Consider the following 576,716-nt stretch of genomic DNA (forward strand, 5'->3'; position numbering starts at 1 on the left):
AACCTCCCAGCCTCATGCAAACAGGCTGGCCCAAAAGTGAGCTGAAATGTACTTTTGATTAAAATCAGAGGGTGTTTTCAGACCTATGCATTGTAACTGATCCAGCTAACATGGAGTGGGATAATGAAATTTATGCAAAGCCAAACTGATGTACAAAGTAGCAAGTGATCTGACTGGGCCCTGGTCTACACTATGAACTTATAGCAGTATAAATATGTTGCTCAGGGGTGTGGATTTTCCAGTTATACCAACCTAACTCCCAGTGTAGACAGTGCTATGTCGGGGAGGTGGAGTACCTACGCTGATGGGAGAAGCTCTCCCGTTAGCGCAGACACCATCTTCATGAAGCACTACAGGGGTGCAGCTGCCCTGCTGTAAGTGTAGACAAGGCCCGGCAATCCTTTATTGGTGTGAACTGTGAAAGGCTTTTTTGTATTATAAAGATTGTGCATATTTGGCAATATGGTTAGATATAGAGAACCCCCACAATATTAACCACATTCCAGGATTTGCTATGAAATTTTGTTTTATATAAAAGTAAATCATTCTGCTGGCCAACCTTCCATGGGAGAAAACAAAGCTTCTGAGTACAGCATGCCAAATATGGACATAAAAAATAATCCCCCTCTAGAGAACAGGAAAAGTACTGTAAAACAAAAGAAACCTCTTAGAGAGGGAGTGGGATGAAGGGGCTTATCCTGCTGTTCAGTTAGCACTAGAGCTGGTCAAAAAACAAATTATTTTACAATTTTTTTTTGTTCTGAATTAGAACAAACACAAAAACAATCAAAATATTTGGTGCAAAGTAATTTTAAGAAAGAATCCAGAGAATCAAAACAATGTTTTGAAAAATTCCAGGGAGCAGGGGATTCTGGGCAGGAAACCAGGAAGACCTGGTTTCCATCAAAAATTTTTATTGATTGGATACATTCCTGTGAAAAGTTTCAATTCTAGTGAATCAGCATTTTCCAACAAGCTCTAGTTATTACCTCCTCTTTCACTCATCACAGAAACTGATGTTCTGGGACTTTCCTATTATCTAAAAGATGGTGATGAGAAAAGCTTTGTTCAGTGAAGCCTTAAAATGCCACCTGTCCTACTGACAGGAGTGTGTAGCCTGATCTATAGTGTGAGTATTAATTATATTGATTACCTAAAAATTCCCAGGTATCATTTTGACAGTTGACAGGTCCTTGGCCCAAGAGCAGGCCCAGTATTATTAAAATTACTATATAGTTGGGAACCCCAATGTGCACAGCTGCAACACTCACTATAGGAACTCTTCTATATTTCCAAATAGTTTATTAATACATTTAGTGAAGTCACACACACTCACTCAGTAAGATAGAGACACTACAGAACGTACATCCATATACTCACACCATCCCTTGCAGGACGACCTGAAAGACTCATCTTCCTCATCACGAGTGGCCATCGTTTTGGCCTCTTCCAAGGACTACACCTCTTTCTTACCCCACAGGCTGGGATGCAACCGTTATAATATGTTACACTGATGCTACTATATCTAAAGCATACTCAGTAGGGGTTTTTCCCACTTTTTCCCCTACATATATTTCCTCATCCTACTAATGCTGAGGTGTCCTCCTTCAACAGGTTAGTATACTGACAGATGTAATTACCATTTCAGCTCATGATCATATCTATCACCTGTTCTTAAGCAGATTTACAGTTATTACTTGTGTTCCTTGCAGTAGCACTTACTGGAACATTCTAACTCCTACCATTAAGCAAGCTCTCCTTAGTTCATAAAATCTATAAAGTAACTGTTGATCTATGCCAAGGGTTATGGCCTACTTAACCACACTTATGCTTCAGCTCAGGTCTTACAGGATACAGACATGCCAAACCTGTGGAAAAAAGATGCAGAAATTGGGTTTGTTTTTGGCTTGTCGCTTTTTTTTTTTATCAGTTCCTGGCAAGGAGGGGGTAGGGGGGAAGAGAGTCAGGGGTACACAGCAGGTCCACCACAGTTCCAGATGGCACACAGGGGGCATCTAGTCACATAGAATGTTGGGGTTCTTAGGGATTGGCTTGTTTTGAAATGGGATTAGCTTGATTTCTGGCTTATTTATCACATGAAAGTTGGCAACTGTGGCTACAGTAGGTTTCTTGCATTACAGTTGATAATAAAAGCAGCTAAATCTAAGGCAAGGCAGTGAATATAGTAAAGGCAAGCCTATGGGCTACAAGTGTCATTTACAAGAGCTGTGTTATTTAGTGGAACTGATCCCATATAAATAGTGTAGTTCTAAGTCTCCAGGACTGTACACTGCTTGTTCAGTCAGGTACTGCCAAGTATCTGTCTACCTGTATAATTCAACCAAATAATATTCTACTATGCAAGAATGGACATGGGCTGTTTTTGCCCATCCACTGATTTCTCTGTGCCTTAAGGGATGCAGTCTTTGGAACTAAAGCCTGACCATACTGCCAATGGACCACAATAATCTGCATAAATTTAGATCAATGTCCATTTGTTTCCACGGGGTGCCTTTAGCATAAAGTAAGTAAAATGGATCTGCCTAGTGTTACAGCTGTGTCATCTATATTCTCTTACATCCCTTTCCTCTGTCATCTTCTCACCTGTGATCTGAGGACAGCTGAATAGTGGTGCTTCCCTGCCACACGTCAAGCCAATCCAAGCTTGAAGCAAGGCTACTATGACAAGACTCTGTACTACTACAGGTTCTCAGCTGGTGTTTTTTCAGGTACCAAGGCAGAGCCTCAGCGAAGACACTTTTTCAAAGACAATGGATGAGTAACTGGCCTTTTCTTTCACAGCATTATCCTTTCTGTAAAACACAGATCAGACTAGATGAAATAATGGTCTCTTCTGACCTTAAAAATCTATGAAACTAAGGCCTATATCTTCAGAGGTATTTAGGTGCCGTAGACACACATGCTATTGTAAAGAGCAAAAGTGAAACCTGAACATAAGAATGTCTAAGTTGGGTCAAAACTGTCCCTTTAGCCCAGTATCCTGTGCCAGATGCTTCAGAAAGAATGAACAGGGCAATTTATCAAGTGATCTATCCCATTGTCCAGTCCCACCTTCTGGTTGGCAGAAGTTTAAGGACACCTAAAGCACAGGGTTGCAGCCCTGACAGCCTTGGCTAATAGCCATTGGTGGACCTATCCTCCATGAACTTAGCTAATTCTTTCTTGAACCCAGTTATATTTTTGGCCTTCACAATATCCCCTGGCAATGAGTTCCATAGGTTGGGTGAAAAAGTACTTCCTTATATTTATTTTAAGCCTCTTGCCTATTAAGGACATTGGGTGACCTGGGTTCTTATGTTATGTGAAAGGGCAAGTAACACTTTCTCCACACCAGTCATGATTTTATAGACCTCTATCATATCCTCCCTTAGTCATCTCTTTTCTCAGATGAAGAGTCCCAGTCTTTTTAATCTTTCCCTATATAAAAGCTATTCCACACCTATCATTTTTGTTTCCCTTCTCTGAACCTTTTCCAATTCTAATGTATCTTTTTGAGAGGTGTTGACATGATCTGCAGAGTTTGTGTGGCATTATATTTTCTGTCTTACCTGTCCTTTTCCGAATGATTCCTCCATTTAAGCACATTTTCAGAGGACTATCTACAATGCCTCCATGATCTTGTGAGTGGTAACAGCTAACCCGAGTGGAGCTGAATGTTTGTTAGGGAATTTTATAACAAGGCAGCCATACTACCTAGTGCACGCTCTTTCCCATTGTTTGACCTAAGTTAAATTTATCTAATACCAGCGTTGTCATTTAAAACACCACCAATTTTAATACTGGGAGTCCCAGGGAAACAGGCTAGGATGGAATATGCTTAGCAGTACCATAATTTGTCAACAGCGAATGATATTAGGACAATTAAGGCCAAGGTCCATTTACAAGTAGCAGTATTTACAGTTAAGGACAGAAGTTAGTGAAAAATAGAATATTCACCCATTAAGCAATGATATTACTTTGTTAAAATAAATAATTCCAGCAAGTTGTTACTGAAGTTTTTAGTGTTACAGGTTACTTCCCATAACCTTTACATTGTAATATGAAAATAAGAGCTGTAACATTCTAGTGGCAATGACCATTAATTTGTTTATATGGAAATTTTACTTTTCATCCACTGTTAAATTGATACCATCACTAGTGTTAGGGTTATGATGTTTCCAAGTCTGAATCAGTTATGGTTGGTATATTTTTCCATATCATTCCTTAAGCAATGTGTGTGGGTCTTAAATAGTAACCCTTAAAGGTGGAAATGCTTATGTGTAGAAGGAGTTTGTAAGGCTATTGTACTGTGGCCCTATGAGTTAAAACTGGAAGCTTGCTATGTTAAGAAAATAGCCCTGAAGCTTACTCAGATTGTTGCTTAAAATTAACCCTCCCTCCCCCCCAATCACCTCTGTTTACTATGATGCTGCTAGCATTATTGGGTAGTTTTCTATGGCAGCAGGCTCCTGAATTCCACAGGATACAAGTAACAGACTCCACTCTCCTCAGAGGAGAGTTTAGGGTGTGTACTCACATCACTTTAAGAATAACCTTTACAAATTAAAAGCACTTACTAACTCTTCCCCTTATTCCCAAAGAAGTTCATAGGCTGTCTTCACTGCAAAACATCCCTCAAGTAGCACAATAATTGTGTTAGCAGCAGATGAGTTGTGCTACCTCAAGCTGCAGCACATAATCCCTCAGGCTAGCTGACAAATTAAAAGCATCAGCCGAAAGGGAAAGGAGAGAGAGATTCAGTTAAGGGATAACACTTGACTTGTAACTCTACAGTGAAGACTAAAGTTAAAAGTTAGTGTTAAAATCCCAGTATAGACGAGACAAGTTGTTGTTTTAAAATGTTAGCTGCTTGAGGCTATGCCCCAGCATTTGCCTCTAATAGTTTAAAACAACAACTTGCCTTGACTACACTAGGATTCAGTAGATTTTTGTCCTAGCATAGGAATAGTCAGTGAAAGAAGAGTGACTAACATCTCACATTACTGCAGAGATGTTGCAAACTCTGCCAGTGCACATTAGAATCCAGCATCAGGTGCCCTTCCCTCAATACCATGAACGGTGTCCAGTGGCTAGAGCCCTAGCCCAATCCATGTCTGTCACATTCTTCCTGTGTGACCTTGGGCACATTAATCACAGGTTCTTTTACAGCTGGGAAATTTAGTACTAATCTTCCTCAGAGGGGCTAAGATGAGTGTCAGGGATTACTACTCTGCAGGAGCAGTTTCACTAAGATTCACCCAGAAGGCTGAGAACACTTGTTTAAAAGCCACAGAATGAGAGACAATATTTACAAACTGAATAAAACCAAAAAATTCATTCAATAAATGTGATTTTATTTGTCAATTTGGTTTTCTGATTAGATTTGTTTTGCATTTCTTCCACTGAAGACAAAATACAAACAATACAGCAATGTCTGCAAGGAACATTCATAAGATATCAGGTTTGATAAATATATATTTGCACAAGGTGGTTTCAGGAACAAGTCAGATGATAAACAGCTTGAAAAAAAGTCACTACTGTTCAGTGCTTAAGCTCTGATTTTTAAAGAGGCAGCCTAATGGCAAATAAAACTACCCCATGGAGACAATCTAAGGAAGCTACCTTCTGCTTCAAAACACAACTAAGAGGACCTGAAAGTTCTGTTAGTCACATGCTAGTAGCTAGCACAGACTACCTGGCACTGTAATTTTGCAAGGAAGCTGTCTCAATTTTAACAAAACACAAAACAAAAACCATAGCAAGGCAGCCTAAGCACATGTCTGGCAACCTAGACTGAGTTGCCAGACAGAAACTAAGTCCTAGCTATGATTTTATCAGCAGCATATGGAAGTTAGTCTGTCTAGCAAGGCAAGCATATAGGCTGCTGCACAAAACTTACACCTTCCTAGAACAAGACTAAACCTATAGTTCTGCAATAACTGTGCATTACAAAATTAGAGCTTCCTTAAGATTGACATCAATGGCACCAAGATCCTGGGTTTCTTAAGTCTTGGTAAGTAGCAATTGCTGACACCAAAGGATTATTTTAGTAACTAAGGCAAGTTCCCCCCATTGGTTGTTCCAACAAATCTGAGGCCAGAGATTTTAAAACAATTAAGGCACTTGAAAAATGATTGCTTAATGAGCACATTTTCTAACATAAATCAAGATCAGTGTGAGACTAATTCAGTTACTGTGTAAAATTTTGCTAAAAATGCTTTAATCAAGTCCAGGTTTAACTCTAGCTTTGTTTTCCTTAAGTGTCCTGTAGCCTTTTGCTGCAAGTTTCTAAGACCAAAATGTTAGACAGAGCTTTTAGAGAATTAGGCACAATACTAAATAAAACTTTTATGAAAAGTGGGAGGTCTTATTTGTCACATTATAGAAATAAGTGCATAGAGCATGTTCCTCTGCCCAAATTAAGTTATGAAACAATTTAAGGAGAGGGGAATGAGACTAAATGATTTTACAATATAAGGCCAAGGATACACCATCCAATCCAGACAAACAGTGCTTGCTGGAAGTTGGGTGGTCAGTCTGTTTAATAAACCTGAGCTGACTGCCTGGCTTTTGTCAGGAGTACATTAACCTGAAATTCTCTGAAGGTACAGCACTGTCTGGTAACAATTTTATATAGCAAGTTTAGTTTTCTATGCAGCATAACAAAGTGAATGCTTTCCAAGGCAGAAGAGCATGAGGAAATAAAACTCACTGCAACTAAAATGCTTTTTCATTTACTTAAGTTATAAAACCCATACATTGCCATGACTTAATTAGTAATCATGCTGTCAATGTTTAAACACCCAGTTTAAGGTAAACATTTCAATCATGCAAGTCAGTGGCTGCATAAGGCTATAGAATTTCTTCAAAATGGGGATAAGGAACACCATCCATTTGAAATCTAGTCAATTTTAATAGTTAAAAAGTAGTTTTTCAAGTGCTGAGCCTGCCCAATCCATTTCCAACATTATCTTATATTGTTTCACTCCCATAGTGCTGCATCAAAGGCCCACACAAAGAGGAGGAGAAAGTGTTTGTAGGAAGTGGAGAACAGTGAAACTTACTATGCACAAAGCAAACTCTTTCTCTGTTCTAGTAATCTTGAACGCCTCTAATAATAATAGATAACATTTTTTCAGACAAATGTGATTTAAGTTGGCGCTCTTTTGAAGTCAGGAATGTGAAATTATGCTATAGCCTTCCTATGCCTGCCTTGTTACAGGCCAGAAATAGTTTGAGACAAGTGAAAATTTAGTTCACCTTCAAAATTAGTCCAATATCCCAGTCCCTCATTCACAAAAGAAATCAACCTCTCAAAAGGTCAGAAAATAAAATGTTAGCCATGTTTTTGTTGTAGTGAATGTTGAGATTGGAAGGGTGTACTCCGCTTTACTCTATTAGGCTAGTACTGCATCAGCCTTTAACTTTGATACAAATAAAAATGGCACAAGCATTTGAATTTGCAACCCTAACTTTCTCTCTTTAAGGCACTGGACTTTATTTCCTCTTACATGGAGGGGAAATATTCTCACCACCCTTTCAGTTGTAACAACTAATGGCCAAATTTAAGAAATTAATGTGCAATACAATTCCTGGTTGGCATCTTTAATTCTCATGTAGAAAAATATGGGTATAGCATTATTTTCTTCCAATAGGATATTTTATGAAGACAGTTTCTACTTCTACAAACCTTTGTTAACCTTCCTCGCAGTACACTACAAAAGCCACAAGCTAGCACAAATGGTATTTCACTCCCAGAAGTCAGTCACTGATAATTCATATGTTGATAAAATGATAGGGATACCGCACTTATGGTTGATTAAATTAGCCTCCACAATCATCATCATGAGATTGTCTACTCAAGACTGTTACCACTGAATACAAGAATCATTGAGAGTCTACATTTGGCATGTCAAGTTTAAAAAAAAGAAAAGTCCCACAGCTGCAGCCACTAAGGAAAAACAAGAATCACAAGGACTCATGCAGCATATGGAGTACCTCTGCTGAGCCAGAGATGATTCATACCACCTCTTGGCAAGTACAGTGTTACAAAAATATCATCCTTTCAAAAAGTCTTCTTTTGGAGATTTAAAGGATATTCTGAACTGTGGTGTTCCATGTGGGACAGAGAATATATTTTGTTTCAGTGAACTACAGGTGTTGGGCTACTAGTCCATTGTAAAATGACAGGCTCTAGAGAGTATGATAGTTCCGATCTTTGGACTTGCAGAATTTATACAGGAAGAAGATTACAGCCTGCAGACCCAGAACAAGGACAATCCCACCAATGAAACTGGCAGCATCAAATGTAGACTTGTGAGGAGCTGGTTTAGGGGGACTCTCAGTAGTATGGGTTGTACCTGTTAAATAACAAATTAATAGATTATAGTTTAACAAGAGGTAGTATGGGTTGTACCTGTTAAATAACAAATTAATAGATTATAGTTTAACAAGAGGATGTCACATTTACAGTAAATATTAGTACAGAATTTGGGGTTTTCATTCTTGTACTGTGAATCTGTTCAGCAAGAGGTTTGAAATTAAACACGGATTAAGAAAGCACAGTGTGTATGCCTGACAACCCCTAAGCATGACATTTGCCAACAGTTCTTCACTTCCTTCCTTAGTACTCCCAGGTTTGAGGATCTAAGCAACATTTACAGCAATGGCTTTCAACCTGTGATCTGCAGCCTATATCTAAGATTTCCAAAGGGGTATGCACCTCTATCAGGACTCCCACAGAAGGCCAAAAACAATTTTCCTAATGAGGTGAAACCCTTTCTTCTGCTCCCCGCCCTAAGCTATTGGTTCTGCTCATATTTAGTGAATGACCTTACTAAAGTCAATAAAATCTCTGCTTGAATGGTCTCCCATCTGTTAAATAAAATCTTCTAGTAATGTGTAACTAAAAGATTTAGATCTACCTCATCACAACACACAGGGCATTGTAGCCATCACCAAATGGATAGGCTTTTAAAAACTACCTCCCCCTTTTGAATATATTTCATTAGGTGGTATAATTTCAAGATCTAGCCTTTTAAGTTGGCTCCTATTGTTGTTGCCCAACACATGTTAGTGCAGTGTTTCTCTACAACTGGTCCATGGATCAGCACCAGTCCCTGAAATCTCCTCAACAGAGTTTAGGAAGGAGCAAGCCAGTCCCTGGTATTAAAAAGATTGAGAAACACTGCATTAGAGTATTTTACCTTAACCCAGGGTGTCAGGAGTGCAATATTTTAACTCAGTCACCGGACTTCACAAGTTCCTCTTGTGAAGCTATTCTTAACATAGCTGAAATGAAGCCAAACTATTAATTTAGCCAATTCACTTATTTTGAAATTTCACTGAGCAGTGTTTGTTACTGTCAAGGCAACATCTCACAACTGATATTCCACCCTGATAAAAGGTAATTGTGGCATGCAAGATCATGACTTTCTGGCATACCTGCTGTTACTATTCTTCACTACTTCCTGTCACCTAAGTAACATTTTTATTTCCAAATAAGCTTTTCCAAATAGGAAGACTTAATTTTTTTTTTAAATACTTAAACTGTGACAATAAAAGAAAAAAGTTACCTGGTGTACTGACTGTTGAGAGAACTGGAGTACTTGAAGCAGTAAATGAAGCAGCAGGTGAAGTTGCACTGGTGATGTTAGCTGTTTTGTAGAGAAACATCTGTACATTTTGAACTTGGAAGTATCACTTTTGTAAGTTCTATTTTTGTAATTGCTTCAGTTTTTATAGGTTATCATCTCACTCACGCAAGACCAACCACCCTTAAAAATGCAGACTATGTACACATAGAATAGAGGTACTTATGCTGTGAAGTTAAGTAAATTTTTTATAGACAAATTTGTGAGCTGTTACTACATGTATATTTAAAATTTAAGTCTTGCTGCAGTATAGTTACCTGAATACTTAAGGCTCTCAAGCTATTATAAATGGATTTAGTTCATTAGACAGTATAGTTCTTTATTGTGTGTGGAGCACTAACATAACTGTGATATTTGAAACATCTAAAATATTTGAGACAACTCCCTCAGCTAGAAATCTGTTTCACTTACACAGTAGAACTTTAGTTTTATGAGCACTAATCTTACGAATAAGCAGTTATATGGACCAAATTTCCTGACTGGGAAAAAAAGTAAGTCACAACAAAAATGATGTAGATGAAGAACAAGTTGACTTCCCTTCATATTCCCATGTCTTCAATCACTAGCAATTCCTTTGTAGTGATTTGTAGGACAAGACAGTTGTGCATTGTACCTACTTAACTGAGATGTTCAATTTTATTCCCAATTAGTTTGTAAAACAAGGGTTCTACCAAAGTTTGCTTAAAGTTATCTTACTTAGCCCAGTATCAGTTCATTACAGCAAATATTTCTTTTTTACCTGTGGTAGCATTAGCAGCTGTGGTAGCAGCAGTAGATGAATCTGTGGAATTGTGTGTAAAAAATAAAAACTTACAAGATTGTAACAAACATAAAACAGACTCCCATTTAAGGACAGTAAAATGCTTAATGGATTATGAAGGCTATTGTGAAGTAGCAAAAAGATTGGAAGAGTTCACTGCACTATAGTAACACTAAACTGTGGGAGCAGAATACCTCAAGCAAACAAAATTGAGACACGCATATAGTGTAATTCAAGCCAGAAACAGACTAACAGAGGCCAAGCCTGGACTCTCACCACAAAGCTCAGCACAAGTGTTATGGAACGTTCCAACCAGCTACCGCAGACTCTGAAGAGTTGCTGTGGCTAACTGGTGGGTGCACACCCAGGCTTTGGATCTGGAAACTGGGCAGGATATGTAAGATTTAGGCATCCAGTTCCCCTTTGTGTCTTCAAAAGTCTTCCCATAACAGTTCAAGTTCAATTTGGAGCGAGATTCCACAAGCAGGTATGCATTTGCTCTGGCTTGCTGGGTGATTAAAATATATATTGAAAGCTGGGACATCTTCAGTGGTCCAAAAGGCTGAGTTTAGATAAAGCTCTCCTTCCAGTGAGTACCAGAAAGTAAAACCTGAGCATGCAGTCTAAGAAGCTGTTAGAACTTTTAAAAAAGAATTTGGTTAATAAAAGCAGTTTGCTAGAATATATATTCATATTCTAAGTACTGATGACAATGCATGTTATTTGGGGCAGCAGATTCATTAAGATTCCTTTCTAAAGTGGGCCCCCACCAAATTCCCAGGATACAATCTAACAGCTCTTGGATATGCAGGAGTCAAGTAATACTTGGTATAATGGGAGAAACAGGATCACTGCAAACCTAATAGGAACGGATTGGAGTTCTACTACTCATTCTGACATTGTCATGTTAAACTGCCAGTTAAGTGCTGTTTTACTAGAAAGTGGTTTACTAAAAAGTGGCATTCTGGGGTTCCATATTCACCTTAGTGACTCCAGGGCAAATGCAATCAGTTTACAAAGAGGTTTTTCTAATTGCCAGTCCCTAAAACAATCTGAAATTAGAAGTGAAGCACAACGTTTTAGTCCTGGGTATTTTTAGTAAAAGTCACAGACAGGTCACAGGCTGTAAACAAATCTTCATGGCCCAAGAACCATCCATGACTTTTACTAAAAATACCAGTGAATAAAACTGGTGTGTCTGTGTGCGGCTGCCCAGGGCCCCCGCGGGTGCTGGAGGGGGGTTTGGCAGGGCCAGCACGCTCCCTACCTGGCTCCATGCTTATCCTCCCGCCACCCCCAGTAGCAGCTTGGGTGTGGGAGGGGCACAGGACAGGGTGAGGCAGGCTCTGGGTAGTGTTTACCTGGGGGTCTCCCTGGAAGCTGCAACATCCCCCTCACTCAGCTGCTAGGCGGAGGCATGGTCAGGCAGCTCTGCATACTACCTCCGCCTGAAGGCACCTCCCTGCAGCTCCCATTGGGTGTGGTTCCTGGCCAATGGGAGCTGTGAAGCCAGCACTCTGGGCCTAGGCAGCTCACAGAGCTGCATGGCCATTCCTCCACCTAGCAGCTGAGCAAGGGGGATGTTGCTGCTTCTGCGGAGACCCCCACATAAGTGCTGCCCAGAACCCACCTCACCCCATCCCATGCCCCAACCCCCTCCCACACCCAAACTCTGCTGTTGGGGGGTGGCCCAACTTGGATTTTTTTTTTTTAAGTGAAGTAAGCTCCTTAATAAAAGACAACAATGTGTACAGTGTTAGCATACAAGAAAGCATATTTTACTCTTATAAATGTAAATCTAGGTTTAACTGGACAATTCTCTTAAAGCTTACGTACTATACAGATTTATACAATTGGGGCTTATACAATTGATACAAGGTAGGTTAGTGGAGGCTGGTAACTACAGCGCTGGAAGTTGTAAAGAATAGGAAGACTGTCTCAAATAGATGACTCTTAATGCAGTCTTTTCCAAGTTAACTTAAACAATATCCAGATACTTACAAAAACACTCTGAAATGGTAGTACAGTTAAGTCTTGTTGCATTTTCACAAGAAAAGTTTGATCCTGTCCAAAAAAAAAAAGTGATATCAAGGAGCAGTAGGAAAAGGTATTTTTATATTGACAATTTCTCAGAAATGAATATTATGCTTTATCAATTACAAATTATGTTATCTCATAAAACGTCTTAACGTTCTACGGGGGATTCCCTGGGGATGTCAGTCTCTTGGCTATTAGAATTAAGACGATTTCAATGGACAAGATTTAATACACGTGAATGTGTTCCACCATTAATGACATTAAGTATGTTTTTGTAAAGCAAAAGTGAACAGTAACATTAACTCACATAAGCACTGTAAGCAATCTGTGTAATACCTCTTGAAATATATTCTACTTACAGATACCTGCTTATGTACCATTTTGAAAAAGGTATGTGGATATAAACAGTCAGACAAGTTTAAATAAAACATTAAACGCACCATTTAGTTTACTGTTACTATGTTTGAAAAAAAAAAAAACTAGGGCAAAAATACTCCAGGCCCAGTTCTGTGATACTGCACAATGACTTCCACTAAGAATAAATGGAAGTTGTGTGATATATCTAAAGCAGAATTTAACCTCCAATTTAAGAGGAATTCATATTTATCTGTTTTGATCAAACTGACAATCCATATTTACATAGCAATTTAGTGTTAATGTAACCTGTTGAGAAGTTTCAAGACATTTAGCACACTTATTTGTCCATAGTCCTCTCAAACAGGCTGTCCACAATGCTTCAAATTTTGTCAGAAAATTCTGGAAAGAGACTACATATACTGAATTTGTAGTGGAAAGAACCTTTTGAGAGCAACCCAAAACTGGGCTGGTAATGTTTGAGACTTGCTTTCCATTAACTATGGAGAGAGATCCTCCATAAGACCTTACATGGGTAGTCTACATAACCATGTATTATCCCATCACCACTACCCTCATTTCCTCTTCTTGTTCTAATTGTTTCATCCACTTTTGTGTTGCATGTTTAGAATCTAAACTCACTGGGGAGGGACTATCTTAACACGTTTGATCAGTGCCCAGAACAATGGGATCCTAATTCTGATTATGCCTTCTGGGCACAATATAAAGAAATAGGCTAACTTACATAAAAGGATTGTCTACTGCCCAGTCTTCTCTTGGGGCACTTGAGATCAGGACTAGATTTAACAGTTCTGTGGGATAATCTCAAAAGGGACTGCAATGTTGGAATGCTTGTCAACTTTAACACGTCAAGGTCCATCCATAACCTCCTTACCAGCAAGACAAAGTAACTAGTTTACTGTCTTTTGAGAAGTCTGCTGCACAGTTAGTAGCTAAGATTTTCTATGGTGCTTCAGGTACTTTGGTTAGCGGGCCTTTAAAAATTCTGTATTTATTTGTATTTTGGGCATAATATTCAGCTGCCTCTGGGTAAGAATTTAAGATTAGTTTAACTTTCATGTCTAAGTGTTTGTAGTTTGTGTCCATTTCTGTTTTGGGATCTTAAGTTTAGAACAATTTTAAGATAGTGTTGCTTTTCACTATGTTATCCACCAAAACAGAGTTACCATACATCACCCCTTGTAAATGTTTGTGAAATCAGACCCAAAGACATATCTAGTTATTGAATATTAGTTTTTCCAGATGTTTACCTTGGCACTGACTCCACTTGCATTTTGGAATAGCGCTATTAACACACTCACTGCAGGTTTTAAGATCTGCACAGCTGGCTGAAAAAAGGAAAACATTTAATTATGGGCCAGTTTATCATTATCAGAAGAGCAACTCTCTCAAAGATAATGGGATTAGTTTTCTAGCATTTTTAAGAATCACAGATCTCAGTTTTACTTATTAGCACCTATGAATTGAGGACCTCCATAACACTCTCAAAAATGTTTACATATGAACTGAATCAACTCCCCAACAAAGCATCTTTATTTTCAGATAAGAAGCTGTAGCACAGAGAAGTGACATGCCTAAAATCACAAATCCCTGGCACAGAACCCAGATCTGTCAACACCTAGTCTTGTGGTCAACCCATAGGATTATCTTTTTTCCTCAAGTATTGTTAGTGACTCCAACTACACATGTATTAGGCTCAAGTAGATTCAAATGCACTTTACTCCTGGACAACAAAACTATTGCTATTCCAATGCCATGCCCCAGAAATGCCAATTATACCTTATGTAGCGGTCTCCAAATATATTTATTAAAGCTCATAAGCATCTAAATAGAGAACAAAGATGTACAAGAGCAAAAAGAACTAAGGGTATGCCTATACAGCAAATAAAAATCCACAGCAGGGTCATTGCAGTGGATTTGGATTCACAGGGCTGGGGCTGCTTCACTGCTATGTAGTTGTGTGGGCTCAGGACTCTAGGATCCTGCGAGGTGGGAGGGTCCCAGAGCTCAGGCTCCAGCTGAGCCCAGAAGTCTACACAGCAGAGAAACAGCCCTAAAGCCTGAGCCCGAGCCAGCTGGTATGGCCCAGCCAGGGGTTTTTCTTTGATGTGTAGACGTACCCTAAGTCTGCCAACAAGACTTCAGAGGAGTATTTTGAACTCTCCTGAAAAATGATCCCTCACTCTCACAGATCTTGGGAGACAGACCAGTCCTCGCTTACAGACAGCCCCCCAACCTGAAGCAAATACTCTCCAGCAACCATACAACAAAAACACTAACCCAGGAACCTATCCTTGCAACAAAGCCCGATGCCAACTCTGTCCACATATTTATTCAAGTGACACCATCATAGGACCTAATCACATTAGCCACACCATCAGGGGCTCATTCACCTGCACATCTACCAATGTGATATATGCCATCATGTGCCAGCAATGCCCCTCTGCTATGTACACTGGCCAAACCGGACAGTCTCTACGCAAAAGAATAAATGGACACAAATCTGACATCAAGAATCATAACATTCAAAAACCGGTAGAACACTTCAACCTCTCTGGCCACTCAGTAAAAGATTTAAGGGTGTCAATTTTGCAACAGAAAAGCTTCAAAAACAGACTCCAAAGAGAAACTGCTGAGCTTGAATTAATATGCAAACTAGATACCATTAACTTGGGTTTGAATAGAGACTGGGAGTGGCTGGGTCATTACATATATTGAATCTATTTCCCCAAATTAAGTATCCTCTCACCTTCTTGTCAACTGTCTAAATGGGCCATCTTGATTATCACTACAAAAGTTTTTTTCCCTCCTGCTGATAATAGCTCAACTAATTAGCCTCTCACAGTTTGTATGGCAACTTCCAACTTATCTGTATCTTCTTACTCTATGTTCCATTCTATGCATCCGATGAAGCCCACGAAAGCTTATGCTCTAATAAATTTGTTAGTCTCTAAGGTGCCACAAGTACTCCTGTTCTTTTAACAGAAAATAAGAGTCAGTTAAAGACTTATGGGATAAAGCAACAAAACGGAATTAGTTAATGCTGGCCTAATTGGTATAAGCCCTCACTTGTTACAATTGTATCAAAAGAGCGTGGACATTTAAGCACATATTGTAGCTGATAAAACAAGTATTAAAATTTGACTTTTCCAAACTCTAGAACTCTATCCTGGCTCCTGAAGTGGACAAGTACTATACAATGCTATAGAGAACAACAGTCTAAGCATTAATAGGAATAATTGCAACTAGACCTGACAGCTGTGGATGGTAAGAGAGGAAAACGTCCCTCAGGGTTCAAATGCCAAGGTTACTACATTGCAGAACTGGAAATCCTGAATACCAAGACTGATCTTTCCTTTCTGCTTAGCATGCATCTTCACTCATATGGGGACTGTTACTAGTAGTTGGAGATAGTGGGGAGCAAAGATACTAGGTAACTGAAAACCAGGAATGGCTTATAGGACAGAGTCCACCCACTCTTACTGGGTTTCTCAACAGGTGTGACCCGATACTTCTGTTTTCGTAAATAGAGAGTCAGCTTGTCTAACTTCACCCTGCTTATTTTTTGGAATACTAAGATCTCTTAAGGTACATAGCATATGCAATGCCAGCCTTGACTAAAAGTGATGTACTGTTTTTCTTGGAGAAACTAACGGCTTCTCCACCTGAGAGTGAACACATCTTTTAATGCTGAATCAGAAGTCCAGTTGTAATTAGAGATTATCCTTAGACTGGAACCAGACCAGAAATGTCCCGTCACTTGGATATGCACCCATGCCCTATGTTGCTCATGTCTATCAAGATGTCAGTCAGCAATGGTTTCCACATTGAAGTATGCCACAGATACTACTGAGATCAAATCATCCAGCCTCTGAAGCTGAATCTGAGCAGACATCTGCTGACTCAGATAAATCCTCTGCCAGACTTCAAATGTACTAGAACAAGAAAGCTTAGAGCCGAGCTTTGTCTTACAGCCCCAAGATACCTGCAGACATCACTCTTGAAACAGCAGCTCTTGCCACCATATAAATTAAAGGTAATTTATTACTTGAAGTCAAGGCATTCACCTGGCCTGAGTGACCTTTCACATTTCCTTGTGAAGAGACTTAGTCACACTAAGCCATCCGCACTGACATTTGGCAATGTAGACCTGGAAATCCACATTTTGAGGTGAAAGTATAGACTGGTAAATCCTTCAGCCACATGAAGGCTGCAGCAATGAAGCTCGGGATTCTAGGGTCTTGAATTCAGCCCTTTCTTCTGGATAAGGCTGCCTCAGAATTATGAGAGGGGTGTCTTACTCAAAGACATTGTTGCCTATTTCTCCACTTTCCAGGAAAAAGGGGTTCCTTACACCTTTTCATCTTTACCAGCTCATCAACACAATGTGAGGACACACCAATCCTATTCACATAGGAAAGCAGGTCCAGTTACCCATCAATGACTGTCAATTCCTAGAGAGGCATGGATCCAAAAAAATCAGTTCAGTCTGCAGGTTCTCCTCTTCTGTAGGGATTGTGACAAAGTTCCTCCTCTGTCTTGGTGGGTCCTGCGCTTATTGGTGGATTTGCTTACCTCAGAGGTTCACAGCAGCCCTCAGTTTGGCCACTTCATGGCTCAAATCTGCTGTTCACTCAGTTAGCCTCATCACTGGCCAGCATAGGGAAAAGGAAGAAGAACAATCCCCGCAGTCTCTGCTGATCCACCTAGTGGATCGGGGAACAGGCCAGAGACCTTCCCCTCTGATGGAAGCCACAGTCCAGGTCAATTCCTCTGGTATCAAGTAGAGAGTTGGGGGGGATGGAGGGAACCTGGGCCCACCCTCTACTCCAGGTTCCAGCCCAGGGCCCTGTGGAATGCAGCTGTCTAGTGTGGCTCCTGTAACAGCTGCATGACAGCTACAAGTCCCTGGGCTAGTTCCCCATGGCCTCCTCCCAACACCTTCTTTATTCTCACCACAGGACCTTCCTCCTGATGTCTGATAATGCTTGAACTTCTCAGTCTTCCAGTAGTATGCCTTCTCACTCTCAGCTCCTTGCACACACACCACAAACTGAAGTGAGCTCCTTTTTAAACCCAGGTGCCCTAATTAGCCTGCCTTAATTGATTCTAGCAGCTTCTTGATTGGCTGCAGGTGTTCTAATCAGCCTGCCTTAATTGTTTCCAGAAAGTTCCTGATTGTTCTGGAACCTTCACCTTACCCAGGGAAAAGGGACCTACTTAACCTGGGGCTAATATATCTGCCTTCTATCACTCTCCTGTAGCCATCTCGCCTGACCCTGTCACAAGATGTATATGGCTAATGACTATACCCTGAATAGAATCAGAATAGCACTCATCTTCAGATACTTCGCCTTAATGCCACACAAACAGCTTGGCACAGCACTTCAATGGAGATGGCAGGACAGAAGTTGCTGCCAAAATAAGGCATCTGAGAACAGCTTTGTTGAGGTTCTCGGTGCAGACTGCATTCTCTTTAGACTGCACCATCTTTTTGTTCTGTTTGTACATTGCTTATCAGATAGGGACCCAGTCCATGACCAGGGGTTTCAGACACCACTGTAGTACAAATATTGGAATAATAAAGTTGTGTCTGCCTGACCACTGTGGTACAAGTATACCACTGCATCATCTCAAAAATGGAACTGTCAACTTTGACCCTGAACCTGAATGACTGGAATAATTCAGTCAGAACGAGTCAGATCTTCAGATGCCATCCCAGGTTTCACAAGAGTTCTCTAAAAGGTTTCACTTCGGGGCTCCATGAAGTCAAAAGCAGCAATGAACTCCACAGAGCCTCTTGATTTCAATGCTTCTGCAGAGAAAGCTTCTCATCTCAAGAGGAACCGAAGCTCAGTACTATAGACTTAACTGACAAAAACTGCAAGTTCATAAGGTGCTGCTGACCCGCTTACATGACACAACTGGAGTAGATAATGCTACAGTGGTTTCAGCCACTCTTCAGTTTGAGGAGTGACTGGAAACTGCTCCTCTATCAAAACTCTTCACTTAAAGTCCCACATGGATTTACCCTGTCCTCTTATGCTGAAGAGGATGATGCACATCATATCAGGACACAGAATTACTGGCAGAAGTAATACAAAAATACCAATTATATGAACAGTCAATATGATTTTACCATATTAATGACTCATATCCAGTCTCATTTTGTTTCAAACAAAGCTATAATGGCTTTTAAACATTTGACTGTATAAACAGCACTAATTTTGTCCATGTGATTACACATGCTGTACTTGGATCTACTACATTTATTTATAAATAGAAGTCATGATATTTTTATTATGATCTTTTAAATACATTAAGTACTGAAATTCTCACCCATAGACATCTCTGCCTTATATTTCCCTAAATCTGATGTACCAAGACCAGTACTGAAGTGATTAAAAACATGGTAATCTAGTGGATTAAGCATAGGATTAGCAATAGTGAGCCTTGGTTTCTAATGCCACTGAATTCATGTGAGGCTTTGACAAATCACTTCCCCCACAGGCAAGTACTAATATTTACCTTTCGTACAAGGTCATTCTGAGAATGAATGTTTAAACAAAATATTGGATAGGACAATCTTCAAGTAATTATAGTTAAGGCTACAATTTTGTTAGGGATAATTTTAAGTAAAAGTCAGGGACAGGTCATGGACAATAAACACAAAATCACAGAAGCCTGTCCTGATTTTTACTAAAAACATCCCTGACAAAATGGGGAGGGAGGAGGGCCCAGCACCCCGCCCCCCACGCCCACTTCAGAGGCTGGGAACTGTAGGAACCCCCATTGCCCAGTGGCTGGGAGCGGCCCCTTGCAGGGCTGGGAGCTGTGGGTGTTCCCGCTGCCCACAGTGGCAGAAGAGCTGCGGGGGAGGCCCTCCTGCCCCTGAGCAGCTCTGGGGTACCTCTGCTGTCGCCAGCTGCAAAGCTGTGCCTCCCCCTCCTCCTGCTCGTGGCCACTGAGCAGCTCTGGGGTCCCTCTGCCACTGGCAGCCGTGAGGTGGCCCTGGCTGTGCACAGCAGCTGAGCCACTGCAGGGGGGACCCCTGCCAGCAGCAGTGACTAGGCAGCTCAGGGGTCACCACTGATGGCAGGTCGATCAGTTGCAGGGGCTCCCGCCACCCACAGCTTCTGGGCAGAGGCTGTGGGGTCCCCCGCTGCCAGCAGCCGGTAGCCAAACCCCTGACATAATCTTAGCCTTAATTATAGTGATGCATTTCCTTGATGTAGGGAGTGCCAATTAACACTTACATAAATAAATACTATATAACAACATTAAGTTATCTAGAAACATGCAATAAACTATTGTAGATTTGAGTACCTGGCTATCAAAAACTCCAACGTGACAGTTTATTCTCCTGACTACTCAAGAACAGGATCTGTAGCTGGTTACTCAGTTTTGCTGCGCTATTTCCTCCCAGTGGTCTTTGCACTTTTTTATACCAACTATAAATCACGGCTTCGGGAGGCAGATCTGGGCATTTACTGCCCTGGGTTAATCAAATCTGTTAAGTGGCTCTGCTTGTCCTCCTCCTGCCGTAGCAGGGGGAGCAAATGCTGCAAGCGGCGATTAACACCAGCAAGCTGCGCTTTCGGGAACTGGATCCAACACCAGAGTAAAAAAGCTGAGTGCGCGTGCAACGGAGCCGGCTACCGCCGAGTCTCCTGGGCAGCGCGCCGCGGGGGGGTTGGGGGGGGGCAGCGCAGGGCATTGGGGAATCACGGCGACAGAGGCGAGCTTAGGGAGACGCCCCCCAGCCCGTGTAGCTGCGCCGGTCACCCAGGGCCCCCCGCACTGGGGCGCTCCGGCTGCACTGGGCCCTGTCAGCGCCCGGCCCGGGGACGCGCTTCCCACCCCACCTCACCCCGGCCTGGGAAGGCGCGAACTCCTGCTGGGCACCGGGGCATGGGCCCGCCACAGCGCCCGAATTGCGGGGTGGGGGGCGGGTGACCCCCGCCGTTTACAGCCCCCGGCCCCAGGAGGAGCCGCCCCAGGCTCGCCGCGGCACCCCCAGCTCCAGCCTCACCTGCCGCCGCCGCCGCCGCCACCCACCACAGCAGGGCCAAGCAAGCCGTGGCGAGCAGGACCCTCGGCGTCCGGCCCATAGCTCGGTGTCTGGCTGACGGGGCGACTCAGAACCCTCCGCGACCAGCCCCAACGACGCTCACTCTGCAGCTCCGAGCCCAGCTACGTCACGTGAGCAAGTGGGAGGGGCGTGGCGCTGACCTCGTACGTAGCAGTGACTGGCCCCGCCCTCGCTCAGGATTCGGTCCGTCCATTCGTGGCTCCTCACCCTCCACCCCTCGAGTACATGGACCAGTCCCCCAGCCGAGCACCAGGGCGGGGGCAGAACGCGCCCCTTCGGCACGTGACCGCATCCCGTGATGGCCGTCCCGCCCTCTCTCAGGCGCTCCTACGCCGCTCTAGCCTCCGCGCCCCACTGCCGGGGGCTGGTGAGAGGGTGGGACAAGCCCTGACCCGCCCCACCCCCGCGCGCTGCGCGGAGCGGGCGGGGCCTGGCGCGGCCGCACACGGGCGGGGCTGGGGGAGGGAGTGGGCGGCGAGGTGGAGGCGCTGGCTGCCGGGTCCAGCCTGTCAACGTGAGGAGCCCCCAGTACGCTCCGAGCACGGGGGCCGTAGAGCCAGTGGAGCAGGAGAAGGGGGGGGGCAGCTGAGGCTCCGCAGAATCCACCTGCGCCCCCCTTTTAGCGCCACGTTGTGCACAGACTTACACCGTGTTCAGCCCATTAACGCCCGCGGGAGCTGCAGGGGTGTAAACGAGCGTAGGCCTTGGCTTTTGTCCGCTGGCGCCGCTCACACCTCTCCACGTACCTAGCTGAACACCTGTCCAGAGTGCAGGCGCTAAGCCACCCCAGGCTGCATCGTTCCAAGGTTTGTTCTCTCACCGCCATCATTCGTCGTTGTAAGAGTGCCAGGGACCAGCTCCCCTTAGGCCCATCCTCCCACGGTGGAGCGGGGAATGCCTTGCAACACTATAGTGAGGGTCAGGGCTCATATCTATAACAGGTATAGGAACTATTCAGAGGCAGTTTAGTAAAATAAGTATTTAAAAAACTAATGTACACAATACATCCCCCCCCCCCCCCGCCATGTGAGATTTGGAAAACAGACAGGAAACCTCTTAAAATAAGCCTGCCACTCCATTACTTGTCAGTTTGACTCCATGTTTTTCTCCAAAGTTTGTAGAAAGGAGAGCAGTGCAAGGGAAGAAGTGTTCAGCTGATAATGTGAATACAGCCAGGAATGTTCTCCTGCACAGAATCCCATTCAAGCCCTATGTCCAGTTGTAATTTAGTGTAACCAGCTGCAGATTCTTAAAAGGGAGACGGTTCCTAAAACCCAAAAGTGAGACAGGTTAAAATGCAGCAGTTCTCTATCCCCCCTCCACAGCCATCATCTGTAGGCCACCCACACAAGAGGTAACAGCTACCCTATTCCCTAACAGCCACCCTGTGCTTGGACCAGGTCCAGAACCCCACTCTTCAAGCCCTCTACTTCAGTTAATAGTCCGTATTTTTTTATTCCTGTGCCAGGGCTTCTACACTTCTGGCAATTCTCCATTCTCCTTGCAACTCTTCTTTCCTAGCCTGTAAGACGGATCCCCACAGGGTCCCACTCCCCAGCTTCCCCCTTTCATCTGCAAATTACATCCCTGCTGAGCAGCTTCTCATGGGAACCTCTCTCCAAAATCAACCCTCCTTTCCTTGGCTGAACCTTCCTTAACTGACCTGGTTCATCCTTCTTTACTTTAAGGGCTTCTGCACAAACCTGATAATCAGCAGGGTTCCCTAGCTCTGGCCATTTTCTCCCACAGTTCTCATCAGTTCTCTCTGCCAGCTATCAACTAGGATATTATCAGGTCTCATGTAACTACTGAAAGCTCCCTGCTCCTCCTTCCTACTCTCTTTTCTCAACTGTTGATTGGATCTTTATAGATAACAGATGCCTTCTATCAGGAGCCATCCAGAGGCCACTAACTAGTCATAGGTGAACTGGACACATTCCCTCTTAAAGGTGCCAATCACACTCGGACAATCCCCCATGAGTACTTCATACTAAAGGAATTAATGTAGTTTATGTAAATAAATTTGCAAAGGAAAAATGTGCTTAATGGGCATCTCTTGTTACTGAAGAGAAACAAACACTATTTAACAAATAATTTCCCACTCATTTTTCTTTTAGGTAGAAAATTTATTAACTGGTCCGTTTCAATTTTGGCATAGAACGAAACAGCGAAGATAATAATTCTAAAGTCAAGTTACAGTGGGAAATGTTATTGGTTCTGATTGCCAGAATCCAAATATGAACACAAAAGTCATTTCAGGATAGCAGCCGTGTTAGTGGGTACTCCTTTTCTTTTTGCAGATATTGCCACAAGTACTCCTTTTCTTTTTACAAAAGTAACTGTTATACTTAGGTCTTAGAAATTTTCATCTGTTGATTTCAGAGTGCTTTACACAGGAAGGTAAAGTAAAAATTCAAAGACTCTTTTGCCAGTTGCAGACATGTTAGAGAGATTTTAATGGTTATGGATTATCTTTGTTGAGATTCTAGAACACTATTCCATTTTCCACACTCTTGTCATCCATTTGCCAGCTTCTGCTGAAACCATCTGCTGTCACTACTCCTGTACTATGCCTAAGAGAGATCTTTCATCTCAGAAATTACTACTATGGCAATTGGCAACGAGTTGTGTGTTTAGTCTCATGAGTCATAAATGAAGGTTTTTTACACCCTTTAGATAAACATTGACTTCTTTATGTGGAACTTTTACACTCATTGAAACCACATCTACTCATTGCTATTTGCAAAATCTCTTGGATAATAGGGTATAGTTTATAATTTCCTGTTTTGGTGTAATTTTAGCATTTTAATGAGTTCAGTTGGGTCCAAATATCTGAATAATTTGATACAATCTGTAAACAAAATAATTAAATATATGTCTAGGGCCTGGGTCTAATTTTATGTACACCGGTTTTACTCTGGTGTAGCTCCACTGACTTCAGTGGTAACTCTTGATTTATACTGGTATAAGTGAGATCAGACCTCTGATATTCAGAGACCACCCAGTACCACCCTTATGTTGAGTTGTACCTTACCTCACAGGCACTGATTTTAATATTACTACCAGTGGCATGAGGTATGACTTAGCGTGACTCAAGAATGGCAGAATTGGGCCAAAGGTAAATAATTGTGTCCACTCATCACAATCAATCAATAGCAAATTCAATTATGAAGTAGTGCTAATTGGTGTTCTACTTAACAGGATTATTTATAGTGCAGCCTACAGTAATGTAATCTCTCACTGGACATCCATATTTACACAATAATTTGTATAGCTATATAATGGCATAATGTTAAATTCCCAAGCCCATTAGTATATTCATGTAAGAATTTGTGTGTGAACAAGCCATGAACATGTTCAGAATAGAAAAAATATCAAGCTAAAAAGTTTAGATGTATAAAAATTCTATTTTAGATTAAAAAGCCTACAAAATCTATAAAAGGCTGGTCAGAAACATATGCATTTTTACACATTACAGTAGGAAGGTAAATTGGCTTGTAATCAAGGCACAAGAACGCCACAGTTAATAATTTTACATTCTACTACAGGTCTTTCATTGTAGGTAGATACATCTTCCAGTTTCTGAAGAACTTCTGTACCTTCAATCAGCTGTCTAAAGTAAAGGGGGAAATTATATATACATAAGAAGTCAGTAAAATTATGATTAAGTATCTGATCACTGCCATAAAGCTCTACAGTTTTAGTAATCTATTTGACCATTTGAATTCCATGGTAATAATTTTCCGCTACAAGTTATGTTAAATGTGCATGATTTAACAAAAATGTAGGACCATACATATGTATAGATGATACATATGGGTAGAGGATCAGGAAAAATAATTTAGTAGCGAATACAACTGTGTTAACTACCTTCAGTGCCAGTCAGAGCAAGTAAGTTAGAAACCCTGAATTCCTTCTATTAGGCTATAACAACATAATTATAGTTTTCTCAATATGGCTGTCTCTTAAAATAAAGGTTTCATGCTTTATATGTTCTTTTCTTTATAGGATTGTTCTTCACAGCAGACTAACATTCCAGCTGTTTCCTCTGAAAATATCCCAATATTTAGCATTTTAGGAGATAGAAAAATGCTATACTTTGAGGTATCTGTAATTATTCAAAGCAATAAACGTTGCAGCATGTAGATACCTTTCCAGATTTTTGTGGCTACAAGTGTCCATGATATCTAATACTCTTCTTCCATTTCAAGAAAAAAAGGTCAAGAGGAATACTGTCGGAAATCGTTCTGCATTTAATTAAAATGGTTTAGTCTCCCCCCAGCCCACACACACACTTTTTGAAGTCTTAGGTCAGTTTTCTTCTTAATTAATCTGAATCATGACACCAATACAACAATGTACAATTCTACACTGTCTAAACTGTCCTGAGCTGCAATATGTAGGGTTCAGTCTTATAAGACCCTGTGTTAAACTGTGCACACACGGGTTTGCTAGCAGTTCATGTAGAGAATCTGTACCTTATCTTTGGCACAGGTGTTGTGGAGGAGGGGAGGACATGTTAGAAGGTTGTGAATGGATCATTGATGTGGAACTTGTATCCAGGACAGGCCAATGAAGTGTGCCGTAGCTATTTTAATGTAAAAGTTTCTATTGCTATTGCAGAATTCTGTTGTATACCTGTGGAAGGCCAAGGTGTAAGGAGTGGTGTGCCAATTTATAGCACGGTAACTCCACATAATGCTGAACTGCCCTCTTGACACCTTATGGCCACTCTTGCTTGTAAGCTCCTAGTATGTTTATACATTGGGCAATATTATAAGAGCAGTGCTTGAAATTTCCTGTGCTTTTAAAGTAGGGAGTTCCTGGTAAGATAACAAGACACTACAGGTTTCAGAGTAACAGCCGTGTTAATCTGTATTCGCAAAAAGAAAAGGAGTACTTGTGGCACCTTAGAGACTAACCAATTTATTTGAGCATGAGCTTTCGTGAGCTACAGCTTACTTCATCGGATGCATACCGTGGAAACTGCAGCAGACTTTATATACACACAGAGAATATGAAACTATACCTCCTCCCACCCCACTGTCCTGCTGGTAATAGCTTATCTAAAGTGATCATCAAGTTGGGCCATTTCCAGCACAAATCCAGGTTTTCTCACCCTCCACCTGGGAACTCTGGGAAGAAGTTACCTACTACAGGACAGGCCTAACAAAGAAAATAACAGAACGCCACTAGCCGTCACCTTCAGCCCCCAACTAAAACCCCTCCAACGCATTATTAAGGATCTACAACCTATCCTAAAGGATGACCCAACACTCTCACAAATCTTGGGAGACAGGCCAGTCCTTGCCTACAGACAGCCCCGCAACCTGAAGCAAATACTCACCAACAACCACATACCACACAACAGAACCACTAACCCAGGAACTTATCCTTGCAACAAAGCCCGTTGCCAACTGTGCCCACATATCTATTCAGGGGACACCATCACAGGGCCTAATAACATCAGCCACACTGTCAGAGGCTCGTTCACCTGCACATCCACCAATGTGATATATGCCATCATGTGCCAGCAATGCCCCTCTGCCATTTACATTGGTCAAACTGGACAGTCTCTACGTAAAAGAATAAATGGACACAAATCAGATGTCAAGAATTATAACATTCATAAACCAGTCGGAGAACACTTCAATCTCTCTGGTCACGCAATCACAGACATGAAGGTCGCTATCTTAAAACAAAAAAACTTCAAATCCAGACTCCAGCGAGAAACTGCTGAATTGGAATTCATTTGCAAATTGGATACTATTAATTTAGGCTTAAATAGAGACTGGGAGTGGCTAAGTCATTATGCAAGGTAGCCTATTTCCCCTTGTTTTTTCCTACCCCCCCGCCCCCGATGTTCTGGTTTAACTTGGATTTAAACTTGGAGAGTGGTCAGTTTGGATGAGCTATTACCAGCAGGAGAGTGAGTGTGTGTGTGTATGGGGGTGGGGGGGTGAGAAAACCTGGATTTGTGCTGGAAATGGCCCACCTTGATTATCATGCACATTGTAGGGAGAGTGGTCACTTTGGATGAGCTATTACCAGCAGGATAGTGAGTTTGTGTGTGGGGTTTTTGGGAGGGGGGTGAGGGGGTGAGAGAACCTGGATTTGTGCAGGAAATGGCCCAACTTGATTATCATGCACATTGTGTAGAGAGTTGTCACTTTGGATGGGCTATCACCAGCAGGAGAGTGAATTTGTGTGGGGGGGTGGAGGGTGAGAAAACCTGGATTTGTGCTGGAAATGGCCCAACTTGATGATCACTTTAGATAAGCTATTACCAGCAGGACAGTGGGGTGGGAGGAGGTATTGTTTCATATTCTCTGTGTATATATAAAGTCTGCTGCAGTTTCCACGGTATGCATCCGATGAAGTGAGCTGTAGCTCACGAAAGCTCATGCTCAAATAAATTGGTTAGTCTCTAAGGTGCCACAAGTACTCCTTTTCTTTTTGCGAAGACACTACAGTGTAGAATTAAAGTCAGATGCCACTGATTTAGACACATCCAATTAGAACTCATTTACTCATTTTTAGTTTGTTCTTTATGTGTTATATTGGTATGCTTTTTTTTTTTTTTTTTTGCTTTTGAAATGCTGTACTCCTCTATGGTGCATTAGATGATAACCACCCTGGCATGAGAGTCTCATGCTTCCCCACGCTCCCAGTCTCTTAATGCTAGGAACCGCTAGCTGGGTAAAGGGATCTTAAAAGCCCCAGGGTGAAATCCTGCCTCTATTGAAGTCACTGGGAGTTTTGCCATTGTCTTCAATGGGTCCAGGATTTCACTCCTGGCTCTGGCTGGGGAAGGATTCCCCTGGCACAAGCAGGGCAGAGGCAGCTATAAGCTGCTTTCCCAGGACATCTTTGCAATCTTTGGGAGGCTGGTTTTTCTTAGGCCAGGTCTGCGTTAGGAGTGCTTTGTAAGTATAATTGTACTAGTATACTGAACTGACAAAGTGCTTTTAGGGTGGATGTAGCTTATACTGGCATAACTATACTTTTTCCAGTATAGCTTATTCTAGCCTGCCAGAGCAAAACACACTATACCAGTAAGAGGGCAGTTTTGCAGGTATAAGTGTCTACACTAGGGATTTTTGCTGGCTCAGCTATGTCAGAAATAGCACCTCATCACAGCCCTGAACAACACAGCTATGATAGCAAAAGTCTACTGTATAGACCTGGACATAGACAGGGCTCAGACCTGCCTTATGTTTTGCCAGGAGCCTCTCCAGCCCCTGGCATAGCTTCGGACTGCGAGGGTGCAAAAGTGGCTTAAACCCTCCACCCCTGAGCTGTGAGTTCTGTGCTGTGCCTCTCAGAGATGAATCTCAGTCGTGGACAATGGTATCTTAGAAAACCAGGAGTATTTTTTTTAAAACATTTTAAAATTATGTACCTGTAGTATACATACCCAAAAGCCACATATTTTTTATCCATATAGGGAGTTGGCTGTAGTGTGATATAAAACTGTGAACCATTGCTGTGACGTCCCTTGTTGGCCATCCCAAGAATCCCTTTTTTGTTGTGAGGAATGGAAAAGTTTTCATCTAGAAAGTTTACAGTAATAAATGATCAGATTTAGTTTGCCTTTTACTCACTGTTGCAACTGCTACAGCCCCATCTCTTCTACAACTCCTTTCTAGGCTCTTGCTTCCTTCTCCCTCTCCCCCATTCTTATTACTTTCTTTCCTATTATTTACTGTACATTGGGAGCCTTTCAGCAGGTCGCCCTTCAACTTTCCCCCAAGTTAGTGAATGGAAATGAAGGGGATTATAGCTTCCTTTGACTCTGGATCACTGAATTCTGCTTCCTAGAAAGAGGTTCAGAAATAATTTTGGGTTATCCTGGAAAAAAACCCTAGTGATAAATATTCAAAATGTAATTGCTAACATGCAGCAGACTTTAATATTATGACAACTCTGCTATAGCATCTTTTATCTGAGGATCTCAGAGCACTTGAGAAACAACAGTGTATAGGCTGGTTAGTATTATTCCTATTCTATGGATGAGGAAACTGAGGCACTTAGAAGTGAATGGCCTGATTTTCAGTGGTGCTAAGTCCCCATAGTTCTGTGCCATAATGACTTGTCCTGAGTCAGACGGTAAGTCAACAGCAGAACCAAAAGTAGAACCCAGAACTGTTGACTCCAAGACTCTCATTCTGACCTTCCATATTAACCTCCAGTTGCTAATTTTTAGGGAATACCAAATTCTGGGCACTATATGATTAAAGGCCAGCTGGGGCTATAGGATGGGATAAAAAGGGAGAGAGTTGGCAGTGGCAATAACACTGGATTTACTGCAGTTTCTGCACTTGGCATTAGACAGGGGTGAGGATGATAAGAAAGACCCAGTGCTACAATTTTCTTTCCACCTTCTCTCAGTGTTATGTGCAGTGATCAGAGAAAATCCAAAAATCCAGTGCAGCCATTGTCACCAAAGAGCTTACTTTTCTCAACAAAGTATACATTACACAATGCCATACTTAAACAGAATTAACTAAACCACATAAAACAGATGCATTTTATCAGAACAGCTTACAGTAACTGGCATGTTTATTTATAAGACTCACTCAGTGCTGTTTGCTGCATATGGAGAGTTAACGAGCACATAAGAAGCAAACTGAAGTCAAAGGAGTTACAGCTCTTCTCCCCATCCCTGCTAACAGAGCAGAAAGGTAGGCAGGAGATTATGCAGGGACCTGAAGGCCAGGACAAGTTGCTTAGGATTGTTGTGAAAGGTGAGGGGATTAGTTGAGGGGTAGAACATGGCTGGAGTGGCAGGTAATTTAGATATTTGCAGCAGGGTTTCGGAAGGATGACAGTTCTATCATGGAGAAGATGGAGAGTTGTTTAGCAAGTACACTCATAGCACAAAGAAAGAACAGATTTTTACTTGAGGAAGTCTGAGTGGTGCCTGGACTTTCTCCAGAAGCATTCCGTGGTGCAGAAGAGTAATGGATGCAAGGTGTAAGACACATTTTGGAGTGGGAGAGCCCAAGGAATAGGGTGCAGAACAGAAAAGAGTTGTTGATGAACTTGAGTCAGCTGAGGAGAGAGAGACCAAGGAGGGAAAGAAAGAGGGTGGAAACCATCAGAGAATGAATGCCAGTGGACAGGAGGTCACAGAAGGAATGTGAGATATGCTTGGGGGATGGTGACAATGATGATTTTCAAAGACGGAATTCAGCAAGACGGAGATCAGCAAGGGAGCAGCTTCAAGTGAAGACCACATTGAAAGTGAATCAAGGAAGTCTGTGGCGGAATTGATACAGATCTGTAAACTGAAACATCTCTAAGCCCCTTTGTTGCTTAGGCTGATATGTCATATTGTGTAAGCTGGAATCCAAAGAAAGCACTCCACAAACTCAAAAGGAATGATGGAAATTTGGGCTGAAGACATGAATAGGGATTGTATTCTTCTTCCATGTTTTGTTATTCTTACTCTATTTGAGGGCTGTTCTCCCAAACTAATTAATAAAAATGGCAATTAAATTCTAAACGAAGCAGTTGCTATGCTGCTGTTTGTGAATTGCAGTAATGACTTAAGCAGTCTAATTTTGGATTAGGCTTCTTTGTTTTAGAAAATTACACTTCAGTCCAAGTGGTTCTCTGTAATTACCTCAGTACTTTGAGCTAATTTCAGGGAAATGTAGAAACATCCCATTCATTTCACAGAATATTGCAGCGAATGGATGTTTGTCAACTGTGGACATTCATAGAATTTTAGCATCTGTGAGTGGCAGCTGTCACTGTTCTCAGACAGCAAAAATAGGAAAGCCGTATAATCATCACATTAAAATTCCATATCTGAGTGAGCACCTTTATAAAGGACTGAAAACAATGATTATCTTTTAATTTTAAAAGAGGGTTTAATATGGACAGTCTTCTCTCTTGAAGATTTGGTATTTATGGTGTGTGAAAGAGGGTAATAAAATTCCTTTTAGGGACAATTATAAGATTGACAGAACTCAAATTAAGTCTATCTTAAAATTAAATTACTTTCCCAATCCTAGAATATCTACTGCTGCCTCAAATAGAGTTACAAGAGGGATAAAAGACAAGCTTCTCTCCAAGATAACAAATGACAGGTACTGGATTTGTCTGGAGGAACAAACACAGAGAGTTGCAAGTCACTAAATCCTCTAATTCTAATCCTGACTCTGCCAGTGTCTTGCTGTGTGGCCTTGGGCTAGTCATTTCACCTCTCTTAGTTTTTCCCTATCTATAAAATGGAGAACACACTACTTACCTCACATGGATGTTGTGAGGATTAACATTGGTACAGCATGTTGTATATGTAAAGCACTATAAAATATTAAGGACTAGATTGTGGCATTTATGCCACAGTCCTACACAGAGTGGTGTGGAGCTACAGCAGTCCAGGAGGAGCAACAACAGAGGTTGTGCCTCAGGGGCACACTCCCCTTGCTGGGGCTGCCCAGTGCACACTGCTGTTTGTTTTAGGATTGCCCAGATTGTTCTTGCCAGCATGAAAGCTCAGTTTCCAGAACAGCTCTGTAGCCCGTGCATTGAAAGAGAACATATAATGAATAGCAGATGCACAGCTGGTAGTATTCCAGTATAGTCTATAGAAGATATCTATGCAGTGTGGGTAGGGAAGAGGAATCAGATGAAGATTTCTAGCACGTTATTAAAATGTTTTGGTTTCCATTGATTTAGCTTATAGACCTGATTGATGGTTTCCTCAAGAAACAGGTTACTTTCTTGCTGAGACTCCTGTGTTCTGAGGATCTGTGCTTCACAGTACTCCACATAGTTGGAGGGAGGACAGGCCACTCTCCGACTTTCTCTTACCCAATTTTTGGTAGGCAATGTGCAGTGCTCCCTGAGGGAAAGCAACAGAGACTCTGAGAAAAGTTTGCAGGCTTTGTGGGAATCACTTTTTTAATTTTCAATGATTTGAAAATTCCCGTAAACTTTCCTGCATGTCTGTGCTACTTTCCAGCAAGGCAGCACCATGGCAGTAATTCATATGTTCCTAAAAAAACAGTCCAATTACCTAAATATAGTTTAAATGCAAACTTTAGCCCTTTTGCTTAGTCTTGCAGTTTCAAGGTGCGAATCACTTATTGTCAGTGAAAGCTTAACTGTCTTTGAAAATAAAGACTGCGGTAACACTTGGTGGGTGAGGTAATATCTTTTATTGGACCAACTTCCAGAATAGCGTTGTGTGGCTAGAAAGCTTGTCTTTCTCACTAACAGAAGTTGGTCCAATAAAAGCTATTACCTCACCCACCTTGTCTCTCTCATATTCTGGGACCAACATGGCTACAACTACTCTGCATGCAGTTACACTTGGCAGTTCTGAACTGTTGGCTGATGGCCAGTCTGCTGAAATGTGACAATTTGCAACACTGGCAGTAAGGACACTTTATGTAAGAGAATATAGACTAGTTCCCAGCTGGCTTTAACTGTCCTAAAATATCTTTATGAGTAATTGTTAATCTAAACAGACCCTCCCCCCTTTAAATTGCTGCTTTGACTGTTTATTTGAGTTGTTTTTCTTAAATATTTCTCTGCCTTTGACAATTTTATTATTATTCTTTTTATTACCCTTTATGATTATAGGGGTTTGCATCTTTGGTTTGATGTTATGATCTGTAGCTCCTGTTCGGTAATTCTAGATTCTCACGGTTAGAGTTGAGAGACTAAGGGTCTAGCTCTGATCCCACCCTGGTATAAATCAGGAGTAACTCCATAAAGTCAGTGGAGTAATAATGCTGTATAAATAGATCAAAATCTGGTCCTAAGACTCTAAAGCTGCCTGATTCCCATTTTCACAGAGTGAAAATCAAGTAAGTTCCATTAATTTCAGCATATTTAAATCATCCCAGTATAATGATGCAACACAGAGGCCCATTGGTGGCAGCTGGCAAAGGTTTTGCTGTTCTGTAACAGCAACTCCTAACAGGCTTGACAAACTCACTATACTTAGCACACCTCTTTCATAGTATTTATCCATGAAGAAAATCATGTGAGGTCTTAAAAGAAAGCTAGTGCCCCATTGGTTATGAATATTGTCATAAAATGTACGTACATATACTATTTAAAAAGTTATGTATGTACACTAAAAATATGTTCTTAAAGTCTGTATTAAGGGAGAGTAGACAAACAGGTTTCTGCCAGACAAAGAATGTTCATTCACCTGTTTCTGTTGGTCCACAGGTAAAGTAAGCATTGTAATAACAGGGGGGAGTCAGTCATTTACATACGAAGTCAACAGAAGGATGTGAAATCAATAGAAAAAACAAGAGACAGCGGTTCTATTGTCACTGAGGACAGACCAAGAACTTTAGGATATAAGCATAAAGCAAGGAGACACCCTTTTATCCTGCACCTTGGATAGACAGTGCATTTACATTCATAAAAATGGGATCTCAACCAGCTTTGGTAGGAAATGCTGAAAAAGCCTTTGGGTGAGATAAGACTGCTTTAGACAGGAGATTAGTATTAGGTTTATCCTATAAAAAGCATGTACTTATTTTGTTTTATATGTAATCCTTCTATATCCATTATTCATAATCACTCTCTCTTTTATCTTGGTCTTTGATAATAAATTTATGATTGTTTTTGCTATAAACATATCTCAGTGCTCTGGTATTACACAAAGAGCAGATCCTGAGTTGAATTGTAGAAGCTGGTGTGTATAGTGTTCCCTAGGGGACAGCAGGCACAGTATTAATGTTAGTGTTCAGTAAATAAGGGCTGAACGCTACAGGGAAATGCTTGAAAGGGCTTGGGGACTGGGGTGCATCTACTGGTTACAGCTGTCAGGGAAAGTAAGGGCTGGCAGAGCCCTGAGGAGATTGTTTGGGTGGCTAACAGGCTGATGATGTCAAGGAGCTGACACCCAGTTAAGCACCAGAAAGTCTTTTTACTGCTGGAGGCAGGGGGGTAACAAGGTTTTTCACATTCCTGGCCATCCTGAGAATCATCACAAATGAATATGTGGTATCAGTGGAAGCACAGAACCCATACTTAACATTTACCCATTATAGTGCTTCAAATTTTCAAAGCCCTTTTACAAGCATGAATGTTTGTAACATTCCTGTCAGGTAGGTTAAGTATTATCCTTATTTTACAAGTGGAGAAAATGGACACAGACAGGTGAAGCTGAAAATCATATAATAAGTCAGTGGCAGAGCCAGGATTACCAGTCAGAAAATCAACCCACTAAACCAGTCTGCCAGGAGAACTATGTTAATAACAAATAGAGAATAATTCTGACTGGTACAAGAAAGTCTGAAACCGCTGTTGAGATGTAAGTGATGAAAAGGAAGGAAAGAAAACTAACTAAACCTGAGAATACTTCAATGCAAATCCAGTTATTTACCTGAAGTTTGGCTTATGCATGGTGTCAAGGTTCCTCCCTCACTCTGAACGCTAGGGTACAGATGTGGGGACCTGCATGAAAACCCCCTAAGCTTATCTTTACCAGCTTAGGTCAAAAAGTTCCCCAAGGTACAAAATATTCCACCCTTTGTCCTTGGATTAGCTGCTACCACCACCAAACAAATACTGGTTACCGGGGAAGAGCTGTTTGGAAACGTCTTTCCCCCCCAAATACTTCCCAAAACCTTGCACCCCACTTCCTGGACAAGGTTTGGTAAAAAGCCTCACCAATTTGCCTAGGTGACTACAGACCCAGACCCTTGGATCTTAAGAACAATGAACAATCCTCCCAACACTTGCACCCCCCCCTTTCCTGGGAAATGTTGGATAAAAAGCCTCACCAATTTGCATAGGTGACCACAGACCCAAACCCTTGGATCTGAGAACAATGAAAAAGCATTCAGTTTTCTTACAAGAAGACTTTTAATAGAAATAGGAGCAAATAGAAGTAAAGAAATCCCCTCTGTAAAATCAGGATAGTAGATACCTTACAGGGTAATTAGATTCAAAACATAGAGAATCCCTCTAGGCAAAAACTTAAGTTACAAAAAAGATAGACAGAAATAGTTATTCTATTCAGCACAATTCTTTTCTCAGCCCATTTAAAGAAATCATAATCTAACACGTACCTAGCTAGATTACTTACTAAAAGTTCTAAGACTCCATTCCTGGTCTATCCCCGGCAAAGGCAGCATAAAGACAGACCCACAGACCCTTTGTTTCTCTCCCTCCTCCCAGCTTTTGAAAGTATCTTGTCTCCTCATTGGTCATTTTGGTCAGGTGCCAGCGAGGTTACCTTTAGCTTCTTAACCCTTTATAGGTGAGAGGAGTTTTCCTCTGGCCAGGAGGGATTTTAAAGGGGTTTACCCTTCCCTTTATATTTATCACACATGGTAAGATAAGGAAATTTAAATATACCTTCAAAAGTGGGTCCATAAATTGATTCACCACTGTCTCCTTTTCCAGCTGTTATGTCTGTATGTGATTAGACAAAAGTGACAGAATACAAATGTTCACCACTGGCATTAATTGGCACTTTCATTGGGCAGTTTCAATAGAGGTCAAGGACATGGGTCCCGATCCTGCAATTGAGAATATGCAGGTGGGCTGCTGCACCTGTATGGAACCTTGTTTGAATGCAACGGTCTCCACACAGGTGCAACAGTCTGCCTGCATGCTATCAACTGCAGGATTGGGGCCTTAGTGGAATTGCAGAATGAATTCATCTCTCACTCCAAGAGGTGGTCTCCAGAAATAAGCAATCCATATATACTGTACAGTAAGAAACATTATATATATATAAAAATAAATACCTTCTTGCTGCTGTGCTAATACAAGTACCTGCGTACCTAGTTTCCAGTGTTTAGTAAAATACTTCAAGAGTGTTGCTGGACTGAGGTACTAGTCTTAAGAAACAGATTTCAGTATATGAAAATGTGCCACAGTGAATACGCCCTGTATCCATAAATAATTACCTGTGCTTAGAACAAGGGATGATGAAAATAAGGATCTGATAATATAGCAAGTCAGGGCCAGCAAGCCTTCAGTAAACTCCCAGCCATTACACAAAGCTGACAAGTATAAGAAACATATAAAAACACAATTGAAAAGAGTTTGAAAAACAAAAAACAAACAGTTGTTAGTTTATTTAAACTCTTGTATATGTCACTCAGGTAAAAGGAAATCCTCCTCAGAAGTAAGCCAATTATTTTAAGTTGCTCTTCTGGACCTCATATGTATCTCTATTAAATGAGTTACTTGGGGAAAGCAAAAAGGATGTCTTGGAAATCTGATCTTAAAACAGTATTAACTGAACAATGTTTGGAGGAGGAAGGAAACACAGGGAAGAGATGCAGGGAGGTGAGAGAAGAGAAACAGAGGAAGAACTGAAAGAAATCTCTTCAAACACACCTATGCTTATTTTTACTGCAATGCTGTTTTCTTGGATTACTCATCATTTACTAAGCTATTCTCCTAGATTCACAATGACACTTTTCATGCACAACCCCGATGTTCAAATATACTCCATGTCACCAAAACCTCTGGATATCTATGACTGGTTAAATACTTATGTAAAGTAACATCTATACAAAACACATAGGATGTTTCTTATGGATTTTCTCAGTGTTTAAATGTTTCCAGCTAATTTTTTGCTAAGAGCCTTGTGAAAAACTTTTGGCTAATTAAACAAATAATAATAATATGGACTATTGATATCTTATCCATGGTTTGCCTATAATTAGGGAACAAGATCACCAAGAGAGAAGACACTGCTTTTTGTTGTATATACACCTCAGTTAAAACCTTGTCCATCACAAGTTGTTTAATCTCTAAATTCAGCTTTATTTTGTTGGACAAAATCTAATTTTCATGCTGATTATTCCATCCAAAATCAGAATTACACCAGATTTACAGAAGATGTTTTTAAACCCACCTCCTCCTTGTATCCAGCCATTTTTTACTAATCGATGAAAAACTGACTCTTTATAAGTAAGGTCCAGACCACTGCGAGAGGTCCCTGCTTCTCCTGTACACAAAGAGCGAAAATTCTCACAGGTTTTGGGGCACATATCAGAATAGAGCTGCAAAATGGAGGGAAGTAAGTTTGTAAATAACTTCAAAAGGAAAGATCCTGCAGCCCTTTCTCATGAGAATAAGAGCTGCAAGACAGGGCCTTATGTTTGCTCTTTTTTTTCTATATCTTACCTCAAATAACAAGGTGCCTGTGGGCTGCTCCTGAATAGCTATATCCAAGTACACAAACACATGCTGTTTAAATCAGGAAAAAAATCCAGTTTTAAAAAAAAGTGTCAAAATCTTTTAAGTGTTCACTATTCTGATGTAAGACAGTTTAGCTGCTCAGTAAAATGGTCTCAGGTTTCTTTTTATAACGAACATCTAAAATGGACCCATAATTAGGTATCAAAACAGCTTTTAGAAATAATAAAGTATTAGCTATATAATCTAGTATTTTGTTGAAACAAAAATATTCAGTAAGTTTCAGGTCATTCTTGGACAAAAAAAGACCATTATGTTGCACTAGGAGACATCAGGCTGGGCCCATTTCATCACTGGTGTAAGCAGGTGCAGGTTCACTGACACCTATGTAAGATCACAACCAATTAATCCATAAAAAGAAAAGGAGTACTTGTGGCACCTTAGAGACTAACAAATTTATTTGAGCATAAGCTTTCGTGAGCTACAGTTCACTTCTAGCTGTAGCTCACGAAAGCTTATGCTCAAATAAATTTGTTAGTCTCTAAGGTGCCACAAGTACTTCTTTTCTTTTTGTGAATACAGACTAATACGGCTGCTACTCTGAAATTAATCCATAATAACACTGACTACTATACCAAATGGAATTATTTTGCTGGATGGCTGATCACTGGTCAGATATAAGGAGGTAAATAATTAAATTCCAGTCAGCAAGAAGCAAACTTAATAATTCAGCATTTTTTAGGATAAACTGATCTCTGATAGGAAAAATTTTTAAAAAATTGTATGACAACTGAATTAGATTTTCCAGAAACATTGACAAAAATTAACCCATTAATCAAACATCATAGTGTTTGCAAAAGCATTGAAAAGTTCAGCTGCTTATCTGAAACTTATCTGGACATCCTGAATGAAACCATGGCCCCACTGAAGTCAGTTTTTGCCACTGACTTTGATGGAGCCAGGATTTCACCCCTTGAGGGTATGTCTACATAGCAGCTGGAAGCAAGCCTCCCAGCTCAGGTAGACAGACTCACGCTAGCGGGGCTTGAATTAGTTCACTAAAAATAGCAGTATGGACACTCAGGCATCTCAGGTTGGAGTTTGGGCTGCCAAGCCTATGGAGTTGTGTGGACTTGAGAGCCCAAGCGGCAGCCTGAGCTGCAACATCCATACTGCTATTTTTAGCCCGCTAGCTAAAGCCCTGCTAGGATGAGTCTATCTACCCAGAGCGGGAGGCTTGCTCCCAGCTGCAGTGTAGACATATTCTGAGTCTACAAAACTGGTCTGGAAATCTCAAGAAAATAGGTTTACTCATGATATTTGTAGCACTTTTGATTTTGGTCCTAGCTGAAATTTCACAAGAACATTCCTTTCTTTGGCATTTCAGCAGTTTTCATTCCAGTTCTGACCAGAAACAACTTAGCTCTATTCTGTCTATATTCCCTGGCTGCTGAGAGGTGACATTCTCTCCTTCCTCTTTGCTGCTAGTAGGAGGTGGCTTTCCACAATTTCCCTCCCCTCTTGGCTGCTGGGAGAAACAAAATCTCTCATCTCCTTTCTCTATTCCTTGGGTATGGAGAGAACTCTTCTTTTCCTTAACTCTGGTGGGATTCCAGTGATTATTTCTCTTTGCTGTACCTTCCATGTGGTGGTGGGAGGGAGGAGAGGAACTAGGCACTACAGTGCAGTTGTCTCCTTTCATTTCTTGTTGGGTTTGCCATTTTGCCCAGTAAGCAAAAGGTAGGGCAGAGAGCACAGGCACGGAAGGCAGTCCTTTAGTATGACAGCAGCGTGAACTTCACTGTAAGTCTGTGGTCTTAGACACAGAGTGCAAATCAAGAAGTCAAAAACTGAGTGGCAACCATACTGCAGATTTATATGGATGGATCTAAGAAGTCATGTCTAGAAAGTATCAATGCCTCTTATCCTCTCCCCAAGACCCCACTACCCACCAAATCGCAAGCAAACAAGCAACCCATTGATAAGTCACATCAAATAATTACAGTTACATAGCTTATAACTGGTAACAGACCCTACAATTTCCTTTTAGAAACCAGTGTAACCTGCCTTGCTATTTTGCATATGTTTGGTGTAAAAATCCTCAGTAATAGCTTGGTAAAGTGCCACAGGTTTAAAATCTTGGTAGTTCCACTTGTCATAAGCCCACTTGAGCAGTTCTTGTTCACTTCCCAGCAGTTGTCCATCAATAAAACACATCACGCTGGAGGGATACTCCCAGGTTTCACCTTTCAGTTCCTGAATTTAGAAGAAAAAACGAACATCTGCAGGAATTACACTTTGGATTTAGTACAGAAGCAGTCAGTAATACAGACTCAGACTCCATGCTGATGAATGTGATATAAATGCCGAGTTAGATGGATTTATTTTTTTCGTTTTACTTGTTAGGTATTTATGCTTTCCCTTCCCAAACTCCAGCCCTCCTAAGAACACCACCATGAAAAATAAAACATAGGAATCATTCAACTATATTTTGCAACTTCTCCTGAAATCAAGAATAAATGTCCGAAAGCTATAGAAGGCTTTCCAGAATCCTGTTATAACAGAACATGATCATAAAAACAAATTATTCTGGTTTCACATTTGGGTCAGCTTGGAGGTTTGCTTTGGCAAAACCCATTCACCAAACTAGGTGTAACCTCTATAGTTACCTATAATTAATCAAGGATTCCCCAAGGGAAGCAAGGGCTCTAAACCACATTTCAGCATGCTCATATGTAATTGTTGAGTCTTGAGGGCTGTAATTATACTGATTTTTTTAATGAGATTCTCCCACCATTGCTTTAGCACTTATGCAGTTTCATCAGTGCAAGTAACCGTGGGAGTGCTGCACTTCAGGCTGGCTAAAATGCATGGTGATGGGGGTTGAGTGGAGTAGGTAAGGGTTGTAGTTTGCCGGGCTGGATGGTGAAGCTACAGGTGTTGGAGGCAGCTGGTGGCAATAAGAACCGGGGGGGGGAGTGGGTTGGAGGTGACATGGGGGCACAAGGGAAAGAGTTTTGGGACAAGGGCTGCAGGGGGGGGGGCAGGCATAGTAGTGCTCCGCCTGCATAGCTACAAGCTCCTGTATCGAGTCCGCTTGGAGCTCCATAATGCTTAGCAGCCGCTCTGTGCTTTGGTGCTGGTGATCTGCATTCTGCTGGCGGACCCTCCTTTCTCTCTCCCACCACTCCTGTGCTTTTTGATTTTCATTAAGGGACTGCTGCATTACTTCATGCAGCATGTCCTCTTCGCTTCTGCGTGGTCTCTTCCTAATTCTTTGGCGTCTTTCGGCCGTGATAACACGGACGGCTGAGATCTCAAGGTTGTATCTGTAAAGCCAAAATGCAACACTTAACAGAGGCAGCATTGTTCACACCAGACAAAGCAATAATTCACCCGTACTTAAAGACAAGCACAGTGTACACAATAGCAGAAACTGCCCATCCCAAAGCGAGCACACACAACCCACAGGAGCCCCAAAATGGTGAGTAAGCACAGGGGTAAGGAGGACTGATTGTTTCACAGCTGTTCTATCCTCTGGGTTTCTGTGCCTTGGGGAGAGCTAACAGCTGCAGGGGGCCCCCATATTTAACACTGTCCCCACATTTTCCCCATGAGTTCATTCTGGAAGATATCTCACTGCTGAGGGTGAACTGGGAAGGAAGGGAGGGTCTTCTACTACAATGTAGCTTCCACCCTGGCCCATATGCAGCTTGCTGTGTGCAGCAATGGTCCCCCTGCCTCATGGCACAGTGGCGCATGTTAGCCTGACTGGGACAAGGAACACAGCAGATCTCCCAAGGAACCTTAGGGGATTGGAACACATGACTTATGAGGAGAGGCTGAGGGAACTGGGATTGTTTAGTCTGCAGAAGAGAAGAATGAGGGGGGATTTGATAGCTGCTTTCAACTACCTGAAAGGGGGTTCCAAAGAGGATGGATCTAGACTGTTCTCAGTGGTAGCAGATGACAGAACAAGGAGTAATGGTCTCAAGTTGCAGTGGGGGAGGTTTAGGTTGGATATTAGGAAAAACGTTTTCACTAGGAGGGTGGTGAAACACTGGAATGCGTTACCTAGGGAGGTGGTGGAATCTCCTTCCTTAGAAGTTTTTAAGGTCAGGCTTGACAAAGCCCTGGCTGGGATGATTTAGTTGGGGATTGGTCCTGCTTTGAGCAGGGGGTTGGACTAGATGACCTCCTGAGGTCCCTTCCAACCCTGATATTCTGCACAAGCACATTGCCCACTTCTGCATGAGACCTTTGAAGGGATCACTGAGGCCGATTACCGTGATGTGAGAGATCACAACAATGCCCTATTCTGCATCTAGGCATGCATGCTGCCCTAACCCTCCTCGCACCAAGAGCCCACACCGTATAATTTCCTTCCCAAAATAAAAGCCACTTACTGGGCACCTCCTCTGGTGTTTGTCCTTCCCCAAGCACTGGCCGCTGTGACTGGCTACCTTCCTCCTGGCTTGAGAACAGCTCTTGGCTGCATGCATCTAGGGATGACGGGGTGTCTCCCTCCTCCTCAGCACCCTCGCTCCTGGTTTCCTCCTCCTGCCTTGTTGAACTGGGCTCTGAAGTGTCCATGATGGTCCTCGGAGTGGAGGTGGGGTCGCCCCCAAGTATTGCGTCCAACTCTTCGTAGAAACAGCAGGTCACAGGGGCAGCACTGGAGCGGCTGTTTGCCTCACGGGCTTTGTGTTAGGCATTCTGCAGCTCCTTCACTTTAACCCTGCACTGCAGTGCGTCCTGGACATGGCCCCTTTCCATCATGTCCCTTGATATCTGCCCAAAGGTATCATAATTCCTATGGCTGGAGCGCAGCTGGGACTGGACAGCTTCCTCCCCGCAAACACTGATGAGGTCCAGCACCTCACCATTGCTCCATACTGGGGATCGCCTGGCGCGTGAAGGCATAGTCACCTGGAAAGATTCGCTGAGAGCACTCCACCCCTGGCTGAGCAAACAGGAAGGGGATTTTCAAAATTCCCAGATAATTTAAAGGGTGGGTCTGATGGTTGGTTACCTGAAGGCAGGTCAGTAGAGTTCAAAGTGATGACCAGAGTGGCTAGAACAGGCATTGTGGGACATTTCTGGAGGCCGATCTGAGCGCATTAACGGTGGCACCCAGCCGGGACGCAGGAAGCGTTATGCTTCTCGTCAAGGTGGATTACCAGAAGCATTCCAGCCGTGGAGTCTGGGATTTCTACGTGCCTTGCCAGTGTGGACGCGTCGTGAGTTAGGGCGCCCAGGGCTGCTTTTTTGCACTCTAACTCGCAAGTGTAGCCATACCGTCATCAGCATAGACAGGGCCTAGGGTGGGCTTGTCTACTCAGTGAGTTAGCATGCAGCAAGCCAGGGTATGAATCTATAGCACACCAGCTTGCCATGCACTGACTTGACACAGGGACACTGCTACTATGCATTAAAAGTGCTGGTGGCAGCGTCCGCATGGCAAGTTTGTGCACAGGACGTTCATGTCCCTGCTTGCCATTCATTAATTCATCAAATGAGACAAAGGGCTTGCCTCCATGAACAGTGATGCCATATAGCAGCATATGCAACCCAAAAATCATAACAAAAAATTAACAGCCAATTCTGCTCTTGGATATGTGTCTGCAATTTGTACTGATTTTAAGGACCCCAAGGCTCTTATACCACACACATCATTAACATATTTAAGACTCTAAATAGATTAGACTGGAACAGAGGTTGCCCCTATGTTCGTTGACCTTAGTTGCAATTTTGGCAACTGTAATGATTGAGCGATTTTTGGCCATTGGAACAAGCATCTATATGGTAGATATGTAAGGACCCTATTAGGCGAGTCAGATTTTTCATTATTTTTTTTTAGGATTTAACATAAATTATTAATAAGAATAAAGATTATATTGATGGGGGCTCTCTTATCTTTCAGAATTAGCTTTATTATAGGAATTAACCCGGAGACTCGAGATACAGAGAAAAAATTGCCTAAATATCTAAGCACTCTCTTTTTAAACATGATTCATTAGATTGTGATAGTGAAATGTATTAGAGGGCAAAGACAAACCTAGCTGGTAAGGATGTAGGGTAAATTCAGTCCTGGTGAAAGCAGGCACAATTCAAGTGTCTTCACTATAATGCTACTCACTTACGCCAAGGCTGAATTTGGCCCCTAGCTTCCATATACAGCATATTAGCAACACTGTGGTAATAAGTGTTGCCTACAAGACCTCTGAAGTCTTAATTTCAATTAAAAGTCTTCAAAATACTGCTTATCTTTTGTAAAAATTCCAGTTCAAAGAGGGGCTAGATTGGTAATGGTAAACAGAGTTCAGAATAGTGTGGGTCCTCTATATAGCAGGGAAGGAAAGCTAAGAACTGATGATCTCAAGAGGTCTGATATGTTTAATGCATATTTTGCTTCAATCTCCATTAAAAGGGTAAATGGTGACTAAAGACTAATATAATTAATATTAACAACAATGGGCAAGGAACAGAAGACAAAATAGGGAAAGAATAGGTTAAAGAATATTTAGAGAAGATAGGTTTATTCAAGTTGGCAGGGCCTGATGAAATTCAACCAAGGGTACTTAAGGAACTAGCTGAAGCAATCTTGGAATTTTAGCAATTATCTGATAACTCAGAGGACAGGTGAGATTCCAGAGGACTGGAGAAGGGCAAACAAAGTACCTCTCTTTAAAAAGGGGAACAGAGGAGCCAGGGCATTGTAGACCAGTCCGACTAATTTTGATATCTGGAAAGATACTGGAATCGTCTAAATTTACTTGATCCTGTCTCAACACAGGGGGCAGGACTAGATGACCTCTTGAGGTGCCATCCAGTTCTACATTTTTATAATTCTATGATATAGAGGACCCCCCACCCCCAATACAGTTGAATTCTCCTTGGCAGATTTAGCAGAAATGCCAAAAACTGAATGGATGCGCAAGGAGGCCTATTCTATTCAACCCTAGAAGTGGTTTCCTCAGACTAGGATCCAGGCACATTGGCAGGCCAATCTGGGGAAGTTTGCACTTGCTACTGCAACTGCTGTAAATATAGGACTTGGCTTTCAAATGCTTCCCAATGCTATATATACCTTCTGCAAGCATTACAAATACTGTATATTTAAAATAAAGTTTCCACAGAGAAAAGGACAGACCATTGCCCTCCTCTTTTGGACTAGTCCTACCTTAGTTTTCTTCCCAAATCAAACAAAATACCTGTTTATTTTATGTTTCTGCACCAACCAAATGGTATCCTGAACAGAACTTGGAGAAGGTATAGAACACCTTTATCTTTATCTACTGCATAGAAGATAGCTTTCGCTTGACAAATCAGAGCTAAATCGAGGTAATTCAAGCACAATTCACTTTGGGGGAAAAAAAAAAGGCACCTTTTTTTTCTCCTGTAAATATTCATGCCATGCAAATTCTAGCAGAGGAAGCACTGCAGGCTCTGCAATCTTGGTTGGAAAATTCAGCCTCAGAGCCTAGATTTTCAAAATAAAAGAAATATTTACTTACAGGCAGTTTACCTGAAAAATTCTCATTATATTTTGTATTCTCTTAACTAAACAGATTAGGATCCAGGCACTATGTTTTAGTTTATTTCATGGCAGTTTTTTCACACGTGTAACATAGCTCCCGACAGTTACATAAAAGACTACACAAACTGTTTTAAATTAGTATTTTAAACTTAAGAGGTTTTTTAGCATTTGCAAAAGCGGCTGCTTTCCAAACATTAACTAGTTATACTCACACTACCCCAATTAGGGAGGGAGGATAAGCAGATGGGGAAACTGTCACAGAGACATTATGTGTCTGAGCATCATCAGTTGCTCTCGACTTCATAGGGAGTTGCAAATGCTAAGCATCTTGCAAGATCATTCCCAAAGCCATAAGTGAATCAGGAGCACAGTGAGGATTAGAACTTGGGAGATCCTGAATTCTAGTTCTTGTTGCCTCTATCATTTTATGAACAGTACAGTAGAAGTTAGATATGGAACATTCCCATTAGGCCATTTAGGCTCATCTCCTGGAGTGCAGAATTTTTTCCACAAGTATATCTTCTAGACCTTTATTCAGGCTGGTTTGCAATGTCTCAATAATAATTTGTATTTCTATACTATCTTCCATCTAAGAATCTCAAAATGTATTACAAACATGAACAAATTAAAGGTCTAGATCCTGCAGTGCTTTACACAGATCATGGCCCTACAGCCAGGGTAGCTGGGCACTGGGGAATCATCCCAGTGTAGGAGGGTTCTACTCAGCCCCCACTCTCTGTTCCCGCATTAGCGTTTGTGGCCAGGGAAAAATGAACATGGACAGGGTGTACCTTTCCGCCACAGCTGTATCTGCAGCTGGTATATTTAGGCTGCTCTAAATAAAGATGAGGGACAAGCTCAGCAGCCAGCCAGTTTAGGATTAGAGTAACAAAAGGTCACATTTGCACATCTCATCCTAAACTGCACTGCGTGCTGCTTGGATATGACCAAGGACCTGGATCTAAATCTCCCAACACCCCAGCAAGGTAGGTATTTTTACTCTCATTTTACAGTAGGGGAAATTGAAGCACAAGAAAAGGTTAACTGACTTGCCTAGGGTTGCAGAGCAAGTCAGATGGTGTTTCATTATATTTTAAATCCTGTGTGGCATCACAATATGCAATAAATACTTTAGAACAAACAATTGAAGGATCCCAAGTACCACATGCTTGACAACAAAAAACTGTATGACCAATAAGTAGTTCCCTTCACATTGGTATCATTATAAATGCATACATGAGATTAATTTATAAACTCTAAAAGAGAACCAAATGTGGAATTTTAAATCTTAATTTCATAAAAATATCTAGGACCACAGACAGTCTTCTAATTTGCTTTGTATTTGATTTTAACAATAATGCCGGCCACGATTTTTGCAATCTCCTGTCCCTAGAGCCCCTAGGAAGCAGAAACAGAAAGGAAGAATTTCAGACTGTGCTTTCTTCTGCTACAACAATGGCCTGGGAGGAGTTACCTCTGCTGTACACTTCGCCACGTGGAACACAGGCTCTTTGAGAAACCCGACCACCGTCAACTGCTGCAATTGCAGGGGACCCATGGCACCCTCACCCGACCGCACACACAGTCTCCTGGTTTTTCCTCCTTTGGTTGCTGCTGCTCTGCCGGCTGTCCAGCCTCACTCCAGGTCAGCTGGAGGAGGGAGTGTAAACAGAATTCTGCTCACCATAGCAACTCCAATCACAGGGCTAGTGCTCCGCAGCTTCAAGTTGTACTACAAGCCTTACAGATAGAAACTCCGCCTGCACATACATATACATATCCTAGTGCTGTGCAGGGAGGAGGGATTGTTTATGAGTGCACCACTTTCACTGGGCATTTTATTAACACAGTGCTAGATCTTTAACTGCATCCTACATTGGTCTCCTTGGGTGGAGTTTACAAATGTGCCAAAGTGACTGAGGTGCACAACACATAGCTAGGATAGTCCATCAGCAAATGAAATAAAAAAAAATAGTACCACGATGGACACACACACACACACAAAAATGAAAAGGTAAATAAAGACAAATCAATAGAAATAGAATGTTTACTTTTTCTTCCCATGAGAGAGAGAGACCTCCCACTAAAACCTCTACCCATAATTAAAACAGACCCACTTATGGAGGTTAGGTGACTATATGGGTATGTGCACCCACCTTTTACTATTTGGACAGTTAAATTCAAATCATCTTTTAGAAGTCAAACAAGAAAATTCACCTGTCTTAAGTATTTATATCGCTTCTATTATCATGGTATCTAAGTGCTTCTATGAGGTGTGTTCATTTCACAATGGCCTGGAAAGGGTTAATGTGGCCTATCAAATTTCTTAGCCCCTTTGAACCACACCTGAGGGGAGTCAGGCTTGAGAGGCAAACACTGACTGAGGATTGAGCCCAGTGGCAGGAGCAGGCAGGGCTGGCATAAGACCAGCAAGCAAGCATAGAAGGAGGCTACAGAATGGAAGTATGCAGTCACTCTCTGGACTTAAGAGCAGGAAAAGGTGGAAAGCCAGGAAGGAAGCAGTCCTGGGAAGAAGGGTTTATGCAGAGGGGTGGTGGAGAAAGAAGCTTGATAGAGGTGGACTAGGAGGCAACCTAGGGAAAAAGCAATAGGGTAGAGCAAACCTTGGCTGTTGACTGAATGGTCCCTAGGCTGGAATGCACAGTGGGCAGGCCTGAGTTCCCTTACCAGTCATTCAGGAAGTGGCATACCCTTGAATTGGGGGACTACTGAAAACTATAGCTGGACAGACAGTCCAGTAAGACTTTGATAGGAGTGTTGGAAGGATTCATTAGCTAATATTTATACTAGATTTTGAAACTGTAAAGTTCTGTTTGAGACCTTGTCTGCACTACATATGATTTGCCAGTACAGCAATATCAGCAGTGCCTCCTAGTGTAGATGCTGCATATGCCAACAGAATGCATAGTACATAGCTATGTGGTATAATAAAACCTCAGGCTGGCCAGATTGATAATTATAAACTGTACCTCCTGACAGAAGATTCAAAGTTAGAAAGAAGGAAGAGAATTCACAAATTGTAAGAGGACTGCCAAATAGTGAGTCCTCAATTTTCTCAGATCACTGTCAGGGACTAGGCACAGTGATTAAGCTGGTATCATGTGCTGATATTCTCCTAATTGCAATAATCAGGCTCATATGTCCATGCCGATAATGTTAGTTTCAAAGGCTGCCACAAGGTCTAGTTCACAGATTCAAATAAGGCCGGAATGGACCACTATGATCCTCTAGGAGTCTGACCTCCTGATAGCATAGGCTGTTTGAACTTCGCTCAATTAATTCCAGTTGGAACTACAACATATCTTTCAGAAAAACATCCAATCTTGATTTAAAGACTTCCAGTGATGGAGAATCTGCCACAATCCTTGCTAAATTTTCCAACGGTAAATTATCCCCATTATTAAAAACTTGTGCCTCATTTCTGGTCTGAATTTGTCTAGCTCGGGTGGACAAACCATGGCCCATGTCTGGCCCACGTCTGGCCCACCAAGAGCTTTTAATCCAGCCGTTGAGCTCCATTCCCCTGCTCTGGCTGGGGAGTGGGGTTGGTGGCTTGCCCTGCTTCAGTGCGCCTGGAAGGCCCTGTGCTGGCGGAACGGGACAAGCCCCCAACCCAACTCCATGGCCGGAGCAGGGCAATGGAGCTCAAGGGCCAGATTAAAAGTTTATTTGAATAGCTCTTCTTCAGAGTTAAACTGATTAACAACATTGTTTAATTATGTTTTACTTTGTGGCAATAACCAAAATATAATCAAACTATTTTAGCTTCAGTCAAATGGAGAAACACTGATGATTTGACAAAGCTAATTACAAATCATAAAGAAATCAGCAATAAATGTGAAAAAACAACCAAACTTTTACATAGTGCAGTACACTGAAAAGTTTTAGCTAACATAAAATGTGTGTTCAGACAGGAGCAAAATTGTGTGGTAAAATCAATAAACAGCTCAGTAATGTAATTTTTTAACAGTGCATTGTTCAACAGAATTATTTTAATAGTGTTGATTTTGAAACAGACTTGTGTTGTCCCTGTTTGAACATGAATAATTTTGTGAGCATTCATGGCCCGCCATACAATTTCCATACCCAGATGTGGCCCTCAGGCCAACAAGTTTGCCCACCCCAGTCTAGCTTCACCTTCCAGCCATTAGATCTTGTTATATCTTCATCTGTTAGACTGAAGATCCCTCTCATCAAATTTCTGTTCCCCATACTTGTATATTGTGAACAAAATACCCCTTAAACTTCTTCGTTAAGCTAAACAGATTGACATGCATCTTTTACTATAATGCATGTTCGCCAATCCTTTCGTCATTCTCATGGCTCTTCTCCAAACTCTTCTTGAATTGTGGGCATCAATGCTGGGGGGAATTCTGCACCAAAAAACCTAAAAATTCTGTATGCAAGATTTTCAAATTCTGCAAAATTTTGCATATTTTGTCAAAACAACACCTCACACCAGTTGCAATTATTTTTTGTCATTTATTTCAAAATACCCGTCAGCAAGTATGTCTAATAATAGAGACAACAAAGATTCAGAAAATGTTTTTTGACAAATAGATTCCTTACTAGGCATATTAATACAGAACTCTGAGTAATAATTCATTTAAACTTCAATACAGAACCATATTTCTCTCACCCCTCAGAAGCAGTGCAAAGGTTTTGTAGAGTCAGGGGTAATGGAGGAGCTGAGGGAGAGAAAAGTAATTGCTGGTAAGGAGTCTGGGTGTGAACTTGGAAGGTGGTTGGGTGGGAGTGGGAAAAGTATGGAACAGGTTTGTTTGGTTTTTTTTGGGGGGGGAGGAGGGGAAGAGAAACAGGACTATTAGGGAGCTTCCCTCACGCAGTCCCTGGCTGACCCCTACCCTCTCCCATTCAGTCAGGCGCATCTGCCCCATCCCCATGTATCCCTGCACCCCGATTGTCCTTGTACCCCTGTCCACGTGTCCCTCCACCCTCACTCCCTCCATCCACGTGTCCTTCCACTCCCACCGCCCTGTTCCTGTGTCCCTGCAGCCCATGTGTCTCTCTGCCCCTACTCAGCCACTGCCGATCCCTTGTAGCTCCGCACCACCTCTGCCCATGTGACCCTGCATCTTCACTTCCATTCAGCTCCTGCCCCGGTCTGTCCTCCCCCAGTAGCCCTTATGAGCCTGTCTGACCCCTCAGCAGCCCCACGCTGTCTGTTTCCCCATAGCCCCTGTCTCCTGACCTGGCCCAACAAGTGTTGTGAAGAAGGCAGGCTCCTTCTCTTCCCTAGCTGGCTGGGAGCAGCTGCTGTGTTTAGTGCCACAGTGCCCACAGTGGGCAAAAGGCAGAACTGCAGAAGTTATTTTTTGCTGGGAGCTGGTGCTCTGTTCTAGCACCACAGCACCCTCTGGTGGGCAAAAGACAGAACTGCAGCAACATTCCGGCAGAAGCTTTTTTCTGTGCAAAAAGTTAAAAAAAATGCTTGGCTCATTAATTATGCCCACACGCAGTGGCACCAAATTCCCCCAAGAGTAACTAGAGCTGGACACAATATTCCAGCAGCAGCTGCACCAATGCCAATACAGAGGTAAAATAACTCAACATTCCCTTCTTTGTACATCCAAAGATTGTATTATCCCTCCTGGCCCCAGCCTCGCATTCAGTTAATTATCCACCATGGCCCCCAAGTGCTTTTGAGAGACATTGCTTCCCAAGATAGTCCCCCATCCTGTTAGTAGGGCCCTACCTTCTTTGTTCCTAGATGTATACAATTACATTTAGCTGTATTAAAATGTATATTTGCTTGTGCCCAGTTTACCAATCCCAATCACTCCATATTAGTGATCTGTCCTCTTCATTATTTACCACTCCACCAATATCTGTCATTTGCAAACTTGCAGTAATTGTTTTTTTTCCCAGGTCATTGGTGAAAATGTTAAATAGCATAGGGCCAAGAACCAAACTCTGTAGGATCTCACTAGAAACACACCTGCACAGTGACAGTTTCCCATTTACAATTATAGTGGGGCCTATCATTCAGCAAGTTTTTAATACATTTACTATGTGCCATGTTGATTTTATCGAAACGTTGTGCAGTAGCAAGTCAAATGCCTTAAAGAAATCCAAGTAAATTACATTGACATTACCTTTAGCAAATTTGTAATCTCATACAAAAAGCTGGGTTGAGAAGATCTATGTTCCACAAAACCACATTGATTGGTGTGCAGAAGGGCATACGTTAACTTGAAATGGTTTGTTATGAGATGTTGTTATAGGATAACTTAAGAGAAATTGTATTATGAGGTATGTTGTGCGATGAATACCAAAACAAATATGCCGCTGGGTACATGGAGACACAGAGGCTTGGACACCTAGATGGAAGCTCCATCAAGACTGCTCATTTGGAACTCTGGGGTATCTGAAGTTGAAATATCCTCAGACTGGCTTCTGAGGAGATGAACAGCATGATCAGAGAGGCAGTCATGGAATTAGGAAGGGAAGCACCGTTAGGCTTTTATAAGAAAACACTTTCCTCAGTGGAATAAGAAGGAGAAGGGTGACTGAACCGAATTGTTTAATCTGGTTAAATACAAGTTTAGTAGTTTTTCAAACCCAGAAGACAGAGAGTCAGTCAGTGCGTTCTGAAGAGATGCAAGACCTTTGAAATAAAGTTAAGAAAAGCTGTCAGGATCACCTGATATTTATAGGCAAGCATCCTGAGAGGAAGATTAGAGGGCATAAAAGGCTGTATGAGCAACTCAGACACTGGTGTTGAATAAGGTGTACCACGCCAAGAAAGGGCAGGTAGTGATAATTGGTATTGATTATATTATCTTTGTTATTAAGTTCCATATCACCATTCCATTATTTTGCCAAGGGTCAATGTTGGGTTGACAGGACTATAATTACCTGCATCATCTCCCATTTACCCTTTTTAAATATTGGCACAGCTTTAGTTTTCTTCTAGGCCTCTAGAACTTCCCCAATGTTCCAAGTTTTGTTGAAAATCAGTATCAATGTCCATGTTGATCATGAAGTTTATTGCCTTGACTGAAGACCCTGGCAGCTGTGGAGAGGGATGCCTGAGTGGAAGATTATGGCCATTTTTCTCAGAAGTGGACCTACACCAAAAGTTGCACACTGAAGGTGTGATGTTAAACCAATGTGGTTAAAGTGGGTGGATATTTATATTGGATTTAAACCTAGATTACAGCAATTTAGTTTTGCACCTCTAAATTGTTACTTTTTATAAGTAAGCAAAAAGTTAATTTTTGGTTCCTGTCTTCAATTAGTTTTTCACTGCACGATGTTTAGTTTTAGTGTGACAACATGGCTTCCCATTACGTGGTGGAACTAAGTTTTGTCTTCACGAGGAAAAAAAAAGCATCTTTAACATGTTAAACTTACTAAATCCTACTATATACAAGGTAGCTGTAGTTTTAACATGTTGAGGTTAGTAGGGTATGTCTAGGTTTTATCTTGCCCAGCTAACTGCCTTGTGTATACTAGGATTAACACATTTAAAAATATACCTTTTTTTCCTCTATAGGATGACTACACAGCCAAGATCCCTTCAGAGCGTGGTATGTTGAATTTAAGTGGCAAGACTGCTTTGTTTCTGAGATATACTGGAAGTTTTGTGGCAGCTTCAGGTAAATTCTAAAACAGAAGTAAAACAAAATGAGTCAAATATGAAAAACAATCCATATTCACCTAGACCAGTGGTTCCCAAACTTTTTTTTCCCCGCGGACCACTTGAAAATTGCTGAAGATCTCAGCGGACCACTTAATGATCTTTCCAAATGTTGTTTGTACTATTAACTATTGTAAAGTACTTTAGATAAAAGCACTATATAAAAAACCCTTAATAAAAATATTTTTTTGTTCTACACACAAAAGCACACAACTCATTTTAATATCAGTAGTCTTACCTTTTTAATGCTATGGATGTTCCCTCTCGCCCCCACCATAGCAGCCACAGAGCTGGGGCTGGGAAGGAGGGCCATCTCTCCCCGGCAGCCGCAGCCTTGGAGCTGGGGAAAAATCACCTCTTTCTCTGGCTGCCACAGCCTTGCACACTCCCGACCCCCTCTTCTCACCCCAATTCCCCCCGCCACCTACCTTCTATTCCCCCCCAAGGCCAATACCTCACTTTACATGTGTGTCTTCTCCAGGGTCCAAGCACCTAATTAGTGGAGCCACGCCTGTGTGGCTGCATTAATTAGGTGGGTGGCCCTTCATTCTCTCATGTGCAGCTACCCAGGTGCGCACCTTAGAGGGAACTATCCGCGGACCACCTGAATGGAGCTTGCAGACCACTGGTGGTCTGTGGACCACAGTTTGAGAACATCTGACCTAGACCTATACATTTTCAATGTGTCACAGAGTAATACATAACTGTGCTATAGAGGCTGAAGCCAACTGGACCTTTAAAAAAATATATTTTTTCCCCCCAATACAACAAATATACCAAAATATCAGATTCATACTACTACACAAAAGTAAATGAAGATGGTTAGGATAAAAGAAGGGGGAAGATATCTATCTTCAGGGTCTGTGTTAATCATAGATCTCTAAAAATTCAGCCCAAATTGCTTTGAATTTTTTGGCATTTCCTTTCTGCCGCATCCCAATTATTTGTTAGCTGTGAGGTTAGCCATGTAACAGCCACAGATCAATATTTGGTGGAGTCGACTTTTCCATTTCTGCAGGATTCACTTTTATTGACCAAAGCTGCACATTGGAACCATGGTGTCTTGTTACCAGGTAACATCCTGGTAACCGGCATATATCCAAGAATGAAACTTAAGGAGGGACCCAATTTAGCATTGAATAGCATATTAAAAACTAAATTTACACACATTTGCTTTTGTTTAGATTACACAAGTCTCCATTTTGAATGTTCACGAACCGGTGCATCTTTCTAAAAACTTAATTTAACAAATCTGCCTTCAGCCAAGCGAGGCTAAAGCTCGGTGGGTATGGCTGATGCTCCGGCCTAACCTTGTTTATGCTTAAGTGTTGTAATACAGTTAATATAGTATATAAAATCGCACAGTGCTTCAACTCTGCACAGTCTAACTTTTTCAATTCACTATTATTTTAGAAACAGATCCAGTTTTTTTTAAAAAAAAATCTCTACCTTTTACTGGAGGTTTCTAAGATGTTGACAGTCTTCCTGTAATTTCAAAGTAGATAACTGCATTACAGGAAGTAAAAAACAGTTACTCACCATGTTGTAACTGTTGTTCTTCAAGATGTGTAGTTCATGTCCATTCCAATCAAGTGACCCGCACACTTCTTGTCTGAAGTGCCTTGGCAGGAGTCACCAAAAGGACAAGTGCTGCATTTGTAAGGGGTTTCAGCCAAGGACCCTTAAGGATCATGAGCAGAGACTCTGAATTTTCCTCAAGGAAGCAGCCCTCCATCCGTAGTCTGACCCCGAGTTGGCAGAGCCCATTCCGAGCGCCTCCTCCTCTGTGTGCAGCGCACCAGCACTGATAGCGTGCGAGCTGGCACCAAGAAAGGAGGCTAAGGACTCCTGGCACTGACACAGCGCTAAACATAAGACTTCTGGCAGGTGCCAATTTTTGTCTTCAGTGCCCCAGAAGAAAGAGAGGCAGGAGAGGGGGTGCTCTTCCCCTCCTAAGCCTAAGAAGCCAGCAGCAGGGAGACCTCAGCCCATTCAGTCTACTTTGGGCCCGGTGCCTCCCAGGGGCTTGTCAACGCTGCCCCGCAAGGGGTCCAGTCAAGTCCAGCCCAGCCCACTACCCTTCTCCAGACCGTCGTGGCCAGGACATGCAACTCCCCTCCACTCCAGAGACTTTTGAGGCAGTGCTGGACCTTATTCGCCTGATGGCACCGCATTCTCCAAGGAGGGATGAGGCACCGGTGATAACCTGACCACCTATCCCATCTAGGGGCAAGCCAGCGATGCCATCACCATCACCCCTCTCCCCATCTCTGCTGAGCCACTCCCAGGTGCCAGCCGCCCACATGGGGGGATCGCACGAATACCCAGAGGCCAGGCACCACTCATTGGCACCACCTAGTACCGCTCCTCCGTGGTCTTTCTTTTTGGAGACCTCGGAGCCTGAGGCGGAGTCCTATCGTTCAGATAGGTCCAGCAGCAGCAGGTCTAGATCTTGGTGACACCTCCAGCCTCTTCCGGCATGATGGCCAACTCAATGGCAACCACCAGCTCAGTGGCCCTTTTGGACTCGCTGGGCCTATCATCAAGCCTAGGGTCAGAGCCAGGCATTGAGATCCAGGTCGGCATCAGTAACATCAGCATCCTTCGCCACCTAGCAGTAGCTGGCACCAGAGACGCCACCAATATCTCCGCCTGCCGCTTAGGCCTCAGTGCTGGCAACCACCTCAGCACCAGCGATACGGCAGCCCAAACAACAAACATGACCCTCTTGGTGCCAAGGGCAGTGACCAAGATAGATAGATAGATAGATAAAATTATCTCACACACACACGATGTAATTATAGTTACTGATATACTGTTTTTCCCCCCTTTTAAATTAAAAGAATAAAGAACACAGAGAAAGGGTAACAAATTAACCAAACAAGCGTAACCATTATCTGTGCATTACCAAAGTATGACAATTTCTAGTCTTATAAACAAGACTTTTATTATTGTTTTTACAAATACTTGCTCCCTCTATGTTACAAGCAATAGACAGAATCTCATTTTATATAGCACTTTTCAGACTCACATAATTTTACAAATTATATACTGTACAATCCATTTCAGCACTTCGCCAAATAGCAATGTTAAATGGGGATGACACAGGAAAAAAAATTCAGCTCAATACATTCCAACGATCCATTTTGAGAATAGAGAATGGCATACCTGGCATTCTTTGTCTTGCAAGCCTATAAATAGTAACGTATAGGTCTGAATTGTTTACTGGCATAAACATCTACATATGCAAAAAAAATTTCCCTTGGCAACCTGCTTCTTTGTGGATACTGATGAAATTGTGCTGTACAGTACTTATTTTTAAAAGAATGAAAAGTAGAGAGAAGGTAGATCAGATGTTTATAATGCAAGAACAAGAGAACAGTCAATAAAATTGACAGGCAACACATTTCAACTGAAATACTTTTCAGTCAACAAAATTAGCCTGTGGAACTCACTTTCATAGGATATCCCTGAAGTCAAGGACTTGGTGGGATTCAAGAATAAACTGATCATTTAGATAGGTAACGAGAACATCCAGAATTACAAAAGAAAGAATATGTAAACAAGAATACCAGAGTTTTAAAAGCAAACCTCTACATAATGGAGGTTAGGATGTAACTTTCATTCATGAGATGTTATTCCATTCTTGTACCCAATCCTGTTAGAAACAGGATGCTGTATTAGAGGGCCTTCTCTTCTGATCTGGTAATTTCTGTGTTCCTAAATGGAACTATACACACCCCCCCAAGCATAGTATATTCTTGAAACCTTTTTGTTTTGACCATGATATTAAAGAGATTCTCCTGTGCTACTGCTGCACGGACTGTAGTGGCAAATTAGTAGAAAATACACACTGAACAATAGCTCAAACGCAACCTTAAAATAGTAGGAGAATTGCTGCCAGTGAAAGCACCATTTTATATTTAATTTTCACCTGGAGAGTCTTCCAAGATGAAGAATTTTTTTTAAAAGCTTGAAATTTGAAGGACAATCTCTACCAGTACAAGTATTACTATTTACATAGCATCCAAGTGTGCTAGATATTTTACAAATGGAGTAATAGCAACAGGCACCTTCTACTGCCAGCTGTGTTTGAACTGTATAGGACTGATTCTTGGTGAAAGGCTTGAACCTGAAGTTGCATGTAAGGACATTTTAAAAATATATAAAATCTGACAGTGTCCCTTTAAAGAGGCAAAGTTGTGAAAAGGACGACAAAACAAAAGCTTAAGTTACAGTGGTTTTAGCACAGATCAGAATCTCAAAATGGAATTATAATCTTCTATGCACTAGTGTGGTAACTATGTATATTGCATTTACCTTAATTATGGGAATACTGACCTATACTGACAACATCCCAAAACCAAAATCTCATCTTAACATGGCGAGTCTCCCTCACTTCTTACCAAGACTGAACTCTATGTAAGGTAGTTAAGTCATATAAAAACAAGTATTAGTTTGACAGCAGAAATATTTGGAGCAATTTGATTTTTCTCATTAGCCAGGTACAACCTGGAAGTCATTCTGAACTGAGAACTGAAGCTGAACGGACTTTTTCCAGGTCCAAGAGTTAAATGCATTAGGCATTATTTTCAAAAAGATTCAGGCACACACACAGTAAGTTGTATTCATTTCTTTCCAGGGTAAAAATTACTATTAAAAAGTTAGTGGTAAAGAGAAAGGTAGAATTAAAGGAAATGAGAAAAACATGGATTCCCATTCTCTGGAACAGGCAGGAAAAAAGAAGGATTCTGACAGCAATTTTTTTAAAGCAACGAAGAATGCAAAATTAGTGAGAATCACTGTCCTGCTATCCACAGATGGTGGTCTTTACATAGCCTGCTTAGTTTTTAGTTGTACAAATTATTGAAGTGTATGCAATAAAAAATGAAACCCTCTTCTTATGCAGGCAATATCTAGTAACCACTACCATAAGATTGTACTATCACGAGTGACTTTTTAGCCACCAATTGAAAGATTAAAAACTCAATATATATGCTCTTTCTTGAACTTGAATAACCAGGGTTTTTTCATTATACAGTCTTCTAGAACTGAATCTTAGAAAGCTGTGACCAGTTTGCTCTGCAAAACATTTAGGTAATTACATAAATAATAAGCATGTCTCAATCCTGAAAAAATCAGAAATGTAGCTTATAAAAGTTGCTAATGCTTCTCTATAGCAGCCACCATACAACTGTAAAGTGAAAACTTGAGACAACATTTTATATATGCTACAATATTTAAGACTCATTCAAATTTTATTTTGCAATGGTATAACAAGCAGAACTATTTTACTATGTAAAGACTTAAATGTTAAATAATATTTTCCCCAGACAAAACAGATAGTTTAATTTTATTTTTTCTTTATGTTCTTGCAACATCAAAATCTTTAGCTTCTGGATTATAGTTACAATATATTCTATTTATCTTTTGTTAATGGTTTTCTATGTTACATATATAGACAGTACTTCTCCATTTTGGGAGGGAATTTAGGTAATGAATCAGGTTAATCAACACAATAGCTATTTAACCTCCAACTGTAAAACGAAGTCATTTTTAGATTTAAAATTGGTTTCCCCTCTCCCCCATTGTCTCCTCTCCTCACATCAACCTACTTAAAAGTTGGTACAGATCCCTGGAGAAACTGATATACTTTTTAACCATATTACAGTAACGCATTCTCAGTAGCTAGCTGAATGCTTTGTATCTGCAAGATAGCTAATGCCCAGAAATGAAAATTCATACCAATGGCTTTCTGTCTAGCCAACGGTGCATACAGCCAGTTACATAGGAAACTTCCTTTGAAAAAAATCCAATGTAAATAATAAGGACAGAAGTTGGGTTTTGTCATGTTTAAAACTAGAAATACAAGATACCTATTTAAATCACATAACATTTTTAACCTCAGCCTCAACCTTCAAACTGCTGTAGCTGGCCATATGACATTTTATCAGGATTTTTACATACCAGTGCAATAAGTAACCCATCATTAGTAACTGAACCCCAAGCTGTAGAGCCAAGCTCTTCCCCAGCTTTTCTTTCTGGGATGTATTTTCAATGCTATTTCAGCACTTTTCCACTAGAAGTCAGGCATTAGTAATGTAAACTGCACACATCTAATCTAGTCAACAAAAAGTTCCACTACTTTTAAAATCTATTAAGAGATGCGCCATTTTGTAGCTCGTGTTCTGGAGTGATTTTATTCATTATTTCAGTCACAACAAAGAACAAATATTACCTTATATTAAAAGTAATGTGACATTCTGCTTTCGAAATATAAAAATAATGATTTTAAAATATAAACTGGCTCCTAAACTAAGACAGTCTTGTCAGGGGAAAAAACCCAACCACACACTTTGCACATCTATAGCGCCTTACATCAGAAGATCTTCAAAGTGCTTTGCAGAGGTGGTTAAGCATTATCCCCATTTTGTAGATGAGGAAACTAAGGCACTGAGAGGTTAATGACTTGCCCAAGGTCACACAAGTCAGTAGCAGCGCCAAGAATAGCATTCTAGCTTTCCAGTAGTCCATCTAGCCACTACATCTCACTGCCTCTACATTAAGTGCACTGATTTAAACATTCGTTTGGAGAGCAGGAATTGTACAACGCAGTAAAAAGAAACAGTGAACCAGAGCCAGTCTATGAGTGCATCAAATTTCAATCAAAAGCATGAGCAATTTGGTATTCAGTGAATTAAAATGCACTTAAGGGAATGGTCACTTAAATGGTCACACTGAAAATTATACATTTACCTAGAAAGAGAAAGCTCATTAACTAGAAGACATGTGGTGTCAATGTTGTGAAAAAAAAATATGGGTTACCTTGACATTTATAGTTCAGATAGTTATTTTAACCCTCTACACAGAAGTTATGCTTGTTGATCAGCAGACATCTAGAGTAATAAAACCCTAAAAATAAATGGATTAAAATAAAGGAAACAAAGCCATCTATCAAGATCACCAAAAAATATAACTTCAAATAGATAATCTGCTGCAGCAAATGAAATGTGATATGCGTAGGTCATTGCCTGAATGAAAAACAAATTTCAGCCCAGTTCCCTGAAGGCAAACGAGCATTTAAAAGGAAGCAATGCTAACTTGTATTTCAAAAAGCCTGACCTTGAATCTGATGCTCATGAGATGGGTGGTTTATGGACAAAGATTCCGGATGTGATTCAGAAATGTGTACATTTTGGTTCTGTTCTTCACTAATTTGATGGGGCTGGACTGCATCTTGGTTAGTATGAGACTGACGACTAGGTTCCTGGGTCAGCTGCATGTGCTGAGCTCCTGTTGCTAGATGAAGTTCTTCAGTTTGCCCCTGATGGGCATGAAGATGTGCTAGTGTTTCCTTTGAAAGAGTGATGACATGCATTTGCTCAGATTGTGTAGTCTCTATTTGGTTCTCCATCATATTGATACTTTGGATTTGTTCTTCTTGTTCCTGCTGAGCTGCAAGAAGCAAGTTCTGCAGCTGTTGTGGTGGTTGAGTGAGTAGCGTAAGATTAGCAGCCTGGCCTGCTGTCATATTTTGGGAGTTCTCAGCAGTAACAATACTAATACTTTGATTATGACTAGGTATAAAGTTTATATTATGTACTGAATCTGTGACAAGCAACTGAATCTCTTGTCCTCCAGACGTGGACAGTTGATATTGCTGCAGCTGAAGAATGTTTCTGACCTCCTCTGAGCTATTGCTGTTGCTAGGAGCAGTGCTTGATTCTTGCAATTGTTTTTCTTTGCTGTGAATTTTCAAATGAGACTTCAAATTGTCCAAGCGGGCAAACTGCAAATTACACTCTGGGCAGGAGAAAGGCTTTTTGCCTGTGTGTAAGATACAGTGTCTCCTCTTTGCACTGGAATCCGAGAAACATTTTCCACATATACCACAAGAATATGGCTTTTCCCCTCTGTAAGAGAATATTTTACTTAATCAGAAATACTAATTCTGAGACTACTACTTTCTGCAAGGTATTACCTCACAAATGACTCATAATAAATATAATACCACCATCACCACTAATAAGTAATAAATAATAATAATAATAATAATAATAATCTCTGCTATACTGTAGTAGTGCTTACAGGCAGTCATGTAAGAAAAATATTCAATGCTACATTTTCTGGATTCTACTTTTAAGAATTGCACAATAGTGTGACAAAGTTTTCCCTAATTTGTTCACATTCAAGAGTTAACAGGACTGCCTTCATACAAAAATACTGAGGTTTACGAAGCCCTGGTTTGACAAAAGGATGGAGAGCACAAAAACTGGAGTGATAAGAGAATTCATCTATTTTACATCTTTACTAGCATCTATCATTAAGGATTAATTTGAAGTTGAATTTATCTCGTCACTTCAACTGTTTTTAATGCTGACTGAAAATATCTAAAACCTAATTTCCGGACACACGTGGCCTACGATGAAAAGAACAGGCTTTGCTGTAATCTGATGGGTTTTTTATTGTGCGCCTCATAATAGCCTTTCAATGGTCTCAATTTTTATGAGGTTCCTTTATGCGATACCTTACGTCCATATGACTGCAAGCCATGTGACATTGTTAGTGCTGTGTACTTTTATCTTAAAAAAAAAAAAAAATCAGGTAGCATCAATGCTGGAATTTAACATGTAAGCAGGGTTTGACGGTTCCTTTAAAAAAAAAAAAAACTAAACACACAGAGGAAAGCCAATCTTAAGATATTTCTGCAAAAATCAGTCTAAAATCTAAGACAGTTTATCAAGTCTATCGACAATAAGCTTTCCCCCAGCTCTCTGCCTAATTTTCCCCACAATTTATTGCATTTTCTTCCTTTAAAATGTGAAGCAGAATTCAAATTAAACATTGTATAATTTAACACACATTTGAAAATACTGTAAAGAACATGAAATATTTACACTTCCATATTGGAAATAAATTGGTCAGACTGCACACAGTAAATCCTAAAAATGTCACTTTTGAGGTTTTAATGCCAAAACAAGCACTAATATCTGAACACCATAAGATTACAACAAGGCATTATAATCTATATCAAACACTTAAGGCCAAATGTAATAGTTTGCATTTTATATAAACAGGTATTATGTTCAGAAACTCTGCTATAGACTTACTACAGGGGTTAATTTAAGGAACTGTCTCAACAGAAGCCATACAGGAAAATGGTCAAGTAACAGTTATGATTGTAGTAACTTGCTTCTGCTCTCATAGAGAAGCCTATAGTAGAAATTTTTTGGTATCACTATTTGTTTAGTGCTGACAGTATGCTCAATGATATAAAATATACAAAAATAAAGACAGTCTCTGCCCCATATTAGATGGAATCTCTCCAAGTTTTCCAAAGGAATTTGACAAGCTTTATAGCAAAAGGTTTCTGAACCTTCGTAACATTTACCCATGCAGTAATCAAATACAAAATTAGAAATTGTGCATCTATCATTTGAATAGTGATGCATGTTTACTATTAAAATTAATCCGATACATTGTGTTTTTAAAGTGAAAAAACATAAAAGCAGATTGATGTCATGATACATAGCATATATTTCAGGTGGAAGGGCTGATACCTCAAATTAACAAGGGATCTGTGATAACCAAGAATACATGACTTTTAAAACATAGCTGTACAGTAACTCCTCGCTGAACATTGTAGTTAGGTTCCTGAAAAGTGCTACTTTAAGTGAATCCGATTTCCCCATAAGAACTAATGTAAATGGGGGGGGGGGGGGATTAGGTTCCAGGGAAAAAATTTTCAGCAGACAAGAGACATTATATACATATACAGTATTAGTTTTAAATAATTATAAACAACCAACTTAATACTGTATTCACCAATGAGGATTGTGAAGCTTGGTTGAGGCAGGGGTATACCAGGGTTTGGGCATAGGGGCTTGCCCCAACCCCACTCCAGCCACCCGGCACTCTTGCTGGGGAGCGGGGTCGGGGCATAGGGGCTTGCCCCATTTCACCTGCTTGTCCACTCCCTGGCAGGAGCACCGCGTGGGCCAAACAACCTTATAATGGAACAGTGCGTGACTTTAAACAAACATGTTCTGTAATAGATCAGCAACCTAGTAACAAAACAGTGTTAACTGGGACAACTTCAAGTGAGGCGTCAGACTCATTTTGTTTCATTTTTTTTCCTCCTCTTTAGCTGAGAGAGAGATCTACAAATACAACAGGAGAAACTGACTATAGTGAAACTGCTTATGCACAATGTTGTCAAATGTACCAAATAAAACTGAAAAGAATTTTTTCCCCTCTGTGAACTAATCTCTCAGCTACAGAAATTGTAGGTGTTACTCGTAATACTGAACTAGGAAAGAAACCGCATCTGTTCTAAAGAATGCAACCTAAATCCCTGGCTTAAAACTTACTGGGGTTTTCTGTAGAACCTAAACGCTTCCCAGATAAATTAAAACTACATGACAAGGTCACTAGTGTACTTTAGAGACTTTCCTACTCTCCTCTGGTTAAAACATCACCACCACATCAATTACTGTCATAAACATATAGCTAAGGGTATCCTAGAATTCCTCCTTACCTGTAAGGGGTTAAGAAGCCCAAATAACCTGGTTGGCACCTGACCAAAAGGACCAATGGGGAAAAAAGATACTTTCAAATGGGGGAGAGAGAGGCTTTGTTTGTGCTCTGTGTTGTGAGTTCTCTGGGGAAGCAGAGAAGCATCAGGTCAGAAAACTCCTTCTCCTAAAATGAGTCTCAATATTACAAAAAGAGTAAGTAAATAAGGCAAGGCATGTTTTTGATTATCTTTTGTTTTTAGCTTGTGAATTTTCCCTATGCTTAGAGCAGTGGTCCACAACTCTGGTCCACCACTTGTTCAAGGAAAGCCCCTGGCAGGCTGGGCCGGTTTGTTTACCTGCCGCGTCCGCAGGTTAAGCCGATCGCGGCTCCTACTGGTTGCGGTTCGCCACTCCAGGCCAACGGTGGCTGCGGGAAGCAGCGGCCAGCACATCCCTTGGCCCGTGCCGCTTCCTGCAGCCCCCATTGGCCTGGAGCGGCGAACCGCGACCAGTGGGAGCCGCGATTGGCTGAACCTGCAGACCCAGCAGGTAAACAAACCGGCCCAGCCCGCCAGGGGCTTTCCCTGAACAAGTGGTGGACCAGAGTTGCGAACCACTGGCTTAGAGGGAGGTTTATCCCTGTTTTTTGTAACTTTAAAGTTTTGCCTAGAGGGGAATCCTCTGTGTTTTGAATCTGATTACCCTGTAAAGTTACTTTCCATCCTGATTTTACAGAGGTGCTTCTTTTATTTTTTTTCCCCTTTATTATAAAGTTCTGTTTAAGAATCTGGTTTGGTTGGTATATTATTCTCAAGCCTCCCCAAGAAAGGGGGTGAAGGGGCTTGGGAGGATATTTTAGGGAACAGAAACTCCAAGTGGTCCTTTTCCTGAATCTGTCTAACTCATTTGGTGGTGGCAGCAGTACCCATCCAAGGACAAGGAAGGATTTGTGCCTTGGGGAAGTTTTTAACCTAAGCTGGTAGAAATAAGCTTAGGGGGTCTTTCATGCGTGTCCCCACATCTGTACCCTAGAGTTCAGGGTGGGGATGGAACTTTGACAATTATAGTGGAAATGCTCTGTCAGAGAGGAGAGCCTTACAGCATGCCTAGATTAGTTATCATAATACTACCTACTAATGTAAAATGTAAAAGCCACCATGAAAATATGATACAGGACTCATTCATTGATTTATAAAATTTAATAATACGCTGCACTTTTGTGCAGCATATTTGAATCAGTGTAAAATTTTGCAGATTTTAATGAGGAAATTAAATTTTATTTTATTAAATTTTAATAAAATACAAATACGTGCTATTCACAGCATTTAGTAATCAATCAGTACCCACACATGAAGTAAGTGCACCTAAGGAGCAATGGTTACTAGTGTCATTGGATAACCAATATACTATATGTACTGGACTAGAAGTTGATTCACTCAATTCACTCATTCATATCAGAGATTCACTCAATTTAATAAAAATCATGCATGTCTTGGGTAGTGTAAAGATGCTCATTCTGTAATACGGTAACAACCTGTTAAATAAAGAGAGCCAATCATTATATTACTGTATATTTCTCTAAACAAAAGTTCACCGTTGTAATGATTTTATTTTTGACATTTATATGGCAAGAATTTTAAACCTATTAAAACTTCCTAAATAAATAGCTTTAAAAAATATAAACTGCAAAACTATACTGTACCTGTGGATTCTGATGTGAGTCTGAAGAGAACTTTTTGCTGTGAATGACTTGCCACAGATTTCACAAGTAAATGGCTTCTCACCTACAAAAAACAATAGCTTGATGTACATTCATAAGTTATAGTTACTCCAATAATCAATACCACCACCACCAGGCTCTCATATAGCACTTTTCATCAGTACATCTCAAAGCACTTTAAGTATCATTAGCTACATATCACCGATTGGGAAACTGAGGTAAAGCAGTGAACTGACTTGCTCAAGGTCACCCAGGTGGCCAGTGGCTGAGCCTGGAATAGAACCCAGGTCTCCAGAGTCCTGTGCTTTATCCAATAGGTCAGACTAACTGCTCATAATTACATTAAGTTCTAAGAAATCACCACTGTGCACATTAACAAGTGTAAAAGCAAGTTATTCATGCTTGCTAATTCAGGAATAAAGGAAGTTAAATTCTTATGCTTCTAGTGTAAGAAAGCATGGCATTCCAAGAGGCTGCATTCCGGCAAGATCATAACACACACTGACCACAGTGAAGCAGTGCCAACTCCAGGGAATACAATGGAACTTCAGTGAACAGGAGTTTGGGTAAATTGGGATTTTACTGTCTACTGAATTACTCTTCTTACATGGAGCTAGCCAGAATGATTAAATGCAGTGATAAAAAGCCACATAGTAGCAAGGCAATGTCCCAAACTGACAAAGCGAAGAAAGCAAACGCAAAGTAACAACATTTCTCTGTAGTGCCTAGATTAGGGGAGGGCAAACTACGGCCCGTGGGCTGGATCCAGCCCGTCAGGGCTTTCAATCTGGCCTGCAGGATTGCCAGCTCCAGGCGCCACTCCCGGACATGTTGGCCACTTCCAGGAGAAGCACGAGGCCAGGGCAGGCAGGCAGCCTGCCTTAGCCTTGCTGTGCACCGCTGCCACCCTGGAGCCACTCAAGGTAAGCGGCGCCGGACCGGAGCCTGCACCCCTCGTGTACCCCAACCCCTGCCGCACCCCTCGTGTACCCCAACCCCCTGCCCTGAGCCCCTTCCCACACCCCTCCTTGTTGGATCATATTAAAGAAGTTCTGTATTAAAATCACAAATGAATTTGATTCCCCATAGTTTAAATTCCAGGGTATTACTAATTAAGAGGTCTCTTGGTTTTTGGTACTGTTTCTCTCCCTCTATGTGTGAAACTTGCAAGCTGCTAATTGTGTTAGTACATTCTAAGACAGAGTCTGTTCTCAAAGCAATTCACAGAGAGAGAGACTCAAAGCAATACTCTAACAACAGAAACAGCACCCAGAGACTCCCCACCCTTTTGTTGTATTAACAATTGTGATTAAAATAGAGATAGAGGATGTATGTGGATGGATGCTTGGTGTGGATAATAACTGAATGATCAGGGAGGTGCCAGCCTAAGAATCCAGTGTCCATCGGCTGAAGAAGGCGTCAAGTGGAAATAACCAGAGGACCCCCCCGAGGGCAGACTGGAATCCACCCAACAGCCTCAAGAATGGGAGAACCAAAGAACAAGATAACATCTTGGAGCCGTCAGGAATGTGCTATCTGCTGATTGATTCAGCAACAGCATGAAGCAGCAATTCCCATAGACTGGCATAGGAAGAAATTCCTATAAAAATAGACTCTAAAAAATGAGAACTTTGGGGGTCTGATTCTGAAAACCAACTTCCAGGAGCATCAGATGAGCATCTGACAAGGCCCTGCTCCTTCCTCATGTCCAGGCCACCTGGCCAGTGGCTTGGCATGAGCAACTCTAAGGCTGGTAACTATGATAACAACCTTGCAGAACGTGTACGTGTACGTGTGTGTGAATGTGAGAATAAATTTGAGATTGAATGGAATGTTATAACTATAACTAACTGCTTACTATGATTCTTTCTGTATTCACAGTAAATGTGGTATTTTGCCTTTTTCCCTTTAATAAGATCCTGCTGGTTTTTATTTTATTGGTACAACATTTTGGTGGAGAATTGCGAAAGGGGGAATATTGGTAAAAAACCTCAGTTATTGTAAATATTGGTGTGCACACCGCCAGCTCTAGTGAGCTAGGCATTTCTATTAGGTTAACCAGACCTGCTGGCCTCCGAGAAGGCAGCAGGGGACCTGCTGGCCTCCGAGAAGGCAGCAGGGGACCTGCTGGCCTCCGAGAAGGCAGCAGGGGACCTGCTGGCCTCCGAGAAGGCAGCAGGGGACCTGCTGGCCTCCGAGAAGGCAGCAGGGGACCTGCTGGCCTCCGAGAAGGCAGCAGGGGACCTGCTGGCCTCCGAGAAGGCAGCAGGGGACCTGCTGGCCTCCGAGAAGGCAGCAGGGGACCTGCTGGCCTCCGAGAAGGCAGCAGGGGACCTGCTGGCCTCCGAGAAGGCAGCAGGGGACCTGCTGGCCTCCGAGAAGGCAGCAGGGGACCTGCTGGCCTCCGAGAAGGCAGCAGGGGACCTGCTGGCCTCCGAGAAGGCAGCAGGGGACCTGCTGGCCTCCGAGAAGGCAGCAGGGGACCTGCTGGCCTCCGAGAAGGCAGCAGGGGACCTGCTGGCCTCCGAGAAGGCAGCAGGGGACCTGCTGGCCTCCGAGAAGGCAGCAGGGGACCTGCTGGCCTCCGAGAAGGCAGCAGGGGACCTGCTGGCCTCCGAGAAGGCAGCAGGGGACCTGCTGGCCTCCGAGAAGGCAGCAGGGGACCTGCTGGCCTCCGAGAAGGCAGCAGGGGACCTGCTGGCCTCCGAGAAGGCAGCAGGGGACCTGCTGGCCTCCGAGAAGGCAGCAGGGGACCTGCTGGCCTCCGAGAAGGCAGCAGGGGACCTTCATATCCGATGAAGTGAGCTGTAGCTCACGAAAGCTTATGCTCAAATAAATTGGTTAGTCTCTAAGGTGCCACAAGTACTCCTTTTCTATTTGCGAATACAGACTAACATGGCTGTTACTCTGAAACCAATCATGCAAATGAAAATAATCCCTGCATATACCTTTTTCTAAAAATGAGAAAGCAAGCACTGACCCAATAACAGACTATACATATGTAGGGAATTCCAAAAAGCAAATGTTTAAGGGTATCATTTATAAAAGCAATTTCTCCCTGTCACAGACAGAGAAACTATGAGAAGTTATACAAATCTGAAGTTGCATACCATGTTTTCATTTTTCTATCATTTTAAATTTTACAATAGAAAATTTTGCAAATCTAAACCTCCACAATGAAGATTTAACGACGAATTACAAAGGCTTTGCTACATTTAAAACATGCTTGTAAAATTCCAGAAAAAGGGAAAAAAGAGTAATAATATTAACAGCAGATTCCAATTTAAAGGTATAATTGGCACAGTATTTTAAATTACTTTCCCGTTACTCCAAGGGGCAGAAAAACCCTGAAAAAAACCCACAAGTACCATAACAGTTTGAAATGCATTACATTATAACCTTTATTTTAGTTCTTATTGTTTATGGTATTTGTGGTGTCATTGGTAGAGAAAACAGGAAGTCCAAAACTGAGATTTCTAAGGATCTTGAGGTAGTATAGAATCTACTGTTGTTCAAGTAAGCACAAAATACTTTTTTAGAATAATAGTATATACTTTTTCCCTTTCTGAATTCCTACAAGAGAATTATAATTATTTTAAAAGTCACCTTTCAAACATGACCTTCAACATGAATTACCTTCTTGGAACGTTATGCTTAACCAGTAGGGGAGAGTCAGTCTGCCTCAGCTTGCCCTCTGACTCTCCAAGCAACGTACACCCTATGTATTTCAAATTACATTTCCCCTCTCAAAGTCTAGTTTATTAAAACATCATAAACTCTTTTACTGGTCAACAAGGTTCACTAATAATCCATCCCTCAAGAACTCTGGGAGAAGGCTTCTCTGTTTTTGGGTTGTAGTCAATAGGTTCCTACCACCACCTGGCTCTCCATCAGCCTGACCCAGTCCTCACTGAGGACTGTACCACTGAAGAGCCTTCCAGCACTTTCTGAAGGTCTCCCTCTGTGAGAAAAGCAGCCCATCTTGTAGTAGGCATTGCTTTTAGGCTGCCTCACATGACCCTCTATTTTACACTGGCTACAAATACCTGTGGCCATTCCTAGGGGGTACACCTCCTCACTGGGAGCCAGGACATTACTGCACACCCAATGGAGGTCTCCCTGCCAACCAGGGATGGGGTATGTGAACCCCATCACAGCCAACAAGTTGGTCTTAGCATTCCTTGAAAGAAAAATGGTGTGTAATATATACCTGTATGTGTTCTTAGATGTTTCTTTAACTGAGCTGCATCCATGAATTTGCGATGACACTGGTTACATTCCGGCAATGAATGGCCTTGTCGCAATAATAAAAAAAGTGTCAGTGCATAAGTGATCCCCTGTATTTCTTCAGTGATCTTTGTTAAAGCACTTCCCTGTAAAATAACCACTTTAATATAATATATAAAGACAACAACGATTCATTAGTTATTTCTGTTGCTGCACATCACTAGAAATGGCAGCATTATTCTATTCCATTTCCCCAGTTAATTCGATCACTGAAGAAAGGACGCTGGTTGTTTTAACTCCTACCTCTATCACCTTCCTTTTGGAGCTTTGTGATTCCTTAGTTCCTCTCCACTTTACATGCCTATTATCCAGCCACCATCTTTCTAGAACAAAATTAGCTGGGACTCCTTTTAAAGCAATCAATACCATTCAGCCAGAGGAGTAGCAGAAAAACACAAAGCACAATACTGACAACAGACAGTGATGGTACTACTTTTACTACTCATCTCTGGTGATCAGGTGACAGCCTAACAGATCATGATGATGGGAGGGGGAGGGGGAGAAAGCCAGGCAACCCGCCCGTCCTCCCTCACCAGCCTTGTTATACCTGTGTGCACTCGGTAATGACTCTTCAGTTGTCTCTTTTGGCTAAAATACTTTCCACACTGATCACACGTAAAAGCCTTCTGTCCTGTAATAAAAATTAATATCCCTAAAAATATAAATAATTCCAAAAATTAAGCTAAAACATAACTAACATTTCTGTATAACTTAGCTACCTTATAGCATAAGAGTCTAACACTTACTTTAAAAAGAAAATACTGAGCAGAAATGTTTGTTTTGAAATGTCTAATACTTAGTATAGCTAGATTATATTTGTCTTTGATAACTAACCTGTGTGTAGGCTCATATGTTCCAAAAGAGAATGTTTTGTTGTTAAAGCTTTACTACAGACAGTACAGGTATATGGTCGCTCTCCAGTATGCATCCGTTCATGAACCTGAAGAGAGTGCTTCTGGGAAAAGCCTTTACCACATTCATTGCATTTAAAAGGGCGTTCTCCTAAAAGTAAAGCGCCAAGACTGTAAATAGCAAAGAGTTATTGCTAATAAATTTCTAAGTAAATATTCTAAGTTGATAGCAAGATGCATGACAGGACATTATCACCATTAAAAAATGAATTTTCAGTAGACCAGGAGGATTAATACAGACAAAAACCTAAGCTCCCTTATAGCAATCATTAAAAATCAATCATTTTATAAGTAGCATTGGATAGGCACTGCCAATATCCAATTTAATGTTTTTCGTTGGAAAAAATAATTAACTAGATAGCAATCAGTGTGCAAACTACAAAGGTTATAATCTCTGAAGATAAGAATTAAGTAAAATAGTAGAAACAAAATCTTGGTGATCCACCATATATATCAATACCACGATATAAAGCAACATTTGAATAATTACAATGCAAACCAATTGTAGCCAGTTACCATACCCTAACCCAAAAAAGGTAGTTTTTATGCCTACCTGTATGACTTCTCTGATGAATAGCTAAAAAGTGATTATATTTAAACACTTTGCCACATTCTTTGCAACAAGCTTCAGAACCTGTGCGTTTTCTTTTTCTATCAGTTCTCTTTGTCAATACTTTTCCATCTTCATCACCAACAAGTTTATAATCTTTTAGCTTGATAGACCTCCGTATTCTACGTTTGCTATAACGACTCTGATTGCTCTGTATTCCTTGAGATTTAGGATCATAATTCTCATCCTTCTCAGCTGATAGATCTACAGCAGCTTCTGAACCACAAGCTGGCTCAGTTTCTTCCACTTCTTTCCTTACTGGAACTTGTTCACTGGCAACAGTTTCTTCCGCTGCAACTTTTTTCATAAAATTTTGTTTATTTCGCACTGAATTGTTCTCTCTTAGCTGCACATCTTCAACAGAAGATGTCCCAAATTTTTCCTCTTGAGCATTCTTGACTTTTCTTGGTCTTCCTCGTTTTCGCTTTGGTGGATCTCCATTTTTCTTGTCATTTGCAAAGACAACTACTGAAGCACCACTACTAGATGTGAGAGGATTATTTGGGCTATGGTTGGTCTGATAATCTGCATGTGCCCATACTAAATCATTCACTTTTAGGAGCTGTGCAGTTGCCAGTATTTGTTCCATGCTTTTTTCATTGGAATGGAGATAACCTGTGTAGATAAATTCCAGTAGTGCACCAAAAGTGTCTGCAACCATTCCCTCCAACATATAAATTGACTGGCTTATCTCTCCCTCATCTACAAACATCATTGAAAAGTACTCACTGCTGGCAGCAAGTAAAGCTTTGTGGGCTCTGAAGTGCACATCCTCTACTATTAAAGTGATATCACAAAGAAAATTCTTTTTCCTTTGTTCTGCAAAATTAGCTAGAATGGTATCTCTGTGAGCCTTGGAGTGGATAACAACAAGCTTCTCTGGAGGGTCAGCAATTGCTTCTGCCATTTTTACTGCAAACAGGAAAAGAGTTACCTACAAGAGTAAAACGGTATTATTGAAAAAAGAAACATTTTTAGAGATTTGCATTACAAAAAATAAAATATTACAGCTTACTCCATAACTAAGGAATTTCTGCAGCAAAACTGAAGCTTTTGACCTAGTTATAAAAAGTCAATCCTGACATATACTTTTTCCCTTCAAATAAAGCAAAGTTTTTAAATACTTAAGAACATCTATAAAAACTTTGTGAAATGGAAATTATTTTTGACTATTATTATTTATTTAGTACCAATGTGCCTCATGCTGTTCAGTACCCAAAATGGCTGCCCCATCTGAAACTAATGTCTTTTGGAACTTAAAAAAAGACAGTGGAAAAACTAACTTTTGTTTTCATTAGCTTTCACTTTCACAAATACCTTAGTTAGGGTTATGATGGGACTTCTATTAGAACCTAGGATGATACCGTGGCCCACTGAAGTCAATAGCGAAACTCCTATGGGGGAGCAGATGGATAGCTCAGTGGTTTGAGCATTGGCCTGCTAAACCCAGGGTTGTGAGTTCAATCCCTGAGGGGGCCATTTAGGGATCTAGGGAAAAAAATGGGGGACTAGTCCTGCTTTCAGCACGGGGTTGGACTAGATCCAGAGGTCCCTTCCAGCCCTGATATTCTATGATTCAAGAAGGGCATGGTTTCACATGCTAACTTCTGAAAAATTCTCCTTCAAACCTTTCCCTGCATATTTTTAGTCCAGAGGTAGCTGTGAAAGAAATAGCACTAACAAGTGGTAAAAATGCTGGAAGCTGCCAGAGCCTTGCTTATATGATGGTTCCTACCTATCTAAACACAAATTCTGCTAAGCCACTGGTAGTAATCTTTGTGATTTATGTTTTTTTGTAAAATTCTGTATTGCAAGCATAGTCTAAAAGAATGAAATTAAATGCAAAAATAATAACACTACTTTTAGGCAACAAACAAAACAGCATGCTTAAGCACAAAGTGGTCAGGGAATGCAACAATTATGTTTTGTACAGTAACAACTGTAATTTGCCCATATATAATATATTAACGACCTGTGATATTAATAAAAATAGTTAACTTTCAAATAAGAAAAGTAAAATAAGGTTACATGTTTAAACAATTGCCAAGGAATTCAAATTTATGGTTCTCGTAACATTAACTTGCAGAAGCTGCACATGGCTTGTAGGTATTTCGGTACTGTATACATTCATAGCAACACAATCGTATCATTACTTTTCTGGCTGCAAGATCCTAACAATATTTGTTGGTTTTTCTAAAAAAACATACTCTAGGGAGGTTATATAAAACAGGAATGCACACTAATATGATCTGAGTTGTAGCCATATCGGACCCAGAATATTAGAGAGACAAGGTGGGTGATATATCTTCTATTGCACCAACTTCTGTTGGTGAGAGAGACATGCTTTCAAGCTACAGAGCTCTTCTTCAGGCCTGGGAAAGGTACGCAGAGTGTCACAGCTAAATTCAAGATCTAACAGCCAGTTTTAGCACAAGTAGTTAGCACATACTCTACCTGTTCAATCTTGTATTAAGCTGTGACACCCTGAAAATCTTTCCCAGACACGAAGAAGAGCTCTAGGTAACTCGAAAGAATCTCTCTCTCACCAAGAGAAGTTGGTCCAATAAAAGATATTACCTCACCTACTTTGTCTCTCTAATATGATCAGACAAATTTTGGTCCATGTAGTATTTGCTGATGGTCTGCAGAGAGCTGGCTAATCACATAGTGCTAGTTTCTCCTCATTGACAGCTGCTAAAATGTTTTAGGACAGCTAAAAATAATAAAAACAATAAAAATATCCAGCTTTAGGATATTTTAAATATAAACAATGGTTGTAATTGTAACACAGATTTGTATAACTGCCACCTGGGAGAAGTTCCTTTCCAGGCTTGCGAATAGGAGGGGATGGTGGTCCACAAGACATTGTCTGTATAAAAATGGGTACTGTGAAAAAAGTTTGAAAACGTGAAGTACAGGATTTACCACGGCGTCAAAGAGCTAGTAGGGTCTCTAAATATCGAATAACCGGAAAGGGAGCTAGATGAGCACTAAACAGCACACTGGAGACTCAAGGATCAGAGCTCAACAGCAGGCGCAGACTAGGATAACAGACTTTTGGCATCTGTTTTTTTTTTAATTGAGGCTAAATTATTCATTTTAACTTTTACATCAAATCCCACCTAAAGAAAAAAAAACAAACATTCTCTGAAACAATGAACAGTTTGTCAAGAGGATCTTGGCTATGAGATTGCAACTGCAGGTATTTGAGCGGGGCTCTGGGAACCAGGATTCCAGGGTTTTACTCTCAGCTTCTGGTCCTGGTTTACCCTAATCCTGAGCAAATCACACTTTTCCACACCTCAATTCCTCATTTATAGATGCGGGGGGGGCATATGCCCCATAAAGCTGTTGCGAGGAGTGGTATGCACACAGCAGCCTAAAGCTGTAAGTCTCCCCATGAGGTAAAGTGCTATGTTGGCCAACACAAGCAGGGGCCGTGGTCCCCACGTTACAGCGTGATGGGGGGCCATGCACACAGGCTGGCTCGAGTGTATGTTATAGACCGCTAAGACTAGGGGCTATCTCAGACTCTGCGGAGAAGAGGCTCCCCCTTCAGGCTGGGGGGGGTGGGTCAGGCTGTGTGTGTGTGTGTCTGTGTGTGGGCGGGGGTGGGTCAGGCTGTGGGGAGGAGGGTCTCCCGTCGCGGCGCGGGGGAGAGAAGAAGGGGTCCGGTCAGGGTGTGGGGAGGAGGCTCCGGACACTCCTTGGCCCCGAGCGCTGCCACCTCCGTGCAGCTGCAGTGCTCCAGCGAGCCTCCTCCCGCCATGGCCCCCTTCCAAGCTGCATGGCCAGACCTTCCGCCCGGCGGCCAGTGGGTTTCTAGCCCCTCAGCCCAGCGACCCACCCGGCCCGGAGCAGCCTCAGGAATCGGGGAGAGCCTCCTACCGGGGGTGAGGTAAGGCCCGCACAGACTCTCGCAGCCCGTCCGGGAGACCTGCTCCGGCCGCTACCGCAGCCCGGGGAGGCCGCCCCGGCTTGGCCCGGCGGGGCTCACTGATCAGCTGCAGCCGCAGGCAGCGTTCAGGGAGGGTGCGCGCCGGGCCGGGCCGGGCCGGGCCCAGCTCTCCTCCCCCCTGGGAGGGGTACGAACCTGCGTCACGCCGTTGAGCTGCCCGCACGTCCCTCTCGGCCGTTCAGGCAGCAGCAAATCGGCCGGGGCCTCGAGAAGGCTCCAGGCGCAGCCAGCACAAGCCCCGCCTCCTTCGCAACGAACAGCAACGGCCCCTCCGCCAACGTGCCTCAGCCGCCCGGCTCCGCCCCTCGCGCACTGGGGGAAGGCGCGGACTTCTCTAGGAAGCGGCCCGCCCCTGTTCTGTGGTAGGGACTCGCCCGCGGTGGAGGAGGGCCTGCACGTCCGGTCAGGGGCTGTGGGAGGTGACGGCGCCGCGTCTCGCTGGGCAGTGGGGCAGGCACCAGCTGGGGGCGTTGCCTGCGTGTGTCCCGGGCCGGCTCACAACTCGGGCAAGGCGCGCGCCCCCGCCCCCACGTAGGTCAGCGTCCTACTGAGTGACACGTTCCGGTGCGCTCGCGCGCTTCCCCCTCCTCGCGCCGCCGGGCTCTGGGAGCAGCCTTCCTCTAGCTTGGCCCAGCGTCGGTCTTCGCTCACTTGGGCACGCAGGTCCCACCGAGGCAGCCCGGGCCGCGGGTCTCTGCCAGGCAGCCTACATCAATCCTCACCTTGTAACCGTCTCGCTTGTTTCAGAATAGCAGCCCTGTTAGTCTGTATGCGCAAGAAGAAAAGGAGGCCTTCTGCTGAAGTGAGCTGTAGCTCACCAGAGCTTAGGCTCAGATAAATTGGTTAGTCTCTAAGGTGCCACAAGTAGAAGTGAGCTGTAGCTCACGAAAGCTTATGCTTAAATAAATTGGTTAGTCTCTAAGGTGCCACAAGTCCTCCTTTTCTTTTTGCGAATACAGACTAACACGGCTGTTACTCTGAAACCTGTTAAGGTGCCACAAGTACTCCTTTCCTTTCTGTGTCTCACTTGTGTCACCGCTTCCCAACTGCGGCCAGTGCAACACCGCGGACCTCAGCCGCCTTCTGCCAGAGAAAGGGTTGCTTGTTCTCTGCACCCACTCACCGCCCTGCCAGTCTAGTCCCAGAGTTTAGAAAGCTCTTGCTTTATTTAAAACATATTTTTTAAAAATCAGCAAATGTAGAAAGAAAATGCTTGAAAGACCCCGGCTAAGAAGCGGGCTGGGCTTTGAGAACTAACTTTTTAAAAGTCCTTCCAAACAGAATGATAAGGGCCCGAGAGCGGATGGATTCTGACTTTTTTTTCTGAGATAAAGTTCTTTGAGAATTTTTTAAATATTTTAGTTTTACATTCACACCCTCCTTAAACTGTATGTTTCTACAGACACATTTACAATAAAGAACTGGGTAGAAGCAATAAAAGGAACAGGAAATAACTACTGTAGTCAGATGTCATGTCACTTGTAGATACTTGTTTCGAAGAGTGTTCTGCTTGGGTATGTTTAAAACACTGGTATCTTAAAACTCCTTGATTTTTGTTTATGAGGAGACCATTTTCCTCAAAGGTTTTTTAAACATCCTGTGTTTCCCTAAATGATTGGTTACATTGTTAATAATCACAAATAGATACAGAAGTGGTAAGTATAAAATCTAGCACAAATTAATCAATTTAGTCATGTCTAACTGCCTCTTTCTGTACAACGGTGTGAAAGTAAGTTTAAGATTGTTCCATTACATCTAATAAAAGAATGCATTTATTGTACCGATAATGCTGACATACTGAGAGACAGAAAAATGATTATGTGAAAAACTAAATTGTACAATTCAGTGAAGTTTTCAGAATATTTAATAATTTTCTTTCAGTGCTGATCAAAATATTCCCTACTTTTCAAGATAATAAACATTTCTAAAATATATTGTATATGATATATTAAACTAAATACGTTTTTACAATAAACTACATCAAATCTATGCCAGGAATCATAACTAAATTCTACCTATCAGAGTCTTATCTATTTATAAAAGTATAACATTCTTTGTTAACACAATTACTTTTATGGCTAAACATTTATGACCAGTTGAAGTACAAAATAAGTAAATTCACCAAGCTAGTCAGAATTCAGTAGTTCAATGAAAATGCCCAATTATTTCATTGTTGCACATTTCAAACTAACCAGAGGTTGGATCCACATCTTTAAGAGACAAAAACATCCGTAATTTGTGATCAAAGTCAATAGGTCTATTTTGAGGTTCTTTGTATTTACGGGTCATTTTGGTACCCAAGTAGGGGATGAGGTCACAGTGATCTATGAACTGCTCCAGTTTCCTCTTGTACTTCTTTCGTACATATTCTGAGCTCCTGGGGTTGTAAGCTGCAAGAAATCAAATATATTAAAATATACCATGTTACATTTTTTTTTAAATTTATATTGCAATCATCATGATAGATGGAGTCATATTACAAAGTAAAGACAGAAAGATCAAACCCACACCTTTCCCCCTCAACTACTGATACTATCACCACAGACTACATCTGGAGCCAACATGCCCAGATAAAAAAAAAAAAAAAGGTTCGGGATGTGATTTTCAGAAGTGCAAAGCATTCATAACATGAATTTAAGTAGCCATGGGTGCTCAGCTTTTTGTCCTTTAAAAAATAGCATATTAAAATACATCTTAAATAGCCAAGTGCAAACAAATTTCAGGGCCAAGGGCCTTACATTGACGATAATCTCAACCCCACTTCTTCCACCCCACATTTTGGTATTCAACCATGGTGACAGAAAGCAAGAGTATTCTTGTTGAGTGTAATTGTAATGAGGCATCGGGGCAATGGTGGTTTAAGACAGCCAAATCTCAGGCCAGTCAGTGCTGTATAGATGATAATCCACATCTTGAATGGGACCTAGAACTGGACTGGACATCATGGGGAACTATGCTATGTGCTATAACAATCTGTTTTACTTAAAAATGTATGTACCTGCATGTGGCACTAACTGAAGCCTCTGAGTGATTTGTAAGCGGAGCACATTACAGCAGTCAAGCTAGTGGGCATGAATAACTATGGTGAGGTAACCTGTTTCCTTTCCATGAGTGACATCTCTCCTAATCTGTGATTTATAGGCAGTGCCTTTTCTGTACAGTTTTTGGAAGCAGTTCAGCACCGTTACTAGGGAACTCTGAGTTAGACCATACCTATTATTTCTGCCCACCAGAAGATTGCTTCCAAAGCCACAGAAACACTTAGATGTGATTTTGAAACAAAACCCCAACAATAGAATCAAAACTGGTAGACAAACTAGATGTCATTTCAGTGTGGGCATGTGTTAGACATAAACTCTACTTCTGGTTTTCCTATTTGGAAATCACCAGCATGGGTGGATTGTTTCAGATGTTCTGAAAAGAAATGATCAGATACCAAACTTCCATTCTGGAGCGCAGCATCCCCCGCAATCTGTGACTGATGTGTACTAAGCACAACAGTGAAATAGTAAAACACAGGAACAAAGAAGGAAAGAGATAGTGTAGGTAAAAGGGAGACAAGAAATCCAAACTGCTTGAGAAAAAAGATCTAGAAGAATTTACAATGGGACCAACACATAAAGCACCTTCCCACAAAGGGTGTATTTAAAAGGACAGGAGAGGCACTTAATGTTTAAAGCGTTGTTCAAGGATCAAGTGGCTACTCTATATATTTCCTCTGTAGTAGTCAAGGCTCTGTCTAGAAAACTGCTACAGAGTGTGTGGTATGAAGTTTAATCCCTGGAACTGTTTAACAGATGCTACAAAGGTATTAACAATTCAGCACTTCATTCGCATGGCCAGGGAGAATCTGGAGGCCTATACACTTTGGGAGAAAGTAAATGAACCTTGAGGCTGATTCTGTGAATTAATCTGTATGTCTGAGATCAATTTTCATGTCTCTTTACATGTCCAGATGGTGCCCTAAATTCTCCTTAGATTGGTAATGGTTTGAACACAAAGATAGTACGATTTCATGAGAAGTGTGGAAAATATAATTTATTGATTAGAAAGCATGTGGGGATTAGGAAAACCACTTTGTTCTTGTAGAATATATGATATGGTTCTTTCATTGACAGCATGGCGGGCTCTGAAACCTTTCTTGTTGAATTAATAGTCACAAGGAAACAGGTCTTGGTAGAAAGATAAATATTAGAACATGTCATAGAAAAAATAGTTACAAACAGGTTCATTAATTATTGTTCTTCGAAATATGTTGCACAGGTCCTTCCACTCTTGATGTCTGTGCACCCAGCTGTCAGAAACTTTTTCCCCTCCGTGGTACTGGTTGGGCAGCTTTAATTCCCCCAGCTGGCATATGCTGCTGTGTGCAGGTATAACAGGCAGAGCCCCCCCTGTTCCTTCTTGCCATAACTCCAGTGTAGAGGTGTAGAAGGGCAAGTTGGGGAATAGATATGTTCAGCACATTTTGAAGAACAACAGTTATGGAACAGGATAGTACTGTTTTTAATTCTTCAAGTGATTGCACGTGTGCATTCCACTCTTGGTGACTCACAAACCATAGAACAGGAGGTAGGATTGGATTCTATTTCAATAAAGATTGGAGAACAACTCATCCCACTCTAGCATCGTCTGTGGTGTCTTGACCCACAGCATAGTGGGATGCAAATGTGGACCAAGCACCAGATTGCCACTTTACAAATGTCTGCAACTGGAACTTGTGCCAGAAAGGCCACTGAGTTTGATTGTGACCTCGTCAAATGAGCTGTAATTCTGATGGGTGGAGTGACATTAGCCAATTCATAGCTTATGTGTATACAGGATGAAATCCAGGAAGAAATTCTTTGGGTGGAGACTGATTGACCTCTTACTCTGTCAGCCACTGCTATGAACAACTGGGAAGATTTACAAAAGTGTCTAGTTCTATCTAGGTAAAATGCCAAGGTTATTTTGATGTCCAAGGTATGCTAATGCTCTTCCTCCTTGTTTGTATCCTGCTTGGGGCAGAGAATAGGCATATAAATTGGCTGGTTGACGTGGAAAGAGGAAACCATCTTTGGGAGGAACTTCAGTTGAGGGCGCAGGCAAATACAGTCCTTAAAAGATTATATATGGAGATCCTGACATTAATGACCATAACTCCTTTACTCTTCTAGCTGAAGTAATGATCACCAGAAAAGCCACTTTCATTGACAGAAGCATCAGACAGCAGGTAGCCAACTATTCAAGTGGGGGACCCATAAGTCTTGACAGTAAGTAGGGTTAGATTCTACGGGGAACAGCATACTGCACTTGAGGGTATAATTTGACTAAGCCCTTTAAAACGTTATGAACATGTCACTGGAGAAACAGCAATTGTTCACCGTAGGATGGAATGCTGAAATTGCAGCCAGATGTACCTTGATGGAACTAACCACCAAACCTTGGTATTTAGGTATAATGAGTAGTCCAGAATAAGTTGAACTGAATAACTGGATGATAACACCCCATATTGATGAGACCAGCTGGACAAATGCCTCTATTTAATCACTCTTGTAGAAGGCTTTCTATTATGTAGCATGATCTCTTGAATGCCTGTTGAGCAAGCCTGCTCCCTAGTGTCTAGCCTTGGAGCATCCTTGCAGTTAAGTGAAAGGATTGTAGGCGTGGCTGAAGAAGGCAACCATGATCCTTGGAGATTAGGTCCAAGTCCAATCTAAGTTAAACTGGAGGTTCCACTGACAGCTCCAGGAGAGTGGAGAACCATTGCTGATGGGCCCATGCTGGGGCTATAAGTATGACTCTGGCCTGGTCCTGTCTTATTTTTAGCAATACCCGTGAATGAATTGGATTGGTAGAAAAGCGCAGAGGAGTGTGCCTGACCACATCAGTAAAAAGGCTTCTGTCATAGAACCCAGGCTGTGGCCCCATAGGGAGCAGAACTGCTGACATTTTCTGTTAGATTTTTTCACAAATAGGTCTACTGGGGGAAAACCCAACTGCTGGAAAATGTGTGTGGCCACATCTGAGCGAAGAAACCTCTTGTGGTGACTTGTCAACGATCTGCTCAGGTGGTTTGCTAGGTCGTTCTGTACACCTGGCAGGTAAGATGCTTCTAGATCTACTGAGTTAGCAATACAAAGCTCCCAGAGTAGGGTTGCTCCTTGACAAAGTGAAGAAGAGTGGGCTCCCCACGGCTTGTTGAGGTAAAACATTGCTGCCATGTTGTCTGTGAGGACTAACAGCCTGCTTCCCCTGATCTGCAATAGAAATACTTGCCATGCCAGACTGACAGCTTGCAGTTCTCTGACACTGATGTGTAAAGCTAAATTCTCTGAGGACCACAAACCCTGCGTCTGTAGAGAACCAAGCTGGGTCCTCCACCCCAGGGTCAAAGCTTCTGTCACTAGCATGAGAGTTGGTTGTGGGCAGGCAAATGGAACCTCTACACACACATTGGCTGCATCTTTCCACCATCTAGGAAGGCAAGGACATGTGAGGGCACTCTTACCATGGAGTCCATGGTGGCTTGGCGAGTAGTGGGGGTATGGCTTGATGGTGGCTTGGTGAGCAGACTGATGCCAGCCAACCCTCCAGAATTCTGAGTGGCAATCTAGTGTGATGAACCACATAGAGTCAAGAGGTCATGTGACCCAGAAGCCTCAAACAGTTTTGTGTTAGTTGAGACCAGATGAGGCTTCAGTCCTATGACACTTGATCAAATTGCCTGGAACTTGGAGTCTGGAAGAAAGGTCTTGGCTTGAGTTTAATCCGGCACAGCCCTGCATGCTTGGGTTGGAGGCGGGATTTAAAAAGCAGCCAGATAGCTCAATGGGGACTGGCAGGCCAAGGAGAAGGACATGCTCTGGGAGCTCCAGAGAAGGATGTGACCTGATCTTGCACCCAGCCAGGGAATGGAGGGGGAGGGAGTTACAGCTCCCAGAGAGTGGGAGTAAGGCAGGAAGCCTGGAAGGCAGCATGCCCCAGGGATGGATAGTGGCTGGCTAGGATGCAGAGGGAGGTATAAAGCAACCCTGGGAAGCTGACTTGAGGCTGGCACAGGACACCACAGGGTGGGCAAAGCTGAATCAGCTTCCCAGGGTTATGGGTCGGAACCTGGTGCAGTGGGAGAGCCTGGGTTCCCCTACCCTACTCAAGAACTGAACCGATTAGGCAGGGCTGCTGCTTGGCAACTAATCACAAGAACTGTACTCATTAGGTAGGGCTGCCACTTGTGGACTGCACCCACTAGACGAGGATGTCACTAGAGATGAACCTTTGGATGTAATGGCCACATGGGGCCGTAACCACTAGGTGGGAGCTGCTGCCACCTACCGACAAGCCCCTATAAACTCTATTCTTTGGACTGGGGAGAGGAGAGATTTTTCAGTGTTGATTAACAGTCCCAGAGCATTGAACACTGAGCACTGACTGTTGACTCAGGGTAACACTGCTCTGCACTTGCTGTTTGGACTGGCCCATGACAAGCCAGTCTAGGCAGGGATAAACCTGCACTCCCGATCTTTGAAGGAATGCAGCTACAACTTCTATGGCCTTTGTAAAGACCCTGGGATCTGCTGTCAGGCCAAAAGATAGTACAGTGAACTAGCAATGGTTCTGATTTACCAGAAATTGGAGGTACTTCCTGTGAGCTTCACTGATTGCCAAATGGAAGTAGGCATCATTTAAGTTGCTGGTGGCATACCAGTCCCCAGCATTCAAGGAAGGGATAATAGAAGCTAGGGTGACCATGTGGAACTTTATCCTTTTTAAGAATTTGTTGAGTTGATGCTTTTGGAATTAGGAATGTTGGAAATAAAACCCCTTCCCTCTGAGACCATATGGAACCTCGTCTTTTTCTCCCAAAAGAAGAGTGATTGAACTTCCTGGACAAGGTATTTCTCATGAGAGTGGTCCCTGAAGAGGAAGGGAGGGGTAGAAGCAAACTGGAGCTTATATCCCACTTCCACAATGCATTACTTGTCCAAAGTAATCCGGGATGAAGCACTGCAGAAGTGGGACAGATGGTTTGCGAAGGGGAAAGGATTTGGGTCTGGAGAGATGCAGACTGATGTGCTGACTTGGACTGGACCATCAAAATGGCTGCTTTGCAGTTCCTGTGTCCTGAGGGGCCCCAGAGCTAGAGCAGCAGGAGGGGGAGGCTTATGCCTATAACTAAGGCTAAGATTTTGTCATGGTTATTTTTAAAAGTCATGGACAGGTCATGGGCAATAAACACAAATTCATTGAAGCTGTGACCTGTTTGTGACTTTTGCTGCTGCGCCACCGTGGTGGCTGGGAGCTGTGTGGTTCCCCCTCCACCCATGGCAGCTGGAAGCCGCAGGGTGACCATATTTCCCAAAGAGAAAATGAGACACCCCAGCTGCTCACCCAAGGTGTCCCCCTCTCCCCGTGTGAGGCTGTCACTGGAACCTTGAGGAGGGCCCCCTCAGGAGTCTGTCACCTGTCACTGGAACCCTGCCAAGGACCACTGGGCTGTCAGCTCCAGAGTCCTGCAGCCCCTGGGACTGAAGCAGAGAATGTCATGGAGGTCTCTGAAAGTCATGGATTCCATGAGCTCTGTGACATAAACATAGCCTTACCTATAACCCCTGGACCACTCTTTTGATAGGTCCTGTCCAGGAGAAGGAGCAGAACATTGGTGTGTCTGATGTGGCTAATAGTGCTTCCTGACAGGACAGGAGTGTAGAGACACAGGGAATCCAGGATGGCTCTAGTGTCCTTAAGTGCATGGAGCTTGCTGTCTGTCTGGTCTGAGAATAGAGAAGGATTCTCAAATGGTAAGTCCTAGATAGTGCTCTGTACTTCACAGGGAAGATCAGAAGACCATAGCCAGGATGATCTACTCATGGCCACTGTAGAAGGCATGGTTCTAGCTGCCAAGTCTGCTGTGTCCAGCCCCACCTGCAGTGATGTTCTCATGACTAGTCTTCTCTCATTGACTAGGGAAGAGAACTCCTGTCTAGCGTTCTCTGGAAGTAGCTCTTTGAACTTTTCCATGGAGCCCCATACATTAAAATCATACAGTCCCAGCAGAACCTGTTGGATAGTGATACACAGCTGCAAACTCCCTGTTGAATAAATTTTTCTGCCAAATACATTCATCTTTTTAGTATTCTTTGAGTTGGCCGTGGCAGCCTGATGTTCTTGACACACTCTCTCTCATTAGCTGCTGTCATGGCTAATGAGCCTGGTGGCAGGTGAGTATAGAGGTACTCAAAACCTTGATAGGGTACATCATATTTTCTTTCTGCCCTTTTTGAGGTGGGAGAAAGTGAAGGAGCCAGCTACAGAGCCTTTATAGGCTCTACTATTAATTTGTTAATTGCAGAGCTACCTTAGAGGGAAACACTGATGATAAAAAGTCAACCAGATGATGTGAAGATTCCCTGACCTCTTTGACCTATACGCACCTAAGTCTTCAGCCACTCTATTTAGCAACTCCTGGTAAACTTTAAAGTCATTAGGAGGAGGTAAAATTGTTTGTGATGGGGTGTATCTACCCCACACTGGCCCACCTGGGACTGCTTGGCCGCGCTGCCCAGAAGGCAAGAGCAGCTGTAATAACACTAGCTACTAGGCATTTGAGTCATCAGCCCCCCACTCCCATTTTGCTTTTCCGCAATACGGCACCCTGCGACACTGTTCCAGACAAAACAGCATCATCTGCCGAGGATGAAGAGGAAGCCAAGAGTGGGAGAGTTAGAATCTCCTCTGCGGGCTGTTGCTCTGGCACTGGAGCCTCTTCCTGATGCTCAGTACTGGGCCCGGTACCAAACTCTGGAGATGGAGCGGTTCGGTGCATAGACTCAGGCCTTCTAAATGAGAGCATTGAGTATATACAGTCTGGAGAAGATCTGAATGTTGTGGGAAACCCCCATGGATGCCAAAATGGCCACTGAAATGGGACAGGGTTCCATTATCCTGGCCACATTCCCATGGGAGGTGCCATTGCTGGTAAGTAGGAAGAGAGGATCTGGGCAAAGACCGGCAGGTACTGCTTCAGGGTTGAGACACGTATGACACCACCCCCGAGTCTGACAAGGAGAATTCTCTTTTCTCTGACCATGGCAGAGCCTATCCTCTTGGTTTTGGGGGCTTGTGTTGTGAGCCAGGTGATGGGCAGAGTGATGCCATCATAGCAGGCTTTCCCTGGGATGGCACTGCCTGTCTGGGAAGTGGGCAACTGCTGTACTGGTGTTGGAATCACTGGCAGCTTTGCTGGGGGACCAGACTCTTGTAAGGACAGGGACACCAGCACAGAAAGACAAAGCAGGTTCCTTGCCACTGCAAACACCTCTGGAGTAGTTGGCACTGAGGTGGTCTTTTGTTGCGGTGCTGAAGAAGTTGATGGTGCCTCTTCTGCCCTCGACAATGCCCCTTGTGGTGCTGGAACCGACTGTGCTGACTTAGACACACATTTGTCGGAGTGCTTAGGGTTCAGGTGCACTCTATTCAACTCCTTGACTATCTTACCAGACTTAGAGGGTGCAGATCTTCCCCTGGAAGCCTTGTACTTTTTCCTCAGTAAAGGCAAGGGAGAATGGTGCCAGGATTCTGCTAACACAGGAAGTGCACTTCTCACTGAAGCTGCAGCACTCAGCACTGGGTCAGACTGGGATGACTGACTGTGTGCTGAACACTGCTTCCATCAGCAGGAATTACAGCCTGGCCTTCCTACCCTTCTTCATCCTAGGCTTGAACTCTGGCACCCCAGTGTTCATGGGTGCCTCTCCCAAGCACATTAGGAAGCTATTGTGCAGGTTGCTAACTGGCATAGGCCTGGAGTAAAAAGCACCCGGTGACCAGGGCATACCTTGGTACCACGAATAGAAAGACCCCAAACGAGGAAATGACAAGTCCAAAAAAATGTTATTTTTAACACTAAGAGCTAGACTAACAATATATATTGTGACAAAGTTCCTGCTCTACCTTGGTGGGTCTTGCGCTTATTGGCGGATTTGCTCGCCCTGGAGCTTCACGGCAGCCCTCAACTTGGCCATTTTTCTGAATTCACAGTCCAGGTCGACGACTCCTGTGTCTGACCAGGAGTTGGGAGGATTTGGGGGGAACCCGGGCCCGAACTCTACTGAGGGTTCCACCCAGGGCCCTGTGGAATGCAGCTGTCTAGAGCGCCTCCTGGAACGGCTGTGCGACAGCTACAACTCCCTGGGCTACTTCCCCATCGCCTCCTCCCAACACCTTCTTTATCCTCACCATAGGACCTTTCTCCTGATGTCTGATAATGCTTGTACTCCTCAGTCCTCCAACAGTCTGCGTTCTCACTCTCAGCTCCTAGTGCCTCTTGCTCCCAGCTCCTCACACGCACACCACAAACTGAAGTGAGCTCCTTTTTAAAACCCAGGTGCCCTGATTAGCCTGCCTTAATTGATTCTAGCAGCTTCTTGATTGGCTCAGGTGTTCTAATCTGCCTGTCTTAATTGTCTCCAGAAAGTTCCTGATTGTTCAAAAAACCTTCCCTGTTACCTTACCCAGGGAAAAGGGACCTACTTAGACTGGGGCTAATATATCTGCCTTCTGTTACTCTCCTATAGCCATCTAGCTCAACCCTGTCACAATATACAGTATGTTACACAAAGGCTGAGAGAAGAATTGTTCCAGCATAGAACAGAGTTCCAACATAAATTGTGGGCAGTAAGAAGGAACTGAGAACTAAGGATGGCTCTGCCCTTTATACCTTCATATAGTGCCATGTGCCAGGAGGGGGAGCTCAAGCCACCAAATGGGTACCGCAGAGGGAAAAAGTTTCCAGTGCCGGTGTGCTGAGCACACAGACACCAAGAGTGGAATGCACATGTGCAATCACTCAAAGAAGAACTGAAAAATGATAAAGCAAGAGTGTGTAAGACCTAATGCAGGTCCCACTCTGGGATGATAGTCACAGGGCTCTCCAAACTAGTGATAAGGCATCTAATGGCCCTTGAGGCTCATAGGTGGTTGATCAGGGATTCTGTTGTTCCAGCTCATTGCACACTCCTGAGGGTCAAGACATATCCTTGACTTCTCATTGGAACCACCACTACATCTTCAAACCACACCCCCCACCACCAGATTTACCCAGATTTGAGATGCAATTCTATCCAGTTTTGGATATAACAAGAGATGTCTAGGATTCTGAGATTTCTAGGGTCAAGCTACTTATCCATGCACAAGAAGAATTTTATTCAGGTGGCCAAGAAAGTTTTACAAGGTTGGCTCCCTGACTGGGACTAGTAAACTGTTAATTCATCTATTAGAGAAGACCTCAGTGCTCTGAAAGCTCCATGGAGACACAAAGTATGTGAAGAACCCGATAGAGAAGATAAACTTGTCATTACCTAAAAAAAACCCCATGGAACGCAAGAGGTTAAAAATAACAAAAGGCAGGGGAGAGCTGAACCACTGAACATATTGCTCTGTCACAGGTAAGACTTCTGGTGAGTGGAAGTAAAGGATGTGGTCTTGCCCAGAGTCCGCTAGCAACAGCACTGAACCGCCTCCTATTTCTGCACAGAAGGCACAGCTCAGTCACAAACCAGGGAGATGTTAGACTCCTGAATACACTGGAGAAGAGAGCTTGTCCTCTCTGGGCTGGCTACAGATGAAAAGTTCTTTAGGCCACCCTAGTCACCTGTCTATCCAGGAGCAGTGAAAAGTCAAATAATAAGCTGATATGAACAACTGAGACAAAATTTGGGCATACTCCCTAAGTGTCGAAAGCAGTCCTTACACCTGTCAATACCAAAAGATGTTTTATTCTATCAACAAGTATCACTTCAATCTTCTGTGAACTGAGTTTAAGTCAGCTAACTTTCATTAAGGATTGTATTTATCTACTGGGAAAGCAAGGAGATCCTAAAGAACGTAGGTTCAATAAGAATGAGATGCAGAACTGAAAATCATCAGCATACTGGTGGTATAACAGCCCATAAATAAGGGTAAGATTTAGTCATGGGTATTTTTAGTAAAAGTCATGGACAATAAATAAAAATTCACAGCCCGTGCCCTGTCCATGACTATTACTATAAATACCACTGACTAAATCTTAGCTGCTCCTAGGGCCCTGGACTGCTGCTGTTGGAAGTGGGGCGGGGGGGAGGTGGCCCTGGGGCTGACTACCCCCCACCACCCGCTGCTCCGAGGCCCTCAGGGCCGTTGCTCTGACAACCTCCGGGGTGGCCCCTGGCACCACTGCTCCAGGGTCACCACCGGGACTGCTGCTGCTCAGGCAGCCCCGGGGCCAGCTGCCGTGGCCACCCAAGGAGCAGCTGGTCTGGCTGGCTCTGGGGTTAGCTTTTTGGGTGACCCTGGGGTCAGCCACACCAGCTGCTGCAGTTGCAGAAGTCACGGGAGGTCCTGGAAAGTCACAGAATCCATGACTTCCGTGACAGACTCGCAGCCTTACTCATACATTTTGAAATTTTCCACAGTGACATCACAAACAAGCTAGCAGGTCAACAACACTTGACTATGGTAAAGGCTGCTAAAAGCTCTAATTATATCATTGTGTACATTTGACCTGTGTCTTTACCTAGAAAGTTACTGATGCAGCTTTTTGTATCATAACTAGATCTAATTTAGTGGATCAGTATGTGAATTTATGTTATGGAGCTGGCCTTAGAGCTACTAATGCTCCATGTGAATCTAAAATCTGTTTCAACTAAACCAGTTTAAAAATAGTTAGATCCTGCACTGATATTTTGGTTGATTCTTTTCCGGAAATTGGTGTAGGTCAGATAAATGTGTTAAGTTGATCTTTCAGCATCCTTTATTACAGTGACTCCAACCAGTTTTAAAAATGGTTCAGGTTGTCCAAAACACTACAGCTCCAGCTAGCTTTAAAAGCAATTTTTTTTGTTGTGTTCTAAAACTAGTTAATTGTGGGGAGGGGGATTTCCCTAGTGCGGTGATAAAGTAATATTAGAGTCTCACAATATTTTTTGGGGGGCCTATTAACACCTCTTTCACCTTGGTGCCCTATATATTTGCCAAAAACTTGTTTATATGTACTATGCTATGTATAGTATTTATTTTTTAAAGAATCAGACTTCAGAAGAATGGGGAAATCAGATGAGTCAGTGATTGCATTTTTAATCTAAAAATATTAAATAAAAGAATTCATTCCATATATTCAATTAATGCTATTACTATAGCACATTTTACCATACCTTTTAAATGACAGGCCACAAACAGCAGAGCAGTTTTTTTTACACTTAAGAATGGAAACTTTGGCTTTAAGCAGCCCACTTCATTCATAGCTTTTATTAGAGCAGTTGCTATCCCCTGAAGAAATAGAAATTTTTTTTTTAAAAAGCCATGAAGCAAGGACTTGAACACAGTACACCAAAAATACATTAAAGGCCTGATCCTGCTGTCACTTAAGTCTATCTGTATAAGTGTTGATATACCATGATGTCTGAGCATCTAAATAAATGGGAGTTTTGTTATTGCCTTCAACAGGAGTAGGGTCAGACCCTAAATAGTTATCTTTTCCATCCATATGTTATAGAAAAGAAAATGCCTGTTTAGTATTTATTTTAATAACACTTTCCCATGGCAAGTTGCCATACTATTAGCAACACCGTGTAAGTTTTATGTGAGAGTGTGCGCAAACATACGTATATGAACATGCATGGCCATACCTGCTAGTGCAGTGTAGCTGCTCTATCCTCTACTGTACTATCATCATACTCAGCTCATGAACCCAATTTAACTTTCAGAGGATCACCCCAGTGCAAGGGTGATCCTCCAATGCCACAGAGCCAAAATAGAGATTCTTATGTCACATACTCTCCTTGTTGCCAACACAGCATGGAAAAGAAGGCAAGCTTCTGGGAGCAGGGTCTATGTTTTTGTTATGTTTTTGTACAGAACAGCACTACGCTATGATTAAGACCCCTAAGTGCAACTGCAATACAAATGAAACAGCAACAAACAGGAATGCCCATACACCATGCCTGTCCTTTGCATCCTTGGTCCTCCATCACCGTTAAAGGCTGGCATAAGTTACAGCAGCTCTCTGTGCATCAAGCAGCACCAATATTAGAGCAGTACAAAGGTCATACCACCTGCACATCCCACCTACAATGGATTAGTGGATGCAAAGATGGATTAGGGGGCAGATGATATGGTCATAGGCCTGTGACAAATTGAATGGGCATGGATACTAGCTCCATATGTATTTTACACAAAAGCACAATGTATTAGTAGTCTTAACTCTGTGATAAATTAGAGAGCCATAAGATAAATGGAGGAACCTTGGGATAAATTTTATTACATTGTTCTGCAGTTTATCATATATCTTTGATCGCCTCACCTGGATACTGCCCATTAATTAATCTTCCCCAGGACTGTTCTAAGATTACAAATCTCCGAATAGCTTCAAACAGCTGCCATTTTTTAAACTACCAGTATTATCCTCTCTTAACTGTAAGTACATATATTACCCTGATCTTTACTGAATTTCTATTAATAAAATCAAGATTAATATTACAATTTAAAATAAAAAGCAAAAATCAGAAGACATAGATCCTATATTGTCACTTAAAATTAATTTAAATTAAAGAAGCAAAAACTAGCCTGTTCAAGGTATCCAGTCAGGGGAAGAGCAGTAAGTAGAATTGGTTCCTTTATTGGAGGGAGTTTATGTGGAAGCTTCTGATTCCAGTACTTTTCTGGTAACCTAAGATACAGAAGTTAAGTGCTTTCAAGACAGAAAATATGAAATGATTAAATGTTAAAATAAAAGATAATAAATTCACCTCATAAATTTATGGAGTTTTTCTTCACTTTCAAAAATATATAGCTTATCTCGGTATTCCACAGAATATTCAATGGTGCCAGGTACCAAGGCTTCGTATCTGTAAAGACAGAACAAGGAACAAGTACATATCTACAAGGAATATGAAGTATCACTTGTGCTATTTAAATACATTAAAAATTGGGACTGTTCTGATCCAATAGCTCTACTAATTACAAAAACAACTGGGTATGATGGTTCATGCTCCCACCACGACTGACAGAGCTACTCGTAGTTCAAAATTTGAATTGGGTATATTGCCTCAATAATGAACATGGGCCCTACTCCAGACTTGCCTGTAAACAGCCTCCTACAGGGACTGTTTCTCTGGATGAGAATCTTTGAAGCTGAGAAGAGGTGATCTAGAGCTGGCTATGTTGGCTCTACCCCAACCATGGATTTCCTCACAATGAGTGAATGCCCAGCTACCTTTTTAGGAAAGCTTTGTGACCTTATTGTGTGATACTGCTGGCTCAATTTGTATCTTCTTAGAATGTCTGAGATTTGGGTGCCATTTTGAATAATTAACCTGAAGTAAATCTTGGTTGAAACCATTCAAACCATGCAAGTTTTGTCACAATCAAAAATAAGCCTACAGAGATCCTCACCTCACAGAACCTACTCCCCTCCAAAAGGCTCAAGCTCACCCTTATTTTTAGCCATCTTTAGAAAAGGTAGGGGAGGGAGTCCTATATGATCTATTATTAAGGTTAAGATTCTGTCACGGTTATTTTTAGTAAAAGTCAGGAATAGGTCACTGGCAATAAACAAAAATTCACGGAAAACCTGTTCCTGACTTGTGACAAAATGGGGAGGAGGGGGTCCAGCACCCACCGTTGCTGTGGTTCTTGGGTTCCCCAGGCACCCTTGGTGGCTCAGAGATCCATGGGCCCCCTGCCACTCGTGGTGGCTGAGTGCTGAGGTTCCCACTGCCACCCACAGCAGGTGGGATCTGTGGGGGCCCCAATGTGGTTGCTGGGAGCGGGGAGGCTCCTGCCGCTCACGGTATCTAGGAGCTCCAGAGTCCTCCCCCAACCGCCTGGAGAGGCTGGGAGCTGCAGGGCTTCCCGCTACCACCCCTACAATGGCTGGGAGCTGTAGTGGGCCCTGCTGCCTGTGGCAACTGAGCTCCGGTACCCCGCTGGCTGACAGCTCCAGCTCCACCACCCCGGGGTTGAAGCGGAAAATATCACAGAGGTCTCTGGAAGTCACGGATTTCATGACCTCTGTGACATAAGCTTAGCCTTATCTATTATGTATTAAGTGACAATAATATGCTTGGCATTGTACAAGATACAAAAGAAGAAACAGTCCCAGCCTCAAAAAGCTTACAGTATAAGTACCTTCCACAATCTATCCCCCAAAGTCTTCAATAGGTAATCATCTGCTCAACTCTCTTCCCTACTTGTTGCAGGGGGCCTGCTAGTAGGTCTGTTCCTTAGCTCCAGTTAAGATCTTTGGAGGGATAACAAACCTGTTTGCTCTCCACCTGTTTCGTCGGCAGGAGGTGTGTAGAAGCTGGTCCTCTTGAGGATGCTCCACTGGCTGACCTTACCTCATTCTGCTCATTAGAAATACTTCAGAGCACACCCATGTTAACAGAATTTCAAATAAGTAGGATATCTTTCAGCCTCAGAATGAGGGCTAATGTGGCATCAACAGCAGCTAAAGAAGAGTTTTTAACTACCACTACTGCAGAAAGCAAAAGGACCAGTCATGTCACCAATCCCTAAAAGACACTTATAGATCTTGAGAAGGGGAGAGATGGCCTCTGGCTGCCCATTCACCCACCATACAAGAAAAAGATTGGAGCAGTCTCACAGGCTGCCCTGTGAAAATATCAGAAGGGATGAAGGACAGAAGGCTACTGGACCCCACTAGACAGTAGCTAAAAACAGAAGCAGGAACTCTGGCTTTTTTGGGGAAACGCAAATCTATGCTGGTTTAGCCCACTTCATGTTTTATGCAATTTCTTCAATGTTTCAGGTTCATAATGAAGCCCGAAGCCAAGTGGGTTTCAAAAGTTTATTTTACAAAAGTTTTGCAGGGGCACAGTGTAAAGAGTTGTAATTGTTTTTCCCGTTGAAAACAGAAAAGCAGTACTTCTTCAGGGTACTTTTTTTTTTTAAACAAATATTCTGGGAAATGTAAGGATTTACCTTTGTTTTCCATCTAGGTAAGTGACTGGACAGTATCCTTGCATTTCAGCCTTTTTAGGGAATAAGGCCTTTACTTCTGCCATTGTCAGTTTCTTTGGTAGCATATCTGGTGAGGGAAGAGGATGAGGTGCTAATGGTGGCACATACAACTCTGGTGCATTCAAGAATCTCTGTAGTAAGAGAAAATAAACTTTTTTGTTACAAAATAAACAGAGCATTATATAAACATTATACAAGCTACACAAGATGTGGCTTATTGCATTCTGGCTCTTCTGCTCTTTCTTGCTACTTCCCTACCTTTCACAGGTGCAGTACCTGCTTCTAGTCAGGGCCATCCCCAGCTATTCTGGGGCCCCAGGCCTCAGGGGCTGGCGGGGAGGCTGACCCCAGGTCTCCGTGGCAGGGGGGAAGGGGGCTGGCTCCAGGCCTCTGCAGGGGGGGGAGGGGACCCTGGCTTGGGGGGAACCGACCCCCAGCACTCACTGGCGGCGCGGCTGGGTCTGGGTCACTGCACTTCCCACCGCTGGTGAGTGTAGGCCCGGCCTTCAGGAGTCCTCAGGGGAGTGGGAGTGGGGGTGGGGCTGGGGCGGGAAGAGGCGGGGCTGGGGAGGGGGTGGAGTGGGGGCGGAGTGGGGGCGTGGCTGGAGCAGAGCAGGAGCTGGAGTAGCATGCACAGGGCACCAGGAAATTTGGTGCCCCAAATTTCCTGGTGCCCTACATAGCTGCGTACTTTGCGTATGGATAGGGATGGCTCTGCTCCTAGTAAAGCCACCCTTCCTCCTATCCCACCCTTGCTGAGGCCATTGAGGCCCTTGGATATTCACATTCAATTCCTCCTGCGAAGCCATTTTGTAATAGTGTCCTCGAAACTCTGCTGCAAACTGCAATGATGAGGTTACAGAGCAGTCAACCAGTTCACCCTTTTCTGCGATGCTGACAGGACAGTATTGTCCAAATTCTCCCAGCCGAGACTGCAACTCTTGTGGTGTGATACATAAATCAGCAATACTGGCTGCTTTTCCTGTCGATAATAGAATAAAATGTTATTTTGTAAAATTTCAACATTTTTCACATGCAGTACAAAATGTTGCCATTTTTGAGGATTATATCCATTGTGGAAATTTAACGCTTATACTCAATGATGAGAATCACAAACTGGCAATCTTTATAAATAATTTGATTATTAAAGTAACTAGGTTGCAAAATATTTTATTAATTTATTTTGGTAATCTTTTCTTTAGCAATTACTTAAGAAATACAATAGCTAATGTTGCAGGATCCTCCACAGTTAATTTATTAATCAACTTTTTTTGAGGTAGTTTTGCATTACGGGTGTACTGTTTCATTCCTCTGATGCGAAGGAACATTTAAATTGTCATTTGATTTCTCGACATAAGTGAAAAGAAGTTTAAATTAGGATGTGATAAAAACTCTCATTTATTCACCCCAGTCTTACAAACTTGAGGGTCTAGCTAACAGAGTTATTCAAGATCTCTTGGAATAAAATATCTAAGAAAATCCAATTTATATTTTAAAAGTCTAATGTTCAAATTATAGATTAAAGAGGAATTAAATATTATTTGGGTTATGACTGAAGTTTAGACGATTGAAGTTTGGGTGCCAATATGAGGCTGTAACAGGAAAAGCAAAAGGAGGACGTAAAATAAGGCAGCACGTCTTTCCTCCACAAGCATTCTAATTTATATTGCACCATCCTCAAGGACAGCTGTGGCCAAACTCAACCCTGGTGTAAGATAACTCAACAACTAAAATGTGTCAGTTTATGCCAGTACTGAATTTGATCCCCAAAGAATAGCAATTTTGTCCCCACAGAACAACAAATCAATTTAAGTAACATTTGTTATGTACTCATACTAATACCAAATCAATGCAAATTATGTTAGTTTGCCACTTACATCACTCACCCCGCAGTTACATTTGGAAGAAGTGAAAATATCTCTCCTCTGCTTCTGTGTTCCTGGATCTCAGGCACCAGCTCTTATCCTCCCTATTGCCAGCAGATTTGTCTAAATGGGATTATCCCCTCAGAGAGGCCATGGATTTATTTATTCATGTATGTAAACTTAATAAAAGTGTGAAGATTGTACATGGATGCTTTGTATACATGCAGTCTTTAAAAACTAAGATAGAATCAATGTACTCATGACACTCCCAAATAGTAAGCACTCCCATTCACCCCTCCCATCCACGCAGTCTTCTTCCATGAAGAAGCCAGGGAGCACTGTTCCCTCTAAGCTGTGCGTGTATGTGCACGCACACAGATCCTAAACCCCATGCACATGGAAATTTGCACAGAAGCACAACAATTTGCACAGAAAGGTTTTTTTGCACACACAGCCTGTCAAAAATTAGAGGGAACATTGCCAGGGAGTGGAGGCAGGACTTGCAGAGACAACTTGTTATCAAATTCCATCCTCTGGTAAAACAGATCTTGGAAGATGCTTCTGTACTTCACCAGGAGCAGAATCTGTAATGCCTTCACAGAGTGGCAGATAGCAACAGAATTCTTACCAGCTAGTAGGAAAAGAGGAATCAGCATATGGATCCTGAGGAATCTGAGGTATCTAACTCACAGAGGCCTGCTAAGGAGCCAAGGACCAAGTAAAGCTTCTGTTTCCTGCCTTCCTATGACTCCTAGTTCCTTGCTTTCCAACCTCACCAACTCCTCCCCACCCCTCAAAAAAACTAAAAAGAAAGAAATTCCCAGACAAACAAAAATTTTATTAAGGCTGAGTGTACACTGGATAAAAAATCAAAACCTTTGAGAGACATGGTAGGTGATGTACTATCTTTTATTGGATCAGCTTCTGTTGGTGAAAGACAAACTTTCAAGCTACACAGCTCTTCCTCAGGACCTCCGTGTAGCTCTGTGTTGCTCGAAAGCTTGTCTCTTTCACAAATACAAGTTGGTCCAATATTACCTCACTCACTTTGTCTCTCTAATATCCTGGGACCAACACGGCTACAACAGCACTGCAAAAAACAATCCTTGTAAGATTAACCTTAATTCTGAATTTTCTGTGTTTATAAACGTATTTTTATTTATACTAGTTTATAAAACAAAGCATCAGTCCTGGACTGAGCGACCTTAATAAGTATTTCAAATATATAAACAGAATAAATGGTCTCTTCCAGTGGCTCCCACTATACAATACTCTGGCAATCACAAAAAATATAAACAAAACTTCAACCCCCAAACAGATTCTACCCCAGTACCTAACACCCTGAAGAGGAAATTTTTGAGGAGTTGGGAAGGAAATAAGCTCTTCAGCAAATCCTGAAGATCAACAAACTCAGGCTACTTTGTACCAAGGGGTGAGAGGTAAAGAAGCAAATTCCAAAAGGTGCTAAGGAGTCCTACTGGAGAACATCTTAATCGCAACTCCCTTTCATATCAACTGGGCTCCTGCTCAACCAACTCTGCTGATCTCAGCGGTGATAACATGTCACAAGGTGAGAGAGGTGGTCTCTTAAGGCTTGTCTACACAAACTTTTAGTTTGTGACAAGGTGGGGACAAGTCTGTAGACCTTGTCTACACTGGAAAAATGCATCGGGGGCTTGTCCACACAGAGAAGATGCACCAGGTTAACTTAAACTGGTTTAAGAACTGATTTACTTAAATTGATGCAAACTCTTTTTGTGGATATCCTTATATCAGTTTAAAACCAGTAATAGCAGTTTAGCTTGCATTAGTAAATTTAAAGGTGCAAACTAAACAGATATAATTCAGGTTTAAATTGATTTTAGAACATCCATGCTTTAAATTGCATTGGTTTAATGAGGGACACCTGGAACATGGGTTTGCATCCTTGACCATCTTGGCTAATAGCCATTGATGGACCATGAACTTACCTAATTCTTTTCTAAACCCAGTTATACTTCATAATATCCACTGGCAATGAGTTCCATAGGTTGCCTGTGCGATGTGTGAAGAAGTACATCCTTCTGTTTGTTTTAAACCTGCTGCCTATTAATTTAATGACCTCTATTTCTTGTGTTATGGGAAGGGATAAATAACACTTCCCTATTTCATTTTCTCCATACCATTCATGATTTTATAGATCTCTATCATATCTCCTTTTAGTCTCTTCTTTTCTAAACTGAACAGTCCCAGGCTTTTTAATCTCTCCTCGTATGGAAACTGTTCCATACTCCTAACTAATCATTTTTGTTGCCCTTCTCTTTACCTGTTCCAATTCTAGTAAATCTTTTTTTGAGATGGGGTGACTAGAATCGCATGCAGTATTCAAAGTGTGGGCATACCACGGATTTATATAGTGGCATTATGATATTTTCTGTTTTATCATCAATCCCCTTTCCTAATGGTTCCTAATATTCTGTTAGCTTTTTTGACTGCTGCTGTACAGTGAGCAGATATTTTCAGAGAATTATCCACGATGACTCCAAGATCTCTTTTTTGAGTAGTAAGAGCTCATTTAGACCCCATCATTTTATATATATAGTTGGGATTATTTTTTCCAATGTGTATTATTTTGCACTTATCAACATTGAATTTCATCACTCATTTTGTTGCCCAGTCACCTAGTTTTGTGAAATTCCTTTGTAACTCTTCACAATCAGCTTTGGACTTAACTATCTTGAGTAATTTAGTATCGTTGCCACCTCACTGTTTACCCCTTTTCCAGATCATTTATGATTATGCTGGATAGCACAAGTCCCAATACAGATCTTTGGGGGACCCCGCTATTTAGCTCTTTCCATTGTAAAAACTGACCATTTATTCATACCCTTTGTTTCCTATCTCTTAACCAGTTACTAATCCATGGGAGGCCATTTCCTCTTATTCCATGACTGCTTACCTTGTCTCCTAGAGCACTTTAATATAGTGCTGAGCATGTTAAAGCACAGTAGGAAACTTTTAGTGTGCACCAGCAGGATCTAGATGGACCAATTAATGCACAACTCATTAGTAGGCTTTAGAAATCACACCCCTGTAGAGTGCATTACTTCACCATGTAGACAAGCTCTCTGTTAACGTAATGTAAAATGGTGTAGACAAGAGACTCATGTTTAAAACCAATAGTGTTAACCATGACCAACTAACATGTTCAGCCTCTATCTATGCAAGTTGTGTTTTGCATCATATTACATAACATTTATTAGTTTCTGACATGATGCATTTTCCCAGTGTAATCAAGATATTCGATTTTTTTTATAAGTACTATTTTCTTGTAAGACTTTTATTACTACTAAGTGACTGAAATGTGCTCTGAAACTTAAATCCAGCTTAAAACGTTTTTGCCTGGGCATTATTGCTTTGGATAACTTGAAGCAAATTAAAATTGAATCTAAATGTGACACAATGGGTTCCTTATATTACAATTACAAAACAGCAAGCACTATTTTTAAACAGCAATTCTTCTTTTACCTTCTCTGATTGTTTCCAGATATGTTTGGATCTTTTTAATGATCACCTGAACTTCCTCAAATATTTTGTTCCAGATCCACCACTTGCTGCGGAATGCATCAACCACACACCAGTTCTGATGTTCCTTCTCGTAGTAAGTCCTAATAGCATCAATTTGCTTTTTATAGCAGGAGTTCTGAATAGCTAGAATCTGTGAGCTGTCATGTATAGGATAAGGTGGACTGAAGAAAATAAAAAAATAGCAATGATTTAAGAAACAGCATTGACATAAGAAGAATCAAAAACATACAAAATATATATTTTTCCTGATGATGATTATCTGACTGAAGGTCAAAATTTATACATTAGAGTTCATTATCAATATATTTTTAATTATGCTTATTGAAACTGTAGAGTACTGTTGAGGAAATACAGCTCTGTTTATCAAGAATCGTATTGTCATTAATACAGAAAAAATTCTCATTTGTTCTTATCATTACACAACTCTGAGTAATCAAGTGGATGTCCAGAAAACAAGCAAAATTCAGAAAATTACACTCTGTCTGTTTATTTCCTGACTTTAGCCTTAATATTTTGAAGAGGACTTTTAGGATATTAATTATTACACGTTTATGGACATATTCTAGTAACGTGTAGCAGGGCAGTTGCCTTGCTCCTGAAAAAGGTAGGCTGATTGGGGAAGCAGCCACAACTGGGGCCACAACCCAATCAGGCCACACCTGGCCCTGTTATAAGGGCCCAGGGAGGAGCTGAGTCAGAGTCTCTCTCTAGCTGGGGAGAGAGAAGGACCTGGGTGCCTGGGAGAAGAGGGCACCTGGAGTGGAGCAGGGCTGGGGAAAGGCCAGAGGGGCTGGGGAGCTCCAGCCTGGCAACTCCCCAGGCTGAGGCCTTGGTAAAGGCCTATGCATGTACTGGGGCTGGGAGGTGCAGCCCAGATATAGGCAGAGGTAGCTGGTCCAACCTCCTTGCCAATAATGAGTGGCCATGAGAAGATTGCAGTTTGCCCCAGTGAGTGGGGGCTAGATGATGACTGGCAGTAGCCACTGAGGCAAGGTGGGTGAGAGGGTTGGGGGGGTCCCCTGGGCAGAACCCTAGGGTAAGGGGCACTGGGGTCTGGGAGGGACATGGGGGCCGGAGGTAAGCGAGACATTGGCAAGCAGAGGGCACTCTGAAGGCTGAAGAGCTAATTCCCAAGACAACCAGCAGGAGGCACTGCACTGGTGAGTCTTTGCTTCGCTACACATGCCTTTAAATCCTAGTCTAAACAAAGTCTTGTGAGCCTTTTAAGATGGGAGCATTGGTGTGGTGGTAGGCACAATCCTGAATCCAGTATCTGAACTAGAAATTTGTGATATCAAGGTCCAAAAGAATCAAGTGAGCATCAGATTCTTGTTTAGCAGTAAGGAGCCATAATCTTCTAATATGTTTAAGAGAAATGCAAGCTCCAAACTCAGAAAGTTATATATATTTTATCCAATTAAAAAGTAAACTAAATTCAAACTGGGATGTTATGTAAAACTCTCAGCGCAATCTGGATTAGAACACAGCTGCAAGTATCCTGAAAAGTATAAATATCTAGTTTAAATGCATAGAGTATCCTGGTTCTTCATTTAAACAGTGCAAAAAGCATATATTAGGGATTTTTTTTAAAGCAATAAGATAAGGCTCTTAACGTAATACTACCTTTTAGTAATTATTCAGATTGCACAATGGGGCAGATTTAAGCCTACAAAATATAACTTGTTTGAAATTAAAAATGGGAGTTGTAAAAAACTCTTGCAAAAAGATAGTTCTTGGTTATTTTTTTGTGATGCAAATGAACAAAAAGTCCGATGGTGTAGCAGGGCTAAGGCAGGCTTCCTGCCTGCCCTGGCCCCATGTCACTCCCAGAAGTGGCCAGTACGTTTTGTGGCCCCTGGGAGGGGGCAGGAGGTCTCCATACGCTGCCCCACCCTGAGCACTGACTCTGCAGTTCCCATTGGCCTAGGAGCCTTAGGGAAGGGGCAGAGCAGGGGGGTGGGGCAAGGGTGTTTGGGTTTGTGCAATTAGATAGTTGGCAACCCTATCGGAGTCCTGAGGTCGGGGTAACCAGGCAGCTCCTGGGGTCTCTGGCCCGCAGGGTGGGGTCTGGGCTGCTACTGTGCTGCCACCCTGCCCCTGCGGTCCAGGTTAAACATTGTGGGCCACATGTGTGGCCCACAATGTATAATAAGTTGAGAAACACTGGTTTAGAAAAATAACTTGTGCACTGTACTTTGGAGAAATGAAACATTACTCCTGACCTTTAAAAAGGCCTACAATTAGAACTCTTTCTCAAGGAATAGAGACAGATTATGTTAGAGTCAGTTAAGTATCTGTTTTACTGACACTAGTAATGCTTTTGTGGGTGAATAATAAAATCCAGTAGCAAAGCTAGCAGATACAGTTTTTGGTAGTCATTTTCAACAGCACTCAGATATTCTTTTGATGAGGGACATATGAGTACTTAAATCGATACTTGTGAGAGATAAGATTTACATGTGTCATAAATATAAAGGGAAGGGTAACAACCTTTATGTATGCAGTAACATAAAATGCCTCCTGGCCAAAGGTACAGAATCATTTAGCTGTAAAGGGTTAATCAGTTCAATTAACCTAGTTGGCACCTGACCAGAAGGACCAATGTGGAAAGAAGTTACTTTCAAATCTGGGGGGGAGGGGAAGGAAGGTTTTATTTGTGCTCTCTTTGTTGGTTCCCTCTCAAAACAAAGAGAGAGACCAAGAAGGTGAACCAGCTCCTAAAAGATCCTGAAATGATAAATATAAAATTACAGAAATTGTAAGTAATAGCAAGGAAATGCGTTAGATTATCTTTTGTTTTAGTTTGTGAATTTTCCCTATGCTAAGAGGTAATTTTATTCCTGTTTTGTAACTGGGAAGCAGAGTCAGAGGGAAATCCTCTGTGGTTTAAATCTTTTTATTTACCCTGTAAAGTTATCTTCCATCCTGATTTTGCAGGTGTGATTCTTGTACTTTTTTTTAAATAAAATTCTTCTTTTAAGAACCTGATTGATTTTCAGTGTCCTAAAAACCAGGGGCTTTGATCTGTGCTCACTTTAACCTATTGGTTGGTATACTATTCTCAAGCCTCCCCAGGAAAGGGGGTGAAGGATTTTGGGGGGATATTTTTTTGGGGGGGAAATAGGGCTGCAAGTGGCCCCTCCCTGAATGTTTGTTTAAATCACTTGGTGGTGGCAGCAATACCGTCCAAGGACAAGGAAAGGAATTTGTGCCTTGGGGAAGTTTTTAAACCTAAGTTGGTGGAATATAAGCTTAGGGGGTCTTTTGTGCGGGGCCCCATATCTGTACCCCAGAGTTCAGAGTGGGGAGGGAACCCTGACAACATGGATAAAATCATCACTCTTTGTTAGCATCACTACCTGTCAGTGCTTTCCTTGTCTATTAGTGCTCTTCTAAAAAGCTCCTTTGCATCCACTTGTAACTCAAAGATTTTCACTGGAATTATTCTCATTGCTTCCAAGATGTTTACTTGTTTTGTTGTTACAGGATACCCATCAATAACAACTCTGTGTGAAAACAGAAACATGAATACAGGTTTAAAAAAACCTGTCAGTTCCTAATTTACCATTAAGACTAAACAGTAAATAGCAAGAATCCACTTCCAGTCTTTATTCAAGCCTAAAATAATTGTATCCAGCAGTATTACAGTACTGTCCAGAGACCCCAATCAAGATCCAAGTCCCATTGAGCAAGGGGTTGTACAAACCTACAGGAAGACACAGTCTCCACCCCAGAGTTTACAATAAAATGTAATACAAAATATAAGAAGTGGGTGTAACAAAAATTGTAGGGAGTGGAGGAGGTAGGCCAAGCGTAAAAGTGTGGGAACACATGGTTACATAGCCTGGTGATGTTCACAACTTGACAGTTCAGAGTCATTTAAAGTTGGAGTTTTAAATTATGAGCTCTTATCTATTTATTTATAGCTAGCCCCACTACATACCTCTACATAATTAGCAACTTGACAGGAGCAGGATTGGGTTCCAAAGAGATAACATCTAAATCAACATCTACTACTTTAACTCAAGGTCTGTCTAATCCATATTGAAAAGAAACATAATTATCACATATTAGGCATTGGTGGGCCAAGATACACCAAAACATTCACATCAAGGGAAGCTTATGCAATCCTGATCTCAAAGCTGAAAACTGCATGTTAGAGATCAATTAGGTGTTGTCCTGTCCTGTGAGGAAAAAACGGTTACTCACCTTTGTAACTGTTGTTCTTCAAGATGTGTTGCTCATATCCATTCCAATTTAGGTATGCGTGTGATGCGTGCATGGCCATAGGAGAATTTTTACCCTAGCAACACCTGGTGGGTCGCTGTGGAGCCCCCCTGGACTAGCGCCTTCATGGCGCTCAATATATACCCCAGCCGACCCAGAGCCCTCTCAGTTCATTCTTGCCGGCTACTCCAACAGAAGGGAAGCGGGGTGGGTTTGGAATGGATATGAGCAACACATCTCGAAGAACAACAGTTACAAAGGTGAGTAATTGTTTTTTCTTCTTTGACTGCTTGCTCATATCTATTCCAATTTAGGTGACTCCCAAGCCTCACCTAGGTGATGGGGTCGGAGTGAATCAACGTGGATTGTAGGACCGCTGTACCATGTCATCTCTGGCATGCTGGACGATGGAATTGTGCGAAGCGAAAGTGTGTATCAAGGACCAAGTTGCGGCTCTGCAGATCTCCTGGGTTGGCGCCTGGGCCAGAAAAGCCGACAATGAGGCCAGGCCCTTGTAGAATGAGCAGTGGGGGGGCGGGGTCGACACACCGGCCAGATCATAGCAAGCGTGGATACAGGACGTGATCCATGAGGAGATCCACTGAGATGAAACCGGGAGGCCTTTCATCCAGTCCGCCACCGTGATGAAGAGCTGGGTCATCTTCCTGAATGGGTTTGTATCTTCAGTGTAGAAGGCGAGGGCCCTACAGACATAGAGGGAGTGCAGCCGCTGTTCCTGGTGACTGGCGTGCAGTTTTGGATAAAAAACTGGGAGAAATATGTCCTGGCTGATATGGAAGGCCGATACAACCTTTAGAAGAAAGGCTGGATGAGGCCAAAGCTGCACTTTATCTTTATGAAAGATAGTGTAGGGTGGTTTGGAAGTAAGGGCTCTGAGCTTGGAGACCCACCACGCCGACATGATAGCGACAAGGAAAGCTGTTTTCCAGGAGAGGTGGAGCAGGTGGCCAGCAGCTCGAACGGGGGCCCCATGAGTCCGGAGAGGACCAAGTTAAGGTCCAATGTGGGGACTGGGTGTCAAACTTGTGGGTAGAGACTGTCCAGGCCCTTAAGAAACCTGCCAACCATGGGATTGGCGAAGGCAGAGTAGCCATGCGCACCTGGGTGAAAAGCCAAGATGGCTGGAAGGTGAACTCTGACAGAGAATCCCGCCAGGCCCTGCTGTTTTAGGCCCAGCAGGTATTCCAAAATGACAGGCCTGGACACCTGGAGAGGGGGCATGTTGTGCTGAGTGCACCAGCACAAGAACCGCTTCCACTTAGCCATATATGTGGCCCTAGTGGAGGGCTTCCTGCTGCCCATCAGAACTTGTTGCACAGATTCTGAACAGCGAAGTTCTGCAGGGTTCAGTCACACAGCATTCATGCTGTAAGGTGGAGAGATCGTACATCAGGATGGCAGAGGCGACAGTGATCCTGAGTAATCAGGTCTGGAAGAAGAGGCAATGGGACTGAAGCGTCCACAGAGTTCCAGGAGCATGGTATACCAATGGTGTCTGGGTCATGCAGGAGCTACCAGAATTACTTGCGCCCTGTCCCTGTATACTTTGAGCAAAACCCTGTGCACCAGGGGAAACGAGGGAAAGGAGTAAAATAGACGAGTCGTCCAGGGGAGCAGGAAGGCGTTTGTGTGAGAGAGCCTGGGGAGCGGCTCTGGAGGGAGCAAAAAAGCTGGACATTTCCGATTGCTGCAGGAGGCAAACAGGTCAACCTGGGGAAACCCCCACCTTTGGAAGATGGGGTGGATGATATCTGGTTGAAGGGATCACTTGTGTGAGCGGAAGGATCTGCTCAGGTGGTCCGTCAGCATGTTCTGGATCCCAGGTAGAAAGGAAGCCAGCAGGTGAATGGAGTGGGCTATACCAAATTCTCACAGTTGAACGGCCTCCTGACAGAAGGGGGAGAAGCGGATCCCCCCCTTGTTTGTTGATGTAGAACATGGCAATGCTATTGTCTGTGAGGACTGCCACACAATGACCCTGCAGCCGCTCCAGAAGGCTTGACAGGCAAGCCGCACCACCATCAGCTCCCAAACGTAGATATGAAGGGAGAGCGCGGATGGGGGCCATAGGCCCTGCGTCTGAATGTCCCTGAGGAATGTCCCCTGACGCATCCGTGACCAGGGACAAGGAAGGTTGCGGGCTGTGAAAGGGGACTCCTTTGCAAACCACCTGGGGATTTAGCCACCAGCAGAGAGTGGCTAGGTCCCACTCCGGGACGGTGACCACCAAGTTCAGGCTATCTCGACCTGGGTGATAGGCTGATGCCAGCCAGGCTTGTAACAGGTGGAGTCGAAGTCTGGCATGCTTGGTCATGTTTGTGTAGGAAGCCATGTGGCTGAGAAGACTCAAGCAACTTCTTGCCGATGAGGTTGGGAAGCTCTGAAGGCTCCGGACGAGGGCCACTAAAGCCTGGAAACAGGCATCCAGCAGGAGAGCTCGTGTCTGCACAGAGTCCAGAACCGCCCCAATGAATTCTATTCTCTGGGTCAGTTTTAGTGTCGACTTTGCCACATTGAGAAGGAGGCCTAACCTAAGAAACGTGTCCCTGACCAAGCGGAGGTGGGACTGCACCTGTTCTTTGGCGTGTCCCTGGATAAGCCAGTCGTCAAGATAAGGGTATACCTGCACCTGCCAACAACGAAGGAAAGCCGCCACAACCGCCATACAGTTGGTAAACACTGAGGGGGGCCGTGGAGACACCAAAGGGAAGGGCCGTGAACTGATGTTCACAGTTGACCGCAAAGCAGAGGAAGCATCTGTGCGCTGGATGAATCGCTATGTGGAAATACATGTCCTTCATGTCGAGGGTGGCGTACCAGGATCCAGGGAAGGTATGACGGTGCCCAAGGAAACCATGCGCAATTTCAATTTTACCATGAACTCGTTGAGACTGTGCAGGTCCAGAATGGGCTGAAGCCCTCCCTTTGCCTTGGAGATTGGGAAATATTGGGAGTAAAATCCCCTGCCCCTTAGCTCCATTGGAACCGCCTCGATCGCCCCCTGGTGAAGAGCGTCAACCTCCTGAATTAGTTGCTTGTGAGAAGGGTCCCTGAAGAGGGACGGGGAAGGAGGGTGGGGAGGAAGAAAATTGGAGAGAGTATTCCACTTCTCCTCTGTGGAGAACCCAGCAGTCCATAGTTATGTGGGACCAGGCACAGTGGAAGCGGGATAAACGATTCAAGAAAGGTGGGGTGGAATCCTGAATGAGGTCTGGGACACCGTCCTCGAGCATCCCTTCAAAAGGCCTGTTTTAAGCCTGACGAAGGCTTGAGCGGGCCCTGGCCTTGCCCAGACTGGGGATTGGAAGGCTTCCTCTTGCCATTATGGCCCTGTCTCCTATAAAAATCCTGCCTCAGTCGAGGGAGAGGATAGAAGTGTTGTTGTGTCTGCTGAGGTTTGAAGGGTTTCTCTTGGGTGGCCGGTGTGTGCATGCCCAGGGACTTCATTATGGCCCTTGAGCCTTTAAGGCTTTGTAGTCTGGAATTGGTCTTGTCTGAAAACAGGCCCTCTCCATCAAAGGGGAGGTCCTGCAGCAGTTGCTGAAGCTCCGGTGGCAGGTTGGAGGCTTGCAACCAGGAGACACACCTATCGCTATCCCCAAGGACAAAGTACGTATGGCAGAATCCGCAGCGTCCAGCAAGGCCTGTAACGAGGTCCATGCCACTGTTTTGCCCTCATCAACCAAGGCCCCAAACTCCTCTCTGGTCTTAGGAGGTACTAAACTCCTTAAATTTCAGCATGGAGTTCCAGGAGTTAAAATTGTAATGGCTCAGGAGTGTCTGCTGATTACTGATCCTGAGCTGAAGACCCCTGAGGAATAAACTTTGCACCCAAACAGATCAAGGTGTTTGGCGTCCTTTGATTTGGGAGCTGGGGCCCGCTGGCCATGCTGTTCTTTCTTGTTTACCGATGCTACCACTAGCGAACAAGGCTGTGGGTGGGTGAACAAATAATTGTACCCCTTTGAGGGGACAAAGTATTTGCATTTCGCTCCCTTAGCAGTTGGTGGGATGGATGTAGGTGTTTGCCAGATTGTTCTGGTGGTGTGGATAGTCCGAATAAAGGAAAGGGCTACCCTTGACAGCGCTTCCACTAATAGAATATCCACCACTGGGTCCTCCACCTCTACCACCTCCTCTGCTTGCAAGTTCATATTTCGGGCCACCCTGCGCAGGAGGTCCTGGTAGGCACAGAGGTCTACGGGAGGAGGGCCTGAGACTGTAGTGCCTGCCACTGCCTCATCGGGTGAGGAGGAGGCCACAGAGGGGAGAGGGTCATCTGAGGCCTCTTGCAGAACTGGGCCCAGCTGTCCTGTGCCAGCGACCTCCAGGCCCAGAGTAGGAACAGGTGTTGTAGGAGGTCCTGTCATGGGAAGAGGAGCCACCACAGTCTCCATGCCTCCCGGGACAGGCTGAGTGGCGGCAGCCTCTGGCACTCGTGGCTCGGACGGGGCTGAGCAAGAAGCCCTAGACGGAGCATCCTGGGCCTGGCGCTATGCCACTTGAGCGGGACCTTGCTCCTACGCCTGCCAATGCCCAGCCCCTGACTCCAGGTGGCTATGGTCCATATGGTGGCGGTCCAAGAAGCGTGACCCTGCATCCGATCCTGAAGAATGGGAAATGGAAAGGGAAGGCCAAGGCAGTGCCAAGTGGATCTGCACCGGGTCATGCCGACGGGGTGATGGTGAATGGTGCCACGAAGCTGGGGAGTGGTGCCGGGACCTGGAACGGTGCCTGGATCTGGACCTGGATCTAGATGAGTGGCATCAGGTCCGGGATCTGCTCCTCAATGGTGACCAGTGGGCAGAGCAGTGCCGCAAGTACGACTAGCGCCACGAGTATAACCAGTGCCGCGAAGGAGAGTGGTGCCAGGACTGCAAATGGCATGTGGAGTGCAAGCAGCGTCGGGAGCAGGAAGGGTGCCAAGAACGAGACTGGTGCCATGGCTCGACTGACGGTGCTGACGGGTAGATCAGGGCCAGCTTGCCTCGGGATGGTGCTGTATGTGCAGATACCGGTGCCTTGGCATGAGGCTGAGGGGATGCTGATGCTGTCATGGCAATAAGGTCCCTTGCAGCCGCAAAGGTATCCGGGGTGGACGGCAACTGGACCTCGACCACACTGTGTACCACTGAGTCCAGGGTCACTAGACTCAACAGCTCTCCTCCCAGGGCCGGAGTCAACGGTGCTGAGGCCATAGACTGTGTCCCTAGGCACTCCCTTGTGGGGGGTGCCTCCAGAGGTGGTTCCAAGGGGGCTGGCCTCTGTGGAGGTGGGCCAGCCTTTTCCAGCTTCCGGTGCTGCTTCTGGGCAGGAGAGTGGGAGTGGTGCCGGGCTGATGTCGGCTGTGGTGCCGGGAAGCGACGATGCCGTGGGTCTTGTTCTGAGTCCAGCCGCGGTGCTGCTCCTACCGCTGCTGCTGGGGTGCTGCACACCGAGGTGCTTGGTGCCGGATCTTGGTTGAGGGCTAAAAGCCGACTCCATAAGGAGCTGTTTGAGACGAAAGTCCCGCTCCTTCTTGGTCCGGGGATGAAAACCCTTGCAGATCCTGCACTTGTCTGGGGGAGTCTCATCAAGCAGACACTTTTGGCAAGAGTCATGGGGGTCGCCCATTGGTATGGGCTTAGAGCAGGAACCACAGGGCTTGAATCCCAGAGCTTTGGGCATGAGCCCAATAGAAAATCAGGAAGGAGGGGAACCCCCGCCCCAACCCACTAATACTAACTAACTACAACTATAACTATGAACTACTATGAACTATTATAAACTAGAAACTGCAAGTGCTAGGGAGAGTGGAGACCAGCAAAGCCGAACTCCAAAGTTCCAATGACTGTCATGGGCGGTAAGAGGGAACTGAGGGGGAGCTGGGTCGGCTGGGGTATATATCGAGCACCATGAAAGTGCCACTTCAGGGGGCTCAACAGCCAACCCACCTGGTGTTGCTAGGGTAAAAATTCTCCGACGGCCGTGCATGCAGTGTGCGCACACCTAAACTGGAATATGAGCAAGCACTCGAAGAATTACTCTTTGGGAGAGAAGCTGGAGCTTGCGGGAGAGATGAAGAAGTAGGATGATTCTTAACTTTGGTCAGCTTGGCAGGCGGTTCCATTCTGGGGACAGCCTACTAGAAATTTGGATTCCATAGGGGTTAGGGGACAGAAGACAGATTTTATTTTCTGGCTGTTCCTAAAAACAAAACGAGAGCACTGAACTGTCAGTCTGCACTACCAGAGAGAAAAAAACTGGTGCAAGGGCAGAACAGGTACAGCCGAGTCCCAGAGCTCCATGGATAAGTCTGAGTTGCCACTGGTATTTGTAGTAAGAGGTGCAGTCCTCATGTTTCAGACTGGGGGAGACATCAACATTGAGAAAGAAACAGGAATTTTCAGTGTACAATGAAATACTGTCCCTTTGGTTAAAGTATCTTTCAGAAAATGTGAAATTGAAATATTCATTCTTGAGAATTGTAGAAAATCATGCTTGAAAACTCTTTTTGAAGACTGAAGTGGAGAGCCTGGTTTGTGCTCCACTGTGGACAGGACCAAAGTGTAACTTCATAACGGACAAATGTTTGGTTCCATTGACATGTTTTAGTGAAACTACTTGTTTCATTATGGTTATGCAAATCAATCCTTATGAAAAGAATGTTATCTTACAAAAACAGACAAACCTCTTACCCAGCAGTGCTGCACACATGATCCATCAGAGCCACTTCTAGAGCTTGGATGGCTAGTTCATCAGGTGCAGTCAGTCCTTTTTGAAGATGCCACTTTAACATAAGTGCCAGCTCGCTCTCTGGCTGATTGTTTAACACTATTCGGATAGCATCTCCCATAGATAAGCGCATTAACCCATAGACACTTGCAAACTTCTTAGCAACTGAAAAATATTTTGTTTTTAACACTCAGCTTTCACTTAGACATCAATGCAACACAATGATTTATTCACAATGTTATTCATATTCCATAAAACTATGACTATCATAATTTAGATAAATGCAGTATGCTACTGGTATAGAGCCAAGACACAGGACTTCTCAAAAATGTATTGTAGGTCAAGCTTATGCAAGTATGTATAATTTAAAATGCATTAGTATCCAGACATTGACACTGAACTCCCAAAAGCAATGTCTGCATTACTAAAACAGTGACTGCTTAGTATAAGGCTGGGATTGGAATAGCAGGTACAGGATGTTAAAATGCAGTGGCAGACAACATGTTTGGAACTTGCAGAGTACTTTTCCAGTCTATGTATGGCCATAACTAATACCATTAGATCATGACTTATATGAACATTAAATTCATCCACAATATTAGAAAAGGTAAAGAAATTGATAATTGCCATCTTCTTATATGTGGTTGCATTGCTGTACTACATTCTTGGTGTGATAGATGGACAATTTGTGATAAAATGTTAATACAACTATATGGCAAAGCTTAGCTTGTGGTTCATGTTCTGCACCATTATGTAAGCGACTCTACTTTTGACTAATTCTTCTTTGTTGGACACCAGCTTTCGCTGGGGTTTACAGTTCTGTAGAGACCCTTCACCGTTGTCCCCCAAGTAGTTGGGGGGACAGTGGGGAAGAAAGAAAAGTGGATTTTAGCTAAAGTAAATAAAAACCATATAATTTTGTATGGATTTTCAAAACTTTGTGGTTACAAAAACACACCAAACAAAACCAGAGATTACAGAATGATGATTGTATACAGTTTGCCATTTTCTGTAACCAACAGTTTTAGTACAACTTCATTTCTATCAGTTTGACAATCAGGGTGCCTCAATCACCTACTAACATTTAGGTTAAAAATAGACAGACATCGACAACTGCCAATTTAGTTTAATACAATCTTTACCTGGCCCTATAGGACTATATGGACAATAAATTAAAAACTGTTATTTTGCCTTCTTGTACAGAGGTGGCAATGATGTGGAAAAGACATGCTCAGTTTCTGGGAAAGAATAAGGGTAAAAATTTTAGTATAGCCACTTTCAATGGGACTTAGGTTCCTAAGTGATATAAGTACTTTCCAAAATGGGACTAAGGAGCACTTAGGTGCTTTGGAAAATGTTATCCAGAGTGCCTGGCTTCTGTACAATTAAGGGGCAGCACTGAAAGGAGTCTCTTCTAGTCTACCCCAGGCTACAAAATAGTGCTTCAAGAGTGCTGTGGTTGGTAAGAGATAGGAGAGAACTCCAGTTCACAGTAGACACAGAGAATCTTATACGTGTGGGGGGCAAAGGGGAGATTAAGAATTGAAAGTTAAATAAAGGAGGATTAACTTACTTTGTACAGTAATGGGAGTTGTTGGAGATGTGTGGTCCCTTATTGGTATTCCACTTGATATGTGTGCATGCTCCATGTGCTTGAGAACAGAAGATTTTTGCTGGCAATGTCCGTTGGTCTGTACCTGCGCCCTTCTTCTCCTTGTGCTCCCAACCGAGGGCATAAGGGATGGTGCAGGATGACCACCTCTCCAGTTAACTTTCTACCATGAATAGCCATAGGATAAGGCTCTGCAGCAGAGGGGAAGGAGGGTGGGTAGTGAAATACAGATAGGAACCATACATCTCAAGGAAGTCTAGTTACTGTACAAGGTAACAGAGTAGCAGCCGTATTAGTCTGTATTCGCAAAAAGAAAAGGAGTACTTGTGGCACCTTAAAGACTAACAAATTTTATTTGAGCATAAGCTTTCATGGGCTACAGCATCCGATGAAGTGAGCTGTAGCTCACAAAAGCTTATGCTCAAATAAATGTTAGTCTCTAAGGTGCCACAAGTACTCCTTTTCTTTTTGCACAAGGTAAGCAACTCTTTTCTTCTTTGAGTGATGGTCCTTATGGTATTCCATTTGAAGTGATTCTCAAACAATTTTCATTAAGGAGGAGGACACAAGGAACCCTGTTGTACCACAGAATGGAGGACTGCTCTGCCAAAAGATGAATCTGCCGAAGAAGCCTAAACCAAAGTGTAATGTCTCACAAATGTATGGATGGAGCCCCACATTGCTGCTCTGCAAATGTATAGGAAAGGAACATTTCAAAATGAAGCTACCATTGCAGCCTGTGCTCTAGTCAAGTGAGCCCTCATGCCTTGAGGAGGAAGGATCACTATCAGCTCATAACACAGCAGGATGCAGCCCAATATCCATTTTGACACTCTCTGTGAGGAGAACTTCTCCTCTCATGCATTCAGCAAAGGAAACAAACAGTTTGGGAGATTTTTCTGAAGGATTTCATTCTCTGTAGGTAGAAGGCTAAAGCTCAATGGACATCCAGAGAGTGGAGCTTCCTGTCCTCTCTGGTGGCCTGGAGCTTCAGTTAGAAGACACAGATGTGGATGACCTGGTTCAGATGGAATTCTGCGGTTACTTTAGAAGTAAACTTGGGATGTAATCTCAAGGAAACCTTATCCTTATGGAAGACCATATAGGGTGGTCAGCCAATAGGCCCCCAACTCACCTACACTTCTGGCTGAGATGATAGCAACCAGCAATGCAATCTTCACAGACTAATGAATGAATATGAGGCTAAGGGTTTGAACAGAGCATTCATCAATGCTGACAGGAGAAGACTGAGGTCTCATGTTAGGGTAGGCTTCAGGAGGGAAGATTTGGATCAGTCCTTTCAGAAACCTTACTGTAGTAGAATAAGCGAAGACTGAATGGCTGGCTGTCCACAGTGCTAACAGTTGCCAAGTATATTCATAAGGAACTGATGGATAGCTATTAAGTTTTTAGCGAGAGAAGATCATGGACGCTTCTGATGATGGTGGCACTAGGTAAAGAATCTTTTTTCCATTTTGCTGTGTGGTGATTCCACTAGGAAATGCCTTCTTACTATTGACAGGTTTCAGAGTAGCAGCCATGTTAGTCTGTATTTGCAAAAAGAAAAGGAGTACTTGTGGCACCTTAGAGACTAACCAATGTATTTGAGCATACGCTTTTGTGAACTACAGCTCACTTCATCGGATGCATTGAGCTGTAGCTCACGAAAGCTTATGCTCAAATAAATTTGTTAGTCTCTAAGGCGCCACAAGTACTCCTTTTCTTTTTGCTTCTTACTATTGTTAATGATGGATTGTATTGCCTCCACATATGACCTTTTTTAGATCTGTCGTCCGTCCAAATACTACATTGTTAAATGGAGTGATGCTGGGTTGGGACGTTTGATCTTGCCTTTGTCCTGAGTCAGTTGGGCTGAGAACAGCTGATTGTGGAGGCATGGATGTGAGGACATCTGGAGAACACTCAGGAACCAGAAATGTCTAGACCACCAGGGAGAAATCAGAATCACTGATGCTCCATCTTGTTTGATCTTTCTCTGAACTGAGGTAAAAGGCATATGTGGAAATGCGTACATCATTTGTACCAATCACTGAAATAGAAATGCATCCCCTCTAGAGTTGTGGCCTGAGCTGTCCTGGACCAATAGATCCAGCATTTCTTGTTCTCTTGAGATGCAAAGAGATCCCAAGGCAGGAATTCCCACTGCTGAAAAATGCTCTTACCACTGAGTCATGTAGCTCCTACTTGTTTCTGGAGAAATGTCTGAGGCTGGCTGCTAACGTGTTGTGAACCCCTAACACTGACCTTCTCTGACATGACTTGAATGTGTAAGGTCCAAATAAATGGTATAAATTGTTTGTAGGCTTTATGCAGTGCACACAGCCCTAGAAGGTTTACGTGCAACTGGGATTCTTGGTGGGTCCAGATAGCCTATGTTATGTGCCCATCCAGATGGGCTCCCCACTCTGGTAAGGGAGCATCTGTAATCAGTTTTTCTGTGGGTGCGGGAAGGATAAAAGGAAACCCCATGCACACAGTCTCCCTGTTTTCTCTCCCAGGAGAGAGAAGCCAGAACTCTGTAGGGGAGCAAGATCAGTATGTCCAGACTGTGCTTGCTTGACATGTAGACTGTCCATAACCAAGCCTGTAGACACTGAAGGCAAAGGGTGTCACATAGCTTCATGTACCTATGTGACCTAGGAGGATGAGACAGGTTTGAACTGTCATCTGAGGGTTCAGCCACAACTGAGTGATGAGGACCCTTATACCCTGGAATCTTTCCTGAGGTAGGTATTGCTTTAGCTCTGATTGAATCTAGCATTGCTCCAATAAAATCTCTCCTCTTTGTGGAACTAAATTAACTACATTTACCTGGACCCCTGAGGAGTGTCAGAGTATGAGTAAGGACAAGGTTGTCATCCATACTTCTTGATGTGACTTCCTCATGAGCAGTCATCGAGGTAGGGAATGATGAACCCTGACAAAGGAGGTGAGCTACCACTACTGATAATACCTTGGTGAATATCATCGGTGCCATTGAGAGGCCAAAGGAGAGCACATTGTATTGGTAACAGTCAAGGCTCACAGTGAATCTCAGAAATCTCTGGTCTGCAGGGTCGATGTCTATGTGGAAATAAGAATCCTTGAAATCAAGAGCTGTGAACCAATCACATTTAGCTAGTGAGGGGATTATAGAGACCAGGGTGACCATTCTGAACCTAAAGCAGTGGATAAAGATGTTAAACTATCTGAGATCTAGGATGGGACTCCAGCCTTCTCTATTCTTGGGAGATGAGAAAATATATCAAATATAATCCTTTTGCCCTGTGCTGAATAGGTACCAGTTCTATGGCTCCCAGATGGTGCAGGGAATCTACTGCTTGTCTGAACATCCTGTTGTGTGAAGGGTCCATGAAGGAGGCCTCAGAAGAAGGCTTTAGGGGACAAGGGAGAGAAACTGATTATCTCCAGAACCCATCAGTCTGGTGTGATATTGTGCAAATCCTGGGGGAAATAAGCTAGGGGGCCACCAAATGGGGTAAGGGAGTCCTGAACAGGTAAATGTGGCAAGGAGACTAATTTTCAGCATTCAAAAGTCCTGTCAAAAGGATTACCTGGTAGGAGGCTGAGGCTGAAAGGAGAATGCAGGGGGGAACCTTGTGTTTACTATGCTGCGTTCACTGGCGTCTCCTATGTGGTTTATAGGCTCCTTGATGTTAGAATGGTTATGTAGCTTGACTTTGTAAGATTGAGTCTGGGGTATTTCCTCCACAGAGCTGGGGTACAGATAGATCAGGGATTGGCAACCTTTGGCACATAGCCCATCAAGGAAATCCACTGGTGGGCGTGGACAGTTTGTTACCTGCAGCATTCACAGGTTCAGCTGATCGCAGCCCCATTGGCCTGGGACAGCAAAGCACAGACAGTGGGAGCTGCGATCGGCCGAACATGCGGACGCTGCAGGTAAACAAACCGTCCCAGCCTGCCAGCGGACTTCCTTGACAGGCTGCATGCCAAAGGTTGCCGTTCCCTGAGATAGAGCAAAGGGTTGCTCTTGAGTCTTTGAGGGAATGGAATAATTTATCAGTCTTCTCACTAAGTAGGTTTTCATTCAAAAGGCAGATTCTTTACAGTGGATGGGATTGAACCCAGGAAGCCCTTCTCATGACCATGGAGTTTGCCATTGAGCAGGAGGCTGTACCTGCTGCATGCAGTGAGCCCTGAGGGCTAATTTAGCTAGAAATTTATCATCTTTGATAATTGCTGTGAACTGAAATCCAGCTTCTTGAAGGCGTTTGTTAGTGAATTCTGAGAACCAACTGTCATTATTAAAATCATATTTTGACACTAAAGCTTGGTAGTTTGCAATGCAAAACTGTAAACTCACTTTAGTGAAGTTCTTTTCTCCAAAGAAGTCTCAAGGTTTAGTCTCCTTATCAGTGAGTGTAGGTCTGGCGTGATGTTGCTTGTTTCTTTTAATGACCGTTTGCAGCAGTCAAGAGTTCAGAGCAGGGTGTGAGACTAAGTATCTGCCTGCTTCGATGGCACAAAATATTTCTCCTCTGTTCTCTTCAGAATGGGAGCACATGTGGCTGGAGTATGCCAGATCATCTTGGCTGGTTCTAAAATGGCCTAATTTAATAGGCAGTGCCACCTGACTGGTACCAACACCCTGGTGGACATTCAGTAGCTTATGAGGGATATCCTATACTTCCTCCAGGTGGTTTGGAATGAATCTGCAATCCTTCTGAGGAGGTCCCAGGTCTGTAGTCATTAGATGGTAGCAGTGAGGCTGGTGCAACCATCTAATCTGGGGACAACAATGATAACTTCACTGGGGTGAGCAGTTCTTCCTGGTCAGGGTATTGCTCTTCCTTAGATTGTTTCTGAGAGGGTTGAGGTTCTTGTCTGAAAGAGAGAGCTTGTCTTGACTGCTGGTGTGTACCCAGTAATGCCAGTGTGAAGAGTCATAGGGGAAATGAGGCAGTCTCCATGGAGAAGCGTACCACTGGTCCTGAGTTGGGTAGTCCCTCCTATGAGCAAGGGACGGGCACCACAAGATCTTGGAGCCTCTGCTGGGGCTGATCCCATGTCTTGATTGGGTGGTGAAGCTCTCCCACTGTATCCAAGCTCCTTGGAGGAACAGAACATTTCTTACTGATTTCCTTTCTGCTAGCAGTGTCTCCCACAATTTCAGACATCTGGGCTACTCTCCCACACTCTGCAGCTCATGCACGTGGATCAAAGATTTGGCACATCCTGGCCATCTCTCTTTCCTCCTAGGTGCCGCCAGCTGAGTTATTCCAAAACTATGAAAAACTTATACAACAATATTAACAACAAATACTCCAGAGGTAACAAACTATGTACAGTAGACAAAATAGCCACATGATGATGATCCCACATAATATCTGACCTTAGGCCCTGGAGCCATCTAGGGTGGGTAGGACTGTGGAAGAGACTGCTACCAGAAAGGAAATTATCAGTAATAAATTTTTCCATTCTGCAACCCAGTATCTCCCACAGTTCGGAACATATGAGAAGTAGGAAGCAGTGAACAGATATAAAGAGAGTTATGGAAGATGTCTTCAGGAGTAAGACAGAGAAGGTACCCTCACTTTGAAAGAACTAATCAAAGGGCAATATTATTTTTTGGCCACTGTCTGCAGCTCCTTCTTGCCAAATGAGGCTTCTGCAGATGACAAAGTCCACCTTATCGTGCATAATGAAGTGTTAGTTGTTGACCAAGTGCTCACTTTGCATATTTCCAAGGTGAATGCACTTGCTTGTTCTGCCCTCCATGAGGTTGCTAGGGACCTTGTGGACCGCACTTTGATCCTTTCCAGAACAGGAAGGGCTTGTAAATCTCCACAATGCATAGCCTAATCCATCTAGCAGTGGAAAATGTGGAAACTCATGAGTCCTTGGTATTTTGAATGGAAGGACATGAATAGGACTCCTGGCCTTCTCATGGATTTGAGGTAGAGAGCTCTCCTGACATCTAAGGTGTGCCAAATTTTTTCAGTCTGATGCTCTGGTCTTGGGAAGAACAACATCTTGGGAAGGGTGGAAGGAAGAGTTCATCTTAGCAAGAAATGATTCTGGAGTTCTCATGAATACATACTTTCATAAATAAGGCTGCCAGCTCTGACACTTGCCTGCTAGATGCGATGGCTATCAGAAAGCAAGTTTTGAAGCGCAGGTAGAATGCTGGTCCTGAAGTCAGAGGTTCAAAGGGATGACTTATCAAGGCTCTAAGCATGTGTGGTAGGTCCCCTTTAGGGAAGAGTGGTCTGTCCGCAGGCCTACATAGCCAGACTGCTCTAAGAAACCTGGTTACTGGGGGTTTTCTGCTAGGGAGCCAGAGGATCCTATGAACAGAATGCTACGAAGAATAGACACCTGACGTGCTATGGCAGTAGTTCTCAAACTTTTGTACAGGTGACCCCTTTCATATAGTAAGCCTCTGAGTGTGACCCCCCCCCATAAATTAAAAACACTTTTTTATATATTTAACCCCATTATAAATGCTGGATGCAAAGCAGGGTTTGGGGTGGAGGCTGACCGCTTGCAACCCCCCATGTAATAACCTCACAACCCCCTGAGGGGTCCCAACCCCAGTTTGAGAACCCCTGTGTTATGGTGCTGGGCTGAAGACCTCTATTGATACCTTCTTGGAGAAAATCCAAAATGGCTGGGATTCTGGATTTCTGGGACTGGCACTGTGTTCTTGGCACCAGCTACTGAATCTGGACCAGATAGAGGAATATTCTCTGTCAGTATTCTCCCAGATGAAAGCGGTTTTGATGACTTTGGAGGACAGGCCCAGCAATACAAGTTCTTCTCTCACAATAGCTAGGCTGCCAGTTGAAGCTAGGTCAGATCCGAGTGGAGAAAAAGGACCTTGTGAGAATGCCCAGTCCTGATGAAAGCTAAAATGGAGGCTCCATTTTCAGTAATATCAAGTCAGAAAACCGAGGTCTCCTCAGCCAATGGGGAGGTAAGGGGAGGGACAGCTCAGTGGTTTGAGCATTGGCCTGCTAAACCCAGGGTTGTGAGTTCAATCCTTGAGGGGGCCATTTAGGGATTGGGGCAAAAATCGGGGATTGGTCCTGCTTTGAGCAGGGGGTTGGACTAGATGACCTCCTGAGGTCCCTTCCAACCCTGATATTCTATGATCCTATGGCCTGCTCTCACTTTATTTTCTGGACCAACTTTAGTAGGAACAGGAAGAGAACATGGTCATCTGCAGCCATCTGTGTGATAAAGTATCTGGTTCCCATGGATCTGGGGTCCATCTCCCTGGTGAAGTATTTTGGTCTCTTTGTGTTCATACGATTAACAGACAGGTTGGCTGAAGGGTGGCCAAACATCTGAACAATGAGATTGGTACCTGAATCAGGAAATTTTCAATCAGAGTTGTTGATCCTGTAACTGATGAACTGCCTTTGGTTCAAGTCCCCTTTATGTGGATCCCACTGAGGGAAAGGAGAAGCTTCCCTGCCCACCTCATTATTTCCATTGCTTCCATGTGTAGTGTGGGCTCCTTGCTCCCCCACAGTTCACATATGCAACTGTGGTCATGTTGTCAGACTGAACCAGGATGCGGCTCTCCTCTAGACACATCTGACATTGTCGTCCAGCCAGCTTGACCACTCTCAGCTCTAAAAAGTTTATGCTGTGAGCTATTTCTTCTGTGCTCTTGAGCCATTTGGGTCCCCAAGTGCACTTGTCAGCCTGGCATCAGTTGTAAGAAGTAGAGGGTCTAGAAGACATACTGGCATGCCTCTGCAAATGTTGCCTTGGGCTGACCACCATTTTAGGGGGCTGAACCCTGGCACTGAGACCTATACTTGATCTTTCATGTATTCTGGGGAGTGGTCCCCACTTTTACGATAAAGACTTAATCATGCCCATAGAGTGATCCCTATACATGATGTGAGAAATCCTAGTAATTGAAGACACAGTGCTTTGGTAGGCCTCCTGCAGCTCTGGAACATGGTGGTAAGATCCTAGGTTTTTCTAGAACCTTTAGAGTAATGGATAGATTTTTGTTAGTTTTCTATATCTACTCCCATAGTTATCCTGGTCAATGGAATCAAGTAACTTTTCTTGACTGATGAAGCCATGCACTTCCAGGAGATTCAGTGCCTGAGTTGTGGTTCTGTGGCCTGAGATGGAGCTCTGATCAGGATGTCATCTAGGAAGGGATACAGGTGGGTACCTGTGACGTGAGTCTAGCTATAATCACCACCACCATCTTTGTAAAGATCCTGTGGGCAGAGAACTGGCTGAATGGGAATGTTCTGTGCTAATAATTTTTCCTGCCACAAGCAAACCTCAGAAGTCTTGGCTCAGGTCAAATCCAAGCAGTGCTCCATTTGTAAGGCAGCTTTACCAGACTCAGCAGATGGTAAGTTGTGCTCAGGCTGCACCCTGCCAGCTGACCCTAACTCAATTAGTTCTCAGGGCTATGAGTCACATAGGCATGTGGGATCCCTACCCACCAAAGCAGCCACAACTCCAACATGGAATAAATGGACCAGGAAGCACTGAGCAGGGAAAGGCTCTGAAGACAAGGAGGACTCCAGACAGCTGATTGGGGAGTAAGTCACAGGGGACCTCCATAGAACAAAGCCAGGAGGCTTGTGGGACCACAAATCCCCACCATACCCTCCCAGTTGTTGAGACTTTCTAAGTCGAGAGTGGCTGTGATTGCCCTGTTGCATTTCTGAACAATGAAGAATATGAAGCAGAACTCCAGGAATCTATCTTCGGAGGGAATGCTATCATTCTAATATCCAGAAGATGAGATATATTGTTCTGGAACAGATCACACTTTATGGGGTCGTTGGAGATGGGAGACTGGTTGAAGAACAGATGGGGTGGAGCTTGCAGCTTGAGGGATTATCCGTGGCTCACTATTTCCCTCACCCATGTGTCCATGGTTGATGCAAACCATTCTTCTGTGAAATAGGAAATTCTGCCTCCTAGCTTCAGCCCTGGCCTGTGCGATCTTTGTCATGAAGTGGCATTGGAAGGTGCAGAGCTTCTTCCATGAAAGTTGGCTCCAAGATTTTCCTTTGGAGAATCTGTTGTCCCTTCACTGATACCTCTGTGAGGACAAGAGATGAAAAGAGCACCTTTGTCTGAAGGCAAGTCTGTATTCCCTCCTGAGAGCACTTAGTGATGATGGGAATGACTGTTTGGTTTCTGCTACATTGTCAGCCACTACCTTGTCTAGCTGTTCCCTCCAAAAAGAATGAACCTTTAAATTTGGTCGAGCATGGGATCTTCTTAGAGTGTATATCCACCTTCCAGGGTTAGAGCCATTAGGTGATGCCTGGCTATGAAGCTGGAAGCCATGACCCTGGCTGAGAACTTCATTGCATCCATTGAGGCATCAGCTACAAATGCTGTTGCTTGGGAAACTGTCTTGAATTTGGCTCCATTTTAAAGAAAATCTCTGTCCTTTAGGGTTCTGAGATCTTCCAGTCAGAAGACAAATCCCTTGCAAAGCAGGTAGCTGTTAGGGATGCTCTGAGGGTGTCCAAGGAGGGCTCAAAATCTTTCTTAAAAATGGCCTCCAATTTCTATCTATTGGTTCCTTAGGGTAGAACTCTGCTTCTGAGGGAATGATCATATCCCTTGCTAGAGATGCTACAACTATGTCTACCTGCAGGTCTCTGTGACAGGGGGCTTTGATTCCTGTATCTTATAGAACTGGAGGTCATTTTTATTAATGTGCTTGCCCATATCAGTCTGTTCCAGTCATCCCTGATCACATACTAGAAGGAGTGCAGGGGAAATATTCAGCAGAGAATTTCAAGGAGAGAAATTTACTCTGAGCCTTGCTCTCAGGAACCTATTCAGGTTGGACTTGAATCAAGGAGAAAACCTTTCTACCCATGGCCTCAAACTTCTCAGGGGGGAACCCTATATTGTGTTTTCCCCTGGTCTTGTTTGTAGTCAGGGTCTGATACCTCACCTTCCTCAGGGCAGGTCTACACTATCGGTTAAATTGATTTAACTCTTGTCACTCAGGAGTATGAAACCCTTCCCCCCATCGCCCAAGTGATGCAAGTTTCACACTATCCATACCTGTGCTATGTTGGCAGGAGACAGAGAGCACTCTCCCGTCAGCTTAGCATGCCTTCACCAAACATGCTACAGTGGTACAGCTGCACCAGTACAGCTGCGCTGATGTAGCACTTTAGTGTAGATTTGCCCTCAATGAAGGAGGGGGAGAAAGAAGAGGCATCCAAGGACTTGTACCTCCTGGATTTTCTGTGCTTTTTCCCCCTTTTTTCCTTTTTAGATTTCTTTGCTCTTTTTGCATGCTTTGCAGGAGTAGGCGCTCCCTGACACTTTGGTGATGCTTTTTGCAGTTTGCCTTTCAGAGTGCCTGAAGCCCTCTGAAAAGTTCTCCCTCTGAGTCCTCCCATGCTGGGTCCCATTCCCCCAAGAGGGTGAGGGGGGTACTTGCTACTAGAGTCTTTCTGGCTGAACTGGGAAGGGGGAGCTGTTTAAGAGTCCTGCTTCTTTACCAAGGGTATTCAGGACCCACTTTAAGACACAGAGAATTTGTGGTCCCACAAGCCTCCCCTCTGTTCTACAGGGATCCCCTGGGACTTACTCCCCGAGTCAGCTGCCTGGAGTTCTCGTCATCTACAGAGACTTTCCCTGCTCTACCCTGTGCTTCCTGATCCATTTTTTTTCACACTGGAATTGTGGCTGCTTTGGTGAGTAGGGGATCCCATATGCCTGTCCAACTCCTAGCTGCAAGAACTAACAGAGTTAGGGTCAGCTAGCTGGGTGCAGCCTGGGCACAGCCTATAGACTTCTGAACCCAGGAAGGCTACCTCACAAATAGAGTACTGCTTGGATTTGATCTGGTACTTTCTTGGCCTCTCTGCCATGCCTGGATAGGGACAGAGGAGATGCAGGGAGATGCTGCAGCAGAGTCTCAGGGTGAATTAAACTTAAGATTAAGACTGACCGAGGGAGGAGGAAAGAATCCTGAAATAGAATAGCTCACCAGGGCCTGAAAAAAGTGGAAAAAATAAAAGTAGAAATAAAAGGAGCAGGAACAGTGTAACTGTCAACTGACTGCTGCCACAGAGACAGAGAATCTGGTGGCAAGTGGGAACAAAGGCGGTGTAGCAGGGCATGTGGAACCAAGTCTTTGATATGCCTGCATGAGCTGCAGATTGGAGGGGAGAAGCCCAGATGTCCAGAATTGGGGAGATGCTGGGCTGCAGAAAAGGAGGCTTTTATATTGATGGGTGGTACTGGTGGTTTTATTATGCCTTGACTGGTCAACGGTACCAGTCAAAAGTGAACCAATGGTGTGAGGACATCTCCAGTCAGGACTGGATCAAACAGCATAGGCAGCATAGATAATAAGGTCCTCTTGGACAGTACACTCTCTAGCCCCTGATTCTGGAGAGTGGACTGGATTTCTGTCCCTTGGTGGTGCCAGAAGTACTGGCTTCATATGGACCATGGTCTTTGGTACTGATGACTCCTTTTTTCTTAACATTGGTACCTTGCCTGTCCTAGGATGGTCCCACCCCTTTGGCTAAGGATGGTTTTGGGGCACTTTTGCCTCTCTGTACTGCAAAATCAGTACTGTGCTCCTTGTGAGCGCCTGACACTCTTGTAATGGTGTGTGGAGTCCACATGATTTGTTGGAGAGGAAGTCTTCTGTATGGATGAAGACTTAGAGAGGGGGATATCTCACATTTCTTTTAAGAGTGTTTGTCATATATTCCTCATACATAGTTGGTTGCAGGGCTGCTGCTAGCAGGTCAGGATTAAATATCAGATTTGGACTGGCTATAGAACTTCTATCATGGAAACAGATACAAAAGATGTGTTCTCTTTCAGATACTTTAACGCATTCCCAGGTATGGCTGTGGCCAGCTCAGATAAGGTGTAGATTATACACAGCGCTGCCTACTGGCTGTACATTATAATATACCTTTAGCATTCCATCACAGAGTGTTTGGTCTTACCTTCCTCATCTCTCTGCTTGGAAAGGTCTTTAGCCCTGCTCTCATTATCCTTGGAACCCGAGATCACTATGTTCAAAGGGGCATTTCCCAGTGCCTGTGAATGTACACGGAGGTCTAATGGGTCAGGATTGGACTGGGGCCCCATATTGTACAGTCCATCCGGAATCTTCTTCTAAGCATGTATTCATGCCATGATTGTTGCTGACTGGGAAAGCCCAAAGGCAGGCCAGGCAGATCTTGAATACTGGGATCCTGGCGTACTACAGTAGAACCTCCGAGTTAGGAACACCTCGGGAATGGAGGTTGGTCATAACTCTAAAATGTTTTTAACCGAACAAAACATGGTCGTTCTTTCAAAAGTTTACAAATGAACATTGACAATACAGCTTTGAAACTTTACTATGCAGAAGAAAAATGCTGCTTTCCCCTTATTTTTTTTAGTAGTTTACATTTAACACACTACTGTACTGTATTGGTTTTTGGTTGTGTTTTTTTTTTTTTTGTCTCGGCTGCTGCCTGATTGCATACTTCCAGTTCCAAATGAGGTGTATGGTTGACTGGTCAGCTTGTAACTCTGAGGTACTACTGGTAGCATAATGTACAAGGGAAGTTTTTTGGGGGTGTCTAAACTACTCTAACTAGAAACTAGTTAAAAACAGGTTTTAAAACTATTTACAACTAACTACAGTTTTTGAACAGGAATGCTAGCTAATGCTGCAGCCACTAAATAGGTTCTTTCTCAGATCAAGGGTGAGAGAAAGGAACTGGAGAAGCCATTAGCTCGCATGGTCTCTTATGCCCTTGGTTCAGAGCATGAAGAGGAGAAGGGCTCAGGTGTAGACCAATGACACTGCCAGCAAAAAGGAATGGTGTTCCTAGCCTGTTTGTCAGAGGGTGGAGATGGATGGCAGGAGAGAGATCATTATCTGTTAGGTTCACTCCCTCTGGGGCACCTGGCATTGGCCACTGTCGGCAGACAGGATACTGGGCTGGATGGACCTTTGGTCTGACCCAGTATGGCTGTTCTTATGTTAAAAATCTTCTGGTCCCAGGCATGTGGAGCAAATGTGCACCTCAAGTGGAACACCCATAGGGACCTTCACTTGAAGAAGAATTAATTGTATTTTTTATCTTTTAATTACACTAGTTTCAAATAAACTGTTAACTAGCAAAGCAACTAGAGTGGACAGGTGAATCTAGTCCCATATCTTTAAAACACCAATGAAAAAAATATTTTAAAAGCAAGCTTTAGAATCATATAATTGTATGACTAAAGCAGAGATGAGTCTGTCAAGGGGTTCCTTGGAATGTTTGACTTTCTGTATTTTTTCCAAATCATGAAAGTTGCCTATACTAGTCACATATTAAAGAGCAGCCCTAACATTAAGAAATCTAACTGCTTGTATTGAAAGGGGCAGAAAAAGCACCCAATATAGAGCCTCATTGCATTTCTGTTCCCTGTTTACCTCTCCAGAAGTATGATGGCTGATACTCGGCTGCACTGACAATTACTATTTTTATATGAGAGGTGGGAACAGTGAATACGGTATTTCCCAGTGGCAAATGGGGAGTTTTATACCAGCTGATTCTATTTTATTGTGTACCCAGATATATAATGGGAGCATTATATTAAATGAGCCTGAGATTCCTCCCACTGCATCAGTGATTGGATTTCTCAGTGTAAGAGACATAAGGAGAATTATTATATGTACTATAGTGGCACCTACAGGCCCCAACCACCATCAGAACTGCTTATGCTAGGCACTATAAAAACAGCACTTGTCCTGAAGACTTTACAATCTAAACAGACAAGGAGTGGATGGGAAGGGATAGGACATAAAATCATCACTGGAACTGAGGCACAGGAGCCAAGTGACTTGCCAGAGTCACTTAGCACAGGATTCAGAGTAACAGCCGTGTTTAGTCTGTATTTGCAAATAGAAAAGGAGTACTTGTGGCACCTTAGAGACTAACCAATTTATTTGAGCATAAGCTTTCGTGAGCTACAGCTCACTTCATCAGATGCATACTGTGGAAACTGTAGAAGATATTATATACACAGAGACCATGAAACAATACCTCCTCCCATCCCACTCTTCTGCTGGTAATAGCTTATCTAAAGTGATCACTCTCCTTACAATGTGTATGATAATCAAGGTGGGCCATTTCCAGCACAAATCCAGGTTTTCTCACCCTCCCCCTTTGTGCTGGAAATGGCCCACCTTGATTATCATACACATTGTAAAGAGAGTGGTCACTTTGGATGGGCTATTACCAGCAGGAGAGTGAGTTTGTGTGGGGGGGGAGGGGGGGCGGAGGGTGAGAGAACCTGGATTTGTGCTGGAAATGGCCCAACTTGATGATCATACACATTGTAAGGAGAGTGATCACTTTAGATAAGCTATTACCAGCAGAAGAGTGGGATGGGAGGAGGTATTGTTTCATGGTCTCTGTGTATATAATGTCTTCTGCAGTTCTCACAGTATGCATCCGATGAAGTGAGCTGTAGCTCATGAAAGCTTATGCTCAAATAAATTGGTTAGTCTCTGAGGTGCCACAAGTACTCCTTTTTCTTTTAGCACAGGATGTCTGTCAGCACTAGGAACAGAACTGAACCCGTATCTCCCAAGTGCCAGTCCAAGGCTTAACCACAAGAATATCCTTCGTTCCTGAGGAGTGGGGACAGGGTTGAGATGGTGAACACAGATATTTCTGGCTGATAAATAGGATAGTGGGAAAACTAACTGCAGCATTCTATGCATGGCAACAGCAATAATTTTAGTGACTTGTTTGTAACTTCTTGCTAACATGATTATGAGAGGTTTCAGAGTAGCAGCCGTGTTAGTCTGTATTCGCAAAAAGAAAAGGAGTACTTGTGGCACCTTAGAGACTAACCAATTTATTCGAGCATAAGCTTTTGTGAGCTACAGCTCACTTCATCGGATGCATAAAGTAGAAAATGCAGTGAGGATGTTTTATACACACAGACCATGAAAAAATGGGTGTTTATCACTTCAAAAGGTTTTCTCTCCCCCCACCCCACTCTCCTGCTGGTAATAGCTTATCTAAAGTGATCACTTTCCTTACAATGTGTATGATAATCAAGGTGGGCCATTTCCAGCACAAATCCAGGGTTTAACAAGACATTCTTGTTAACAGGAACAGTGGGGTGGACGGTAGGAAAAAACAAGGGGAAATAGGTTACCTTGCATAATGACTTAACCACTCCCAGTCTCTCTATTCAAGCCTAAGTTAACTGTATCATACAACCCCAATTATAAGGGAAGCTCCTACCCTTTGAAAATACTGGACCTTACCTGTAGTTTTTCCAGATTTTGGAGGTCCCACAATTGCTATCTTAACTGGCACAGGTGGCTTGGGTTTTGGCTGACGGATAAATTTAATGGGATTTTTCATAAATTTTTCTTTATTTTCTTTACTTGAAAAGAAATAAATATATTGTCGGTGGATTACAGGCAAGCTTGGAGTCGGTTGATTTTGGAAAGGCTTGATTACATCTCCTTCACTTAGCTGTAACATATACAAAAGTGGAAAAAGTTACTTACTGATATTTCTGTTTCTTTTCATCTCCTCTTCACCCATCCTACAACAGTGGATTTATGGACAGTGTTATGGAAATACCTACTGGAAGGAAGCAACGATTTCTGAAACCTTACCCCTGATTACATAAGCCTCAGATAGAATACCATCCCTGAGCGAGAGAAATTTCCAGGAGCAGAAAGGAGGATAGGGTATACAAGACAGTAAGAGAAATAATATACAAGCAGTGGCATACCATCCAAAGGGGAGGAGGGAGGCATGTAGGATGGGAGAAGAGGACTCTATGATTGACACAATTATCAGTAAGTAATTCTCCTTTGTCATACATCTCTTTCCTCTCCCATCTTATGACAGTGGATTCACGGACAGGCTATGGATGTAGCAAGCAGTATCCCAAGGAGGTCCAACCTTACCATATTACTAGTAAGGCCCTGAACCCAAAGGAGGTATCCTAAGAAGCAACTGTTCCAGCTGATAATACATAAAGGAGCACTAATATAACCATATTGCTACTTCACATACCTTGGAATTGAATGCTTCTTTGCACTTACTTCGCGAGGGGCTCACTTGCTGCAGATTAAGCCCATTGTGAAAGCCTGCTCCTTATTCAGAGTTTGAGGGCAGATTGGACTCACTGCATCCATTAAGTGGGCTGATGTTGTCTATGCCCCAATCAGAAGTGCTCATCTTTTATTCAGAAGGCTGGCCAAGAACAAACACACTGAAGGAGGGTGATATGTTTGAACCAATATCATATATTTCCAGAATACTTTGTATTTAGGCTAAGTTATATAAATACAAACTGTACTCCTGGAATGCCTTTTTTCTCTCCCCATGCATACATGTGGGTCAATTATGCCTGTTCCCAGCTACCACAATAAATCCAGTATCCAAAGTGAGCCAGATCACCAGCATGAGGTTGGGAAATATATATCAGTTTTTAATGTACACAGTGATGCACTAACCTTAAATTTAAAAACATTATTGGTTCAAAAAGACACGCCCATAATTCAGAGTAGCAGTGACATACACTAAATAGAAAAGGTTCTAGATGATCTACTACAGGATGATAGCTTGGACATATTAATATCTAATATACAGACAGATTACTTTAAGGCTTAAATTGTTTTATCTAATGTTTTTGATTTTGTTGATATTTTTGCTCACAAGCTGTGGTAAAATAATATCCCATATGAACGCTCTTCTGCTTCATACATGCATTTATCAAAGGTGTTCTCCTGATGCTCTGAATCAAGGTGACAAAGGGGCAGGAGGACTGTTAGCCAATATTATATATTCCCAGAATGCTTTGTATTTAGGCTAAGTTGTATAACTATAAACTATACTCCCCAAATGCCTTGTATTTATGCTAAGCTTTATTGTAGAAATCTACTAGCAGTTATACTGTTGTAACTTCTGTTTTTGTAGAATAGGTCAGATGGAAGAAATACGTTTTGCTGAGGTTTGTCAGATATGAACTGTATGCTAGGTAGAATAGTGTAGATGTCTCTACAATCTACTGACATCTGGAACATTATGCACAAACCCCAGATAAGAAACTGTGTAAAATCTGTGGATTTTTTTATCTGTCATAAACAAAGGGAATATAAATATGAGCAAAATTAAGTTTAGAATTTGGAACAGAGAAACAATGTAACTGATGCAACACTGTTCTCGAGATTGATACTGTATTAACCTTTCTGTATTGTGCTGAGATCAATCTTTGATTAATAAATTGATTGAGCCTGGTTATCAGACATTTTATCAATAAATATTTATCAATATTTGTCCTAGGGTTAGGCAGTCATGGGAGCATTTCTGAATTCATTGCCTCCTTAGTCCCATATGGGGCGGGGTACCATAACACTATCTATCCATGGAACCACTGTTGTCGGATGGGATAAGAGAGAATTCTATACCCAATTTAATGTCCAGAGCATTACTCTATTTCTGGTCAGAACAAAGAAAAGAATAATTAATTCTCTGAATTAAAAACAAGTGCTGTTCTGTGGACTGACTGATAGAGGGTACACTGCTCAGTAATACTTAGGCCCCATGCCACTGTATTCCTGAGCTATGCATCTGAAGAGGATAATATTGAAACACCGCTCTTTGGTGGCTCCAGACTGCCATACTACACATTCTACCCTTCTCAGATTCTTGGTTTCTCATTAGTGTATCAGGTCCCTTCAAACCACATGCCTTAGCTCCATAGGATACTAGGATTCTGCCTTAATCCTCTTCCGGTGCTCACATTCCTCCTTCTGGTTTGTTGTTCTTATCCATTATCTCCTCCATAGTCTTGTCTTATCTTCAAACCATAATTATTTAATCGCCAATTGGCATATCTTATACCTTCTGATCTATGAAGACTTTGGCTTCCTTAATTGTACTCATCTCTATCTGATCCTAAAGCACTCCTATTTTCTCCTCCATAATTGTCATCATCTTCTACTTCATGCATCCTACAGCATTGACAAAACACCATCTTGATTCCATCTAAAGACAGTCTAGTACCTGCTTCTTTCTGCTAACAGAATTTTTTAACCTGTGTCAAGTGTTAAATTGTTCTCTTCCTGACATGCTCTCTCTTAGATTTACTTTTGGCAACTCAGATATGTAAGAATCTCTTCTCACTTGCAAAGCTGTCACTCCTCCAACTGTATCTTTCTACTCTCCCGTCTTCAGGAATTTCTTTGTTATTGTTGTTTCCTGTTCATTGGGCTTTTCTTACCTTAGCTCTGCTCCTCGTTTTTTACTCACTCACAAAACCAAGATGCACGTCTAGCATTCCAGTAAAATTACATCCAGATTACCCACCATAACTTTGTGTTAATCACCCATAACTCCAAAACTCTTTCACTTGTCTCTACTGCTCCTGGCAAGGCTGTAGGAACTTCCTGTTTGCTATCCTATATTTGCTGGGTCCTAAGTATCATACATTTCTTTCTTGCTCAGCTCTACCTTTGATTGTACTAGTTCACAAACCTCCATCTGTTCAATGCTCCCACAAATCTTACAAAATATCATTAATCAGTGCTTAAAACACAACACTAAACTGACCAATTCTTGTTATTAATAGTATGTGCTCATTATTGAAAATATTCAGTGATGTGCTTTTCATAATATTTTATCTTAATTATATGGGCATAAAGAAGACAAGCAAGTATTACTTCCTGAAATTATACCTCAGCCATTTAATTACATTACCTTGATTGGGTCCCATTGACCAAAAGAACTGGGATGTTTATAAGAGAGAACCAACATCTTGCGTGCAAGTGGCAAACTTATTGGGTAACATTTCTCAAAAATGCTTTCTCGATTTTCTACTAGATGCTTCAACTTGCTATACAATTGGTAACGTACAATGTGAGGTTTTCGCCCTCCATTGATGGTGATTTGTGATATCAGCAACCTTTCAAGTTCTTCCTGAATAATGAAAGAATAATGTATGACAATCATAAACATGATCAAATGTTGTAATAAAGGGTGATATGAATAATAACTGCCATTAACTATTAGTGATCTTTGGACTAAATCCTCTGCTTGTGTAAATCAATATACCTCCATTGACTTCAGCTGAAGATCTGACTCCTCTGTTTTCATTATTAACATTTGTATTACAGTATTACAATATGTTAACTATAATTTCCATTAACTTTGAAGACTCTAACTCTATTTAGCTAAACTTTTAAAAAGTCTCTTATCAAAATCAGAGAAATGTCATATTTTTTTTCTATTTTACCTGACCCCCATTGCTTATTTAACTATTATCTATGCATAAAAAATTATTCCCCAGTCCCTCCTGGTCCATTTTGGTAACTTGTGGCCACTGGTGAGCTGGAGCTTGTTCGCACAAACCGGTTGTTAAATTTAGAAGCAGCTTTAGAACTGGTTGTTAGGACTCCCTGAGCTCCCGGCTTCGGAGGCTCCCCCGGCCCCTCCCCCGCTCACGGAGCCACAGTGTGCCACGCCGCCAGCACTCTGGACCGCCCCGGGCAGCTCTGCAGCTCCTGCCGCTTTGAGCAGCATGGTAAGGGGGCTGGGCCGGGGCTGGGAGGAGGGGTTGGATAAGGTGCAGGGAGCTGTTGGAGGGGGCAGAGGTTCTGGGAGGCGGTCAGGGGACGGGGAACGGGGGCGGGCAGTTGGGTAGGCAGTCACCGCCCCAGAAAGTCCCACCCAGGCTGGGGCTCGGCTGGGGCAGCCCCCCTGGCCAAGGGGGTCCCGACTTGCAGCACTAGGGATGGTGCATGGTGTAGGGCTCTGGGAGGGGTCTACCTCTCAGTGCACTATGTTCCCCTTCTTCTCCCATCTCCATGCACCCAGAAAGGTTAGCTGGCCAGTGCCTGGGGAACGGGCTATGAACCTGCTTTCTCTCTGTCCCCTTTGGAGTATTTTGGGCCCAGAGGAAGCAACGCAGAGGCCGATACGATGCCGCCTTGCTCAGGAGCCGCTGCCAAGCTCCATGCTGCTTCCTGCCTGGCCCAGGAAGCGCAACTGGCTGCGCTGGGCAGGGAGATCAGGCACCGTGTGCCTGGGTGTCGCATAGTGCCGGGGAACCAGACCCCTGGTGGCAGCAGCCTCCTCTGACCCAGGAGCAGGGCAGGGCCGGCTGGTGCCATGGCTGGGGGCTGCCTTGGGCATGCTGGGGCGACCCCAGTCTTTCCTGCTCCTGCACTGTGGGGCTGTCCGGCCTCTGCCGCTTGGGGGTGCTCACATCCCACGGTGGGGAGTTGGGCAGACGGCAGCCTTTGCCTGCAGGGAGCCGCCGCCTCACATGCCAGGAACGACCCCACTGATGCAAGGGCTGCAGGACTCCTGCGCCACCAGCAGGCACCTGGGATGGAGAACATGCCTGGGGGGGGAGAGGCGGGAGGAGGCAGGACAGAGCCTGGGGGGATGGGGGGGCAGGAGAGAGCCTGGAGGGCAGGATGGAGCCTGGGGGTGGGGGGGTAGGAGGGGGCAGAACAGAGACACATCCCTTAAATCAGCACTGTTTATAGGGAACCGGTTGTTAAGATTCTGGCAGCTCATCACTGCTTGCAGCAGGTCAGTTTCTGTTCTTGATTGACTTGATATAGTGGAGTCAGGTTTGGTGGATTGTTTATTGACACTATGAACATGTTCTTATCTACACTATACATGAATCCTGTCAGTTTTACACAGGGAACTCCAGAACCCTAACCTGAGCTGCCCACTGTCCTCCCAAATAACAGGGGACCTGCTCCTCCTGGCTGCCCAATTACATTCCAGTGAGGAGTCAAAAGAGCCTCAGCAGATTCATTGCACCATCCTCTGCTCACATATTACAGCTCAGCCACTTAATTACAATATAAAAATTGTCTGTTTTCTAATTAATCTCTTCCATCTGTCTGATCCTTTTAGGGAGGCTGCTATCCAGTGTTTTGATATCAAAATTTACTATTGCATAATTGACTGAGATGCCACAATACCCAGTGGTGGCAATAACGAATGAAGAAGATAGGAAGAATAAATTATTTATTAATAAATAAACCTGCTGTTTAGACAAAATTTCTTAGGTATCAGTAATAATGGGAAAATAAATTCTGAATAAGTTAAAATGAGAGTTAGATACAGTAAGAGGAAAATACTAACCTGTAATTGTGGCTCTTAAATTTACTATTTATGTAGATCTATATTCTGGAGTCTTTGCTTCAACCCATCATAGGCAGGGTGCTATGCAGCACAAAATACTAAAACAGAAACCATCTCTCCAGTAACTGGTGCGTATGCACCTCTTGAGACAATAATTACCAACATTCTCATCTACTTGTTCCTTTTTGACCAACTTAGTCACCAAGATACTAATAAAACAAATAATGTACTCCTAAACTTCAGTGGTGAGAATGGAAGAGGAATGTGGATCTGTAAAAATACTACCTTCAAAAAACATGCAGTATTCCATTAGTTACACCTAGACCCTTTAATGTACTTGAAGGAGTCTAAACATGTCACTGCATAAAAGGCATTAAAAGGTTCAATTTTGATTGTCTCTCTCTGATTTGGTATCATATTTTTTTACGAGAATAATGTTTTTTTAACTGTCATCCTGCAAAGTTATCTTACACTCAGAAAGGGGGCAGAGTTGCAATCAACCCCATAACCATGACAAAGAGTAACAGCAATAGAAAATTATGTTTGTCCTTAAAGCAAGGAGACATGACTCGGGTTACACTGTAGGAAGTAGTTCAGCGGAGTAAGAAAATGACATTTTTACATAGCCACTTTTCAGTTTAGAACTTCACTTTAAAGTTAGTCTCCCTACAAATTAATGGAAGTGTGTATCTCTGGGTGTAAAACAATGGCCTTTCTCCCCAACTCAATCCTCCCTGAAATGCAAGGAGTGTTAGGAGATTATTCAGACTCCTAATCCATTAATTGGTAAAAAAGTAACTGAAGCCTGAGGATGTCAACATAGTTACAGTGGCAGTAGGTGTCACTTAATGGTAAAGCTTAGAATTAGAATTTTGTGCTAGGAAGCACTCAACTTTGTAATGGGCAAAAGACCCGATCTGGGAATAAGAATATATTTAAATACTAATATTTGTAGAAAATAAATTGTTTTTTGAAAATTTAATTTATGTCGGGGCTGTTTCAGTCATTGATGAATAAAATGTGAAATCCAGTTGAAACTATTCTGCAGATTTTAAAAGAGCTGTGACAGACAGCCAGAAAGGGTTACACAACTAGCAGGCTAATTGACCCAGATTGAACATTTAGAGACATAGCTGTAGATAATGATTGCATTTTGTATGTGTTTACATATATATTGTTAGAGATTGACAATGTAACAGGTTCCTGTCTGTTGATGTATTCTGTTAATTCAGAGATCAAAAGGAGATGTTAACTTTTAGATTAACTGTGAATGTAGTAATATCATTGTTTTTCTTTCTCTTTGAAGTCTGTAGTAATCTACCTGTAAATGATGGGAAATGAGACGTTGCCTTATGCTAATCCATGTAGCTAATTACCAGTGATGCTTAGGACATAGGAGATCTATTTCAAAGCCACAATGCTTCACCTACTGTCAAGACAGAGGCTGCCAGAGAACTATAAAAGGAACTCTTGGGCCCTGATCCTGTTATCTCAGATCTGCTTCAGCTTAATCAGGGGAAGTCTGAGTTGCAAGATTGAGGTCTCCAGCTCCAGTCTGGATTGCCTTGATATTGGACATTGGACCTATGGAACTAATTCTGAAAGAACTTTTTGCAACTCTAAAGCTCACCATCTCAACTTTGAAACCTAAGAACTTTATTCATAGCTGTATGTATAATGATCGTTTAACCTATACTCTCTCTTTTCATTTTAAATCAATTTTAGTTTAGTTAATAAAAATTGGCTGTGTGTATTTGGGTAAGATCTAAAATATTCATTAACCTGAAGGGTAATGTGTCTGATCCTTTGGGATTGGTAGAACCTTTTATATGATGAACAAAAATTTCAGTAATCCTCATCATATTTGACTTGGTTGTCTGGGTGGGAGCCCAAGGCTGGGTTGTTTCAAGGAAACTGTGTTTTTAGCTTCTGGGTAACCAGTAAGGTATTGTAGCAGCTGTTTTGTTGCTGGCTTGGTGACTCTAAGTATTAGAATAACCACCAGTTTTGGGGATCATCTGCCCTATTCTTTGCAGGGCAATCTGATTGAGCAATCTCAGCATGGTCCCCCTGGAACACTTGCACTCCCCCCCACCCTTTTCCCCATTCATCTTTCTGGAGACAAAATTTCCATTCCCTGCAATGAGATTTAGTGAAAACTTTAGAAGAACTTCAGGATTTTGCTCATTAGGAATTTTGCCTGAATGAGGATCTCAGAAATTTCATTCATAGATGTGACAGCCAGAAGGGGCCATTATGATTATCTAGTCTGTCCTCCTGCATTAATTAGCTCAGAAAAAGGAAATAAAGATCTCAAATACTATAACTTTGAAATCTGACAACTAAATTAAATCAGCTATAAAACTGGAAGCACTTCTTGCCTCATGCCAAGTTATTTGATAAAGTAGATAATGAAGAAAGTACCTGTACTGCTTGTAAATTATTACTATCTGTTTCATACTTTTCTGTAATTTCATTTTTCATGCGTTCAGCAGCATCAGTCTCCTCCTCTTCCTCCTCCTCATCTACCTCTTCCTCTTTTGGGAACTCTTCTTCAAGAATCATTTCAATATCTTCTTCTTCATCTTCATCCTCTTCATCACTAGCCTCCTCCTCTTCCCTATATGCTGCCGCCTAAAGTATAAAATGTTCAACTGTTTCATGTCTACTGTACAGAAGTTCAGAAGAAAGAAACTAATATTTTCTCTCACACACTTTCCCCTTTTTTGTCCACCGTTTTAGCTTATAAATAATTTGCAAAGATGGTTTTCAGAGATGGGGAAAGAGTACACTATTTCACTAAGACATACCAGCTTAAATAGAGAAGTTTAAAAAGTTTGCTTCTGAGGAAGACTTATTTTCAGCGATAGTTCATGTTTTGTTATGATTTTGTTACGATTTTTTGAGTCAAATTCAAATTTTTCTTCATAAATGTTAACCAACTTACAGTAATTGAGCTTCAAATAAAGCTTCTGGTTTAACCAGATACAGTATTTATCTATAAAAGCTGCTGAAATCAAAGTGCAGACTTATCAGAAAATATTTAATAAAAACCAAAAACTTAAATATTTTTACACCCTTCCACATCTCCTTGCCACTTGTCATTGTTTATCATTGTAACTAGTTATTTTGGTAGTGGGAAGAAGTTCACTGAATCTGGGCGCACAGTTGGGAATGTTGGAAAAAAAACAAACTTCTGAAGAATACCATAAATGCCTTTAATTATGACTTTTATAAACAATGACATGAACTGAACAACTAAAATAAACTCCAATTTGTTTTTTGGAAAATGGAAGTCTTAATTAAAAAATCTAAATAAGTAACTTTAATATTTGGAAAGAAAACACAGAAAACACAGATGGCTTGAATGCAGTTGTAGAGTGCAATTCTGCTGACATAAAAGAAATGTGTTTTAATTACTGTTTTCTAATGCACTGTAGCTAGCATGTTGGTATTTGCAGTTTGACAGGGTTTTGTTATAAACAAACTTGTTAGCTGACACGATACTGAGAATACCCATGAGGAGGAAAAGAGTTTGAATACAGTTCTAGTACATTGTGTAACTGTGTTGAGTATGGGCATAAACCATTATAACTTCATGTTTCAGAGTAACCATGGCCTCAATTCAACAAGATGCTTAAAATGTGCCTCACCTGAAGTTAATGGGACTATTCACGTGCTCAAAGATAGGCATGTCGCTTAAGTACCTTGCCGAATAGAAGTTCATGTTTACAAGTAATTTAAAACACAGTTACAAATATTCTGTGGACAGTCTCCAATATGTAGCTTTGTTCCCAATCAATAGTAAAATGCCTTAAATATCTGATTAAATTATAATGGAAAAAGAAAGGTGTCAAGACTCCTTCCCCACTCTGAACTCTAGGGTACAGATGTGGGGACCTGCATGGAAAACCTCCTAAGCTTACTTTTACCAGCTTAGGTCAAAACTTCCCCAAGGTACAAACTATTTTACCTTTTGCCCTTGGACTTTCGCTGCCACCACCAAATGTCTAACCGGTATTATTTTATTAGGAAAGAGCCCGTTTGGAAACATCTTTCCCCCAAAATCCTCACCAAAACCTTGCACCCCCCTTCCTGGGGAAGGTTTGATAAAAATCCTCACGAATTTGCATAGGTGACCACAGACCCAAACCCTTGGATCTTAAGAACAATGAAAAAGCATTCAGTTTCTTAAAAGAAGAATTTTAATAGAAGAAAAAGTAAAAAGAATCACCTCTGTAAAATTAGGATGGTAAATACCTTACAGGGTAATTAGATTCAAAACATAGAGAATCCCTCTAGTCAAAACTTTAAGTTACAAAAAGACACAAAGACAGAAATATCCATTCCATTCAGCACAGCTTATTTTCTCAGCCATTTAAACAAACAGAATCTAACACATATCTAGCTAGACTACTTACTAAGTTCTAAGACTCCATTCCTGTTCTGTCCCCGGCAAAAACATCACACAGACAGGCCCAGACGCTTTGTTTCTCCCCCCTCTAGCTTTGAAAGTATCTTGTCTCCTCATTGGTCATTGTAGTCAAGTGCCAGCGAGGTTATCCTAGCTTCTTAACCCTTTACAGGTGAAAGGGTTTTTCCTCTGGCCAGGAGGGATTTTAAAGGTGTTTACCCTTCCCTTTATATTTATGACAAAAGGTTTCTCACAACTTCAGTTATAGTACTGCTAATGCATGTCACTCTAAATAACACTTAGATATTATGATCATAGACATTTTAGATATTCCTAATACAGACTAAATCAAATATTTCCATTTTTAAATTTCTTTCCATAATATTATTCTTACCTCCCTTTTCTTTTTGGCTTGCTCTGCTAAAAGTTCTGCCCTTCTTTTGGCAACCTTCTCTTCCTATTAGTGAAAAAAAGACTTAATAAAATAACAATACTTTGAATTTCTGTAACACCTCTCATCCAAGCATCTCATAGTGGATCTCACCTTTTGTGACATACTAATAAGAACCAAAATCTTATTAATTTGGGACCAATTCCTGAATTCCATAGGTTATCCTAACTCGGTCCAAAACTCTCATTGAATCAACATGTCTAAATAAAAATGAGTATGAACTGCAGGATTTATCCCTCTGTATTTATTAAGAGTGGAGCTGGAAGTATCATGTAAAGTTAAATTTGCTCAACATTTACTGTTTTAAGATGCTGTTTTCAGTTACTTATAACTTTGAAGAACTGTAACAATTCAGGCTGCAATTTTCTATGCTGGATATCTGCCTCATTCTGCATTTTTGGGGAAAGTATTTAAAAAAATGGTTCATCTATATTTGAGAACGAGATGAGGGAAAAAAGATGTTCCAACCAAGCTGATAAAGTTCTTACAACCTTCATGTTGAGATGCTCTAGTGCCTCCATGCTTTGAAGTAAGAACCTGAAAGGGGTCAGCTAAGTGTCTGATGTGCCTTCTATTGCTCAGTCTATACATGCTCAGTACCAACCTTTTAAGGTTTTGGCAGCTAAATTCTCCAAAGATTCTATCTGATGGGCATGCCATCCAGGGCTGTAGGGAGCTAACCTGCTATTGTGACTACCACCTGTTGTAGGCCATTGTGGTGCTGGGCACCTAAATGGAGAGTAGGGACACTATTTATTTTTTGTTTCTCTCAATGCCCCCCCCCCAGCTAGACCCAGGCAGAATTAAGGAGGAGGAGGAAGCTGCAGGGTGGTATTCAATTGACTAAACTACAAGACCTTATTTCCTCTTCCTGCAATCTCCTGCCTCACTTGCTAAGCACCTTCTAACTTCTGCAACAAGTGAAGCAGGTGTTATACAGACAACAGCCTCATTAACTACTTAACCCTGATTAATTCTCTGAACACCATCCATCCTGTGCCCTGAATGGGGAAAAAATAGTATGTGATCATGCAATTAAAAATGGTCAGTCTTAATTCTGGCATTTCCTAACTTTTGAGTGCTTGACTTTGCAACCTTATCATTCTTTTGTGTATGTAATTTCCTACATTTAAAAAAAAATGGAAGAAATATTCCATCATATAGAACCATAATGACTCCCACATAGTTCATTAACAAGGTTAGAAACTTTAGCTCCACAACACAGACATGTGCCACTTGAATTAACAGAAAGAAAAGGAGTACTTGTGGCACCTTAGAGACTAACCAATTTATTTGAGCATGAGCTTTCGTGAGCTACAGCTCACTTCATCGGATGCATACCGTGGAAACTGCAGCAGACTTTATATATACACAGAGAATATGAAACAATACCTCCTCCCACCCGACTGTATTGTTTCATATTCTCTGTGTATATATAAAGTCTGCTGCAGTTTCCACGGTATGCATCCGATGAAGTGAGCTGTAGCTCACGAAAGCTCATGCTCAAATAAATTGGTTAGTCTCTAAGGTGCCACAAGTACTCCTTTTCTTTTTGCGAATACAGACTAACACGGCTGTTACTCTGAAACTTGAATTAACAGAGTAACTAATGAGGATGAGGCACACATTTTGTCAGCAGGATTCAAAGCTATTTGCTGACAGCAGAGAACTATGAATTCCAGGTTCTATTGTAGGTTCCGAGGTGAGTGTGCTCTAGTGGTTACAGATCCTTCTTTCCCTGCTCATCTCCTGAATCCTGAGTCCTTGATGGGCCTGGCCTCTCCAGGCCATCCTCATCATAGTTTCCCTTCTTGGCTCTTCCTTGGCTCCTCATCTCTATACGCCCTTCCTCCCGCCCCGTGTCTGCATGTTCCAGTCCCCCCCACTGGCTCTTAGTTCCAGTCTCCCCCTTCGCTACCCTCTAGACTTAGCTCCTCTCTATTCAGCATTCCAGTTATGTTGCTTTCTCCTCACCCTTCTCACTGCCTGGGCAGTAGAAGGAGAGTATTAAGATTAAGAGTACAGGAGAGAGAAAGTCTTCCTGCTTCCAGTTCCTGTGTTTGGCACCTCAGCAGCCTCTGCTTGCTAGCAGAACCAACTGCAAGGAAAGTCCTGCTTCAGACCCTGCAGCCCTGGGATGGCACAGGTTCAGTACAGATGAAAACTTCTGAATCAAACTCGAACAAATCTCTACTGTGCCTACACAAACTTTGAATTTTAGGGGCTCATAACTTGACCAAATTTGGGCAGTTTTCCATGAGGATCACTAAAGGCATATCCCTGGCACCACAGACCCCCTGTGCCAAATTTTAAGCCCCTGTTTCAAAGCCTGGAGACACCAGAGCTTCTCAACCAAACAGTTGGAAGAATGCCCTTGAACAGAATCTGACTAAACCAGAAGTTCTCAACTGGGGGGCACATCAAACTTTTCAGGTAGGCACGGTGAGCTGTCTAAATTTGAGTGAGTGGCATTGTGACCTGGTGCTTGTCCCCTCCCCTTCATTTTTGCAGTCCTCCTGGCACCTCTGATCTGAGCAAACAATGCCATCTAAACATCAAATGACATTGGCAGCAGTAATACAGGTTAGGAGTGTTTTAACAGTATCATATGACTTGCATTTTGAGTAATTTTCTAGGTGTAGCCTACCAAAAATGTTAAGTAGAAATTAGGCTTTGGCCTAAAGTTAGGCTAACTGTAGAAAAGTATGGGAAATTGAGTTTGCTAGTGTGAGCAAAAGTTAGATAAAAACTAGATAAGTTGAAGACAGTAAGACAGGAAAATAGAAGTTAGCAAGACATGACCTAAAGTATGTTGTGGCTATGTTTTCATAGAATCATAGAATATCAGGGTTGGAAGGGACCCCTGAAGGTCATCTAGTCCAACCCCCTGCTCGAAGCAGGACCAATTCCCAGTTAAATCATCCCAGCCAGGGCTTTGTCAAGCCTGACCTTAAAAACCTCTAAGGAAGGAGATTCTACCACCTCCCTAGGTAACGCATTCCAGTGTTTCACCACCCTCTTAGTGAAAAAGTTTTTCCTAATATCCAATCTAAACCTCCCCCACTGCAACTTGAGACCATTACTCCTCGTTCTGTCATCTGCTACCATTGAGAACAGTCTAGAGCCATCCTCTTTGGAACCCCCTTTCAGGTAGTTGAAAGCAGCTATCAAATCCCCCCTCATTCTTCTCTTCTGCAGACTAAACAATCCCAGCTCCCTCAGCCTCTCCTCATAAGTCATGTATTCTAGACCCCTAATCATTTTTGTTGCCCTTCGCTGGACTCTCTCCAATTTATCCACATCCTTCTTGTAGTGTGGGGCCCAAAACTGGACACAGTACTCCAGATGAGGCCTCACCAATGTCGAATAGAGGGGAACGATCACGTCCCTCGATCTGCTCGCTATGCCCCTACTTATACATCCCAAAATGCCATTGGCCTTCTTGGCAACAAGGGCACACTGCTGACTCATATCCAGCTTCTCGTCCACTGTCACCCCTAGGTCCTTTTCCGCAGAACTGCTGCCTAGCCATTCGGTCCCTAGTCTGTAGTGGTGCATTGGATTCTTCCATCCTAAGTGCAGGACCCTGCACTTATCCTTATTGAACCTCATCAGATTTCTTTTGGCCCAATCCTCCAATTTGTCTAGGTCCTTCTGTATCCTATCCCTCCCCTCCAGCGTATCTACCACTCCTCCCAGTTTAGTATCATCCGCAAATTTGCTGAGAGTGCAATCCACACCATCCTCCAGATCATTTATGAAGATATTGAACAAAACCGGCCCCAGGACCGACCCTTGGGGCACTCCACTTGATACCGGCTGCCAACTAGACATGGAGCCATTGATCACTACCCGTTGAGCCCAACAATCTAGCCAGCTTTCTACCCACCTTATAGTGCATTCATCCAGCCCATACTTCCTTAACTTGCTGACAAGAATACTGTGGGAGACCGTGTCAAAAGCTTTGCTAAAGTCAAGAAACAATACATCCACTGCTTTCCCTTCATCCACAGAACCAGTAATCTCATGATAAAAGGCGATTAGATTAGTCAGGCATGACCTTCCCTTGGTGAATCCATGCTGGCTGTTCCTGATCACTTTCCTCTCATGCAAGTGCATCAGGATTGATTCTTTGAGGACCTGCTCCATGATTTTTCCAGGGACTGAGGTGAGGCTGACTGGCCTGTAGTTCCCAGGATCCTCCTTCTTCCCTTTTTTAAAGATTGGCACTACATTAGCCTTTTTCCAGTCATCCGGGACTTCCCCTGTTCGCCACGAGTTTTCAAAGATAATGGCCAATGGCTCTGCAATCACAGCCGCCAATTCCTTCAGCACTCTCGGATGCAACTCGTCCAGCCCCATGGACTTGTGCACGTCCAGCTTTTCTAAATAGTCCCTAACCACCTCTATCTCCACAGAGGGCTGGCCATCTCTTCCCCATTTTGTGATGCCCAGCGCAGCAGTCTGGGAGCTGACCTTGTCAGTGAAAACAGAGGCAAAAAAAGCATTGAGTACATTAGCTTTTTCCACATCCTCTGTCACTAGGTTGCCTCCCTCATTCAGTAAGGGGCCCACACTTTCCTTGGCTTTCTTCTTGTTGCCAACATACCTGAAAAAACCCTTCTTGTTACTCTTGACATCTCTCGCTAGCTGCAGCTCCAGGTGCGATTTGGCCCTCCTGATTTCATTCCTACATGCCCGAGCAATATTTTTATACTCTTCCCTGGTCATATGTCCAACCTTCCACTTCTTGTAAGCTTCTTTTTTATGTTTAAGATCCGCTAGGATTTCACCATTAAGCCAAGCTGGTTGCCTGCCATATTTACTATTCTTTTGACTCATTGGGATGGTTTGTCCCTGTAACCTCAACAGGGATTCCTTGAAATACAGCCAGCTCTCCTGGACTCCTTTCCCCTTCAAGTTAGTCCCCCAGGGGATCCTGGCCATCCGTTCCCTGAGGGAGTCGAAGTCTGCTTTCCTGAAGTCCAGGGTCCGTATCCTTCCTTTATGTTATCAAGACTCTAATGATCTAGGGTGTTTTTTGGTTGTAACTGGTTTGAGAAAGGTTTTTAATATGTGTTTTTGAGAATTGTGAGTTTGTTTTATTAAAATACTACTTATATTGATAGTATGGAAAGGACACTGCATATTATTTAAATCAACATCTGCTCCAATGTAAAGAACTAATAAGAAGCTGGCAGAAATATCATAATGGTTAGGGGCAATTAATTATTATTATAAAGGATTACACAAGAAGTAGTTTTGTTAATTTGTGGAGAGCTCCAATTAACATCAAAAGGGTACTGTTAGGTTCCAGGATTATAAGGTTGCACTTCATTCTGTTGTAAGTGGACTAATCACCCATTGATACACCATTCCATCTTTGAGTGAAATATAATTGTAGTTTAGTGTCAGTAGTAATCGCATGCTTGTTTTCTTAATTATTTTTCTTTTGAATAAAGTTTGGTTTGGTAATTCAAAGCATCATCTAGTGGTGTTTCTATTAAATAAAGTTTCTGTAATTGACTAGAGGCTCGAACCTGAAAACTAAGCTGGGTTTTTTGTACCCTTATCTTTAGCAACTTAATATTAATTGGGAAAATTTCAGCATAAAGGTTTCAGAAGGTTACCTTGGTATCTCCAGAACAAATGCATTAGCAATGCTAGGAGGCAGTATCCTTCTTGCTGTAGTAAGAGGTTACTGTGGGGGTGCCTCAAAGTAAAAAAAATGCTAAGGTGGAGCATGATTTAAAAAAGGATACCCCTGGTCCAAACAATTAGGTTACCATAGATAGCGGTAGCTAGATCTCTTTGAATATATTTAATTCACAGATCAGCTATCAGCTTTCCTCTATCACTGCTTGCTTTCAGAGCGCCTATATTTTGAACAAGGACACAGGAACTGAGGGGAGCTGGGGCTGACACATCTGCTATTACAGGATTTTATATCAATGCCATAGGGCCAAGTTAGTAGAGAATCCTGTGGTAAGAGCTCCACGTCCAGCTACTCATATTCATGCAATTTTCCACCCCAGAAAAAGCCAAAGAACATAGATAGAGGCTCCTCAGCATGAGATGAAGGTCATCTTGAGTTCTGTCAGATGAATGTGGGAGAAAACTCCAGGATAAAGATCCCTTCACTGCAAATACTCTACCACCATTTAAACCTGATAGTTTTTCTGCATGTGATGCATTTAAACATCTGTTCATCCAATGCAGGACCGTCTGAAGTATTGCCAGCTCTTGTGATGTTATCAAGACTCTAATGATCTAGGGTGTTTTTTTACTTATCTCATGAAAACATAATGAGAGGCTGCCAACTCCCTTATTCAAAATGGCCACCATCACCTATTACTGTCAATAGGGCTGAAATCAGCAAGATGGCTGTCATTTCCCTACAGTCTATCTGCATATGTAAATGAGGCTGCCTTAATAAAGTTGAGAGACAAGGTGGGTGAGGAAATATCTTTCATTGGTTCAACATCTGTTGGTGAAAGAGACAAGTTTCTAAGCTCCACAGAGCTCTTCTTCAGGTCTCTTTCACCAAGCAGAGGAATGTTCAGACTAAGGAATCCAGAGTTCTATTGTAGATTCTGAGGTGAGTGTGTGCTAGTGGTTACAGACCCTTCTTCCCCTGCCTGCCTCCTCCCAAAGCCTGAGTCCTTGATGTCTCTGGCTTTTCCAACCCATCCTCATCACAGTTTAATGTTCTTGGCTTCACATCCCTATACCCTTTTCCTCCTCCCCTGTGGTCCAATAAAAGATATTACCTCATCAACGTATCTCTCTCATATCCTGGAACCAACACAGCTACAATAATACTTAATAAAGGTGGCTTCCACTTCCCCCTGTTTTCAGTAAGACTGAGGCCATGCCCACAGGCAAAATAGCTGCCACTCTGTGGTTCAGAGGGCTAGACTGAGCACAGGGATGATGCGAAGCAGCAGAGACCATGTGAAAAGTCGATGGGGAGAATGAGCAGGAACAGGGCATTGTAGGGAGCAAGAGGCAGATTTAGGAGTTGCAGGAGGATGGGGGGCAAGAAGGAGGGTAGGAGGAGTGCAACCCACACTCGGACACAGAATGTGCGGGGGGAGTGGGAAGGTCAGGGAAGTGTTACTTCTTGCAAAAGACTAAACCAATCCCATGTTGTTTTTACTGTGACATTATCACATATATAAATGATTGATATAATTTTCTGATCAGAAACATAATCATTATAGGGTTATTTGTGGACCACTACAAATACTTTCAACACTTTTTTTTAAATATTTAGGGAAGAGAGGTTACATTAAACTGTGCTCCTTAAGGATGCTGTTTACTGGTTTGCTGCCCATTAGCTAACATTGATTAGTTGTTTCATACTTATTTGTGAATATGTCGTCTGTTCTTTTATTGCAGTACTACATAAACATATTGTGACAGGGTCGGGCCAGATGGCTACAGGAGAGTAATTTTTTTTTTTGAAGCAAAAGACGTTTTTATTTGCATAACACACTTACAAAGTAAAAACAGCAGCATATGCAATGTGTAACACAGCAACCACTCACAATTGTTTTCTCATTAGCTTCAGGGGAGGGAAGTGTTCAAGCTTGCCCGGGTCCAGAGCGGGGGGCTTCCTTGACTCCCGTGGTCCTCCACCCTTCCGAGTTACCTGGTGGCTCAGAGCGAGGGGGCTTCATCGACTCTCGTGGTCTTCCACCCCCTCGAGTTACCTGGCGCCACGCCCGAGTGTCACCAACAATTCCCTCCTCTGAAAGCACCCAACAAGAGGGGCAGGCTGTGGGGTGGACAATCCGGGGGGGGCACGTGCACCCATGTGTGAAAGGACCCCTCTAGGGTGGTGGTGTCCGCAGCAGCAATGGCTGGGGCTGGGGTCCCTTACTCTCTCCCCCAGTCAAAGGGTCAGACAAAGGGACCCGGACAGGGACACCGAGCAGAGAACCTCGGACAGCACCCACCGCTCCTCAAAAGCATCAAGGGAGTCGGTGGATGCCACCCAGAGAAATTCCGCCCGGATACGTGAACGGATCAAGGATCGGAAAACAGCCACACAGTCACAGGAAACTCCATCGGCCAACCTCCTCTCTCTGGTTTTATAGATGGACGTTTTAGCCAGGGCCAGGAGGAGGTTAACTAGGAGATCCCGTGACGTTGTGAGGCCACGGATGGGGAGTGCATAAATAAAAAGGTGAGGGGAAAAATGCAACCAAAAACAAAATAGGAGATTTGTGAGGAGCCGGAACAGGGGCTGAAATCTGGCACACTCTAAATATACGTGCGCCAGGGTTTCCCTCACATTACAAAAAGGGCAAGTATCCAGGATGGGGGTAAACCATGTCAGAAACACGCCCGTGCTCACAACTCCGTGAAGGAGCCGCCAACTGATGTCCCCGACGGGCCTCGGGACCAAGGTGGAATACAGGCTGGCCCACCGAGGTTGCTCACCCTCCAAAGGTGGCAGGAGGTCCTGCCACTTTGTATCGGTGCGGGACACCAGGGTGTGGGCATGAAGGGTGTGAAGCATGAGTGTGTATAAATATTTCCGTGGTGCGATTTGAAAACTGACCGGCTGCAGTTCACGCAGCCGGCTTGCAGTGAAAGGGTGAGGGGTTTGTTGGGATCGGCAGGGTAGGGGCCCAATGGAAAGGTCCGGCGGGCCTGGAGTAGAGGATGGGCGGGGTGCACCCTTGCGCAAGGCTCAGTTGACATAAGCCCGAGCAGTGGAGCCTTCACCTCCTGAAGTACGCGCCGGGGGGTAAGAGGGCTGGAGAGCTCCATGCGCCGAGCGAGCGTCAGGGGATCCAGCCAGTCTCTCCGGTCATAGTCCAGGAGGTCTCCGACCCTCGTGACTTCCGCCAGGACCAACCTCTGGCACACCGAGAGGGACTCCGCCACCTGCACACGGAGTTGGGGATTGTGTAGCAGGGGATCCATGAGGAGATCTGCTCCCATGGTGGCCGCCACGGACCTGGTTGTTAGAAACAGTTTCCAAGTCCGGAGGAGGTCCTGGTTGAAGACCGGCAGCCCGGAGAGGTCTCGCAGAAAACCTCTCGGAGAAAGATAAAAGAGCTGCCGGTCGTATCGGAGCCCTTGGAAGCGGCGCAGGAAGGCGTGCGCCAATATGCTCCACGTTGAACTACTTGCACTATAAAGGAGCCTCTGCAGGGCCTGGAGGTGGAAAACGTGGACCTGAGTGTGCAGACACTTCAGGCCCTGCCGTCCTTCCTTCAGGGGTAAATGAAGAACTCCAACAGGGGCCCAGTGCATTCCTGACCAAAAGAACTCTAGAATCAATCTCCAGAGGTGGGTCAGGAAATCCGGGGCCGGGGCCAGGGTGTTGAGCCGGTACCAGAGCGTGGACAGGATTAGTTGGTTAAGCACCAGTGCTCTCCCTCGGAGGGAGAGACATCGGAGTAGCCTCGTCCATTCCCGGATCCGCTCTATCACCCCGCCCTCTAAATTTTGCCAGTTCTCCAGCGGGGAAGGGTGCGTGGTGCAAAGGTAAACGCCGAGATAGAGCAGTGGACCCGCACTCCAGCGGATGGTCTGAAGCGCGGGTGGGAGGGAGCTTACCTGCCGCCAGTCCCCCACCACCAAGCCAGAGCTCTTGACCCAGTTGACTCGGGCGGAGGAGGCTGCCGAATAGATGGTATGGCATGCCTCCACTCGCGCCAAGTCGCCCGGGTCCTGGACCATGAGGAGTACGTCATCAGCATACGCTGACAGGACCAGCCGCAGCTCCGGCTCCCACAGCACCAACCCTGTCAACCTCCTGCGGAGGAGACAGAGGAAAGGCTCGATCGCCAGAGCGTACAGCTGGCCCGAGAGGGGGCACCCCTGCCGCACTCCTCGCCCGAAGCTGACCGGTTCGGTCAGAGTCCAGTTGAGCCTAACCAAACACTCCGCGGAGGCGTACAGCACCCGGAGAAAACTCACAAACTGAGGTCCAAATCCAAACGCCTGCAGAGTGCTCAGGAGGTACCCATGGTCTACTCTATCGAACGCCTTTTCCTGATCAAGAGACAGGAGGGCGAACGACAGACCATCTCTCCGCCCGAGTTCCAAAAGGTCTCGGACTAGAAATAGGTTTTCAAAAATGCTGCGACCCGGGACAGTATAGGTCTGGTCTGGGTGGACCACGTCCGCCATCACGGACCCTAGCCGCAGCGAGATTGCTTTCACTACGATTTTGTAATCCGAGCTAAGGAGTGAGACGGGACGCCAGTTTTGTAAATCGCGGAGGTCCCCCTTCTTCGGCAACAAGGCGAGCACCACTCGCCTGCACGACAGAGGGAGGACCCCGCTCTGCAAGGATTCAGCCCAGACAGTGACTAGGTCTGAGCCAAAGATGTCCCAGAACACGCGGTAAAACTCCACGGTCAGCCCGTCCATGCCCGGAGATTTATTGGTGGGCATGCGACGGAGGGCTTCCGTGAACTTGGGCAGGGTGAGACGCAGCTCTAGCCGGTCTCGGTTGCCCACACTGACTGTGGGGAGTTCCTCTCAGAGCACCCCGTAAGCGCCAGGATCGGTCGGATCTGGGGAGAAAAGGCTTGTGTAGAAGTCACGGGCCCTCCCACACATCTCCTCCGGATCCGTGAGGGGGGTGCCGTCTTCTGCAAGAAGGCAGGTGACGTGTTTCTTGGCCCCTCTCGTTTTCTCCAGAGCATAGAAGAAGCGAGAGCAGCGGTCCATCTCCCGAAGGAGGCGGATGCGGGACCGAACGAAGGCACCTCGGGCCCGGTGGTCCTCGAGGGCCCGGAGCTCCTCCTGCTTCTCCCGGCACGCTTCGCAGAGGGACGGGTCCTCGGGGTTGGCGGCCAGGTGCCTCTCCATCTCTAAGACCTCCCGTTCCAACTGCTCTATCGCCACATTTCTCCGTCGGCTGGTGCCCCGAGTGTAGTCACGGCAGAAGAGCTTGGCGCGCACCTTCCCGAGATCCCACCATCGCCGCACCGAGGGAAAGGCAGGCCACTGCTCTCGCCAGGCCAGCCAAAACTCCCGGAAGGACGTCACAAAGCTCTTGTCCTCCAACAGGCTGTTGTTAAAGTGCCAATAGGCCTGCCCCAGTCTCTCTGCACGGAGGGAGACCGTCATGGTGGCTAAATGATGGTCGGAGAATGGGGCCGGCCGAATGGCGGAGGAGTGGGCCTGTTAGAGATGGAAACGGGATAAGTAAATACGGTCCAACCGAGAGTGGTGTGACCGATGGGCCTCCACCCGGACAAAGGTGAACGTGGAAGTGTCATCTGGGTGATGGTCACGCCAGACGTCCACTAGGGAGTGATGTTCGACTATTCCTCGGAGAATGTTCGCGGCGGCTGGGCTCGGCTCGGCCCCTGAGCGGTCCCGTTCCTCGAGGGTGGTGTTAAAGTCCCCTCCCAGGACCAGGCACTTGTGCGAATCTAGGGTGCCGAGGAAGTCGGACAACCACTGATAGAATTGTGGCCGCTTTGGGCTCGTTTGCGGGTCATAAAAGTTAACAAGGTTGACCACAAGCCCCTCCATATGGACTCGAAGGTGCAGCAGGTGGCCCGGCACGGCCTCAGTGACCGCTAGCACCTCGGGCCGTAGGGTGGGGGAGAACAGGGTCGCCACTCCAGCTTGCCAAGTCGTGAAGTGGCTAAAGTATACCCCGTCCCCCCACTACAACCGCTACCTGTCCTCGACGGTCGGGTCCGTATGGGTCTCCTGCAGGAAAGCTACAGAGTACCCCCCTTCCTGAAGGTAAGAGAGCACCTGGGACCTGCGGAGAGCCATCCTACAGCCCCTGGTATTCAGGGTCGCAATAATAAGAGGCGTCATGCGGAGGGCTTGGGGGGTGGGGGTTTCTTGTTGGTGTGGGTGTTCAGGGCCCCTGGCGGGTTGCGCAGCAACCCGTGACCCATCCCGTGGATGAGTAGATCGTGTCAGAAGCTGCGGGCTTGCTCGTAGGCCGCAGCACCGCGCCTTCCTTGCCCCCTGCCCTCCTTTATAAGGGCCCTTGTGGCCTGGAGGATTTGGTCAAAGTCCCCCCATAGCTGAAGAGCCAGCTGTACCCTATTGCGGGTGCCACGGATGTGTTCTAGGAACTTCCGTAGTGTGTGCTGCAGCTCATGGGGGGGTGGGGTTACAATTTCCGGGGTGTTCCCTGGTGGGACTCTTAATACAGCCTCGTGGTCCGCTAAGGCGGGTAGACAGGGTGCGGACCACTGACGGGGCGTCTGACAGGCTGGGGTTATTAAATTCATTTCACGCTTTGGGGTGGAGGGGGATGGCAGGGGAAAAATTGCCACTCCTAATGGGTCGCGACTAGAAAGTGCAAAGACTGCTCCCTGGGGGGAATCTGCAAAAGGTGGGAAGGAAATAACCCTAGGGGCGGCATTAGCATTGCAGGAGGAGGGGACTTGGGCAGGGACAGGGGTGGGGGCAGGGGCAAGGGTAAGGCTCTGGGGTTCAGGAGGCAAGCAGCTAAAGGAAAGTGCCTCCTGAGCAGAGTCAAGGGTTAAGGGGTAAGGGAGGGGGCTCCCAATAATGCTAGGCACTGGCTCCATGGTGGTCTTAGCAGCCATGGCATCAGGTGGTGGACCACCTTCTGCAGGGTGCTCGCCCGGGAAGGCAATTAGTGGGAGGGAGCATGGGGAAAGGTGGGCTGGGGTAAGGTTGCCCAGCTCGAGGCCAGCCGGCAGTAGATCATCCTCTCCCTGGGTGACCGGGGTCAAATCTAGGGCCTCAATCTCCGCATACACAGGGGAGAGGCCAGCTTCTGCCACCCCGGGGGCCTCTCCTCTAGGGCCCGCCTCAACGGTCGCCTCGGGGTCCGCGGGGGTTCGGGTAGCGTCCAGGCAGAAGGGGCATCCTCAGAAGTCTCGGAGGGGAGGGTCTCCCGTGGAGGGGGGATTCTGCCCTCCAATGCCAGTCCGTCTTCCCCTCCCAACACCAGCGGATGGATCCCACTCGTGGCCGTGGCGGGAGGCTCAATATCAGTGCCTCCTTTCCTGGTCTTCCGGGGGGCTTCCGCGTCGGATGGATGCAGCGCAGCTCGAGCCTTCCGCTTGCCTCGCTTCCCCTGGACTAGGGTCCAGCCCTCCATAGCATCATCTGGGGGCTGGTTAGCAGGGGTCGTGTCGGGGGGCGGAGGCGATGGTTTAGGTGTTCGGGGAGGTAGCGGTGAGGCAACATGAGGGGCGGGGGTTTCTCCTTGGGGAGGGCCCTCTCCTATACCCGATAACATCCTTGCCACACCCTCCTCCATAGGCTCTGTTGGAGTAAAACTAGCAAGGGTGGAACTCCCTTGCTCGCCCGGGCGTTGTAGGGAAGGTATCTCTTGGGCCCGGACGGGAGCAGCGATGGGTCGAGTAGGAGGAGGGTCGGTTTCAGGTGCTGGGCAGCCAGGGGCGTTGACAGCGACGGGGCCGATGTCCTGCCGGGTCCCGGGGGTTTCGGGTGCCCCTCCCCGCTGGGCCAAAGGGCAGTCTCTGCGGACATGCCCCGCTGAACGGCAGAGGTAACACCGGGCCTCTCCGGTAGAATAAAAGACCCGATAGCGGGCTCCCTGGTAGGGGACTAGAAACGACCCCTCAAGCGCCTCTTCGTCACGCGCCCCTGCCGGCGGTAGAAGCTGCACTTGCCGGCGGAACGAAAAAATGTGATGGAGGGTGGGGTCCTTGCAGCCCAACGGGAGAGGGCTGATAACAGAGACAAGTTTCCCCAGAGTGGAAAGAGCGGGTAACAGGGCAGCATTGGGTAAGAAGGGAGGAACGGAGGTAAGGACGAGGCGAACGCCCAGGTCTTCTAACGGTTCTAGGGGGACAAACACCCCCCCCCACCGTCAGGCCCCTCTCTACCGCCTCCTGGGCGGCATCCTCCGAGGCTAAGAAGAAAACGACCTTCCCATACATCTTGGAGGCCGCCACAATAGCCGTGGGTCCTACCACCTTCGCCAACGCCTGCACGTATGTCTCCACGTGGGGCGAGGCGGGCACCAGGAGGCAACGGACACCGTGCTTCCTGGTCAAGGCGGGGAAAGGGCCTCGGCCGCTGGTGATGGTGGCGGAGGCGGGGGGGGCGAGATGATGAGGCGGCAGGCAGGGGGGAGTCCGCTGCCACCCGGGCATACGTCCTGGGGGCCGGGGGAGGGACAATCACAGAGCTGGTGGAGGGAAACGTAGGGAGGGGTGCCACGGTTGATGACGAGGCCACAGCGGTGGGGGCAGCCCCTGCCATGGAGGGCTCAGTGGTTTTAGCGGGGCCCTTTCCTTTCCACCCGCCCTGGCCCTTCCGGCGAACCGGGGGGGGTTTCCTAGAATCTGGGGGGGCGGTGGGTGCAGCAGCAGCAGCGATCACCCTGGTGCCTCCTGCTACCGGTGCCCCAGCAGGGGGGGTGGCAAATATCTTGACAATAGTGGTAGTGGGGGGACCTTGGGGGTCGGGCAGGGGTGGTGGTGGGGGAGGGACAACTAATTTTATTAAAGCAGTCTCGCCCCTCTCGTTCCCCGCCATTGTGAGCAGGGAGAGACAGGAAGACACCGGAAGGAGGAGGGGGGAGGGGAGAAGGCGAAGTAGCCCCTCCTTCCGCTAGGCTGCGGGCAGGGAGGGGGGGAATGCTGAGGGGGTTAAACTGGGGGAGGGGAGGGAAAACAAAATCGGGGTCCAGTAATAGGGGCAAGCCGTGGGATAAGCAATCCGGGGGGGGGGGCGGGTGCAGACCCACACACGTTTGTCCAAAGAGTCTCGGTTGGTCGGCTGTTCTGTCCGGTCCGGAAGGCGAAGTTCAAAGCGAACAGCTGGATCCGAAGGGAGATGGCAGATTGCCAGCAGGGACAGACGGCGGGGGGGCCGTGACAGTTGTAATAACGATGGGGGGGTAGGGGCACCGATGGATCGGGGGTGGGGGTCTCCACGCCACACCCCCTGTGCCACCACAAACGCGAGTAATCACAGTCAAACTCCCCCCCACGAGAGTATAATTCAGAAAATTACTCAGTCTTACGGCCCTCTCACAATGATTTATATTATTTCTTCTGTCTGCTGAATCTTCTTCTCCGGCTGTGTTGGCTGTGTTCCAAGCCCTCCGGCATGTTAAGAATGTTGTAAAGTCCGAGCTGCTGGCAAAACAGCTGGGTCTGGGGGTTTCCACTCCCCCCTCCGGACAGCAAACCGGCAATCTTCCCCCCCCTCCTCCGGGGGCTCAGCTGAGGCAAGTAGCTGCGCCCGAAAGCAGGCGTGGGGGGGGGCGGGTGCTGGCGAAGGATGTAAACGGAAAAAAAAAACCAAAGAATCAAGAAAAACCAAAAAAAGCGTCTGGCCCGGTCGGGGGGGGACTAAGGCAGGTGCAAAAAGTAAGAAAAATCCGGGCCAGGGGGCTTTAGGAAAGAATAGAAAGCAGATAGCTGAGGAGCAAGCAAAAGACGTTCCGTTTCCCAACAGGGAAGGTTCCAGAACAATCAGGAACCTTCTGGAGACAATTAAGACAGGCTGATTAGAACACCTGCAGCCAATCAAGAAGCTGCTAGAATCAATTAAGGCAGGCTAATCAGGGCACCTGTGTTTAAAAAGGAGCTCACTTCAGTTTGTGGTGCGCGTGTGAGGAGCTGGGGCAAGAAGCAATAGGAGCTGCGAGTGAGAACGCAGACTGTTGGAGGACTGAGGAGTACAAGCATTATCAGACACCAGGAGGAAGGTCCTATGTTGAGGATAAAGAAGGTGTTGGGAGGAGGCCATGGGGAAGTAGCCCAGGGAGTTGTAGCTGTTGCATAGCTGTTCCAGGAGGCACTCTAGACAGCTGCATTCCACAGGGCCCTGGGCTGGAACCTGGAGTAGAGGGTGGGCCCGGGTTCCCCTGAAACCTCCTAACTCCTGGTCAGACACAGGAGGAGTCGACCTGGACTGTGGGTTCAGAAAAACGGCCAAGCTGAGGGCTGCCGTGAAGCTCCAAGGTGAGCAAATCTGCCAATAAGCGCAAGACCCACCAAGGTAGAGGAGGAACTTTGTCACAATATGCATTTACTCATATGTAGTAACTAAGCATTCTTTTTTCTGCCGAGCTGTTGTCTAAGACCCCCATCTCCTGAAATATTCCTCTGCACCCTAATGAGCTAAATTCAGAAAGCAGGAGCTAATGTAATGTTCTTTAATCTACCTGGATTTCTGTAAGGCATTTGATACAGTTCCATGTGGGAAATTATTAGTTTAACTAGAGAAGATGGGTATTAATACAAGAATTGAAAGATGGGTAAGGAACTAGATGAAGTGAAGAATACAATGAGTCATGCTGAAAGGTGAATTGTCAGGCTGGAGGGAGGTTACTAGTGGAGTTCCTCAGGGATCAGTCTTGCAACCAATCTTATTTAACATTTTCATTAATAACCTTGGCACAAAAAGTGAGTGTGCGCTAATAAAATTTATGGATGACACAAAGTTGGGAGGTATTTCCAATACAGAGGAGGACTGGAATATTATACAAGAAGATTTGGATGACCCTGAAAACTCTAGTGTGACAGAGTGCAGGGGGTGAACAAGTGATCCTGCAATCTGATCACTTGGATGTTCATTAGTTCCCCTTGAGAAAGCTGATGGGGTTGGGGTAATTAGAGGATCAGGCTGGACAGATGGATAGGATAAGGAGCCAATTAGCTTATCAACCCAAGGCTGATAAAGAGACAGGAGGGAAGTGCCAAGAGAAGGAGAGGGGACTAGGGCTGAGTTAGCCCAATTACATGGATGCCTCAAGGGAGAGAGACCTCCATTTCCCTCGGGTTCTGGGGGGAGGGCCAAAAAGCACAGGTGGTGTTGTAAACAGACTGTTGCACGGGGATTGTTGTAGAAATGGTGGCGGGAACTTAAAATAAAAGGGTGTAGTGAAGGCACAACTATTAGAGTCCATGCAGTTTCTGCAGGGAAGAAGACGTTAGAGAAGCCACGCCCCGCTACATGCAGTATTAGAAATCTCATGAAATTTAAGAGCTCCAAGTGCACAGTCACGCACTTAGGGAGTAACACGAAGAATTTTGCCAGCAGCTGGGGACATATCAGTTGGAAGAGACAGAAGAGATGAAACACCTGGGTGTATTGATTGATCACAGGGTGACTATGAGCCACCAGTGTGATGGAGCCATGAAAAAGGCTAATGCGATTGTAGGATGCATCAAGCAAGGTATTTCCAGCAGAGATAAGGAAGTGTTATTACAACTATACAAGGCACTGGTGAGACCTCATCTGGAATACCGTGTGCAGTTCTGGTTTCCCATGTTTAAGAAAGATGAATGCAAATTGGAACAGGTGCAGAGAAGGGTTATTAGGATGATCAGAGGAATGGAGAACCTATCTTACGAAAGGAGACTTATGGAGCTTGGGTTGTTTAGCCTAACCAAACAAAGGCTGTGGGGGGAGATATGGTTGCTCTCTAAAAATATATCAGAGGAATAAATATCAGGGACGGGAGTTATTTAAGTCAAGGGCCTATGTTAGCACAAGAATAAATGGATATACACTGGCCATCAACAAGTTTAGGCTTGAAACTGGGCAAAAGTTTCTAACCATCAAAGTCGTGAAGTTCTGGAACAGCCAAAGGTTATGGGTCTATTACAGGAGTGGATGTGTGCTGTTCTGTGGCCTGCGATGTGGAGGAGGTCAGACTAGATGATGACAATGGTCCCTTCTCGCCTCAAAGTCTATGTGTCTATGTACATCTATAATTTATCAACCCAAAGAAGTAATATAAGTTCTATGTGCTAGTGTGAATCATGATGCACTAAATAGGTCAAGGTTCTCAAATTATTTAACATTTAGCCCTTCTTTTATCAAAGGTTATAAACTAAGAAGGGAAGGAGTCTGGACAGCAATAGGGCATGGATGGCCGTTCTGCTTATCTGTGGTGATTAGAGCCAAAGTGGAGTCTCCATCTGTGACACATGGGAAAGGCATGCATTTGTGTGTGCATTCAAGCTGAAATGATCACACTGACATTATCACATACACTCATTGGCAGACGAGAATCAAAAAGTCAAAAGACAGAATACAATAACATGATCTGATGTTTTTTAAAATTTCATGATTTTGGGGGCCAATCTCATGATTTTTGACCTCTTGAGGCTGGCAATACTGCATCTCCAAACCTCAAAGATGAGATTTTTAGAGCAGAGTTCTAACTTTTGACAACTGCTGGAGCAGAATTTTTACTTCTAGCAGATGAGGATCTCCAGGGCAAAGGAAAACCCCAGCCATGCCCCTTTCCCCTGGATAGATCCCTGTACTAAGGCCTGAGAGGGGGATGGTATAACCATCACTCTGACCACTTCAGAATTGTTTTACTTGTCTCCTGGTGCTCCTTGTAGGACTATGAAGTTCTGCTTCATCACCCAATGCAGAGATCTGCCTAGATGGTCTAATCTAACTGTGAATGATTCCCCTTCATTCTCAAATGCCCTTTTGTGGGTGGGCACCCTAACAGGGGTTACCATCCCTCTTCCCCTCTCAGGTCCCTAAGAACTCCACAACGGGTTGTCTTGCCCCAATAATACCCTTCCTAGGGGCCAGTTTATTACAAAAACATACTGCAAATAATCCATAATAGAAGTCCAAAAACATAGTCCACCTGCCACTCCCAGTGCATAGTTGTTAAAATCCCATGACACACAGTCCGTCAACATAGTACATACCATACTCTGGAGTTTTCCACCATACCTGGGTTCTTCTTCGGTCCTCTTTTTTGCCCGCCCCCCGTCCTTCTGCCAGGACAGCCACTTCACCCCTTCCAGCTGTAGTATATCCCTGTTCTTCGCAGTGGAGCCCCCACTGGGGATCTTCCTACCACCGCCAACTCTCTGCTGGGACTTCATCCTTACCTGGGGAGCATCCCTTCCTCTCCCCCAGCCCTCTGGCTCCAGTTCTTCAGCATGGAGATAAGCTCCTCCACTGCTCCCCTTCCTTCAGCCCTCTCTGACCCTCAGCTCTGGCTCTCCAATTTGAGGAGGTTAGCCGGAAAACCCCTCTGATGTTCAGCCTTCTTTCAAGGACCTCTATCCTTTCTGATTCTCCATGATCCTTTATAGCACCAGGTGCTGCCCCGCTGTATTAACTGACCACCTGAGGTGGCACAGGAGAGCTAGACCTCCTTCATTACAAGGAGCCTTACTGTAACACCAATCTAAAATCTGTTTGTTACTGAAAGAATAAAACCTACCTTTATTTTTTCTTTCATGTCTTTCAGCTTCTTCTTATTTTCCATTTTTTTATTTTGTCTATCTCTCCATTTTTCCAAACGTGGAGGAAGAAGACGATCAGAAATGTCACTTTCTTCCACTTGGATAAAAACTGCAACATCGGGGCAGAGTCCTCGTTCTGATAAGTACTGGGCCTCCTCAAATGTACGAGGGAAACCATCCAGTATAAATCCTGTGGATCTGATTGGAAACAAAGATAAAAATGATGTACTTCTAAAGTAATCTTTTTCTACACAGAAAGTTCAGTGAGTGAATGGCAAAAAGAAAAAACATTTTATTAAAAGGATTTTTTTAATAGTAATTTTAAAAAGTCATTATTTTTCTCTCAATTTCTTGCAGTTCCCTCTTGGGGCTGGTCTATATGGTGCAGCAATGTGCACCAGAGGGGTGTGAATTCAAATGTTCAATGAGTTGCACACTAATCTTGCTGGCACACACTAAAAAGTTCCCTAGTGAGTAGACAAGCCCTTAGAAATCTAGAAGCAATTTTTCACTTTTTATTTTATTGTATTTTATTCTGCTTAGCAAACATTGTCTTTCACTCTGTATTTTGAATGGCGCAGAAATCAAATGCCCATTTTGTTTAAGAGTAATTTCAGCTTAGATGGCATTGTGTCTAAAAGAGCTTTGTGTGCCTGCATCTTCAATTTTGCTAGTGTGGCTCTGAAAATAGTGTTTGTTAGCCACTGCTGTAGAATCATAAGTGGGGGCACAAATCATTGTTTTGGTATGATCTGTCATGTGAAGTTTGTTAGCTGATGATTTCCTTTCAGGGAATGACCTCTTCCACAGTCCATAACATGGACTACACCTCTCTGCATGAACTAAACCTCTCTCCCCACAAATACTGGAGTCAGTTCAGACTTGTCTATGGAACTCCAGGTCCTGGTCATACCCCTTACATCTTCATACTAGATAAGTACTTCCAAAGCTGAATTTTCCAAAGCTCTGTTTCTGCACTTCTTCTTATTAGATTGAATATAAGAGTAATGTTTCGTATACATGGGCTTTATATAGACAGAGCACTTCCCTTAAGTGACACAGATGGCAGGAAAGGTCAGATTCAGAAAGGAAACTTGATCTTTTGCCCAGTCAGATATTTGGACAAAGGAAGGAAGGAAGCAAGGAAAGATAAATAGGACAGTAGGACTTCCCTCAAATTAGTATTATTAACATTTAAAAAAACCTCTTTTGGAGTCTGTCCCGTTGAAGGATGATTTTACAGAGGAATGAAATCAAGCCTATAGTGCTTTTTCGAAAAAAGGCTGATGAATGACAAGGCTTTACAAACTTCCTTTGTGGAAGCTAGCACCTTTTCTGCCTAGGATACCTCTGTGGAAAGTATTGAGTGGGCTCTGATATTTTCTAAAATTACTTTATCTATGCACAAATATGCTTCTGTGCCCAGCGTGTTTGGAGGGGGGCAGCACAGAACACCACATCAGCCAAGGATTTCCCCATGCTGGTGGAAACCTCAGCTTCGCATTTAAGGCAGACGTAAGACCCCTTTGTGTTGACAGAGTGGTGGAAAGGGACTACAGAATGGGCCAGGGTCTGACCCAGTGTTTTTCTGAATTGATAGATTCTCCTACAGTATCTTTTAACAGTTTGTCTTACATTAGGCATGTGTCATGATTTCTCTATATGAGGCTTTAGGCAAAATGAAAAAAGAATTATTTTCCCCTGAGGAATGGGAGAAATACATAACACTGATTATGAATGATTCTGGAGCATGGCAAACAATCTTGTCCTTGTGGATGATGGAGCAAATGATAGCATCACAGAAATGTAGGGCTGGAAGGGACCTCAAGAGATCATTTCATGTCACACAAGAATGGAGATTTCAGAGACTTTTCTTGCCAACGTGACTGCAATCAGGAGACATGTTTATGGAAAGAAAATGTAAGGAATTAGATACCATCAGTTTGAACAGATGGGTCACAAGACTTTGCAGCACTGTAGGCAGATCCTAAATAGGGATCTGATTGGTTTGGATACACGTACTGCTTTAAGAAACCTAGATATTATCAGGTGATCTTTCAGAGTTTTTAATGAGCCTACATTTATGTCACTATTTAATGTCAAGATATGAGGAAGTTACTCACCTTGTGCAGTAACGATGCTTCTTCGAGATGTGTGTCCCTAAGGCTGCTCCACTTTAGGAGTCTGTGTGCCCCTGCACTTCTAATCAGAGATTTTTGGTAGCAGTGTCCTGTTGAGCCCACGCATGTGCGCTCCCTCCCTCGTGGTCTGCCTCGAGGCTATTTAGCACTGCACAGGCGAACCCCCCTCATTTCCTTCTCTACCACAGAGCCCTATAGAGAACTCCGAAGTAGAGGGGAGGAGGGCGGGTTGTGGAGCACCCATAAGGACACACATCTCGAAGAACCATCGTTATTGCACAAGGTGAGTAACTTCCTCTTCTTCTTCGAGTAGTGTCCCTATGGATGCTCCACTTTAGGTGACTCCGGAGCAGCACTCACCACTGGAGGCTGGGACTTCGGAGCAGAGTCTTTTACTATAGAGAGTACTGTGGAGTCAAAGATGGTGTCAGCGGCCAAATCTTCAGTGATCACATAATGTTCTGCGAAAGTATGGACAGAGGCCCCAGTCATTGCTCTATAGATTGGGGAGATAGGGGTATCCCTATGGAATGTGATTGAGGTAGGAACTGATCTCATGGAGTGTGTATGGACGGAAGCAAGTTGCGCTCTTGCTAAGTGATTAATGCAACTAGAGAGCCATTTGGATAGTCTTTGAGGAGATATCACAGAGTTTTAGAATCTTTCTGTGGACGAAAGGAAGAGTTTAGGGGATTTCCTGAAGTCCTTAGTCCTGTCCAAGTAGAATGCTAATGTCCTTCTAATATCTAGCATATGCACAATTGTCTCCAGTTGTCACAACGTGGTTTTGGGAAAAAACAGGGAAATGGATCTCTTGATTCCTATGGAAAGTGCAGAAAAAGTAGGGAGAAACTTCTGATATGGCCTTAGAGTTGTTGGGTTTTTTTTTTTATTATTATTTTTTAAAGACAAAGGCCGTGAATGATGGGTGTGCCATCAGGGCTGCTATTTCTCCTATGTGCCTAGCTGAGGTGATGGCAATTAGAAATGCTGTTGTCATGGACAGGTGAAAGAGAACAAGTTGCCCTGGACTTGGAGGGAGGTCTAGTCCAAGCCCTGGGAACTAGATTAAAGTCCCAGGCTGGAGCGGGTGGTGTCACATGGGTGAAGAGAGTCCCAATGCCCTTAAAGAGTCTACGCATTAGTGGTTGAGCAAACGCCAAGTGGGAAGCCATTTTCACTATGAAATGTACCTTAAGGGAGCTGAGTGAGAGTTTAAAATGTAGTGCAAAATCAGAGGGAGGAAAGATGAGGTTGGGTCTGTCCGTTTGGAATGGTACAAACTTGGAGTCGTTTCCATTTTGTAGATAGGTATGTGGAGTGCTCAACTTGTGGTTGTATTGCAACTTGTGTTTCAGCTTATCAGAGCATTCTGCTTCTAAGCCTTGGAACAAAGAAAGATCCAAGCCTGGAGGCAGAGGACCCATGGATTGGGGTGAAGGGTCAGCCCATTGTTTAGAGGGAGCGGGTGAGGAATGGGCTGACATCAGAGGAACAGGAGGGCATATTGCCATCTGCATCAGGTAAGGGAGCCAGACTTGTCATAGTCAAGAGGGGCAATCACAATAACTCTTGCTTTGTTTCATTGAATTTTCAACAGAATCTTGGATACAGGAGGAAACTGGGAAAAGACATACAAGTGGGCCCTGTCCGCTGAGAAGATGAGGGCAACTGCCAGTGAATGTTTCCCCAAAAGGTGGCTATATCTTGAAGCACCTGTGAATTCAGTATACACTCACTGTCGTGAGAAAATTCCAGCTGAGACTGTTGGTTATCCCTGTTCTGTATCCCTTGTAGACAGACAGCTGAGATGAGCACATTGTGATGGGTGCATCAATTCCAAAGTTTGAATGCTGTCTTGCAGAGGGAGGGAGATCTGGCAGCTCCTTGTCAGTTTATACAAAACATACAGGTCACATTAAGTCCATCATAACCTTTGTGTGTTGTTTTTGATGAAAGGCAGAGTTTGTGCACAGGCACTCCTGACAGCCCCTAACCCCAAAAGAGTGATATGGAAGGTCATTTCTGTGGAAGGCCATTTGTCCAGAACCTTGTTGTTGTGTAGGTGAGCTCCTCAGCATATTAGCAAGACATGTGTCCCAGGGTGGTGAATGGGGTAGTGAGAGGAGCGCTCTCGCTTGTACTGCATCAGGTTGGTGCTGATAAAGTCCAGTCACTGTACCGGGGTTAGTATGCCACTACAATGAAGTGAACCTTGGAGATTACCCTGTGTGGAGCAGTCTGTACCTATAATGATCCTGCCCCAAAGGTAAGCAGTAGGAAATCTCCTGTATGATGGTTGTATTGAGATATGGAAGTAGGCACCCTGTAAGTTCAGGGCTAGAAATCAATCTCTTTGCTCTAGAGCTGGTCCTAACTGCTGTGAAGTAAGGTAAGGTGACTTCTGAGTGGCGTGACAGGTGTATAGATGGCAGCTGATGCTGTAAGGTATCATTGTTCAGGCCCCCGATCAGCTCATCAAAGTGCTTCGAAGAGGCAGTTTGAGAGGTCATGGACTGGGGTGCAGTCTGTTCTCACTTTTGAGCCCTGGGCCTCTTACACTGTGGCTCATAACAGCACAGAAATGGTGAGTATTGAGAAGATTGTTATCTGTGGTGTGGTTGAGAGGTATATCTTCTCTTCTGTTCCACAGTGTAGATTCCTAAGGAGTGTAGTGCGGTCCGAGAATCCTTCAGGTTGTGGAAAGAAAATCTGTCTTCTCTGCAAAGAGTTTGGCCCTTCAAATTGGAAGTCTGTAGCTCTTTGGGCAATCTAGAGAGGTGTAGCAAACAAAAAAAAAACCCCACAACCCACCTCAGTACCACTGTCATGGAGACTGGGCGGGCAGCTATAACAGCTACATCCAGTGGTGTCTCCAGGACCGGTCTGGCTATTAGCTGACCTTCTCTAAGAATGGTCTGAATCTGTTCTTTTTGTGTTTCCAGTAACATTTCAGAAACATCCTGGGTTTCCCAAGATTAACAAAATTGTTTTGGCCATGACAGTTTGGTAATTTATGACTCTAAACAGTAATGTTGTTGATGAATACGCCATCTTTCAAAGCCTGATCATATGGAGTTGACTTAGCATTATGTTGCTTGCTTCATGCATTAATCACATCCACTATGATGGAGTTGGGTTGCGGATGTTGAAAACAAAGTCTGCCTCTTTGGGTAGAGATGTAGGGTTGTTTTTGTTTACACTCTGTTGCTGGTTGGTGCGAAGAAGGTTGGCTCTGCCAGATGATTTTGTTAGGATCTAGAATCAGCTCATTAATTGGGAGGACAGTTCTAGATGAGACGGTAATGTGCAGAATTTCCACCAACTTGTGATGTGTATCTGCCATCTTCTGTAAGGGAATTTGCAGCTTGTCTGCCACCCTCTTGGTAAGATCCAGAAAGTTCTTAAATCTTCACCTAGTGATGAGGGGTGGGCAGCACAGCCTCATCTGGGAGAGATGAGGAGAAGCGTGCTGAAGAGGTAACTTCCTCTTCAGGTGTGGGTTTTTTGTTTTTTGTTTCCCCCCCCCCTTCCCCCTTCTTTCCTGTTCTGAAAAAGCTTTCTCCTATCCTGGCTCAGGTGCTCTCCTGCCCTGGCTCAGGTGCCAGGCTGTAGCAAACCATCTGGTGGACTCTCCCTGAGAGACACCGGAGACAGTCATGCCATGTGTGTGTATATACTCAAAGAGTTACAATATGGCCTTGGGAGGGAGAGGCAAGAAGGCAAGCACGGGCGGTTGGCGTGATGGAATTGGGAATGACCCTTGTAGTATGGTGCTGGGCCACCTTGAGGGGCCAGGGAATGATATTCTCCTGGCCAGTGTCAGATTCTTCAGTGGGTAAGGGTGCTGCTGACTGAGGTATTGGCAGTACACAGCCCAGTGCTAAGAGCGATTCTGGGTGCCGGGATATGCTCGATACTGGGGTCCTGGTACCAACTACTGGGTATTGTGGTTCTTCTCCAATCATCAGGTCTCCAGGGCACCAGAGCTCATGCAGTACCATGGGTTCATTTGGTACCACAGAGGAGGGTCCGTGGTACATTGTCAGTACCGATACTTGGGCAGAGCACTCCCTAAATGAGAGTTTTGCCCAGTACAAAAAGTTTGTTGGTGCCACTTTTTTAGAGACGGTTTGGTAATTGTCTCTCCCTGGGTACTGAGGCCACAGGTCTACAGAGTATCAGAGTACCTGTTTTACCATGGGCTCATCCGGAACCCCAGAGGAGTGTCTATAGTCGGTATCAATGGTTGGGAAGGTGCAGAACACTTCCTAGGTGGGAGTTTTGTTGCATCTGGTACCAAAGGGTTTCGCTATGCTGCTCTTTTAGAGATGGTGGGGTAACTGTCCCCTCTCCTTAGGGGATCGTACCATTGCCTCAGAGCATGAAGGTGGAAGCTTCTGGTGTCTCCGTGCTGAAGCAGAGCTGACAGCGGGGCTTCTCTGTGTCACTCTTTTAGAGATGGTATGGTAACTGTGTCCTCTCCATGCAGTAGTTGCCCAGGGTAGAACTCAGAGCAGCACAGAACTTACAGAAGCCCCTTGTCGGTGCCCAGAGCAGAGCTCAGAGCAGGGCAGAGCTCACAGCAGGAAGCCCCTTCTCAGGTTTCAGCTTCCTGAGCTTCCCTGCCAAGCGGGTGCGGCAGCTGAGCTCACAGCAGGAGGTTCTGCACTGGGGAACACCCCTCTGACTGGCCAGCTGCTCAGAGGAGCCTTTCCAGGGGAAGCCTGTTGGTGGCTTCTTCTTTTTCTCTCTCCTCCTCTTCACCACTCGACCCCTTTTGAAGTGAAGGCTCCGGGGATGATCTGGGGTCAACACCCACCGGAGTCCCCTGCAGACTGAAGTGTTTTCTCTACAGGGAGGAATTTTTACTTCAGCTCCCAGCTCCTGTGAGGCTGCAGTTTTAGGTGTGGCAGGTAAAGCACTTCTGTGAGGGTCTCCCAGGCACAGTGAGTGTCTGGCCATTACAGGAACAGACTCCTGGTAGGAGAGGCACCGCTTGGAGCAGAGAGAGCCAGGCAAGCCCCTGGCAGGGGGCGTCATCCTCTAGTAGGGAGGAATATGCAGAAGAACATCATCTTTACTTTTTTTTTTAACTGAAAAAGAAATAATTATGAGTCTACTAGATGCCTGGGGAGGGGGGGAATGCGCCCAGACAGGGAAGGAAAGTGAAGTTCTTTTCCTTTTTCTCTTTTCTTTTTAGACCAAAGGAATAAAATAAAATTAAATTAAAATAAAATAAAACACTAGCCTGAGTACTTTTAGGGAGAACAAAGGCAACAAAACAAACACTACTTATGCTAATGACACAGATAAGGAAGGGACAACTGCTCAGAGGCCAAAGGCGTAGAGAAGTGAGGGGGGTTCCCGTACAGTGCTAAATAGCCTCGAGATGCACAGGCTCAATGGGACACTGCTACCAAAAATCTCCGATTAGAGGTGCAGGGGCACACAGACACCTAAAGTGGAGCACTCATAGGGACACTACTCGAAGAAGAACACATGTGATGGTGGGAAGTTTTAGGTCCAGAACAGTGCAATGGTTCTCAGGGTACCCAGGATTGTGAGTCACCTTGTTACCCCCTGCCACCAGTGAGAGGGAGTCTTCTTGTGCTTTCTTGGGTGTCAGCTCTCTGATACCACCAGCCTGTTAGCCCTTCAAGCATTCTTCTCTGGGCAACACTAGCCTTTACTTTGCCTTGCAGGTTAACAATAGATGCAGCCCAGTCCCCAAGTCCTTTTGAAGCATTCCCTTGTAATGTCCAGCTCCTTTTCCACTGAATACTCACAGTGATATCAGATCTGCTGTCCCCAAAGTAACAGTAAGTACTCCAGCTTGTATGATCACAGCACTGAGATATATGTATAGTGAAAACAAGGATATGTTTATTACCGAAGATTCAAGCAACAGTGAGTAAAGATATTGGAAACAAAAGGTTACATAAAAAACAAAATCATAATACACTTTCTAGAGACTAAACTTAACCTATAGGTTAACCTGTCTAAAGAAGTCTATTTCATCCCCAAACTCCTCTGCACCATTTTCAATCAAGATTGGCCGAGAGCCTGTTTTCATGAATGTAAACACACTGCTTGTTTACTTCCTAAGTGTGGTAAGATGAGGCCCTGAGGCCCTGTATAAGACATGAGGCCTGAACTAAAAGTAATGATCAAGACTTTGCTAATATAAAAAGCAAAGTTAAGCTGTGAGCCAGAGGCAGGTCCTGCTCACAGAAGTTGGCAAGAAGAAGGCTGCTAAAAGCACGTATACACATATAAGCACTAATAAGATGAATGTGTGCCAGGATGGCACCAGAACATCCCGGTATGAACACATTCCACAGAGATAACAAGGAATAGGCAGACCATCCTAAAGACAGGATCAGAAGGACAATATGAGGGATAGACTTGTTTGTTCGAACCAATCTGTACCAGGGGAGAGGCAGCACCCTAATGCGTATAGGGGTGGTATCTCAATACGTCAGGAGTGATGTGTAACCTGTTTGTACCTGTGTATAAGAATACATTCCTGAATGGATGTCTTTGTCTGGCCTAGGGGGCAGCGGAGAGTCCCGCCACTGACTGAGCCAGTCCATTGTCAGGGAGCACATATTCGTAGTATGTCCTGTAGTGTCTGCGGGAAACTATTACTGTGCTTCATTTGACAGTAAACCTGGCCGGGTGCCTTCGTACCTTATCAGAGTCTGTGGTCATTGGAGGTTCTCTTGAGCCTGCTGTGTCAGTGATCTGCAGAGCCAGGGAAGCACACAGAGGGAACACTTGCACGCAGCCGACTGTTATCAACATTGAACAGAGCAGAACACCACACCGGTAGCATCTGACGACACTAAGTACAGGATTAGGGTGTGTCTTCTTTGCCTTCTACTTATACTCCCCAAAGTTTTATCTCTGAATACAGACCTATGGCTTATTTCCTTCCCTGTTAATGTCACATTTCTCCATTGACGTTGTATGTCAATAGTTATCCATTGAGTTAGCTTACAGTACTTAAGACCTCATGACATTCTTTGGTGGACCAGAATGTATGCACCAGAATCAGGACATTCCTGTAACCCTCTGTCAGTTGGCATTAAGGGGATTTTGGTTCACCAACAGCTGAAATATTTTGTTTCCTAGGGCTGATCTTTCTATTTTGACACTAGTAGGAAAATTTTATTCAAATCCATGTGTAAACTGAGAAGCCAGTTCTGCTTGATACAAAAACCTATTTTTTTTTTATTTTTTTTTTTTATTTTTTTTTTTTATTTTTTTTTTTTACAGAGCATCCCATCTTGTTTATGGCTTGCCTCTCAACTGCCAAGCTCAGTAGTCTGGGCAGACATGAAAGAATGGTGCCGGCCATGGAACAGGAGATTTTGTCTTCCAAAAAGCGGGAGTGGAGACCTCTGTGACATCTCCACTAGGTCTGAGAACCACAACTCTTTGTGGCCAATCTGGGAGGATGCTTCCTTGCTAGATGCTTGATAGATGCTTCCTTGCTTTTTATCTCTGAATAACAGTTCCCATTAGCAGAATAATGGGAAAGAGGAATGGGGAGGTGCCATTTATGATCCAGAGTGTCTGTTTCCTTTGATCTTTGGCTGTTTTCCCTGGTGAAGAAGGGTCTTGCCTTTGCATTTTCATTGGATGTAACTAGATTCAACTGGGGCTGACCGAGATCCGTTGATATCAACTGGAAAATTTCTTAGTTCAGGAATAATTCTGAGTTGTCTATCTCCTGATGGCTGAGTCAAACAGCTTTTGTGTTCCGTGTCACCTTTATGTGGCTTGCCCTGATGGAGGCTAGATGACCATGTGCCTAAAAAGGACTTGCATTGCTTTGGCATTCATAAGATAACTTCTTGTGCCTCTTAATGACTTAAGTATGCTATGGTCATCACGTTGTATGACAGATCCAGGATGGACCGTTTCCTCAGCAAGGCCTCATTTGATTATAGCAAACTTTAAGTCAAGAAAAATGTTGGACTTAAAGGCTGATAGCATACCTTCAAAAATACTATGTCAAATTTATCGCTGGTGTAACTCAAATGAGGCCTCTCTTTTAACTTACTTTTGCTGCTTGATAAATTTAACCAAGGTTGTATCTGATTAAAATGCAGTTCTAGTCTTGGAACTTCCAAGATAATGAACCAGATAGTGAGATACTTAAAGAGTCATAATATCCTTGAAGTTTTGCTGCTACCCAGAGAAGGGTGAAAACTGCATTGGCTCCATACTTGGCACAGTACATTCCCCAACACAATGGTAAAGCTACACTGGTCAGTGTGTTGAGTGGGAAAAGCCAAGGCTGTGTCCAGTTCATATATCATTCTGCCCTTCTCTGTCCAACTGTGTGAGGGGGTGGCAATGTACTGGTTCTATGGAGCCTGTTCCCATCCAGCACTGCTACCCAACATACAGATAGCTAGTTCAAGGATGTAAGGAGGAACCTACTGTTCCTTATTCCCCTGGGCTAGCCAAGCTACAGTTTGGCCCCCAACGAAGTAGAAGGCCACACAGAACTGGGCCCATAAACTACATATAATTTAGCCTGTCAAACTGTTGGATAATGTTAAAGCAAAAAATTGTGGAGAGAAGTATTGGACAAGTTGAGAAAGTGGAATATGTTCTTGTTTTACTGGAGTTTAAAAAAAAGTTTTCAAAATGCCATTATTTTTTCTTCATTTGATTGTGAACAGTCTAAGAACATTTTCCTCCTCACTGTAATCTTTTAATATACTAAGACAAATCTTGTTAGCATTTGTAAACTGTAAAAGTTATAGGTATATATAGTACAGACCCGTTTATGCGCGGATGACGGGAATCAAGCTGTCACGACCGCGTGTTAACGGACCGCGGGTTAAGAGGGCCATGCTGAAAAAAGTGTCTATGATTCACCTTGAAAAAAGTCGTTGTTTTCTGCTCTTTCTGGCTTGCATTTTTTTTCTCTCTTATGAAGTCTGTCATTTGCCGCAGATGAATGATTTTGATATTTTCCACATTTTGCTCCTCCATAAATCTTACAACAGTTTCTACAGCACTAAGGGCTTCTCTGGGCGAAATTTTAACCTTTTCAATAACATCCTCGCCATCACTTTCACAGTCCGACATAGCCTTGCAGCCTGTTAATATTTCTTCCTCGGACAGAAATTCTGAAGTCAGGCAATCTTCATCCATCTCCAGCCACTCGGTAATGATTTCCAGTGACGTATCCAAACTAAAATCCTTTATCATTTGAAAGAGAAGTTTACCTTTATCCTCTATTCTCTGCATGCGTGTTTGTAGGATGTCTTGTTCTGAAAATCCTTCAAAGTCTGGCTCTGAATCAGTGCCACTGCTGGAGTTTTCCGAGTCTGAGCCGTCTTTGACAGAAAAGGCATCGCCGAGAGCCTTCATCCAGCAGTCTTCAATGGACTTTTGTTTTACTCCATCCCAAACTTTTTTAACTAAATAAATAATTTCCTTCATGTTTAACTGTTTCAGGAATTTGGAAATGCCTGAAGACGTGCATGACATGATCGCTGAAATCAGCTGCAGTCGATAATTGTTTTTAAAATTCTGAATAATGCCCTGGTCTAAAGGTTGAATTTTTGATGTTGTGTTGAATGGTAGGTATAGCACTAGTATTTTCCATCGCTCAATACCAGTGATTCAGCTGGAGGATGGGCTGGACAATTGTCAAGTAGCAAAAGTGCTTTGGCTTCGAGTTTCTTTGACCGCAGATGCTTATGAACAGCTGGAACAAAGCTGTTGTGGAACCAGTTGTCGAAAATGTGTCTCGTCATCCAAGCATTTTTGCTGTTAGCATATATTACTGGCAGTTTGGCTCTATTGAGGTGATTAAAGGTGATTAAACCCCTTGCTGGCTTGGAATGATTCATCCCCCGTTAAATTTCCAAACTTTGTCGCTTGGGCTTGAAGAATTGGCCCACTTAGCGGCATTCCTTTCAGCCTTTCCTGAGGAAACCACTTGCGTTTGGCTTTATCTATTGTGGGTTTTGCTGAATAGCGCATGTTTTCGCTTAAGCCCCACGGCAGAAATGATATTTTGTACAAAGCCATTCAGTTTAGATTTATTTTTTAGCCATCCTCAGAGAGTAGATTTGGCAATCCCAATATCTTTTGAAACTTTGGCCTGCGTTTCTTCACTATTTACTGGATCTATTGCAGCTAGCTTTTCTTCTACAGTGTAGGAACACTGACGCTTGCCCTCTGCCATTATATTAGGCCTACGGTTAAAATTTTCTAATGTAGTATATTGTCAAGGTTCCTCCCCCAGTCTGAACTCTAGGGTACAGATGTGGGGACCTGCATGAAAACCTCCTAAGCTTACTTTTACCAGCTTAGGTTAAAACTTCCCCAAGGTACAAATTAATTTTATCCTTTGCCCTTGGAATATCCACTGCCACCACCAAACTCTAACTGGGTTTACTGGGAAACGTAGTTTGGACACGTCTTTCCCCCCAAAATCCTCCCAACCCTTGCACCCCACTTCCTGGGAAAGGTTTGGTAAAAATCCTCAACAATTTGCATAGGTGACCACAGACCCAAACCCTTGGATCTGAGAACAATGAAAAAGCATTCAGTTTTCTTACAAGAAGACTTTTAATAGAAATAGAAGTAAATAGAAGTAAAGGAATCACCTCTGTAAAATCAGGATGGTAGATACCTTACAGGGTAATTAGATTAAAAACATAGAGAATCCCTCTAGGCAAAACCTTAGGTTACAAAAAAGACACACAGACAGAAATAGTCATTCTATTCAGCACAATTCTTTTCTCAGCCATTTAAAGAAATCATAATCTAACATGTACCTAGCTAGATTACTTACTAAAAGTTCTAAGACTCCATTCCTGGTCTATCCCCAGCAAAAGCAGCATACTGACAGACACAGACGCAGACCCTTTGTTTCTCTCCCTCCTCTCAGCTTTTGAAAGTATCTTGTCTCCTCATTGGTCATTTTGGTCAAGTGCCAGCGAGGTTACCTTTAGCTTTTTAACCCTTTACAGGTGAGAGGATTTTTCCTCTGGCCAGGAGGGATTTTAAAGGGGTTTACCCATCCCTTTATATTTATGACATATATATATTACTATATAACTACTATATATTGTATATCTCTCTAGTGTGACAATGACTAAGCGTGCGTGATACCAATATTGGTAAAGACGTACAACATGTTTCCGCTCCGCACTTCCTGTCGATTTCTATGTTAGTGAGCAAATCTGTAGCGTTATATAGCAAGTTCCTGTACTGCATGTTAATGAGTCTCATGTGTTAAATAGGTAGCACTGGGAGGCATGGCTCTACCGTGCGTTCAGCGGATTCACGAGTAAACGGGTCTGTACTATATTTGGTTAAAATTAAAATTTAACTTTTAACACATGATGCTGCAACTTCTTGCACATATGTGGACTGGTGGCCTGCACAGATGCAGCAGCATACCTACATGTAAGCAATTGTGGGATGGGAGCTCAAGTCTGAAAACTTTCTATGAGTTAAATCTTTTCCTTCTGTGTCCAATACTTTATGAAATATGTTATCTAATCATTCTTTCTTGAACAGGATTGTTTATGAAATCTCATTTAAATCCTGTTCATCACTTCCCTTCCTTTTGTCCACTTTAGCCTTCTAGAAACAATGGGCAGTTTAAAATTAGCACTAAATTTAGCACTATATTCTCACTAAATCCTACTTATCCTTTTTGAAAGACTGAGATGTTTTGGGATGGTTTGATACTTTATTTCATAACTACTAAAGTGAATATACTTTATTCTTAGATGTATAGGCGTATGCTGATATTGCAAGATACTATATATCCAATGGATTATATATTGCATGTTATTCATCACTTATCTACAATTTGTGGACTTAGTATTGCAAAAATTGAGTTTATTAAAAGAAATTATACAAAAAGATAAATAATTTGTCAATAATAGTTACCGGATTGGCTCTTTTGTCCACCACTCAGGAACAATTTTATCAAGCACTTCTGGTGTCAATGCCTCATTCTCTACTATGTTCGCTTTGATTATTTCTTCCTCATCAGTTAACACCACTTCCTTCATCTAAAGAGACCCAAAAGACCATGAAAAAATTAATATCTATACTTTGCTTGACAATGACATTTCTCTTTAACTGACCCAGAAGGTTAGATAATGCATTTCAGGTACAGCTTTTATTCAGTTAAGTTCAGCAGCAATAAAGTAATCTAGTTGATTGTATTTTGTTGTATGTTATTTCACATACAATTTTAAAAACAGAGTTGGTCAAACATTTCTGAAGTTTGATTTTTCAACAAAAAAGAAACTAAATTTAAAACAGGATTATTTGGGTGAAAACTGGCATGAAAAATGCATGCTATTTTTGATCGCCTGTACAGATAGTCAACATTTTTGGAAGCATTGACAAAAACAAATGATAAATTTTTCATGAAATTTTTTCTAATTTTTCTGCCAGCCCTAATTAAAAACCAAAGTTTAGTTAATTTATGGAAAATGGGAGGGGTATGAAGGCAGTGCATTAGATGCTTTGCCCAACCAAGTTTTGCTCCATGGGGGACCCGAGAAGCAGAGGCAAAGATGGCCCCAATTACTCTTTACTTCCCCCAATTTACAGCAACTTCAGAGTTACTGTAAACTGTGCTCCATTCCACAGTCCCCAAGGATCCTTTCCAGCCATGGGGGATCACCAGAGCATAACTAGCTCTGATCTAGCTATGCCCCCTTTGCCAAGACAGTTCAGAGGTGGTATAGAGCAGTGATTCTCAGACTTATTTGATTGCACCTCCTTATTTGATTGCTCCACTTTAGGTGTCTTGACGCCCGGTGTTTGTAATAGGATATTCGTGGTAGCAGTGCCTGATTGGGTCGCATGTGCACCATAGCCATCTCTCGCTGCTCTGAGTGGTTACATAGCGGTGTGCAGCCAACCATCCCCCTTTACCTTCTCTACCTCAGAGAATTGGCCTGAAACTCCGAACTAGAGGGGAGGAGGGAGGGTAGTGGAGCACCCACAGGGACAATCATCTCGAAGAACCTCAGTTACTGCACAAGGTGAGTAACCGTCTCCTCTTCTTAGAGAAGTGTCCCTGTGGGTGCTCCACTTTAGCTGTCTTGACACCCTGTGCTTGTAATCAGAGATTTGTGGTAGAAGTGCCCAGTTGGGCCACGCATGTGCCATAGCCATCTTGTGCCACTCCGAGTGGTTACATAGTGGTGTGCAGCCAACTGTCCCCGTTCCATCTCTCTCTCAGAGAATCAGCCTGCAACTCTGAAGTAGAGGGGAGGCGGGAGGGTAGTGGAGCACCCATAGGGACACACATCTTGAAGAAGCTCAGTTACTGCACAAGGTGAGTAACCTTCTCTTTTTCTTCGCAGAGTGTACCTGTGGGAGCTTCACTTTAGATGACTGTTGAGCAGTGCCCCTCAGAGGAGTTGATCTATCGACAGTGGATAAAACCGTAAGTCCAAAGTGAGGATCTGATGCTGATTATTCTCTAAAGCATAGTGTTTAGTGAAAGTATGGACTGATGTCAAGGTAGCTGCTCTGCAAATGTCAGTGATAGGCAACATATGCTGCCAGTGCTCTGGTGGACTGTGTAAGAACTCCTGGCGGATGTTGTAGATTGTTGTTATGGTAGCAAAATGGATACATCCTGATTATCCATTTGGATAGTCTCTGTTTTGAGATGGTTTGAACATCGAACATTCTGTTATGGAAACAAATAGTCTAGGTGATTTTCTAAATGTTTTTGTTCTTTCAATGTAGAAAGCTAATGCTCTGAGAACATCCAATGTGTGGAGTGAGGCCTCCCTCCCATCCGCATGTATCTTAGGAAAAAATACAAGGAAGTAAATGGGTGGTTCAAATGAAAGGGGGACGCAACTTTAGGTATGAACTTAGGATGCGATCATAGAATTACTTTATCTTTAAAGAATGTTGTATAAGGTAGGTGAGCCATTAAGGCACCCAATTCTTCCATCCATCTGGCAGACGTGATGGCAATAAGGAAAGCCACCTTCATGGATAAGTGAAACAAAGAGCAAAGAGTTTAAATGGCTTTCCCATGAGTCCGTGTAGAACAAGGTTGAGGTCCCACATGGGTGTAGGGTTTCTTATTGTGGAATAAATGTTTTCAGTGCCTTTAAGGAAGTGTTTAATCATTGGGTGAGCAAATATAGTGACTTCGTCCACTTTGTCATGGAAGGAGGTAATGGCACCCAAGTGTACTCTTATGGAGCATGTGGATAGCCTCAATTTTTTAAGTCTTAGTATATAGTCCAGGATCCTTGATTGGGGGGACAACTGTGGCAAGAACTGTTTATCTTGGCACCAGGTGGAGAATCATTTCCACTTGTGGATATATGTCTTTCTTGTACTTAGTCTCCAACTACTCAGTAATACATCTTTTACTTCCTCAAGAACAGGCCTTCTTGACCCCAGTCAGCCATGGAGTAACCAGGCCTTGAGGTTGACTACTGTGAGGTTGGGGTGACAGACGCATCCTGCATCTTGTGATAGAAGGTGAGGTACTAAGGGAAGGGTTCGAGGCGCTTTCACTGCCATCTGACGCAAGTATGGGAACCACGTTTGTCGGGTCAATCTGGGCACAATGAGAATGACACTGGATTTGTCCTGCTTGATCTTGTAAATGACTCTGCTTAGGAGTGGGGTCAGAGAAAATGGGGCTTCCCATTTTATGAGGATTGCATCACTTAGGGAGTGATGTCCCAATCCCACTCTGGAGCAGTATTGTGAGCATTTGGCATTCTGAGCTGTTGCAAATAGATCTATGGTGGGGAACCCCCATAGTTTGAATATGGACTTGAGAATTCAGGGATCCATCTCCCACTTGTGGGTTTCTGAGATCCGCTGTTGTATTTTGACATCCTGGCAGATAGGATGCTGATATCTCTATGTTGTTGGTGATGCACCAGTTCCAAAGGAGTATTGCCTTTGTACATAGGGGGGTGGACTAGATGACCTCCTGAGGTCCCTTCCAACCCTGATATTCTATGATTCTATGAATAGGGAGTATGATCATCCTCCCCCTTTATGGTTTATATAAAACATGCCTGCTATATTGTCCATGAGGATCTTGATGGTATTGTTCTTGACTAGAGGAAGAAAGTGGTTGCACGCATTTTGGACTGCCCTTAGCTCCAGTAAGTTTATGTGAAGGTTCGACTCTGCTGGGGACCAGGGGCCTTGGACCGTATTATTGAGTAGATGTTCCCCCCCCCCAACCTATTAAGGAAGCATCTGTTATGATTGTCATGGTTGGAGTTCTTTTATGGAAAGGGACTCCTAAGCAGATGTTATTTGGTTGTGTCCACCATGTTAACGAGTCTTTTACTCTGCATGGCATTGTGAGGTGTCTGTTGAGAGAGTATCTGTGCAGTATATACACTGTTCGAAGCCAGGCCTGCAAGCATCTCATGTGGAGTTTGGCATGCTTGACAACAAATGTTGTTGCTGACATGTGCCCCAAGAGTTGTAAACATGTTCTGGCTGATGTTTGTGCAGTGTCCCTCACCGTTGAAATTAGATTGACTAGGGTGAGGAAGTGTTGTTGGGGTAGCGTTGCTGTTAAGACAGTTGAGACAGGCTCCTTCAAATTCCAACTTTTGGACGGGAACCAGTGTGGACTTTTGCATGTTTATGTGGAACCCTAGGTTCGTGAAAAGGGTTATCGTGCTCTGCGTGGCATTTATCACTTCTTGCCCTGTTGGTGCCCATAGGAGGCAGTTGTCCAAGTATGGAAATATCATTACTCCATGTTTGCATAGGTGAGCTGCAATGACAGCAAGAACCTTGGAAAAAAACTGCTGGGGCAGAGGACAGGCCAAAGGGTAGTACTCTGTATTGGAAATGCTGTTTCCCTAGCATGAATCTTCTGTGTCATTGGTAGATGGTAATATGAAAATAAGCGTTCTGAAGGTCGAGGGCCAAGAGCCAATCTCCCTTCTCTAATGCTGGAATTATTGTGGTTAGAGAGTCACCATTTTGAAACGTTGTGTTCTCACAAATTTGTTGAGTTTTTGTAAATTCAGGATGGGAGGATGTGTCCCTACCATCTAGTCTTTTTCTGAATTATAAAGTAATATGAATAACCTCTCCCCCTTTGTTGTGAGAGTACAGGTTCCACGACAGCTAATTGTACAAGGTGCTTTATTTCCTGTTGTAACAGGTGCTCGTGAGGGGGTCCCTGAAAAGGGCTGGGGAAGGGGGATAAGTAGGTGGGATAGAAATAAAGGGGATGGAGTAGCCCTTTTGGATAATCTCTAAAACTCATTTGTCTGTTGTGATGGTGTTCCAAACTGGGTAATATGGTGACAGACGGTCTCCAAATGGACAGGGGACCATTTTTGGTTCCGGAGTCAGAGACAGTGGAGGTCTCGTGCCCTCGACCACACCTTCAAAATGATTGTCTAGAGGTAGATTATTGAGACGTCGAAGGCTGATCTTGGTTCCGCTGACATCTGTTCTGTTTTTGTTTCCGCCCTTGGTCGTACTGTCTTTGGGGCTGAGAGTATGGCGTAGACCGGAATCTCTTATTGTAAAACAGGCTCTGTTTGTTTTTATTTGCAGGTATGTAAATGCCAAGGGTCTTTAAGTTCATCCTTGAGTCTTTTAGGGTGTGTAATGAGACATTGGTTTTGTCTGCAAATAGTTTCTGCCCCTCAAAGGGTAAGTCCCCGATTGTTGCCTGGACCTTCCTTGAGAATCCAGAGAGGTGGAGCCATGATGCACGATGCATGACCACAGATGTCATGAGGGATCATGCTGCCATGTCTGCAGAGTCCAGGGTGGCCTGGAGAGCTGTCCTGGTGATCAGAGACCCTTCAGAAATGTTTTCCTTGTACTGTTCTTTTTTGTCATCTGATAATTTTTCAATAAAAGTTGACATTTTGGATAACAGATTGTGTGTATATTTTGCTAGTGGGGCCACATAGTTGGCTATGCGGAACTGAAGTGTAGCTGAGGAATAAGCTTTCCATGTGAAAAAGTCTAGCCTTTTCCAATCCTTATCACATGGGGTTGTTCGGGACTGGTGTTGTTTCCTTCTTTGGGTGACCGCCTCCACTACTAAGGAATTTGGTGTGGGGTGTGTAAATAGGAACTCAGCCCCTTTTGCTGACATGTAATATGTTTTGTTGGACCTTTTACACGGGGGTGGTGCTGTAGCAGGTGTCTGCCAGATTATTTTTGCAGGCTCCATGATTTCGTCATTAATTGGCAGAGCTATCTTTGCCGAAGGGGAAGCCTGGAGTATGTCTGTGACCTTATGTTGGGCTTCTGGTAGCTGTTCTAGTGAAATGTTTAGGGATTCGGCTACCTTTTGAAGAGTTCCTGAAAGTATTTGAAATCATCCCCAGTAGCGGCTGGTGGTGGTATTATGGTTTCGTACAGTGATGACAAAGAGAGGTGAGTAGGCGACAAGTGTCATGTTTGGCTGTGTCTTCAGGTTCCTCAGTGTCTTCCTCCTGTGTTTCTGAGGGTGCTGGGACAGTTGGTGAAAGAGCTGATCTGGACCTAGTAGGGCTAGGGGGCTTGCGGTTTTGGGCCCTAGACTTTGTTCATGGATCCCAGTATGACCAGTTAAGTGGGAATGGTATGGGGAGCGGTGTCTATGGGTGATCATACCATCCTTGTATATCTGCAGGTGGTTGGTGATGAGATGATCCTGGCTTGGGTGAGGAATGGCGAGGAGTATATATTATTGCATCATCCTCTTCTTCCTCATCACTGGAGATAGGTGGCACTGACCTGCAGAGAGTAGTCAGCTGGATTGATACCTATCTGGATGGGGTACCCTTGATGCTGAGTAGAGGAGATTCAGGCACTGAAGCCACTATCAGGTCTGCATGCCTCATGAATTTCTGTGGAACCATGAGGCTTGATGCTGGAGATGGCAAGGTGGACAGCCCGGGAGCATGAGTTGAAGCTACCCCTGCCGAGGATTTAGAGCTGTGTGGCATATTTACAACAGGGGTGGCGTCATTGTACCACTCAGTGCCGAGATCTTCTTTGGCTCCATGGGTGCCGAGCTGGAAGGTTTCACTTTGCTGTGTGAACCTCCATTAGAGCCTGCCCACATAGGGTCTTAGCTCTTCGGGAACTCTCAGTGCTGGATGTTCCTGGTGCCTCGCAGTCTGGCGGTCTCGGTGCCATCAGTACCGGGGCAGATTTTTCAGTTGGAGATTGCTTTCTTTAGGCAATTCTCAATGCAAGGATGTCTGTGACCTGTTTATGGTAGCATTTCTAGAAGTAGGCTCCTTGGCAGCTGTTGTTGAAGCAGAACCCCGACAGAGGCTGCCGTTGGTGACCGTTGGCCAGTGAGTGACCTGGACTCAGGGTCGGAGGTTGTCCTGAGGGATTTCGCCATCATGAGGAGTGGCAGTTGGAGATCCCTGGCTTTTCTTGTCCTAGCTGTCAGTTTTCTGAAGCATGGGCACTTCTGTGTAATGTGCGTCCCGCCAAGGCAGTGGACGCTGAGCGTGACAGTCAGAGACTGGTATGGAGAGTCTGCAAGTCAGGCAGCATTTAAAGCCGGGTGAGCCGAACATGTCTGAGAGAGTCGATCTCTTAGAGAAAAAAATAGGGTAAACCCTGTTTGAGGCTAAGGCTGTACACCTACCAGAGAAGGAGGGATAGACATGGAAGGAAAAGGATTATATTTTTTTTAATTTTAAAGAAATTAGTCAGGCAAGGGGATAGGGAAACTAACTACAATTAAGCTAACACTATCACTATAAACTATCTACTATAAGTTTTATATGAGGTCAGAGAGGGCACTGCTGATCACTCCGACTCAAGCCAAAGGCAATAGAGAAGGAACTGGGGGATGGTTGGCTGTGCAATGCTATGTAACTGCTTAGAGCAGTGCGAGACAGCTACAGTGTGTGCACGGCCCAACTGGGCACTGCTACCACAAGTCTCTGATTACAAGTGCAGGGCGTCAAGACACCTAAAGTGGAGTACCCACAGGGACACTCCTCAAAGAAGAAAGGTGCCTTACACTACAACTATCTCTTTAGCTAATTAAAGGGATAATGTGGACATGCTCTGAAGAGATTACCATCTAGATCTCCTTAGCTGGGAGAATAGTGAGGAGTTAGTAAAGATTTACTTCATGTTAGGTACCAAATAAATTCATGAATTATACTTGATGCATAATACCAAACTATGGCTTGAAGAGTTTTCATTATACTTTACATGGTTAATACGAGTTCATATCTAGACAGGAGTTGTGTGAGCTAAATTCCTACATAATAGCCTATTCCCTCTGTATAGGGCACTTAGGGTCAATGGTACAGTATTGGAAACTCTCATAATTTTATTCAAGAATCTCATGATATGTGGTGTTTTTCCTAAATCTCCTGCTCCTGGAATGATTAGCTGAGAATCACAGGTTTAATTTAAAAATATAAAAGCAGGTTTGAATGGTAATGGTTGTTTCCTCATGTGCTTTTCTATGGTGCTCATCACTATAGTAACTGAGTGCTCCACAAACAATTTACTTTCAAATCATCCTTGTGAGGTGAAGAGGATAGTAATTTCCCCATTTTACAGATGGGGAGCTGAGGCACAGAGAGGTTAATTTCACTATTTTTTCATGCCCAATTTGAGATGCCTAGAACCTGTTTTTTTAAGAGTAGGTAGCATTATATAGCATTTTATATGTTCAAAGCACAGTTCCCAATTACTTCAGTTGCAGCTGTGAGGCTCAACACTTCTGCCAAACAGACTTCCCGCAGCTTCCATTGGCTGGGAATGGCGAACCACGGCCACTGAAATCTGCGAGTGGCTGTACTTGCAGATGCTCAGGTAAACAAACCATCTCATGGCCCAGCAGGGGCTTACCCTGAACAAGCCGCAAACCAAGTTTGGGAACCCCTGTCCTAGATGGTCACTAACTGTTCGTCAGTTTGGAGTCTGAATGAAGCTGTCCTATAGACAACAGCCTCCTTAACTACACTATCCTGATTCATCCCCACATCAGGTTCACCCTGTGTACAGAATGTGAAAAAACGGTATGTGACCTTGTAATTAAAGACTGAATAATAATGCATATATTCAAGGAGGCTTAATCAAGGATTCACATTAATTCTATGTTCCTTTAACATAGTTTTTATTTGTTATATAACTATGCAAATATATATTTGCATAGTTACTGCTTCTGAATTTCAGTTTTCCCTCACTCTGCTTTTGCTTTCCTCCACTCATGAGTTTTATCTGTCAGTCACTTTGAGGGTACCTGTACCCAATTCTAGGGAGCATTCTGCCTATTTTATCTCCCTCTGAAAAGTATTTGACACATTGTACGATGAACATTGTAAACAGCTACATTAGATTTTAGTGGAAAGAATTGTTATTGCTTATTTTTATTATGCCAAACTAGATAATAGTGCAGAAAACAATTACAGGTAGCCTGCAAACTGTTCTTCTATATCCAGTATTGCCAACTCTTGCAATTTTATTTTGACTGTAGCAATTTTGTTTCCTTTAACTTGTCTCATGAAAACAGGTTTAATACAAATATGAGGAAATACTTTTTCACACAACACACAATTAACCTGTGAAACTCATTGCCATGAGATGTTGTGATGGCCAAAAGTATAACTGGGTTAAAAAAAGAACTAGATAAGCTCATGGAGGATAGGTCCATCAGTGGCTATTAGCCAAGATGGTCAGGGATTGAACCTCATCCTAGGGGTGACTCTAAACCTCTGACTGCCAGAAGCTGGGAAGGGAAGACAAAATTGCCCTGTTCTGTACATTCCCCCTGAAGTTCTGTAACTGGCCACTCTTGGGAGACAGGATACTTGACTAAATGGACCATTGGGCTGACCCAGTATGGCAGTTCTTATGTAACACAATGAGAGGCTACCAGCTCATGAATTTTCCCTCATTCAAAATGGTAAACATTTCCATTACTGTCAATGGGACTGAAGGCAGCAAGATGGCCACCATTTCCCTACAGTCTCTCTGCATGTGGAAGTTAGGCTACTCTTAGTAAAGTTAGGTTTCAGAGTAGCAGCCGTGTTAGTCTGTATTCGCAAAAAGAAAAGGAGTACTTGTGGCACCTTAGAGACTAACAAATTTATTTGAGCCTAAGCTTTCATGAGCTGTAGCTTATGCTCACGAAAGCTTATGCTCAAATAAATTTGTTAGTCTCTAAGGTGCCACAAGTACTCTTTTTCTTAATAAACTTGTCTGCTACTGTTTTCAGTGAGACTGAACCATGCTGGAACAGGCTTCTCTCAAGGGCCAGGAGGCCTAGTGGTCAGAAAACAGTCTCTCTGAGCCTACAGTTGCCAACCCTCCCAGATTGACCTGAGTCTCCAGGAATTAAAGATTAATATTTAATTAAAGATGATGTCATGTGATGAAATCTCCAGGAATTCATCCAGTCAAAGTTGGCAACCCTAGCCTTAAGGCAGCTTTTCCAGGCAGTCTAGGGCATGGCAGTCAGATCATTGTTCATCACCCTTTCCCCCAGAGACCTCTGGGTCTCTCAGGCAGCTGAGGGAGAAAAGAAAGGAAGGGGGTCCCTGGCCCAGGGGCCAAGGGGAGAGAGGCAAGGCGTGGCTCAGTCGTTTCGGCTGCCACTCCAGAGCCGCCTCCCCCTGGGTTGCTCTCTATCTTTCCTCTTTTCTCTTCAGTTTAGGGTGTAGCACTAGCCTTCTGCTTACACAGTCTCAGTAGTTCAGGCCTTCAGCTGGGTGTGGGAGGACGCTTCCCAGCTCACCATCATATTTTAGTTGTTTCCCCCTTAGAAACGGGTAAGGAGGAAACCAGCTGAGTTTTACTCACAGTCCTGGTCCTTCCCCTGTAAATGGCTCTGGTCAGCAGCTGCAGCCTGTCTGCCTTCTTGCAGCCAGACTCTCCTCTATGTTCACCCCACCAGACCTCTCTTTTAAGCAGGTCCTCCATAGGCAGCACGCCGGGCTACTGCTGAGGGGTAGGGCTTTCTTGGCTCAATACTGCTTCACCATTCATTTAACCTTAGTATGGTACCTGTAAACCCCATCACACATGCTCAAAGGCAACAGACTGTCACTCTATGGTTCAGAGGGCTAGACTGGAACCAGAGACTATGAGGGGCAGTAGAGACACTGAAAAGTATATGATGGCCACCACGTATTACCTGAATACAGGATATTCTGGTACTTCTGTGAAAAGCGTGACCTCACCCCTGCTGGCGTGACCTCACATACATGGTGCATGCAAAGTCACATCACATAGGGGGTGCCATTTTTTAGAGTGTGCTGCTCCACCCCACTGATGTGACCTTATACGCACAGTGCATGCAATGTCCCACCACATAAGCACCATTTTTAAGAGCATGCCACCCTGCTCTATCTGTGTGAATTTGTGTACACTATGCATATGAGGTCATGATGGAGGGGGCAAAGTGTTGTGCTCTTAAAAATGGCATCAGCTGTCCAATACTAGACAAAACACTTCAGTTTTGTCTTTGTGCCAGACAGGGGACAAATCACCCAAAAAGAGGACTGTCTAGTTAAAACTGGATGAATGGCCTCCCTAGCAAAAATGGAGGGGAAAAGAGGGCACTGGGGGGGAGCAGGAGGCATATTTAGGGGATACAAGGGAATGTAGTGGGGGTCCAAAGCAGGGGGGAGGTACAGTGGGAGAGTGCTGCCCAGTCTTGGGCAGAGAAGTTAGAGTGGGGGGGAAGATCAGGGAAGTGTTGCTTCTTTCAAAAAGCTAAACCAATACCCTATTGTTTTTACTGTGACATTGTTTATACCAGGGGTGGCCAACCTGTGGCTCCGGAGCCACATGCAGCTCTTCAGAAGTTAATATGTGGCTCCTTGTATAGGCACCGACTCTGGGGCTGGAGCTACAGGTGCCAACTTTCCAATGTGCCAGGGGTACTCACTGCTCAACCCCTGGCTCTGCCACAGGCCCTGCCCCCACTCCATCCCTTCTCGTGCCCTCCCCTGAGCCTGCTGTGCCCTCACTCCTCTCCCTCCCAGCCAGAGCCTCCTGAACGCCACAAAACAGCTGATCTGGAGGGAGGGAGAGGCGCTGATGAGCGGGGCTGCCAGTGGGTGGGAGGCGCTGGAAGCAGGGGCAGCTGATGGGGGGACTACTGACGTATTACCGTGGCTCTTTGGCAATGTACATTGGTAAATTCTGGCTCCTTCTCAGGCTCAGGTTGGCCACCCCTGGTTTATATGAATGATTGAAGTTTTTGCATGGAAACACTCATTATAGGATCATTTTTGGAATATTACAAATACTTTCAACGTTTAACTTTATTTTGAAATATTTAATGAAGGCAAGTCACATTACACTGTGCTTGCTAAGGATTTTGGTTACTAGTTAGCTGCCCATTAGCTAAAATTAATTAGTTTTAAAAAGTGAAAAATTTTGTCTAAGACCCCTTCTCCTGATGCATTCCTCTGCACCCTGTTCAGCTAAATTCAGAAAGCAGAAGTTAACGTAAAGTGGTTTACTATGTACATCTGTAACACATCAGTCCTAAAAGTAATAAGTTCTCTGTGCAAGTGTGAATCATGATGCATTAATCAATGGTTCTCAAACTATTTTATCCAAGGAAATAAATTAGGAGGGGAGGGAGTCAAGACAGTAATAGGAAATGGATTGTAGTTCTTGGGACTGGCAATACTGAGTATTTGGCCTCTTAAAAAAAGGATACTACTAATTACTATTAATACCTCTTTATTTTTGTTATTTTCATTTTCATGTGCACTTTCACTTTCAGTTTCTGTATTGGTCTGAGAGGTGTTTCCCAATTCCTGAAAGAGAGTTTCCATGTCAATCTGATCTTCCTCAGGTTCCTCGTCAAATTCAAGTCCAACTCTCTTTTGAGTTTTGGGCATGATCATTTCCTGTAGATGTTCTTCAAACTGAATATGGAAAATTCCTAATTTGTCAGCTAGCCATCGGCCACAGATAGTTTTACCTGCTCCATGTGTGCCCAGCAGGCACACTCTTAAGGGAGGAGCCTGCCAGAAAGAATTAAGAATACTTTTATAACAATTTCTACACTAGGGTACACTTAAGTTATGGTAGTATACACTTTGTTGAATTAATCCTAAATTTCAGGGCCTCTAATATAAAAAAAAGTACTCTCAAAAGCAGCATAAGCACACATGCATTTTGCATTTCAATGTTTAAAACTACAGTGAATTACATATACAGTAGATAAAAAACAGTACATTAACCCCTTTCCCTTCTACCCCTCTATTTCACCCTTTTTATTCTTATTTCAACCCCCACCCACTCCCATTCTCCTCTGATCCTTATTTCACTTATGAGAAGTGAGTTAACAACAATAATTAATAAACAAAAAACTACTTTAACAGAGCCATCAAAATGTGTATATGTCTTACTGAGTAAGCATGTAATATTATTGTAAATCTTTGCCCTACCCTTCTGTGACGAAGCGGGACAGTCCTTAATGTTTCCTCTGAATATTGTGGAGGTGCTTCAGTTTCCCCTATGCAGTTCTTAGGTATCTAGGTGGTGGGATAAGGGTGTATGATCGTTGCAGAGCCCTAGAGGGCAGGTGTGTGCAGGGGTCTGGACACAGAGAATGGCCAATACCCTGTTTCCTGGCAACTGATGGCCTGGCCCTTTCCCCTTGCAAGGTGAGAGCTAAAGGTGTTGGAGAACAAAGGAATCAGGTGACCTCCTGGCCCAGGAAAGGGACAAAGCCCAGAGGAGGAGGGGCTGGAGAGAGTTTCAGTTTGGGCTGGCTGGGGATGTGGAGTGAAGTGCAGACGTGGTTGTCTGGCTCACTGCCCCCCAAAATGAACCCAGCTGAGGGGTCCTGTTCTCTGTAACTACAACCTCTGTTTTAGACCATGTTCCTGTTGTCTAATAAACCTCTGTTTTACTGGTTGGTTGAGAGTCCTGTCTGACTGCGGAGTTGGGGGGCAGGACCCTCTGGCTTCCCCAGGACCCCACCTGGGCGGACTCGCTGTGGGAAGCGCACGGAGGGGAGAGGATGCTGAATGTTCCGAGGTCAGACCCAGGAAGGTGGAAGCTGTGTGAGCTGTGTGTCCTGAAGAGTCTGCTCACAGAAAGGAGACTTCCCCAGAGTCCTGACTGGCTTCGTAGGGAGCAGTTCCAGAGCATCGCCCAGGGACCCCGTGACACCTTCCCTTTCCCCCTGTCAGGGTTCCTTCCCTACTCTGAACTCTAGAGTACAAATGTGGGGACCCGCATGAAAGACCCCCTAAACTTATTCGTACCAGCTGAGGTTAAAAGCTTCCCCAAGGTACAAACTTTGCCTTGTCCTTGAACAGTATGCTGCCACCACCAAGCGTTTTAAACAAAGAACAGGGAAAGAGCCCACTTGGAGACGTCTTCCCCCAAAGTATCCCCCCAAGCCCTACACACCCCCTTTCCTGAGGAGGCTTGAGAATAATATCCGAACCAATTTGTTACAAAATCATCAAAGACCCAAACCTCTGGATCTTGGAACAATGGAAAAATCAGTCAGGTTCTTAAAAGAAGGATTTTATTAAAAAAAAAAGAAAGGTAAAAATCACCTCTGTAAAATCAGGATGGAAAATACTTTACAAGGTATTCAGATTCAAAACACAGAGGATCCCCCTCTTGGCAAGACTTTAAAGTTACAGAAAATAGGAATAAACCTCCCTCTTAACACAGGGAAAATTCCCATAAAAGAAAAGATAAACTAATCTGCCTTGCCTGGTTTACCTATATTGGTTGCAATATTGGAGACTTGGATTAGGATGGGTTGGAGAAGATGGATTTCTGTCTGGCCTTTCTCAGTCCCAAGAGAGAACCACGGCATAAACAAAGAGCACACACAAAAGCCTTCCCCCACACCAAGATTTGAAAGTATCTTGTCCCCTTATTGGTCCTTTGGGTCAGGTGCCAACCAGGTTAGTTGAGCGTCTTAACCCTTTACAGGTAACAGGATGTTGCCTCTGGCCAGGAGGGATTTTATAGCACTGTATACAGACAGGTGGTTACCCTTCCCTTTATATTTATGACACCCCCTTTGTTCATAACCTTTATTTACTGTGTTGGGCCTACATTTAGATTGTAAACTCATTGGGGAGGGGGCACATCTTTCTTGTTTCTGTGAAGTGCCTAGCACACTTGCAGCAACACAGAAACAACAACAAAAATAATTGTAATGAAGGATGGAAAATTATGTGTAATATCAACCTCTTATTAACAATCTATTTTAAATAGTTTTAACATTTTCTCACTTGTAATGGTTCCTTGTGAGCCACATACTCCTCAGGGTTCTCCAAAAACTTTTCTCTGGACTCAGGACTTGAAAAATAGTAAAATTTTTCTCTATATATAGCTCCATGTTCAGCAATCCCTGGGAAAAGGACAAAGTTCTCCTTCAGACTCACTGGACAAAAGTGTTTGGTGTCTCCCATGTGTCTCTTCTTTTCATTAATTTTATCTTCATCCTGATAATACACAATGGTTTTAGAGAAAATTGTCAAGAAGTCTTTGGATCAACTAGAAAAACATTATATATAAAATATTCTGTACACATACTTCCCATTTCAAGTGCATTACAGTACATTACTTTCAGAGACAGTGATAAAGCAAAGCTCCAGATCTAAACACTCCCTTGAATTCTAGGGCATTTGAAATCCAGACCCAATCCAAACTTTATATCTTACACTCATTCCTAATTACAAATGTTTGAATACAGGATACTCTAAATACTTACTGCTAAATTTACAAACTAGCTCCCAAACAATCTCCAAATTTGTGTGTGCAAATTTTGCATATGTACCAATTTGCAAATACAATATTTATACTCAATTCAGGTAATTGCTTATCTAGCTGAATGTATGTGGAATTATGAGTAACTATGTGAATGCACATGTAATATTTACATGTGCGAATTTGTGAGGGCAAGGTAATGTTATTAATGAAGCAGGTCTTTGACCTATAGACAGTCAAACTTAGTTAAATCTTATGGGTATGCTATGCACCCTTTTATCAGGCTAAATGGAAAGAAGGAGTAATTAAATGCCCCTTTATGTGGTGACAGACGGAAACTAGGAGGTTACTGCACAAGACACTAGGCCACATGGCAAAGCCCGAGCAGAGAAACTGTATGCTCTGAGGGGTTTCCCTGGGACTGGTTGCAAATGTAGAGGCTAAGGTATTGTTTTTGCAAGCTAAGTGTGTTTCAGAGAAGTAGTACAGACAGTGGGAGAAGCAGTTGTGAGCACAGCCTTCAGTGGGAGCCAAGAGACAATGCTCTGTGGGGTGGTGGACTACTCGGGAAGGAAGGCCTAAAAATTGTGAGCAAGGAAACTTGCCAGTTGTTGTTTCTATGTGTTCAGGGAAACAGGAATTTCTATACATTCTCTGTAAATAAACAGGATTGCACCAAAGAAATACCTGACTTATACCATCAATTTCTCCTCCTAACAAACACAAAAATGGCAAGGCTCTGAAAACTGGCTAACCTCTTAGGCCAAAAGAGACAACAAAAATAAACTACTTTAAATGTGGCCCTTAATAATACTGCCAAAATATCTTATAAAATAGTTGGTGGTTCTGAAAACATAAACAAATGGTAAGGCAGGCACTCCCCTATATAATTAGCAGAATATGACTGTGCTATATATTGGAATAACACAGGGAAAGGGAATGATACTTATACGTAGCACTCGCATAGCATTTCATGTCTTCAAGAGCTGATCAGACAGACGGCAGAATTTCCCACAACTTCTAGCTTATCCAAAATATACAGGTCCACCACAAAAGCAGTAACAGAAAGTCATTCAGAAATTAGGCCAGATGGTGGATCTGCATGCTGATATGCACCCCTCCCTGCAATCATCTGGGAATAGTGGCTATGCACATTCTCCTTACAAGCACAGAATATTTGTGCTCTCTGTTTGGTGGAATAACACCATTGCCAGTCAGAATACAGGAGTACAATGAAATTGCTTTAGCAATTTATGAGTGTACATATTCTGTGGACATTTTTGTGGGATGTTGAATTTGGATCAAAAATATTTAGGCACACAGCTTAATAAATCTGCTTTGTCTGAGGTTAAACTCAAACCCATAATGAGTCAAAGTAAAATGATAAACTAACAAAGCCAGTATTGCTCACTTCTTCATCATTTTCCTCTTGCTCTTCCTCTTCTAATTCTTCATCAGCCTCCCCTTCTGCCTGCAAGTCATCTGCTTCTTCATCTAGATCTTCTGCAGATATTTCCCAGCCATAATATTTAAAAGGTTCTGAAAAAGTTACCATTTTTTCATTTCAATTATTGTCAAAAAGTGTTCAAGTCATGCTTACGTTTTTATTTTTGCCCCCTGAAAATATACAAAACATGCAAGACCACAAATAAATCGTGCCAGGTATGTTTTTCCATTTTTTTTAATCCTTGAAGTGTACATAACACATCTCCTACTCAGAGCACATATTGTTTTCTTGACAAAATGAATGTCCCCTTGTTTGTATTGTAAATAAAGATGCAATAGTATTTTTAACAGGAACTTGCTATTACACAGAGATTAGAAGTAAAACTGAAGAGAACTGCATTACTGTTTGTAATAACTATTTTTATGTTTAATTTTGGCGAAATCCCTGAGAACAAGGATCAGTCAAATTTTATCTGACAGAATAAATGAATTTGTAATTGGTGTGTGTTAATCAAACACTTCAACCAGATTTGTATCAGAGGTTTATTATTATTATTCATCTAGCACTCAAAAATGTGCTAGACACCTCAGCGCACACAGGGAAGAAATGGTCCTGTTACTAAATGTTTACTGCAGATGGATGGACCCTTACATTAATTCAGAGTCCCACTGACTTTAATAGAATTTACACACAAGTGGACCTTATATGAGGTGTGTCACACAAGACGTGTGCACACACAGGACAGCTGTGCATGTCCCGTTACAGTATTCTGGCATAAACAGCCAAAGCAAAAATGGTGGGAAAGGGATGGATGTAAAAGGAAAATGTTGAAGAGCTGTTATGTACATATTTTCATGATTTATTTTATATAAATTATTCATCTCGTCCCATGTGTCTTGATGCTTAAACTGCTTGTTATCCCCCTTCTAATGAGGGCCAGCTCTAGGTTTTTTGCTGCCCCAAGCAAAAAAATTGCCACCCCAAGCTCTGAGAGCGCAACTGCCCAAGCCAAAAAAAAGAAAAGGATGGCCAGAATGCTACCCCTGGAATTGTGCCGCCCCAAGCATGTGCTTGCTTTGTGGGTGCCTAGAGCCGGTCCTGCTTCTACTTCCCAGTTCCTCCATTGAACATAATAAGCCCCTCCTTCCACTCCACACCACAGATTTAGGACTGAATAAAACAACAACAATCCCTCTCATTTTCACACTACAAATTCCTCTCTATGCAGGTCAAATGTGAAACTTATGAACAGCATTACTTACTTTCCATCACCAGGACAATTTGATTAAGCAGTGTTTCTGGAGTTTGCCCAGCAATCTCTAAATCAGCAATCTGAATTAAAGATGAATCATTGATTCCTGGCTCTAGTATTTGCCAGTTGTGCATGAATAGCTTAATCTTCTCTTTAAATGGCTCCATTTCTGGTACATCTGGGAAACCATCCTCTGGAAACTCAGGTAACATGATTTCTGAACAAATCAAAATGATTTTGAGAGGACAATGCATCTTTAAAGATTTTGCATTTTAAAAGTTATAATATCATACTTTATAAAATAATTTTAACTTCCCGTAGACCTATGTGGCAGTTTTGACATATTTTGCCTCTTTATGTGAGTTACTCTAAGCACAAATTTATTTTATTGTTGTTTTAGATGCACATTTTGCAGTGCCAAGTTCATTACATTGGGTTGCTGTATATTGATACTTCTCAAAATAGACAAGGAGACAGAAAGAGGTCCAATTAATTAAATTTGCATGTGGTTATTTAATGACATAGCATACAAATTTGAGACCATGACCTTTTCATTACATTTCTGCAAAACAAAAAAAATGTACATGTAATTAAAAAGCCTGATGCATTCATCTACAAACAATTTTTGGCAGCTTAAGGAAATTGTCATGCATCAAATAGAACATACCAGTGTTGGAAGGAACATATTCTACAAAGAAAAGAAAGCTGGACTATATTTGCTTGAAAGAGAAAACAGGAAAGATTTCATGTCTAACCTGGTTCAGGTTTAGCTTCCACAACCCCTGTGGTGTGGTCAGGTTGTACCTGAGGTATTACTTCTGTTTCAAGTGGAGGTTTGTCTCCTGATTCTATAAGCACAAATACAATTAATTCAGCTACTACTACTAACTTCTATTTCTCCTGCACCTTCCAGGTGAGGGTCTTAAAATGATTTACAGACAATGAATTGAGCTTCCTAACACTCCTGTGAGTAGAGGGTTGAGGAGATGGATGATACCTTGAAAGACAACATAAAGATATTTCAAAATCAAAATCTTCAAAGATCAGAAATCCAGAGCTGCAGAGACAACAGTGATTTTGCAAACAAAAATAAGAACGCACCTTAACATAGGCACCAAGGTGCTGAAGCATAGCATCAAAGAACCAAATGACAGGTTCTGAAGCACTGCAAACACTCAGCACTGCTGAAGCAAAGTGTTGAGGAAAAGATCCTAAAGTACCTAACCCAGTAATTCTCAAAAAGATTAGGACTGGAATCTTTCGAGAACTATTATTACCTATGCAACTGTGGTACACAGAAGTTAACGTCCACATTTTTTATTTGGATGTCTCAGTTTTTGGGTGCCCAATTCTGAATACCTAAGGCCTGATTTTCAGAGATGGTGAGCACACACATACTCCAGTTAAAATCAGAGGGAACTCTGGGTGCTCAACGCCTTTGAAATCACATTCTATTTGTCCAGAGAATTGGAACCTAAGTGACACACCCAAGATCACAAACTAAGTCTGTGGCACAGCTGGAATACAAAATCCATCTCTTTTGTGCTTCAGCCATGTGCTTCAAACACTAAACCATGCTTCCACTAAGAGAAAGGAAGTGATCTTACCAATTATTCATTACCATAAATGTATTGGGATCCTATTGAAATTATTATTTATGCACAGTATTACCACAACACTAATTTAACTATAAATTCCTTTATTAAATCCAAAGGCTGAATGGTATTTATACAATTGCTCTAAACATGACTAAAAAGCCTAAATAATAACCAATTTACTACATCCAAACAGTAACAGAATATTTATAAGCATTTGATCAAGATATGTACAAACAGGCTAACCGGGGGTGCCTAGACTACTATTGGTCGTCTCCAATTTGATCAGGCTGGTATTAGCAATGAAACCTTTAAGAGTTTACTTATTTGTTAAAGGGTATAAAAAAGTAATGTCATTACCAATTCTCAGAACATACCTGTGGCCAGATGAAGGAGTTTCTTATATAGCAGTAATTTACTGCACCTGGTACCCAGCTAACCATGTTTTATTTCTATTACTTTAGCCCAAACCTTAAATAACGCTAGTATTTTGAAGGGTCACCACAAATTTAACACAACTTTATGCAAGAATCATCTTGCATAAAGTACATCTCAGTTATGTCATATTTACAACATAAGCATATTTCCATAAAGAAATGGAGTGCAACATCACAGTATGCATATAGAAATTCTACATACTATTCCCTGCATTTGCTACAGAGAAGTGCAAAAAACAACTCCATCCCCCTGGGCACTAGCAGGGATTTAAAGGAACAGGACCCTAGCTGTACCCCAAGCTGGCTGGTCACACACCCTTGTCACTGGGCATATTGACAGTCCAACAGCATAGCATCCAAAAGTTCATATTCTAGCCTTCTGTGGGTGTACAGGGGGTAGGAGACTCCATGAGTGAAATCATGACCCAATTAAAGTCAATGCTCTAGCTCAGTCCTGCAGCACACATCCACAAACAGGCAGCCAGAATATAACCCTTAGTATTCAAATATTTTTACTTCATAATACCCAAAGCAATTGCTCTTCATTTCATTTTAAATGCTTAATGGATGTGGGGAGGAAGAGAATTTTGTGAAATAACAGCATTTTATTTTTTACTTCATTTTCCCTTTACATCAAAAAAGTCTGATATAGTAGAAACACAGTGGGTGAGGTAACATCTTTTATTTGACCCAACTCCTGTTGGAGAGAGAGAGAGAGAGAGGGCCAAGCTTTCGAACTTACACAGAGCTTTTCTTCAGGTCAGATATTACCTCACCCACCTTGTGTGTCCATGGGACCGACACAGCTGCAGCAACAGATTATATAGTAGAGGTCATTCTCCTTCCCCCAAAAGTCTAGATGTGTTCGGTTCAGAACTGAATGTCACTCCTTCACTTAAGGGTTGATGAAGAACTCCACAAGTACTGCAGGTAATTTTTTCAGAGATACCAGTCACTTAGGGCCTAAGTCTTATTGGAAGTCAATAGGCTCCTAAACCATTTATGTGTTTTTGAAAATTTTATCCTCCCTCCATATCGGAGGCTGAAAGGAGAGACTACTTATCTGTACAGTAAGATAAAGGAGGGAGTACTTACCTGTAGAGGTATTGTCTCACCACAGTATGTGCATCCACCTGTGCACTCTGTACTGGAGACTGTAAACCACTGTCAGCAAGCCCATGCCTTTGCAGAGAAGCTTCTTGTAAAGCTTCAGGTAAAATATTGCCACAGTGTTGTCTGTGAGAACAAATAGGTTTTTCCCACTGACAGGAGATAGGAAGTCCTGACAGCTTTAGTTCTCTGATGTTTATATGCAGAGAGAGATCCCTTGAGGACCACAAACCCTAAGTTTGGAGGGGACCCAGATGAACACCCTTCCCCCCATCCCAGGGCAGATGAGTTTATCACCAAGGTCAGGAAAGGTTGAGGGCAGATAAAAAGAATGCCAATACAAACATTAAGTGAGTTTGTCCACCAATCTAGAGAAGTCAATACTCGAGATGACACACTGAGGACAGAGTTCAGATGGTGACAGCTCAGCTAATAAGCAGTCTGGTCTGATGGAATACATATGTGCATGAAGCCTCATACAAATTTCAAGCTGTTGTGTTTGGGTGAACCTTGAGATCTGCAACAAGAGATTTAATTGTCTGGAACCTCAAATTTGGAAGGAAAGCTCTGGTTTGAGTAGAGTCCAACACTGCTCCTATAAATCCTATCCTCTGAACTGGACAAAGGGTAGATTTGTCTGAGTTGATCAGTAGACCTAGAGCTTTGAAAGTTGATTGGATGAGATGTATTCTGGAGAGTATCTAAGCTCTGGACTGGCCTTTGACCAACCAGTCATCCAGGTAAGGGTAGATTTGTATTCCCAGTCTTCTCAGAAAAGCAGCTATCACTGACATACGTTTTGTGAAAACCCAAGAAGCTGCTGACAGGCCAAAAGGCAGCACAGTGAACTGGCAATGAGAATGCTTCACCATGAACCTGAAATACTTTCTGTGACCTTGATAAATTGTCACATGAAAGTAGGTGTCTTTTAAATTCAGGGAGGCATACAGGATACAGTGAGGGAGTAATGGAAGCCAGGGTGACCAGGTAAAACTTTCTCTTTTAGATATTTGTCAAGTAGTGCAGGTCTAAAATTGGTCTGAGACTTCCCTGTGCTTTTGGGATCAGGAAATAGTGGAAATAGAGCCCCTTTCCTCTGAGATACTGCAGAGCCTCCTCTACGGCTCCTACTCAAAGGAGAGAGACAACCTCCTGGAGGAAAAGCTCCTCATGAAGATGGTCTGTAAAGAGGGATGGAGGCAAAGAAACAAATTGGAGGGTATATCTCACTTCCACAGTGCTTAATGCCCAACGGTCCAAGAGAATAAATGACCAAGCAGTGAAGAAATGGGAAAAGTGGCTTGCGAATATGGGGAAGATGGAAACAGGCATCCTGGAAACTGGCATAGTGTCCTCTAATGCCCTATCAAAATGCCTGTTTAGCACTCTAAGGGTGTCTAGATGGAACTGGCATTGATGCAGAGCCAAAAGGAGGAGGAGGGGTAGGTCTATAACCCCTACTTTTCTTTCTCTGCAAGTCCTGATGAGGAGCAGGGGCAGAGTAATGGTAGGTCTGCTGTGGGCAGAAATATATTCTGACCCGGGCCAGAATATAGTATCATCGGTGAAGTGGAAGTGGTGAAATAGCTCCTTCAGAGGCTGCCTGATAGGAGGAGGAAGAGGCCAGCACAGGCTGAGGCTGCTCCTCCTCCATTAGCTCTCCAGCAGAGTCCTCCTGAACTGCCTCTTGCTGCTCTGTACTGGGCCTGGTACCAGGCCCAGTAACAGGCAGTGCCTGGCACCAGGCCCAGTAACAGGCAGTGCCTGGCACCAGGCCCAGTAACAGGCAGTGCCTGGCGAGTAGATTATCCACGCCTCTCCAAAGACACAAAGCAAGAACGCCTCATGTACAACCCAGAAATGTAGGGGAAACCCCCTGGGTTCAAAAAGACCAGGGGACCAGTGGGCCCCAGTAACCCTCTAGCCACATACTTGATGGTACTCCCGCTGGAGGGTCCCTAGCAGTGCCCTACTAGTGCCCTGGAAAGTAGCAAGACCAGCTCTGAGGCTGAGAAACATAGGAGCCAATGTACAATTCAGAAGAGGATGAATCTCCCACTGCTGATCAAGAGGGAGCTGCTCCTGACAGTGCCAGATGCTGATGCCAAGTTAGAGAAGGACATAGCGCAGCCAACATTGCAGGCTTCCCTTTTGATGATACCCGCGGGCATGAAGTCTGAGGTAATGGAGGTTGTGGTACTGAGTGCTACACTGATGCTGATGGCACCCCTCTGTCTGTTGGTACTGAGAGCATGGTCTCCTGCACCGCCAGAGATACCTGTACCAAGAGGCACAGCTGATCTCTGACTGCTGAAAACACCTACGGCATGGTTGGTACCAAGATGGTCTTGGGATGGTACGATACTACAGATGTGGAAAGTACTCCCTCAGGCCCCAGACTTGATGGTAACTGCCTCAATGCCAGAGTAAACAGTGCTGGCTTCTGCGGTGCCAGAGAAGAGGAATGCCAGGATTTTGACTGCAGTCCAGTCTTACCCCTATGCCTACAGGATTCAGTGCTAGCAAGCTTCCTCTCTCCTTGGTCTGCTTAGAGGTCTTATGCCTCTTTTTAGGCACTGCAGATAGTGATTGGTGCCAGGTCTTGGGCAACATGGGAGGTGCACTCCTAACTGATCCCCAGGCACTTGGTGCAGAGTCTGAATGGCTGGATTCTGATGGAGGTCTCAGAGCTGCTTCCATGAGCAAAAACTTTAGCCTGGCTTCCCTGTCTTTCCTTGATTTTCGCTTAAGGTCTTTGCAGATATGACAATTATCCCAAATATGACCTTCCCGTAAACATTACAAGCACCTTGAGTGTGGGTCACTCATGGCCATTGGCCTAGTCCTAGTGCAAGAGAGACAGGATTTGAAGTACAATGACCAAAGCATTCCTCAGCACTAAGAAACAGAATAACCCCAAACTAGGCCCCAAAAAAGAAACTAGTGCAAGGTTCTCTACTTGTAGATGGGTGACTGGGTCTGGTTCTGTTCAATATCTTCATCAATTATTTGATAATGGCATAGAGATCCATTTAGGTAGTCTTTGTGTAGAGATAGTGGAGCCTATAGAACATTCCACAGTGGAAATGAAAAGCCTCAAAGATTTTCTGAAAGGCTTATTTCTGTTGAAGTAGAATGCTAGTGCATGCTTGACATCTAGGGTATGTAATACTGAGTCCTGCGTGTTCCCATGAGGTTTAGGGAAGAATGAGGGAAGATGGATTGGTTGATTTAAGTGTAAATTTAGGGTGGGGTCTTAGTGTGACCTTGTTCTTGAAAAAGATGGTGTAAGGTGGGTGTGCTATGAGGGCTCCTAACTCACCCACTCAGCGGGTTGATGTGATAGCCACTAAGAATGCCACCTTTATTGACAGATGTATCAGACATCACGTTGCTAAGATTTCGAACGGTGGTCCAGTGAGGCAGCATAAAACTAATTTCAAATCCCAAGTTGGAACAGGTATGCGCACTTTGGGGTAAACATTCTTGATACCCGTAAGGAAACATTTGGTGATCAGATGGACGAATATCCATGTCCCATTGATCTTGCGGTGAAAAGCGGTAATACTGTCTCACATGACCTTCTCATAAACAAAATAGGGAAATGCAACCTAGATAGAGCTACTATAAGGTGCGTGCAAAACTGTTTGGAAAACCATGCCCAGAAAGTAGTTATCAGTGGTTCACAGTCATGGTGGAAGGGCATAACAAGGGGGGTCCCGCAGGGATCAGTTCTGGGTCCAGTTCTGTTCAATATTTTCATCAATGACTTGATAATTGTATAGAGAGTACACTTATGAAGTTTGCGGATGATACCAACATGGGAGGGGTTGCAAGTGTTTTGGAGGATAGGATTAAAATTCAAAATGATCTGGACAAACTGGAGAAATCGTCTGAAGTAAATAGGATGAAATTCAATCAGGACAAATGCAAAGTACTCCACACAGAAAGAAACAATCAGTTGCACACATACAAAATGGGAAATGACTGCCTAGTAAGGAGTACTGTGGAAAGGGATCTAGGAGTCATAGTGGACCATAAGGTAAATATGAGTCAACAGTGTGACATTGTTGCAAAAAAAGCGAACATCATTCTAGGATGTATTAGCAGGAGTGATGTAAGTAACACATGAGAAGTAATTCTTCCTCTCTACTCCACGCTGATTAGGCCTCAACTGAAGTATTGTGTGCAGTTCTGGGCACCACATTCAGGAAAGATGTGGACATATTGGAGAAAGTCCAGAGAAGAGCAACAAAAATGATTAAAGGTCTAGAAAACATGATCTATGAGGGAAGATTGAAAAAATTGGGTTTGTTTACTCTGGAGAAGAGAAGACTGAGGGGGACATGATAACAATTTTCAAGTATATAAAAAAGGTTGTTACAAGGAGGAGGGAGAAAAATTGTTCTTCTTAACCTCTGAGGATAGGATAAGAAGCAATGGGCTTAAATTGCAGCAAGGGAGGTCTAGGTTGGCCATTAGGAAAAACTTCCTAACTGTCAGGGTGGTTAAGCACTGGAATAAATTGCCTAGGGAGATTGTGGACTCTCCATCATTGGAGATTTTTAAGAGCAGGTTAGACAAACACCTGTCAGGATTGGTCTAAATAATATAGTCCTGCCATGAGTGCAGGGGGCTGGACTAGATGACCTCTCGAGGTCCCTTCCAATCCTGTGATTCTATGTACCTTGATCGAGCTAATGGAGAACCCAGATGTCTTTAGTCCCAAGATATAGTCCAATATCAAGGGTAGGGTTGTAGAAACAACACTAGTTTGTTTGTTCTGGCACCATATGTGGAGCCTCTTCCATTTGTGAAGGCAAGTATTATGCATGGTTGTCCTTCTACTATTTAGTAATATGTCTTTAACCTGTTCTGAACAGGCTAGTTTGTCATGATGGAACCATGTAGGAGCCATGCTTTCAGATTAAGTTTTTCCAGGTTCGGGTGGTGAACCCGTCTGGCATCCTGTGATAGAAGATCTGGCCGAGGTGGAAGAGTGCATAGTGCACATACCGCCATCCGCAATAGGTATGAGTACTAAGTCTGTCTGGGCCACGTTGGGGCTATCAATATACCTTTGGCCTTGTTAGTATATATTTTGTGTATCACCCTCGATAACAGGAGGATTGGGGAGAACACGTATAACAGGTGTGCATCCCATTTGAGGAGGAAGGCATCCTCCAGAGATTGGGGCTCCAAATCTGTTCTTGAGCAGAATTTTGGGGATTTGTAGGTCTGAGATGTTGCAAAGCAGTCGATGGATGGGTGATCCCAATGTCTGAATGTTTTATAGAATCATGTTGTTTAGTTCCCATTTGTGATCCTGGAAAAATTCTTTGCTCAGCATATCTGCTGTAGTATTTTGATGACCTGGGAGGTACAAGGCTGAGATGTTGATACTGTGCTGGATACACCAGTTCCATAGTTTCATGGCTTCGGAGCATAGGAAATGTGAATGTACCCCTCTCTGTCCATTTATATAAAATATGCAGGCAATGTTGTCCATCATTACCCATATATTCTCATTCCTGATCAGTGCCAGGAAGTGCAAGTACACATTGCGAACTGTGTGCAGTTCTAAGAGGTTTATGTGTCACAGTCACAGAAGGAGACCACCTGCTTTGGATCATGATGGTGTAGTAGATGGGCTACCCAGCTGATCAAGAAGGCATCACCTGTGATTAGCATTGAAGGTGGAATCTGGGTGAAAGGGACTTCCATGCACATGTTGTTGGATTGCATCCACCAATGTAGAGAGTCTTTGATTTTGATAGGCATTGCAAGGCATCTGTTTAGGTTGTGTGTTTGTGTGGTATATAGAAGGTTCTTAGCCAGCCCGGAAGACAACATATGTGAAGATGTGCATGTCATACCACAAATGTGGTTGCTGCCTTCTGTCTTAATAGTTGGAGGCAGGTTCCTACCGAAGCGTGGACTGTTCAGTGATGAGGTTGGTTAGAGTGTTGAACCTGTTCGTTGGTAATGACAGTCTGGCTTCCAGAGAGCTGAGATGCGTCCCGATGAAGTCTAACTTCTGAATGGGATTTACAGTTGATTTTTGTATGTTTATCTGTAAAACCCAGTCTCAGGAAGAGGTCAAGTGTCCTGTGAGTAATGTCAACAGCATCTGTCCAAGTAGGAGCTTTTAATAGACAATCATCCAGATAAGGTATAATAATATTCCCCTGTTTCTGGAGATGTGCTGCCACCATGCTAGAATTTTGGAGAATACTTGCAGTGCAATTGAGAGACTGAAAGGCAGAACTTTGTATTGGTAATGTTCTATTTCCAGAGTAAATCTGAGAAACCTCCTATGAGCAGGGTGTATGGTTACGTGAAAATAGACATCTTGCAGGTCGAGGGCTGAAAAACAGTCCCCTTGTTCTAGTGCTGGTATTATTGTTGCTAGTGTGACCATCCAGAACCACTGGACCCTTACAAATCTGTTGAGTTTTCTCAGGTCTAGAATAGGCCTCCACCCTCCATTCTTTTTCTGGGTTAAGTAGTAGGAATAAAAGCCCTTCCTCCTCTGTATTGAGACAGTATTGGTTCTATGGTGCCCAGATGCAGTAGATAGTTTACTTTCTGCCATAGAAGTTGTTCGTGAGAAGGGTCCCTGAAGAGAGACGGGGAGGGAGGGTGGGCAGGGGGGATGGAGTATTTTTTACAGTATTGCATAGCCTGTATGGATTATTTCTAGGACCCATTTATCTGTGGTGATGGAAGTCCACACTGAATAGAAAGGGATCAAATGTTGGCCAAAACAGGGGATGGATGATGGTGTCAGTACTGGTGGGTGGGGGAGGTCACTTGGACCCTCGACCAAATCTTCAAAATTGTTGTTTAGCAGAGGATGGCTGAGATGCAGATGGTTGAGGTGGAGGTGGTTGATGCCTCAAAGGTCTCTGCCTCTGTCGATGTGTCTCTGTTGATGAGTGTATGGGATGGATCATGTGTGCTGGTAGGGATAATATCTACTCTGTTTTCTTTTGGTTGCAGTGCGTATATCCCCAAGATGTGGAGAGTTGCTTGAGAGTCCTTCAGGGTGTGGAAGGCTTTGTGTATCTTGAAGCAAACAGTTTCTAGCCATCAAAGGGAAGGTCCTCCACTGTGGACTGTACTTCCCTGTGGAAACTGGACAGATGAAGGTATGACGCTCAGTGCAGAATAATGGCAGTGGCCATGGATCATGCTGCCATGTCTGCCACATCTAGGGATGCTTGTAGGGTGGTTCTGGCCAGAAGCTGACCCTTAGTTAAGATGGATTTGAATCGGTTCTTTTTATCTTCCAGAATATCATAAATAAATTCCGCCAGTCTGGAGTAGTTTACATGGTTGTACTTTGCCATCAGTGCTGAGTAACTGGCAATTCGAAATTGCAGGGTTGCTGAAGAATAGGTCTTGCCGCCAAAAAGGTCTAGTCTTTTCATATGGGGTGGATCTATACTGATGTTGTCAACAGTGCTGGTTGACTGCATCGACGACTAGAGAGTTCGGTGCTGGGTGGGAAAATAAAAAGTCCATCCCTTTTGAGGGGACATAATACTTTTTATAAGCTCTCTTTCAGGGGGTGGTATTGTTGCCAGAGTCTGCCATATGGTTTTGGCTGGTTCCATGAGCAGATTGCTTATTGGAAGCACTATTTTTGAAGCCAACAAGGTTTGCAGGATGTCCAGCAACTTATGTTGGGACTCTGGGACCTTCTGCAGGGTGTTCTCTAGGCAGTTCGCAACTCTACTGAAGAGTTCTTGAAAATGTTTGAAATCGTCCACAGCTGTGGGTGGTGGAGGCATTATGGCCTCATCTGGGAAAGAGGAGGAAATGTTGGCAGATGGTGCCATGTCCTGTTCCAGTGCTTCCTCTTGTTCTTCAAAGCTCTCCTCAATGGTCTCTGATGGTGCAGCCATAGAGGATCGTGGGGAGATCTAGTCCTTTCCCTGCAGGGACATGGGGGCTTGGGATATTGCCTCCTGTATGCAGTCCAGGGGTCCCAATAAGACCACTGTGTGGGGAACAGCATAGGTGGAGGCATCCATGGGTGACCATACCGGGTCTGGGTGTCAGGATTGGGATGAGGTGTCAGCCGTACAGGTGGTCCTACTATAGGAGTAGGTTGGACAGGAGAGAAGTGGTGTGATGAGAAAACACCCTCCTCCTCATTATCCTCCTCCCCCCTGGAAAATGAAAGGCCAGCGGTGAAGGAGGTTGGCTTGGTTCTGTGTTTCCTGGGGATAAGTCGGTGCTGAAGAGTGGGGATTCAGGCATCAATGATACCCATAAGTCCTTATGTTGCAGGAAATGGCATGGTGCCGATGGTTTCAGTGCCGAGGTGTTTAGTGCTGATGGCCCCATTACAGCTGTGGACGTTGGTGCTGTTGCCTGGGTGTGCTGCACTGTTGGAGCAGGTGATGGCACAATAGGCCACGGGAAGAATCTCAGTGCGGCATATTTCTGTGGTCATCGGTACTGCAACGGAGGAGATGGGCTTTTGTTTGCCTTTCAACTCTAAGTCTGCCGATTTGGATTCGGCAGAAGGTATGCGTGGGCGGTGTCAGCAGATCCTGGTGCCTCGTACGTACTCAGCCGCAGTGTGATATCAAGGATATCGAATGAACTGCAGACTGCTTCTTTTCGGTGGCTCTTTCGAAGGAGAAAATGCTGTTCTTTTCCTCGTTACTTTTTTGGAAGAATAAGCCTTCCTGTGCGAAGAGGGTGAAGCCTCTGGAGAATACTGTCCAGGGGATCTGCTGGCTGGGATCAGATGCTGGGTACAGAAATTTTTCCATAAGGACAAGTTTTAGACACAGATCTCGGTCCTTCCTGCTGTGAGCCTTTAAGTTGCTGCATTGAGAACACTTTTGTGGGATGTGTGTCGCACCTAAGCATCAGACATACTGAGAGTGACCATCCGATACTAGGATCGCTTCCCGGCAGGAAAAGCAGCACTTGAAACCTGGTGAACTGGATATGGGTTGGACTATGGAGATTCAGCCCTGAGGGTGAACACGAAATATGGTACGAGTAGGAAATAAATTATTTTTTTCTATACCCCAACCCCTTGCCCTGAGCCCCTTCCTGCACACTGCATCTGCCTCCCACACCCCACACTCCCTCCCTCACCCCAACCCCCTGCCCCAACCCTACATTCATGGCCCTGCATACAATTTCCCCACCTAAACGTGGCCCTCGGGCCAAAAAGTTGGCCCACCCCGCCTTAGATGCTAGCTAGCTGGGAGGAAGGTGGAGGTTGTGAGGTAAGGGGGAGTGTATTTGATTCTGTGTATGTTTATATAAAACGTTTCATTTTTTATAACCTATATACACTAAATATGAATAAAACTTTTAAGAAGAGTACATGATGAGAGGCTTTACTTTTGTTACTAAATCAGATGGCCTACTCTGCCAGTTTGCAATATTTATTTTTATTTCATCTAAAAGAAAATACTACGATTAGTAAATTTGATACATAAAGGACCATCCCAAGTCTTCACTTAAAAATGTAGAGCTTGTTTCTTTCTTCTATTTTCACATTCCTATGCACAATCCTATTTCACTGATAAAGGTTAGTCTCATGGTATTTCTGAGTCATCTAGAACCTGAAAGCTCCAAGAATCTCTTATGCAAGCTTCTTCCAGAGCAATTTCCTGATTAGTTACAGATCACGCAACTGATATAAGTTCAGAGCAGCATTGGCAGCAAACACTATCTGTGGATCTTTTTAGATTTTCAGATCATTAGTATCCATTCATAAATACATAGTGAAAAATGTTTATAACTGATTATGTATGTGATGCAATGTATTCACTTTTAAAAGTCACAAAATCAAAACACAATATCAAATACACAAAACAATACAATATCAAAACAACAAACTAAAGAGGCAGTAGAGAGGAACAACAATGCATTTATGGAATTCTACCACAACATGGTGCTCAGAAGCATGCACTCCCCAAACCAAACACAGCACCATATCTGAATGCCATTTCTGACAGCTTCTCCTGTCCTCTATGTCCTAGAAAGAAGCCTTCCTGCTCCCTCAAATTGAGGTAATTCTCTTATGGGATATCTTTCTTGGGTATGGGTGTTATCCCCAAAACAAAAAACGCAGAAAAAAGCTATTAGGAAAGGTAGGTGAGGCTGCTGGGAAAAGAAACAATGAAATCATAGGATTATAAACTGGTTGTCAGTTTATAAACTGGCAGCTAGTTAACCACAATTTTAAAGGTTTGCATATTTGGATTCATCATCAACTCGCCCGTAATAAACTAAGAATTTCTTGACAAACAGGTATTTAGTACAATAATAAATAAATAATGAATAATAATAATAATAAGAAGAAGAAGCTAAAGATACATTTTACATTATATTTACATGAGTAGCAGACAATAACATCCTTTTCGGTATGTCAAACTATATGAGAAAATATTTTTTCAATTTGTTTCAGATAGGCTTAGGAATATATTAAAGCAAAATGTAGTTTGGAGCTATATAATAAATAAATAAGGCCCCCTTAATTAACTCACAGAGGAAAACTGTGCAAAAAAGTCACACATGAAAGCTGGAGGAACATTCACTAAGACCCTTGTCATGCAGTCTGGAGTGGCTCACAACTGGGAGTGCCAACCTCAGAGCAGACTGTCAAGAAGCAGGGCAAAAAAACCTCAAACTGGTTGTATGTTCTACAATTAGATTTCACCAACTGAACAACAGTTAGCTCCACAAGGACTATAACAGCCTTACTATGGAGTCACGGATGGTCTCCTTGGGCACACTGTCCTATTCACCACCCCAGGCAACCCTGCCTCTGTGACAGATAGTCCCTTATACCAAAAATCACAACAATATCCAGGTTGCTCCCAGTTCCAAGCACCAGTCATTTACCTCAGGACAATTACACCCCAAATCTCAGACCACAGACAATGCCTGTAGCCAATCCTATAATAAACTAACTAAAGATTTCTTAACTAGGAAAAAGTATTAAGAGAGTTATTTACAAAGTTAAAGCAGGTAACGTATGCACACAAATGAGCTACAGTCTTAGATTCCAAATGACAATATAAACTTCTATTACTCCATATGTTCCTTAGGGCTAACCCAGGCAAAACAACTGGAGGTCTTTCGCTTAGCGATTCTTGCCCCTTTAGAGTCCAAGCAGGAAAAAAAAGTTTCTCCTTGTCATTGATTTTTATTCCCTTCTCCCCAGAGTGCAAGGCGATGGGATGACTTCATGTGCAGGTGTCCTCTTCTTGGATGGGGAGAGAAATGCAATTAATGTTTTTTAATGTTTCACAATGGCTTATTTGGTTTCAAAGGCTTTCTTGTTGGGAAGGACCTAACATCTTCTGTTTGATGAGTTACATAGTTACAGAGGTTTACAGTGAAAACATTTGCTATTGTTTTATAACTTGGGTACAGATTAGTGATACTCATATATGCAGCATCCTACAAGCCATTCATAAGGTCTAAACACCAATCATGTTCTTACAACTCTAATATCTATCTTAACAATACTAACATACAGGTAGGCCAGACTGTTTCCAGCTATGCATTTGTCAGTGTTCAGTGGGGTCTGGGGTCTTGGCATGAGCTGGCACCTGGTCTGTCAGCCTCACAGCCCCGATCCTGCAAACACTTACACACATTTTCAACTTTACTACCACAAATAGTTCTACTGAAATCAATGGGACTAACTGTGGTAATGAAATTAAAAATGTGTAAGTATTTGCAGGATTGAGATCTGAGACCTCTGAAAAATGAGAAGGCCTCTTTCAGAATTTGGAAGCCAAATAGGCCAGTCTGTTCAATGTTGTATTAAGAGTTTTAAAATGTAAGAAGTTATACAAATGTCAGATTAGTCTCTTTCAAAGTAGTTCCTCATCCTGTGCAGTTATTTGAGTATTATTATATGTATATTGGCTAAAAAACCTGAATGAATGCATGCAACATGCAATTAAAATTTTTGCATTTTAATACTTTAAATTAATGTAGATGCATTTACTTCAAAGGGTGGAGTACTAAATGTATGCACACTCATAAATGAATATGTGCAGTACAGAATTTAAAACATTTCTAATATTTCTAAATCAAATTTATTCAAATTTATTTATATGTTAAAGGAACTCATTGAGGATCTGAAGATTTAAAAATAAATTAATTTAGGAACCCAACTGTCTGAAAAGAGAGCACCTGAAAAAAAAAAGTCTTTGTTTTAATAGGAAGCATGCCGAGCTATGACACACACCCTCTTATGTAGAACTCGGAAGGCTTCAGGAGGTGCCCATACTCAGTGTTTAGGCCTCATGTATGTTAAGTTCACATGATCTTTGAGTGTTTAGGGGACCACACAGCCTAGAGTATCAGTGAAAACTTCTGACAATGCAGTACTAGGATTCAGTGTTTGTATAGAGTAAGAGTAAGACTCATTTGTTTGTACAGAGAAAAGAGACACCTATATCATGTTGAATTTGATCAAACTGTATGGAGCCCTTGTGCTATAAGAATTGGGACACATGGATTGGCCATGTGCCACGCTCTCTCAAGAGGACTGACTTTAGAAGATCAGAAGATATGTAACAAACATTCCATGTATTAAGAGGGCACAAGTGCTCCAATGCAGTGATCTACTGCAAGGTACCAGTGGGCTGTTCCATAAGCCTAAAAGGCACCCTCTCCATGAATTGACAGTCCAGTCAAAGCGCCAAGGAAGCATTGAAGAGCCACTCATAGAAGCACTGAAGTTCAATGTGCCAGTCATACTATAATATGCAGTAAGGTAAGAAGATGTCTTCTGAAACTCTTAATACTGTATACTGGGAGACTGAGTTCTCTATGCAGCAAGAGAGAGTCTTGTTTTGCACCAAGAATGTGCCTAGCTCTCCATGCACTAAAGAGGTCCTGATCCCTTCATGGAGAAGTCTGATTAAGCTGACAAGATTTCGAGCACGGAGGGTGCACCAAACTGTCCATTGACTTCTAAGCACCAGAAAAATCTCCAAAGCTCCATGTATCAGAAGTGCCATTTTGAGGAAGTACTGAGACCTACATGCAAAGCTCATTATTCAACACACTGAACTGGTGAACTCTGACAAGAGAATATCAAACTCCAATGAGAAAATAAAGTCAGGGAAGCTCCAGATGTCATAGGTGTCAAATGCCAAACTCAAGAGACAGGCTTCACCTATAGATTACTGATTTTGGTGCTGTATAAGTAAGATAAACAGACAGACAAAAAATAAAACAGATTAAAAAAAGTGAGTCCAGAAGGCGTCAGCTTCCTCAGAGGCACTTGGCATGTGGCATGTGCCAAGTTCTATTAGAGATGCTGATGGCCCTGAAGTGGAGTGATGTTATGCCTCATGAAGGTACAGACAGCTAGGTGTCCATACAACCTCCCTCAACATTTAATTCACAGAATGAGAGGAGACGACTTAAAGAATTTTAACTCAATCACTGAGACTTCTTGTAGGGCACATAACTGAGGATGTTGTTCATAACCCTTCACATTCCCAAGTCTGGTGGTAGAGCTTCTGCCCATTGCCCAAATACTGTGGGTACAGATATTTGTAAGGTAATACATGTATGTAACTCAGATTCCTGGCATAGGACAAAGGGCTGAAAGGTGCATTGAGGAGCAGAAAACACTGCTAAGACAATGGGCAAAGCTGTTCTCTGCAGCTCACACCCTTTTCTAGGCTGCTCTGAAGTGTCCAAAACAAGCCATTTGCTATCACCTGCCTGCAGGTGGAAGAGAGTCTGCTTTTTCTCTTCTGTGAGCAGGGGTTGAACAGTCTCCAGCTAGAAGAAGAAAGCTCCAGGTTAGGTTATTAAGCTAGCAAGCAAACACAAGATAAATATGGAACTAAGAAAACACTCAATGAATGAAGAAGCAGGGAGGATCAAATATTGTACAGTATATACAAAATACTGATATTAAGTGAAACATTGAAAAGGATTCTAAATTGCATATGATTTGAGATATTACAGAAAACAACATCTCTTAAATTCAAAACTCAAGATGGAATGAGTCCATTGAGCTATATCAATTCAGATATCATCCTTCCCATGCCCAAAAGCTTGTTTTAATAACAGAGATTGATAGTTTATATAGATGCTGCCTAATATAAATATGCATGTTGAGGCAAAGCTTCTGAAAGATTATTACTATACTTAAAACTATTTTAAAATTGATAAAAGTGGCAAAGAGTCCTGTGGCACCTTATAGACTAACAGACGTATTGAAGCATAAGCTTTCGTGGGTGAATATGATGCATCTGACGAAGTGTGTATTCACCCACGAAAGCTTATGGTTCAATACATCTGTTAGTCTGTAAGGTGCCACAAGACTCTTTGCTGCTTTTACAGATCCAGACTAACACAGTTACCCCTCTGATACTTTAAAATTGATGTTAACTTTGTCCCAGATTAACTGTGTAAAGGGAAACAGGATGCAAAGATACCAGCTGCAACCAGACATTATAGGCAGGAGTTATTTGACAAACCAGATTTGTATATACTTACCAGATGCTTTATGCATTTGACTTTCAATAGGACTGAGGCTTCTATGTCACTGAGGTACTTTTGAAAATTTTACTCTATGTCTATTTCCACAAGTACTTATAGAGTATGTCTACAGAAGAGCTGGAATTTGTAAACTCCAGCTCCAGGTGACATATCCATACTAGCATGCTAAAAACAGAAGTGTAGCCACAGTGGTGCAAGCAGCATAAGGGGCTAGCCAACTCAGTATGATCTCATAAGTACCTATTCAGGGCAGCTAGCCCCACCTGTTGAATACAACAGGGCAGCTAGCCCCTGTGCTGCTGTACCTGCATATTTATTTTTAGCACCCTAGTTCCATTTATACCTTCCAGCTCCAATGTACTGTAGAGGTACCCTGCATCTAGAAGGTGTAATTCTTAGCACAGGTAGACATACAAGCACTAGCACCTAAAAATAGCACCTGAAAATAGCGAGCTAGTGCCTAAAAATAGACTTGGCCATCACAGAATGGGCAGCAGTTCTGGCTAGCTGCTGGAGTAGGTACCCAGGGGGCTGGGCAGCATTGAATTCAGGTGGCCACTGCAGCCACACTGCTATTTTTAGGTGCTAACTTGAGCAGAGCTACAGTGTGATTGTCCACATGTGCTGGGAATGACACCTCCCAGCCGCTATGTAGACATACCTATAGACTCAGTACAAGAAATACAGACATAAGTAAGTGTCCTGTACATTATTAACTTGTCTACCTTTTCTTTTAAACATAATATGGACAATATGATGTATTTGAACAAATTAGGTCAGTTGACACTGCTGTAACTGTTGACTACAATGGGCATAAGCCAGGAGTTAATGTGGCCTGCTGAGTTTATGGAAATTGTAATTACTGAAGTACACATTCATTCACAAGAGACACAAAAAGAGCATCACAGAGTGCTAGACTCTTTTCTTGACAACATTTAAGTTTGCATTTTTACTCTATGGCTTTTATAAAAAATGAGCTGTGCACATACAATTAATTTTTTCCTATAAAAACATGTCACATGGGAATAGGGGAGTAGTCAATGTGCCTGAGACACATAAAAGTGAAATAAAACAGATGTCAGGCTGAGAGCAGCATGACTGAAATGTTTTGATGAGTCAGTATTTGATTATGGAAATCAAATGTAGCAATGGGAAAACACAATTTTCTCTAAATAAGGGCTTGTGTGTTTACAGCAGAAGTGTATTGACATTATTACTTCTTTCATGCATAGTTGTTTTGACGTTCTCGATGATTTAAATGTAAGTCGGATGATCACAACCAAGACTTACTTTTTCGTTTGTGATGCAGATAATACAGAGACTAGAAGTCCTTTATATTTAACATTTTAGAAATGCTTCATTGTTCGCGAAAAGCCACCTGTTTTATAAAATCTTTATAAAGACCATCCCTGACAGCTGTCTGTCTAACCTGTTCTTAAAAACCTCCAAAGATGGGGATTCTACAATCTCCCTTGGAAGCCTATTTCAGTACTTAACTAACATTATAGTTAGAAGCTTTTTCCTAATATCTAACCTAGATCTCCCTTGCTGTAGATTAAGACTGTTAACTTCTAGTCCTACCTTCAGTGGACATGGAGAACAATTGATCAGCAACCTCTATATAACAGCGCTTAACATATCTGAAGACATACCATATCACCCATCTTCTTTTCTTGAGACTAAACATGTCCAGTTTTTTAACCTTTCCTCATAGGTCAGGTTTTCTAAACCTTCATCAAAGTACGGCACCCCAAACTTGACCCAATTGACACAATACTCCAGCTGAGGCCTCACCAGTACCAAGTAGAAGCAATTACATCCCCTATCTTATACACGACATTCCTATTAATACATCCTGGAACAATATTAGCCTTTTTTTTTTTGCTACTACATCACATTGTTGGGTCATACTCAATTTGTGATACACTATAAACCCCAGATCTTTTTCAGCAGCACTACTGTCTAGCCGATAATGCCTCATTTTGTAGTTGTGCATTTGATTTTTCCTTCCTAAATGTAGTACTTTGCATTTGTCTTTAATGAATTTCAACTTGTAGATTTCAAGCAATTCTCCAGTTTTTCAAGTTTGTTTTGAATTCTAATCCTGTACTCCCAGATGCTTGCAACTTCTTTCAGCTTGGTGTCATCTGCAAATTTTACAAGCATACTCTCTACTCTGTTATCTAAGTTATTAACGAAAATGTTGAACAGTGCCGGGCCCAGGACAGACCCTTGCGGTACCCTACTAGATATGCCCTCCTAGTCTGACAGCAAACCATTGATAACTACTTTTAGAGTATAGTCTTTGGACCAGTTATGCACCCACCATTTAATAATTTAATCTAGACCACGTTGCCTTAGTTTGCTTATGAGAATGACACGTGTGACTGTCAAAAGCCTCACTAAAATCAAGATAATCTTAATCTTCCTTATAACTGCTCCAGGCTGAGTTTCCTACCTGGTTTTGAGCTTTGCCTATTAACCGTTGCCTAACCAGCCTGGAGTGCTTTGGTTTTCAAGCATGAAAGGATTTAAACAAATATAGTTTACTTTAAATTTACCTTTTGGATTCACAGACTTTTTTTCCACTTTTCACTCAGCTCCACCCAGAATGAAGGCCCCATGTACTGTGCTGCAAGCTAGAAATCAATAACGTGGCACTCTGTTGTGGCAAGCTAGTGGCAATGGAGTTGTAGAATACATGGAACCCTACCCATAATGCCTCTCGTCAGTTGTACTGTGTACATGTGATGGTAGATTCCTTTTCTGACCCTCAGGACCATCAGTTCATGCCATGAAGCATGAGGTTTTCTTAAAACTTATTTTTGAATGCATAACTTCAAATATTGGTGACTAAAATGATCTTGTTTTATTTAAAAAAAAACATTTACACTATTTGACTCAGCAGATGCTGCCTGAGAAGGAATGCCGTGAACAGTTTAAATGTAATTAAAAGAATGCTTTTATTTAATTAAACAAGTTAATTTGTTTTAGATTTCAGTATTCTTCTGAACACAGTAGCACAGATGGACTGCCTACTTTAACACTTAATGTGATTCTTTCATTTGAGGATGCCACCATCAATAAAAGTTCTTTTTATTTTAAAAAGTAGAATTTAAAAATAAAAATATCTACATTAACATTGTTATCATTTAGATTTTAAATTGCACAGAAGTCTGGAAACTGAAAATATGTAACTCAGCCACACTACCCATATATTAAGGCATGAAAGTGATCAGAATATAAAATACTACCATACAATACATATGGACTGAGTTACTTTTATTGAGGGAACCATAAAGAGAGGTTACTTGCCTTACAGTAACTGGAGTTCTTAAAGATGCTTTTATCTGCATGGATCCTAATGTAGGTATGTACATGCATGAGCCCAGAATATTTTACCCAGAAGTATGTGTTGGAGCTGTGCATGTGCCCTATATGCTTTCATGCCCCCTATAGCAAGGGCACACACACAGCTCCAATAGAAACTCAGTTCCTTCACCAATATGAAAAATCCAGGTAAGGACTCTTATCATTTACTAGGTAAGGACTCTGTATCAGTTACTCCTGGGGGAATTCTGTGCCACCGTGTACATGCAGAAGTCATGTCCTGCACCGAATTTTTTTTTTTCTCATCAGAAAATACATTCTGCTGGAAAGTGCTGCAGTTACACTTTTCATCCACCAGGGACACTATTGTGCCAGAACAGAGAGCAGCTGCTCCCAATGGGAGCAGCCCCAGATGCGGATACGAAAGAGAAGAGGCTGCGTTCCTCATAGCGCCCTGCCCATGGGGCCAGGTCAGGAGGCATGGGATATAGGGGAACAGACAGTGTGGGGCACATGGGACTGCTGGGGGCGGGGTGTCACAGACGGGTTCAGAAGGGCTAGTGGGGGGACAGACTGAGACAGGGGCTGAATAGGAGTGGAGGTGCAGGGACACATGGGGCTGGGGGGAGCAGGGGTGCAGGGACACTGGGGACAGGGGAGGGGTGGCTGAGAGGGGGCATAGAATCATAGAATCATAGAATATCAGGGTTGGAAGGGACCCTTGAAGGTCATCTAGTCCAACCCCCTGCTCGAAGCAGGACCAATTCCCAGTTAAATCATCCCAGCCAGGGCTTTGTCAAGCCTGACCTTAAAAACTTCCAAGGAAGGAGATTCCACCACCTCCCTAGGCAACGCATTCCAGTGTTTCACCACCCTCTTAGTGAAAAAGTTTTTCCTAATATCCAATCTAAACCTCCCCCACTGCAACTTGAGACCATTACTCCTCGTTCTGTCATCTGCTACCATTGAGAACAGTCTAGAGCCATCCTCTTTGGAACCCCCTTTCAGGTAGTTGAAAGCAGCTATCAAATCCCCCCTCATTCTTCTCTTCTGCAGGCTAAACAATCCCAGCTCCCTCAGCCTCTCCTCATAAGACATGTGTCCTGGGGGGGCAGGGACACATGGGGTTAGGAGAAGGGGGTGCAGGGACTTGGGGGAGGGGGTGGCTGAATGGGAGCACAGGGTCACATGGGGATGGGGGAGAGGTGTTGAATTGGGGTGCAGGGACACATGGGGCCAGGACCAGATGTGCATGGCTAAATGAGAGGGGCAGGGGTCAGCCAGGGTCTGCACGGGGGGATCGCTAACAATCCCTCCCCTCGAAAAAACTGTTCCGTACTTTTCCCACCCACACCCAACAACTCTCCCACTTCACATCCAGGCTCCTTCCCAGCAATTACTTCCCTCTCCCTCAGCTCTTCCATTACCTCTGACTCCCCCAAGTCTTTGCACTGCTTCTCGGGGCTGCAGGAAATATGTATCTGTATTGTAGCAAGCAGGTCTGTTGAGGGAACTCCCCGTTTTAGGAATACATAGTATAGAACAGAATCTTTTAACTCTCACTCATGAGTAGTGGAGCTCTTTCTGCTCAGCTGATCTGCCAAATAATTCTGGGTACCCAGGAGATGGAAAGCTATTAGCCTGGCCCAATGTTGGATGCACCAGTCCCATAGGTATATTTGATTTCTGACAGAAGGGGATGATCTCATTCCCCCTTGACTGTCTATATAGTGTATAGGTGTTGTATTGTCCATTACGTTTTAGGTAGTGGGCCCCTGAAGAAGAGGCAGAAATGCCTTGTAGGTTAGACTAACAACCTTGAGCTTTGGTACATTTATGTGTAACCAAGACTCTGCCTTGGAACACTTAACCTGAATTTGAAGAAAACTCAAGTGTACCCCCCATCATAGCTTGGATGCTGTGATGGGGCATGACTCACCATTGTGGCATCTCCTGCTAGCTGTCCTGGGAATTAGGTTCGTCCACCCGTGCGCGCTTGTCTGGTGATGTCTCACCACCGTCACTTCTAGTCCAGGATGTGAGTTGTCTCAGTGACCACAGCGTTCTCTTCAGAACACAGCTCTCTGGCTACGTCACAGTCTGTTCTCCCCCTTTCTGGGGGGACCGTAGTCCACTGTCCAGGCACTTCCTTGGTGGCCAGTGGGAATGGTGTGGGGGGGGGTGGGACCCGGGCGCACCCACTACTCTGGGTCCCAGCCCAGGGACCCTGTAGATGGCAGCCACGTGCTGCATCCCGTCCAGCCCCACAGTCTACTTCCCTGGGCCACGTCCCCGCAGCTCCAGAACCTTCTCCGCCCTTGTCTCAGGGCCTCAGCATGCCCACAGTCAGCCAGGAGCTCGCTCTCGCTCCCCTGATCCTGCCCAGCACTGCTCTGTCCAAGTTGTTAGCTGCCCTCTGCCTGCAAGGCAGCGAGTCCTCCTCCCTCCTCGAGCTCCAGGGAGTGACTGATCTGCTCTGCCTGCAGATCTGCCCAGCTGCTCCTTGTAGCCCTCGCCAATATGCTGTCTCCTGCACAGTTTCCCATTGGTCCTCCCCAACTGGCTGCCTGTTGCACAGTCTCCCTAGGGTTTTATTAACCCATTAGGCTAGTATGGGGCAGATGTATTCAACACCAGAGGCTCCGAAGTGGGTGGAGGATGAAAGCAAATATACTGGCAAACATTCAGAGGGTTTGTCCACCAAAAGAGAGATGATAGCGCATACTGAGGATCTTCTATAAGTAAGTCCAAGTTGTGCCTGAAACTGAACTTGGCTGAAACTGACCTCAACCAACCTTGGGAGAGGCCAGAGGTTTAACCTTGAATACAGGGTCATATTATGTCCATGTTGCCATGTGCCTCAGCAAACTCAGGCGTGCTTTTATTGAGGTTTTTGGATGGGAGAGGAGGTTTGAAACGATATGGGTCATACAAAATAATCTCCTTGGCTATCAACTCAGCCTTGACCCTTGGCTCCAGTCCCTAACTACTGACTCTGGCTTAACCTCCTCCAGTCCAACCATCTGTGTCTTTAACCCCTGGACTTGATCGCCCAAGCCTTAATCCCTGATATATGATAAAGTAGAAATCAAGATACTTGAGACCAGTCCAAAGCATAAGATCTACAACAAGAGGGGCTCCTTTGTAAATCCCTTTCAGGAACCAAACAAAGAATGAAGGGAAAATCTGGAAGGACTTCTATTGCCATAAGATGAGGAAGATGCAAATGAGCAGAACTTCTCCATTAGTGGTACAGATTTCTGAGGTGTTACCACAGAATGAGGAAGTCCAGACTCCAGTCTCTGAGACACCAATGCCAGTATCATAGAAGATGGTTGCAGGAAGATATTCATAATCACTACCCTTATTTCTGGTATTAGAACAGACTTAGAGCCCACAGAAATCAGAGAAGTGTCTAGGAGAGGAGGCGCTGGTTCTGGGGTAATGACTATGTCCATAGATGTTGTAAAAAGGGTCTGAGTTGCAAGAGGAGTGGGTACCAGTGCAGTTGGTACCAAACTCAATTCAATCTCAGAAATCTCAGATGAAGGGACCTTCACAATAGAACATGGTACTAACAAATCAGTAACAGATAGTACCATTATCCCCAGTTCTAAAGTAGCAGTGTTGGTCAATGAGGATTGTCACCTTGGTACCAAAGCAGAATAGCAAGTTTACATAATTCCTAAAGAGATATAGTGCTGATCTGCCTTAGAAGGAGTCAGCTTGGAAACATTAGAATAAGACTTAGATTTCTTCTTAACCGGTGAGATAGTGTTTGGCATCAAGCACTCTTTTGCCTGCCTTGAGCAGCAGGAACCACTGACTGACCTGAGGATGATAAAAGGGAAGGCTAAGCATGATTTTAAGAAGCATGAAGTTTCTTAGAGCCAGAAGATCTACCAGCTCCCAACGTAACATCTCTGGTAGCCAGAACACGGGTAGATACTAGCTCCAATACAGCAGACTGTTTCCATGGAGGAACTCCAGAGTCTGAAACACTCTTAATTGATTTTTCCATAAGAAATACCTTTAAGTGGGCACTGAGAGCTCTCTTAGAGAAAGATCTGAAATTTGAATGTTTTTCCACAGTATGGGACTTCCCTAAACAAAAGAGGCATCTAGCATGTCCATCATGCGTGGGCATAGCTGATTTGCAAATAAGGCAGATCTTAAAACCCAGAGATCAAGACTCAGCCCATGATGTGCAGTCCAGTACCAAGGGGAGAATCAAGAAAAAATTGTTTATTTTTCCCCACTAGTCACCAAATAAAATGTTAACAAATTAAAAAAAACAAACAAATAAACCCCCTGTCCTAAGATACAATAGGAAAGCAAATGGATACTGTGTAGCTCTGTCATGGGCACTAAAAGAAACAGAGTGGTGGCTGGGGCTGCTCCACCATTTATACCCTTGCTGTAGAGGTTTAAAGGGGCACACTCAATGCAAGGGTGCCTCCTTCTGGCTGCTCTGGGGCTTAGCTCCTTCTGGGTCTAATTCCCTCTTCTGCCACTCATTCGCACACCTTGCTGCCTCCCTCTCTCCACTTTTTCTTCATGGCTTGGTCATCTGGCCAGGTCAGTACAGTCCTCCCCTTCCAGGGTAGCAGAGTCCTATTGGACAACTGTCCCAGGCAGTTTTCTGCTCCACTGCCCAGGCTATACTGCTTTCCAGGTGGCTGATACGAGAACCCAGGCCCACCCTCTACTCTGGGTTCCAGTCCAGGGACCTATGACTAGCAACTGTGGCTCCAAGACCTCACTCCTACTTCCCTGGACTCCTTCCTGTATCTTCTAGCTCCTTTCTCTCTGGGTTTACTAGACCAAACTCACTCCTCCCAGGGAGTAACTGCAGACTACTTAACTCCATAGTCCCCAAAACACCTCTTCTCCCAGAGAGTGACTGCAGACTACTTCCACTGCAGCCCCCTTCTGTTGCCAACTTCCTGGCTTTATATCAGCGCTGCTTGTTCCTTCTCAGCTGGGCTTCATCATCAATCTGACTTTCATATGCAGGCCTTCCCCCAGGTGCGGCCTATCAGGTTAATTACCCTAATTTAACCTGTTCTGCCTTGTGTGAGGTGAACATCCCATAACAGGGGGCAAGAAGACACATAGGGCTCATGGGCAGCCCCAAAAGACACAGCTAGCTAAAAGATTCCAGGCTTGCATGCACAAGGCACAAATACCTACAGTGGGATCCATGTGGATAAATACTTGAAGAATTTTGAATTTTCTGATTTTATTAATCTATAATTTTTTATGTTTAATATACACTACAATATATATTTATGCTTTCAATTAACTGAAAAATTCAGGGAAGGAAGAATATAGTACTACACTGAATCAGACATAACACAAGCTGGCGTGAAAGTTCTGCCACAAAGCTGTGGGGGAGAGAATGTTCCCGCTGGCCAATGAACACAGATGTGCTGATGAGCTCTGAGTTATCTCCAGCTGTTCCTGTTTGGAAGAAGGCCATCACAACGTTATGGGCTTTTGAGGACCACGAAGAGAGAAATGGGAGTAATCCTCTTAGATCTCTGCAAAAATACTGATACCTGAATTGGTCAAGGTGTTCAGTAGAGAGTAATGTGAAGTACTCCTTCCCCCAGATGCTGAGTGGCTAAAAATGAGGGCTAAAGTTTGAATCCCAATTTGTAAAATAATTTAAGCAATGAAACAATTGCAAAGAGATGTTATTAAAATTATATCAGAAGATACTTGCTTTCATATTTGTCTTCAGCAGACTCTACAGGTTGCTGATTTTCTTCTTTTAATTTCAGCACCTCTTGCAGTTCTCTCCTGAAATCAGAAGATTCTATATCTTTATGACAGGTTTCAGAGTAACAGCCGTGTTAGTCTGTATTCGCAAAAAGAAAAGGAGTACTTGTGGCACCTTAGAGACTAACCAATTTATTTGAGCATAAGTTTTCGTGAGCTACAGCTCACTTCATCGGATGCATACTGTGGAAAGTGTAGAAGATCTTATTATATACACACAAAAAGCATGAAAAAGTACCTCCTCCCACCCCACTCTCCTGCTGGTAATAGCTTATCTAAAGTGATCACTCTCCTTACAATGTGTATGATAATCAAGGTGGGCCATTTCCAGCACAAATCCAGGTTTACCAGCAGAGAGTGAGTTTGTATGTGTGTGGGAAAAAAGGGGGGGGGGGGTGAGAAAACCTGGATTTGTGCTGGAAATGGCCCACCTTGATTATCATACACATTGTAAGGAGAGTGGTCACTTTAGATAAGCTATTACCAGCAGGAGAGTGGGGTGGGAGGAGGTATTTTTTCATGCTTTTTGTGTGTATATAATAAGATCTTCTACACTTTCCACAGTATGCATCTGATGAAGTGAGCTGTAGCTCACGAAAGCTTATGCTCAAATAAATTGGTTAGTCTCTAAGGTGCCACAAGTACTCTATATCTTTATGTGTATAAAATATGTTTGAAACAAGTTTCAAACATTAAATGCAAGCGAAAATACAGAAAAATACTTTTCAATATTAAGATCCAGTTTGGCAAGCCTGCTTCTTCAAAGTGATTCATTATTAAATAAAAATCAATTATAATTTGTGACCTTTCCTGGATGTTATCATTTTGACAAATAAACTAACGACTGGGTCCAAAGAAAACATATTAGCTAGACGATCTCCCCACACCAAATGTGGTTATCTGAGTTTAGTATTCATCAGAGATTAACACTAAGGTAACAATGTATTGCAGGACTTTGGACCTAACAGAACTATTCTTAACTTTTTTTTTAGTGCACTGTGTTAATGGATCTCCTTAATGTAAAATAGATGTGGAAATTTTTGTGACCATAAAAGCAGTGTATGTTCTTGTAGAATATATTATCTTATATCAAATGAATTCTTTTTATATTTTATGCATTCACATGTTACATTTTACCTTGTTTCTTCCTCCTCTTTTTGCTTTTTTAATGCTTCATCTGTAAGTCTTTCCAAAATCTTAGAATTAATTTCATCTTTATTTGTTAGGTACAATCTGCGTAGTAAAAATATTCCTGCAATACAATTACACAAGAGTAATATACTTTTGGTAGCAATATAAAACTACCATCTCATTAGAAGGAGTATGCTTTTAAGGTATGAAATCCCTTTTATAAATGGTTGACAGCTTAGAGACACATTTTTAAATTTTAGAGAAGAAGTGTGTGCCAATTTAAATGACAGATATACCACTTTTGAAAATTTTAAAGCTTTGTTTTCAGTGCCAACAGCCTAATAACTTGAGTGTGGGATATGGCAAGGCTATGGTGGGGGATAAGTATTGAAATTTTACATTTGTGTATGTCATATTTTAAACTGAAATTGTTGTTTTTCTAGCTTGTATGTGTGCCCATAGTTTAAGAATGGCAAAAAATGTTTAAAAAATCATGAAAAAAATATAAAATCCATAAATCCATATTACTGGTTCAGGGTATGCAGAAATAAAGACTTACGTCCTCAGTTCTGCAAAGCTCTTATCCATATGAGTAACTTTATTCACATGAGCAGCGGCATATCATTCATTTGGTTTGGCAAACAGATACAGGGACACATCGTTGGCAGGTATATCTCCATTTAATTAAATAGAGCTATGCTGATTTCAGGGGTTCTCATAACAAAACTGTTAGTGCCCTCAAAGCGTGGCCATCTACTGTTGCTGGTGGCTGCTATGACAATTTTTCCTAAAATGCTTCATTAACTTTAGGAAAAACGAATACATATTTACTTGTGCATGTCCAAATCATAGTAACTTATTTATACAAGTGTTGGGTTTTTTTGCAAACTCAATAATAAAAACAACACAGTTGTCTCTATTCTTTTCTGGACCTAAACAGAATTCAAACACAAATAAGGTACTTTGCATGTTCTTGGCTTTTTTGTTGTTGTTTCTTTAGTTTTTTTGGTTTTATTTTTTTAGACTTGCTAGCTAGTAAGCCTGCTTCTACTTTTCACAGCAGCAGACTTGTTAGCTAGCTGGGAGGCAATAAAAACTGATATTAACAAACATACAAATATCACTTTTCACAGCAGATTTACTCAGCCCTGGCAAGCCAGGAGACAAATTAAGCCTTAGATGGGGAGGTAGAAAGGGAGGCAGTGGGGGGGATGGGTGAGGCAGCAAGAACCAGGGGTGATGTGTGAGGGACCGGGGGACAGAGCCCATGGCTGGATCCCACCGCTGCATGGCTGGAGCCTGACACCCACAACCCCAGGTCTGAAGCAGGAAGCCTGAGCCCCACTGCCCCAGGGGAGGTGGGGAACTCACACCAGCTGTCTGCTCCTCTAGCATTTGTGGCTCCAGAGGGAGCCAAAGTCCAACCCCTCCTGGTGGCCCAGGGGAGCGCTGCTGCTTTATGCTCCCAATCACCACCCAGAAGGCTGTGGTGGCAAGAAAAGCCCCTACTGGCCGTATTTGAGAAATGCTGATTTAGACCAACTGAGGGTGTGGTCTATGATACAATAACTCAAAGTGTTCTAGAAATGCAGAAGTGGGTTATTATTTCTATTAGAAGATATAAGTGGAAAGCAGACACAGAATTTGTAAAAATTTACCCCAACAAAACATTTAAAATAGTTAAGGGGATACTCCGCTAATACACCTATAAAAAAGCCAGAGACTACTTAGTTTGTTCCTTAGCCATCCCTTGATTTTGATTTCTCCACATTACCTTATTCATACCCAAACACACAGGGTTCCTTTATCACCTCCAGACAAAACATGCAATTTTTAACTCTGTCTACATTGGAATGGTTAGAAATGTATGTTATTTAGTTGCTGGAAATACTGAATTGGTGCTGCATTGAAGAAGATAGTTTGTGTATGGTATAGATTTTTAGTTGATTGTTGTGTTTAAGTGTGTTGCTTGTTTGGATAATTGTTAAATAGCAGCAACTGTTTTAAGTGGAAACAATTTGTAATAATAGTTAGCATTTTCAGAAGCTACCATTTGTAATGTTTCTAATAGAGTTATTTAGGTGATGTGCTGAGGAGGTGTGACATTATCTGATTAAATATGACCATGTAGATCATTGTTGCAACCACTGTTATATAATTACAACAAATCTTGTACAAATTATGTCAAGCAAAGTGTCTATGGAAAGGTTATGATTTGCTGAATATGATTATGCAATTTGTATCCATGTATCATTTTTGTATTTGAAGTTATGAGCACTGGCTCTATACCTGTATTTCAAATATGTTTATTCCTGGGTAATATCCACAAGGTATTTAGCCTGCACATCTTGAAGGGACTATTCAAATTAAGTGGTTCATCAAGGAACACTTAACTCACAATGGACCATGGAAGACGCCTATCTACACTTAATGGACTTTCCTGCTGTGACTAAGTAAAATCATGCATGGACATGTGACTTGCCCATGTGACTCCAAACACCATCTTGCTACCTGTAATTTTCCACTAGCTGTGCTGAGGGCTTTGTTTGAAACAATGGATTTCCCTCCACATGGCAGAAGCTATAAAAGGCTCTGGAAACATCTCCATTTGGCCTCTTTCCTGCTCAAACCTCTGGACTATGGACTTATACTAATGGGAGTATACTAACCAAGGGATTGAGGACCTTCCAATGATTTGGAAGCAACCAGACACTTGACTTAAGACAGCAGTTTATTTCATCACTGCTCCAAGTCTGAATCAAGAACTTTGCAATTATTGTATGTATTTGATTCCTTTAACCAATTTTAACTCTCACCTTTCTTTCTTTCTTTTTATAAATAAACCTTTAGATTTCAGATACTAAAGGATTGGCAACAGCATGATTTTTGGGTAAGGTCAGAGTTATATATTGACCTGGGTGTGTGACTGGTCCTTTGGGACCAGAAGAACCTTTTATCCGATGAAATTGGTTTTAAAGAACTCATTGTTAAATCTAGTGTTTTTGGTGGTGCTACAAGGACTGGAATACTTAGGGAAACTGCTTTTCTGACTTCTTATTATGTTGGATCATATTAAAGAAGTTCTGTATTAAAATCACAAATGAGTTTGATTCCCCATAGTTTAGATTCCAGGGTATTACTAATTAAGAGGTCTCTTGGTTTTTGGTACTGTTTCTCTCCCTCTATGTCTGAAACTTGCAAGCTGCTAATTGTGTTAGTACATTCTAAGACAGAGTCTGTTCTCAAAACAATTCTTTGTAATAACAACTACTCACACAGAGAGACTCAAAGTAATACTCTGTAACAACAGAATCAGCACCCAGAGACTCCCCGCCCTTTTGTTGTATTCATCTCGCTTTGTTAACAATTGTGATTAAAATAGAGATAGAGGATGTATGTGGATGGATGCTTGGTGTGGATAATAACTGAATGATCAGGGAGGTGCCAGCCTAAGAATCCAGTGTCCATCGGCTGAAGAAGGCGGCAAGTGGAAATAACCAGAGGACCCCCGGAGGGCAGACTGGAATCCACCCAACAGCCTCAAGAATGGGAGAACCAAAGAACAAGATAACATCTAGCAGCACGGAGCCGTCAGGAATGTGCTATCTGCTGATTGATTCAGCAACAGCATGATGAAGCAATTCCCATAGACTGGCATAGGAAGAAATTCCTATAAAAATGGACTCTAGAAAGTGAGAACTTTGGGGTCTGATTCTGCAAACCAACTTCCAGGAGCATCAGATGAGCATCTGACAAGGCCCTGCTCCCTCCTCATGTCCAGGCCACCTGGCCAGTGGCTTGGCATGAGCAACTCTAAGGCTGGTAACTATAACAACCTTGCAGAACCTCTGTGTGTGTGTGTGTGTGTGTGAATAAATATGAGATTGAATGGAATGTTATAGCTATAACTAACTGCTTACTATGATTCTTTCTGTAGTCACAATAAATGTGGTATTTTGCTTTTTTCCCTTTAATAAGATCCTGCTGGTTTTTATTTTATTGGTATAACAGTTAGCCAGTGTGGTGAAACAGAAGTTTACTTTTGTTGCTGGTTTGGTATATCTCACGGGAACATAACCACCAGTTTTGGGGTGTGTCTGCCCTATTTTTTGACAGTTTGTCCAGAATTTGGTATTCTCAGCTGTGACCCACTGAGGCACAGTTGCAGGAAGTGTGCTGTTATGTTTTTCAATATTTAGGTTTGGGGCTGGAATTATGTTGGCATGTTTTGTGTGGAGTCACGGGGAGGAGACCTGCATTACAGACAAAATTATTTAAAAAGGCAGGGAGAGAAATGGATCCCTTTTGATATAGAGGCAAAGTCCTACAAAATTGCTAGTGGGACACAAGTACACTTTAACTCTCATTTCTTATAACAATACCTCAAGCAAAGACATCAAAATTGGGAAAAGATTTTCATTTTTATGCTTTAAAAGTAAAACATTTACTAACCATTTTTTTCTATATTCTTCAGACAGACAACAGTGTCAGGTAAGAGGCCTTTTTCTGACAAGGCTAACCAATGCTCTGATGTTATAGGATAGTTATCTAGTACCCATCCTCCTTTTTCTGGAGCCCCAGGAAACCTGTCTTTGTTCTTCTTAGTCAGCTGTTACAAAATGTTGGATTTCATTGTAAAACAAAATTATATAAATACAATAATATCAGTGAATTGTTTAGAAAAACAGACAATATAAATTCTTTCTACTCACAAAAAATGTGAACTGAACTTTGTGTTACAGTTTTGAAGATTTCCAAGATCAACAAAATGGTAGTTATGCTTTAAAAACTGCGGTAGCTTAAGTGGAATGAGCATTACTGTTTTGAGAAGGAAACACCAGTTTCCATATTAATATAAACCATTTACACTCAAAGTATCATTTACAAAATTCAATAACAAACAATAAGAAGATGTGGACTTCTCTTAACTATCTTACTTCCTGGCCAAATAAAAGCTAAGATCCCTCTTTAACATCTAGCCTACACTGGATAAACTCCTTATATGATGTATGAGAAAACAGGAAAAAGTAATGAAGGAAATAGACTGGTTTAGGTAAAATTCATCACTTTTGGTCGCAATGTTAAAGGAAGACTCTGGAAGGGCATCTACTTCCACTGTTTTAGTACAACTAATTTCTTTGTGTAATGTACATAATTCAAATTCAGAGATGGAGAATATTTGAAGTTTCAGGGCCGAATCTAGTAACAGCTCTCTTAATAATAGGAGACACTTTAATTGCTTTTATATTATTTAAACACTTTCCCATTGAAGTGAGGAGAAGGATAGAGAAAGAGAAAGCTTTTGAAAGTTCAAGATGACTGATCACATTGAGGTTGATAAGGTTGAACTTTATAGTGAAGTTCTATACCTGATTTTACATTATTCAATATTTTTGTCAATGATCCAGAAGTAAATAAAATATTACAGATGATGAAATTTGTAGATGATACAAAGATTGGCACAATGGCATAGAATGCTGAGAACAAGACAGTTATATAGCGTGATCTGGACTGCTTGTTTAAGCTATTCCATTCAAACAAAATGTATTAAACAGATCCAAATGCAAGGTTATGCATCTAGGTCCAAAGAATGTGGAATCCAGACCAGTGAGTGGTTGTGTCACCACCTGTCCTGTAACCCTGTATGCCTTAAATCCTTTGCTGCTGTGGCTCACAACCCACACACCAACAGCCAGCAGACAAGTATGCAGTTCTCTGAAGTGTTTGTGTGCTTTGCGTTCAACACTGACCCCTGCAGTCTGCCTACAACACAACAGCCCAACTCTAGTCTCTATCACCCAATTATCTTAAGCAGAGGTGATATCAGACACACTCCCAGACCTGAATTTCCCCAAAACCATCTTCCATGAAGTGTCCAGCCCTCTCCTGGACCACTCAGAGAAAGAATAATGTTCCTTTGCTCTTTTAAAGAGAGAACAATTTGCAGCTTACCATATTAACTGGAATTAATTACTTCTATTCAAATACAGCACTGTATTAGTTTAGATTAAAAGTAAAACAAGTTTATTAACAAAAGGACATAGCTTAAGTGATGCCAAGTAAAAGAAATAAAGGTAGAGATGATTACAAGCAAATAAAAGTAAAAATATGCTTTCTAATAGCTAAGACCTAATTTCAGCATCTTATAGTCTTTGTTCAAGATTTGTGAGGAAACTATCTTCCATTCCCAGAGATTTCAACGCCCTTGGCAGGAATGTATCCTGGAAAGTAGAAACTCTGAAAAGGATATAGGAGTGATAGTGGACAAGCAATTAAACATGAGCTCCCAGTGCAAGGCAGTGGCAAGAAAGGGATAATATAATCTTAGATGTATAAATAGGGAGTAGGAGTAAGGAGGTATACGGTATTGGTGAGATCTATAATAGAATACTGCATCCCGTCTTGGTGTTCACATATTAAAAAGTATGTTGAACAATTGAAGAGGGTTCAGAAAAGAGCCACAAAAATTATTTGAGGTTGGAGAAAATGCTGTACAGTAAGAGACTTAAAAAGAACATTGAGAGCTGGCTTGGTTACGATGTGTAAGTACCTTCATAGGGAGAAAATACCAGTTTCTAAAGCACTCCTCAAGCTAGTTGAGAAAGGCCGAACAGTATCTGCTGAGAGACTGCGGAATTGGAATTAATTTGCAAACTGGACACCATTAAATTAGGCTTGAATAAAGACTGGGAGTGGATGTGTCATTACACAAAGTAAAACTATTTCTCCATGTTTATTTCTCCGCCTCCCGCCACTGTTCCTCACACGTTCTTGTCAACTGCTGGAATTGTCACTTATCACTACGAAAGGTTTGTATAATTGTATAATTGTCAATTATCACTACGAAAGGTTTTTTTTTCTCTCCTGCTGGTAATAGCTCACCTTAACTGATCACTCTCTTTATAGTGTGTATGGTAACACCCATTGTTTCATATTCTCTGTGTATATAAAATCTTCCTACTGTATTTTCCACTGCATGCATCCGATGAAGTGGGTTTTAACCCACAAAAGCTTATGCTCAAATAAATGTTAGTCTCTAAGGTGCCACAAGTACTCCTGTTCTTTTTGAGGATTCTTAACTCAAGCCCCAATTCAAGAAAGCACTGAAGCATGTATGTAAGTTGATCCCTATTCAAGAAAGCACTTACGTACTTACTTAAATCCCATTGAAGTCACCTAAGTAGGTGTTTAAAATTAAGCACATGCTTAAGGGCATAACTGAAGTAGGAAGCTTACACCGTATCCACTCTCACTGATCTAACAGTAACCCTAATCTTTTCAGAGTTTGGCCTGGAAGTTATCCGTTTTAGAAGAAAACAATGGTGAATTCTCATAGGCTGATCCTAAAGTCCTTGCTTAGGCAATCATTGGGGAGTTTTGCCCAAGAACTGAAGAAAAAGGCTTTCTAATAATTGATTTAAGAACCTGTCTTAGATTTCTATGTTACAGTCTTAACAGTGTAGTAAGGAAGCACCTCTTAATTCACTATTATAGCTATAAACATCAATACAGCTCCTGAGTACGATGGTATATTGTACTGTACATTGCTTAAGGGCCATGTGGGAGAGATCTAAGCCTTTCTACACTGCTGCTCTGAAATTCCAATAGTATCAGAAGGTTTACAGTGAAACTAAAACAAAAATGAATATAAAATTAATAAAAGTTTGACATTCCTAATTAAAAGGCTACAAATATTACATCCTAATGTAAGCTAGTCTACAGTATGTTTTGGGTCAAACTGAGACTATATAACGTGAAGTATACTAGATTTACATTTCAAATGTACAATTTGAAAAGTAAATGTTGCCAAAGGAATACATAAAATATTACAAGGAACTCTTAGAAATGACATTTGAATGTTTTGGTACTGGTATTTTTACCTCTGTAATGGCTTCCTCTAATACTTCAGCATATACTTCAGCTGGTAGCATTATTGGAGATTGTGCTGCAATCTTTACAGCTTCTTCTAACAAAGCTTGAACTTCTGGGTGATCAGCAGTTACCTCTGACTCTGATGTGTTTCTTGATGTATCTTCTATTGTGTTTGCAAGGAATTAATTAATAATAAAGATCGCTTATATCTTATATTTTACACAGTATTTTTCATCTAAAAAGACTTATAAAGCATTTTACAGATCTTACAAATTAGTGTGTACGTCCTATAAACAGGAGTCATTTAAATGACCACCAAAACACAGCCACTTCTTAGGTGGAATGCAGCAGTCATATAACAACACAGCAACACTACACAACAATTTTGAAGAAGTTACACAACATGAATTGAAGAATATTCCCTCAAAATGACATTTAATAATGACAACCGAAGACCTTGATTTTATGTCTCATTCAAAAGATAACCTCTTACACAGTATAATGACCCCTAACACCAGAAAGGGCATTAGTTCAATATTGACTCAGTGAGAAGAGTGATACCAACTGAATCACCACTAGCACTTCCTTTAGCACCCTCAGATCTTCTCTTGTGGGTTTCTAGTCAAAGCGTTAACTTGCTCTGACCCAGTCTAGTATGTTAGAAATAACAAAAATCACAGCGCAAGGTGGCACCTCATCAGGGGTAGTAAATTATTTTTTGTTGAGGTCAAAATGTTTTGGTCAAGATATAGTCAAGGTCCAGACTTCAGAGAAAATAATAATGATAATAAGTTAAATAAAAATTTCAGGGTCTGTTCAAAAGTGTCTGGCAGTCCAGATTTCGCCTGCGGTCTGCCTATTGACTACCCTTTCTATAAACTATAAGGTCTATATTCCCAAAGATGTGTAAGTCAATTACTCACATTGACTAGCACTGTGCATTCAATCATTCATTTATTGTACAACAGGAATAAAGATCATATATTGAAATGATTAAATATTTTAGGAGGATTTCAAGATCATTAATTTTTCCATATGCCTTGTTGATAAAATAGTAACAGAAATATATTGTGAAGTTACTATATAAAATGCATGATGTATTGTGTGAAAACTAGCATTTGACAAAAATGTCAAACTCACTTTTTGTAAAACTAATTATATCAAGATTTTTCATTATTTGTCAGTGTTGAATTTTTGTCCCACAGAGATCTAAACGTTATCAAGATATATCTGCATTAAATTATAATCTCTTTGGTCCAGAGACTTTGTCTTCTGTCATATTTGAACATTGGAAAACAAACAGACATAATTATAATAATTAAAAATATTAGTACCATTTTGTTCTTCTGTGGTTCCTTCTCCATCGGTTTTGGATGTGGAAGTATCCTCAGTGGTGTCTTTAGTATCCACTATAGTTATCAAATATCATAACATTAAAATAATATTATGATTAAAGGAAAAGATATTTTTGTCAAAAAGTAAAAATAATACATTTTGGTAAATCTGCATTTCCTTTGTAGAGACTTCTGTGTTACACAATAAGCAAGCATATTACAATCAGAATACTACTACTTCAAGAATAATGTTAAACTTGATTATTAATTATATTTTAATGTAATCCAGTTTATGGATTAATTTTGTAATTGGCAACTCTTGCACAATCTACTAAGGTGTTTGTGAGACTCAAGTAATGGTTATGTATAAGGGTAGAATTGCATTTCCATGACATTGCTAACATGGAAACAATACTGCTTAATATTTTGTTTGCAGTGCCATGTACTCTGTAATAAGATGGACCTAAATTGTGCTGCAAAGTTTCTAGATATTGTAGTATTCTGGTGAAAGTTGTGTAACAGTTTCAGATACATTTTTAAGTTTGTGAGTTTTATTGAATTAAATATTAAAAAATAATAGTCCAGTCAGTACAGTAGCTTTTATGTTGTTTATTTTTATATTGAATTCAGGGTTGCTTTTTTACAATGTTCCAATATTTTCAGTTTTTAATATGTTATAGGTCATCTTTAGGTTTAAAAGTTAACATTAAAATGTGTGAGACAATTCACGTCGCTCAAATCTGTTGTTTCAGGCTGGCTGAAAAACTAAGGAAGACTCCACTGCACCTGTTTATATATGGTTCACATTTTTCAAGCTTTTCTTCCCAACCATAAGGACAGGAAATATGGTGTTTTTTTAAAGGAAAGCTCAGATTCTGAAGCACTACTCTGCAGTTAGAGATGAATTCTGTGCAAATTATGTGGGTGTGGAGTCTGAAGGGCCATGATCACACATTTGAAAAATTATTTTTCAAGTTATTCCACATACTTATACAAAGTGTTCACAGAGAAATCATCCACTAAACATTCTTCCAACAGTCTACCACAAGTCCCCACTTAGCATACTCAACGGATATTTCATCATATTGTAATGTCTTTCAGTGATACAGGAAAAATCATGGGCCAAATTGGTCTAATTCTGCTGAAATACTGGAGTTATACTAGAAATTAATTTGGCTGCCTGTGTATTATAGCAAATGGAAAAAAATAAATCAATAAAACATTATGATTGAGAAATAAATCACACAAAATCCGGAAATCCAAAAAATTACGGTTTCTAACACAACAACATTGACTCAGTCACATGGAGTGCCACTCAAAGACTGCTGAAATCAATGAGAGTCATTCTAATACTTCAGTGGGAGTTGGTTTGGATTCATGGTCCATCCTATGCTCCTTTGTATACAATAAGTTAGGGAGACTTTCCTTATTCAATATTTACTTGTACTTTGAATTGGACAATGTTTTTTAAAAAATGTATAGTACAGGCTAAAATTAAACCCAGCTTTGTTGTGCTCACGTGCCATACCAAGAGAACATGGGCAGAGAATGAAATTATTTAAAAACTCTGGTTATTAAATCATTGAAGGCATGTTTCAATCATGTTTTTAAATGCTCATAACTTGTCAAGTTTTGAGAATTTAAAAAACATAATAGATTTTGACTAGGCCACCAAAAAACACATATCTAATCTAGGGACTCTGTCCCTGACAAATTTCAAGTTCTAGCACCTCAATGAGAAGAGTTAAGAGCTACTGAAAGATAATTACAATTTCTTTTTAAACGTCAAAAGGTGTATTCCCCTCACCCCCACCCACTGTCTTCAGTCTCAAAAGCTGCTGAACCATTTTGGTTCAAAGTTTCAGAAGGATTTCATTCTCAATCATAAACCAGACACGAAAAGTAATACAACCAAAAGATTAATGTTTGAGTAAGTTATAAGCAACTGACAAAGGCCCTTTAGAATGCTAACTGCTTAGGAAAAAAATGATTATACCTTTCCGTAACTGTTGTTCTTCAAGATGTGTTGCACATGTCCATTCCACTGTAGGTATGCATGCAACTTGTGCACAGTTATCAGAGAACTTCCCTTCAGCAGTACCCACTGGAGAAGCGCAAGTGCCCTCTGGTCCCTGATGCCACTGCACACAGATATAAAGGGTCACGTTGCCCACAACCTCCATCAGTTCCCACTGGGAAGACTCCGATAGAGAAGGGAAGGAGGGCAGGTTGTGAAATGGACATGTGCAATATATCTTGAAGAACATGTTATGGAAAGGCAGATAACCGTTTTTTCTTCAAGTGATTGCACATTTCCATTCCACTGTAGGTGACTCGTATGCAGTTCGAACTGGAAGTGGACTTGGAGTCTACTTGAACAAGGAATGTAGCATCACTTATCCAAATCTGGCATCATCTCTAGACTGATGAGAGATGGCATAATGAGAAGCAAGTGTATGGAATGATGACCAGGTTGCCACCAGATTGCTACCCTACAGATATCCAGAATGGGAACACAAGTGAGAAAGGCTGCAGAAGTCACCTGAGACCTGGTCAAGTGACCCATCGTTTTACTTGGAGGTGCAACATCAGCCAATTGGTAGCATAAACCAATACAGATGAAAATCTAGGCAAAGATCCTCTGGGTGGAGACTGGGTGGCCCATTACTCTATCTGAAATCACGATGAAGAGTTGAGATGAAGACCTGACTGGTTTTAGTCTGATCCTGGTAAAAAGCAAAACTCTTCTAACATCTAGAGCATGGAGTTTTTCTTCTTCTTTACTTGAATGGGGCTTTGAAAAGGAAGTTGGTAAAAAAAATCACTTGATTCATGTGAAATTTGGAAACCACTTTAGACAAGAACTTAGGGTGAGGTCAAAGGAAAACCTTGTCCCTAAAGAAAATTGTATAGGGAGGCTCTGATTCTAAAGCCTACCCAATTTAGTCTCTAAGGTGCCACAAGTACTCCTTTTCTTTTTGTGAATACAGACTAACACGGCTGCTACTCTGAAACCATTCTAAAGCCTGCAGCTCCTCTACTCTCCTGGCTGAGGTTATAGCAACCAAAAGCCATCTTCATAGACAGGTGTAACAGAGAATAAGTCGCTAGCATCTCAGAAGGGGGACTCATCAACTTAGCAAGCACTAAATTCAAACCCCACTGTGGAACCAGGTTATGAACCTGAGTGTATAATATGAGCAAACCCTTTAGAAATCTGATGGGCGTATGGTTTGAAAAAATTGATCCGTTTTCCACAGTAGGGTGGAAAACTGAACTAGCTGCCAGATGGACTCAGATGAAACTAACAGTGAAGATTAGCTCTTTCAAAAGCAACAGATAGTCCAAGATATGGCAAATCGGAGCTTGAGCTGGGAGGATGCTTCTTTGTATGGACCAGATGCAGAATGCCTTCCATTTAGTAAGGCAAGTAGACCTCGTTGAATGTTTCCTGCTATTTAGCAGCACCTCCTGCATCCTCTTAGAGTAAACTCATTCCGAGGTTGTCAGCCATGACGCATCCCTGCTGTCAGGCAGCTGGTGTGAAGGTTGGGATGAAGGAGGTGGCTGTGGTCCTGGGAGATCACATCCACATTTCTCGGGAGAAAGAGCGGAAGTCTTACTGATAGGGCTAGTAGAGTCAAAAACCAATGAGCTATTAAGAATAAGGTGAGTGGAATCTTGCTTGGATAAGACTTTGGGCAGGAGAAGAATGGAGGGAAGGCATACACCAGGACTTTTGACCAGGGATGGAGGAAAGCATCTGTCAGCGAACCCAGACTGTGACCCACACGGGAGCAAAAGAAAAGATGACATTTTTTGTTTTCTCTTGTTGCAAATAGGTCCACTTGGGCAGTTCTCCACCACTGGAAAATGGAACTGGACACATTTGGTTCACATTCACATGGTGACCTGCGAAAGACCTGCTCAGGCAGCCTGCCAGAGTATTTTGAACTCCCAGAAGGTAAGCAGCTTTCAGGTTGATGGAACTGGCAATGCAAAAATTCCAAAGGATTGCCTCCTGGCATAACTTTGTCAATCGACACCCTTCCCCAGTCCATTGCTTGTTTACATAGTTGATAGCTGCTGTGTTCTCTAAAAGTACCAGCAAATTTCCACTTAGGTGCTGGGGAGACAAAAGGCTTTGACTCTGAATGGGACCTAAGTGAGCTCCCCAACCTAGATCTAATGCATCTTGTGACTAGGGTGAGAGTCTGTTGAGGAAGGGCACAGGGAACTCTCTCGCAAACATTCATAGGTTCTACCATCAGTCTAGGGAAGACAAGACCTAAGCAGGTACTTGAACCACCATGAGTATATGTTGGCAGGCCAGTGAGTACACTGAGGCTATCCAACTCTGTAGATCTCTGAGATGTAGTCTGGCATGCTGCACCATGTAAATGCATGCTGCCATGTGTCTTATAAGTTTGAGGCAGTTCCAAACTATGGTAACAGGGTGCACCTTTAGATCTAAAGCAATGACCTACATTGTTTAGAACCATGGCTCTAGCAGGAAAGCCCAGGTCTTTGTACAGTCCAGGATTGCCCAGTGAATTCTATTCTTTGAACAAGAGACAGGATGGATTTCTCTGTATTGATTAGAAGAGCCAATACATCAAAAGTATAATGTCTATGTTGGAGGGTACCTGAGACTTGGTCTGGTATCTTACTAGCCAGTCATCCAGATAAGGAAGAGGAAGTTACTCACCTTGTGCAGTAACGGAGGTTCTTCGAGATGTGTGTCCTTGTGGATGCTCCACTTTAGGTGTTGATGTGCCCCACTGTGCTCGTAGCCAGAGATTTATGGTAGCCGTGCCCCGTTGGGTTGCACATGCGCGGTCCCCATCTCATGCCGCTTCAGGTGGTTAACTGGCGCTGTGCGACCAATCCCCCCTCTGTTCCTTCTCTACTGCACTCTGGTGATAGAACTCTGAAGCAGATGGTAGTGGAGTACCCACAGGGACACACGTCTTGAAGAACCTCTGTTACAGCACAAGGTAAGTAACTTTCTCTTCTTCTTCGAGTGATGTCCCTGTGGGTACTTCACTACCCGGAGAACAGTGCCCTCTGATGGATGGAGGGGGCTTTGGAGTTGAAGTAGTAGCAGATGAAAGTACTGTGTGACCAAATAGGGTGTCAGAAGATGCATGTTGTTGCAACACATAGTGCCGTGTAAACGTGTGTGGTGAAGTTCAGGTTGCGGTCCTACAGATTTCTGAAATCAGAACATTGTTGAGAGGACTGATATGGAGACTGATAGATTCCTGGTAGAATAAGTATGAATCCACATAGGGAGTTCTCATTCATGCTGGAGATAACAGTTTGATACAGTCTGATATCCATTTAGATAGCCATTGTTTGGAAATAGTGTTGCCTTTTGATCGTTTGATGAGTGAAATGAACAGTTTTGGAGACCTGCAAAAAGATTTTGTTCTATGGATGTAAAAGACTATAGCCCTGCTGACATCCAATGAGTGTAGTCTAAATTGTCATCTGCCCGTATGTGGTTTCGGAAAAAGCGTCGGTAAGTATATAGGTTGGCTAAGGTAAAAGGATGAGACAACCTTAGGTAAAAACTTAGAATGTGATCTGAGAGATACTTTATCTTTGAAAAGGATTGTATGAGGTGGGTCTGTCATGAGAGCTGCTAGTTCCCACACTCTCCTGGCAGATGTAATGGCCTCTAGGAATGCAACCTTCATAGAGAGGTGTAATAATAGGTAGCCACGGGCTCAAAAGGGGCCTGGTGAGGGTGTGGAGGATTAAGCTGAGGTCCCATGGCAGGTCAGGGTTCCTAACTTCTGGATAGGAGCTGGAGAGACCCTTTAGGAAGTTTTGGAATCTAAACTCCTTTAGGAAGTGTTTAGTAAGTGGATGTGTGAAAACAGAGAATCCATCAACTTTATGATGAAATGTGGTGATGGCTGACAGATGTACATGGCTTGAACTCATGGAGAGGCCCGTTTGTTTGAGTTCCAGTAAGTGATCTAAAATGACAGGTAAGGGGGCTGACAGAGATGTAGTCTGTTTGCGTTGGCACCATGAGTCAAATCGCTTCCACTTATGTACATATGTGAGTCGGGTAGTTGTCCTACGGCTGCTTAATAATATGTTTTGTACCTCTGAGGAACATGTCATTTCAGATCCTGAGAGCCATGTAATAATCAGGCTTTGAGATGAAGACTTTCGGGATCTGGATGGATGATGCGACCTGTGTCCTGTGATAGAAGCCAAGACAGAAGCGGGAGTGTGCGTGATGGACAGACCACCATGTGGAGAAGGTAAGGGTACCATGTTTGTCATGTCCATGTGGGGGCTATTAGGATTACTCTGGATCAGTCTTGTTTTATCTTGTGGAGTACACAGCTAGGAGGGGGGTGGGAGGGAAGGCATATAGGAGGGGAGCGTTTCACTTGATGAGGAAGGCATTGCCCGGACAGTGTCAACCAAGTCCTGCTCTGGAGCAGAACTGGAGGCATTTGGAGTTTTGTGTGGTGGCAAAGAGGTCTATTGTTGGGAACCCCCACATCTGAAAAATATCTAGGATTACCATGTATTCAACTCCCATTCGTGATCTTGATAAAACTTCCTGCTCAGGGTATCTGCCGTGATGTTCTGGCAGCCAGGTAGGTATGATGCTATAACATGGACGTTATGTTTGATGCACCATTGCCAAAGAGGCATCGCTTCTACATACAGGGAATGCAGTTGCACTCCCCCTTGTCTGTTTATGTAGAACATACAAGCTACATTGTCTGTGAGAATCTGTACCGTTTTGTTTTTGATTAGTGATAGGAAGTGAGAACAGGCATTTTGAACTGCTTGTAGTTCCCCCTGGTTGATATGAAGATGGTACTCTGCCATAGACCATCGGCCCTGTATAGAGTATCCATAGTTATGGTGAGCAATGGTGGATTCTATAGTAATGGCACCCCTCTGCTGACGTTGTCTAGATTGGCCCACCTTAATAGGGAATCCCTGACTGTATTGGGCATGATGATGAGCTTGTTTATGCTGTGCATGTGTGGGCATGCTTGTAGATACCACATGTGTAGCCTTGCATGTCAGACGATGAAGGTCCTGGCGGCCATGTGGCCTAGGATTTGTAGGCAAGTTCTGGCAGACACTTGTGGGCTGTTCTGTACTGTTGAGATCAAGGCGGTTAGAGTCAGAAAGCACTTTGCTCATAGGGAGGCAGTTGCTTCGAGGGAGTTGAGGTCTGCTCCAATGAACTCCAGGCATTGGACAGGTATTAGAGTAGACTTTTGTATGTTTATGTGAAGTCCTAAGCTGGTGAACGTATTTATTGTATGTTGGGTGGAGTCTATGGCTATCTATAGTGTAGATGTTTTCAGTTGTGTAAGAAGGGGAATATCATGATTCCCTCTCTGTGTAGGTAGGCAGCTGTGTCCTGGAGTTAGGTTCCAAAGAACTTCCTTTTGGACCCCAGCTTGAATCCTGCTTAGCTATACCTTAACCAATCATTTTAAACTAAAGTACTACAAAACAGTATTTTTCACCAATCCTAACCCATTATGAAACAATTCTTTAACCAATCATACCCCACCACCTTAGTTAATTTAAATCTTGCAAAGTTAGTTACGCAACAGACCGAAACAATCAAAGAATCAGACAGAAACCATACAGATAAACAATGGAGAAATAGAGACCATAAAGGCAAAATAATAAAGTATAGATTTCACAAGCGCAACTATTGATAAGTGATTCCTTGCCAGACAGAATGCTATCAAACACAGTTTTCTTTAACTATCTTAAGATCTGTTTCTTTATCTGGCGATGGTGGGTACTATTAGGACAAGAGCGCCTTCTTAATGGCTCAATATTACATTGTTTTGGAAAGGACCTTACAGAAGGTCTGAAGCTGTTGGGAATGCTATGGGCTTTCTTTTTGCTACTAGTTTATGGATCTCCAGAGACTTAAGGGTTGCCCTTGAATCCTTAAGACTATGAAGCCTCTCTTCTGTTTTATTGGAAAACAGTGAGGGACCTTCAAAAGGAAAGTCCTGAATTGATTATTCAGGCTGGCTGATGACTGCTGCCAAAATGAACACTGCATAGTGACGGAGAAAGCCGTAGCTCGAGATGCAGTCTGCCTCATCCAGGTTTGCCTGCAATGTTGTCCAGGCAGATAATTTGTCCTCCTCCACTATTACAAAGAACTCCTGCTTTGTCTCACCATGACGCTTGTCTTTGAACTTCAGGATATTACCTCATAGGCTGAAATTGTAGTGACCGAGCAGAGTTTGCTAGTTTGCAATCCTAATCCTGTGGAATAAAAAGTTTCCTCCCAAAAAGGCCTAGCTTGTTTGCTTCCTTTCCCTTTGGAGTAAGAAGCCTAGAGTCCCTGACTCTCTTTTTCACTGGCGGCAGCAGCAATCAACAGGAAGCCTGAGGAGGGTGGTTGTAGAAATGTTCAAATCCCTGAAAAGCGACATAATAGCTCTTCTCCACCCTTTTAGCAACTGGAGGCAGAGAAGTTGGGGTCTGCTATAAAATCCTGAGAGACTGCAGGATAATCTCATCAATAGGGTGAGCTACCCTAGAGGGGCCTTCAGAGGCAAAAATGTCCATGAGCCTGTGTGACCTTTCCTGTACCTCTTTTGTTTGGATATCCAGAGCTGCAGCCATCCTCCTCAACAAACCTGGATGAGCTCTGAAATCATCAGGAGGGGGAGAGGTAGACTCATTCACTACTCCCTCATCAGGTGATGAAGAAGAAGAGGCTAAGTGTGTTGAGAGGTCCCTCCTCCAATTCCTCTACAGAAGACTACTGAGCACATGGTTCCATCTGCATGATACTGATCTTAGTACCAGGGGAGAGAAGATGATGACCGTCCTGCAGATGCTCCTGTGCCTAGCTGATGTATAGAGGTGGGAAGGGAGCAGAGAGGCTCGCTAATCTGGAGGGAAGACCCCAGGGGTCCAACAGGGTCATTGGTATTGAGGTAGGACTCAGCTATGTGAGCCCACTGGCTCTTAGAATGCTGAGGCTGTGATTGGTACCATGGCATGCAGGCACCCTACTGGGGCTACTGGGCATGCTTGGGTCACAAAAGATTCCGCTTCAGAGTCTGATGAGGAGCCCCTTCCACACACCATGGGGGAACTGACCCCATTAGTACCAGAGAGCCAAGTTCTGATTCTGGAGAAGGAGATACTGATAATATCATTGCTGGCTTGCCTCTAGATGGAATCCTATTCAGAGGTGCCATGAGAGAAGAAGTGGTCAGTACACAACAGTGCTCTGGGGCTGAAGTTGGGACTGTAGAAGTGTGTAGTTCCAATACCAGTACTGTGCAAGGTTCCTGAATCCCAGGAGAAGACGGCACTGATGGGTTATGGATCTCCCTGACTATCTCAAAAACCTCAGGCGTTGACAGCACAGAAAAGGGGTCCTGTGTCTGCACTACCGAAAGGTGTGCTAGTCATTCAGAGATTGGTCTCAGTGCACCCTTTCTGGTTCTGGATTCAGCAATCCCTCCTGGTTTATAGACTGCTCCTGGGAGTGCGACTTCTTTGAGCACCTTTCTGAGTCCATGTGTCCACTCAGAGCCTTTGTAGTAGACTTGGAAGACCCCAGTACTGAGTCTTTAAGAGACTTATGCAGTCTCTTCTTAGGCACCAGTGATGTGGATCTGCCTGTGGACTCCGTCAGATCAAGTCTAGCACTCCTGACTGACTTGGATGTTCTTGGCACCCATACAGAGTGGGAAAGTTACGACAGTGGATGAAGCATAGACTTCCGAAGCAGGTAGTCAAGTCAGGCAGCCCTGTCCATTTTCGATTAGTATTTGAAACCTCTACAAATGTGACATTTGTCACTTAAATGAGCCTCTCCCAAACAAACACTTAAGTCAGCTGAGGTGTGAGTTATTCACTGGCATAGATCTGTTACATGAACAACAGGCCTTGAAGCCAGGAGAACAGGGCATTACTTTGGTACCAAATTGGGTAGCCAACTAGGCACTGGTAACCTACACTAAAAAATACTAATCTAAACTTATTCTTATAACTATTTACAGATATCCTATACAATACTAAAAACTTACACTACAAGTATTATATGCACTAACAAAGGGAAGATAAGTAGATACAAAGATCACAGCTCCAAAAACCACCACCACCATCGCTAGCAGTAGGAAGGAACAGAGGAGAATTGGGGGCAGCATGACCCTTTATAGCTGTGTGCAGTGGCATGAGGCAACATAGACCCAATGGGTACAGCTGAGGGAAAAGTCTCCGACAACTGTGCATGAGACTTGCGCATATGTATAGTGGAATGGACATGTGCAATCACTCCCAAATTCTAGCTGTTTCTATGCATTCCATCTATAGTACATACATTAATTTCCATCTTCAATAATTTTAATATGTTGATATATCTGTAAATTCTGAGATGTCCTATGTACCACTGAGGGCCTGACTGGTTCCACCATCCTTACTCGACATAATGGAGGGTTGCTGAAATGGACCCTGAGTAATTATATTAGATAAAGCTCCCACCATTTAATCATATATATCGCATATAAAATTGCTTGCATGTCTTACAACACATGCAAATAGTGTCAGGCAGAGACTAAGGACTGCAGAATTGGCCCCAAAGTTTATATCAATTACATGCATGGTATATATTTACCTGAATTATATTTCAGAATCATGTTTTGCTAAAGGGGGAAATGGGAACAGGGAATGGGAGTAAGGAAGTTGGAATCATGTTTGGCTAAGGGTAGTAATGGGAACAGGGACACAGGTGTAAGGCTCTGTGGTGTCAGAGCTGGGAAGGAGGATACTAAGGAAGGAAACTGGAATCATGCTTGCTGGAAGTTCACCCCAATAAACATCGAATTGTTTGCACCTTTGGACTTCGGGTATTGTTGCTCTCTGTTCATGCGAGAAGGACCAGGGAAGTAAGTGGGTGAAGGAATAAGCCCCCTAACAGGTTAGAGTGTATTAATCAGTATTACCTGATGATTCACCTTCTTGTTCTGAAGAATTGTCAGTCTTTTCTGTGTGAACATAAATATTAATACCTATTAACAGTGCAACACTAATTCATTTGTTTATGTATAATTTAGTTAACTATACCTTTAGAATGTTTTTACACAACTCGTGTTTACACAGCTCCAACTTTCATTCCTTCACAGCTCACATCCCCTACACCCAAGTCATTCCCTACCCATTCCTTCCTAATACCCCATATTCTAAATCCATTACAAAATATAAAAATTTAGATAAAGTCAATGGCAAAGTATTGTAGCTGGATTGGTTGTGGAGGGTTATGCAGGTGTGTGAATTGAGTATGTGGAGAAGATATGAAAGAGATAGAGCTGGGTACTTAGCGTGTGTGAGTTGAGAAGGAGTATATGGTGTGGAGGGATTGGTCAGTTATGAAAGAAAACTAAGCTGGATTGTGAAGGCTGTGAGTTGAATGTGAAGGAAGTCTGAAACTGGCATGGACATGTGGAGATTGTAAGGAAGGATGAATCAGATGTGTGCCTTCTGGAAGCATAAGAGTCGCATATGTATAAACAAAATAAAGTCATTTGAAGTATTGCCAGTGTATGCACCATAGCCCTTAGTACTTTTTTTCTTAGCCACCTATGAAAACCTCTTATGCTGTAGAAAAAAAAAGTGTATGGAAACTCCAGACTTTTCACCAAAATGCATGCCTAACTCTTATCAAAGTCAATGGGATTTTTTTGCACATGGAGAAATGTAGCATTAGTATCAAGAGTACCTAACCTCCTCACTGCTTTCAGAACAGACTGCAAAACTCCCATTTTCAGTTTAGCTTTTCCGCAGAACAACAAAGAAGAAGATTTAAAATATTCTGACAATGGAGACGAGAAAAGGAGAAAGGGAAAGAAATATATTTTCTTTTTTGAATATAAGGCACTTTGATAGCACATAATGGTTGTGGGACAAAATAGATAAACATTTCTTTTACCTTTGCTGGTGTCAGATCTTGTAACTCTACTCTGATCTTCCACGCTTCTTTCTTCCTCAGGCATAGTGGTCTCACTTTCTTCATATTCATCTGTTTCTTTGTAACTACCAGTTTCTTGGGCATCTATTGCAGCTGTGAAATATCATTACATTTACAGAAGTCAGAAGCATTTACAGAAGCATAAGACAAAACCACATTTCTTTGAAATTACTTCTTTGACCCTAATTTCAGTAACTATTTGTCCTGAATAAAAGCAGAAGCAAAATACTGTACCTGAAAAAGTTAAAAAACAAAAACAGAAAAAGCATTTAAAAACATTATACAGCACACTTGACGTGAGAGTCTCAATAATCTTGATAGAGTGCAAGGATTCTAAATATTGTCAAACTTATCGTTTTGTTTTTTTTGGAACACAGAATGTCCAAGAAATATGATGCAACTGCTGGCTTCCTTCCTACAACTCAGCATGCTGGTAGCCTCTATGAAGCCAAGAACACGAGCAGCAGGGGCTTGGACAACAGCAAAAGAGGAAAAACACAACACCTGCAACCACTGGTCTCCTCCATGAAGTTAGAAATACCACCAGCCACCTCCATCATCCCCTAAACTCTCTTGTTTAGAGACATCATTTTCCCTCCTCAATTTTCTTGACACTGTGATCTGACAAGAAGAGGGTGCCCTTTGTACCCTGTTCTGAAGACCTTTCTTTGTGTGCTGTGCTATGACAGCTTTGCTTTTCTGATCCCCATGTGCATGATGGCCAAAAAGGTAGAGTAAAGCTGTCAAGAGCTGCAGAATTGGAGGTTTGGGATCATACTGGAGGTGTGAGCCTTGTGTTCTCAGCTGTGATGGGCATAGGGAGATAAAGCAAGAGGGGACTGATATCTGTGTGAAAACCAATTGTTTAATACCTATTAGCTATCAAACTAGTTCATCATTGGGTCTTATTTAAAAGCACAGGGCAGTGGCTAACAGTTACCCTAGTTAGCAGCTCATACTGTTTAGTACAGGTTGGTGGTTAACAGAATCAGCATGATCCATGTTCTAACCATGGAGGTTAACTTTTTTTGTAGTGGTCAGAAGTGGTAGGTGACTCAGCTATCCTTGTTCTAGTCAGTCAATGTGAGTTCCATGTAGAAAGTTTGTAGAAACACACTTCACACTGACATTCTTTAGCTTCATTCAGTGCACAAAATCATTAAAAAATGGAGAGGAGAGTGAGGCAGAAGATGATGGAAGGATATAGGACATTCTCATTAGTGGGTTGATATCTCAAAACCTTCAGGAAAGTTCATCCAAATTTGAATGGATGTTTTCATTGGTTACTTAATGTACTCCTAAAAAGAAGAGAGGGTTACTCATCTTGTGCAGTAATTGAGGTTCTTTGAGATGAGTGTCCCTGTGGGTGCTCCACTGCAGGTGTCGGTGTGTCCCTGTGTCATAGGTCGGAGATTTTCGGTAGCAGTGCTTGGTTTGGGCACGCGTGCATAGTAGTCATCTTGTGGTGCCATTGGCACTCCATCTAGCGCGTGCATGACCTGCCCCCTTACGTTCCTTCTTTACCGCAGAGCTCTTTTAGCGAACTCCGAAGTGGAGGAGAGAAAGGTGGCTAGTGGAACACATATCTCAAAGAACCTCAGTTACCGCACAAGGTGAGTAACCCTCTCTTCTTCTACAAGTGATGTCCCTGTGAGTGCTCCACTTCAGGTGATTGTAGAGCAGCGTCCCACTATGGAGGGAAGAGGCTTCAGATTTGCGTGTGTTGTTGCAGGGAGCACAGTAAGACCTATTATAGCATCTGACATAGAACTTTGAGTGATGGCATAGTGATTTGCGAAGGTATGCACAGAAGCCCAGGTAGCTGCCCTGCATATGTCAATTAGAAGTACATTGTTCAAGAAGGCTATAGACATTGCTATGGAATGTGTGGAGTGGTATTGTGTGGGAGTTTTGTGTTATGCAGTCGATAGCAAAGTTGGATACACGTAGAGATCCATTTGGATAGTCTCTGGGTAGATATTGTGCATCCTTTGGAGCGTTCTGTTGTGGAAATAAACAGCCTTGGAGATTTCCAAAAGGGCTTGGTTCTGTCTAAGTAGAATGCTATGGCTTGCCTGATGTCTAGTGTATGTAGAATGGCCTCTTGTGAGTTTCCATGTGGTTTGGGGTAAAATGTGAGGAAGTGCATCGGTTGATTTATATGAAAGGATGTTGATATTTTAGGTAAAAATTTTGGGTGTGGTCTCAATGTGATCTTGTCCTTAAAGAATATGACATGGGGGGGAGGTTAGCCATTAGTGCCCCATTTTCACTCACTCATAGCTGAGGTGATCGTGACCAAAAATGCGATTTTCATGGATAGACGAAGGAGTGAGCAGTTTGCCAAGGCTTCAAAAGGGGCTCTGGTGAGGCATAAGGACAAGGTTTAAATCCCATGTGGGTGTAGGTTGTCAGACTTCTGGGTAAATGTTCCATATGCCAGTGAGGAAGTGTTTAGTGACTGGGTGTGCAAATAGGTAGGTTCCCTCACATGTACGGTGAAAGGCTGTAATAGCCACTAGGCGTACTTTAATTGAGCTTATGGATAAGTCGGATTCCTTCAGTTCCAGTACGTAGTCCAGTATCAATGGGAGTGGCGCTGTGACTGCAGTCAACTGTTTTGGTTGGCACCATAGTAAGAATCTCTTCCATTTTTGGAGATAAGTATTGTGAGTTGTGGATCTCCTGTTATTTAATAACGTTTCACTCATTCTGAGCAGACTAATTTGTAGTATTGGAACCACATAGGAGTCACACTTTGAAATGAAGTTTCTCTGGATTTGGGAGGAGTATCCTGCCTTTGTTCTGTGAGAGGAGATCCACCCACAGGGGAAGAGTTCGTGGAGCACAGACCACTATGCGCATCAGGTAAGATTACCCTGTTTGTCCGGGCCACGTTGGAACTAATCAGTATGATATGGGCCCTGTCAGTCTGTATCTTATGAATTACTTGTGAGATTAATGGTATCGGTGGGAATGTGTACATGATTGACGCATCCCGGGTGATAAGGAAGGCATCCCCCAGTAACTGGGGTCCCAGTCCTGCCCTGGAGCAGAAGAGTGGGCACTTCTGGTTTATTGATGATGCAAACAGGACTAGAGGGAAAGCCCCATTTCTGGAATATTGACTGGAGTATTATCTTTATTTCCCATTTGTGCTCCTGGGAGAAATGTCTGCTTAGTGTGTTCTGGCACCTGGGGAGGTAGGATGCCAAGACGGTAACGTTGTAGAGTATGCACCAGTTCCATAGTTTCATGGCTTCAGTGCATAGTGAGTGGGAACAAACTCCTCCTTGGCAATTGATATAGAACATGGATGCTATGTTGTCAGTCAGTATCTGGATTGACTTGTTCCATCTGTAGTACACCAGCCCTACAGTTGGTGAGCTTGGTAACCCCAGCTCTAAGGCAGTCCCCCAGGTGGACAGCCCTCGAGCCAGGGGCCCTGTAACCCGTGATCCCAGCAGCCTGCTAGGCGAGCTGTAAGGAGTGGAGGAAACATGGAACTGGGAATAATTTTTTAATGGAATAGCAAAAATTTCTAGCAAAACTGAAATTTTCACCTCTAAAATTTTGATTTTGTAGAAACTGAATTTTGTGCTGGAAAATCATTCTGATGGAAAATTCTTGACCAGCTTTAGTCAGAACAATATTCTGAAGCTCCTTAGTGTATAACAATCACCCACAACTCTAGAACATTTATATTCAGTGTTCCACTTTGCCATTTCCCTCATTTAATCCCCAATGTATATACACATTTAGTTAATATTTAACATACGACTTCCTTAATATTCTAATTACAGTTTTTCTGGAAAAGATTCTGGCTTGAAAATAAAATTGTGGAAAAGAACACAGCTTAATACTACATAGCATAACCATAGAGTAGACATGGCTGGGTAAAACAGTCAAGCCCAAAGAGAAATCCCATGCTTTGTGTAATTACTTTCCAGAACAAATTTACAACTCTATAACCATGATACCATTTATATGTGCTGATAGGGAGTTTAAAACATTCCCAAATAGTAGCTGTTTTATTTAACTAACCTAAAAGCAAACAAGACAGCCCAAAAAGCTGGGAAACACCTTATTCACCTTGCTCTTTTAACATTTTTTCTACTTCCAGCTTATTTTTCACTTTTGTAATAGCAACATCTATTGCAGCAATACGAGCTTGCTCAATGATTTTTTCCTTTGCTTTTTCCATACATGGTTGAATAAGTTTGTCCATATCAAGAACCTAAAGAAAGTATTTGAAAACATAAAAATAAATCTGAATAATGAAATCTTAATAAAATGTGATACATAGGTAAACATATGCATAGATTCAGGCACAGATAACCCAATTCTACGATCAGTTACAATAGTGTAAATTTGGAAAAACTGCACAGATTTCAGTGAAAGCGGCATTTGTCTCATTGTTTGTTTGTGCAGTGAGTAATTTTCAAGTTGTTATGAATTTTTCTTCTCTTATGTGCAAAAGATAAGACACAGACTCCTCACACAATTAATGTAAATAACTGACATGTTCCCCATAAAGGAAAACTTAGGAGTACCATAATTGTAACCTTCAAAATAGGTTACTTTCCTGTAACTAGATTTCACAAAGTTACTGCATTTTTTTCCACAAATCCATACATTTTGAATGTATACACTAATGAACCACTAAGAACATAAATCTAATTAAATGGTCTCAGCATCTCTCTGAAGAAGAGATGTAGGGGGAGAGAAGTGTAATCCAATCCCTGCAATGTGCTGAGTGCCTGCTAAAAACCCTCTAACCATTAAAATCAATGGAAGCTGTGGATACTTAGCACCTCTCAAACTCTGGCCTTGTATATTCAAGATACAAGATTAAATTTTGTTTCAATTTTCTCTATATCCTCCAATAAGGGCTGTCTATGCTCATACAGTCACAACATTTATACAGTTAACATAAGGAAAGATATTATACTAGTAAAAATAAATTGCTGTCTGACAGTATTAAGGTATATTACACTGCATAGTAAACCAGAGTTCTGACTATGTTTAAGCTCAACCCCTCTATGGTCCATACACAAAGCCCTCTAACACATGCCAGTATCCTCTCACAACACGGGCAGGTGGGCTGGCTCACCCAGGGGTATAAGTATGAGCCCGTTTTCTGCTATAGCATGTGTCTAAGCCCACCCATTTAGCAGTGAAGATAGCAGTAGCAGAAGCCCATGTTCTAAGGCTTGTGTTCAATCTGCCAATGCTATCCCACAATTCTCTCCTCCAACTTCCCATGTGATTCCCTTGAACTGGAAGCAACCTCCTGGTTCAAATACAGCTCCTGGGCATTTAACTCTTCCCTTTCTATGCTGACTGTTCGATTGTTAACACAGTTATGCCTTGCTTGTTGCCCACCACCCAGCACACTAACTGGCCAGAAGAACACGCCAAGATACTGGCCAAGATGTGGTGTGAGGGGAGCAAGATCCATTACTTTTGCAGGAGTACAAGAAACCTGCATGTTTATGAAGCCACAGTAAAGCGGCTGGTGGTACAGGGGATCCACCAGACTGGTAGTCAGGGCTGGGAACAGAGTAAGTACCAAAGGACTGCCTATTGCCAAGTGAAGGATGGGAATGGTATGTCAGAGAACAACTCAGCTTGCTGCCCCTAGTACAGCAGTTCTCAACTGTGGTCCACCGTTTGTTCAGGGAAAGCCCCTGGTGCACCGGGCCGGTTTGTTTACCTGCCACGTCTGCAGGTTCGGCCGATCGCGGCTCCCACTGGCTGCAGTTCGCCGCTCCAAGCCAATGGGTGGTGCGGGAAGTGGTGCGGGCCAAGGGATGTGCTAGCTGCCCTTCCCGCAGCCCCCATTGGCCTGGAGTGGTGAACCGCGGCCAGTGGGAGCCACGATTGGCCGAACCTGCGGACGCGGCAGGTAAACAAACTGTCCCGGCGCCAGGGGCTTTCCCTGAACAAACTGTGGACCACAGTTGAGAACCACTGCCCTAGTACAAGGAATTTGACCGGTTGTTGGGAACCGCACATAGCACAGAGTCCACAGTCCTGCATGACAGTCTGCTGAGCAGGGATGGCATGCTTATAAACCCAGGAAAAAAGGAAGCAAAGACAAGGGACACTACTGGAAGAGAGCCCGGAGTTGCACAGAACAGACCACAGTGCTGCCGCCTGGCTCAGATCAGGCTACACAGGAGGATTAGATATCCTGGGTCAATAGTTGGAGGACCTGTTTGGGGATGACCCTGGGGAGCAGTCTGCAGAGGAAGAAACAGCACAATAAGCCCTGGAGCCAGAACCTGGTAGGTAGCAGTCACCATTCTTAGTGTTATTGCTGTTAAGAATGGGAGGGATTTCCAAATTATGCCCAATATAATTGTCATTACATGCTGGGTGTGTGTGTGGATTTTGATTGTGCTGAGGCCAGTAGCCAAACCATTTTTCTGAACCACCTCAGCCTGACACCACTTGGGATGTAAGATGGACTCCGGGACTGGAAAAAAAATTAAACAAGCAGCAAGCATTAACTTTTTACTACCAACACAGTTCTTGTTTGAAAGAGGTTTGGGGTATTAGCCTTCCGAAGCACAGATTCTTTTTTTTTTTTTTTTGCATGTACAGTTCTGTTAATAAGTTGGCTATGCCAGAATGCCCTCCTGGCACAGTTGTAGTCTCCTGTGCTGCCTGGATTAATCAGTCCTATTTGCAATGGTGGATGTATTTAGTTTCTGGGGCCACTGTCTGGTCATGGCATGCTGTCTGAGTTGTTGCAGTTCTTGTCAGGGGGGGCGGAGGTTCTGGTCTGGAGCCACTCCTGCCTGGCTAGCCCCTGGAGTTCTGCTTCTGAGGGTCTCCTCCCATCCTGGGGCCCTGGGCGAAGGTCACTTGGGGGTTGCTTGCTTTGTTGGAGGCACACTTTCTGACACTATTCAGAAGAAAAACTAATGTTCCTCCAATACCAGGAGATACTGGATTGTGCTATTCCAACCAAGGAATGCTGAGAATTTTCAGGAAGAATGGGGAGCGGATCACGCTGAAGCAGATTGTTTCTTGGTGCCCTTCTACTATGGCCTTTAAGGGGATGGTCTCCTGAGTCACTGGTCCCAACAATAGTGGTGACCCATCAATCATCTCCATCAGGTCTGGTGCAGGTTTCGGCAGGAGGGAGATCTGCAGGGTTTTGGCTCCTTTAGCAACTATAAAGTTGGCAGCAGCCCCACAGTCCATCATTGCTAGTTGTGGGGGGATATGCTGCACCTGCCCCAACTCCTGCAACTGTAGAAGCAACTGGAAATGCAGAGAGGTACCATGGTTCCCAGTTTGGGTTATGCTTGAAGACGGTGGGATGGTTCCAGAGCATGGAGTTCTGGTGATGCCCAGGCCAGACATGCCTACTGACCTGACTCATATTGCAGGGAGTGTGCAGACCCAAAATAGCTTAGCTGGATGTGTTTGTGGGCTCAGAGCACTTCGGGTCAAAGTATTGCAGAATGGATAAACAAGTTCTCCCACAATACAACATAAACCAAGCTCTAGAGTCACTACACCTAGCAAGGGTGCTAAGAACCCAAGGCTATACCCCCCAGAAGGTACAGCATCATACCCTTCAGTGTACCACAATATAGATATGCTGGCCTAGATAAAGGGCAGATATGAGGTGTGTGTATCAATGCAAAGTACATGCTTGAAGATGCGCTTGGAAAGCACAGGTTTGCATGCGCAGGTACACAAATATTGGTCTACTATGCGGTATGGACATAGCCTTAGTGGAATGAGTGGGTGGCATGTATCACTGTTTGAGATCAGACATATCGATAGTATTCATATCAAACTTCTGTGACTAAAGACAATCTGAACAATATATACTACATTTAAACAGAAGTGAAGAGCATATGTATGGTATCTTACATCTAACATCCTTACTACTATTCGAATAACATTCTAAAATCTGGAAGTCTAACCCTACAAGTTACTTAAAATATTTATATATACCCACCTTTCCTTTATATTTATTTGCAATCCAGTTACAAAGAGTTGTTTTTCCAGATAATGGAGGTCCAAATACTAATACTTTACAAGGAGGAAGTGGCATAGGTGGTAGCAGATAGGGACGTGGATTCAACATAAAAGCTCTCAATGCTTCTTGAGATGAAAATAAATACATTTTACCTAGAAAACTTTAAAAAAATTGAAAAATATACATGGTTAATCTTAAAACATAGATCTAAACACCCAAATCATACCAAATTCTGCTTACCTGACAGCTAAATCTGGAAGCCCCATTACAATGTTACCCTCTTTTAAAGCTACAGGACATGCTCGACCCCACCTGCTTCTACACCATCGGTATCTAGGTGCTATTATTTTGAGGGATGAAAGAGTCCGGAAAAGTTCATCCTGTTAATTAGAACAACAATAAAAGTATATGTACCTTTTCCCCTATATTTTGTATATGCCCCATTTTTTGTGGTTTATCATTTTGAAATATTTTCTAAGAAAGTAAGTATACCCTTTTAAAGAATTGTTGCATTGTGCTTAGTAGCTATTTTAAAACCAAAATATGAATGTGAATTGTGAATGTGAATGTGAATTAAGTTTTTTTCAGACTAGCAGTACTCCACTGTAAGGAATAACTATCTGAGATATTTCATTTTTGAAAATAACCCTGTTTTTTTAAAAAAATGATTTGTAGTAAAAATGAATATATACATTTTTAAAAGAGCATCAAGCACTAATAACTTACATTATATCTTCAGAGCTGGTATTACTAAAAGACTCAATAATAAACCAAAGGAAAGTTTAAAATGCTAATTTGAAGAGAGAAAGTGAGTCATAGGAGATTGGGAGAAAGTCTTAAATACATTGGGCAGTACAAGTAATCCCTAGCGAAGGAGATTTGTATTGGAGGGGCAAAGAGGAGACCAAAAGCTGAGGAGATGCAAACACCTCAGTTTTAGGTTTATGGAATGGAAATGCCAATTATGATATATTAATCATTTGACAGAACTATTTGCAAGACCTATCAAACAGAGGATGGGAAACATATCCATTACCAAAATTACTTTGTCTTTCTCAATACACAGGAACCTTACTCATTGACCAGTCACAGGATCTATTAAAGATGTATTCTGTGAAAATGTATTTTTTTTCCTGTAAAAGTAACTGTAGTTAGGAAGGTCTCACTGGCAACTTTTCAAATCTTTGATGATTTGGTGACACAACAGGAAAGATCACTGTGCATGCTTATTAGTATAAAGGATGTCAAAGGATGTCCTACTGATGAGCCCTAAGATTTGTCTGTCTGTAAGACATCTATGTTCTCAGTTGTACATAGCAGGGACACACAGGAGTTATCTTTTTCAGGAGACCTCCCTACAGAAATGACACACAATGGTGAAGATAGAAGAGGTCAACACTAATCTACCTTATTTCTACTTTATTGTGGAAAGTAAAATGTGTCTGTTTTTAGGAACTGAGCACAGGGAGTTTTTATTTTTGTTTTTTATCAGGTATGTCACAAAGGCTCCAGGGGAAAATGGAAATGGTATGAAACCAGCCTGCTGATGGGATTTTTATTCTTTGACCAACATTTTCTTTCAACAAATCTGTTTTTATGAAGGATTTTCTCTAGGTTTTTTCAAAATAGGTCCAGTCCAAAGCCTTCTTAATCAGATCCAATACTTTTTACGATTAAAGGCATACGCTTCCCATACTTGTTTTATCTAAGAATATTTACTAAATTTCTGATCTGTACATGGGTAGGTGTGAAACTCATTTTTTTAAATCCACTTATTTGCCACATTAGCACACTGTAGATGCCCCCAGTGCTTGAATTTATAATCTTTGATGATAAAGCAGGGTGTTTAAAACAAAGTTATCATAGCAAAAGTACATAATATAAAGGATAATGCACAAATACTGTAATTACTGTAGGCAAATTTCTAGAAATGCAAATATCACACTTACAGTTTCCATCCCCTCTGAGAGCTCTTCTTCTGGGTTTTGAAGTCTGGTTATAAGAGCTCCATTTCGAAGGCCCATGGATTGAAGCCGGGCTATCACTGACTAAAGAAAAAAATTATCTTGAATAAATTAACATTTAATATTGTTTTTGTGATCTGAAAAGATCCTTGATGTGTTTGAAAATTATAACTTGGTATTTATATATTGCCACTATACACAGCATTCAGGGCCTTCCTTAGGATTTATGGGGCCCTACGCAGTATTATTAAACTGGTGCCCCTATGCCCGAGGCAGCAAAGAATACCAAGTCGCCCGGCCTGCCTCATGGCGGTGGAGAGTCACAGTTCCCTGCAGAGAGCCCAGTACCTGCCCCCTCACGGAGAATGTGTGGCACTGACGCATTTGGCTCCGTGAATACGTCCCCTGTCTAAGGAGATTGCAGTGTGCACTGAGTGTGTGGGAGCCAACCCGCTCTTACCTGCTGTCATGGGTGGTGGGTGAAGCTGCCGCTAGGGGAGGCTAGCTCCCCAGCCCACCTGTGACCCCGCCCATACTCCACCCCTTCTCTGCCCCACACCCCTTCCCCACTCTGCCCAGGCCCCACCCTCTCCCCCACTGTCTCCCTCCCCCTCCCTGATCACTCCCTTCCAACCAAATCCCTGAACCCAAATGAAGCAAACGACATTTGAAAAAACCACTCTTCTGCAATTTCTTTCTCAAGAAAATGCAGCATGTTTTCTATTGCACGCCAGAACATGAAGACAGGATATGCAGAAGGTACCTAATTAAAAGCACTAAACTTGGGAATAAAAAATGTCAGTCACAGGTTTTCTGATATACCCTGAAGTTTGTCAGAGATTTATTTGCAAAAACTTTGTAGTAAGGGCAAGTCAGCTGTCCTGCTGAATACAACATTAAATATAATGGAATACATGATGCAGCTCTTCTTTGTTTTACATTTTCTTAATCAGTATTTCTAAGCTGATTTTATATTTTAAATGTACTCTGAAACCTTCATAAAGTAATCATTGTAGATTACTACATATTTAACTCACTGAAACAAAGCATTATTTTAAATTAATGAGTCAGAGGTTTACTGTGTTCATAACAATGTTCATTGCTTTTAGAAAAAGGGAACACTAATTGACTTTGTGTGATCTCCATAACAATAGACACGTTTATGAAATTTCACCAACTTTAAAAAATATGTTTCCAAAGATTTTAGGCATAACAAAGGATTTTATATCTTACTAAGGTAATGATTTTGCTAGAGGGTCCTCTTAAAACTAGTTCATCAAATAGTCAGGAGTAAAGAAAGGGAAACTTGTTTGTCCAGCTATCTGGCAGGAAAGAGGTGTTGTCCCTTTAAGGGCTCTCTTCAAGGATTTCTTAGAGATCTGATTTTATCATCTTCAGCAACACACTAATGAAATATTTTAAAAGCAAATTTTAAACTAAGGTCCTGTAGACTAACATGTTCTGAGTAAATATTACAGTAATGCACAACTGTTTTTGTCAGTAAATTCAGAAACTCTTGAATGACTCTTTAACAGTTTCAGTGTTGTACTAATAGGTCTGGCAGGCTGGAAGGCTTTTTCACTTTTAAGTTACTAGATCCCCTCTGGAGGATGAGTCACCAGGCTGTAGGAAGGGTCAGAACAGGGATAGGAAGAGGTGGAGGATGGACACTATCATCCAGGGGTGCCCCAAATTTTTGGGTGCCCTACACAGCCATGTATGCTGCATATGCCTAAGGACAGCCCTGACAGCATTGCCCAGTAGTACAGCCAAGGGCCCTGTTACATATTCAGCAGAGTTCCCATTGGATGTTCAGTGAGGATAGACCATGCAGAAACCTCTTACTTCAGTCCTAACCTTTCTGCCCCTCTTCATGAAGTGAGTCCCAGAACTGTAAATGGTCTAGAGCTGGAGATGGAAAGATAATACTGCAAAGGCTTTCTACTCATCAGCGCGTAGGTGAGACCTGTATGCAAAGGGTTTTCATGGTGTGTGATGAAAGGGGTGAGGAGAGAATTGAAATGATTTCCTTTGGTGATCAGAATCTGTTTATAGACCTGGGAGTTAGTACAAGTTTTTGTTATTCATTAAGCAAAAATACATTAAAAAAGAAGCCTGTCAATGGGAATTAACTGATATTATTACAATGTAGTTAAGATACAAGCTCCTGCTTAGGTACAGGAAGTATGCACGCAAATATTCTTGAGATCAAGAAAGCAAATTTTGCCATGATGAGCATATAATGAGCTTTACCATTATTCAGGGGTGGGTAGAAACAGACTGTGGGTATTATTATACAACTAGACTATCTTTAATATATTTATTCATATTGAATCTATTTTACTGTTTTGATATAAATTTGGGCTCCAATTCTGCAAACACATACACGCTTAATTTTATTACCATGAGTAATAAAATTAAGCACATCAAGACAAGTAGTAAAGTTAAGCACATGTATAAGTGCTTATTGGAGCGTGGTCCTAATTTGTATTCAGGGAAGTGAGAATATGGTGAAATGGCAGTGATGGAGTACTGTCCATGAGGTTGAAGACATTCCCATTTTTTTTCATTTTACACCTCCCCCTTGCTGCCCCATGTTGCAGCAACCACTTGTCTGGCTGAAGAACAGGACAGGACTCCCATCATTGCTCATCAACACAGTCTTTTAGTTAGGAGGAAAGTTGGCTATAAAGTGACATGAGAATTTAACTTCAACTACAGGGGCTAAGCCCACAAACTCTGTAGACCTTCTGGGAAATGAAAAACACGATCCAGAAATGTAATCCATGTCTCGCATTGCAATGCCACAATACCATTAAAAATGGCTGAATTATTTTTTAGGTTAAGCTATGCTAAATTAATACTGTAAAATATATTTTATTAAATAATAATTGAAAAACATTAGTACAGTATAATCCCATTTATCAAAAATCTCTACATTAACTGAATCCCTTTCTTGTACCCTATGTATCTCATGCTGGGGGACAAGGAAGGGGTTTGGACAATACAGAGGTTCGGATAATAGAGCAGCGACTCCCGGACTCGACTGCAAGGAGGAGGAAATCCATGGCATGCCCACATCTTGAAAAATGTGCAGATTTGGTCGCCCCATCTCAAAAAAGATATATTGGAATTGGAAAAGGTTCAGAAAAGCGCAACAAAAATGATCAGGGGTATGGAACGGCTGCCATATGATGAGAGAATAATAAAACTGGACTTTTCAGCTTGGAAAAGAGATGGTTAAGGGGAGGATATGACAGAGGTCTATAAAATCAAGACTGGTGTGGAGAAAGTAAATAAGGACGTGTTATTTACTCCTCCTCATAACACAAGAACTAGGGGTCACCAAATGAAATTAATAGGCAGCAGGGTTAAAACTAACAAAAGGAAGTATTTTTTCACACAACACCCAGTCTTGAACTTCTTGCCAGAGGATGTTGTGAAGACCAAGACTATAACAGGGTTCAAAAAAGAACTAGATAAGTTCATGGAGGATAGGCCCATCAATGGCTATTAGCCAGAATGGGTAGGAATGATGTCCCTGGTCTCTGTTTGCCAGAAGCTGGGACTGGGTGATAGGGGATGGATCACTTGATGATTACCTGTTCTGTTCATTCCCTGTGGGACACCTGGCATTGGCCACTGTTGGAAGACAGGATATTGGGCTAGATCAGGGGTGAGCAAACTTTTTGGCCTGACGGCCACATCGGGGTTGTGAAATGATATGGAGGGCCGGTTAGGGAAGGCTGTGTCTCCGCAAACAGCCTGGCCCCCACCCCCTATCCACCCCCTCCCACTTCCCGCCCCCTGATTACCCCCCTCAGAACCTCCGACCCATCCAATCCTCCTGCTCCTTGTCCCCTGACCGCCCCCTCCCGGGACCCCCTGCCCCTAACCGCCCCCCCGGGACTCCACCTCCTATCCACCCTCCCCACCCCCGCTCCCTGTTCCCTGACTGCCCTGACCCCTATCCACACCCCCTCCCCCTGACTAGGATTGCCAGGAGGACAAGCTCCCAGCTGTGGGGCAGGCCCATCTGCTACTGAATGATTCCTGCCTTCTCCATTATCCAAACTCTCAATTATCCAAATAAAATCTATATCCCCCCCAGGCTATCTGGATAATCAAGAGTATAATGTAAATGCCTTTATATCTTCATCCATGCTAATAATGGTGTTTGTCAATTTAACAAATTATAGTAAATGATGCCGATGATAACCTGATGCAACATGATATGGCTTGTTGCAAAGATATGGAATGTTTAGTAAGCATAATCAGATTTCTTTTGGTAGTAACAAGTGGAACAGGCATCCAAAAGAAGATATTTTCTAGCAATAGCATCATGAGTTATAGAGCAATAATGTTGCCAGTATCATCTTAATAGAGATGATAGGTATATAATTTTCTAGTGTAAATTGTCTTAGTTTATGTGCAGCATACTTACTGAAAAGAGCTCATTAGGGTGCTTATTTCCATCCAGTTCAATAAGATACTGAGAATCGTGCTCGGTCATCATATCCTGTATGTTTAAGAAAAAAGACGCACATACACCCCTTAATTGAGTATAACCAATCAATTAATGACATTGGGTCTGATCCTGTTCCCATTGAAGTCAATGGCAAAACTCACATGAATTCCCATGGCAGTAGGATTCAGTCCATAGATTAAAAACAAACAGCATTTAGACTGCATGACTAAAAGTCATGGGTATCAATCCAAAGGCATCTGGAAAGGAGCTTCTATTTTAATAGTGAAAATTAAATGTCATGAGAATTTCAAAATTATAGTTACAGAGAGGCCATAGATCAAATAAAAAATCATAGATCAAGCCCAGCATATTTTTAAATATCAAAAGAAATTAAGCTTAAAGACAATATGACCTTCAACTCCTAATAGTCTCTGATATGACTTTCTGCCCATAATAGTCTAGGCTGGCAAGGGTGAGAGTCCTAACTGTCCTTAAGTTTATCAGATGAGTCATAGACCTCATTGCCTGGAGACTGGAGTGCGAAACCTGGTCCTGACACTGAATTTCTATGGGAACTTGAACGATTTACCTTTCTTAGCCTCAGTTTCCTAATCTGGAAAATGGGGATAATTATGTTTATCTACTTCATAGGGATGTTGTGAGGCATAGATAAACAACACTTGTCAAGTTCTAACTGCAAAATATCATTGCCCCTTGACCAGACTAGTTGGTCAATATTTGAGGCATTGCCAGGTTGTTTCCATTAGGAAGATAAACTGATCATAGAGTCAGGTGTTTCTTTGATGCAATCGTATTTATTTACAAAGAAGGTATACAAAGTCCTGTTTCCCTGAACACAGTAGAAACAAGAGGAGTCAGTTTCCTTGCTCACAATTTCCATGCCTAACTTTCCAGCCACTACTCTCCCCAAAAGAAACTCTTTCACTTGGATTCCTCTCAGGGCCAAACTGACACTGCTTTTCTGGCTCTCTCCTGACTTTCTGCATGTGACCGCCACAGAAACACACAACTCCAACCAAAGAATGGCCCAGTCAATATGTTTCCAATGACTTCCAGGGCAACAACAATGAAACAGGAAGAGGAAGATCTGTTGGGAACTGTGAGGAAGAAGGTAGCAGAGAGAAGAGAAGCGAAGCCTATTGGAGACTGAGTGCTGCAGGGGCCTCTTCAATAGTGAGGGTAGCTGTACTTCACATACGTCCCTATCTGGAATTATAGAAATAACATTAGTGTATCTAATGGAATATTAAACTGTATTATACTGTTATGCCACTAGGTGGACCAGGTGTAAAATACTTTTTTTAAAGTTAATCTTAGCCATACCTGGCAGTGTATTAAATGATCTTATGCTGAGCACAACTGATGTGCATAAGCAAGCTATGTAGCCAGTCCATATCAGGTACAGAAGTACATGACATGGTGTCAGAAGTAAACTAAGAACAGAAACAGAAGGAAAACAGCAATAAAGGTTGCACACAGAGGGAACAAAGCAACAAAGACTGCAGGATCTCATCAGCATGCCACTCTTCAGTGCCCCAGAGCACTTTAGCTTTGACAAACGTTCAGAATGGACTGACTGGAAACAATATTTTGCCAGATTTCTCACAGCTCCCAAGCTCCACAAGGAAACTAATGATATACAGGTATCTTCTTTAATTCATGCTATGGGGAAGCAAGCAGAGCATATATTTAAATCCTTTGACTTTACTGAAGACAGTCACAAAGATGACTGTGAAAGCGTTCTGGCTGTGTTTGATGTATGATTTCTACCACAGAGAAATGTGGCTTATGAAAGAGTGTGTTCCATCAGAGAATTTGAGAGCCAGTGGGAAATGTTGAATGTTTTATAAGAGATCTGCATACATTTGTTGAAAACTGTGGAAATGCAAAAAATGAAAATATCAGAGACAGGCTGGTTACTGGGTTAACAGATAAAAATATTTCACAGTAGCTATAACTGAAGAGAGATTTAACACTAGGCACAACTATACAGAGAGCAAAGAAGTCTGAGCTGGTGAGACAGCAAAACCTAAAGCAACTTGAAAAACCTGAAACTAGCTTAGAAACTGTAAAGAGACAATTGAGTGTTAAACGTCACTAGCATAAAACCTCTGAGGCAAGGAGCTCTCAGGCGAAGAGGAACAAATTCTAGCCTGCAGGCACAAGGTGTGGAAAAAGTCATATGATGATACATGTCCAACCAAAGACACAATGTCAGAAATGCATAAAATATGGACATTTTGCAGCTGTTTGCCACATAAAAGCAGGTGGGGAATTGACTCGTATGACAGACAATCAAGAGCCATTGTTTCTGGGATCTATCACTTGCGATGACATACACCCTGCCTGGAGAGTGAAACTGAATATTCATGGCAAAGCTATTGACTTTAAAATTGACTCAGGAACTGACATCACAGTCATCACAGAAGGGACTTAAAATCACCTTCAACCCCTTCCAGAGCTGAAGTTGCCTGACACAGCTCTGACGCCCCTTCCAGAGCTGAAGTTGCCTGACACAGCTCTAACGAATCTTGGAGTTATTCTGAACCTCCTGGGCCAGTTCACCACAGAAACTTATAAAGACAGAAGTTTTGCATTCAGAGGTATGTGATCAAAGGATCAAAGACCAGTGATCTTCCCAGCTGCAGCATGGCAGCCATGATGGACCTAGTGAAAAAGGTGGAGGAGCTTGAGAGAAGATTTGATAATATTAGACTTTTGAAAGGAGATCCAGTACAAATCAACTTAAGAGACAATGCTGAACAATACAGTGTACAAACACCCCTACCTGCAAAACCTTGGAAGAGACTAGCTTCAGATTTATGTGAATTCAAAAGACATGCCTGATCGTAGTGGACTATTTTTCCAGGCTGTAGTGGGGCAATTGCCCCACACCATGAAGAGCAGGAGTTAAAGTAGGCCAGAGGGAGCCTGCGCAGAACCCTCCAATTAAAGGAGGGCTCACTAAGTGAGCCAATTGGGAGGTGGCTTTTTGCAGCGGCCAATCAGGGCTAGCAGGGGGCATATATAAAGGGCGGCTCAACAGAGCAGAGGGTAGTCTCTCCCTGGCTTGCTAGGGAGAAGGACTGGCTGTCTAGGAGCAGAACATCTGATCTGATCTGATCTGATCTGATCTGATCTGATCTGATCTGATCTGATCTGATCTGATCTGATCTGATCTGATCTGATCTGATCTGATCTGATCCCAGACTGAGGCCCTGGAGGAAGGGCAGATAAGGTGCTAGGGCTGTGGGGGAAGTGGCCCAGGGAAAAGAGGCAGCAGAGGAATTGGAGGAGGGGCAGCGAGTGGCTACCAGCTACAGGGTCCCTGGGTCGGGATGCCGAGTAGTGGGTGGACCTGGGTCCCTCCCTCTTTCTTTGCCCTCTACTTGCCCTGAGGGAAGTGGCCAACACAGACTGCAGTTTGCCCCTGGAGCAAGGGACTAGACTGGGGACTGCAGCAGGCCACTGAGGTGAGTGGCTGGACTACAGACTGCCTGTTCCCCCAAAAGAGGGGAGAGACAGTGGAGTGGGGCACAGCCCAGAAGAGAATGCTGAGGTTTGAGGAGAGACGCGAGTCACAGAGTGCTGGAGACAGCAAAGTAGGAGTAATGGCGAGTGAGACACCACCGGAGGAGGGCACCCTGAGGAAGGACTCAAGCTAATTCCCAGAATGTCCAGTAGGAGGTGCCACAGTGGTGAGGCCCAGTCCATTACATGGGTATATAGAAATAATGTACTGGAAAGACGTGACATGTTGCTATGTTATCAAAAAACTGAAGTACACTTTTGCTCACTTCAGTATTCCAGAACAGTTAGTGATGGACAACAGACCACAATTCACTGTAGCAGAATTTGTCATTCTGAACTAAATATTATTTTGAGCCTATTACTAGCAGCCCACATTACCCACAAGCGAATGGAAAGATTGAGAGAGCTATACAGAAAATCCTATAGTAGGAAGATCCATTCCTTAATCTTCTGAGTTACAGATAAACACCAACAAGTGATTCAGAGACACTTAACAGATGGATATGTACTGAACTTCAAAGATAGCACAATAGTGTAAGTGGTAGGAAAGTAGAAATTAAAGGGGGAGATGTAATGGAATGTTAAACTGCATTATACTCACAGTGCCTCCAATAGGCAGAATAGTAAAAGACCTTATGTAAAGCTAATCTTATCTGGATTTTATGATGAACACAGCGGGTGTGTATAAGCAAGATCTGTAGCCAGTCGACATCTGGTATGGAAGTACATGACAGTGTAGTTCTCAGTTTTTAAGCCCCATCCAACCTAAAAGATGGTACAGGACTTTGATTTGACACTAGAAACAACTGTGAACTGTCTTGTATCCTGAGCTTTTTAATCTGAACCTCAAAATTCTGAGGAGGGGGGTCAGATTGTGGGTTAGGTTCATCTTTGCAAAATAAACTCAAGATACCCAGACTGCATAAAAATTATAGAAAAACAAATGTTAAAAAATGATCTTCTGGTGTATACAACAATATTACTTTGTGCTGCTCTTACCTCTAGAGGATGTAGCATGGTATCCTTATAGAGATTAACCCTGGCTTCTGAATTTTCCAAAAAATCTTCAGGCCTCTGCACCAAATGAGGCAAAATATCTGACAACATGATTGTATCTGCTGCTGCCTAAAGAAAAGAAATACTTTATTTCAGGCCCTGTAATAATAAATGTACTTAACCAAAGCCTGTCTAGATAAAAAAGACAATAGTTAGGACCCTACTACTCTTCGTGTGTGTGGCATAGTAGTTTAAGGAGCCCTCTGAGGATTCCCCTGGCTGATAGTGATCCACCAGCTAACTTGGTAAGCGGGTTTCCTGGGGATGGGAGGAGCTCTAGACACCTCTGGCCAACATTATAAGGCAGTGCAATTTAAAGGCATCCCAGGGGAAAAGGGAATGAACTGGTCCCCAGGATGAGGTGCGGGGAGAGGACATAAATCTGTTTGCTTCTCCTCCCCCAAGGTGTATGGCACACTCCTTTGCTGCACCTGAGCATTCAGCCTTTAGTATTTTCTACAAATATCTAGATGATATTTTCACCTTTACAAATGTTGTACTATCTCCCTAAGGCCTTGTCCAGACTAGGAAGAAGGATATTTTAATCAACATGTTAGCTAATATTTATTGATGGGATACGTTAAAAAAGAAAGTATGGTAGTAAGAGAAGGGAAAAGTAAATGAGAGGAGGAATGAAATTGGAAAATACTGAGGAGCTAGAGAAGAGAACATCATGAAGTGAAAAGACAAGGGGCAGGAGGAAGAACAAAGGAAAAGAGAAAACAGACCTTGTAGAAAATATAGGAAAAGATAGACCACAAAAAGAAATAGTGGAGTGAAGCAAGGAAGAGGAAGAAGGAGAGAAACTTCAGTGAAAGGGATGTAATAAGTTATGCTTTTAAAAAAAATTTAAACAAAGTTGAGTGTCAATATTTTAACAACTAAATACAGGGCACAATAAATAATACACAACTATTTTATTTCTTTAAACTTCACTGTCATGGCCTGGGAGCATGTCAGCACAGATATTTTTCATCTTGGTAGGTGTCAGATAAATGTTTGAAGCCCTGTCAAAAATAAATTCAAAATGGTCCCCAGGTATATTTTTCCTCTTCCCTTTTTTGTCACCCTTTAATCCCCTTTCCACTTGCATTGATTTAATCTTTACTCATTAAGCTATCTGTATATATTAAATTGCAAGCTTCTTGAAGTAGGAACCTTGTCACATTTTACATCTGTAATGCACCTTGTACATCTGTGGCACGAAATAAATAATACTATAAATAGTGAAGAACAAAGTAAAGTACAATCTGCCAAGCCCCCAAGCCAGCAAAGCACTTAAAATGCATGTCCAGTTATATAACTATTATTTAATATTTGCATTTCATTAGAGTCTAGAAACTTATTAAAGGTGTGCAGGAACTAAAGATGTAAACAGCTGGACTCAGTTACACAAAGCTCTCATCCATGCAGAATTTTGTGTATTTTCTAGCTATTATGATAAAAATATTTTGTTAATTTTTCATTAATAACCAAAAGGCATACAAAACAAGGCTGACCTTATTAGTGAGTATTTGTTTCATTAGCTAAACACACACACACACGATTTTGTAGCAACTTACATTTTTATACATATAGAGTGAAAATTAGCTCTCAAATTAAGCCTTCAGAAAGACTGCGGTGGGACAATATCTCACCGCAGTCAAGAAGGAGCTAAAGAGCTCCACTGGGCACAATTAGCATGAACTCTGAGCACCTGTAAGGCCTGTCAAACCTGGAGAGGGGCAGCTCTTTAAAAGAGAGGATCTAAGCCCCGTACATGGTGGCAGGCTGGCTGAGGCTTGAGGTTGAGACAGACTATGGGGCTGGTGCTGAGCTGGCTGGAATTTGGAGGTGATGCATTCTGGGACTGAGGTAGCTGGAGGCAGGCTGCTGGCTGAAGATTGGGTTGGGGCTGAGTACTGGTATCTGCCTGAACATGGTGAGGCTGGATTGTAGGAACAGTTGGAGTGGAGGTCTAAGGCTGGACCCCAGCTGCAACAAGGCTGAATGTTGAAACTGACAATGGAGGCTGAGGAAAAATAGCAGATGAGGAATGGTCTCAGATCCAGAAAGAGGAAAAAAGATTAGATATATCAGGTTTTGAAGATGGAATACATAGAAATGAAAAACAAAAACAAGGTAAAAGTCAACCTTTCATATTGTCAAATCAGTTATAGAAAATGTGAAAATAGATGATGATAACCCCCTGAAAATGGTGGAATGGAGCATGTGAAGTGTTGGTTATGTACAAAGAGCTAAAAAAATGCATGATGGAGATCTATTGATAGAATGTCCACTTAAGGAGCAAGCTGAAAAACTTCTTAAAAACTGTAACCTTAAGGAAAATGAGAGATACTTGTCAACTGCCTAAATTCCTGATGGAAGCAAGAGGGGTTATGTATGGAGTGCTGTTAGGATTGTCTGAGGATGATATCAAAAGAGTATAGGCAAAGAGAAATGATCATTTGTTAAACAGCTACTTTCGTAAGAGAGGGTGAAAACCAGCCATCTACTGCTTACACATAACATCTGAAGGTGGGACACTTTGGATAGGATCCAAGTGGGGAATCCATCTTTCTGGGTTAAACAGACTCCTCCCAACTCCTGTGAGGTGTTATAATTGTCAAAAGTTTGGATGTGCAGCAACTATTTGTAAGAAAACAATGAGGTACAGCATACGTGGAAGAAATCACTCATATGAGAACAGTGTAGAAGGAATAGAACATAAATGCAGCAATGGTGGGGATTCACAGTACAGCTTATAAAGGATGTGCAGAATGAGCTAGAGAAATACAAAAAAAAAAAACATTTCCAAGAATTATCATCTGTAGAGGCTACCAATGAGTCCCACTGCAGAAAACAGAAAAAGAAAAATACACAAGTAAGAGACAAGATGTACAAGAGCAACAGAACACATCTCTGGTCAGGAAGGAGAATCTGAGGGGAATGGGAGATGATGTATCTTGTGCTAAAGAGAAGTTTATTAACTGCATCTTGCAGATGGGGAAAAAACTGAAAGGATTAAAATCAGATATTTTTCTGCTGCTTTTGCTAACGATAGACAACCTCTTGACAGACTGCATTCATGAGATTTTAAATGTAGGCAAAAATGCAGCTTATATAACAGGGTCTTAATGATCCTTAGCTGGAATGTGCAGAGTTTAATAATGCATGATCAGGAATTTAAGAAAGTCATCTTTGAAATGAAGAAAAGCCTGATTATGTGTGCAAGAAACAGGGCTAATATGGGGAAACACAATCTAAAAGGGAGGACATGTGACCGCCCCACGTCTCCTCTCCCCAGCAATCCCCCCTGCCCTGCGCCCAGCCTGGAGTCTCCCCTGCCCACCAGAGTTAACTGTGGGGCAGAGCTCTGTCCTTCTCCCATTGTACCTCCTTCCTTCTGGCATGTTTGGCTGCTTTCCCTGGCAGCCAGGCCCGGGCAGGGAGTAGGATGGAGCTGCTTCTCATATGGCTAAAGCTGACTGCTCAGGGTCACTGCTGTGTGCAGCGCAGAGGCTGCTTGAGGGAGAGCCTGGCTAGGGCGGCAGCCTGCCCCATCCCCTCTGCTCCCTGCCCGGGCCCAGCTGCTGGGGACAGGGACCAAGTAAGTTGGAGCCCTCCCCTGGCACGTTTCTGGGTCGCTTGGCCTGTTCCCAGAAGTTGGACCTGGGCAGGGAGCAGGGGCCGGGGTGCCACCCCAGCCAGGCTCTCTCTCAGGCAGCTGCCACACTGCACGGAGTAGGAACCCAAAGCAGCCAGCATGAGAAATAGCTGGTCCCACCCCTTCCGCTCCCTGCCTGGGCCTGGCTGCCAGGGACAGGGGCTAAGTATAGGGTTGCCAAATTTCTAAAAACACAAAACTGAACACCCTTGCCCTGCCCCCTTACCAGATGCCCCGTCCCTTCTCCAAGGCCCCACCCCTGATCAATCCATCCCCTCTCCCTCTGTTGCTTGCTCTCCCCCACCCTCACTCACTCATTTTCACTGGGCTGGGGCAGTGGGTGAGGGCTCCGGCTGGTGGTGCAGTCTCTAGGGTGGGGCCGGGGGTGAAGGGTTTGGGGTGCAGGAGGGGGCTCCGGGCTGGGGCCAAGGTGTTCAGAGTGTGGGAGGGGCTCTGTACTGAGACAGAGAGTTGGGGTATGTGTGGGAGTGAGGGCTCTGGCTGGGGGTGTGGGCTCTGGGGTGGGGCCAGAAATGAGAGGTTAAGGGTGCAGGAGGGGGCTCCAGGCTGAAGCAGGGGGTTGGTGTTTGTGTGTGGGGGGGAGGGGTTTGGGGTACAGCAGGGGGCTCCGGGCTGGGACCAAGAGGTTCAGAGTGCGGGGCGGGGGGGGTGCATGCTCTGGGTGGCGCTTACCTCAGGCAGCTCCCAGGAAGTGGCAACATGTCCCTCCGGCTCCTAAGCGGAGGCACAAGCAGGTGGCTCTACGTGCTTCCCCAACCCACAGGCATCGCCCCTGCAGCTCCCATTGGCTGTGGCGCAGTGGGAGGAGGGAGTCCTTCTCCCTCCCTCCTGGCAGGCCAAGTAGTACTCGGGGGAGGGAGGGCATTTGGATATACCCCAGAGGCTACCAGAAGAAGGGGAGAAGATCTGTATACATATAAAAAAGGAACTTAGTTAAGTTGAAATGGATGTGCAGAAACTAAGTTTTGATGCTATTGCAATTCCCGTGCAGAACAAAAACACATATGGATTTAAAATGTTTATAAGCCATGTAAAAATGAATTATTTTAGAACTAGAAAAATTAGTTAACATCAAAAACCCATTGATAATTTGCAAAGACTTTAATGGTCATAATGAGCTACAGGGAAGTAAGAAAACTGACGAACAGTAAATGCTTAGAACACTTTATTGATATTCATAACCTGGTAATATTAAATACAGAAGTACATGCTAGATTTAATCAGTGGACAGATCCTTTTCTGTTTGGGATCTAGGAATTGCAACAAACAATATAGATAGTAAATGCAGTTGTGAAACTTACAAAGAAGACAGAATGGGAAGTGATCACTTCCGTACATATACTGAGGACCAAAGCTGAAGAGATGTCAAAAACACAAAGTGTTCCTAGCTGAAAGTTTTGAAAAGCTGACTGCGGTCTTTTCAAGATTAAATGTGATGAATATTTATGCAGTGATTGTACAAGTGTCAACATAATGAATTCTATAACATAATAAAAAATTTCAGCAACAGGCCATCTATAAAACATCATTGTCCCTGACTTAGAAATATGGTTCCCGGGTGGAATGAGGATTGTAAATTAGCAATCAAGCAAAGAAACAAGGTATAGAAGCAAGTAAAACACACAATTAATAGTAAAGACTTAATGAATTATAAAAGATATAAGGCAGTGGCACGAAGGATTATCAAAAAGACAAAAAAAAGTTGGAGAAATGTCTGTGGGAACAAAGATTCAAAGCTTTCTGAAATATACAGGCAAATTAAAAAAATGAATGGAATTCAAAGTAAAAGTAAATTTATACCTGGGCTTATTGTAAATAATGAAACTGAGGTCTTCAACTAGGAAAGGCAGACATTTTAGCAAAAGAATTCCAAAAGGTCAGTAGTGATATGAATCAAAACAATGAGTTTTGTGGGAAAGAAGGAAGTTTACTGAGGATAACTGTGAATTATTAAATGGCTGGAGAGAATATATTGATGATCTGCTAAACAAAAATGTTAATATGCAGGAGCTTATTGCAGCCATTAGAATAAGGAAAAATACAGCTCTGGGTAAAGGTAATATAAGTAATGAAATGCTTCAACCATTGTCAAAAGGAAGTCTAAAAATTCTGTTGCAGTCATATAATGATATATAGGAAAAAGGACTGCTGTCAATAGACTGGAAACAAGCATTGGTTATACCAATTACATATAAGACCTGAAGCTTATAGGCTTATTGCCCTCACATCAAGTGTGTGGCGAAAATCATGGAAAAATGATAAAAGTAAGACTAATAGAATACTTGGAGAGAAAAAAAAAATATTACAACGGAGGTACAAAGTAGTTTCAGAAAAGGAAGATGCACTGTTGACCATATTGTGGGACTAGAAACAGAGGTACACAAAAGCCTAAGGTCTAAGAACTTTATAACAGTCTTCCTGGACATTAAAAAAGCTGTGGAGGGAAGGCCTCCTATATAAACTAGCTATAAAACTAAAATAAAAGGGAGACTGCTGTGGAGTGATAAGGGCTTTTTTAAGTGACAGAACTATACAAGTCAAAGTAAGAACAGCTTTATCAAAAACCTACAACTTAAAAATGGAACTCCACAAGGGAGTATTATTAGTCCTACTTTGTTTTCCATTATGATAAATGGCCTACTGGAAAGTGTGCAGATGGGAACAATATTTCCCTTTTCGCAAACGACTGTGCTATCTGGACTAAGCATAAAAGACTTAAGGCATTCCAGACAAATGAACAGCATAAAAGACAAATGAGGCACTCCAGAGAAATTCCAAGTGGGGAAACGATTGGGGATTTAAATTCTCTCTTGCAGAAACAGAATATTTTTAACCATGATGAAAATTAAGGAAGATTGGGACTGACATTTATTTATGGTGAAAAAATTCAGATAGTTGAAAAGTTTATGTTTCTAGGAGTAGTGTTTGGTAATAAATTGACTTGGAAAAGTCACACAGAATTAAAAGTGTAAAAGTAAGAATGAACTTATTTAAAAGGGTAGCTTGAATACATGGGATACAGATACAGATAAGAAGGTATTGATTATGCTGTATAGAGCATTGATAAGATCAGTTTTAGATGACAGATGCCAAGTTTTTTGGTTCAGCCTCAAAAACAAGTGTTAGAAACTTGGAACTGCTGCGGGCCCAAGCTGTGCGATTGGCATGTAGCACGACAGCAATATTAGTATGTGTGCTAAACATAGCCACTGGAGAAGCACCTGTAAATTTAAGGATGAAACTATTAGCTGTAACCTTTTGGACAAAGGTAAAAGGGAATCATGAAATCAGAAGTACACAACAGATTTATGAAGATTGCTGGACGTTTAGTAGATAAAATTATATGGATTGCCACAGACTACCTCATACTACACCAGGGTCAAAAAATGGGTAAAGGAGATATGTAAAAAGAAAAAATTGAGAGAACTAAAAATTTGTAGTCATGGGAAATCATGTTGCAGCTGGACAGGTTATTCCCCATTTGTGGATTTGGAACTGTATAAAAAAACTGAAGGAAAAATCCACACATTATGACCAATGGCATTTTTTAATTTATGAAAAATGGGGCCAGTTTTACAAAGTCTATACAAATGGATCAAAAAAATGACAGCAGGGGAAGAGTGGGAACAGCTTTCTGTTTTCTAGTCTTGGAATCCAGAAATCTAAAAGGCTATTGAATATGTGACCATTCTCACGTCTGAACTAATGGGGATTATGTTGGCACTAGCCTGGATAACAGATGTGCAACCAACTGTAGCTCTAATTTTATCTGTTTCCTTGTCAGGCATAATGACATTCAGAACAGGGACTTCAGAAAGTAGAAATGACATAATAAGTGAAATTATATTCCTAACTATTGAAATAATGCAAGCTGGTATCTGTGCAACAATAGCAAGGATTCTGGCACATGTTGAAATGAGATGAAGGACAAAAAAGCAAAACATGGCTTACAAAAAGAGGAGATGAATGTTACCCTTGGGTCAGGGCTGGCCCTAGACTAAATGGCGCCCCAGGCAAGAAGAGTCTTCAGTGCCCCACCTCCATTTGTTAAACTTTTGAATGCCTGATTTTCATAGCATTTGTAGCCCATTTCACAACTTTGATGCACGATTTGCATGCATGATTTATCCCTGTCATATAAGATAATACATTTGCACACTAGGATCCGAAAATCTGTATTTATTCATGCCATATATAAGCAAATAAAAAATGTTTCCTCTAAGCTTAATGAAACTTTTTAATTTTAAGAATAACAAATGTACAGGGCATGACTGACAACATTCTAGGAGGTTTAAGGAAAACGTACTTCCCAGAAAATCTGGAAGATTCCATAAGATTCTACAATATCCAGAATATTCTAGTTTAGTGAAAAAATGAATCCACATATGGAGTACCTGAAACATTTTCCTTCAAACATTCTATTTTCCCTTTTGTTGCTAACAACAAAAATAAAACCTTGAGCCCAGCACCCCTCCAAGCTCACCATCCCAGGTGGTTGCCTGGGTTGCCTGCCCCTAAATCCAGCCCTGTCTTGAGTAGACAAGAATTTAAAAGTATGGTCATGAAGGAGCTTGCAAAGGAATGGCAAGAATTATGGACTAAGGAAACAAAAGAACAAAGGTTCTATGACGTATGATCGAAAACTGAAGATATTATATTCCACAGTCATGACAGAAAAAGTGAAGTAGTCATTTCTACAGTGTTAAGAGGTCATTGTGCCAAATATAAGTTAAACTTACTAAAATGATAGGCTATGTAATATGTGCAAAACCAAAAAACTGTTGATCATGTTCTATGGTATTGTGGGCAATAATCTTTGGAAAGAAAGTTTCTCTGAGAAAAAGTGAGTCAGCTTGGCAAAGATTTTGCCCTTAATGACTAATTAAAAAGTCATAGAAATGGAACAGTGTGTGTGTGTGGGGGAAGCCTCACTGCATTTCCTTATGGATACTGGACGGAGTGAAAGGATATAAGAAAAAACTTGGCTAAAAATGTATGAAGAAAGTGGTAGTCATAGCTTCATATAATGAGGCTGCTGTGCCAAAAAACAAAGTACATGGTGGCACTAAAAGGTAAACAGAGCTAGAGCTCTCTAGCCTCACTGACAAGTAGGACAACTGAAGAGCCTCTGCCACCTGGACCCGCTGAAGGATTAGAGGGATCTTTTTTACTTTGTTTTCCCTTTTTGTTTAGAACCCTGGGTGCATAGCCTAGGTTCTTTGGACACAAGGGGTTAAAGGTTCAGACCCCCCTCAGAGACTACTGTCCTCTGACCTTACAGGGGACCACTGGGTAAGCCTGGACTATTTTGTGGGATGCACTGTTTGGTTTGCCCTTACCATTTTCTGGACTGCTTTGTGCCTAGAAGGGGGGGTTACCACCCCCTTAAGTCTTATGGTCGGAGGACCACACTCTGTACTCTAAACCAGCTATACAGCCATAGAAGGACATCTGTGACAAGAAAGGTGCCCACTCTCACCCCCAGGGTACTCTAGAGGTACAACCTATCAAAGATTAGCATGTATTTTATTGATTATACATATTTTGTAAGTGCTCATAATTTACTTTTGATTAGCTGTACATAATCAGTTGATATTTTATGCAGACCTGAAATATTATTTTTAGCTTTTCCCCCCTTCCAATAAAACTGCTACACTATTTTTATTGTGTTTTAATTAATGCCAAGATGACTCACTCTGGAGGTGAAAGAAATTAAGATCTTGTTAAAAAAAAGTTACAGTATTTTTATTTGCAGTGGCATTGTAGCTGTGCTGGCCCCAGGATATTAGTGAGACAAGACAAGCTTTCGAGATACATAGAGTCCAGACCAGAAACTCAGAGACAAGATTTTGAACTATGCAGTCACCATTAGAAGTTAGTCCAACTAAAAGATATCTCACAGTACAGGAGAACCTCAGAGTTACAAACACCAGAGTTATGAACTGACTGGTCAACCACACACATCATTTGGAACCAGAAGTACGCAATCAGGCAGCAGCAGAGACCAAAAAACTCAGTACAGTACTGTGTTAAATGTAAACTACTAAAAAAATAAAGGAAAAGTTTTAAAAAAAATTTGATAAGGTAAGGAAACTGTTTCTGTGCTTGTTTAATTTAAATTAAGATGGTTAAAAGCAGCATTTTCCTTCTGCATAGAAAACTTTCAAAGCTGTATTAAGTCAATATTCAGTTGTAAAGGTTTGAAAGGTCAACCATAACATTTTATTCAGCGTTATGAACATTTCAGAGTTACAAACAACCTTCATTCCTGAGGTGTTCATAACTCTGAGATTCTATTGTATTTTTATGGTAGTCCAATGTCAAAACTGGTAAACAAGCTGAAATCTTATCAGTACTACAAAATAATTTTACTGATGAGTATTACAATTTTGTTTAAATACTATAGTACATCTCTGAAAGCAGAACAGAAATTGATTACAAAAACAGGGTTGAACAAAATGCATTCAGAGTAACAGTTGAGGTTTTTAGTTCATTTTTAAATGTACATGAGCTTTGTTCTTTTTCTGACATGGCTGCTGTCATAAATATAAAGGGAAGGGTAAACCCCTTTAAAATCCCTTCTGGCCAGAGGAAAAATCCTCTCACCTGTAAAGGGTTAAGAAGCTAAAGGTAACCTCGCTGGCACCTGACCAAAATGACTAATGAGGAGACAAGATACTTTCAAAAGCTGGGAGGAGGGAAAAAAGCAAAGGGTCTGTGTCTGTCTATATGCTGCTTTTGCTGGGGATTGAACAGGAATGGAGTCTTAGAACTTTTAGTGAGTAATCTAGCTAGGTATGTGTTAGATTATGATTTCTTTAAATGGCTGAGAAAAGAACTGTGCTGAATAGAATGACTATTTCTGTCTGTGCGTCTTTTTTGTAACTTAAGGTTTTGCCTAGAGGGATTCTCTCTGTTTTGAATCTAATTACCCTGTAAGGTATCTACCATCCTGATTTTACAGAGGTGATTCCTTTACTTCTATTCACTTCTATTTCTATTAAAAGTCTTCTTGTAAGAAAACTGAATGCTTTTTCACTGTTCTTAGATCCAAGGGTTTGGGTCTGTGGTCACCTATGCAAATGGGTGAGGATTTTTACCAAACCTTTCCCAGGAAGTGGGGTGCAAGGGTTGGGAGGATTTTGGGGGGAAAGACGTGTCCAAACTACGTTCTCCAGCAACCCACCTTGCCCCAGTGACCCGTCAGCTGGATGATGTTTTAAATGTAACGAGCTGGGGCATGTAAAGGCCAACTGCCCCAAGAACCCCAACAGATTACAGTTTATTGCACCGGAATCACACCAGAGGTCTGCAGGCCCAGATACCTCCCAGATACCGTTGGAGCAGAGGCAAACTGTGAGTGTGGGCGGGAAGAAGGTCACCGCGTGGAGGGACACCAGAGCACAAGTGTCAGCTATCCATGCTTCCTTAGTGGACCCCAATTTAATCAACCCAGAGATCCAAGTGACAATTCAACCCTTCAAGTCCAACTCTTTCAATTTGCCTACAGCCAAGTTGCCTGTCCAGTACCAGGGCTGGTCAGGAACGTGAACTTTTGCAGTCTATGATGATTATCCCATCCCCATGCTGTTGGGGGAAGACTTGGCCAATCATGTGAAGCGGGTCAAGAGGGTGGGAACGGTCACTCGCAGCCAGGCTAAACAAGCTGTGAGGCCTAGCTCTGTTCCGGAAACTTCTATCAGGACCCAGTCAGAGATGATGGACCCGGACCCCAGGCCAATGTCTGCAACAGCAGTAGTGGATCCAGTCCTAGAGACCCAGACGGAACCAGTCCCAGAACCCGAACCAGCGGAACAACCAACACCAGACCCATTGCCACCCCTGAATCCAGTACTTGCAACCTCAACTCCAGAGGGCCCCACCGAACCTGAACCGGCAGCAGCCCATAACCCTACACAAGAGGCTCAGCCAGAGCCTGAACCCCAACATAGTGTCCCAGCGGAAAGCGGTTCACAGTCAACGGAAACAGCCTCATCCCCTACATCACTTCCAGAGGGACCAAGCATAGGTCCACAATCCAATGAGGAACTGACGTCTCCAGCCTCAAGGGAACAGTTCCAGACCGAACAGGAAGCAGATGAAAGCCTCCAGAGAGCTTGGACGGCGGCACGGAGCAACCCACCGCCTCTCAGCTCTTCTAATCGATCCAGGTTTGTTGTAGAAAGAGGACTTTTATACAAGGAAACTCTTTCTGGTGGACACCAGGAAGACTGGCATCCTCAGAGACACTTGGTAGTTCCAACTAAATACCGGGCCAAGCTCTTGAGCTTAGCCCATGATCACCATAGTAGCCATGCTGGGGTGAACAGGACCAAAGACCGTTTGGGGGGGTCATTCCACTGGGAGGGAATGGGCAAGGATGTTTCTACTTATGTCCAGTCTTGTGAAGTATGCCAAAGAGTGGGAAAACCCCAAGACCAGGTCAAAGCCCCTCTCCAGCCACTCCCCATCATTGAAGTTCCATTTCAGCGAGTAGCTGTGGATATTCTGGGTCCTTTTCCGAAAAAGACACCCAGAGGAAAGCAGTACATACTGACTTTCATGGATTTTGCCACCCGATGGCCGGAAGCAGTAGCTCTAAGCAACACCAGGGCTAAAAGTGTGTGCCAGGCACAAGCAGACATTTTTGCCAGGGTAGGTTGGCCCTCCGACATCCTCACAGATGCAGGGACTAATTTCCTGGCAGGAACTATGGAAAACCTTTGGGAAGCTCGTGGGGTAAATCACTTGGTTGCCACTCCTTACCACCATCAAACAAATGGCATGGTGGAGAAGTTTAATGGAACTTTTGGGGCCATGATACGTAAATTCATAAATGAGCACTCCAATGATTGGGACCTAGTGTTGCAGCAGTTGCTCTTTGCCTACAGAGCTGTACCACACCCCAGTTTAGGGTTTTCCCCATTTGAACTTGTATATGGCCGTGAGGTTAAGGGGCCATTACAGTTGGTGAAGCAGCAATGGGAGGGATTTATACCTTCTCCAGGAACTAACATTCTGGACTTTGTAACCAACCTACAAAACACCCTCCGAACCTCTTTAGCCCTTGCTAAAGAAAACTTACAGGATTCTCAAAAAGAGCAAAAAACCTGGTATGATAAACATGCCAGAGAGTGTTCCTTCAAAGTAGGGGACCAGGTCATGGTCTTAAAGGCGCTCCAGGCCCATAAAATGGGAGCATCATGGGAAGGGCCATTCACGGTCCAGGAGCGCCTGGGAGCTGTTAATTATCTCATAGCATTCCCCACCTCAAACCGAAAGCCTAAGGTGTACCATATTAATTCTCTAAAGCCCTTTTATTCCAGAGAATTAAAGGTTTGTCAGTTTACAGCCCAGGGAGGAGACGACGCTGAATGGCCTGAAGGTGTCTACTACGAAGGGAAAAGTGTTGGTGGTGTGGAAGAGGTGAACCTCTCCATGACCCTTGGGCGTATGCAGCGACAGCCGATCAAGGAGCTGTGCACTAGGTATGCGCCAATGTTCTCAGCCACCCCAGGACTGACTGAACGGGCATACCACTCCATTGACACAGGTAATGCTCACCCAATTAGAGTCCAACCTTACCGGGTGTCTCCTCAAGCTAAAACTGCTATAGAAAGGGAGATCCAGGATATGTTACAGATGGGTGTAATCCGCCCCTCTGGAAGTGCATGGGCATCTCCAGTGGTTCTAGTTCCCAAACCAGATGGGGAAATAAGTTTTTGCGTGGACTACCGTAAGCTAAATGCTGTAATTCGCTCAGACAACTATCCAATGCCACGCACAGATGAACTATTAGAGAAACTGGAACGGGCCCAGTTCATCTCTACCTTGGACTTAACCAAGGGGTACTGGCAGGTACCGCTAGATGAATCTGCCAAGGAAAGGTCAGCCTTCACCACACATCTCGTGCTGTATGAATTTAATGTACTCCCTTTCGGGCTGCGAAATGCACCCACCACCTTCCAAAGACTTGTAGATGGTCTCCTAGCGGGATTAGGAGAATATGCAGTCGCCTACCTTGACGATGAGGCCATATTTTCGGATTCCTGGGCAGACCACCTGGAACATCTACAAAAAGTCCTTGAGCGCATAAGGGAGGCAGGACTAACTGTTAAGGCTAAGAAGCGTCAAATAGGCCTAAACAGAGTGACTTACCTTGGACAGCAGGTGGGTCAAGGAACTATCAGCCCCCTACAGGCCAAAGTGGATGCTATCCAAAAGTGGCCTGTCCCAAAGTCAAAGAAACAGGTTCAATCCTTCTTAGGCTTGGCCAGTTATTACAGACTATTTGTACCGCAATACAGCCAAATCGCCACCCCACTGACAGACCTAACCAAAAAGAAACAGCCAAATGCCGTTCAGTGGACCGAAAAGTGTCAGAAGGCCTTTAACAAGCTTAAAGCGACACTCATGTCTGACCCTGTACTAAGGGCCCCAGACTTTGACAAACCATTCCTAGTAACCACAGATGCGTCCGAGTGTGGTGTGGGAGCAGTTTTAATGCAGAAAGGACCTGATCAAGAATTCCACCCTGTAGTGTTTCTCAGCAAAAAACTGTCTGATAGGGAAAGCAACTGGTCAGTCAGTGAAAAAGAATGTTACGCCATTGTCTACGCTCCGGAAAAGCTACGCCCATATGTTTGGGGACGGCGTTTCCACCTGCAAACCAACCATGCTGCACTGAAGTGGCTTCACACAGTCAAAGAAAATAACAAAAAACTTCTTCGGTGGAGTTTAGCTCTCCAAGATTTTGATTTCGACATCCAACACATCTCAGGAGCTTCTAACAAAGTGGCTGATGCACTCTCCCGTAAAAGTTTCCCAGAATCAACTGGTTAAAATCATCCTTGAGATGTGGAAAATATTGTTAGTCTTTATGTACTTGGTAGCATATTTAGAGATGTATGTGTCTTATTAACTCTGTTTTTCCTAGAGCTCCAGGAAGAAATCCCAGCCAGTGTTTCACCCTAGCTGAGATTTGGGGGCGTGTCATAAATATAAAGGGAAGGGTAAACCCCTTTAAAATCCCTTCTGGCCGGAGGAAAAATCCTCTCACCTGTAAAGGGTTAAGAAGCTAAAGGTAACCTTGCTGGCACCTGACCAAAATGACCAATGAGGAGACAAGATACTTTCAAAAGCTGGGAGGAGGGAGAGAAACAAAGGGTCTGTGTCTGTCTATATGCTGCTTTTGCCGGGGATAGACCAGGAATGGAGTCTTAGAACTTTTAGTAAGTAATCTAGCTAGGTATGTGTTAGATTATGATTTCTTTAAATGGCTGAGAAAAGAACTGTGCTGAATAGAATGACTATTTCTGACAGTGTGTCTTTTTTGTAACTTAAGGTTTTGCCTAGAGAGATTCTCTATGTTCTGAATCTAATTACCCTGTAAGGTATCTACCATCCTGATTTTACAGAGGTGATTCCTTTACTTCTATTTCTATTAAAAGTTTTCTTGTAAGAAAATGGAATGCTTTTTCATTGTTCTCAGATCCAAGGGTTTGGGTCTGTGGTCACCTATGCAAATGGGTGAGGATTTTTGCCAAACCTTTCCCAGGAAGTGGGGTGCAAGGGTTGGGAGGATTTTGGGGGGAAAGACGTGTCCAAACTACGTTTCCCAGTAAACCCTGTTAGAGTTTGGTGGTGGCAGTGGATATTCCAAGGACAAAGGATAAAATTAATTTGTACCTTGGGGAAGTTTTAACCTAAGCTGGTAAAACTAAGCTTAGGAGGTTTCCATGCAGGTCCCCACATCTGTACCCTAGAGTTAGAGTGGGGGAGGAACCTTGACAGCTGCTAATAAAGAGAGGCTCTTCTGTAGATTAAGATCAGTTACCTCATCTTCTTCTTCCTGCTCTTCCTCCTCTTCCTCATCTTCTCCTTTATGTTGATCCTTCTTTTTCTTCCGTTTATCAAGAATTTCAGGATCCCACTGGTTCTTCTGGTATATCTGCCCTGTATCAGGATGCTGTCTTTGCCCAGAGAGTCTTTGGCACAAATCATAGTCAGGACACTAGTTAAGAAATAATTGAAAGAAAACTTTCTGTTTATGTTATTGTCATAACAATATTATTTTTTCTTAAAAATAATAGAATCTACTTAACATTTTTTATATATTGCACTTCTAAATAGCTTTCTAGGCACATACAGTCAATTAAATGTACAAGATGTCAAAAGGACATGGGAAGAGCCTTTGTAAATAGACAATTCCCAATCCCAAAAGCTACTGCTCAATCACCTACCACATAGCCTCACTTGGCTTTCCCCCAATTTTTGAAAAGCCTGAGAAAACAGCGACTGCTAATCCAGGGAGGGGTAAAAGGGGAGGAGCAATTTCTACAGAACCAGGGTCAGATTAATTTTTTGTGAGCCTGGTGCCAAACATATTTGTGGGCTTCCCTAGGGAACGAAGGGGCCGGGGCAAGAGCACAGCAGGCAGAGTGGATTTGATTTAAATCATGATTGAAATCACTAGTCAGGAAGACTCAATTTAATCATGGTTTTCTACATAAAGGTGCATTCTTGTTGGTTGTTATAACCTTAATACATAGTCTTCACAACTCAGAGATAGATGTGGGTTTCATTTTTAGAAGGTACACACTATACATTTTTAAACAGTAATTTATTTTGAAAAATTTCAGAGGAGTTTTAAAGCTATATCAGAAAATGAATGATTGTTTGGTTATTTCATTTACCAAAGATAATTGAAACAGATATTTATGAAGTCATTGGGAGGTGAACTATCTCCAGTTCAACAGGTTAATCAATTATATTTGGAGGATTTTCTTGCCAGGCTGTATTAGGAGGAGAACATCGTCAGACAGGCATTTAAATTGTTTTATTTAACTAAAACAACAACATGAAGTATTCTGGATTTTTTTTCTTCAACAGCAATCATAACATTTTAACAAAAAAGCATATGTCTTTCACTTCTCACATTTATCTCCAGACTTCTTCTCCTTGTCCAGATTTATTCCGCCCCCAACAATCTTCTATTCATTGAACTTTTTGAAACTTTTCACTTTTAAAGAGAGGCAAGGGATTGACTCTGTACACAAATTTGCAGAGGGACAATAGAGTTGAGATCTGTTATTTCTCACCTCTGTATATTATTTATTTATTTAAAAACATTTTTGCTGTTAACAAGCATGTTACCTCTGGGGAGACAAATCCACAGTTTGAGAACTACAAAATGAAGCATCTCTGATGGTACCTTCTAGACTGAGCACTGCGTCCCAGTGGGTAGACAGAAAGATTAACCTAAATAATCCTGTGGAACCCCATAAGATTGGGTCCCTAATCCATGAACTATTAGAACTCATTTACAAACTTTTCTTAAACATTACATGAATATATTGTCTCGTACTATAGAATTAGAATTTATAATCCCTATTCCATGATGAGATACAATAGTTTTTTTTCCTCAAAAATCCGATTTAAATTAAAAAAAAAATCTGTTTTAAATTTTTTTTTAAAAAGTCATTTATTTTTATCCACCCTGACAGTGGGGTATGGTGGGGGGAAGGATTGGTCCCCAGCTGGAGCGAGGCAGGGGCCAGGGGCAAGCGCATAGCGGGGCATGGGTTGGGGGAAGGATTGGTCCCCAGCTGGAGCGAGGCAGGGGCCGGGGCAAGATGAGCACTGTGGGGCATTGACGGGAGCAAGGCAGGGGCTGGGGGCAAAAGCACAGTAGGGCGGGAGCTAGGATTGGTCCCTGGAGCAAGGAAGGGGCCAGGGGTAAACTGCAAGCGCAGCAGGGCTGGGGAAGGGGTAAACAGGCTTCCCCCCCTGCCCCTGCCCACATAGTGTGTACCTACCTTCTCCCTGGTTCCAGCCCATTCTCTTCATCTCTCTCTGCACTGAACTGAGGGTGGGGGTGCACTGAGCACAGGGCTGGGGATGCAGGGTCTGGGAGGGTGTTATGGTGCAGCAGCAGGGTGGGGGTTGGGGTGCAGGGTCTGGCCAGGAGCTAGGGTGAGGGAGGGGGCTCAGGGTTGGGGCAGGAGTTTGGGGTGTGGAGCGCTTACCTGGGACAGCTCCCATCTGGTGCAAGTGGTGCAGGTGGGAATGTGGGGTAGCGTGCAGGACCTCCTGTTTGGTGCTCAGAGTAGGGATGTGGGGGGGGGTGCAGGAGTCAGGGTATGGGGTGTGGGGGGGCTGGGTATGTGTGGGGGGTGCAGGAATCAGGGCAGAGGGCTGGGGGTGTGGGCTGGGGTGTGGGGGTGCTCCCATCCCTGAACAGCTCACAGCAGCGGGCTGGGGGGGGGTATGCTCTGATTCCACCCCCTTCCCCAAGGATCCACCCCTTCTCTGCCTCCTTCCCCAAGCAGCGAGCGAGCTACAGCTCTGCTCCTCCCCTTCCTTGCATGCGTGATCAGCTGTTCAGCAGCAGGGAGAGAGAGGGAGGATTCAGAGTAGCAGCCGTGTGAGTCTGTATCCGCAAAAAGAAAAGGAGTACTTGTGGCACCTTGGAGACTAACAAATTTATTTGAGCATAAGCTTTCGTGAGCTACAGCTCAATTCATCGGATGCATCCGATGAAGTGAGCTGTAGCTCACAAAAGCTTATGCTCAAATAAATTTGTTACTCCCTAAGGTGCCACAAGTACTTTTTTTTTTTTTTTTTTTTTTTTTAAACCAAGCTTCTACCTGCTGCTCCTGCAGGAGAGAGTGGTGGGTGGGGAGCAGAGAAGAGCGGGCCGGGCCTGGGCCCCTTTGGACTGTGGGCCCGGCGCCGTGGTCAATCCGGTACTGTACAGAACAAAGTATTGTTTAACTGGACCATGTTGCCAAGTACTGGGCATGATAAGTTCATTACATGAGCAACCCCTTGAAGTGTTACCAGAGTTCTGGAGATTGCCTTGCTTCCCTTGCAAGAACTAGGGAATCTCATGTGATTGCCATATGACACACAACTTTCAGAAGCAAGCAAGAAGAGGCGTTTGCTGAGATTTGCTTTTCTCCCCCCAAAGGAGCCTCCTCTTTGCCATTTTTTTGATATAGAAATAGAACAAGATTTTTCCACAGTGAATAATGAAAAGCTATTCACAGATCATGCATTTCTAAAGAGATTCCGCTTCCTTTTTTTTTTTTTTTTTTGACATAGTGAAAATAGCCACAATTCTATCACATCTAGTTGAAATCCTGGAACCACTGAAGTCAATGGCAAAACTCTCATTTGACTGCACTGGAGCCAAGATTACTTCCTTGGAGTTTAAGGTCTCAACCTTCCTTCAGCTGAAGTCAGAAGGGGGAGATGAGGTATGTACATAAAGTCAAGAATTGCCTTTCTGCTGGTGTAAACTGTATCACCCATTTATATGGAATTTTGTGTGTGAAACCATACGGAATGAACTGCCTGTAATAAGTCCTTTGCACGGTCTGTTATTAAAACAAGGTCCAACTTCCTATAATTAAAAATAATAGCTCCTTCCCCTAAAATGTGACAAGAAGGTATTTTATTTTGGGGTTTCAAGTTATTTTTGTGCTCTCAGAAACCAAATAATTTCAAATTAGCAGTTAAAATGCTCACTGGACATGTTCAAATGTAAGTCTTTAAATTATGAAATATGTAGAATTTTGGGCTGTGTGTGGAAAAAATTTAATGACATCTAGCGAAGTGCCAGCACTCCCACTACTCCACTTAAGCCAACCAACTACCATCTCTGTCTCACATACATGCTACATATCTAGATACTTACTGCATTGTCTGAGGAACCACAAGCAAAATCTTATTGAGAATACATGGACAATGTAACAAACACTGCTGTTTCAGCAGCCCATTCATTATTTTAGAAGTTAGAGTGGGAAAAAACTTAATAGATCCAGTATATTTTCTTCTTCTTTTAAGAACTATGGAGTAAGAAGTCCTCTGACTACTGTACTTACAATAATGTGTATTTCTAAATGTATATTACAGTAATTTTTGGAAAGTGTCTGGCTGGTACTTCACTATACGTCTATTTGGGGAATTTCAGTAAATTTTGCAAGAGAGCATAGAGGAGTTTGCAGATTCAGTTCAAATCTGATTTGTAAATAACTGATCTGTAAGTAGTATTTTCACCATTGCTGACAATTAGACAAGGAAGGCTGGACTACAAAGTAACTTGTTTTTTCACTCAAATATGTAACTAATTTTTCTCAAGAATATTTGTAGATAGTCTCAAATAGCACTTCTACTGGCTTTGACTTAGAATATTCATACCCTGTTGTTACCCCTAGGCTTTATTTTCATGGAACATGTACTTTTTGTTCCAGTCTTAGAAACTGATCAGTGGGATTTATAGTCATTGAGCACCTCATGAAGTTATAGGAGATGCTCAATACCTTGTAGGATCGGTCCTTAGGGCCAAATTCTGCTGTCTATTACAGCAGTGTAAACCCAGCGTAACTTCTTTGACAACTCCATTCTAAAAGAAGAATTTGGCCCTTAGCAACAGCTATTATACTTCAATATATGAAAAAAATTACTCTGACTCCTATAGAATATTAATCTTATTTTAAGTATGAAAGTGATTAGCAAGTTATCAAAGCTGTCATTACCTTAATGTTAATCAGGAAATTTGGTTTTAATTTTAGATTTCTAATTTTCTCTATTTGCTCCGAAATAGTCATGTATTCCTCTGAGAGAGAAGGAAATCCACTGAGAACATAACCTGCCAAATAAAATGTGTTAAATACATCTTTTGGAAAGTTATTTCAATACACTAAATATTTATAGTTATCTGTTTTAAACATTACGTCTAGATAGAAGTATAACTAGAATCCATTTGTCATGGCCACACACATTGCTAGCTAAGGTTTACCTGTGATTACCCAAAGTGACATAACAAAGCTGCAATACTTTCAAGATTACTATATACTTCTCAAAGACTGTTAATTCAGTTAATGAATATAGAGAAAAATAGCCCAAAATAGACACTAACAATTTTATATGTGCTAAATATTACTTTGAAATCCAGTCTGAAAAGTCTGAATCATGTAGCAATTACTAGTAGGGCATGAAGTTATATAGGCTATTTATAATGCATGCTCAGTAGCATCTAATGTCATTCTGTTCTTTGAGTGGCAGGTGGAATATTATGGTGATTGAAAATGATGGAATAAGAGGGCTCGAATAGAAAATGTTTGGTTTGGAAATAGACTTGAGTCACACTGATCTATGGAGGTGAGTTCAATATGGAGTAGGAATTCCGTAACTGTATTTTGGGAAGGAATCACCTCTCATGCTCTGGAGGTGAGAGCTTTCTGAGAGAAATTGGATCACTGTTTCTTGGGACATAGAGGGTTATCCTTGTATTAGGGAAGTGGGAGATCCATGGGATGCAGAACAAATTCCTTTACAATGAGTAGGAACTAGACTCTGTTTTTCAATTTAAGGTCAGTGGTCAGAATTACAACAGTATATATACACCTTTGCATAACCTAGATCTTTCTACAGCCATGGACTCCAGCCATGTATAAGGAGCAACATAAGGCAACAGGGGGAGAAGTGAGATTCATATCTGTGCTCTTTGCATCCAGTTTCAAGTGCAGAAAGTCTACCATCCTGGTGACAGATCTGAGTGTGCCCATCTGGTGTCTGAATCCTGGGCTGGGATGGGCTAGTTTTTGTACTGATCATTCAAAACACCAGAAACCTTTGCTAAACTGATCGTATTCTATGTTGTGGTAGCACTGGAGGCACCATGCTTGACAATGTTTGTGACTTCAATGTCCATGCAGATGATTACTTCTCTAGAGTATCTCAGGATTTCATGCTTGTCACGATGACCATCCTAAGTGGTTTCTGACTCAGCTCACATAGCTTGTCTGTTGCACTACGGATCTAGTATTTGGGTTGGAATGGAGATGGGGGAAGTTAAAGTTACCCTGACATTTCCTTCTGTAAAGAGACTCTGCCTGCTGTGGTAAAGGACCAGTTTTGGTACTCTGTCCTTGAAGGCTGATGGCTGAGGGCTTCCAGATGACCAGAATGAACAAAGGAACAGCTATACTGGATCCGACTTCTGATCCATCTAGACCAGTATCCTGTGTGCAACAGCAGGCAGCACCAGATGCTTCAAAGTGCAAGAAAACTCTCAGTAGGCAGATGTAGGATAATCTCGTCCCCATGGAAGTCTAATCCTAATTCCCAGTAGTTAGAAATTGTCTTAAATCCTGAAGCATCAGCTTTTATATCCCTTCCAATACTCTTTTAAAAAAATAATTAACGATTATAACTCTAAATATTTTTCTACCCCATATAAGAATGTCCAGTTCTTTTTTGGATTTTGCCAAATTTTTGTCTTTAACAACATCTTGTGACAATGAGTTCCAGAGTCTAATTAGGGTTTGAGTGGAAAACTATTTCCTATTACCTACCAGTTATGAATCTGCAACCTTTTACTTTCATTAAATGTCCCCTTGTTGTTGTGTTATGAGAACAGAAATTTCTATCTACCTTCTCTGTGCCATTAATTATTTTATCATGTCCACTCTTACTCATTCTTTTCTAAGGTAAAGAACCCCAATCTCTTCAACATCTCTCTGTATGAATTTTTTCATATTCCTAATAATTCTTGTCACCATTCTCTGAATGACTCCCTACTCTAATTCTGCATTATCATTTTAGAGAAGAGGAGCCCAGTACTGCACACAGTATTCCAGATAAGGGCATATCACCCATTTAGATAATGGCACTATAACTTTTTACACATTATTCTCCATCCTACTACTGATGCATCCTAACATCGTGTTTGCTTTTTGACCACTGCTGCATATTAAGCAGAGGTTTTATTGAGATGTCCACAATGATCCCCAGGTCCCTTTCCTGACTTGGTATAGTTAATTCAGAACCCTAATAAACCGTACAATGAGTTCAGAATGTTCCTTCTAATGTGGATTATTTTGCATTTATTAATATTTAACTTCATCTGCCATTGTGTTGTCCATTCACCTTGCTTAGTTAAATCCCTGTGAAGTTCTTCACAGACTTCTCTGGACTTGACTACTTTAAATAGCAAAATGTGTAGATAAAAAGTTCTCATTGATCATCAGTATATTAGACAATACCAATCTTAACACAGATCCTTAAGACATCTTCCTGTTAACCTTTTGCCATGACAAAATTGACTGTTTATTCCTACAGTTTCCTATGTTTTACCCAGTTTTTGATCGATGACAGTACTTTGTGTCTCACCCCATGAGTATTTAGTTTCTTTAGTATCCTCTTTTGACCTTGTTAAAGACCTTTTGAAAGTCAAAATTATGACAACTGGTTCTTTATCCACTACTTTACTGACATGTTCAAAGAATTCTAACATTAGTGAGATATGATTTTCCTTTAAAGAAACTGTGCTCTGATTAGACTCTTGTGTCATGAGCTTCCAGGTGTTTTATTATTCTGTTTTCAATTATAGTGTCTACCAGTTTACTAGCTACATATATAAGGTTTACTAGTCTATAATTCCTTAGAACATCCATACGGCCTTTAAAAAAAAATAGATACATTTCCTACCCTCCAATTCTCCAGTGTTGCAGCTGTTTAAAAATGAGAGATTGCATATTTTTGCTAGCAGCTCAGCAACTTCATACATATGTTCCTTCAGAACTCTTTGTTGTATACTATCTGGGTCTTGGGACTCATTCCTTTTTAAAATTATTTTGTTCCAGAACTATTTGTTTTGACACCTCAGTCTCTGATAGTATCTCATTTTTATTACAGAAAATCAGAAGGATATAATTTGGCTAAAAAATATCACTCTGTTGGTGTGTGTATGAGTACATAGCAGTCTTTTGTCCTCTACTATCAATACAGTGTTCCCTAAATGCCATCTCAGGTCACCATAATTTACAGATATCCATGTTCTGCATGAAGCAATGAAAAGATTCTACAGTGCTGGTGGCAAAAATGTCTGACTGAATCCGACAGATTGCAATATAGCAGAATTTTAAAAAATCATATGCTATGGATATACAAGAAGACAAAACTAAGTTTTAGAGGGCTAGGGTGGGGCATACTTTAAGAGTTCTGAAAAATGACAACACATACCAAAGTGAACAACTTCTGGTGACTCAATCTTTTTCAGAATCATCTTTGTAATCAGTTCTTCAGGAATACTTTGACCTCCAAAAAGCAATTCCTGCATCTAAAGGAAAATGCAAAGCATAACATCTTATAATATTTGCATGGTGGCCCCATTCAGCTGCCACTGACTTCAAGGGGAACAAGATTGGGCCTTATGAATGTCATGAAATGTAATAAAACAGTAGATTTTACCTTAAGTCCATATTCTGTTCCTGCAGTAATATTTTCTTCTATTACTTCCAAAGCTAAAAAATGTACAAGATACAGAACAAAATTAAAGCAATTAATAAAACATCCCATGTGTGAATTAGTATGTTTTCATGTACATTGTTAGCCTAGCATGGCTGTCTTCATTAGTGATTTCATATTATCATAATGTAGCTACTGTGACAGGGTCGGGCCAGATGGCTACAGGAGAGTGATTTTTTTTTTTTAAGCAAAAGATGTTTTTATTTGCATAACACACTTACAAAGTAAAAACAGCAGCATATGCAATGTGTAACACAGCAACCAATCACAATTGTTTTCTCATTAGCTTCAGGGAAGGAAAGTGTTCAAGCTTGCCTGGGCGCAGAGCAGGGGGCTTCCTCGAATCTCGTGGTCTTCCACCCTTCCGAGTTACCTGGTGCCACATCTGAGTGTCACCAACAATTCCCTCCTCTGAAAGCACCAAACAAGAAGGGCAGGCTGTGGGGTGGACAATCTGGCGGGGGGGCACGTGCACCCACGTGTGAAAGGACCCCTCTAGGGTGGTGTGTCCGCAGCAGCAATGGCTGGGGCTGGGGTCCCTTACTCTCTCCCCCAATCAAAGGGTCAGACAAAGGGACCCGGATGGGGACACCAAGCAGAGAACCTCAGACAGCGCCCGCCGCTCCCCAAAAGCATCAAGGGAGTCGGTGGACGCCGCCCAGAGGAACTCCACCCGGATATGTGAACGGACCGAGGATCGGAAAACGGCCCCACAGTCACAGGAAACTCCATAGGCCAACTTCCTCTCTCTGGTTTTATAGATGACCGTTTTAGCCAGGGCCAGGAGAAGGTTAACTAGGAGATCCCGCGACTTTGTGAGGCCACGGATGGGGAGTGCATAAATAAAAAGGTGAGGGGAAAAATGCAACCAAAAACGTAATAAAAGATTTGTGAGGAGCTGGAACAGGGGCTGCAGCCTGGCACACTCTAAATATACATGCGCCAGGGTTTCCCCTCACACCACAAAAGGAACAAGTATCCGGGATGGGGGTGAACCACGCCAAGTACGTGCCCGTGCTCACAGCTCCGTGAAGGAGCCGCCAACTGATGTCCCCGACGGGCCTCAGAACCAAGATGGAATATAGGCTGGCCCACCGGGGCTGCTCACCCTCCAAAGGTGGCAGAAGGTCTCGCCACTATGTATCGGGGCGGGACACTAGGGTGAGGGCGTGAAGGGTGTGGAGCACGAGAGCGTATAGATGTTTCCTTGGCGCGGTTTGGAAGCGTACCGGCTGCAGTTCATGCAGCCGGCTTGCAGTGAAGGGGTAGTGGGGGTCGATTGGATCTGTGGGGCAGGGGTCCAATTAAAAGGTCCGGTGGGCCTGGGGTAGAGGGTGGGCGGGGCGTGCCCTCGAGCAGGACCCGGTCAAGGTAAGCTCGAGCAGCGGGCAGCAAAGCGGCCTTCACCTCCTGAAGTTCACGCTGGGGGGTACGAGGTCTGGAGAGCCCCATGCGCCGGGCGAGCATCAGGGGATCCAGCCAGTCTCCCCGGTTGTAGTCCAGGAGGTCTCCGACTCTTGTGACTTTTGCCAGGATCAAGCTCTGGCGCACCGAGCGGGACTCCACCACCTGCACACGGAGCTGGGGGTTGTGTAGCAGGGGCTCCGCGAGGAGATCTACTCCCTCGGTGGCCGCCACAGACCTGGTTGTTAAAAACAGTTTCCAAGTCCGGAGGAGGTCCTGGTAGAAGACCGGCAGCCCGGAGAGGTCTCGCGGAAAACCCCTCGAAGAAAGATAAAAGAGCTGCCGGTCGTATCGAAGCCCTTGGAAGCGGCGCAGGAAGGCGTGCGCCAGTGTGCTCCATGCCGAACTACTTGCACTATAAAAGAGCCTCTGCAGGGCCTGGAGGCGGAAAACGCGGACCTGAGTGTACAGACACTTCAGGCCCTGCCCTCCTTCCTTCAGGGGTAGATGAAGAACTCCAACAGGGGCCCAGTGCATTCCTGACCAGAAGAACTCTAGAATCAATCTCTGGAGGTGGGTCAGGAAACCCGGGGCCGGGGCCAGGGTGTTGAACCGGTACCAAAGCATGGACAGGACTAGTTGATTAAGCACCAGAGTTCTCCCTCGGAGGGAGAGACATCGGAGTAGTCTCGTCCATTTCCGGAGCCGCTCTAAGTTTTCCCAGTTCTCCGGCAGAGAGGGATGGGTGGCAGAAAGGCAAACGCCGAGATAGAGCAGCGGACCCGCACTCCACCGAATGGTCTGAAGCGCGGGTGGGAGGGAACTCGCCTGCTGCCAGTCTCCTACCACCAAGCCAGAGCTCTTGACCCAGTTGACCCGGGCAGAGGAGGCTGCCGAATAGATGGCCTGGCAAGCCTCCACCCGCGCCAAGTCGCCAGGGTCCTAGATCACGAAGAGCACATCATCAGCGTACGCCAACAGGACCAGCCGCAGCTCCAGCTCCCGCAGCACCAACCTTGTCAACCTCCTGTGGAGGAGACAGAGGAAGGGCTCAATTGCCAGGGTGTACAACTGGCCCGAGAGGGGGCACCCCTGCCGTACTCCTCGCCTGAAGCTGACTGATTCGGTCAGGGTCCAGTTACGCTTAACCAGACACTCTGCGGAAGCATACAGCATGCAGAGAAAACCCACAAACTGGGGTCCAAAGCCAAACGCCTGCAGAGTGCTCAGCAGGTACCCGTGGTCCACCTTATCAAACGCCTTCTCCTGATCTAGGGACAGGAGGGCGAATGACAGACTGTCTCTACGCCCGAGTTCTAGAAGGTCCCGAACCAGAAATAGGTTATCAAAGATACTGCGGTCTGGGATGGTGTAGGTCTGGTCTGGATGCATCACGTCCGCCAGCACAGACCCTAGCCGCATCGAGATTGCTTTCGCTACGATTTTGTAGTCTGTGCTGAGGAGCGAGACGGGACGCCAATTTCGTAAATCACGGAGGTCCCCCTTCTTCGGCAATAAGGCGAGCACAGCTCGCCTGCACGAGAGAGGGAGGACCCCGCTCTGCAGAGATTTGGCCCAGACGGTGACTAGGTCTGGGCAGAGGACGTCCCAAAACACGCGGTAGAACTCCACAGTCAGCCTGTCCATGTCTGGAGACTTATTGGTGGGCATACAACGGAGGGCTTCCAAGAACTCGGCCAGAGCGAGCGGTAACTCTAGCCGGTCTCGGTCGCTAACGCTGACCGTGGGAAGCTCCTCCCAAAGCACTCTGCAAGCGCCAGGGTCGGTTGGATCCGGGGAGAAAAGACTTGTGTAGAAGGCTCAGGCCCTCCCGCACATCTCTGCCACTTCCATGAGGGGGGTGCCGTCTTCTGCCAGGAGGCAAGTGACGTGTTTCTTGGCCCCCCTTGTTTTCTCCAGGGCATAGAAGAAGCGGGAGCCGCGATCCATCTCCCGAAGGAGGCGGACGCGGGATCGAACAAAGGCGCCCCGGGCCCGATGGTCCTCGAGGGCCTGGAGCTCCTCCCACTTCTCCCGGCACGCTCCACAGAGGAGTGGGTCTTCGGGGCTCTGGAGATGCCTCTCCAGCTCTAAGACCTCCCATTCCAATTGCTCTATCGCCTCATTTCTCCGTCGGCTGGTGCCCCGAGTGTAGTTGTGGCAGAAAAGCCTGGCGCGCGCACCTTCCCCAGGTCCCACCATCGCCGCACCAAGGGAAAGACATGCCGCTGCCCTCACCAGGCCAGCCAGAATTCCCGGAAGGACGTCACGAAGCCCTCATCCTCCAACAGGTTGTTGTTAAAATGCCAATAGGCTGGCCCCGGCCTCTCTGCACAGAGGGAGGCTGTCACGGTGGCTAGATGATGGTCAGAAAATGGGGCCAGCCGAATGCTGGAGGAGTGGGCTCGTGAGAGATGGAAGGGTGATAAATAAATGTGGTCCAACCGGGAGTGGCTCGACCGATGGGCTTCCACCTGGACAAAGGTGAATGTGGAAGTGTCATCCAGGTGGTGGTCATGCCAGATGTCCACTAGGGGAGTGATGTTCAACTATCTCCCGGGGGGTGTCCGCGGCGGCCGGGCACTGCTCGGTCCCCAAGCGGTCTCGTTCCTTGAGGGTGGTATTAAAATCCCCTCCCAGGACCAGGCACTCGTGAGAATCTAAGGTGCTGAAGAAGGCGGACGCCTGCTGATAGAATTGCAGCCGCTCCGGGCCCGATGTCGGGGCATAGACATTAATGAGGTTAACGATGAGCCCCTCTATACGGACCTGGAGTTGCAGCAGGTGACCCTGCACGGCCTCGGCGACCCCTAGCACCTTGGGCCTAGGTCGGGGGAGAACAGGGTCGCCACTCCAGCCTGCCGAATTGTGGAATGGCTAAAGTAGACCCTGTCCCCCAACTCCAGCTGCCCACTATCTTCGGCGGTTGGATCCGTATGGGTCTCCTGCAGGAAAATCACAGAGTACCCTCCCTCCCGAAGGAAGGAGAGCACCTGGGACCTGCGGAGAGCCATCCTACAACCCCGGGTGTTCAATGTTGCGAGGGTGAGAGGTGTCATGGGGAGGGCCAGGGGGGATCCTCACTGGCAGGGACGCTCGCATCCCCCAGTGGGTCGCGCAACAGTCCTTGACCCATCCCGTAGGTGAGTAATTGGTCACGGAAGATGCGGACCCGCCAGTAGGCCACGGCATCCTGCTTCCCCGTCCCTTTATCTTCCCCCATAAGGGCCCTTGTGGCCCGGAGGATTTGAAAAAAATCCCCCCATTGCTGGAGAGCAAGCTGTACCTTGTTGCGGGAGCCACGGACATCCTCTTAAAAACTTCCGCAGCTCTCCTCGCAGATCATGTGGGGGTGGGGTTACGGTTTCCCGGTCGTTTCCCGGTGGGGCCCTTGGTGCAGTCCTGTGGCCCACTAAAACGGGCAAGCAGGGTGCGGACCCCCGACGGGGTGCCTGATGGGCTGGAGCTTCTAGGCCCCCTCAAGCCCTGGGGCAATAGGGGGCGATGGAGGGAAAGTAGCAGCCCCTAATGGGTCGGGGCAGGAGAACGCAAAGGCTGCTCCCTGGGGGTCATCGATTGGAAAAGGGAAGGAGACAGCCCCGGGGGCGGCGATAACATCGCAGGAGGTAGACTGGATAGGGGTAGGGGCAGGGGCAGAGGCAAGATTCTGGGTTTCGGGAGGTGAGCAGCTGGATGGTGGCGCCTCCCGATCAGGCTCGAGGGTTAAGGGGGTGGGGAGGGAGCTCTCAGTGATACCGGGCGCGGGCTCCATGGTGAATTTAGCGGCTACAGCACCAGGAGGTGGATTATCTTCTGTTTTGCCCCTGCCCGGGAAGGAAATCAATTGCTCCACACCAACGGGGGGTGCCCCTGGCGGCTCGTGTCCCAGTTGCGTCGCGCCGGCTGTCACCTGAGCAGGCTCGGTGGTCATCAGCGGGGTGCCATCAGCGGCAGGATCGATGGAGGAGTCCAGGGGCTCCTCGGAGGTGAGAGTAGAAGCAGCAGTTAGGGGGAGAGAGCATGGGGAAAAGAGGAGTGGAGTGAGGTCGTCCACATCGAGGTTTGCTGGCAAAAGGTCGTCCTCCCCCTGGGCGACCGGGGTCAGATCTAGGGCCTCGATCTCCTCGAATGTGGAGGAGAGGACACTTTCCGTCGCCCCAGGGTTCTCCCCGCTGGCACCCGCCATGACGGTTGCCTCAGGGCTCACGGGGACTTCGGGCAGTGTCAGGACAGAAAAGGCTTCCTTGAGGGTCTTGGAGGGGAGGGTCTCCCATGGAGGGGAGACACTACCTTCCGGTGCTACCACGTCTTTCCCGGCTGACACCGGTGGATGGGACGCACTCGTGGGCAAAGCGGAAGGTTCGGCATCGGTGCCCCCCTTCCTGGTCTTCCGGGGGGGCCTCCGCCTCGGGTAGATGAGGCGGAGCTCCAGCCTTCTGCTTGCCTCACTTCCCCTGGACTAGGGCCCAGCCCTCCATGGCATCATCTGGGGGCTGGTTAGCAGGGTTCATATCAGGGGGTAAAGGCAATGGCTCAGGGGTTTGTGGGGGGCAGTGAGGTGGCATAAGGGAGGGAGGATTCTCCCTGGGGCAGGCTCTCTCCCATGCCTGGTGGTATCTCTGCCACACCCTCCTCCATAGGCCCTGCCAGATTATCAGCAGTGGGGGCGCGGCTCTCCCGCTCGTCTGGGTGTTGTAGGAGAGGTGCCCCTTGGGCCTGAGCGGGAGAAGTGGTGGTCCGAAGAGGACGGGGGGCGAGTTCGGGTATCGAGCGGCCAGAGGCGTCGGCAATGATGGGGCCGATGACCTGCCGGGTCTCGGAGATCCCAGATGCCCCTCCTTGCCGGGCTAAGGGGCAGTCCCTCCGGACATGCCCTGACACCCAGCAGAGGTAGCACCGGGCTTCCCCCGTGGAGAAATAAACCCGGTAACGGGCCCCCTGGTGGGGGACTAGGAAGGACCCCTCGAGCGCCTCTCTGTCACGCACCGCCGACGGCAGTAGAAGCTGCACTTGCCAGCGTAAGGAAAAGATGTGATGGAGGGTGGGGTCCTTGCAGCCCAACGGGAGAGGGCTGATGACAGAAACAGGTTTCCCCAGGGTGGAAAGGGCGGGTAACAGGGCAGCATTGGGGAGAAAAGGAGGGACAGAGGTCAGGACCAGGCGGACGCCCAGGTCCTCTAGCAGCTCTAGGGGGACAAACACACCTCCCACCGCCAGGCCCCTCTCCACTGCTTCCTGGGCGGCAGCCTCCAATGCTAAGAAGAAGACAACCTTCCCATACATTTTGGAGGCCACCACAATGGCCAAGGGCCCCACCACCCTCGCCAACGCTCGCATGTAGGTCTCCACGTGGGGCGAGGCGGGCACCAGGAGGCATCGGACTCCGTGCTTCCTTGTCCTGGTGGGAAAGGGGCCCCAGCCACTATTGATGGTGGCGGAGGTGGTGGGCGGGAGAGATGACAAGGCGGCAGGCAGGGGGGTTGCCGCCACCCGGGCATACATCCTGGGGGCTGAGGGAGGGACATCCGCAGAGCTGGTGGAGGGGGTAGCAGGGGAGGAAGCCATGGTCGGTGGCGGGGCTGCAGCAGTGGGGGTGGCCCCTGCCACGGAGGGCCTGGTGGTTTTAGCGGGGCCCTTCCCCTTCTTCTTGCCCTGGCCTTTCCCGCCGGCTGCGGGGGCTTCCCTGGAGTCTGGGGAGGCGATGGGCATGGCAGCGGTGGAGGTCACCCCGGTGCATCCATTGCCGATGCCCCAGCGGGGGCGGTGGCAGGTGATTGACAGGAGTTGGGGTCAGGTAGAAAGGGACAAGCTGTGGGGTGGACAATTCGGGGGGGGGGGGGGGGAAGGGGCACATGAACCACCGTACACTTGTCCAGAGAGTCCTGTTTGGTTGGCTGGTGCTTCTGGCCCACGTGGTGGAATCAGGGCGAGCAGCTAAGTCCAGAGGCAGATGTTAGACAGCCAGCAAAGATGGTGGAGGAGGCAGTTGTGAAGATGGTAGCGTGGGGGTTGGGAGGACACAGATGGATCGGGGGCAGCTCCGTGCCACACCCCCTGTGTCCCTACAAACACAGTGAAGACACAGTCAAGGCCCCCCCACCACACGAGAGCACAGTTCGAAAGTTACTCAGTCTTAGGCCCTCTCCATGGCGATTTTTTCCTCTGGTAGACGGCTTTGTTCCCTGGGCGGTGTTCTTCTGGTAGACCGTTTTTTCTCTGCTTGTTCCGGGTCGCAGCTGCAAACATTCCAGGGATGCCATAGCGAATGATAAGAAATTCTCTCAGCCAGAGATGGGTCCGCAGACAAAGAGCGAGTGTCTGAGTCTGGGGCTTCCACTCCTCCCTTCTGGGGAGCAGGTCAGAAGGCCCCCCCTCTCTCAGAGGGTGGTTCAGCTGGAGCAGCAGCAGCATCCAAGGGCAAGCGGGGTGGGGGGGGGGGGGCTAACAGCCGGCCAGCCAGCAGCCGGTCAGCATTCTAGCAACAGCAGAGAAAGAAGAAAAACAAGAAGAAAGGGGGGAGAGCATCTGGCCTGGTCGGGGGCTGGGGGGGGAGCCAATAGCAGGGGCAAAAAGCAAGAAAAGCCCAGGCCAGAGGGCAGCAGCAGGAAAGCAGGCTAAGTAGGTCCCTTTTCCCTGGGTCAGGTAATAGGGAAGGTTCCAGAACAATCTGGAAACTTCTGGAGACAATTAAGACAGGCTGATTAGAACACCTGCAGCCAATCAGGAAGCTGCTAGAATCAATTAAGGCAGGCTAATCAGGGCACCTGGGTTTTAAAAAGGAGCTCACTTCAGTTTGTGGTGTGTGTGTGAGGAGCAAGAGGTGCTAGGAGCTGAGAGTAAGAACATGGACTGTTGGAGGATTGAGGGGTAGAAGCATTATCAGACACCAGGTGGAAGGTCCTATGGTGAGGAGACAGAAGGTGTTGGGAGGAGGCCATGGGGAAGTAGCCCAGGGAGTTGTAGCTGTCGCATAGCTGTTCCAGGAGGCACTCTAGACAGCTGCATTCCACAGGGCCCTGGGCTAGAACCCGGAGTAGAGGGCGGGTTTGGGGTCCCCCCAAATCCTCCCAACTCCTGGTCAGACACAGGAGGAGTCGACCTGGACTGTGAATTCAGAAAAATGGCCAAGCTGGGGGCTGCTGTGAAGCTCCAAGGCAAGCAAATCCGCCAATAAGCGCAAGACCCACCAAGGTAGAGCAAGAACTTTGTCACAATACTGTGAAATCTGGCATTGAATCTTTGAGCCCCAAAACATTTCACATATTAAGAAGTCAAGTTCCAAAAAGAAAACAGTTCAACCACACAAAGATGTCAGTTTTAAAGTAGGCAGCTGAGAAAAAGGTTACCTTTTAAATGGTCAAATTAAACAAGACAGTGCTAGTTTGATATCCCCTCAAAGCTCCTACATATGGCTTTATGAACTGCAGTGATGGGGTGGAGCCTCAGGGGATAATCCTGCAAACCCTCCACATATACAAGACCTGCTGAAGTCAAGGGGAGTTCCACATGCAGAGAAGAGGGCTGATCCTTCTGTAGCTGAAAAAATTCTTATTCTGTTTTTTCCCCCTCACATGTGAAATAATTTAGATCAGATGTCTTTGTATTAAAAAAAGTGGGATGACTTAATCTATATTTGCATTGAGGGAAATAAAGTTAAGAGATTTTATTAAAACAGAAATTTTAGCATGATTTGAACTTAAAGCCTTCAAAATGTGACAAAGACATTTTATTTGATATGTTATAAAGCCTCTAGTCGCCACAAAATCTCAAGGTTTTTTTGGCCACCAGAGGGCTTCCATATATTCTAATTAATGCACTAGAAACAAATTGAGATTTACAAGGGAAATAGCTAACACAAAAATTGAAATCTGTTTATTCAAAAAGAAGATTTACTGAACATGCATAGTCCATGAAAAAAAATCCGCCTAATCATGGATATTATTATTAACATAAACAAAGAAGGGGAATCGATAGCTCAGTGGTTTGAGCATTGGCCTCCTAAACCCAGGGTTGTGAGCTCAATCCTTGAGGGGGCCATTCAGCGATCTGGGGCAAATTAGGGATTGGTCCCGCTTTGAGCAGGGGGTTGGACTAGATTATCTCCTGAGGTCCCTTCCAATCCTGATATTCTATGAAAGAGTTGTTTAAAATAACTTTTCTACAGTTAAGATTGTTATAAGCCGATTTAGCCTTCCCCCATTTTTAATTTAATTTAAAGAGTTACATCAGTCTCTCAATTTGTAGGATATATATGGGGCAGAGGCAACATTTTTTCTGCAAAATTTAAGTGAATTGAACAAAGGATTCTTGAATTACATCCTAAAGTACAAGTGTTCACCAGAGTTTAAAAACTATTCTATCTTTTTTGGCCACTTTATAGCAAAACCAATCATAAACCTCCATCCTTTGCTACAGAATATCTGCTCCAGCAAACTTAGTATAAAACAACAAAAAGCTGCTGGAGACCTAAGCTTATTCTTTTTGTATATGAGTCTCTAGCCCTTTTTCTTGCTGAGATGTCTCAAAATGACATGCCTCCTCAGCAATCAGTTGACAGTGGAACAAAAGAGAATATTTCCAATGATAGGCTCTGCTCCTGCAAACCTTTAGAGATCTTCAGGGAGAGGAAGTGAGGAAGGTAGAGCTGGAGAGAGCAGGAGATCAAAGGGGTATTTCCTATTCCTGTGGACCTGCTGAAGGGTGCAAGATTGGAGAACCCCACTGACTCAAGTGACCCTTAGGATGTTTTTTGGTGGGGGCTTGGTACTGTCAGGATAATAGCACAAATTTGCTTTTATTATTATTTATAATGCAGAAGCGCTGAGGAGCCCAACTCACAGACTAGCAACCCATTGTGCTAGGTACTGTACAAACACAGAACAAAGAAAGACACTACCTGATCCTGTAAGCTGAGCCATGCAGTTGGACCCTTGTGCCTATGTGGACCCACCACAGACTTCAACCGGGTTCCACATAAACATATGGATCTGCTCTTGTAGATCATCTTACAGGACTGGGCCCTACTTTGGTCATTAGGTGTTATATTCCCTCCTGAAAAAGAGGAGAAAACTGACTTGTTTAGCACCCATGTAGCTAAAAGGCAGATGCATCTGCCACGTTCAGCAATTATATGTTTCCTGAAAAATTATCACAGCTTGCCCATACCAATGATCTTCACTGTGGTCATTAATGTACTATTTAGAATTTCAGGGAACATAAAGAAAGCTAAAATAAGAAGTATTATAGTGTTGTGATTACAGTTGATATTTACCTTCGATCAGTGTGCATTTCCATAACTGAGCTATTTTTTTAGCTAATGTTTTCTTCCCAGTACCCTTAAAATGACAAAAAGACATATTTTATTAAAATTAGAATGACTTTGCCATTACTCACATAACAAAATGCAATGAAATACATGTCCTGTTATTATTTCTTTGTAATAAGTCAGGATCAGGGCCTCTGTGCTATGTGCTATAACACAAACCTGCTTAAAGTCACTGGGCAGCGTGTAATGTATTTCCCACTATTATTGATATATTATAATTGTTCCCTTTAACTGATTTCCTTCATATTAAATATATTTGTATTTATGAGTAAGGCTATTTTAAACCTTTTATATGAGTTGCTCATGAGTTTCTATAAAGTTTTTGTGGGACTAAAACTTCACATCCTTCATTTCAGGTTACAGTTAATTTTTTGAAGCAAGTGTCATAAATATAAAGGGAAGGGTAAACCCCTTTAAAATCCCTCCTGGCCAGAGGAAAAATCCTCTCACCTGTAAAGGGTTAAGAAGCTAAAGGTAACCTCGCTGGCACCTGACCAAAATGACCAATGAGGAGACAAGATACTTTCAAAAGCTGGGAGGAGGGAAAAAAGCAAAGGGTCTGTGTCTATGTGATGCTTTTGCCGGGGATAGAACAGGAGTGGAGTCTTAGAATTTAGTAAGTAATCTAGCTAGGTATGTGTTAGATTATGATTTCTTTAAATGGCTGAGAAAATAGCTGTGCTTAATAGAATGAATATTCCTGTCTGTCTGTCTTTTTTGCAACTTAAGGTTTTGCCTAGAGGGATTCTCTCTGTTTTGAATCTAATTACCCTGTAAGGTATCTACCATCCTGATTTTTCAGAGGTGATTCTTTTTTACTTCTATTAAAAGTGCAAGGGTTGGGAGGATTTTGGGGGGAAAGACGTTTCCAAACTACGTTTTCTCAGGAACCCAGATAAAGTTTGGTGGTGTCAGTGGAAGTCCAAGGGCAAAAGGTAAAATAGTTTGTACCTTAGGGAAGTTTTAACCTAAGCTGGTAAAAGTAAGCTTAGGATGTTTTCATGCAGGTCCCCACATCTGTACCCTGGAGTTCAGAGCGGGGAAGGAACCTTGACAGCAAGTTTGAGCAAAACCTTTCTGCTATTTCTGAGTAAGGCAAGAAGGGTAAAAAGAAGGTGGGGGATAATATTTCTGCAACTTTTTTTGCACTTAAAATGTGCCCTACTCTGAAGAATGGCTATGTACAACTTATACTTTCTTACTCCACAGATCTGGTGCCTGTACATATTCAGTCTTATCTGATAACTTCAGTGAAAAATCATTTTTGCGGTGTTTTCACTTATGTTAGCTCTGAAGAGCCAACATAGCTAAGAGTGAACTGATTCTACTAGGTCTTGTGCATCATCAACAAAATTGTTTACTAAGTTCCATATCACACAGATGTACCTAAAGGCATAATTTGGCCTGCTGAACCTTTATTATTGATGGTTATGCAAAAGAAGGAAGGATCCAAGAAATAAACAGGAAGTCCTATAATGCCATTTATGGTCACTTTTCAGAGTAAAATTACACTAACCCAAAAATGTCTGAATGTTAAAGTATCAAACATGACATGTAGTTAGTCCTCAATGAAGATTCATAATCCTGATAAATTTGAAAAAATAATCCAGAACATTATAAGTGACTGAAACTTGCATCATGAACACATGCAATATGTACATTTTCTTATGTTTCTATGTTAAAATAATTTGCATCATAGTCTTGGCACAGATTTGGAGCAGTGCTGTTAAATTTGTAAGCATTTGTTTCCTAAATTCCTTTAAGTATGTCCCCTGTTTATTTTTTTAGAGGAAAAAGAACCACAAAGGAAATAAAAAGTACGAACCTAATTTAGTGTAAATTTGCAGCTGAGAATTTAAATGCAAAAAGTCAGTCAGTTAAACAGTTAGACCCCCACAGCAACATTAATTTGATTAACTTTGCATGTTCTGTCTACAGTCCATACAAAACTGAAGGTTACTTACCTGTAACTGGAGTTCTTCAAGATGGACTCTACATATTCCATTTGTGGGATAGATTAAGAAGCGGTACATCTCATCCAGGATGGTGGGATACAGAATCCTAACTGAACAAGGATTGAAGTACTGCTTTCCCAAACTTTGCATCTGATCTAGACTCTAAAGGCTTGTATACACGGTGGGGGAATGTGTTCTACGTGGGTGTGATTTCTAAAGCACACTAATTTGTTGCATGTTAAATGGTCAGTATAGGCTCTGCTGGTATGCACTAAAGGCTGCCTTAGTGTGCTTTAACATAATACTGTTTTAAGAAGCACTAAGTTAAAGTGCACCAGCAATGTTTACACAGGCCAATTAATGCACAACACATTAGGGTGTTATAGAAATCTTTGAGCCCTAAGTCTAATGAGTGGTGTATAGTGAAAGTATTAATTGAACTCTGTGTATGAATTGTAAGTTGCTCTATTAGAGAACTGTATCTTGTAAACCCCACAGAGGCTACCTGTACTCTGGAAGGATGTGGCCTAACCTATTCAGGAACAGGGATACCCTAGCTTGTATGCTTCTTTAATACATGGTGCCCATTTGGAAAGTGTTTACACACTGACAAAATATTTGCATTTTGCCTTTGTTTTTCTCCTTACAAGAGATTGGGTGATTGTCTGAAATGCTACATAAGTAGTAAGCTACGGCCCTTTTAGCATCCAATGTATGTAATTTAGCCTCACCATCCTGGCGGTGAGATTTAAGGTAAAACACTGGTAAATTTATAGACTGATCAAGATGAAAATCACCTTAGGCATTGTGATGTTCTGTACCTCATGGGAACACCCTGCACCCCCGTGTTCATCCTTATAAAATGATTGTGTGGTATCCAATGCAAAGTTTGTCATGTCGGGTGTCTTCGGAAGGCTCATGATGCACTGAGCATTGTTGTTATAGTAATGTTATAGGTTGTAATTTCATGTATATAGTTACGAGGCTGAAAATGTGTCCTCATGGCTTGAAACAAAACCAGGTAAAAATTCCCCAAGAGCAGAGAGGCAGTTCACACCTTATCAGGGCATATATGGGACAAACTTAGCTCAGCCTCACAGGAACAAAGGACACTGGCCTACGCAGCAACAAAAGGATCTGTTGGACCCTCGAATGAGTCACTCCCCTTCCCTTGGTCAGTTAGGGACTACAATGAGGTAATGCTCACCTGACCCTAAAGGGGGCAGCAGGGGGCAAAGTCAAGAGGGAAGAAAGAACATGATAAAAGGAAGAGACTTTTCCATGCTCTTCCTCGCTCTTCCACCTCCATCTACAGACATCACCACCAAGTGACTGAAGCGCTGATCAAAGGGGAGAGCCTGGCTGAAGAGCAACAAGCTAGCCTGTGGTGAGAAGCTTCTAAGTTTGTAAGGGCATTGAAAGTGTTAAGATCAGCTTAGAATGCCTTTTGCTTTTATTTCATTTGACCAAATCCGACTTGTTGTGCTTTGACTTATAATCACTGAAAATCTATCTTTATAGTTAATACATTTATTTGTTTAATCTACCTGAAGCAGTGCGTTTGGTTTGAAGCATCTCAGAGACTTCCCTGGGGATAACAAGCCTGGTACATACCAATTTCTTTGTTAAACTGACAAACTCATATAAGCTTGCAGTGTCCAGCAAGATGGAGGTTCCTACGGTTGTGTCTGGGACCGGAGATATTGGCTAGTGTCATTCAGTTGCAAAATCCAAGGAGCAGCTTACATGCCAGAGGCTGTGCATGAACAGCCCAGGAGTGGGGGTTCTCAAAGTAGAACAGGGTAAGGCTGGCTCCCAGAGTAAAAGACTGGAGTGACCTAGCATATCACCGGTCCGGATAACACCAGAGGGAAACATCAGAGTGGCACAACAAGCAGGGTGTATGTATGGCTTGTTACTCCAAGTGAAGTTCACGCTTTAAGCACTGATATTTGTAATTTTAAGTGAGTCTTAAGTGCAGTGGCTAAGAACAGTCAGAAGGAGGTCACCGTTTTGTTATTTTCTGTTTATTTCGGGTGAGGGAAATAAGCACAAGAAAGCAGAAAAATGACTACAATTGAGGCAGCTTCAAAACTAGAGCTGGCCAGACTGGAAGCTGCAGAAAAGGAGAGGGAGCACCAGAGATGATTGCAACTGAAAGAACTGGAAATAAAAGAAAGATAGAGAGGAGAAAGAGAGAGAGAACATCAGCTGGACCTGCTAGATAAGCAGAACCAGAAGCCCCCGACCCCAAGAAGTCCCAAAAATCCACAAGTGGGACCACTTATGTCCTGCATACAGTGAGGAGGATGATATTGCTGAATATCTGACTACCTTCAAAAGGCTGTGTGTAATACATGAAATCCCTGATAAGAGTTCCTACCCTGATTGCAAAATTCACTGGTAAAGCTCGAAATGTATTCAATGAACTGTCTATTGAAGATGCTTTAGACTATTGTAAATTTAAAGATACTGTTTTGTGAAGTTTTAAGATTACCCCTGGAACATATAGAGTTAAATTTAGGAATCTTAAGAGGGATATTGGTATAAGTAATGGGGAATATATAAACAAAATGAAAGATTTGTTGGGAAAATGGGTGAGGGGTAAAGAGGTGGCGAGTTTTGAGGGAATGTTGGATCTTGTTGCTCAAGAGTATTTCCTAAGCATATGTAAGGCTGATGTAAAGCAGTGTCTGTGGGACAAAGATGTAAAATCTGTGGATGAGATGGCTTTTTTAGCTGATGCCTTTGAACAGAATGAGGCGTCTATTGAGTGCAGGCCACAGAAAGAGGGGTTTAAAACTGGTGGAAAGGGAGGATCCCATTTTACCCCTGGGAAGAGAAAAAAGGGGCTGAGAGCCTAAACATTCACTTACCCAAAAACATTCCTCTAACCCTCATCCCAAATCTCCTGTAAAAGCAGAAGAGCCCAAAAGGTGCTATCAGTGTAATTCCACTGATCTGAGGAATAAATGCCCTGTGCTAGGAGGAAGCAGGCAACTAATAGCTCATGTTAGTTCTGCTGTCCTCAACACAGAAAACACCCAATCAATTGAAACCTATCATATCAGTTTTGTGAGATTAGCCTCTGCAGAACCAGATATGGAGCGTGTTAAGGCTGTCCAAATTGATGGCAGGGAATACTTGGGGCAGGGGGATACAGGAGCCCAGATCTCTCTGGTTAAGCAGTGTGTGGTCACAAAGGCCAGTATGCTACCTGGCCAAATGGCAGAGATTGAGAGGGTGGGTGAAAGCAGATTCCTCATACCACTAGCTAAAGTCCACGTGGTGTGAAAGGTTTGGAAAGTGTTTTGACTGTGGGGGTAATGAACACCTCCTAGTTGACCATTCTGCCATTCAGGCTTCTGACTTGATTATAAGCATAGTTGAGGTGATGGCTATTATCAATGCTGTCTTAACAGAAAAATAAAAGAATGTACAATCTTCCATAGGTTCAAATGAACATTGCATTAATTGCACTATGTTTAAATGCCAAGAAGGTCCAGGTTCACTCACCAGCAGATATAGATTATTAAGATGCTTTAAGAATCTCTTAAATACATCATGAATAAATACCAATTTACTATCTACAGGAACATGGTATGCTGAAATTGTGGACAGGTGCAACTTAATAGATGACAGAGACCTGACATTTTGAGATATAATAAATATTCTAAAATACAACGAATAGGCATAGTATATGGATCCCCCTCATTTATGCTAACCCACAATAAAAATCTTTTCCATTTATAATCATAACATTTATGTGTAGACTCTTTTCTTGAATTAATAAGATCTTTCTGTACATCCAATGAATAAGACTGTTACTAGCAATCCCAGAATTCTATCACCCAAACAGTGAGGTGAGGCAAATGAAGGTTTGGGTGTTGCTCTTTATGTAAATAGGAATGAGGTATACAAACCCCATACGGTACATAAGCAGAAGGGAGAGGAGGCAGTCAGATTGATCACATCCCTGCACAGCTGCCAGAACTGCCAATTGTGAAGACATGCACCCACAGCTGGGACAAATAAAGAAAACAAAGCCAGCTATAAAGGATGGGGAACAGAGAGGGAAAGAAGCAAAAAGGTCTGGGATAGTGGGGCAATAGCCCCATGCTAGGATGCCTCTGTGAAACCAAGAAGCTGACTGTAAGTCCTGAAGTTTCAGGGCTGATAGACTCAATTTAAGTTAAGAGTTTATGGACTGATTTAACTGCAGATGAATTGAAGGGGACCAGTTAGGAAAAAGCTGGGACCCCTAGAGAGACTGCACTAAGAGCACTTGACACCCCCAAACAGAGGAGTTCTGCTACCCCTACCTCCTTCAGGGACCACTGATGATTCTGCTTAAGTAATCTGCAAAGGTGTTGTTTTCCCCTGACATATGAATTACCACTGGGTGAATGTCCTGCTTTCATTCTCAAAGACTTGTTGTATCTGTGCATGCTTGAAGGGAATGTCCCCCTTGTTTGTTCTGGTAATATAAGGCTGTAATATTGTCTGGTACCACCTGAACCGCTCTGTGCTTGATCTGAGGTAAGAATGATTTTTGGGCCCATCTGATGACCCTCAGATCTAATACACTGACATGTAATTTCTTTTCTATTGATGACCAATGACCCATTAACAGCAAACTGTTTAAATGAGACCCCCTCCCCATCCTAGAGTGGATGTGTCCAAAGTGACTATTACCAAAGGCACAGGAAGTATTAATGATATGTCCTTCATCATGTTTTGATCTTGTGTTTACAACATCAGTGCTAATAACACCCTCTGGGGAATTACCAACCTCTAATGCATACTCGTCACACCTTACTACAGACTAACATGGCTGCTACTCTGAAACCTGTCATTATGCAAGGCACTGAATTTAGCCGTATGGAGTGGAAATCTATCAACTTCATGAAAAAACTCGTACAGATACAGACAGACATCATCTTCCTTTCCAAATGCAAATAGATGGACATCATACCAAAAGGACTGAAGGTAAAAAATCCATTACAATCTATCTACCACACAGACTATGCTGACAGCTTGTGCCACACACTCTCAAAGAAACTGCGGAATCACCTGATCAACGTCCTCTACAGCTAACAGGGAAAGATTAAGAATGAGCTCTCAAAACTGGATACTCTCAAAAAAACAACCTTCCACACAAACTTCCTCGTGGCTTGACTTTACAAAAACTAGACAAGCCGTTTACAACACACACTTTGCTTTTCTACAAAAGAAAAAGGACACTAAACTATCTGAACTACTACATGCCACAAGGGGCCACAGCAATGGTTCCCTCAACCCACCCAGCAATATTGTTAACCTATCCAACTATACTCTTAGCCCAGCAGAAGCAGCTGTCCTATCTCGGAGCCTCTCCTTCTGCCCCTCCACCCCCACGAACATGATACAGTTCTGTGGTGACCTAGAATCCTATTTTCGATGTTTCCAACTCAAGGAATATTTCCAAAATACCTCTGAACAACATACTAACCCACAGAGACCTTCCTATCAAAACTACAAAAAGAAGGATTCTGGGTGGACTCCTCCTGAAGGTCGAAACAACTGACTGGACTTCTACATAGAGTGCTTCCGCCGACGTGCACGGGCTGAAATTGTGGAAAAGCAGCATCACTTGCCCCATAACCTCAGCCATGCAGAACACAATGCCATCCACAGCCTCAGAAACAACTCTGACATCATAATCAAAAAGGCTGACAAAGGAGGTGCTGTCATCATCATGAATAGGTTGGAATATGAACAAGAGGCTGCTAGGCAGCTCTCCAACACCACTTTCTACAAGCCATTACCCTCTGATCCCACTGAGGGTTACCAAAAGAAACTACTACCATCTGCTCAAGAAACTCCCTGAAAAAACACAAGAACAAATCCGCACAGACACACCCCTAGAACCCAGACCAGGGGTATTCTATCTGCTACCCAAGATCCATAAATCTGGAAATCCTGGACGCCCCATCATCTCAGGCATTGGCACCCTGACAGCAGGATTGTCTGGCTATGCAGATTCCCTCCTCAGGCCCTACGCTACCAGCACTCCCAGCTATCTCCGAGACACCACTGACTTCCTGAGTAATCTACAATCCATCGGTGATCTTCCTGAAAACACCATCCTAGCCACTATGGATGTAGAAGCCCTCTACACCAACATTCCACACATAGATGGACTACAAGCTGTCAAGAACAGTATTCCCGATAATGTCACGGCAAACCTGGTGGCTGAACTTTGACTTTGTCCTCACCCATAACTATTTCACATTTGGGAACATTTTTATGGCTGACTTAGAACAACATTTCCTCAGCTCTTATCCCCTAATAACCCTACTCTACTTGCGCTACATTGATGACATCGTCATCATCTGGACCCATGGAAAAGAAGCCCTTGAGGAATTCCACCAGGATTTCAACAATTTCCATCCCACCATCAACCTCAGCCTGGACCAGTCAATGCAAGAGATCCACTTCCTGGGCACTACAGTGCTAATAAGTGATGGTCACATAAACACCACGCTATACCAGAAACCTACTGACCGCTATGCCTACCTACATGCTTCCAGCTTTCATCCAGATCACACCACACGATCCATTGTCTACAGCCAAGCTCTACGATACAACCGCATTTGCTCCAACCCCACAGACAGAGACAAACACCTACAAGATCTCTATCAAGCATTCTTACAACTACAGTACATACTTGCTGAAGTGAAGAAACAGACTGACAGAGCCAGAAGAGTTCCCAGAAGTTACCTACTACAGGACAGGCCCAACAAAGAAAATAACAGAACGCCACTAGCCATCACCTTCAGCCCCCAACTAAAACCTCTCCAACGCATCATCAAGGATCTATAACCTATCCTGAAGGATGACCCAACACTCTCACAGATCTTGGGAGACAGGCCAGTCCTCACTTACAGACAACCCCCAACCTGAAGCAAATACTCACCAGCAGCCACACACCACACAACAAAAACACTAACCTAGGAACTATCCTTGCAACAAAGCCCATTGCCAACTCTGTCCACATATCTATTCAAGGGACACCATCATAGGGCCTAATCACATCAGCCACACTATCAGAGGTTCGTTCACCTGCACATCTGCCAATGTGATATATGCCATCATGTGCCAGCAATGCCCCTCTGCCCTGTACACTGGCCAAACTGGACAGTCTCTACGTAAAAGAATAAATGGATGCAAATCAGACATCAAGAATTGTAACATTCAAAAACCAGTTGGAGAACACTTCAATCTCTTTGGTCACTCGATTACAGACCTAAAAGTGTCTTCAACAAAATTCTTCAACAAAAAGACTTAAAAAACAGACTCCAACGAGAGACTGCTGAATTGGAATTAATTTGCAAACTGGATACAATTAACTTAGGCTTGAATAAACACTAGGAGTGGACGGGTCATTACACAAAGTAAAACTATTTCCCCATGTTTATTTCCCCCCCCCACAACTGTTCCTCACACGTTCTTGTCAACTGCTGGAAATGACCCACCTTGATTATCACTACAAAAGGTTCCCCCTCATACCCCACTCTCCTGCTGGTTATAGCTCACCTTACCTGATCACTCTTGTTACAGTGTGTATGGTAACACCCATTGTTTCATGTTCTCTATGTATATAAAATCTCCCCACTGTATTTTCCACTGCATGCATCCGATGAAGTGAGCTGTAGCTCACGAAAGCTTATGCTCAAATAAATTTGTTAGTCTCTAAGGTGCCACAAGTACTCCTTTTCTTTTTGCACCTCACTTTGTAATTCTTGACAACAGTATTACAGCACTCTTATTTGGAGACAAACATCTGGGATTACCAATGTGATTGATGATAACAATTGATTGATCCCATTATCATTAGAAAGAAGGATATAGTCTGCTCCGGAGAGTGATGGAGCAGAGGTTTAGACAACCATATTTTTGTAAACTTATCTTCCAGAATAAAGTCTTTGCCTACAACTGAGTTCAATGCAGCCCCTATAAAAGGGATCCTCTACATTGGACATAGAAATGATTTCTTCCCAATTTATTTACATCTAGAAAAAATCTTCTCTTTTGATAATGCTTTCTTTTATAACCAATCACCTAGATAGGAGCATACGAAAATCCCTTGTTTTCTAAGATATGCTGCTTCTGCAGATAGGCACTGTGAAAAAGCCCTTGGCACAGTGGACAGACCAAACAGTAGGACCATGTACTGGAAATGTTCCTTTCCTACCATAAAATGCAGTTACTGTATTTCTGATGAGATGGCCTTACTGAAATATGGAAATACATACCCTTTTGATCCAGAACTGCAAACAATTCCTGGAGAGAAAGGGAGGGGATGATAGAGGTACAGAGGTACGGAAATGAAACCTCTTTCAAAACCAATGTAATTTTCTGAGATTCAAGATGGGACAGAAACCCCCGCATCCTTTTTCAGAATCAGGAAGAAATGTAAATAACCCCCCCCCCTTCCCTCTTGTACTTGTGAGGCATCTCTAATATTGCTCCTGATTTCAGAAGAGAGAGAAACTTTGCTCTCAAAAGGTCCTTATGCTATGAATCCCTGAAAGGGGATAAAGGGTAGGGGGAGAGGGTTGGAAAAGATCTTGAACTGTACTGAGCAACCACTTGAAATAATATATAGAATCCATCTGTCTGCTGTTATAGACTGTCATTGGTGGTAAAAGTGGGACAGGTGATTCCTGAATGGAACAGTACAGGTAGCAGAGTTGTCTGTAGCTCCTCTGTCGTCATGTCAAAACTGAGATCTCGCCTGAAGCCCAGAAAAAGATAAAGCCAGAGATTTCCCTTTGCTGCAAGGTTTGAAGGACCTATTCCACTGCTGCTGATGCTGACCCCTGATTCTGGGGCTGATAATAATTCCTCCTTTGGTAGAAGTAAGATGCAGATGAAGATGGTAGGTACTGTCTCTGATATCTAAATAGTGGAACAGATGACAACCTTTTTGTTGGCTGAAAAACATGAGCAGATCTAGCCACAGATTTCACATTTTTCATTTTCTCTAAAACCTATCAGTCTTTACCGTAAATAGACAGTATTTTTCAAATGAGAGATCTTCAATTCTCATCCTCATCTCATGAGGAAGACCTACTGATCTCAACCAGGCTTGATGCCTCAAAGAAACAGCTGAAGCTTTCGCCATGGCTGAAACATCTGATGAATTGACAGCTGAACTCAGTTTATGCTTGGCCACACTTCACCCTTTCATTAAAAGAGCATTCAATAATCTCCTATGTTCTTCAGGGAAATAATTTGATAATTTGCCACTCGCATACCTAGAGACAAAAAGATTTTTCTCCCAAACATATCCAAGAAGGAGTGGAATGAGTGCTCTTAGATCTATGAAATGCAGCTTCCATCACTAATGAATTTGAGGAGAGGTGTGTGTGTGAAACCATCTGAAAGACCCACACAGGGAAAGTGGTACAATTTATCAGCTTTTTTTGTACATAGGCTGAGCTGATGAAGGTGTTGCACAAATCAGCTTAGGTGGTTGCAATAACCCATTCAACAGAAGTGTTACCACTTATCTAATAGTTGCTCCTAAAATGTCAAATACAGGGTGTGAGGATACCTCAATGGGAACCAAAGGAATGTCCAATGCCTTTGTCATCCTGTCTACTAACTCCTGGACAACACAACATTTTCTGATGGCGATGAAGCTGAAATCAACTCTACACTTTCCTCTAGAGAGGTTATCTCCCCAGCGTAGGGATCCAACTCTTCAGGTTGCTCCACTAACTCTGCTTCTTCTGATAAAATATTCCTTAAAATCGTAGGGGGACCTATCGGAACCCTGCTATATTATCGGATCCTAGTCTTTCTGTTTCAAGGCTTGAACACCTTCCTAGTGCCATGCAGAAGGTTTCCTCACATAAAAAGGAAAGTCCCGATAATGAGCAGATATAGGCCAGTGAGACCACCTAAACCATGGTGGAGCTTGCCAATCTGGCCAAAAACCCATACTCAGTTCCAACTGAGGCTTTGCCTACCCTAGAAAGGGTTTGATGGGATAGCTCTATTGGCAAACACCCATTAGTGGAGGCACAGCTTATCAGCAAAAGAGTTATTCTTCTAGTATAACATAACAATTCCCTGAACAAAATAGGCCTATAACTGTCTATACTAGAGCTTTTTACCAGTATAGTACTGTAAGTAATCACACCCTAGCTGATACGGTACTATTATCCTGACAAAAGTTTCTAGCATAGACCTAGCCTGAGTCTGAGCACGCTGAAAATGTGTTTATTTGGCTTAGCTTTTGTTTGCTTCCATGGAATTTTATTCTTACCTTTAAAAGAAGTGCCTTGTAATATGGTGATAGCTGCTCTATCAGTGAATTACATAAACGAAAAATATATACGGTACACACAAGTACTTGCAACTTTCTAATTAAATTGTCTTAGTCAATAGGCCACATAATTTTTAAGGAAAAAGTGAAGCCCTTAAATTACAACAACACAATACAAGCCTCTCAGTCAGGATGTCTTGGTGGATTCCAGTTCTTCCCAATTAAAGGGCAGTTTTATTTAAACAAAGAAGATCTAAATAGTACTTAATATTATTATATGTTTCTGTAACTCAGTTTATTCAATTGAAAGTTGTCTATTATTGATATTTGTTTTAATTTGTAATTCATCATATGTTTTAAATATTAAAATGTGATGAACATAAAAACAAACATATTGGCTGCCATTGTGAAAAGCAGAGGAAAATCTTGGAGAAATCTGTGACCTTTAATCACGATACTAACACCTCTAATTGTAACTGACAAGTCAATTAGGCCCCCCAAAAACAAACCCTACCAAAACAGGCTGAGCAATTGTTATCATCATATTAAGATAACAGAGCACTCATGCTATATAATAGAAAAAAAACCCTATTCCCTTAAGTTTATCTTATTAAAGCAGTTTTCCTGATTATCTGTGTCCATTTAATGAGCCAGCAGGTGCCACTGCAAAGAGTGTCCTCAATTCCTACTGGTTTTAATGAAAGCAAAAGGCGTTCAGCACCATGCAGGATTTAGGCTCCTCATCCTTCATTCCTAAAATTCTTATTTACCCCAACAGTTGTTTTGGAATGAAAAAAAATGCAACATTAGGCCCTAGAGTGGCTTTGACTGTATTATTCAGCTAATTTTTTAAAAAGAAAATGTAAAACCTTTACCAAATCTATTTGAGGGAAAATAATTTCTATGAGATGTTCATATTAAAATTTAGAAATTGGATGTCTTACTGGCTTTCCAAGGATAATTAAGCATGTAGGTTTAGACAACAGAAAGGATTTTTCAGCTTCATCTTCATCAAATATATCTACAAAGGGATAATCTTGTTTTTTCTCTGGTGAAGCCATAAATAAAATAGTCTAAATTAGGAAAAAAATAAACTGTTATTTATATAACACCAGGCATAATGGTTTACATATGACTGTGCAGACAGAAAACATAGTGAATAACAATTTATCATGCTAGTAAACAATGGATATTGACAGAGGCAAATATAACTATTGAGCATATACAATGCGGGGGGGGGGGAACAACTTCAGAAAATAGATGATCAGAACCTTCATTAAGCCCATTATAGGGGTGCCATTTAAGGGGGGGGGCACCTATCCTCCAAGTTTTGTACCACATTTGGGTGAAGTTTGCAGCAGGAGGGAAGATGCTGCCCCTTCTCCCCCTGCTTCACCACTGTCTGCAGCTGCTGCTCTGCACCCGCAACCTCCCATCATCGTAGAGCCACCACTGGCCATGCTGTTTGGGATGGGGAACCTGCCTCCTGAACTGCTGCGCAGAGGCAGGTGGGGGCTGATGTTGGGGTGTCCTCCTCCTCCCCATGTACCAGGGCTGGCAGAGTGTGTCCCTTGCCCTAGCCCCACTGAGCTGCCCTCACTGTGCCAACTAGAGTCTAAGCACATGCTGGCTCCCACACCAGCAGCACCCCCTCTGATACAGCCCCTCCCAGCCCCTAGCTACTCCCTGCCTGCACCCGAAGCTACCTCCCTCTCTGCACATAAAGAAAAGGAGTACTTGTGGCACCTTAGAGACTAACCAATTTATTTGAGCATGAGCTTTCGTGAGCTACAGCTCACTTCATCGGAGTGAGCTGTAGCTCACGAAAGCTCATGCTCAAATAAATTGGTTAGTCTCTAAGGTGCCACAAGTACTCCTTTTCTTTTTACGAATACAGACTAACACGGCTGTTACTCTGAAACCTCTCTGCACATAGCACCTAGTTACCCCCTTCCTGCACCCTGAGATTTCAAACAGTTTGAGCTGAGCCCACTCCTTTGAGTATCATTTTTGGTTGTGTCCCTCCCCCATTATCTGCAAAAAACTAGTTTTTAGATGCCTAAGTAGCCCCTGGAATCAGGGTTAAAGTCCCCCCCCCAGTCTGAAATGGCACCCCTTTTCCTCTTTTCAGACTTTGATAGACTTCCTCTTTTTCAATCCCCAACTCGCAACATGAATCATAGAATATCAGGGTTGAAAGGGACCTCAGGAGGTCATCTAGTCCAACCCCCTGCGCAAAGCCAGACCGACCCCAACTAAATCATCCCAGCCATGGCTTTGTCAAGCCTGACCTTAAAAACCTCTAAGGAGATTCCACCACCTCCCTAGGTAACTCATTCCAGTGCTTCACCACCCTCCTAGTGAAAAAGTTTTTCCTAATATCCAACCTAAACCTCCCCCACTGCAATTGAGACCATTACTCCTTGTTCTGTCAGATAAACTTTTCTTGATGGCCAGTCAGGATCAGGTCATCTGGGGGTCTCCAATTTCTGCATGGTATCATTAGTAGAGTGTTGAGGTCTGGCAACTCTGATCTTGGGCTATGTCCTGGAGTTTCTCTTTGATCCTCAAACAAGATCCAACTGCCCCTTTCTTCTCCTGGCTTTCCCTTATGTTATGGTGTTCAGTATCCTTACAGATTCACTCTCTGCCTCCAGAATTGGGCCATGATCCTGCAAAGACTTAGGCTATGTCTATACTACATGCTTAATTTTACACACAGTGAGTAGCCCATCAATGTCAACTGGACTATTGATAGTACACAAGGTTAAACAAATCTCTGCTCCTCCCCTATAATCTTCCTACAGGTCCCAGCTCACTCCAATCCTGCAACAGGTCTCACATCCTCCTTTGAAGAGTCTTATGATGAGGTGCATTCACAGTGCCTCCAGCAAACTCCACTCTAGCTTTCTCCTCTACTTGTGCAATGGAAGGTTACATGGCAGGGTCAGAAACTGCAAACCCTGCAAGAAGTAAGCAGACAAGTAGCTGGTTGGGTAGGCTGCTATACCAAGATACCACAAGGCATCAACCTGGATTTGTGTTTTCTCTTCTAGCAAGGGAAATGCAGTTTGTTTGATTCTTTGTTGTTAATATAGCACAGCTCCTCGGGAAACAAAGGGGCTGGGGAGAAAATAGTCTGGTTTGTTTTGCCTATACATTAACTGAATCATCCCACTGCAGGGTGGGGCGGGGTTATCACAAAATCGGATGAGGCTTTCTGTCAGGAGTGACTTGTCCCACCTCCTTCAAAACAGGCTGATGGTCACTTGGGGTGGCCCGAGAAATCTTGTACAACCAGCTCCTGATTTGATTGAGTTAATTAATAAATAATTAAGCCATCGGTCACTGAAGTTTTAACACATTAATTTGATGACGTTTCTAAACATTTTCTCTCCCGCGCGGATACATTTGTAAAACACTTTGGCCTTGGACTAAGCTCCCGGGCGCGGGGCGGGGTGTCACGCGGCTGGCTTGGGGCCGGACACGGTCCCTCCGTGGGTACAGGGCGGCGGGGTCCGCACGGGGCATTGCCACAGATGCTCAGGGCAGCTCGGGCTCTGTCGGTGACTGGGGGGGAAGGGGGTCCCTCTGGCGCAGGGCACGTAAGGCCTGTGCCCAGCGCCACACCCCGCGCAGCCCGGGGTGGGGGGGCGCCAAGAGGGGGAAGGGAGGCTGGGGCGGGGGTGCTGGCTGGGGCGGCATCACTTACGCTGCGCGGGACAGGCAGGGAACGGCCCCTCCACCTCCCGAGCGCCGGGATCCCTGCTCACTGCCCGGCGCGGATTTGTGTAGCCTCGTAACCCGTGGCAACCAGTGAGCCCCGCCCCGCGCCTGCTGCTCTCCGCTTCGAAACTGAGCGCGCCCCGTGCCCAATCAGCGTGCGAGCCGCGGTCCCCGCGCGCGTGCAAGGGACAGATTTTTAAAGTGGGCGGCGGCGCGTGCGCCTAACCGCTATGGAGAGATTTACAGGCGCAGGGTCTTTCTGTAGCGGTGAATGTGAGAGTAGCACCGGGCGGGAAAGCAGCCCCTGACCGTGGTGTTGTGGAGGTCGGAGCAGTCCCCAGCGGTAATGCGGCGGGGAGAAGCACCCCTTCCGTGGGGGAATGGGGAACTGCCCCTACGTAGCCAGTGACACCCTCTCCCCCAGCGGCAGCCCGGTGTCTGCGCCTCAATTTTCATCGCTTCCCTCTAACAGCCCGCTTCGCAGCCGCAACCCACTGGCACCAACAGCTGAGAGGGCCGCCACGGCTTCGATCTCATTCCGTCACGTGACGGGGTCACGGGGGCGCTGTAGGCCGATGTGCTCTCCGGGGCCGCGCCTGCGCGCTGTGACAGCCTCGCTTCCGGTTCCTCGCGGTGGGGAGGTGACCGGGAGCGCCCTCTCCCTGCAGGGTCTGTGCAGGTGTACGCCCGCTGAGCTTCCAGCCCGCCTCTGGTCTCACCCGGCTCTTGCCCAGCGCCTATTGCCCCAGAGGCCGGGACCCTCTGCCGCTCTCCCTGACGCTGGAGCCCCCCCGAGCGGCTCCACAGCCCTATCCGCGGGGCGAGGCTCGCTACGGGAACCCGTCCGTTCCCCGCCCGTTAAACGTCTGTCCCCGTCTCAATTCTGTTCCCCCTCCCCCCGTTGCCGTGGCGCGGGCCCGGGGCCCACCCCGCTATCGCCATGCCCGCGGGGGCGGCGTCGCCGATTATCCGCTGCGTGCAAAAGCTGGTGCTGTACGAGACCAGAGCTGTAAGTAACCGCCGCGCCTCCCCTGCCGGCTCCGCCCTTGCCGCCCGCGTGCCCGGAGGGCTGGCGTGTGGTCTGGGGAACCCGGGGGAACAACAGCAGAGCTGACGCCGTAGCGGCCGTGGGATGCTGTCATGGGTCATGCATGCGCGCACACACCCAGGCCAGCCCCCCCTTTTTGAACAGGGTCGTCCGTCCCGTCCCCCCCCTCCACCCCCGGAGGCCGAGCTGCCACGGACCTGCGAGCCCCAGACTTCTGGCTGGAGATGAGCTTTCTCCGGCTTCAGGGGAGAAGGGGAGCGAGGGTGGGGCTAGGGCCCGGGTTTTGGGAGGCTTAGCCTCGCCACCCACCCGCACAGCGTGTCCCCCTGCTGAGGGCATTATTAGTATTATTTCTGTTAATTGCTGTATCATTTTGGCACCTAGGAGCTCCGAGGGTTGCCAACTGTCTAATCACACAAACCCAAACACCCTTGCCCTACCTCCTGCTGCACCCCTTCTCTAAGGCTCTGCCCTGCTCACTCCATCCCCCTCGCTTGCTCTCCCCCACTCTCATTCACTTTAATGGGACTCGAGCAGGGAGTTGGGGTGCTGGAGGGGGTGTGGGCTCTGGGAGGGAGTTTGGGTGCGGGAGGGGGCTCAGGGCTGGGGCAGGGAGTTGGGCTGCTGGAGAGGGCTTAGGGTTGGGGTAGGGGTTTGGGGGAGAGGTTGGCTCTGGGAGGGGGCTCAGGGCTGGGGCAGGGGGTTGGGGTATGAGAGGGGGTGAGGGGTGCAGACTCTGGCCAGGTGGTGCTTACTTCTGGCAGCTCCTGGTCGGCAGCGCAGCGGGGCTAAGGTAGGCTCCCTGTCTGCCCTTGCCTGGTGCCACTCCCGGAAGTGGCTGGCACGTCCTTGCAGCCCATGGGAGTGGGGGTCAGAGGACTTCGTGTGCTGCCCCTGCCTGCAGGCACTGCCCCTGCAGCTCCCCTTGGCTGCAGTTCCCCGCCAATGGGTGCTGCGCAGTCGGTGCTTGGGGAGGGGGCAGTGCGTGAAGACCCTCCTGCTCCCTCCAGGAGACAGAGGGATGTGCCGGCCGCTTATGGGAGCGTCGCAGAGCCAGGGCAGGCATGGAGCCTGCCTTAGCCCTGCTGCACCGCTGTACTTTTAGCAACCTAAAGTCTCCCAGTTTGGTTTCAGTAGCCTCCAGGAGATAGAACCCAATTCCGGGAGACTCCCGGTGAAACAGGGAGGGTTGGCAACCCTAGAAGCCCTGGTGGTGGACCAGGACCCAGTTGTGCTAGGCACTGCACAAACACAGAACAAAAAGACACTCCCTGCCACAGAGCTTACAGTCTACATATAAAATGAGCTAACAGGTGGATAGGGACGGATGATGTGTAGGGGAGTACTAGGAAACAATGAGACACTATTGGGTAGCATAATAGGCTGTGATCTTGGCATGCCAACAGGCATCATGGCAAAAGAGAGTTTTGAGAGGAGTTTTTTAAGGAGGATAACCGCTTTAAAACACTACAGTATTCCACAACAATAAGGGCAAGCATTAAGGTGGGGTGCTTCTCTTACTTGCTTTATTATTTTATCATGAGATTAGGTGCTTGCAAAACAACAAACTTGACTGTAACAGCAAGAGGATATCTTTGTTAATAGACTAATGCTTTAATTATATTTTTGTTTTGAATCTGTGGAACTGAAGGTGTTGCTATTGTTAATGTAAGTTCCTCAAAACCTCATGTTCAGTGTTGGTCCCAGAATATTAGAGCAACAAAGTGGGAGGTAATATTTTTTATTGGGTCAGGTTCCGTTGGTGAAAGAGACAAGTGTTTGAGCTATACAGAGCTCTTCTTGAAGTCTCCATGTAGCTTGATAGCTTGTCTCTTTCACCAACAGAAGTTGGTCCAATAAAAATATTACCTCACAAACCTTGTCTCATTGAAACGTTTTGGGTGGAAATATCCTTTAGTGGCCTTTGAAGGCAAGTATTGCAGAGACTCCATTCTCTCAGATAACCTTCATTAGTTTCTGCGGAAGAAGGGCATAATCCTAAAACCATTCTGATATTTTAAATCCAGAAAATAAATTCTGGAGTAATATGTTAACAGTTGGTTTGGGGTGTATTTTAAACTGAATTAAAGGGACAGCATCCACTTGAAATCTAGCAAGTTTAATACAAACTGGAAGTAGTTTCAGGTTCTAATCCTGCTGAGGCGTCACAACTGCCAATTTTGGAGGTTTTACAACTATATATTCCTTTCTTTAAAAAGGTTTACTATCCCCTTTTGTTCTATGGAAGACACACAAACAAATTGGCTGATTCTACCAGGGAAACTATGAAAATGACTATGCTACCAACTGCACAAAGTAAATAAAATACTTAGTTTCTCAAATTTTTCTAGCATAGGGCCTTACTGCAGTGGAAGCACAAGTTATAACTTGAATGTTGTCTCAACCTGACTTCTGTTCCTACACAAATTGCTAGCTTGAGTAAAGTGGTGCTTTAAACTTAAGCATGTTGGCTCCTCATTGGGTGTGGATTGAAGCTCAAATGCTGCTGCTCATTGACCTAGTAATGCAGTGGTGATTCAGCTACTCTCTGCTATTGAGGGCTTGTCTACACATACAGTACTGCGGCAGTGCCGCTGTAGTACTTAGTGAAAATACCACGTACACCAACAGAGAGCTTCTCCCCTTAGCATAGATTCTCCACTTCCACAAGAGGCATTAACTGTGTTGATGGGAGAAGCCCAGGAGCTCAGTCCGTATAACTACGTCACTCGGGTGTGGATTTTCCCTGAGCGACACAAATTATACAGTAGAACCTCAGTTACGAACACCTCAGGAATGGAAGTTGTTCGTAACTCTGAAATGTTGGTAATTCTGAACAAAACTTTATGGCTGTTCTTTCAAAAGTTGACAACTTAACATTAACTTAATACAGCTTTGAAACATTACTGTGCAGAAGAAAAATACTGCTTTCCCTTTATTTTTTTGGTAGTTTACATTTATCACAGTACTGTACTGTACTTGCTTTTTTCTTGTCTCTGTGGTTGCCTGATTGCGTATTTCCGGTTCCAAATGTAGTGTATAGTTGACTGATCAGTTCATAACCCTGAGGTTCTACTGTACTGACATACATCTGTAGTGTGGACCAAGCCGAATATAATCACTGTGTAGTTCCAGTATTGTTGTGTGATGTGCCTGCTCTCCCTTGAGCTAGCTCAGGTGGAGTAATTTGAGCTAACTGTTGCAGTGAAGACAAGACCAAAGTCATCTTGGGGGTTTCTTATAATAATAGATTCAGAATTTTCACACTGGTTTCAGCAGTGCTTTGGGTGTTCATAGGATTTCACACATTTAGAATAAATTGCAGGGTCTCGGCCTTAGCAGATAGAGAACCTGGGTTGCAGTCCAGTTCAGCTGGAAATGATCTTGTGCAACCCTTCAGATCCTCAGTTAACTCAAAGGGGGAAGGGTTGTTGAAGCACACAAAATTATTGACAAAAAGAAAAGGAGTACTTGTGGCACCTTAGAGACAAACAAATTTATTTGAGCATAAGCTTTCGTGAGCTACAGCTCATTTCATGAGATGCATTCAGTGGAAAATACAATGGGGAGATTTATATACATAGAGAACATGAAACAATGGGTGTTACCATACACACTGTAACAAGAGTGATCACTTAAGGTGAGCTATTACCAGCAGGAGGGCGGGGGAGTGAGCCTTTTATAGTAATAATCAAGGTGGGCCATTTCCAGCAGTTGACAAGAACGTCTGAGGAACAGTGGGGGGTGGGAGAGGGGAATAAACATGGGGAAATAGTTTTACTTTGTGTAATGACCCATCCACTCCCAGTCTTTATTCAAGCTTAAGTTAATTGTATTCAGTTTGCAAATTAATTCCAATTCAGCAGTCTCTCATTGGAGTCTGTTTTTGAAGCAAATACTCACCAGCCACCACACAACAGAACCACTAACCCAGGAACCTATCCTTGCAACAAAGCCCATTGCCAACTGCGTCCACATATCTATTTAGGGGCCTACCTTGATTATCACTACAAAAGGTTTTTTCCCCCCTGCTCTCCTGCTGGTAATAGCTCACCTTAAGTGATCACTCTCCTTACAGTGTGTATGGTAACACCCATTGTTTCATGTTCTCTGTATATATAAATCTCCCCACTGTGTTTTCCTCTGAATGGCATCCGATGAGGTGAACTGTAGCTCACGAAAGCTTATGCTCAAATAAATTTGTTAGTCTCTAAGGTGCCCTACACATTGTTGTTAAAATAAAATTAAAAATCACAGTTGTAAATAAGTCGCCTAAGGTTGTCTGCTATTCTCCCCCTCCCCCCCACGTGTGACAAAATATAACCTCTGATTTGTATTGATTTCTGTCTTGTGTTCATTTTATTATGCCTTTGTGGTTTGACTTGTTTGCTTACTAATTTCTTTGTTGGCATAGGGTTTTTGTTAGCTCATTTTCTGCTTCCCCAGTCTGCTAATTTGTATGAAAAAAAGTGAATCATTTTACTTTAATTTGTTTCACTATCATCTTCATGATAGTGTGAAAATGTGACATGGCTTTTTTCTTAATTATACTTTAGAATGCATACAGATAAGCAAGGGGGAAACAGGCAGTGTTTGTGCTCAAATAAACAATTAGACTGAGATTATAGGAGTCCCAGAGAACATATTAAAGTAACTGAAAAACAAGGAAATGGTGAATGAATAGCCAACGAGTACACTGTGTACGTAATGCAAAACTAAAGGAGTCCGTAGGATCTTAACAGAGAGGCTGTTTGAGAGCACTGGCTTTTTAATTCTGCTTCTAGCTTCAAAATAAGCAATGAAAGATAGCTATGCATTTGGATATGGAACCCATATATTATTAGGTTAAAAGTCTTATAGATTTCTACTGACTCTCATCTTATTGATGCTTGTAGTTTTGGATGCTTAGTATTGTATATATTAAGGCTTGGTCTACAATACCAACTTATGTGGGTATAACTACGTCGCTCACGGGTCCCATACCCTAGAGAGATGTAGTTATAGCAACCTAACCCCTCGTATAGACAATATTATGTTGACGGGAGGGTGTCTTCTGTGGACATAGCTACCACCTCTTGGGGCAGTGGAATACCTATCCTGACAGGAGAGGCTCTCCCATTGGCGTAGATAGTGTCTTCACTTAGGGCTTATCTATACTGGCAAGTTTTGTTGATGAAACTAATGTCGACAAGGAAGAATCAACAAAAGCAAAGTCACCAAAATGTGCCTACAGTTGCTCCCTCTGTTGACAGATCGTGTCCACATTCGGGGCACCTTTGTCAATAGCGAGAGCAATGGACTGGGGGTAAGTATCCCACAGTGCCTGGTGACACCATCTATCGCTAGGGGTTGTGGGAACGTGGAAACGGAGTGCGGCGCATCCTGGGGTGTGCAAAATGTACCGTCATGCACCACTTTGTGTCTCACCCATCCAATGTTTTCTGGCTTCCTTTCATGCTGTTTTTCCTACTGTCATTCTTTTGTAGTGCACGCCAGCATCCGCAGTGAGAGAGGATGGATCCCGCACTTCTCTCCTATTCTCTGTTGGCTGTCATGAGGACATTGTACATAGCAGCACAATTACTTGCAGAGTTGCTCACAAAGTTAACAGAGGATGAATCGCAGGCAGCCAAGTGTGATATGGACAGCAGCAACTTCTCAGTGCTTTGTGCATTCACAGAGCAGCTGCATACAGTAGACTGTCGCTTTTGGGCTAGGAAAACAAGCACTGATGGGTGGGATCACATTGTCATGCAGGTGTGGGATGACGACCAGTGAGTACAGAACATTAGGATGCGTAAAGCAACCTTCATGGAGCTATGTGCTGAGCTGTCCCCCGACCTGCGGTGCAAGGACACCAGATTGAGAGCTACCCTTTCGGTAGAGAAGCGTGTTGCAATCGCTGTGTGGAAGCCAGCGATTCCAGACTGCTACCAGTCAGTTACAAATCAATTTGGACTAGGAAAGTCCATCGTTGGGGCTGTATTACTCCAAGTGTGCAGGGCAATAAATCCCATCCTGCTGCGGAGGACCGTGACTCTGGGAAATGTGCATGAAAGAGTGGATGGTTTTGCAGAGATTGGTTTCCCTAACTGTGGCAGAGTGATTGATGGCACACACATTCAATTTTAGTGCCAGACCACCTTGCCTCTGAATACATCAATAGGAAGAGACACTTCTCCATGGTGTTGCAGGAGTGTGTGGATCACTGGGGGCATTTTACGGACATCAATGCAGGGTGGTCTGTAAAGGTGCTTGATGCATGTGTCTCCAGGAACAGTGGACTGTACAGAAAGCTGCAGGTGGGGACTTTCATTCCAGACCACAAGATGACAGTGGGGGATGTGGAAATGCCCATAGTAATTCTGGGGAACCCGGCTTACCCCTTACAGCCCTGGCTCATGAAACCCTGCACAGGGCACCTGGACAGCAGCAAGGAGTGTTCTAACAGCCTGAGCAGGTGCTGCAAGGTAGTCAAATGTGCCTTTGGCCGTTTGAAAGCTCACTGGAGGTGTCTCAATGGTAGGCTAGGCCTTACCGAGGATAATGTTCCCATGGTCATAGCTGTGGGCTGCACTGTGCATAATCTATGTGAGGGTGAAATGTTTGCTCAGGTGTGGAGCACTGAGGCAGAGCGCTTGGCTGCACAGTTTGAACAGCCAGATGCCTAGGACTGTCAGAGGAGCCCAGAGGGCTGCTATTAACATCAGAGAGGCTTTGAGGAGCCACTTTGACGATGAGGGGCAGTAACACAGGTCTGCTATGGAGTTGCTTCCCTGTTGCATCCATGTACAATTTTGGGGCCCAAGATCCATGCAACAAAATGCCTTAGAAGCCTGTTCCTGAGAATGAATTGATTGCTATTCGCTTTTGTAGAACACAGAATAAAAGCGCTGTACTATTAAATACCTTAGCATTTTTTATTGTTAAAAAGGGTAAAACCTCACAACTGTGTAGTTCTAGTTATCATTGTGCAAGCTGTGAGAGGGGGTGGAGTGATGGGGAAACTCAGGAGTGCTGTGAAGTGAAAAGGAATGTGTGGGCATAGAGGGGGTGGGGTTGGCAAAGAATTATGCATCTGCATATGCTGCAGTGGAAGTTGACCACGGATCTGCTCAGTCTGCAGCTGTATCAAAGACTTGAGCATCTCTGTCTGATCCTTCATAACTTTTATCATCCACTCTGTCACTTGCCTAGCAAATGCAGCATTCTCTTTTCTATCCTGCCTTTTGGCTTCCCAGCACTCTTTGCTTTCCCTGGTCTGTCTCTCATCACACTGCAGCACCTCCCAGAACATGTCTTCTTTGCTGCACCTAGGGTTCCTCCTTATCTGCCGAAGCCTGTTTGCAGGGGTGCGTGGTGATCTTCAAGGTCTGTGCTGAACAGAAGAGGCATTGTTACATTCCAGCAAATGATTGAAACATTTTAGTAACAAGAGCCTTTTGCTAGTAGAAATCACTTTCTCTCTGAGACTCTAGGCAGGCACACATCTCCGCGAATGCACCAATCACGGTGTGTGTCGGATGTGGGGGGAAGGTGGTTGTGTATGCAGACAAAAAGGTCATGGCTTGCAGGGCAGCTTTGCAGGGAACTCATTCTAAAATTATCTCACACTTTTTCACAGGGGGCCAACCTGCTGGCTGACATCTTGCTGCTGTGGGTTACCAGGGAAACCAGGGTACAACTACTGAATGCTTGCAGCTTTCACCCCAGTCTATATGCAGCTCAGTTATGTGCTGCTTTGGTCCCAGCTCCAGTTATTGCTACATGGCATGGTACAGTTTCCTACAATGGGGGAACTAACAAGGCTGCAATCCCTTGGAATCTGCGGCAGAGGATTAAAAAGTACCTCTCGGAAACTGTCCAGAGCCTCTCTATGGAGGATTCCCTGCAGGTTTCGATATCCATCGACACCCTGCTTGGCTATGCAGATTAACTACACAGGGTAATGTCCAGCTCACAGAAAACATTACCTGCCTCACACTTTTTGATTCCCGACACAAGCCACAGCAACTTACCCGGTGTTTCATCTGCTTCTTGCTCCTTGTTGAGCATTTCTGGAGTGGAGAAAAGTTCCTGGCTGCCTGCCCCATCGGGCGACCCTGCTGGGAGCACCAGATCCTCTTCTAGCTCAACTTCTTCTTCCAGACTTTCAGCCTCCAGGTTACCCCCTTTTTCTGCTGCCTGCGAAGTATCCAAGGGGCTATCGGCGATGGAGGTGGGGTCATCACTGAGGATAGCATTCAGCTCCTTATAGAAGCAGCTGGTCTTAGGCGCACCACCAGAGTGATGGTTTGCCTCCCACGCCTTATGGTTCGCCCGCCTCAGCTCCTTTGTCTTTGCTCTGCACTGCTGCGTGTCCTGATCATAGCCCTTTTCGCACAAGCCTACAGAAATTTGCCCATATGTGTCCCAATTCCTACTGGTCACTTGCAGCTCTGACTGAACAGACTCCTCTCCCCATATACTGATCAGACCCAACAACACAGCGGTGGTCCAAGTGGGAGCGCGTTTGATGTGATATCCATCCTTGCTGACTTGGGAAGCCACCTGGGAAGCTCCTCTGGGAAGCCAGCAAGCAGGAAATGAGATTTAAATTTCCCAGGGCTTGTAAGGGGGGGAGGGGTGGGTTGGCTGCAGGGCAGCGGAGTTCAAACCACTGACCAGAGTGGCAGCATGGGACTTGTGGGACACCTTCTGGAAGCCAATAAAATCGAGGGGGGGACGGACGGACTGGTGTCTACACTGGCTGTTTGTCAACAATAAAGGGAGGGAAAAAGACAAGTCTTTCTCATAGGGTGGAAGTTTTTTGTCGCCAAAACTAGGTGTTTTTTTGAAAAAGGTCACATTGCAGTGTGTACGCTATCACTGTTTTGTTGCCAAAAGGCAGTTTTTGTAGTGAGTACAGCAGTGGTTGTGGAAGATCATATCAAATTTGGGGAGTGCAATGTGAGAATCAGAGAGTCCAGAGAGGAAGTTGTATTTACTGAGAGAAAACTAGTACACATACCAAGATTTTAAGGCATCGACAAAAGGGGCTGGATTTTTGAGAGTGGGAGGACTGGTGGAGTTTAGGAACTGACTGGATGTGATGTGATAAGGTGAAGATAGAGTTGAAATTAGACACTAAAGCTACACACCTGCATTACAGGGGATTGTGGAATTGTCTACAATGATACAGAATGGCCTGGGAGAGAATGGTTTGGGTGAGAACTAGCAAACTCTATTTTCAACTGGAAAATACTTTCCTTGGGAGTCTGGACACTGAGAAGAGATCGGAAAGACAATCACAAGTAAATGTAAGCTTGAACAGAGGGAGAAGTCAGTGCGTTGGGAAAGTCATATGGGTGGTAATTGAATCCATGAGAATAGATTAGGTTATACAGCAGGGATCGGCAACCTTTGGCACACGGTCTGTCAGGGAAATCTGCTGATGGGCCGGGACGGTATGTTTACCTGCCACGTCCACAGGTCTGGCCGATGGCGGCTCCCGCTGGCTGCAGTTCGCTGTTCCTGACCAATGGGGGCTGCGGGAAGCAGCGGCCAGCACATCCCTCAGCCTGCGCCCCTTCCCGTAGCCCCCATTGACCTGGAGTGGCGAACTGTGGCCAGTGGGAGCCCCGATCAGCCGAACCTGCAGACGCGGCAGGTAAACAAACTGGTCTGGCCCGCCAGGGGGCTTACCCTGGCAGGCCGGGTGCCAAAGGTTGCCGAAGTGATAGGTGCTGGGGAGAAGAGAAAGAGACCAAGGAAGGAAGACCTGAGGGACAATGATTGAAAGCAGGATGGAGGAGGAGCCAGTAAATAAGATGATGAAGGAGCATTAGGGAAGCTAGAAAGGGAGCTGTTCAAGCCCAGAACCACAAAAGCCTACAAAGGAGAGCAAATATATGAAAGGGGGGAGTGATTGTGCTGAAGACAGTGGACAGAGTTTAGGCCTTGGACAGAGTTTAGGCCTTCCGACTTAGTAGGGAGCAGGTGATTAGTGAGTAGCTTCAGAAGAATGGGGAGGAAACTGCAGTTTGCAGATGATCCATGAGAAAGATAATGTAACACAGTGAAACTAAGGAACTTAGTGTTCAAGGACAGGGGACAGATGAGACAGAAATTGGAAAAGTACAGAGTGCTTAAAGGGGGTATTTTTGTTAGTAAAGTGGTTAAAGTATGTGTGTGTATATATATATATATATATATAGTAGAGTGGTTAAAGTAATTGTAAAAGAAGTTGGGAGCTGAGGGAGGGGGCAGAGGATGCTGGACTACACAGGGACAAGGTGGGTGAGATAGTGTCTCCTATTGGACCAACTTCTGTTGGTGAGAGACAAGCTTTCGAGCTTACACAGAGCTCTTCTAAGTAGGGTCAGTTAAGCAATCATGAGTAAAGCTATATTTAGAAAAAGCCAGTGTTGACTTTAAATACAGTGATAGAAAAAAATAATCTAGAACTGTTAAGGCCTGCTTTTTAAACTGAACTTTGGGTTGATTAATGTTATGATATGTGAATTGGAGTTTGTCCTGGGAAGATTGAGAGCTTGCTTAGAAATAAATAGTCAGTCTGCTGCTTGTATTGAGCTAGCTGTTAAACAGATAAAATATAGAGGAAAAATCCAAGGGACAAGAATATGCTGGAAAAACTACACTAAATTGGTTGTGCTAACTTCTTATTATGGAAAAGTGCACACTAGAGGGCAGTAAACCAAAAGGATATAGAGTAAACCCAATACCCTTTTTTTCATTCTACAGCAAAGATGGATTGAGCTAGAGATACCTATAACTGCCTGTGTGTTTCCCTCAATGGAACCTACTTGAGAACTCTAGTCTGAACCACTGGCAATATTGCCATGTTTTTTCCATAATTCCTGGAATAGTGTGGTATTGGGCGAGTCACTTAATCTGTCTGTGTCCTCTGTAAAAGGGGATGATACTGCTTACGTATCTTGCAGGGTATTTTGAATCTAAATTAATGCTGTTCTGTCCAGGTTCAGATACAAGCATCATTACCCTAATATCTGAGGGTGGGATTTACAGAGATACTTAGGTACCTAATTCCCAGTTGTGGGCTCCTCTGCGATCCATGAAATTCTTGTGTAACCCAGTAGTTGCTTAAACTCACACAGAGTCTAAGTTTTCAGCATAAAAGTTCCCTAGGTGCCTAAGTTTCTGCCTGAGGACATGTGCACTGCTGTCTCACTTTAGGTGTTCAGAACCCTATCTGCTGCCTAAGCCGCAGGGAAATCCACTTTATAACTTTTAGCATATTGGTTAAAGCACTTCTCTGGGATGTTGGTGACCCAGGTTCAGTTTCCTCCTCTGCCTGATGGGGAGAAAGGAGAGTCCCTAACGACTGGGCTATGGGATACTCTTAGGTGGGGCTCCCTCAATCTCTGTCTGAGGCTGTACCACTGTGGATAAATAATGAGTCACTGGGCCAGATATAGTGGGAGTGATTCTGTAGCCTAGTGGTTATAGCCCACCTAGGAGTGTGAGACCTAGGTTCAGTCTGCCTGCTCCAATGACTCCTTAATTATTTATCCACTGTGGAACAACTTTAACAGGAGAGATTGTAGGGAGCCCCACATCACACTCTCTCATAGCCCAGTGGTTAAAGCACTCTCCTGTGAGGGGGGTCACCCCTGTTCAAGTCCTTTCTCCCACTCAGGCAGAGAGGGGAATTGAACTTGAGTCTTACATATCAGGTGAGTGCTCTAATCACTGGGCTAAAATTTATAAAGTAGGCTCCTCTGCTGCCTCTCCCTCCCAAACTGTATCATATTGTGTGGAGTGAGGCAGGTGTCTAACTCCTTCTGTCAAAAACCGACTTGAACGCCTAAGCTGCTTGACTCTAGGAGAGGGGTGCCTGGGTGTGGATAGCAGAAATAGGTTCCTCCCTTTGGCCTGGATTTAGGCACCTATTGCTGTATGAGGGGCAAGAGGGAGGACACCCCTCTCTTCAGCATCTTCAATAGGCTGTCTTAGGTGGCTCTCCACCTAGCGTAGTAGTGTGATGTTTATGGACCTCATTCTGAAGTGCCTTTCTCTCCCCATTCTTTGTATAGGGAGCCTAGGCACCTAACTCAGGCTTTGTAGATCATAGTGTGTTCCTGTGATTTTTCTAAGAGCCTAAAAGTTAGGCGTTGCATTGCTCAGAATCACAGTACCTAAGTTCCTTTTTAGATTAGGGCTTTTCAGAACATGGCTAGCATATGGCACATTTAGTTCTTTCTCTTTTCCTCTTCTCAAGGGGAGATTGTGGGAGGTTTTTTAAATTTTAAATAAATAGTTTTTGCTGTGTGTTCATATTGGCAAAAGCAAGGTTGAAATGGACCTTGAACTTGGAGCTGAATGTGGTGAAGGGTGTGGTGGCTCTTATTTCCTGTGGGAGTTCATTCCAATCTTGGAGTGGTACCTGAATAGGTCTCCTGCATGCACAGAAACGGAAGAATTTTATATATAAGTGCAAAATATTTTATTAAAAGATTGTATGGAACTTTAAAAAGTACCTAAAATACAAGTTTGAACAATTAACTAGACACCTAATAGATAGGGGTTGTTGTGAAAGAGTGGGACTTCTTATGAATCACATCCAGGAGCAAAGCCTTGGAAGACACCCATCCCTTTAAGACTGCTGAGATTGGGGAGGCTGCTGAGTTTCTTGCCTCCTAATAATAGGTTCCTGATAAAAGGCTTGGCAGAATGTTTGGGTTTTTTTTATAATTTTGTTCGGTAATATTGATATTTTTAAGCTTTTTTTAAATCGATTTCAGCTTTCACAGTTGAGGGAAATTATGGGAGGGGGTCAGACAATAATCGAGGACCTTTGGTAAGGAGCCTCTGTGTCACAAAAGAGAGGAGCTTTCTTCTGGCTCACTCCAGAGGCCTCACTAAACTTGTGCGGATGGTCTGCCACTCTGTTGCTTCAATGAGGAGGGTCTTGTTCTGTCCCTCAGGTCATTTTCACTTTTTTGATCTTCCTTCCCTGTGCATAGCTACACTGTTTTCCTCTGCTCCTGTTTATAGCTTAGCCAAGCAGCAAAAATAGTGAAGTGTCATAATTCTCTGTTTCTCTTTAGCTCTATGTAAATAGCATCTGTGAAACTGATGAGTCTTATTAGTAGGCAATGTTGTTGTAGCCGTGTTAGTCCCAGCATATTAGACTAGGTGAGAGAGACAAGCTTTCGAGCTTATACAGAGCTCTTCTTCAGCTCTTTGCTGCTTGGGCAATCTGTGCAATAGTTGAGTATCTGTCTGCAGACTTGGGAAGACAGCACTGCATTAGTGCACATGTGAAAGGCTGTCTCCACAATTGTAAGAGCGAGAAACATACCCTTATTTTTAGATTAAAAAATGAGGTAGACCCCCACCAGTTGGCAGGGAAAGCTTTCTACTTACCACAGGTAAATAAGCAAGTCATGTCTTCCTTAAGATTCCATTAACGTGATTTGAATTGAATATTAATTATGATGCCATATGATGCAGAATCCAGATTTGGATTTTCATTGGGTTTTATTCCTGTAGTTTCTGGGCTGGTACATAGATTTAGATGGTTGGAGGGAAATATACACTGACCACCATTTACAAATCCTAATTTTTATTTAAAAAAAATACGTGAGGCTGAGATTTGAAACTTTGAAAAATGGTGGCTGTGTGTGAGCACTGTCTAGCTTTCACAAATATCATCTAACTGGTTAACCGATGGTGGGCTAGTTCAGGGCGTGGTGGTTCGTTTGCTCCCGTGGTGGGCTGGTTCGGGGCGGCAGGGGCTGGGGTCCTGCCAAGGCCGGGATCCCACCTGGTGCGGCCAGCCGCTGGGTTAACGGTTAATGTCCCATTAACAGTAAGCCTAATGCTTACCGGTTAACCTTCTACAGCCCTAATTTTAATAGAAAATCCTAATAGAGTAGATGCTTGTTTGTAGCAACATCTTGTAAGAGCAACTCTGGTTATGAGCTAAATTTTTCCTTGGATCACTTTCCCTACCATGAATTGTCCAGTTGGTAACAGCAACATAGCCGCTGCATAAGAGCAACATTTGTGATGTCACATCCTCCATTTACTTGCATCATTTTTTGTGGCAAAAACAGACAAAATGCCAGAAGTCTTTCACTGAAAGAAAAAGTACAGATTATCTGAGACTGTCAAACTCTGGGGACTACTCAAAACCAAGTTGCAGTCAAGTGGGAGTTGCACAAGTTGACTGTATGTGGAATGTGGAAGCTGAAGGATAAGCTTTTGGCTAAATATGAAGCTGGACAGTTAAACAGCTGCCATAAGAGTGGGCATGAGGGAAAAGCCTCTGATGTTGACGAGGCTCTCTTTATATGGTTCAAAGAGAAGAGAGTGCAGCGAGTACTGCATGCTGGACCTGCAGTCAAGGAAAAAGCCCTTCAGCTTGCTACTTCACTTGGATTGAATGATTTTAAGGCAAGTGATAGTCTGTTTACTAGATGGAAGAAATGCTTCAGTGTTGCTTACAAAAAAGAGCATGAGGAAAAACCATCGGTGGGCAAGCCAGCAGCTGAGCAGGAGCAGTGCAAAAAGCTTTCTCATATTCTTGAAAGGTTTTCCTCAGATGACATCTACAATGCTGACGAAACAGGATTTTATCTGAAAGGGTTCTGTGCTAGAGGATGTAGAAAAAAATGAAAAGCTAGAAGGAGGGAAAGCTTCAAAAGACAGGGTAAGCGTGCTCGTTCTGTGCCAACATGGATGGGAGTGACAAACGCCCGCTGTTCATGATCGGGAAGTGAAAAAGACCCAGATGCTTTCTGAAGGATTTCCGTAAACTTTCCCCCTCAATTATGTCAGTTCATCAAATGCCTGGATGACAGGTGAGATTTTCATCAACTGGCTAAAGAAGTGGGATTGTCAATTTTGTTTGCAGAGCGGTACAATGTGCTTCTTACTGGATAACGTCTCACACCCCACCCAGGAGTGGTTCTCACCAACATTCAGCTTGAATTCCTACCCTCTAACGCGACATCTTTAATGTAACCTATGGATCAAGATATGAGTAAGAACATGAAGGGACATTACCCATCAAAAACTGCAAACCAGATTATTATTTTTTGATGCGGACCCCAATGCGGATGTTCAGACAGTGATGAAAACTGTACATTTTCTAGATGGTGTTCACCTTGTTGCTGCAGCATGGCAAGATGTAAAGGCGACAACAATTTCCAGCTGTTTCAGCAAAGGCAAATTTGTTGTGCCAGTGGAAGGTGTGGAAGACAAGGATATTGAAGAGTTTGACCTCCAAATGATGTTCCACTTCCAGACAACATGGAAAAAGAGGATTTAGTATCTCCTGTGACTATGGATGAGGATTTGCTCAATTTGGAGGACTAGTTGATGAGGAATTAGTGAGCGTTGAAGCTGCTGCAAAGCTAGAGAAATGAGTGTGTGTTGATGAAACATAATCAAGAGAGTGAGGAGGATTTTGATGAAGTTCCACCTCCAAGAAACCCCGAGCTGTTGAAGGCTTTGAATATACTTTAGCATTTTTCACAGCTAGAGGGACGTGGTTACAGGTCTCTTGGGACATTGAATCCCATCTTCAAAACAAAATTGTGACTGAGAAGAAGCAGAGAAAATTAAGTGTTCTTTCACCTGGAATGAGTGAGTTTACCTTAATTTACAAGTTGATACACACTCTATAAATAGAATACACTTTGATGTGGAATAGTACTTTAATTGAGGTTATTATAGCATTATTATTAGTTTGCTTAGCAGACACTCTTATCCAGGGCAACTTACAGTGCACACAAAGTATTACAGTTTAGTGTGAGTACAAAAATTTTTTATAAGTAGGAGCAAGAGGTTGTGTGTGTTGTCATGGTGGCTGTTTGATCTTAAAACATAAAAACAAAACTTGATACTTCTATATGTTAACTCAATTAATACCGCTTTCTTGATACAATATGGTGGTAGACTACAAATGCAGAACAGAGCATATGTTTAAAATGTACAGTACATATGCTAATGTAATACTGTAGCAATAATAATAAACATACATCACATTATTACAGTTCTAAATTGTTAGTGTGTTCTGTAGCTAATTTGGGTATCAGAAAAAGCATGCTGCCTTTGGTCAGACAAGACTCCCCATAACAGCAACTGCTGCTTAGCAGCAACACAGCAAAAGGTCACCACTATGTTGTTACTAATGAGCATCCACCGTAGTCATAGGGCGTGTCAGAAATAGTTATATCACAGTAAGCTGGACTACATATGAACAAAAAGACAATCCTATTTCATTGAAAACCTTGGAGAATTACTTTGAAAAACCTACACAGGGTTCCTGCAGCTCTTTCTACATTCTTTCACCTTCAGAGCATTGAGGCGATTGCCTTGCAGAAAAGGTAGGACTTGTAGTACCTGTATAGGCAGAGGATTTTTGGAAAACACTGGCACTAACTCTGCAGATTCACGATCCACAGAGCAGAAAAAAAAAATCTCTGCACACTCTCTAGCTACCACTAGCAGTATGGCTGACTCATGCATTCTCAACTCTAAGTGTGCTTATGCAATCCTATCCTGTTTGAGAGAGGGGAGGGAGTTTAGTGCAAAAGATGGGAGGTTAATTTTGGCCTGGTCAGCATTAATTGTTGTGCAGACGTTCCTTTTATTTAAATAGTGTACTTTTTACAGGCCACGTTCTCAAAATTTCCATGGAGCTTCATCTGGAAGCAGCTTGTATAGAAGGGCTTCTTCAGGATCTTGGAAGCATGCACTGTAGCAGCTGAATTTCCGCTATGTTCAAATTTCTTATCTTTCTACTTATTTTCCTAATCCTTTGGTTCCCTTATGCCATGTAGCACAGGAGAGCAAAGGAATGGAATTTGGCCCAATTTATTTCTGTCAAGTAAATAAAATCTCTTCATATTTATAATGAAAATTGTGTTTTAAGTAATTGAAATTCTTCAGTGATGGTGTTCCAATCTTCTAGGTAATCTGTAGGTAAAATGTGTGGGTTTTTTAAATAATGGTTGTAAAAACACATTTAAAAGCAAGGAAATTGAAAGGTGACACTCGAAGTGTACCATTGAGACTTTTTTCCTCTACAGCATTATAAGTTAACTACTATTGCTTCTAGTTTCAGCAAGCCCATTATCAGCAATAACTATTTCACTGGGGAAACCTGGATCCTAATGACAGAAGTTTAAGGATGGCATCTCATTATATCTATTTCTTGATTATGAGTATATACAAGCTGTAAACTACATAGAAAACATGGTCCCTCAAGTCATTTGCACTCTAAATTACAGTACAGTTGAGATGCAATAAGCTCATAAAATTGCTAAGGTATTCTATTTTAATATCCCAAAACAGTATCACTGTTGCAAAGCTGTAGTATTAGTGCACATTACTATGTTAAGGTTTTTTAATAAGCACACACGAACTACATGATGATTCAATCTTTATTCTGAAAATTGTGCAGTTTATTTTTAGGTATGTTTCTTTAGAAGAATTTAAAATGCAAAATATTTACATATTTATGGTTTCTTGAAAGGATCGCTTCCTGAGCTGATAGGTCATATTCCATTCCATTCCACAGAGAAATTCTCCCTCCTGGGAGAGCATGCAGTGACCACTGGTGGCTGACCCTTTAGCTTCCTCAGGAGTGTTTTCACTGTGCAGTGTTGGTCCTGTGTAAATAACCCTGACTCTGACAGAATTTTTCTTACGTTGGATAGTCCCCCACCAGCTTTTGTGAAGACCGTACAATTGAGAAGAATCACCACCCTGGCCTATACTTTCTGTCTCATAGAACTCAGACGTTCTGCAGGATTAATGGAAGGGGAAGTATGCTGCTTAATTGCCGCTATACTTTATATCCAAATAAACCTGATTTGGCTCCCCTCCATGTGCAGTACCAAAAGGACAGTCGGTAATCCTATTTTAGCAGTGATTATCGTTATTCTGTTAAGACATTTATCACATGCTCTGAGCTTCGGTTTTCTGGTGTCAAATGCAATATATCACAGCAATCATAAAAATATTTTTTGGATGGAAACATTTTTTCCTGAACAATTTTGTTGTTGGCTTGGAGGAGGAAGGTGACCTGACTGCAGGTGACAGCTCCTGTTGTGCTGTCCTAAAGGTCAGTGTTCAGCATGTATGCAAGCAGAGAGATCTCCACAGTGTGCTAAAACGTTACTAGCCCTGAGCCTATGATCCCAAATCAGTTTTCTTACTAAGGTCTCTCAGCACGCAGCCCAGCATGTTCCCCAATCATTTGTTCAATTCAATAGAAAGTGTAATTAGCACATCGCTGTTTGTTACCTTCAGAGCTTGTGTGCTGGGACATATGCCATAGGCAGCTACAGATTTCCTATTGCCACAAAATTACAGACATTTTGCATAAGTACTTTAACTTTTTCTGCACACACAACTTTTGCTGTAACTTTTGAAGTTTTAAAAATTAGCAACATTATTACCCAAGCACCTTCAGTTCTTGGGGCTTAGTTGGGCTTTCTGAAACTGGTTATTTTAGAATTATGTACTGCCTTTCTTGGCATCAGAACCAGTACAATTGCTTGCAGAGTATGATTGGATTTAACAAAATCCTACAAGACAAATATGCCAAGGAGAAGCATGCATCTCTTTTTCGTTTTGCATCTATCTTTTTTTTTTTTAAACTGCATTAAGGATTATAGTCTGGAAGGTTTAATACAAAATTAATCTTCAGAATATCCAACTTCTGTCATGAGTAAGTCTCCCTAGTGGGGATCATAAGCCTTTCTTTCTTTGTACACCAATTTGATTTTAAAATCCCTGTCTTTTTATAACTTCAAAATGATCTATTTGCCATGGTTTATTGACTGGACAACAAATATATAAAGAGAGAAAACTTAATAACTACATGTATACAGGTTTCAGAGTGGTAGCTGTGTTAGTCTGTATCCGCAAAAAGAATGAGTATTACTTGTGGCACCTTAGAGACTAACAAATTTATTTGGGCATAAGCTTTCGTGGGCTAAAACCCACTTCATCGGATGCATGCAGTGGGAAATTCAGTAGGAAGATATATATACACAGTGAACATGAAAAAATGGGTGTTGCCATACCAACTCTAACGAGACCAGTTAAGGTAGGCTATTATCAGCAGGAGAAAAAAAAGCTTTTGTAGTGATAATCAGGATGGCCCATTTCAAACAGTTGACAAGAAGGTGTGAGTAACAGTGGGGGAAAAATTAGCATGGGGAAATAGTTTTTATTTTGTGTAATGACCCATCCACTCCCAGTCTTTATTCAAGCCTAATTTAATGGTGTTTAGTTTGCAAATTAATTCCAGTTCTGCAGTTTCTCTTTGGAGTCTGTTTTTGAAGCTTTTTTATTGAAGAATTGCAACTTTTAGGTCTGTAATTGAGTGACCAGGGAGCTTGAAGTGTTCTCCGACTGGTTTTCAAATGTTATAATTCTTGACGTCTGATTTGTGTCCATTTATTCTTTTGCACAGAGACTGTCTGGTTTGGCCAGTGTTCATGGCAGAGGGACATTGCTGGCATATATCACATTGGTAGATGTGCAGATGAATGAGCCTCTGATAGTGTGGCTGATGTAATTAGGCCCTATGATGGTGTCCCTTGAATAGATATGTGGACACAGTTGGCAATGGGCTTTGTTGCAAGGATAGGTTCCTGGGTTAGTGTTGTGTGGTGTATGGTTGCTGGTGAGTATTTGCTTTCAGGTTTGGGGGCTGTCTGTAAGTGAGGACTGGCCTGTCTCCCAAGATCTGTGGGAGTGAGGGATTGTCCTTCAGGATAGGTTGTAGATCCTTGATGATGCATTGGAGAGGTTTTTGGTGGGGGCTGAAGGTGATGGGTAGTGGCGTTCTGTTACTTTCTTTGTTGCGCCTGTCCTGGAGTAGGTGACTTCTGGGTATTCTTCTGGGTCTGTCAATCTGTTTCTTCACTTCAGCAGGTGGGTATTGTAGTTTTAAGAATGCTTGATTAGAGATCTTGTGGGTGTTTGTGTCTGTCTGAGGGATTGGAACAAATGCGGTTATATCTTAAAGCTTGGCTGTAGACAATGGAGCGTGTGGTGTGGTTTGGATGAAAGCTGGAGGCATGTAGGTAAGTATAGAGGTCAGTAGGTTTCGGAATAGGGTGGTGTTTGTGATCATTGCTTATTAGCACTGTAGTGTGCAGAAAGTGGATCTCTTGTGTGGACTGGTCCAGGCTGAAGTTGATGGTGGGGATGGAAATTGTTGAAATCATGGTGGAATTCCTAAGGGCGGCTTTTCCATGGGTCCAGATGATGAAGATGTCATCAATGTAGTGCAAGTAGAGTAGGGACGTTAGGGGATGAGAGCTGAGGAAGCGTTGTTCTAAGTCAGCCATAAAAATGTTGGCATACTGTGGCGTCATGCGGGTACCCATAGCAGTGCTGCTGACTGAAGTGAAGAAGTGAAGCGCCCCTCCCTGCCACGGGCCTGAGAACCTGCGCAGTGCTTATTAGGCTGCTAGATGGCTGTGCAGCTTAGAGGGAACTTAGATACCAACCTAATTTCATAGTGTGGACCAGGCCAGACCCCCAAAGATTTAGTGAGTTCCATGTGCTACCTTGGGTAAAACTTAACAAATTGAGATCATCACATCAATAGTTAGATCTCTAGCTCTGTGCAAAAACGAGCAAACAAAACCCTTAAAACTTGTTAAAAATGGCAGGTTTTTTCAGGGCTTATATCTCTGGAAACCCTGGCTCATGGGACTCATACTTTGGGTCACTAAATCTATCCTCCACCCTCCAGAGGCACACCACATTACTAAGAAATTGGACTAAGCATGTCCATTTTAGAGGACTTAAAAAGGTCAACCTTTTAAAATGTGGTGACATTACCCTAACTGCAGTGGCGCTGTCGTGCCACTGTAATCACCCATGATGTGCTAGACACTTCACAGCAAAGAAAGATATTATAGTTGCTTCAAAGAACTTACAATCTAAATTTTACAGGTGTGGGTGATACGGAATAGGGAGTTAAGGGGCATTGAGAATAAGAGTTGGAAGCATTAAGATCACATGGTTGGTCAGTCTAGGTAAGAGTGTGTCTTGGTGGTTCTGTGGTTTTTGTTGTGTGTGTTGTATATAAAAATTAGAGTAAAGATATAAGGTGACTAAAATTGATTTACTTGCAGTGTGGAAGTTGTGGAATTGAGTTTTCAAGGGAGATTTAAATGAGGAGTGTGTGTTATAGCTTGGTGGACCATTGTAATGCTAATTGTAAAGAACCATGTGCACGCATACTATGGCACAGTTCTGTAAGTGGAAACCCTTTTGCAGAGAACCATGCGATATACGTGTAATATCTAGGTACTAGGATACCAGCTGGAGTTTTTTGCGGGGAGTAGAGAATGCTGAATAGGGCTTTAAATTCTATTAATTTCAATTTAAATATTTTGTCTTAAATTTGTGCTTGTTTTTTCAAAAATGAGCTTTTTGTTCACCTTCACTTTTTAGCTCGTATGAATTCTGATACTCAGGCACTGTGTAAATCTTGTTGCTGATCCCCCTCACACATCTTAAATCCATGTGACCGTTCAAGTTAAGAGCAAGGCTGAGTACAGCCACATGTTTTCCTACTAGGCTGAGCATTATTAAAGGCTACACCCTGTTGTGTTTAGGACAGTACTGAGGGAAGGAATTAGCAAAACAAAAGCTTCCTACAGCAAGCCAGTCCTGTAATCTGCACTTACTGTTAATTACCCTAAATGTAGAAGATAATTCAATTTTAGTTTACTGTTTTGTCACGTAATGAGTACAGTGCAAATGTTCACTTTCTTTTCACATTTCGCTTAAGAGGTAGAAATACAAATAGCCTTGTTTTTAAAAATGCAGTTATTTCTTATCAGTACTGTTAAAATTAAATTCTTAATTATTTGTTTTTGGATTAAGATTTGAAATTTTGGTATATCTCTCACTTTGTAATGTTTAGATCCTGGCAAATAGTCGGGCATTTTTTAATGAGTCCCTATAATTTTTGAGCATAGTATGTAGAATGTTCTTAAATATAGATGTTTTTTTACCAGTGAAATCTATCCATCAGAATATTTGTGTTGCCTGACTGAAACTTCTCTTATATATTTTCACTTGATCCTCCCCAAGGAATCAGTGTTTCTAGTTTGATCTTGGATACGTAGTTGTCCATCTTTTACAATGATCTTCCCTCCAAGTCTGCCATCAGAATCAGATCTTAAAAATGCTCCTCATTATTTAAATTAGCTATCATCCGTGGTGAGTGTTCAGCATGTACCAATGATGTGAAGAAATTCTTCTTGTGGTAAAGACTGAATAATGTTTTAATCAATCTGTGGGCTGGGGTGAGAGGGTATAAACTGGAGTCATGTATTATCAGTACACTGTATAACTGCAATTGATATGAAAGGAAGTTTTTATGCAAAGGTGTAGTTTGGCCTTCAATAATTAACTTAAGGCACCCTACTCCTGCAAGGAGCTCCCCAGGGACAGATCCTTGCACTTGTGAAGTTCCTTGCAGGATCAAGGCCTAACCTCTCAGTAACTCTTATGTCCAGAGTCACTAAATTGAAAAAATGGATAACAAGATCAGACATCAGTATTATTGCCCTTTATTTCCTTCTCTCCATCTCCTTCAGTTTCTCTTTTTGCATTTTCCCCTTTCTCTGTCTCTATTTTGGTCTCTGAGTTTCTCTTGTCTTTCCTCTCTCTCCCGTCCTGCCTCCCTCTTGACACTCTGACCTCCATGTATATCAGTCAATCAGTTTAGGTTCTTATACCTTTCCTGTTATGATGGTGTTGGAGCTGGTGTTCTCTGTCTACAAGGAAGCAAAAATGCTTTAGATGTGGAAGACTACAGAGGGAAGTTGACTAGCATTCTAGTTAGTTTCTCTCATCACTTCTTCCACATTTAAAGTACTTCATGGAGAGACAGATACTGTTTCCATTAAGCTCTTTAAACTGGGAGGCTATTGGAAAAAACAACTGACTTCTTTAGGTCTGTTCACCAGCTTCATCTTGTAGCCTTGCCACTAAAGCATGTGAGCAGGCTGCTTGAAGACTTTTCAGAGAGTTCAGTGATGGCTAAGTGGGCAGGGGGGACTCTTTTCTGTAAATTGCATTTTCCTTTTCCACACAGCTGCCAGTTTTTCTTTCCCCAGATTTAAATTGGTTTTCTTCCCTCTGTGGTGTGAGGTGGAGAGTTGAGGGGCTTTTTAAGTGTCGGGGATTGATTAGAATCGTCATGAAACGCATACAAAATGTACCTGAAATGCTGATGGCTAAAACAATACCATTTACAAATGTATCTGATGTAATTAAGATAGAGCTAATCTACAGCTATATAATGCTATTGTTAATATGTTTATAGTTTTGCGGGGTTTTCTTTCTTGTACAATATATTCTTTTTTTTATTTTTAAAACCTAGCGGTATTTTCTTGTTGGGAGTAATCATGCAGAGACCAAGTATCGTGTTTTGAAAATTGATCGCACTGAACCAACAGATTTAGTTATAATTGATGATAAGGTAAGTTCAGAACAGCTGAAAAATGTACTCATTGAGTGTTTCATGATGCTATCAATTTCACATGTGTGATTTGTTTTCTACATAAATGGCAGCCAAACTTTTCTCTTAGTACAAATGCGTAACTCTGTTACATCATACTTCCATGACACTCAGTTTCTGTTAGCTGTGCAGTTTGTTAGCTATGATCTCCTAATGTCAAGTAATAGATGTGAGTTTTGTCTTACGTTCAGCTGTGTCATTCTGAAATGCAAAATGAACTCGCTTAACTACTGCTTACCTAAATGCTTGAAGTTGGTTTGAAATCACTTACACAGCTGAAGCAAGATGAGCAACAGACAACAAAGCTTGGTACTGTACAGAATAGAGTAAGACATGGTGCCTGCCCCAAGGATTTTATGGTGTAATGTCCAGCACGTCAAAGATTTACACACCTACTTAACTTCATAAACATGTGCAATTACTTCCTTACTTTTACTTCAGGGGGAATACTGATGTGTATAAAGTTATGGATATGCATATGTTTTTGGAGGATGAGGGCACGAGGCATCAATCCTGCAAAGAGATCTGCCTGCACTGGGTACTGCACCATTCCACTCAGTGGAATTCTAACAAATTCACAGTCCATTTTGGTCAATTTCATGGTCATAGGATTTTAAAAATCATAAATTTCATGATTTCAGATATTTAAATTTGAAATTTCATGGTGTTGTAATGGTAGGGATCCTGACCCAAAAAGAAGTTGAGGGGTGGGAGGGAGGATTGCAAGTTTATTGTTGTGGGAGGTTGTGTTACTCCTACCTCCTACTTCTGTGCTCCTGCTGGTGGTGACACGGCCTTCAAAGTTGAGCGACCTGAAAGCGGTGGCTACTGGCCGGGAGCCCAGCTCTGAAGGCAGAGCCACCACCACCACCAGCAGCAAAGAAGTAAGGATGGCATGGTGTGGTATTGCTACCCTTACTTCTGCACTGTTGCCTTCAGAGCTGGGCCCTTGGTCCGCAGTTGTCACTCTCCAGCTGCCCAGTTCTGAAGGCAGCAGTGCAGAAGTAAGAGTGACATGCTATGATATTGCCACCCTTACTTCTGTGCTGCTGCTGGTAGGGCGCTACCTTCAGAGCTAGGCACCTGGCCAACAGCAGCCACTCTCCGTCCACCAACTCTGAAGGCAGCGCAGAAGTAAGGGTGGCAATACTAAAATAACCCAATAACGACCATCCCCAGCAACTCCCTTTTGGGTCAAGGCCCCCAGTTTGAGAAATGCTGGTCTCCCCCATTAAATTTGTATAGTATAGGGTAAAAACACAAAAGATGAGATTTCATGTCAGGAGACCAGATTTCACGGTCTGTGACACGTTTTTCATGGCCCTGAATTTGGCAGGGCCCTAGACAAGTGTCCACATAGACCCTAGTTCTACAAAATAATTTGTTTAAGAAGACAATTACTGAAAACTGTTAAAGTACAGAAAATACAAGGCGACCACATGGTTGGATGTATTGCAGGGCAGAAGGATTTTTCTCCATTCCAATGAAAAAAAGTCCTAGCACTTCAATAAATGGAGATTAATGCCGATAGATTTTGTTAGAAATGAGGAGACAAATTAGGATAAGAAAATTATTAAATTATCAGATACATTTTTAGTCTTATTCAAATAAATTAAATAATTGTAACTTAATAACAAATATACTTTTTATTAAATGAGCAATTTTTCTTTTAAAGGAAATTTAAAAAATAATTTTAAACAATCACTGTGGTGGACTAGGTACTGGCTATCTTATAGACTGTTTGATCTTGGACTCAAGCTTGACAGTGGAGATCAGGTCCCAAAAATACAATTTTGCTTTGTAATCTTGACCACATATGTTATGAAATTGAGAGCCAATAAACAATGGAAGCCATGATGTTCTCTTTAGTCACTTTTCAGAACAGAACTGTGCAATTAAATAAACTCCACTATTCTGTGATGTAAAGTAACAATGATAACCAAAAGAGTAAGTTCAATATGCATTTCTATTTTCAGCATGTGTACACACAACAAGAGGTGAGGGAACTTCTTGGCCGCCTAGATCTGGGAAATAGAACAAAGATTGGACAGAAGGGCTCCTCTGGGTTATCTCGAGCGGTCTCTGCTTTCGGTGTTGTAGGTAATCCCCTTGTTTCTTTGATGGTATTTTTTTTAGGAAAGTATAACTCGGAGCACAAGTGGTAATTGCAGTACTTTTCACCAGTCAGGATATTATCCACTCTACACAGAGATCATGTAGCAAAGTAACAAAGTACACTTTTTTGCACTTTTTACAGTGACTTTATAGGTGTTGCTTGTATCACACTTACACAGTCATGAGCAGTCAGTGGGAGAGCTGGATTTAAAATGTCAAGTCCATATGTCATTTGATCTCAACAGCATTCCAACCAGGAATGAATCAGCATTTAAGCAGCACTGGAATTTGGTCCTTACTTTAGTCTGCCGGAGCCTGAATCTTGATTTCACGGTATGCTGCTAGTCTCATCTCTCCACCCTGGCCTGCCTCCCTCCCCTTGCCCAAAAGCATCTGAGTTCACTTTCCAATATTTTATTAGAAGATGTCCTAAATGAATATTAGAAAGTGTGCTGCAACAGTCCACCAGGTTTGAAGGTGATTAATTTGCATCAATATGCTCCTCAACATCTGAATTCAAGGCTGCAGAGAAAGTAGAGATTATGACTACTTTGAAGACCACTGTAAAGAAAGATTGAGACATGGCATAGCACTGCATTGCTGCAAGAGGATCATTTACTGAGGTTTCATTACATTTGTCTGTCTTGTTTGCTTTAATATCCCCATATTAATAGGAAATGCCAAGTTAAACTGGAAAATTCGGAACTCTCCTTTGTTTAGAAGTTATGAGCAGTGTTCATTCTTTGTAAGAGGAATGAGAGCAGAATCACAGAAGCGTAGGACTGGAAGGGACTTCGGGAGGTCACCTAGTCCAGTCCCCTGCACTCATGGCAGGACTAAATATTATTGAGACCATCTCTGACAGGTGTTTGTCTAACCTGCTCTTAAAATCTCCAAGGATGGAGATTCCACAACCTCCAAAAGCAAATTATTCCGGTGCTTAACTACCCTGACAGTTGGACATTATGAAAAACTTCCCAACCTAAACCTTACTACAATTTAAGCCCATTGCTTCTTGTCCTATCCTGAGAGGTTAACAAGAACAGTTTACCTTCCTCCTCCTTGTAATAACCCTATTTCCTCATGTTAAGTATCCTCACACCTTCATGTCAACTGTCCAAAATGGGCCATCTTGATGATCACTTCAAAAGTTTTTTCCCCCTTCTGATAATAGCTCCTCTTAATTCATTAGCCTCTTACAGTTGGTATGGGTACTTCCACCTTTTCATGTTCTCTGTATGTATAAATATCTTATTACTATATGTTCCATTCTATGCATCCAATGAAGTGGGCTGTAGCCCACTAAAGCTTATGCGCAAATAAATTTGTTAGTCTCTAAGGTGCCACAAGTACTCCTGTTCCTTTATGTACTAACTGTCATGTTCCCTGTCGGTCTTCTTTTCTCCAGACAGAATTCTGGTAATGATCTCAGTAAATACCTTGCTGATGCCCCAAAATTCAGGAATCTATTGGACCATTTATATTATCCAAGTGTGATGTGATAGTCCATTCAGTTGGACAGTGACCTTGTTTACTCAGAATTCTGCAACATGCCTTGGTTATTCATATAAATACACATTTTTCATCATAGGAAAGTTGGAATTGCCATAGCTAGTCAGGCTAGTGGTTCATTTAGTCTGGTATATTGTTTCCAGATGCTTTTGAAGAATAACACACACACATTCTTCCAATCCATGCACAGATGTTACTTATCTCATCCCTTAAAGCATAAGGTTTATATTTATTATTTTTATAGTACTTATTTCTCACTTCAGGCCATTGATTTTCTCTCTTTTTAAATTGTAAGTTTTGTGAAAATGGTAACTGTAAAAATTTAGTTCATGCATAAAAATGCAACTTGTTTGGCAGATTGTATAACAGAGAATTTAAAAAAAAAAATCAAAGGCTAACTTCTGATTTACATAAGGGTGAGGAGGTTTTTTTGAAAACTAGTGAGTGTGTGCTCTGAACATATTTAGGTATTCAAGTCTCTGAAACAGGTTTACCGAACAGCAGGAAGGTTCAGTGTTCTGGAGGAATTCTAAGTAATTTCTCTCAGATTTCTGAAGATGCCATAATAGTATACTTTAAAAAAATAAAGCTGTTTGATAAAGCATATCAGACATTTAAGATGTATATTTGATGTGATATTTTTGTTGAGCAAAAATTGAATGAAAGCCATATCCTAGCCTCTCACCGATCCACATAAGTGACACCTTTCCATGACCTTTCGCTCTTAGTGGAACCACATAGGAGTTCTTCACCTGGCTCCTGGAAAGCGGTGTGGAGTACCTTTCCAAATTCCAGCTTCTGGGAAAGAGAATTTATTGACCCTACCTAATTTTCTATAACCCCCTCTTGCGGTTGGGACTGGGACAGGCAATATCCAGGAAGCTGGGAAGGAGAGAGGCTCTATTTACCACTGCTTATGGCTTATTCTAGGAGAATAACACTCTGATGCTCAAATGAGAAAATATGATTTTAGTCCATTCTCCAATCACTTTGCAAAGCAGGTAGAGCATGTGGATGCCAATCAGTACCCATGTTTAGGGGTAGGCCAAGTTCTAGTTTACTATTTAAAAAAAAAATTGCAGAAACCCTTTATGTCAGTGTAACCTATCATTTAAATCAGCTTCTGTACCAGATGACTGGAGGATAACTAATGTGATGCCAATTCTTAAAAAAGGCTCCAGAGGTGATCCTGGCAATTACAGGCCGGTAAGCCCAACTTCGGTCCCAGGCAAATTGTAATTATAGTAAAGGACAGAATTGTCAGACACGCATTTGAACACGATTTGTTGGGGAACAGTAAAGGGAAATCATGCCTCACCAATTGAATAGAATTCTTTGGGGGGGATCAACACACATGTGGACAAAAGTGATCGCGTAGATATAGTGTACTTGGACTTTCAGAAAGCCTTTGACAAGGTCCCTCACCAAAGGCTCTTAAGCCAAGTAAGCAGTCATGGGATAAGAAGGAAGGCCCTCTCATGCATCAGTAACTGGTTAAAAGATAGGAAACAGAGGGTAGGAATGGTCAGTTTTCAGAATGGAGAGAGGGAAATAGCGGTGTCCCCCATGGATCTATACTGGGACCAGGACAACATTGTTCAACATATTCATAAATGATCTGGAAAAAGGGATAAACAACAAAGTGGCAAAGTTTGCAGGTGATACAAAATTACTCAAGATAAGTTCAAGGCAAACTGAGAAGAGTTTCAAAGGGATCTCTCAAAACTGGCTGACTGGGCAACAAAATGGCAGATGAAATTCAATGTTGATAAATGCAAACTAATGTACATTGGAAAACATAATCCCAACTATACCTACAAAATGATGGGGTCTGAATTAGCTGTTACTACTCAAAGAGAATTTGGAGTTATGGTGGATAGTTCTCTGAAAACATCCACTCAGTGTGCAGCAGAAGTCAAAAAAGCTAAGATGATGTTAGGAACCATTAGGAAAGAGAGATTAGACAGTAAATATCATAATGCCGCTATATAAATCCATGGTACTCCTCCAACTTGAAAACTGTGTGCAGTTCTGGTCACCTCATCTCAAAAAATATATATTTTAAAAGGGGAAAAGGTACAGAGAAGGGCAACAAAAATGATTAAGGGTAGGAACAGCTTCTGTATGAGGAGAGATTAAAAAGATTAGGACTTTTCATCTTGGAAAAGAGACGACTAAAGAGAAATATTATAGAGATCTATAAAATCATGAATTATATGTAGAAAGAGAATTTACAGGTGTTATTTACCCCTTCACATAACAAGAACCAGGGGTCACCCAATGAAATTAATAGGCATTGGGTTTAAAACAAACAAAAGGAATTACTTCTTCACAGAACACATTGTCAACCTGTGGAACTCCTTGCCAGTGGCTGTTTGTAAAGTCCAAAGCTGAAACTGGGTTCAAAAAAGAATTAGATCAATTCATGGATTGTAGGTCCATCAATGGCTATTAGCCAAGATGGTCAGGGATGCAACCTCCCTCCTGCCCTGCTCCGTGTGTCCCTAGTCTGACTGCCTGTTGCTGGGACTGGATGATGGGATTGATTAATTAGTGTGTTCTTTTCGTTCCCTTTGAAACAAATGTCTTGACCACTGTCAGAAGACAGGATACTGGTCTGAGCTGGTATGGCCATTCTTATGTAGGGACCTGACTAGAAGGCCAGAAATTGGATCTCTGATCAAAAACTAGGTAGGTGACAATAATACAAAAAATAGTTTGCTGAATCCCTCACTCCAGTACTTACAGAATACCAGAAGAACTTCAGCTGCCATTTAGCAATCAGAATCCAGTAGCCTAGTGTAGATGCCTCAGAAGATGTTTCTTACAGTGTTAGGTCGGGGTCCTTTTCCTGTGGAGGTCAGAGCACTTTTTTCAAAGGTGGGCTAATATGGTAGAAGTGGGAGGAAATGTGGAGGCAAGGATGGTTGTAGTTGGCCCCTCTGCCCCTTTATTATTGCTGATGCAGCTTCTTTTCTGGGCTATCTTTTTGCTGCTGCTCAACTGCAGCAGCGAGGAGAGAGCCCTAGGGGGTTCCCTCTCAGAAGTCAGTCAGCAGGGATCAGGGCTTATTCCTGATACCAAGAAGTAGGGTCCGGGCCTCCCAGATCCCCTTCATTCTCCCCACCCTCAAGCAATTGACTCTTTTGGGGCTGAAGCTGATTTGGATGCTCACTTTTTTAACGGAGTGAGAGTTGGATAAATGTGAGTCCTGCTGTGCTTGAAAAAAGAGCTTTCAAATGTTTATAAAAATTTAATATTGTGCAAAGTACTGAAATAGTAGCTGATATTGTCCTTCTAAACGTTGTATCTGACTAAATCAACTCATGACAAATGGGTTCTTATTTCTTGTGTTTCTTCAATTTTGAACAGGTTTTGTTAGATTTTTAGAAGGCTACTACATTGTGTTAATAACAAAAAGGAGAAAGATGGCAGATATTGGAGGGCATGCAATATACAAAATAGAAGATACAAATATGATCTACATTCCAAATGACTCTGTACGAGTCACTCATCCTGATGAAGCAAGGTAAATGGTGGTGGTAGACTGTGCTTTTACATAGCTTTTTTAAGCACTGAGGAAATATTGCAAACTAAGGTTCATAGACTCCTATTAATTATATATGCCAGAGGGGAGCCGTTTGTTGAACATTGAGCTTGTTTCTCCAGTACTTTATACTAGCTTTATGCTGAAGTGCCATTGGCTTAAATGGAGACAGACTGGTGTAATCAAATGGACAATCATGATGCAAGTTCAACTGAGTCTACCCAGAGGGGAAATGCAGCTGTGTCATGCTCCTTCGTAGCTTCTGCCAACATCTCTAGGTTATTTATATGTCAGAGCTACAACTAAAGAAGTGTGTGTGGCGTGGATGATTGTCAGAAACCATCCACTCCATGTTAGTTCATTTGGGAGCATGTCAACGCTAATGCTATTACATGCTGCTTAATATACTAGTTGTCTGAGTAGCATTAGGTCCCCTGTGATCCCCATGTAAACCTCACTGGAAAGGGTCACTTGCACTCAATCTTCTCCCCACCCATGCCACCTTTTTGATGAAGTGGCACAATGCCATCAAAACCAGCTGGAGTGTTGGTGTTTAAGGATGCAGGGCAGGTGCAGACTTGAGGCAGGGAGCATTATGCACTTATCAAGGTTCAGTGAAACTGGCTTCTCATAAACTGAGCTTGTTTTCTGGTGAGTACTCCCATCCCATGATTTTTCATGCAGGAAGGAATGTGGCCCTCTGAGATTAGTAATCATGAATAATTGATAAAATTGAATGATTGATAAAATACTGCAAAATTCAGAATTGTAGTAATAAAGACAGGGAACATCTGATGACAATGAGTAGACTTTTGCATATCTTGATCAGGGTGTTCCTCAAACTGATTATTCAGTGTCTCACTTTACACATGTTGAAGAGAAGTTGCTGTTTCAGAATAATTTCCCCCCCCCCCTTGTCTGTGTTATTCTATTTAGATATCTACGAATATTTCAAAATGTGGACCTGTCTAGCAATTTTTATTTTAGGTAAGTGTTTAACAATAGTTATTGATTATTATCTCAATTTTTAGGAAATATCTTAAAATCTTGGCTTTAATTTTGTCAGTAGCTTAGCACAGTTTTGTATAGTCGGATTTCAAGTTTTACCTGGAAGTGTCTTGAAATTGATAATGTTAAAGGTGATTAACGGAATGATTTGGTTTAAAACTCTTCATTGTTTGATTGTTTAAATGCACAAATGATTTTTCTTTTCAAATTTAGTTTTGTTTTATGGTGACAGCCTTAAAGACCAAAGCGCTCTCTTTAGCCACAGAAAAGGAACAATATGGTCTGCAAAAGCTTTCCACGCTGACATACTAATATCCCACAACTCTTCCATGACTTTGTTTGCATCCAATACAGACTGATAGGCAGACTTTTCTCTTCCCCTTATATAGTAAAACATATGGCAACAAATGAAGAGCCAAGGATTTTCATGCTTTCCAGAGAGAGGGCAGAATTCTTTTCCTCTCACCATCATCTTCACAAGAATCAGATGAGAGGGGAGACTCCTATTCAGTTTTTACTTTTCATAGTATTTTTCGTTCTTAATCTTGTTTTTCAGAAATAAAGCTTTTTTTCAGTTTAGGAGCAAAGAAAAGAGAGGTACCATGCGGAGAGGTACTACAGGCCTTGTATCTGGGGGTGTCTGGTTCTTATTAGATCATTCCATATACCCCTTCATTTGACCCACATTTAATGCTACTTCATTTTGCTGTGTTTAGTCCTAGCTGCTCCTAGATATGAGAGAAATTCTGGAGTAGCAGAAAAGCAGGGAAGAGATAATTGTACAGTCAGCCAGCTGTTTGAGGACTAGAGAAGGGTGTTGCAGAAAACAAAGCAAAGAGGGTGTGTGTATATGATGAGATCTCAGGAGTACAACCTGTAACTGTGGGACTGCTGTGCCCCCTTAATTCTCCAGCCTGGGTTGTCTCTCACAATGCTTTGTCAGTGACAAGCAACAAACCCCTGCAGGCACTGTTATCACTCAGAGGCACACCCAGCTAAGTTGCATGAATACTCTCATGAACTATACACAGGGAAACACCAGCAGATCTCCCAGTCCCCCAGCCTGGCACCCCATAGGTATACCATCTTGCACAGCTTAAGACCTTCTCTTGAACAGTGCAAACTTATTAATTAGTTCACCACCTCATGAAAGGAAAGTGGACATGCACCAATCTTTGTAACCCGAGCAGATTCCCCAAGCAGTTCAGACAAATTCACTAGTTAAGATAAAACATTAAAATAAGTTTGACTACAGAAAGATAGATTTGAAGTGATTATAAGTGGTAAGAATAAAAGATCAAAGATAGTTACCAAAGAAAATAAAAAGTTAGCACGCAGTCTAAATCGTAAATCTTATTACACTAAGCAATATTTGGATCAAACAGTTTTTCTCACCCCACTGGGTGCTGCAGGGAGGTTACAGTCCTTGATACACACACTTTCCCTTTAAGCCTGGGACCAGTCCCCTCAGTTCAAGTCTGTCTTCCCAGCATTCTTCTTGTAATCATCATAGGTGGGGGAAGAGAAAGGTAAAAGAATGATGCCACTGTCCCTTATTTTATACCGTCAGTCCATGTGCCTGCAAAATACTAGCCCAGATATTTCCTGGTGGGCATTGCTGAGTCAGAGTTGAGCAATGCCCAGTGTGCGATGCTTGCACAACTCTCTTACAGAATTGCAAATCCCTTGTTTACAAGTCCCTGCTGGTCAATGGCTGGTGGTGATCCTTCAACACCCGCCCAGGTGTTGGTCTCCTCCTTTGTTGTTGTCACTGGAGAACCAGCTGTGGGCGACTCCCAAACTCTCAACATATTTCAATAACCATACAGCAAAATCTCATAACTTCATACTCTCATTTTGACGGAACAATGGGTTTCAGCAGATCATGACCTTTCCTATGATATCTTACATGGCATGCTTTGTATGAAATATCACAACCATCTATGAATGATGAGTATGGGGGTTACAGATTGCTGCTTTGAGGTACAGTGTCAGTGTGTATTTTACATCCTCCCGTCATTTTAAAAAGATTTACGTTAGTTTTTCAGAGCTGAGTTTTTATAAAGGAGAAATATGCCACAGGTTCATGTAATGTGTTTCACAACATGACATGGGAAAGGTTGTTCACAATGTAAAAAACCAAAAAGCTCTTCTTTTTGACAGTTATGTTCACAATTGCATTATTTGCCAACCCCCACCCTGAAATGCACTCCTCCCTCAATATTTTAATTAATGTCTGAAGGTTATTAGTGTCAGACCATTTTCTTGGTCTCATCCTTTTGTAGCAAAATTGTTCTAGCTGAAAATAGCTATTCTGGTATTGTTACCCTAATCCAAAGCAAAGTGCTGATGGTTCAGAGCAGTGGTTCTCACCCGTGGGCCACTTGCGGCCCAATCAGCACACAGCTGCAGCACATAGCTGCAGCCCACGTGACATCCTTAGGGCCATACAGGTAGTATATATATTGTGTGGATGTGACTCAGTTAACACAGAGAGAGCTGCAGATGTGGCCCACAATGGTAAATAGGTTGAGAACCACTGGTTCAGAATCACTGCAACACATTAGTTTTCTGTGTGTACTGGTAAACTTTGTTGAGAATCTTGACCAGAATGCCTCAGTCATTAGAAAGCTAGCTGCTGTAAGGAGAAAATTGGTATAACTTCAATTCCAACGCACAAGGAGCTGAAGGCAAAGTGGAAGAACACTCCAGGTAGAACGTGTAGAAGAATATCACTAAAATTGCCTATAAAAAGGCAAAAAGGGAGGTTTGCAGCTATAAGCGCTATCAGGCTGTGCTTTTTGGTGGGGGAAAGCAGATACATACGCGAGAGCTGGTTAGCAACACCAACTTCTTGAAATCAGTATGCCAAAGATTAAAACAAAAGTGTATGTTGTAATTCATTCTTTAGTTGTAATTAATTAATAACTAAAACTCACTGGCAGACCTCGGATCCTAAAACCTCCAGTGTCATCTAAAACAGGTAGCGTAGGTTTTTGTTTCAATCCCACTGGTTGTATTTCTACTTTAGAAGTATTTGCAACTTGGTTTGAAGTCCCTCTCAAAAAGGGAAATCTAGTGGCTTAAAAAATTGCTTTGTTCTCCTTAAAATAGGACTATAATTAAATATGGAATGCTTTCACTTTAAACATCAGATATGGGTCCTGTGACTTTTTAGCATTGTGGGACTGAAAGCTTTTTGCTAATTTCTCAGCAATCACCATCTTGAACTTGGTTGGTAGAACTTATTTCCTACATTTGCTTTTGAAGTGTTAGCTTTGTTTTATCTTTAGGAACATAGGAATTGCCATACCTAATCGGAGCAGTAGTCCATCTAATTCAGTCTCATGTTTCCAGCAAAAAGAAAAGGAGTACTTGTGGCACCTTAGAGACTAACAGATTTATTTGAGCATAAGCTTTTGTGAGCTACAGCAAGAAGGTGTGAGTAACAGTAGGGGGGAAAATTAGCATGGGGAAATTATTTTTTTATTTTGTGTAATGACCCATCCAATCCCAGCCTTTACTCAGGCAAACTATTTCCCCATGCTAATTTTCCCCCCTACTGTTACTCACACCTTCTTGTCAATTGTTTGAAATGAGCTACCCTGATTACCACTACAAAAGTGATTTTTCCTCCTGCTGATAGTAGCCCACTTTAATTGAATTGTCTCATTACCTTTGGTAAGGCAACCCCCATCTTTTCATGTACTCTGTATATATATATTCCTACTGTATTTTTCACTCCATGCATCTGATGAAGTGGGTTTTAGCCCACAAAAGCTTATGCCCAAATAAATTTTAGTCTCTAAGGCAGTGGTTTCCAAACTGTTTTGATTGCGCACCCCTATCAGTAAAAAAATTTTTGAGCATGCACCCCCAATATATGTATATTTATTTATGTATAAATTATATACATGTACTACTGTACTAATATATTGTGTAAATTATAAAACATACACAAAAAATAGAAATTAAAAAATGATGAGATAAAGATGAAATAATATTTTAAAATTTTATTTTATTTATTAAAGGTACAAAAAACCTTTTTGCTCTCACTAAAAAAAATTGCTCTCACTAAAAATATAAATGTGATTGAATATGCTTTATTATTTTTGAAAATCTTGGTTTAACACTTTGTGATACAGCGGGTGCTCAGGGTGGGGTGCGGGGTCTGGAAGGAAGTTAGGGTGTGGGAGAGTGCTCAGGGTGGGGGTGCGGGGTCTGGGAAGGAGTTAGGGTGTGGGAGGGTGCTCAGGGCTGGGGTGCGGGAGGAGGCTCAGGGCTGGGGCAAGCAGGAGGTGCAGAGCATTTACCTGGAGCAGCTCCTGTTGGGTGCAGGGGGTGTGCAGGTGGCTCTGCACAGTGCAGCTCCACCCCCATGGCCATGATTCTAGGAGCTGCTCCCCCCGGCAGGCAGGGCCACCTGGAACACAGGGGCTTTAGGGGTTTCAGGGCCCCGGGCTAAGGGGGCCCCGGGGCCCTGGCCTGCAGCTCTAAAGCCCCTTTCGGAATGCAGCCCTGAGAGCACGGGCTGGAGGACTCAGGAGGAGCAGGGGCAGCTGCGCAGCCAGCGGCTGGAGAGAAATGGTGCTTTCCCCTTCAAAGCTCCGCTTCTCTCCGGGCGGCTTTGAAGGGGAAAGTGCCGCTTCTTTCCAGCCGCTGGCTGCGCGGCTGCCCCTGCTCCTCCATGGGCCGGAGGACTCAGGGCTGCCACCCCTCCCTTTTTTTCCCCTGGCGGTGCTCCTCCTGCCATACCCCCCAATCAGTCGTCTTGCGCGCACCCCACTTTGGAGACCACTGCTCTAAGGTGCCATAAGTACTCCTCGTTGTTTAAACAATTGAGAATAGTGATGCAAAATGTACCTATCCTTAACAATCACTTATGAAGGGATTAACCAAGAAACTCAGTACAAATTACAAAGTGATATGATTATTGATGAAAAACTTGCAAATATCATCTTTTCCCTTCTCCTTTTACACTGGCTTCTCTTAATGATAAATATGTGCTACCAAGAGAACCCAGGAAAAAATTATCTTCCCAAACTAGACTGAATTACTGTATGCTTGAGATATTGCTCAATTCACACAGAGGGTCGGTTGGTCTGGACTTATATACGGGCTCTTCCCCACTCCCCTTGTAGTCTCCCCTCTTCCTTGGATGTTCCTAAATAGCTGTTGATGTTCTCCCAGCACCACTGGAGGCCATTTTTATCTGCAGTCCTCACTCCCTTTATTTTTTAGGTTCCAATCTGTTAGATATCAGCGGGCCTTGGTAACTTTCTGCTGGTCTTAGTGCTGCAAACTGAAAATTGGCTTACATTGGGACTGTTTGTGAAAGTGCACCTGGTGTCCCTCCAAAGAGTGCTACTGGTATTTTAAAGTTGCAGTGTGAAGACCAGCAGAAGGTTCCACGCTAGGTTCCTAAGAAGTAGAAGGGAAAGGAAAGCAGATCTCCAGGTGCAAGAGTAACTAAAAGAGGAACAAGGAGTGCTGTCCATTTAAAATGGATATTAGTTAAATAGATCAGTCAGGCTCCTTTTTTCATTCTCTACCCTATATTTCCTTTTTCTGTTTATATCTATTTTTTCCTCTCTGCTCTTCCGCCATAGAGGAAGTAGGGAGAGAAGCAAAGGACAATTCATACACTCCTGCTTCTGTGGCACAACTTTCCCTTCCACCCATCCATGTGCTGTGTGCCAGGACTTGGGGCAAGTGGTTGATCCACAGACTATATTGCTGAACGTATATTATGACTGTCCACTGTATTTTCTGTTCAGGCCAAACCATAATCATGTTCAGTTTTCCACATGTTATTTCACAAATTTGTGGGTACACAGTGTTTGTGGGGGGTTAAATTTATTTGACTGTTTGGGATGGTAGGTCAGGAGGGGTATATGTCTCTCAGAATAGTGGGACTCATGTAGCTGGAACCAAGAGACTCTGGCAAACTGCCTGGCGTCTGTCTCAGTTGTGACTTTAGCCTTCTTGGTAAGGTGGCCATGTGTTGTGGGCCAGCCAGCATCTCTGGCTTGGTAGCCATTCTGACCATGGACTCTTCTATTCAGGACAAAAGTGACTCTTGTCCAGGCTGAGTGGTTGTAGTCACTTTTTGCTAAAGAGCTATGTTCAGTCTCTTTTATTTGTTTACCTTGTTTTTTGTTTAAGTTTCAGCCATTGTGCCATAAACTATTCATTAGATTGTAATGTGTTGTGTGCAGGATCCCCTGTGCAAGCTACCATTCTGTAATTACAGTATGTTTGTCTAGTTTCATTGTCATTTGCTATTTTACGCAAAATAGTCTACACTGGATTAAATAACAATACATGTAGAAAGCAAGAGTTTTCAGAAGTATTCCATGCTCCCATAATTTTTACTAAATTTTAATCTTGGTTTCAGCTACAGCTATGATCTGTCACACTCTCTTCAATATAATCTTACCATCCTGAGAATGCCACTTGAGATATTAAAAACTGAAACAACTCCGACTCGACAGGAGAGCTTTGATATCTTTGAAGATGAGGGACTTACAACACAAGGTGGAAGTGGTAAGTATATTTTAGACATACTGAATTAATACTGATATAGTTAATGACAAATGCAGTTAGAACTATTTTCACTTCAGCCTACCTTGCAGAAACATCCCAGCTTTTTTTATTGATCAATGCAGTCTCATAACAGTCCTCAGTTAATAAAAGATTACATAAAGTGCCAATTACAGATATTTGAATATGAGCAATGTAATTTTTAGAGATGATTAATTTATTTTGGTCATTTACATTGTAGCTCAGGGAGATAATTGATCATGCTGACATTTTTCAGCAATTGATTATTCAACTCACCCAATAGATATGAATTTACAAATGAAGCAGTAATCAATTTTCAGTGAAGTATAAATAGTGCTAATACATTTTGTCTTGTTTAATGTTGGTAAATATTGACAACAAAGAAATTGTATGATATTACCAACTTAAACCATTAGGCTCTACAAGGGACTCTGAACAAAACACACATTAATTTAAACTGCAACCAAAGTCTTCCATTTTGGATCTGACAAATACAGCAGATTTAAAGGGATATTAAAAAAATAAAATTTATCGTTAAAATGTGTGTTCATGTCTGATTTTTTCCTCAGTGCAACCCCCCTCTTCCACTTCCTCCCTCATAGAAAAACTTGAGTTGTTTTATTTTAAGTGGTTTACTTGGTTTCTTCCTCTAATACTTCACATTTTTAGCACAGCATCATCAACAAAGTTGGATTGTAATTTTTTTTTGCTGTATCTGTTTAATGTTGTAGAAATATGCGAAACTACATTGATGAACATACAGTTTATAACATGGGCTCTTTCCCATTTTTCTGAAAAAAGTAGAATTTTTTCAAAGTTAAAGATTTTTATATATATATAATATATATATAAAAACTTGCTAGACTTTAAAGAGCCAAGCACTTGCTAAAAAGAGACTTTCGTTTACATTGTAGGACACATGGCTGCTGCATCCATGTTCTGGTAGCTGTGAAGCAGCAGTTGAGCTGCTTGCAGAGTTCACAGATCAACATTTCTTTTTTTATCTACAGTAAATACAGATTTGTATATTTATAGTTGAAAAGACATTCCCCACTAAATTGTAACCCATTTTTAAGTTAGAATAAATTATATTTGTAGAACAGGCTGGCATTTGTACCTCCTACATTATACAGTGAACACTTCATCTTCTATAACAGGACTACATTGTGCTGAAGTTCCAGAAGACTAGAAGAAAGCTAATGTTGTGCCAATATTTAAAAAGGGTAAACAGGATGACCCAGGTAATTTAGGCCGGTCAGTCTGACATGAATCCTGGTCAAGATAGTGGACCAGCTGATACGATGCTCTATTAATAAAGAATTAAAGGAGGATAATATAATTAATGCCGATCAATATGCATTTGTGGAAAATAGATCCTGTGAAACTAACTTGGCAACTTTTTTTTTAATGCGATTACAAGTTTGGTTAATGAAAGTATTAATGTTGCTGTAGTATACTTAGGCATCTGTAAGAATTGGAACCATGTGCCATTTTGATAATTTTATATCTTGCTAGATTTTTTTTAACATGGCATACATTAAATTGTAGGTTTCAAAATGTAATTGTAAACAGGGAATCATCATTGAACAAGTATGTTTCTAGTGGGGTCCCACAGGACTCTATTCTTGGCCCTACTCTATTTAACATTTTTTATCAATGACCGAAAAGAAAACCCATCATCGTCACTGATAAAGTTTGCAGATGACACAAACATTTGGGTAGTTGTAAAAAATGAAGAGGAAGGGTCACTTATATACACTGATCTGGATTTCTTGGTAAGCTGGGCTCAAGCAAACAATATGCGTTTTGATATGGCTGAATGTCCATATATATATATATAGCAACAAAGAATGTAGGCTATGCTTATAGGATGGGGGACTCTGTCATGGGAAGCAGTGATTCTGAGATTATTGTACTCTGTATTTGGCACTGGTGTGGCTGTTGCTTGAATACTGTGTCCCGTTCTAGTGTCCACAATTCAAGAAGGATGTTGATAAATTGGAGAGGGTTCAGAGAAGAGCTCCAAGAATGATTAAGGGATTAGAAAACATGCCTTGTAGTGTTAAACTCAAGGAGTTCAATCTACTTAGCTTAACAAAGACAAGGTTAAGAGGTGACTTGATCAGTCTGTAAGTACCTACATGGGGAACAAATATCTAATAATGGACTTTTCAGCCTAGCAGAGAAACATATAACCGTACAATGGCTGGAAGTGGAAGCTAGACAAATTCTGAGTGGAAGTAAGATGTAAATTTGTAACTGTGAGTAATTAACCAATGGAACAACATTCCAAGGGTCATGGTGAATTTTCCATCACTGACCATTTTAAAATCAGGACTGGATGTCTTTCTGAACATTACGCTCTCTGGATTTTGTGTTATACGGGTCAAACTAGATTATCACAATGATCCCTTCTGGACTTGGAATCTGACTCTGATTGTGAGAAATTCAAAAAAACATGACACGAGAGTCTGATTCAAAAACGCTTTGCATTTAAAAACAAACTAACTACGAAATCTTTAACAGCTATGTTAGAAAAGGGTTAGCAAATTAGGCCCCAATTTAGAAAAGCATATGCTGAAGATTTCTTTAACTGCTGTCCTATTTCCAACTTCCAGTTCCTGAGCAATATAACTGAGAAAGTAGTAACCACCAAGCTCCAACAAGTTGTGACATCAATCAACATCCTTTCAGCTTCAGACTAGGGCACAGCATAGACACTGCGCTAGTGGCACTAAATGACAGCTGGCTTGTGGCCAGGTGCTCTGGTGAGATTTCCATGCTCATACTGCTGAACCTCTCTGCAATCTTTTGTACAGAGGGCCACAAGGTACTACTAACTTGCCTACATGACACAGCAGGAGTAGATGGCCCAGCATTACAGAGCTCTCTAGCAGAACTCAGAATGGAAAGAGGTAACTGCTTTTCTTCTCTGAAGGCTCCCACCTGCAGGGTTCCACAGGGAACAGAGTATTCCATCTCTTCAGCATGTATATGAGACTATTGGGAGAGTTGAGACACTTTGCTGCCAACAGTATGCTGATGACATTCAGCTATATATCTCACTCTCAACTAATGCAGCCACAATCCAGCTAAAGTGTCAGAATGCCTACGGGAAACTAGTTCTTGGATGAAGAGCAGCTGGCTCAGGTTGAACCCAGGCAAGACTAAAGTGATGGAAAGGGGAAGTGATTTAAAGATGTGACCAAGATATTGTCTTCTCTTCCACTGAAAGCATACAGTACCCATTTGTCAGTCATTTGAAACATCCAGGTCCTGTTTGGCTCTTCACTAGACTTGGATGACCAGGTAGCAGTGGCTTCCAAAAATGAGGGTTTCACTTTCAGCTTTCTAGGAAACTTTGTCCTTTTTTCCCAAACAAAGACCTGGCTACAGTAATCCGTGCATTTGTCACCACCTGACTGAGTTACTGTAGGTCACTGTATTTGAAGCTGAATGTGAAGATGATGCACAGAATGCAGCTGCCTACCTTCTATATGGCTCAGGCCTCAATGAGCACACGAGATCTGGGCTCAAGTCCCTCCACTGACTCCCAGTGAGCTGCCAATAACAGTTTAAGGTGTTGATCCTAATTTTCAAAGCAATTAATGGATCGAGCCCCAGTTACATTCGGATCAAATTTTGATTTGTGACCCTTTTGACAGCCATGCTCCTCTGGGACAAATGCAGATCACAAAGCTCAGGACCAAGCAAGGGAGTGCTGGGGCCACAGTCTCCTCTGTCAAGGGGATCTGGCTATGGAACAATCTTCAAAGTATATCAGGTGAATCCAGAGTCTGAACATCTTTAGAAAATGTTTATAGCCTTCCTCTCTGAGAATGCCATTCCATCACACATGCACAATTCAAACACCCTTTTTATTCCCAAACCCCTCTTTTCCCGCTTCTCCCCCCCAAAAAAAGTCAGTGTTCTGACCTGTTCCAGGGAGAGATGATAGCGGTTCCCATGAAGTCCATTAGGGACTTTCTGTTGCTATTGATTTTACACGGAAAGCATTCATATACTACAATGATGGGTGGCAATATAAAAATCTTAGCTGCTTAACTTTAAACATGTGCTTAAATCCATTGCTGTTCAGCATAGTCCTTGTCATAAATATAAAGGGAAGAGTAACCACCTTTCTGTATACAGTGCTATAAAATCCCTCCTGGCCAGAGGCAAAACCCTTGCACCTGTAAAGGGTTAAGAAGCTAAGGTAACCTAGCTGGCACTTGATCCAAATGACCAATGAGAGGACAAGATACTTTCAAATCTGGAGTGGGGGGGACAAAGGGTTTTTCTGTCTGTGTGATGGTTTGCTGGGAACAGATCAGGAAGGCAGCCTCAGAACCTCTGTTAAGTTAGTAAGTAAGCTAGCTAGAAATGCGTTAGATTTCCTTTTGTTCAATAGCTAGTAAAATTAGCTGTGCTGGATGGAATGTATATTCCTGTTTTTGTGTCTTTTCATAACTTAAGGTTTTGCCTAGAGGGATTCTCTGTTTTGAATCTGATTACCCTGTAAGATGTTTACCATCCTGATTTTACAGAGGTGATTCTTTTACCTTTTCTTTAATTAAAATTCTTCTTTTAAGAACCTGATTGATTTTTCATTGTTCTTACGATCCAAGGGTTTGGGTCTGTGTTCACCTGTACAAATTGGTGAGGATTTATTATCAAGCCTTCCCCAGGAAAGGGGTGTAGGGCTTGGGGGGATATTTTGGGGAAAGACGTCTCCAAGTGGGCTCTTTCCCTGTTCTTTGTTTAAAACGCTTGGTGGTGGCAGCATAGGGTTCAAGGACAAGGCAAAATTTGTACCTTGGGAAAGTTTTAACCTAAGCTGATAAGAATAAGATTAGGGGGTCTTGCATGCAGGTCCCTACGTCTGTACCCTAGAGTTCAGAGTGGGGAAGGAAGCTTGACGGTCCTGAGGCACATAATTAAGTAATTTATTAGAGCATAAGCTTTCGTGGGCTACAGCCCACTTCATCAGTTTGTATGGCAACTCACAGTTTGTATGGCAACTTCCAACTTATCTGTGTGTGTGTGTATATCTTCTTATTGTATGTTCCATTCTATGCATCTGATGAAGTGGACTGTAGCCCACGAAAGCTTATGCTCTAATAAATTTGTTAATCTGTACGGTGCCACAAGTACTCATGTTCTTTTTGCAGATACAGACTAACACAGCTGCTACTCTGAAACATAATTAAGTGGTTTCTTGAATTGAGGCCAAGAATACTCAAATTAAAAGCCTCAGATAGTGTGTTTGAAAATGAAATTATCAAACATAGTTGAGCTCTTTTTTTATTATTGATGCATTTTCATTTTAACTTTTTAGGTGTATTTGGGATTTGCAGTGAACCATATAAAAAGTATGTGTGGAATGGTCAACTGCTGGACATAGTAAAAAACACTGTTCATCATGACTGGCTGTTATATGTTATTCATGGATTTTGTGGGCAGTCTAGTATCCTTTTTACTGTAAGAGAACAAATATTGGTTTATTGCATTTAAAAGTTTGTGTATGGACAGCAATTCACAGGACAAAAAATTCATTACTGCATCAGTTCTTATTAAATTCTATTTAAAAGGATTTTCACATGTATTATGACAGTCATTTAATTAGTTTTGAATTATTTTGCCAGATTTTAAAAACATAGAATCTAAAAAAAGATATATAATTGGAAGGATAATGTCCTTACTGTGTCTATAAAAGATGAGAGAAAATTCTTAACCCAAGCACGCATTTTACAGTAAATCACTGTGTGATAATACTATGGAAAAATAAGATTCCAATCTTGCAATCACTTCCATGCAGGCAGAGTGCTGTGCCAGTATGGAGCTAACTGCAGATTTGAGTCCTAGTAGAGCAACTTGACAAACTCCTTTGGGACCAGGTGGTATTTATCAGGGAGTTCTGAAGAGGGGGGGAAGGGGGGAGAACTGTGGTAGAGCTTATTTATTGACATAGAGATGTGCTGATATCATTGCTAAAACACAGGGATTATTTGAATCATAGAATATCAGGGTTGGAAGGGACCCCAGAAGGTCATCTAGTCCAACTCCCTGCTCGAAGCAGGACCAATTCCCAGTTAGATCATCCCAGCCAGGGCTTTGTCAAGCCTGACCTTAAAAACCTCTAAGGAAGGAGATTCTACCACCTCCCTAGGTAACGCATTCCAGTGTTTCACCACCCTCATAGTGAAAAAGTTTTTCCTAATATCCAATCTAAACCTCCCCCACTGCAACTTGAGACCATTACTCCTCGTTCTGTCATCTGCTACCATTGAGAACAGTCTAGAGCCATCCTCTTTGGAACCCCCTTTCAGGTAGTTGAAAGCAGCTATCAAATCCCCCCTCATTTGTATTATTCTAGGATTGGATTTCAAAACAATGAGACCTAACCACTGCTTCAGTCGAAGTCAGTGATAAAACTCTAACTGACTGCAGTGGGACTAGAATTAAATCTACATAGAGTGCTTTTAAAAATTCCATTCTAAGGCTTTTTAAAATAAATATATGTCTACTGCAACAATAGTGGAAAATATATCCAAATCTTATCTTTACGCATAAATGATTTAATATAAACCTATACATACGTCAGTTACATAAACTGTCCCCTCATCTTAATAGTTAATAAGAATCTAACATACTTTATATGACTTATTTTAATCTATCATCTTTACCATACACCATTAATATACAAGCCCATTCATGGAAAAAAATGAAAGAAGAAAGGGGAATATGACTATGGATTCAGAATTTAGGTATAACCTTTGTGCAAAAGATCTTCTGAATTCATTGTATTCTCTTCTATCTCTCCATTCCCTGACTCTTTGTACGAGAGTAATTCTGCATGTGATATCCCATTCTTTGTGCATAAATATTTGTAGCATTGGGGGCCTTAATTTTTAGTAAGTAATTTTGCATAGGTAAAGTTATGCATCATCAAACTCAAATAACACTTTTCTAAAAAATGTGTTTGTGTGTGTGGGGGAGAGGGAGTACGGTGATACTTATCCTTAAATTAGAATAACTAGATTTTTAAATAAATTGCCTTGAGCCTCAGTTATTTCAGATAAATCAAGAAAGAACAATACATCACTTCATGATTTTTCTTTTTTTCAAACTACCCTTTAATGCAGGGGTTCAGATAATTGGCTATTGTTTAGGGGCACATAGCACAAGGTGGGTGAGGTTGCAAAGGTGGCCTGAAGCTCCCGTGTGCATTCCTGTGATTCTGGGGCTGCTGGGTACAGGGCTGCTTCCCAGGCATAAATTAGAACAGTTTCAAGGCTAGTCTAGCTTACAGGAGCAGTTACTGGCCTCAGCTGGCCAAAATGACAATCACACATCAGTGCTTTTACAGGGGCATCTTGGCTAGTCTCATTGTGCTGCCAGCAGCAGATATCTGAGTGATATCTTCTTAGCATATGCACAACGTGCCTCAGGTGGCATGTGACCAGGATTCATCCCTGAATTTGGTGCACTGGTTGGATCATTAACTTCCCTGGCCCTGGCCAGGTACTGACTGGGTGTGTGATGTGAATGCTGAACATAGCCTCTGTGTTGGCTTGGTGTCATAGAGTTGATTCTCCCTCCCCACCCTCATCTCAGTGCCTTGTTATACCTGCTTTATGGCCAGAATGTGCTAAAATTGCAGTACAAAGTGGACTCTAGAGGATCTGGCCCTCTGTTTTAATTGCATTAACATTAAAACATTAAAAAGCTCAAGAGCTCCCTACATACATGCTTTTAACACCTACTTGCAGCAGATCTTCTTGATCACTAAAATGTTACCAAATGTAGTTCCAATCTTCAAGAATAGGTGAATGAAGGACAAATCTGACAATTAATTGTGTGTCTAACCTCAGTATGTAAGCAATCAAAGATGATTAAGGGTAGATTAATTCAATACCTGGCAAAGTATAAACTGAGGTCAAATCACCACTGCTTTTGTAGTATGTTTCAGTGGCTTTTATCTAGTCTGATTGCAAGTGAACTGCCTTTCCAGAAAAATCATTGGAGGATAACCTATATATCTGATTTGGAAATAGAACTCAGAAGTTCCTAATCCCAGAGTTGACATTTACTCCTCCTGGGGCCTTAGATAAAACTTGTAACAGCTCTGCCTCATTGTTCCTTCTGTAAAATGGAAATAATATTTATCTTCCTCCCTAAGGTTGTGAAGATTAGTTGATTTATTGTAAAGAGCTTTGAAATGAAAAGCACTATACAAATGATTGATTGGAAAGGGAATTAATGTCTCTCCCACTCGTTAAAGAAATCTGAAAAAGTAAAAAGGAATTATGTTCATCTGTATTGCTAGAGGTCTTATAAAATAATATTAAAATAGGGTTTTCATTCAGAAAAAAGCACAATAAAATACATTTTCTTTGGAGTTTTGTTTTTTTTTAACATTGATCAGGACTAAAGTAAATGAAAGGAAAATAGCTTTGGGAATCATAAAATGTGTGAACCTTAACCGTACTTCCAAGAACTGTTAATCTATGGTCGTCCAGTGTATGTCACTCTGATAGCCAGAAGATCAAGCAAATTTGCTGGAACACGTTTTCTAAAGAGAGGAGCAAACTCTGAGGTAAAGTAAATCTCTCTCAACTTTCATTTTGTACTGCACTACATGAAGGTCTTAATCTACTTCCTTAACAGAGACCGGGGTTGTGTCCTTAAGGTTTTGGTAGCTTATTCTTCATTTTACAGTTATCACATCCATAGTGAAAATGTCAAGGGGAAAAAATGTAAATTTTATTATTTTATGATAGTTAAATTAAACATAAGAAATGAAAGCCAGGAGAAGAAAAGTTTCTGTTGTAGCACTTTAGTGAATATAGTGAGGTATTTACCTGTAAGGTAGAAAAGAAAATTCTGATGAGTTGGAAGATATAACAGCAGCAAATGGGATTTAATTTGCTGTAGAGAATTCACGCTGTAATTATTCATAACTTATCACTGCAGATATGTTGAAATTTTATATAGTTACTCATAGTTCTTTCATGTTTATGGTGGTGCACATTTTCTTTGCACTGCATGTAATAGTTCTTGAAATCTGGTCGATAGAGAAAAAGCCTAATATACAGACCCATATTTAGGGCCCAACACTGCAGTGAGATGATGTAGGCCAGGGGTGGCCAACCTGTGGCTCCAGAGCCACGTGCGACTCTTCAGAAGTTAATATGCGGCTTCTTTTTATTGGCACCAGGGCTGGAGCTACAGGCGTCAACTTTCCAATGTGCCAGGGGTGCTCACTGTTCAACCCCTGGCTCTGCCACAGGCCCTCGCCCCACTCCACCCCTTCCCGCCCCCTCCCCTGAGCCTGCTGTGCCCTCGCTCCTCCCCCTCCCTGCCTCCCAAGCCTCCTGCACACCATGAAACAACTGATCGGGAGGTGCGGGGAAGGAGGGGGAGGGTTGATCGCGTGAGTGGGAGGTGCAGGTGGCGGGAGAGCTGATGGAGGGGCTGCTGACGTATTACTGTGGCTCTTTGGCAATGGCAATGTGCATTGGTAAATTCTGGCTCCTTCTCAGACTCAGGTTGGCCACTCCTGTTGTAGACCTTTGTGCTCCCTTCCGGTATCACTGACATCCTCTAGGCTATGTACAGACATTTGGGTCTATGTTAGTACATCATATCGAAGCATTGGGGCCAGAGGTAGGGAGACAACCAACTTTTTCATGAATCTGATGATCAGTTATCCAAAGCCTGCCTGACCTCAATGCTACTAACAATATATGTTTTGCTTGCATCAAACCAAGTTGCAATCAATCAGACCTCTTCAGGACTAATGCCTCTTTAGCTCCATAATCAGGCAGCAAGCAGATCAACATTTTGGCCATCTGTGATTCTTGGACACATTTAGAACAACTTTTTGCACTAACCCTAGCCTCTGTTTTATGTTAAATATTTTATAGCTGGATTTAAAAAGGGCTGGACAATTTTGTGACCATAGTAATGTGTAGCTTTGCATGCTGATGCAAGAGTAATGAAAAGGTGGGAGTTACATCAGACATGCTAAACCCACAGAAAAAATGCAGAAATTGGCTTGTTTTTGGCTTAATTGGCTTGTGAAGTAGCTTGTTGGCTAGTTTTTGGCTTGTAGTTTGTTGCTTGTTTGGCTTGTTGCTTTTTTTTATCAGCTCCCGGCAAGTAGGGGGGGAGAGTTGGGGTGCACAGTGGGCCCACCACAGTCCCAGGCTGCACGCTGGGGGATCTAGTCACAGAGTGTTGGGGTTGTTAGGGATTGGCTTGTTTTGGCCTTGTTTTGAAATGGGATTAGCTTGTTTTTTGTCTTATTGTGAAAGTCGGGTGCTTATTTACCGTGTGAAAGTTGGCAACTGTGAGTTACATGACCAATACAGTTCCCTGCCTTGGAATTCTTGTGCTCTTATGATTTGACGTCCCTTATTTTTAGTTTTGATTAGTCCTGTCATTCAGTTATTATTTCAATATCTATGTATGCAGCTCTGAAATGTAATATATCTACAGTATTTGCATTTTTTGTTTGTTTGTTTCAGGGAGATGTTGCTAATGAAGTAGAAACTGAACAAATACTTTGTGACGCTTCGGTGATGTCATTTTCTGCAGGGAGTTATTCATCTTACGTTCAAGTTCGAGGCTCAGTCCCTCTATACTGGTCTCAAGATATTTCGACTATGATGCCTAAGCCACCAATTACATGTATGTTCAATATATTCTTTATGATAGCCTAATGGTAAGCAATGTGTTTTCCTAAAAGAACATGCCAGAGAGAGAATAGGTGAAGGTTAATCTTGTTAAAACTAAAAAAAATTGTATGTTTGTTTCTTCATTGTGAAGCTACAATTAAAGATTGATCAGCACTGTTTTATAAACATCGTGTTTTATGAAAGTGTTCATTAGCTAGCCACAAAAATTAATTCCAGATTGAAATTAGACCCGAGGAATTTGGTGACTTTTTAATGTTAGACATTGTGTCCACAGTGGCCCTTTATTGCCCTAATGTGGCAATGCTTGTGGTTGAAGACTGCAGCCTTCTTTGTGCTCATGATTTTGTACCCAAATAGTTATTTATCAGTTTGTCTCCCATGGGAGGACATTTTGGATGACATTCTGGCTCTGTTAACTAATTGAAAAATTCCCCTTAACTCTCATGGGGCCAGGATATATTTGCCCTTTGGCTTCAGTGGGACTACTCACATGCTCAGAGTTTATCACATTCATATGTGCTTCACTGGACTGGGCTTGAGTTTGCTAGTCAGTAACTTTCCCCGCCCTTTGTATCACTGGCTGGCTTGCACAAGTGCTGCCCCAGTGAGTATCTCTAAGTGAAAAACACCTCTGGATCCAGTGCACTGGTCATGTGTAGAACAGAAGTGGAATGGATGTGAAAGTGGTAAAAGAACAGGTAAGTAATGGTTTCTTTCTAGCTATCTAATTTTTGACAAACTAAAAAAAAAATAAAAATGTAAAGGGAAAACCTTTGCTTTTACCTTGTTGTTTCTTTAATGATCGAGAGGTGTGAATTTTATTGCTGCTATTAAAAAAATAAGTAAATCTGCTATAAAAAATGCATTCATAGGAAAGTAACCTTTCAGGATCTGAAAATCTTTGTTTTTTTTCCCCAAATATATTTATTTACTTTGTTCTAGTGGACCAAGCAGATCCATTTGCGCACATAGCTGCACTTCACTTTGATCAAATGCTTCAGAGGTTTGGCTCTCCCATTATCATTTTGAATCTTGTGAAGGTACAGTATTGTTTAGTCATAACTTGATGTGTGGTACAAATAAATCAATAAACTTGTGGTTTGGTAAAAATAATTTTAATTATACTAAGTTTTTGCATTTAAAGGCAGATGATAGACTCATTAAAGCCTACGAGAGTGTTGCTGCTTAAATTTGGTTCTGAAAGCTGTGCCTTGCACTAATTATAAATTTAATACTAGCATCTAATAGAAAATGCACATTTTCAGATTAATAAATAACAAGAAAAACAATAACAAGAAAAAAAAACCAAGAAATTCCTCTTTTGCTGTTTTCACTCCCATCTATCATTAAGCCGGTTTCAATGTATCAGATGTCCTTCTAACAAAGAAGAGTTGGATATGGCTCCCAGTGGAGCTTTTCCATGCAATTTTGAAACAGCCAGAAGGATTACAGTTTATATTGAAATATGAGGATCCATTTTAATTGGGTCTGAATGCGCTAGTTCCATCTCACAATGAGCTAATACCAGCCTACAAATGGAGGACCTTTTTCACAAACCTGTTCCCTTACCCAGATGTATCTTGCATTATAATTAGACTGTCAGTAGAGTTCTCCAGAAATAAACTATCCTTAATGTTTATACACTTCTTGCAATACATACTTCATCTTTTCTTTCAGGCTATTGGTATCACCCCACCTTGAGCAGCAATATTTGAACCATGGGTTTAAAATATGTCCAGACAGTAATACCAGTATGAAGCCTAAGGTCATACTGGAAATCTGTGGTAGAGCCAGGAACTGAATCTAGATATTCTGATTCCAGTCCCCAGTGCTTTAACCAAAAGGCCATCTTTCTTGTTCCTGCTTCACTCTACTTACCACCAAAGTATGCTGCAGTACCATCATATGACTGCAAGAAGTGTTGGTGATAAACTTCCAAACTAAAACTACTGTACCCCATGCAAAACAGTAAATTCTCCTTTGTCTGTCAATGTCTAATGCATATCTTAAGTATTTGACGGACAGGCTGGAGGATGATGGAATAAATATAAATATTACTTTTAGCCTTTTCAAAGAGAGTAACTTAGATATGTATTAAGTGTGGAATAATTTTCAGATGCTAATAATAAATAAGTCTTGAAAATATAGGGATCTGTTTGACAGAGAGAGCATATGACAGACAATATCTGTTGAACAGTATTTGAATCCAATACCTTCGTAAGCCGGCCACTTTATTGAAAAGACCAAACAGACCTTGATTAGCATCCAGGAGACCCAGCTTATTCTGAGAATGAGAAACACTGTAAATACATATATCCCACACAGGGACCAATTTGTTTCCTCCTATTTTTGGAGAAAGAAGATAAGTGATGGCAATAAGAATCCAATCATACTAAGAAGTTGCATGCAAAGAACGTTACTCACACTGGTAGATGATTACTGGATTGTGTCTTTAAACAAATGAGCTGAACTTTTGAATAATTCAAACCAAAACTGCAGTATATCTATGCAAAATATAATGAAAAAGTGAAATTTTAATGTATGTTTTGCCTCTTAACAAAAAATTCAGTGCGGAAAAGGAGGAATTTCATCTTAATGTTTTTGTTACTAACTACTTAATAACTTTTGTGACAATATGGACAATAGGGGTAAAATATATACATTTTAAAGAAAATAAATACAATTGTAATAACAATAAAATGATGTAATAGACCTAATTAATTCTACAATGCCTTTGGAGAAAGGAGACGTAGAAAAGAAATAGTTGCAGAAGAGGTATATGGCTATTGCTGATATATTTTAATTTATTTTTTATTTGGCTAATACATTCTTACAGTACTTGATATAAGAACCATCATATGTCATTTCAGTTTGTTCTTCATTAGTTTGTAGTATACTTTACTACTGTCTCATAGGAATCTTTCATTTAATTATATCTGATTTCATGTTCTCTTAATCTTCTTCATTGATATTTTACCATTATAGTATGTTGTAGAGATATGTTTAGTTTAGAAAGGACACCTTATGTGCATGCAATGCAAGTCTCTAATTAAAAAAACTGAAAAAATTCAAAAGGCTGATTTTGGGAATCTGTAAGCTGAAGTAGTAAATAGGAAAGTCCCATTATGTTTTATTTCTTAAAGCTCTCATTTGAGTGTGCTTTTAAGAATCAGCACATGAAGCTGTGGTAAACAACTTGATGTGCTTTGTTGACAAGAAAATGATTCTCTTATTTATAGATTTAGTTTTCAAAAGCCAGCACTAAAATGTGAATCCAGATCCACATGACCCTGACATGTGAATTATGTGCTTTTATTCACAAGGCTTTTGTAGTGTGGCTGAAAATGTGTCTCTGTAGGTGCTCAATGCTAGATTGCTAAAATTAATGCTCTTCTACTACTTCTGTGCAGTGGGGAAAATTGAATTTTCCTGTGCATGTGTTGATCCAACTTCAGCACAATCACTGAGCATTTTTACCTCAGGTACTCTTACTCTTCGGAGAATTCTTAAAGGTCAGTGAGTTTATAAATGTCTTCTGCTCTTCTGTGCAATGTGGAAGGTGGCAGTAATTAGTAACAAATTGTATGTGCTCTTGCTGGGATTTGTTTATATAATTACACACACATAATTTTATGTGAAAAGAACGTTATTAAGTTTGCAAAGCCAAGGACTCAAACTTAAGAGATGCCAGAATTAAGGTTGCCTGTACTTGTCCATCCTGCAATGGGCCAATTCCACTAAGATAGAAGATATATGTTCTATTTCAGAAAGTCTCACATCACTAACAGGTTCTCAGTTTGCCTTTTCTTCTCTGCAAAAACCCACAAGTCAAAAAATACAATGCTGAAGATTCATCTTCTGGATCCAGTGCCACTCAGATTGCTCCAGAAGACCCGAGCTCCAAGACCCATCTAACAGTCAAGTCTATATCGTCCAGTGCTCCATCTAGCACACAGGCAGTTCTGATGATCTCTGCAGAGAAAATAGCACCGAAGGCACTCCTGGCTCCAATGTCGACATTGGCGCCATGGATGGTGGCACGGTGCCGAAGTCATTGGCAGCCCCAACTTTGAATTTGGTGCTTCAGATGTAAAAGCAGGGTGCTGAATGGGCTCACCCCAAACACCGATGAAGGACCTCCGTCCTCCATGGAATACAAAAAAAGCGAGGGGGCGGGGGGGACCTGAGGCCAAACAACACTTCTTACTGCCTAATGACTTCTCCTTCTAGTCCCCAGACAAGGCAGTAGCCACAGTACCTATACCACTGGATGATTTCAAGACCCTTCAAGAACTCCTGGTGCAGCTCACAGATGCCCTGGACATTGTGACTTTGGTCATTTCCCAGAAGTCTCATGAGCTGCTTATTATATTATTGACCACTGATCTCACCAGCATTGCCCTCCACATGAATGAAAGCCTCCTAGGGCTGGCAAGAGCCTTTTGGCAAATGCCAACAACTTATAACACCATCAGTGAAACATGTAGAAAAATAGTACAGGTATCCTCCCCACACCTGGGATCTGAGTACTTTTATACCCACCAGGACACATCTAAGGACAAAGATCCCAGATGCTTAGATATTTTTGGAACAAGACCAACTGCCAGGCTTTGTTGGCCAAATATGACTTTTTAACAATGGACAGGGCAACCTCTTTCCAGGTCGGGCTGCCTTACAAGAGACAGGAGCTGAAAAACACTAAAAAGAAGGCCAACTGGTGGCCAAGATGGCCCTGCAAGCAGCAATGGTTACCTGTGACACTCCATCCAGGTCTGTGTCTACCTGCATGTGATCATGCAGAGAGTTTTGTAGCTCCAAGCCTCATGTATCCCTCACAAGGTACAAGCCATGAATGATGGCTTGCTCATTGAGGGCTCAGAGCTGTTCATCGAACTAACTGATAACACCCTACATTTACTGAAAGATTCCAAAGTGACACTGTGCTTGCGACCTACACTTCCCCATCCTCAACCACAAAGCCCTCAGCCATTGCACCAGCAGAGACCACGTTCCCTATCTTACCACAGACAAATGTAGTACCCTGACAGAAATGTTTGAGGTAGAGCAACGGGAGTCTGCTCTCCTCAAGTTTGGCCCCGCATTCTACAGTGGTAGCCTGCTGGAGATCGTAGCCTACCCCATCACCATCCCTCTTCAGCGATCCTGGTCATGAGAGCCTATTACAAATAGAATTGGCCTCATTCCATCACATGACATCATGTTAATACCCACATAGTTCATCAGCAGCGTTGAAACCTTTAGATCCACTCTTAGGTCTGCCATTTTCAGCTTACAGAGTAACTGACAGCAGTAGTAGATTATTAGCCTCTTTACGGACCAGCACTAGAGGGAGATGGGACACTTTGCCAGCGGGTTTTGGAGATATTTGCTGACAGCAGAAGCTGTAAAACTCAAGAATCTCTTCTTCCATTCCAGGCCTGAGGGAAGTGTGCTCTAGGGCAGCAGTTCTCAATCTATTTCTTTCCGAGTCCCCCTCTAACATGCTATAAAAACTCCATGGCCCAGCTGTGCCACAACTGTTTTTTTGCATATAAAAGCCAGGGCCAGCGTTAAGTGGTAGCAAGCAGGGCAATTGCAGGAGCCCCACGCCACAGGTGGCACGGTGAAGCTAAGTTGCTCAGGCTTCGGCTTCGGCCCTGATGGTCAGCCTCGGGGCCCTGGGCTGCAGTCCTGCACGGTGTGGCTTTGACTTTCTGCCCTGGGCCCTAGGAAGTCTAATGCTGGCCATGCTTGGCAGACCCTCTAAAACCTGCTCTTGGCCCCCCAGGGGCCTCAGGCCCCTCGTTGAAAACCACTGCTCTAAGGGACATAGACTCTACTGCCCATTTCCCCCAAGCTGACCCTTTCTATGCCGTCCTCTCCAACCTGTCCCAGTCCTATCTACCCCAACTCTGACTCCTTCTCCCAGTCCTATAGTCCCATTCTCCTCACCCACTCAATCCCAGTTTCCATTCCGCAGGCCTCACCCCTTCAGACTCCAGAATCAGTCTCCCACTGCTACTCCTCAGTTTCCTTGTCCAGGCTCTCTCAGTTCTCTCCCCAAATCTCTGATTTGCTGGTCTCTCTCCTCCTTGGCTGTCACCCCCACCGAATCCCAATCCCATCCAATCTGTGTCCTCATCTCCCCTGACCTCCTGTCACAGTCTCTATGCCCAGCTAGTCCCAGTTCTCCCCCTCTCCGCCCCAGCTCTGTCAGATGTCTCCCTCTCCACCCGAGCCCTCTGGTTCCTAAACTTAGTCTTCTTGCCCATCCAGTCCCAGTTTACACCCTCTTGGTGGCCTCTAGCCCCAGTCTCCATCCCTTTTCCCAATCTACTTACCAAGTCCTCCTTCTATCCTGAGTCTTGTCCCCTTTGTATTTGAATCAGATGACTTCCTCTTTCATACTGCCAAGGTGCTAGCAGGTGGGGGGAAGGGAGGTTTGCTTATAGAGACCACAAGAAGAGAGAGACTTTCTTACTCAGTTCTGGTACCTGGCCCCATCCCAGCCTGCAGCAGCCATTATAGCAAAAGTCGTCTTCGCTCCTTTAGCTCTGGGATGGAGCATGCTCACTGCTCTGTGGAACAAATGTATGCAAAGTCTGGACAGCAGTAGGAACTGGGAGAAGATGCAGCATGGTCAGTGAGGATGGATTCTTTAGAGTTTTAAGCTATTAAACTCTAGCAAGTCTCTGAGTATGTGAAAACTGATTTTTTTTTCCCAGAGGCTTATAACTTGGCCAAATTTGGGCAGATTTTCAAAAGGCTAATTTCTGACACCAAGGGTACTCACTGTCATATTTCAAGTCTCTGCTCCAAAGCATGGTGGTGCTAGAGAACTTTCCAAAGAAAAGGCCACCAGAATTTTTTTAATGTGGAATAACTTATTTTCTTCTAATCTTGTTGGAAATCATTGAACCGTTTTGGTTGAACCTTTATAATAAAAAAAAAAAAAAAAAAAAAAATCAGCCTGACACAGGCACCTAGCATGGAAAATTTCAGCCTGAACGATTAAAATTCTACTCCTGGGGGAATTTTGCACCACTGTGCAATGCAGCATTTGTGTAGAATTTAATGTTTTCCTCCCACAGATTTGGGACTGCAGAGCTGCTGGTGGCCATTAGGGGCCACTGGGCTCTTTAGAGCCCAGCTTCCTAGCTCTCATTGAGCAGAGCACCCAGCCTGGTGGGGATCAAGGCTCTGCATGCTCTGGCTGCCTGGTTTGATCCTCATTCACCTAGGGAAGGGAGGGGCCCATGAGACCCAGCTTTGGCAAAGGGTGATGCAATTTAAGCCCATTGCTTCTTGTCCTATCTTCAGAGGTTAAGGAGAACAATTTTTCTCCCTCTTCCTTGTAACAACCTTTTATGTACTCGAAAACTGTTATGGCCCCTCTGTCTTCTCTTTTCCAGACTAAACAAAGACATTTTTTTTCAATCTTCCCTCATAGGTCATGTTTTCTAGATCTTTAAACATTTTTGTTGTTCTTCTCTGGACTTTCTCCAGTTGGTCCACATCTTTCCTGAAATGTGGCACCCAAAACTGGACACAGTACTCCAGTTGAGGCCTAATCAGTGTGGAGTAGAGCGGAAGAATTCCTTCTCATGTCTTGCTTACAACACTTCAGCTAATACATCCCAGAATGATGTTTGCTTTTTTTGCAACAGTGTTACACTGTTGACTCATATTTAGCCTGTGAGCCCCTATGACCCCCAGATCCCTTTCTGCAGTACTCCTTCCTAGGTTGTCATTTCCCATTTTGTATGTGTGCAACTGATTGTTTCTTTCTGTGTGGAGTACTTTACATTTGTCCTTATTGAATTTCATCCTATTTACTTCAGACCATTTCTCACTTCTCCCATCTTTCTTTCCTCTCCCTCCCCCCACTCTTCACTTATTTCCCTATTCCTTAGAAGGTTATGCTGCCCACCTCAGTAGTAGCTATTGATAGCTATGTTCCCTGTAGGTTCTATACATAGCATCTTGTAGTTCTAAGTAACAATCATACTTATTAAAATCTACAGCTTTTTTCTGTCTGTCTGGTTTTTAAATCTGATCTAGTTATATAATAGCGGACATCAGTAGTGCCTATTACTGTTAAGAGCTGCAAAACAGCTTCCACTTTTAGTCACTATTGACAGAATGAGAACATTCTGAAAATTCACCTTTTGGGGTAAAACTTCCTATGCTTAGTCTCTGATCATAAATAATTTTTGGAATGTTGTAGGAAAATTCCTCCATAAATGTTTGACTCAAGAGCGTACAAAGAGTGAGAATACTTTCCCTCTTTAAAATAATAGTAATAATTCTTACCATGCTTTTTGAGCAGTGTTACAGCAAAAATGGCTTATGGTAGAAACTTGTCATGAAAGTAGTCATCATTAAGGTACTGTTTGACTTGAAAAATATTACTTTTGGTTTAAAAAGATAGAAGTAATTTTTAAATAGTTGTATGTGCACAATAGAAAATGTCCTTTAGTGTAGAGTAAAATAAAGATAAACTGCACAATGTGTAACAAGTTAAATGTTCATTTTTTAATTTGAGAAAACAAGAACACTATACTTAAGGTCAGCAAAGTGTATCAGTTTTCTTGTCTAAACCGCTCTGGAGTCAGAGTTATGAGATCTGCTGGTGGAGCTTGTAAGTTCTAGAACTGAATTAGCTTCATTTTCCTCCCCTTTTCCTCCTTTCTATCCTTTTTATTTCCTCTTAAAAAGTTATGTAGGAAATTGAATGAAACAGCTCTGTTAATGCAACCTTAGGATTCCATACTTAAAAATCTCAAAAAAAAAATCTGATATCAAAATGTTCAGATTCCAGCTCTGTTGTTAACTTTTTATTGCCAGGGTGGATAAATTTTTAAAAAAATTGAATACAGATTTATTTTAAGAAACCCTGTTTATAATTAAACTTGAAATTGACAGCCTATGTTAAGGCCTAGGCTTGCTATAATTGGTTAAAATTTAATTTAAAAAAAAATTAAACAGTACATTTTGGGGGGAGGGATAGCTCAGTGGTTTGAGCATTGGCCTGCTAAACCCAGGGTTGTGAGTTCAATCCTTGAGGGGGCCATTTAGGGATTGGGGCAAAAATTGGGGATTGGTCCTGCTTTGAGCAGGGGGTTGGACTAGATGACCTCCTGAGGTCCCTTCCAACCCTGATATTATATGATTGTATGATTCTACCTGTTTGCTGCCAGACTTTAAAGGAAAGCCACCACTGAACAGTGAAAGTCACTGTGTGAGCACCTGGAACCAGACTTTGTTGAACTGCCTAAACCAGCTTTTAACATCAGGAGCCTTTTCCGCGGGTACAGAGAGAATATTTTCTTCATTTCAGTTTATTCAGCTAGTTCAGTTCAGTGGCTCATTCAGTTGAAGTCAAACCAGCTGGGAGTTGAAAAATCAGGAAAGTTTGTTTTCTCCTTCCAATCTTTAGATAAAAAGCAGGTGTGAGAGAATGAGCTCTACTACTTCTAAAGTTTTGAAGAGCATGGTGACCAGAAACAATCAGTTCAATTCACTAACTGAACATACTACTTTCTTTGTTTAATAATTCAGTTAGTTTTAAAATGCAAAACATGTTTTGATAATTTTTATATATCCAGCTCAGAAGGTAGTTTTATTTAACTAATAAAAAAATAAAATGCTGTTTTGTGGATTTTAATTGAATTTTAATTTCTATCCAACCAGAGCTTGACACAAATCACAAGTAACAAATTAATCCAATAAATAAGAAAGGCATCTTTCACTATTTTCTAATATAATGAAAAATGTAAAAATTAAGAGTCTAAATAAATGTTAGTTAAACTATGTAATTGCTTAAACAAGTGTGTGTGTGTGTGTGTGTATATATATATATATATATATATCCTCCTGGTTAGCTAAAAGAAGCACCAAATTTAGTGTAAAGGCTATATTTAGTTACAAATCAATATGCTTTAATGGTTACCAACCCAAAGAGAATCAATCTTACTTCCAAAAAACAACTAAAAAGTGCAAATATGAAACAAGTTTAAAAACAACGATTTAAACAGAGGTTTCCTGCTTGCTGATTTCAATAATAACAAAATTCAGTGGTTTAAATAAATCTACCCATTTTTTGCACATATATAGTATGGCTATTCTTTCTTTTCTGGATAAATATATTTCATAATATAATTCTGTTTATCATAGATTATAAAGCCTAACATACTACTTAAAACGTTATTGAATTTCCCATTTGTTCATTTTTTAACTGTATGCCTTAATGTTTCATAAACACTCCTCTGTCCTCGCCCCCCTTTTCTTATGCATGCTGCTTGTTCTTCCTGTTTTACACCTATAAAATAAATACTAAAATCAGGGATAGGGGGTGGGTGGGTGGGTGGCTGTGTGAGTGGCTGTGAGAGAGAGATTGGATACAAATATTTTAACATTTAGACCTGTTAGCTCAAAAATGTTAATGCTAATTTTTTCTGGCTTTGATTAAGGAACGTGAAAAAAGAAAGCATGAAAGGATTCTGAGTGAAGAACTTGTTGGTGCTGTGACATATCTCAATCAATTTTTACCCCCAGAACATGCTATTGTGTATATTCCTTGGGATATGGCCAAATACACAAAAAGGTGAGCAAATTCTTTCCCTGTATGGATGTCATCATAGTTCATAAGTGATCAGTGACAGTGATAAATGTTTTTTAAATTTCTTTGCTATATCCTGCCAGTGTGAGGGTGGCTTTAGGAGCTCAGAAAAATTTTAGGGTGTGAGGAGGATGGAATTTCTGTTTCATGAAAGATTTTGAGATTTCAAAATTTGGTTTGTTCCAAATGGGAGTGAAAACCAAAAATTTGAAATTCTCCAAAGGAAAATTTTCAGAAAAAAAGCCTTATTACAGGTCAATTGAAATGTTTTAACAAAATCATTTTGTTTTCATTTGTATTATAATGCAAAATTCAATTTTGAAACCATCATTTCAAGGCAAAAGAAAATCAAAACGTACCATTCCAAAAGTGTGAGAGTAGGATATTTTGACATTTTCAGAACTTTTTTCTAGTTTTCTTCCAAAAAGGTATTCAGGTGAAATCAATCTGATTTCACAAAGCTTATTGATTTCAACAGAACTCCTCATTCTGACACAATATAGCTCCGCCTAAGTTTCTCTAAGCACCCCTATTTTATCGTCATGTGTTTTTATCACTCAGATGATTCGCACCTCTCCAGGCCTTTTGACACATGCCATTTTTGTCTTCCACAAGTATCTTTATCTGTAGTTAGCTGTTTCAGCCTAATTTTGAAAATACCGTGTTTTTCTTCACAGCCTTTGTGCATTCCCATTTGTGGAATATGGCACCTGCAAGGTGAGCCTGTGGCATTTCCTTGAAAAGCCATGTTATTTGGGAGGTTCATGAGTGATCTAGGATGAGGGTGACATCATTGCCCTACACTATGTAAGGCATCACATCCTCCAACTGCATCAGTTCCTTTGCTGCAGAGAGCTAACTGAACCTTGCTTTTATGTCTTCAGGCTAGATTGTTATAGTCTAATTCTTTTTATCCTTCAGTAATTAACAATTTTTAGTTAGTGTGGTATCGGTTATTGTAGCCTAGATATCTACCTTGGGTAGTCCCTAGACCATGAGTCCTGTAGGAGCTTCAAGAAATGTGTCATATCCATGTCAGATGCCTCATATGCCAGGGTTGGGGGAGAGACTGTGAATCCCGGTGTGTGGTTAGTCATGTCTTCACTTTCCACACAAGCAAGGAGACACATTTGAGGCTTCAGACTTGCCGTCTCAAAAGCCCACATATATCTACTCCAGCTGCTTAGTTGAATATAGAGGAAACTCCTGAAGGCCAGAAGAATGCTAATGTTGTGTCAATATTCAAAAAGGGGAAGTGTGATGACCTGAGTAACTATAGGCCAGTTAGCCTGACATCAGTCCCAGGCAAAATAAGGGGAAAAAGTCTATACGTGATTCAATTGATAGAGTTAAGATAGGAATAGAATTAATATAATATAACCGCTACCCGTGGTTTTTATTAAAAATAAATCTTGTCAAACCAGATTTCATTCTTTGAGACTAAGGTTTGGTTGCTAAAGATAACTACAATACTTATACTTTTGGAAAGCATTTGTAGTACCACTACACGACATTCTGATTTTAAAAAATTGGCAGTCTGTACAGTATTAATAAAGCACATGTTAAATAGATTATGAACTGGATGACTGATAGATATCCAGAAGTTGTTGTCAATGAGGATTCATCATTGACCAGGGGCATTTCCAATGGGGTTTTGCAGTGATTGGTACTGGGCCTGAAGGTATTCAACATTTTCATCAATGAGCTGGAAGTAATCATAAAATCACTGCTAATAAAATGTAGATGATGCAAAGATTGGTAGAAGGGTAAATGTTAATCATTTACCATTCTACCAGTGTCCCTTTTTAATTATGTTAAGTGAGCAAAACTGGCATGAAAACATTGCTATTAACATAATGTCTGGTCAGTGGATATGGAGATGGGTATGAACTGCAAGTTTTCTTGCAAAGAAAATCATTGACAGGAGACTTTCCAACCAGTGAAAATTAAAGAAGAGTATTCAATATTTCTTTTTTCTCCCCGTAGCAAACTGTGTAATGTCCTGGATAGATTGAATGTAATTGCGGAAAGTGTAGTGAAGAAAACAGGATTCTTTGTAAATCGTCCTGATTCCTACTGCAGCATCTTGCGGCCAGATGAGAAGTATGTATGAGAACAAGAAAAGTAAAAGGGGTAGGATGAGTTTGTGTGTGGGGATGTGAACACACAAATATCTGGATATCTATATACACACACGCACATGCACTACTTATACACATGAAGTACTCCTAAATCCCTGCAGTATGTATTCTAACATGGCTTTTTAAGGATTGCAGTAATGTGAAAATTATAATTTAATGTCCAGTTAGAGTGAAAAAGACTGCAACCAAAGGGGCACGGTCTATAATTATCTGCACATTGAATAAGTGTAAAATATGCTGCTAATTATGCTACTTGTATCTTCAGGGTAAATGTGTACTTGTGAAATTTGGTGTAGTTGGTGGTTCTTGCTACAATAAACACTTTACAAATTAAGTCTGAAATGTTCATTTTCACCCTTTTATATTTAAACAGTTCCTGAATTCTTGAAAGATATAACAAACAGTTCTTCATTCTGAGAGCAGCTTCTTTTGCTGCTTCAGGGCATGCATTTCATGTTTTATTGCATGCTTGAAAACAAGATATGCAGTATCTGAACAGATAAAGCAAGCACAATTTTGAATGTAAAGAAAGCATTTTCTAAGGAGTGCCAGGAAATATACCTGTTATCTAAACTTGCTATTTCCTACTCTTGCGTACATGATTGTAAGAAATTCATATTGTTAGGAAAAAAAAAATAAAAAGTCTAGGGAAGACAGATTATTATTTATTATAACTTTTTAGAACATTACAGAAGTTATCTGATACACTGTATGTTCCTAAATCTGTAATAAGTAAAAACTGTAAGTTCCCAAATAAGTGATAAAATGGGGTGTGAAATCAGTTTTCAGAGTAAAAACTCAATTCGGCCCTCAGTGATTTATGACATAATTGAAATTTTATGTATTTTATGAAATTAGTATTAGGCCTATTAAGGAAAATTCCTTCAACCTGACCATAAACATTAGCTATATAATATTTGTGTGATCACTTTCCCAACTTGGGGGGAAATCTCTGTATTCTAATAAGGTCTATAACTTGGATTTCAATTTGGAGGTGGGGAGAAGCATATTGTACTTGGCTTTCTTGGACTAATTTGTTGTGAGCCTTGGCACACACTTATTCCAATACTGGATTTCTTGCATTGCAAGCTAATTGCAACACATGTCCTACCAGATATGTATAGGCGCATTGTTTTTACCCACGCATGTATCTTTTCAACCGCTCAAAGATTTCAGATTCATTTTTAGCAAGTTATTAAATTCTTCCCTCTATTTTACTGAGCCAGACACATGACATGACTTCTAATCCTTACATTAAATAAACTTTATAAGGTATGGTATTTTGTTTTCCTTCCAGATGGAATGAACTGGGAGGTTTTGTTGTTCCCACTGGTCGTTTACAGGTATTGAAATAATATTGGTTTATTATTACAACAAAGTTTTATTGATGTAAGTCAGTAGTCTGATAGGACAAGATGCTTTCAAAGAGCCATCTACCATAGGTGGAGCAGGAAGTATTGTTCATGAATCAGTAGATAACTGTCTTTACTCTGAGTCAGTACTTTACTAATATAAATATGTATATTATAGTAGTGCCCAAAGGCCCCAAATGGATTTAGGGCCACACTGTCTTTGGGTGGTGCTAGAAAAAAAGTGCTGCTGGAAGTATCTTCTTGCCAAATGAAATCTGAGAAATATTTTAAATTTAGTTTCCATTTCTGAAACTAGTGATAGTGGCACCGGTCTCGCTGAAAGTTGCTATCCTTTGTAACATTAACAGTACATAGGCAACAAGCCACACAATACAGTGGTTTTTAATAATTTTTTACATCTTGTCTTACAATCAGAAAAAATGTACTGTTCAATACTGAAAAAACTGCGTTGTTCAAACATTAAAATTTTAGTTGAGTGTGGAATAAACATGCTTCAGTCTGATAGTAAATTCACGTACATGGAAACAAGAATTTAAAAGCATTCTTATCTTCACATTGTTGCACACTGTATAATTGTGATTACAATCAATAATTAAACAGGCAGTTTGACTCAAAATACTACTCTATGTATAGCATGGCAAAAGAATTACTGGCTTATGATTTTAAATATGGATATCATGATTGTATATTCTGCACACAAGATACAATATTGCTGAAACGTTGTTTCCTTCTACCTATGATCATTTATGATTTTATACTTTACATAAACTAGGGAACAAATGCTCAATTCCATATTAACAGAACATCAAGGGTCTGATATTTAAGGATAAATAGCTGAGTGAGCTATTTTAAACTCTCTAAACTCTCTAAATAGCTAATTTTAAACTCTCTAAAAGAAAGAAGAATATGCAAGCCAAAAGAATATTGCCTTGATTTATATATCTTCAAGTATTGCACGTCTACCTGTGTTTAATGTATTAACAAAGTAAGCCATAAATCAGATATCATTCCTATGAAAATATTAGATGGTATTTATGCTTTCAGCCCTTCAGATTATAAAATACCAAGCTTTATGTGGGCATTATGTAATTGAAGAACACAGGCACAAGTGGTGGTTAGAAAGATATGCAGATTGTAATTTTTAACAGAACTTGTACACCTGTTGCCTATGAATAGGAGTGTTGAAAATATAAACCCCATTGTCTTATGGCCACAGCAATATGATAGCATGTTTTGTTTTTTATATTTCAGTCTTAGTAGCAAGACTTAAAAATGGGAACTTTATTTTTGCATTCCAGTGGCATCCAGCATTCTTTTGCAATAAATCATAAGTGTGTTATGAGAGGGAAGAAGAGTTTAGTGTTTTAGGAAGCTGATAATAGTGAGACTCTTTTGAACTGAGGCTTTAGCAGTTTTCTGTAACATAGACAATTGCAGCCTAATTGATTTAAGATCTTGACTTATTCACACAAGATTTTGAATAATTAAGTATTTCAGTTTTGACAAGTTTATTAGGAAACCATGAGAACAATTCCTTTGTAGAGTAAGCATGAATGTAATGATTGGGAACTGGTTGAAGAATCTCCCATTTATTCTTATTTCTTTCCTAGACTGGTGTTCTTCGAACCAATTGTGTTGACTGTTTAGATCGCACTAACACAGCCCAGTTCATGGTGGGGAAGTGTGCTTTAGCCTATCAGCTCTATTCTTTGGGGTTGATTGATAAACCCAATCTGCAGTTTGACACAGATGCTGTTAGGTAAGATATTTCACAGTTAGTAAAATATGTCGTTTTTTCCTGGCATTAATTTTGTAACTGTTTAATATTGTTATCTTTTTCTGTGGCTTTTTATGTTCTGATGTTTTCATAATTTTTCTTTAAGTGAAAATACTTTAAGTGAAAATACTTATCAAATAAATGTTCAGATTGGTTTTTTTTTCAGCTAACTAAATTATCCATTCATCTCTCTGTATGACATTTAACATAGAAATCCATGTAACTTCAAGATTACCTTTATTTGATTAGTATGCTTATCAGGCCCCTTTCAGGATAACAAAACTGGGCACTTCTCTTTTGATACTTAAACTTTAAACTTAAAAACTCTGTCCTTTAAATAAACATAATAAAAATGTACTATAAAGCTTTTAATTTTTGTATTGCAGTTTGCCTTTAAAGTGAGCTAAGCATAATTTTTTGCCAGATGTTCCCAGTAACCAGAAATACAATGCAGAAATACATTTTAACTTATTTTTCTTCATTTTCCTTTCTACGGTATCTTCTTGGTTCTTTTTGGTGCATCGAAGAGAGGGAAAAATAATCATCCTTCTGCAACCTCTTTGAACATTTTCAGATTATACACATATGCCTTTGACATTGAAGTTGGAACCCTCTAAATATTAGTGACCATTAAAGCTTGCAAGAGTGTTTTCTCAGGGATTTGGACATTTGGGCCTGATTGTATAAATTTGAGGTACAATTTTGGCCACATTGTTTTCTTTATTACTGTAATAGAGACCTCGGAACTCATGGCTTCAGGTAGTTAGTTCAGTATTTCTTGCATAGTGTAGCTTATTGGAGCAGTGGGATTGGGGGAGATATTTCCCTTTTTTTTTTTTTTAAGTAAAGATAGGATTTTACAATTAATATTCATTGTTTGGTTTGTTCATAATACTGACTCTGATGAGTTTGGTGTTCTTAACTTCCCTGTTAGTTCTGCTTGAATTTCCTGATGGCAGATTCAAAGCATTTGGGGTTTGAGGTGAGTCTCCTTTAATGGGAAGATGCCAGTCTCAGGCCAGTATACTTGCCTTCATTGTTTTGGAGAAAGACATGGCTACAGTCTTTATCTGGTAGTCCCACAAAGGGAATTGCCTGTGGCTGTTCCTACAGGAAGAATGGCTCCTCCATGTCTCCCTCAACTTTACTGCAATCTTGGCTAAATGCTTTGGCATCAGCAGTTATCTCAGCACAAGGGTACTCGAGGGAAGAAAAGTGAGTCAGATCTGCATTCTGCTTCCAAGAAGCCTAAAGAGAAGACTGCTGGATCTCTGGGGTTGCAGGATCCAGAGATAGTAATGCATATAAAGAAGAGGAAGAATAATAAGCACCACATATCTGAGAGTTCCCTCCTATTCTTCTTCACATTCAAAAAGTCATAATAAGCATAAATCTGGGAAGATCTTTGTTACTAGAGGATTTAGTTGCCTTCCTATTGAAACCAATTGAACAACTTTCAATCCCAGAGGCAAACCCCTTTGGGACAGTCATCTGCTCAATACCACAAATCTGACACAACCATATTTCTCCAAGCAGAAGGTGAAGCAACAGAGACAGAAGAAACTGTTTTGCTGCTTTGCCTTTGAGGCATCAGGTTTAATGGGACATCAAAAAAAATTGTGAGGGTAATATTCGTTGGAGGTTTTCTGATCTTCCACTTTGTTGGCCCCTTTTCTCTTGGGTATTGAGGGTTGTTTTTTTTAACCTTTGGACAGTTGTACGACTTACTGTTGTGCTTGCTGTATACTTGTTTCTACTTTTTGAAGAGAGATCAAAATGTGTTACTTCATGTGGCCTTCTGGTATGGATATCTGCTTCAATTATTATGTTTTTTAAATCTCTTCACTTGCTGAATGGTTTTTAGATTGGATTTTCAGATTTACTTTTCAGAACAGTGGAGGAATTATTTGAGATCATGCACAGAAGATCCTTCTATACATCTTCCTCCGATGCATCTACCAGAACTTTAATTTCTAGGAAGGAAAGGGAAAAAAAAATTCTGAAAGTTCTCATAATACCAAAAAGCCAAAATAAGCAAACCTATCTGTTTTTGAATAATGCAGGGTACTATGCTAGTTTCCATCGTTTTCTCAACTCTAAGTCCAGAAACAGATTTGAACTTTAAAAAGTAATTATACAGTAGCTAGAAATAATGTGCTGTTGTGACAGAAGTATTTGATTCCTATCATTTGTATACTGTTGACCTGCAAATCTGCCACTCCACACCTAATCTGTTGTCTTTTTTTTATCCATTTCCACATCTCATCCTTCTTCCTCTGACATCTCTTTTTGGAAGGTTAAAACTGACCTTATTTTTCTGCCCAATTCTTTTTCTCTTTCTCTTTTCTCCATTACTTATACCATCATCCTTCCTTCGGGGTCACCTTTGATTCCTTTCTCTCATCCGTCTCTCACATCTAGGCTTTGTATAAATCTTTCCGCTTCCCCTCTGATGCAGCTTTTTTTTTTCTCTCCCACAATACATCCAGTCCTAATTTCTCATTTTGATTACTGTAGTCGCCTCCACTCTGATCTCCCTGACATTCACATAACATCTCCCATTGCCAGTCTGTCTGAAATGCAGCTACTAGAATTACCCTCCTATCTATTTGACCACATTCACCTTTTTTTTGTGAAGCTCTGCCTTCTGTATTACATCTCATTTATACTTGTCTTGTCCCTAGTTAACACTGACTCTTACTGTCTGACTTAGTAAAGAGACAATGTTTTGATATATTCATACTTTCAAAATTATTAAACTTTTTACGGTCTTTAAAAAAACATAAGATTGATCATACTGAGTCAGAACAATGGTCCATTAAGCCCAGTTTCCTGTCTTCCAGCAATGGCCAATGCCAGATGCTTCAAAGGGAGTGAACAGAACAGGCAATCATCAAGTGATCCATCCCCTGTCATCCAGTCCCAGCATCTGGCAGTCAGAGGCTTAGGGACACCCAGAGCATGGGGTTGCATCCCTGACCATCTTAGCTAATAGTCATTGGTGGACCTATCCTCCATGAATTTATCTAATCCTTTTTTGAACCCAGTTATAGTTTTGTCCTTCACAACATCCCTGGCAATGAGTTCACAGGTTAAGCCCATCTGGTCCTGGGGATTTTTTACTGTTTAATTTAGCAATTTCTTCAAAAACCTCCTCTTTTGATATGAACAGTTCTTCAGATTTGTCACCTAAAAAGAATGGCTCGTGTGTGGGATTCTCTCTCACATCCTTAGTGAAGACCAATGTGAAGAATTCATTTCGTTTCCCTACGATAGCCTTGTCTTCCATGAGTGTTCATTTAGTTGAAATGTTGATCGTCTAGTGGCCACACTGATTGGTTTGGCAGGCTTCCTGCTTCTGATGTACTTAAGTTTTTTGCTGTTTTTGACTCTTTTGCTGGTTGCTCTTCAAATTCTTTTTTGGCCTTCCTAATTATACTTTTACTCTTGACTTGCGAGAGTTTATTAGAATCATAGAATCATAGAATATCAGGGTTGGAAGGGACCTCAGGTGGTCATCTAGTCCAACCCCCTGCTCAAAGCAGGACCAATCCCCAATTAAATCATCCCAGCCAGGGCTTTGTCAAGCCTGACCTGAAAAACTTCTAAGGAAGGAGATTCTACCACCTCCCTAGGTAACGCATTCCAGTGTTTCACCACCCTCCTAGAAAGTTTTTTCTAATATTCAACCGAAACCTCCCCCACTGCAACTTGAGACCATTACTCCTTGTCCTGTCCTCTTCTACCGCTGAGAATAGTCTAGAACCATCCTCTCTGGAACCACCTCTCAGGTAGTTGAAAGCAGCTATCAAATCCCCCCTCATTCTTCTCTTCTGCAGACTAAACAATCCCAGTTCCTTCAGCCTCTCCTCATAAGTCATGTGTTCCAGACCCCTAATCATTTTTGTTGCCCTTCGCTGGACTCTCTCCAATTTATTCACATCCTTCTTGTAGTGTGGGGCCCAAAACTGGACACAGTACTCCAGATGAGGCCTCACCAATGTCGAATAGAGGGGGACGATCACGTCCCTCGATCTGCTCGCTATGCCCCTACTTATACATCCCAAAATGCCATTGGCCTTCTTGGCAACAGGGGCACACTGCTGACTCATATCCAGCTTCTCGTCCACTGTGACCCCTAGGTCCTTTTCCGCAGAACTGCTGCCTAGCCATTCAGTCCCTAGTCTGTAGCTGTGCATTGGGTTCTTTCGTCCTAAGTGCAGGACCCTGCACTTATCCTTATTGAACCTCATCAGATTTCTTTTGGCCCAATCCTCCAATTTGTCTAGGTCCCTCTGTATCCTATCCCTGCCCTCCAGCGTATCTACCACTCCTCCTAGTTTAGTATCTGCAAATTTGCTGAGAGTGCAATCCACACCATCCTCCAGATCATTTATGAAGATATTGAACAAAAGGGGACCCAGGACCGACCCCTGGGGCACTCCACTTGACACCAGCTGCCAACTAGACATGGAGCCATTGATCACTACCTGTTGAGCCCGACAATCTAGCCAACTTTCTACCCACCTTATAGTGCATTCATCCAGCCCATACTTCTTTAACTTGCTGACAAGAATACTGTGGGAGACCGTGTCAAAAGCTTTGCTAAAGTCAAGAAACAATACATCCACTGCTTTCCCTTCATCCACAGAACCAGTAATCTCATCATAGAAGGCGATTAGATTAGTCAGGCATGACCTTCCCTTGGTGAATCCATGCTGACTGTTCCTGATCACTTTCCTCTCATGTAAGTGCTTCAGGATTGATTCTTTGAGGACCTGCTCCATTATTCTTCTTTCTGTTTTCCTTATTAGGATTTGACTTCCATTTTTATAGGATGCCTTTTTGCCTCTAATCACCTCCTTTACTCTGTTTAGCCATGATTGCATTTTTTGGTCCTCTTATTATTCTTTTTAATTTGGGGTTTACATTTAATTTGAGCCTCTATTATGGTGTCTTTAAAATGTGTCCGTTAAGCTTGTGGGCATTTCACTCTTGTGACTGTATCTTTTAATGTCTGTTTTAACTAGTGTCCTCATTTTTGTGTAGTTCCCCTTTCTGAAGTTAAATGCTACTTTTTTGGTATTTTCCCTCCACAAGGATGTTTAAATTTAATTTATATTATGGTTGCTTTTACTGAGTGTTTCAGCTATATTCACCTCTTGGACCACCTGTGCTCCATTTAGGACTAAATCAAGAATTGCCTCTCTCCTGGTGGGTTTCCAGGACTAGCTGCTCCAAGAAGCACTTATTAATGGTGTCTAGAAACTTTATCTCTGCATCCCATCCTGAGGTGATATGTACCAGCCAATATGGGGATAGTTGAAATCCCCCATTATTATTGAGTTTTCTATTTTTGTAGCTTCTCTAATCTCCCTGAGCATTTCACGGTCACCATCACCATCCTCGTCAGGTGGTCGATATTGTATTCCTACTGCTATACTCTTATTATTGAAGCATGGAGTTTCTAGCCATAGAGATTTTATGGCACTATTTGATTCATTTAAGATTTTTACTATATTTGACTTTCTTACACATGTAATGCAAATTGTGCTTACTAGTGGTTTAACAGTTCATTAACGATGAAATTGTCTTTATGGAAATTTAAATTGCAACAGTCTTAAATGAGAACTCCCTCCTGAAGGGGTTATAAAATAGCTGAAGGCTAAATCCTGCCTGAGCATCTGTTGGAGACTTAAGGAGCAGGACCATTATAAAATGTATACCGTTAGGTTTATAACTAACAGGTTCTTTCTAAAAAAACCTGGCTGACTTGCTTATTTTATAGGCCTTGATCAGGATATGCAGGCAGGATACAGGAGAATGAAACAAAAACAGGTGGATTTAAGGTGGCATCCTGCAACTTTATTAAGTCAGGTTTATTGGGAGTGGGATGATGATGGAATCTCCCAGCGAGCTCAATAGATGAGCTGTAGTCACTTATTGTGGGTCCTGAAGTGAAATCAAAGACCAATTTTGGACCTGCAGCCCTGTTTGCAAGTACCACAGGTTAAGAGAATTGTAGATGAACATGTGCTGCTTTTAGCTTTACTCCTCGTGCATCTCTCTTTGATTACAGCAATCCACGAGCTCTCAAGATCTTTCAGACCGAGGTGGCAGAGATGCCACCATCAGATCTTGTCAGATGCTGAGAGCTCCCAGGTATTGTGATCAACATTGCAAGATTGGAGGTTGCCTTGAGAGAGCGTTTTTGTAAAGTTTTCTTGGTCTGCAAATAAAACAAGTTCTAGTCTGCAATTCTCCATAAAAGACTGCCTTCAGTATTCTACTGCCAGACTTATGGACCTCACCATCTCAGCTGCATTCACTATAAAAGCTTTAATGTCCATGACCACACTCCAGAGATACCAAGCATTACTACTTGTGTCAAGTGTGGTGGTAAATTCCTCATTCCAAATAACTAATATTCAGGGTTGGACTCCATTCTGAGTCGTTTTACCACCCCCACAAAGGGGAATATGGGTACCCTTGAGGGGTTACCTCAGAGGTGGGCAAACTGCGGCCTGCAGGACAATCCTGCCCGGCCCCTGAGCTCCTGGCCCGGGAGGCTAGGGGCGAGGGATCTGGGGGTGGTCAGGGAGAAGGAGTGGTTAGATGAGGCAGGGATCCAGGGGGGCAGTCAGGAAGGAGGGGAGGGGTTGGATGGGGCGGCGGGGGGCAGTTAGGGGTGGGGGTCCGGGGGCGGTCAGGGGACCGAGAGCCGGGGGGTGGATGGGGCAGGGGTTCCCAGGGGGCTGTCAGGGAACAGGGGGGGCTTGGATGGGGAAGGAGCCCGGGGGGGGGCGCATCTGGGGGCAAGAAGTGTGGGGGTCAGATAGGGGGCAGAGGCCAGGCCATGCCTGGCTGTTTGGGGAGGTACAGTCTCCCCTAACCAGCCCTCCACACAATTTCAGAAACCCGATGCGGCCCTTAGGCCAAAAAGTTTGCCCACCTCTGGGTTACCTTATTCTGTGAAGATTTAAGATCTTCCTTTCTCCCTACAAGCCAACAGCATCCAGCAATCATTTCCCTGGTCTCTTATTCATGTTTACTTCTGGGAGCTATAAGGACATATATTCTCATTTAATAAATATTTAAGTATCTGAGGTATTATAACTAATGAGCAAGTGTAAGTTTGGTTTTAGAGCCCAGTCCTGTAGTGATTACCCTACTTTGGCAAAACTTCCACGGAAGTGATTATCTGAGTAAACACTCCAAAACTGGACCTGGAATGTATGATCACAGTATTTTAGACTTCCGTGTGATTAGGCTAGTGATAATTATATTATCTCTGTTTTTGTAAACTGGCAGCAATATATAGGAGAAAAAATATTTCATTTAATAAGGGGGAAAAAATCTAGGTATCTCAAGAATTCCACAGTAGTTACTTAAAATGAAGGAATTAAACTTTTAATATTTGGGGAAAATATTTCTAAGTTTCCATTTCTGAACATATTGTTAGGGTTTTATAACTCTAAGATTAATTTCACTCTGTTAAAATCTACCTGTTTGTTAAAATAAGCATAGATATATATTTACTTGGCCTTCTTATGGTCCCTGATGTATACTATTTATACCTCTCTCTCACCCACCCACCCACCCATGTGTATACGTACATAATGTGTACAATAATTTCTTTGTGCATACCCTGATAAGGCTAATATCTGAAGTGGGCAGCAGGAGGAGATTATCAGAAAAGTTTGGTGCTTTGATCTTTGAGTCTTTTAGACCAGAGCAGATGTAGAGTTAGTTGCCCGGTACATGCTTAGTTTGTTTAAGAGAATGTTGCAAAAGAACCCTTAACTCCTCTTGCAGTAGTTGCCACCTCTGTAATCTTTACTAGCTAAATTAACATTTTGGAAAGACAACTGGCTTTTCTGGTTCAGAAGTATGGCACTCATTACATTAACTGAAAATAGTTTATTTGGAATTCTACCTACTTACCTTTAAGTCTTTTTAAAACATAAAGGTAAGTAAGGCATAAAATACAGAGTAGAGAAGCATTCACTTTCTAGTAGTGGTGATAGAATTCTCAGATATTTTGGTTTCATTGGTTTAGATTGTTTGAGGAGTTGTATGAAGATCATGGAGACACACTTTCTCTGCAATATGGAGGTTCTCAACTTGTTCATCGAGTAAAAACCTACAGGAAGATAGCACCATGGACCCAGCATTCCAAAGATATTATGCAGACACTCTCAAGATATTACAGTAATGCTTTTTCAGGTAAATGGAATTCATGAGTGTTTTCTTTTAAGCCAGTATTTAGATAGCAATATGTACATACATATCTTGCTCTCTTTGCATTAGTAAATATTGCTTGTCAGCAGCTGGTTTCTGCAAATTTAGGGAAATATTTAAAAAAGAGCATTTTAAAACAGCTGGTTACTTTGATCACTGAAATTCTGTGATAATAGGATAATATCTTTTATTGGACCAATTTCTTTTGGTGAGAGAGACAAGCATCAGCCACACAGAGCTTTTCTTCCTGTCTTGGAAAAGTATTCCAAGCTTCACAGCTAAATGCAAGATGGAACAGATTGTTTAGTATAAGTAGATAGCACATATTCTAAGGGACCATTCAAGGTTTATGACAATAGACACATTCAGTGTGTTTAAGGTTTTTTTTCTCCTCCATTAACCTCTGGATTTTACATTGGGAAACTTTAGGGTAAAGAATTAAGTGATTTGGTTATATTGATGCTAATCTGACATGTCCTCTGTTTTTTTTTTTTTTTCCCCACTCTAAAATCTGCTGACTTCTCTAGCCACAGCCTCGTATTTTCCATCTGAGAATCTTATGTTTTGTTTTTCAGATATTAATGAAGTATGTCCGCCATGACCAACCCTATGCGTTAGGGTATGTCAGTATTATCACTGTTTATGGATGGGGAAGCAGAGGCATAGAAAGATTTAGTGATTTGCCTAAAATCACACTGCAAGTCAGTTTCAGAACTGCGATTAGAAACTGCCTGGTCACTGCTAGGCTCATGCCTAACCCATTAGATCACAGTGTCGTTTAACCTTGTCTTTTGCCCATTTGTAAAAATGGGTGATGATAACAATAATTGGCAGTTACATAGCACTTTTTCATCTGTCCTCAGAGCCCTTGGGGTAAGCATTACTAACCACATTGTATAGATGAGATAGATAAGGCACAGATTGGTTAAGTGATTTGCCTGGAGACACTCTGGTCTAGATGAAGCCTGGATCTGCAAGCAGGTGACCTGAGTTGCAGTCTTGATTCTAACACTTCCTGGCTCTGTACCTTAACTTCTCTGTGTCTCAGCTTCCTTTTCCATATATGAAAAATAGAGGTAGTGATGATTGCCTCCTAAATGGGGCTACTGAGGCTTAAACAATGTTTCCAAAGTATTAAGGCAGGTCAGTGGCAAAGGTGAGAATAAAGCTCAAAAATGGCTCAATTGAATTTGCTGTAACTTAAAAAAATAGTAAATAAAAATTCACCTTTTAGGCAGAGACCAAGCATAAACAAATTCCTTGTATGTTGAATTTTTTTGAGACAGTTATGAGCATGAGAAAAAGTGGAGGATTGTAATGGAAGTCGGAATTCAGCTCTTTTACTGAAGAGTTGCTGCTACTTCTGGTTAATATATTGTAATAAAGTTACAGCCTTCTTACACTTTTAAAAACAATGAATAGGAGCAATCATTTAAGCATACCCTTGACAAGCTCTCTGACAGGCTTGAATTCCACCATTTTTTGTTTCCTTTTAACTGCTGACAGAAAAGTTGGAAGAGCATGTTCTTCGAGAGCTTGCTCTTGTCGATTTTCATTCTAGGTGTGCACTCGCCTATGTGTGCAGGCATTGGAGACTTTTGCCAGGGGTCGGCAACCTTTCAGAAGTGGTGTGCCAAGTCTTCATTTATTCACTTTAAATTAAGGTTTTGCGTGCCAGTAATACATTTTAATGTTTTTAGAAGGTCTCTCTAAGTCTATATATTATATAACTAAACTGTTGTCATATGTAAAGTAAACAAGGTTTTCAAAATGTTTAAGAAGCTTAATTTAAAATTAAATTAAAATGCTGATCTTATGCCGCCAGCCCGCTGAGCCCGCTGCCAGCCTGGGGTCCCGGCCCTGCCCACATAGAGTGGGTAGCTACCTTCTCCCTGGTTCTAGCCCATTCTCTTCCTCTCTCTGTGCACTGAGCTGAGGGTGGGAGTGCACTGAGCACAGAGCTGGGAGTGAAGGATCAGGCTGGGGTCTGAGGTGTAGGGTCTGGCCAGAAGCTAGAATGAGGGAGGGGGCTCAGGGTTGGGGCAGGAGGTTTGGGTGTGGAGTGCTTACAAGGGCAGCTCCCATTTGGTGCAAGGGATGCAGGTGAGAATGTGGTGGGGGGAAGTGCAGGAGCTCCCGTTTGGTGCTCAGGGTAGGGGGGGGAATGTGGGGGGGTGCAAGATTCAGGGCATGGGGTGTGCGGGGGCTGGGTATGTGTGGGGGGTGCAGGAGTCAGGGCAGAGGGCTGGGGGCAGGTGAGGGGAGGACAGGAGTCAGGGCATGGGGGGGATATGCCCTGATTCTACCCCACGTCCCCGTCCCCACCTCTTCTCCGCCTCCTCTCCGGAGCAGTGAGCGCGCTCCGGCTCCACTTCTCCCCCTCCCTTGCAAGGGCCATCAGCTGATTGGCAGCAGGGAAGGAGAGGAGGAGGGACAGGAACCCAGCATGCCGGCGGGGGAAGGGGGACCTTGCCTGCCCTGCAGCAGCAGCCCGCAGGACCAAACTTCTTCACCCTGCCCCCGTGGTGGGTGAGCGGGGGGTGGAGAAGAGCGGGCTGGGACAGGCAAGATTTTTAATGGCATGCTGCTGCCTGCTGGGGTCCCAGCCGCTGGCCCACTCAGCCCACAGCTGGCCTGGGTTCGCTTGCCATAGGTTGCTGACCCCTGCCTTAGTGGTATCCGGAGGGCCAGCTGTGGTGCCTCCCTTGAGTGCCGTGCTCATGCGTCAGTATGTCAGATGCCATCATCCCTTTGCCCTCTCAGTTCCTTCTTACTGCCCATGGTTGTTAGCTGAGTGCCTTTCCTTGCATAGCAAGAGCTAGCGGTTTCGTCTCTTCTGACTTCAAGCCTTAGGGCCTTGTAAATAGTTGTTTATAGTAGTGATAACTAGTGATAGTTAGTGTTAAGTAGTTAAGTGTAGTTAGAAGTTAGAGTCCCAACAGGGACTATGCCCCGGTGTCTGGGGTTTAAGCCCTGTGCGGACTGTAACAGGCCTATACCTTTAAGTGACCCCCACAGCAGCTGCCTCAAGTGCTTGGGGAATCGCATGTGAAGGACAAGTGTCGTATTTGTAAAAAATTTTGACCCAGGACTCAGAGTGGGATATTCATTTGCGGGCTCTCCTCCTGGAGGCTGCCCTTCATCCGGCTTCCGAGACGTCCCGCCAAGACTCGCCTAGTATTTCGGTGTGCACCCCCAATACCGGGCTCTGCCTGGCACTGTTCCCTGTCACTGGTGCCCAGAAAAAAAATGAAGAACCACAGCTCCCTGGCACCAGACAAGAAAGGCCATGGGGCATCAAGCAAAGGATCCAGTTTGGGCTGCCCTGCCACTCCAGAGCCACATGGACATGCCACCCCCATTGGGGCCTGTTAGGAGGCTTATTCCTTCACCCACTTACTTCTCTGGTCCTTCTCGCATGAACAGAGAGCAACAATACCCGAAGTCCAAAGGTGCAAACAATTCGAAGTTTATTGGGGTGAACTTCCAGGAAGCATGATTCCAGTTTCCTTCCTTAGTGCCCCCCTTCCCAGCTCTGACACCACAGAGGCTTACCTGTGTCCCTGTTCCCATTTCCCCCTTTAGCTAAACATGATTCCAATTTCCCCACCCCCATTCTCTGTTCCCATTTCCCTCACTCACTCCCACCCACACACCTCCTCACTTCCTGATTGACTGCAGACTATATAGTAAAACTTGAGTTCTGCTTAGCTATACCTTAAATTTCAGTGAAATGATTGGTTAACTAACCAATCCTAACATATTGTAACATGATTATTTAACCAATTATATCCAACCACCTTAATTAGTTTACACCCAGCAAAATTAATTATACAGCAGACAGAAAATCACAGAAGCAGACAGAGATTATGCAGACAAACAATAGGGAAATGGGGACTACAGTGATAGAGCAAACACAGAAATGAGGATTTCACATCCCAGCTATTGATAAGTGAGTTCTTGCCAGACAGGATGCTATCAAACTAAGTTTCCTTTTACATCTTCTAGGCACTTCCCTTTCTCTGGAGGCAATAGGCATTATCAGGACAGGATTGTACTCCTAACAACCCAATAGCACCTTATTTCAATGTGACTAGTTTGGAATTTGAGGATGTGACTGTTCGGTTCCCAGCTTATGGCTGCCTCTGCTGCTTAGCCAAAGGCCTTAGCCTAAGCACAGGGCCTCAGACTGTCTCAGTAAGAGAAGGCTCTTATAGCAGCAGACAGTGATTTTGATTCTTTCTTTTATACCTCTAACTAGCCAAGTGATAAGAATACACCTAAATTCTTAGAGTATAGGCCTTTACAGACAGGCCTGAATATCTATATCCTAACAGGGCCCTTAGTCCCTTAAAGTATCCACCACCGGCTCCCGGGAGTGGTAGGGACCCAAACTTCTGACGGCATTGACACCTTCCCAAGTTTCCCCCATCACTGATAGAGCAGAGGCCTCCGCCCACGCTGCTGGCACCACGCGTGCCACAGGAAGCGGCAAAGACTCCCTACTAGGGCAAGCCAATTGCTAAGACTCCTCGTGGGGCAGTGGAGTGCTGCCAGTCCCCAGAGACAAGCAGCACTCTCCATCTCCGTGCCGCAGATCTCCGGTGTCGTGCCCCAGATCCTCTGGGGCTCACCCTCAGTCACCAGCACTGCGATCGCAGTCCCCACAATTTTGACGCAGATCGCCTTGTGGGGGGCGCTGGTCTCCATTCCATTGGCACCAATTTCCCTCTTGCTTCTTGTCCTCTCAGCGCAGATCTGTCGCCTGCCCCCGGGGGAGTGCTCCCCATTGCGATTCCGGTCCCCCTGGGACTTGTCCCCTCAATACCGACACCGATCCTCAAACTCCAAACACCTGTCTCCAGAAGTGATGGTCAGCAGGCAGACCCAGGCGTCAATGGCCCACCATGGTCAACGGAAGGGAATTTCTCCAGCACAGAAGGGCAGCGCAGCCCCTTGTCAAGACCCCACTGGAGTAAATGGGCACCTGAGGCCGCATCGACGTCTATAGCGCTGCCTTGGCAGAATGGCCAGTGCAGTGGCCTTATTGGAGTGTGTGAGCATGCCCCCTTTGCACCACTCATCTGCCGCCGCCTTGGAGCAATAGCAGGCTCGGTGCATGAGATCCACTCGGAGGTTGGGATAGAGGAGACAGTGCCCACCCCAAACCCTCCTCCTCCGGTGGTACAGTCGTGATCTTCATCCCCAGACAAAGCGGTTGTGGGACCTTCAAGGGCCAGCCCACCAGACAATTTTAAGGAACACCAGACCCTGCTTCGATGGGTGGCTGAGAACTTGGACCTTTGGAGGAGGAGATGGAGGTGGAGGAGATGGCCGAGCAGGCAGACACCTTGTTCAATGTCCTCTCAGCCTCTACCCTTGCACGTGTTGCACCAACAGTGCATGGCGGGGTCCTGAAAATTGCCAAGGCCCTCTGGCAAACCCTGTCCTCCATCCGTCCCACCTCCAAAAGGGCAGCAAAGAAGTACTTTGCCCCGGCCAAAGGGTTCAAGTACCTTTATACCCACCCTTCTACTGGCTCGCTGGTTGTCTCTGTGGCCAACGAAAAGGTCAAGCAGGGGCACACTAGTTCAGCTCTCAAAAATAGAGGCCAAAAGACTGGACTTTTTTGGGAGAAAAACTTATTCACCAGCCAGCCTGCAATTCCAGGTGGCGAACCATCAGGCCCTCTTGGGACTCCCTCCATAAGTTCAAGGAGTCCCTCCCTCATGGTCTGGTCCAGGAATTCGGCACTCTGGTGAAGGAGGGCACTGCGGCGGGCAGGTGCTCTCTCCAGATGACACGGGATGCGGCTTACTTGGCAGCTTGGGTGGTCACGTCAGCGGTGGTCATGAAGCACAGCCCCTGGCTTCAGACCACCGGCCTATCCCAAGAGATGCAGACCTCTATCCAGGACCTCCCATTTGATGGGAACGGTCTCTTTTTGGAGCAGACTGATGCGAAGCTGCATGGGTTAAAGGACACTCGGGACACCCTTTGCTTGCTGGGCATGCCTACGCCGCAGTCTGCACGGAAACAGTTCTGGCCACCCCTGCTGCCAAGGTGTTGGCAGCCACATCAAGGGTCTGCAAGGAGAAGGAGTAGACACACAAACTTTAGTCGTCACCACCCTTCCTTCTCCCGCTCACTCACGCAGTCTGGCCTGGTGCCATCTCCAGCCTCTGCAAGCATGGCTGGTGTCAGTCTATATCCCCAACAGGCACGACCTTCACTGGGTAGTCAGAGTGCCAGACCACATCAGGTCATCCCCTGGATTGGTGGTTGGACCCTGGTTGGTGTTAGAGGAAGTCCCCTCCGTGACCCCATTCCTGTCACTGACCCGTGTCTCCACTGCTTCGGACCTGGGCTGGGGAGCCCACCTGGGTGAGCTGAGCACCCAGGGCCACTGGTTGCAGACTGATCTGGCCCTCCACATTGTCAGGGAGCTCAGAGCAGTTTGTGCCTTCCTGCCAGTGCCGTTGATTTACAGGGTCCTTGTGAAGATCAACCAAGACAGGGCAAGAATTATCCTAATAGCTCACGCGTGGCCTCGCCAGCACTGGTTCGGCACGTTGCTGAGCCTTTCAGTAGCCACCCAACTGTAGCTGCCCCTCTGGCTGGATCTACTGTCCCAGCCTTTTTGCATCCGAACCTGATGGCACTGCACTTGACCGTTTGGCTACTACATGGCTAAGCATGGGCGAACGGGCATGCTCGGCCTGCGTTCAGCAGGTCTTGCTGGGTAGCAGGAAACCCACCACCAGAGCGACTTACTTGGCCAAATGGAAAAGGTTAATGCACTGGGCCTCGGAACAGCATATTCAGGCTTAGCAGGCCCCGCTGCAGGAGATCCTAGATTATCTGCTGCACCTCAAACTCCAAGGTTTGTCCCTGTCATTGATCAAGGTCCACCTGGGTGCTATCTTGGCTTTCCATCCTCCATTCCAAAGCAGGTTGATCTTCACTCACAACACGATGGCACGATTTTTGAAAGGTCAGGAGTGTCTCTACCTACACGTCTGGGATCCCTTCCCCCTCCGAGACCTGAATCTCAAGCTGTTGAGCCTCTGGCTTCCTGCTCTCTCCTGCTTCTCTCCTGGAAGGTTTTGTTTCTGGTCGTGTTATTGTCAGCCCACAGGGTGTCCGAGATCAGGGCACTTACTTCAGAGCCGCCCTATACAGTCTTCTACAAGAATAAGGTCCAGCTGCAACTGCACCCAGCATTTCTGCCCCAGGTCGTTTCCCAGTTTCATACTGGCCAGGACATATACTTACCCATCTTCTTTCCAAAGCCTCATGCATCAGATGAGGAGCGCAGGCTACACTCCTGGATGTCAGGAGGGCACTGGGCTTCTACACAGATAGAACAAAGCTGTTCCATAAGTCAACGCAGTTGTTCGTTGCGGTGGCTGACAGAATGAAAGGTCACTCGGTGTCCGCTCAGAGGATTTTGTCCTGGATCATGGCCTGCATCCTCTACTGCTATGAGCTGGCGAAGGTGCCTCTGACGGCTATCATGATGGCACGCTAGACTTGGGCACAAGCGTCGTCAGCAGCCTTCCTGACACAGGTACTAATCCAAGAGATCTGTTGGGCCACTGGTTGTATGTCCACACGTTCGTGTCTCATTATATGCTTACCCAGCAAGCTCGAAACGATGCTGGCTTTGGCAGAGCAGTGCTGCAAGACTCTGAACTCCAAGTCCACCTCTATTGATACTGCTTGTGAGTCACCTAGAATGGAATCTACATGAACAAGCACTCAAAGAAGAAAAAACAGTTACCTACCTTTCAAAACTGTTGTTCTTCGAGATGTGTTGCTCATGTTCATTCCATTACCCACCCTCCTATCCCTCCGTTGGAGTTGCCAGCAAGAAGGAACTGAGAGGGCATAGGGCTGGCGGTGCTTGATATACCGAAGCATGAGTGCTGCACACAAGGGGATGCCACGGCTGGGCCTACGGATACTGCTAAGGCAAAAGTCTCTGACTGCACGTGGGTGCACACACACCTAGAATGGAATGGACATGAGCAACACATCAAAGGACAACAATTACAAAAGGTAGGTAACTGTTTTTTCTAGGTATAATTTCTTTTTATGCTTTTCATACAGAAAGTTATGTGGCACTATAGTCTTAAATGTTAGTGTTACAACACATGATTATATGTTTCTGGAATCTAAAATAATCCGTTTATTCACATATGGGGCTGGACACAGTAAACTACCTTCTAATGGTGTATGAAAGCAAACTAATTGCTATGCCCTTTTAGTCCTGTGGTTTTACAGTCCCAGTTCTGCTGAATCTCTCATGATTTAGTAATTTGTCATAAAAATTCAGTTGGAAACACAGATTGAGAGCACTAGATTATTTTAGACTAATTCAATCAAATGGCCCCTTCAGCTCCTGTTTTTTTTCTAACAGAGCTTAAAAAATGTGCTAGAACACACGTACAGTGTATAGTATCTTTTTAAAAATCTATGCAGGATCTTCCTACCTCCTGTACATAATTTCAGCAACCAGTGATAACATTAAAGGGGAAGAAAGCTGTTTATACTTTCATCTGTGCTCCGCTTTATACTGATTTGTACCAAAAGCAACACACTTTTTTTAATGTACAATTTACCATACCAGATCAGGAAGTTGGTCTATAAAGCCCAGTATCCTGTTTTCTCTTATGGCCAGTATTTCAAAGGAAGACAAAACCTTCCATGTATATGATGATCCAAAATTGGCATAAAATTATCTAGCCTTAAAATACTGGGGGATCACTTTTTCCCACTTCATTAAAATTTCTGATGTTTGGTCCTTGCTGTTGCAGGTACACTGGTCTGAAGAGTTATCTGTAGAAGATCTTTCAGATTATATTTTAAATCTGGTTTCAAACTGAATTTAGGGATAAAATGACAACAAGAAATCCATTGATAACCGTTCTTCACCTTCTGTTAAATTTAACATACAACTTCATGCTTATGTTTATAAGTACAGAAAGAAAGCTAGAACCCTGATGCATTACAATGTTTTAACCCTGTCATTTTTCTACTACTAAAGAAAACTATATTGTCCCTTTAGAGTATAGTTGTTGTTGGCAACTTAGAGATTTGTTCTATAATTCACTAAGTAATATTTGCCTAAATTCCAAAACAGCTTTTCAGTAGAACATAATAAACTGTATTTTATCATCATTCATTTAAGTAGTAAGATACTGAGTTCAATAAATTACACTGAAACAAGACAAGAGTTAGTTTCAAAATGCTTGCAATTCCTGATGTATAAAACAATGATCAATGTCTAAAAAAAGTTAATCTCTCTCTAGAGGGTTTTTTTAAAAAAAATGCATTAAAGATGTGTAAGCCATTGTTCTTACAAAGTCAAAGTCAAAGTCATCCTCCTGAGCAACACAGCTTTTTGGGTTTTATTTAACACTTTTATTCATGCTACCTACCAGCTGTACAACAAGAATGAATGAGTCCTGTATATTATGTGCTCCTGTATTTGGAGTTTTACTCTGCCCTTCTTTACTTTAAAAAAAAAAAAAAAAAAAAAAAGTTTGTATCATCATCCAGGTTTATTTCAAAACTTTTTATTGGTTCTAGCATGGTCTCATAGTCCTCCTCGTTCTCTGACCATCTGTGGGTTAAGTCTTAGCAGACTAACCATTTTGCAGAGGAAATGCAGCCTGCATGCCCAAAGGGGCCTACTGTATACATCAAGAAACAGTCTTTATAAGCTAAATCTGTTAAGCAAATAGGGACCATGGTGAGGAGCAAGGAAGCAGGTGAAGGGAGCATGTTGAGAAGCAGGGCTCTGTGAAGGGACATGGGCATGGGGGATCCTGGCGGAATGTCAGAGGGGGGAAACAAGGGGATAGGAAGAAGTTGTGTGTGGGGAGAATGGGGAGAAAAAGTGAGGCTGGTAGATGAAGGAGGATGTTGGTAAATTGGTGAGGGTTCAGATGAGGGCCACAAGAATAATTAAAGGATTGGAAAACACGCCTTATATTTAGGCTTAGCCGAATTTGATTTTTATTTTTAAAAATGTTGATGGATAATATCTGTCTAAGCAGTGCACAGTTGTGGGAAATTATGGGTGTGGGGGTCAGACAATAATTCTTTAATGACCGAAGACAATGAAATTCAAAAAGTTAAAGCTTTATAATCATTCCAAAAAATGTCAACATCACATGCCACAATACACAAAGTAAATGTTCTTAAATCAAACTCTGTGTTCCCAAGCAGCATTTTCCTTTGCCTATCTGTAAATTTCAGTTATTGATAGAAATACTTTTTCCATCTGTCTCTGTGTGTACAGTGAAATCAACAATTACCAACACTTACTTCACACTGATAAAAGTTTAATCCCTCCAAGCCTATTTATAGTGAGAAACTCAAGGAGCTCAGTCCGTTTATCTTAATAAAGAGAAGGTTAAGGGGTGTCTTGGTCACAGTCTAGAAATACCTACTTGAGGAACAGAAATTTGATAATGAGCTCTTCAGTCTAGCAGACAAAGTTATAACACAATCCAATGGCTGGAGGCTGAAGCTGGACAAATTCAGACTGGAAAGTCATTGGGACAACTTACTTAGGGTTGTGGTGGATTCTTCATCACTGGCAATCTTTAAGTCAAGATTGGATGCTTTTCCTAAAAGGTATACTCTAGTTCAAAAAGGCATTAATTGAGGAAAATCCTGTGGCGTTTGTTATACAGGGGGTAAGGCTAGTTAAACAAGTGGTCCCTTCTGGCTTTATAATTGATGAATGTATGAAAGCAGAAGAGAGAGGAGGTGCACCTTTGGCTCATCAGAGTAGAGTCTCCCCTCTGCTTTTTCCATTCCTGATGCCTTACAGGGCACACCCTGCTTTTTTGTTAGTCTTCACACAAGCCTCCAGTCTCCACTCACCTCCTCCTGAGCACCCTCCATAGCCTGTTAAAGTGCTGTGCCTCTCCACAACCCTACCTCCACTAAATTTCCACACACCTCTGTTCAACACACACACACACACACACACCCCCTCCTTTTCACAACCGCTTGCAAGCCTCTTGACTCTGTGAAGATGTTCCATGTTGCAGGGAAGGGAGCACACCTGTTGAGGATATAGGAAGCCAGATGAGTAGCTGAGTTTTCATTGAAGACTTGACTGATGCCATGTGGGTTTCCTGAAGCCCAGGCTGAGGCATCAGTGCTTGATCGATTTTTCCACCGCTGCTCTGTGCCCCATGGTACACCAAGGCATCAGTCATGGGGTAACTTTGCTCCATTGCGGAGATGCAATTTCTGGGGACAACCCTGCCTCTGTGGCACATGCAGTTGGTTCCCCTGGTTCTGCTTTCTGTGTGTTGGAGAGCTCAGACAGCGGTTCTGAGAGAGCAAAGTGTATCTGCTGAAACACTGGCTCTTGAACTGTTCCACACCAGTAATGCCTCAGTATGCTGGGGATTGGAGGCAGTAGTACAGGGAGCCCTTCAAGTGCCAGTATCTCTGAGCTCTACCCTCCATGCACAGCTCTATCCAAAGGCCCCTGCACACCAGCCTTTTACTCTTTGCACAGGCCCCCTACACATACCTGCTAATGTCTGTTTCCCCGTACATAACCACTCGCCATCCCAGAGCTTGATCTTGCCTCCATACCACACCCCTGTACTCTCTGCAGCCTAGCCTGCTTTCCTGCCTCAACAGCTGGTTAATGAATGAGAGTTACAGGTATTTGGAAAATTTTAATGAACAAAATTTTTCATTTTCATGTTTTATCTAAAATTATGTTTACAGAGATGCCAACCCTCCCTAATTTTCCAAAGTCATCCTGATTTTTAAATGTATTCATGAAATTACTAAATCAGGATTAAACCTACACATTTTGCAATTGTATTTAAAAATGGGAGGAGTGTCTGTTGTGTGTCACTCACCACTCAAATCCAATGAACACAGTGCCATGGCTACAAGGGCATTTTTCACCACCATCAGCGTCCTGTGCAGGTTGCCCACAGCACAGCCATATGCATGCCATGTATAGTGTATACCATTTTGGCAATCACACTAGGGGAGGCTTACAGGTTGGCTCCTTGGTTGCATCGGTGAGATTCCCTGGGCGGGGGTGTCTTTCCCAGGCCAGTGCACCTGCACAGGGCCCAAACACATGGCCGTTGCTTGCTTGCACCACTGCTGCAGGGAGCAGAGTGCTTGGCCAAAAGGACAAACAGAGTACAGTGAGTGGGGTGCACTCTCCCCCATGCCTTTTCCCTCAGCACAGCTAATGGTACCTGGCACTGTCCCAGCCAGATGGCTCTGGGTCTGGGACAGGCTGAGCAGCTGCCTGCAACACCAGTAAATATCTCCATCAACCCCAGTGCCACCTGCACCTGTTATTAGTCCTTCATCTCCCTGAGATCAGCTGACACTGGGCACCTACCCTTTATCCGCTCATCTCCACTCCTCCCACCTCATCAAGCAACTCCCTTCACCTCCATCTCCTCTCCTACCAAACCCAACTAGTCTGTTCCATGCTCTACGAAACTCACCAAATGCATCTTTCAGACCAACCAGACACTCCATTCCACTCAAGCACCTGGCTAACTGACACCTGTCCCTCCAGGGGCACCTGGTGACCCATCAGCCCACCTCTTACCTCGGGGGGGCAGGATGACATCACAGTATACCATAAGATAAATTTCTGGGGGCAACCCTGCCTCTGTGGCACATGCACAGACTGTGAAGTGAAGGTCATTCTGATAGGTGGCAAGCTGAGGTAATTTTGAGTGGGTTGAGGTGCTGGATTTACCATTCAAGCCAAAGCTTATGGGTTAGAATCATAGAATCTCAGGGTTGGAAGGGACCTCAGGAGGTCCTCTAGTCCAACCCTCTGCTCAAAGCAGGACCAATCCCCAATTTTTGCCCCAGATTCCTAAATGGCCCCCTCAAGGATTGAACTTACAACCCTGGATTTAGCAGGCCAGTGCTCAAACCACTGAGTTATCCCTGCCCCCTTTGTAGTTCATTAATAGGGTCTACAGTGCATTAATACAGTCCAGCAGGGTCCAACTGGGGCAGTTAAAATGCAACACAATACCTGTGGCTTGGATGGTAAATTGAGCACCCCAACCCCCGTTGACAAAATGAGCCAAATACACTAAAAAAGTATGCAAAAAGGTTTCAGAAGTGCTTGTGAATGAGTGAGAAAATGGCCAATGTCATGGTCGCACCTGGTCATGGCTATTAGTGTTACTAAATATTACTTCAGCTTGTACCACTATTATTACTGTAATATGCACAAAAGTGCATCTGAAATGCACAGCAAGCATTCAAGAAACTATCCCAGATGCATTGTCTGTGTTTGGTTTTGTACCTTTGACACTTGGTGCTGCTCCAAGCAGCATCCTTAATTCCTCCCTAATTTTTTTCATAAGTGTCCCAAAAAGCCTCAGAGTAAACCTGGCACCTCTGGTATTAGCTGATGTATCTGAGCAGTTGTATTAGCTAATTGTGATTAAACTCTGGTTATTCCAAACAAATGGAGCAAATCTTTTTGTATGTAGCTTTAAAAGTTCAAATGTCTTCGTTGTTATTGGAAGGTGGCTGTGTGTGAAGTATGAAGTTTGTAGAGACTATTGTTTAGACAGAAGAATCATAAGAAATGTGAAGAAAATAAGTCAAAATATCTAAAAAGGGAGCACTTTACTAACTTTTGCAGCAGAATAGTTTTTAACATATTAATACTTAAAAATGTCAATTGTTGTCTGGAAAGTTTAAGTTCAAGCCCTGAAGTGTAAAACAGTGGGATTTTAGTCTTGCTTTAAGTGTAGATTTCATACCTATGGTGGTGTTACTACTGCCTCCGTCATATTTTTGTGAGCATAAACAGAACATCCCGGTGTACCTCTTTTTTTACAGATGCTGACAGGCAAGACTCCATTAATGTATTTTTGGGAGTATTCCAGCCTGCAGAAGGAAAACCTCATCTTTGGGAACTTCCTACAGACTTTTACTTGCATCACAAGAACACTATGAGTCTTTCACAGACAAGGAGAAGGTATTTTGTAGTTCCCTATTTATCATTCACTTTCATAATACGTGTTCAAAATTTAAAAACCTTTAAATTGATTTTGAACAACTGTCTCAAAAATACATTTCACTTTGCAAAATAAGCAGGTAAATTACTCTGCCTTGCAAAGGTGGGTTATTTGAAACAAATACATCATTGCCATATTTTAAACATTTGTAAAAGCATTAATTATCATAATCTCCTTTTATGAAATGTCTGACATTTTGTTTTAATTAAATGAGTCCGTCTGATGGAAAAGGACAGATTAAAAAGATGGAATTTCATATGAATGAAGCTTGCAGTTTGAAATGATCTGCTATTTTATTGAAGTCCAGTTACCAGCATTTAATTAATCTGCAGGCTAAAAGTATTTCTGTTAAATTTCAGCTAGTCATATTTATTGATGTAGCAAAGTATTTGAAATACTGTGATTAGCATTCATTTTTTTCTGGGACACAACCAGTTTTCAGGAGTACATGCTCAGAAAATGTAGACCAAGAAGTGTGCATTTCTATTTTTTACCCACCTCCAGACCCCATCCCAATCTAGTCCAGTTTGAAGATTGTATCAATCCAGTTTTATCTGTCATCCCATTTGTGCATTATAGTTTATATAACAATAATAAAGCCGAAGTACTTGATATGAGAGATGATTTTTGAGGATAACTTCATTATTGAATTACTGTTTAGAATTGTAATGACTGAACATGTCTCTACATTATACTAATTTTAAAAGAACAGGTGATATTGGAAACTTTCTACAGAGACCCTTTCAAAGCTGCTACTGGTGCTTCACCTGATTTTGTTAGATGTTCCGACATTATTTTGATCCTGCCTACTTGTCCATCCTTTTGTGGGCTTGGTCACTTCAGTTGTTGGATTTGAAATTCTGCTTTAGATTTTATCTGGAGAAGATTCAGGTCCCTTAAAAAAATCCATATAGCCACTGGTTTCATCTTAACGCTATGCATCAGGTCATCCTGCGTCCAAAAGAACTGTTTCTAGATGACCATTTTCTATTGTATTTTATCTGTTTTCATAAGCAGCATTACATAAGAACATAATAATGGCCATACTGGGTCAGACCAATTGTCCATCTAGCCCAGTATCCTGTCTTTTGACAGTGGCCAGTGCCAGATGCTTCAGAGGAAGTGAACGGAACAGAGCAGCTATCGAGTGAGCCATCTCCTCTCATTCAGCTTCTGGTAGTCAGAGGTTTAGGGACACCTAGAGCATGAAGTTGTATCCCTGACCATTTTGGCTAATAGCCATTGATGGACCTATCCTCCATGAACTTGTCTAATTCTTTTTTGAACCCAGTTATACTTTGGGCCTTCACAACATTCCCTGGCATCATCTCTTGAGGGGTTTTTTTATGCTGCTTGTAGCCTTTTATTTTATTTAAAATGAATTTTGTAATGTGGTATTACACCACCATGGGTTTGGCTTTGACGGCTACAGTTTCAAGCTTAACAGAGTGAAAGTCCCCTCTGCTTTTTGCTTCAGATTTAGAGTCTGTAGGAACACACAAAGTCCAAGGATAGTGACCGCACATCCATTCACAAGTACAAGGTTTAGTTTTTTACAAGTTTTATTAAAGTTACAATTAAAGTTATGAATACCCAAGCATATAGAAATTCTCTACAGACCTATGCACAAGTTACAAATATAGTTTTTCTCACATGCTTAACAATAATGTTACTGATGGGTTACTCATGGATTGATTACCAGTAGAGGGATGGTTCCTGCTGGAGTATCTCATAGGGAGCTAAATTTTCCTAATCTAGGCACTCTCTTTTTATAATGTGATTCTGACTATACTTCATTAGCACTTCTGCACATAGTGCACCCTGCAGTTAGGGCATGTGTTAAAAAAATGTTATTACCCGGGTATCTTGTAACAAAAAATTACTCTTACTGTTAATTTTTCACTATCACCCATTGGTACATCTTTTCCCATAATCTTAGGGCATCGGGTTATTCTTCGGTCACTTACGTCAGCATTTCTTATCTCCAAGGCCTAAAATAGCTAATCTAAAATCTTGCGGGCCTTAGCCTACAGGTTCTTGCGTTTCAGCTTGTCTTACTTATATCTAATACATGATTCCTCTAAATAGTGATCAGTCTTATACCTCTATACTCTCACAAATTAACTCTATTTAACATATAATGATTATATATGACATAACATGTCAGTCAATCACATCACACAATAAATGAACAGTAAACTAAAATCATTTGCTACATCGTTCATATCAGCCATGCAGCCAACCTCCAATTAGTCTGGCCACATAAAATATGTGCAACATCTTTCTTCACTTTATTGTCCACTTATCCTGAACATTTCTGTGTAATGCTGTGTGGCAAAGTGAATTCAACTATGTGTTGCAAAGGTGATTTCTCAAATGAATGTCCCAGTCTCCCTTTAATTCATTATCTTGTTTATTTCAAAAGCTGTCTTATCTTTTGTGTTCTTGCATGTTTTGTTTTTCTTTGAATTAGAAAGTTAAAATTGCTACTTACTATTTTTCTCCTATTTCAGAGTAGCAACCATGTTAGTCTGTATCCGCAAAAAGAACAGAAGTACTTGTGGCACCTTAGAGACTAACGAATGTATTTGAGCATAAGCTTTCATGGGCTACAGCCCACTTCATCGGATGCATAGAATGGAACATATAGTAAGGCAAAATACACACACACACACACGAAAAGGTGGAGTAAGAGGCTAATTAAGATGAGCTATTATCTGTTAACTGTTCTCCGTGTGTGTGTATATAAAATTTTTTTTTTCTGGTCTGAATTTGTCGTTTTTAGTTTTTCTGATTAGAGTTCATAATATACAGAAAAATTTGTTTCATGTGGAAATAATGCCTTCTGAGTATAGTAGATACTGTAGATAACTGAGATATAGATATATATTTCTATATCGTCAGTCTGTTTCCTTATGTCAGATTAAATTGTGATTTCTTAAGAAGACACAATCTGATGTATTTGTACAGCACCAAGGAAACTGGGGCTGTGATTGTGTGTACAAACTGCATTTGAGTCTGAAGGGGTTAATATGCGACGGGGGGCCAAATCAACCCCACCCATGACACCAGAAGCATGTGTCAGGCTTCAAGGAAGGAGCTAAAAGGGGCAAGCCCCTGTCAGTTGGAGGCTGGCTGGGAAAGGAGATCTTCAGCTCTCTTACTGTGGAAGAGAAACCTGGCTGGAGCCAGGAACTGAGGAAGATTGTAGCCTATCAGAGCTCCTGCAATGGAATGTAGGCTTGGTCCAAGATGGATGCCATGTTTGGCTACCAACAGTTGACTTAAACTTGCGTGAGCGAATAGGGTGGAATCATTTGTTTTCTTGGTACGCTGTAGAGCCTGGGAGGTGCAAAAAACCCAGAAGGGACAGAAGAGGAGTTTTGTTTTGTCAATTTTGGACTTTGGATGCTGCAGAAATAGTGGAAATGTTATGTACCTAACTGGAGCGCTAAATCTGCTCAACCTGGAAGGTGGTGGAGGCTGGGCTGCATCACACCACAAGATAGGTGTATAGGGAAGGCAGGCAGCCACAGGGGTTCCAGTCATGACTGGGGCTCTTGGCCACTATGGCAATAAAATAATAATGATGAAAAATATTATCTCTGGGGCCATGGGAAGAGAGGGAAGAAGTAACTTGCTGTGACAGAAACTTCTTTCCACTTCCCAGGCCTTTCCCATCTCTTGTTCAGAAAGAAAATATTTCATAATGAGTGGTATACACTTCCTCTTGAATTCATGGAGAGAGAACAAAATAGGAGGAGTCTGGAATCATGGAAATTGGGCTTTTCCCCTGTCACCCAGCTCCTGCTCAGTGCCAGCAGCAAGACAGTGCTTAGGTGAGATCAGCTCTTGGATGAAGAACAGTTGCCTGAAGCCAAACCCAAGAAAGACAGAGGTGATGCTGGTGGCCAGAGGAAAGTATTTTGAAGAGCGTGCAGCCACAGTGCAGTCTTTGTTCGTTGAAGATCTACAACCACAATTAGTCATGTCAGTCTATCGTCTAGGAGTTCTCTTGAATTCCTCTGACACTAAGTTCTCACATAGCGTCTGTGAGAAATGCTTTCTATCTTCCCTTGGCAAGGAAACTCAATTCGATTCTGATAGATGAAGTCCCGACCTTAGTTATTCATGCCTTTGTCACCTCTCAACTGGATTACAGCAGTGCAGTGTGCCTGGTCATGAGGGCTTTAGCACTTAGGAAATTCCAGCTAGTTCATAACACTGCAGTGCATCTCCTCAGCAACACAGACTACCATGAGCGTAGTCCTCAAGTCTTTACATTGGCTTACCATAGAATTTTGAAGCAAGTTCAAGGTCTTTGTCCTTCTCTTCAAAGCACTCTATGGCCTGGGGCTCTGATACCTAAAAGACCATGGCCAACAATTATGCTTCTGTGGTGCAATGGGTCTCTCAACAATAAAAGTAAAGCTTGTCTGTCCAGGAGACAGAACTTTCTCCGAGTGCAGTTTGAGACTGTGGAGGAACTAATGACTGTCTCGAACCTCACCACTTTCCGCTACAAGTTCAAGGCACAATTCTTTGGCTGTGCCTTCTCTAACATATTATATATTTATATTTTAAAAAAGAGAGTAAAAAAATAGAATAACACACCCTACCAAAACAAGACACTTCACTGCACACACTTCTGCTTCGGGGGGAGAGGATGAGAGAACAAACAACATGTGATGGATGTGTTCATGTTGCTTAGTGCACACCTGGAAGGCTCTCAGATACTACTGCAATAAGCGTTGTATTAAAAACTTGCATGACAGGGATCTGGGTAGCAGAATTCCCACAGTGTCTGCTGCTGATCACTGCATTAGCCTAGGTAGAATCTGATCTTTAATATTTAGGATCATATGTGTCTCTCAAATAAAAGCCATAAAGATAACTTTTTTTTCCTTCCAGGAATGGTGTCGGTATAATTTAGAAAAAAATTACAGATATAATTATGAGGAAAAGATGGAAACATAGAAATATGAATAGCTGAAAGACAAAGCATGCTTCATTTATGCTTCATTTTGTTTTCCAGTAGGTTATTGATTTTCATTCAATGAGAGCAGCTAGAGCACTTTATCTTTGCTGTTAAATATTCCAGTAATGAAGCACTCTGGTTCTCAGACCTGTATGATTAACAAATCTCCTGTCAGTGTCTTTTTAAGAATATCAACACTCCTGTCAGGAAGCCAACTTATTTTGTATTTTTCACAAAACTTTGCAAATTGTCGAAGTTTGCCAAATATCGATAAATATTATTGTTGATCTCCACACTCTCTTCAAATTTTAAAACCTTAATGTTAACATTATTTAAAAAAAAAAAACCAGAAAGATGTTAACCAGTAAGCTTATCTGATAGTTTTGCATTGTTATGACCATTGTCTTCTCACACACCCTCTCCACATGCTGCTTTGATCTCCTTCCATGCATTATGTTTTAGGCCCCAATCCTGCAACTGCTACCGAACAGTTGGACATCTGAAGTAAATGTAGGTCTGTGTAGGCAGACTGCTGCACCTGCATAGAGCCCCACTGACTTCAGGGGTCTGTCCACAAAGGTGCAGTTGCACGACTGGGAACTGTTAAACTTCTCAGGCCAAGGATTGTTCTTTCCTTTCTCACACCCTTGCAGTATAAACCACCATGCACAATTTGGACCCTATATAGTGCATAAAAAATGGTGTGCATGTTTTTAGATATGATAGTAGATTAAATATTTATTTTCTATATAAAATACTATAGTAAAGTCAATTCCATGTGTGAATTTCCCCCCCCATAGCTATACCTACTGGTGGACACGAGGTGTATTAAATCATTTACCACTGCCTTATGATGAGGGTAAGTGCTCTGTGTTTTTTGTTTTACAGAATATTTTGGAAAAATACTGATTATTTTGTTTCAGCCATTGAATGGTTTGCATGTATTCCTTTAATCACAAATTAACAAACTGATGAAAGCTGTGCAGTTATAACAGCTGACAAGGATTTCCTTCTCAATGAGCTATGGGTTTCACTAGCATGTATGAGATGCCTGCATTACAGCTGCCAAATGTCCATCAGTTGTTGAGCCAGATATTGTAAATGTGGTGCTTGCTGTAGACTTGTGGATATGACTTTGGCTTCTATAAATTCACATGCAGGGAAGCATTTTAAATAGTTTTTTGTCTTTCCCATTCATATGTGGCTTGAAGTATTGTAAATTGATGACGCACAAGAATAGTCTAGCTGATAATTCAAATACAATTGGAAGACACATCACCACTTCTCCAGCAGAGAGACTGTTCAAATCAGAAATGTCAATTTAAAAGGGAATCAAATTAATTAGTTAACTTTTATAATGTAGCTCCTCAAATATATATATATATATATAATGTCTTGTGCTATAGAAAAAACATATGGAAGTGTTTATTACAGGAGTATGCAAATATTTTTTTCCAAATGTGCTAATGATTTGCAACAGAACATGTTGTCTTTTTTTTTTCAGTGACATGCACTGAAAATATAGGGAAGTTGATAGTGAAGAAATTTCACAAATATGAAGAAGAGATTGATATTCATAATGAGTTCTTTCGGCCATATGAATTAAGCAGTTTTGATGACACCTTTTGCTTGGCAATGACCAATTCTATACGGTATATTTTGCAGTGTTATAAATCATATAATTTAGATTTCACAATTCTAATACATAACCTGAAACTTACTTTAGTGCAGCCTTTTTGAATCTTGTCCCACTTTAGTATTTGTTTTTACTTGGAGCCCCCACCACTGTCTTACAGTAGTGGGGCGGACACTATTAGTATGTTACTAATGCATTTGTTCAGGACATACTAGGCAAATTACTCAAAATACAAATCAAATGGTACTATAAAAACATACCTTACCTGTATTAGTGCTGCTGATGTTAGTCAGTGAGAGATTTGAGTAAGTGGCAGGGTCGTGCAGGGTCACAACACTACTCAGATTTGGACCAGTGGTCCCTCCATCTGTGTGATGGAGGGTGGCTGAGCCAGATTTAAGTGAGTGACATTGCAAGCTGGCACTTGGCCCCCACACTTTTACTATAATTACTGAATTATTACAAGGTTCCCTGCTCTCCTGCCCAGAAAATTTGATGTGCCACCCTAATTGAGAACTTCTGGTTTAGAGCTTTATTCAGCTGGAAAGAGGACATTTACATGTGTGGACTGTTTAGGTAATGTAGACCAGTGCTACTCAAAGTGGTGGTCTGCGGACCGGTGGTGGTCCGCGAGGCATTGGCTGCTGGTCTACGCACATATTGGGGGAAAAAAAATTGCCAATCCCCCACATCAGATAGCTTGAGAAGCACTGATGTAGACTACTTCATTTGAATTCATGCAGTTTTGTCTACTCCATGCCATAGTCCAGACTACAGGGTGTGAATTATAGACTGTTCTAACCTGTTGCTCTCTAACAGCCCCATGTAGACACCTAGATTCTGCTGGCGTGAACTAAAAGGTACCTAGTTCATTTTGAGGTAGTCCCATTTAAAACAGGACTATGTTAACATGAACTAGGTACCTTTTGTGCATGCCAGCAATATCTATGTGGGGCCTGTAGAATGCAGCTTGTTAGAGCGCTCTACAAGTCACACACTCATAGTCTGGACTGCAGTACTGTGTAGACAAGCCCATTCTCATTTAGGAGAAAAATTGTGTCTGTTCAGATATATTCTGTTTTTATCTCAAGATTGTGTGCGCTTGGAGTTGATTAAAACAATCAGCTGGAGTGTTTTCCGGCTGGCAGCCATGACACCTTGGATCATGCCAACTGAGTATTTTAAAAAATATTTTGAGCATGCATGCTTTGGCTAATGGCTTTTGTGGAAACGATTTCTAAAATGGCCATTTAAACTAATTTGAGTCATGAATACCATCATGAAAATAACATTGTTGGGTTTCCATTACCCCCAACCTACTTCACAAGTGACAACTCTGTGCACAGTCATGTTTTGTGGGTCTGTGTGGTACAACTGAAGGCTTCTTAAATCTCTTTGGATTTTATTTTTTTTTAATTTTTCCATGACTGTTTGTGACCTGTAATCAAAGTTTAACCTAGACAATCCTTTTTAATTCATGACAACAACTTTTAAATTCAGAACTAAATGTTACAGGATGTTCAGACTTGTAGATGTGAAGAATTTTCAGCAAAACCTGACAAAATATAATTTTAGAAGCATATTTCACATGTTGAGCTTTATTTTATGGCTGATTTTTTTCCCCCTATTCCAGAGATTTCATGCCCAAGAATGTTGGAATTGATCCAAGTCCATTTACAGTGCGGAAACCTGATGAAACTGGAAAATCAGTGGTGGGGTAAGATTTGCATATAAAATATGGAATTTAAGATATTGTATTGGCATAATAACATCAACATTGTAGAGTACAATGCAATTAACAACAAAATGCATAATTACTTAGTTCAAGATGAGCAATGACTTGAAGGGGACACACAAACCATACGTGGCTCTTGAGTTGAGGCATAAGGCTAAAATCCAAGTACCTACCTGTACTCAAAAAGAGAATATAAAGGATCCAAGGCCTATTTGAAGTAAATGGAAAGATTCTTACTGACTTCAGTGGACTTCCCTAGTTCTATGAAAGCTCATGGGGCCTCCATCTGAGCCTCGAGCACATACTGCACCTATCACTGAAGGTGGCTTTCTTAGTAGCTATCACTTCAGCCTGGAGGGTGGCTGAACTTCCTGCTCGGACATCTGAACCATCTGATATAATCTTTGAGAAAATATACTTGCACCCTCATCTGAGATTTCTGTGATCTGAGATTTCTCTCTAGAATCTCATTTTCATAGAAACCTGTCAGTTTACAATCTACATTTTACCCAAAACCACATGCCAATAGAGAGAAGCAACACCTCCACTCTTAGATGTTAGGAGAGCTTTGGCATTTTAGGACAGGACTAAACAATTCAGTTTGTCCACTCAACTATTTGTGGCCATTGCCACAACTAGAATGAAAGACCTCCCAATCTCTTCACAAAGAATTTTCTTGGATAACTTGTTGCGTTCGTGTATGTTACGGTTTGGCAGGCATTTCCCTGCTGAGCAAAGTGATGGTACATTCCACAAGATTGCAAGGGTTCTCTGTGGCATTCTTTGCACAAGTTCCTATCCAAGAAATTTGTAGAATGGTGACTTGGTCTTCAGTCCACATGTTTGCATTATGCCATCACTCAGTACTCTAGACATGATGCTAAATTTGGACGAGCTGTACACCTGTCTGTGTACATGAACTCTGATCCCTCCTTCTACTGTATAGCTTGTAACTCACCAAAAGTGGAATGCACATGTATAATCACTCGAAGAAGAAAAAAACTGTTATTAACCTTCTGTAAATGTTCTTCAAAATGTGTTGTACATGTCCATTCCACGACCTCCCCCCTCTCCACCCCCCGCATTGGAGTTGTCCAGCAAGAAGAAACTGAGGAAGCTTGGGGATGGCTGGGCCCTTTATATCAGCATGCAGTGGTGTGCAGCAACAGAGGGTACTCAAGCCACCCCAATGGGTACCACTGAGGGGAAAAATTTGATGACTTTGTACAGGGTGCACACACACCAACAGGAGTAGAATGGTCATGTGGAATGTTCAAAGAACAAGTTATGGAAGGTTAGTAACCTTTTGGGTTTTTTTGTAGACCTAAAAAAGCCATTGGTGTAGATAATTTGCCATATCAGTAATGCTATGACTGCATGCTGTTATATTAACTTCTGAGGTATCTGCTCTTCTATGAAAATTTTTTAGAAGCCATATAATATATTAAGGCATAAGGATGAAAAGATATAAGACATAAGGATGAAAGTGGAAAAAGAATTTCCTGTCCTTTCAAAATAAGGGCCCAATGGGTTGCATAATCTAGTAGATTTTGCTCTTTTTCTCTTTCCAATTTTTGTATTAGACAGTTCCAAGCTAATTTGATTTTCTTTCCTCTCTACGGGTAGTATATGTGTGTGTCCCCAAACAAAGAATACATTGTTCAGACATTTCTGTGAGGTCTCATATTTTTGGCATGGAACATCAACTATAGAGCTGCACACAGTTAATTTTATTTTCTAAAGGAACAGTGGCTACTAGTTGAAAAAGGCACTTAACTGTACCTTCGTTTGATGCAATAGACTTTAACATTTTATTGAGGCATCTCTGAACTGTATATTGATTTGCCAATCTCCTCCTTGATTTTTTTGTAATGTTACTTATTAAATCATTTGACTCTGTATCTAAATATTGATTTGTTTCAAACAGCAGAACAACTTGTTCTGTTTGTTTACAAGGATTCATTCTTAGATCTCTGGTCTTCCCAGTTTAAATATCCTCATGAGCTTGTGTGCTTGAAGTGTGTTTTAAAACATTGGATGAAGTAGAGTATCCTTTTTTGTCCTTGTGTTTTCAGTCTTAAAAATCCATTTGCAAAACACATCATTATTGTAATTTTCCAAAGGGAAAATTACTAGTGGTACTAGTGGTAGCTATCTACAAGAGGCTATCAAGATGCTTACGCTCTACATAGAAATCCGAAGAAGTGATAGTGTGCCTAGTCTGCTGTGAGTGACAGAGTAATTGTATGCTTTTTCCAAAGTGTAGCACTAAATTGCCAAGGGTATTACAACAGTTCCATGCTGTTGGTTCCATATTTCTAGGGCATTACCGAGTCAGGATGTCCTGAACTTAGTTTGGAGTCATTAAAGTGGAACATCCTTTATCAATTGCTAAGCTGTAAGTACCAGCAAATGCTTTTGTTGTTTCTTCCACTTCCTTCATCTGACAGATCTGCACTGAATAACTCCTTCAGCTACCATCCTCTTTGTCCAGTCTTCTACAGTGCCATTGAGAACCAGGAAAAGTCCCTAAACATTCATACCTTAAAGCTGAATTAAACGGGTACCTGATGATTTCCTGTGTCACTTAAAGCTGACATAGACAGCTTTATGCCAACCTCTGTTGATGCCACAATTGAGCGTGTGGCTGGGGAAAATGGGGCATGACTGAAGCACTGCTATACTCCAGTGGTCCCCTACTAACCACATGACCCTTTGAATGCTGTTGTAGCCAGAGGAACTTAGAACAGCTGCAAAACTGCTCTAACTTGATTTTTGAGACTGGACCTGTGCCCAGTGGTCATGGGATAAGGAAGCAATAGTGATGGTTTAGAGACTCCTTTACACCCACCTCTTTTTCCCAGAGTGTTGCATATACCAAGTGGACAGACCCAAGAATCCAATCCCTTAATGTTTTATTCCCTTGTTCATTGCATACTTTAATTTATCAATCTTAATCTTGTATGAATGTTCATTTAAAGATGTTCCCTAATACAAAGCAGTGGATTTTAATGTTTTTGCCATTATAAAGCCATAGTGCCTGGTTAATCTAATCATTAGTTCTAGTTATGCTTCATATGAAGCCCAGAGAAGAAGAAAAAAATAAATAAAAGCACAGCAGGATGTGAGTAGAATCAGATATTGCTGGAGGAGGTGTGTGGATTCTGTGGCAGTGTTATACTCAGTTTTTTTTGTTAGTACTTCTATAAATTTTAAACTTAAATTTTCTTATTTATTACTTTCCTTCATAAAAAGTTGTGTAAAATTGCTTTTATAAAATATCTTCCATGTTCCACCTCAGAGGTGACTGCATGTTTAATGAAGGGTGAGGTGATACATATATACACAATGTATAAAGCACTCTGAGATTCTTCACAATAAAAAAAAATTCATAAATTAGATATTTTTATATGAAAAATCAGTTATTCAGAGGCTTATTACAATTTCCCTCCTCACCTTTGCACATTTTTATATTTCCATGTTTAAGAACATTGCAATATAATAATGTATTTTAAAAATATTTGTATATAGCTTATAGTAGGGAGAACTGGTAGTGACCCATATATTTAATTGTCTGTACACTTTCCATTATACAATTCTTGGATTATTTTTTCTAATTTAATTTGTTTGTTTTTGAGAAACTCTAATCTCCATTGTTTCAGCAGGCCATAGAAATTCATCAAAGAAAAAGTCTTCAGGCCTGGTTGTAGCTTATTTCTTGAGTGCACCCTCTGCTGAATAAATGGGCTAATATAAAGAAAACAGGACAGAATAGTAAGCTCTCTGTTCTTTATCATCTAGCCTGGAAAGATCCCTTATAAGGTGGCTTCAGATTTCTGTACAGAAACAATAAGGAGACGTTGACATGATCGGGGAGGAAATGGAGAGGAAGATGTGTTTATCAGCAGTGTTCTTTATAAATTGAAATGAGGGAGACACTAGCTATGGCAGGAAATGACCAAAGCTTTTCAAGGATTGTAGTGTGAGAAAGTGTGTAGTTAGGAAAAAGTGGGTATATTGATGGTTAAAAAAGAGGAAATAAAAAACTGGAAAAGGGGAAGGAGGAGAGAAGTCAAGGATGACACCAAGGTTGTGAACCTAGGAACAGGAGAGAGAGTGGAGGTGTCAATGGTATTGAAGACACAAGGTGATTGAGAGGGAGAAGGAGGAAAGATGATAGAGCCAGTCTCTCCAAAACTGAGTTTAAGACCGCTATAGAACATCCAAAAGAGAATGTCAGACAGTTGAAGATGTGAGCATAGAGTGCTTAAAGGGAGTTCTCTCATTTTAAGACCAGGGAGAAGGTGGCACTGTTGGGGAGGAGGAAAGTCATTAGCACTATCAAGCAGTTTTATGGCTTTGTTTTTAAACTTTCAAGACCTGGGAAGAGAATGACAAGGTTTGGTAATGCCAGGTTCAATCACGAAAGACAATGCCAAGTTCAATGCCAGGTTCAGTCACGAAAGGCAATCCAGAGAATGACAAGGTTGGTAATGCCAGGTTCAATCACGAAAAATACATAAAGTTGTTTAGAAAGAAGGAAGAAGAAAAAGTAGGGATGAAAAAAGAGACTGAGCAGAAAATGGAGGTAAGCTGGCATAATCATGAAAATGACTTCAGACATTCAGCTGTGTGAGAAGAGGTACAGAAATAGTGAATACCCTGGGAAAAGAAAAAATAGGGGATTCAAAGGGTGGGCAGAGCCCTCCCTTAAGAATAACAGAAGACGTTCAGAAGGTATCAAGTATCAGAGGGTAGCCATGTTAGTCTGTATCCACAAAAACAAGGAGTCCGGTGGCATCTTAAAGACTAACAGATTTATTTGGGCATGAGCTTTCGTGATTAAAAACCCCACTTCTTCAGATGCATGGAGTGAAAATTACAGATGCAGGCATTATTATATTGACACATGAAGAGAAGGGAGTTACCTCACAAGTGGAGAACCAGTGTTGACAGGGCCAATTCAATAAGGGTGGATGTAATCCACTCCCAATAATTGATGAGGATGTGTCAATTCCAGGAGAGGGAAAAAGAAAAGGAGTACTAGTGGCACCTTAGAGAAGTCTCTAAGGTGCCACTAGTACTCCTTTTCTCTTTCCCAATACAGACTAACACGGCTGCTATTCTGAAACCTGTCATTTAGGAGAGGGAAAGTTGCTTTTGTAGTGAGCCAGCCACTCCCAGTTCCTATTCAAGCCCAAATTAATGGTGTTAAATTTGCAAATGAATTTTAGTTCTGCAGTTTCACTTTGAAGTCTGTTTCTGAAGTTTTTTTTTGTTCAAGGATGGCTACTTTTAAATCTGTTATAGAATGTCCAGGGAGATTGAAGTATTCTCCTACTGGCTTTTGTATGTTACCATTCCTGATGTCTGATTTGTGTCCATTTATTCTTTTATGTGGTAGAATATCTCCTTCTACCCTATGCCAAATGAGATGGCAACCAAAATTCAGGAATGTATGTATGGTACATTTAAAAGTATTTTGTGTTCATTTAATAAATGTCTGCACTGTCTCTCTCCTTTGAATATATAGGAACAAAAGTAATAGAGAAGAAACTGTGCTGCAGCGTAAAACAGCTGCTAGTGCCCCTCCTCCCCCAAGTGAGGAAGCAGTGTCAAGTAGTTCTGAGGATGATTCTGGGACTGACAAAGAAGATGAGGGAGCTGTTTCTCAGCGTTCAACTCCAGTAAAGATAGCAGATACAGGCGATAATATAAAAATAACAGAGGTGAGAAAATCGCACTGGCACACGTGAAGGGAGACCATCAACTTAAAATACACATTTCTTATGAAAATATTTTACCTACTGTTACCTGTAACACTTAATGTTCCTGATATTAAAAGGGAAAATTATTTTCTCCAGTTTATTTGCTTTATGCATCTGACAGCATTTAGTGAACCCGATTATACACAATTGTCAGTTTCCTTGTTTGTTGGAGCCTCTCAGAGAGCATTAGGGTAGAAAATGACTTTTTTAAATAGAAAATGTGATTCTAAAGTCATAAAAACTGGAAAGGGATTCAGGGCAGGTATAGTATCTAACACTACTGTACTTATAACTCATGTTTTGAAATTGACTAGATTTCAAGTTGAAAGTGTTCCTTTGAGGACTTTCTTGGTATCTGAGTTCTGAATTGTCAAGCAGTAACTTAACAGTCTGAGGTGTTGAAAAATGGTTTAATAAAACTAAATCATCTAAATTGCACATTCTGATTTTATCAGATAATATTACATTTGGAAGGATTAGATTTTGATTGGTAGATGTCAGTAAACATCAGTTTCACTGTATACACACACAGAACAATGAAAAAATATTTCTCTTAGTGCTATTCAAAATTTACAAATATGTAAAGTAAGAACAGTTCTGCGTGGGAACTTATTAGAGTTGGGTTTAAGGATATTTACTTTATATATTCTGACCTGATGTTGCCAGTTTGTTTTTTTAACAGTTATAAAGCTTTAACTTTTTGAATCTCAATATCTACTGTCATTAAATAATTATTGTCTGACCCCACCATAATTTCCGGCAACTGTGAAAATTTAAACTGATACAAAATGCTTAAAAATAAACATAGATATTATCTGTCAAAATCATAAAAAATTAGAATCCTATTCTGATAAGCTTAGATAATACTCTGATGATTATTTCAATAAAACACAAAATCAATAGCAGTATGGCAGTGAAGATTGTTTGCCAAATATTTTCATATTATTGTGCTAACTCCTACTAATTAGTTTTAATTATTTTCATTGCAGTAGCACCCAAAGATCCCAGCTGGAATTGGTGCACGGTTGTAGACTAACATATAGGAAGACACAGTCCCTGTCCCAAAGAGCTTATCTAAATAGATGAGACATACCAAGCAAAATGATTAGTGATGGTTGGCAAATGTGAGAAGATGCTGTTACAATCATCTAGGCTGACTTCCTGCAGAACACAGGCAGCAACCTCACCCAGCAACTTCTGTATCAAGCCCATAATTTCTGCTTAAGTTAGAGTAAATGATTTACAAAGATATCCAGTCTTGTTTTAAATAATGGAGTTGGGGATTGGTCCTGCTTTGAGCAGGGGGTTGGACTAGTTGACCTCCTGAGGTCCCTTCCAACCCTGATATTCTATGACCCAGAAACATTTTGTGCCAGCCAAGGGAGCAGAATTTTTATTCACACAACTCCCCCAAACTCCTTAGTAGCCCAAGCTGCCACTTCATAGAATCATAGACTATCAGGGTTGGAAGGGACCTCAGGAGGTCATCTAGTCCAACCCCCTGCTCAAAGCGGGACCCAATCCCCAACTAAATCATCCCAGCCAGGGCTTTGTCAAGCCTAAGCTTAAAAATATCTAAGGAAGGAGATTCCACCACCTCCCTAGGTAACGCTTTCCAGTGTTTCACCACCCTCCTAGTGAAAAAGTTTTTCCTAATATCCAGCCTAAACCTCCCCCACTGCAGCTTGACCATTACTCCTTGTTCTGTCATCAGCTACCACTGAGAACAGTCTAGATCCATCCTCTTTGGAACCCCCTTTCAGGTAGTTGAAAGCAGCTATCAAATCCCCCCTCATTCTTCTCTTCCGCAGACTAAACAATCCCAGTTCCCTCAGCCTCTCCTCATAAGTCATGTGTTCCAGTCCCCTAATCATTTTTGTTGCCCTCCGCTGGACTCTTTCCAATTTTTCCACTTATAAGAGCAAGCAACATAAACTAAAGTCCACCCCTTCCAATAAGGAAGCCAAGCCCACACACTTAAACCTATTTTTGAGGAATGTTTTTACTTCAACCAGTATGCAATTTTGGATAGCCAACTGTCAGACATTATTGTCCAAGTACCATTTTATTAGTTATCCTAAATTCACAGAATTTACTGACAAACTCCCTTAGGAGGACAGGCACAGTGGGTAAATTGATTGCGAGATCGTCCCTCCAAGCTTTGCTGCATCAGGCACAGCCTCCAGATGGATGGTGACAGCTGTTGTCACACATCGAGTGTCATGGCTTCATTCCTCCAGATTCCTCAGGGAAGTCCAGTCTGCAGTGGAGGATTTGCCCTTTGAAGGGAACAATGTCTTCAGTGAGAAGACAGATGATTTGTTACTCCTGCAACCTTCCATGAGTGTAACCCTCCACTCACTGGGCATCTACATTCCAGCTCCAAAGAAGAAATACCACAGACCACACACACACAGGCACAACCAGTACTGTAATCATTTTACCACCCAGAGTGGTTATGAACTACCATAGAGGATGCAGTGGATCAAGTACAGTGCCCCCCTATAGCAGATCGCAGACTCATCAGTGTGGCGCCTCCTGCTGATCATCTTGGAAATTAGTTGGAGCGCCCTCTGCTGGCCGGTGTCTTGCCTGCCATAGGCCCTGTGTCACTCCTGGACCCCGGTGCCCCTTTACCTTGGGGTTCTGCCCCAGCAGTACCCCCACAATCTGGGTCTCCCCTCCCAGGGGAACCCCCTCCTTCTATGCCCACCTTGCCCCAGTGGCTACTGCCAGTCATCATCTAGCCTCCACTCACTGGGGCAAACTTCAGTCTGTCATGGCCACTCATCATTGGCAAAGAGGTTGGACCAGCTGCCTCTGCATAACACCAGGCTGCACCTCCCAGCCCCAGTACCCGCATAGGCCTTTATCAAGGCCTCAGCCTGGGGAGTTGCCAGGCTGCAGCTCCCCAGCTCCTCTTGCCCTTCCCCAGCACTGCTCTGCTCCAGGTACTCTATTCCCAGGTAGCAAGGTCCTCCCACTCCAGGATAGAGTGAGACTCCTCCAGCTCCTGGCCCCCAGCCCTCTTATCAGGGCCAGCTGAGCCCTGAATGAGCTGGCCACACCTGTGGTCAGCTACTCCGCCAGCCTCCCTCAGCTGCTCTTAATCCCTTATCCCAGCGCAGCCCTCTCCGGGGTGCTTTTAACCCCTGTTCCGCACGAGTGGGGCAGCCGCCCCACTACACCTCCCCCTTCCCTCCTTCCAACCCCAGCCTTTTGCTAAAATACATTTTTGACAGGACCTTTGAGAGCAGTGAAACACTCCATATGCTACATTCATCAACCCAAAATTCTGATACCCAATTTGGTGGCCATCTATCTCATTTCTCCCAAGCCTGGCAGAGGATAATGACAAATGGGTTCTCAACATCATTCATACCACTACACCATAGAATGCCTCTTTCCCATCCTCCTTCAGGGACCACTCTGATGAAAGGATGTTAATTTAAGAAGTAAACTCCTTTCTTCATCAGGGTGCTGTAGAGCTGAGGCTGCCTCCAAATACTGGGGAAAGTTTTTACTCAAAATATTTCCTCATCCTGCAGAAAAAGGGAGGATGAAGACCCATCTTAGAATGCAAACAGCTCAATATCTTTATCTGTAGATTGATATTCAGAATGGCCACCTTGGCATCAGTAATTCCTTCACTGAATAAAGACGAGTAAATCACAACTCTTGATATGAAAGATGCCTGCTTCCACATAGACATCTACCTCTCACATAGAAAGTTCCTTAGATTCACTGTAGGTCTGAACCACTGTCAATACAAGGTGCTCCCCTTTAGCCTTGCACCAGACCCAAGGCTACTCACAAAGGTACTATCAGTAGTAGTCTCTCATTTCTGAGACCATGGACCATCAGTTTTCCCCTACTTTGACTAGCTACTGTTTGAGAGATTTCACCAGGTGGTACTGACAGCAACCTCGTTCCTGCTCCATTTTCCACATTCACTGGGACTCTATAAATATAAAATCCATTTTAGGTCTCATGCAAACTATAGAGTTTATCAGGGCAATACTGGAATCTATCAGTGCTACAATATACCTTCCTCAGGCCAGACACCAATCCATAAAGGAAGTTGTCATTCAACTCAGACTGAGTCCATGGGCTTCAGTCTGTTCATGTCTCAGCCTTCTAGGTTACATGATTTCCTGTACGTGTAAGACCCTTTGCAAGGTTTTGACTTCATTGCCTGCAAGCTTGGCTTCAGACGGTATACACATCAAATAAGTTAGTCTCACTCCCACACAGGGCATGAGCTTCTTTAGCCTGGTGGGAGACTAAGGAGCAAGTGTGTGTGTGTCCCCCTTTCATTCCTCCCAAATATGAGGAGAGATTGCGGGGTGCCCATCTAGATGAACATACAGCACTGGACGTGGACTCCCCAGGAGTTCATGATGCACATAAACCTCCTAGAACTTTGAGCAGTCCATGAGGCCTGCAAACAATTCCCACCACTCACACAGACTTGGCATATTCAAGTGATGTCACACAACATGGTAACAGCTTTCTACATCAACAAACGAGGGGGAGCACAATCGTCCCTGTCTGCATAGAGGTTGTCAATCTTTGGAACTGGTATATTTGTCACCAGATCATTGTGTCAGCAGGACATCTCCCAGGGATTCATGACACACTAGCAGACATAGTCAGCCAAGTACTCCTCTGGACCACAAATGGGATATTCACTATTCCATGGTACAGAGCATATTTCATCAATGGGAGTCTCCATCCTGGGACTTGTTTGTGACCCAGGAGAACAGAAGATGCATGATCTACCATTCCAGGGGGGCACAAGGTCAGGACTCGGGAGACGCACTTCATTTCCCTTGGTTAGGACACCTAATGTTAATCCTCCCTCCCGTTACACCATACCTTGCTTTCTGAGGAACATCAAACAAGATGAAATTGTGATCATCCTGATTGCTCCCAGATGGCTCAGGCAGTTCTGGTTTCACATCATTCTACAATGCCTGCACATCACTACCCAGTTCTTTCTGGATATTTTGACCCAAGACAAGGGCAAGGTCAGGTATCCCATTCTGACGTCCCTTCATCTAATGGCTTGGTGTTTGGATCAAAACTAGAAAGACCACGTTCAGAAGCTATTCAGGACATCCTTAACAATAGTAGGAAGGAATCAGCTTTCTACTATTGTTGTCTACATAGCTAAGTGAACAAGGTTTTTTCTGTCTTATCTCAACATTGCCGGATAAACCCAGAGGACTCTGAAATCCATACTATATTGGTATATCGTCTTTCCTTAAAGACCTTGGGTCTTTCCCTGAGCTCAGTAAGCGTACACTTAGCAGCTATCGGTGCTTGTCTTCCTATTGATAACCACTTCATCTTCACTAATCCTGTGACAGTACATTTCCTGCAAGGCCTAAGCAGAACCTTTCCTTTTGTGAGAAAACCTCCTGTGCCATGGGACCTCAACCTGGTCCTCTCAAAGTTAACAGGAACTCTGTTTGAAACCTCTACCCTCATGCACTCTAACCGGTTTGTCTATGAAGGTCATCTTTCTAGTTACCATCACCTCAGCTAGGTGAACTACAGGCCCTTATGGCTGATCCACCATACTCAGTCTTCCATAAAGATGAGGTTTCTCTAAGACTACATCCAAAATTTACCCCCATGTAATCTGTGATTTCTGTCTGACTCAGACAATTCACATATCTTTTTTCCTAAACTGCATGCTACCAGCAAGGATATGTTCTTGTAGGAGACTTCATTCTTGGAATGTCCATTGAGTGGTGGCTTTCTACCTGCAAAGAACAAAATCTTTCAGGAAATCACCTAGACTGTTTGTATCATTTGAAGAACAAATGAGAAGGGAAGCAGTTTATTCCCAGAGACTTTTCAAGTGTATTTCAGCATTCATTCTGCTGTGTTATGAGTTAACAAACATTCTACCACCACCACAAGGTGTGAGTGCATGCTTGACTAGAACCAAAGCCACTTCTGTAGCTTCACTTTGAGACATTCCTGTCATTGAAATCTGTAAAGCGGAAACTTGGGTGTCTGTAAACATACTTTACAAGACATTATGCCATACTACAATCTTCATCAACTGATGCATCTTTTGGCACAACAGTCCTCCCTTCATTGATACCACACAAGTCCTCACACCCTACTCCTCAATGAATTATCAGTCACCTCAGTGGACCATCGCTCAAAGAGAGGTTACTTACCTTGTATGGTAAGTGGAGTACTCTGAGATGTACCCCTGGCCATGAGGAGCATTCAGTAAATGGCAAGCCTGCTACAGTTGGAATCTTTATGTACCTCAAGTGACCTTTAGTTATCTCTGGTAAATTTTTTGCTTTGAACTGAGGTTAATTAATGGCCAGTGGTAATTTGCTTTATGGGCTTATATGCACGTGCTATTACTGGCCACACAGACTCACCTACCTACCTCCCTAAAAAGGCTAGGACAAGTCTTTGCTGGCAGGGTCCCCGGCATAGGTATTCAGATATCCAGTTAGAGACAAAAAGAAAAAATGTATTAGAAGGAAAAAAAAGGCTGCTTATCAGCTTGATTGGCCTGTGGCGCCTCAGGAACTGCAGTTGGAGAAACTAGGAGACATCTCCTGGCTCAGGTACTGTAACACTAGCAGGCATTGTCCTCCAATCAACTGGCTAGCCTGCTTGTCTGTCTCTGCTTTCCTTGGCAGGCAAAATAGGGGTATTAGCTGCCTAGTTGTAATCGTGGTGCCTTAAGAGGAGACACTTTCTTCCTTTTTTTACCTGGTCTTTTAAGAGTAAAACTCTGGCTGGTAGCATCCCACAGGATCTCTCCGGTAATCTTCTCTGGTCAAATTGGGGTCACAGTTTTTGCACCCCAACTGCATTGCCCAATCCTGATCAGGTTGACTGGGCCACCTTTGGGTACTGGTTCTTTGTCAAGTCTGAGTCTGTGTTTTCCCAAGTAAATAATAGGGGAATAACAGGAGACAATGACTCCACCAAAATGATCTCAACGACCCCTGGCTGGGTGAACAGTCAAGACTCTGAAATAGCTTCTTGACTATTAGAGCCTGGTACTTTCATGGTAGTAACTTATGAACCATTGTCCTCTGACTCAGAAAAGTTGTTCTCTACTCATTCATTCATTGCATGCTTACATTTTCTCAAGGCTTTAAGAACCACATGGCCAAAGTAAGAAATTACAGAACTGTCACTCTGCTGGGGCACTGGCAAACAGTATGTAAGGTTATTTTGCTCTATCAAAGCTCAAAGTCAAGCTGCTTGTTAAATTCATTAACATAAACTTTAATTTGTTGTATTTTTAGTAAGCTTATATTTAATGTCTACATTGTTATAGGCCGAAATATCCTACACTTAGCTAAAAGTGTGTTGCTTGATAAAATGAAGATTAAAATTACTACTTTTCCAGAACAGTTTTCAACAATATATTAGTGACCTCAAGATTGTTTTATAGACTGTGATTGACTTCTCATATATGAATGTTAGCCACATATTTTAAATTTTCCGAAGCCCAGTTAGTGTTATTTGATGCAATAGTTCTGAAATACTGTGATGTTAATGTTGGGGCAGTGTATCAGAATAATGGAGAGTAAGCGTCTTAGACCAATGGAAAAGAAAGGGTTTTTACAGTGGTTGTAGCAAGAAACCAGGAGTCATGACTTGTGAGCACTATCACTGACTCTTGTCCCTGATGTGCTGCACAATCTTGGCAAGTCATTTCACTTCATTTTATCCATCTATAAAATGGATGTAATCCTTCCCTCCCTCTTATTGAGCCTGAATACATTTTTGTAAAATATTTTGAGATGCTTTAATGAAAGGTGTATGTAAATGCAAAATATTTAAGACATTTTATTGGTTTATAACCAGCTATAAATTAATTTCTCATTGTTAATAACAATATTGAGTTATATTTTCTTCTCTTAGTACCCTTATGTCTATTGAAACATACTGAGAATTGAATTAATAATTTGTGTAACTTTACTACCAAGACCACAGTGTTGTGAGTGATTGCCCACGGGCCCCAGTATGCCCACTTACAGTCCATTGCAAAACTTGGGCCTATGTTAGTATTTGTGGCCACCATTATAAACCTCAAAAGCATAAAACTATCTTTGGGGCATATTTTATATATAAAGGTAGTAATTATGCTATTTTTTGTGCAGAGATCAAATGTAAAAGAGTATGTTAAACACCAAACATGATGTATATTCACTAGTTGATCTTGGTTTAGATTACACAATGCTGCTAGTTTCCATAACTGAGTTAATTGGAGCATCAGGTATGTGCTTTTGAGAGAGTGTTTTGGAATTAACATTTCAGCAATAGCCATTATTTGTCATGGGTCCCAGCATGCAGTTATCCAAAGAGAGGCTATAATGCAGGGTTTGAATCATGAGGGCTGAACTAATAATATAGTAGGAAATAATCTATGCAAATAGCAATGACTGAAAAGGATTAAAAATATCCAATTCAAGAAACTCCTATTTTAGAGAACCTGTGAATTGCAGGAATATACAGAAGTATAATTTGTTTCAACTTCCATAAAGAACAGAGTTTTTTAACATTATTTTCTGTTTGCAGAAATGCCTGTCATTATTTGAATAATACCTACACTAAAAAGGAACGCTAATGTATCAGCGTAGGTATGAAGTTTTCTAAACTAGGAAAATGGACGACTTTGACATTGATCAAAGTGTCAGTTAGTTCTCAGTTTATAATTTTTAAAATATCTCTGATATTTTCTGCATATGCTTCAGGTGCATTCTTGAGTAAATAATGTTATTACAGGACAATCAAATATTTGTGTGTTCTGGGCTTTGAGTTATGAGGCAGCAATAGTAACAAAGTCAGAAGAAATAAAGTAAACTACCTAAGCACTATCTATTGTACAGTATAAGTAAATCCTTATATTTGGCATATCTGTGTCTAGTAGATTCTTAGTACAGTGTAGAACTAATTATTTTTATATTAAAACAATTTAAATGTAGTTAGCATTCATAGAGAGAGACTTCTAGTTTGAATTGTGAACATTTTAATGCACCTATTTGGTATGTGCTGATGATGCTTTATACAGTTAGCATGTAAATACCTACTTTCACTCTGCCCCTCTTTTTGCACGTCCTTGGCCTCACCCAGTAGTGATCTTTGGTTTTGTTTGGTTTTTATTTTATTTTTTAAGTATCATCAAAATTGAATCTTTGTTTTTTAAGTTATGGAAATGTGGAAAAAACTAAAACTTGTTGAACTAAGATGATTCAAATGTCGGAAGCTGGGAACTTCAAATTTGTCTTGCATTTATAAATTTTGCTGTGAATAAAAAAAAACTGAATTTCAAGAAAATTAATTACATTTAAAGTTATGAATTTTTAAAGTTAGCAACTTTGAGCATGCATATTTAGATAGGTTTCAGAGTAGCAGCCGTGTTAGTCTGTATCCGCAAAAAGAAAAGGAGTACCTGTGGCACCTTAGAGACTAACAAATTTATTTGAGCATAAGCTTTCGTGAGCTATAGCTCACTTCATTGGATGACATGCATTCAGTGAAGTGAGCTGTAGCTCACGAAAGCTTATGCTCAAATAAATTTGTTAGTCTCTAAGATGCCACAGGTACTCCTTTTCTTTTTGCATATTTAGATAGTTTCTAAACATGAACATTTTAAGGATGTCACCTAGGAACCAACCCCTGCAAGAAACCCTGTCGCCAACTCTGTCCTCATATCTATTCAAGGGACACCATCGTAGGACTCAACCACATCAGCCACACCATCAGGGGCTTGTTCACCTGCACATCTACCAATGTGATATATGCCATCATGTGCTAGCAATGCCCTTCTGCCATGTACGTTGGCCAAACCTGACAATCTCTACACAAAAGAATAAATGGACACAAATCAGACATCAAGAATTGTAACATTCAAAAACCTGTAGGAGAGCACTTCAATCTCCCTAGACACTCAATAACAGATTTAAGTCGCCATTCTTCAACAAAAAAAACTTCAAAAACAGACTTCAGTGAGAAACTGCAGAACTGGAATTAATTTGCAAACTGGATACCATCAAATTAGGCCTGAGTAAAGACTGGGAGTGGCTGGGTCATTACAAAAAAAAAAATGTCCTTCTGTTGATGTTCACTCCTTGTCAACTGTTGGGAATGGGCCACATCCACTTTGATTGAATTGGCCTAGTTAGCACTTACCCACCACTTGGTAAGGCAACTCCCATCTTTTCATGTGCTGTATATTTATACCTGCTTACTCTATTTTCCACTCCATGCATCTGATGAAGTGGGTTATGTCCCACAAAATCTTATGCCCAGATAAATTTGTTAGTCTCTAAGGTGTCACAAGGACGCCTCATTTTTTTTACTGACACAGACTAACACGGCTACCCCTCTGAAACCTTCCATTGGCTACGGTGATGCTTGTAAATGCTACAGGCTTAATAAGAGTTGTAAAGTAGGGTTAATGTTTACCTAGGTCACATGTTGTGAAGTTTACTTCATTAAAGTTTACAAAATAGGTTGAGATCTTTAGAGGGAAGGTGCTAAAGAAGTACAAATTGTTCTTCTTTGTAATTGCAAAAATTAATCACACTTTCTTAACGCTTACGGTAACCCAAAGTAGACAGACTATCTGTAATAACAAAAATTGTTCTAGTGTTGTCCTTGTAATATTTTGAAAAAGGCTTTTCTGAAAAAAAGTAAATGAGAACTGTTTGGATTTGAGACATCCTCTGTTATTTTATCCTTAATTTATACCTTTATGTAGGCTGGTGGCAGATTCACTAGCTGGGCAGTCCAAAAAATATCTAAATGCTTGAGTCAGGTTCCAAATCCCTTTCCTCAGAGCAAGTTTTGTTAACAATGGTCAATACAAAGGACTTGATGTAATACAAAACACTTGGAAAGAAATACTTCCCTTCCCACTCTTTGCCAGGACACATCCACCTCTCCCTAGTCCATCTCTGATCTGGGTCTTTCACTACTAAGGGTAGGTTGTCTCTGTTTTATAGCAGGTACTGCTTGCAGCCTGCAGTCACATGACCCTTGTTAGTTTTAATGGGTTGAACCTTAAAATAGGGCGCAGCAGCATGCACATGCGCATCAGCAGCCTGTTAGACTGGACCTGTATATTTCATGAACATGTAACTTTTTATACTAAAATGGAAACTAAAATAAGTTAGTCTGAAGAAAATTAGGGGTTTTCTTTACATAGTATAGAGCAAGAAGATTAAAGATAAATGATGAAAGGTTATTGTAAATGGCTTGTATAATGTTTTTCTTTCCTAAACTAAAAATAAATCAAATATCATAAAAGCATACAACTTGTAATATATCCACAAATATGAATTATTTATACAAATCTTTTTATATTGTATTATTTTATATTGGCAATAAAAGAAATCTCAGGTTCTTTGCAGATTATACCATATGCTATCATAGTGTGTCTATTTCAGTAACATTCTCCTTTCTTAGTGAACAAATAAAATGAAGAATACATCTAAAAACAAATCTTCTCAAAAGGTTCAATATAGACCTAGACAGGTTGGCAGGAAGTACAGGAGAGGCTTTTTTATTGGTTTTATTTGTTATTACTTATTTATTAAAATAAGTTTTCTTCTGATCTAGAAAGAATTCAGTTATATCCAATAAACTTTTGTTTGGAAATTAGCATAGTATTCTATTTCTGAAAGACTTATTTTGATGGGTTGTTTTTTCCTCCCCCCAGAACATAGTTCAGTCCATGAAAGATATATATGGGATTAACCTCTCAGATGTTCCTTCAGAGGATGACCTCACAATATATACAAGGTAAGAAAATTCTCAGTCATAATCAGTAAGTGATAATTGGAGCTAGTTAAATACTCTTGTTTGAGAAATTGCTACTTTTTCGTCAGAATTTATTCAAACATTGTTCTGGTATGGCACTAGCACTAGAGGTAACTTGAAGCTGGCGATATTTTACTATTCTCTGTCTTTAAAATCAAACTCTTTATCTCTCATACGCATGCACACAATTCTGTTAACTTCAACGTGGAGCTGTTCAGATGCCTCCAAGTGCAGAATTTGATCGTTAAATCAAATGGACTTGTAGTGAAATATCAGTTAACATTTTTCCAGGAACAAGGGACAAACTCAAATTAATAGTGGCTCTTCAATTTACAAGTACATAGTTTGCAGTTTTTCACATTTGTTCTCAATTGTTGTATTACACTAATTTATAGAATGTCAACATTAGAGCTCTTCAACTTCAGAGAATATTTTTTTTAAATAATTTAAATTTCTCATCCGTTAAACAGTCTTTGCTATAAAATGCATGTAAAATTACATAAATTAACCTTTTTGTAAGAAAACTATTATGATTCTGTCTTCTTCATAGAGGCAGAAGTGTTAACTATAACCTCTTAAACAAAATTTTGTTTGGCTGTAAATGTTTCAGGAAAAAGGTTTCTAATTGGTATTCAACTTTTTTCTTCAAATATTTAGACCTTTTTTTGCTATATGCCAGGTCATTCAGAAGCTACTTAGGCATTTTCTGTCTCAGCAGAGGCAACTATCATAAGGTTTAAAATTGCTGGTTTTCATGTGAGACTGGAACCAATTGTTAAATCTGGCATGCAGGCAACTAGTGGAAAAGTGGGAAAAAATGACCAAACTAGGAGGGTAACTCATAACAGTGGCATGAAGATTTTAAATGATAACTTTCTTGTACAAATACTTCATAGTTTTAATAGGAGATGGTTGAAGCCAAATTGACTGGGACTCCAATATCATGGTTTGATGAAATAGTAACTATGTTTCTTACTCTGTGTCACCATTATAAGGAAGTACTTTGCATCCAATCCTCAAAAGCATTTAAGCATATACTTAAGTCCATCTCTATTCATGACAACATTTAAGCACTTGCTTAACTTTAAATGCTGTCCTGAGTAGGGATGGTTTCCTGAACTGGCCTTTTTGTGTTAGTAAATTATTTTTCTTTTCCTGATTATAATAGGAAGGCAGTCAGGGAAATTTAGATTGAAATTAAAGTCTCTTCTAATTTGTAAAACCTGTAATGCTGTTGCCAACAGAGCAACTGCTTACCCAGTCACATGGTGTGCAAATCAATTATGCTAGTCTGGTAAATCAATGTTTCAAACACCTGCTTAAGCTTTTGAATTAATTAATGGAGCACCGTGCAGCGGAAAACTGCACCTCATAATGAAAACTTAGACATGTTTTTCAAGTGAATAACTAAAAGCCATGTGTTGAAATGCAGCTGTACAGCTTTAGATTTGCTTTACAATGTGTAACGACTGGCTAATTTCATTACTTATTATGTTGTGACCCATCTCTGAATTGTGAGGGGAAATTTAATTCACTGTAGTCTCTCTCTTCATGAGATATGTTCTTAGCTTATGTTTATCAACCAATTTAGAGTATTTTAGGGAAAAAAAGATTTTACTTTATTTGTAATTTATAAGATCTTTTCTGTTGACATATGGAACAAGGCATAGCTGTTTCTCTAAGGTACCTATCTTAGTTCTTTAAGATTTCCACTTTTAGATATCGTCCACTTCACACATGTGCTTGATGGTTCTAAGCCACTAGACCTGGACGGGGTAAGGGAGGGTGTACCTCAATATTGTTGGTGAAGTATTTTAAGTTGTTCCCAGATCTGATCTAAACTTCAGAGTTGTAACAGCATACCTATAGCACCTTGGAGTGTGAAATATTCACACCTCCTGTGCAACATAGTTAGGCTGGCTGAGCCCACAGGGTAAATGCAACTAAGCTGACTTACATAGCCATGCCAACACAGGCTATGTAATGTAGATATGGCTCCTCTGTTCCAACAGTCAGTTCCTTTTTTGACCACCAGGAGCTGTTCAGAAATTGCTGCCAAATCAGCAGTTGCAGAAGGCCCTTAGTTACACGAGTGCAAGATATAGTGTTCTGGTCATGGTCCATTGCTAGCTGTGTCCACTGTGAACTGATTTGTGTTGATTGGTAGCTTTGTGATGAAACTTGAACATTCTGGAGAATCAGGCTATCCCCCATTTTATCGCTGTCCAGGCTCAGGTACATCTTGGTCAGATGCTAAAACAATGTTGTGACCAGACCAGGAGCTTCAAACACATGTAGCTTGCATCCTTTCTTCTACTCCACTTGTATTTTTATAAACAATTTTTGTACAACACTTTTATAGATTAAGATAATTTCTCACATTTTATCCACTTTTGGTTTTTTAAACTTGGCAAGGCCAAACTGGCATAACAGCACTCTCTGACTAGTCTCTTGATGATGATAATAATAGCTAGCTTTTATAGCACTTTTCATCAAGCACCTTACAGTGGTATCTGAGAATAAATTTATTTCACAAAATTATCATAGTTCTCACTTTGGTCTTTTTTAACAAGAGAAATGAAGACAAAAGACGAATTTCTGACTTTACAGAGATCTGTGGAACTCTGACTTCCGGGGAGCCAGGATTTCACCTCTTAGCATAGAAAGGGCCATCAGATTATTGGATAATTTAAATCAGTTGATTAAGGGTTTTTTAAAAACCGAGATGCTTGTGCTATTGTACTAGGGGAAGTCCTAATTCACCTTCCATTATCCTTCATTTGGATATTTAAACTTGCTTTTCCTCCACAATTTTAGCAGTTGTCTCTTGCACTTGAAATTAAAATAGAAAACCAAAAGCTGGAATTATCTAACCGGTTACTTTCATTTCAATTATTTTCATAATTGAATAGTAAAAGTCTTACTTTGATTCTAGATACTACTAGAAGCTGAAAGAGTAATCTGTCTAGTTAAATTTTGAGTTATTTTATACTTGACATACTGTCAGATACTTTGGGAATCTTAAGTAAAATAGACAAAGAAAAAGGCACATCCTCAGTTGACTTGTTAGAAGGATGCAGTATTTCAAAAAACTGCATATATTGCTTTGCGTTTAGGATGAGAAGAATGTGTATCTGCCGATTTAAGAAATTGCATAGTCACGCATACATTGGAGCCCGAATATAGAGGAAAGATGAAAGCCACACAGAGAGAATTAATGCAATGGAATGTTATACATTTTATGTATTATATGCAGTTGCTTCAATTCTATTGATGATTGCCCTCTATTTTAAAATCCAAATACTTTTTTTCTAAAATAGTTTTAAAAGAATAGGTCCTAATATTATTTGACTATGTGCGAGTTATTGACTATTTTTTAAAAAGCCTCCTTTTAGGAAATCAAGTATAAGATCATGACTTGAATTTACTGAGGCTGGGGCAGGGAGAATTCTGCTGCTAAAGAGCTCAAGTCTGCCATATGCAATGGAGTGTCTGAGTTCCCTCCCATTTTCCCTACATAGCCACCAGCTTGGTTCATCCTTCTCAGCTCTTCTACTGATTTTCCTTTCATCTGTTCCCTGGAGGGAACCCAATTTCTGTGTTTCTGTCCTCAGTTCCTTTCCACAAGCTTTGTGGGAGCAGAGGAAATCCTCTACTCTGAAAGTATAGATTGGATAGGGGAGGAAGACAGATTGCATATCCTTCTGATGGCAGATCAAAGGGTTGTCCAAGTAAATAGCTGAAACTGGTGAAATGGGAGGGCAGCTTTTCACCGCTATGCAAGTCAAGTAGGACAGAGGTCAGAGTCAGACGTATCTGCATGGAACTTGAGCCAACTTCCCATCTATTTACTTGCTTCTCTCTACAGCTGCCCTACCACCCAATTCCAGTAGTGGCACCTAGGTGCTCCTCGTTCTCTCTCCTCCTAGAGAGCTTCTGTGGGGAGTTCATGCTGTTGGAAAGAGCAGTTAACTCTGACTGTCTCCTCTTGCTGACGGCCCCATCTGCTGCCTGTGAAATAGTAAGCAAAACCTACCGGTGGGCAAGACCTCCTCCTAGCTAAAGTGAAAGGGGCCCAAAATGTACCCAAACTAAAGTTTTAAAAGCAACTTAAAAAAAAAAAAAACTAGCCCACGATAAGTGTATTAATCATCATGACACTCACTTTTGTGTAAAGTGAGGTCAGTGTTCCAGCTGTCCTTTAATGTACTCAGTGTGACTTACTGAAACTGCATGACTCTACAAATTGTACAGAACTGTCATTTTCATTAATTCACTGAAATTACTGCAAATAGTTCTTGCTCTCTTTATGACTTATACTTTTGTCCACTGCTACTCATAGGTTTGTTCAGTTGGGGCAGAATCAACATAAACAAGACAAGAGCAGCCAGCAGCTTTGTTCAAAACATCATCTAGATGGGGTTATAAATATGTAAGTACAGTTTGTTTTTTCAGTTTTATTTTTTTCTTCTAGTTCAGTTCTTGCTGTGGGTCCTCTTGTGAGGGAATTCTTTGAAGTCGGATACTATACCTTAAAAATCATTGAATGAATGTCTGATATCAAAATATCATGAATGCCACAAATATTTTCTAACTATTCTTTCATCAACATCCATTACTTGTATTCGACACAGGGCTCAAACCCCAAACATAGTGGGTAGCTGTGACATGGGTGGACTGTACCCACTGAAACAGGTATCTAGCAGTCTCTTTTTCTCACTCAGGTGACACTTGTATAGTATATCCTGGAAATAAAATCTCATTTAATTTAAATGAATTTGCAGCTTTCCGTGAAAATTGTAATTTAGAATTTTAAATTAATATCCTATCTCTGCCCATCCAGTATTCTGATTAGGAGTGTTGAAATCAGAATCTTTTTTCAAATATATTCTTTTGGATCTGAAAATTGTTAGTTTGGTCCAGAATAATATTAGTATGTTTTAAAGTATTAACTGAAAGTAAATGTTAATATAGCAGTTTCTAGAATTAACGATAAACCTTTGAGAGAGATGTGGTTAGTTGAAAATATGTAGGATGTAATAAATTATTGATACTGGACTTTATTAATCACTAGAAATGTATGAAAAAATATAGAACAGTGGATACCTAGATATGATTCTTATTTGATGGTTAGAGCAGCATAAGTAAATAATTGAAGATAAATTATCTGAAATAAAATAACATCTACCATTAATTGAAGGTATCTGAACTGAAGGGTAACAAGTTGGTCTGAAATATTAAGGTCCCAGTTCTGCAACTGACTCAAGGTGGGCAGGCCTTGGTGCCCAGGCAGAGCCAGCTGCAGGATTTGGACCTTAAATTGAACATGGAGAACTATATGTTCCAAAATAGTGAAGTCATTCCCCATAATGACTCCATGCCAAAAATCAATCAGGAAGGATTTAAGGAGAAGCCAGGAACCTTGCAAAAACGACAGTTAATCAGAATTTTGAAAAACCTGTAATTTAAAACAATCTAAGGTTAAATGAACCAAGCTGAGTTTTTTTTGTCTCCACAGGCCTAAGTTCCTATCAAAGCTGCCTAGACTCTCCATTTTTTTATCAGTTTTGTTATATAAGAACATAGGAACGGCCATACTGGGTCAGACCAAAGGTCCATCTAGCCCAGTATCCTGTCCTCCTACAGTGGTGAATGCCAGGTGCCCCAGAAGGAATGAACAGAACAGATAACATCAAGTGATCCATCCCCTATCCCATTCCCAGCTTCTGGCAAACAGAGGCTAGTGACACCATCTCTCTCCATCCTGGCTGATAGCCATTGATGGACCTATCCTCCATGAACTTATCTAGTTTTTTTTTTTTTTTTAGACCTGTTAGTCTTGGCCTTCACAACATCCTCTGGCAAGGAGTTCCACAGGTTGACTGTGCACTGTGTGAAAATCTGCTGCCTATTAATTTAATTTGGTGACCGCCTAGTTCAGGTGTTATGAGAGGGAGTAAATAACACTTTCTCCACATTAATCATGATTTTGTAGACCTCTATCATATCCCCCCTAATAGACTCTTTTCCAAGAAGAAAAGTCCCAGTCTTATTACTCTCTCTCCATATGGAAGCTGTTCCATACCCGTAATCATTTTTGTTGCCCTTTTCTGAACCTTTTCCAATGCCAATATATATCCAATATATATATATGTGGGGCAACCACATCTGCACACAGTATTCAAGATGTGGGCATACCATGGATTTATATAGAGGCAATACGATATTTTCTGTCTCATTATCTATCCCATTTTTAATGATTACCAACATTTTGTTCTCTTTTTTGACTGCCGCTGCACATTGCGTGGATGTTTTCAGAGAACTATCCACAATAACACCAAGATCTATCTTGAGTGGTAACAGCTAATTTAGACCCCCCCTCATTTTATATGTATACTGGGATTATGTTTTCCAGTGTGCATTACTTTGCGTTTATCAACATTGATAAAGTGATGTTTTCAAAAGATTCTTAAACTACAGATTAATTTAAAATCCTTCCAACTTATTTTCAAAAGGGTAATATGCAGTTTGTTAGAATGCTTCATTAAAACAGTTGGATTTAAAAATATTAATTACTTTCTGTCACGCTGTCTGGAGTGGCTCACGACTGAGTGCTCACGGCAGAGTGTCAAAAACGGCCAATACCTCAAACTGGAGGTACGTTCTATCATTAGATTTTACTAAGCCAGTAACAAATGTGAGCTCCTAGATCACTTTAACAATCTTAGCATGGAGTCAGTCACTCCCCTTGGACTCTCCAGTCTATCTTGTCACCTAGACAAACTGGACTTACTGATAAATTGTCACATACACCAAATATCACATCATATTCAGGTTGCTTCCAGTCCCAACAGACCAGTCTCTTACCCCAGTTCACTTGGTACCCTAAGTCTTACACCAAAGACAATACCCCTACCAATCCTGTAATAAACTAAGACAACACCCCTACCAATCCTGTAATAAACTATCCGAAGGCTTAGTAACTAGAAAAGAGAAATAGTTGCATATTGGTTAAAGCAAGCAAACATAGATATACAAATGAGTTACCATCGAAATCCTAAGAGTGATAGAGTTGTAGAGACCTGTCAATTCAAATTATCTTTCAGGGTGGACCCAGGTGATAAGCCCTGGGGATTTCTGACTTCAGTGTGGTTTCTCAGCCATGTGAGAGTTCACACAGCAAAGGGATGAAAAAGCTTCACATTAACTATTTTTATTTAACTCTTCCAGCATTCAAAGGAATGGGTGCAATAGGGTTATTCTGTGTATTGTGATGATCCTTGGTGGCCCCTCTGATTTTTATAGTTCTTCGGGATGGGTGGGGAGAGGAAACACTCTTCCCATCTGGCTTCACAAATGTAGAGCAAACATTTTCAAAGTTATAAAGCAAAAATTTACATATTTCTTTATAGCATGGAATACAGTCATTACAAGTGAGGTTAATGCATGCAGCAACTTACAAGCATTTCATCAAGTCTAACCACTAAATAATTCTTGTAAGATTAATACCTATTTTGAACTGGTCTGGTTTCCAGCTGTGAGTTTCAGTTCTTAGCTAATGCCTGCAGTCTTGGCAAGAGCTGAAATTTGGTCTGGTAGCATCACACTTTCTTTTTCTTAAAAATAAAGAAAACTTATGCTGACAACCCACCTTTGTATTAAAGACCTTCCCCATATAGACACTTGCTGATTTACCTTGATGCTAAAAAATTTTACTTTTTGACATTCTTGCCTTCAGAAGATAGTGCAGAACTCTGAGGTGGGAGACACCTCTAAACTTTCAAATAAAATTAGCTAGAGATGCTAAACTCAGTTTCAGAGAATCGTCTTTGATATTGCAAAAGTTAAAAATTAAGTGTTGAGGAAGGAATTTGCAAGGGAAATGAAATCTGTTCAAAATAAAATTGCTGTCTGTAGTGGGGTGCACTCACCTCTCATGAGCGCCCTATGGTCGAGCGTATGCGGACCTGCACTTTCTCTCCTTGTAGCCCTCCCAAGGTTTAAGTCCTCAGTAAGTCCCATAGTCTATCAATGGTCTCAGCCCTAGTGTCAAGCTGTATTCCAGGGCTTCCTCCAGAGGCAATGTCCTCGCCCTCTCTAGGGGTTTCAGGCCCCAGCTCTCATGCTGGGCCACTAAAGGGTTCAGTTCTTTCGTTCTTTCTGGGGTGCCTCAAAGTCCAGGCCACTTTTCCTAGTGGCTAATAGGAGGTGGGGGAACCCAGGCCTGCCCACTAGTCCAGGTCCAAGCCCCTCGAAGCCATGCCACTGCTCTAATTCCCTGTGCCACTTCCCTGCAGCCTGCATAGAATCACAGAAGATTAGGGTTGGAAGAGACCTCAGGAGGACATTTAGTCCACCTCCCTGCTCAAAGCAGGATCAACCCCAACTAAATCATCCCAGCCAGGGCTTTGTCAAGCCAGGCCTTAAAAACCTCTAAGGATGGAGATTCCACCACCTCCCTAGGTAACCCATTCCAGTGCTTCACTACCCTTCTAGTGAAATATTTTTTCCTAATATCCAACCTAGATCTCCCACACTGCAACTTGAGACCTTTGCTCCTTGTTCTGTCATTGGCCACCACTTTGAACAACCTAGCTCCATCCTCGTAGGAACCCCCTTCAGGTAGTTGAAGGCTGCTATCAAATCCCCCCTCACTCTTCTCTTCTGCAGACTAAATAAGCCCAGTTCTCTCAGCCTCTCCTCATAAGGCATGTGCCCCAGCCCCCTAACCATTTTCATGTCCCTCCGCTGGACTCTTTCCAATTTGTCCACTTGTGGAACTTGTACTTGTAAAACTAAGATGATGTGAACAGGTTTGTAAGTTTACTTGTAAATTTTTTCAATTTTTGTATAACAGAGTTCCCCATTTGCCCCATTTGTAAAATGGGGTGCAGCCCCCTGGTGTGTCTTGAGCTGAAGAACTGGAGCTTGCTTTTAAATATAGGAAGAGCCTTGTGTAGTGGCTGACTTCTTGACAACAAGATTTTACATTTAAAGTATTGTTGCTTCTTTTAAGCCTGAGTGGCTTGTCAAAGTTTGGGGCCTTGGGGATTTTCCAGCTGGAAGTAGAAATTGATGGAGTTTTGGATTTCTTCAATGCAGTCATATTTATGTACAAGGAATGTACAAATCCCTGTGTCTCTGAATGCAGAAAGAACCAAGAACAAAAAGGAACAGTTTCTGAGCTTACAGTCCCCAAATCTCTTTAGCCAACATCAGACCCAGGAGCTCACTCTAGCTTTTTCCAGGGTCATGCTGTGCTTACAGGCTCCTCTTGGCTCTCTTGACTCTCCCTCTCTCTCTCTGTTCTTGTCTATCCTCAATTTTTGGGTGTTCTCTTCCATCCCACACACACCCCAAAACATTACTGAGCCAAAAGCTAGTTCACATACACCTTTTTTTCTTAAATGGGAGCTTTTGCGTATAATTGTTAATTGAAGGGTGAGTTCACGCCTGTCAATGTCAGAGTTTTCACTCGACCCATTACAAGGTTTCACTCAGCACAGAAGAATATATTGTCCAAAATGATATTCAGCTTTGTTGTGTGCTAGCAGTGCAGTTATGACCAATAAACTATGGGTCACTTATATTTCATAAGACTGAATGACATGAAGACCTAATATTGTTGTATTTATTAACTCGCCTCTAAGTGACTAGTAAAGCACTTGTCTGAAGTATTTTGTTAAAGTATCTTCAAATAGACGAACAAAAAACCTTATATGCCAGTGCATGAACTTGTGTATATAAATGTTTTTTTTAAATATGTAAATGGGTTTTTAAAATACTAAATATTCAGTAAGGATGACAGTAGTTGCAAAGGCTATGTTTTGGTGAGAATGAGATTTGAAATAATATTTGGAAACTTTAGGACTCTGTAAAAAATTAAAGTAACTACAAACTATCCTCTGAAGTATTGCTGCCACGAGTATTCAAAAAATGTGAGGCCCCAATGGTCCTGATGCTGGCTTAAAAATCATGAGATTTTAAAAATAGCACATTTTGTATTCTGTTCTTTTACTTTCAAGCTTGCCTTGCCAACCATGAGGGCTAGAAATAAGATTTTTGTTTTTGAAGGAAAGTTGAGGTTGTCATGTAATTGCTTGACTCCAGGAGCTGGGGCTTTGAGAGAGCCCAAATATCTCAGGACTCACAAGAGCTGGCAACACTAAAGCATACGACACTTGAGAAAGAAATTTCTTTTTGGCCTCTGTAGATTACTCTAGAAAAGAATGATCACAGTTCAAGAAAACGTTGAGGCCACTGAGATTACAAAAGAACATGTCACATGGCAACAGTTGCTTTCAGCTGCAGTGCTTAAGCAAGAGTGCCCCTTTGGTATATAAGAGAAGGGGCTGCTGAGATGGTATTCTCCAAGAAAAGATAATGTATTAAATAATTAAACAAAAAAAAACACCTAGACGATAAGATGACTATTAACAGCATGGATTAATCAAGAACAAATCATGTTAGACCAACCTAATAGCTTTCTTTGACAGGATAACAAGTCTTGTGGATAAGGGGGAAGAGGCAGATGTGGTATATCTTGACTTTAGTAAGGCTTTTGATACTGTCTCACATGACCTTCAACTTCAACTCCCTCAGGGAACGGATGTGTAGGATCCCCTGGGGGACTAACATGAAGGGGAAAGGAGTCCAGGAGAGCTGGCTGTATTTCAAGGAATCCCTGTTGTGGTTACAGGGACAAACCATCCTGATGTGTCGAAAGAATAGTAAATATGGCAGGCGACCAGCTTGGCTTAACGGTGAAATCCTAGCGGATCTTAAGCATAAAAAAGAAGCTTACAAGAAGTGGAAATTTGGACATATGACCAGGGAAGAGTATAAAAATATTGCTCGGGCATGTAGGAATGAAATTAGGAGGGCCAAATCGCACCTGGAGCTGCAACTAGCGAGAGATGTTAAGAGTAACAAGAAGGGTTTTTTCAGGTATGTTGGCAACAAGAAGAAAGCTAAGGAAAGTGTGGGCCCCTTAATGAATGAGGGAGGCAACCTAGTGACAGAGGATGTGGAAAAATCTAATGTACTCAATGCTTTTTTTGCCTCTGTCTTCACGCACAAGGTCAGCGCCCAGACTGCTGCGCTGGGCATCACAACATGGGGAATAGATGGCCAGCCCTCTGTGGAGAAAGAGGCGGTTAGGGACTATTTAGAAAAGCTGGACGTGCACAAGTCCATGGGGCCGGACGAGTTGCATCCAAGAATGCTAAAGGAACTGGCGGCTGTGATTGCAGAGCCATTGGCCATTATCTTTGAAAACTCGTGGCGAACGGGGGAAGTCCCGGATGACTGGAAAAAGGCTAATGTAGTGCCAATCTTTAAAAAAGGGAAGGAGGAGGATCCTGGGAACTACAGGCCAGTCAGCCTCACTTCAGTCCCCGGAAAAATCATGGAGCAGGTCCTCAAAGAATCAATCCTGAAGCACTTACATGAGAGGAAAGTGATCAGGAACAGTCAGCATGGATTCACCAAGGGAAGGTCATGCCTGACTAATCTAATCGCCTTCTATGATGAGATTACTGGTTCTGTGGATGAAGGGAAAGCAGTGGATGTATTGTATCTTGACTTTAGCAAAGCTTTTGACACGGTCTCCCACAGTATTCTTGTCAGCAAGTTAAGGAAGTATGGGCTGGATGAATGCACCATAAGGTGGGTAGAAAGTTGGCTAGATTGTCAGGCTCAACGGGTAGTGATCAATGGCTCCATGTCTAGTTGGCAGCCGGTGTCAAGTGGAGTGCCCCAGGGGTCGGTCCTGGGGCCGGTTTTGTTCAATATCTTCATAAATGATCTGGAGGATGGTGTGGATTGCACTCTCAGCAAATTTGCGGATGATACTAAACTAGGAGGAGTGGTAGATACGCTGGAGGGCAGGGATAGGATACAGAGGGACCTAGACAAATTGGAGGATTGGGCCAAAAGAAATCTGATGAGGTTCAATAAGGATAAGTGTGGGGTCCTGCACTTAGGATGGAAGAACCCAATGCACAGCTACAGACTAGGGACTGAATGGCTAGGCAGCAGTTCTGCGGAAAAGGACCTAGGGGTGAGAGTGTACGAGAAGCTGGATATGAGTCAGCAGTGTGCCCTTGTTGCCAAGAAGGCCAATGGCATTTTGGGATGTATAAGTAGGGGCATAGCGAGCAGATCGAGGGACGTGATCGTCCCCCTCTATTCGACATTGATGAGGCCTCATCTGGAGTACTGTGTCCAGTTTTGGGCCCCACACTAGAAGAAGGATGTGGATAAATTGGAAAGAGTCCAGCGAAGAGCAAGAAAAATGATTAGGGGTCTGGAACACATGACTTATGAGGAGAGGCTGAGGGAACTGGGATTGTTTAGTCTGCAGAAGAGAAGAATGAGGGGGGATTTGATAGCTGCTTTCAACTACCTGAGAGGTGGTTCCAGAGAGGATGGTTCTAGACTATTCTCAGTGGTGGAAGAGGACAGGACAAGGAGTAATGGTCTCAAGTTGCAGTGGGGGAGGTTTAGGTTGGATATTAGGAAAAACTTTTCACTAGGAGGGTGGTGAAACACTGGAATGCATTGCCTAGGGAGGTGGTGGAATCTCCTTCCTTAGAAGTTTTTAAGGTCAGGCTTGACAAAGCTCTGGCTGGGATGATTTAATTGGGGATGGGTCCTGCTTTTGAGCAGGGGGTTGGACTATATGACCTACTGAGGTCCCTTCCAACCCTGATATTCTGTGATTCTATGATCTTCTCATAAACAAACTAGGGAAATACAACCTAGATGGAGCTACTATACGGTTGGTACATAAGTGGTTGGAAAACAGTTCCCAGAGAGTTATCAGTGGTTCACAGTCAAGCTGGAAGGGCATATCAAGAGGGTTCAGCACAGATCAGTTCTGGTTCTGTTAATATCTTCATTGATGATTTAGATAATGGCATGGGAATACACTTAAATTTGCGAATGATACCACACTTGGCGGGGATTGAATTTCATTTGGTGACCCCCTAGTTCATGTGTAAACAGGATGAAAATCAATAGGGACAAATGCAAAGTACTCCACTTAGGAAAGAACTATCAGTTGCACACATACAAAATGGGAAATGACAGCCTAAGAAGGTGTACTTCAGAAAGGGATCTGGGGGTCATAGTGAGTCATTCCATTCTTTCAGAGATTAAAGCATGTTCCCCATACTATGGAGCTCTGAAAAGAGTAGGTTATATGAGACAGTATTCTCCCATGCATGATAGCTTCTCCTGGAAAGAGGTAGCGAGTTCTCCTACTCTTCCTCACCCCCTCTGGGTACAATGTTCTGGACAACAGGAGCAGGAAAGCCCTGTCAAGGTTCCTCCCCCACTCTGAAGTCTAGGGTACAGATGTGGGGACCTGCATGAAAACCTCCTAAGCTTACTTTCATCAGCTTAGGTTAAAACTTCCCCAAGGTACAAATTAATTTTATCCTTTGTCCTTGGAATATCCACTGCCACCACCAGACTCTAACTGGGTTTACTGGGAAACGTAGTTTGGACACGTCTTTCCCCCCCAAAATCCTCCCAACCCTTGCACCCCACTTCCTGGGAAAGGTTTGGTAAAAATCCTCACCAATTTGCATAGGTGACCACAGACCCAAACCCTTGGATCTGAGAACAATGAAAAAGCATTCCGTTTTCTTACAAGAAGACTTTTAATAGAAATAGAAGTAAAGGAATCACCCCTGTAAAATCAGGATGGTGGATACCTTACAGGGTAATTAGATTCAAAACATAGAGAATCCCTCTAGGCAAAACCTTAAGTTACAAAAAAGACACACAGACAGAAATAGTCATTCTATTCAGCACAATTCTTTTCTCAGCCATTTAAAGAAATCATAATCTAACACATACCTAGCTAGATTACTTACTAAAAGTTCTAAGACTCCATTCCTGGTCTATCCCTGGCAAAATCAGCATATAGACAGACACAGACCCTTTGTTTCTCTCTCTCTCTCTCCTCCCAGCTTTTGAAAGTATCTTGTCTCCTCATTGGTCATTTTGGTCAGGTGCCAGCGAGGTTACCTTTAGCTTCTTAACCCTTTACAGGTGAGAGGATTTTTCCTCTGGCCAGAAGGGATTTTAAAGGGGTTTACCCTTCCCTTTATATTTATGACAAGCCCTCAGAGCAGCCTTCCCATCCCCCCTTCTCTCAAGACCCTAGAGTTGAGCCTATCAGACATCCCCTAACCTGCTGAGGTGAGGGGGGCATTTTTGTAATAAATATTTAAGCCCTTAGGTAGGATCACTTTTTAAGCAAATAGTCTTTTATTTTCTGTGCGTCTTCTCTGCTGCACCTTTTTTTACAATAAATCTCATTTTATCCAATTTTCATTGCATTTAATTTTTTTGAGGGAAATGTTGACTGTATCGGTTCTTGAAAAGTTATTTCTCTTCACTTCCAGAAGAAGGTAGTTTCCTTTTTGTATTCTACTGTTGAGTTGCAGGTTTGAGACAGGAGGAATTTTTGTGCAGAGGATACTAACCTCATAGAGCATACAGTTGAAATAGCAAGAGCATCCAAGTGTCAGATTTTATTTGGTTTATAAGCAGCAGATTGTGAGAGAGATGGCTCTCGAAAGTCTGTAATTGCAGTGGAGCTTAACTGACTTCAAGTAAAATAAAGTTGATGTGTCATTAGACCATAAAAATATTCTCCGAGAGATGAAGTTCTTATATAGTGCCATTATCAAAGCAATTCTGAGGACTTTCCATTTGGATGCAAGAAAAAAGAAATACTCACAAAGCTGTTGTACTTGACAGTGTTTGGGAAGTTGGAGAATGAGGTTAATATGAATCATTTTGAAAGGCAAATATGGTATTTAGAGTAGCTTAAGATGAGAGAAATGGTCAGCCTTCCTTCTATGAATGGAATCTTCTGCAAAGTTGAATGCAATATGTAATTAAGAATTGTATTTTAAAAGTAAAATACTTTGGACTCAAACTCTTGGATTAGTCTCACATCTCTAATAGGAAGGTTAGATATAACCAATATGGAATTCTGGTATATAGCTAATTGCATTGGCTTATTTGGTCTGATTGTTTCAAGAAACTCTTCTCTCATTGTCATAGTTAGATTTTAGAGGGTCTAAAAAGGATCTCCCCCATACATCTCACAATCCTGGTAACCATTCATCTCATGTATGTGAAATTTGAGTACTAAAAAAGTTAGGTAATGTTTTGAAGAATCTGCTCTAATCATTCCTTGTCATCACTCTTGTTGGGGAAGACAATTTTGAACAAAAACACTTTGAGATAACTGGAAGTAGTCAAGAAAGTAAGAATCTGCCCTCCATACAGAGCCTATAAATCACAAACAAAATAAAGTTTTAGTTTAATATAAACAGAGCTAGATTACTCAGAGCGTAACTCTTGAGCATGATTTCTTCCTTTCCATTTGAAAGAAATTTAGCATGCAGCTAGAGAAAGCCTTGTTTCAGAAAACTGTTAGAAAATAGCTCTTGTAGATCTTTATCACAGCTTACTGTACTCTACATTATTAAACTCACCATAGTAGATAAAGTTCTTGTTAGCTGACAGAAAACAGATTGTCACACCTTCCCTTCCCAGTTTTAGTACATCCACCTGCTGGGTACCCCACAAGGTCTTGTCATATTAGCACATTACAGAATGTTTCTGAACATCTTGCAGAAGTGAATATCAATATTGTATTTAATTATGGAAGGATGCAAGCATGCCTACTTTTGTAATCTGTTGCCTTTACCATACAAATACACCAAATGTCAGAAACCCTAGGCAAAAAATGTATTAATGTGAATTTAAGGTTGAGGATATATATCTGAAACTTGAAGCAAAAATGTTTACAATAATGTAGTTTTAAAAAAAAAGTCCAGGAAGCAAAACCACAGTGAAGGTTAAATTTGCAAGAAACCCAAACATCTAAAATTAAGGAAATTCAAATATACAGTAACCAAAATTTTCTTATAAAACTTTCCTTCTATAGTGGTGTCAGATACAAGGTCTTGGCTTGGAGACTGTTCTATACTAGACTTCTAGCCTGGAACAAGAATCTAAGGGCAACAAGTAGTATATTGTCTGTAGCATTCTACTTGATAATGTAATGTGGGCTGGTGTCTTAACACATGGATCTGGCACTGATGGATTAGAGATTTGAGTGGGGTACAACCTCTTAACTCTCCAGCCAGGGCTCTCTCTCTCACAAGGCTTTGCTAGTGATAAGCAGAAAACCCCTCCAGGTGCTCATATCACTTAGTACAACAGCATGTGGAGCCCCACACCCAGCTAACTTGCATGAATACTTCCTGAACCACTCATGAATCACTCAGAGAAAGGCATCAGCAAATCTCCGCAGCCTTGCACCCCAGAACTGTACCATCTTGCCCTGGTCAGAAGCCTGACCAGTGTAAGTTTATTACCCTGTCTCCCCATCCCTTGATGTAGAGAGGACACTCACTACCCTTTGTAAACTGAGCAGAGATTTCCCAAGCACTTCAAGCAAAACACACTGATTTAGGTGAAATATAACAGATTTATTAACTACAGAAAGATAAATTTTAAGTGAGTGGTAACTATGTCTGACCTTTTGTGCCTAAGAAAGTAAAAGGTAAGCGCACAGCCTAAATCTTAAACCTTATTACACTAGGCAGTATTTGGATCAAGCAGCTTTTCTCACCCCACTGGATGTTGCAGGTAAGTTTTAGTTCTTAATACACAGGCTTCCCCTTTCAGCCGGGGACCAGTCTCCTCAGTTCAGATCTGTCTTCCCAGTGTTCTTGTTGCTTCCAGGATAGGTGGGGGAGGAAAAAGGCAAAACATGATGCCACTGTCCCCTATTTTATATCCTCAGTCCATATGTTTAGCCTAGACATATCATAGAATCATAGAATATCAGGGTTGGAAGGGACCTCAGGAGGTTATCTAGTCCAACCCCCTGCTCAAAGCAGGACCGATCCCCAATTAAATCATCCCAGCCAGGGCTTTGTCAAGCCTGACCTTAAAAACTGTCCTGGTGAGCTTTGCTGAGTCACAGAGTTGAGCAATCCCCCAGTGTGTGATGCTAGTGCAGCCTTCTTACAGTATTGTAAATCCCTTGTTTACAACTGCCCCGCTGATTAATGGTCACTTAACACCCTCCTACAAGTAGATCACCACTTAGCAGTAGAGACTCTCAAACGTGCATATTTCAGTAACCACCATACAGTAAAATCTCATACCTTCGTACACACTAATGATATACATATTTAGACAGAACGATAGGTTTCAGCAGATCATGACCTTTCATATGATATCTTACGTGGCATGCTTTGTATGAAATATATCATAATTATATGATGGGTGGGTATGGGATCTTCAAGGGGCTGCTTCAAGGTACAGAGTGCCTCAGTAGTGCGGGCTGGTTTCTTAATTCATGGATCTGACACTGATGGAATAGAGATTTGAGCAGGGGGTTGAATTTGATGTTCCTATCAAGTACGTGTCTCTATCACTCACATGTATACATTTAATTTCTAAAGTCTGATTTCGTTTTATGAGTTGGTCACTGCTTTGTGTCAGGCAGACCTAGAGTCCTTGGTTAGTTAGTCTTGCTTTATTATCTATGTTTAATTTTACTGTTTAAAAAAATAAAGATCTTATCCTCTCACTAACACCAGTGCAATCAGGAGTAACTTTATTTAAGTCAATGGCATTACATCAGTTTGAGAAGGGAGTCAGGCCTAGTTTGTGTGTGTGTGTGTACGCACACGCATAGTATAAGGCTTTCCTTGGGTGTCTTCTACTTGATATCCATGTGCAACTCTGGCCTTGTCTACACTGCATAGTTTTGTCAACAAAAGTCAGCTTTCGTCGTCAAAACAGTGGAGGTATATACACTGAAATGCTCCTCCTGTCGATGTAACTTCCCTGCTATGCTGACATCATAAAACCACCTCGATGAGTGGTGTAGGGCTTTTTGCAACTTAGAGTGATGCAGCATCAGTGTAGACACTGCGCTTGCTTATGTCACCCTTATTGGCCTCCAGGAGGTGTCCCACAATGCCCATCATGTCACCGCTCTGGTCAGTAGTTTGAACTCCGCTGCCCTGAAGGTACACAGGTATGCGCCCCTTCCCAGTTTAATGGCTCAGGAATTTTTGAAATTCCTCTTCCCACTTGCTGGGCGTGCACAGTTCACACAGCATCTTCCTAGCTGACCATGCTGGCTTTCTGCAGCAAATGCTCTCCTGCATGGAGCACACCAGAGCTGTTGGATCTGCTGAGTCTATGGGGAGAGGAGGCTGTGCAGTCGCAGTTTCGCTCCAGCTGTAGGAACTCTGATACTTGCTGGCTAATTGCTAGTGGGATACAGAAGAGGCATGAGAGGGACTTTCAGCAGTGCCATGCTAAAATCAAGGAGCTGAGGCAGGTGTATCAGAAAGCAAGGGAGGCCAACCATCACGCTGGTGCAGTGCCGAAGACGTGTTGCTTCTACAAGAAGCTGCATGCCATCCTTGGCGGTGACCCTACCTCCACCACCACCAAGATCTTCATGGATACTTCAGGGGGACTGGAGGCAGTGGCCAGCGGAGTCCACCCTGAAGTGGTGGATGAGGAAGTGGAACTGGAGGATGATGTGGAGCACACGACAGAATCATCCAGTGGTGTGGTGAGTCAGGACCTCTTTTCCACTCTGGAGGGGTCTAGCCTGTCCCAGCACTCTGGCTCTGGTGGACAGGATATAGAAGAGGGGAGTCCGGTAGGTGTTCATTTTGCTTTGATACTGTGCAGTGAGAGCAGATTGAGCTCTCATGTACTTTCTTATATGGTAGAGGGGGAATAAGGAACAGAAATTAATAGCAGAGCCTGTCCATCTACACAGTGTTAATATACATGGGGATGTCCCAGGAATCCTTCGTAGAGGTCTCTGAAACTTTCCTGTATGTATTCTGCAATCCTCTGCTGAAGGTTTCTTGGCAGAGCTGCCTTGTTTCTGCCCCCACTGTGGGAAACTTTGCCGCACCACCTGGCAATTATTTTTGCAGGGCCCAGAATAGAACACAGGTGAGCCACATAAGGAGCCAGTCTGAAGCCACATGCATGTAGGAGATGCACCCTTGCATCCTGGGTTATCCTTAGGAATGAGATATCAGGTTCGATTACCCTCGCCTGTGAAAAAGGGTACCAATATTCAGAATAGTCTCCCTAGCTGCTTGTAGTAACCCCCTTCACAAACTACCCTTTGTTCCTTCTTGCCCATTTCCCCCTTGCCACCCCCGCGAACTCACCGTATTTTGGACTTGCGCTGACCTGTGTACTCGCCAAGATATAGTCAGAAAGAAGTGTGTGTAACTTTTGTGATTCATGGCTGTGAGCACACTCACAGTGCTGTCTTTTTGTTCATTGTTCTTCGGCTTTTACAGATGTGCTTTTGAGAAACCGCTCCTCCACACTGGTGAAGCACCTCTATCAGATAAGGTGGCAAATCAGGAGGAGTAAGGAGGATATGTTTCACAAAGTGCTGCAGTCAACAGATGCAGCACATAGCAATACAAGAGTGTGGAGGGAGACAATTAATGAAAGACTGAGGCTGGATAGCCAGGAAAGGACACAGGCAGGAGCAGATGATAAAGCTCCTGGAAGGCCAGGCAGAAATGAAAAGGTCTCTCATTACCCTTCAAACTGAGCACATTGGTGTACAACTCCCCCTGCAGCCACTACAGAACTCTGGTCTATGCCCTCCCTAAACTCCCCGACCATATTCCTAGCATGTTTCTGATTCCCAGTACCCTGTGCACTCAATGCCTAGAGACTGGTTTGGTTTCCCAATGAATGTGGAGTTGAACTCAGCTGTGAGAGCCCTAGAGTGTTCTTTGTTGTCATGCCCACTGTTTGACCAGAAAATTGTATTTTGTTCTGTTATTAAACTTGGGTCTTTGAAATACAATGAATCTTCATTTGTGACACACACACACATCAGTCAGTGCTAACTTTGAAACACAGTGGCTATAAGTAGAATATTTGCTCACTATAATTAATGCTCAGGAAGGACGTACTACAGGGGTAATTCAAGGTGGCAAGTAATCATTGCCTGGCCGAATGCATCACATAGAGACATTACTGGGAATCATTGTCAAAATGCTCCTCTAAAGCCTCCTGATTCACATAGCCTCCCGCTGCACCCCTCTAATCACCCTTGTATCTGGTTTCTCAAAATCAGCAGCCGGCTGATCAGCATCTGCGGTCCACCACTGGGGAACCTTTTCCCCCTTTGCTTCACAAATACTATGCAGAGTAAGGCAGGCTGCAATGACCATCAGAATATATTTTTCATTCAGCTCTAACCGACCAAAAAGACAGCACCAATGACCTTTTAATTGGCCAAAGGCATGTTCACTGGTCATTTGGCACCTGCTGAGCCTGTTGTTGCGGCGCTCCTTGCTGCTGTCTAGGTTCTTGGTGTAAAGCTTCATGAGCCATTGGAGCAAGAGGCAGGTGGGGTCTCCAAAGATCACTGTGGGAATTTCCACATCCCCCACTGGAATCTCCTGGTCTGGAAAGAAAGTCCCAGCATGCAGCTTTCTGTACAGTCCAGTGTTCCTAAAAATGCATTCATCATGCACCTTCGCTGACCGCCCCGCACTGATGTAAATGAAATGGCCCCAGTGATCCACCAGCACCAGCAAGACCATGGAGAAGTAGCCCTTTTGATTGATGTACTTCATCACAAGATGGTTAGGGGCCAAAATTGGAATGTGCATTCCATCCGCCCTGCCGCAGTTAGGGAATCCCATTGCCTCAGAGCCATCAGTTATTTTCTGCACATTACTGAGAGTCACAGTCCTTCAGAGCGGAAGGCAATTAATGGCCCTGCACACTTACATCACCACAACACCCAAGGTGGACTTCCCAACTCCAAACTGATTTGCGACTGACCCATAGCAGTCTGAAGTTGCCAGCTTCCACACAGCGGTTGCCACTTGCTTTTCCACCTTGAAGACTGTTCTCTTTCTGGTGTTCTTGCACTGGAGTGCTGGAGTAAGCACCACAAATAGTTCCAGGTAGGTGGATTTGCGTATCCGAAAGTTCTTCAGCCACTGTTAGTCATCCCATACATGCATCACAATGCAGTCCCACCACACAGTGCTTGTTTCCCGAACCCAGTACTGATTGTTTACCGTGGCCAGCTGTTCCATGAATGCCGCCAGTAATCTTGAATTATTTGTTTCCATGGCAGGCAGCAGATCAAGCACTGATTTAGTCTGTTTCACAGCTCATTTAAATACTGCAGGACCAGCCTCATTGTGTTCATAATGCTTATCAGCAGACTGGTCAGCAGTTCAGGATCCATGCTGTCAGGCAGAGATGGCGGAGCACGGTTTACAAGGGCTGTTGAAAAACAGCGTGAAATGAAGTAGGAAGCCCATGGAATTATGGGATGGAAAGAACTGCATCATGGGATGGCAAGCATGTCCTCGTGATGCACCGTGATCTGTTCTCAGAGCTCCCAGCAGCATAGGGTGGCGAGTTGCACAGTGACATAACTACTCACAGTGCACTGCTCTGGCAATGCAAGAACAATGACTGTGGACACACTCCGCTAACACAGTGAGCATTGTGTGGACATGTACAACTGATGTTGTTAAAGTGACGATCATCGACATAACTTAAGTTGACTTAACTCTGTAGTGTAGACATGGCAGTCCTGCCCCTCTCTTAGTAAGAGAATCCAATCACGCTGAGTTGTACAGAAATTTTGTGATCTACACCTATGTCCACCTATGTCTCATATGAAACCACCGAAAACATTTAATTAGAAGATACCATCTTCATACAATTTTTATCATGTCTTGTGCTCTGAGCACACAACAAAGTAGCTTTAAAGCTTTTTGACTCTTTACAGCAGTAAAAGCTAAGTGTGACAGAGACTCATGTCCACTGAGTGGCTGCCATTAGTGGTCAAGTCCTCAGTCCATAGAGCCTTCTAGATAGTTTCTGAATTATGTGGGAAACAAATGTCCATACAATCCTGGCATTAAAATATGGACTGCATTAGGGCTATACAAAAAATGCAGAGTTGCAGAAAATGCTGAACTTCAACAGCTGTTCCTAAGAAGGTCAATAAACTTTCCATACAAACTCCAAAGGTGACAATCGTATGAGATAATACCTTCAAAGAAACAGACCTACAGATAGGTAGTCTTCCCTTTTGCTTCAGTCAGAAGCAGTGATTTGAAATCAGTCCTCAAAAGTTGAAAGGCTTGTTCATTAAGCTATTGCATAAAAAAATGGAGCTAATGAACCATATCATGGTGGTTTTTTTTTAAAGCTAAGGAATTGGAATCAACCCCAAAAACTTCAGTGTTCTTTGTAATTAAATATTATTCCAGTTGTAACAGGAGTTATTTTATTAATTATAAAGGATATTGTGAATATTATGGTAATGTTTTCTAATTATCAAAGATAAAATTGCAGTTTAGGAAATAGTTCTACGAGAATTTTTATTCTATAAATGTTAAACTTAACATTTATTCTTAATCTCAGAACTCCTCATCACACTAATGAAGGAATAAAGAAAACATGCATTTGTTCTTGCTTTTTGTAAGCAATGCAGTAACTAAGTTGCTTAGCACCAATAGGACAAAACAAATCCATAACATTCTTGGTGCGGTAATAAAACCTTGAGCAATCCTACGCTTGAAGGATATGTCAAAGCTCTTGAATATACATGGTAGTCCGCACGTTGTTTTGCTCTATTAGATGGAAGAGGAATGATGAACCATAGTTAAGTTTCACTAAATATAATTAGGAAATAATGCAAAGCCTTAGAAATTGAGACTGTATGCAGGGCCACTTATGATTTGGTATTATCTTTTGAATGCTATTTACAGGTTTTTTCTTCTGATTTCAGTGTGCAAAATTTGGCCTCTGTTTTCTTATTTGAATAAAATTAAACAGTATATATGTGGTGGTTGTTTCTGAGCGATTGTCCACATTTATTCCATTCTGGTGCCCATACATGCAAGACCAGAATCTTTTTAAAGAGTAGTGTCCATTGGAGCCATGCCTGCACTCTTCATGCCCTCCAGCATTGTGTAGCAGAGACCATAAAAGATGGAATGGCTGCAACTGCCTTTCAGTTCTTTCTTATTGCCCATGGTTGAGAGACAGAACACCTGCAGAGTCTGCTTCTCTGCTCACGGTGAGATTGTTTTCTCTCTAGTTACTTTGTTTTCAAACTACAGGTAGTGTAGTTAGTTATATATTCTTAAGCCTTTTGGCAAAAAGAAGAAAAGGAAAAGTTTTCAAGTTTGGGAAGTTTCCTGCCACTGGATTGCCTTGACAAGGACAAGTCAAAATCTCTAGGATTCAAATCCTATCCCTTCTGCAAGTCAGCTATTCCCATTCATGATGGACTCTCAAAGTGCCTTTTCTACCTCAAAGAAGCACATATGCCATGCAACATCTCTATATGCTGCTCCTTTTCAAAAAGGACCCCAAAAGCAAGGGAACCTCTCCCGAAGCTTTTCCTCTAAGTGAGGTGTAACAATGCTGGTTCTGGTGGGACCTAACTGAGAGTGCCAATTCAGGACAAATTGCTTAAAGCAGAGCAGTTACAGCCCAAGGCTGGGGTTTTTCCACCTCTAAGGCAAACGAAACCAGCCAGATAGAGAGGACTTTGGTTTTACCCCACTGGCTGACCACAAGTCACACAAGCAATTCCCTTAGACTCCAGTTTCCCACCAGTGCCACTTGTTATGGGGATGAATGGTTATGAAAACAATGCCCCAGTAAAAGAAAAGAGGTTCTCTCAATCCCAAAGGACCAAGCCCCAGATCCAGGTCAATATACAGATCAGATCTTACCCACAGATCACGCTGTTGCCAGTCCTTTAGAATCTAAAGGTTTATTCATAAAAGGAAAAAGATATAGATAAGAGCTAGAACTGGTTAAATGGAATCAATTACATAGGAATGGCAAAGTTCTTGGTTCGTGCTTGTAGCAGTGATAGAATAAACCGCATGTTCAAATTAAGTCTCTGGAGTACATCCACAGCTGGGATGGGTCATTCAGTCCTTTGTTCAAAGCTTCAGTTTGTAGCAAAGTCCGTTCAGAGGTATGAAGCAGGATTGAAGACAAGACGGAGGAGCTGCTGCAGCTTTTTATAGTCTCTTGCCATGTGGTCTCTTTTTGTCCCAAGGACATGCTATCTAGCACATGGCATAGAAAAACCTTAAGTGTTCTGTCCACGGGCAGGTCCCTGCATACCTTGCTGAGTCACAAGGTGTGTCTGCCTTCTCTCAGTGGGTCAGTTGTATAGCTGGTGGTCCTTAATGGGCCATCAAGCAGGCTAGGCAGAGCTGATACCAACTTGTCTGAGGTGTCACCCAGAAGCATAGCATAAGTTTGAAATACAGACAGTATAGAGCCAATATTCATAACTGCAGCTACAAAATGATACACATATACAGATAGCATAATCATAACCTTCCCATAGACACCTCACACGACAACCTTTGTACAATATTTGCTGCAAATATATAACAGTGGGTGCAACAGTGATCTATACGGTTAGAGATTCTGTCAATAATGTTGCATGAGGTCCATGAGGCCCTCAATGTTTTGAGAGTGGAAGTAGACCATCAAACTAGACTGGACCACTTCTAAAAGTGCTCTGGTAAGCCAAGGGTCTTCTGTGAGCTCCAAGGCTCATTCAGCATCAAGATTTCCACTCCTCAACTGCTGTCAGCCAGAGCTGCTTTGTCCTCCTTTGCTCAATTCTTCCTGACAAGAAAGGAGGGAAGGAGCATCACTCCCATAGTGACCATAGACTGATCTCCCTCTCCATCACAGAGTAGATCTAAGTTAGGAGGCAGTTCAAGGCCCAGGTCCCACTGACGCCTCGGTACACAAGGGTTTCTCGGTGATGTTGCCGCCTCTTGAAAAAAATCAGTATCCTTCCCACCAATACCAACACACTGGAATCCAAGCACTCAGTACCAAAGCTTTCAGCACCAACATGCCCCATCATTTCCTCACTTCCACTCACTGTATGGGAGCAGAGTGCGGATTCCACGGGGCTCTGTCCTTAATCCCTTTCTCTTCTCTATCTGCATTTTATCTGTGTAATCTCATCAGGAAACATAAATTCACCTGCCATCTCTATGCTGATGGCTCACAGATCTAACTCTCTGCTCCAGATCTGTCGTCTCCTGTTCAAGCTAAGATCTCCGTCTGTCTCTCTGACATCTTCTTGGGAATGTCTAGATGTCCGCTCAAGAACAACATGATTAAACAAAACTCTTAATCTACTTACTCCTTCTCAAGACCTCTGTGCTAGCTCCTTTCTCAGTAATTGTGGACAACACCACCACCCGGCCTGTCGCTGAAACCTGTAATCTACATGTTATCTTCAACTCGGACCTCTCTCAGGGTCCGGATGTCCAGGCTGTGTCTAAATCCAGTAGACTTTTTTCTAATAATAATCTAGATAAGACATTTTAAAAAACATTATTTCTAATGTGACAGTAACACTTTAAAGTATAGTGGTAAGAACAAATCAATGAGTTTTATATCCAATACTTCATTAAAATTACAACCTAGTTGCCTTGAATGATTTTACTTAATTTTTCAGTGCAATTTTGTGTTTCTTCAGTATTTTGTATTTTTAAGATCTATAGGTTTATTAGCACAGTGCTCCATTTCTTGGAGATCAGAAAACAGTCATTTTTATGTTTGCTGAGTAAACATTGCCTATTATCACTGCAGCATAGTTACACTGAAGATAAGATTATTATTGAATTGTCAGCTTTGAATGAATTAGTCCTGCCAGTTGCTAAGCTTTCTTCTGTTGTTAAGAGGCAGAATAAGTTAATTGATTATATATCCTTGAAATGATCATCTACATTTATTTTTAATGTTACATTTATGGTAGGAAAAGGTGGTGAATGGTCTCTTGATTCTGCTGTATGCTTAGCAAATGGAAGATGAGTGAATGTAACCACTAGACAGGTGGTTCTAGTAACTATAGTACATAGATATCTCTCAGGTTCTCAAACTTACTGATAGCTTTGTCACACAACACTGTATTTCCTATTCAGTATTCTGTTGACCCACATGTTTCGGTGTCACTGTATTTTAAAAGTAATTTTATAGATAAGTAACTTTTCTCACTTCCTTTGCGTAATTCCTCTTTTTCACTCGGTATTTTCAAATAGAATGCTGCTCTGTACCGTACAGAGACTATCTGTAAATAGTCTGTCAATCTCAGGAGATAGATATAGATAGATAGATAGTGAGAATCTACCTATTTTCCTAATAATTTTTTCTTCCTCTCCATATTTCTGTTTCTCAAGACAAAGGAGGATGAAAGGAAGGGCAGAGAGCCCCTTAACAATGAATTATAAATAGAAAAGTATTTTTCTGATTTATTCTTCACGGATATTGCAAGCTCCCAAGTGCAAATGAAAGAATAGTAACTAGATCACTGAATTTTTATCTGTCATCCAGTCCCCTAAACTGGATGAAATACTCATCTCCTTTTTTGAGAGAGCTTGTTAAAATATTAAGTGTTACTGAAGCTCAAATATAGCCCAGAGGGAAGGGCTGGTCTTGTGATTGAGTTACTGAACTCAGGAAATTCTTCTGTGACCATAGTGTCTCAGTTCCACATCTGTAAGGTAGGAATAATAATAATCTGTTCTCCCACTCCTTGTCTATCTTTTCTCTTAAATTGTAAGCTCAAGTCAGAGACCGTATGTACTTTGTACAGTGCCTAACACACTGAGGTACCAAACTCAGTTGGGGCCTAGATGCTTTCTTAATACAAATAAGAGACAATATTTCCTCATCTTGCAAAGCAGGCTGTCTCCAGCACATTAGACTGCAGCATTATGCTCAAACTTTTGACCTCTCCTTTCATGCCAGCCATCAGCAAGTACTGTACCATAGAATTCAGGCTTCTTTTTTTTCTCCACCTTTCCTTTCTTCCCCATAGTTTACTGTCTTAATCTTTGATTGTCTAGCCCAGACTAAAGTTCTTGACATTTTCTTTTGACCTGGGCTCTGTTCCCATAGTGATCTTTAGCAAGGTCCTAGTGATGTTCTCTTTTGCCACAAGATTCATGTAGACCTCTATCTTGACTACTTTCTCACCAGTGCACAGTCTGCTGGTGAATTCTTCAGAAAATTCTTTGAAATATTATCACTGTACAGCACCTAAAACATATGGGTATAAACTTAGACTTCAGATAAGCAAGAACCTCATTCTTTCAAATGTAGTTAATGACCTCTTACGCTTTCCTGACACAAGTCCTGTCTTGGTACTCTGTCATCCTGGTGCATCCTGTGCCTCACCTAAGTGAGGATAGATACTGAGCCTTTCAGAGTTTTATTCCAGCTGGCACAGGGTGAGCTGGACCCTTAAGAGGGTTGAGGGCTCAGCTCACTCTGTACTAATTTTAGCTAGCTTCCCTAGGTGAGGGCAATGAGTGAGGTAATCTAACAAGGAGTCAGTTGAGTAGGAACTGACCTTGCTAGGCGATAAGAAATGCTTCAGGGAGCAGGAAGGCTCCTGCAAGAGACCCTGGAGCAGGGTGACTCCCACCTAGAAGGGCTGCCTGCTCAGTGGGGAGACTAAGAGCTGAGGAGTTCTATAGTGAAGCCCAGGAACAGGAGAGACTTGTTGAGACTATGCCTGGGAAGAGGTGGACTTTTGGGATTAGCCAGAGGGCCAAGTCACCTTACCTACTGTCTGCCATCTGCCTGCTGCTGGTGAAAATTCACTGGATTTTGTGTTGTGGGTAGGATTAGACCTCCCTGAACACCAACTGTTTGACAGGAGTTTGAGTTAAACAAAAATAAGGGACACCTACTTCCATCCCAGAAAACACAAAATGTTACTCACTTATGACTTATCCCCTCACCAGTCAATTGAGAGCTGCTGAAGCTGCAGTTCAGGTTTCAACGTACTGAGCTATAACTATCCTACTGTAGGCTTATGTAGGGCTTTCCTACATGTGTTTTGTACCACTTTAGCAGTAATCTATTTAGAAACCAATATAGCTAAAGCAATATAAAATCTGTGTAGACAAGTCTAAAATGGATAGGTGATGTACAGAAATAAGCTAAGATGATCTACGTCCCTTTATATTGGTATAACTGCATCCACCCCCAAGACCAACTTCAACTATAAAAGTTTAGACCCAATAAAGTTAAAGTGGTACAAAAACTATGCCGTCAGCCCCTCATGTAATGTCAACATCCCCCACTCCTTAAAGAATTCTTGAGCAAAAACCAGGAAGTAGAGGCCTATGTTTTTTATCGAAAAACAATCAATCAAAAAAATGTTTAAGCATCATTTGAACTTCTTTTTATAGCACAAAGAATCAAAGAAAACAAATGCATTTGTATTCTTTATAGTTCACTTTAAAATATTAGGGGTGAAGGCCTCACATCTGCTTCATGTCATATACACTGGATAAAAGGGCCAGAGCAGCATAAAGGGGGTCTATAAGGCCTGTATATGGTGAGGGATTATTCCCCTGGCACATGCACTGCAGAATACACATAAGGCTGCCCTCCGAGGACCCCCTCTCAAGTCGCATCGGAGCTGGGGACAGGGGGAGGACGTCAGGGGTAGGGCCATAGCCAATGTTGTGGCCCAGTAGGCAGCTATAACTCAGGCTTCCCAGGATGTTTAACTTGTATTGGGGCCTGTCCAGCCCTCAGCTGTGAATTTCTTTGCTTTTGTAGATTTGTCTCAGGCCATTAACCCAATTTTAATGTTCTGTAAATGTCCAAAGCTGATGGGGGGGGGGGGGAATATATAAAGCATTTAGTTGTAATTTCTGATTTGTATCCTCGTGGCGAACGGGGGAAGTCCCAGATGACTGGAAAAAGGCTGATGTAGTGCCAATCTTTAAAAAAGGGAAGGAGGAGGATCCTGGGAACTACAGGCCAGTCAGCCTCACCTCAGTCCCCGGAAAAATCATGGAGCAGGTCCTCAAGGAATCAATCCTGAAGCACTTACATGAGAGGAAAGTGATCAGGAACAGTCAGCATGGATTCACCAAGGGAAGGTCATGCTTGACTAATCTAATCGCCTTCTATGATGAGAGTACTGGTTCTGTGGATGAAGGGAAAGCAGTGGATGTATTGTTTCTTGACTTCAGCAAAGCTTTTGACACGGTCTCCCACAGTATTCTTGTCAGCAAGTTAAAGAAGTGTGGGCTGGCTGAATGCACTATAAGGTGGGTAGAAAGTTGGCTAGATTGTCGGGCTCAACGGGTAGTGATCAATGGCTCCATGTCTAGTTGGCAGCCGGTGTCAAGTGGAGTGCCCCAGGGGTCGGTCCTGGGTCCCGTTTTGTTCAATATCTTCATAAATGATCTGGAGGATGGTGTGGATTACTCTCAGCAAATTTGCGGATGATACTAAACTGGGAGGAGTGGTAGATACGCTGGAGGGCAGGGATAGGATACAGAGGGACCTAGACAAATTGGAGGATTGGGCCAAAAGAAATCTGATGAGGTTCAATAAGGATAAGTGCGGGGTCCTGCACTTAGGACGGAAGAACCCAATGTACCGCTACAGACTAGGGACCGAATGGCTAGGCAGCAGTTCTGCGGAAAAGGACCTAGGGGTGAGAGTGTACGAGAAGCTGGATATGAGTCAGCAATGTGCCCTTGTTGCCAAGAAGGCCAATAGCATTTTGGGATGTATAAGTAGGGGCATAGCGAGCAAATCGAGGGACATGATCGTCCCCCTCTATTCGGCATTGGTGAGGCCTCATCTGGAGTACTGTGTCCAGTTTTGGGCCCCACACTACAAGAAGGATGTGGATAAATTGGAGAGAGTCCAGCGAAGGGCAACAAAAATGATTAGGGGTCTGGAACACATGACTTATGAGGAGAGGCTGAGGGAACTGGGATTGTTTAGTCTGCAGAAGAGAAGAATGAGGGGGGATTTGATAGCTGCTTTCAACTACCTGAGAGGTGGTTCCAGAGAGGATGGTTCTAGACTATTCTCAGTGGTGGAAGAGGGCAGGACAAGGAGTAATGGTCTCAAGTTGCAGTGGGGGAGGTTTAGGTTGGATATTAGGAAAAAAAATTTTCACTAGGAGGGTGGTGAAACACTGGAATGCGTTACCTAGGAAGGTGGTAGAATCTCCTTCCTTAGAAGTTTTTAAGGTCAGGCTTGACAAAGCCCTGGCTGGGATGATTTAATTGGGGATTGGTCCTGCTTTGAGCAGGGGGTTGGACTAGATGACTTCCTGAGGTCCCTTCCAACCCTGATATTCTATGATTCTATAAAATCATATCTAAACTATTCTGCTATGTACAAGTTTTATAGTGAAGACTCTTGCCTAAAAGTGGCATCTCAATGTCATTAACGTGTATAGTGTATTACTATGAAGTGTAAAGGCAGGCGTTTGCAAAGAAGTTCACTCTTAGTGAGCACACAGGATATTTGTTTAAAAGTTGAGAAAAGCAAAATACGGTCTTATCAGAAGCTGCAAATTTGCTGGTTGGCTGACTGAAGCAAGGTTCTACGTTCAGTTTGATGATAATTCTCTGTTTGTATGTGACACAGTAACTTTCAAACACTGCATCCAATCCATTCTAACATTCAGGGATTGTTCTAGGTGTGCCATTGGGCAGAACCATATTGATATTGATGAAAATTGAAAACCCAGAAGAGGGAATGGGTGAGCCACTTGCATCAGGTGAACAGACTCAGCACCTGCAACCGCTTCTCTAATTGTCTGTTGATCAAAGAACTGGTTCATGGCAGCCATTAACGCCTTCCAGTATAACCCCCACCCTGTAATCTCAGTTTAAAGTGTTAACGCCCTGGATGACCTATCTCCCAGGCAGACACACAGAGCTGCTGGCATGGGGCTGGGAATTGCAGGGAGTCCCTGAAATAGAGGAGGATGGGAGGGTGGCACACAGGGAGCCTGTAGATGGAGAATGGAGGGACGTATGAAGCCCCTAGCATGTGCAATGAGCTGTGCCTACAAAAGGTATGAAGTGTGCATGTTTTTTCCGTCAGGACATTTTCACATCATCAATTTTACTCCTATGCAAATCTCTCTGGAGCTTTCTTGTCCATGCCTGATTTCTTTAAGATGACTAGGAGAGGCCCCTTTAATGGGCTCTTGGCAAATGTCTGTTGTTTTTATAAAGTTTGCTAGCTGGGAGAGACTTTACCTATTCTGTTCTAATGGGGAATGTATACTATCACTACTCTTCTAATCCCAGCTTCGACAGCTATCTTCTCAGTTTCTGGAGGCAGCCAAGATAAGGGCTTGTCTAGATGGAGAGTTAGTGCACAGCAAGCTGGGATCTAAATCTACAGCACTTTAGCATGCTGTGCACTAAGTGGCCATGTGAACCCTGCTACTGTGCACTGAAAGTGCCCTACTCCCAGAGCAGGTCAAGGCACACTAGGGAATTTTTATTAGGCAGCTGCAGAGTCCATGCAGCTGGTTAGTGTGCGGCATGCTAGTAGGCTGTGGATTTACACCCCAGCGTGCTGTGCACTAACTCTCTATCTAGACAAGCCCTTAAATTCTGCCCTCTGAAACCTTCTCAGATGGTCCTTCCACCCATTTGCACTTAAGACACTGGATATCTCAGCACTAAGCTTACATGAGCAATGAAGCATGTGACCCGCTAGTAGTTAATGTTCGGTTTTAAATTTTAAAAATGTAATCACAAACTATAACATGTTCTCAACAAAGAGAGAGCAAGATTTTCTCTTTAAAACAGTGTTCAGTAACATTAAATGCAACTCAGTTTGTTTATACGTGAATCACAGTGTAAATCAAAGTGTTCCCATGATGTCAGATGAATTCTAAATGCTCCAGGTTTTTGCCTGGATATATAGGTTGAATTACTCTGTAGAATAATATCTTACTTTGATCAAATATTTGTGCTGTGGAACCTTCGGCATTCTGATGTGGGAGTAAACAATAAATATTAAATTTTGGTATTTAAATGTGTGTAGAAAACACTCTCGTGTTCCTTCATCAGTAGAGGATCTGGATCCTAATAAATATTAATTATTTAATTTAAAAAGGCAGATACTAAAAACTTAGTTATATAGAAAAAAATTTACAAAAATAATTTTAGGGTTCAATTTTCAACTGCAGGCTCCTTGTCAGGACATCCTAGTCCAGCACTGAATGGTCATCTCAATGGTTCTGTGTGTCCATGTTAGTTTTAGATATCAAGGTGTCAATTGTTGTGGTATTTAAATACTGAGGGTCTCCATTTGAAAATTGGGTCCCCCATATTTGTGACTGTCTTCATTAACTTCTAAATAAGAAATGACATGACATATCAAATCTTACACCATACATTTATGCAAAGAGTCGGATACGTGTACCTGTATTTCTATAGAATGTTGTATGTATAAAATACAATATCCTAGATTAATTGAACCAACAATGTGCAGAGCCCAGGAGCCTTCCTTTTGTTTTTTTGTTAAAAAAACAAAAAACAAAACAAACACCTCTGAAAAGTATTCTGATGCAATGAAAGCTGGCTCAATAGGGCCTCAGCCTGTTTAGGACCTCCAGGTGTAATTGTAATACAAATAATAGTTCTCAGTTTATCTATATTGCAGTACAGTGGGTTTATCCATTTGTATACCACATATTTACAGAAGAATGTAGCAGACAGTTTCACAGGAACAAAGCACAAAATGCTTGTGGTGGGATTACTGTGAGTGTGTACCTACAGTTTTCTTTCATGATTTCAAAGAGGCCTTTTTCTAAAAAATTCTCATTCAGATGATCCCTGTTTTAGCCAGGGAACTGTTCAGTCACTTTTTATTACAATGGTTACTATGAAAATGCTTTGCAATCTTATTTTTTATCGGGCACTTTCAAATTTGTTTTGGCAATGTGACCATATTTGAGATTTAAACATTATATTAATAAAATTTATTGTCCACATGCAGTATTCTGGTTTCAATCTTAAAATGTTAGCAATGCATTAAATTACATGTTTGTTGAAAAATTTGGTTTGAACAAATCGCTGTTAAATTCTGTAATGAATCTAGTTATTTCTACATTGTGTATTACGGTATTCTCTTGATTTAGATTTTAATGTTTTATTAGTATAAAAAGTCTAAATCACAGTCACAAAATAATAAAACAGTTACAGCTCGGCCCATCTCACTGTGAACCTCTGACCTCTCAGCTTTAGCATCTGACCATCAAAATTTTGGATGGAAATTCCTAGGTCTGTTCTTCAGGCCATCCTGCCTTTTCTTGTCTCTGCACCTAAAGTATTTACATACCTTTATAATCTCCATCCATCTGCTGATCTGGGCCTTTTGTTTCCGGTCTCTGGATAGGATAATTCAATAGTTATTGATCACAAATATCTAATAGTGTGGGGCCTCCCTTTCAAAAGAGAAACACAAGACTCTCCCCTCCTCACTGGCCAGGAATTCTCCCCATTGTTCTCCTCTGATTCCAGTCTGGTTGATCTTTCAATTTTGGGTCTGTCTGTGCTCTGCATGAACTTGTGCTGTCAGCTCACTTCCATCCTTGTCTCAGAGATTTCTTCTTCAGCGGTGGAAATCTTTTTCTCTATCCGGTCTTCTTTTTCATCCCTCAGTCTATTAACAGTCTTTCTTAGGATGACATTCCTCTCCTATGATTACTGTGGTGAGACGCTTCTCCCTGATTTTTATTTGGTTTGTAAAATGCTCAATGCTTGAGCATCTTTCAGTTCTAAAACATAGACTCTGCTTTCTTGCAGCCATGGCATCAGTATGTTGGAGTTTCAAGTGATTATTCTGGTCCTGCAGTCCTGGGAACTGCTGCTCTTCCAGCCCATGCTACTGTAATGCAACAACCAGTTTGTAGTAGCATATATCATCTAGCAGAATGGAATATGCAGCTCCTGTCCTCCCTATTCCCTTGACCCTGAGCTGAACCTCACTTTGCATAAAGTGGTCTATCTCTAGGCAAAGAGAACTCCATGGAGGACTTGAGAAGTGAACCAACAGCAGAAGTCTCCAGCAGTTAGTTACTGGTCTCCCGACTTCTGCTAGGACCTTTAATCCTAAAGCTTGAAGGTTGGATGCATTTGCTTGGGATTGGAGCAGAGCACGACGGTGATCTTGTTGGTTTTTTTCCCTGTTTTGCTGATCTGCAGAGTTTAGAGGAAAATCAGGCAGTATGGAAGCAATCATGGTGGCTTCCTTGTGACTCCCTTTCTTCTAGTTGTCTGAACAATAATGTATCACCACTTACTCCTTCTTAAAAACTGCCCTTCAGATTTTACTTCTATCGCAAGGCCTAGTCAAGCTTCTCAATCCTTGAACATCTGGCCTAATGGTTTGGATGTTGAGACCATATTTAATTGTAGGTTTCCCAGAGAAAGTGTCCTCCTTGATGAAGCCATAACACTGTGCAAAGACTGTTGCTGAGTGCTGTGGAGACAAGACAATTGAAACAAACAGGATTACTGCTCAGTAACCTTCCCATGTCCAAAGTACTCTTCCCTCAGTCTTCAACGATTACGATTCTGCCAATTTCAGTTGCTGTGATGGGACATATCCATCAGTGAAGTGGTGAATAACATGCTCTCAGTTAAGAGTTTTTGCAAAATACTTGGCGTATTCAGTAGAGTAGTTCTTCATATAGAGTGTTAGTAAAATGAGCAAAGGGTTTCAATTAAATGATTGGCTAAAACAAATACAGTACAAACATTTGGATCATAACATGGGATTATTAATCAACATTGGCATGTACAAACATGTAGTTTAAGTATATTTTTAGCATATTGATGTAGCTAGGTGAAAAAATGAGATTTAGATTGCTCAGTGCTCAAAATGAAACACATTTTGCTATCTAAACTGCATCATGTCTAAGAGAAATGGCTGTTGACTCATTAGAGTTTGAGAAATGTCAGTTCTTTAGAAACAAATCAATTAATAAATGAGGCATCAAATTTGTTCAGTTTGCTTTTTTAGTTAATTATTATTTTACTTAGAGTAGGTATGTATAAGTAAGCAAACATATTAGTGTACCTGACTCCTTCTGGTTTAAGCTAGTAACAGTGGGTGAATTAATTTAGTGTAGTTACAGTATTTCCCCTTTCCCTTTATGGTCGTATAGGTTCAGATTTTCAAACTAGATTGCCTGAAGTCAATAAGTCAGTAGGAGTTGTGGATGGTGTGAAAATTAAGCTGTTTATTTGGGCACCCAAATATGAATTTAAATGCCTCACTTTAGATACCCATTTCTGAAAATGTGTACCTTCGACTTTGGTAAGAGTCTAGAAAGACATCACACTGGTAAATGTGAAAACAACTATTTTCAGAAAAATGGTATTAAAATCGTTTTATGGCTGAATTTTCACAGAATTATATACATTAATATATTCATGCTGTTTGCTGTAAAGTAAGCTAAAACAGTGTAGCAGAGATGGATCCTTCTGTATCAGATCACTTCTGGAAGTTGGTGTAAAATGTAAAATATTTCAAAAAAAGGATGGTATGAGACATTATTTTGCCTGTTTCCCCATGCCTCTTGCAAGTGTTGAAATATTCCTGCTGAGCCTGGGATCTTAAATTTCTGTCATTCACAGGACATAATTGTTGTCAACTATTTCTTATCACTGCTTCAAAACTCACTTTCTACTGTATCTGAAAATGTCCCTGAAGTGCCACTGAGTTTAAAACATATCAGACTTGCACCAAAATCTTTTATTAATTATAAGATTTATTTCATAAGACTTCACTCCTAATCACTAAAATTGCAACATTCTGCATTACATAAATGAGTTATGTGCAGTTTTAGGCACACATTTTAGAACACTGTACTGCTGTGAAATAATGTTCTATGATTCCAGCTTCTGTCATCTTGAGTTTATTGGGACAAAGTTTTCAATACTTAAATTAGGTTGGTGGTTCTCACATATATGAAATAACAAATTTGCACTGAATAGAAGTAGAATATAAGATAAGTTCATGAATATAATCTTCTTGTTTTTGGAAAACTGTTAAAATATAATTTATATTAATTAACAAGGAAACATAACTCTTAATAAGACTCTTTAACATTCCAGATTTAGAATCTGGCAGTTCATAACTTATTAATTCAAATGTATTCAAATTAATTCAGTAGTCAACATGAACAGCAAGTAAATACTAACTACAGTGATATGGTAGTTGTGTTTTCAAGAATAACTAGCCATGGTTTCCAGCAAATCATAATGATTTATATTGCTTTCCTTTTAGTTCCTTTTATCTTCTTTCAAAGTTGTAACTCCTACTATAGCCATACAACTCCTGCAGTAGATGTTAGGGTTTGATTGCTACCTTAGCTGAAGTAATTACAGTAAATACAACTGAATTACAATATAACATTTAGGGCTGGATTTCTGGTTACCTAGACGCTCTTAAGATTAGGCAATTTAAGATTTACTGGTGTGAGCTCTTCCAATAAGAGACAGTTTCTCTGAATTTACATATCCCTGATATTTTTGGTATGAGGCTTTATAACTCCTGTAAAGATTTCTCCCATTTAAAAACTGATAGTGGGAAGATTTTAACATTGTGATCTCTTCATTCTTTTCTTCATTTTCCCTGGAGATTTGAATAACAATCACAATATATGAAAGATAAATCCCAACAGAAACAGTGCCAAGTTTACTGGAATTATCAGAATAGCTTTGCAATTTAGCGTTCCTAACTAAAAGGTGGTTAGAAGAGATGGGTCTTCAGTAATTAAACAATAAAGCATAAGCAATTATAATTTTATATTAAAACAGCACACATACGGTAGTTGTTTTAGGCAATAAAGAAAGATAGACCCTTCCCTGTATTTGAATGCAGTGCACTGTTGCTAAGATACCAACAAAGCACTAAACAAAGAAATAGTAATATCCTATAATAAAAGCATACAGTGGATAAAAACTGTGTATAGCATAGGAAATTTTAAATGTACCCTAATGTGAGGACATACTAAACAAAGATGACTGAAAAGAATTGAATGATCAATGAGGGGAGAGTCATAGTAAAACCAACTGAAATTTACAATGTGTGTGAACGTGTATCATTAATCCAAGTAGCTGCTTTCCTTGAAAATTTTATATAAAACTTACCTAATTGTGGCTATCCCGTACCGCTATTAATATCTGGTGTGATTTAAAGGGGCAAATTGGATTGTTGCTGAAGAATATCAACTTGTATGTGGAATGACCTTATTACTAGGCTTAGCTATGGAGAAGACTAGGATCTGTAGTTGATGACTGTTTCCCGTAGAAACATCAATCTGGATCGGGATGTGCTCTCATGCCCCTATTTCTCTCTCCCCATTTCAAATCACTGAATGTAGAAAATAAGAATTTCATGGTTTTCTTTTTCTCATGTCCTTTATTTCTGAAGACCTCAGAGTTAGAATCATAGAATATCAGGGTTGGAAGGGACCCCAGAAGGTCATCTAGTCCAACCCCCTGCTCGAAGCAGGACCAATTCCCAGTTAAATCATCCCAGCCAGGGCTTTGTCAAGCCTGACCTTAAAAACCTCTAAGGAAGGAGATTCTACCACCTTCCTAGGTAACGCATTCCAGTGTTTCACCACCCTCTTAGTGAAAAAGTTTTTCCTAATATCCAATCTAAACCTCCGCCACTGCAACTTGAGACCATTACTCCTCGTTCTGTCATCTGCTACCATTGAGAACAGTCTAGAGCCATCCTCTTTGGAACCCCCTTTCAGGTAGTTGAAAGCAGCTATCAAATCCCCCCTCGTTCTTCTCTTCTGCAGGCTAAACAATCCCAGCCCCCTCAGCCTCTCCTCATAAGTCATGTGTTCTAGACCCCTAATCATTTTTGTTGCCCTTCGCTGGACTCTCTCCAATTTATCCACATCCTTCTTGTAGTGTGGGGCCCAAAACTGGACACAGTACTCCAGATGAGGCCTCACCAATGTCGAATAGAGGGGGACGATCACGTCCCTCGATCTGCTCGCTATGCCCCTACTTATACATCCCAAAATGCCATTGGCCTTCTTGGCAACAAGGGCACAGTGCTGACTCATATCCAGCTTCTCGTCCACTGTCACCCCTAGGTCCTTTTCCGCAGAACTGCTGCCTAGCCATTCGGTCCCTAGTCTGTAGTGGTGCATTGGATTCTTCCATCCTAAGTGCAGGACCCTGCACTTATCCTTATTGAACCTCATCAGATTTCTTTTGGCCCAATCCTCCAATTTGTCTAGGTCCTTCTGTATCCTATCCCTGCCCTCCAGCGTATCTACCACTCCTCCCAGTTTAGTATCATCCGCAAATTTGCTGAGAGTGCAATCCACACCATCCTCCAGATCATTTATGAAGATATTGAACAAAACCGGCCCCAGGACCGACCCTTGGGGCACTCCACTTGATACCGGCTGCCAGCTAGACATGGAGCCATTGATCACTACCCGTTGAGCCCGACAATCTAGCCAGCTTTCTGCCCACCTTATAGTGCATTCATCCAGCCCATACTTCCTTAACTTGCTGACAAGAATACAAGTTGACTTGTGATGGTTTGACTTCTCCTCACTCATAAGCAGAAACCTTGATGGGAGCAGCCTCTCACAACCTAGTTCACCCACTTGAACAAAGATTTATGGTTGTGTGGGAATGTAGCCTCTCAGAACCATATAGTCTGAAGCACTACGACTCCTCAAGACTAGCTTTTTATGTGGTTTCCTTTTTATTGATGATCCATTTATTGCAAAATTATTTGGTACTAATAATGAAATTAAAGGTCTGGCTTCATAAATGACTCCATATCAAAGCAGTGCAGTCTACCTAGAATTCTGTTACACATGTGCAACCTATATGGCCTATAAATGTGGAACTCAATATCCTCTAAGGCATCTTATGCTGAGATGTGTCATGACTTTTACTAATAACTGCTGGGCGAGTATGGTTCCTCCTCTCCCGGACTTGGTTTGGGATGAAATCAAATTTGTGGTCATTTACCAGGAAACTGTGATTGCAACAGTTAACTTGTAGTATCTACCATTCAGTACAGTATATTTGCTCTCAGCCGCAGTAGAGACGTAGCACAATATCGATGTATATTTTTGCCATCAGGTGAGATCTCTGTAGTAAAAATGGTGTACACTTATAGAAGTATCAGGAAGCCTGTTAAAGCTTTTCCTTATGTGCATGTAATGCCATGGCCACTACCCGAACTCCCATGGCCAGGGGTATCTCTGCAGTGCCCTGTTTTCCTCTTCTCCAGGGCTCCTTAAACTCCACAGTCTAATTTTGTCCCTACATACTTGTGCTGTTTGTATATTTATATTCATCATTTGTAATTTGACCAAGTTTCCACTTTTTGTAGGACTCTTTTTTGAGTTTTAGATCATTGAAGATCTCCTGGATAAGCCACGGTGGTCTCTTGCCATATTTCTTATCTTTCCTATGCAGTGGGATAGTTTGCTTTTGTGCCCTTAATAATGTCTCTTTGAAAAACTGCCAACTGTCTTCAATTGTTTTTCCCCTTAGACTTGCTTCCCATGGGATTTTACCTACCAACTCTGAGTTTGCCAAAGTCTTCTTGAAATCCATTGTCTTTATTGTGCTGTTCTCCATCCTACCATTCCTTAGAATCATAAACTCTACCATTTCATGATCAGTTTCACCCAAGTTGCCTTCCACTTTCAAATTCTCAACAGTTCCTCCCTATTTGTCAAAATATCTAGAACAGCCTCCCCCCAGTAGCTTTCTCCACCTTCTGAAATAAAAAATTGTCTCCAATACATTCCAAGAACTTGTTGGATAATCTGTGCCCTGTTGTGTTATTTTCCCAACAGATGTCTGGATAGTTGAAGTCCCCCATCACCACGAAGTCCTGTGCTTTGGATGATTGTTAGTTGTTTAAAAAAAGCTTTGTCCACCTCTTCTTCCTGGTTTGGTAGTCTGTAGTAGACCCCTACCATGACATCGCCCTTGTTTTTTTACCTCTTTATCCTTATCTAGAGACTTTCAACAAGTCTGTCTCTATTTCTCTCTCAACCTCAGTCCAAGTGTATATATTTTTAATATATAAGGCAACACCTCCTCCATTTTTTCCCTGCCTGTCCTTCCTGAGCAAGCTGTACCCTTCTATACCAATATTCCAGTCATGTGTATTATCCCATCAAGTGTCTGTGATGTCAGCTATGTCATAGTTGTGTTTATTTACTAGCATTTCGAGTTCTTCCTGCTTATTCCCCATACTTCTCGCATTAGTATACAGACATCTAAGATTTGATTTCCCCCCCTCCCCAGTTCTGTCTTGTCTCTCCCTTATTTCTTCTATAACAGCCCATGCTCCCACCCAGATTCCAACCTTCTCCCAGGTCTCCATGTTTTTGCCTTACCTGTGGGCTTTGGTCACCTGCCCCCGTTGAACCTAGTTTTAAATCCTCCTCACTAGGTTAGCCAGTCGGTAGCCAAATATGCTCTTTCCCTTCCTCGATAGGTGGACCCCATCTCTGCTTAGCAGTCCTTCCTGGAACAGCATCCTGTGGTCAAGGAAGCCGAAGCCCTCCTGGCGACACCATCCTTGCAGCCAGGCATTCACCTTCAGGATGCATCTGTCTCTGCCGAGGCCCCTACCCTTAACTGGAAGGACTGAAGAGAACACCATCTGTGCTCCCAACTCCCTCACCCTTACTCCCAGAGCCCTGTAGTCACTTCTGATCTGCTGAGGGTCATACCTTGCAGTATCATTAGTGCCCACATGGATGTGTAGTATGGGGTAATAGTCAGAGGGCCAGATGATCCTTGACAGTCCTGCCGTAACATCTCAGATATGGGCCCCTGGAAGGCAGCATACCTCCTGGGATGCCATGTCAAGGGGACAGATGGGTGCCTCCATCCCCCTCAGAAGAGAATCTCCCATTCAAAAAAAAAAAAAGCTCAGAACTTTTCAGCTCCATTATTTAGAATGAGACATTAGGTCCAATTCTGCCGTCTGGTCTACCAGTTCAATCCTGTTGACTTCACTAGGGGTGTAGGGATGTAAGTGAAAGCAGAATTTGGCCCTATATCTCCTCTACATTATTCTATTCAATCTGTGCAGTTGTAGTAGCTAATTTTTATTTTGCTATTTCATATTGCTAAGTGCTGTCGTATATTTTATGACAGGAACATAAGATTGCTTCTTTACATCCTTTTCCTTAAACAGCTTGTTAATATACTATTTGAAATTTGAGCTTGAATGAGACCTCTTGTTACCTTAACTCTAAGTCTGTTGTTTTAAATCAAAGGCTTAATTTTTACTAAACAGTCCCACTGAATTTTATTTGTAGTCAGTAGGACTACTCGTGCTTAAATTTGTGCACGTGCAAAAATGTTTGTAGCATCAGGGCCTTAATGTAATAACTCCTTAACTTTGACACACTCACAAAATACCACAAGCAAAATCTTTTTTGTTAGTATTTCCAACACCTGGTTTGTTGCATTCTGTTGGAACAGGGAAGAAATATTGTGGTGTCTTTTGACTTTTTGTCTGAATCATTGCCAAAAATGAATTTTAATTCCTTTGACACAATCTTGAAGACCAACCTTATGGAAGTTGAGAGAGAAAGTGAAATTTGAATTTTAATAGGCTTTCAGCAGGGACATCAGCTGAGAGGTAGTTTTGTCTGCTCTTCATCCTTTCAGAAACAAATGATTGTTATTACAGAGGAGAGACTAAGTAGTTTTGAACAAGTCTCTGGTATTTGGTGGCTTTTGTCATGGGATTTGTTCCCAAAATTTGCCTCTTCCAGTCTGGGATCAAATGACTCTTTGCACGCTAATCGTTTGAAATCAAGCTATAATAAAAAAAAAAAAATGATCCTTATGTTTCCATGGCTTTTGAACTATAGATTAGTCTAAATCTCCTTATGTTGACTGTCATACGAACATTAATTGGTTCAGTATTTTGCTCATGTATTAATATAGTATTCAAAATATTAAATTAACTGGATTCAGTTATGTAAAAATCACACTATTTCAAAATGTGAAAATTCATAAATTCAAAGGTAAAATACAAAATGTTACTTTTCATATTGAAAACCAAAACATTTTCATTTATATTTTTTGTTGCATTTGAAGGATTTGAATTGGTTTATGCAAACACACTGCACCATCTTCATAGCCCCTTTGAGAAATTTTGCACCACTATGGAGTGTTCAGAATTTGTCATCCTCCAACAATAAAATAAAGGTTCTAAAATAAGAGAGAAAGTGTCAGATAGTTTTAATAGATATCATGTTTTGGGAACTGTCTCAAAAATTAGGCCATGCTTATACTGACAATAGAACTATGATTACACTTAAGATCACCCATAGAAGGGTGCAGAAAAGCTTTGTGCTTAAATAACTGGCACATTCAATATAGAGTATTAATTGCACTGAATTTTTTAATAGTTGTGGGTTTTGTCTTCTGCATTGTATGTCTGCAACAAGGGTTGAAAAAACAGAGTTTGTTAATGCTATTAAGAGCTATCATAGCATTGGACTGTATTTGAATAGTAAATAAGTGCTTTTGAAAATGAGGTAGTTCTGTAAAACCTTGAAGCTAAATCAGAAAAAATTATTTTGGAGATAAGTGAATCTGTCTGAAATTAGAGCTGATTTTTTTTCAAGAAAATAAAATCAGGTCCCCAAAATACCTATCTTTGTTTAAGGACTTGTAAAAGGTTAACAGTTCCCTTAACATTTTAAGGTAACTGAACAAAATAGGTTTTCAGATTAATTTAAGAAGTCTGAGAACTCTGGTCTGAATAGAATTATTTTTAATGCAACATATTCTTTCATGAGCAGCCGAATGTAGAATTATACATTTTTGAGCCATGTGTATTGTATTGATTCACTGACTAGACAGTGGTTGGATCCCTGCACTCATGGAGGCACAGGCAACCACAGTGGCAGCAAGGCCAAGGGTCTGACCCTATTACTGGCTCACAGTTTGAGACCAGCTGCACTGCTGTGCACAGCAGTGTCACAATCCATTGGGGGCTACTGCCAACTGCCATAATTTAAAGCAGTTTATGTGCTACTCTAAACAATGTAGAGAAAGTATAGAGCTGATCTGTGAATCAGAGAACCACAGCTTGGTCCTTTTCAAGCTCATGCTTCACTACTGCGTCTGTATAAGATTCCAGGATTGTCACTCTGTTTGTGTGTCACTCTGAAACCTAGAATTTCTGCTGAATCAGTGTGAAGCAATGGAAAAACAGTACTGGCATGGTTGAGAACTCTTTGTTTAGAATATAACTAGGTTCAGTAATCACTGGGACTTGTGATCTGTTACCGTCCAGTTTTTTAGTTGTCAGAATTTTTGGCTTTTTTACACTTCTTATGAATTACACCCATGTGACAGCACAGGCTTTCACCTAGTAATAAAATTGAAATTTTGTTGCTCTGTTAAACTGGGTGGTACCAGATTTGCTACCTGCTAAAAGAAAATGCATACTGAACAATTAGCTTTGACAGCAAGATGTTGCTATGCTTTAATAAACTATAATCCTATGCAGGGTAAGGATAACGTCTATCTATGTTTGTACAACAGCTAGCACAATGGCATTGAGATCTATTTTTCAGCCTCTCGGTGCTACCACAATATAAACCATAAATATATTAATAATAATATAAACTTATCTGCAGCCGCTAAACTGACAGAAGCCTATTTAGAATGTGTTCCAATGAATAATGGTCCTGAGTTTATTTTTAAAGTTCTTTATAAAGATGATATTTCAGCCATCAGTTTTTAACAGGCATCCAGAAGGCGTGAGCCAGAACATATGAAGCTGATGATTTAGAGAATTGGCACAATCCCCTTGAAACTTGTGTGCCAGATTTCTGATCACTGGGAAATATTTTCTTATTCCTGATTAGCAGTTACAGGAGGATTTTTTCAAATGTTCTAGACAACTCTGAAGGTATGTATACACTTCAGGGGTGTGATTCCCAGCTTGAGGGGAGACATACCTGCACTAGCTGTAAACGCACTAGTGAGCTAAAAATAGAGTTTACCCATGGCAATGAGAGCTGCAGGAGGGGCTAGCTGTCCTGAATACATGCTTATCAGAGACCACAGCCACATACTCAGGGTGGCTAGCCTGTCCTGCCACTTGCACCGCTGTGGCTACATTCTATTTTCAGCACGCCTCCTAGCTTGATTACAGCTAGCCTGGGTATGTCTCTTTGAGCTAGGAATTCAGCTGGAAGTGTCGACATGCCCTATAGTTCCATCAGACAGTTTTTCCTTAAAGTTGATCTTAAATTGTGGCTTCTAGTAAATCAAGTTCTGTTCACACAAAACAGTTAATGCGTAGGTTGTGCTTGTACTGTACCTTTTGATGGCAACATATTAACCACTGTTTAATCCGTTACTACATCCAAACCCAAAATCTCACCTTTTGACAGCATACAGTTTAACTTGCTTCTCTTTACTGATCAACAGTAGGATTTTGTTTTAATATTACAGTATTTAATATTTAAATGTTGCTGCTGAAAATAAGCATACACTATATTATCTGTGAGTAATAGTTCTTCTCATAATTACTAAGGTTGGTTGTTTTAGTTACTGGAGTTTTAGATACAGTATGAAAATGATTTACAGTGCATTCTCTTTCAGAGTTTGTTCACTTAATATGTATTGTAAACAAAATTAATTGAGGTGCTAAACTGCAATTGATGGATGTGTAATGTTGCTGATTTTAGACCTAATGCTAAAGGACTCTTCGGTTTTGACTTTTACAGAATACACATCTCCTCTTTTTCCCAAGACAACATTTATGAAGTCCAGCCTCCTAAAGTAGATAAGAAATCAATTGATATCTTCCATGCTCACATCCAGGCTGGCAGAGGCATCATGCAGCCACTGGTAAAAGAAGACATCCTCATGTACAGAGAATACATTAGAAACCGATATATGTGAAAACAGACTGGATTCAACTGTTTAGCATTGCTGGAACGATGGTACAAATCAATTGAGAACGGAAGTCGAAATTCGGCTATTCTGTGGTGGTAAAACAATGGCAATTATTTATCAACCTGTATCTTTCTGAATGATTTCATTTTTGAGATACTGTGTGCTTTGCAAAAATAAAAATGTGACTGAAGATGTATTCTCTTTGGTAAAATATCAGTATGTCTAAAATCAGAAAAACTAAATGCAGCTGCAATTAAATATATAGTAATTTGAGATAAGAAAGTAAACATCAAGTATTTAAACTTAGCATTAATTGTTACATACAGTAGTACAGTAGTTTCAAGAAAAGAACTTAACTACCACATTTAGCTTTTGACAGAGAAAAGCTGTTTTCAGTCAAAAGTTCTGTCATTTGTTGAAATTGTTTGTTTAGCAAAATGTTTATATGTGTTTGTAGCAAAGATGGAAAAGGTGTCAGTTTGGCCCATGTATGAAACTCAAAAGTTAAATCTAAACTAACAAACTTCGTAGCCATAATCCACCTCCAATGTAGTTCTTTTGCAGATAGCAATAGTGGAAGCTGTAGAGACCAGACAAAGGTGTTGTAATGACCTAATCAGTGTGGATTTCTGTCAGATTTCTTTGAAGGATAGTGATGACATAATTATTGTGACTTAGTAAACAACGTTGAGAAATGAATGTGCACTCTACTTAGAGAGACCAGTTTCAGACCATAAAATAGCAGCTTCAGTCAAGATGGGCTCTGTCTGATGTACTGAGAGATCTCTTGGTCAACTGGATATACCAAGAATTTTTCCATCTCTGGACTGGTAAAAGGTCAGCAAATTAATAACTTTGAGAAACTGAATACTGACACTTCTTCTCATCCCAGGCAAGCGTGGCCACAACCACAATAACTAGCTGCTGCCAGCAGACTGGAGCTCCAGATATGTGGCTGCATACTGCAAAGCATATTCTAATGTTTACAGAGTAAGGAACTGCTCTTGTAAGTCAGTAAAATTGATTTATTAAAGTAATTGTGTATGTCTGTGCTAGCTAACCATAAATGGGATGTACACTGTTGCACACTACCTCCTGCCTCTTGAGCCTATGCAACCAATGGGTTATGGGAGGGGATAGGACTGGGGTACAACAGTGTTCTCTCATTGTCTACATCATGCAAATTATATGAAATTGAGGTCCCATTAGCTCAGGGAATAGCAGGTGTCAGGAATATATGTAGGCAAAACCATTGTATCTGGTGCTTTAGCAAAGGAGTTTATAAGGGTGGGAGTGATTAGGATTTCCCATAACTCACTATTGCTACCAGATACAATTTGTTTTGATTGTCTACTGTTAACTGGCTCCCACCTTGACACTCAGTAGATGTGTGCCATAGTCAACACAAGTAGCCCCATACAGAGCCCCCAAACAGCCGTTTACAAACTCTTGAAAATTCCAACAACAATTATTTTACCAGTTGGGCCCTTCATGTATTCTTGAGAGCATGAGTTTGTGTTTAGCAGAGACAAGAATGAAATTTCAACTCTGATAAGATAACACTTAGACTACAACTCTTAGTTTGAATTATCTCTAGAAAATACATCTGCTAAGAGTGCTTTGCACTCTTTTGTCCAACATAAACAATATTTTACAAGCAATCAAATACCCACTGTGAAAACAACTAGGATGAAATCCTGGCCTCGCTGTAGACAATGCAAGCTTTGTTGTTGACTTCAGTGGTGCCAGGATTTCCATTCTCCTGTTTTGTGTTGCAAAGTGCAAGAGTAAATAGACTTCAAAGAATACATATACCATCTAAGGTTATGCCTCTCTATTCTGTACACATGTATTCAGATTTTAATTGATTAAGATCACATTTCCATTTTTAATGAGTAATGTCTGTTCATACAGTGAAAATAGATAATTACAGCTGCAATTTACGTCTTTCTGCACAGGAAATTTGCTGTTTTGTAATGCATTAATTTTGTTAAATAGACAAATATTTTGTTTAATAAGGTATTGTAACAGAGTGGTTTGCCTCTGGGGGGGAGGCTGGGACTAGCCAACCCTGATTATAGAATGAGGCACACCTGGATAGGATCAGGTGATTTCCTATAGAAAGCGGCAGGTGGCTCCTGTTAAGGGGGAAGCTCAGAAAATTGTGACAGTCTGCAGAGAATATGAAAAGGCTCCTGTAGGGAAGACCCTGAGACTAGGAGAGTTGTCCCAGGCAGGGCGGCCTGAGAGAGACCCTGACCAAGCAGGAGGGAGGCTGCGAAGGACTGGAAGGAGGAAGAGAGAACTTGGGTTGTGTGGACTTATGAGTGGACCTTGGGTTTTTTTGAGGTTTAATTTCAGTTTATTTTATATTAACAAACCCAATCCCCAAGAAGACTTATTTTTTACCTTGAAAAAGCCTGAAGTAAAGTTTTTCAACAGTCCATGAGAGAAAACTAAGATAAGCTGCCTATAGCGTGCCCATAGGCCACAAGGGGGCACTTGGAAGAAGCCAGCTGGTAACAGATACAGTACATCTTTATTTAATTGCTGTTAAATTCTATTTGAATTTTCCCACATATAGTTTCTGCCATTTATCCACAAATTAGGCAGTAGAGCTAAACAAACTGTTCCACTTCCTTGTTCAGCAGCAGCAATCTTTGCAACATGTAGGTATTTTAATAATTTTAGAAGTTTCAGAAAAGAAAAGAGCACACTCAAACTTTAACTATCCAGTATAGAACTGTTTTGCAGGAAGAGGGTTGCAGGGTTTGTTTTTTTCCTTGGAAATCCCCTTGTTAATGTCCCATTACATGTTTTGTGGCATGGTAATTTTGTACTGCTGTTGTGTCCTCTTACATCTTTTACTGTGTTTATACTCTTCTTGTTTCTCTCTTGATTTAGAATGGATATAAAAGACAAGCAAATACTAACTGTCTGTGCAAGTCTGAGTATGTAAGTCATACTCATCACCATGGTATCTCCATCTAAAGAGGACAGTGGACCTCTATTGTCAAATAATAATCTATCTGCATACAACCTATCTACTGCAGACTATTGGGATAAGTTCAGATTGCTACTTGCACGCTAGCTACAGCGTATGTTAAAAGAAACTTCCAGCTGAGTAGTGGCTAAGACAAGAACAAACTTCCCTCTAACTCTGTCAAGAATGCTGCTGCCTGACCAGCATAAGGAATCTGTTCAGCTGAACAAGGAGGTATACTTGATGTACACATAGTAAGTGTAGCTGGGTGGAGGACGCTGCTAAGCAGCTAAATCTGTAAGCATTTCTAAAACACCTGTTACTTTAGTACCTTAGATTAGGTCCAAATCCTCAGATGTGCCAGAACTTTGCCATGTAAGAAACCATTATTATATACATATAATCATATTTTTGCAGGAGAAATAGGTGGAGTGTGGAGAGGAGTGGGAGTGTGTTTTACTAGCTGTCCCTCTCTGTGGATTAAGGTGGTGTTTTTTTCACTTAACTGTTAACCATCATCTTGTAGTATTTATCTTTATGGACAGATAAAGTTGTAAAGTCATTTCACCTGAGAAAAGTGTCATCCTTCTTCCAAAAGACATTAAATCACTCCGCATGTGTTTGGAGAATGCATTGAGGTAACATACCAAATTGTGCAACCTGGATAGATGGGTTCAGATTCTTTCCTGTATCAAGAGCTGTTCTCAATCTGAGGATGAGGGGGCATAGCCATCAGAGACATGGTTATGATTCCATTCTTGGACCAATCTACATTGGCCCCAGCTCCAGTGTTTTTAAGGGCTTCTCTGGCCCCCTCCCACTATGATTTGCCCTATACTCCAGGTGGTATAGAGAGGCTGGCATTGGACCTGGCTGTACTGGCTCTATACCTCCTGGACACTGCTTATCTGAGGACATGTTGGGTCTTTCCCATTCCCTTTGTGCTATAGTAGTTGACTTGGACCAAAGAGTCTGGCTGCTCATATTTACTGTATTCTTCTAATTGGGTTTCTCTCCATAGAAACATAAAAGTATCCATATTTTTTTCAGAGAAAGGAACTCCCAAACTGAACCTGTTCTTTCAAAGGATTTAGTACGTTGTGGAGTGTGACCTTTCATATGTTGGCGTCAAGTCAATTCACTTTGTATAACAATCGATTTTATCCAAAAGCTTGCAATACCATTACTGGAGGAAATTAATATTTTAAAATTTCATTCTAAACTATAGTCTGTAAAGAGCTTTGGGCTCTGCCTGCATGAAAGGCACTAGGAAAATGTAAAGGTGTTATAATTATATCACTTTATTACAGTATTCAAACCTCACAGCACATACCACCACTAATTTATTGATTTATTAGAACCTGACATTTCAACTTAAGCTAATGCCAAGTTCAGTAAAAGCTGTGTTATCCGGCACTTTACCAACTGGAACTAGCATTTCTGATCTTCAGTAGGGTTGCCAGATGTCTGTTTTTTGACCGGAGTGCCTGGTCAAAAAGGGACCCTGGTGTCACCAGGCAGCATCACTGACGGGGCCATTAAAAGTCTGGTTGGTGCGGGGCTGGCAGGCTCCCTTACCTGGCTTCGTGTGGCTCCCTAGAAGTGGTGACATGTCCCTGCTGGTCCTAGGTGGAGGAACAGCCACGGGGGGCCCCAGCCCTGGTTCTGCAGCTCCCATTGGCCAGAACTGCGGCCAATGGGAGTTACAGGGGCAGTGCTTGCGGGCAAAGGCAGCATGCAGTATCTCTGCTTAGGAGCAGCGACGAGATGTCGCTGCTTGTAGGGAGCTGCACGAGGTGAGCGCTGCCTGGATCCTGCACCATGAAAACCCTCCCATGCCCCATCCTGGTGTCCTGAGCCCCCTCCTGCACCCAAACTCCCTCCGAGAGCCCACACCCAACTCCCTCCCTCTTCGTTAACCAGAATTTTTGACTTACTGGCACCCCCCTACCCCCATTCCCGCAACATGCTGGATAACAGCTTTTACTGTATATTAATCCAAATAAAAATCATTTTTCCCCTTTTACTTCAATTCAGTTAATATATGTTATTTCCCTGGATAGAATGGAAAAGTATACCTGCTAAATATGTCTCAAATTATTTTCTTGCTTTAAAGTTCATGCTAATGATGTTCATGCAAAGAATGAGAATACAGCCCGGATTAACTATTCACAGAGATATTAGTTATTCTGCCTCCTCTTTGACAGTCTCAGGGACACTACAAAAACACAGTTTGCAGGGATGACTATTAATACTAAAAATATTTGTCAATTTCAAACTTTCATTCTCTGGAGAATGAAGATGAGCTTAACATAGTGGAAAAAACATCTGTTAAACAAATATGAAAGATATTCTAAACACTACTTCTGACAGAGAAAAAGATAGTATTTGATATTTGTATTGCATTTTAAAAATATTAAACAGGAAGCTATCATTGTGACAGTCTGACTCAATAATACAGTTTAGTATTTAGATGAGAGGCAGATTTTTTTAATGATAAATTCTGTTTTTAATTGAACACAATTTAAACTTGATCTAAAGCTTATGTCATTGTTAAAGTAACCATACATAATTTTAACTACTAGGCTTGCTTTATGACAACTTTAAAAGACTGCCTTTTTCATGCATTCAGATACTGAGCTGTATGTCCCGAACTACATGAATAAGCCAGACTTCCTGCTTGAATTTCTTTACTGATGCCTGTGCTCTGAGCATATTTTAAAACTAATTCATATTTCTAGTCTGCCTTAATGTGACAGGGTGGACTAGGCCCTGAGGCCCCCTGCTGGAGGCCTCATGGCCCTGCCGCACCATGCCCAAGAAAAGGGCAGTGGAGAGGGTCCTCCAGGCTGCCTAGAGATGCATTCTATCAAGCATTCTTACAGGTGTTTGTCTCTGTCTGAGGGGTTGGAGCAAATGCGGTTGTATCGCAGAGCTTGGCTGTAGACAATGGATCATGTGGTGTGGTCAGGGTGAAAGCTGGACAACCACAGGGCCTAATAACATCAGCCACGCTATCAGAGGCTCGTTCACCTGCACATCCACCAATGTGATATCTGCCATCATGTGCCAGCAATGCCCCTCTGCCATGTACATTGGTCAAACTGGACAGTCTCTACATAAAAGAATAAATGGACACAAATCAGATGTCAAGAATTATAACATTCATAAACCAGTCGGAGAACACTTCAATCTCTCTGGTCACGCGAATACAGACATGAAAGTTGTGATATTACAACAAAAAAACTTCAAATCCAGACTCCAGCGAGAGACTGTTGAATTGGAATTCATTTGCAAATTTTGATACAATTAACTTAGGCTTGAATAGAGACTGGGAGTGGCTAAGTCATTATGCAAGGTAACCTATTTCCCCTTGTTTTTTCCTACCCCACCCCCCAAGATGTTCTTGTTAAACCCTGGATTTGTGCTGGAAATGGCCCACCTTGATTATCATACACATTGTAAGGAGAGTGGTCACTTTAGATAAGCTATTACCAGCAGGAGAGTGGGGTGGGAGGAGGTACTTTTTCATGCTTTGTGTGTATATAAAAAGATCTTCTACACTTTCCACAGTATGTGTCCGATGAAGTGAGCTGTAGCTCACGAAAGCTTATGCTCAAATAAATTGGTTAGTCTCTAAGGTGCCACAAGTACTCCTTTTCTTTTTATGTATATTATGATTATCTTTAGTACCACTGTGGTTGCATGTGGAAGACCATCCTCAGTTTCTGAAGGCAGAAGTATAACTAATCTTGTTTATATTATGGTCAATTATTTCCGCTCTCTTAATCCCAGAATATATTCAGAAATTGCTTTTGTAGAATCTGGGAATGTTGTTACAAACTCACTTTCAAGAATAAATACTGAGATCTCAGAATGGCATGACACACCTAAAATTAAATCCAAATTCCTGCCATTTTACTGCTTTCTGATGTCATTTGTTGATCTCTGTCAAGTTTTTGAAGGACAGGTGTCCATATCACAAATGATACGACATGGCCTCCTTTTCTTTAGTCCCAGCAGAGAGGCCATGGACTGAATGTTCATGGGGATTAAGCTATTCCCTCATCCCTAAGGCTGGGTCCTCTGAGTCACTAACTTTATCAATCTCTCTTGCTCATTAATAGGATAAAATGGTTCAGGAGAACATAAACCTGTGGGTAATGAGACAAATACACTTAACACAAAAGAGGGACACATTTTAATATAACATTCGTTGACTTTGTACATTCATTAATACTGTCCACAGCCTTCACTTTCACACGTCTCTTCTAAGACAGAAAGAACAAATGTTAGAAGAATAAAAAACACAGATTCGTTCCTAGCTTTTCCCAGTTTCCAATATATGAGGAAGGCAACATATTTTACTTCATGCCGAGTCATGAAATACTTATCAGTAGGAACCTCTGGACAGCTGAAAATGTAGCAACTTCTCCCTGTTGTACAGAAACAAATTCCATTAAAATGATAGGTGATGTTGCCAAGAGCTCATGCTATGTCTAATAAGATTATTGTGCTGGTGATATCTGACACCTTACTGTAAATGTTCCCTTCAACATTCCAGTTTCCAAAGGTTGTTTGTCAATTATGAAGTAATGGCCTGATTTTCAAAAGTTCTGAGTTCCCACAAAGCCCATTGACGTCAGTTGGTCCATCAGGCATTCAGTACTGTCAAAACTCAGATATAAGCTCCTGATAAAAGACTTTTCTGGGTTCAGGAGTAGGAAAAAGGATGGGAAGGTGCTTCAAAGGAAATAAAACTTGAAGGAAAGGCCTGGATTTCCTCTTGTGCTGCTTTTCTGAATGCTACATTTAACTATTTCAATTGGCTTAAGTTTTTCTTTTCCTTTTCTGTTTGTTGAGTACTACTAAGCACTCTTTCCCTGCCTGGCTGAAAAACCAAGCTAAAGACAACCACCGTAGTAGCATCAATACCACAGAGAAGGTAATTAATAACTGGAACAACTTACCAATGGCCATGGTGAATATTCCATTGCTGAAAACTTTTAAATCAAAATTGGATCTTTTTCTAAAAGAGTAGGTCTAGTTCAAACACAGCTATTGAACTTGAAACAAGAAGTAATGCAGGGAAATCCAATGGCCTGTGTTATGCTGGAGGTCAGACTAGTCTATTGCAATGGTTCCTTCTGGCCCTAAAAATCTATGAATTTATAATGTGCTTTATAGGGTATTTAATCCTCTTCCGTACGTACTGACAGAGTATGCAGCTCTCCTACATGCAAATTACTGATAATGAAACAAGCTTAAAAAATGGTCCCTCAATAGATGTCAGCTATCACCTTAAGTGTTGCTGGTTGCTTATCTGTGCTTTGAGGTGTCTGGTTAGTTCTGAGTGACCCAGACTGTTTTACAAACTGGCCATTCAGATTCTTCAAACAAAACAAAAAAAGCTACTTTTCATTTTCATGAAACTGAATCAGAGAGCTAAGGACAAAAGACTGACCTGACAACTGCAAAACTTAGGGTATACAGTGCAAAAAACCCCACCCATGGTAGTAATTGTCAGAGCCCAGGTCTATAGACTTGAGCTTGCAGGGCTTGTGCTACAGTGCTAAAAATAACCATGTAGCCATTCCCACTCAAGCTCTGAAGCTCCATGTCTGCAGCTTCAGTAGCATTTCTGTTACAAAAATCCAGTTTTCTTTTAGGTAATTCTTTCTAGAGAGTTAAATTTTAGTTAGAGTATGTTCTAGAAAGGGGCTGGGGGGGTGGGGTTCTGCCTCCACTCGGCACCCACCCCTTTCAGGTTATTTAATATGCCTAAAATCCTTGGATTCAAGTCCTGTGTGGCCTTTTCCAAGGTCTTCCAAGTGACTCATGCCTGTATTGACTTGGAGGATCCCACATGCCCTCTAAGTGAAATATCTGCTGCTCCTTTCCCATTCAAACCCATCAAACCCAAGAGTTCAGGCTCAGAAAATTCCTGATGGAATGCTCCATGAGACTCTTGTCTGACTCTGGGTCATCAGACCTGCCCTGTACATTGGCTAGAGGCACTGAGGAGCACCCCTTTGAACACAGTATTCCTCAGCTCCAGGACCACAGAGAGCAGAGCTAAGGACCCCAGCAGACAGAAGGAGGGTAAGAGCAAGCACTCTCACAAAAAGTAAGAGAAATCCCCTCCTAAAACCTCACCTAGGAAGAAGATCTCTTTCTTTGCACCCTCCAGGTCAGGTGTGACTCCATATCCTAGTATGGGTGTGGCAGGAGCTCATATGGAGCATGGGTCTGGCTCATCAGCACTGAAAGCCAAAGGTGTCCCAAAACTGCCAGTCATTGAAGGGGAGGTACTGCTGTTGGTTCTGGTGAAGCAAAGACGAAAACAGATGGCCCCCTACACTGATGGTACCAACCTGCAGCTGCAAGAGTAGTCAGTACCTATACCCACCACTCAACCCCACCCAACACTATCCGTTCCATCAAGAGACAGAAGGCCTTCCCACTCCCCAAACTGAGAGTTCATGTATACCATGCTTGACAACGTTGCTATGTATTGACCCGCCTGTTGATTCAGAGGACTCATATTCTTCTGGTGAGTTTGAGACCGGAATGACCACTACTGTGGCCATACTGAGACAAGAGGTTAATACTGATCAAGACTCCAAACGCTGTTTGGCGCCTTCCCACTCTCACAGAACACACTATTTGTCTCAGAACCAGTGTTGACCACACTCTTACTCATATGATCCCTTGCACTGGCCCTATTGGGCCCTTGGGACCTGTATATGAGGCCTCCCAAGTACAGAGGATCAGAATGGGAACAAAAACATATTTCCTCATAGAGAAGAACCCCAACCCACCTAGGAGCATTCTGAGGAATAGGAACAGCCTGACCCACCAGATCTACTTGCTCCTGCAGAGCTATCATCTTCTTTTCCTGATGAGGTTACCGACCCTGTCTCACCATCACCACCTGAAGACTATAAACAATTCCAGGATCTCCTGAAGAGAATTGTGGATTCATTCCAACTTCCCCTAGAGGAAGTACAAGATACTAGATAATCTCATTGATTATCAGTGGCACCTTACTAGGACCAGCACACAGGAGGATATCTTAGAACAAGCCAAAATGGTTTGGCGTACTCCAGCCACTTGTCTCCCCACTCTGAAAAGAACAGAGAAGAAATACTTTGTGCCATCTAAAGGAATTGAATGCTTATTTTCATATGCCACTCCAAACTCCTGAGTGGTACAGGCTGTCACCAAACAAAACAGACTGCTCCAACTAGGCCTACTCCCTCTGATACTATCTGGGTCACCCCTTTCCCCTGTGCTGATGGGGTAGCACATGGGACATAAATCTCTGAAGGGGTGAGTGCAGCAAAAAAAAGTTTGGGAATCTGTGCTCCAGCGCAGCCCTGGGCATCTACATCCTAGCACCACAAAGTAAATACTCCAAACCTCTACCAGACAGGCAACAATCTGCTCCTCAAACCTTTTTATCACCAAGCGGTCTATTAGCTTCCTAGGAAGTGCTAGAATCAAGCAGCACACCAGACAGAATGTCCCTTTCTCATTCTCTTCCCAGCCCCCACACCAAGAAATCCTGATGAGTCTCAAGACTCACAGTTCAGTCCTCCTACCACCCAGCACGCACACTCCCTTCAGTGGCCCCTAGCCAATTCTGCCGTGGCTTGGCACCATATAATATTGGACAGAAGGGTCCTGGATATCTATACTACTGGTTACACAATAGAATTCCTGCCCATTCCTCCATCAAAGCCCTCCTCTCCATCCCCCTTCAGGGACCCCATTAACAAGGGGTGGCTCAGACAGGAGGTAGACTTAATGCTCTGTTTGGGAGCCTCAAAGCCAACCCCTCCTCAGCACAGGCGAAAGGGATTTTGCTCAGGATATTTCTTTATTCCCAAAAAGGAGAGGCTGGAGACCCATTCTGGATCTCAGACAAAAGAATATCTTCATCTGCAGATCAAGATTCAGGATGATTATAATGGCCTCTATAATCCCCTCACTAAATAAAGGCAACTGGTTTGGAGCTCTCAATTTAAGGGATACTTATTTCCATGTAGACCTCCACCCAACACGCAGGAGGTTCCTGCACTTTACTAGACAATTACCAATACAGAGTGCTCTCCTTTGGTCTCTCAGCAGCCCTGAGAGTTTCCATGAAGGTACTATCGATTGTGGCTATATACCTGCCCCACCAGGGAATGCTAGTATTTTCCTACCTTGGTGACTGGCAGCTCATGGAACAATTGTACTGGGAGGTACATATGGTGACCTGACCCTGCTCAGACTTCTGCAGGCTTTAGGGCTCCACATAAATACAGAGCTCACTTGAGTTCCCACACAAATTGTAGACTTTATTGGAGCAGCTTTGGATTCCTTTGTGAAATCCTTTGCAAGGTTCCATCTTTGGTGTCTTCAGTCGTGGTTGTGGACAGTTTATGTTCCAAGCAGAAACAGGCTGGACTAGTAAGTTTTACTCCTCCACAGAGTTGTGACATCACTCACCTAGTGCTAAAACATAGAGACTCTGTGTGTGTGTGTGGGGGGGTTCCTCTATTCTCTACCCACCCACAAAGAAGTTAATGATAGATGACTCCTTACTGGGTTGGAGAGCTCACCTCAATGAACTTGTGGCTCAAAGATCTTGGATCCAGCAAGAATCCACACTACACATCAACTCCTAAAACTGTGGCAGAACACAAAGCCTGCGAAAGGTTCCTGCTATTCATTTGTACCCTATGTGTTCAGATTACATCGGACAATATGACCACAGTATACTGTATTAACAAACAGGGAGGAGTGAGGTCCACCTTCCTTTGCACAGAAGCAATCAATTTCTGGAACTGGCATATCTGACACCAGATCACCCTCTCAGCAGTGAACCTACCAGGAGTGCTGAACACCTTGAGAGAGAGCCTCAGCAGCACTTCTACAGAGATGACGAGTGGGAACTTCATGACTCAATGGTACAGAACACTTTTTGACAATGGGGAGTCGCTGTGTCCCAAGAGAACAAGAAATGCTTGGCCTACTGCTCTGAAGCAGCTTGGGGGCACAGTTCCAAAGGGGATCCATTCCTAGTATGGAGGTCAGAGCCACTAATGTATGCTTCCCCACCCATTCCCCTCTGATCTCACGTCCTGAGGAAAATTAAGCAGGACAAACTGTCAGTAATCCTAGTGGCATCTCGGTGGCTGAAGCAGTTTAGGTTCACCAGCACTCTGCAAGAATGTCAGGACATCTGGATATGCATCCAGCTATTTCTGAACCTACTGACTCAAGATAAGGCCAAGACGGCCCAGCCCAGCCTAGCATCCCCGACATCTTGAAGCCTGGTATTAGGATGGATGACGAACTTAGAGAGGTCATGTTCAGAGGCAGTACAATTCATCCTCAGTTATAGCAAGAAAATCTCTATGAGGAAATCTTATGCTGAAAAATGGAAGAGTTTTTCTATCTGGTGCCAGCATCTTCGGCTACCTTTAAAGGACTCAGAGATGCCTACCATTCTGGACAAACTCCTCTCACTAAAAACATTTTGAGCCTGTCTCTCAGGTTGCTATGTGTTCATTTGGCAGAGAGTCACATCTTCCCCCTTCCAGCGAAGAACTGTTCATTCTTCACCCACCCTAAGACCATAAGGTTTTTGAGAGGCCTTGCCGGAACCTTTCCTCTGTTACTGAAACCTAACCCAATTTCAGACTTAGTCTTGTGTTATCAGCACTGATTAATTTTTCCTTTGAGCCTTTGCCTCTTGCTCCATCACTCATCTCTCTATGAAGGTGGCTTTTCTAAACGCAATTACCTCTTCCAGAAAAGTAGGTGAGCTTGGGGCTCCTTATGGTCTTCCATAAAAATAAGGTTTTCTTGAGGTGACACTCTAAATTCATTCCAAAGCAGGAATTCTACTTATAGCAGGCCATACATCTACCTGTTTTTTACCCAAAGCCTCAAGCCTAGGACCCTATCAAATTCACCGTCCATTTTGGTCAATTTCATGGTCATAGGATTTTTAAAATAATAAATTTCATGATTTCAGCTATTTAAATCTGAAATTGCATGGTGGTGTAATTGTAGGGATCCTGACGCAAAAAGGAGTTGTGGTGGGGTTGCAAGGTTATTGTAGGGGGAGTTGCGGTACTGCTACCCTTACTTCAGTGCTGCTGCTGCTGCTGGCAGCGCTGCCTTCAAAGCTGGCAGCTGGAGAGCGGTGGCTGCTGGCTGGGAGTCCAGCTCTGAAGGCAGAGCCATCGCCAGCAGCAGCACAGAAGTAAGGATGGCATGGTATGGTATTGCCTCCCTTACTTCTGCGCTGCTGCCTGCAGAACTGGGCCCTCAGTCAGCAGCCACCTGGGCCAACTGGCCACCCAGTCAGCAGCCACCACTCTTTGGCCACCCAGCTCTGAAGGCAGCAGCGCAGACGTAAGGGTGGCACGGTATGGTATTGCCACCCTTAATTCTGTGCAGCTGCTGGCAGGACGCTGGCTTCGGAGCTTGGAGCCTGGCCAACAGCTGCCACTCTCAGTCCGTCAGCTCTGAAGGCAGCGCAGAAGTAAGAGTGGCAATACCACGACTCTCCTAAAATAATCTTGCGACTCTCTCCCCCCACCATCACCCCGCAACTCCCTTTTGGGTCGCGACCCCCAGTTTGAGAAATGCTGGCCTCCCCTGTGAAATCTGTATAGTATAGGATAAAAGACCAAATTTCACATGGGGAGACCAGATTTCACGGTCCATGGTGTGTTTTTCATGGCTGTGATTTTGATAGGGTCCTAATCATGCCTTTAGAGAAGACAGGAAACTTTGCTCCATCAATATCCATTAGCATTCTATTTGCAGAGGACAAAGCCCTTTAGGAAATCTCCTAGACTATTAGTCTCCTTTGAACTTATGAAAGATGAAGCCATCTCCTTGCAGAGATGTTCTAAATGGATTTCAGGTTGCATCCTGCTTTGTCATGAGCTGCTGTCTACCCCTCCACCACAGGGTGTCACAGTCCACTTGACCAGAGCCTGAGCTACATCAGTAACTTCGTTTCATGAAGATCTGTAGTGGCAATATGGATTTCTGCACACTTTTACTAGGCATTACACTCTCATGCAAACTTCTTCAGCAGTCACTCCTTCGGCACAGTGGTCCTACAGTCTGAGATACAGCAGGGTTCTTCAAACCTTCCTCATTAATGAATACTGAGTTACCTCAGGTAGAATGCACATAGGGACCATCATTCAAAGAAGAAATTCTGGTTACTTACCTTACAGTAACTGGAGTTCTTGAAGGTGTATGGTTCCTATGTGTACTCCCCTACCCACCCTCCTCCTTCTCTGCTTTGGATCTTTTCCTCAGGAGTTTCATAGTTGAGAAGCAACTCCATTCTGCCCCTTATGCCCTTCATTCAGAACACAAGGAGGTCGAGGGCTCAGGCATGGACCAGTGGACTCCACTGATGAAAAAACTTCTGGTCTCAAGCACATGGAGCACATGCTTATTTTGAATGGAATCAGTGCCACTGCTAGCCCATTGGGGGCCCTAAACTGGAATATTTTTGCCCCTCCCCACAACACATACTAATAATTAATAGAGGAGCAACTTGAGCGGCTCAGGGCCTTAAGCAATTGCTTAGTCTCCTTATTCCTAGTGCTTGCTCTGAGTGGAATATATACAGAGGCCACGCATCTCAGAGAACTATAGGTACTGTAAGTTAAGTAACCACAATTTCCCCAGCAATCTCTACCCCCAAGAGAGTGTGTGTGTCCTTTTGAAATCTAGTCCGTCTTCGTTCTTTCTGAGTTTTTTAGCCCTGCAAGTCCAAAACAAGTTTGGAGAGCTCCCTAAGGGGTCAGAGTTAGAGAATTAAAGTGAATGACTTTGGCATGGTACCTGAAGTGTTAGCAGAGCACTGTGTATCAAGATTCATCACCCACTTCCTGCATGCTTTTTCTAACAAATGTGCAATGGAATTGACTCAGTATATGCATACAGAAAATATTATAATAACCAGGTCAGGATACAATATTCATAAATCATTACAGGCAGCTTCCAATCTGCCACAATATCAACCTGAAATTTTAGAGAACTCTCAGCAGTCATTTGAAATATACACGTGCAAAGCCTGATTAAACTTCAGAAGGTCACATTTCTCATTTTCCAGTGAACCAGTGTTCTCATTAACAACTATCTCAAGCTGGTTCTGTGTAATGTCCTCCAAATGTGCTGCCATTGCTATGTGGTAACTTATCAGTATTATTTTGTTACCACTAGCAGCTTGATTTGTATACTGTGGCACCTTTGAGGGGCCTCATATAGGAATAAGCTGTATACTGTTACACAGTAATTATGTAGGTTCTGAAATTGTGATCTGCCAAGCCCACTCTGGCGGGCTGCTGAATGAAACCTTTTGAACAGTAGAGGATGTTTGGCTGGAGAGGAGGTGGGTGTCAGGGACTATCTCTCTGTAAAAGGGTGGTCTACCCCTTTAGTGGCCTGGGCCTTCATTAAACAGGTGCAGCTGAAGAAGGGACAGGTTTTCCCTGTAAAGAATGGGGCTGCCAGTAAGGAACGAGGGACAAGAGTGGCAGTGAGATGCTGCCAGAGTCCCTTGGGAGGCGAGGCAGTTTGAACAAGCTGGGGGGAAAGGGCCTGCAGGGATCAAGCCCTGGGAGGTGGTGCTCATCCAAAAGAGCAAGGAAGAACCCTGCAGTAAGCCCAGAGAGGCAAAGGGGAAAATCTTCTAGGAGCGCTAATCCATGGTGGGCTGAGGAATTAGTTTTATGTTTTGCCTATGCTTGGCAAATAAAACTGTGCCTGGAAAGAGACTCTGGGTGTGGCTGTGGGTCCTTTATGGTCTAGGGGGAGCTGGCTCCTTACATGCTCATACTAAGGCTGTGTCTACATTACAAGCTTGGGGTGTGATTCCCCTGCTTATGTGCACACATTCGCACTCGCTCTCCTCAAGCTCGTGTGAGTATAAATAGCAGTGTAGCTGCAGTAGCACAGGTAGCAGCTGCAGAAACACAGGTGAGCCACGCCAAGTACAAAACTGCCTGAAACCTTTCCCAGACCTGAAAAAGAGCTCTGTGGAGCTCCAAAGCTTGTCTCCTTCACCAACAGAAGTTGGTCCAGTAACAAATACTAGCTCACCCACCTTGTCTCTCTAGTTTGTCATAGATTCAGAGCTCTTTATTTGTTCCCTGTTATAAAGGATATATATTTTCTTCAGAAAGAGAAAGCTGTCATTTTGATTCTGTGCAGGACTGGTTTTAACAATACCAACAAAAGTAATGGGAACCCCTTAGTATTAGTATGATGTTTGCCACTCATGATCCAATACCAAGTGGCATGGAGAATGAGTTGCTTTGTGCCAGCAGAGCACTTCAGTAATAAATGGTTTGACTACCGATGAAATTGGGTTGCTTGTGGCTGTAGTTCTGACAGGCCATAGGCTGTTCTCCGGTATTGCAAGTGTTCGGCTTCTACTGCCCATCTTTACCTGACCCACTCAAACCTTAGCTGTAACATCGGTCTTGTCCACAGTGAATGGATTTTCTTTTTTCTGTCTTGACTTGGAATTCCATCATCTCTGAAAGGCATTATGCCATGAAGTGGCTTTTCAGGCCACATTTAAAATAGTCAATTGTCCTCAGACCTGCCCAATGTAAGCTCTGGGTCACTAAGTGCTCTTCTCCAGAACTTGGTTGATAAACCACATTGCACAGTTTGCACCTTGAGCTCATGAGCCAGCTCAGCAAATTCAACCATTTTTATGCCAGATTAATGTTCAAATGTGTCACCTAATTTTTGTCTCACTGGTCTGATATTCAATATACCATATTCTTTTTTGGTTAGAAACAGTCAGTCAAAACACTAAGGGCTTTTTTGGGAGAATCTGCATCTTTCCCAGATAAACATTGTTTACTTCCTACATAGTATTACTCCAAGGGGAATTCTGTGCCACTGCACGCATGATTTTTTTCCCTGCAGAAAATATATTTTGCCAGAGAAGCACTGCAGTTACACCTCTCTCCCACCAGGGGCTGCTGTGGCACCAGAAGAGAGGACAGCCAGCTTACAGGCCAGAGCTGCCAGCCAGAGTGGGAGGGTGAGGAGGCACAGGATTTGGTGGGGCCGGGAGGTGGGGGGATGGACAGGTCACATAGGGGCTGCTCGGAGGTCACATAGACTGGGGTTCAGAAGGGCTAGTGGGGGGACAGACTGGAGTGGGGGCATAGAAGCTAGTGAGGTGATAGCATTGGCCCAGAGCTGAATGGGAGGGGGTACAGGGCCACATGGGAATGAGGGGAAGGAGGGTGGCTGAGTGCGGGTGCAGGGACATACGGGGATGGGGGCAGATGTGCCTGACTGAATGGGAGAGGCTAGGGGTCAGCCAGGGTCTGCATGGTGGACCTCCCCAACTCTCTAACAGTCCCTCCCCATGGAAAAAAACCCAACCTGTTCCATACTTCTACCACCCACACCCTACAACCCTTAGGATCACTCCCAGGCTCCTTCCCAGCAATTATTTCCCTCATGCTCAGCTCCTCCAAGCCTTTGCACTGCTTCTGAGGGGTGCAGGAATACATTTCTGTATTGCAGATTAAATGAATTATTATTCAGAGTTCTGTGTTCATATGCCTAGTAAGGAATCTAGTTGTCCAAAAACATTTCCCAAATCTTTTTTTGTTGTCCATATTGTTACAAACATACTTGCTGACAGCAGCTGCAGGGGAGGGTGAGTGCGGAACTGCTCAGTTTGAAGAGTTAATATCACCTGGAGCGTTTCTGGAGTAATAACATAGCAGAAATGCAACTTGTTAGACTTTCAATTTTGAGCATGGCCAATAGAGCGCTGAATCTGCTTGTGCATTTCTGCCCCCAGTGAGCAGCTGCTTCAGCTTCATGGTTGCTAAGTGTTGGGAACATGCCACAAATGATACAAACACCACGTTTTTGTTTATATTTTCTAGTTGTGCTTTTTTATATTTTCTTTAAGACTTTTATCTCAGGGCTTGTCTACACAGGGACAGCTAGGAAAAATAATCCAAATTAATTAAAAGTTTGAATTTGATGTAGATTAGTTAAAATGCATTAAACCCTCATGTGAACATCCTCATTCCAAATTAAAGTGATTTTAATTTAGTTTAGTATAATTCACTTCCGAAGTGTATTAAACTAAACTGAATTAAGGCCATTTTAATTCTGAATAACAGCATCTGCACAAGGATTTAATACTGTTTAATCCACTGCAAATTCATACCTGTAGTTAATTTGGATTAATTTGCTTGGATATCCCTGTGCAGACAAGCCCTTAGTGCTATTTTTTCTTTAGTTTTGTGTATCTTTTGTTACTGTAGATTTTATGGACCCCTTTATATGTACCCAGTAGCTTGAGTCTGTGTACTGTGATCCACATCACAAATGGTTGCCACACATTTCCTCTAGCTTCTTTTGTCCACAACAAATTGTCCACCACCCTTTCAGCTCTGCAGCTACAGTTATACAACTGTATATTTAAGAGAATGTTTCTTGCTATTTCTTATTGTAGGCTCAGACAGCTTGTTTTCTTGGTGGTTCTGCTGTCTGACTGCAGATTTGTGGTAACTCATAGAACTTGATACCTTTATTTCCCGTTTCTTTTTCCTTCTCTTTTGTTTTTCCTTTTCTCAGCACATGTTCAGTATCCTTGTTACCAGTTATGTCTTTGGCTACATCTACACTACAGCTGGGATTGACACTCTCAGATCAATCTACCGGTGGTCGATATAGTGGGTCTAGTGAAGACCCACCAAATCGACAGCAGATCGCTCTCCAGTTGACCCCTGTACTCTGCCCTCAACAAGAAGTTTCTCCCTTTGACCCCCCACAGTGTAGACTGTGCAGTAACTTGACATAAGCTATGTCGACTCCAGCTACATTATTCACGTAGTTAGAGTTGCATAGCATAGGTTGACTTACCGCAGTAGTGTAAACATAGCCTTTGTAAAAGTAAAGCCAGGCCCATACTCAGGAACCATGCTCTCTTTTTAGCTAAGCTCTATGCTCTTAACAGCTTATGCACTAGACTAAATTCCAGCAGGTTTGGGGGTTCTCAGATTGCAACTCTGTGATAACCTTGAAGAGACGTATCATTACACCCATCCCCAATAGGAGAAGAGGCTATTTAAAAATAATTCTGAAAAGACCTAAATAAAATATTGTTTGAAATACAATATATGTATGCACTGCAACTAATCTTTATTTCTTCTCCCTTTAACCTTCATCAAAGACATTTATCCCAGACACCTCACACCATGTTCATTCAGCACTCGTCTTACAGCACAGCCTGAAATCCTTAGTGGATGCCCTTGCACTTCATGCAAGAGGAATTATAAGAGAGCCAGATTCTCTGACATTAGGGTGCTGCAAAGTAACCATAGCAAAGTTCTGTCCCTAAACAATGAGTTCGCCTTTTCACGTTCATACTATAGACTTAATGGTCCTGGTTCTCCACTTCCTTACATCTTGTGTAGTATGGATGCCTGCGAAAAATGGATGAAAAATGCCACAGGATCAGAATTTTCAACTCACCTACTCCAGTGGTAGCATTTTACTGCAACTTTCCACAAGTATAAATCTCTGCACGGAGAACAAGGCAGTGGAGAAAAGCATCTTAACTGTGAGGGTAGCCTGTGGCCTCAGTCCTATTAAGAACAATAGATGGCAGCCATTTTGAAGGAGGGCAGTTCTCTGTAGAATTCTGTAAAGCAGAACATATTTATTCTGCCTCTGCTGAAGAAAAAGTAACGATAAATGTCCACTAATCCTAAAATAAAAAAAATCTAATACAGGTGTTAATTTTCTTAAAGGAACCATTTAAAATTTTGATGTATAAACTAATATTTACTCAAAGCGTCAGGAATTACAGTCCTCAGTGTAAGTACTGTACTGTGTACATATGATTGTATTTTCAATACACTTTTAATACGCAGCCACAACATGCACTTCCATAGCGGAATTCAAGTAGTTTATGGTCACTGGTACCAAACTACCACATATTTCTCAGGTTCTCAACCCATTTTTCCTTGCTGGAAAGAAGCAGATGCAGCAGTGTTTATCTTCTGGGTTTTCTGATTTTTTTGGATCATAACGTTGTTTCTACATGGAATTTGGCTGTTTGTTACCCAAAAGATGTTAGCCTAGGTAAAGTCCCTACAAGTATGAGATCCTGTGTTTTCAAGTGCTTCAAGAATTTATTCTTACTCATCTCTGGTGGTCCATAGCAAATGTCCATTATAGATTCTACTGTGTTTTTCAGTCTTTGTATCCTAACTCAAGGTACTGCACCACTATCCTCTTTGCTGTCAAATTGTCTCTCAATGGCATCACAAATATTTATCAGATATAATATCACACCTGCACTACTTTTTCCCTTTCCCCTATGATGGGTATAAACTATCAGTTCTGACATTGTTTTATTGACATTCTACACTATATGAACTCTGTCTCGGATATTTCTTCAGTTACCTCATGGGACTTTCTCAGACTTGCTTCCTGTTTTAATGTGGTTGAAAATCATCCTGTTCATAGTTTAGTCCTGATGACTTACTTCCTTTAAAACTACACCACAGGGCAAAACACTAATTAGATGTCTTATGTTCTATATGAGACTCTTGTACCTTAGCAACCACCAAAACTGCTATAGATTTTCAACCTCTAAAAGAGCACAGTAGGAGGGAAAAGTACAAAAAAATTGCCTAAGGTTTACAGAACACAACTTGTTTTTTAATGCTGTCATAACTTAGGGCTCAATCTTGCCTCCATTAAACTCAGTGGGAGTTTTGCATTGAGTTCAATGATATCAGAATTAGACCAACATTTTAACATGCAAACTTTCTATGAATTGTCTTGGTATGTTTTCTTTTATGAAACATGAAGCTTCTATTGAGTTGAAATTCTACATCATTTTATGTGCCCAATGTTTTCACCACTTTATTTCACAGCACTATTACTGGTATCACAGTGACAATTATTTAACTGGGGAGATAATTTCAGTGACATGTTGAAAATTCTCTGAATTCTAGAGGTCTTTTGTATACCACAAGAACATTGATTTTCAACATGTGTTAGGCAACAATGACTGGAAAAATATTGTGAACTCTGTAAAACACAACCAACAAAATCAATTTCCCTGAAAAGGGTCTTTATAAGAGCATCAATCCAAGCATCCTGGCCAAATTCCAATCTAGGTAATTGCTTTCAGCCTACTTCATTTCCCCCTGCAGTTTCAGCTGGATACACAATTCTTTACTTCCTGCTGCAAAAGCTATATAGTGTTGCTCTACATTATCCAGACACTATGTTCCTTTGAAGAGGCAACTGTATTTCAGTGGTGGACTAAGTGAACCCTGCAAGTTGTTTACATATTAATTTGTTTGTGAAGTGCTTTAACATTCTTCAGAAAGACAACTGCTGTTAGCAACGTTTTGTTTAATTAATAATAGGCAATATAATGACACGTCAATATTGTTGATTTGGATTCCTGGAATGGACTTTGGACACCAGAGTGGCCCAGTGAATAGGGTACTTGAATGACATGGGTTCAGTTCTCTACTCGACTACTGGCCTGTTGTATGTGACCTTGGACTTTGCTGTCCAGATTTGTAGCAGTTTCCCCATTTGTAAAATGAGTGGCATTTATCTCTTTTGTAGAGTGCTTTGAGATCTCTGAATGAAAAGAGCTATATAAGTTCTCTTCTGATTATTTACTACTTTATTTTTATATACTATAGATATGGAAAAAGAACAAGCCCCTCATTATTAAATATGGATCTTGTGCTATGTGCAGTTTCAAAGCCCTTTTGTGTTATCTATCTTACTCTTTATCTTTGCACACATGATGTGCAAACTGCTATAAATCTGATAATGCCTACATCATTCACCCTCTTCCTCCTACTCCTTGCAATCACCACAACCTTAACTCTGTACCTTTGCACATATGCATTATGAGATGGTCTTTCATTACAGGTTTCAGAGTAGCAGCTGTGTTAGTCTGTATTCGCAAAGAGAAAAGGAGTACTTGTGGCACCTAAGAGACTAACAAATTTATTTGAGCTTTTGTGAGCTACAGCTCACTTCATCGGATGCGTTCAGTGGAAAATACAGTGGGGAGATTTATTTACACAGAACATGAAACAATGGGTGTTACCATACACACTGTAACTAGAGTGATCAGGTAAGGTGAGCTATTACCAGCAGGAGGCCGGGGCTGGGGGGAACATTTTTTAGGGATAATCAAGATGGGCCATTTCCAGCAGTTGACAAGAACGTCTGAGGAACAGTGGGGGAGAGGGGGTGGGTGGAATAAACATGGGGAAGTAGTTTTTCTTTGTATAATGACCCATCCACTCCCAGTCTCTATTCAAGCCTAAGTTAATTGTATCCAGTTTGCAAATTAATTCCAATTCAGCAGTCTCTCGTTGGAGTCTGTTTTTGAAGATTTTTTGTTGAAGTATTGCCACTTTTAGGTCTGTAATAGAGTGACCAGAGAGATTGAAGTGTTCTCCGACTGGTTTTTGAATGTTATAATTCTTGACGTCTGATTTGTGTCGATTTATTCTTTTACGTAGAGACTGTCCAGTTTGGCCAATGTACATGGCAGAGGGGCATTGCTGGCACATGGTGGCATATCACATTGGTAGATGTGCAGGTGAACGAGCCTCTGATGGTGTGGCTGATGTGATTAGGCCCTGTGATGGTGTCCCCTGAATAGATATGTGGACAGAGTTGGCAACGGGCTTTGTTGCAAGGATAGGTTCCTGGGTTAGTGGTTCTGTTGCGTGGTGTGTGGTTGCTGGTGAGTATTTTCTTCAGGTTGCGGGCTGTCTGTAAGCAAGGACTGGCCTGTCTCCCAAGATCTGTGAGAGTGATGGGTCGTCCTTCAGGATAGGTTGTAGACCCTTGATGATGCGTTGGAGAGGTTTTAGTTGGGGGCTGAAGGTAATGGCTAGTGGTGTTCTGTTATTTTCTTTGTTCGGCCTGTCCTTTAGTAGGTGACTTCTGGGTACTCTTCTGGCTCTGTCAATCTGTTTCTTCACTTCAGCAGGTGTAAGAATGCTTGATAGAGATCTTGTAGGTGTTTGTCTCGTTGCCAACTGTGCCACATATCTATTCAGGGGACACCATCACAGGGCCTAATCACGTCAGCCACAATATCAGAGGCTCGTTCACCTGCACATCTACCAATGTGATAAATATCATGTGCCAGCAATGACCAATGTACATGGCAGAAGGGCAAACTGGACAGTCTCTACGTAAAAGAATGAATCGATACAAATCAGATGTCAAGAATTACAACATTCATAAACCAGTTGGAGAACACTTCAATCTCTCTGGTCACTCGATTACAGACCTAAAAGTGGCAATATTACAACAAAAAGACTTCAAAAACAGACTCCAGCGAGAGACTGCTGAATTGGAATTAACTTGCAAACTGGATACAGCTAACTTAGGCTTGAATAGAGACTGGGAGTGGATGGGTCATTACACAAAGTAAAACTATTTCCCCATGTTTATTCCCCTCCCCCCCCCCAACTGTTCCTCAGACGTTCTTGTCAACTTTATTCCCCCTTCCCCGCCCCCCCCTCCCTGGTCTCCTGCTGGTATTAGCTCACCTTACCTGATCACTCTCCTTACAGTGTGTATGGTAACACCCATTGTTTCATGTTCTCTGTGTATATAAATCTCCCCCCTGTATTTTCCACTGAATGCATCCAATGAAGTGAGCTGTAGCTCACGAAAGCTTATGCTCAAATAAATTTGTTCATCTCTAAGGTGCCACAAGTACTCCTTTTCTTCTTTCATTACATAATCTCTTATCAAAGGGCAGTCTTATGTACTAATTGGCAAATATATACAATAATTTACATAAAAATTGTGGAAAAACCATTCGTGATCTGTATTAAAAATTGGATGATCACAAATTGGATGATCATAAGCCTCCCCAAACAGGATGTGGTGCACGTCCCTTTGGAGGCAGCCTGCTGCCCTTGGAGTGCTGCCGCCGAAAGGGTGTCAAGGCCATGGCCCCACCCATGCTCCACCCCGAGGCCCTGCTCCAGACTCCTGCTCTTCCCCCGTGGCCCCTCAGGGGAGGGAGCAGAGAGACCTATTGGCCAGGGTCAGATGAGAAAATAATATTCCCTTGCTTACTGTTACCTGAGGTCTACCATGTGTGGCCCCCCGTTCCTGGCTCTTGCCTTTGTGTGCTCATGCTGCTCCTCTTCCCGCCCCGGTCCACCTCTCCCCCAAAGGCCCTCCCATCCGCCACTCATGCTTCTCCACCGCTTCCCACACGCCCTCCCCACCTCTCATCCCTCTTTGCCCCCTTCCCCGTGGTCCCCTCCACTCGCAGCTCTCCAACACTTCCCCTGAGGCCCCCACTGCTCTCGCCTCTCAGCTCCCTCCCCGGCCTGCTGCTCATGCCTCTTCACCCCCTGAGAGGCAGAGAGGCACAGGCAGAGGGCCAGCAGGGGAGGAGGCAGGGAGAAGTGTGAGCAGTGGGAGGGCCCTCAGGGGAGGAGGCAGAGAGAGCCATGTGGGGTGGGGCCCCTGGGGCAAAGGGAAAAGAGAGCAGCACAAATGGTGGCGGGGGCAAAGAGGCACAAGTGGTGGGCAGGGGGCCTCCGAGGAGGGGGTGAAAAGCACGGTGGTGGGTGGGGAAGGTCTTAGGCGACGGGGCAGAGTGGGGGAGGAGGCCAAATGGGGGTGGGCCTCAGGGCAGAGCAGGGGACGTGGCCATGGTCCGGGGGCTGGTGGGCCCCTCCCCCCTTCTAGGGAGCTTCCAGCACTCAGGCCAGCCTCCCCAAGTGTGGGAGTCATGCACCATCCATGCCAAATGGTTAATGTTTGGCTAATTTAAAGGCAATTGAAAACAGAGCCTTATAATGTAAAGTGTTAGTCAATCTTAACTGTAGGCTGTGTCACCTTACCAACTCCACTTATAAATCTCTTCTTACAGCCCATATAACAAGGGTGAGCAGGGATTGGGGCAGCTGGGAGTTGACTGTTTGTATCTGGCCTATATCAGGAGAACAGGAAGGTAAGCCAGTAACTCAGATCTATACTGACAGGTTTCAGAGTAGCAGCCGTGTTAGTCTGTATCTGCAAAAAGAAAAGGAGTACTTGTGGCACTTTAGAGACTAACCAATTTATTTGAGCATAAGCTTTTGTGAGCTACAGCTCATTTCATCAAAGTGAGCTGTAACTCACGAAAACTTATGCTTAAATAAATTTGTTAGTCTCTAAGGTGCCACAAGTATTCCTTTTCTTTTTTTAGATCTATAAGTAGAAGGTAGACAGAGCTGAGGGTTCTCTCTCACCCAGACATGAGCAGGGTGTCCAACAGTATCAGGAACTGGACTCAGGTACTCTTTTTGGTTTTCGTAGAGAAGAGAGCTGATTTAAGGATAGTTCTAAAATGTTAACAGAATTTTCTAACTGATTTCCACTCAACTATAATATTGTAGAAGATTTATTTTTAGTACGGGCAACCACAACTATACATTAATGAACTTTTTGCTTCGGTAATAATAAACTTACCTTAAACTTTAAGTATAGGTCTCAGTAAACCACTTATTGATTACTGAGGAAAAATATTAACCTCAGTAAAACAAGGGGCAATACTTTTCTAAAAATAGAATAAGCATCATCACTGGCAAAAGATCTGAATGCTTAGATTAATTGACTTCTAGTTAATTTGAAATCACAATGAAGATGGGGTTGATGGGTGGCTCAACAAAAAAATGGAGTTGAGTGAGATGCTGGCAGCAGAGGATGACCTTAATAATGGCAAACAAAAGGCATTGTTGAAAATATCAGTAAAGACCCAGGATTAAGAAATCAGGGATAGTAATAAATTATCAGAAGTTAATGATTGCTGTGACTGACACATTTTATTTTAAGATTATTCAGTAAGAGAAATGTTAGCTAGCATTTTGTGTGTATTTATTTCTAATGGCATCAGAGGAACACTAAGCTAAAGTTCTTATAAAAATGTGATGGATTCCACAGATTATTTCCATATAATACACCTATCGACAAATATAAGACTCACAACAACCAAGTGGCAGCATTCAACAGAGCAAGTATACCAGCACCTGTTTGCTATTAACTATATAATATTGGTATTGCACATATATATATAAAATAATGTGTGTGTATAAGTGTATAAAATAGCGTGTGTATTGTGACAAAGTTCCTGCTCTACTTGGTGGGTCTTGCGCTTATTGGCGGATTTGCTCGCCTTGGAGCTTCACGGCAGCCCTTAGCATGGCAGGTTTTCTGAATTCACAGCCCAGGTCAACTCTTCCTGTGTCTGACCAGGAGTTGGGAGGATTTGGAGAGACCCCGGGCCCACCCTCTACTCCGGGTTCCAGCCCAGGGCCCTGTGCAATGCAGCTATCTAGATTGCCTCCTGGAACAGCTGTGCAACAGCTACAACTCCCTGGGCTACTTCCCCATGGCCTCCTCCCAACGCCTTCTTTATCCTCACCATAGGACCTTCCTCTTGGTGTCTGATAATGCTTGTACTACTCAGTCCTCCAACAGTCTGCGTTCTCACTCTCCGCTCCTAGCGCCTCCTGCTCCCAGCTCTTCACACACACACCACAAACTGAAGTGAGCTCCTTTTTAAAACCCAGGTGCCCTGATTAGCCTGCCTTAATTAATTCTAGCAGCTTCTTGATTGGCTGCAGGTGTTCTAATCAGCCTGTCTTAATTGTCTCCAGAAGGTTCCAGATTGTTCTGGAACCTCCCCTATTAACTTACCCAGGGAAAAGGGACCTACTTAACCTGCTCTTCTGCTGCTGCCCTCTGGCCTGAGCTTTCCTTGCTTTTTGCCCCTGCTTTCGGCTTCTCCCCCAACTGGGCCAGACACTCTCCCCCCTTTCTTTTCTTTTTGTTGTCTTTTTTCTTTCTCTGCTGTGGCTAGAGTGCTGGCCAGCTGCCGGCCAGCTGTTAGCGCCTCCCCCCGCCCGCCCTCAGGCGCTGCTGCCGCTCCAGCTGAAACCTTCCCCTTGAGAGAGGGGGGGGCCTGCCGGCCCGCTTCCCCGGGGGGGAGTGGAAGGACCCAGCCCCCAGACCCAGCCGCTTGCTGTTTGTCTGCGGACCCATCTCCGGTTGAGAGGACTCTTATCACTTGTTCTGGCATTTCTGGAATGCTGCTACTGCAAAAAAGAAAGCTTGGAACAGACAGAGAAAAAGCCGTCCACCAGAGGAACACCGCCCGAGGAATCTACAAATCGCCGTGGAGGGGGCCTAAGACTGAGTAACTTTCAAACTGTGTTCTCGTGTGGGGGGAGGCCTTGACTGTGTCTTCACTGTGTTTGTAGGGACACAGGGGGTGTGGCATGGAGCTGCCCCCTGATCCATCTGTGTCCTCCCAACCCCCACGCTACCATCTTCACCCCCCCCCACTCCTCCATCTTTGCTGGCTGTCTAACATCTGCCTCTGGACTCAGCTGCTCACCCTGATTCCACCGTGTGGGCCAGAAGCACCAGCCAACCAAACAGGACTCTCTGGACAAGCGTACGGTGGTTCATGTGCCCCCCCACTGAATTGTCCACCCCACAGCTTGTTCCTTTCTACCTGACCCCAACTCCTGTTAATCACCTGCCACCGCCCCCGCTGGGGCATCGGCAATGGAGGGCACCGGGGTGACCTTCACCGCTGCCATGCCCATCGCCTCCCCAGACTCTAGGGAAGCCTCCCCAGCAGGCGGAAAAGGCCAGGGCAAGAAGAAGGGGAAGGGCCCCGCTAAAACCACCGGGCCCTCCATGACAGGGACCACCCCCACTGCTGTGGCACCGCCACCAACCACGGCGTCCTCCCCCACTGCTCCCTCCACCAGCTCTGCGGATGTCCCTCCCTGAGCCCCCAGGATGTATGCCTGGGCGGCGGCGGCAGCTCCCACGCCTGCCGCCTCATCATCTCTCCTGCCCACCGCCTCTGCCACCATCAATAGCAGCCGGGGCCCCTTTCCCACCATGTCAAGGAAGCACGGAGTCCAATGCTTCCTGGTGCCTGCCTCGCCCCATGTGGAGACCTACGGGCAGGCGTTGGCAAGGGTGGTGGGGCCCTCGGCCATTGTGGCGGCCTCCAAAATGTACAGGAAGGTCATCGTCTTCTTAACATCAGAGGCTGCCGCCCAGAAAGCAGTGGAGAGGGGCCTGGCAATGCGGGGGAGGGTGTTTTGTCCCCCTAGAGCTGCTAGAGGACCTGGGCGTCCGCCTGGTCCTGACCTCTGTCCTTCCTTTTCTCCCCAGTGCTGCCCTGCTACCCGCCCTTTCCACCCTGAGGAAACCTGTTTCTGTCATCAGCCCTCTCCCGTTGGGCTGCAAGGACCCCACCCTCCATCACATTTTTTCCTTCCGCCTGCAAGTGCAACTTTTACTGCCTCCACCGACCCAGCCGCTGATGGCACCTCACTGACGACCACTGAACCTGCTCAGGTGACAGCTGGCGCCACGCGGCCGGGACACGAGTCGCCAGGGGCACCCCCCGTTGGTGCGGAGCAATCGACTTCCTTCCCGGGCGGGGGCTCTACAGAAGATAATCTACCTCCTGATGCTGTGGCCGCTAAATCCACCACAGAGCGTGCACCCAGTGTCACTGAGAGCTCCCTCCCCACCCCCTTAACCCTTGAGCCTGATCGGGAGGCGCCACCATCCAGCTGCTTGTCTCCCGAAACCCAGAACCTCGCCCCTGCCCCTGCCCCTACCCCTGCCCCTGCCCCTACCCCTATCCCTATCCAATTTACCTCCTGCATGTCATTGCCAACCCTGGGGCTGTCTCCTTCCCTTTCCCAACTGATGATCCCCAGGGAGCGGCCTTTGTGTTCTCCTGCCCCTACCCATTAGGAGCTGCTATTTTCCCTCCACTGCTTCCTATCACCCCAGAGCTTTAGGCAGGCCTAGAAGCTCCAGTCCATCAGGCACCCCGTCGGGGGTCCGCACCCTGCTTGTCCATTTTAGTGGACCACAGGGCTGCACCAAGGGCCCCGCCGGGGAACAACCGGCAAACCGTAACCCCACCCCCACATGAGCTGCGAGGAGAGCTGCGGAAGTTTTTAGAGGATGTCCGTGGCTCCCACAACAAGGTACAACTTGCTCTCCAGAGATGGGGGGACTTTTCTCAAATCCTCCGGGCCACAAAGGCCCTCATGGGGAAGGTAAAGGAACGGGGAAGCAGGATGCCGCGGCCTACTGGCGGGTCCGTGTCTTCCGTGAACAATTACTCACCTACTGGATGGGTTACGGACTGCTGCACAGCCTGCTGGGAGATGCGAGCATCCCTGCCAGTGAGGATCCCCCCCGACCCTCCCCATGACACCTCTGACCATCACAATGTTGAACACCTGGGGTTGTAGGATGGCTCTCCGCAGGTCCCAGGTGCTCTCCTTCCTTTGGGAGGGAGGGTACACTGTGGTTTTCCTGCAGGAGACCCATACGGACCCAACCGCCGAAGACAGTTGGTGGCTGGAGTGTGGGGACAGGGTCTACTTTAGCCATGCCACGGTTTGACAGGCTGGAGTGGCGACCCTGTTCTCCCCTGATCTACGGCCCAGGGTGCTAGGGGTTGCCGAGGCCATGCCGGGTCGCGTGCTGCATCTCCGGGTCCGTATGAAGGGGCTCTTGGTTAACCTCGTTAACGTCTATGCCCCGACATCGGGCCCGGAGCAGCTGCAATTCTACCAGCAGGCATCCGCCTTCCTCAGCACCTTAGATTCTTATGAGTGCCTGGTCCTGGGAGGGGATTTTAATACCACCCTCGAGGAACAGGACCGCTCGGGGACCGAGCAGAGCCCGGCCGCCGCAGACACCCTCCGGGAGATAGTCAAACATCACTCCCTAGTGGACATCTGACGCAACCACCATCCAGATGACACTTCCACGTTCACCTTTGTCCGGGGGGAAGCCCATCGGTCAAGCCACTCCCGGTTGGACCGCATTTATTTATCACCCTTCCATCTCTCACGAGCCCACTCCTCCAGCATTCGGCTGGCCCCATTTTCTGACCATCATCTAGCCACTGTGACAGCCTCCCTTTGTGCGGAGAGGCCGGGGCCGGCCTACTGGCATTTTAACAACAGCCTGTTGGAGGATGAGGGCTTCGTGACGTCCTTCCGGGAATTTTGGCTGGCCTGGCGAGGGCAGCGGCGTGCCTTTCCCTTGGCGCGGTGATGGTGGGACCTGGGGAAGGTGCGCGCCAGGCTTTTCTGCCGCGACTACACCTGGGGCACCAGCCGACGGAGAAATGCGGCAATAGAGCAGTTGGAACGGGAGGTCTTAGAGCTGGAGAGGCATCTGGCCGCCAGCCCCGAGGACCCGCTCCTCTGCGGAGCATGCCGGGAGAAGCGGGAGGAGCTCCAGGCCCTCGAGGACCATCGGGCCCGGGGCACCTTTGTTCGATCCCATATCTGCCTCCTTCAGGAGATGGATCATGGCTCCCGCTTCTTCTATGCCCTGGAGAAAATGAGGGGGGCCAAGAAACACGTCACCTGCCTCCTGGCAGAAGATGGCACCCCCTTCACGGAACCGGTGGAGATGTGCAGGAGGGCCCGAGCCTTCTACGCAAGTCTTTTCTCCCCGGATCCAACCGACCCTGGCGCTTGCAGAGTGCTCTGGGAGGAGCTCCCTATGGTCAGCGTGAGCGACTAAGACCGGCTACAGTTGCCTCTCACTCTGGCCGAGTTCTCAGAAGCCCTCCGTCGTATGCCCACTAATAAGTCTCCAGGCATGGACGGGCTGACCGTGGAGTTCTACCTTGTGATTTGGGATGTCCTCGGCCCAGCCCTAGTCACCGTCTGGGCTGAGTCTCTGCAGAGCAGGGTCCTCTCTCTTTCGTGCAGACGAGCTGTGCTCGCCTTATTGCCGAAGAAGGGGGACCTCCGTGATTTATGAAATTGGCATCCCGTCTCGCTCCTCAGCACGGACTACAAAATCGTAGCGAAAGCAATCTCGCTGTGGCTAGGGTCTGTGCTGGTCGACATGATCCACCCAGACCTACACTGTCCCGGACCGGAGTATCTTTGATAACCTATTTCTGGTTCAGGACCTTTTGGAACTCGGGCTTAGAGACGGTCTGTCATTCGCCCTCCTGTCCCTAGATCAGGAGAAGGCTTTCGATAGGGTGGACCACGGGTACCTGCTGAGCACTCTGCGGGCATTTGGCTTCGGACCCCAGTTTGTGGGTTTTCTCCGGGTGCTGTACGCTTCCGCAGAGTGTCTGGTTAAGCTCAACTGGACCCTGACTGAACCAGTCAACTTCGGGCGAGGAGTATGGCAGGGGGGCCCCCTCTCGGGCCAGCTGTATGCTCTGGCGATCGAGCCCTTCCTCTGTCTTTTCCGCAGGAGGTTGACAGGGTTGGTCCTGCGGGAGCCAGAGCTGTGGCTGGTCCTGTTGGCGTACACTGATGATGTGCTCCTCATGGTCCAGGAGCCGGGCGACTTGGCACGGGTGGAGGCTTGCCAGGCCATCTATTTGGCAGCCTCCTCCGCCCGGGTCAACTGGGTCAAGAGCTCTGGCTTGGCGGTAGGAGACTGGCGGCAGGCGAGCTCCCTCCCACCCGTGCTTCAGACCGTCCGGTGGAGTGCGGGTCCGCTGCTGTACCTCGGTGTTTGCCTTTCTGCCACGCATCCCTCTCCGCCGGAGAACTGGGAAAACTTAGAGGGCGGGGTGATAGAGCGGCTCCGGAAATGGATGGGACTACTCCGATGTCTCTCCCTCCGAGGGAGAGCACTGATGCTTAATCAACTAGTCCTGTCCATGCTCTGGTACTGGCTCAACACCCTGGTCCCGGCCCCGGGTTTCCTGACCAACCTCCGGACATTGATTCTGCAGTTCTTTTGGTCAGGAATCCACTGGGCCCCTGAAGGGGTTCTTCATCTGCCCCTGAAGGAAGGAGGACAGGGCCTGACGTGTCTGCACACTCAGGTCCACGTCTTCCGCCTCCAGGCCCTACAGAGGTTCCTTTATGGTGCAGGCATTTCGGCGTGGAGCATATTGGCTCATGCCATCCTGCGCCGCATCCGAGGGCTCCGCTATGACCGGCAGCTCTTTTATCTCTGTCCGGGAGGTCTTCCGCGAGACCTCTCCAGGCTGCCGGTCTTCTACCAGGACCTCGTCCGGACTTGGAAACTGTTTTTAACGACCAGGTCCATGGCAGCCACCAAGGGGGCAGATCTCCTCGCGGAGCCCCTGCTACACAACCCCAGGTCTGAGTGCAGGTGGCGGAGTCCCGCTCGGTGCGCCAGAGCTTGATCCTGGCAGAAGTCACAAGAGTTGGAGACCTCCTGGACTACGACCAGGGAGACTGGCTGGATCCCCTGACGCTCGCTCGGCGCATGGGGCTCTCCAGACCTCGTACCCCCCGGTGCGTACTTCAGGAGGTGAAGGCTGCTTTGCCGCCCACTGCTTGAGCTTACCTCGACCGGGTCCTGCTCGAGGGCATGCCCCGCCCACCCTCTACCCCAGGCCCGCCGGACCTTTTAATTGGACCCTTGCCCCGTAGACCCAATCGACCCCCTCACCCTTTTACGGCGAGCCGGCTGCATGAACTGCAGCCGGTATACTTCCAAACTGCGCCAAAGAAACATCTATACACGCTCGTGCTCCACACCCTTCACGCCCTCACCTTAGTGTCCCGCCCCGACACAAAAGTGGCGAGACCTTCTGCCACCTTTGGAGGGTGAGCAGCTGTGGTGGGCCAGCCTATATTCCACCTTGGTTCTGAAGCCCGTCGGGGACATCAGTTGGTGGCTCCTTCACGGAGCTGTGAGCGTGGGCACGTACTTGGCGCGGTTCACCCCCGTCCCAGATACTTGTCCTTTTTGCGGTGTGAGGAAAACCCTGGCGCACGTATATTTAGAGTGCACCAGACTGCAGCCCCTGTTCCGGCTCCTCACAAATCTTTTATTACGTTTTTGGTTGCATTTTTCCCCTCACCTTTTTATTTATGCACTCCCCCTCCATGGCCTCACAAAGTCGCGGGATCTCCTAGTTAACCTCCTCCTGGCCCTGGCTAAAACGGCCATCTATAAAACCAGAGAGAGGAGGTTGGCCGATGGAGTTTCCTGTGACTGTGGGGCCGTTTTCTGATCCTCGGTCCGTTCACGTATCCGGGCGGAGTTCCTCTAGGCGGCGTCCACCGACTCCCTTGATGCTTTTGAGGAACAGTGGGCGCTGTCCGAGGCTCTCTGCTCGGTGTCCCCATCTGGCTCCCTTTGTTTTGACCCTTTGATTGGGGGAGAGTGTAAGGGACCGCAGCCCCAGCCATTGCTGCTGCGGACACCACCACCTTAGAGAGGTCCTTTCACACGTGGGTGCACGTGCCCACCCACCCCCCCCAGGTTTCCACCCCACAGCCTGCCCCTTTTGTTGGGTGCTTTCAGAGGAAGGAATTGTTGGTGACACTTGGGTATGGTGCCAGGTAACTCAAGGGGGTGGAAGACCTTGAGAGTCGATGAAGCCCCCTCGCTCTGGACCACCAGGTAACTCGGAAGGGTGGAAGACCACGAGAGTTGAGGAAGCCCCCCGCTCTGGGTCGAGGCAAGCTTGAACACTTCCCTCCCCTGAAACTAATGAGAAAACAATTGTGATTGGTTGCTGTGTTACACATTGCATATGCTGTTGTTTTGTTTTGTAAGTGTGTTATCGAAAAAATTACTCTCCTGTAGCCATCTGGCCCGACCCTGTCACAATGGTTTTACTTCTTGAATTTAAACTCTGGCTGACCTGGGAGTTTTGAGATTAAAGGATGTTATCCAGGGTAGAAAAAAAAAATCACTCTCCTATAGCCATCTGGCCCGACCCTGTCACAGTATGTATGTATTCAGCATTGTTGCTTACTAGTGGCATAAATAGTTAAGGTTGCCTGCCACTTTCCATTATAAGGCACTGTTTTCACTTTCTTAAACCATTGCCAAACTTTACTTTGTGGGTTGAAATTTTTATGCCAGAAAGGTAAGAACTTTGCAGTTATTATAATTATTTATTTGCAGAAGCCCTTCAACGAGTGTTGCTATAAAATAAAAATACATGGTCCCCCGCCCCAAACTTCCTTACAATGTAAATTAAACAATGATGTATTTTAAACACAGAATATACCAGATGACCAGTGACTGAATGGTCCAATCTTTGAATGATGTAGATTTATTCATATATTTGGGCAATTGTTAGACCACTGTTGAAAAAATCTATATTTTTAGGTTTATCAGGAAATGTGTAATAAAAAAATCTCATTCTTTTTATTTTTAAACCTGGCTGGAATCCTGAGAGGTCAGTGATAAATTCTTTGTTATGGGTTTGAAGTCAATAGGACTACATAGGAGCTTAAAATTAAGCAAATGCTTAAATGCTTTGATGGTTAGGATCTAATGTGCTCAGCAGTTTGTAGCATTGAATCCTATGCTTCTTTATCTTTATCCCCTTGAGTCCTGTCTACACTAAGAAACAGAACTGTTTTTGACCAGTTCAGCGATTCAATTTCCTAGTGTAGACAGGGTTTCAGAGGTTTTAATACCTTTGTTCTGATCTTGCCCAGATCAATCTCGTGTGTTCAAATTTTACTGCTGAACTGCACTTCCTCATTAATCTGAATTTTCTAATGATCCAATATGGCTAAAATATTATTAAACATTTATTTTGATTATAATTTCACTTTCTGTTTCTGTCTTGACTTTACTGGAATTACATCATCATAATACCAGCAGAAAAGAGTCTCTGACGGAGCAGGTTGTAATTGTCTGAGTTGGAATTCTGTCCACAGAGAGATACAATGTAGATTTCTGTTTATAATTTTAAATCTAAATCACAAAATTTTTCTTCTTACACTTTGCCTTTTCTTGATGATTATGTGTATGGTAGTTCATTTTGTTAAAGGGGTGAAGTCCTGGTCCCATTGACTTCAATAGCAGAACGCCTATTGGCTTTGCTGGGACAGAATTTAACCTCAGAACTTCTGTTGAGAGTAATTTTGAAGAAGATTGTAAAGTGAGAGTTTAATTTAACAACACTAAATTGCAAGAGTTGAACTTCACATTTATTCTGTTTTATAAGAAATTTAATTTTTCAGGAAAGTCCTGATAAAATCAAATATCAGGTTTGTAACTATGCTGTTTTGTTTATAGCTTTCTCCCCCATACAGCATTTTTGGTCAGGGCATTCTGCAACCTCTAGACAACCATAACTCTTTAAAAAGGTGAAAGAGAGAGTGGGGGTGAAGGGAAGCTAGTCTTTGAGAGCCTGATTCTGTTGCCCATGATCACATTGAGTTACACCTTCTTCTGTGAGTAATCTTTCTATTTCAATGGGACTATTCATGGAGTAAGTTACTATTCAGCATGAGTAAGATACTCTGGTCCTGGATAAATATAAAGGATAAATTTATAGATTATGCAAGACACACTTAAAGACTATAGTATAAAGCAATTGAAAGAAATGTGAAGATGACATTATAGAAGTCTGCAATCCGCCTAGGGGCCAGATTTTCAAAGGGATTTAGGCAGTGCTTAGTTTGTAATGGAAGAGGTGCCAGGGCTCAAGCTGTGTGGCTGGAGAGCAGTGGCTGCTGGCTGGGTGCCCAGGTCTAAAGGCAGTGCCGCAGCCAGCAGCAGCGCAGAAGGAAGGGGGGCACAGTATGGTGTATTGCCACCCTTACTCTGTGCTGTTCCTGGCGGTGGCACTGCCTTCAGAGCTGGGTGGCTGGAGAGTGGCAGCTGCTGGTCAGGAGCCCAGAGGTGCTGGGGCTATGAACTGCCAAGGCTAGAGGTGCTGGGGCTCAGTCCTGGCAAGCCCCGGCACAAATTAAGCACTGGTTTTAGGTGGTGTTCAGATGAGCAAAGCAACACCTAACCCCTAGGCTAGTGCCATTGCCTAATGGAATTTTCAGCGCTAAATTAGGTGGCTCTGTGCTACCTGGGACCCCTAAAGAGTGCAGGGGATAGTTAATTGCTTACGAAAGGGTTTTTCAGAAGCTGGCCCCCTGAATAGAGTCCGTGCCCCAGCAGCCAAAACCATCTGTCTGTTTCTTTTTCTGTCTCCTGCTCACGCGCAATATCTCTCTTATATTCACCCTGCATTTCCCTGAATCTTGGGCTGTCTTTTATGCAGGTGCTGTGCTACCCCTCCACTTATCAGTGACCTGCATCTGGCCCACCTGTGGTGGGGTCTGACTGATAAGTCTTAGCCATGCTCAGAGTATCTCTGCAGGATCAGGTCCCCCTGATGAAATAGACATTCCCTCACCTAGTGTAAAAATCCCACATCAGGACCCCTGGCGCATTGGCTTGAGCTGGAGCTCTGAGCAGTTTACTAGCTGTGAGGTGATATCAGGGTGTAGGCAGCTTTGAAAATGGCATCTGATGGAAATGATGGCACCTTGGGGGGTTAGGTGGCAGCTGAGCTGTGGTTTTGAAACTGTCAGTGGCTCCTCTGTGATGGCCACTGTCTGCCTGTTTAAGGGCCTAAGTCCCTTAAAAATCTGGCCCTAGATCCCAAGGATTCAGATTGTGTTCTCACTTGTCTGGCTGGTTTGTACAACAATTAATTTATGAAAATCAGACTGAGATTAGGAGTGCAAAATAAACGTCACATATAAAATGCAATGCAACTAACACTGTCATGAAGACACAAAAGAAGAATATAGTCACTATTTTTTTGGAATGAAATGATGGATCAGAGTTTCACCTGCATGAAAGTGAAGGATTACACTGTGACAATCAAATATATGAGAAAGCATGTAAATACATAATGAAACTGGGCACTAACTGTACAGTACATGTACAATAAGTCCTAGGGTGATCACAAAAAGGGACATACTGGTATCTTTTGAATAAAGATGACTGGAAGCAGGACATAGCTACCCCTGAAGGACCATAATGTAAAGTGCTGTCTGCAGTATTAGAGAGTGATTCATGGGTTCACAGCAAGATAATCAGCTCTAATAGAGGTGAATGTATGACCGGAATCAGCATTTAATACTTTTATTCAGCATCTTCTGAACAGAACTGTCTTCTTGTTGCAATTTTTGCACAGTACTGGAAATAATAACCTTTATTTAGTGCTTATATTTAGCCAGATCAACACTGTGTGTTCCACAGTTAGGCTTTGAAAGGGATATTCAGTGTTGGATGATAATTTGCTAGGCCACCAGGATGAAGAGTAAAGTCTTGAGGATAGGCATTACCGCAGCTGTTTTAAAAGTGACCTGTAAATAATTTTTGAAGACCCAACAAGTTTCCCTGTCTGTGCTGGATGTTTCAAAATAACCATGTTAAGTGAGAGTATCATAGAGTGGTCCCAATTGGAACACCCTCTTGTGGCAGGCTACAACACAAGTGCATCTGCCTCAGTTTCCCCCTCAGGTAACCCAAGGATTCCACTTCAATAATACCCTTCCTTGGGGCCAATGTAGTAGCAAAACCATACAGCAAATCAGTCCATAACAAAAGTCCCCTGTGGGGTCCATTGTCACCCCAGTGCATGTAGTCCTTAAAACCGCATGACATGATGCCCACACATATCATATGCCAACATCTTCCACCACACCTAGGATCTTTGTCAGTCCTCTTCTGTCCCTCTGCCAGGTCAGCCATCCCTGCCCTTCCAGCTAGAGTGGAACCTTCCTCTCCCCAGTAAGGATCCCCACAGACTCTCTACTAAGAGATCAGCCTCATCACTGATTCTCTTAGTCCAGCTCTGCAGTGAGGGGATGTTGGTAGGTAAGCCCCTCCACTCTTCCCCTGCTTTGGCTGACCAGCTTAGAGAGAACAGGCAACTCCCTCTAATCCTCCTGCCTTCAGCCCTCTCCAGTCCTCTTGCCCTGGCTTTGTGACGTGGAAAGAAGCTGGAACTCTGAGAAAGGAGCCATATGGTGATGATCTGCTGGCACAGTGGTTCTCATCAGTGGACTTTCTTCAGGTACAGAAAGAGACTGGTCAAAGGCTGGAGTGGCCTGTTTGAGATTGTGGCCTCCTCTCCCCTAAGTGATTGTCTGGTTTAACCCACTGTGACAGACCCAGACCAGTGGGGTACAGGAGTCTGGTAGAAGGCAAATATACTGGCCAGTGTATTAATAGTCTTCTGTTCCCTGAGTGACCAGAGCAGGGGCTGCCCTAGAGTAATCAGGAACCTGCTAAAACCAATTAAGACAGGCAACTTAATCAAGACACCTGGAGCCAATTAAGCACTTTCTAGAATCAATTATGGCAGGCAGGCTAATCAGGACACCTGGTTTAAAAAGGACCTCCCATCAGTTAGTAGGGGGCACGTGTAAGGACCTAGGAGTGAGAGGATGAGCTGCTGGAGGACTGAGGAGTACAAGCATTATCAGATGCTAGGAGGAAGGTCCTGTGGTGAGGATAAAGAAGGCGTTGGGAGGAGGCCATGGGGAAGTAGCCCAGGGAGTTGTAGCTGTCACGCAGCTGTTCCAGGAGGCACTCTAGACAGCTGCAATCCACAGGGCCCTGGGCTGGAACCCGGAGTAGAGGGCGGGCCTGGGTTCCCCCCATATCCTCCCAACTCCTGATCAGACACAGGAGGAGTTGATCTGGACCGTGGGTTCCACCAGAGGGGAGGTCTCTGGGCTGTTCCCTGACCTACATGGTGGATCAGAAGACACTGTGGGAGTTGCTTTTCTCTTTTTCCCCATGCTGGCCAGTGACGAGGTTATCTGAGTGAACGACAGATTTGAGCCACAAAAGTGGCCAAACCGAGGGCTGCCATGAATCTCTGAGGTGAGAAAATCCGCCAATAAGCACAGGACCTACCAAAGTAGAGGAGGAACTTTGTCACACCACATAGTTGTTATGGGAGCATTTAGTGCATTTATTTAAATGTCTTGTTGGCCTGAATTGCAGGGCTTCTCTGTCTTACCCTCGATTCATCTTGTTTGTAAACTTCGCTTACTTAATCTTGCAATATGTCTCTTCTGAGGTCTTCAGTCAAATCAGGTATGAAGGCTACCTTGGAGGCATGCAACTTGGTCCAGTCTCATTCAGATTGGGTTATCCTTAATGAGTGTCAGTTTTGGAAACGTCACATTTAAATCAGCAATTTTGAGTATTCAGTGTTTGCATACAAGTCTGTGAATCCCTCTCCCCTCCAAAAATACCAAAAATCTCAATACATGAGATCACTTTTGAGGAAGCTGGCATGGTCTTACCTGAGTAAACAGGTCTTGAGATGACACTGTCACCAGTTTTTGGAAAGTTCAATATAAAAATCCTATAAAAATTGCTGATTGAAAAAAGAACCCTAGCAACAGTCACTCAATATTCTTTCATCAGCAAAATTAAAAATAAATACAACTTCATTTTCAGTTTCATCACCTCCAGTTCCTTCTTAGGAACAAGGCATTTACAGACCAGTCAGCTTAACTTCTGTGCCTGGAAAGATAATGCAGCAAATAATTAAGCAATCAGTTTGCAAGCATCAATAAGATAAAGTGATAATTAACAGTCAGCATGGATTTGTCAAGAACAAATCATGTCAAACCAACCTGATAGCTTTCTTTGACAGGGTAACAAGCCTTGTGGGTGGGCAAGCGGTAGAGGTGGTATATCTTGACTTTAGTAAAGCTTTTGATACTGTCTTGCGTGACCTCATAAACAACCTAGGGAAATGCAACTTAGAGGGAGCTACAATAAGGTGGGGTGCATAACTGGTTGGAAAACCATTCCCAGAAAGTAGTTATCAATGGTTCACAGTCATGCTGGAAGGGCATAATGAGTGGGGGCCCGCAGGTATCTGTTCTGGGTCCGGTTCTGTTCAATATCGTAACCAATTATTTAGATAATGGCATAGAGAATACACTTATAAAGTCTGTGGACAATACCAAGCTGGGAGGGGTTGCAAGTGCTTTGGGGATAGGATTATAATTCAAAATGATCTGGACAAACTGGAGAAATGGTCTGAAGTAAATAGGATGAAATTCAATACGGACAAATGCAAAGTACTCCACTTAGGAAGGAACAATCAATTGCATACATACAAAATGGGAAATGACTGCCTAGGAAGGAGTACTGCGGAAAGGGATCTGGGGGTCATAGTGGATCGCAAGCTAAATGAGAGTCAACAGTGTAACACTGTTGCAAAAAAAAGCAAACATCATTCTGGGATGTATTTGCAGGTGTGTTGTAAGCAAGAGATGAGAAATAATTCTTCCGCTCTGCTTGGCACTGATTAAGCCTCAGCTGGAGTATTGTGTCCAGTTCTGGGTGCCGCATTCAGGAAAGATGTGGGCAAATTGGAGAAGAAAAGCAAAAATGATTAAAGATCTAGAAAACTGAAAAAATTGGGTTTGTTTAGTCTGGAAAAGAGAAGACCGAGAGGGGACATAACAGTTTTCAAGTACATAAAAGATTGTTACAAGGAGCAGGGAGAAAAATTGTTCTTATCCTCTGAGGATAGGACAAGAAGCAATGGGCTTAACTTGCAGCAAGGGAGGTTTAGGTTGGACATTAGGAAAAACTTCCTAACTGTTAGGGCGTTTAAGCAGTGGAATAAACTGCCTAGGGAGGACGTGGAATCTCCATCATTGGAGATTTTTAAGAGCAGGTTAAACAAATACCTCTCAGGGATGGTCTAGATAATACTTAGTCCTGCCACGTGTGCTGGAGACTGGGCTAAATGACCTCTCAAGGTCCCTTTCAGTCCTATGATTCTATGATTTGCAGTAATGTTTCTGTTTTGGAATTGGTCTGTAAGTCAAATTATCTTCTGCAATCTTCATCTTGATAAAAGAAAGTTATTTTAAAGATCATCATGATGAAACGCATTTCAGACTATTTGTATTTATTAATGAAAATTATTAAACTTTATATAGGATATGTATTTCTACATAAACTATTCCTTTCACTAGCGTCTTAACTACTTAGAGAGCACATAAACTTTCTGTGTGATGCCAAGGAAGATCTCATCTCTCTCCCCTGCTTGCAGCCATTAAAACAATTTCAGTCCTGTGGCACAGAGGGATAGTGAGCCAGCTGATGATTCCCCTCTCCTACCCCTATTTAAGGATCATAGTTAGGAAGACAAGAGTGCAGTTTGGAGCACTTCTGATCTGTGGTAATCTCCAGTTGCTCAAAAGGCCCTGGGAGGGAGGGGAGATGGGGCTATTGGCAGCTTACATCGTTTAGGTTAGTCAAGTGGCTGCTCCAAACTATGCCAGGACCAAAGAGCCGGGAGCCACTTCCTGGCGTTCCTCCCCGCCCCCACCCTTCAGCGGTATACAATGTATATTGAGCACAGCTGAGAATCTGGCCCAAAGTGTCTCATGGAAGTCATCCCACATTTATGATAAAGAGTTCAAATGGATTTCCATGTCCAATGCAAAGACATAGCACGTCTCTTGTCATGTGTAGGGGATATACAGCTCATGAACATTTCTCCCTGAGGAAATTTCAAATGCTTTTTACAGTCAGAATGGATGGGATCTAGGTCAATTTGTAATTTTTTAATTAATTAAGACGGTAAAAGTATTTTCCTAAAGACTTTTCACAAGTCAGCACCAATTTAGCTGGGAGAAATCCCTTTGAAGTCCGTGGTAATTTGACCATTGACTTCAATGAGTCAGGATTTCATTTAACTTTTGTGGAATAGACTATGAATATAACTATAAACGATGGCCATCTGATTTTTGTTATGATAATTGTAAGCTCTTAGCTTGTGCCTAAGTTATTGTGACTCGTATTCCCATACCAGGGGACATGATTATTTTGATATGCACCCCAACAGTAGATGGATAATCGTCCCTGTCACTTTGTCACTAGGGGGGAGAGACTTTACTACAACAAATGCAGAGCAGTGAATTACTTTATGCAGTTTGGACTCGTGGAACTATGACCCTCTTTAATAACATGGAGGGAATGGAAATTGAATGTTTAGCCTAACAAAAAAGAAGTTTGAGAGGAGACTTGATGATAGTGTATAAGTACCTTCATGGGGAGAAAATACAGATTACTAAAGGGCTCTTTAATCTAGCGGAGAACTGCATAATAGGAACTACTGGATGCAAGATGAAGCTAAACAAATTAAAATTAGAAATTAAACCCACATTTTTAACAGTGAGGGCAATTAACCACCAAACTAAACTTCCAAGAAAACTGGTAAATTTTCCATCTCTTGATGTCATATCAAGACAGGATGCCTTTCTGGAAAGTATGATTTTGTGAAACACAAGTTATTGGGTTTAGTAGAGGGGTAAACTGAATAAAATATATTTTATATGGTAGAAGTTTTAGTGACCCATATGGTTTCTCTTTCTGTATCTGGATGATTTGGGAGCATGGATACATGTAAATTAGTTAAAATCTCATTTATTGATCCTATAATAGCAGTGACCAGGACTGACTGCTTTTTTCACCTGTGTCTGGTCAAGAATTTGCAACTATTTCTTTCAGATACATACAGCTCGTTCTGCCCTAATCTATTTTTTTTACCACAGCAAGACTAGATTAATGCAAAGTGGAGACAGACATACTTAAATCCATTCAGAAGTTGGAGATAGTTTGATTTTTTTTTTTTTTAAAACAATGCATCTTGCCAGGAGCACATGACATCAGCTCTCCATGATTTGCATAGCCTGCCAGCTGGTTTTTGGGAGAAGGTTTAAGTGTTGATTCCAGGAGTGGGCGAACTTTTTGGTCTGAGGGCCACATCTTGCTATGGAAATTGTATGGCGGACCATGAATGCTCACAAAATTAACAATTCATGGTCAAACAGGGACAACACAAGTTTGTTTCAAAACCAACACTATTAAAATGATTCTGTTGAACTGTGCGCTGTTAGAAAATTACATTACTGAGCTGTTTGTTGATTTTACCACACAATTTTGCTCCTGTCTGAACTCAAATTGTATGTTAGCTAAAACTCTTCAGTGTACTGCACTACATAAAAGTTCAATCTGTAATTAGCTTTGTTAAATTATCAGTGTTTCCCATTTGACCGTGGCAATATCCAAAATATATTGAAACTATTTTAGCTTCAAAGCAAACCATAATTAAGCAATGTTGTTAATCAATTTAACTCTGAAGAAGAGATATTCAAATAAACTTTTAATCCGTCCCTCGAGCTCATTGCCCCGCTCTGGTGCTTTGGCTGGGGAGTGGGGTCGGGGGCTTGCCCCATTCTGCCAGCCTGGCACTCCTGCTGGGGAGTGGGAGTGGGGCGTGGGAACTTGCCAGAGTGGGGAAAACCCCTGACCCCACTCCCCAGCCCGAGCAGGGCAATGGAGCTCAAGGGCCGGATTAAAAACTGTGACAGGCTGGATGCAGCCTGTAGTTTGCCCACCCATTTCAACCTATAAAGCCCTAAATGACTTGGAGTCTGTGTGAGAGACAGCTTTTCACCTGTGCCATGTTGCTACAGTTATCAGTAGAGGTACTTGAGTTGGTGCCACATAGGTTTATAAAAGAGGGGGTTACTCTATGAGCTCCCCATAACTTTGAAAATCATTTCCCTCAACCTTGGCTGAAATTGCCTGGATTTCTTGACTTTCAGGGCTTATGACAAAGCCTTCCTTTTTGGGTAGTGTTCAGGGGGTTGAGGTCTGAGGGTGTGGAAAGTTTCAGTGAATTTTGAGATTTCTGCTGGTGTTGGGCACAATGAGATGGGGGTATCTTTGTTTTGTTTTGCTGACAGGGTGTTTTGATGTGTTGAGGGATTGGATGCAAGTCTGTAACTGGTTTTGGTGATGCTGTAGATGTGATGGTAATGAAAAGTCAGGGTGCCTTAAGCCTTTAGATATCTTTTACTTGTTTCCAAGGAAATAAATTAAATATAGAACACACATTTACATGCATCTTTTTCCTTTCCTTTTTTATTTTCTGTCAAAGCCCAATATTATTGACACTCATTATCTTCTGACCATGTGACACAATCTGAAATGCCATGTCACATTAGCCCTCTTTCCACAGGCCGTCAGCACACAGGAAATGGCACAGAATGGATGTAAATGTAAAGCACTGTCTCTGTCCACTGGCAAAGGATTATTAATTTTATGCATCATCACTTTCATCTTGCTGCAGAGATTCTGAGGAAAAAATGCATAACATTTTCCTGCATTCACATTAACACAGAGGTTAATTCACCACAAACATAGCCTGTCATTGCCATAGTCTATATTTTCTTTCTTATTCTATACCCTACCTTCCTAGATCACTGCCAAAGGCTCCTAGTCTCATGTATAGTTCAGCCTCAATGTCAAACATTCTCTATTTTAGATATCTATGGGCATCAATCACTGAAGCATCTAGGCAGCAAGATAATGAAAACAGAATGTAAGTGTTACTATGGTAGGTACTTTTCTTACAGGCTGTTGCAGTCTTGGAGTATTAACAGAAGAGAGAGAGGCATGATATTTCTGCTGCTAGCATAGTGTGTGTAATATTGCAGGGCTACTATCCAGCAAAAGAACAATTGATGTAGAGCAGCTTCAATCCTGAATGAATCGTAACTTGAGAAAATGGGTGATAGTATTGAAGATTAATTTCAGTCTGTGTGATTGCTTCCTGGATCTGCAATCCCAGACTGATGTTGCACCAATTCTAATGCATCAGACAACATGGAGAGTAGCAGTAGGATTTCTCATGTTCAGCCTAAAAAGTGCTACCAGTGTTAGATGTCACATATTGGGAATGCTGCAAGTGTTAGACTCTAGAATTACTGTCTATCTAACTGTATTTATATCGCCCGTCATCATTTTATGCTAGCACCTGCCAAATATTTAAAAATAGAAATAACAATAACAATCTTGCATCCTTCCCATCACGTATGAAGCTTAACTAGTTTATAGAGGGTGGAAGTAAGCTTGTGTGTGTGAGTGAATGGGGATGTAGTGTGTCTGTGCATGTTTACAAGCGAGGAACTTAATAAGGAAAGCTAAGTGGAAAAATGAGTTTTGCATTTAATTCTGAAAATGCTGAGGTCCATAGTCTGTTGGAAGAGTGAGTTCCAGAGGCGGAATCCAACTGTCATGGGAGTTCTGACTCCCTTTATTGGTCAGCAGTTTCAGTTTTCCAGTGGAGTGTAGTGGCTGTGTATAGCATGTTGAAGCAATGTCTCAGGTAGCTGGATCTAATCCCATGGAAAGCTTTGAATATTTGGACAGAGATTTGAACTGATTTCTGCATTCAACCAGAGGCAGTACAGAGCGGAGTACAGGACAGATGTGTTCTTGGCAACTTGTGTGGCTAAGTAGAATGAGAGAGATCAAGAGAACAGAAAACAGGAGCAATTAGAGACAAGGAGGGAGTGAGAGAGAGAGAAATCTACCCCGCCAGAAACAGTATTGTTTTTTGTCAGACAAGAAACACTGCCTCCAGAAAATCCAATTCAGATATTAGGACATGGCAGAAATCATAGGGGAGTGTGAACTAGCTCATGGGTAGTAACAAAAAATTGAGGACATGACTCTTTCTCCCCCCAGCCCTTATTTGACCCCAGGTCAGGTTTGGAGTTTTTTGTCATTCCTGAGACATGGCCCCACTCTGATACATTTCAGAAATACATCTGCTATTGAACACTCAATCTTTCTTCCTCCTCAGAACAAATTGTTACAAAGCCAAGAGCACTTGTAGAGATAACAGAAATAAAGAACTTTGCTGCAGGTGTTATGTATAGAGACAGTGAGTGCTGCAGTACCAACTGTCCCTGCGTAGCTCAGGCTAAACTAATATCTAAGTGATTTAATTAAACAGACAAATGAGAGAGAATACTTAACTTATTGACAAGAAGGAGGGGAATCTGTGTCGGTGGACTTTTCTCTCTCTAGCTCTCTCCACAGTCTGTGCAAAACCCACTGTAATTGATTCCATTCCCCCCATAAATCTGCTGAAGATCAGCTAGGAAAGTAAAAGAAAAACATCTGTTTAGTAGACATGCACAGCTGTATTTATGGCACTGCTGATCCATCTATGTTCAAATTGCATACTGCTATTACTTTATTTGGTGTAAGCTAACAGAGGAGAGAGTCCCTGTCACAACCAGGAAACAAACAGCCTGTCCTTTCCCTCACATTTGTCTTTATCTTCCATCCTCTTCTTTTTATAATAGTTTCCCCCACTTGTCACTAAACAAATCCTTTTTTTTTCTTTTTTTTTTTTTTTTAATGAAAACGAGATTGCTCAGCAGGGCATTTCTCAAACTCTCCCATTTCTGTTCAGGATAATAAAAGATGGTTCCCGATGCTGCAGAATGGGAAAATATAATGAATTCAGACTGTTAGAAAACATTACAGCCCCCACAAGCAATGGAGGCACCGTATGGACAACACTATTTGACTAGCTACAATTATGATCTTAAAAGAGAGAGTAGAGAGTTACAATAACAGAATTAATTTTTTTACCAACTCTAGTATATTTATAGATCAGATATGCATTATATGAAAAAATAATATTTGAACTTCTGAATGCTTATATTTGTAGCAACTTTTTCAGGTAACCAGGATAACAGCAGTACACAAATAACAATACTAGAATAAAATTCTTTGCTGTAGATTAATACAGAGTACAGAATCAATCAACTACTCCTGAGGGAATTCTGCACCAAAACATTATAAATTCTATTCACAATATTTTAAAATTCTGCAGATTTTATTTGTGAAAATAACATAAATACACAACAATATAATCACACTATTTTCAATTATTTGCAGAGAATTATTTTGAAATAAAGTACCAAAATAATTGAAAATGGTATGATTATATTGTTAGTGTTACTGTGTCGTTTTCACAAATAAAATCTGCAGAATTTTTAATTTTTTGGTACAGAATTCACCTCAAGAGTACCAGGGTTCTGGCACAATCTGGGTGTGGGGATCTTGGTGGGAGGGATCTGGATGCACAGGGGCTCATTGGGGAGTTCTGGGTTCAGGAAGACTGGGACTCTGCAGGGGAGTCCAGGTGAAGGTGGTTGGAGCTCAGTGGGGTGGGGGTCTGGGTGTGCAGGGTTCCCGATGCAGGGGGTGAGGCTTTGGGGGTGGGGAGTTGCATGAGGGGAGTCAGTGGGAGGGGGGTTCTGGGTCCAGATTCCCCGTGGCTGAGGAGCGATGAGGCCAGGAAGTGGAGGGAGCTGATCCCCCTGTCCACCCAACCCCTGTGCATCTGGACCCCCCGCCCTTCACCCAAACTCTCCTGCCAAGCCTTACCCCTCCCTGCACCTGGAACCCCCACTCCACTTTTTCCAGAGGTGAAAGTAAGCCGGTCTGGTCCGGTGCAAGAGCCGGTACACCATGCAGAACCAGACCAGCTTCCCCAGGCCAGCGATTTAAAGGGCCCAGGGCTCCCTACAGCAGCTGGAGCCCTGGGCCCTTTAAATTGCTGCACGAGTCCCACTGCTGGAGCCCTTGGGTAGTGGCGGCAGGGCTCCGGTGGTGATTTAAAGGGCCAGGGGCTCCCAGTCACTGCTACAAAAGTAGAGCCCTGGGCCCTTTAAATCGCCCCTGAGCCCTGGGGCTCCCAGCTGCCTCTGCAATTGGCAGCTCTGGGGGTGATTTAAAGGCCCCGGGGCTCCCAGCTGCTGCTACTGTAGCTGGAGCCCCGGGGCCTTTAAATCTTGATTTAAAGGGCCTGGGAATTTAAAGGTCACGCCCCTTCCAGTTGAGGCCATCCCCCTGCTCAGGACTCCAGCGTAAGTCCTTTCACCCGGGCCTCATCCCCTGCACTCAGACACACACACCACGTCCAAGCTGCCCCTAGGCAGTGCAAAGATTCCTGCAGCAGGGGGAGGTTTCTTGGGGTTGATCTGACACAGCCCCGTCTGCTCCATACAGGGGAGGGGGAACTCTGTCTCTGTCTCCATCGTTGTCTTCCTCCTCCCCTCCCCCCACCAACAGGACTAACTTCCCTGGGTGGCCAGGGGATCCCCAGACCCTCCTTCCCTACCTCCCCTGGAGTGACTTATCTCTCCCCAGCTGCTCTGGATGCCCAAACAGACGTGCCCGCACTGCCAGGGAGGGGTAAGTGAGCTTCTTTTTGCTTTTGGCCACAGAAACCATTTTTCTGTGGAAAAGCAAAGAGAATCTGCGGGGGGGACGTGTTTCCATGCACACGCTTGCACAGGATTCCCTCAGGAGTAAATCAACGAAAACATAACTAAAGGGCCACATTTTAAAAAATGAGCTCCACTTCTATATTTACATTAAAAATATATGCTCAAAACCTGTATCTGTGTGCGCAAACTGGTCATTGTGCACTTAACAGGGGTGTAAAATATATGGTCGGCAGGCTGTATTAGCCTACATGATGTAGACTACATGCAGTCCCCAGGACACATTCAGACACCTAAGCTTTCACTTAAAACAAACAAACAAAAAAAAGCAAACAAAAAAACCCCCCACAAACGTTAGCCCTCAAGCCTGCGGAGGAAGCCTTCCAAAGGAGACTAGTGTGTAACCAATGCAGTGATGTCAGCCTGAAACAGTGGCTCAGAGGTGTGAACTCCCCTGCCGCTATTAATCCAATTGGAGTGTCAACTCTGAAGCCCAATAATGACATTTCAGGGTCAACACTAACTATTTAATCATTGGGCATTTCAGTGGATGGAATGTGGATGGGGTGGGACGCTTACTGGGTGGGAACTTGGCCTTCCCCTCCCAATGAGTGTGATGCCTCTGGAATGTAACCGCTACAGTGGGGTGAAACTACATTTTTTGGTCTGTATGCTTCCAGCAAACCAAACCCAGTGGGCTTAGTTCTCTGGGATTGCAAAGGAAACGGCAGGCAAACGTCACAATGAGCTTTGCTAAATTTCTCAGGTTTCTTTTGCTAAATGTCACCAAAGCGTGCATTGGGCTCCACTTACCCACTATCTAGTGTAGTCTTTTGGGGACAGGTTGAACATTTACCCCTCCCACAAGTCTTCAGGAGGCAGTCATCTGTGTACCCTCCTGGATCTTTACAGCTAGCTGGCACGCTGCTTCCTGTTTCTCATCCTTTGGAGATGCATTAATGTACTCCTGCCCCCTGACTTCCCCAAAATTCCCTACTAAGGAGCTTTAGAAGCTAGATGGCCTATCCACGCCTTCCAACAGTATGCAGCATTAGGAACCTAAAAGCTCCTCTTAGTCTCATTACATCACGGCACCAGCCCCTTTCTTCATTTTGAGGTACTGTGCTATTGACAGATTTCTAGTATGGAGAGTCCCTCCTCTACTATGGCATATCTTGGGGTCTCTTAGCTGTAGTATGATACATATAGCTGCATACTACCGCTGAGACAGTATATGGTCCCATCCATTTTAGTGGCAGCGTTAGGAAAGTTTTGCACTTACATACAAAATTTGGACAAGCAGATTTTGAGTCAGGCAGAAAATTTACCCTAAGGGTGTGACATAAAGGATGACAGAACAAAGGGTGACACATAAAGGCCTTAAAAACACAACAGGACTTGTTAAGGAGCCCTCTGTTCTCTATGATTGCTGGAGTATGACTCTTGTTTTTGTTCTTTTCCACAGGCTCTTGCTGTTCTTATAGTGTCATTTTGTTCAAGATAATCTCCTTCTGTTTGTCCCGACCAGTCCCTGTATTCTGTGCAGGCCCTGAATTAAACAATCTCCCGTTGCAGTTTGATCAAGGTAATAAACCTTTGCTTCTGGACAAAACTCCATCTGGCTTTGGACATGTAGAGGAACTGTAAGAGCGTATAAACTTATTGCTGATCAAAAATTGATAGAGGATTATAATTTTGAAATGAAGATCTCCTGCCTCTAGTCAGGCATCAAATAATTCAGCCTGAATCTTTTTAGATATTTTCAAATAAATTTAGATCAGCTTTTTTACTTTGAGGGTGCAAAATAATTTAGAAGTTTCTATTTTGAATGATCTATTGACTTCTTTCAATTAAAAATGGAGTTCAGTGAACTCTTCAAAATAAATATTTACAGGCATTTACTTAATAAATATGGATTAATCCATAGTCATGTTTTAAACTACAAAAAGGCTAAATGGGTTGCTCCTTTCAGTGGGCATATTAGAAATAACTTTTTCATAAGGGTTTTGGCTACCTCCTATGAATTCACAATATGCTATTCATGTTGTTAATAATAATATACAGTGTACACAGTGTAAACAATTCTTAAGTATTTCACAAATATATAGTGTATGCTGTGACTATATGGAGAATAATAAACAACTTTGCCAAATTTTAAGGAAATCTCTGAATCATGTTTGACTAAGCTTAGATTGCCCAAAACGCAACATGTTGTTCTTTATATCTTAGTTGTTTCATTTTCTAAATTTCAATAGCACTAGAATAAAATAGATAAGAATATAACGTTCGGCCAAGGAATTCAGAACCAAACCTGAAATATCATTGTTAATCCCTTCCTCTGTGCCAAGGGGTACAGGTCTCACCAGACCAGGGTTTTCTCATGTCTAATGTGCTGCGAGACCTTGGCACAGCATGGTGGGGAAAAAGAATAGTGTTGTTTCTTTAACTCTAAATGTTCTTGATTTTGAGGGTCCAAGTCGAATCCATGACCTCAATATACCATGCTTCTGGTGGCTTTGTTTGTGCATGCTAGTTGCAATCCTAATGATCCTAATACATCTGACTGGATTCTTGTAGGGATTTTGCTGAGGAAAAAGAACTGTTTATTTGATTCATGCATATTTATGCATATATAAAATATGCATCAGCAATATAGTAAAATTAATTCCCCTTGTTGCTATGGAACACAAATTTCCTATCTACTCCCTCAAACTGATACAATAGAGTAAGGTTAAAATACTTACTTTTAAACAGATGCATTTGCATCTCATCTGTACAAGGCATACTGTGGAAAAATAATACTACAGGGTATGGAGAACACTGGTTTAAATCAGGATTTGAAGATCTTTTTCTGACTTGTAAACTAACCAATATTCACATTCTAATATTAGAAGCTCCTACAGAACATGCAAACTTGCACCTTGGGCTTGTTTCCTAGGTGATCAAAGATTGGTTAGCTTGGTGACAGTAGTTCAATGTGAGGAATGTGCCCTTTGAACACATCTTGATGATAATGATTCGTCAAACACCTGCACAGCAGTAGTTCACAGAACCGCTGAAAATCCCAAAGTAAAATTTATTTTATGCTAGATGACAATTAACTCTATGGTTTTGTTTTTCATAGGATCACAGAAGTGTAAGGCTACAAGGGACCTATGGAGGTCATCTAATCCAACCCCCTGCGCTGAGGAAGGACCAGCTATCCCCTAAACCATTCCTGACTTGTGTTTGTCCCATCTGTTCTTAAAAACCTTCAGTGATGGAGATTCCACAATTTCCCTTGGAAACCTATTCTAGTGCTTAACTATCCTTATAGTTGGAAAGTTTTTCCTAATGTCTAACCTAAATTTCCCTTGCTGCAGATATTTTATAACAGTCCTTAACATATTTGAAGACTGTTAGTATCTCTCCCTTTGGGCTTCTTTTCTCAAGACTCAGCATGCCTTTTTTTTTTTTCTTTTCCTCCTAGGTCAGGTTTTCTAAACCTTTCATTATTTTTTGTTGCTCTCCTCCAGGCTCTCTCCAGTTTGTTCACATCTTTCTTATAGTGCAGTGCCTAGAACTGGGCACAGTGCTCCAGCTGAGGCCTCATCAGTGACAAGTACAGTGGGGCAATTGTCTCCTGTGCCTGACACATGACACTCCTGTTAATATACCTTGGAATGATATTAGCCTTTTTCACAAGTGCATCACATTGTTGGCTCATATTCAATCTGTGATCCACTATAAACCCCAGATCCTTTTCAGCAGTACTACTGCCTAGCCAGTTATTCCCTATTTTATGGTTGTGCATTTGATGTTTCCTTCCTAGGTGCAGTACTTTGCACTTTTCTTTATTAAATTTCATCTTGTTGATTTCAAACCAAGTCTCCAATTTGTCCAGGTTGTTTTGAATTCTAATAGTGTCTTCCAAAGTGCCTGCAACCCCTTTTCAGCTTGGTGCCCTCTGCAAATTTTATAAGCATACTCTACCTTCCATTATCCAAGTCATTAATGAAAATATTGAATAGTTCCAGACCCAGGACAGACCCCTGCAGGACCCCACTAGATATGTCTTCTCAGTTTGATAGTGAACCATTGATGATTATTCTTTGAGTACAGTCTTTCAGCTGTTATGCACCCACTTTCTATTAATTTCATCTAGACCACATTTCCCTAGTTTTCCTTATGAGAATATCACATGGGAGTGTGTCAAGAGCCTTACTAAAATCAGGATGTATCCTGTCCATGGCCTCCCCCCTATTCACTAGCCCAATAATGCTGTCAAAGAAAGAAAGTGGGATGGTTTGGCATGATTTGTTCTTGACCAATCCTTATTGGTTATTGCTTATTACCCTATTATCCAGTAGGTGCTTACAAATTGATTGTTTCATCATTCGTTTCAGTATCTTTCCAAGTCCTGAAGATAGGCTGACTGGTCTATAATTTCCTGGGTCATCTTTGTTCCCCTTTTTAAAGACAGGTACCATGCTTACCCTTCTCTAATCTTCTGAGACCTCACCTATTCTCCATGAGTTCTTGAAGATAATTACTAACAGTTCAGATTGCTTAGACTAGTACCTTGAGTAAGAATTTCATCAGGCCCTAATGCCTTGAATACATCTAATTTATCTAAACATTATTTAATCTGCTCTTTCCCTGATCTATCTTGTGTTTCTTTACTCTTATTGTTACCATTGTGTTCCATATTGTTCCCTAACTCATGTCTCTAGTAGGGGTGGTCAAAGTGCAGACAATGGCCCAATCGCTGATTTACATTATTCTGAAGGCACTGTGGTCTGGTGGATAGGGCACTAAGCTGGGAATCAGGAGACCTAAGTTCTCTAACCATCTCTGCCATTGACCTGCTGTGTGACCTTTGGCAAGTCACTGCATCTCTATGTGGGTAATGGTGTTTATGCTCTTTTGTAAAGCACTTTAGGTCCTATAAATGAAAAGCATTACTTAACAGCAAAGTTGTCTATTAAGATTCTTTTCTCAAGCTCATCATTGTGGTATTTGTGCACCTTCCAATGTAGCTCAAAGCCTGATACTTAATATAGCATTGCTATTCACCATATACAGATAGTGGGCATTGCACCTATATGGCCCCATCTTGATCTGGGCAAGGGCCATTCACCTTAAGATGGAAAAAACATGCTGGAACTTGGTGTCTCCACAGGACACAATTCTGTATGAAAGAGGAGAGCAGCTGCAATCTGTTCCAATGAATGCAAATTAGCTTCTGCCCTCCAGCTCCTGGCTCTTTGGAAGAAGACTTCAGTTGGAAAGTTGGACTCCCTTGCCCTCTACCCTCTGCTGTGGAAGATTAGCAGAGTCACGTCTTTCATTCCTATAGTCACATTAGTACTAAGAAGCCTCTAAAGTACTTCATTCTAGCAGATATGCATATCAGGACCCAAGTTTCTTGTATCTTCCCTTCAATTTCTGTTTCTATTTTGGACACTTTGGCTTGATGCAGCTTACATTCAGAAAATGACTCCATCTGTCTCTCTCATCAGAACCAAATGCTTTTGTTGACATTGGCAATCAAGCTGCATTTGTAGAGCTGAGGCTCAGAACACTGTTACTGTAACTGTTACTGGCTTTAATGTATTTGCTAGGTCATTGCACGTGCTTTGTTCTGAAGTGTTTTTCTGTTTTGCTCTCTCTTTAGCACATGTTTACGAGACAGTATTTAGAGGGGTTTTTTTAAGCAAATGAGAAATTATAAAAAGTCAAGTGCTCCTCCACAGCTGTGAGCTGAAATAAAAAGTTTAGCTGTTCATGCACAGCTATTTATAGCACAATTTCAAGTCAATAGCTAAAATAATTTTAAATTGGCCTACTTGATCCAGTACAAAATGTATTTTTATTCCCTCGAGCCTTATAGTCACATTCTGCTACTGCATGTGGCCTGTGTACCTCAGAATTCTATGTAACTTCCTTAAATAAAACTTTTCATTGCAAGCTACTCAGGAGTGTACTCTGGAGACCTTTCCAGTTATCCAAAGGATTGGGTACATCATAAAAATGGAGGCTCAGGAATTCGGTGGTATTTATTAAAGTCCAATATTGCAGCTTATGCACCAGATTTTGGATGCAGTGGCACCAGAATGGTCCCATGCACAAAAAAGGGCAGATTTGTTTTGTGTAAACCTCAAAAGAGCCATGATCTGACCAAAAGTTTATTTTATTAACCAAATCTCATTATAATGTCCAAAATTTTGAGGGCCCAAATCAATGATGACCTTAGCTGGAATAACCTGTGTACTTAGCTGTTAAATAATATAGCTGTTAAATAATTGTCTGGTAACCTATGCTTTGTAAACCTGCTCTTTTCCACACCTCATAAATGTTATTTAAACATGGCTCACAGTTCTATGTTGACAGTGAATGAAGGGCCTCATGTCTGGCTCACTGTTTTATTCTTGTGAAGAAGACCTGTTATCTATCAATTTGGCCTCTGTGTGTTATGTTCTATATACAGAATTCTTGGTGCATGTTTGTGTGGATGGAAATAAGAACTTGTTTTTGTTGCACACAATTCATTAGGTAAAAAGTAGAGGATACCTATTGGCCATATATGAAGTGATTTGGTACTAAGAACTGCTGGATACTGCTCCCTTTCTCTACGTCTCTAACATTCTTCAGCTTGATACTTATGACTGACTCCACCAATTGACTCATTTTCCTTGAGCTTTCAACTCGTGGCTCAACCTATAATTTTTAGTTTAAAGTTCTGTGTACTATTGCACTGGTCTAGTTATGTTGAGTATCCAATTGTTGTCATTATCTCTTACTGCTGTTTGGGAGTCATAAAGAATAATTGCTGTAAGTGACCAGTGATAGAGAATGTAAAAATACCACCATAGTTCATTTCAGTGAAAAGGGCTCTTTGCAGAGCAGTTTCATATGAGTTGGGGACATTGGCATCTTTCCTCCCTGAACACGACTAACCTATTGATCTACATCAGTTCAAACACCACAGGGTGAGTCACAAATTCTGGACATTACATCAGATGGGGTTTAATCACCATGTCACATGTTACTCCACTTAATGCTGAATGGTGCTGCCTCCTGGCAGTTCTGGGGCTTAGCTTAAATCAGGCTGACACCGCTTCCAGTGGTTGCACCCCATCAGTTTCTCCTCTGTAGCCCCTCTCTTACTGTCAGGAACCACAGTTGTCCTCTTCATGACTCAGCCTTCTGGCCCGGTCACCAGTGTGGTTTCTTTCCCCTTCCAGGGATGGGGGAGATCAAGGTTCCTGTTCTCCAGCAGTCTCTTCCTTCCCTGCTTCACAGTACCGTTCCCACAAGGTCTGGCAGAGGAACCCAGGCCCACCCTCTACCCTGGGTTCCAGCTCAGGGACACAACACCCAGGTACATTCCTTGCACCTTGCTGCCTTTCCCTGAGCTGCTTCTATATCTCCTGGCTCTCCCCACTCCTCTGGGATTGCCAGTAGCTTCACTCCCTCCTTCCAGGGAATAAGTTTTGACAGCTTATCTCTGCAGGCCCACCTCCCTTCTCCCAGGGAGTCACTGCAGACTCGTTCCCTGCAGTCCCCTTTACTTCTTTTTTTTTTTTTTTTTGGTAGAAGCCCCCACTGTCTCTCACAGGTGAGCTTCTCTCAAATTAGTGGCCTCCAGCCTAAAGCTCACCCATTTGCAGCCTAAGTAACTGATTGGGCTCACCTGGCCCAATTCAGTTCTTGGGGGGTGGGGGGGCAGTATGGGGAGCGCCCCTCATCACACACTGCAATAGCTATTGTCTAATGTAAGTTGTGTTATAGGTTTTGGATGGTTGTATGCAGATTGGAGATAGGGTGACCAAACAGCAAATGTGAAAAATCAGGATGGGGTAATAGGAGCATATATAAGAAAAAACCCCCAAAATAGGGACTGTCCCTATAAAATCGGGACATTTGGTCACCCTAATTGGAGACGTGCTTTACTTTCTGACTCCACACGTGTATTGCTCTGACTTTGGACTTTCTCCAGAACACCTGTCTGGCTCCCCTGCTAACTTTAATTACTTGTGGTTTAGCTGTATTTAAGATGAATCCAATTAAACTAGCAAATGCCTTTGCAGGCCTTACATATCTCTCTAACTTTAATTATTGTGCTAGCTACATGATCTAGCCAATTATTCACTGTTGGCCTGGACCTACATTGTCAAACAATAACAAATATGTTTATGAAGTTGCTTTAATTTGTTCTCTGAAAAACGGTTTACATAAAAGAAGTGCTACCCAGGCAGATTTGTATAGACATATAAAACAATATTCATATTTGTATGAATCAAATAAGAACTGTACTATAGAGACTATAATAAGCAATAGATTATATTTACCAATAAATGCTACCAATTTAAATCAGGATCCCATTATTTTCAGTGTCTCTGGGTGACCTCTGACTTGATAAACGATATGTTCTAATGAGATACATGCATTCATGTACTTGGGGCTTGATCCAAAGTTCATTCACATCAGTGGAAAGGTTCCTATTGACTATAAAGGGGTTTGGATTAGGCTTTAATCCATTCTGACACTGAAGGTACAGATTCCTAAATCCAATATTGCATCATACATGTTTTTTCTGTTGACAATGCTATCCCCATAAGTTTTCTTAATGTCCACTTAATATACCTTCCTCTGGGTTATAGGTTGGTTAATGAATCAAACACATGCAGCTAATCTTGCATGTACTTAATATTTTCTGACCAAATTTTACACTTTTCCCCATATTTCCAAACCATGGTCTTGATTCAGCAAAGCACTGAAGCCTGTGTTTAAATCCATTTCTAATTAGCAAAGTACTTAAGAGCTTTCCTGAATAGGAATGGATTTAAGTACATGCTTGGAATTAATCATATGCTTAAATGGTTTGCTGAATTGCAACCCATATATACAAATTCCCCATCCTCTGTTTTATAATGTTTAAATGACTATTCTTTTTAATGTACAGTGTGAACAAAATACTCATTTTATTGTAATGCCAGAAAAGAGGGAATCATTTGAACTTTTATAAGTGGTACTAAACCAACCAGTTAAATCTGTCTGCAATTGCTAGAGTTGTCTGTGTGCAATCAAAACTGAATAACACCTATTTTGCTTGATGATTGGTTCATTTCTTACCATTAAAACTAATAGTTTATTTTCAGCCAAGTTGCCAAAAGTTCAGGAAGGTAAATATTATATTAGAAAATAAATGAGTCAAGTGCTCTAATATTCAAAACAACAGTCAGTCTTCATCCAACTAGTAAAAACTGGGATGGCATAATCAGTGATTATATCAACCCACATAAGACCCATGTTCTATGAAGGAGTGCTAGAATATGAACAGAATGCTTTACATTTCACTCTTTGCTTTTGTTTTAATAGTTAAATATTTAACAACAAGCCTGTTTCCCAGTGCAATTTGTGGACCCAGTCTTCGTTGGATCTTCCCACAAATCATATGGATTTGTAGGATGGGACTACTGGAACATAAGTAAGGAAAGTGTCATTCAAATTAGAAAGTCCCTACAAAATCCTGATGAAATAATGCTAGATTTACAGCAGTAATGGAATTTGTCAGTGAAGAACCATAAAACAAAAACATACAGTACATCTCCCATTAGATCTGTCCAGTAGGTTTAATTCAATAGGAGCGAGAGGTTGGAGGGGAAATGGTGCAGTTAAAACCATTGCAAATTTGAAGAATCATTCACTTATAAATGAAAGAAAGAAAGTTCTGTATTTCAATGGTTAAATGATGACTGCTAACTACATTATATGGCCATCTGAATTTAACACCTTATTATCATCATCATCATCATCATCAATGTTCCTATTACACCTCTGGAATTTAGGGCAGTGACGAAGCTCCTCCAGTCCTGTCTGTTTCTGGCAAGACTTTCAATGGTTCCCCAGCTGTGTCCCAGGTTTTTCAGTTCAACTTCCACAGCTCTTCGCCATGTTGTTTTCAAGCGGCCTTCAAGTGTCCATTTTATTGCTACTCTGGTGATGGAATCAGTTTCCATCCGAAGCACATTACCGATACATCTCCAACACATCCTGGCAATGTTGGTGCTCAGATCCTCTTGGCCGCACTGTGTCCATAGATCTTGGTTTGAGATTGTTCTGGGCCAAAAGATACGGAGGATTTTTCTGAGGTGGGTTGTATGGAATGAAGACAGTTTGCACATGTCAGACTTTCTCATTCCCTAGCATTCTGCACTATAAAGTAATGTTGAAAGTACGCAGCTCTGATAAATCTTGAGTTTGGTTTTTGGTTTTTTATTTTGATGATTTCCAGACTGTATTAAAGCTCCTGAAGGTGTTCCTGGCTTTATTGATTTTGTTCCTGATGTCCTGGCTTGTTCCACTGTCCTGGCTGATGGTGCTGCCCAAGTATGTGAATGTTTCTACGTTGGTGAGAACATAATCTTCTATCTGTACTGGTGAGGCAATATTAAAGGTCATGATATCTGTCTTATTGCGGTTAATTTTCAATCCAATTTGCTGGCTGAATGTGTTGAGTCAAGTTGTTTTTTCTTGTATATAGTGTGATGATGAAGTAAAGGACAAATTCTACCTTACACTACAGGCGAGTTAGAGAAAATACCACTCCATGACCTAACTATCATCATAGGAGACCTGATTGCCAAGGTCGATAAGGACACCACAAACAATGACAGAGCAATGGGAAGACATGGGTGTGGCACCATGAATGAAAATGGAGAAAGGCTTGTTGATTTCTGTAATATGAATGACCTAGTCATCATCAGAACCCTATTTGAACATGGTGTTCTCTAAATGGCAGAGATAAGAACCAGATTGACCATATCATGATCAATGGTCAATGGCGACGCTCACTGACAGGTGTGAAAGTGAGAAGGGGTGCAGATGTTGGCAGCAACCATCACCTTGTGACAGCCCCCATCAAGCTAAAGCTGAGAAGTGTGGGTCCACCAAAAAAGGGACATAGATGTTATGATATTGACAAGCTAGAGTCCCTTGAAGTACAGAAATTAACACCTTATGCCAAACCCCAAAATTGTCTATACTTTTACGAAGTGCATAAAGCCTAACTCTGGGTTTGGGCAGAATGGGAATCTTTTTAAATACACCAAGGAGTGCAGAGTCAATTGTGGTTTTTTTAAGTTAACATGTTTAATTAGATGTTCATTTAAGACATTGTCTGTATGGCTGTATTTTTGGTTGGGGGTGTGTGTGTGTGTAGGAGGCAATTATTTCTGATTAATTTTACAGTACCCAAAAATGCACTAGATAGTTAAAAGAACAAATGAAAAGGGGTACACATTTCAAAAGTGGCTAAGTGACATAGGAGCCAGAGTTGTGTTTTAAGAGATTTAGGCACTTTGGCCCAGATCTTCAAAGGTATTTAGATACCTAATCCCCATTGATTTCAGTTGAAGTTAGGTGTCTAAATAAATGACACTTAAGCTCTTCAGTGCCTAAGTCGCTTTTGAAATTGGCATATATAGGCTCCTAAATCACTTAAGCACTTTTGAAAATTGTACCCAAGGTCCTTTATCCAAAGATCATAAAATTATAGGACTGGAAGGAACCTTGAGAGGCCTTTTAGTCCAGTCTCCTGCACTCAAGGCAGGACTAAGTATTATCTAGACCAGGGTGGGCAAACTTTTTGGCCCAAGAGCCACATCGGGGTTGCAAAACTGTATGGGGGGACGGGTAGGGAAGGCTGTACCTCCCCCAACAGCCTGGCCCCTCCCCCTATCTGGCCCCTCCCACTTCGTGCCCCCTGACTGCCCCCTCAGAACTGCCAACCTATCCAACTACCCCCCTCCCCAGCTCCTTGTCCCCAGACTGCCCTCTCCTGAGACCCCCTGACTCTAACTAATCCCCCAGGACCCCACCCCCTATCCAACCCCCCCTGCTCCCTGTCCCCTGACAGGCCCCCGGGACTCCCACACTTATCCAACCCTCCCCTCCCCGATTGCCCCCCGGAACTCCCTGCCCCTTATCCAACTCCCCTGTCCCCTTACCATGCTGCTCAGAGCAGCATGTCTGGCAGCCCCGCCTCCCAGAGTGCTGCCCGTGTGGCGGTGAAGCTGCAGGGGGGGAGGACAGCAGGGGAAGGGCTGGGGACTAGCCTCTCCGGCAGGGAGCTCAAGGGCCAGGCAGGATGGGCCTGCAGGCTGCAGTTTGCCCACGTCTAATCTAGATCATTCCTGAGAGGTGTTTGTCTAAACTGCTCTTAAAAATCTCCAGAGATGGAGATTCCACAATCTTCTTAGGCAATTTACTGCAGTGCTTAACCACCCTGACAATTAGGGAGTTTTCCTAATGTCCAACCTAAACCATCCTTGTTCCAATTTAAGCCCATTGCTTATTGTTCTCTTTAACCTTTGAGGATAGGACAACTTTTCTCCCTCGTCCTTATAACAACCTTTTATGTACTTGAAAGCTCTTATCTTGTCCCCCCCCCCCCCCGGCCCGGTCTTCTCTTCTCCAGACTAAACAAACCCATTTTTTTCAATCTTCCGTCATAGTTTGTTTTCTAGAACTTTAATCATTTTTGTTGCTCTTCTCTGGACTTTCTCCAATTTGTCCACATCTTTCCCGAAATGTGGTGCCCAAAACTGGACACACTACTCCAGTTGAGGCCTGGAGTAGAGTGGAAAAATTACTTCTTGTGTCTTGATTATAAGACTCCTGCTAATACATCCCAGAATGATGTTTGCTTCTTTTGCAACAGTGTTACACTGTTGACTCTCATTTAGCTTGTGATCCACTATGACACCCCAGATCCCTTTCTGCAGTACGTTTTCCTAGGCAGTCATTTCCCATTTTGTATGTGTGGAACTGATTGTTCTTTCCTAAATGGAGTACTTTTCATTTGTCCATATTGAATTTTATCCTATTACTTCAGACGATTTCTCCAGTTTGCCCAGATCATTTTGAATTGTAATCCTATCCTCCAAAGCACTTGCCACTCCTCCCAGCTTGGTATCATCCATGAACTTTATAAGTGTACTCTCTGTCATTATCTAAATCATTGATGAAGATATTGAACAGCACCAGACCCAGAACTGATCCCTGCTGGGCCCTACTTGATATGCCCTTCCAGCCTGACTGTGAACCACTGATAACTACTCTCTCGGATCAGTTTTCCAAGCCAGTTATTCACTCACCTTATAGTAGCTCCGTCTAGATTGTATTTCCCTAGATTGTTTATGAGAAGCTCATTTGAGACTGTATCAAAAGCCTTACTAAAGTCAAGAATATACCACATCTGCTGCTTCCTTCCCACCCCACCCTGTCCATAAGGCTTGTTAGCCTGTCAAAGAAAGCTATTGGGCTGGTTTGACATGATTTGTTCTTGACAAATCTATGCTGTTACTATAACACCTTATTATCTCCTAGGTGTCTTCAAATTCATTGCTCCATTATCTTTCTGGGTACTGACTGGGCTGTAATTCCCTGGTTTGTCCTTATTCCCCTATTTCTAGTTTGGCACTATATTTGCCCTTTTCCAGTCCTCTGGAATCTCACCCGTCTTCCGTGACTTTTTGAAGATAATCATTAATGGCTGAGAGAGCTTCTCAATCAGCACCTTGAGTATTCTAGGATGTATTTCATCAGGCCCTGGTGACTTGAAAACCTTTCACTTGTCTAAGTAATTTTTAACTTGTTCTTTCCCTATTTTAGCGTCTGTTCGTACCTCATTTTCACCGCATTCATTTTAGATGAACAATTGCTACTAAACTATTTGGTGTAAACTGAAACAAAAGTCATTTAGCACTTCTGCCATCTTCACATTTCTGTTACTGTTCCCTTAAACTTTCTTCCCAAGGGATCTTACCTACCAACTGCCTTAGTTGGCTAAAGTCTGCCTTCTTGACATTCATTTTCTTTATTGTGCTGTTTTCCCTTCTACCATTCCTTAGAATCATGAACTCTGTCCTTTCATGGTCACTTTCACCCAAGTTGCTTTCCACTTTCAAATTCTCAACCAGTTCTTACCTGTTTGTCAAAATCAAATCTAAAACACTCTCCCTTTCTCCACCTTCTGAAATAAAAAAAATTGTCTCCAATATATTCCAGGAACTTGTTGGATAATCTGTGCCCTGCTGTGTTATTTTCTCAACAGATGTCTGAAGTCCCCCATCACTACCAAGTTCTCTGCTTTGGATGATTTTGTTAGTGGCTTATAAAAAGCCTCATCCACCTCTTCCTGGTTAGGTGGTCTCTAGTAGACCCCTACCATGACATTACCCTTGTTTTTACCCCTTTTATCCTTACCCAGAGACTTTCCACAAGTCTGTTTCCTATTTCAATTTCAACCTCTGTCCAAGTGTATACATTTTTGATATATAAGGCAACACCTCCTCCCTTCTTTCCCTGCCTGTCCTCCCTGAGGAAGCTCGACCCTTCTATACCAATATTCCAGTTGTGTATTATCCCACCAAGTCTCTGTGATGACAACTATGTCATAGTTGTGCTTATTGATTAGCATTTATAGTTCTTGCTGCTTATTCCCAATATTTCTCACATTAGTATACAGCCATCTAAGATACTGATTTGATTCCCCCCCCCCATGTTCTCTCTTGTCTCTCCCTTATCCCTGCTATAATGACCCATACGCTTCTTAGATGGGTCTTAGGAGTGCTAATCAAGGTGGACACCAGTGCAATCAAGGTGGACATCGTTTATTCCCAACAGTTGACAAGAAGATGTGAGTATCAGCAGAGGGAAAATTACCTGTTAGCACTACAAAGGTAATTTCCCCTCTGTTTAATATTCACCCCTTCTTGTCAACTGTTGAGAATAGGCCACTTCCACCTTAATTGAATTGGCCTCATTAGCACTGACCCCCCCACTTAGTAAGGCAACTCCCATCTTTTCATGTGCTGTAATATATATACTGCTTACTGTATTTTACACTCCATGCATCTGATGAAGTGGGTTTTAGCCCACAAAAGGTTATGCCCAAATACATTTGTTAGTTTCTAAGGTGCCACAAGGACTCCTCGTTGTTTTTGCTGATACCGACTAACATGGCTACCACTCTGAGGTTTGTGTTGATGCTGTACCTGACTGGGCCAGCACAGCCTGCGTACCAAGGGCTGGAAGCAGCATCAGCAGATTATGCCCAGGTGAAAGTGGCTATATTGGGCTACCTTCAGATCATGGAAGAGGCTTTTCAAGGGTGATCCCGAGAGGAGAAATACTCCAGGTGGTTTGGCCCTGTATAGTATCCCAGAAATAGGAACTTGTGTTGGCAGTAGTTGAAGCCAAAGACTTAGACTTGAATCCAGGTTGCTGAGTTTATCTTGGCAGAGCAGTTAACCCACAGGCTCCCAGCAAGGGGGAGGGATTGGGTGCTCAAACACCAGGCAGAGACCCTGGCTGATGTGCAAAAGACCACCTGATGAAAAGGGGGTCCCTTGAGTTGAAAGAGAACCTAACCAGGAGGGCAGTGGCCTGACAGCTTGATTCCTATAAGGTCCCAGCAAACTATGGGGTCCCAGGCTGGTCTCCATCAGAAAACCCAGATGCCCTAGACTGAGACCCAGATGAGGTGCCTTGAGGCCCCTGCACTATTCTTACCAGGAAAACCAGGGAGTGGGAGTAGGCAGGCTACATAGGGAGGTGCTACCTCAAGTGCTAGGCCCAGGGCCAGAACCCACCCAGCAAGTAGTGAGAGTTTGCTTTTCAGGTGGGCACCTAGGACACCTGTATCACAAATGCCCCTTTATTGAGTGTAGTTATGGATAGGTGTGGATGACAGAAAATTTAGCCTGTAAGCCAGTGGTCTCCAACCTTTTTACACCCAAGATCACTTTTTGAATTTAAGGGCAACCCAGGATCTACCCTGCCCCTTCCCCAAAGCCCTGCCCCGCTCACTCCATTTCCCCCCCCCCCCCCCGCACCCTCACTCACTTTCACCAGGCTGGGGCAGGGGGTTGGGGTTCAGGAGGGGGTGCAGGGGTTGAGGTGCCTTAGTGCTCAGCAGATCCTGAGGTGAGCCTATAGGAGCATGTATGCATGCATTTAAACCTGGGGACTTGTCCTGCTCCCCAGTGCAGAGTCCAAACTATTCACCAAGTGGCAGGGACCATATGAAGTAATACAGCAGGTGGGGAACATTAATTATGAAACCAGGTGGACTAGACAGGAAGTCTATCATATAAACCTCCTGAAACCAGGGGAGGGCCAGGAGGGCTTGTTTGCTGAGTAAGTATCCGAGTGTGTGTTTGCTGGGAGGGCAGTGTGAAAGCCTGAGACAGTGCCTGATTGGGTGGTAGCCTGCAGGGGGCGGGCATTGGGGCTGTCTGTTTGTTTCAGGGAAGCCTGGCTGTTTAAAAATAGCCAGAGCTCTGCGAACCAGCTGAGCAGCGGGGAACAGCAGAGCAGCACACAGCAGGAGTTTGCCTGGGAGTTCACCTGGAGTGAGCCCGGTGAGGCTTACATCTTGCCAACGTCTCTGAGGAAGCTTATAGTAGGAAGGTGATATGGAAGGGGGGGTGTTCAGCTGTTGTGACCTGCACTGGATGTGCCATGTTTGTCTTTCTTCCACAGGACAGAAGTGACTTTGTCTGTACAAAGTGCAAGCTGGTCTCCATATTAGAAGAGAAGATTGAAGTTCTGGAGCAACAGATAACGAATCTGAATTGCATATGAGAATCTGAGGATTTTCTGGACAAAAGTCAGGATATGCTTCTATGGGCACAAAGCTCTAAAGATTTAGAGCAGGTTGCACAGCGGAGCCAAGAGGCCAGTGAAGAAGCTTGGCAAGGGGGAATGTCCGGGTTCCAGCAACGCGGACACAGGTAACTAACCGCTTTCATGTTCTCTCCACAGGTACCATTGCGGAGAGTGGACCAGATGATACGTCTGGGGGGAGAAAGCAGAAGGAAACTCCGCTGGTTGGAAGGCATGAGATGCACTGTCCTGAGGTTGGGGGTTCCACGACCACCACTCCCAAGAGAAGGAGGCGGGTGGTGGTGGTCGGGGACTCTCTCCTCCGGGGGACTGAGTCATCTATCTGCCGCCCTGACCGGAAAAACCGAGAAGTCTGCTGCTTGCCAGGGGCTAAGATTCATGATGTGACAGAGAGACTGCCGAGACTCATCAAGCCCTCGGATCGCTACCCCTTCCTGCTTCTCCACGTGGGCACCAATGATACTGCCAAGAATGACCTCGAGCGGATCACTGCAGACTACGTGGCTCTGGGAAGAAGGATAAAGGAGTTTGAGGCGCAAGTGGTGTTCTCGTCCATCCTCCCCGTGGAAGGAAAAGGCCTGGGTAGGGACCGTCGAATCATGGAAGTCAACGAATGGCTACGCAGGTGGTGTCGGAGAGAAGGCTTTGGATTCTTTGACCATGGGATGGTGTTCCATGAAGGAGGAGTGCTGGGCAGAGATGGGCTCCACCTTACGAAGAGAGGGAAGAGCATCTTTGCGAGCAGGCTGGCTAACCTAGTGAGGAGGGCTTTAAACTAGGTTCACCGGGGGAAGGAGACCAAAGCCCTGAGGTAAGTGGGAAAGCGGGATACCAGGAGGAAGCACAGGCAGGAACGTCTGTGAGGGGAGGGCTCCTGCCTCATACTGAGAATGAGGGGTGATCAGCAGGTTATCTCAAGTGCTTATATACAAATGCACAAAGCCTTGGAAACATGCAGGGAGAACTGGAGGTCCTGGTAATGTCAAGGAATTATGACGTGATTGGAATAACAGAGACTTGGTGGGATAACTCACATGACTGGAGTACTGTCATGGATGGTTATAAACTGTTCAGGAAGGACAGGCAGGGCAGAAAAGGTGGGGGAGTAGCACTGTATGTAAGGGAGCAGTATGACTGCTCAGAGCTCCGGTACGAAACTGCAGAAAAACCTGAGTGTCTCTGGATTAAGTTTAGAAGTGTGAGCAACAAGAGTGATGTAGTGGTGGGAGTCTGCTATAGACCACTGGACCAGGGGACTGAGGTGGATGAGGCTTTCTTCCGGCAACTCGCAGAAGCTACTAGATCGCACGCCCTGGTTCTCATGGGTGACTTTAATTTTCCTGATATTTGCTGGGAGAGCAATACAGCGGTGCATAGACAATCCAGGAAGTTTTTGGAAAACGTAGGGGACAATTTCCTGGTGCAAGTGCTAGAGGAGCCAACTGGGGGGGAGCTTTTCTTGACCTGCTGCTCACAAACCGGGAAGAATTAGTGGGGGAAGCAAAAGTGGATGGGAATTTGGGAGGCAGTGACCATGAGTTGGTTGAGTTCAGGATCCTGACACAGGGAAGAAAGGTAAGCAGCAGGATACGGACCCTGGACTTCAGGAAAGCAGACTTCGACTCCCTCAGGGAACGGATGGGTAGGATCCCCTGGGGGACTAACGTGAAAGGGAAAGGAGTCCAGGAGAGCTGGCTGTATTTCAAGGAATCCCTGTTGAGGTTACAGGGACAAACCATCCCGATGTGTCGAAAGAATAGTAAATATGGCAGGCGACCAGCTTGGCTTAACGGTGAAATCCTAGAGGATCTTAAACATAAAAAAGAAGCTTACAAGAAGTGGAAGGTTGGACATATGACCAGGGAAGAGTATAAAAATATTGCTCGGGCATGTAGGAATGAAATCAGGAGGGCCAAATCGCACCTGGAGCTGCAGCTAGCAAGAGATGTCAAGAGTAACAAGAAGGGTTTCTTCAGGTATGTTGGCAACAAGAAGAAAGCCAAGGAAAGTGTGGGCCCCTTACTGAATGAGGGAGGCAACCTAGTGACAGAGGATGTGGAAAAAGCTAATGTACTCAATGCTTTTTTTGCCTCTGTCTTCACGAACAAGGTCAGCTCCCAGACTGCTGCGCTGGGAATCACAGCATGGGGAGTAGATGGCCAACCCTCTGTGGAGAAAGACATGGTTAGGAACTATTTAGAAAAGCTGGACATGCACAAGTCCATGGGGCCGGACGAGCTGCATCCGAGAGTTCTAAAGGAATTGGCGGCTTTGATTGCAGAGCCATTGGCCATTATCTTTGAAAACTCATGGCGAACGGGGGAAGTCCCAGATGACTGGAAAAAGGCTAATGTAGTGCCAATCTTTGAAGAAGGAGGATCCTGGGAACTACAGGCCAATCAGTCTCACCTCAGTCCCCGGAAAAATCATGGAGCAGGTCCTCAAAGAATCAGTCCTGAAGCATTTACATGAGAGGAAAGTGATCAGGAACAGTCAGCATGGATTCACCAAGGGAAGGTCATGCCTGACTAATCTAATCGCCTTCTATGATGAGACTACCGGTTCTGTGGATGAAGGGAAAGCAGTGGATGTATTGTTTCTTGACTTTAGCAAAGCTTTTGACACGGTCTCCCACAGTATTCTTGTCAGCAAGTTAAAGAAGTATGGGCTAGATGAATGCACTATAAGGTGGGTAGAAAGTTGGCTAGATTGTCGGGCTCTACGGGTAATGATCAATGGCTCCATGTCTAGTTGGCAGCCGGTGTGAGGTGGAGTGCCCCAGGGGTTGGTCCCGGGTCCCCTTTTGTTCAATATCTTCATAAATGATCTGGAGGATAGTGTGGATTGCACTCTCAGCAAATTTGCGGATGATACTAAACTAGGAGGAGTGGTAGATACGCTGGAGGGCAGGGATAGGATACAGAGGAACCTAGACAAATTGGAGGATTGGGCCAAAACAAATCTGATGAGGTTCAATAAGGATAAGTGCAGGGTCCTGCACTTAGGACGGAAGAACCCAATGTACCGCTACAGACTAGGGACCGAATGGCTCGGCAGCAGTTCTGCAGAAAAGAACCTAGAGGTGACAGTGGATGAGAAGCTGGATATGAGTCAGCAGTGTGCCCTTGTTGCCAAGAAGGCCAATGGCATTTTGGGATGTATAAGTAGGGGCATAGCGAGCAGATCGAGGGACGTGATTGTCTCCCTCTATTTGGCATTGGTGAGGCCTCATCTGGAGTACTGTGTCCAGTTTTGGGCCCCACACTACAAGAAGGATGTGGATAAATTGGAGAGAGTCCAGCGAAGGGCAACAAAAATGATTAGGGCTCTGGAACACACGACTTATGAGGAGAGGCTGAGGGAACTGGGATTGTTTAGTCTGCAGAAGAGAAGAATGAGGGGGGATTTGATAGCTGCTTTCAACTACCTGAGAGGTGGTTCCAGAGAGGATGGTTCTAGACTATTCTCAGTGGTAGAAGAGGACAGGACAAGGAGTAATGGTGTCAAGTTGCAGTGGGGGAGGTTTAGGTTGGATATTAGGAAAAAAATTTTCACTAGGAGGGTGGTGAAACACTGGAATGCGTTACCTAGGGAGGTGGTAGAATCTCCTTCCTTAGAAGTTTTTCAGGTCAGGCTTGACAAAGCCCTGGCTGGGATGATTTAATTGGGGATTGGTCCTGCTTTGAGCAGGGGGTTGGACTAGATGACCTCCTGAGGTCCCTTCCAACCCTGATATTCTATGATTCTATGATCCTTCTTTATCCATTTGAGCCAGTACTGAGACCCCAAGCATCTGTCTTGCAGGATCCTGACTCTGTACAGGTAAGGGTGAAACTCTGCCCGGGACCAGGGTCCCAAGTGAGACAACTTCTCTGAGATATTGTCATCTCAGCTGCAATAAACCCACCTAATAATTCAACATCATGACCAGAACAGGGGCAACATGTCTGGGAGAACTATTGGCTGCTTTTTTAAAAAAAAAAAAAAAAAAAAAAAAAGGAGCTCTGCACATGCTGGATTTAGGAGCCATTGAAGAATCTCACAGCAATTCACAAAGCCAAGTTGGCCTGGCCTATAAACCAGATGGCACTATTCTAGTCTGCACAGACTTCACAAAGGTTAATGCTATTTCTAAGTTTCATGTGTACTCCATTACCTGAGTGGATGAACTACTAGACTATGTAATTAGTCTAGTGTTAAGAGCAGAGAACTATAAGTCGCGCCTCCTGGGTACTGTTTCTGTCACTGATTGACCTTGGGAAAGTCAGTTGACCTCTCTCTTTACTCAGCCTTAAATGGACATAATTCTTCTATCTCATAGAGGAATTGTGAGGATTCATTATTGTTTATAAAGCATTTTGAGATGCATGAATGAAAGGTTCTATATCAATGCAAGATATTTTTAGTTTTGCTTCAGTTTAATTTTCTGCATCTATTTATATATTTTTACATTTTCTTTTCAATGTGAAAGAAACGCATGATTGTTCAGAAATATGGCTTCAACTTAGCGCTTGACTGCACTGCTCAGCAGTTCAGACTACCACTGCATGAATAGCAGTGTGCACCAAAGTGCTGCACTGTAACTCCCCCATGTGGTTGCTGTGGGCACAAAATAAACAGTTCCTAGTTCACATGAATGTAATTCTCTTCAAATAGGACTACATGCAGGTGACCCAGGAACCTTTTCGTTTTTGCCTGCAGTGTCTACATAGGGAGTTACAGTGCGGTACTTTGGTGCGTCCTGCTCATCACACCTCTGTAGTCTGAACTGTGAGGCAGAATAGACATAGCCTTAGAGTGTGGGCCAAGTTCATTCCCCAAGTAAGCAGGTGCAATGTCGTTTGTCAGATTTCACCTGATTACACCAGGGCTGAATTTGGCCCTGTGTAATATACCAGCAATTCAAAAATAAAATGTGACTACTACAACTACTCATAAACATCCATTTGACAATGCAGTTTTATTTGTAAAGAAAAAAGATGTATCCTAAACACAGAAAACTAAAAATAAGTGGTATGGCAAATTGTATAGTTATATTTCTGTGGTATTTCTGTGCTTATGTAATCATATATAGCACAGTTACACAACAAGAAAAAAGATTCTTCAGTAGTACTGGTAAAATAATTACTGTATATAATATACACAGAGAGGAAAAAGCAAAACAAGTGCTTGAAAAAATTTGTAAAAGAAGAAGCAGAGCCAGAAAACCCCATGGGAAACCTTATGTATGAAAGAGAAAATGTATTTGGACAGATGAAAGTTCTGTATCCAATATATTAAATGGCACCTGGGTATCTGTTAAGTTTGCTTTTTGCTAGTAGCAGTAGTGGTGCGGTATGTATGCAGATAGAATCTGGACATAAATCTAAAAGATCAGTAAAGGGGAAACGTTAACCAGATGCTGGTAAATAAAGACACAATGTGATGAGGTAAGCTCAGCACTCATACACTTTAAGATGTAAATAAATGGGTTTTGAGATGTTTAAAAAGCTCTCTTACACCAGCTGGATGGAAATATCTGAAATGTCAGCATTGTGTAGTTCACCATCTGTGTATCCCCATTTTTTCTCTTTATTTTAAGGATTCCTTATGTTGGAGAGCGAAAAATGACTCTTCTGTAGTTCAAATGTGCTTGTGAAAAGGTGAAATGGGATTTTTTTTAAAGATTTGCTTTGTTCCAAATAATCATATGTAAAACAACAATTGGTAGCAACTTACAAATAGTCAGTAATAATACTTAGCACTTTTATGAACTACTTTTTATCATCAAAGCTTTTTACACGCATTATCTAATTAATACATAATTAAATAAAATTAATGAGACCATAATCACTGTGAAACAAACAGCTACACTTTATTTCCCCAGCTATTATCTTTTAATAGAGGGCACATATTGGATGCTACTGCTATTTGAATGGAAGACAGCAAAAAGTGAGCCTGAGAAACTATCCCCACCCGTCTTTCCAATGTAATTGACTTCAATCTATTGTGATCACATCATTTTGGGGTCAGCCTTAGGAAAAGCTGTGAGGATATCCACAGTGTTGAGCAGGTTGTCACCACTGGAATATTATTTCTTACTGGAAAAGGAAAGTAAAGAATGTTTATGGACTGCTAACCAAACAACGACTTCCTTTATTATTATTTAATATTCATATTGCTATTACCAGGCAAAATGATAGGTTGGACCCCATTGTGCTAGGTGGTGTACAAACACAAAACTTCCAATATCTTGCCTATAGAGAGAGTATGGATAGGGCTCCAAAGAGAAATCCATACAAAAAAAGAAGGAAAAGAAGAGCCAGAAATAAAGGAGAAACTGGATTTTTCTTCCCAAATAAACAGTAACGTGATATAGAATATGCTCTAGGTTTTATCTTCTAGCTAAATCTTATTTTTGTTTGGTAATAATCAACTTAAGAACTGTATCTATCAGACACCTGAGTTTAGGTCAGAAGAAATATTGTTTAATATTTGTCCTTTATCCAAGAATAATGAAAATTAATTGGATGCAAACAAAACACAAGTGAACATTGAAGATGGGAATCTCTTCTGCCTAAGGACTATTCATTAGTCTGTTACATAGGACTCTGAGTGGGGAGAATCATAATGGAGATGTAATTTTAACCACAGCATCTCTTTTTCACTTCAAAGAAAGTTTTCTATTCAAAGTATGCCTCTCTGGATTTCTCTTTAAGATATTATTTTGATAGTTCTTAGTTGAGTGTGTGTGGGTTGGCTGGTTGATTTTTTTTGTTTGTTTTTTTAATTCTTGAGAGAGCCAGTAATATATATGTAGTTTCATTTAATTTCATTATTATGTTGGTGAACGATGTTGAACCCTGTTTTTTTAGGTAGCAAGTGTTAGCTAGGGCTGTTAGACCCCTATTTACTGTGAAATATATAGTATTTGCATAAACAGTGCGCCCCTTTTCAAAGTCCTAAATACAGTCAGTGATCTAGACTTATTGTTTGTCTTACAAAATTATTTGTAAGGGAATCAATTTGAAACTGTGCTGACCATGAATGACCTGGAAAACTCCCTTGCTTTCTACAGCATGTTGCAGTAGAGTGCTCACTCTGTCAGTATAGCTACTTGCTTTATGGGGTGACAATTCACAGGGCAAAATCTGTTGTCAAGAAAGCACAAGTCTTTTCCTCGGTTCCTATTGGAGCTGGGCTTCAACTGCTTAAATATTCAGGAATGAAAATCACACTGAGACCTGCACAGTAAAGTGTCCCCTTGGGCAGTGTCCCTAGCCTCTGTTTTCCAGAAGCTGGGACTAGGTGAGGGACTGGACCACTTGCTGAGTACCTGTTCTTCTCATTTCCTCTGGGGCACCTGGTATTGGCCACTGTCAGCACCCAGGCTCCGGGGCTAGATGAACCCTTGGTCTGACCCAGTACAGCCGTTCTTATGTTCCTCCCCCCAACACGCACACACAAGACAATGGGCTAGCTTGCTCAGATGGCGCAAAGAGGGGAAGGAGAAATGGGCGCGGGGGAAGGGCGCCTTCTCTGCCTTCATCTTAGCCCCTGGAAGCGCCTCTTAGCATCTCTTACTCTATAGCTCCCTCCCCCCGCCCCCCAACGGGCAGCTGCGATGCAGTCTCTTCCACCTGGGGGTTCACCAGAAGTAGTGCTCTTTGCTTTACAGGAGGGGAGGAAGGGAGCCCCAGTTCTTGCCATCTCCTGCCCGCTAACTCCCTGTGCCTCTCCCACCTCCCTCCCTCCCCCTCAATGCCGCCCCCTCCGCCTGCCCTCCGTGCTGCTCCTGCTCTCCTCCCATCGGTGCTGCCCCTCCCTCAGTGCTGCCCCGTCCTTTCTATGCCGCTGTCTCTCCTCCTGCCGTCAGTGCTGCCCCTGCCCCCACTGCTCCTGCCAGTGCTCATGTCCCTCCTCTCCCGCGACTTCCCGCCCTGCTGCCTCCCCCTCCCCCGCGCGCTGCCGGCTCTGCCCTCCCCTGCTCGGCGGCTGCTGTGTCTCCCCCCTCCCCTCCGCGCTGGACCCGGGGCCACGTGCCGCCGCCGGAGTTCTGCCCCTGCCCTCGGTCTGCCATTGACGTCACATTCGGAACAAGCCGGCGGCCGCCCGCGCGCCCTCACACTCTCACACACACGGGAGGCGGCGGCGGCAGCAGCAGCAGCAGCAGCCCGCCTGCCCCTGCCCGCTCCGCCAGCTGCCTCCTGCTCCGGCTCCTGGCCGCCCCGGCTCCTGGCCGCCCCGGCCCCGCTCGGCAGCCGGCCCCGCCGCGCTCATGAGAAGCGCCTGCCAGCCCTGATCCCAAGTAAGGACCCGGTGCAACTGCCCTCCCCGGATCGCGGCTCTGCGGAGCCCGGCTCGGGGGCAGAGCCCGCTCCCGCGGCTCGTGCCGCAGCCCCGCAGCCTGCCCCGGGCTGTGCCCAGCCACCCCGCGCTTGGGCCAGGGCGGGCTGCAGGCACCAGCGTGCCAAGCAGGTGCGTGGGGCGCCCCTTCCACAGGGGCGGCGGGAGATCGGCGGCGGCGGGAGATCGGCGGCGGCTTCTGCCTTTTGCCCCTCAGAGCCGCGGCGGCCGTTTTTTTTCACAGCTTGGGGCGGCGAAAACTGTAGCGCCCGGGCCCTGCGCCTGGCCAAGCGCACCCCCGGCTGGGCTCAGCGCAGCGGCTGGCACGGGGACCGGCGGGTTCAGCACCACGGTCAGGGCTCTGAGCCGCTGCCTCGCGTCTTTCCTGCCTTCCCGCTGGTGGCGGGGGGTTGGCCTTTATTCTGCCACATCCCCCCACCCTTCCCTGGGCACGTTTCCTTCCCTCTCAGGCGTGACCCGCCCCGCCAGGCGCGGTCCTGTCCTCTCCCCGCGCCCCGGCAGTCTCGGGGGCAGGGGAAAGGAGCCTGGAGCTGCCCCCGCTGCTCACTTTGTGCTCATTTGCCTCCTCGCCTCTTCTGCTCGCAGGCGGCGCACCAGGCTTCGGCAGAGATGAATGAAAGCGGCTCGCTCAATGGCACCGGGGTCCCTTTAGCCCGCATGCAAGCCAGCCATGGCAACTCTTCCCTGGAGCTCTCCTCGCAGCTCCCCGTCTTTGCCATCAACCCCTGGGACGTTGTGCTCTGCATCTCCGGGACCATCATCGCCTGTGAAAATGCCATCGTGGTGGCCATTATATTCTACACTCCCACCCTGAGAACCCCTATGTTTGTGCTCATTGGGAGCCTGGCCACAGCGGACCTACTGGCTGGAGTTGGCTTAATCCTGAATTTTGTTTTTCAATATGTGATCCAGTCAGAGACCATTAGCCTTATTACCGTTGGATTCTTAGTTGCCTCCTTCACTGCTTCTGTGAGTAGCTTGTTAGCCATCACAGTTGATCGTTACCTTTCCCTGTACAATGCACTGACTTATTACTCAGAGAAGACGGTCCTCTGCATTCATATGATGCTGGTCGTTACCTGGGGGGTGTCCCTCTGCTTGGGACTACTACCTGTTCTAGGCTGGAATTGTCTAGATGACTATTCATCCTGCAGTATTGTCAGACCCTTGACCAAAAGTAACGTGACTTTGCTGTCTGCCTCTTTCTTTTTGGTTTTTATCATCATGCTTCATCTGTACATTAAAATCTGCAAAATAGTTTGCAGGCATGCACATCAGATAGCTCTCCAGCAACATTTTTTGACTGCATCTCACTATGTTGCTACTAAAAAAGGAGTCTCTACGCTTGCTATAATTATTGGGACCTTTGGAGCAAGCTGGTTACCATTTGCAATCTATTGTGTAGTTGGAGATCTTGACTACCCTTCTGTGTACACTTACGCCACACTTCTGCCTGCTACTTACAACTCCATGATCAATCCTATCATTTATGCCTACAGAAACCAAGAAATTCAGAGGGCGATGTGGGTTCTTTTTTGTGGCTGCTTTCAGTCTAAAGTGTCCTTTCGTTCAAGATCGCCCAGTGATGTCTAAGTGGCTTTTCTTTTTGTAGTGCTGCCTAAAGAGACAAGCTACTTAGTAAATTACAGTGCCTGTAATGAACTAGATCCATGTTGTGAAGTTGTTGAAAACATGCTTAAACCTTAGCACTTTATGTACATATATTTGTATTCTTTGGAATGTTCAGGTATGGAGCTTTCACGTCTGTAAAAAAACTGTGGTTGCACCCAGAATTGTACATCACATTTGTAAAATGAAGACATTCCAATACTGCTTAATTCTAGCACTTTATTTCTAGCTGCTGAAGTGCCAAACAGTGTTGCCACTTCCAAGGGCAGAGAGAAGGGAAGTGAAATGTATTTTATGTGTGAGTATATTTTGCTGCACAATGTTGACAAATTATAACATTTTGTACACAAAGAAATAAATGCCTTGAACGTGTAATTTTATTTTGTGTGTTTAACTGATGACAGAGATATGAAAGCTTGAAAGCCTGCCAGCTGAGCAAGATCCCTTTTTGTTTACTCTAAAAAGCTCACCCTGTACTTGTAGCTAAGGAAACTACTATATTTTACGTATGCAGAGGAAATATCTCACAAAAATGCTTAACTGCTATTTTTGATTGTTTTCTTTCATTATCCTGACTAGTATTTATTTATCTTATCTTATTGATTTTTTTCTCCAATTCTCACAGGGTCTCATCTTTTATTCATAGGTTGGTCCCATATTAAAATATTACATTTTAAAAAATTAAGGGAAAAATATCCAAGATGCTTTTCAGTTTCAGCCTAAACTCCCTTATTTCTCCCCTTAAAGGAGAAATAAAATCAGTTGATTTGGGGAAATAATCAGTTGATTCCCTAAAAGCTTGTACAAGGCCATCATAAATTGGCTTATGTGACCATTCTGAAGCTAAATGTGTTTCTCTTTCCCTCTGCTTGATTGAACTCTAACACTAATGGGGAGAATCACGTAAGTGCTGCTTTGTTGTCTGCCTGTCTTGGAGCAGTTTAAAATTTTCTGACAACCCAGTGGCTTAGTTGAGTGATTTTTGCCAGGAGCCAGGTGAACATTACATGTAAGCTTTGAAGGATTTGTTCACTGAAGATCAAATTCCTAGACAACTGATTCTTTTAGTAATGCTACATTGTATGTGCAGCACACTTCAAAAATATTGCTGGACACTTTACTATTTAAATTCAGTGAAATTATGATTTATCACTTACCCTTTCAACTTTTAGTTAAAGGCTGCAACAGATTAAACCTCTATTCATGTGTATAGGGCAAAAATATTAAAGAATGTAGCCTCTACTATTTCCAAACTATACCCAAGGCAAACCACCAAACAAACACTCATCTCCTGGAATGACTAGGGCCATAAGAACACAGTAAGTCATAGAGATTCTCGAGCAGTATTTCTAAATTTATATTAAAGCCAAAGTACTTTTAATATCAATATGCAATTTCACTGGTAATGAATGATTTTTCAGTTTAAGAGTAATGTGATCAAACAACTAGAACCCAGACTCTCATAACCCTTATTAGTAAAAATTTTATTTATTATGTATCAGCTGCAGTTTTTTGATAGTTTTTGGAAGATCCTCAAATAAATGTTACAATAATCAGTCATAGAAGTGACAGCATCACTCATTAATATCTCCATGATCAAAGGCCTTTATCTGGTGTTGTTATAAAGTTGATATAAAGTAGCCTTTGTGATATGTCAAAATGCCCATCAACTGAAAATTCTGAAGACGTTAGTCCACACAAGGCCAAATTCATCCCTATTTTAACTCCATTGAAGTAATTTGTTCCCCGGTGTTTTTGTACTCAGATGTTATTTAACAAAATTAATCGCCAAGAGAGATGGTCAACAGGTGGCTAGGACCAGTCAATAAAACTTACCACCTTCTAAGATTTAGCTTTATAATTTGTTGTTATCTCAGCCTGAATACCATCAGAACTATACATTGAGACTGCAATAGGTTCTCTGATTTAGATAGGAACTATCATTCCAGTAATTAGAATTGCTGAACAGAGAAATGGAAGCAATTCATAGTTATTTACCCTCATACAATCTTCAGGTGTGTTCTGAGTACAGTTTTAGACCAGCATATATAATATTTACTAGTTAATTTATTTTGCATTTTGTTTGTATAATGTAAACACATTTTTATTAACCATTTTCTCAATAATTTACAATAACATTTAACAAAAATGAAAATAATCCCTTATTTTAAATTAGAAGTATTGTGATTTTAAAAAAAAAATTAATAAGCATTCTTCTACTACTGTAATGAGTATCAGATTTATTTTTAATGATTACAGCCATTTGTAATACTTTTTTTTGGCATATACCATGTTAAGAAACCTTTTGCTGACCAAGCTAATAATTCCTGGGAAGGAGTAAACCAAAGTGGGGGTGGTATTTTGATTTTGTTTTGGCTACCCCCTTGGACTGGAATTGACGTCAATCTAGTTGCAGTAAAATATGGCCTTTCATTTCCAGAGTCTTGATCTGCAGGGATACCTGAGCAGAATAATATTAGCACAGACTACAAAATATCTGCCTCCTCAAATCAGATCTCACTCTAGAGAAACAGAAAGCATAGTCCTTGGCTGAAAACACCATGAGAGGAAATCCAGTGATTGTATAGATTTATACTACATATTTTTTTCTTGCTTAGATTGCTATATAAAGTAAAGAAGCAGGCATTTGCTTTAGAAGATGGTTTTACATTTGCAGCCTCTGCACACACACAATTTTAAACTGGCAAACTGCTGGTTTACCTTGGCTGCTGAATGATTTTTGACAAAATATTTAATTATATGCTGGAATTTATATTACTAATCAACTATGAAATGTATCATAATAATCAACAAGAACCACCACTTTGAGGGTTGCTTCTACCAATTGTGCTTACTAGCTGAAGTCAGTCCAATTCACGTATCAGGTCTGATCCTGTATTCCCCAAACCCACACTAAAGTATATGGGGAATTTTGCCTGTGTAGGGACCTCAGAATTGGGATGGTAATCTATTATCATAAAAATAGCCACTCTGACAAACACTTATTTCCATGTTTCAGAGTAGCAGCCGTGTTAGTCTGTATTCGCAAAAAGAAAAGGAGTACTTGTGGCACCTTAGAGACTAACCAATTTATTTGAGCATAAGCATCCGATGAAGTGAGCTGTAGCTCACGAAAGCTCATGCTCAAATAAATTGGTTAGTCTCTAAGGTGCCACAAGTACTCCTTTTCTTTTTACTTATTTCCATGAGACCTCTGCCAGAAATGAGCCCTACTCTTGGAAATATTTGCAAGCATAGGCCCTAAAGTAGTTATTTTTACAAAAACAAATGCTCATCCCAAGCTGGCAGTCCCTATGTATGCAAAATTTCCATTGACTTCAGTGCAACTGTTGGGCGTGATATGCGATTATGGTATTTTATGTGTAGCCCTCATTGAAAATATACCATGAGATGCCCACCTTTAAAGTTATCGGTAATTTTTATGGTAAAATAGATAATGTAATAGTGTCACAGTTCTGGGCAACTTCAACTGTATTCCCCCTCTATTGTTCATCAAAGACACCTACTCTCAGGCTTTCCGCTCCCCAGCTATCACCTCTCTTGAGCAGAGATACATATCTCACTCCTGACTGGGCTATTTCCAGGCTGCACAGTTCCCTGCCTACCCTGTGAATTCCCCAGCAATTCAGATTCTTTAAGCAATTCTGTTTTGCTCTCTTCTCAGAGGCCGTAAACCAGGGGTGGGCAAACTTTTTGGGCTGAGGACCATATCTGGGTGGGGAAATTGTATGCAGGGCTGGGGCAGGGGGTTGGGGTACAGGAGGGAGTGTGGGGTGTGGGAGGGGGTGCGGTGTGCAGGAACATGCTAGGTCAAGGGATTGGGGCAGAGGAAGGGTGAGGGATGTATGAGGGGGCTCAGGGCAGGGGGTTGGGGTGCACAGGGGGTGCGAGGTGCAGGCAGGGGGCTTAGGGCAGGGAGTTGGGGGGTGGGGTGCAGGAGGGGTTCAGGCTCCAACCCGGCGCCGCTTACCTAAAGTGGCTCCAGGGTGGCAGCAGCATGCACTGGGGCCAGGGCAGGCTCCCTGCATGCCTGCCCTGGCTCCACGCTGCGCTGCTCTGGGAAGCGGCTGGAACCACGTCCCTGTGCAGCCCCTGGAGGATGGGGGGGCACAGGACTCCACGCGCTGCCCTTGCCATGCCTCCAGGTACCTCCCCTGAAGCTCCCATTGGCTGCAGTTCCCCATTCCCGGCCAATGGGAGCTGTGGAGGGCAGTGCCTGGAGGCAAGGAAAACGCATGGAGCCCTCTGTCCCCCCCCACCCCCCCGGGGCTGCAGGGACGTGGTGCTGGCTGCTTCTGAGAGCGGCTCGGGGCCTGCGGCACCATGGGGGGCAAGTCCCGCGGGCCGGATCCAAAGCCCTGAGGGGCTGGATCTGGCCCGTGGGCCGTAGTTTGCCCACCCCTGCCATAAAAAGTGGTAAGTGCCCTCAGTTATGAGGTACCACACAGCTTTTTCTAATCAAGTACATTTATTCTTAAGGTGAAAGCATTTCAGAGAAAACATTTTAAAACAATAAAAAATACCCTACACGCATTCTAATAAGCTTACTAGAGATCAACCCTAATTCCAGGAAGGACTCTGGTAGGAGTCATTCCTTAAAATGCCACCAAGGGTTTTTCTGTGGTTACAAGTTCATAACCGCCTTTGCTCAGAACAAGCACACCCATGAATAAGTCATCCTGCCCTTTATATAGTTGAGAACTCTGATCGACAGATTCTGGGAGCAGCTAATCGGTAGATGTAGCAAGGAGGCATGGCCTCCCTCAGAGATTGACAGGGAGGGATGGCTGCATGACGCCTGGTGGGCGGAACCCGATAGGCCATGCCCGCCCTGCTGAAGCAGAGGGGTGGGACAGGAACAGGAAATACAAAAAGCAGGCCCTGCAGCTCACTTGAGGGAGACAGACGCTTTGAACCTGCTCCAGCAGCAGGAGCCTGCAGAAGACTGTTGATGTCCTGAGGACTTACTAGAGCTGCCAGACATGCCAGATGCTGAGGAGCTGCTGGGATTGCCACTGGCAGTGTACCCCAGGGAGAAGGAGGATGACCCTGGGATTCAGATACACCCTGAAGGGAGGATAGGAAGTAGCCCAGGGACAGCTGACTATCGTCCAGCTGTGTTGCTGCCTGAACCCAGGTCAGTGTGCTGCAGCCGAATCCCCGCTGACCCAGTGGTGAAACACTCTGCCATTGTTAAGCTCTTGGGCTGGGACACAGTGGAGTAGGGTGGGGCTGGGACCCCCTACCCCCTTGCTATCAACCCCACTCCTGGGGTGGCAGCCTCCGCACCTTAGGCCAGAAGGCCTATCTTGGTCTACAGTCTGCCAGAACTAGTATGCTAGATCCTTAGGGTGAGGGCCTTAGACTGTTTAGTGCCCCTCCCTACCTGAGAGCCTGGGCCCCTAGACTATTCATTGTTCTCCCTGCCTAAAGACTGGAGCCTTAGACTGTTTGGGTGTGTCACCCTGCTTGTGGGCTTGAGCCCCAATGGCAAATTACTGCTTGGCCCAGCCCAGAGGGTCTGAGCTCCAGAGACAGCTAATTTGTCCCATTTTTACAGATTCACATTCTATGCGTGTGACAGTGAGGAGGCGTGGCCTCCCTCGGAGATTGACAGGGAGGGATGACTGTTCACTCCTACAGTAGATAATGGACCTCTCCTCAGGGCATAGCTTTAACAGGCTGGGATTTTGCAAAATGGGACATTTGCATTCACTGCCCCCTAGAGTTTTCCTAGAAAACCCACTTAACTGAAAATGCATTGTTGTCTGGCACATTGTTTAAAAGAGTCCTTTGAAGCGCCTAACACTTCCTATGGTTTACATTAGGTATGTTTCCCCCCTAGAGACATTACATACAATTACACAGTAATACATAAGCATTTACATTTTTAATAGAATGAACTCTTAAGATACTTAAACTTAATTCAATAAGGTTTGTTCTGGATATTGCAGAAAATTTGATATATCTATCACAAAAGGCACATATGTAAAGAGGTCCCAACCTGCTCCTACTGAAGTCAATGTGAGTTTTGTTACTGACTTCAAAAGGAGCTAGAAAGTCATAGGCATAAAGGCAGTGATTATGCTATATTAAAACACTTTTAAACTTGAGACGGTAACCCTTTAGTGTCAACTCTAATTTTCATTAGCAACTGACAGCTTATTCATAAACTTGAAAATCATGTGAGAAATGCAAAATCTGTAAGGGCCAGATTCTGCCCCCTTTACTCATGCTGAGAATACCATCTTCTGTGATTTGTTCCACTCCAATCAATGGGACTGATGACGGAGAGTAGAGAACTACTCCATGAGAGTAAGAGTGATAGAATCTGACCCTAAAACACCAAGGAGACCCTGATTCTCTTCTCACTTACAGGAGTAGCTTCATTGACACCAATGGTTACACTGATGTAAGTGAGTGGAGAATCAGGCCCAGGGCCTCATTATACTGTATATTGAAAAGTCACCCAGATTCAAAATCACAGGTCAAACAGCAAACTCTTTAATGAGTTAAAAAAACCCCATATTTTTACACCTGAAAAATGAAACATTTATATTTTTTAACAATATAATGACCCACTTGTACTACATAACTGCAACCTTGTTTGTGTTATTGTATGTTATCACCTGTCTTCTGTCATCATTTTAAAGGGACACAGTCAATTTAAAAAAGAGGTAAAATTAATTTCTGGTAGTACAACTGTCCCTGAGATCCCCTGCGATCTGTTATAGGTTTTCAAAGAATAGGGAAATGTGATTGTAAAAAAATTTCTCTTTCCAGTTGGGGCTTAAAATGTCCATATAAATGACAGGGGGAAACTGATTAACCAACCAAGGATGCAATTCACCACTATACAGAGGACCAGCCCACTTTTGGGTGCTTAAGCAAGAGTTAAGTGGTTAATGGACCTTGCTCTGGCACAGAGGTGAGTTTCAGCCTGCCTGAATACACAGGGAAAATGAAACTGTCTTAATACTCAAAATGCTGCCAACTGCACAAAGCAAACAAAGACCTTCTCCCCCCTGCATTCTTTTTCCATGATAGTACTTCATACCAGCAGGTAATATATTTTCAGTAAAAATGTTGATTTTTTAAAAAGTTGTATCCCTTTAAATTATGTAAAGACAACAGAAATAAAAAGCTAAAGATAGAAAACAATTTTTCTGGTTTCTCTCACCTGAATACAGTTGTCAGGGGTGATTGGGTGCCCGTTGTTAAAATTTTCCTCCTGCTTGGAGAAGGGTCCACACATAACAGATGCTGGTCATGTTGCTTAATGTGTCACTGGAAAGTGCTTAGATACCACACTGATGGTTGGTTGTAGTGTAAGACCCTTAACAGAACTGAGAAGAAGAGAAATTGAAGTTTAGATAATTTCCTTGCCGCTGATGGCATTTACCCCTTCTCTGGAAGAATACATCATCTCTGCTAGGGATTGCTTCTGTCTGGGACTTATTTTGATATTTCTAAAGGAGCACATGGCTAGCTTTAAGAATGGATTACACCAAATAGAGATTCTTTTAAAAAATATTCCCAGTGCAGGACACAGCCAGAGTCCCCTAGAAGGTATTCACCCCCCTTCTTCATATCAAATTAGACAAGTTGCATATTGTGCTATACTGTTAGTTGGTATATTTTTCAAAAACAATGTGCAAACATTTCAACCAAATGGCAAGTTATGTTGCCTCCTTGCTTGATTATAAGTTTTATTTAAGTAGAAACCATGACAGATTTCCTCCCTCTCCTCTCCTCTCCTCTCTGCTCTGCACTCCTGCTTTATTACCACAGGCTAAAGGGTAATTTTCATGGGAGTCTTTTGCAGTATTAGTAGTATACCGATATCAGTTATAATATATTCTATGGTCCAGATTCATCCTGGGTTTTCAGTGCACTTGTATTAGAGTAATCTAATCCTAGACATGACCATATTCAGTAAATTAAGAACTATAATTGTACTACACTATGTATAATTTGAAATTCCATGGCCTGTGTCATGCAGGAGGTCAGAGTAGATGGCCTTCTAACCTTAAACTCTGTGACTCTATGCTGAGAAAAGGAAAAAACGGAATAGCATAAAACACTGAGAGGAAGTTGGACCCAACATTATTAAGGTAGCTAATCTATTAACTTTCTAAAGGCCCTTCTATTTCCTTCCACTGTGTGGCCCAAAGGAGAACAAAGCCAGGGAAATGCTAAGGTAGGGGTTGAGGAAACAGAATGTGCTGTGTAGCAAGCTCCCTCCTTACCCTGCAGTCATCAATATAACCATGGTAAAGTTTTCCTCTCAGAATATGATTTTAGTAGCTAATCCCAACAGTACTCTATATTTCCCCATCAACAATGCAACTTTAAGGAATCTGTTAAATCTATATATTGTGAAGAAGCAAGTTCTGATTAATTTGATTCAGAAAATGCCTATCTGTTCATGTCCGTGGTCCTGTGGGGAGCAATTTCTAATGAATAATTTCAGAATCCTACCTACTCATCAGAAATTGGCTAGAGATTGATGCTGCCAGAACTAGAAAGTAACCCTCACTGCAGCTTGATTCTCACTCCAAACTAGATTATAATTACACAAACCCATTAGCACAAATCTTGACCGAAAAAATGCAACTGTTAATCTGATATGCACCCAAAGGAAAGAGCATATTGATTGAAAAACCCTTCAAACACATGGATGATAAAATAAGACTATCCGACTTTAAATGGTTGGACCTAGTAAATGTATGCATCTGCTCTGCATTAATTTGTGTCCGAAATCATTCAAATATGTAAATAAATCAATAAATTGACAGCACATAAAAGCTAAGCCACAACCACAGAGCCAAATCCTCAAGTCCTCATCCACTGTTTACTCAGTCCTTACTCATGGGATGTTTTGCCTGAGTAAGGACTGAGAGTTAAATTCACCCCTATACAGAGGGCTTCCCTTAAGTGCAGGCAATCAGGATGGTTGCCCTGGGCACCAACCTTTGAGGGTGCCAAATCAGCACTGGCCTCTTGGCTGGTCTGGTCCAGTCTGCTTTCTCCCCCCACCCCCCGGCCCACTTTTTCTCTGGCAGTCCAGTTGATGGTTGGAGGAGACCAAAAATGTTTTCTGCCCTGGGCAGAAAAACCCTGTGCCTGCCTGTACATAGTGTCAGCACCAAGCCTATGAACCACTTAGAGCCAGATTTTTAAAGGTATTTAGGGGCCTAAAGATGCAAGTAAAGTGCCCAAGTGGTATTTCAATGGGAAGTTGGCACCTATGTGCTTTTGAAAATTCCACTAGGTATCTATCTGTGTCTTTAGGCACTTATATACCTTTAAAAATCTGATCCTTAAGCCCTCAAAGTAGGCCAGGGGGGTCTCAAACTGGGGGTCATGTCCCCTCAGGGCATTGCAAAGTTATTACATGGGGATTGCAACCTGTCAGCCTCCATCCCCAAACCCCTCTTCGCCTCCAGCATTTATAAAGTGCTAAATATAAAAAAGTGTTATTGATTTATAAGGGAGGGGTTGCACTCAGGCTTGCTGTGTGAAAGGGATAACCAATATAAAATATAAAAGGTTGAGAACCATTGAAGTAGGTGCTGTATGCAGGATTGACCTTCTGCCTGAGTAAACCATGAGAATAAGGATTCCAGGATTTGTCCTGTTAAATAATATAGCATTGTTTATTTACTGTTTTATTTCTTATTACATAATAAATCATGACATTAATTCTTAACAAAAAATGCTGAAAGCAAAAGGTGATACAAATGAGTTACCAGTAACTCATAACAATGTTTTTTTTGTATGGAGACAGAACTCCTCACAAACATCTTAAGGAAAGAAAGGAGTTTACATAAACAGTATTAATTGCATACAAGGCTAGAGTGTGCCTTGAGGCACAGCCTTAATCAAGGGGTGTGTGTAAGATTCTTTACGCCTGTGGGAATTCTGTGCCACTGCACATGCATAATTAATGAGACATGCATATTTTTAATTTTTTGTGCAAAAAAAAGCTTCTGCTGAAAAGTTGCTGCACTTCTGCCTTTTGCCCACCAGAAGGCACTGTGGTGAGAGAACACAGCAGCCACACCCAGCCAGCTAGGGAAGAGAAAGAGCCTGTCTTCTTCGCAATCCGTGTCACGCCAGATCAGGAGAGAGGAGTTATGGGGACACAGACAGTGTGGAGTGCTTTGGGGGTCAGACAGGGGCTCATAAGGGCTAATTGGGGAGGACAGACTGGGGCAGGGGCTGAATGGGAGTGGAGGCACAGAGCCACAGAGGGGAAGGAGGTGCAGGGCCACATGGTGATGGGGGAGGGGTTGCTGAGCTACAGAGGGACAGGGGAGTGGCTGGGTGGGGGCATAGAGACACATGGGGATGGGGAGGGGTTGCAGGGCCACAAAGGGACAGGGGAAGGGGGTTCAGGGCCACATAGGCATGTGGGGAGTGGGTGTCTGAGTGGAGAGGGAGGGACACATGTGCTTGACTGAATGGGAGAGGATAGAGGTCAGCCAGGGTCTGCATGGGGGAAGCTCCCTAATAGTCCCTCCCTGCTCCCCTCAAAAAGCTGTTCCACACTTTTCCCACCTATACCCAACAACTCTCTAAGTTCATACCCAGGCTTCTTCCCAACAATTATTTCCCTCTTTCTCAGCTCCTCCGTTACCCCGATGTTCCCCCTCCAGCCTTTGCACTGCTTCTGAGGGGTACAGGACATATGATTCCATACTGTAGTTTAAATGAATTATTATTCAGAGTTCGGTATTAATATGCCCAGTAAGGAATCTATTTGTCAAAAAACATTTTCTGAATCTTTTTTTGTTGTCTGTATTGTTACAGACATACTTGCTGACAGGTATTTTGAAATAAATAACCAAAAATAATTGAAACTAGTGTGATTATATTGTATTGTTTTAACAAATAAAATATGCAGAATTTTGCAGAATTTGAAAATATTGTGTTCAGAACTTTTAATTTTTTGGTACAGAATTCCCCCAGGAGTAGTAAGATGCACCACCCAGCAGTAGCCTCAGGGGGCATTGTGCCTCAGACCCATCTCTCTGAGGCACAATTCCCTTCTAGCTTCTACTTTGCTAAAGTAATTTGCTGCTGGCAGGGGCGGCAGGTTTGTATAATTTTTCAGGGTGCCCAGAATGGGTCCAAGTCTGTCCCCCGCACCTGCCTAAGGCTCTGGGAGGGAGTTTGGGTGAGGGAAGAGGGAGGGGTTTGGCTCTGGGAGGGAGTTTGTGTACAAGCTTTGGGCTGGGGCAGGGAGTTGGGGTACACGAAGGGGGGCAGGCTCTGGGAAGGCATTTGGGTGTGGGCTCTGGGCTGGGACAAGGGGTTGGGGTGCAGAAGCGGGTGTGTGGGCTGGCTCTGGGAGGGAGTTGGGGTGCGAGCTGTGGCTCCCGCTCTTGCACCTCCAGGTCCGAGTCCGGCGAGTGCTCGAGGCACCTAGGCAAGAGCACGAGGGGGCGCTGAGGCACTGCCTCATGCTCTGGGCTGGGGCAGGCTGTTGGGGTGCAGGAGACGGTGCAGGGGACAGGCTTTGAGAGAAAGTTTGAGTGCGGGGTCTGGGCTGGGGCAGCAGGGGGCTGGAGTGCAGGAGAGGATGTGGGGTGCAGCGCCTAGCTCAGGCGGCTCCCAAAAGTGACCCACAGCCCCTCTGGCAGCAGCTTGGAGGCAAGATGCCAGAGGGGGTCTCTGCACACCGCTTCCCACAGGCACCACCCCCGCAGCTCCCATTGGCTGCAGTTGGCAGAGTTGGTGCTTGGGGCTGGGGCAGGGCATGGAGACACTCTCCCCTCCCCCCAGGGGCCACAGGACATGCTGGTGGCTTCCAGAAGCAGAGCGGGTGGGCAGAAAGCCACCTTAGCCCTGTTGTACTGCCAGTGGTGGCGGTTGGGGTCCTGGGACCTTTTAAATTGCCCAGGGGTGGCCGGCGGTGTCAGCAGGATGCTGTGGGGGAGGCGCACGGGGGCGGTGGTTGGGGGAGAGACCCGGCCCTGAACATTGGTGGAGCCAGGCCTCCATGCTCTCATATTGGTGGAGTACGGGCACCACAGGCCCATACAACTCGCCGCTGCTGGCCCTACAGAAGAAGCAAATTACAACTCCCACACTAGCCAACACACTGGGGAACTGCTTACCCTCCACTCCTCTGCTCCACTTACACTTGTTCAGCATTCAACAACTGCTTACTCCAGCATACTCAGCCCCTGCAACAGTAGTAAGGGAGGTTCTTACTCCTCTGTGCAAATATGTAGTCCAAGTCACAGTCTAACTCCAGTAATTAGCATTCTTCATATAGAAATAAGAATGATCATATAAATATATATAAAAAGAAAAGGCGTACTTGTGGCACCTTAGAGACTAACCAATTTATTTGAGCATAAGCTTTCGTGAGCTACAGCTCACTTCATTGGATGCATTCAGATGAAGTGAGCTGTAGCTCACGAAAGCTTATGTTCAAATAAATTGGTTAGTCTCTAAGGTGCCACAAGTACGCCTTTTCTTTTTGTGAATACAGACTAACACAGCTGCTACTCTGAAATCTGTCATAAATATATATATTAAATTTAAAGTCAGCTGTTGGAAAAATCTAATATAGAATCTGTTGGATCAGTAACAGAGTTGTGAGCCAGACTGACAGAGCTATCTTCCTTTTTCAGCTAAGAAGTGAAAAATCTTTTTGCATTATAAGCCCAAAAAATCATAAAGCTTTTGGTCTTTAATTAAGCTAAGCTTGGCAGGAAACAGGACAAGCAGAAACACCACAAACAGCAAATTCTGCCTTACACCAGAGTATTTTTTTCATGGAAGAGTAATTTTAGATATATCTGAAAATTATATATATATAATTATGCCTAATAGTTCCACCTTTTCTCCTCACACAAACTATACCACCCATTATCTATTATAAGAGGATTAAAGATGACATTTATGGTACAAGTAGAACAGAGAAATTTATCTAGAGACTTAAATATTAGGTATATTTTCAAAATTGATATCTGAATTAATGGATCAAATCCTTGCCACAGAAATGAAAAATAACAGAACAGAGTTGGCTAGCTCAACCTCCCCAGATGCTAAAGGCCCAGTGGGAGAATTTCACACCAGTACAGGAGGTCAGCACCAGGCATCAATGCAATACTTAAATCCCATTGCGGGGCAAAGTGGGACTTAAGTATTGCAGAGCCCTTGTGCTGGCCTCTGTACAATGGCAAATATAATCAATATGTGGATATTGGATGCTTTAGTAATGTTTTCTAAATTGCACTATTATATCATTACTTTGCAGTGCAAAGTTTCCCCTAAATAGGGAACTATTCATATTTTCATATTTTCTTTCTCGGTTTCTAGAGTTTCTTTTTTCCATATTGTGATGGGGTGTATAAGCCCCACACTGGCAGTTACAGAGTTAAGGGAAGCCAGAGAACCCAATTAGCCCATTGTGTGGCACCTGAAGGGGAGACAGATAATTAAAGGACTAGCGCTAGCTGGGGAGAACCAGACTGGGTGGTTCCTATAGCTGAAGGACTGCAAGGCAACAGAAGGAGCAGGCAGATAGTTGCATTTTCTCTCTCCAGGAAAGGAACCCCAGCAGGGCCTGTAGAAAGCGCTTGGCAGGGAGAAGGAACTGGAACTGCCCTTGGCAGGGAGAAGGAGACTGCTAAAGCAGCCTAGGAAAAGAAAGATTCCAGGGAAGAAACTCTGAGGGTCAGTGCCTTGGAAGGAGCTGACCCTCTAGGGATAAAGCCCTGTGGGGGTAGGGCTCTGTAACGGTGAGGAAGAATTCTGCAGAGTCTGGGAGAGGGGTGGGAGAGTTTTAATTCCTCTTACTTTCTGGATGTGGGCACTGTTACCCTGGAAGGGGTGTGATCTGCCCAGACCACTGAAATCTGGAGAAGGAGGGTAAGGGAAAGGGGCTACAACGCTGGGTCTTGCCATGAGAAGGTGCTCCAGGATGGTGAGTCTGAGGCCCATACACAAAGTTCTTTACTGTTTCTCCTGAATTTTATCAACCTGGGTAACTCTATTAGTTGTAGTATGTAAGTTAGCACCAGTGTAATCAAACTGCTCATGGAGCCCGTGGGTAGTTATAAGAATTGATTCAGCAGCAGTGCTAGGTATGGTAACTGTTTCAGACAAAGCAGGTTTTCTGTCTGCTAGTCTAACTGCCTCTAATGCAATGACAGCAAAAGGAGAAAATATTGCGGACTGAAGCATAAGGGACAAACTCGTTGTCCTAGACCCATGTAGTACTGTAAGCGTATCTGAGAACACTTCTTTCTAAGGGTGCCCAATCTCTATTTTTCTGTTTTCACTTTGTTGGGTTTTATCTAATCTCCATACGCACAGACTAGTGTAGGGGTTGGCAACCTGCGGCACACGTGCCAAAGGTGGCACAGGAGCTGATTTTTAGTGGCAGCCGGCTGCCGGCCCCGCTCAGCCGGCTGCCGGCCTGGATGGACGGAACCCCGGGCACGCAGCAGGCTGAGCTGGGCTGGCGGCCAGCTGGCAGGGGCCCCAGCTGGCAGGGGCCGGCGGATAGAACCCCAGACTGGGAGCGGGCTGAGCGGCTCAGTGCGTCGCCGGTCTGGGGTTCTGTCCGCTGGCCCCTGCCAGCCGGGGTCCCAGCTGCTGGCCCCGCTTAGCCTGCTGCCGGCCCAGGGTTCTGTCCATCCAGGCTGTCAGTGGGATGAGCAGGGCTGGCGGCTGGGACCCCAGACCAGCAGCATGGGCGGCAGACGGAGCCCCAGACCGGCAGCGGGCTGAGCTGCCGGTCTGGGGTTCCGTCCGCCAGCCACTGCTAGCTGGGGTCCAGCCGCTGGCACCGCTCAGCCTGCTGCCAGTGTGGGGTTTCATCGGGGGAGCCTATAAATGTAAAATTTATTACTGACATGAAAAACCTTAAATTAATGAAGACTTGGCACACCACTTCTCAAAGGTTGCCGACCCCTGGACTAGAGCCTGTATAATCCTAGGAGAGCAGTGATTAAAAATATTACATAATAAGAAAACCTGTCCCTAAGATAGGATGCCTTGGATGCATCAGCTAAATTTAGAGCCAATTAAGTAGCTGCAAAAATATAAACATTATTTACAGCTAACAAATGACTCGGGCAGCAAAGCCCACCCTGGAAAGGGTCCAAAAGATAACAGCAGCCACAGGCCAAATGAAGGTTCCAGCCTTAGCTCCCTGAAGTTGCTTCCATCAGAGAGAGGGCGGTTGTGCTGGTAGGCAGGTAATGGATTAATGTGGAAAGTCTCACTGCACCCCAAAATAGCACTGACTAGTGGTGTCATTTGCACATTGTCTAACAAAACATTTACAGGTCCCGGTTTTCCCAGTATTGCCCCTTTTACGAGAGAACGGTCCTGAGAAATCTGCAAGGGTGCTCAGTACATGGGGACAGCTATCCAGTTTTGTGGTCTCGGGATCCTCCTGGATGTCCTGGTTTTTGTGTACCTCAGAAGTGGCAACCCTATCTTCCAGAGCCCTCCAGTGGTGCTGGAACATTTTTATAGTAGGGGTGATGAAGTCAGAAACCATGTATTTGGATTGTTATTTCTACTTCATGCCACAGGGTAGGGCAGCACCAGTTCTAGCATCTATGGAACCCTCTATCCTAACAAGACCCCTATGCAGAGTGAGGGGTGTAGAACTGGCTATGCTGGCTTTGCAAAACCCCAAAATTCCCCTGCAGCAGTGCCTTTAGGAAGGTTTTCTGTCTGCTGTACACAGTAGGTAGAACTGAGATCAAGGATTGAGCAGTTGAAAAACAAAGTGAATGTGAAGGATGTGACAGACAGGAAAGATGATGAAACTGAGCTAAGTGGTGTTTGGGATTTTGTCAAAAGAGTTGAATAATAGTTTGTTTTTTCGTTATTCCATGTTCCTTGCTGCTCTTCCCCCCCACCCCACCCCAAAAAAAAAAAGGCCATTGCTTTCAATTGCACTAGGCACTTATCTGCATCCTTAGGTGTCTAAATATCCTTTTAAAAATCTGGCGCCAAATGTCTAATCAAAATTAATGCAGCTCAAATTTTGAATATTGAATACTAGCAATGACTACAATCTATAAACCAAAGGTTATTCATTGAAATGATTCTGTGGATAATTCTGAATCTTGAATCCATTCTAGAAAATTGTAAATAGCTCACAGACAATTCACAAACAGGTAAGAATCAACTAAAATTATTCACTTAATTCTGCTTTCAATATTCTTCCATGATTGGACACTCCCATTTCAAGAATGTACAGGGTGGGGAGAGCGAGATCTGGGTATTTTTTTACATCTCAGGCAATATTTGCAATTGGTTTATGAGCATGATATGGCTACATATTTTTATCTGCACATATATTACTCCAATGAAAAGTTTTTAGTTAACGCATTTGGTTAAACTTCCTGTTTTTAATTTCCGAGCCAATATCTTGTTCTCATTTTAACTTAACATGTAGTGGGCATCTGTCATTATTTATCAAATCTATTTGAACCTTAGAAATCATCCCTTCTCTACCATATTTTCCAACTAGAACATCTATTCTTTCAATTGTTTAGGGAATTTCAGTGAAAATATCCTACTACTTGGCAAATTTGGAGTCGCAGCAATTCAGGCTTACCCAGGGGTTCCTGGAAGAGAGGCTGCCCAGGAGAAGGTGAACATAAGGCTGTGGGTCTGGGTAAGAAATCCTACTCAAAGGAATGTTTTTTATTACACTTTTAGGTTTGTATGTTTTTCTGTGGTCGCGGTAAGGTTTTCTCTGAGAGAGGGAGTTTGGCTGTGAGTTGTGGGCTTTTATGTTGAATTTCTTCACCAACTTACAGCCTCATTTAGAGAAAACACAATAGAAGTCTTGTGTTACAGATTTTAAAAACAAGCTAATCAACTGTTTTTCCCTATCTTGAAGTGAAGAATATTTTGTATGTATGAATTATCATTTGCTCACTGATCATGTTAGTCTCCAGATTCACAATATTGTACTGAAAACAGATGAGAGAGAGAGAGGGAAGAGACTGCAGAAACCTTCTCCATTATGTGGATTACTATTTGAACAGAGGATAACTCTAATATAAAATGTGATTAAATTAATGATAGATCTTACATCATTTTTTAATAATCACAGCAGTGGCATATTCTCCTTTGTATCACAGGGAGATAATGTGAACATGTACCTGCAGGCAGACATAAATTGTCACTTCCAGTTAACACTGTTTTGTAAAGGAAAAAATTGCATCCAGTAACCATTAGGGTGTAGAAAAAATAGTTTCTTTCAGAGGAACTGAAGTGTAAGAAAACTAGTAGCCTGAGCTCATTGGCATCCAAAAAACCTTTAAATTTTGAACCCTGCTGCTGTAGTAAATATTTATGAATTAATGGGAAGCCTGGGGTAGTCTTAATGGAAACTTTCTTTCAAATGGTGCTATTTGATTTTAAACTAAGTTGTGTAGTGGTGAGCAGGCAAATAGGAGAGCAATACCATGAGCCAAGTAAACATTCTGTGCACTTGTTGAAATGTTTTATAAATTGTTCATAAATAATAAGTCTGACTTGTACTGATAGGATAACTCAAAGGAAGGCTTCTGCATGAGGAGTTGGTCCTCAGATATGTGTGAGGGTGAGATTTCACTTACAGCCCTAGGCTGAAATGTGAGAATTGAGCAGATCTTTAACTTGGTGCCCTTCCAAATATGGGGAAAAAGGTAAAAAGTGGTGTCCCTTGGGGGGAAAAAGGATGTGCTCCTATGCCAAGCAGCAGCCCTGCAATGTGCTCAAATCTACATTTCTTTTGTCCCTGAAACTCCCATTAAAGCCGGTAAGAGTTTTGGGTGGCAAGGAATACAGGAAAGAGTTCAATGCCCAGATTTCCCAAGAAGAAAAATGTTAGTCTTAAAATAGTCAGAATTAAAAATGTAGCAAGCAGCCAAGATATGAGCAATTATTGGCCACATTATCCAGGCTACATTACATTGCTTTCCTGACAATTTGTCTATTTTTGGGTGCTCTTTCTTGCCAGATAGTAATAGAGATTTGTAAGCTAAGTGCCTTGCTGAGTCTGACTGCTGGACTGTTACCATTCTTAGAGACTGAACTAAGATACTGATCTAAAGCCTATTGATGTTATTTGAAAGATTCTCACTGCCATGGGACAGAGGGGCCAGGTGGCATGACTGATATAATGTGTTCTGGTAACCCCTTGGTTTCCAGGGCCAACAAATATGGGATGATATCCTAGTTCCATTCAAGTTAATGAGTCTTGCCACTTACTTCAGTGGAGCCAGGATTTCACCTGTGGCCTCTTGTACTTGAGCAGATAAATGTACTTTACGTGATTATACAATTTAACTATCCAACATGAAAACACTCTTTCCACATTTAGGGGTGGATACTTGAGTGTGGGGTGGCTGCTTTGCATCCCACCGCTGGAATATTTTGACTGTAAAACTGGCATTGCCAGCCCCAGGTGATTCACCTGAGTGCAAAAGGGTTCCTTCAGTATGGTAGGGCTAGCATAGAGGTTCCTATACCACCCTCCCTGCTGATGTGGGAGGGGTTTAGACAGAGGAAAGAAGGTGGCCAGGACCCCACTACACTCAGCTGGTACCTAGCTGTGGTGTCAGGCCTCTGGGGTTCTGAGCAGCTGGAATGATACCAGCCATGGACACAGCGCCCCTGGGATGGGAAGAATGCTAAGAGGAACCCTTTTTCCCCAAGCCCCAACCTGCTCTGTTGGATCTCAAGATCACTGTGTGTGGCGAAGTGCAATTCAGATAATTAATCTCCTAATACTACTTTAATGGGAAACACACAGTATCTGACTCTTCCTAATGACAACCACTAATTGCATGATTTTCATTGGAAAATAACTTTAAAAAATCAGCTATCCTTCTTAAAGTTGCTCTTCTGTCAAAATATTGTAAATTCCTTATGCTGGCTCACCTGAAGGATTAGTGCTTTAACAGATGCGCTGCCTACAAAGCATCACAGTTCTGTCAACCCTAATTATGCAAATGCCTTATACCCTGAAACCCACCACTGCATTAACAGTGGGTGAGAATTACTGTACAATCAACAGTCTCTCTATCTTTCATTCTTTTTTTTTTTTTTAAGATGAGTTAGGAGAGGTACTGAATTTGCAGCTCTTAACATTGAGATCTGTCTAGTCTTAAAACGGGCAGCAGTACAAGCTTCGCAGCAGTACCAGCTTCCCAGCAATGCCCTTCAATTGTGCCATAAACCGAACTGTCTTATCTACACTACAGATAGCTCCAAGTTATATAAAACTGCACTTTCACATGCTGAACATGGCCACAGGTAGGACAGCTCATGTACACATGCCAGAACTTTTCCTGCCCAACCCGTTAGCTGCCGTATTGGCCTACCAAGCTGAACAACTGTGTTTGTATCTTTTCAGCTCTCCCATACTGCCTCAGCTGGTGATACCAGGAACAGAGGATTGTGTTTTCCAAGACTCTCTTCTTCCCTCCAAATATCAATTTGGAATTTTTTGATAAATCAAGGAATCCATCAGTCCCACAGGGCAAAGTATCCATTTTTCAAGATGGGGACTGCTTGGTGGTGCAGAATATTGTTCTCTAGCTGTACTAGTTTTATGTTCAGTCACCCAGAAGGTAAATAATCTCCAAATGACCAACATACCTTTCTGCTTTCTCTGTGTATGGAGATTGCCTCACCAATACAGCACCTGTCTACCCATATGTAAGCATCAGTTTCTGTGGACAAGAGAATTGCTATAAGTTTGTAGATAGTGACTAATATGGACTGCTGCCCCTGGCTCACCTGTTCAGTGTGGGCATGTCTGTGGTGGGTGCTGTTATACTGGAAACATGCCTAACACTTGTAAGTCATACTGCATTATGGGATCTCCATGCTGAATGTTTCTGAGTTTTTAAGGAGGGATTAGAACAAGAGGTGTCTTCTCAAATGCAACCATAAGGATGTTTGTTAATCTTCCAAAACAATTGCTGCATGCTGTGTTAGGAATAAAACTGTTGTGAAAACAATGGGGAATATTATCTCCTGACCAGAATGGAAGAAACAAGGGTTGTTCTGTTATGGTAGCTTCCCAGAGGTGGCAGAGCGCAATGGAAGCCAGTACTAGGAAAGCTAATCCAGTAAGGGATACTCTGGAACATTGTTTTGCTAGCAGTTTGACTGTGAAGGCCCCATGGACTGAGCTGTTTGTAATTCCCATTATTTTGGCTGGTGTACACCACTGATTACCATACAGCTGTTAGCACAACAAACAAACCAGAGACTTTACACACAAATGACAAGTCTCAGTTGGCTCGTGTAGTACCTCTGAGTGGGAATGTCCATGTCTATTAATGGTAACTTTCTCAAACAGTTTTGACATTTTAAACTTGCTCGGCATAACTTGAGTAGCTTTAGTTGGCTTACCATACCTCCCGGCCCCTTTTGGTTTTCTTAGTTTTAGGAGGAGACATCAGTCCCCCCCACCACGTGGCACAATTTAAAGGGAACAAAATTTGTTAGCAATCAACTACCTAAGCAACTAACCCAATGAACACCACATATGACTGGAAATATCTAGCCTTGTTTGTCCTGGGAGTCTGTTGTCCCTGAATAACACTGTGAAATGTGTGCTTTGGGAGCCTGAAAATGTGTGCTTTGGGATCCTGATGCGGAGGTCAGAAAAGGAGTCAGTCTGTAATGAAGAAGTTTGTTTGGATGCTGTGGAGAAACTGGAGAAGACTTCAGTTTGATGTTTCGAAGGTTTTAGTGCCCAAGGTCTCTGGCTAGAGCTCAGAGATGGTGCATTTAATCGTTTTTCTTGGCAATAGACATATGTCTGATGTTCCTTTTTCTCTCCTTCCTTAGCTTGCCTCTCCTTCCATCCTCCGATTCTCCTGCATGTCAATCTATCTGTCTCTCTCCTTCTACATATGCCCTGTGAACCATGAAAGCAATTATCCTTTTATTTTCCTTGCTCAGCAGCTGGTACAGTTTGTCATGCAACACTTCCTCCCATGATTTCACTTTCCAGAGAGTCGTCAGTGATGCTTTTTACAGGGTTTTCATGTTTGTGACACTAGATGGATGCCTACTCTTTAGATGGTGGGAGGAAAGCTGATCTAGGTTTTCATTCAGCCTGCAAGTCATTGTCTCCTACTGATCTGTGGAAACTGACACTTGGGCAAATGTGCGGAGATGCAACAAAAATGGCTAGCTCTGCTATGTTGCAACTTTGTCTGATAATTCTCCCTAGAAAATCTTTGATGTCCTTGTCCTTCATACTTTCAAAGTATTTTATTCCTTTTCTCCTTGCAAAAGTTCTACCTTCAGTGGAGACCACACCGTTTGGGAATTATATTTTGCATTTGAACCTAGCACACGCTTTCCACTTTGTGTTCTAAATGTGAAATAGGGGCTCTGACAAAAACAAAGAATTACTTTGGTTCACCTGCAATATAACTGTCCCTGAGTGTCATAAGCTGCTCTGTTGCAGACATCTCCCTGCTGAATATTAGACTGTATTTACAGGCTGTCACCTCCAAATTAGATCCATCTGCTTTGGATCTGTTTATACTCCTATTTAAGGTGGCTGTTGGCCCCTTACTGAAACTCAATGAAGTTTTCTCTGTCCTTCTCTCAATAGCAGAAGAAAAGGGAAGGTCTGAAGTGGAATCAGGAGCCTGAGACTGACTAGGCAGGCCAGCCAATAAGGGAGTCAAGAGCCCAGTGGGCCCATCCTCCATGTGAGCTGCGGCTGCCGGGGCAGAGTAGAGCAGAGCAAAGGAGCATGCAGCAGGCCAGAGCTGAGTGTTGGCTAGAGAACAACTGGCCAGAACCGGAGAGGCCAGAGCAGCAGAGCTGAGCTGGAGGTAGAACAGCAGTCCGGAGCTAGGAGACCAGGCACACCGATGGCGAGCCAGAACGGAGCTATGGTAGGAAGCAGTGGGGCCACCGCTGGGATAGCGGAAGCCAGCCATATAATGAGTAAAACTGGAGCTGAGTGTGGTGAGCATTTGGGGAGAATGAGGTAGGGAACCTGGGCAGAGAGGGCCAAACAGAAGGTGTCACCAGACAAAAGGGCCTTGAAGGCTAGATTGGAGGGCAGGGGGATGCAAACCTGATGGGAGGAGAGAAGGTTCCCACCCATAGAGCCTGAGGCTGCATAGCCACCACGAGAGCAGGTGTCTTACGGTGGTATCACTGCAGCCCACCCAGGTCCTGGGAAGAATTTTCTTGAGTCCCAAAGCCCATTGTTTACAGTGTCCCCATGCTCATCATGCAGGATTCCTGGATCTTCTAAATTTTTTTCCCTTATTTGTTTATAGTTCCTGTTGTAATAAATTGTATATGGTTTAAAGTCAGTGTAGTAGTCAGTGGGTCAGGGAAGTGACCAGTAAGGAGAGAATACCCTGGACTGGGGACATCCTAGCCGTTCTCCTGTATCAGAGTTATGAGGACTCTGCCACATGAGCGAATGGAAGAGGATTCCTCAAGATCAGGGAGGCATCTGGATAAAGGGTGTTGGGTGGGGACTCAGATCCTTTTGCCATCTGATCCCACTGGGATCGTATAGGAGCCAGGAAAGTTCCCCACAATAGTGGTCCCATTCTGCTGCTTTCACACAGCTGGGACCAATGCCAAAAGAGCCCTTCTGCTAAGTTTGGTAGATATGCTGGTGATGTGGGTGCCTGGCTGGCTTGCTGAGGTGAGAGCCCAAGAGCCTGGGCTTCAGATTGGTCTCACATTCTTCACTTCAAGCAAATAACTAGCGCAAAAGTTTAGTTGCCTGGTTGGGATGGACATTGAGATGTTTTCTATGGATAGCTATAGCAAGTACTAGACAACGTAAACCAGCCCACTATTCTCTGGTTGGCTTAGGGCCAGAATCGCTCTCTGGAAAGGCAAAAAAAGGGTGATTAGAGTAGTTGAAGGGCTTGTCTATAGCACACATCTTCTGACGTGACACATGGTGCAATGCATGTTGGGATCCATTCTTGTAGATGGTGTTCCTAGTTGGTGAGCACAGTAAATATGCCAGAGCACCCTACTTTATAACCGTGTGTGGACGTGAACCTTGCTAGGAGGGTGCTCTGACATGTTTACAGAGCCGGTGAAAACCTGTAGCCTAGAAGGGCCCCGGCAATGAAAGGGTAGTTCGGACTCCATTGATTGCTCCATTAATTGCTTTGTGACACCACTTTATTAATACTTCCCTTTAAAAAAAGCTCTCGGATGTACATTCTCCCCATTCTATAGAGGAGCAGGGTAAGTAAGAGGGGGAAAGTGGGGAAACTTAAATTAGAACCACCTTCTAAAGTTCTGTTTTCATTGCCAAGACTCATCAACTTGTAACAGACACATCCATATCATCTTCCATGAGAGGGATCTCTTGTCTCTCTTCCAATCAAATTATGCAAACTCAATGTGGCATGTGCAGTTAGACAACTGAAATGTCATTCTGGGTTCTGGGTACTACTCCTTTACATGTAGAGAAGTCTCTGCCTAGTGCAAGGGCTGTTATGAGGCAGCTGCCCTCTTGTATTTCAGTTGAGATGTTGAATATTGAAGAGTGAGTCATGGTTTCTCTTATGGAGGCTTTGTTTGATATTTTTTTCTCGTTTGCAGGCTTTCTTAGTCTGGAAAAAAAGCCATCCAGCCTGAAAAATGCATGTTTCTCTTTAAACCTATCACTTTCAGCTGACAGAAACCACCTTTTAAACAATTCTAGCCAGACTTTTCATGAGCCTCTCCATCTCAGCTCCCAAATGCTTTAGCATGGAACCCACAACTTGCGTTGTCCTGATATCACCCTTGTTTGTTTCTATACAGCCAGTTGCCTTTTCTTTTCTTTTTTTTTTTAAACTTATTCTTAAATGGCTTTTCTTTAAAACTTCTGATCTTGCATAAATACATAGCAACATTTCTTGACTGTTCCAGTCTTCTGTTATATTGACCTGCTGCAAAATGCTGGTTGCATTGTGGTGAAAATGTTCTGTTTCCTCAGCTCACCTCTACAGGAGGAGACAGGAGAATTATTACTCAATGTAATTTTCTGTCACACAGCATTTCTCAATAGTTACTTGTACGCTTCATTCCTCAAATACATTTTGTCTTTCTTCCTGCAAACTCATTTATGCTTTGACCCCATAATGATCCTCTAATTCCTCATAAAAACATTTGAAAATGTTTTGATGTGGAGACTGTTCTGCTGATATACCATATGTATTATGTGTCTCTTCTGGTGATTTTTATGACTAACTTGGGATTTCAGTCACTAGCTGAAAATATAACCTTTGCCTCAGTCAGTATAAATCACTCCATTGAAGTGGTATCAGCTGAATGTCTGACCCTTTATTGTAGATTAGGTCATCTCTCCCAATGTTGATGGTTTCTTTTTTTTTAAATGATTGTTAGATCTTTGAGGCAAGGGCCCTCTTTGTTTTGTCTTTGCACAGTGTCTAGCACAATGGGGCCCTGATCTGCAACTGAGAACAGTAAGTGTTACTGATACTATAATATAAATAATAAATGCTGCAGAAAATGATTACTTCAGATAGTGGATTTGCAGCAGATTCAGCATATTCATGTAAATGTTCCTTAGGACCTTGTATTTTAATTGTGTAGATTTTCTTCTGATCAGCTTGCTATAGTTTACACATTTGCCAGTTTAAAAGAAAAAACCCATGTGCCAACATTTACCATGCATTGGTGTCTGAGACCTACTGTTTTCCACCCTATGCTTAGATCAAGAAATAACAGTGGAAAGTTTGTGATGTCTGTTGGCAAATGTTGACTTTTAATGTTGACAACTCTTTTGCTAATTGATATGCTGTCTAGACCCCAGAATTGCTTCTGCAAAAACAGCTTGTATCTAAATAGCATTTCTCTCAAAGTTTCCCATCATGTGACAGCCACTCTTTCATCAACCCGATGCCCTGCACTTCCATATGTATAATCTTTAAATTGTGGGGTTTTTTGACATTCCACAGTGCAATCCAGACCAGTGAGGGGCTGTCACCCATGCCCTGCAACCTGGGGTGCCTCATAATACTTCGCTGCTGTAGCTCCCACCTGGGCCACTCACGAATAGCCTGCTGGCATGCAGGTCACACCCTAAGTATCTGCGTCTAGATATAGCCCTGGCCCAGCAACTATGACCCCAACAGCCACACTCTCACTTCCAGCAGCCTTGGTCACAGTTTGCAGCATGACTCCCAAACACATGTCCAGTCCCAAATTCTGTTCTGCACTGTCCTGCCCTCTCCTGGACAGTTCAGGTATATAGATTGGTTACATATCTAAGAGGATCAGTACACAACAGTTTGCCACCCTAAATCAAATTACCTACATAGTTCACAACACAAGATTAGTTTCGATTTTAAAGAATAAAACAAGTTTGCTTAATTACAAGGAGATAGGTTTTAAGTGAGTACAAGTGTAAGATATTGAAGTCAGAAATGGTTACAAGAGAAATAAAGATAACGCACTTCTTTGTACTAAAACTCTAACTAAGTTCAAGGTGAAGTCCCTTGCAACATGTACCTAGTAACATTGCTGACGAAACTCTCAAGCCAGGATCTGCTCTCAAAGACAAAGCTATTTCTTTTGTCCTCTTAGGTTTAAAAAAAAAAAGGGGAGAGAGATTGAAAGGGAGAGAGACCTTGGGGTGTTCCCCCCCTCACTTTATAGTCCAGTCTCCCTCTTGAAATGCATTTTCCTTAGGGTTAGCCCCAGATAAAGTTCATTCTTGCTGTGATGTAGGAGTCATGGAATCTTGTGGTGAAAGAGGTTCCCGTGCTGCTGTTTGCTATGATGCAGATCTGTTTGTTCCTGCCCTCTTCCTTGCCAAAGAATGGCCACTTGGTAGGTGATGGCCCATCAACTTTGACACCTAGTTAGAGCATTGGCTTGTCCTTTGCCTTTGAGAAACTGATTTACCCTCTTCCCAGGCTTGTCTGGTAAAGACACTTCAGTCATGATTTAAACTTCTGTTCATAACTTTACATATAATGTTGCTTCCCACGCATTGACTTACCAGTAAGTTATTAGTTTTTCAAATGATACCTCATGAGGCATATTTTGTACAAAGATGATTACGATAGAGTGTGGGTGTGAATACGGGGGTGCATTCTGTCACAGTTTTCTCTTCTTGGCTTGCCTTCTGTGCACGCTCTGCAGCAGTACTGACTACTACGTATCATCCAAGGGGCTGGGAGGTTCTCTGTTCTAGTTCCTGCAGTGGTGATATCCAGCTAAACTGGAAATTGTTAGAGCAGTTACAGGAAGCCATTTAAGGACTGCTGAACAGGCAGCATCTTTGCTGTAGGCTTAGACTCATGAGCTCTAATTTGTCTCTGAGCCTCCAGGCAAGGGAGATCAAGGAGTAAGCCGTCATTTTAACTAAATTACATTTTAAAAAGCTCTGGTGGTAATAAAATAATGATTCCTGAAAATATATTCCAATCTAGAATTGCTCTTTTCCTCCCACTCCTGTGCCTGCCCCCCCAAGTAAATTTACAAACCACTGGGGTCCAGGAGTACTGGCTTTAGGACCAGATTGCAGGCACTGGACTCATATTCTACTGGAGCCAATGAAACTACTCCTATTGGTGAGCAATTATTCAAGCAATTAAAGGGCTTATAGTCAAGACCCTAGTAACCAACGACTGATGCTTGCAGAAATAGCTGGCAAAAAAGGAAAAGCTTTTGAAAACCGCTATATCTGATGAAGATGTGTGACATGTATTGCCTTGAGTGGCACCTGTAAAGATGACAAAATCAAACATGAGTTTGGAAAAAAATTCCCCTATTAAAAATGCTTTCTTGGGATTTTAATAAGAATGGGACAGAAGGAGGAACTTAGGAATGGAAATGCTCAGTTTGAGTTGGCCAAGTTGAAACAAAAAGTAGCATAACTCTCTGAAAGAGTATTTGGATAAATAAAATGGATCAAATTCTACTCTGTTCCACAGATCCAACCCCCATTAACTTCAATTGGTTTGCCCCAAAATGTGAGAGCAGAATTAAGCCCTGCATGTGTGTGAATTGTATTTACCTAGCGATATAAAATACAGTCAAAACCCATTGTTTTATATCCAAGGGACCTAAAAATCCATCAGAAATAATTGCCAAGCCTCTGACAAATCTTGAAAGAGCTGTGCCTCTTCCCTCCCCCCCCCAAAATATAGAAAAGCAAAGAATCTTCATAAAGAGTGACTCAAATTACTGACTAGTTCAGCTGACTTCTGTAACAGGTAAATATGGAAAAATAAGAAGGGAATCAATATGTAATAATGCAGCAGAAAACAAGCTGACTGAGTGAGAAGCAGCATGAGTTCATAAGGGACAGGTCACATCAGGTACAATCAATAGCCTTCTCCGACAAAGTGCTAGGCGAAGAAAGCAGCCACTTATCTAGATTTTTAGTAAGACTTTCAATATAGAACCTTTTAGAAAACCCAGAGGTAGGCAGACTTGTTGATCATTGTGCTCCAAGTTTGAATTCTTCAAACTTTGCTTGTTGAAAAGCAAACACTTTGTGTACAGGGAAGCATCCGAGTGAAGCTGGAACAATGGTTTTTTTTTTTTTTACTCTAACACATCTCGAGCAGATTCTATCAGGGACTGCAACTAGAGGGTGGGCCTGAAGATTCTCCATTCCTGTCACAGCCCATATAAAGGCCAGTTAGGATTAGGTCATATTCAACCCCCGTGTGGTATTTTACTGTTCTCACAAAAGGTGCTGAATTGAATGCCCATTCTTGGTCACTGATGGGTAATGCTCAGGTTGAAATCTTTCATAGAGCTAACAATGCCACATGGTACCTGCACTCAGTCATTCAAGGTGTTGGTTAAAGCACTCCCCCTTCTCTGGTATTTGAAGCTCTGAGGTTCCTTTGTATTGCGGAGGAGCTGCGAAAAAAGGAAGGAGATGCTCTGGCTACCCTTCTTTCATGTCGTCTCCAGGAACAGCCTTGTACTGAAAGTTTCTGAGGCAAAAAGTGCAGGGGATGAAGGAAGAAAAGAGAGTTGGAGTTTAAGCAGCGAAACTTGTGTGGGCCAGGGGGGAAGGGAGAGGCACAAGGTAGCTGCTTCTGTGGACAGGACATTGTTACCTGACCTGAGGTTTCTACAAGAAGGTGAAGTTTTTCCATGTGTATTGTTTGTTGCCACCTCTACTTGAGTAAACAGGACTTACATACATTCTGTAAATATACAAATGACACAAAGAACATACCAGGCTCTGTGTCATAGACTTCTGCTCCAAACCAGAACGTGACCTGCAAGACCTCAAATTTAGCTACTGCTTGGCAAAGGGGCAACTGTACACTTAGCTGAGTGCCTTGCACTAAAGTTACCAGTCCTGACTACTGCTGGAGACAGGACACTATACTTGATTCATTGCTCGCTCATTCTGGCTGTTCTTACGGTATGTTCATGACTATACAGCATGGCTCACTATCTCCATCTTCAGGAAGTGAACTTCTAGTTCTCTGAACACAGGTGCAATTGGCTATAAAACAGTGAAGACAGGGCATCTGGCAGCCATCTTAAGTCATGATGTTTGCTTTCTTAATATATAAGCAATGATCAACTGCTATATCCATAATTTATCAACAAAACCTAAGCTCTGTTCATAAATTGTATTGATAAAGCTGAATTACTGAAAAAAATTGTATTTCATTTCCTCCACCACAGGAGTCTTTGAGGGTAAAGCATGGCTTAACTCTTAACTCAGAGTGCTTAACTCTGCACTACCCAACAGTATAGGACAGAAAAGGAGTACTATATTCCGCTGAAACTGCAGCGTTTCAGTACACAGAGATCAAAATTCACTCCAGTAGCTATCCCTAGGGTTCCCATCTCTTTAGTGCTTACACCTGTCTTCTGTATTTTCTGTAAGCAGGAGTCTTGCTATATAACTTTCAGAATAAATGCAATTGAGTTAGACATGTAAAGAATATACCATACTGCATCTGTTGCTAAGTAAGGCAACCTGTGTTGTGGATATTTTCCCAGGGTGTTTACTTTCATCTGAACACTGAGTTAAAGACTTTTAAAGCAATCATATGCTTGGTAATGAGTGTCTGTATTTTATGACAGGCTCTTGATGTTAGTTTTTCCCTGAGGAGAAGGGGAGAGGGTATTTTTATAGCATTTCCATTCAGTACTCTTCAACATGTCAATGTTAGAGAAGGAATATGGTGTATGGATATGTGCTGAGTTATTGGGGAAGGCAAAAGTCTAACATGCAGACAATCCCCAAAAGAAAATTGCCAATATAAGAAGCATAAACAGACTTGTTGTAATCTACAAAAGGAAAATCAGTGCTTAAACAGGTTGATGAAATAATGAACTACTATCTCAATATCCGTTTGCTGATAGAAGTACAGCCATCTCCAGTTGACATTAAAATTCCGCAAGGCAGGCAGGCAGGCACTGGTTATTTTAATTTAAAAGGGAGTGGAGGGTTATTTGCCTTGCTAGCCACAATTATCTCTGAAGGGTCCTCCTTGTCTGAAGCCAAGTCACCTTGTACTGTAATCCTGTTGTGACCTTAGGCACCCCTGTATTCGCAGCCTACACACTATTGCATTAATTTGTACAAAATATGCCTTGTGAGGTATCACTTGAAAACTTAACATGCTGGTCAATATCATTGTAAAATGCATGTAACCATGCTGCATGTGAAATCATGGATACTCTCTAATATCAGGCTTTAAAGTCTCTGACTAAAAGGTGTTTAAACCAGGCCCGTCAGGGCGAGTTGATAAACAGGTTTTCTCCAGACCAAGGAAAGAGGCCAAGGCCTCAAATCAGGTGTGGCCTGAATTCAATGGGCTATTAATTTGTATCGAAGGTTGCAGCAGGAAGAAATAATTTGCATAGTAGCAACACAAGCAGGAGAGGAACCGGCAGGGATCCCTATCTTCCAGACCTCATGACTCATTTACTCAGCATTAACTGTATCTGGGGGTACCCTACAGAACAATACATTTCAAAGTTCACTGGACCATAAAAATGGGGCAGAGAACCCCCGGTGATCTTTCACCCACAAAGACAAAGTAACCAAGCACTTTGGGCTTTCTGGGAGATCCTGGCCAAGAGAGTGGTCAGCCGTCTTGCAGGAAGGAGGTGCGATAAGCATCTTACCTTGAACCAAGACTGTAGTTTTGTTAAGTCTTAACCACCATAAAGCATTTTTCACTTTCGTTTGTAACATTTCTGACTTTATCCTTTGTACTTGAACTCACTTAAAACCCCATCGTTTTGGTAATAAAATTGTTACTTTAATCTAAACAAAGTGCTGTGCTTGAATCGAAGTGATTGTTAACTCCAAGTAAACCACCAAGCTCCTGTGCTTTTGTCTCTGTAAGGGAGCAACAGACCTTATTGCTTCTCCAAATGTTCCAGGAAAAGGCTGGGCATTTCGGGGCTCATGGATTTGGGGAAGTTTAGGACTGGGAGGCTGTTGGGGTCACTTGACTAGTAGTCACCCAGGCTGGTGGAGACCAGAGCGTGGTTGCGGTGTAACAAGCAGGCTGCTGGAGTCAGAGTTGCTGAACCAGGGCTACTTAACACACAGACACTCTCAATGCATGCTTGTGTGCTGGCTGAGTGCATGCATCCAGAGAAGAACCTACAGCAGCAGAGCATTTTAAGGCACTCAGGGTTACAGGACAACCAATGACACAACCTCTCATTGGTCTGGGTATCACCCCAAAAAGTGGCATCTGTCAGCACTCCAAGACTATGTGCCTCAAAATAGAGCTAACATGGGACTTAAGTGTCCTTGCGGTGACTTTCTGGATACAGGTGAATTTTGATCTCTGTCCATATTGAACCTCTGCAGCTTCAGAGGAATACAATATTGTTCTGCCCTATACTGTTGGGTAGTGCAGAATTAATCAGAAGCCGTGTTTTACCCTCAAAGATACTTGTGGTGGAGGAAGTGAAATATAAAACTTTGCAGTAATCCAGCTTTATCAGTGATTTCTAAAAATATCAGTACATGGCAATATATCTTGATATGTTACATCTTACATGATGACCTTCTTATAATTTGCTTTTTCTATTAAAATCCATTATTACCATTAGCAACCTCACAAAAATAGCTTTTGTGTGAATTTATCTGAATGAACACTTTAATTTTGGGGAATTTTTTTTTCCTGACCTTGAGACAGTTAGCTAAGTGATGAATAGACATAAATATTGTCAACCCTTGTGATTGCCCTCCATCACTCCCCTGCCCAAGAATGACATGATTTTGGCTGGGGCTAGAGCCAGTCTTGGGATGACTGCAGAAGCTCTAGCCTCTGAGTGAATTTGAGCCCTCTGATTGATTGATTGATTTGGCTGTCTCCTGGGGCACAATAACAAATCTAGACCAGCAACAGGCAGAGCTCTCCCCCCTCCCGCTGCCCAAGATGACCTGAAGTCATTCTCAAAGAGGGAGCTAAAGAACCCAGCAGGCCAGGGTGGCTCTGCCCCCTCCTCCCCTTCTGTGAACAAAGGGGATGGGACGGTGCCTCTGTTCCCCACCCCATCCTGCAGCACCTGGCCTGGGAAGGGGAAGAGGTGGTTGAAGAGCCTCTGGAGCTGCCCCCCAGCCTGGAATGGGAAGAGGGGATACCACAGCAGCCCCCACTCAGGCCTGAGATAGGAGGTTGAAGAACACCAGGAGGAGCAGAGGTGAGATGGGGGGGTGGTTATACTGATGTGGGGGGGAGGGCTGAGTGAAACTGAGCTGAGGGGGCTAGAAGGATGGAATTAATTGCTGGGCAGGAAATGGGCAGATGTGAGGGTGTGAGTTCCTTACCCAGCACAATTTGGAGAGTGGGCAACAGTAATATGTCTCTCACACACTGCAGATGGGCAGGGGGAGGCCAAAAATCAAGACCAGACCAGATGCCCCAACACAAACACCCCAATATAATCTTCTTCTTTCTTAAGTATCTCATGATTTTTTGGGGTCTGACTCATGAAACATTCATTCCAGAGCTAGTTTATGATAATCATCAATTTGTCCTTATTCCTGTAATAGAAACCAAGACCTATTGATGATCTATTTTTGAAGGAAATGATGCTACTAGAGAATGTTTCCTGGTTGAACCACAGGTGCTTGGTAAGAATTTAGGCAACGAGATTTGTTGCCCTACAACGTTAATTGCTTGTGCCTTTTTTCTCGACCCCTTGATTACATTGTAGGGATTTAGTGAATGGATAAGGACTGGAAAGAACACTAAAAGTTGAATTTGCTTAGGTACTTGAAGAGACTCTGTAATTCTTCCAGTATAATTGGTGCACAGATGACCTTTTACAATCCTAAAATATCTGATATAGAAGTAGTCATCCTGTGGGACTCTTTCCCTGCCTCTCCCCACTTTTCTTCCCAACACAGATGTGAATGACTTTCTCTATATAGCCTTGACATTAAGTAGGTGCTCTAAATGCCAGTTAGAGGACTGATATTATAGCAGGCTAATGGATAAAGCCCCAGTGCTTCATTTTGTGTACCTGTGTGCATGTTAGCTGTAATGATGGTCATTATTTTAACTTGAATAATTTTCTTAGGAGACATTGGTGTAATGCTCCACCATTCTCAAGGAGTTAATAAAAAAGTATTCCAATGACTAATGTCTATGAAGGATATTGCTATTCAAAAATCCTTTAGCAGATTTCAGCTAATTTTTCTTGAATGATTTAATTTAGTTGAAAACATTTATGCTTTGCTATCTCTCAATGATTAACACAAGTGAAAATGACATGTAAAATAACCGGGGCTAAAATGTTCAAAAACAGGAGCTTAACTTTAGACATGCGAGGGTGGGATTTTCAAAAGTGCTTAAGTGACTTAGGAGCCCAAGTTCCATTGAAGGCAACAGGAGCTGCTGGAGCTCAGCAACTCTAAAAACCAGGCCACTTATCTAGGTGGGATATATGGGCTTAGGAGCCTAACTCTAGGCACCCCTCTCTTCTGGTCAGAACTATCTCTGTTACATGACTGTACAGTGCCCACCACAATGGGGACATGGCTTCTAGGTGTTAATGCAAATCATATAATAAATATTGAATATCTTGGCTCTAGTATATCAAAACGCAACTAATACATGGTTGGGAAGAGATAAATATAAATAATATTTTGCTGTATGAGCAAACACCTATATAAATATACAAATATTAATGAATAATACACAAGTTGTTTCATGCTGTAAATTCCATTATGCCAAGACTTAACTGCCATCAGCTTTTCTAGACACTGAATGAGGACCTCATAGTCAAAAGAGGGATAGAGTTTAAAATCCCTGGCACTGAATGTCATCTACCAGCATGTCCTGTCTCTTGAACTTGATGAATCTTTAGCTGCATCATTGTTAGGGTTAATGTCCAATGTGGATCAGTCACTGGTAAGAAATGTAGCACTTAGAGTTCTGTCATTCCATCCTGTAGGTTGGGCAGTGACACACGTTCACATTAGCTAGCAGGGTGGACTGAGGTAAATCAAAGGTGATTTAAATCACCAACAGATGAGCCTTGGTTTAAACTATCTATTTCAATCAACTTTTCCATTTGTACTTCAGTTATTTGCTAAAGAAAGGTGCATTCTCATTGGTTGATATATCAACATGCCTTAATGGTTATACAACTAAATTAGGTACAACTTATTGCTATCTAGGAGAACCCACTATACATTATTTAAGTAATTATATGGCATAATATTTTCAGATTGTTATTAATTGTACATATTTAATATGTTAGAAAATGATGAATTATATATTCCTTATGTACTTGATTTGTATCAGGCTGCATTAGGATGATAACTGCAATGTAATTAAGCACACAACAGCAATTTAATTAAACACACATCTTATTAATAAGAATAAATTTTAATTTTAAATGTTTTGAATACATACACTTTTCTTATCAAAATGAATTTCACATTTACAGAGAAATGACTTATTAAGGAAACAGAGGGATAAACTGCAGTAAGCGAATTAAATGGATTATTTCAGGTCATCCTGGGAAAATTTTCAAATATGTTGAAATGAAAGTGACTGGAGCTTAAGTTTCTGCTCACCACAGGCCACGTCTACACTACCAATTTGTGTTGACAAAAGTGATGTCGACACCCAAAAGTCGACATAATAAAAATAGCAATGTCACGTTCACACTTGCTCCCTCTGTCGGCAGATCGCATCTACGGTGGGAGCACCATCATCGACAGTGTGAGCAATGTACTGTGAGTACCTATCCCACAGTCCTTCTGTCGCTGGGTGTTGTGGGACAACTGAGCAGATTGCGGCGCATCTTGGGACAGTGCTAAATATCTCATGATGCATTGCTTTCTGTCCCAGCACTCAATGGGCTTCTAGCTTTCTTTCATGGCATTTTTTCCAATGGCCCTTCTTTGCTGTGCACTACAGCATCTTTGTGAGAAGGGATGGATCCCACACTGCTCTCCTATGCTCTGTTAACTGTCTTGAAGATGTCACAGATGGCAGTGCAGTTAATCGTGAAGTTTCTAACTGAAGAAGACTTTCAGGTACCCGATATTCACACAGCAGGTGCATAGGGTAGACAGTCTCTTTTGGGCTGGTGAAACAAGCACTGAATGGTGGGACTGTATCGTCATGCAGGTGTAGGATGATGAGCAGTGGCTACAGAACTTTCAGATGCAGAAAGCCATCTTCCTGGAACTGTGCGGAGAGCTTGTCCAGACCTGCGGCTCATGGACACCATAATGAGAGCCGCCCTCTAGGTAGAGAAGCACGTGGCAATTGCTGTGTGGAAGCTGGCAACTCCAGACTGCTACCGGTTGGTTGTGAATCAATCTGGAGTGGGGAAGTCGACCATTGGGGCTGCATTAATGCAAGTGTGCAGGGAAATAAATCACATCCTGCTATGAAGGAGTGTGACTCTGGGAAATGTGTATGAAATAGTGGACAGCTTTGCAGAAATGGGTTTCTCTAACTGCGGAGAGGCGATAGAGGGTGCACACATTCCAATTTTGACACTAGACCACCTTGTGATGGAGTATATCAATAGGAAGGGGTACTTCTCTATGATGTTGCAGGTGCTTGTGGATCACCATGGGCGTTTCACTGACATCAATGCGGGGTGGTCTGGGAAGGTACGTGATGCATGCATCTTCAGGAACACCAGCTTGTACAGAAAGTTGCAAGCAGGGACTTTCTTTCCTAACCAGAAGATGACAGTGGCGGGTGTTGAAATGCCCATAGTGATCCTGGGGGACCCTGCATACCCCTTACAACCGTGGTTCATGAAAGCTTACATGGGACACCTGGACAGCAGTAAGGAGCGATTCAAAAACAGGCCCAGTAGGTGCTGGATGACAGTTGAATGTGCTTCTGACAGATTAAAGGCACGCTGGCCATGCCTTTAGGGCAGGTTGGATCTCACTGAGGATACTATTGCTACGGTCATAGCTGTGTGCTGTACGTTGCATAATCTCTGTGAGGCTAAGGGTGAAAGGTTTGCTCAGGGGTGGAGTGCTGAGGCAGACCACGAGGCTGCTGATTTTGAGAAGCCAGATACCAGGGCTGTCGGAGGAACCCAGCGGGAGGCTTTGAGGCAGCACTTTGACAATGACCAGCAGTAACATAGATCTCTGCCTGAGTTGCTTCAATGTTACGTTACGTGTAGTTTTCCTAGGGGACAATGGTGACATTTGGGGGCCTTATATTCCTGTAATAAAGTGATTAAAATGCCTGTGCATGTATTGGCCGTGCCTGCAATCCCACCTTGTAGAAAAAAATAAACAAGTTGGCTTTTATTGCACAAGAAACAGCACACACACACCCATACGTGGTTGGTGGGAAAGGAGGAACTAGAGAAGGGCAGACTTTCCCTGCTGTGTGTAGGTCCAGCTATCATTGTGAAAGTTGTCCAGAGGGATGGAGTGAAGGAGAAACCGAGAAGTCCTGGAAGGTGGAAAGGAACGTGTGAGTGGAGTTTGGGGAGGGCCTGGAAAAGAATCTGTGGCAGTGGAGGTCGAGCACTAACCTGCTTAGTCTGCAGCATTATTAAGGACTTCAGCTTCTGTGTGCTCCTCCATTACTTTATTCATCCGCTCCGTAGCGTCCTTAACAAATGCCTGATTTTCTTTTCTGTCCTGCCATTCAGCTTCCCAGCACTCCTTTTGTTCCCTTTTTTCTGCATTGGAGCACTGCAGGGCCTCTCGGAACACGTCTTCTTTGCTGCGTCTTGTACGCTTTCTTATCTGGTGGAGATGCTCAGCTGGGGTGCGTAGGGTATTCCTGAAGGTCATATATGGTTAAGCCCAGGGGACAATGCACAGAGGTGGGATTGTTAAATTCACACACAGCATTGAAACATTTCTGTTAAATACACCTTTTGCAACATTGCCATCACTTTCTCACTGACCCTAGCCAGGCACACACTTCTGCGAACACCCAAAGCATGGTGAGTGTTGGCAGGGGTGGAAAAGGGGGACACGCCACATAGGCAAAAGAGCACACACTCTTTGCAAGGGTCATGGTGCAGCATTCATGGGAACAAATTCTAAAATTTTCCCACACTTTTCCACAGGTGGGGGTAATTCTAGCAGACATCTCCCTGCTAAGGGTAAGCAGGGAAACGACGGTACATCTACTCCATGCTTGTGGCTTCCGCCCTGCTCCCTATGCTGCTCGCCTGTGTGCCACTTTAGTCCCTGCACTAGTGATTGCCGAATGGCGTGGGAAGGTTTCCTACAATAGGGGAAGCAACAAAGCTGCTCTGCCACAGAACCTTCAGCAGAGGATTGCTGAGTATCTCCAGGAAACTTTCCTGGAGATCTCTCTGGAGAATTCCTGTGAGATCTTGATGTGCATCCACACCCTGTTCTGCAGTACTGATTAACTACACAGGGAAATGTGTGATCACATAAACACAGCCAGCCTCCCACATTTCTACGTCCTGAACCCACCTCTGCACTACACAAGCCACAGTCACTTACCAGGAGTATCATCTCCTGCTTCTCTCTCACTAGAGAGCAACTCTGGAGTGGAGAACAGTTCCTGG

The 576,716-nt window shown here is 42.9% G+C and overlaps 5 protein-coding genes across 22 annotated transcripts; 2 read left to right on the plus strand and 3 right to left on the minus strand.

The window, feature by feature from the left end:
* Positions 1–5,333: 5,333 nt before the first annotated feature.
* CD164 (CD164 molecule) lies at positions 5,334–21,019 on the minus strand. Of its 2 annotated transcripts, none has more exons than XM_077812913.1 (6): positions 20,866–21,019; positions 14,076–14,155; positions 12,415–12,477; positions 10,393–10,434; positions 9,576–9,656; positions 5,334–8,360 (listed from the first exon to the last, which is right to left on the minus strand). In XM_077812913.1, the coding sequence occupies exons 1-6, from the start codon at positions 20,934–20,936 to the stop codon at positions 8,194–8,196; spliced, it is 504 nt and encodes a 167-aa protein (XP_077669039.1). In that variant the 5' UTR covers positions 20,937–21,019; the 3' UTR covers positions 5,334–8,193. The 2 variants fall into 2 exon arrangements, with proteins under 2 accessions (XP_077669039.1, XP_077669038.1); XM_077812912.1 differs by having other exon boundaries at positions 14,076–14,153; positions 20,858–21,019.
* A 2,003-nt stretch (positions 21,020–23,022) lies between these two features.
* On the minus strand, positions 23,023–74,540 carry LOC144262738 (zinc finger and BTB domain-containing protein 24-like). Of its 12 annotated transcripts, none has more exons than XM_077812914.1 (10): positions 74,420–74,540; positions 70,270–71,260; positions 69,640–69,807; positions 69,353–69,436; positions 68,729–68,812; positions 64,501–64,582; positions 59,404–60,194; positions 35,258–35,314; positions 28,335–28,470; positions 23,023–24,530 (listed from the first exon to the last, which is right to left on the minus strand). In XM_077812914.1, the coding sequence occupies exons 2-10, from the start codon at positions 71,231–71,233 to the stop codon at positions 24,419–24,421; spliced, it is 2,478 nt and encodes an 825-aa protein (XP_077669040.1). In that variant the 5' UTR covers positions 71,234–71,260; positions 74,420–74,540; the 3' UTR covers positions 23,023–24,418. The 12 variants fall into 12 exon arrangements, with proteins under 12 accessions (XP_077669040.1, XP_077669042.1, XP_077669041.1 ...); XM_077812916.1 differs by lacking the exon at positions 74,420–74,540 and adding an exon at positions 74,215–74,344; XM_077812915.1 differs by lacking the exon at positions 74,420–74,540 and adding an exon at positions 74,174–74,335.
* Positions 74,541–76,471: 1,931 nt separating this feature from the next.
* Positions 76,472–303,272, minus strand: AK9 (adenylate kinase 9). The gene is made up of 41 exons (XM_077812135.1): positions 303,156–303,272; positions 289,885–289,948; positions 279,153–279,205; positions 278,925–279,021; positions 275,435–275,547; positions 270,730–270,906; positions 255,170–255,295; positions 250,591–250,669; positions 246,136–246,230; positions 244,427–244,566; positions 244,166–244,346; positions 240,274–240,418; positions 236,143–236,274; positions 235,160–235,225; positions 232,405–232,460; positions 230,613–230,681; positions 222,849–222,971; positions 219,421–219,577; positions 214,975–215,089; positions 213,782–213,858; positions 187,814–187,906; positions 187,069–187,275; positions 185,771–185,898; positions 183,882–184,094; positions 181,347–181,637; positions 169,576–169,700; positions 155,469–155,692; positions 136,251–136,309; positions 134,986–134,989; positions 133,867–134,069; positions 129,037–129,255; positions 125,583–125,796; positions 108,639–108,840; positions 101,073–101,219; positions 97,654–97,874; positions 93,067–93,263; positions 92,243–92,412; positions 90,046–90,144; positions 89,864–89,966; positions 88,453–88,567; positions 76,472–76,674 (listed from the first exon to the last, which is right to left on the minus strand). The coding sequence occupies exons 1-41, from the start codon at positions 303,270–303,272 to the stop codon at positions 76,472–76,474; spliced, it is 5,619 nt and encodes a 1,872-aa protein (XP_077668261.1).
* Positions 303,273–306,588: 3,316 nt separating this feature from the next.
* On the plus strand, positions 306,589–468,571 carry FIG4 (FIG4 phosphoinositide 5-phosphatase). 6 transcript variants are annotated; one of them, XM_077812927.1, is made up of 23 exons: positions 306,589–306,946; positions 330,387–330,485; positions 332,501–332,624; positions 337,524–337,680; positions 338,635–338,685; positions 345,104–345,252; positions 350,609–350,737; positions 353,769–353,869; positions 355,803–355,965; positions 356,916–357,013; positions 366,446–366,579; positions 368,581–368,697; positions 370,033–370,078; positions 371,719–371,867; positions 379,945–380,111; positions 394,011–394,149; positions 399,968–400,026; positions 400,672–400,819; positions 402,437–402,520; positions 408,072–408,267; positions 420,029–420,111; positions 424,472–424,561; positions 464,855–468,571. In XM_077812927.1, exons 1-23 carry the CDS (start codon positions 306,878–306,880, stop codon positions 465,030–465,032), a joined length of 2,730 nt encoding a protein of 909 aa, XP_077669053.1. In that variant the 5' UTR covers positions 306,589–306,877; the 3' UTR covers positions 465,033–468,571. The 6 variants fall into 6 exon arrangements, 5 of the variants coding, with proteins under 5 accessions (XP_077669053.1, XP_077669056.1, XP_077669055.1 ...); XM_077812930.1 differs by lacking the exon at positions 464,855–468,571 and adding an exon at positions 428,987–429,624; XM_077812929.1 differs by lacking the exon at positions 464,855–468,571 and adding an exon at positions 427,236–428,949.
* Positions 468,572–538,652: 70,081 nt separating this feature from the next.
* GPR6 (G protein-coupled receptor 6) lies at positions 538,653–539,636 on the plus strand. The gene has a single exon (XM_077811701.1). The coding sequence runs from the start codon at positions 538,653–538,655 to the stop codon at positions 539,634–539,636; it is 984 nt and encodes a 327-aa protein (XP_077667827.1).
* Positions 539,637–576,716: the final 37,080 nt, after the last annotated feature.

Source organism: Eretmochelys imbricata, chromosome 3 (assembly GCF_965152235.1).
Source record: "Eretmochelys imbricata isolate rEreImb1 chromosome 3, rEreImb1.hap1, whole genome shotgun sequence".
Classification (NCBI taxonomy): Eukaryota; Metazoa; Chordata; order Testudines; family Cheloniidae; genus Eretmochelys; species Eretmochelys imbricata.

Excerpts from the sequence above, each read along its gene's own strand:
- AK9 (XM_077812135.1), bottom strand. The coding sequence starts at position 303,272 with ATGGCTTCACCAGAGAAAAAACAAGATTATCCCTTTGTAGATATATTT. Across the intron at positions 232,461-235,159 it reads ACAAGAAGGTGAATCATCAG|GATTAGGATTGCAAACTAGC; the intron begins GTAATACTGATT and ends TTTATTCCACAG. Across the intron at positions 93,264-97,653 it reads TCTGGAAACAATCAGAGAAG|GAAAAGCAGCCAGTATTGCT; the intron begins GTAAAAGAAGAA and ends TATTATCGACAG.
- LOC144262738 (XM_077812914.1), bottom strand. The coding sequence starts at position 71,233 with ATGGCAGAAGCAATTGCTGACCCTCCAGAGAAGCTTGTTGTTATCCAC. Across the intron at positions 68,813-69,352 it reads TCATTACCGAGTGCACACAG|GCCATTCATTGCCGGAATGT; the intron begins GTATAACAAGGC and ends TATTGCGACAAG. Across the intron at positions 28,471-35,257 it reads TTATGGACCCACTTTTGAAG|ATGAAAACTTTTCCATTCCT; the intron begins GTATATTTAAAT and ends TAAACTTTCTAG.
- CD164 (XM_077812912.1), bottom strand. The coding sequence starts at position 20,936 with ATGGGCCGGACGCCGAGGGTCCTGCTCGCCACGGCTTGCTTGGCCCTG. Across the intron at positions 14,154-20,857 it reads GGCGGCGGCGGCGGCGGCAG|CCAGCTGTGCAGATCTTAAA; the intron begins GTGAGGCTGGAG and ends TCCTTTTTTCAG. Across the intron at positions 12,478-14,075 it reads CAAGTGGAGTCAGTGCCAAG|GATCAAACTTTTCTTGTGAA; the intron begins GTAAACATCTGG and ends TTTTTTGGACAG.
- FIG4 (XM_077812927.1), top strand. The coding sequence starts at position 306,878 with ATGCCCGCGGGGGCGGCGTCGCCGATTATCCGCTGCGTGCAAAAGCTG. Across the intron at positions 306,947-330,386 it reads TGCTGTACGAGACCAGAGCT|CGGTATTTTCTTGTTGGGAG; the intron begins GTAAGTAACCGC and ends TTTAAAACCTAG. Across the intron at positions 330,486-332,500 it reads TAGTTATAATTGATGATAAG|CATGTGTACACACAACAAGA; the intron begins GTAAGTTCAGAA and ends TTCTATTTTCAG.
- GPR6 (XM_077811701.1), top strand. The coding sequence starts at position 538,653 with ATGAATGAAAGCGGCTCGCTCAATGGCACCGGGGTCCCTTTAGCCCGC.